This window comes from Brienomyrus brachyistius, chromosome 11, assembly GCF_023856365.1.
Source record: "Brienomyrus brachyistius isolate T26 chromosome 11, BBRACH_0.4, whole genome shotgun sequence".
NCBI classification, from domain to species: Eukaryota; Metazoa; Chordata; class Actinopteri; order Osteoglossiformes; family Mormyridae; genus Brienomyrus; species Brienomyrus brachyistius.
Genome location: NC_064543.1, coordinates 24539618 through 25116333, shown reverse-complemented (window position 1 = coordinate 25116333; position 576716 = coordinate 24539618). Strand labels below are relative to the sequence as shown.

General features: G+C 41.3%; 12 protein-coding genes and 2 long non-coding RNA genes across 38 annotated transcripts in view; 5 read left to right on the top strand and 9 right to left on the bottom strand.

Moving 5' to 3' along the window:
- Positions 1–13622, top strand: part of LOC125704247 (AMP deaminase 3-like) — a 15010-nt gene extending 1388 nt beyond the window's left edge. For both annotated transcript variants that reach the window (XM_048969672.1, XM_048969671.1), the window contains exons 2-15: positions 2987–3209; positions 3691–3868; positions 4175–4340; positions 4848–5067; positions 5676–5805; positions 7983–8177; positions 8342–8473; positions 9242–9405; positions 10532–10658; positions 10906–11069; positions 11471–11591; positions 11895–12068; positions 12789–12899; positions 13203–13622. In XM_048969672.1, the coding sequence (XP_048825629.1) occupies positions 2989–3209; positions 3691–3868; positions 4175–4340; positions 4848–5067; positions 5676–5805; positions 7983–8177; positions 8342–8473; positions 9242–9405; positions 10532–10658; positions 10906–11069; positions 11471–11591; positions 11895–12068; positions 12789–12899; positions 13203–13379 (2280 nt within the window). In that variant the 5' untranslated portion in view covers positions 2987–2988 and the 3' untranslated portion in view covers positions 13380–13622. The remainder of the gene's footprint in view (positions 1–2986; positions 3210–3690; positions 3869–4174; positions 4341–4847; positions 5068–5675; positions 5806–7982; positions 8178–8341; positions 8474–9241; positions 9406–10531; positions 10659–10905; positions 11070–11470; positions 11592–11894; positions 12069–12788; positions 12900–13202) is intronic.
- Positions 13623–16159: 2537 nt separating this feature from the next.
- Positions 16160–20143, bottom strand: LOC125704266 (RING finger protein 141-like). Of its 2 annotated transcripts, none has more exons than XM_048969700.1 (6): positions 20066–20143; positions 19061–19264; positions 18841–18949; positions 18563–18744; positions 18264–18371; positions 16160–17708 (listed from the first exon to the last, which is right to left on the bottom strand). In XM_048969700.1, exons 2-6 carry the CDS (start codon positions 19201–19203, stop codon positions 17558–17560), a joined length of 693 nt encoding a protein of 230 aa, XP_048825657.1. In that variant the 5' UTR covers positions 19204–19264; positions 20066–20143; the 3' UTR covers positions 16160–17557. The 2 variants fall into 2 exon arrangements, with proteins under 2 accessions (XP_048825657.1, XP_048825658.1); XM_048969701.1 differs by having other exon boundaries at positions 19981–20068.
- A 4299-nt stretch (positions 20144–24442) lies between these two features.
- Positions 24443–27249, bottom strand: LOC125704267 (fibroblast growth factor 19-like). Its single transcript, XM_048969702.1, has 3 exons — positions 26746–27249; positions 26363–26466; positions 24443–25102 (listed from the first exon to the last, which is right to left on the bottom strand). The coding sequence occupies exons 1-3, from the start codon at positions 26957–26959 to the stop codon at positions 24776–24778; spliced, it is 645 nt and encodes a 214-aa protein (XP_048825659.1). The 5' UTR covers positions 26960–27249; the 3' UTR covers positions 24443–24775.
- Positions 27250–42116: 14867 nt separating this feature from the next.
- On the bottom strand, positions 42117–47489 carry LOC125704268 (fibroblast growth factor 4B-like). Its single transcript, XM_048969703.1, has 3 exons — positions 46945–47489; positions 45301–45404; positions 42117–44609 (listed from the first exon to the last, which is right to left on the bottom strand). Exons 1-3 carry the CDS (start codon positions 47237–47239, stop codon positions 44433–44435), a joined length of 576 nt encoding a protein of 191 aa, XP_048825660.1. The 5' UTR covers positions 47240–47489; the 3' UTR covers positions 42117–44432.
- A 6273-nt stretch (positions 47490–53762) lies between these two features.
- Positions 53763–58605, bottom strand: LOC125704264 (fibroblast growth factor 3-like). Its single transcript, XM_048969695.1, has 3 exons — positions 57801–58605; positions 56093–56196; positions 53763–55017 (listed from the first exon to the last, which is right to left on the bottom strand). Exons 1-3 carry the CDS (start codon positions 58072–58074, stop codon positions 54646–54648), a joined length of 750 nt encoding a protein of 249 aa, XP_048825652.1. The 5' UTR covers positions 58075–58605; the 3' UTR covers positions 53763–54645.
- Positions 58606–140643: 82038 nt separating this feature from the next.
- Positions 140644–146282, bottom strand: LOC125704272 (uncharacterized). The gene is made up of 2 exons (XR_007381067.1): positions 146150–146282; positions 140644–141522 (listed from the first exon to the last, which is right to left on the bottom strand). It is a non-coding gene; the product is annotated as an uncharacterized LOC125704272 (long non-coding RNA).
- Positions 146283–146399: 117 nt separating this feature from the next.
- LOC125704242 (anoctamin-1-like) lies at positions 146400–189097 on the top strand. 3 transcript variants are annotated; one of them, XM_048969660.1, is made up of 26 exons: positions 146400–146553; positions 148456–148628; positions 155708–156028; positions 161658–161756; positions 161849–162000; positions 162716–162770; positions 163043–163094; positions 163802–163857; positions 164089–164130; positions 167602–167666; positions 167765–167899; positions 171888–172048; positions 174277–174359; positions 174888–174899; positions 176115–176186; positions 177100–177174; positions 177556–177757; positions 177985–178096; positions 178201–178258; positions 178522–178622; positions 179072–179217; positions 182812–182964; positions 183452–183504; positions 184653–184837; positions 185087–185192; positions 186691–189097. In XM_048969660.1, the coding sequence occupies exons 1-26, from the start codon at positions 146493–146495 to the stop codon at positions 186928–186930; spliced, it is 2970 nt and encodes a 989-aa protein (XP_048825617.1). In that variant the 5' UTR covers positions 146400–146492; the 3' UTR covers positions 186931–189097. The 3 variants fall into 3 exon arrangements, with proteins under 3 accessions (XP_048825617.1, XP_048825618.1, XP_048825619.1); XM_048969661.1 differs by lacking the exon at positions 174888–174899; XM_048969662.1 differs by lacking the exons at positions 146400–146553; positions 148456–148628 and adding an exon at positions 153323–153492.
- Positions 189098–222419: 33322 nt separating this feature from the next.
- LOC125704240 (liprin-alpha-1-like) lies at positions 222420–284264 on the top strand. Of its 10 annotated transcripts, none has more exons than XM_048969657.1 (32): positions 222420–223451; positions 234384–234647; positions 255670–255771; positions 256873–257037; positions 257336–257410; positions 258661–258762; positions 259616–259837; positions 259956–260102; positions 260928–261062; positions 261930–261986; positions 262593–262676; positions 263031–263162; positions 263250–263312; positions 263594–263676; positions 263761–263911; positions 265357–265580; positions 266956–267187; positions 269090–269119; positions 271324–271448; positions 271576–271748; positions 273671–273761; positions 276381–276462; positions 276703–276903; positions 277696–277758; positions 278405–278431; positions 279886–280061; positions 280408–280505; positions 281001–281176; positions 281900–281968; positions 282086–282251; positions 282625–282698; positions 283011–284264. In XM_048969657.1, exons 2-31 carry the CDS (start codon positions 234384–234386, stop codon positions 282681–282683), a joined length of 3774 nt encoding a protein of 1257 aa, XP_048825614.1. In that variant the 5' UTR covers positions 222420–223451; the 3' UTR covers positions 282684–282698; positions 283011–284264. The 10 variants fall into 10 exon arrangements, with proteins under 10 accessions (XP_048825614.1, XP_048825610.1, XP_048825605.1 ...); XM_048969653.1 differs by having other exon boundaries at positions 273668–273761; XM_048969648.1 differs by lacking the exon at positions 269090–269119 and adding an exon at positions 268225–268344 and having other exon boundaries at positions 273668–273761.
- A 795-nt stretch (positions 284265–285059) lies between these two features.
- Positions 285060–300852, top strand: LOC125704253 (src substrate protein p85-like). 2 transcript variants are annotated; one of them, XM_048969679.1, is made up of 17 exons: positions 285060–285219; positions 286513–286596; positions 287075–287148; positions 287782–287911; positions 289909–290019; positions 290381–290435; positions 290702–290812; positions 291285–291395; positions 291914–292024; positions 293017–293127; positions 293872–293927; positions 294212–294281; positions 294396–294544; positions 296015–296086; positions 296709–296865; positions 298591–298662; positions 299265–300852. In XM_048969679.1, the coding sequence occupies exons 2-17, from the start codon at positions 286513–286515 to the stop codon at positions 299399–299401; spliced, it is 1611 nt and encodes a 536-aa protein (XP_048825636.1). In that variant the 5' UTR covers positions 285060–285219; the 3' UTR covers positions 299402–300852. The 2 variants fall into 2 exon arrangements, with proteins under 2 accessions (XP_048825636.1, XP_048825637.1); XM_048969680.1 differs by lacking the exon at positions 293017–293127.
- A 1559-nt stretch (positions 300853–302411) lies between these two features.
- Positions 302412–511041, bottom strand: LOC125704238 (SH3 and multiple ankyrin repeat domains protein 2-like). 11 transcript variants are annotated; one of them, XM_048969636.1, is made up of 24 exons: positions 510828–511041; positions 457276–457503; positions 454316–454519; positions 453908–453979; positions 448601–448709; positions 445967–446118; positions 445477–445644; positions 441769–441885; positions 437195–437272; positions 419105–419171; positions 407965–408295; positions 401120–401277; positions 395912–396025; positions 386152–386233; positions 380363–380445; positions 379019–379143; positions 338274–338409; positions 337348–337428; positions 330786–330809; positions 329132–329191; positions 328746–328867; positions 328183–328294; positions 324745–327148; positions 302412–306335 (listed from the first exon to the last, which is right to left on the bottom strand). In XM_048969636.1, exons 2-24 carry the CDS (start codon positions 457477–457479, stop codon positions 305783–305785), a joined length of 5556 nt encoding a protein of 1851 aa, XP_048825593.1. In that variant the 5' UTR covers positions 457480–457503; positions 510828–511041; the 3' UTR covers positions 302412–305782. The 11 variants fall into 11 exon arrangements, with proteins under 11 accessions (XP_048825593.1, XP_048825594.1, XP_048825595.1 ...); XM_048969637.1 differs by having other exon boundaries at positions 328183–328276; XM_048969644.1 differs by lacking the exon at positions 302412–306335 and adding an exon at positions 306742–307129.
- Positions 510988–513271, top strand: LOC125704274 (uncharacterized). The gene is made up of 2 exons (XR_007381069.1): positions 510988–511421; positions 513117–513271. It is a non-coding gene; the product is annotated as an uncharacterized LOC125704274 (long non-coding RNA).
- A 19733-nt stretch (positions 513272–533004) lies between these two features.
- On the bottom strand, positions 533005–539999 carry LOC125704257 (actin, alpha cardiac muscle 1-like). The gene is made up of 9 exons (XM_048969686.1): positions 539904–539999; positions 539117–539267; positions 538214–538342; positions 537724–537834; positions 537340–537424; positions 536809–536970; positions 534410–534601; positions 533840–534021; positions 533005–533325 (listed from the first exon to the last, which is right to left on the bottom strand). Exons 2-9 carry the CDS (start codon positions 539243–539245, stop codon positions 533182–533184), a joined length of 1134 nt encoding a protein of 377 aa, XP_048825643.1. The 5' UTR covers positions 539246–539267; positions 539904–539999; the 3' UTR covers positions 533005–533181.
- Positions 540000–540720: 721 nt separating this feature from the next.
- On the bottom strand, positions 540721–554329 carry LOC125704248 (GRIP and coiled-coil domain-containing protein 2-like). Its single transcript, XM_048969673.1, has 9 exons — positions 553074–554329; positions 545247–545374; positions 544262–544331; positions 543029–543175; positions 542714–542872; positions 542424–542521; positions 542128–542262; positions 541841–541955; positions 540721–541680 (listed from the first exon to the last, which is right to left on the bottom strand). The coding sequence occupies exons 1-9, from the start codon at positions 554181–554183 to the stop codon at positions 541522–541524; spliced, it is 2121 nt and encodes a 706-aa protein (XP_048825630.1). The 5' UTR covers positions 554184–554329; the 3' UTR covers positions 540721–541521.
- LOC125704132 (golgin subfamily B member 1-like) lies at positions 554200–575321 on the bottom strand. The gene is made up of 22 exons (XM_048969460.1): positions 575123–575321; positions 573344–573397; positions 572865–573011; positions 572533–572670; positions 572032–572154; positions 571182–571349; positions 568893–569072; positions 568679–568801; positions 568462–568575; positions 566951–567254; positions 566615–566730; positions 566286–566403; positions 566003–566094; positions 565037–565187; positions 562229–562335; positions 560720–560807; positions 558586–558716; positions 557800–557909; positions 557295–557463; positions 557112–557216; positions 554431–556964; positions 554200–554233 (listed from the first exon to the last, which is right to left on the bottom strand). The coding sequence occupies exons 2-22, from the start codon at positions 573386–573388 to the stop codon at positions 554200–554202; spliced, it is 5097 nt and encodes a 1698-aa protein (XP_048825417.1). The 5' UTR covers positions 573389–573397; positions 575123–575321.
- Between the last annotated feature and the right edge of the window lie 1395 nt (positions 575322–576716).

The following is a 576716-nucleotide window of genomic DNA, read 5'->3' as shown; positions in this document are numbered from 1 at the left end:
TCATGTGTTCAGGGATCCTGTCAGGATCGTGGTCCTTCTAGAACAACCATGACATTCTCAGAAAGGGCAGGGCTTCTGTCTGATGATGCAAAGACGGCTGAGAGCACTGGAGAGGCTCAGATTCCGTGTCAACAGGGAAAGTTAATATAGTGCTGGCGGGCACTGGGACACCCGATCTTACCACTCAGGCACAGCTTCCAGGACAACTTGCATACAGCTGCAGCAACATGATGCAAACTACCATAGTGACCTACTCCATAGACAGTAGGAAGTCATATGCAACTTTCCCCTATTAACTACAGCTCTGTGTTGTGAGACCAATAAAGCATAAACCGTAGGTATCCCTTGTTTTGGATTAAATGCCACTTCTTGGAAACATTGATTTTCCTACTGGTGTCCTTTAGCTGTATATATTTCCCAATATTACAAAGAGAGGGTTTTGAATGTGGGACTCCACTGGAAGTGCTGTGAAAGAACTTCAGTGGAAAGATTTTGACCGAACTAAAGACTTTTAAAACTTCTGACAGTTTCCCCCCCAAGCACTGAACAGCAGAATGTAGCATCAAGGTCTTCAGAATAATTATGAGAAGCATGAGCACAGTCATAATGCTGTGCAGTGGAATCACTGATGCATCCCGAAGACAGCCCAGAGGAGCCCTGTCCTGTATTTTGCAAAGGTGCTTGTGTTTTGTCAAACAGATCTCACACTCAATGATCTACATAGTGATACGATAAAGGTGTATAGGTGCAATTATTTCCCCTCGCCTTTTGAAACATTACTGCATATATTTTTTGTGGGACGGTGCTTCTCATCCTGTGCCTCTTCTGGATGCACACAGCCAGTGACTTACAAACGTTCACTCAGTTGTAATTTAGCATCTCTAGCATGGATGCCCATTGCTACAGTTATAGAGCGGGTCACTAAGTCACCGTCACTGCAGACCGAGGAGCAACTTTAACTGTATGAGTTATATGGCTCTGCTAATCCAGTGCTGAATGTAACATGATGATGATGCGATTGCTGGAGTTACACAGCGTTAGATGAGGCAACAATCACTTGAGAACATGTTTATGATGGTAATTTAAGTAACAGGATTGCAAAATGGACAGGCTGTTATTACGTTTGACCTACATCTGTATTTACTGTTACTAGAATAACGTGTTGCCTTCCCTTGCAATAATGCTTATTAACGGAGATAGATCTAAAATTATAGATGACGTTTATATCGAACCATCCAACTGAGATAAATAATAATCTGGTACAGAGTCAGGGTCAATCTATCACCTATGACAGGATATACAGAGCACACTCTGTATGGCAAGTCAGTCCAGTACAGTGCACATACATACTTGCCATTTGGAAACATGTATTAGCGTAAAGAATGTCTTTAGACAGGGCTCCAGATGATGGCCTAAGATGGTCACCAGTGCGCCCACATTTTTTGTTTTGTGACTTGGTTTTCCATGATTGTCGCCAATGATCAGTGTCCCACTCAAGCGGAGAAAAAAAAAACAAATGTCTTAATTCTTTGATGAATCTCCTGCATCTGCCTGTTCTGCTACTGTCACGTGATTAAACCGTGAACATATACAGAAAAGCAGTGAGTTAGCTAGCTAAGGAAATTGTGAAAACAAAGCTAAAATCAGGAATTTCATTTCAGGAATTTGTTTTAGTGTAGTATGTGCAGTGTTTTTTCATCAAGAAGTATAATGTCAATAATTTTAATAACAGCATTGAATTAGGTATTTTCTGTTTGTTATATTTAAACTGGTGAAACCAGAGTACCTGAATGAATCCCACACTTGTACAAACACAAGAACATGCAAGCTGCTCACAAATGAAATCGACTCCAAATGCCTGGAGTTGTGAAGCCACTGTCTATCTTAACAGTAAGAGCTGTATGTGATTTTCATATGTAACTTCATAAAAACATGTTCAATGAAGACCTGTAAAGCTGTTATGTTTCCGGATTACTGTAAATAACAGGATGAGGCGGCATGGTGGTGCAGTGGTTAGCACTGTTGCCTCACACCTCTGGGACCCGGGTTCGAGTCTCCGCCTGGGTCACATGTGTGTGGAGTTTGCATGTTCTCCCCATGTCATTGTGGGGTTTCCTCCGGGTACTCTGGTTTCCCCCCACAGTCCAAAAAAATGCTGAGGCTAATTGGAGTTGCTAAATTGCCCATAGGTGTGCACGTGTGCGTGAATGGTGTATGAGTGTGCCCTGCGATGGGCTGGCCCTCCATCCTGGGTTGTTCCCTGCCTCATGCCCATTGCTTCCGGGATAGGCTCTGGACTCCCCCGCGACCCAGTAGGATAAGCGGTTTGGAAAATGGATGGATGGATGGATGTAAATAACAGGGTCTGCTAGCTCAAATACTGCTGCAGCTTTGAAACGTGAAGCAAAGATGTATGGAATGTAGATGGAAAGGTGTCCTTGAAATGGATATGTTCAGACAGCACTAGTCCAAGCCCATGTGGCACCTTGGATGAGCATCACCACCGGTGCCCCCCGTCACGGCTAAGTAAAATGGGCTGGCATGTGGCCTATAGGATTGACCACCCTTGTGTTCAGAAATATCTATACTGTTGTCATTGTGTGTATCAAGGTGAGTGAGAACAAAGGTATCATATTCTGGACTTTTGCTTGTTGTTTGATGATGTTTGATGCTTCCTTCCTGGATGTAACTCTAGTATTTTCTCTACTCCATGCTCACACTACATCAATATAATTTATGGCATTTTTAATTATATTTGGTTGTATAATGCTTGATATTCACACACTGCTTCTCTGTTCTGCACAGTTATTAACAATCATAGTTCTAAATATCATATTATGATCTAAGAATGTATTGGTAATGAATAAGATCTCGTTACTAAAGAAAATGGTTTGATTCCAAGTGCCTCTGTCTTAGGCTTGTGCTCTTGTAAGACGCATAACTTCGTTTCAGTTGTCAGTGAAGTTCCTGTGTCATATTCCTGCAGACATGCCGCGGCAGTTCCCCAAGATTTCCCTGAGTGAGGTAGATGAGGAGGTACGGCTGTTAGCCGAGAAGGTTTATGCCTCAGCGCTGAAGGAGGAAGACACCAAGGATGCCCTGTCCATGTTCTCAGTCCCCGAAGACTGCCCCATCGGCCTACAGCAAGCCAAGGACTACGAGCTGCTGAAGGAAATTGCTGAGCAGCAATCAGAAGAGAGTGCCAAAAGGTGGGCCTTTCTGCTGCCTAATGTCTGCTATAACCGAAGCATGAGCATCTGAGAAAGTCTTCAAGGGAGACTTAAAATATGCATCACTACTAGAGCTGCTCTTTATTCTATCAGTCAAGAGCAATTAGCGTCAGGAAGATCATCTATCCATTCACTTTACATAACTGCTTATCACAGCAATGCCAGGAATCACAGAGGAAGAGAATTGGTGCATCCTTTGTAGCTGGCCGGTCAAGTCCAGGGCACATACACACTCAGTCTTTCACCAAGAATCCAACCTAAAGTCTTAGACATGTGAGAATGGCCTTCAAGCTAAGTTACATCCCCCTTAAACACAAGTGGTACACAAAGCATTATTTACGAATGTTGTACAGGACGATCTGAAGTACAGACCATGCTAACTATTGGTTTGACTAACAGGAATCGAATTGTTTAGTAAGGTTAAGGTTTACCTGGGAATACCGTTTCATCATGTTCTCAGGAAGAAGAGTTTCAAGTTGATCCGATCACAGTCGATGTCCCTTCAGATCCCAGTCAGTACAGACTGGACCTTTTCTGTGGTATCTCCTCTGCTTTCTCCTGCCTCGACGTGCCCTTCTCTTCCTGACAACATCCCAGAATTCCAGAGGGTTACCATCAGCGGCGATTACTGTGCTGGCGTAAGACACCATAAATGTGCAGCTCTCTGTTATTTTCATTGGTTTCAACATTGTAGCCTTTGCTGGAATAAACAGCTGTCAGTCATCAACTGTCATCCAAAGCAAGGCCATTTAGCTACAGGACAGCATTGGAAGAATTAGGCTCCCTTGTGAAAGATTCAGAAAATAAGAATAACTAAATTTACTTAGATGAGATGTAAAATAAGGCAACCTTAACAGTAAAGATGTAGAGGGAGGAACTCCTTTTTATCTCTAGAATGGGTTTTAAAATTCTTTCTTAAAAGTTAACAGCCTTTCTGTCCCTAGATCACAGTTGAGGACTATGAGCAGGCAGCCAAGAGCTTGCTGAAAGCCCTATTCATTCGGGAGAAATACGCAAAGCTTGCCTATCACCAGTTTCCAAGGACCACCACTCAGTTCCTCCGGAGTGCTGAAAATGAGAAGTGGAGGGAAGAAGATGAAGTGCTACCAGGTAGAGTAGCTGCGTAGATTTGACTGGTCTTCAGCTGGAAAATGCTGAGACGCCGGATGACGGCAAACGGACTCCGGGAGGCTCCTGCCTCTCAGAAGACCAGAAATGACAGGAAACCCTTAAAATTATTTATTTGACACAAATGCTTTTGAAACGATTAGTTAGGAATCAGTAGTCTTGGCACATCACTTTGGTTCCACATCTGAGTGTTAATAAGTATGAACTTTTAACTCCCACTTTCCTCACCCTCAGTAAAATTTAATTCCCCTTAAATCTGGAACAAATCAGTTGTATCTGAGTTTTATAGTATTGCGCCATTTGAATGCCGTCACCCAATGATTTATAGCTCAGTTAAGTGAATGATAAGACTGAGCAGGTAAATGTTACTGTAGAGTGCAGCTCATGAGTGAGTTCATGTGTGGACTTCACTGTCACTAATACTTAATTCTACTATAGTACACAAAAAAGTGATTTTTTTTTTATTGATTGGCTATGATGTTGATGTAGACATCTGCCCTTGCCCTGAGGAGGGGGAGGACCCGTACAGCATGGTGGACATCCCAGAGAATTTAAATTACGAGCTGAAGATGAAAGACGGTATCATCAATGTTTACGACAGTGCTGAGACCCTGAAGCTGCAGCGGGCCCACAGCCTTCCCTATCCTGACCTGGAGACCTTTGCCATTGACCTCAGCCATGTCCTGGCCATGATCGCTGATGGACCCACGTGAGGGAACCCCAATACCCACCCCCTCTATGAGACACATTATATCTCACTTATTGACTTATAGCACTGTTTCCCAGTCCGATCCTTGCTTCGCTCCCTGCCAGACAGTCCACATTATCGCTCACTCTCAGCTCCCAGTGTCCTCTAGGACCGGATTGGGAAACGCTGACATATAGTATATCTACATTAACCACGGCTACACATCACATAGTATTTCCTTCCTGTGTTTTTTTTTATTCTTCACCTGTACAACTTCCGTTAGAAGAGTGTTTCCCAAACCTCATCCTATAGACCCCCAATCATTCCATGAGCTTTTAAATATTTCACCCAAGTACACTAGATTAAACTAATTATGGGGTAATTATAATTACTTAATTAGTATAATTGGATTAACTAGTGACGAAACAGAAGAAACACATGGAATGACATGGGATGGGTGCCTGTGACTCAGAGCATTATTATTTGCCAGTCAAGAGTTCTGATCGAGAACTCCTTTGTTCCATTAAAATAACAAAATAAGATCAGACCAACTAACCGAAACTAAGGTGGTTCTAGTCGTTTCTTGTTGTGGAAGCGTAAGCGTCCATAAATCTCACTTATCATTGCAGGAAGACATACTGCCACAGACGCCTTAACTTCCTGGGATCCAAGTTCTACTTGCATGAGATGCTGAATGAGATGGCGGAGCTCAAAGAGCTGAAGGGGGTGCCTCACCGAGATTTCTATAACGTCAGGAAGGTAAGTACCTGTGCCTCTGATCCACCCCCATATTAATTCAGAAATTCACATCAAAAACTTATATCAAAACATACATTTGTCTAATGTCCGTGTCTCGATTTTACTGTCTTATGTCTTTATACAGTGGGCATCTCTGACTAGAAATGTACTAAAAACATACAAAAAAATAACATTATAGAGATAATGTTAATAAATGGTAAGATAAATGGCGAGATGTGGAAAATATTGTACTTTATAACTGGTCCAATGGAACCAACCAGGATTATATACAACATTCACCAAAAATTCTTTCTTAATTATTGGCACCCCTGGTTCAGTACTTGCTGCAACCACTTCTGGCAAAGATAACAACATGGAGTGTTGTACTTTTTCTGTACTGAGTGACAAGGGTAAGGCACACGTTCCTCAATGCAGCTCCTTTCAAGATCAATCGCATTGTTGGGTTTGTGATTGTCAACTGCCCTCTTCAGTATTGTTGTCCCAGTTCCATTTCTGCATGGATTTTAAAAGGCTTTGAGTCACTGTATTGCTGGAATGTCCACCGTCAGCTTTGTGAGCTTTTTGGCAGAGGGAACCAAACCATCATCCAAAATCGCCTGATACTGGGTGGAATCCATTAAGCCACTGGTTTTAACCTGGTGCCCCTGAACCTCTAGATGTAAAACAGCCCCAAAACATCAGTGATCTACAACCATATTTTACAGTGGCTATGAGCTGCCTTTCCTTGGATGCATCTCCATTTTTGATGTCAAAGAAGCTGATGCTGATCTCACCAAAACATTCAGTTTTGGTCTCATATGACCACGGCAACTTCGTCCAGTGATCAAGAGTCTGCAGTTATGGAGGTGGCATCTGATGGTGCTTTTTGAATCCCCATGGTGACCCCAAGATGCCTCCAAGGCCTGTGATTCTTGGGGGTTTTTTGTTTTTGCTTTTTTCTCCGTCCTCCTTCCCACCCTGGAGGCAAAAATGCACTTGCATGCTTTACCTATCTGGTTTCCAACTGCTCCATACTTTTCACGTTTTTGAATAATTGCCCTGACACTACTTAGTGTATCTTTCCTTGTTTTACACTATGTTTCATTATGGACTGTCCCTGTTTAAATTAATAAATAAAACAAAATGAAATATTTAGTCTTTTATGGATCATATTGTAGCCAAAACCAAAGATATGAATGTCTATGATCATCTCTCTCTATTGAACTGCCACTTTTTTTGTTTTCTTCTGATGCTGAATGATATATGGATTTTGCCTGCATAGTATCTCATTGTTATACCCTAGCGGAACAGGAAGTGATGCAATCAATAAAGGTCAGGTCAGGTTGCTGAGCATGCACTGCTGCAGCGCGTTGCCACACCCACCACAGGACTAGACACCTCAGGATGGTACCCCCCCAGGGAGACACGTGGTCCAGTCTCACTCTCCAGAAATGACTGTCTATCTGCTGTAACCAGGTGTTACGTGGGCGTCCCCTAGGCCTGGTTCAGCCCCTTGGGTCCTCAGCCATGAGGATCCTGTGAGCCGGATCACTCTCAGGGAAACGCGCCACATGGCTGTAGTGCCGTAACTGATGCTCCCTCACAATGCAGGTATAGTGCCTCATTCGGGATTCCTCTAGCAAACACTTATTCCACGCAAAGTCAAACCAGCCAAACCACCCAAAGTCAAACCACCCAAGGATTCTCTGAAGAGACACTTAATTGAATTTCATTCCTGGTTTAAATTTTGCAGATTTTATTTACAATAATCTTTAGGGGTGCCATTAATTATGAATCCTTTAATTTGATGAAATGAATAAATCATTTTGGTTGAGTCAATGGAACATTAATAAACTATGATATTTTTTGCATCGTGGCATTTCCAGTTTATAATGTTATCATTTAATTTTTACAGTAATATTTAGTGCAATTCCAGTCGTGAGGCATGACATTTAATTTAATTTCAGTGCCCCATGCATCACAGAGTTGAGATAACAGTAAAGACACTTTGATCGATGGAACCTTTTGAGCAGCAAATAGATACATTCAGAAGCTGCTTGGAGTTCACATATTAGCAAAAACTGGGGAAAAGTATACTGCAGTATTCAGTATGATTTATTAGCATGATTCTCATTTTCGTGCGTTTCCACAATTTCAGTATGTCTGAGTTGAACTCCTGGTGTCTTTTGGCTATTCAGGTTGACACACATATCCATGCAGCAGCCTGCATGAACCAGAAGCATCTGCTCCAATTCATCCAGAACACCTACAAGATGGAAGCAGACCGAGTGGTACAGCAAAAGGGAGGGAAGAAGATGACCCTCAAGGAGGTCTTTGATAATCTGAACATGGACCCCTATGATCTCACTGTGGACTCCTTGGATGTGCATGCTGTAAGCACATCAGGTTTTGAGTGGAATATGTTGAATTACACGTTTAGGTTAACCAAAGTAACCTTTGTTATCTTGCCATAACAATGTCATTCCATGAAATATTTTCAACCTGTAATCGTTCGCATTAGAGGTATCTGCAGCTCATTCTTTCTCTCACTTTTTAGGGCAGACAGACATTTCATCGGTTTGATAAGTTCAATTCCAAATATAATCCAGTGGGGGCCAGTGAACTCAGAGAGATCTACTTGAAAACTGACAATCACATTCAAGGGGAGTACTTTGCACGTCTTATTAAGGTAAGAAAGGATTAGTAGCGTAATTCAGTAAAAATATTGCAAATTTATTGATTGTATAACAAAAATCTCTAGTTTATTCATTTGTTTACAAAAACTGTATGATTTTACATTATGTATGATGTACATTAGAAAAAAATTAGTGATAAGGAATAGTTTATTTCAGATAGCAGTAAATTATAGTTTTAAAAAAACTCCCAGGAAAAAAGTTCATTGACAGCAGTCTTACTGGGTGCTTTTTAAATAGTAACACCTTTCCAATAACATAAAATATGAAATATTTGTTTTTAGTGTCTCTTTATGAGACAATAACTATAATAGTTACTTATAGCCGAATGACAAGAACAGAACTAGTTGAGTCAGTCAAAAAAAAATGACACTTAATAAGAAGAAAATGTCTGCGTGGAAGATATGTGCAGATATGTTAAGCATTGCTTGTCAACAGACTTTTGTTATGAAATTAATAAATTTGAGACATTTTTACAGAATTAAGCAAGCGTCCCGAGACTTTCTGTGAGCACTGTGTGTGATATGTGTATCATCTGTCAGGGGTTTTAATGGGATGAAGAAGATGCAAAAGTCACTAAACCAAATACCCTGACATATACATAAAATTAGTCATGTTGTTTATAACTTGCTCTTTCAATATTGTATGTTTGCAGATACCCTAAACCAAACCCACTAGCTTTATGGATGTTATCATAAAATTGTGTTACCCACAGAATGGGTGGTAAGAATTTGCTCATTGCTTCCTAAACCTGTGTTTGGTAGGAAGTGGCTCACGACTTGCAGGAGAGTAAATACCAGTATGCAGAACCGCGGCTTTCCATCTACGGCCGGGCCCCAGAGGAGTGGGAGAACCTGTCCAAGTGGTTTATTCAGCACCGGGTGCATTCACCCAGCATGAAATGGGTCATCCAGGTGCCAAGGATTTAGTAAGTGCTTCAGCCCCGGAATAACTACACATTCTGGTCTCTCTGAGATCATTTAAACTCCATTAATTGTTTCACGCCATTATGGAAGGAATTTACAATTGTATACATTTACACAGCATGATATTTCACTAGAGCAATTCAAGTGAAATACTTTGCTAAAGGGCATGGCGGCCCCTGTAAACTGTGTTCTTAAGTGATAGGCGACCTACTGACAACTTTTTATTTTGTCATTGGTCTGTAACAGCCTGAGGTGACAATCACAGTATTATGTAAACATTTAGCAGTAGTTCTTCTAGAAAGAATTTACAAGTTAATTGAAGGGACACCTTTGGAAGACTTGTAACATGCTTAACTGGGCTCAAAAGTTATTTGACGGTGAATCGCACCCTTAAATTCTGATCCATCCTGAAACTTTGATAGGCCATTTTCCCCCTTGCTGTACTGTTGATTTATTAAACACATTTTTTTTCATATTCGTCATTTAATACTGCAGCTAGTTTCACATTTCTACTCACATACACCTGTCATTTCTTTACGCACAATTAGTTTGTCTCGTATTAATATTGTGTTACTCGTGGCCATAAGTGGAAATTAGCGGGAGAACATTTTAAAATGAATTTGAGGAAGCACTTCTTTACACAGCGTGTAGTTAGAGTATGGAATAGCCTCCATGTTAGTGTAGTGCAAGCTGTAACCCTGGGTTCCTTTGAATAAGAGCAACATAAGGTTTTAACTGTGAGCTATTAGTTAAGTTCTCCCCAAATGAGCTTGATGGGCCGATTGACCTCCTCTCGTTTGTTAATTTCTTATATTCTTATGTTCTTATGTGTATTATGTATATGTATTATATATTATGTGAGATATGTATATGCAGTATTAATGTATATCTTTATGTTGTTTCCTATTTCTTTCGTGAAAGAATCAGCAGTTATTGAACATACCGATTATTACATATATTTTATTTCAAGTTAGTCTGTATCACTGAGATTTATGAATAATTACTTAGGAGGTAAGTCAATAGTGAACAAAGCTGGCCTTTATTCAGCTGGAACATGAATTGACTTTCCGTTGGTTACCATTTAATACTTGGGAATAATCACCTGAAAACCAATATTTTCTCTTTCAGTGACATTTTCAAGTCCCGAAAGTTAATACCTAACTTTGCAAAGATGCTGGAAAATGTCTTCCTCCCTCTTTTTGAGGCCACCGTTAACCCTCAAAAGCACAAAGAGCTGCATGTCTTCTTGAAATATGTGAGTAGAAGTCACTCAACTCTGATTCCTGATATCGTAGATACAAAGGGATTGAAATCACCATTGTGACTCAGAACTGGTTAAATAGACAGCTGATAAAGTGAAGCTCTTCTCAGTAGTATATTTGCTGCTTGTTATATGGTAAACATTCAGAGGCGTTAAGCAGAGAAGATGAGCTTTTTGTATGAACCCTCCCTGCTAGTCTTTTGAGCCCTTTCCTTCTGAGCCCTTACTCTTCCTTGCACAGGTGACAGGTTTTGACAGTGTAGATGACGAGTCCAAGCACAGTGACCACATGTTCTCCTACAAAAGCCCCAAACCCGAAGAGTGGACCATAGACAGCAACCCACCTTATAGTTACTACCTCTTCTACATGTACGCCAACATCATGGTGCTCAACAACCTCCGGAAGTAAGTGTTTGATGACCTCTTTCGAGCTGAGCTCTTGGGACATGTGCCTAATAGAAAACATGTAGGTTATCTTCTTTTTAAAAAAAAAAAACTGTCGCATTAAATTTAAATGCATTAATACTATTTATAAATGGGTTTTTAATAGTCTTCAATGTGTAACACATCGGGATTCTAGTCCTATAGCCTCAGAACTCAAACTTGTTTACAGTAGCTGTACTCTCAGTAAAGTGCAGCAGATCTGTTGGGTTCATTGTTTCCTCAGTCATAGGCTAAATTAGTGCAGGAAGTACATAATTCTTCAATTCACCATAAAGGCTTCACCACGTAAAACTTCCTTGCTCTTCATTATGTGATGAACTTCTTCATTATATTAAAGTTCTCATTCTCTGGACGCTTCTTAGGGAGCGAGGCCTCAACACCTTTCAGTTCCGGCCGCACTGCGGTGAGGCAGGCTCCATCACTCACCTGGTCTCGGCCTTCCTGACCGCCGATAACATATCCCACGGCCTCAACCTGAAGAAGGTGGGCTGCTGCCTCGCAGAGCTGATACCTGCAGCCGATGTCTTCTTTTCATGCCTTCTCCAAACAGCTCTGCTGTCTCAAATTGCTCTGCAGACAGCTATTTATGCTGGGAATTTTGCAAGGTCCTAAGAATAGTATCCGAGCTTTAGGGGTAGTAAGCTCATTACTGGCAGGACAAACAAACAAGTACCTCTTACAGGTGTGATATTGATAGCAGACAGAACTGCTGAAGTCATCACTGGTGTGGTGCGGGTCAGGAGGCTCGTAAAACTGAGAGTGTTTGGCGTGTCCCTTTTCCTCCAGAGCCCCGTGCTGCAGTATCTATACTACCTGGCCCAGGTGCCTATCGCCATGTCCCCGCTCAGCAACAACAGCCTTTTCCTGGAGTACTCCAAGAACCCGCTGAGGGAGTTCCTGCACAAGGGGCTGTGTGTGTCCCTGTCTACTGATGACCCCATGCAGTTCCACTACACCAAGGTGAGAGACTGTCAGATGGCGGCAGACAGGAAGCCCACGACTATGCGATGTGAACCGCACAGTCTCAAAAGTACACATACACTGTAACACTGCTCACAGACAGTCCTCGGACGCTTGCTCTATTCAATAAAAATATTGCAGATTTATTGGTTTCATAACGAAAGTCCATTGATGAGCAATGTTTAACATCCGCACATCTTCTGCACAGACATTTTTATATCATATTTCTTTGACTGACTCATTCAGTTCTGTTCTTGTCATTTTACAATAAATTGCTATTGTAGTTATTGGCTCCCAAAGCGATGCTAAACACAAATGTTTGGTGTTTTATGTTATTGCAAAGATGTTACCTATTATGACAATGAAGTTCTTAACCCAGAACAGCTCTTTTAGAACTATATTTTGGGTTTCAGTTTATTAGTACTTGAAATAAATGTTTTAGTTAAAACTACTGCTTGTTTCTAATGTGATATACAAGCGAGTGCCCAAGACTTTCTGTGAATATTGTATTAGTCAGAGGTATTAAACTCACACAGTTTCTTACGGTTGTGCTTTATTTCGTAGACATATAAGGAATTGTTCATTTTAGTCTCTGCAAAAAAACACATAAACAAGGTGGATCTGTTGGGGGTTAAGCTTAGGGTTAGGGTTAAGTTTAGGGTTAGGGTTAAAGTCGCATGGCGGGGAGATGGGGTGTGACCACGCACTGGCACCTTGCAGGAGGCGCTGATGGAGGAGTACGCTATCGCAGCACAACTGTGGAAGCTCAGCACATGTGACGTCTGCGAGATCGCCAGGAACAGCGTGCTGCAGAGCGGCCTCTCGCACCAGGTGGGCGGGCGGCGGGGCAGTGCGCCTCGTCGATGTCTAGTTGCCCCATCTGCATTTGGATCATGTTACTAGTGTGACTGCAAGTTAATCACAGCATGGACTAGATTGCAGACTCATCGCTCAACCTCAAATCCTGTCATTCGAGACAGGAGCTATACCCCTGTGTTGTGTTTTTATATATTCCCCTAGAGATAAGGTCAGCCGCACACTGCCATGTCCCACAGGACGCCTACCTGTGACTGCGATCAAGCATGGTGTTATAAGGCCAGATCTAAAGAGACATGTCCGTGACCCTTCTTGCAGGAGAAGAAGCACTTCCTGGGAGTGAACTACCTGAAGAACGGGCCGGAGGGAAACGATATCCGGCGGACCAACGTGGCCCAAATCCGCATGACTTACAGGCACGAGACGCTGTGCAACGAGCTCAGCTTCCTGGTAGATGCCGTCAAGTCGGCTGCTATTGTCGCGCAGTCACAGTAACTACAGCTTGTCACAAGCAGACTGCTGCCTTGTGCGATGAGGCCAGATTATTCAGTAGCTGCTCACGTCCGCTTTGATTGCCGTGCTAAAGCCAAATAGAGAGAAATGCAGGCGCTACGCCTCTGCTTGAACATTAGAAATATAGCCAAATACACAAATGCATGCACACTGTATATTGTACATATAAGGCTTTATGATGGTAATTTATTTTCAACTCTTTGATTAAACATTTTATTAATTTTTGTACATTTCATCCTTAAAAAGGGGATGTGGGCTTTATCCAGTTAATCATCAGTGCAGGCAGACTGAGACTCTCACTTTGACTGAGTGAGGAAATACTTCACCAGGACAAGCCAACTGCACAGGCCAGCCTACTGTAGTCCTACAGGATGGAGCATGATAACACCATGACCTACTGTGCTGCAGGTCTCCAGTTTAAAACCACTCTGAGGAGGAATTTTACTTCTGAGGGAAAAAAATGCAGCACTGCATTTCCTCCTTACAGATTTTATGCTTGCTAAACATTTCCTTTGTTTATTCTGCAACATAGCCTGAATGAATCTTTACATTCATTAGATGCATTAAGTGGCCACCTGCATGTAAATTGACATTCTACACCACAGTTCAAAAATTTGGGATTACTTAGAAATTTCCTTGTTTTCCATGAAAACATACGTGATGTGAGTTTGAATAGGAAATACCGCTGAATAGATAGAAAATAGTCATTGACAAAGTTAGAAATAATTGTTTTGTTCTTCAAATTCTGTTTTCGTTAGAGTCCTCCATTTGTCGCAATTACAGCCTTGTAGACCTTCTAGACATCAGTTTGTTGAGGTAATCTGATGAGATTTCACCCCGTACGTCCTGAAGCAAGCTGGATTGGCTTGATGGGCATCTCTTATATAGCATTCGGTCAAGCTGCTCCTATAACAGATCAATTGAATTGAGATCCGGTGACTGTGTTGGCCTCTCCATTATAAATAGAAGACCAGCTGACTGCTTCTACCCTAAATAGCTCATACATAGATTGGAGCTCTGTTTGGGTCATTGTCCTGTCGTAGGATGAAACTGGCTCCAATTAAGTGCCATCCACAGGATATAGCATGGTGTTGCAAAATGGAGTGATAGCCTTCCTTCTCCAAGATCCCTTTCACCCTGTACAAATCTCCCACTTTACCATCACCAAAGCAGCCCCAGACCATCACATTGCCTCCACCTTGCTTGACAGATGTCATCAAGCACTCCTCCAGCGTCATTTAATCTGATCTGCATCTCCCAAACGTTCTTCCTTGGGATCCGAACACCTTAAACTTAGATTCATCTATCCACAGCACTTTTCTCCTTTCTTCCTCTGTCCATGTCTGTGTTCATTTGCCCATCTCAGTCTTGCCTTTTTATTGGCCATTCTGAGATTCTGCGGCTTTTTCTTTGCATTTCTGCCTAGACGGCCAGCATCCTGGAGTTTCCTCTTCACTGTTGATGTTGAAATTGGTCTTTAGCAGATACTATTTAATGAAGCTGCCAGTTGCCTATGAGGCATCTGTTTCTCATACTACAAGCTCTGACGTATTTATCCTCTCGCTCAGTTGCGCACCTGGGCCTCCCTCTCTCCTTTCTATTGTGGTTAGAGTCAGTTTGTGCTGCTCTGTGAAGGGAGGAGTACACAGCATTACACGAGATCTTCAGTTTCCTGCCAATTTTTCACATGAAACAGCCTTCATTTTCAGAAGAAGAATAGACTGATGAGTTTCGGAAGAAAGTTCTTTGTTTCTGACCATTTTGAGCTTGTAATCAAACCCACAATTGCTGATGATACTCAACTAGTCCAAAGAAAGCCAGTTTATTTGCTGCTTTAATCAGCACAACAATTTTCATCTGTGCTAATATAATTGCAAAAGGGTTTTCTAATCATCAATTAACCATTTAAAATGATGAACTTGCATTAGCAAACACAACATTCCACTGGAACAACGGACTAATTGTTGCTGATAATGGGCCCCTGTACATATACCATTAAAAACAGGCATTTCCAGCTATGATTAACATGAACAATGTTTACACAGCATTTCTGATGAATCACATGTTACTTTAATGGACAAAAAAAACATGCTTTTTTTTTTTACAAAAGCAAGGAAATTTCTATGTGACCCCAAACTTTTGAACAGTACTGTACATACACTTGACTGCACTGCTTCTCGTCATCGCTGGTTGAGGTAAAGAAATTGTTCCTGACCACAGCATCTACCCTTTCCTTGTGCTACAAGCTGCATTTTAACTACACTGATCTCAACTATTTGGCATTCTTATGCACAATGCATTTTATATGAATATATGGACACATTCGTAAGTGTTACTGCCAATGCGAGAGACAATGTAAATACTTTTGTTCATTGCAAGATGTAATAAGGTTAGAAACCACCTCATGACACATTTTCCATTGTCCATAACTTTATACCAACAACTAAACTTCATTGAGTTTTCAAGCAAGTACTTTTAGCTTCTTTTCAGGTAGAAAATACATTTTAAAACAAGTTCTTTTTGGTATGAAAAAGGATGAATAGAAACAGTAGGAAAACAGATTTGTAAAAGAAATAAATTAAACATCTGTAGGTATGTGTTTTATATTTAAACACAAGACAAATACTGTGAAGATGGGTTTGAACATTTTATCATGCACTCAGATAAGTAAATGACTTTTGTATGATCTAAAGAAAATGCAGATTCAAATATTTGCAAATGCAAGTGTACCTATATCTAATAATTAAAAAATAGCATATTGCTAAATTATAAAGTGTACTTTATTTTTCTACAAAATAAGATGACACTGAGCACAACCCATTGTCTTTTCCATCAGTGAAATACATAGATATTTCAAAAATCACATATTAAGATTGTAGCAAAGGTTACAAGGCGGACAAGGGAGCCACCTAGAGGTTAAACGTATTCCTTTTAATAACGATAAAAAACGTACATCGGCAAACAGCATGCTTTCTCGTTAAGGTAAGCAGGACATGGCTCTACGCATTTCCGAAGTGCAATTATAAAGGAAACTCACATTCATACATAATGTTTTATATAAATATATAAGTGGTTTTGGTAGTTTTAAATTAGTCTTTTAAAATAAGTGTGCATCTTATCAAAAGAAATACATTATCCACAATATTTAATTAAAAATTCCCTTTTAGTTTAAAGCCAAAATCTGTCAGTTGTAATAGAAACGTGTATTTCCACATTCTGAATTTCAGTCTCCCCCTCCACTTCAATAATGTCCTTTTCACATTTACATTTAGCGTTTAGGCAAACTTACCATTTTAAAACAAAACACCTACTGACATTTCTGGAAAATTATACAATATGTAAGAATAATGTTGCCCCAAAAGTAATAATTAAAATTCTGAAATATAAAGCAACCAATTTTTAGAATTAAGATAATCTAGAAACAAATTTCAACATTAATACCAGGAAGTATTTTCTGCAGCATGCACACAAATCCTGGCTTCTTTCATAAATGTAAATATGAATTTCCATTATTCCCCATAAAGCTTCAAATCACATCGATCAAATCCCACTTATAACTGCATTAGGGATGTTTTGGGGGAGAAACCTCTAGATTTAATAATGGAAAGCTTTTTGTTTTTGTATATGACAGTGAACCAGCTATTTATTAGACTGCCGTTCAAAGTGAGCTTCCCATTATTTAAACACTGAATCGCTGGAGAAGCACCCCACAAGCTTCTCGCATGGGTCTCGGCAGCCACTGGGCCTGCAGGGGGTCATTTAAGCTTTTTCGTTTACTGCCAAAAATACAGCAAAATCCAAACCCTCCTCAGTCATACTGAAACAACTGGGACAAAAACTCATTTCGTCTGATGTTCCAGTTCCAACTGAGAGAAAAAAAAACTCATAAAAATTACAAAGACTTGGGTCAACTGATGTGCATATCTCAGTGTACAGAGCTTTAAAGGTTGAACAACCTATGTGCATTTCATATAAAAGAATTAAAAACCACACACACACACACACAAAACATAGTTCCCTCATAATGAGGCTACTGTCCAATTCACATTTGAGTAGCAATTACAGTGGTAGACGAGGCAGTGCTGAACTGAATGAAAACTCAAATTCATAAGGTCTTAAAACAATGGAGTATGAACATAAGCAATTAGGTTTCTGTTTATTTAAGGTCTGTGTGGAGTTCCAGCTTCATCTGCCAAGTTGAGGATATAACCCGCTATATCCTCCTCCGTGGGGGCGTCAGACATGACCCATGACTCGTTGGCGGCGGTCACTTGCAGGCGGCAGATTGGGCAGTTCCTGCTGTGGTCGCTCCTGTTCAGTAAAACGCAGCACAAATTCCATCCCGTCACTTACACTATATATTGGCTTCTCATCAGGTTTCACACAGCTTCCAATCATCTCGAAATTAGTGCCGCACAAGGCAGCCGGATGTCTGCTGGAGCCCCAGGGAGTATGAAGCTAGCTCCCTTAATGCACATCCCCACCCACTGGCCCATTTTCACGCTGCCAATCGAAGCCGCCATGCCGCGTGGCTTGCATAGTTCGTGAGAAAGCTCAGCGCCAATGACCAGTAAATCACAGTCCAAATTCATGAAATGAGGTGCTGAAGGCAGCCGGGGAATCGCAGCCAATATTCCCCTCTCTTTCAGGGGAAACAGGCCAACTTCCTGCTCTGGGTCTCCACTGGAGAGTAATAGAGTCTAGGTAATAAGCATATGAAGGGCTCTTTTAAAAAGAGACCCCACCGGTACCAGGCATCCCACACTGAACAGAGAATATGCAGAGTACAGCATGACACTTGATGAGAGCAGACCTGGAACTCACTGCCTGCCTTTTATTAAAGGTTGTGAAAGAGGTGACTCTTACCACTTATCGATGCACTTCTGACAGAAGCTGTGGGTACAGGGCAATATGAGGTCAGCCTTCCCATCCATACAGATACAGCACTCCTCCTCATCTGTCAGCTGTTTCACCCTGTTTAAAGCACACACACATATACAGATAATGTAAGCAAACGCACTCTCCTTACTAGAACCATACCAACTCTATGAAAATGGATTTCATCAGTTTGTAAATGACACTTCGTGGCCAAATCTGTTTCATGTCATGCTCTAAAAACAGCCTTGACACTACACATCCAAGGGTCATTTCCTTATAGGCATTACCTGCCCATCCACATGCTGGCCTGGCAGGAGTCTGTGGAGGCTAAGGGTACAGAGGGTCCCCCAGAGCAGCCTTCTACCGAGAGAACCTCTGCCGCCTGGCCAGTGATGTCTTTGTACAGCTGGATGAACTGGTAGAGGTTCATGATGCGCGAGGCCTCCACCATGCCGTTCTCCTTGTTTATCTGCCATCACGCAGGTCATGCACAGTCAGCAGAAGCTCTCGAAACCATTTCAACAGGAACGCAACAGCCCCCCCCCGACCCCATGACATCACTCACTTTCGTACAGACTATCCTCACTGCAACCTTCCAAAGAGCTGAGGCATCCGATCCTGGCTGAACTTCAAAAAGCAAATGCTTCGGCTGCCCGACAGCCAGCTTGGCTGTTCTGAAGTGTCAAAACACAAACACCGAGGCTAAAAATCCTCAGTAACATGCAGTAAACAGATGACTGTCATCTGGAGTTTGACCCTCTTAAAGCCACAGCAGGACAGCTTACACATCATTGAGTTCTGCCACCCGGCCCAGGAACTCTTCATAGGTGAGGTAGCCGCTGTCACGCACCAGCAGGGCATGCTTCACCACCTTCTCAGGCAGCCTATTGATGACCGTCTGCGTTTGACCGGAGATCTGCTGGCCCATTCTGGGTCCACCAAGGAAACGCCAGTGTAGTGAGGTTAGGTCTCATTTAAGACGGTGTCATCTAGACGGGGCGCATACAACACCGGCGTTCAGCACAAAGACTGAGACTACACAGAATCACCAGCATTTCAGACCAAGTTTTATTTCACTCATCGCTATAACCATTTACATGTCCTTGGAGGTAAACAAAAAAACAAAAACAGTAGGTTTGAGATATCAACCAGAATATACAGAAATTGCGCCACCAGTTAGGATTCCACATCAATATTGCATTTTAGTACAAAAATGAACCAACACAGAGAACCGTTTCTAATGCTATGCAAATTAGGACTGCCGATGATACCGTAAGCGAGATGCAACGTCAGGCAAGCTCCGAAATAAATCCACATAACAAAAATGCTCATTTATATCAGCTGTTGACACGAACAGGTACGCGCATCTGCGCACAACACTAGTACGAGTAAGCGGCGTTTAATTTATGCTTAAATATATACACAATATTACAGAAGCAAATGGCCATATATAAAGCAATAAATCAACTACAATAGTATGAAACAGTAAATAACAATAACATCAATAAACCGCAACAAACTACGTTGCAAATGGTAATACAACGGCGGAAAGCTTCTGTAAAATTCTGTAAAGATTTTCAAAGTATTAGCATTTATGCAAAACCACGGAAGCGTCCGAACAGATACAGAGGCCGCATTTACAACTAAGGCATAAAACTCGATTTTATACGGGGGGAAAAGCCGTAAAATTGCCCGCCTGAGTGACCTGAACCAGAAAAAGAGACGACAAGGATTCCCGTTCACGAGCAGCCCATCAGACAAGCGCAGTTTCCCTGAAAATACTCACACACCTTGTAACACAGAGGTACTGCAGCAGAGCAGTCACTGGCGCTGCTACGCCAAGAAGGCCGCTGCAAATCTGATACAACTTCTGCATAATCTGATAGCGTCATCTAGTGGTGGGATGTGAGAAAGCCCTGGGACCGCAATTACGTCATCAATGTATCTTTAACGTAAAGGTGTCATTTTTTTATTAGTAAAATGTAATATTTATGTAAATGTCTGCTCCTGAATTATTACTCAGATTCCAACCGTTTTTTCGAGAAGACACAGAAATACATACATGGGCCTTGCTAGAGATTTTGGGGCCATTAAAGCATATATTATACTGAACAAAAATATAAACGCAACACTCTTGTTTCTGCTCCCATTTTTCATGAGATGGACTTAAAGACCTACAATTCATTCCAGATACACAATATTACCATTTCTCTCAAACATTTCTCACAAATCAGTCTAAATGTGTGATAGTGAGCACTTCTGCTTTGCTGAGATAATCCATCCCACCTCACAGGTGTGCCACATCAAGATGCTGATCTGACATCATGGGTAGTGCACAGGTGTACCTTATACTGCCCACAATAAAAGGCCACCCTGGAATGTGCAGTTTTTTGCTTTATTGGGGGTCTGGGGACTCAGAACCGGTCAGTATCTGGTGTGACCACCATTTGCCTCATGCAATGCAACACATCTTCTTCACATAGAGTTTATCAGATTGTCAATTGTGGCCTGTGGAATGTTGGTCCACTCCTCTTCAATGGCTGTGCGAAGTTGTTGGATATTAGTGGGAACTGGTACACGCTGTCGTATACGCCGGTCAAGCACATCCCAAACATGCTCAACGGGTGACATGTCCGGTGAGTATGCTGGCCATGCAAGAACTGGGACATTTTCAGCTTCCAAGAACTGTGTACAGATCCTTGCAACATGGGGCCGTGCATTATCTGTCTGAGTGGCTGGTCTCAGACGATCTTGGAGGTGAACCTGCTGGATGTGGAGGTCCTGGGCTGGTGTGGTTACACGTGGTCTGCGGTTGTGAGGCCGGTTGGATGTACTGCCATATTCTCTGAAACGCCTTTGGAGACGGCTTATGGTTGAGAAATGAACATTCAATGCACGAGCAACAGATCTGGTTGACATTCCTGCTGTCAGCATGCCAATTGCACGCTGCCTCAATGCTTGTGGCATGTGTGGCATTTTGCTGTGAGACAAAACTGCACATTCCAGGGTGGCCTTTTATTGTGGGCAGTATAAGGTACACCTGTGCACTACCCATGATGTCAGATCAGCATCTTGATGTGGCACACCTGTGAGGTGGGATGGATTATCTCAGCAAAGCAGAAGTGCTCACTATCACACATTTAGACTGATTTGTGAGAAATGTTTGAGAGAAATGGTAATATTGTGTATCTGGAATGAATTGTAGATCTTTAAGTCCATCTCATGAAAAATGGGAGCAAAAACAAAAGTGTTGCGTTTATATTTTTGTTCAGTGTATATATAATATTGAGTCCCCAGTCCAGACCAATCCGGATATTTTCCTTTTAGGGCCCCTTGTAATCATCCTAACTCCCCTCACCTTATGGTACGAGGCGGGGAACAACCCAGGATGGGTTGAACCCAGTTCATCGCAGGGCACACTCACACACCAGTCACTCACACATGCACACCTACGGGCAATTTAATAACTCCAATCAGCCTCAGCATGTCTTTGGACTGTGGGAGGAAACCGGAGTACCCGGAGGAAACCCCATGATGACATGGGGAGAACATGCAAAATCCATACACACGTAACCCAGGCGGAGACTCGAGCCCAGGTCCCAGAGGTGTGAGGCAACAGTACTAACCACTGCACCACCATGCCACCCCAGTTATTATGATGTCCATTTATAATCATGTCCATCATCCAAATTACTATGGGGGAACCTGTTGCTTGACTTCTTTGACTGCACCACTACGACAGCATAAAATGTTGCTTAATTAATATGACCTAATTCTTTTACTAGACAAATTACATATCCATAAATGCAAAGTTGTTGAACCTTACTATGTGTAGATTTTGGTTGAATTAGAATTGAGAAGTCAAGCCAATATCTATTGTTTGTCATTCTCATTTCTTTTATTGCAATAAATGTTCATTTTTGGAAATTACTACTCTACTATGCCATTGTAAAACCTTTCCTTTTGTTAGCTAAGTACACAGGTTTTGATGTATTCTTTGTATAACGTAATAATATGCTATTTCCTGAGCTAATCTACATGAATGTTGACTTCTCCCATATAAATATTAGCCTGCTGAGGATTGTTTTGCTGTAGATTAATAATATTACTGTTGTTGTTGTCTTTTAGGTGGTTATTCCTCTTATGAACAGATTATGCCTTTTTTTAGTTGGTTCAAATGTTTTACAGACAATAGGAAATGCCTGTGATCATCCATCCAGTTGCTTGTCTTGACCAGGGTTGGAACATTTCCCAGGTAGCGCAGGGCACAAGGCTGGGCCACACGCTGGACAAGGTGCCAGCCCATCCCTAACACATGCATGCACACACTCACAGGCACAATGGGCTCCTTGGAGAGGCCAATTAGCCTGACTGCATGGCTTTGTACTGCAGGAGAAAAGCGGAGTGCTCAACGAAAATCTGCATGATAAAGGAAGAATACGCTACGTCCACACACACAGGGCAGAGGCAGGACTGTAAACCCCAATCCTGCAGGATGTGCAGGTCACACACAGGCGACTGCCAAGGGCACCAACTTCTGAGGGGTGCTGACTTAGCTAGACAGTTTCCTTTGCCTGCAGCACAGAATGCCTGAGACAGTGAAACTGGCCTGCTTGCTCTACAACAAAGTATTTTCACAATCTGTAGGGCTGGCACAGAATATCTCTGTGATGTAGGGCACCCTAGAAGTACCCTCTGCAGTTGGTAGTGGTTAGGGAGTGGCGCAGATGTCAATGCTCACCTAAGGTGACACATGGGCTTCCTAGAGTTGTGAAACAACAGAACTACACACTGAGCCAGCAAACACAAGATATATATCACTGGAGCCGGGAGCTGAGTGTCGATTGGCAGTGGCAAGTAGGTGGGGTTTATCACAAGGGGTAGGAGAGATTTATAATAAGGGTTGGGGTTAGGGTATCAGATAAGTTAGATAAGATCAGATAAACCCCTCCCACATTGCGCCTTGTACTCGACATTCGGCTCTTGGCTGGAGCGATATGCCTCTCAACGAACCGCCCAATTTTGAAAGCATGTTTTTATATTTATACACTAGATGGCGCAATTGTGCTTATGATGACATCTGCCTGCAGAAATCCTATCCTGAAGAATCCTGACAAATGACTGTATTCAAATTCCGACTCTACATTTAATCGGAGGACCATTAAGCCAGCTGGAAGATGAATGGAATAGCAAAAATCACAATGATATCAGTATTTCTATATAGCACTTAATATATATTATGCAGGTGTGCATGTGTGAGTGTATGGTGTGTGAGTTTGCTCTGTGATGGGTTGGCGCCCCATCTTGGGTTGTTCCCTGTCTTGCATCCATAGCCTCTGGGATAGGTTCCAGACCCACTGCAACCTTAAATAGGATAAGTGGTTACAGAAAATAGATGGATAGACATCTTATGCAGGTTTTTATTCTAATGGATTTGGGTCCAGGGGTGGCATGGTAGTGCAGTGGTTAGCACTGTTGCCTCACACCTCTGGGACCTGGGTTCGAGTCTCCGCCTGGGTCACATGTGTGTGGAGTTTGCATGTTCTCCCCATGTCATCGTGGGGTTTCCTCTGGGTACTCCGGTTTCCCCCCACAGTCCAAAGACATGCTGAGGCTAATTGGACTTGCTAAATTGCCCATAGGTGTGCATGTGTGAGTGAATGGTGTGTGAGTGTGCTCTGCGATGGGCTGGTCCCCCATCCTGGGTTGTTCCCTGCCTCGTGCCCATTGCTTCCGGGATAGGCTCCGGACCCCCCGCGACCGGATGGATGGATGGATTTAGTCCAGTCCAGTAATAATTTACTTTCATTATTATTATCTAGATTTTATGCCATTTAAACTTTGATTTATTTCTACCAATGCATATTGTGTGTTTGGGGGTGGGGGAGAATAAAGTACACAGTCTTAGAGGTGTGAGAATTTTATTTGCACATTTTCTTCATTATTTCTACAATACAAAATATTTAAGTTATTTGAAATAACAGGAGATTAGATTTTTAGCCTTTACAAAAATAATAAATGTTGCACAATGTAATGTTATTCACAAACCAACAAAAGAATTTTTAAAAAATCATAAACTACTGTTAAAAATCTGTGAACAAATTCTACAAAAAGACAGAAATTACAAATATCTACCACAATGTAGACAATATCAATACATATCAAACATCATATACTTCTTTGTATTAATGTTAAAAACATAATTAAATAAACAAAACTATATACTAATGTTTGTAAAAAAATGTCTGAACCTAATATAAAAATATGTCTTTTGTATTCTTCTTTATTCTTTTCCTTGTTTGAGTGGTGGGTTACGAGGTGGAATTTCTTCAAAGTTGTCTCCCTTTGATCATTTTACATGCTGCAGCTTCTTAATGCATTTTTGTTTGTACTATAGTTCGTTTTTATGTTGTTTCATAAAACCAGTTTCTTCCCTTACAATTTGCAAACGAGGTGCGGACAAATGTCCTTGGATTTCTCTTAAAGATGGTGAGGCAGACTTATCTCTTGTTGAAACTAGGACTATGGATGAAAACTTGAGAGAGTTTCCCAAAGGGATCCGTGCTATCGATCTGAAAGGGCGACTTCCCGTTCTCAGGGCCTCCAGGCCCAGGGTCCTTCAGGGACACACTGACTGCCCCCAGAGAAAGTGTGCTTGCCATGGGTAAGAAGAGGGACAGTGAGGATAGGCCTTTGTCTCCGGCCTGGCCCTTCTGCCTGCCGTTACTCAGGGTCACCACCGCCCGGTATCTGTCTGAGACGTATATGCTGTAGCCATCTGACAGGATACGCTCTCGGAATGAGCAATGCTCTTTTACGTAGGTGCGCTGTGGAGAGACAGGAGGTAAGAGGCAGGCCTGGCTTCAAAATACTGCCCTCCCAGGTATAGCTTTTGGTTCCTATGGGCCTGTTTACATAGCACACACAGCTATGGCACTCAGAGTTAATGGGAGGCCAAGGTCGTCATTGCTGTTTCCTTTCATTGAGGTTTTGAACTGCACAAACATACCCTGGCAGTGAGCAAAGGTTGCTCTGGCAACATGACCCTACCCTTGGCCTTTGCGACTGACTCCACGCTAATATAGCTTAAACACAACAATTATCGCTGAATTCTACATCTATTAGTTTGGATCACTCTCGGTGCGTTATAGCAGAACATTTTACATTTTAATTATGTTGCCATTTGCCCATTCTTTTAAAAAGTACAATACACCAGTTCATTATGAAATAATTTAAGAGAAACATGTTGCAGGTATATATATATATCTTTTTATAAACTGAAAATAACGAGGAGAACGCAGAAAAAAAAGTTTTATTTTAGAAAAGCTTGAATTGATTTATGTTTTTAAATCTATATTTTACATTTCTGGCCAGGTTACTGCATTGACTAGTAGGAGTAAATTTCATTATAAAAAGAAGCGTCATCAAAAATTCCCTGTCACCCGCTCCAGGGTAACCAGTGAGCAGATGGATGGATAAACACTAATTACGCTGATGACCATATATCTGTGTAGCACTTCAATGAGTCACTATAACCCACAAATTGATCACAATACCATGAATAAGTACATATATGTTGTTATGAGGGGCATCACTATAAGAAAAAAAAATTATTCTGACTACCTGAGAACCACGTTGGGACCAACCATCATTACTAACTACCGGATCACACAAGGTCAGGTACACAGCATGGTACCTCACTGATTCATTAATAGAAAGTGCTCTGGCGTGACGTTTACTGCAGAATGGGTGGAACGTGCGTCAGCCCAATGGGACACAGAGCTTAACACGGTTGGCCACTGATATTTATCCAGACTCGGAGTGGTCTCGGTTGGTGTTTTCATTCTTATACTGCTCACAAAAAGTTTACAAATATCCACCAACATAAGAAATTATAAACCGTCCAAGTGCCGTTGTGTGTGATTAATCTCTGAATTAGGGATGACGATATCACACAACACACAATATTAATTACAATATCAAAGAAAATAAGTGATAACATATCACTAAACAACAAACACAGGCATATGTGTTTCGATATGGCACGCGTTAGTTTTAGTTTAGATCTATCCAGTGCAGTAACTTACCGATCCATACAGTTTTCCACTTTCTTCCATGCAGAGATAGTAAGCGCTCTTCACTCCTTTGATCGCAACAAAGCCGGTGTCAACCGATCTGATCTCCAGCAAACCTTAAGCAAAGCATTACTTTTAATATCATTTGTTTGCCGACCATGTTTTAAGTATACGTTTTCCATATGAAAAGCACGTTGGACTGAACAGCCGTTAATCCATCTCAGAACCGCTAATAGTATTTCGAAGTCAAAAGCAATTAAAATTATTCATACGTGAAAATGTAAAGCGTGTATTTTTGTCTTGACAGTTGCGATATGCGATTTTGCATCACATGACAAGTAGGCCGCATCAAGGTACATTTGTGCACTTTGCGGATATTGCAGATAATTACTCACTGTAAGGACTTTGCAGAGATGAGCTGTCTACGGTACCGTCCTCGTTGATCTGCAGATTGACTCCATGCCTGGCAGCGTACAGATGCCTAAGGCGGACAGACTGCCCCCAGCCGTTTGCTATTAGCGGCTCGGACTCGGGCACCGGTCCGCAAAATGCTGCAACCGCACATAAAATAAGGATCAGGCAGGAGGGGATGCCATCTGCGCGAGACATGCTGATCCCTCGGATCTAAGGACCGACAATATAATAGGCCGTCTTTAAGTCAAACAGCACAAGCTGTCCCACTCCTAAACCGGCGATTAGCTTTTTATGGATTAGCGTTTTATCCCTTTGCCGCCCTTTAAATCTGCTTGTTATCTCTTCACTCGATAACCTTTTCCCCCTGTGCGGCACTACGAGACAAATCGTAACACACCCATTCCCGGCTTGAGAAGCGAGCCATGATCTCATGTTTCGATTTAGTTTTTCAATCAAAACTGGTTACAAAAAATGAATTAAGATTATAGTATACATATTGCTCTTCGGATGTAAAAAAAATGCAATGTGTGAGATAGGCCTATTAAAAACCGCAGTCTTCGAATAAGACAGTTATGGGTAACCTATGATTATTATGCCTTTAATCCGTCATATGCTACTAATGGTATCTCCTTTGGGTTTTTTAATATCACCTTTCTCAAAAATGCTGCATTAAAAATAGGTTGTACCCTTTGCTCTACACGCAGAAGTACGGAACATGTCTATTCCGAGTAACCAGATGTCACACCAAGTTTTAGTTGTCACGTAAACCATATTCGGATTTAACACCAATTCGGCCAGAATAAGAAACGAGTGTAATTCGCCCAGATTAGGATAAAAAACGAATCCCGTCCGCTGAATTTCTAGAAAGCAAACATAATTTTCATTTTTGCGTGCCATGTCCCATTAACATAAATTACTAATCAAACACAATAAAAACAAAACTTTTCCTTCCCAACTATAGGCTACATTAGCTTATAAATTCGAGTATTGTTGTAATGCTCTGCACCTGCTGAAAACCTTGACGTTATCCGAAGTTTATGTAGAAAACTCAGCCTCCTATTCAAGCTTCATTTTTTGCGTATAAATGCTGTTTCGGTCTTAGAAAAACCTGGCACGACTGTACAGATATGACCTTATTGCCGAGATGAGAATTCGGAATGGGCTACAATTACCGAAAAAGGTCCGTGTTTGCTGAAATACAGAAGGCTATTTGCGCTTGAATTTTTACTATGTAGACTTATAATAATTAGAGACATAGCAGATTCGAACTGGATTAAAATTACGGTCATCGTTGGTAATTGCTTAAATTACATTGCGTCCCCAGGTAAAAATGATCCCGTCCAAATATGGCTATATATAAACATACCTTATACATGTGTAGTAAAATGCCTTTTCTACTTTCTCCGTGTGCTCAAAATGAAATACGTAAACTAATAATAATAATAATAATAATTTCTTATTTCAATAATTTAATGTTGAAAATTGAATATAAGTAAATAAGATTGAATTAATACAATGAAAAGGCAGAAAATATTTTTTAAAAAACGTAAAAGGTACACAGTAGGCCTAATTATAAAAGTGAAAAGAATTGCTCATAGGCGTAGGTGTTATTATTGAATAATTATCTAACAGAAAAGTAGACGAACTATACTTAAGCGGACCTCACATGATGTTGGGCGAACATATTTTAATACATTTTATAAAATAATACTTTTAACGAAACTTAATGTAATAATGTAATAAATGAATGTAATAAACTTGGATGAGCCAGTGAAGAAACAAAAAGGAGACACTTTTACAGTTAGAGTTACAGTTTCGTGTAGCCTAAGGATTGGGGATATTATATTAGGCTTGTAAAATAATAATTACAGATTTAAATCCCAGTTGAATTGCTGCTGTTCTTTAATGTATGAAATAAATATAGCTGTAGAAGTTGGACTACATCTGTATATGCAAAGGAAATCATCGCATAACAATAATATATTACCTACCACTCGTTTTTTCCCCACTCATTGCAGGTTGCTAGCGGGCCAGCCCCGCCCACGTCAGCCCCGCCCCAATTCCAGCTCCGCCCCAATGCCAGCCTCGCCCGTCGTTTTATGATTTGTCGACTGTTTTCTTTTATTAGCATTACTGCCAATTAAACTAAATGTCATAAGCAAATTATTTATGATTTAAATTTACAATGGTTCATTCCATCTCATTGCTTTAGGTACGTATTCTTCCTCCACAACTTTTAGCCAAGCACCATTCCGACCAGACCTTGCAAATCACCTTGTATCATATCTCACTTCCATTGTGAATGATTAGTTTAATTACCTATATAAGAGACCAAGTAAATGAAAGGCACAGGATGTACAACCATTATACAGCACTGCTATTGAACCAACCTTTATATCTAATCAGCCTAATACAAACAAATTGGTTAATTATGTGTTCTACTAAATAAATAAAAATTTCCGCTATTAACAAAATCATTAATCAATATTAAAGTAAGTGAACAATGCAAGCCAATTCAAAACTCCGTTCTGTCATGTAACCTGACTTACATGACTTACATAAATGAGATTATTATGGTAATGATATAATGTTACCATGGTAAACTGGTTAATAAATTGACCAGAAATAATTTAATCAAACAGTTCCAGCCTACTTCTCAATCAAAATTTTTTTAAATCAGATCAAATCAACGAATCAGCCTGTACATCCAATTTATTATCAATTTTACAAATTACAAATGAATTAACATCATATTAAAGAAAATGCATATAAAGAGCCGAAAGAATCAGCAACGGAACACATTAAAACTTTATTACGACCACAACAGACATCTAAATGGGCTACCACAAACATACACATACACCCTACAAATGAATGATTTAGAACAGCACAAAGGTCGCTGCAAAATCCAGGGTGACTGTCCTCTGCCATGAACGCAAAGAGCTTCCCCTTCTTGACTCAAAAATACTATACTAATAGTGTACAACATACAAGGCTTCTTTAGCATCACCATTTTTTTCGGACCGCGGTATACCGCGGACAACTGAAACCACGGATACGGGGGGTACCCCTGTACTTGCTGTAATCGTGCCGTTCCTATTTCGTAATGGAATAATGGATTTAATGATCTAGCTCCTGGTCGATCGGGATCGACTTGTTGACCAGGGCGTGTTTCCAGGTCGATCTCGAGATGATAAATGGATAATCCCTTATTTCATTGTTTAAATTATACCACGGCAAATCGGTAGCTCGCTAGAGTATTGTCTTCGTAGAAGTAACTCTCACTGTGAAAACAGTTGGGTACCGCTGACTTAGCTAGTTAGCTCAGTTACGTCTTCTTCTTAATGAATATACATTTAATTTGGGTACCGTCTGTAATATCGTTAACTTAAATTCTTTCACTCCTTTCTGGCAGTGAGTTCTCCCATTGAGGCTGTCCTTGATGGGAACACTGGGCGGGGCTGGGCCTTCTTGCAATTTGCAATACGTTCTCCTTCCCTATATGTGCCACTGGGTGGCGATCTTTGTCCAAATAAACTCATGTGCTTAGTATGATTCGCTCCCTAATGGGTTATGTATCTAAACAGAGAAATGGTTAATATGTTCATATGCATTGCCGTGACTCGGTATTGTTGTTTTCTGTTTCTAACAGAAAAGAATTTTTCTGTTTTTGCTCTAGTTTCCTCTATGAATTGTATGAAATTACCTGTTCAGAAGATAAATTTTGAAGTGCAGTAGTGAAGAATACAATATTTTATGCTATTTTTGCAAGATATGTCCTTATTTGAAAGAATTAACCTTCCTGATTCTAGAATTTAAATGCAATTTGTTAAAAGCTTGCAAAAATTTAGAGGGTATTTCACTATTTATTGTACGAATCCCAAGCTTTGTCTCTAGAAGTCTATGGACCTTTGGGTGCTGAAATGTTAGTTTGATATGTGCTGGGGTGCTTTAATACAAGGACCTCCAGTAAACATGGGCTTGAACTAACCTTGTTTAATAAAATGTTAACCCTCCCCCCCCCAACTACACCTCTGTGGAAAACAGCAGGGGGGGCTTTCAAATAGTCAAGGGGGCTCTGACCATGTTAATGTGCTGCTGGATCTACGGCTGCAGTATCATTCATTACCATGGCGGAGCCTGGGGTGGGGGGGCACTGTGTGACTATGCAGGACAGTCTGTGTGCGGGACGTCGCAGCTTTCAATCTCCTGGTCAGCAAAGTAGTGACAGTACTGTTTGACCCTTAAGCAAAGCCTTTAACTCTGAAAATAATGGTGTGGGGACACTGGGCAGATGACCGACCCTGAGCTCTGAGCCCGAAAACGAAAGACTTCTCACCTCTACAACAGGGAAAAGAATATCATTTCAATCAATGGCTTTTGTTTAAGTGCCATGCTATTTATAACATGACTGTGTGACTTTAAAGGCCACTCTGGAATTCCTCATTTAAAAAAAAAGACACAGACTGAAACAGACAAACTTTGTGAGTGAGACTCCATAGCGGAGACACAACAGAGTCGACCCTTTTGAACATTCTGCCATTGAACGCAGGACAACTAAACCTGCCCAGAGCTGTATGATGTCCAGCAGGGGTCTTCTTTGTGCTGACCCGCTGTTGGAAAGCCTAGGAAAAATGTACCTCACTTATATAATATGGAATCACGACAAGTCCAATATATTAAACCGCAGTATTTCATCCTTGGCAGCAGATGGCGCAGTGAGTCAGGGAATGCATGTGTGATCACTGTCGCAAGGTAGCACAGTGCCTACAGGCACTGCAGCCGGCCCCATTGCTGACACAGCGACATGTGCGTCCTCCTATCAAAGCGGGGCATTGAAAATTTCAGCTGCTTCCCACATTTTTCCCGAACTTGGCTACAGTGGTTTTGATTTCTTGCCTTGAGGTCAGCTGAGATCAGCTGAGAGTGCAGCTCTCAAATATTTAGAAAAACATCCACATTTTCCATTCATATATTTGCTCTTCTTTTCTTTTCTGAAAGGCAGGTTATCTTTTTAGTGTCTTTAATTGAGGAAAATCTAATAAATTCAGTGTGTGTGTACAGCACCATAGAGCAAGCGGCAAAGAGCCCCCTGCTCAACACAATCAAATACGTTTGGGACGAACTGGAAGACAAACTTTCAAAGCCCCTTTCAGCTCGAGTGCTTTTACAAATGCACACGATATAGTGACTAAAGCAATGTGTGATGACTCAAGTATAACAGCGGCTCCACATAGTTCTTCTGGAACATAAGCTGCAAAATCGTTTACTGTATTTACACATACTATATACTAATTTCTCCTCTCTATGGTTGAAGCAAAGCTTTGACTTCTTGAATGTTTTCAGGCTGCACGATTTTTGTTTTCTCCTTGGCAGACTTGCTCTTTTTCCCCTGTGTTTTTCCACGCTCGTAATCTGCGGTTCAATCCTTTTGTGCCTTGTTACATGAGGGTAGTACAGTGCTGAGCAGCATTTAAGGCACAGGCTGTAATTCATGTAATTGGCATTCATGAAGCAACATGTCAGCACATGATCCTGAGGGACTCGTCTCCTGTGAATCCAAACCACAACAGGCTGAGCCCCTGCAGGCTCTATAAATGCATCTCATTTCCAACACTGCCCTCTAGTGAAAAGATGTGCTCCCTACAGGCCGATCCCCATCGCGCTCTGCAGCACATGGATGAACTTCCATCTGTTCATCTCAGGGACAGGATTTTATTTAAGGCCTCTGTCCTCAACCTGTAGGAAGTAGTAGATGAGGAGAAGGTAATATGGCCATTGTCCTGCACCGAAGTAGGGTGTCAGAACAGGGTCATGTCTTCAAAATCCGTCTCTCATTTTCATTTCATTTTATCCTTTTTATAGATTTATATTTATTGTGGAAAATTGTGTATATACTGCACTTTTTGTTTTTTTGGTGATTATAATATGCCTGGAGTTTTATCCTGGAGTGCTAGGATTTTTGTTATGTATACTCACTGTCAAAAAAACGTTAAGCACCCAGAAGTAATGGTCTGATTTGGATGTAATTTGGTACTTGGGCAGGCCAGCGATGGGTAATGATGAGATTTGCAAGGAACTGGCACGTTTAGCCACCAGACACAGAGGATGCCTCGTAGATGCATTAGCATTACCAGCACCTGATGGAGTTTGATGGGGGTCGCATTGTGGGTTTACATGAGGCCAGGTGGTCGTATCATGCAATTGCCCGGCATGTAGATGTGACATCATACCAAAGTCGCCTGATGTTGGAACCAATGGGCACGTGAGGGCAGCCACATATGTCATGAAGGTTCCGGTCGCCCAAGACAGACCACACTAAGGGAGGACCGATGTACTGCGCACCAAGCATTACAGAACCCCGTGACATCTGCGCGTGCCGCCCGGATACAGGTATTGGACTCTCTATAACACCCTGTATCATCCTGCACCGTGTCTCGACGACTGGCATCAGCCACGGGTTCACCGTCCCATGCATAGGCTGCCGTTAACACCAGCGCAGGGGTGGCTGCGTTTGGAGCAGTGCCATAACCGGGAGGCATGGACTGATGACGAGTGACATAGCACCATGTTCAGCGATGAATCTCGGTTCTGCATTACCGCGGATGACCATCGTGTGCGTGTATGGCGGCTCAGAGGGGAGAGGACCAGTCCTGCCAGTCTTACTGTTCATTTCATCTGATATTATCATCATTGCAATATAATCACATGACCTTTCACTACATGCAGATTCACTTCATTTCCACCACTCCATCCGGGTAGATATATCAGAAAATGTCACGCCTTGCCTTCCTACTCCCAAGTTCTTTCCTCAGTGTTACTAATTTGTCTTACCTCTCATTTCAGCCCAGATGCCTCAGATTTGCTCCTCATCAGTGGTATATATGAGTGTCTTCCAGTCCTGTGCTCCCTAGTTCAGTTGTCCTAATAAACCCCTTATTGTTTGTCCTTATGTCTGCTCCTGCCTCTGTTGTTTTTGGCTTGTGACAGAATGACTGGACCCCCAACAATCCTGGCAGTCTGCACCCCTGCTGCTCCTTACATGAATCTATTTATCCAGCAGACTTGATACCCTGAGTGCTCCGGAGACTCAGGGGGCTGCAAAGTCGCTGGAAAGTGCTCTCTCTTCAGGCAGAGCATTTCTTCACCCTCTTTGACCTCACCCTGAAGCTGAGGGGGAACTCAGTGGTGTAGAGGATCCCTGAACTCACAGGTCTCTTCCAGTCAGTGACTGAAAGGCTCTCCATGCTCAAGCCCGGCTCAGACCCCTAAGAGGTGGTAGAGATCTGTGTGTCTGCTGATTGAGCTACAGTGTGAGGTGTCTGAGTCTCGCCTCTCTCCTGTGGTGCCTGAGGAAGTGGTGCCGCTGTGTTCCTGCAGTCAGCCGCTGAGGTTTCTGTTGGGCGCTTACAACTCTGCAGCTCTTCCTGCCTAGCAAGGCACTGGAAGAAAAAGCGGTGGAAGTAAGAAAGTTCCCCAGCGCCTGGCCCAGGAGACGCCACTTCACCCTGCCCAGAAGACGCGGCTCCTCCTTTTCCTGTTCCTGGTGAGATCCCTGACGTCCCGCCACGATCCCAGCTGAGCCCCACCTGTTTGCTACAGTTCCCAGCCCATGTCCAGAGGTGACTGAGCACCACCTGACTCCAGAGATCCGCAGCTGTGCTCTGCCCATCTTCCAAGGTGTCTGAACTCTGCCTGTCCCCTGAGTGGTTGGAGCGTCACCCATTTCCAGAAATGCCCACTAAGCCTGGCCTGCTGTCATTGGCACCTGCCCTACCAGCTGCTGCCAGCCCAGCACCCAGCCCAGGTAAAGCCTTTGCCACTCAGCCTCAAGCGCTGGCCTCAGTGAAGCCTCTGCCCCTCTGCAAGTGCCCTGCTCCTCTTCTTCCTGGAAGTGGCCATTGAGCTCCACCCACCTCCAACTCTGCTCACCACTCGACATCCTAACTTTGCATTGTACGCCTGCAGAGTTCCCTGCTGTCCGCTCTTTGACTGTGGTGGCCACCACCTCCGCAGCCCTGCTGGCCTATGTGCCAGCCCCTCCGGACCCTCCTGCCCAGAAGGTCCCTTGGGCCATTTCTGTTCCTGCCCCCTTCCCTATTCTTGCCCTTTTCCCTTGGGTCCTTGCCTTGTGGTCTCCTCAGTGCCCCCCAGCCCTGTAGCCCAGACGTTACCCCCTTTCCCCTGCCCTACAGTCCCAGTATCATCTCTTGGCTCCAGCCCTGCTATCCCCTTGGGCCCAATATAGTCCTGCTGGCCTATTGAGTCCCAGAGGGTTGTGTCCTGTGATTAATTCCCTTCTGCTTGGGGTCCAGAGGAACCCCTAGCTCAGTCCTGTTCCCTCCTGCCTCCTTTCAGTTATTGCTCCAATTTGTGCCTTACGTTCCACGTTACCCTTGTCCATGTCTGTACCCATTCTGTTTGTCCCTGCACCTGTCCACCCTGTCTTTGTCTGTCTCATGGTTGGTCCAGTGCTTGTGCCTGTCTAGTGTCTGGCCCTGCCTTGTCCTGATCTATTGGTGTCTGCCCTGGTGTGTTCCATCTGGTGTCCTCCAGCCCCGAGTTGTCCCCTGTCTGTCCAGTTGGTCGTCTGGTCCAGTCCCTGTCTCTTTTGACTCATGACAGATAAATTTCCCTTAATTTGATTGTATGTAAACCATTAGCATAGATCCAAAACTCTGTAAATTGTCAGTCCATCCTGATAAGCAACAGTGATGAGGATTTCTGCTTGGCTGACATGACGCCCTGTCACTGCACAATCTAATTCTACCATGCTCTGTGAGATCAAGGCACTGCCCAATAACAGGATGCACCTTCTCAAGCTATCCTCATGGGTAATGAATGATGCACCAAGCCAAGGATTTGCAGCATCAGGTGTGGGCCACCAGTGAGCACCTCCCTCCTCCAGAGGAGCAAATGCCCCCAGACACCAGCCTCCAAGCCCTTTGTCCCGCTTGGCCAAACAGCCGATAGCAGGTGCAGTGCCTATAAGAAGTATACTGACCTTCACACAGAATTCTGTTTGCACATCCTGCCCTTGGTTTCAGTGAATCCCAAGCACTAAGACTTCCTTATTCATTATTTATACTACAGGAAAAGTTGTGATTACATCTCAGTATTTTAGCTCAATATTGATACTCCTTGTGATACACTTATGTTCATTTGATAGAATTTTGTTCATAGCTCAGCACTTCAGCAGCATAGCAATGAAGAACAACTGCCTTCCAGGGCCATTCTGGCAGTCAGCGACGCACCCTGGTCAGCCTAATTCAGCTCTAATGTTCCCGCTTCCTCTGAGCATGCCCAGTGCTGGCCCCCTAGGTTGGCGTGTGACTGCCAGTGAAGAATAATGGAAACGTTTGATGACTTGGAGCGTCTGGTCTGAAAACATGCAGGAGGAATGCAACGGAAAAGTGGCTGACCTTTCAAGAACAGAAGTCTCATTTTCGCCCCTGCGAAGTTACCAGCCACAGATTCTCCAGCAAGTGCCGAAGGTGATCAGCCAAAAAGAGGCGTTTCCAGCCTCCTAGGCCTTCATGCTAAGTGCCATGTTTGACGGGATTTTTTCTGTCTTTATCCAAAGAGGTGATGGACAGTTAACTTACATTCACATTACATTATCAATTAGCAATTCAGGTAAATAAACAGTCTGAGGTATATTAACAGTTCATAACCTGCCATTGTTTCTTTATGTTGTGAATTTAGGCCCTTAATAATTAAGCTGAATGCGCTACACAAGGTGAATTAGTTTAACCTGATTTCACAATCCACCAAATTTCTGTATGACAGGTTTATTTTCTTTCTTTTCTTGGCTGGCTCGAAGCGTACAGCGAACCTCAGTTACAGTTTAGGTTGAGAAAGAACAGAGACTCCTGAGATTAGGACAAGCATTAATCCAGTCTGACATTTAACAAAGGCCAAACTTGACAAGATGCCCAGCTTCCCATTATATCATAAAGCATGTAAATATTGAATTAAAAAGTCAATTTTGGACACCATATGCAATCTCATGGTTAGCAAAGAACTAAACATTTTTGCCTGTTATTATTACCACAACAAGAGCTTAAAAGCCACACTTCAAAGCTGGTGAAAGTAAACATTGGCAAGAATTTAAATATATGGCATTTACCATCTAAAACATGCTCCTGTTATATTAAATCGGTTCTATAACGTAATGATGGTGTTATTATAGTGGTTGTAATATCGATAGTTACATGTTAGCTGATGATTAGCTGTTAAAATAACATGTTGTTATATCAGACAGGGGGTACTTGCATTGGTGAGTTTAGTCTTTGATTCAGGCTGAAATGTCACCCAACCCTGCTCTGCCTCATAACTTTGCTGTTGGTTTCATTGTTGCCCACCCCCTCTCCCCAGGTGGACCCCAGTTTTAGGCACTTTCAGTGATTAACTAAATAGTTTTTTGATCCTAAAACGTACCAACTACATTTGGACAAATAAAGCTGATGCGAGGTCTTTCGTCTGATTCATGACATGACGGTTCAGTTGCCAACCAATAAAATGGCTCCAGAAAGCATAACTGTATCTCTGTGTGGGTTTATGATTGGACGCTGAATTCTACAGACACTTGCTGAGACTTCTAAATGACCGCTGTCGCAAAAAGGAACATTAGCAATCAGGTTTGAGTATCCCAGTGGCAAATGTTATACTGAGCTTGTTCTGAGGAAGATGCAGAAAGTGACCAATTTATTTCTCACAGGCTACATAGACTTTAAACACCAGACCCTTGTCTCTGATCACACTTTAAGTTTACATCATTTCCCCTTTTCAAATACGCAGCATGGAACATGGTCTCGCTGGTGGTAGGGACACCTTGCTGCTTTTGATGTGCCGCATCATTATAGCTCAACATCTGGAGGCTCCCTCTGTTGTCCCAAACAGACACCACACAGCTGGCTCTACAAAGGAGCCGGGCTACAAACACCCCATATAAATACACCCCTTGGTTCCTCGACCCCCTCCCCCCCCCAGCCTGAAGTTCAGGTCCAGACCTGTCGTGCTGCTGGTACAGAGCTGAGCCAAACTGTGGCCTCCTGGCTGAAGATCCTGCAGGCATCCACACGCATGGAGGCACCTGTGAGCTTGGACAGGATGGCACGCTTGCTCAAGAATGCCTCGCCGCCACGAGAAGGGGGGTGGGGGGGGGGGTCTGTAGAAGTGATGAGTTCCTTTACTCAGCCCTATAGTCCAGGCCGGGGTGGGTGTTCCATGCCGGAGAGCGATTCCCAGCTGACACGCTGCTCAGCCTCGGACAGCCCTGTCCCTCCACTCCTCTCCTCCTCCTCTATCTTCTCTCTCATTCCTTGTGTCATGGTGAGCATTTCCTCTTTGGTGTGAGGGGCATAGATACCATGGAGGATGGTTTTGCTTAAATAAAAGCTGGCCATTTTGAACACATCAGCGTGGTGTCTGAGCTATGAGGGGAATCAGCAGTGGCACTAACATGTGGTTATGGGTTTGCGTCATGTTTGGTATATAGATGTTTAACCCTAAAAAGTGTGACATAGCTATTATGTAAGAGCACTGCGGGATTCAGCTCCACATTTGTATTTAATGGGTGGCCATGTGGCCTTGAAGAGAAGCACCCATCTGCAGAGTGTTTTCCTTTACATTATGGGAAGCAACTCGATAAGAGCCTTGGGGCAGTCAAAACAGCAGCCTAGCCCTCGGATGAAGGCTGTCCTTCCAAAACTGAGAGGTTTGCACCGTCACTTCCCCGCTATAGACGCCTGCTGTAACAACAAGCTGAATCCAGTTTTTCCCTTCTATGATGAAGGAATGAAAGATTTAACTATTAATAATTCAAGTAAACTATCCAGTTTAACAGAATTGAAATCGCAAAACATGAAGCATTCATTTAGAAATAGGAGTGGCATCTCTCTGCATCACCTGCAGGCTGCTCACTTTATAAGCAACAAGATCATAAAGATTTCCACACATACCGAACTGGACACAAGCTTATATAACAGCCCAGGTAAAAGGAAATTAAGACCAGCATTGTGCAATTGTGAAAAAGGGGCTCTGGGCATCGGGACGCTTGTTGCGCCTGAGGGGGGTGACAAGGCAGGGCTGAGGACACGGAGTCAGCTGATAGATAGCTGGAGGCGTTGGCCACAATGACACTGACAGGCGCTGATCCTTCTTATTCCTCTCCTTTGCATCCTTGGGATTACATGGGAAGTGACTCAAAGTCAGAAAGATGCGAGGAAGGTAGGAAAGAAGCTGACCTTCTCAGTAACACCAGTGCAAAATACAAGATGAAAGAATGGATGAAAAAAAACAGAAACAAAGCCTACATATGAAACAACAAACAAATCGCTGTTTTGCTATGGACCAGCAAAATCAACATGATGAGCTGAAGTCCACATTAAATGGGGATTGAATGACTAGGGAGAAAAGCAGTACACTGGTGTAAACCAGTGTTTCTCAACCTGGTCGTGGGGACCCACAGACAGTCTATGTTTTTGGTCCATCTAGGCTCCTCACCAGACAGCCCACATTTTTGCTCCCTACCAGGGATGGAGAAAAAACATGAACAGTCAGTGGGTCCCTGTGGACCGAATTGGGAAACACTGGCATAAACAAATAAACTAACTAGTGAGCATGTGAGAGGAGGAGGATGGAGCCCCTTCCGAGTCTAGGTTCCTCTTAAGGTTTCTTACTGCTGGAGGGAGTTTTTCCTTGCCACTGTCGCCTCAGGCTTGCTTGTTGGGGGTTTGGGCCGGTTAAATGTAAAGTGCTTTGTGACATTGATTGTTGTTAAAAGTGCTATATAAATAAAATTCAATTGAATTGAAAAAATTGAACGTGAGCTAATGAGCATCTAATTCAGCTTATTGTTACAAAAATTTACCACCACATGGCAAATAAAAGGTGTAATAGATTAAATTTACATTATTTTTTTACATTTTTTAAATTTTGCTCATCATTGTGAGCTAAACATCTAAATGAATTTTAGGGTTTTGTGCATGCATGTTATGTTTGCGATACATCATTTGTTGTGATTTGTACCTTTTAAAGTCACACATAAACAAGTAGTAATGGAGAAAATTAGGCTTTAAAGTCATGATGGAGACAGGGAGAGTTAGGGTTACTGCCCAGTTTAACTCAGCTGAAACTAACCAAAGAAAAGTGGGTTAAACCAATCAGGTTTGATCCTCAAAGGCACATTTCCTGGTCCAAACACAGTTTACTTTGGATGTATTTTCATGCTTGGCCCCTACATTTAAATTAAATAATGCACAGCACCCTTTCTGCTCACACTACATCGTACATTACAGTGGGCCACATCATTGCTTATGTGCCTGTTTCCATCATTAACCTGTTGAGCCATCACATGGAATAGCTAGGTGAGCCCCAGCCTGCTGGTTCTCAGTCAGTTTAATTACCATAAGCAACATACAATTGAGAAATGAGGGTTAGTTATCTCCTACTGTTAAGACTCTTGCTAATAGTGAACTCATTCTGCTAACCACGGGATTTGAACCTGCAACCTTCTTATCATGTGCATCATGAGCGTCGCCATCATTAAATCTGAGAGAGATGTGTGCCCCTCACATTTCATAATTATTAGTTTGGGCCCCGCAATATTTAACATGAAACATCTGTACCTATGTTTACAGGTGGTGCTGTGGAATAATCCACTGACAAGTAAATTGCTTTTCATTTAAATGTTATATATTTTATATTATGATGAAATTTTAAAAGCTGAGACTCTGCCCCCCCCCCCCCCCCCCCTTCCCAAACAAGTGCCCCAGGGTGGAATTGGGTGGCCTTTTCTAGGCGGCCGCGTTCAAACAGACATTCGCACGTACTGGTGCATCTGTCGACGAAAGGTGTGGGCGGGGCCTCTGCTCCCATCAGGCGAATGTGTTGGCCCCGACGCTGCAAAGGGCCACATCAAGTGAGAAAGTCCACGCCTGGCCCTGCCAGGCACTTTACTTGCTCTTCACTTTGGTGAGCCCCAGCCAATTACTGCCAATCCACTTTTTGTTAGCAAACACATTGGTGTCGATTTCCTGGCCTGTCTGCAGCCTTGTGAAGTCTTTGTATATTTCAGCACTTGAAAGGCCTGCTCTGCAATATACAGAATGCCAACCTCTTTTTAATGGGGACTTCAAACCAGAGAGATGGATAAATGTTTATTTAGTTGTCAGAGGACTTTCAGTGAAATTAGGTTTCCTTTGAGGTAGACTGTCAGACGAAGACAGAGAATACAATCGGACAGAATGAGTGTGTTTTTATGGGTTTGTGTGTGTGTGTGTGTGTGTGTGTGTATAGACAGACAGACACACACACACACACACACTTACCCATATATGTACACACGCAACATAAACCACATGTGTGTTTTGGCAAAGTTCTGTGAGTAAAACAACCCTACAAATCCTCCAAAATAAACAAGTAACACATGCACAAAGGCAAAGAAAAAGATTAACAAGAATCATGCAGTAGACTCTACGGGAACTATGTGTGGCATGTTTGTTGCTTTGACTTAAATTATGTCTTTCTTTGTTGACTTGTTGTAATTAATCAGTTTTAAATGTCCTACATCCTGTTCATCTCCTTTGTACCAAGACAAGACAACAAACAAAAGGTCAAACACCGTTAAGACAATGATACCTCCGTTGCTTTTCAGATGTTCTAATCAAGCAGAACTTGCTGGGATTCTGAAGGGAGGTGGAGTGACAGTTTAGGGCAGCGTGGTGTCAACCCTGCAAACTGCTGAAACAGGGATGCCTTCCACTTCCTCCTATAAGATCTCAGTCTGTCAGTTTCCAGTGCTCCGTCCACAGCCTCAGCCAGGCCCTCATGTAACCAGGTATTCTCTTCTTGACATGGCCAATTCAGTGAAGAGATTTGCAGTTGTGTTTTTATAATGCCTTTGGATGGGTTGCCATCCTTTGTTTTAAGGGCCATGTTAATACATAGCAAAAGCAGTTAGAGATTAGAGGTGCTCATAATCAGTACATCCTCACAGTGCCCCTGCATTTGGTATACAAGCATCCAGATGCGTTAATCTGCTGTGAGACTCAATGGAATAAATAAAGTTCATACCTTCCTGAACACATGAATAGTATATCTGACATTACACCTACCAGTTCATGTTTTTCCTAATGTACTTGGTTATATTTTGCATTGTGATGATGCAGGTCTGTGACTAGGTCCTGCAAAATGAACAATGAAAGAGCCGGTGCAGCGGTTTTCTGTATGTGACAGAAACATTCAGAAAAGCGTGGGGTATAGTTTTGCAGAACAGAGTTTATTAACTTCCTTTAAATTACGTTTTAATGATGTGCATAGCACATACACCACAATATGTAATGGGAGCTGTATAAAACTACAGACACATTCTGGTAAGTGGGAAACGCATAACATGACCTCAGGGATTCATTCCGTCATTATACTTTGTACATTGCATTGTTTCACATGAATGCAGAAACAGCCAGGAGAGCAAATTTCGACTTAAGGTATAACCAGTCATGCTTTAAATTTTAGGTTACATGATTAATCAATTTAACATATTATTGTTCTGTCATGAATAAACAGCATTTTAAAAAATCAGACCCACAAGTAGTTTAAATTGCTTATATTACAGGAGATACCGAGTTTTGGTGAATATTACGTTTGTGTTCCAAAATAACATTATTTTTTTGCTCCTAACAGAGGATTAATATTTTGTTTCAGCTATTTGGGATCCCTGGTCCTGGTGTAAATCTGGGTTTATGCATCCAGGTGAGGGAAGGACATAACTTACAATACAAAAAAGAGGCACAGGATGACAGAGTTAATAATTACCAAGGAAAAACGCTTTGCAGGGATATGTAAGTGGCTTTGTAGTTGTGCTCAAAGATTAGGCAGAAAGGGTGAGGCCATGACACCTGGCACCTTGGCTGGCCACCCTCCACTCTGAGCACAGATTTGTACACCTGAATACTGGTAAGGTAAGGAATGTTATATCAGAGCTTCACATCTCTCAGAATTTGCAAATTAGCATGCAGACGTGTCCTGGCTTACTTGAGGGAAACCTGTGTCATCTTCTTTTGTCCTGGAAAACTGGTGTCTTAAGTTAACCTTTGTTATCCAAATTGCTCAGCCTCATTCTTTAATATAGTCTGCCTCTGTTCCATCAGTTAACATGAGTTATATTTACAAAATGTATAAAGGAAAATATAGGGTTACTGGCTGGCCATATAGTGGAGTCTCTCACAGCTGTCTGCAGATATTTTCATCATGATTCTCCATACTAAAAGTAAATCACAGGGTAAAGATAGCACAAACGTGACAAGGCTGAACTCGGACCCCATGGCTGTCCGGTTTTCTGCATATAGAAGGGCAGAGGCGTAAGATCAGCCACTAGGAAGAACAGAACGCAAACCAGCAGGTGGCTGAAGCAGCCAGAGAGGCCTCCCTGAAATATTTTGCACGTTGGCTGGTGATAATCAATTACCTGAGGTAGAAAAAGACAGTCAATCAGGGCGTGGAAAATGGAAAGGGCAGGGGGGCCTTCCAGTGGAGCACTGGGCGGTCTGCAGGGCTAGCATCCATGACAGCTAAACACAATTCTCTATTTGCTATTTCTCCTAGCTATACATAAGAATAACCACACTGAACCTTTGCTCAGTTTTTGCAGCCTAGTGAGGTAAAAAAAAAAAACTATTTCTATACTTCACAGTAACTTACACTTTCTGCAAGAAGATGAGTTTTCAAAAGTGAACACGAGAGAACAATACCGAACGGCAAAAGTCAGGCAGAGTTTGCACTTCAACTTCAGAATGCTTAGTTTCTGTAATGTTAGGAACATCCCCCTCTCTGTCTAGGACCTTATACATCTGACAAAGATTGACTGCAGAGAAGTTCAAAGTTCGAGCCCTGTCAGAGCTAAAAACAGATTTGAGGGTTAGACTTCGACACCGCACTTTCTGTCACCAGAAGTAAGCCGATACGGTTTCAATTAGATACCAACACGCACAAAGGCGGTCAGACATTCTACAGTTGCTTCGGCTTGCAACGCTACTTCACACTTGTATATATGGTGCAGACTGATCAACAAATTACAGTAAACAAGTAAGATAAATTTCTTTCGGAAAAAATAGAAAAAAACTACAATTAGGGCTTCTGCGGTTCTAACTAGCTAATTCAGTCATACGCTTCTTCCCATGACACAACAAATTCCATGTTATTTGAAAAATTCTTCCAAGGAATATACAGCGCTACCTTACAGCGCTACCTTAGAATTTAAAAGCATATTGTATAATTGAAATTTACAAAAGCCAAAATTGCTGAATAAAAACTGGGGCATGTTGTCCAAACATGAAGGCTAATATTTATAAACAGTGCAAAACTAATTTAACAATATAGGAATTTCACTTTTCCAAGCACTTTATAGCAGCACATGTATCGATATGTTAAAAAGGCAACATTAGTTAAATAGTGTTTTTTTACGTTTGCCGCTCTTCTGGCTGACCAGTTTCCATGAAATATAAAATTATCCATAATTATAAATATACGTCTTCCACAAAATATACATACTTAAATAATTCATTTAAATATGACGCGCCTAATATTGCATAAAATTCAACATGAAAGTGCATTGTTTTGAGTCCCTTATTCTTTCTCCACTCAGTGAGGTAAAGTGACAACTGACTCATATTCTTGGCAAAAAGTGGGTTACTGTCATTGCCGGAGAAACTCTGTTTCCTTTTCTCGTCTTGCCGCTTTTGCTAAGTCCTATGTACATTCCTGGGTACGCCGTCGATTCGTAGGCATTGTAATTATTTGGCAGGAGCTTTTCTTTAAACTTGCACTCGTCGTTGAAATGGCTCTGAAAAGGAAGACACAAGAAATACGCGATCATTTTTTAAATCATGCTGTTTGAAGTTCGGCCTGTTCTTTGTATTGCAGTTCATATCCTGACAAGATAGGGTAAATTCAGGTTGTATTAACAACACTGCACACAGCAGTATAGATGCTGTTTGGCACGTAAGAGTTGAAAAGTGGATTCCCCCCCTCATTGCTGTATACCTATAACTATTGGTATCGGGTGTCTTCCTGCAAGATTTTAGTGCGGCGGGAGGCGCCGGGGAGGTCATTCGGTGCACGGTGGATTTAATAATCGTGGAATCACCCACCTAATATATGATACAAATTTTTCATCATTTTTTATCATTTAAGTAACCATGGGAACCACACCAAAATGTGAAGGAGCCCACTTTGTAATACGGCAAATAATATTGCGGGTGGTCTTTCTTAGACCGTCCAGCTTTACATTTAGGAGAGTTCGGGCATCTGGTGCCCGGCAATGGCAGGAATGGTATGTGTGAGTCCTGCATGATCTACTGCGCTCCTCACTTATCCGGCACATTGCAAACACGCCGCGACTGTCCTCAACAATGTGGCGCGGAGAGGCGGGTCGGAGACACGGTGTCGCTTTGCTACAGGCGGATATGTCATCGGTCCCTGATAAGAGCATCTATACTGGTGGAAATCACCCGTGAATCAGGTCCTGCACTTACGGATCCGTACAGCTTCCCCTTGCCGCTCATGGCCACGAATAGCCCACTCCGCACGCCGAAGAGAGTCACAACGCCTCTTTCCACTGGGGATATTTCGAGGAGACCTGAAATGAACAACAAAGAAAATAAATGGCCATGTTTATTTCTAATCTTCTTCTGAATCGGGCAGATGTTGTTTCCGCACTTGCTTAAGATATAGTTTTGTGTAGCCTGATTGATTAATGTATTTGGGAACTGGCGGAAAGGTTTATTTTCAAGGCACTTGACCGTAGTCCGCAGGGGAAATTGCACTTTCCGCCATGGAAAGGCGTCATTTTCCCAAAGGCATACCGGTAACCTTGATATGTTTGGCCAACTGTGCGAGTAAAGGATAGCATGACAATGGTAGCAGTGGGATGTCCATTCAACTTGCCTCAAATTTGCTTTCATGCATCCCGTTCGAGCTTTTTTTTTTTTTTTTAAATAAAGGGTCTGTATTTTTATTTAGATTAACCAAATAGTGACGTTCTGTGACTAATAGCAGCACAACCCAATTAAGCAATTGTAACCGTAACTTATCGGATGCAGTCAGAAGTAGACGTGTTTAGCTAAAACACCCAAATGTTAAAACAATGTTAAGTATACTTCTTACGTGATAATCACCAAACAGTCTTCAACTAATGAATAAGCCCTTCTGGTGTCTTTGAGTGACATAAGCATTTTTCAAATCTGCTTAAAAAGTCCTGTTCGACTACATGACTTGAGTGTATTATTCTTTATGTCTGTCAATGTCATTCAAGATACCTTGGTCTGGAAAGTACATCAAGAAGCTATGTGAGACCAAGTGGCTAACCTCCACAGCAGATGCTGCTGACTTCTTACCAACACTTTGGGTTCACTAAGGTATCGACGGGAAGTTTCCAGTTCTAAAATCTATTGCTTTAGGCTACTAAAAAAACAAATATGTAACCACAAACAGCACTTGCTTGAATTACACCAATACATACAATGATTTCACGGAATGAGTGAATCAGTCAGGGCCCTCTTATTCCAGAGCCGCCAGATGCTTAACACCTGAACACCTGATTTTTTTGACAGTAGAAAATATTGCTCGAAGCATTTTTTTAGTCTTGAAAGAAGTCGTGCAATTTGTGCAAGCAAGCGCATGATTAGGACTTAATGTTCAAGGCGGCACACAAGTTCTTTAAAGTTACATGCAGTGTCCTGCAGTTGAATCGCTTCTTCTTGAATCACTGAAAAGTAGTAACACATATATCAAAATTCCAGCTTTTAATTTGATTTTTTTATTTACCCAGACTACCTCAATTACATAACAGAATTATGGATCCCCTTCATATTCTTCATTGCGTTGTAATAGCTGATGTGTCAGTGTAGGCTGAGTACATCGCAATGCATATCGTTTTACTTGTACACCACGATTCATTAAATGCCACTCTGTTCATGAAGTTATATACATAATTCAGGAGCATACACTGTCAATAATATACGGAGACTTGCAGGCCTGCTGCAATTCGTGAATCGCATTTAAGAGACTCAAATATGAATGAAATGACAGTTGTTTCACAAAGCGTACCAATCGCACTTAGCGCAGAAGTAAACATATTTTTTTCCACCCAAATGAAATAAAATGATATTAAAACTTACTGTGTCGATTCTCGTTATGTACTCCAGTTATCTTCCCGTCTGGTAAGACCTGGATATGGAATCCAATGCCAACGTTACAGTAGAGACGTCGTAGCCGTTTGATGCCCATGAGATAGTCACTGTCCCGGCTGATCTCTCTTTTTTCCCCGGGGATCCGAGCCAAGGAGCGCGAGTAGAGAGTCTCCCAGTGTCGCTCTAGGGTGCCATTCTGCCTACCAGAAAAGGAAGCACAGCGCACCAAGCTAGACACCAGTCCAAAGACCAATATTGGCAACAAGGCGGATTGAACGGTCATCCTGATCAAAATGGGCACACGTGTTTCGAAGGAGTCAAATGAACTAAAAATACCTCCTTCTGCGTACGCCGTATTCTTAGGTCGATGACAAAAAAGACAAGAATGAAGGGGAAATGCAGACGCTCACTTCAAGTCGAAGCTGCGACTTCCCCGTTGACGCTGCATGGACTAGTTTATATATGATTTTCGCTTCCCAGGAAGTTTATTCTGACTTGATCTCAAGTAGGAGAAGTTGAGAACTGTTGTTCGCCTATACTAGCACAGCACAGCCATGCCGCCTTTCGCTCACGGACGATATTTATATCTGCCTTGAAATTACATCATACGCCACCTACTGCAGCATGGGGCAGCCCTCAAAGCACTTCAACACAATCATCGCCCACAGATGCCAAAACACGTGAAAAGACGCGCTTCTTTAAAGTGCACTGACAAGAAAGTGGTGCGTCTGTGACTAGGGGCTTACTTTCTTACAGTAATTTCAGTTGCTAAATAAAGCAAAATGCTAAATGTTAAACTGAAATGTGAAAATAATGCCCTCGCCTGGCACAAAATATTACTTGTGACTCTCGGAATTTAGACCCTTCAGTGTCCGTGGCTTAAGCAGGGGTATTCCTTATCAGACAAAAATAAAATAATTTATGTACGGGAGGATGTAAAATAGGAAATCGCGAAGTCAATAGACTACAATGTCGTACAGGAGACAGTTCTATAAATGAAACAATACTAGGAAATAGCAAACGCAATACTAAGTATTGTAAAACTCTACCTTTAGACTATTTTGAGGGAAAATGACTCCGCTAAACCCATGAGAAGTGCTTGAAGTTCTGCATCATGGCCAAAGATTAATATGAAGAATTATCTGATAACGTATGGCTTAACGTCCGTGCCCTGCAAACAACTCAAAATAGCATGCATATATATATATATATATATATATATATATATATATATATATATATATATATATATATATATATATATATATATAGCTACGTCATTGAAAATGGGCAGGATGATGGATGGATTCATAATAATTGAATAAACTGAATTTTATTTCCTGAAGATTAAAGTAATCAAAAGTTATATTATGTGACGGTCAAAACTAATAGGCCTTACCGTTCCTCCGCCTTAAAACATACAAATGGTCTGAGGCATCTTTGGTCTCATATTGTTATTTAATTTCATTGTCGCTGCTTGAATTGGAATTTTATTTAATCTGCAAGACAAAATGGCACACACGTGAAACTGTTCATCGCTTTCCATAAAATTTTGCAGGTTATTATAAAAGAATTAGTCATTTAACTTCCCCTGCTTCCCACAGCCCCCAGCCTGCCTCATTTGCGATATACTTCAATAATGTAGGTTAAATTGCAGAGGTAAAGGGAAATGGATTCATTCTTCTGTCATTATAAGAAAAAAATCCACATGGAGTACAAATAATTATTACGTTTGTAAGAATGTCAGCTTATTCATAACTATGGAGTTAAATAAAAGGGGAAGCTTAGGCGGTGGACAACAGGATTCGCTTGGCGACGTTTTCTCACGTTCACGTTTGGGTGATTCCTAACATAAAGAGAGCTTTCCCTTTTTTCTGTGCAGCAAATAAGATGGTGGAATGCAGTCAGATTATGGACCAGTTCTCGGATTGCTAAACCTGTCGCTGGGCGACCCCGAACATCCTTAAGGTCCACTGGTTCACTAAATGTTGCCCGCTGACAAGGCATACGCAGACGAGACGCGTCGTTTCCAGTCGGTTCATTTGATGTTCGGGTCCCATTTGGAAATGTCGGCACATACTCAGTCTTAAAAGGTATCCCAGATCAAAACTGCCATTAAAAAGCTCGATGTACTGCAATGACTGATGCATAACAGAAACAAAAGCAGCAAATATTCAGTTTACGAATGATCCCAGAAAGTTAAGATGACAAAAATTGCGTCCAATGGCAAATGTGCGTTAATCGCTTTATTCTTAGGCGGGTTTGTTTTGTTGTAAATAATACTCCCAAAACGTAGTTTAGCTGTCTGTCTATAGTTGTGACGAATTATTGAGAATACGTCTATTTTACTTTCTACCCAAGCATATAATCTCAACCAAAAATTGTGTTATAATGTCTTAAAGTGTACATTTTGATTGCATTATCCTCTAAATGAATATATAACTGGAATATCCATTACGAAAACAAGCTGTTTAGAAAATCAGTGAAAGTATAGCAATGTGCAACATCAAATAACAACAAGGCACTGAGTAAGTTGTATGAAGTTTGTCTTTAAGAGTTAATTGTTATGACACTTCAATATTATTAAAACTATGGATATTCAAGTCTAGTTAAAGAAGCAACAGGCCTACAGCTACGGCTATCGGAACTGTCAAATGTACTATTTTTATTTGCTAGTTTTTCCATTTTATAGACTATGTTGGTGACCCATATGATTTATAATGTTGTATTTTATCGTGCAATTAACGACGTCGATCGGAAGCCTTTGTGGTTTCTGAAGAAAAAATAACTACGTGCTACACGACACATATATGGAAGGAACATTATAAATAAGACATATTATTATTATTGTTTTACATTTTGACCCGTAACATGTCATTTTGTGTTATTTGTTCGCCATTGAGCCGCTCTCCATGGTCCTGTAATTTTACTAGTTCATTAAGCTTTAACACAAATTCTTACTTCGAATGACAAAAAATTTGTAAATTTAGTTACTTTTCATTGATGATTTCAAGTAATCTAGCAGGGACCAAATGTTACATATTTGTTACAATTTCAGTAGTCTACCATCTTAATAAAAAAACACATTATCGACCCATCTTTTTAAAGCAACACTGAAACGCAATATTTTTCAATAGAATTTTCCTCCCCGTTTATGTTACACGGTGGGCAAGGATTCAAGGTTTTCGAAGACTGTAACTACAATCTTGCAAATGAGTGCACTGTGATTTGAATGCGATCGGTTAATATAGGAAGTCATTCTTTTGTACTTTATCAGGTGAATGAATCGGTGTATCTTACTATTTCGGTGATTTTTAGCGCATCTGGTAACATGTCCATCAATTGACAGAGGGATGAGACCCGTCAGCATTGTCTCCCCTCGTTCCGTTGAGTACCCGCAAATCGACAAGTGGCCGTGATATCTCCGCCTCCTCATCCGACACCCCTCTGCAGTACATCAGCAGGTGTAGCAACTAAACTTTAATTGCTTTCTCGAGTTTAACTCCTCCGGTTCCATCAGATACGTTTTTGGATATGGTTTTCATGCTTTTAAATGTTGTACGGGGATAAATGTTGTACTAACAATATATTCGCGCAAATATGCGTTGAATAACTATTATGTGTTCCGCTTTTGGCTGTAATCTGCCATGTGAAGTGTTGCCCCGTATGTCCGGTGATAAACGTATAGAATAGGACCGCCAATGTTGCCCTCTATTGGATATTCCCATCAATTGCAATCATTTCACCACGCGGGGCGAGAGGAAATCTTAGCAAATGAAAACGAATTCAATTGAAGTTTCCTTGGTTTTCATTTACATTAAATCCAAGCGTGTTAACACATGAACAGTATTGTTAGTTATGTATTTTCCCACTTTTATATGAAATATGTGAAAAGTTGATTACTTTAGTACAGATTTTAAAAAACTGTGACTATCGGTTATTTTATCTGTAAGCACAGATGGACACACACGCACACATATGAGTTTTACACATTTTTACACGACCTTTTATACTTGCACAGCTGAAATCGAATATTTAGCGATTCAAATATATGCGTAAATCATTTATAATGCATCATCAATATTGCAGTAGTATTTTATGTATATAAACAAGGTTTCTATACATAAATTATTAGTACACATATTACACATATTAGTATTATTAGAAATAAAAGTAAAAACGATTACTCATATAGTTTGAAATGAACATGTTTATAATTGCAGTGTTCATAAGAGACTGTCAAATGTATAAAAGAATCCACGTGTAGGTCAGCAGGACATAAAAAACCTTGCAGAAATGTATGACGTAATGACCATGCCAGGAATGTTGTGTACTTAAGGCCATAGTATTCCGAATTAACGATGAGTGCACTTAGAATATGTCTGACATGACATGAATATTCTTGAGAAATCCCAGTTTTTATAACTGTAATCCTTTTGATTACAGGCCAACATTTAATGCCAGCTATCAAGTAACACTGAAGTCATGACTGATTTAAAACGTTTTAATTGGCAACGTTAAAGAACCAGCCTTCATTGAGAAACACCTCTGCAAGTATTCTAACAGCAAATTGCTGTAAATTCAGCATTTTGATCAATAGTTGATGTTTTTAATATTTTTAGTATTATGTCCAAGGAAAGACACTGTTATGAACTGTATCGTGTCATAAGTTAAGAATCAGTCACAATGACCTTTATTTCAAAATAGAATGTTGTGTGAAAGTGTCCCTTTCTGCTTCACTTGTTGGTTTACATGTATAGATTAACTAGCATTGAAAAGGAAATTGTGTCTTTGTAGTAAAGTATGACAAACACAAGCTCTGAATCTGAGAAGAGGCATGGCAGAGCAAACAAAGCAATCCTAGGTTTTGTACAGGAGGAATTCTTGACTATACCAATTAGGCATGAATGGGTTCTTGCCCCTGATGGTAGGGAGACTTCATGGAGAGAGCCTGAATAGCTGTGCTTTTAATTGGGACATCATTCATTAATGTCCACATGCTATGCTTGAGGTCTTGTCTTGGCACCTGATAACAAGATGGCCACTAGACTTAACGCATGAATAGTTTTATATGTTACAACTACCTCCAACTCATCTTTCCTTCTCACATTCTCCATTTCTCTCACACAAGACCTACTCCGTGTTTATCGTTTTATTGCTATTAAATTGTGTAGCTCACAGTCCAAAGACAGCCATTAAATAAAGTGAATCTGGCTTGTGGGAGCTATAGTTATTGAGCTTGCCATCACTGAATCTCAAAAGTATTAGTTTAGTTTTTGGTGGAAGACAGTAGATGCTCTTTAGACCTGCTGAAAAAAAATCGGTAGAGGCGTGGACCTTCATGTAGCACGTCTGCTATTCATCCTATAATAATATGCAAGTCATTACACCACTGCGCTCTCTATCGCTAAAATCGCCTTTGCCTTTCTGCCCCTAGGGTGCAGTGTGTGCAAATTAACACGACAGGTGGATATGACTCATAAAGGTTTGTAGTTGAATAGCGTTCTTCTCTCCACTTTTGGTGAGTAACACCATGCTTTATAGCCAAAGAAATAGGGTTTAAACTATGGTGCCATGGTAGCGTTGCATCTGTGATAGACGGGAATGTTCTTAAGTGCTCTAATGAGCATCTCTGACCTCCTTGACATCGCTGGCCACATGTTATTGTGCTAGGGTCGGCACAAATTGCTTGATCCAGACCCGGAAACCTAACCCCATAGCCACTGAACTAATAGAGCGGCTGTGTAAATATAGATATCCAGGGTGAGCATTGTTTTGACTCGACTCTCATTCGCTTGTTCTAAGAAGACGATTTTCCGGATTTGATATCAATAACTTAAAATCCTTTGTCAAAACACGTTCAATGGGCTAAGAAAATCAAAATATTATAATACACATTATTGTATTACTTAGTATTTCATAGTACTTATATTTGCCTTTAAATATTTGGAAAGTGTTAAAGAAGATGCAGCCAATTGCTGCATCGGAAAAAAATCGTAATATAAAATACTAATCGAACTCTTTCACTTCTCTAAAGTATTTAACACACGGGTATTCCCGTGTGTTAGAAGTGCTCGAATTTCACAGTAAGTTGTACTAAAAGTGAAGAGTGAAGCATTACGGTTCCCTTGACATGTTTTACACAGTCGTCTCCCCTGTTTTTGAAGATGGTACCTGTTTTATGAGCATAAGAATGTCTCGGACAACATAGCATCCAGTAACTCCCCAGAGAGCCGGCTATTGTTATAGCCCGGAAGCTTTCAACCCTTCAGAGTATAGGATAACATTTTTTTCCATAGACATCAGAGCAGTCTTTGCGCTTCCTGAGACCATTTTACCCATTAGAAACTGTGCAGATGTCACTTGTCATTGCTAACACAAGGTTAATATGGAACGAGTAAGGCTGGGTTTTGTACTGTTGAGTGAGTAATTAGACGGTTTTCAAAGTTCAAAGTCGTTACTGTTAATTGTGTTTGTCGGTTAGAAATGAAATTCACGGCATTATATATATTTTTTTCATTTAAAACTACTTTGTGCTAATTGTGTGTTGAAGGCAATTGTAATTGGTAAAAGCAACAATATAGATAATAATCTGTTAAAGTCTCTAGAGAAATGTTTTATAAGGATAATAAACGAAGTCCAGAAGGAACTTGTGCTTCTGAGGGCGTGTAGTTTAAGACAACGGAGGCAAGTCAATTATATAAACAAAATAAGTTAATTAAAATTAAGAAAATGCGAAAATGGTACGTTTTGTATCATTTATTGTTGACGTTTTCTAATAATTTAGATGTTTTAATATAGCTCAAAGGAATGGTTTACTGTAAATTTTGAACATCATGTTTATCCGTAGTAATTCTGTTGTAATGATTAATTTCTGGTAGTACAGTTTAATTTTAATAGTATTCATACATAAATATTCCTGTCATTACGTGCATTTTTTTCAGATAAGCAATGACATTTAATTTGGTGTAACACAATATGTTTTCCCTTCCACACTCCAACTCCCTGTGGATACACAGAAATGCCTATTCTATCGGGACACTGATACACAGACATCAATTTTTTTATATTAAAACATCAGTGGAAACCAAAAGAACTGCATGTCATCAATAATTTAAAACCTAAAGAAAACAATAAATATGCATAACTTTAGTAAATATACAACGTGACCTTTCGCAGTTCAAGGACAGTAGACTATCACATAATAAATACATTTGTACCTCATTTTTACCATGTTTTTTCCTTTTTAAACTTGTGTTAGAAAGAAAAAGTGCTTTACTGTATGCTATCTTCATGGGTGTATTTTTAACTGTAATATGACACAGTCTAAGCACATGTGTGAACTCCATGTCAAACAACAGATTTGTACATTAGACATATCTGAAGCGAGAATGAAATAGAAAACTATAATACACATATATACATCGATATTTACTATTAAAAGTAGAGCAAAGATTCTGAAAACGACTGATAGGCTACTCATGGTAAAAATACCTACATGGCAAATCCAAAACCTTTTAACGTAATTTTGAATATTTATGGTCGTGGGGTCATAAGCATGTCCCACTGCAAGTGTCACACATTCTCCGGCGCTCTATGTTGTCCTTTCTTTGGCTCAATTGGTTTTTCTTGTTGCCAAGCACTTCTTGGTGAGCTACTGGAGGACAATATTACCCATGATGCCTGTTTTCAGTCCTCTGTCTCCTTGGCCTTGCCAGCAGCGAGCCTGTGCCTGCGACGCCTACGTTCTGCTCTCCCGGCAGGCCTTAGAAGGTTCTCTCTGTATTTCTGGCTCGTGTGGAAAAGGTGCACCATCTCATGGTCCTTGTTGGCCAGTACCCTTGGTAGAAAAAGAGAAGCTTTTTCTGTCCGCCGGGTCTTGAAGCCTCTACGCGGCCGCCCTTTTCCATTGATTGACACATACCATAGTCTTTCTGCACTGGCCCGCTGTTTGCCGGCACTAGCTGAAGGCGGAGATGTCCGATAGTATCTGGAGGCATAAGTATTGTATCCCAGCTCATGGATCCGTTCCACAAATTCACATTCCTGGTTGAACACTTCCTATAGCAAAATAAAGTAGTTTTTGTCAGCAAAAACAATCAATAAAAATATCAAGGATCTTCTCATTGATTCTTATCTGCTATATTTAGCTATTCTTTTACATATTCCCACACCACATAGCCTGGATCAACAAAGCGCGACAACTGTCGGACAAGGCAGAATGAATGGAAATGGCGTTAAATGACCTAGTGTGAATAGCAATTATGAATGTGCAGTCAAAGCCTTGAATATAACATATGTAGCTTTAGAGTGGCTTAGTGGGTAGCACATTTGCTTCACGAGTCACTCTGCTTCCTGCGTGTGGAGTTTGCATGGTCTTCACATGTTCCAGTTTTCTTTTAAATTCCAAACACATGCATTTTCACTAACTGGCACCTCCTGATCGCCCATGCCCTATGACTGTAATAGCATGAGCTTATGTGTGCTGCAATAGATTAGCGTCCCATTCAGGAGGTTCCCCAGCCCTGCACCCTTTGCGGCCAGGGATAGGTTCCAGGCCCTCCCATGATTCTGGCCAAGATAAATGATTGGAAGTTGGGTGCATGGATCACTTGCTTTTGGAGGCATCAAAATACAACTGACAATTCCTGCTGTCAGCAAACTATTTGAACTGAAAACTGCGATAAATGATCCTTAATGTATAGTTGTAGAATTAGTAATAACCCAAAAACAGCAATTAAAGATTGCTTTACTTTAACTGGTCCTTTTTCCAGATAACCATATTCCTCCTTAATCCAGTCAAAAACCAGTTGTCAGGTCATTTATAATGCATTGTTACCTTCTTGTGAATATGTTATATTATCAATAACCCTAACTGTAATTACATGCTCTTTTTATATGTTTCAATAAATTGAGTACTGTTTGTGTAACTGTAGGTCTAATTTTCATTGTCAGAAGACAAAAGACACTAAAGCATGAAATGAGTATAATATCTTAAATAATAATAATAATAATAATAATAATACCAAAACAATACATGTGAAATGGAAAAACAAATGTAGTTTTACCCCCCCCCCCCCCCCCCGCCCCCCAAACATATGTGAACCTGGTGTGAGAGATACTACTTAAAACTTACCGAAGCATAAAGGCGTCCTTTCTTGTTCATGGCCAGATATCTCCCCGAAAATAAACCCTTTATTGCCACCACACCGACGTCAACTGCTGTGATCTCCAAGATACCTTATAGAAGAAATTCAAAATATCTCGTGAGAACAATCTTCACAGAGGTCACAGAGAATGTCGGCAATTACAACAAACACCATAATGAAAATCGCAGTTGCTTAGTTCTGACAGAACTGCCCTGACTCTCAGTGACTGCGGTTGAAGTGTTTATTGGTCACGCGCAATAATGATGATAATTTCACCGGAAGTCGATGGAGGCGGATTCTGACCCCTATATACCTATAACCCTATAACAACAGTCACCCACCTGGAGCTGAAATATCCATACCCATAAAAACGCGCGTTGTTGCTTGAATGAATGGGGGGGGGGGGTGTAAGGAATAAGGACGGAATCGTTTACAGTGTCATAGGAAAGTCGGCATTTATTTGTCGATTTAAAAGTAAGCTGGGTTATATTTTGATAAAGGTGACAGATGTTTTATGTCACTAAAATTTCTGCTGGACAAAACAAGAATTTACCTGGCTCTGTACAAAATAAGATAGCGTTCATAAATTTCGGGCAGTAATTTTTTGAAATTTTTTATTTTATTCATTTTGACCAGTTTAATACCAAATAATTATTAATTCAATATATTTTGATGTTATTTATCAAAAGAAAATCATTTAATCAAAAAAGTAAATGGACCACAGGAAATTATCAAGCCGTCTTCTTGGAGGTGAATAACTGCAGCATGCAGCAACTCATCTAGAGAAAAAAATCGTACAAATATCACGTTTCTGAATGTAACCGGTTTAATCTACCTAAGAATACTGCATACGCAGAAGAAAACTGAATTGAAACAGTTTTATGCTTTGGTTGGTTAGCTTTCTGCAATCGGATAGGAGAGCTTGAAAAGTGGACTAACACGTTAATAAATTAGAAAATGTGCCAGTTAATAACTGTAAATACTGAACTACGTGAAATGACATTTATAAGAAATAAACGTTACGTTATGTCTTCAATATGATATGTGTCATTGCGTGAGGAAGTGACGGAAGAAAATCTCCGCTGAGAAGATATAGTTTTAACAATTACAGTATCATTCGCAGATCACCATATAATATATATCTGTTTGGATTTTCTGTTACTTTCACAGCAAGCCCGCAAGCTTTTCCTGCTTTGCGGTTTTATTTAAGATAACGTGTCTTAGTTTCTTTCATTAATATTTTATTCAGTAATTAGTAACAAACGAACTTCTCACCAGTTTTTATCGGAGGCAGGTATAAATTCCAAAACAGTATTTCATTTTATCGTTCTGGGGCTGCGAGGAGGATTAAAATGACATTTTGCTGCCCACTGTAATGAAATAGTAGGAATACTCATTTATAATTTAGAGATATTATATCAATACAATCTATTATATCGATGATTAATAAATGCGGCAACAAAGTTGCTATTTTTGTAAGTCAGGAAAATTCTTCTTTTATCAATAAATAAGTAAGTAAGTAAATAAATAGATAAAACGAAATAGGTACATAATACATTAGCAATGCGACAGCTATATACGTAGGAGAATGCTGTCTTATATGACATTAGCGATATCACGAAATTATAGTAACTTGGAAGCTACTATTCTCCATAAAACGAACGACATTAAACAGCAACGATGAAATCTACTTACTAAACGGATTGTTTTCTTCAAGAGATCCGTCTATCTTCCCATTGGGGTGTATTTGCAAATGATACTTTGTTGCACAGTACAGCTTTCTGTGTCTCGGTGCTCCACCGAGGTGCTCGTAGACTCCACCGCGTCCCCCAGCATCTCTCCGCTGCCTTGGGTCACACTCCTGCCTTTTGGCACAAGGCGCCCTGGATGTCCTAGTTAGCCTCGAAGACAATTCCTGATAACTGGGATCCAAGAAACTCAGCAACAACAAGACCAGAATTATAACCATTGTGGCATGGCCGAAAATCTTAGTCTTTGTGCAAGAAAACAGAAAACTGACACAAGGGGTCCCATTAAAAAGTCTTATTGCCTCTGGCTCGGCAAAAAAAACATAATGATCCAGCTTACGAAACAGTGCCAGTTTTATCTGCCCGGATCTCTTCCCTTTATTTGTAGCGATCTTGTAAACCCGCGATCATCGATTAGGGCCAGCGAAGTGAAACAAACGAGGATTAGTCGTGCTGTCGTTCTTGGGTCCCATTTGCTCTCCAAGTAGTCGGCATGCTGGAAAAAGCCAGTGAATTTCACAAGGAGGCTATCGTGAGATTTCGTTGATGCTCAGAAATAAAAGAACCTTCCAGCAACAATGGGCTGAACTCCGACCAATTGATACAAAGGAGAAGGGAGGCAAGGTATCAGTCTTGTGTGAACTATGAGAGTGCAGCACAGATAAAATTACACAGCACTACACACAGTGGCTTATTGCGGAAAACCGCATCACAAAGAGCGAGCCTTCTGAGGGCACAATTTCTTCTGCGATCCCCTTTTGAAAGACCCAAAAGGCCAATTATACATTGGAAAATTATACACTGTGCGCTTCGCCATGGACATTGCCCTGGTCTGTCACAATCAATGCTTAGGCACAACGTGCCAACTAACGCTACACAATTATAAAATGAAGCGATTTGCATACGTGTCTCGTAAAGATGCACATACAAAACATGTAGTATACCGTTTTTGGGGCTCATTCATAATATATACATAATACATGCATGTTTTATTATTCTTAAAGCATTCATATGAATAATAACAAAGAAGGCCGATCCTTAAGTTAAAAATGACAAGAGCATGATTCCAGCACACGTTTGTTCACTGTAGCTAGAAAATGATATTCCAAAATATTTTTTCCATACGAATGCGATCACAACGTCATATAGTTTAAATTAATATCGCGCAATGAGTTTAAGCAGGACAATGTACACGCTAAATGTAACCACCACTATTCTTTATTTAGAGACGTTGTACTGATACGCTAAAACATCCATAAGCCCAGACGTATTTTAAGAAGTGCACTGTCTTATCTATAAACAGAAATGACATAATCGCCTTTACAACTCAGTTTCAAATACACATAATATAAAGAACGACCAGTGCAAAGTAAAGATCGATTCATCTGACAAGTCTTTCATAACTTGCTGTAACAAGATACTTCCTCTTAGTAGGCTTCATTAAAATAAAGAAATTTTACATCCAGTACGATAGAGTTTCTTAGACGTTAAAAGGGAAGGGGGAAACGAGAAAAACGATTTTAACAAGCTACAAAGTACCCAAAGAAAAACTAATCATTTTTTTAACTCTTTATCCAATGGGATGTTTCTAAAACCATAGCCGTTCGGGTGCATCCTCGAAAGCTGCATCAGAAAAGTATCCGAGAACTGTATTCCACGATATTGCCGACATGCAGAATGAAGGCAGCTGCGAATGAGTCTCAGCGATTTTACGCATATAAAGCCAAAACCAGAGTTATATTATCCCAAAAGCTCATCGCCATTAAAATGAACACGTTAACATAGCCTACGTTTTCTTCTGTCCAGTGTATCGGCCCTTGCTCGTGTAATCCTACAGTAAGTCCACACACGATGCCCTGTGGCTCCTCTCTGTGCAGAATAAGATAATGCATACTGCTGCAGACTATCCCTTTCTTAATATTAAAGCCCTGGGTAGGTTGCAGCACGTGGGCGGAAGACTAACACGCAAACGACTATTGCTTAAATTGCTTCCATCTTGGTCGCATTATGGTTACCATTTTCATAATTAGCACCATCATCTACAAATCTCGTGCCCTCTGGCTTTATACCAGTGATTAAGCTACAATGCTTCTGAGAAACGCGCAGTGCATTTGTCTCCTCTTGCAGTTTATCAAGCATCTCTCTTATGTCATAGTTCACTATAGAGTAAAGAAAAGGTGGCAGTGCCACTTGGGTATTACCCCTCACTTATGCGCCTCTGGCCTTTGGCGAATGAGACAACAACACAGTTAAACTTCATCCAAGTGATGTATATCATAGGCTTTCTGGCGACCGATTCTGAAGGAGTTCTTTTAATGTGGTTTGATTCTGACAGAGGGTGGGACTTTTGATGTGGTCTTCTGTTTCTTTCTGGAAGTATTTTAATTATGGTCTATAGCCGCCCACAACGCTTCACAGTAATAATCAGAGAGCAGTCTGATTTCGTCCGGCCCTGGAGAGCAGAATGCCTGTGACCCTCGTAAATCCCGTCTGTCTCCAAAAGGTCCTTCATGGGAAATTCATTATAAAATCGAATGTTTAATCATGTACTTAACAGTAGAATCATCTCCAATTTTGTTGTCTTGTTTCATATCACCACACTTAATATTTAACATTATAGTTATCAAATTATAAGACAGGCTAATAAAATGGCTTTTAAGTTGTATTTAAATGGATGTGAATGACCGTTTAAGGCGGGAAATATATAATTTGCTACAGGTGACCAGTAATCTCACTGGACCCATAATCACCTGTTACATGGCGCTTCTTGCATTAATGGGCATCAAATTAAGACATTTAGATTGCCAGAGAAAATAAGCACATACGTTAATGCATGATCCCAATACCCTCAATGTGTTACAGAAAATCGATTTTAAAATTAGGATATTTAAAGCTGATTATTGACCATTAATATTATTGATGTATCATTTAAATAAGAGAGCTGGCGTGATCGTGTTAAGTTTTACTGTAGTTTACCTTACCTGTTTCGAAGCTTTTACAAAGTACTTAGTTCATTTATAGTACTGTACAAAATGCTTGGGACATTTGAATGCCGTCAAAATGGATAGCCTACCTGTTAAGTTTTAACACAGATTTTTATACTGTTACTCAGAAACAATAGGTCTACTATTGTTCTTCATGTATCTGTCTATAAAATGAAGCGCATCACCATGGCAAACCAACATTACAAACGAGTATAACAGGCGTTCAATCCACTAAATAATACACTGAGTGCTGGTAAAATCTTTTTTAAAACCAGCCCTTAATGTCTATATCTGTGGAAACGATGGACTACCATTAAATGTAAAAATTGGGCTAGGCTGACTTAAATTACATGTTAAATAATAAACCGAACGTGGCAAGAAAAAAAATATATGTAAAGATAAATGATACCTGTTAATCCCCAGTGGGAGCGGTTTGTCAATAAAATGCACCCTCCCTCTGCAGTTTAAAGCCATTAAGGTGTTGAGACGCGTGGCTTTCTGACTCACCTCAAGCTAATCTTCGGGTATTAAGTGCAAATTACGCGAACAAGGAGGTGAAAACTATAACATAGTATACACAACAGCGATGTGTTTGTATGGTGTAAAGCAAAAGATTTTTTTTGTGTCGCTGGGAACGAGCTTTAGAATTTTCATTTTATTCACGGACAATATTTTTCGTAGAATTTAAATCGTAGTAGGTTTTTAATGATTGAATGTTGCAGTTTTATGTGATACATGGGAAACCTTTCGTTGCATTCCTTAATTGATGCGCACAAACGCTCTGCCTGTCATTATGAAGTTCGGTATCCACCGGCTCTTTTTTTCTTGCCTCCTTCCAATAATCCAAACCAAATGAAAGTGACCTTTGAACCTTTTTGCTGTAGTTTTTTCTCATGCCATGGTTTCTTTAGTGCGCTAGTGATCTGAGGGCCGGGCCGGGCAGCAGCCACTCTCCCAGACGGGGCTGCCTTTCGTCCCCTGACAAATCGCGGCTGAGCCCCCTTTGTCCTGCCTCACTTTGATCTCACCTGCTTGTCAGGGCAGAAAGAACCTCCCGTACAGTTTGAACGCGTTGCAAACAAATTGGCAACCATTTCATTCCCATAGCCCATTTCAGAAGGTCAGTGAAGAAACGTTAACCCTTTTATTTACCCGCACCTCGCACTAACTGCGTGCCGATTCTTAAAACAACACAGGAAACCGCAAACGAGACATGAATATACGACAATAATCTGATATACTGGATCGTGCATTTGAGTTTGTAATGCGAGTTAGTAGAATTTACTGTTCTACAATAATTCTTTTATTTCTAAATTATGTAATCCATGTGATGTAATTTATTTTCGTAAATGCAATCAAAATACCTGTCAGGCAAACATCTCTTGAGAGAAGACTGGAAATTTCCGGTGTTTAAAGTCCATTTATGTTGAGGGGAATTATACGTTACAAAGGAACATTTCAGTCAAAAATAGATTTATATTAACTTTAAATGTTTTTCACACTTGATTTAAGCATGGCGTACTCAGGCATATGCTACTTATCAGAAGACTTTAAATGTATATGTCACAGAGTCAGTCAGTGTACGTTTTAAATCAGTATTTAAAATAAAAGTCTCAGGTTAACTGCCACATTTATTATTATCTAATGGTTCCGTACCAGTTTTCAAATTGCAAAAAAAAATGTATTCAGGTATTATACTGCATTAATTTGGCTATCTTGTGAAGAATAAATGAATCAATATACAGTACAAAATAGGCAATGTACGTTATAAAATACAAATAATTGCTAAGTTGAGTTCCAAATGGATGCGGTAATATGAAATCTATCACTGTCTGCTTTTATGAGTTTGTGGAGGTTAACAGACCACAAATAATTTGCAGTGTCCAGAAAGACACTACAGTAGAATCCTTAGTATTGCTGTTGCTGGCAGAAATTTAAGTAAAGAAATAGAATTGGGGTTTATAAAGGTTTTTGACATATTCTAGTCTGTCTAGTATGTCTGGGGCTGTAATGTACCAATGACATATGTGGGCACCCTGATGTCCGCAGTAATGCATCCATAGTGACGGGATCCTGGACCTGGGTACGCTGTCATGGAACCGCAGCCGGGTCTGAGTGACAGTGACGCAGCAGCTGTCGGTGGCTCATTTGAAACTCAAAGTTACCTAATTTCCCTTTAATATAAAGGCTTTGACGCTGGGCTGGGGTGCCCAGCAGGGGCTTTTGAATGAGAAAGCTACTTATTTATAGTTAAAAAGATGGATAGCCCAGAAGCAGTGGCACTATGTGTATTGTTCCCCACTCCCTTTAGAAAACACTGTAGTGACATTTATATGGACCTTAACTGGGCCTTTTCTTGGCACTCATTGTGTTTCCATATGATGTTGGTTTGTCTTACAGTGTGGTTGGCGGGGGATGGTAAATCCAGCTACTCAGCCATGGGCCCCTAATTTAATTCTTTTTTTTATGATTTATTTTTTATAATGGGCTCCTTTCATTTTTAATTTGTCATGCAGACAATGTAACGCTTTGAAAAAGATTTTAGAAAATCCGAAAACCACTTCCCTTTAATTACATAATAAAGATCAAACCAAACTGATATAAAGTGAGTTTAATTGGCTGAAATAAAAATGCATGAGTCATTTCACAACATGTAATGGCCACCAGTGACTCACCTGTTTAACAAGAATGTGTGAGAACAGTTTCACTGTCATGGGGATTTGTAGAAAGGAGCAACAAGCTTGTTCCCGATCAGGCAGAGGCTGAGTGGCTAAAAAGGCTTTGTTATTTAGATCCAGTAACACTCTGTGTTGTTTTTTTAAGGAGTCTCTTAGTAAAGGGATTTTCAAGATCGTAGCTCTGCATGATTTCACTCACTTAATGACCTGAAATTGTGCCAGATTTAACACACATATTCGTTTACAAACAACCCTCTACCCGAAACACGTCCAATAGCCACGGCCATCTGAGACATTCATTTATTCAGACTAGTGGCTATACAATGTAATCAATAGATTCAATTTCTTTATTCAAGGGTAAAACACTCAATAACAATCACAGGAACATGATTCATGATCTCAAATTATTAGACTATCTGCTCTGCACTTCCTTTGTTTAGATTCGGAATAACATTAAATGTGCTAAGCACTCTTTACAGTAAGAACCACAACCTACCAACTGTGGAACTTTGGCTTTCTTGGCCTGGGCCTCTGCGATAGGTTCCTTTGGCTGAGCCAGTAGCCAGTAGGCAGCCTGCTACTGGCCTGCTTCATGAAAGTTGACAGATGTCTGTCCTAAAGGTACTTATCACTTTAGCGGTGTTTGCTGATGTCTTTCTGGGGTTTTAAGCTGACAGGACAGATCTGTGTTAACGCCACATGTTTTATTGCTAAGCTGTTGATAGGAGGCTGTCTTGAGATTCAAGGCTCAACGGTGCCTCTAGGTTCTGTCACCTGTGTGTTTATGTTCAGAAAGTTCTTCCTCTTCTTCTTATGATAATTATTATTATTATTATTGATGCAATATTCATATGCAGTTGGAATCAGAATATTGCTCTAAGTAAATAAACATTAGATATTAGCATATGATACAGATTTAGGTCAGCGCTGTAAATGGAAAGTGTCATTTGATTATTGTTTACTTGATTTCTAGGCAAGTGGTTAACTTTTGCATGTTTCAATGTATATTATGACATTGAATTTGGTTACTTAGTTCCAGTATTACCATTTTATATCGGTATTTTATGTGTACATTTTATGTATACGTTTTATATACATACATACATTGACATGTAAATAATTTGACAAGAAAGTATATCAAGGTTTGACATGTGATGGATAAAATGACTGTTTATAGTCTGATTCATCTGGCTACAACCCTTTCGAGAGATGGTCGGAAATGCTACCACACCAAGACTAATGGATGCTAATGAATCCCAGATATTAGGGGGAAAAGGGCTTGTTAAAAAAGATCATGGGCTTTGCAGGATGGCTGGGCTGAAAATACAGCCCCCCCCCACCCCAAAGGCCTTAATAAGTTAAAGAATGCACAGAAATTTGGAGAGGCCACCACTAGAAAGTACAACTCTTTATCCGTCTCAGCCCATTTCCTGCAAGCGCATGGTCTATCTTCTGCTACCTTTTTTTATAAAAGCTTTCATCATCCATCCATTCTTCCATTTCCTCAAATACTTTTATATCTGTTTATATTTTATATTAGAGAGTCTATTGTATTATATTTTAAGGTAATCAGTTAAATTCAGTTACATCCTTTTTTTTAACCACATTAGATTATGATAGGGCTATTTGTATTAAAATTTTGTTTAGAAATATGAAAATTATTTATGTAACTAGTACTAGTAAAAAATGACTTACCTGAACATATTCCATAAAAATCAGTCCTACTCATCAAGAAAGTTTTATATTTTTTTATTTCAGATTCAAGCAATTACAAAAGTTAAACCTAAAATCTTCATAGCTTGCACCAGTTCCTGTCTCTTTTAACTGTTCGCACAGCTACCAGAACACACTACTCTGCATGGTCGCGAGTTCGGTGTTGTAGTGGGAAGTCCAGTCAACACGCTACCACCATAAAATTAGTGCTAATTGACGCTCAGATAATAGTGGAAAAAAGCAGCATCTTTTTTTAGCTCTCTTTGTTGTGGTCAGGCCTCTGGGACCGGAGGATATGACTTGCCAATTCACAGATGAATAATGACGGGATTGTTTGTCAGTCAGACCATGAACAGGTGTTCTGGGACTCAGGACTGTAAAGTTAGAGGCTGGTGCTCAGGACTTCAGAGCAAAGCTCTCTGGTTACAAGTGTCTACAAAATCCTGCTCAGCACGAAGCAGGCTCTGGTCACCAGAACGATACTCTGTCTGAATGAGCTTCCCCGTGGTGCTTCTGGGTGGACAAACTGGGTGGTAACTCTAGATTTTGTAGGCGTGCACACACATGCTTTACCATGGTGAAGCACTTGCTGGCTTATATCCACCCGGGAGAATAACAAGCTCTTCATAAAGGAATAAATGTGATAATGGAAGTAATTGTTGGTTAGTTTAAGCACATACTTGTTATTTTAGTTTTTAAGCTGCTTGTAGTGGCTCTTATGGTTAAAAATGTGTTTTAATATTTATTTTGAACTGCCGTTCAAATCCCAGGATGAGCAGTGGTCATTGTAGAAGCTGCACACAACATTAATGTATGTGAGTCTCAAACCATTACCATGCAGTGTTAGTCAAGTTTGAGGGTCATAGCTGTACTTTGCCTGGAGAAAGCGTGTCTGTTTGTTAGTGACGCATACCTTAATGACCAGAGAGCTCGTTAAGATGTGACACATGAAGTTTGGGCTAAATGGAGTGGGCGTAAGCTATTGTCTGTGTGAATCTCGCCCCCCTCAGCAATCTCTAGGACATACTTTGCTTTGTGTAACTATTTTAGAGGAGATACCAAGGACACAGCATGGAAACAGACCTTTGCTGAGGTTAAGGGCTTTAATTGTTGTTAGTTTAGCCAAAAAATAGGCCCTGAAACATTGTCTTTGTATACAATGATGGCCATCTTTAATGCATTTTTTCCTGTTTTATCATTCCCAGCATGCTTTCACTCAAGATGCTTCTAGTAAATTCCTCGAAAGATTGCCTAGCAATGACAGCATTTCTGATGATGGTTATACATGTTCAAGAACACATTATTACCACTTTCAACGAGTAAAAGATACTGGAAACAAAGCTACATTACAGCCATACCCTGTAATTTCCAACGTGATCATTTTCACCACATTTGGGTATCGAGTTATTCTGCAGTGAATTACATTACACTCTAAAACAAATGGGAGAAAGTGGGAACAGACGAAATGAGTGTGGATCTGGAGCAGCTTGTAACCCTCAGCATGCGGAGTGTTTCTCCTGGGCCCAAACGAGGCCCTGGGACAAAGCCTAATGAGAAGCAGAGCATTCCCCAGACTGCTGCCCGCTCTCCTCCACTCCCTGTTTACTCTTGCTGAGGAAGTCTGGTGCTGTGCTGTTTAGCATACCTCCATAAAGACTCCATATGCCACGTCTGAAGATACAGCGATCACAGTGAAGCAGATCTCTACATGTGGGCTCTGCTGGGTGAAGGAGAGGCTGAAAGGTCAACAATTTCTGAGATTATGTGTGAGTGAAATATAGCGAATGTGTAGTGTTGCAAATGCTATTAAATGGTCTCAATAATGTGATGAATAATTATGAAATCCTTTGCTTGTTAAATTTTACCCATTAGTACTGAAAAATGCGTCATTGACATATACACAGAACGCTAAATGTATGCGAAAAATCAAAAATTATTTTTTAAAATATAAAATCTCGCTTCTGTTGAAGTGTTAATGTTGTTCCCCACTGGCCACCTCATTAAAGTAAAAGATACTCAGGGCCAGTAAGTACATGTGTGGTTTCCTCCACCCCAGTGAGGTGCAAGATATGCAGGGCCAGCGACTATACATGCATTCCTCATGCGGCCTCGCATTTGCCAGAGCAGTCAGCTGAGCATTACTCAACGTGACGACAAGCTGCTTTGTCAAAAACCTAATTGTGGCCATGTGTAATGTTTCACTCGAACGTCTTGAGATTGCAGTTTAATAAAGCACCTTAGAGGCCATCAATCAATGTTCCCATGCTGACCAGGAAGATATATGATCTCCAGGAGGAACCTGACAGCTTCCCTGAAAACCACGCAGCTCCATGCAGAGGGGTAAAATCAACATGCTTCCCAGCTGAAATCTGGGGATCCAGATGGAACTGGAACCAACAAGCCGGTGACATCTCTCGGACGTACAGTTGCGGGAAAGCATCCGGTAGATGGGGAAACACAGGGATGCTGTGTCTGTCGGAGGTTACCCTTATCCTGCGAGCGATCTGGAGAACTGTAAGGACTTTTAATATAAAACAAAACCATGTAAAAAAAAATAAGCGGTTCCATATTCAAGGATGACAAATTGAAATTGCGTCTGTCTAACGTCATTGGAACAGACGAAGTGTGGGGAGAGTTCTGCGTTCCTCTCAAACAAACAGCCCAGCTTTTGCTGATTATCTGCAGAGGTCTGCACAGTAGGCAGGTGAGCCTTCCCCTGCGAAACTAAATAGGGCACAGGGGACGTCTCTCTGCTTTCAGCCAGATCTCTTCAAGAGGACTGAAGCCATTAGCAGCCTTAATATACTGCATTACCTTTCCAGCTACTTGTTGCCTCTTTGTTGTGATACCTACTTAAAATATCAAAGCTGCGAAAGATTCAATAAGATATTTGAAAGCTGAGAAACACAGGTTTTATGTGACAACACCAAATCTCCCCCCTCCCCCGTCTCTCTCTCCCTCCCTCGATCTCTCTCTGGCTCTTTCTCTCTGTCCCTTTTTAAAGGGCTCTGTGCAGGTGAAAAAGGAATCAAAAGGGGGGAAAAGTTAGAGGGTGGGACATCAAGGACTTATACGGTTAAAGCTCAACAAAAAAGAGGTCTGTGTGTGCGTGTGTGTGTGTGTGTGTGAGAGAGAGAGAGAGAGAGAGCAAAGCAGTTGAACAAAAGCTGAGAGCCAATGAAAACTGTGCCTTCCTTAAGCCAGACGTAACCCATTTCCTGTGCTCTCCCCTGCATGGTCAGAAGCCAGGCTTCTCCTCACAAGAACTCTGTGCATGAGCTGAGCTGCTAGGGAGCCGGGGGCCGACCGTGTCACAGTCCCAGGTCACACACAATGTCAGACAGGATCCTCTTTCAAAGTGTGCGCCATTTACAAATTAATTTCCCTCCCTGAGGGTCAGGAGGACCCTGTTAGATATCTCTACTTCAGGTGTCTCTGACTCAGCTGCTGCATCTCCAGGCTTTGACTCCAGTCACCACATTTAGGCCCCAAAGATCTGCTAGTAACTGAGTTAAAAAGCAATAGAACCTCTGCAGATATGACTTTAGTACCTAAAATTTACAGATATGTGATAAAGGAAAATGCTGGTTCAGACTCATGGATGGACAATTATCTGCTTTATTACATTTTTAGCTAAATAAATAGGTGAAGGTGGTTCAGTTTGAAAGCTTAGGGAGGTTTGGATAAAGGTATAAATTTAAATCTTCATTTAAATATAAATACCCTGTTTTCCAGTTTCCTGAAATATATGGCAGAGATCATGTTCTGGGTATGGGAGAAAAATCTTATCAGCATACTGCTGCACAATTGTTTTAAAGTATTCAAAATAAAGGAAAATGCAATGTTGTAACCCTCAATTAGATATTAATGATAAACCTTGCAGAAGTCACATGGATGGAGCAGCACAAACCTCTGTGTACATACATTGTTCTTTCTCAGGTTCTTCCACCATGCAAATGAAATGAGTTTCTGGGGTGTATTGAGAAAGGCTCACTGTTTGCATGCTGGGTAGCGGAATCTTACGTGCTTCATCAATCAGAGCCGTCTCAGCGGCCAATCGAGTGAAAGTGGCAGCAGACTGATTCACTTTACTCAGCAGTTTCATCCGTTACGAGCTGTCAGAGGAAGGAATAAGATAATACTCCCAGTTCATACTCCCAGTGCTCACCTCCCCGCATTCCACGCACGGCGGTAGCTTGCTAAGCCTGAATCTCTGATAATCTCTCTATTTCTGTCGATGCCTTTCATTCTGAGTAGCAGCCTTTGTGTGACCTTGATGTGGTCGTCTGCTCCCTGTAAGACTGTGTTTACTTAAGACGCAGAACACGACTCTAAGTTGTGCTTACACTGTTTTCATCTTTAGTAAATTTAAAAAGTCATGCAAATAGCGACGCTTGACTGTCATCCCGAGTAGCGTGTTTCACTTTTGATTTGCCCTCACCTGAGGGCACCGAGGCTTTTATTCAGCTCAGTGTCTGCATTGTATTTCTCTCCCCATGTCTATGATGGAGAATATGAGTGAGCGTCAATAGCGGGATGCAGATGAGCTGAGGACATGCGTGTCAGTGTGGGCCACAGCTATATATACAGGCATGAGATTTGCTAGGCAGGGTATTTGGCCCTTCGCCTTTGAACCCATGCTCATCATGTAGAGGTGTCTTGTAATCGCTTCCAGGCTGTTCCAAAGCTTTATTAGGATTGTCTTGTAAAATTGTGGCAATCTCTGTTGCCTCATACGTAGTTATGGGTGTTATTTCCTGTCATTCTACTGTCACTGACTAGATGGACTGATCTTAACTGTTCTGGATAGAATGTAAGACACTGTAACTGGCAAATTGTCAACCCACTTATTTTTTGGCCGAATATTTCCGACGTTTTGCATCCTTCTGCTGCAATCAAATTTGAATGGTAGGTACAAGTGTAGATATTCATTAAGCCATAATTTGAAATCTATATTAAATGCAGAACCTCAAGGACAAATATGTTGATTTAACTTTGCCCAAAAGAACAAAATCCATGGTTATTCAAAAGGGGTAACTGGCCATCTCAGCACAAAGCATTGGGGGTGGGCGGGTAAATCAGCACAGACTGTTTGAAGTGAATATCTGCACTTGGAGTCCTTTCTATACTCTTGTGGGTAGAGATAATCACTACAAACAACAGGTGTGGCTTTTGAATAAATCAACAACATTGTGGTCTTCCTTTGGTCTTGTCTGTCTGATTCTTGTTTTTATGAAAAGAATAAAGTGTACTTGCTAGTATCTTTCATCTCCAGGAGACAATAATAGCCTATCCTTTGCAAGGGCTCTCTGCCTTTTATTTATGTATTGGTGTTTTATTCAAGCTGACAGTAAAACAGGTGCTATTTGCTGGATTCAGGTATATACCATGAGGGATTATTTATTACTGACATGTTGCATTGGACAGATTTTCCAAGCCAGACATGCTGTGTTGTACCTCTTATCGGGTTAGTACAGTGTACGGTTAAGGGGTCAGGATGTTCTAGGGACACCATACTGTTTACTGAAGAACGTTGCCAGTTTTCTCATCACAAGAAATGTATTGGTATTTGACCAAAAAGAAATAAAAAAGCAGCCTGTGTGTAGAGAATGTCTTTCTGCTAATATAACTTGATGTGCCCTAGAAGCACCTGGTATTACCTGAGAACACTTATCTAGAAGGGAACTGAGGCTACTGCTTTGACTCCCTGTATAGTAAAATGTCTGCCTTGAACACAGACAGTATGGACATCAAAGCCCTATGAAGTTATTGTGTGAAACAATAGGGGAAGATTACAGGCACACTTTCCATATAGGAGACCCAGCAAAAAAGCCTACCCAGTCAGCGTGTGCTTATAAGATAAGTGCAGACACAAGGCAGTTCTGCCTTGTTCTGTAAATAGTATTACTGTATTACTCAGGGCTATGAGTTACATTGTTATGTTGCTATTTTAATAAAACTTGCATATGAAATGAATTTCAAAAACTCCGACTTTTAGAGTAACTCCAGCATCCTTAATCAAGGCTGCGTGTGTGTGGGGGAGGTAATATCGTGTATTTCTTTTTCCAATGGCTTTCATTGTGGATGAGTGCAGTAAACATTTCTTGACGGTAACACAGAGGGAGCCGCTACCCCCATAGGAAGGGACCCTGCTAATTGTTATGTATAGCATTTCTCCTCCTACTCCGTGCAATTAGAATCACTCAAAGCTCAGACAGTGTTAATTCACATGCCAGGCTTAACTACCGCATGCATCCTCCTTCTGCTCCTCATCCGGGCCCGGCGAAGGCAGCCGCTTCTCGCCACAAGCTCTGTGCCCAGCTGGAGGGGCCATTTAACCTCTCAAAACACAGGCCCCATCCAGCTCCATCTGCCCCATTCAACAGCCCTCTCTGCTCTTTCTTTGTCTCTAATTATGCCAGCTTCTGGTAGTTATCAAGCTGAAATGTGCGTCGGCTTCCTTAAGACATACTTTTCTGGTGAGACTGGAGATTTTGTAGGGTTTACGGTCACCTCTTATAGATATTATTTGACAACTGATGTATGTTTGTGTGGCAAGAAGAGGTGCTGGTCTTGAATTGCTTTCAGGGCCTCAAAAACATTTCAGTTAGCACTTGTGACATACCTGCATGTCAGACTGGGGTGAGAAGATTAAAGCTTCTTTTGTTGCATCTGGCCCAAAACAGCAGAAAAACTGACCTAAAATAAAGATAGTTAAGGCATAGTGTAGGACACAGAAGACTGAGGAGAAGGCTGGTGCCACTCACTGAACTGACCGTACTAGGGACTCTTCTGCTTTTGGGACTTACAGTTTTTACCTTTTGATTTGTTTTTTTTTTGTGGATTAGACTTTGCTCAATACTCAGTGTCCCAACCAAGGCTCCTTTCTCAAATATTTTTGTGAGAAAATGTCTCTGTTGGCCACACATTGTAGGAATGTGGGCTAACGTAGTTGATGCCAGTCGTGGACTATCAAAGCAAACCGTGTCATGCAACAGTTCTGAGGCTCTGGTATTTAGCTGCGTATTTTCCTGCACTGTGCATTCCATGCATGGTTGGCAGAGGGAATGAATTCGAACAGCTTTGCACTAATACAATGTGTATTTTCAGACTGTCAACAGGAATGTGGGAAGCTGGTTGGGCCGGTGCCCAGTGCTCTCACGTGTCACTATGGAGACCGGCTGCAGAGGCCGGACTTTTCAAATTTCCTTGTCTACTTTATTCTTTGTCGCTGAGCCACCCAAAAAACACTGGCTATGAGACAAAACTGTACTTTACATCAGACCAAATAATGAAGTGGATTGCCTGTTCCAGCTCACATTTTTTGATTGTGGGACATTTTTGAATCACTATAAGGATACAGCGATATAAGGACTGAGCATTACTGGGGACTCACTGTGCACGCAATATTCAAGAATCATATTGCACTCTACGCAGTTAACTGTTTGGTGAGGTGACAGGATATATTTTAGTGAATAATTTCTAGACATGAGGGAAAGCATGTAGGGCCTAGCAACCAGTACCTGACATTTGATTTGTTTTTTGGTGAGATAACCTGTATCTTCTTTTGGTTCAGTTTGGTTTGGTGCTGTATGGTCCCAGGCAAACGCATCACATGGCGGTGTACCCATTTCCACCGCCCTGTTCAGTTGGGCATATGTTCAAGCGCTTGATATTTGGTATGGATGGAAAATTGGAAAAATATTTAATTGTAATAATCGATATGAAAAATATCAATATCGCAAATTATCAGAGCTCATTATTTCTTTCGTTCCAGACTCCTTCAAATTCTCTTAATTAGAACTTCCCCAGATTCAGAACATGAAAAATTACTGCAAATTGGATGTATTGCAATCTGAAATCTTAATAAATGAGCAGAAATAAACTTTTTCGTCATAGGGTTACACTATGTTGTTTTTTTCTCTGACATCCCACAATGAAAAATGAGATGCGATATCCCATTTTAAACTAGTACAGGACATGATTTGTCACTTATTTCTTTATATTAAAAGTGGAAATTGTACTTGGTTGTTTTTGTGACTATATACAAGTATTTCTACTGGATGGCAGTGCTTCAAGGGGTAAAATAAGGTCACTATATTTCCAGTTTTAGTCTGAACAAGTTTTCAGCAGCGCTTACAGCCCACAGCACCATGGAAGACTTTAAAGTGCAGAAAGTACCGCCAAACCACCAACACCTACTTAATTCTCATTGCCGATAAATAAACATCATATCTATTTACTCTCAGTTCTCATTGTTGATATGCCCCTAAAGACAATTCCTTCTTGGTCTCCAGTGGTTTGAGAGCACAGCTGTCTGGCGTGTTATGAAGCCATTATTTCTGCTCACATTAAAATGCATTGGTGGAGAGAGAAAATGCACTGGGACCCTGAACTGGATAATTTACTGGTACATCTTTTCAGGAATCTAGCATGGGAATAAATCATTTGGGAATTCCACTCCACAGTGTTGTGTAATTGAAAAATAAACAGTTAGGTTAACATTGAGGTTAAGTATAAACAAATCTTTTTTTGCACAAGTTTTAAACTGGTTTATGATTTTAAATGTGGTTTGAGTGAAGGGCGGCAATGTTGCATTAATGTAACATAATGCGCCATCTAGTTCATACTGTATAATATAGTTTCTCACCTGTATACATATAGTTATCAAACTTTCAGGCTCCATATTGGCGTCTGTAAAAGAAGATGTTACAAAGTACAAAAGACCCATTTAATAATGTAGTTATAATTAAGCAAAGTAAAGTGTTGAAATGTAATGTGAGAACCATATATCTTACAATAGATGGGAAATTACCTTTGTCATTAAGGACTTGAGCTTGCAAATGTTACCAGTCAAAGAAAGGTACCAAACCTGTTTATTTAACCTGAATTGCTTCAGTAAAATATCTGTATAAATTAGTCAAATGATTAGTTTATATGAGAATGTTTGTTAGCAACAAAGTGCATAAAAACTGGCTATTAAGTTAATGACCTGTTTTATCAGAAAGAAGAAATATCTCCCCTGCATGACTCAGCGGGACGGCAGAGAATTTAGGTGTCGTTTTTGTCTCTGTCACCCTCGAAAATAGTTGCCTTAGCATAAAGCCCTTTTTCAGCGAGAAAGACTAATTCTGGCGCTAAGGTTACCCATTTACCCTGACAAGGGGACATGGCTCTCTGAAAGCCAGCGACCAGGGACCTTTGTGGCGACATCTTCAGATGAGTGGAGAGAGACACAAAGGAACAAAGGCCCTGACGTCAGAAGTGCTCCGTCATCAGGGCACCAAGTTATCTTTGGCGAGAAGAAAGGGAGGCGATGTGGTGACACCTTTGGGTGATGTGCTCTTAATTCCCCTTGTCACAGGACCCTCTGGGGGCAGGGGGGGGTCCCTCTTCACAAGCGGCACATTCACTGTGTCAGCGGCCAGCAGGAGCCAGCCACTGGCCGGGCCGTGGGACTGCTCAGTGCTCTGACCATAGTATAGTTTACCCCTAGCATTGTTCATTATTAGTCCATGGTTTCCTACAATGTATACAAGTGCCAAAGGATGTACAACGATGGCGCTAACAAGGGGATCCCACAGGATTTGAACCCAGAAACCCCTGGTTTTAAGTTTGCTTGCATTCTGTCCTGTTTTTTTTGCAGATGACTTTATTCAGGGTAGCTTGTGTGTCCAATGTTATCAAGCATCTTTTTTTTGGATAACTAAGAACAAAGGATTTACTCAACAAAACAGCATTAAGTGCCTCACAAAGGATTTAAACCAACAACCAAGCATTTATAGTCAAAGGTCACTTAAAAGAGGTAGATTTGACAGCTCCTCTTTTATGAGCGCAGTTAGTGAGAAATCATTTCACATTCTATTGCGTTGTCTATTTCTACAGGTGGCCCGAAAGTAGCAGCATGGTGCCTCCATCTGACTTTCAGCTTCAATAGCAAATAACGCTCCCTTCTTTCTAAATGGACATAGCGATTCGGTCAGCAACATGACATTGTTTGCTGCAGGCCAGATGTTGTCCTCAGTGAAGAGAGTATCAGGCTTGAAGTTGCTTGCTCCCAGCCAGCTGCAGATATTTGCTACAGTATGACACAGTCAGTTGCAGCCACAGGCCTATATCCATCTCAGCAAACTAAAAACAGCCAAATACTGGGATGACACATTCAAAGATGTGTCTGGCAGCAGAACTTACAATTACATTTGGAACTGTCAGTGAGCATGATTGTCATCACCTTGCAAGCAGGAGAAATCTAAAGATATGAGTATGTGTCATAACATAATAAAAACATGAAAATGTGTTTATAAAAAAAAGAACATTCGCATTACGGAAAAAAAAACACTGTACGGTGTCAGATGATTAATACCATCGTTTCTTCGATGATATAACGCAATAAAGATAACAGATATTGGGTCCAACCTTAAATGGCATACATTTCACCCCTATGCCTTTGTCAGTGTGTGATTGTAATAGTGCAAGCAAGATCTCATTGTTATCAGATGCTATATTCTGGATGTTAATTGACTCGTTTGCCTCACTACATTTTGGGCTTTATTCTAACAATCTAAAGCGCACAGTCTGAATTACCAACTTCTTTTAGGGTGTGACCAACCCACTTTTGCTAGTTTAATTGCAGAAAAGTCATCGTTGTGCCAGGTACATGGTCTAAAAGGGTTGAACTTCGTCTCATAATTAGTCTTGGGTGTGTTTGGGGTGTAACATGCTATAAACCAATCAGAGTGTCATCTTCCATTCCCATTAAGAGGCATTGAATTTAGACAAGGTTTTTTGTCGGTCAATAGCGCAATCACTTTCTGCTCCCTCAAGGAAGCAATGCACCAACAAAGCTAACTCCATCTCATTTTAAGACTGTAACGCCCATGGGCGCAAGTATATTTGCTATTTAAACGACATGGGTGCCGGACAGGAAAATGACGACTGCTTTGGTCTCATGCTCTTCTGTCATGTCTGGTGCCACTTTGTGCTGTGTGTTGCCCTTTGTGTTCTGGTTGTTCTTGCAGACTAATCTTGTCCTCATATGGATAGCTCCTATAGAGGTGTAATTATGAATTAATGTCTCTGACTGACTGTCTTAATAAACGTTGCTTACACTATCGGAAGCACACAGTGATAATGGCCGGATTAGTTTTTGGAAAGGGAAGTTTAAAAAATGTAAGATATCAGTATATTTTTGATAACTGTTGAAATATTTTGCTATTATGTATTTAGTACTTTTGTAGTGAATTTAATGAATTCGCTAAGATTGCCTTCAATGCTGTTGAAAAATATCCTGTAGAGCATCATTCATTTATCTTAAAAAAATTGTAAAGTAGTATATTCCTTATTATGCATATTTTAACAATATATCAGTGGTAAGGTATGGTGTCCTAAAAAAACTGTTTGCTTTGCTTGTTTTTAAGCTTTTTCTTTTTTTCCCTCAAAAACCCAGAAAACAGATGCAAAAGTTCCAATAATACTCTTCTAATTATGCATACGGCATTGTCCATCCATCCATTTTCTGAAACCGTTTGTCCTATTCAAGGTAGCGGAGGGTCCAGAGCCTATCCTGGAGGCTACAGGTGTAAGGCAGGGAACCACCCAGGATGGAGACCTGACCTACGGGCAATTTGGCAACTCCAATTAACCTCATCATGTTTTTGGACTGTGAGGGGAAAGAGGAGTACATGGAGGGAACCTCGTGATGACATGGGGAGAACATGCAAACTCCACACACATAAAAATTGCAGACTCGAACCCGGGTCCCAAAGGTGGGAGGCAACAGTGCTAACCACTGCACTACCGTGGCATATGGTATCAGTGGTTATTTCAATATTTGATCCATAATAATTACAATTTTCCTTTTGGATTTAATTCAGTTGCTTCAATTTTTAGTTACACCATATGACTGTATGGTCACACCAAATGATGAGACTGCTGCAGGTTCAATGCTACAGAAAACTCACCGGTTTACAAAATACATACGATGCAACAGTGACTGGACATTTTTATTATTGCATGTAGTTCTGAATATCAATAAGATCCACATAAATTTATACAAAATCATAAAGCTCATTTTACTTTGCTTAAGTGGCTTTAAAAATGTGATTATAAAACATGGTATAAATTTAATTAACATGCAATATATACATAATTACCGCTGTGGAATTTCATTCATTCATTTATCCAAAATAATCATCCAAGATAAAACATGACAAATGTGTTGAAATTGTGGAAAATCAAATATGTACAGTATATTGTGTGTGTTATATATATATATCTAAAGAGTCTGTGATGCCACTCAGCCAGTCGTTTTGTTTCACTTCACAAAACACATCTCCAGCGCCTCCTCATGATAGGAGCAAGTGCATCTTGGTCAACAGCTGGAAGACGGCAGAGGCCAGCGCCAAAGGGGAACTGCTGGGTATTATGTTACAGTATGTGCTGCTCGCTGCTGTCATCTGGGTAGCAGTTTTGGAGAGGAGCGAGGTCTGAGCAATGCAAGAAGGGCAAGCTTGGAGGTGCATCTTCAGAACTGGATCTGCTCTGTGGCTCATATGAGGAGCAAAGGGGGGAGCAGAGGTGGTCCTTGTGCTAGCTGGAAAGTCTGAGGTTGACCCTCATCAGTTTAATTAATCATTCATACCTTTCCCAAACCGCTTATCCTTCTGCGTCGCAGGGGGTCTAGAGCCTATTTGGGAAGCTAGGGGCACGAGGCAGGGAACAATCCAAGACAGGGGGCCAGCCCATCACACCGATGAGCAATTTAGCAGCTCCAATCAGCCTCAGCATGTTTTTGGACTGTGGGGGGAAACCGGAGTACCCGGAGGAAACCCCACGACGACATGGGGAGAACATGCGAACTCCATACACATGTAACCCAGGTGGAGACTCAAACCCGGGCCCCAGAGGTGTGAGGCAATCAATCTTAAAAGATGTTTCATTGCAAAATGGTCAGATGTAAGATGCCACCTTTGGCATCTTTCTGCTATTTATAAAAAAAAAAACTGGCATGCGAACATCCCTCCATAAGATCAACTATTGCTGATGTTCCAAAGTCTCGAGTACCATATTCAGAAACAGATGCATTTAATACTAAGAGTAAAGGCCCATTTTAAATTAAACATTTTGTAGACACGTTTATTCAGTTTTACTTGCTTATCTAGTGGCTCCAGGCTAAATCGAGGACTCCTACTTTAGACATATTGATGTTCCTCACCAGACTGAAGCTGTATCGACTGCCATCCCATTCATCGTATCCTTTGCCTCCTGCTTCCTGGAATTGACTCCAGGCTCCCCGCAGCCTGGCCCTGGATAAGCAGTTCTGGAAAATAAATGGATGAAGGATTGTTATAGCAAAGACAAGCCTTCATTGAAGCTGCGTAATATGTCTTTTGAAGTGAAATACACATAGCACCTATAATATACAAGCATATTTTATGCAATTGGCAACCCATATGGGAGCATTTTTCACAACGTGGATCAAAGTATTTACATCAGAAAGAAGGTTAATGATCCCCTGAGTGTTTTTTCCTCTCTACCATAATTTCAAGAAAGAGGTTCTGTTGAATGTAAGTGTAAGAAGTCCAGGTTATGACACTGGTGAGCAAGCAGATGGGGTTAACCCAATGTAGGTGGGAGGGGGGTGGGGGACCAGGGAGACCCCCATCCCACAGCCCAAGACCAGCAAGCTGCCACATCTCCTGTTTCACTAATTGATCCGTGGATTCCTGGATGTGGTGGCCATTGGACCCGGTGGCCCACGCCCCGTCATTAGTCTTGTCCTGTGCGATGGCCCGGAGACAGGCAGCATCCCACCTCGCTCAATGGTGCAAGAAGGGCGCTCAAAGTGGCAGATTCCTCAAATAGCTTCCTACTTTCATGCACTGCTGCAAGTGGAGAAACAAGCATTCCCCCCCACCCCCCCCCCCTCAGAATCTGACAGTGTTTTCCCACCTTCTTATCTGCAGTAGAATGCATTTCCATATCTGCTATTCATCAAAAATTTAAACAGAATACCATTGGGGATCCTTTCATCATATGGGGCAGAATGAATTGATGGAAACACTTCATCAATACAACCGACATTATACTACATATTAATCTGTATTATTACTGAGTTTAATTGGCTTTTCATAAGAAATCACGCGAAATAAATATTTGCATGTGCATTGAAAAATTTTCCTCTGTGATTTTAAATACTTAATTGAGGACAGATAATAATTGCTGCACTTCTATTAAGTAGCAATTGTTGAAATCATTACCATACTTTAAAGGTGTCATTTAAATTTAATCTTTAAAACTTAAGTGGCCTTAAAATGCCAGACCTCTGTTAGCATTTTCCCATATTAAAACAAGTTTGTGTGTGTGTGTTTTTTTAAGAAACTATAATTTGATATGAATATCTAAATGTTTTTCTTCTAAATTCTTTTATTATATAACATTTAAAGAATTCACAGAAAAGGGGAATTATTGCCTCATGCTGAGTGAAATATTAAGACATTATATAAATCATAAATCATACCTTAAATAGTCTGGATTATTATTTAAAAATGTATCAAATGTATGTATGGATACATCAATACAATGTAATCTATATCTTTTCAATTTTTATATTGAGCTGTGGATACAGTGTGTGTTTGTGTGTGTATATATTTTTTAATACCCTGAAAAAAACTCAATTCCAAACTCAAGAGGAATTTTGAGACTGACATGAGGTGCAATTAGAGTTCATTTGAATGTTGTGAGGGGAGATTTTTCATTGGTCGAGCTCTGCATTCCTCTAGGTCGTCCAGCATGCTCTCCTGCACTCCACCTCCAGGCTGCTCCATAACGGGCCCTGGTTCATGTCGAGTGCCCTCGCCGCTCACACTGAGCACACTGAGCACACGGAGCTGGGCTCTCCACTGGGCCCTTGCTCCACCTTCTCTTGCCCTTTGTGGCCCGGCGGCCCTGGACAATGGCCAGTAATTAGTAACAGTTGTCTGTTTTTCATTCCTGTACGGTGATATCCTGTGGTCCTCTCACGGTCTGACCCTTTGCCATGCAAATGCATGGTTACTTTCACACAAAAATAATGCAGACAGTACCAGATGACAGGCATGCTGGGATATGTAGCATACATACACTGTTGTGCTGAACATATGTCCATGAATTGATTCACGTCACACTTTTTTCTTTTCAAACAGGAGTCCTATATGAGTCTAGGGCTTGTTAAATCCTAATGCTTCAGTCATTATTGTTTAATGTGTTTCTTTTCTTTTAATATACTTTTGCATATTAATAATTTATATTGTAATTTTTAAAACAGGGACTTCAGGCTTTGAGAGGCCATGCAGAAAATGCAAAGCAGAACTTTTAATATTACCTTCCTGCCTACCTTCAGCTGTAGGAGCATAATAGTAATTAATGAATAAGTACAGAAATCCCGAACAAATAATATTTCACAGTTACTACAGGTAAATGTATGGTGGCAGGGAATCCCACCTGTTCCCAGGATGTGTGAAAGGTGGATCTGTGCAGCACAGACAGGCCTTCTGTACATTATAAATTCCCAGCATGCAACACAGCTGACCTGCCCATCACACAGAGCTGTAACTAAACATTCCGTGACACGATGAAGTTACTTCTTAGTCTTCCAGCCTGTTAGCCTGGGTAGGTATACATTTAATCATCATTACTGGCTGTATCTAATTTTTGCTTTATATAGCAAAATTGAAAATAAATATTTGAGCAATATACAAACATTGAATTGGCTTGTATCGGCTTAGTTGTATTATATATACAAGCTTAAATATAAATCTGACTGGTGTGACATCAATTATTGTTTGTTAACTGAAAAACATAGTATTCCTATAAAGTTTCTACACTTATATGTTACTTGGTATAAAGACAACACACTGGTAACAACCTTGTACTTTAACAGCTATTTCAGTTTCTTCTGAAAGTCCGCTTGTATGGTTATCTTTTTTAAGTGATATTTTCTGACTTTTGCACCACACTGTGCTGTGCAGTATTTTAGTTAAATAGCATTTTTTGTGGAAAAATGAAGAACACCAGAATGCTTACCCTGCATACCACGAACCATGTTTTAATTCACACATCAAATCAATCTCAAAATTTAACACACATTTAAAAATACCTGCACCTCCGGAAAATCACTCTGCAAAACAATGCAATATAATAAGACATTTTACAAGCAGCTTCTTCAGCTCTTTGTCAGGCAGGAGAGCTTCGACCTGGCAGTGTGTCTGTCCAAGGCCAGGTCTGGTCTGCAGCCCTTGATGTGACAGACCCTCCCCTAAACCGGCCATGTGAATCCAGCTGATAATGAGGTGGCAAATTGCTGTCTTCAATGTCCCCGAAGGAAGTCCCAGTTGGGCTCCCTGTCAATGGAAGTGTCAAAGGTCTGTCCCTAGGGGCAACAAGGAGGTGTCCACCACTATCACCCCCTCCCTCCGACTGTAAAACAACAATGGGCAACACTTTATTGATCAGCTAAGGAAGTTTTCACTAATTTGCCATTTCCCTACAGTGTTTGAATGGCTGCTATTTATAGAGTTTGTCTAGAGAAGGTCCAGGTGATTATGGCTGAAATCTCACGCATTTCTTCAACCAGATGGATGGGAGGGGGTAGGGTGGTCTGCTTCTAGGGAAGGTAGTAACTAGTAAACATGCAAGAATGCATTTCTGACTCGACAATAACTACTCTTGGCATTTCAGTGTCCATGGTAGCCTGCTAAAAATGTATTGAAGTCGTTTAAAATACAGAGTGATGCCTCAACAAAATACAGGAGCCCTGGAAACAATGCCGTCATATTTTCAGCCTAAACCAAACCTGAAATAAAACATGTCTGCTAGACAGAATTCCTCAGGAAATATTAAAGCATTAACAAACTGTGATATACACTCAAGTTGCATCTAAATAGATACATGCAGAATAAATGGAATGAAAAAGAATATTTTCTATGCTTTAACTGTGCACTATGATAGATATGTCTGCATACATGTGTGCAAAGCTTATTTCTTACAGTTCTGATCAATAATACTCTTGCCTCATGCCTTAGAAACCATAGCATGGAAGAATGCAGCAAACTTTAGCTGCTCATGCATAAATTAATAATGTTCAAAAATACAGCATGAGGTAACTTCCACATAAACTGAACCGACGAAAATGTGTGCTGGATTGAATAACCTGCGGTTCATGGAAAAATAACTGCTCCAGACCTACTGTCATAATTGTGGTAGGCCAGAGTGTTGTAAAAGGAGAGGAAACGATCACCTAAAACGGAAAAACAAAGCCATCTCGTCATTTTCAGTGTTTTGTGGTGGGATGTGGAATTTTAGCAGCTGAGCTAAAGCAGCTGAGTCTTCTAGGCTGAAAAGCAGCAGTTACAGTCCCTGCCACATGACTAAACCTTGTCAGCTGGTACTAAAAGGTAGAATCAGCTAGAATGAATTAGAAAGATATCTAAAAGAACTAAAAATCATTGAGTCTAACGCAGTATCTGAACAGCAGTTGTTTTTATGTAGAAAATTTCAGTACTGAATAGAATGAAGAAATTCTGAATTTGCTATTTCCATTTTCCCATTTGAAAACTATGAATAGTTCTGTATAATGGAGCAAAAGAATGAAAATATAATAGATCATCCATTCATCCATCCATTTTCTAAACACCTATCTTGCATAGGGTAATAGGGAGGCTTGGTGTCTGTCCCAGGCAGCAGGGGGCACAAGGTGAGGTTCTCACTGAACTGGATGCCAGTCTATTTCAGGGCAGATAAACGTACACATTCATACACCTGTCATACACACTGGGGCGTTCTGAGACATGCATTGGCTCTGGCTTTGGATTGCATGTCTTTGTCCTGTGAGGGGAACCTGGAGAACTCAGAGGGTGCCCATGTGACCTGAAGAGAACATGTAAACTCCACACAAAAGAGTAGGGACTGCAATATAAAAAAGTTTCTTTCCTGGTAAAGTTAAGGAAGTCCCGATCTAACATTCTCAAAATATATAATTCACTTAGGGAAACTGGGAGGTTGAGACTACGGAAGATGAGGGAAAGCCCTTGGTGAGCAACACACTGTCACTGCACCGCATCCTCTGAGTACATTTACCTTTAATGTGCTGGCGTCTGACCCCAGAAAAGGCCGAAAATACTCCAGAGAGGAGCAGGCAGCCACCAGAAACGAAACATTTGTGAAGCATCTCTGGGCACTAATTAGATTACATATGCAAACCTCTAAATGAAAGCAAGAAACATGAGGGACAGAGCCCACATAATTATGACAATGTTTTTATAGAAGAGACCGTATCATTTTCAGTTTATGTCAACAGTCGTAGTCTCTTAATCACCAGCAATTGTGCCGTACACACACAATAAACAAGGCAGCCATACAATTAGCACAACACACAGCGGTTAGGGACTGCACACTTCAGAATACTAAAAAACAACCATGTGCGGTGAATATGGCAGCCCCAGAGGCTTTCCATTATGTGATAGGTGGGCTATCCCTTGATCCTTTTCCAAATCAGTGGTTTTTTCTTACACACAAACATTTGTGCCGCGGTCCTGTCTCCAAGTATCGCAATTCTTTCTTGGGGAATTGAGGTGAAATCTTGAGGGATTCGTGTGGAAAGCTAGGCTATGGCATAGCTGGATGAAGTAAAGAAAAACTTCAAATTGACATATTACTTGCAGAACTGTTATTCATTTTTAACACCTGGTGAAAATAATAAATTTCAAACGAGTGTGGCACCAGCATATATTACTGCTGTTCAAAGGCAGGTGATCTTCTCCAAATGTGTCTAGCACAACCTTGAACACCATCTGTTTTAAGTGCAGATGCAAGTAATCCCTTAAATGAAACATTGTCCAGTGTTACAATATTTTAATAGCAGCACAATAAGTTGTTGTGTGATGGGGTGGGACAGTTACATAAATGGCTGAAAGGAAACTCTTTCATCTTGTAGCTCATGTTATTAGGAGTTGGGTTATCTAGAACAAACACACCATACGGGACAGATGGACACCAGTGCTCATTTAAAAGTATCCTAATTGCTATTATTGCTCAATGAGGCCTTCAAAGAAATCAAAGCGGCGGACCAATGGCGGACTTAGGTACCCACATAAATAGACAGTCTGATGTCTGGAGGTGGGTGCTAGGCGCCCTATGATGTCACTTGGCCCTTGCAAGTTTCTCATGGGAAAAGTAACACTTCGTTCGCATAAAAGACCAGGGAGCTGTCGAAGTTACAAGCGCAACCAGCACAGCGTTTGATGTAGCCATGTTATCCGTCCTTTTGGCTTTTTGTTTCCATTCAGAGCATAAACGTGATTATCGAAGTGGGCCGTTTCGTCTTCAGGGAGCACAAAAGTCCCTCACTAATTGCTGCCACATCAAATAAGTAGGAATGGCCCAAGCGGAGGCCTTCAAACTAATGTGGAAAAAGACGAAGCGTCACTTAAAGCTGGTTGCTTTTTGTTATTCCCAATCAAACATGAGCTTTTTCTTGGGTTGGGGAGGCAGCGAGAGGGTTGGGGGGGGGGGGGGTGCTTGTCATGCAGGAAGACCTCTTCACAGATTAGTTCTGCACCAGCGACTGTTTGCCATTGGATTCGGGTACAGCCAATCCGACGACGGCACCTTCATTGTTCCCCTGCACAGAGCAAGAACAGTGGACCGCGGGGAGAACAAAAGCATCAGGCGAGGGCCCCGTGTGTTTTCAAAGTGTAACTCTTCTCCCCGCCGTCATGGCCCAGTGAAATGGGTGCCTCAGACCTGGCCCGTGCCACACAGAGCGAGAAAAAGCTGTCAGCTCAGGGCCTTTTCAAAGGCACATCCCTTTTGTGCAAACAGGACCTAGAAGTCACAGTCCATATACTCCTCAAAGCATGCCAGGAGTCAAAAAGCCATTGACTACTTTGCATTCACTGTTATTTGTTTCTTCTGGTTTTTTTGTCCCTTCTACTTTGGTCTTGGCTTCCTTGTTCCCTTACTTTGTCACCCTTGTCGTGGGTAGACTTGCGGGGGGATGAGAAGCTGGTGGGGGTGGTCAGCAATTGTGATCCATACCCAGAGTCTCTCCTTGAATCTTGTCAAGGTCATGACCTATTGGTATTTGGATATGGTCAGCGGTAGCAACAACCATGTTATCAAAGCCATCGGGTCAGGCTAACACTCAGAGAGCTGTAAGATAAACACACGCGGTTTGAACAATTCAGTCCGTCACCACGGCTTACATTATTTCGCTGAACCAGGCAGTGTTGTCACTCACAGATAAGTAAGTTGTTGGGGAGGGGGGGGTTGAAGATTGTAAATGATCCTACAAGAACTTCACCAATGCCTTCCAAATACCTGTGCCTGCGGGAATCTCTGCAGCTCTGAGAAGCTGGACTAATTTCACAGGCCCAGTCTTATAGAGTTGTTCTGAATTAATCTGGCTGGAAGGTGTTTGTCACTATGACATTGTAAGTTCTGTAGAGAGTAAATTGTTTTGTACTGTTCTGTATACAGTTGATTGTTCTAAACACTGAATTGATGTGCATGTTTTATTCTCCATCTGAGTAGAATGGTCACAGGCTATTTGCTCCAATGCTCCTTATATGCACATGTGGTATATTGACAATGTCGTCTTCAATGTGTCACCATTTGCCTTTTCATCATACGGGTTAATAAAGAGCAGCATCTCATTATAGACAGATGACATTACTTCAAAACAATGAAAATCAGTAATTAGTTTATCCCTTGATAATCATGACAGTGACCTGGGCTTGGAGTGATCTGGGATTACAGGGTAAGCTAAGGTACTTCAGCTGAGAAAATAACAGTGTCACCTTAAATTTCCCTGTAAACCTGAAAGTGGTCTTGTGCGCAGGCCGGACTGTGGTCTAAAAATAACGAAGGAGATGCCAGTGGGGCTTGTCACAGGCCACGGTATGTCAGCTTTTCTGGCTTGCAGCTCTATAAATACAAACTTTGCCAGTGGGGAAGTTAAGGTTAACTCTGTACTGCAGAGAGTGTCCAGTGCAGAAAGGAGAGACGCTATATATGACATCTGCAATTCACACTCAGTCAGCCTCTGTAACTTCAGTCCCCTTTTAGTTTAGCTTTATATTGCCCTCTTTTGATGTAACCTGGGTGTGTCATTCTGATGTGGCAGGACTGACTGGTGAAATCTGAAGTAGACATTATGATACGTCATGTTCCCTAATAACTGAAGAGTGGATTATCTTTGGTGGTCTGTTGCAGCCCTGAGCTCAGTACGATTTAGGAACAAACATCCAACTGTAATAATCGATATGCTGAGAGATGTTAAAGTGGCTTGGGAAGAAAATATCAATTGAGTATGAATAAACGGGTTTTACGGGTTTAAGTCTTATCCTCCTGCTGCTAGAAAATGGTCTGGAACCGCATGACTCAAGCTGAGTGCAGTTTAAGGAATATTGCTTAAATCATTTCACTGAGCTGATGGTTCTGAAGCTGAATCTGATGAACCCTTCTCTGCCCAGTTATGCCAGATGAAGCCATCTGTTTTGTACAGCATGGTATTTGATCATATCGCCTACTGATTCCGTTCAACTTTTGGACAACAGCTAGTACACAGAGGTGCCAAACATTTGTTTAGATTTACATGCATACCTCCAAGGAATCGACATGGCATAAGTGTGGCTAGGCTGAGCTCCCAGTGAATGTCCATGTAGAAGCATAAGCAGTACTGGAGCAGAAGTACACGCATTTATTTAGCAAACACTTCTACCCAAAGCAATGTTATTGTTTCTCTTATTTTGACCCTGAAAGCTGGTTCAGTCCGTTCCTGGAGCAGGGGCTGCTCAAGGGCCCCACGGTAACATCACTCTGCCGACCAAGGCAACCTAACAATCGCAAACACTGCATCGTAACCCGGTGAGCCAGACACACCGCTGTTCACACACCTCTAGACTCGGAGCAGTCCTAAGGGGCCCATAAGCCAGCAAAGCCCACAAATGGCCGTGAAAGAGACACGAAAGTCCAAGGCTGCTGATGGTGGGGAGCTAATGACTTTATGGTGGGTTTGTAGGGAGTAGACATTAAGATGGGAGCTCCAGCCATGAGGAACCGGCAGCTGGAAGCAAACAAGTGCCCTTTGATCCACAGTTGAGGAAACCGTAGCAGAGGCTCAAGGTAAGTTTACTAACTTAAATAAGCAGCAAGAGTGGGAACCCACTGCAAACAAATAAAGCTCGTTGCCACTCTGGAGTCTATGGGAAAGCCTTCCAGACCATCTTTTTGTTAGAGAAGAGTATGTCCAATCACCATCGCCCTTCTGAGTGGCAGCTCTCTCATCCCACCAGCATCTCAACCCAGTATTTACACAGAGGACAACAAGAGCCACTTGTCTGTATTGCCACCCCTGCTAATCTTTCCAAGAAAAGGAAACATTTAGTCTTGTAATATAATACCAGGATTAAACATGCTGCAAGCGACTGTTTGTTTAAATCAGGCTTTGTAATGGCTTCCAAAAAGGGGAAGAAGGGTGTCCAAACACTGTTATTTCAGTGATCTGAAAATCAGGATTTGTAAGTACATGCTAGGAAGCGTGTGGCTGTGTAATCTCCTGTTAAGTACTGTGCTTAGCCTGGGAAGCATCATTTTGTTGGTGATGGGGGAACATTCTTTAACTATACATCTCTGTTTTTAGCATAAGAATTGTCATACTTTTTTCTTTAAACTTCTTTTACATCTGTTAAGTCAAATTTTAATAAATTTATGTTTTTTGCTTGACATTTCTATATGTTCAATAAATTATAGACAATTTTATTCAGTGTTGACAGTTGTGGATCAAAGAATGTTCCACTGGGATACTTCGGTGTCATTAATTACAAAACTGTACTCTTGGAGGGAAGGTAATAGTTGGTGTAGATCACAGCCCAGAGCCGCTCTCTCTCTCAGCAGCTCTGCCTGGCAGTCTGGGCGTGGTGGGGGGGGGGGTCATTTCCCCTGGGCCGTCACTTAGCACGTCCCTCTCTGGAGGAAAAAGATGGCAAATCCCCCAACACTAGGCACACAGCTGGTCACGGGCAGGGGGACATTGGCTGAATGATTCCCCCACGACCCTGTCTTCAGTCTCCATTCAGTCTTGTCTGCAAGCCTTGTGGGGGAGCAGTGATGGGTCAAGGATGGATGGGGGGGGGGGGGCTTAGAAACAGCAGATTACAAATCTCACTGGACAGGCATTACCTCCCAGCATGCACAGCACCAGGCACACATACAGTAGTATAGGGGCACAGCAAGACACCTCCAGCACACCTGGGCTCCCCTGCCAGCAGCCCCTGCAGGCAGCCCCTGCAGGCAGCCCCACATGCTGCTCCGGGGTGGGTCACCCACTGCAGTCACTCTGTCTCCCCAGGTTGCGCACGCTGCCGCATCTATTTCTGACTTGGCTTCAGCCCCCGCGGCTTCCAGGGGGGGATTAGTGGCACACATGGGGTTAAAGGTTCCCCCTTACAGGACATCTGAGTTGAAGGATTCCTCAGTGCTGGTAATTTGTCTAGAATAACTGCCTTAAACCAGCCGCCAAAATAAAAAGCCCCTCCCCCGCCCGTCATCGCTGTAGGTCTGTCCTGAATGAACACTTGAAAACACTTAGAAGACCATTGCTTATGGAATGGAATCTGGAGTGAGCAAAACAGCAGCCTGGTTAATGAATATTTATAGTGATGGATTTTTCAGCCATTTGTGCAGATTCTTGTACAGATTTTATTGTTTATTTTATTTTTTTAAATCATGGTTCGTTAGATACACTCCATGTAATTCAAGAAAGTGATAAGATGCAGCGAATGCAGCCATAAGGAGGTACCATTTGGCTTTTGCCTAAATGTATTAAAAATATTGGTTAAGTAGCATCCAAAATGCATGTATGAATGAGACATTGTTTGTACTTTGCTTGGAGTCAGCAAAATATACTCAAAATCTTTATCACAAAAGATACCTGTAAACTGGGCCCTGTACATTTTTTATTTGGAGAGATGCAGGTGAGTTTTAGAGCACTGTGTTTGGTCTTGCTAATATTTGAAGTGGTTCCACAGGTGGCCATTTTATCTCTGTTTACTTAGATTAATCTATGGCTATTATTCTTTCTTCTGAATGCTGCCAGCTGAATGTGAATGGTTCTTTAGTGCTGCAGTCTTACACCCCAATAAAGAGCTCACTGAGTGCAGAGTGAGAGTGCTGCCACCTGGTGTTCAGGAATAATCATTAATACCGATATGAAATAATTCATTCGTAAAAGGCCCAATTTACGCATGGATGTTTTTGCACAAAATTCCTTAACGTGTCCCACCGGTGTTGGCACAGAAATCATTTTTCATTGTTATGTTTCGCCTTATATTAGCTACCTTATTAACCTCAGATGTAATTTTAGGAAAGGCAGCTGGTTAGAAAGGAGATGGAAGTACCTCAGACTCAACCTGCTAATTATACAGGCTTTGTGGAGGTGATTAAATTGTTTGTGTGGGAGAATTAAAGGTTTGGTTTTAAATGACTGTTCAAATTGCTTTTTATTTAAAAGCAACCTCTGTTGTTTATCATTGTATTGGCATAGCTAAAAAAGAGTGGAATGGTGAGTCTTCATCCTTCGTGTTTGTACAATGTAAACAGTATAAAATCACAATATAAAATCATTCAGATATATTTAATCATTTATATATATATATATATATATATATATATATATATATATATATATATATATATGTGTGTGTGTGTGTGTGTGTGTGTGTGTATTTATGGATGCATGTATACTATACAGCAATAATCACCACAAAATCTTGCTTCTACGGAAACACTTTTGATTGGCTTTAATTTTAGGACCCCTGAATAACAAAAGAAATCACCAGATCAACACAACAATCTCGAGATAAAAAAACAGATGTCCGCTAAATATGTGAGCACGGCCAGGTGTGGATGTTTTAAAAATGCGAATGGTCAAGCCTATGAATGTGCACGATTCGCATTGGGAGGGGTGCTGCATGTTCCGTCACCGTTACTTGGCCCGAAGATGACTTCCCAGGCGTACTCTGTCTTTGCGTTAAGGTAACGTGATCAGTCAATGTGCTCTAAAGATAGAAGAAACGTGAGCCACAGGCCATCTGTCCTTGTGTCGACCTTAGAGCAAAACATAATCTCCATACTTCTATTCTCTTCAAAGGGGACTTTCGCAGTGTCACCTGGAATAGTTTAGCTTTTGCTCTTGTTACTCGCTGCATGATGTGTGCATGTGACGTCACTGCTGTCTAATCACCGCAATCCGTGCGATATTCTGACGGGCATCTTTCAAATTCCTCAAGGGGCGGTAAAGTGTACACGCTCATCTGCTTTTATTATTACAGTCTTTCCTGACATACAAAGATTATTCTTTTCATCTATTGACATGTGTGTCTGTTTCAAGGTGCAGCTGGAAGGACCACTTGCATGTGGCCCGGATTTGCGAGCTACGCCATGGAGGATGACAGGGAGTCACTCATGCGGCAGGAACTGTGACGTCTCATGGTTGGGGGCCCCTACCTCTGGTGTTCTATTGAGCCCTACGGGAATCCCTATGACATGACTGGCACACGAGGTGTCTGTCCTGCTTGTGTCGCTCTTTTTCCCCTATTATTGGTCATTCTTGCCCTCATTGCTGATTTCAGGGTCCCTTGGTACGCAGGATGCAGGGCGGCACAGCAAGTGTGTCCTGCCCGGCATTAACCTAGCAATAACTTTAAAGCGCTCAGGCTGAAAGTGATGCGGCCAACGGAATTCTCCAAGCTGTTTGCTCTATCTATCACAGAAAGTGTCATTCACCTTGGGCCTTGAAGCATATCTGTCTGGGGAACTAGTTATTTTACAGCCTAGTTTGTGTGCATACTGTGTAAAATCAATCTATGCAGCTTCCTAACTTAGTTTGGTCTACAAATTATGATGTGCTTTTGAAGTTTTAGATTTGCTTTTGGTATCGCGGAGAGATAACAAGAACCCTTCCACAGACACACAAAGAGGTTACTAGAATTCAAAGACCCACTGTAACCCCTATATGTACGTAGACGACACTGCCGCAGTTTGAAACACCTCCTGTCAAATGAAACACTTGGGATAGTTCTTAGCCATCAGATGTACAGTATGACACAACGTGAAGGTATTTTTTAATACCAGTGAAGCTCAACTCACAACACCTTTCATTACACTGGGGGAAAGGAAACACAGGCAACAGCAGTTTCCATCAACAACAAAGCTAAGTGGCGTTAAAGGACGAATATTCCAAATATTTGTTTAGTCCAGTTGTCTGAAACTGTGATGACTGACTTCTAATCCTTGGGGTTAATCCCCTGTGTCAGAGACCCTGAGACCTCTGAAAACCACCATTGTTGTGTCGTTTTTAATGTGTTAACTGGTTTCCAGTAAATAAACGTTCCTCAACAGGAAAATTACACAAGGGGTTCAAAAGCTTTTAATTCAGGTTCTTGCATGGTTTTTTCATATGTTGCATTGTTAGCAAGGTTTGCGTATATAAGGTAAACCAAAGCGTTTTAACATACTTATATATGAGTGACTCCATGTGGACACAGAGACATGTGTTGATATGTTTCATTATCAAAGCTTGAGGACTTAAAAAACATACAAATATCATAAATACCAGGGATTACTCGTTTCATGGTTTACTCATTCCTCTTTTGTCATTTTCACAGCTGTGGTGATTGCTTTATGTTGTTTAATTGCAAGTAATTGTGTAGATCAGGGGGCACAGATGGGAGGCAGGGGGGGGGCTGATCCATCCCCTCACTTTTGAAAGGAAAAAAAAACTCTGATAAGTAGGATATTAAATAGCATTGGGTATTTAATTGTTTGAACTCTTCAAAGTGTTTCCACCATCATTAACTACTCGTGTTACATGTTAAACTACATGTGATTGCTGCAGGTAGGAGTCGAGACACATGCGTACGCATCCCTGTGCCTGTCCGCTTGCATGCCCATTTTTGTACCTGTACACTCGCGTCCCCATCCCTGTGCCTGTACACTCGCGTACGCATCCCTGTGCCTGTACACTCCTGTGTGCATCCCTGTGCCTGTACACTCGCGTGCGCATCCCTGTGCCTGTACACTCGCGTGCCCATTCCTGTGCCTGTCCACTCCTGTGTGCATCCATGTGCCTGTCCACTCCTGTGTGCATCCCTGTGCCTGTACACTCGCGTGCCCATTCCTGTGCCTGTTCACTCCTGTGTGCATCCCTGTGCCTGTCCACTCCTGTGTGCATTCCTGTGCCTGTACACTCGCATGACCATTCCTGTGCCTGTACACTCGCGTGCGCATCCCTGTGCCTGTACACTCCTGTGTGCATCCCTGTGCCTGTACACTCGCGTGCGCATCCCTGTGCCTGTACACTCGCGTGCGCATCCCTGTGCCTGTACACTCCTGTGTGCATCCCTGTGCCTATACACTCGCGTGCCCATTCCTGTGCCCGTACACTCGCGTGCGCATCCCTGTGCCCGTACACTCGCGTGCGCATCCCTGTGCCTGTACACTCGCGTGCGCATCCCTGTGCCTGCACACTCGCGTTCGCATCCCTGTGCCTGTACACTCCTGTGTGCATCCCTGTGCCTGTACACTCCTGTGTGCATCCCTGTGCCTGTACACTCGCGTGCCCATTCCTGTGCCCGTACACTCGCGTGCGCATCCCTGTGCCCGTACACTCGCGTGCGCATCCCTGTGCCTGTACACTCGCGTGCGCATCCCTGTGCCTGTACACTCGCGTGCGCATCCCTGTGCCTGTACACTCCTGTGTGCATCCCTGTGCCCGTACACTCGCGTGCCCATCCCTGTGCCCGTACACTCGCGTGCGCATCCCTGTGCCCGTACACTCGCGTGCGCATCCCTGTGCCTGTACACTCGCGTGCGCATCCCTGTGCCTGTACACTCCTGTGTGCATCCCTGTGCCTGTACACTCGCGTGCCCATCCCTGTGCCTGTACACTCGTGTGCGCATCGCTGTGCCTGTACACTCGCGTGCGCATCCCTGTGCCTGTACACTCGCGTGCGCATCCCTGTGCCTGTACAATCGCGTGCGCATCCCTGTGCCCGTACACTCGCGTGCGCATCCCTGTGCCTGTACAATCGCGTGCGCATCCCTGTGCCCGTACACTCGCGTGCGCATCCCTGTGCCTGTACAATCGCGTGCGCATCCCTGTGCCTGTACAATCGCGTGCGCATCCCTGTGCCCGTACACTCCTGTGTGCATCCCTGTGCCTGTACACTCGCGTGCGCATCCCTGTGCCCGTACACTCCTGTGTGCATCCCTGTGCCTGTACACTCGCGTGCGCATCCCTGTGCCTGTACACTCCTGTGTGCATCCCTGTGCCTGTACACTCGCGTGCGCATCCCTGTGCCTGTACACTCGCGTGCGCATCCCTGTGCCCGTACACTCGCGTGCGCATCCCTGTGCCTGTACACTCGCGTGCGCATCCCTGTGCCTGTACACTCGCGTTCGCATCCCTGTGCCTGTACACTCCTGTGTGCATCCCTGTGCCTGTACACTCCTGTGTGCATCCCTGTGCCTGTACACTCGCGTGCCCATTCCTGTGCCCGTACACTCGCGTGCGCATCCCTGTGCCCGTACACTCGCGTGCGCATCACTGTGCCTGTACACTCGCGTGCGCATCCCTGTGCCTGTACACTCGCGTGCGCATCCCTGTGCCTGTACACTCCTGTGTGCATCCCTGTGCCCGTACACTCGCGTGCCCATCCCTGTGCCCGTACACTCGCGTGCGCATCCCTGTGCCCGTACACTCGCGTGCGCATCCCTGTTCCTGTACACTCGCGTGCGCATCCCTGTGCCTGTACACTCGCGTGCGCATCCCTGTGCCTGTACACTCCTGTGTGCATCCCTGTGCCTGTACACTCGCGTGCCCATCCCTGTGCCCGTACACTCGCGTGCGCATCCCTGTGCCTGTACACTCGCGTGCGTATCCCTGTGCCTGTACACTCGCGTGCGCATCCCTGTGCCTGTACAATCGCGTGCGCATCCCTGGGCCCGTACACTCGCGTGCGCATCCCTGTGCCCGTACAATCGCGTGCGCATCCCTGTGCCCGTACACTCGCGTGCGCATCCCTGTGCCCGTACAATCGCGTGCGCATCCCTGTGCCCGTACACTCGCGTGCGCATCCCTGTGCCCGTACAATCGCGTGCGCATCCCTGTGCCTGTACAATCGCGTGCGCATCCCTGTGCCCGTACACTCCTGTGTGCATCCCTGTGCCCGTACACTCGCGTGCGCATCCCTGTGCCTGTACAATCGCGTGCGCATCCCTGTGCCCGTACACTCGCGTGCGCATCCCTGTGCCTGTACAATCGCGCGCGCATCCCTGTGCCTGTACAATCGCGTGCGCATCCCTGTGCCCGTACACTCCTGTGTGCATCCCTGTGCCCGTACACTCCTGTGTGCATCCCTGTGCCTGTACACTCGCGTGCGCATCCCTGTGCCTGTACAATTGCGTGCGCATCCCTGTGCCTGTACAATCGCGTGCGCATCCCTGTGCCCGTACACTCGCGTGCCCATTCCTGTGCCTGTACACTCGCGTGAGCATCCCTGTGCCTGTACACTCCTGTGTTCATCCCTGTGCCCGTACACTCGCGTGCGCATCCCTGTGCCCGTACACTCGCGTGCGCATCCCTGTGCCCATACACTCGCGTGCCCATTCCTGTGCCTGTATACTCGCGTGCGCATCCCTGTGCCTGTACACTCCTGTGTGCATCCCTGTGCCCGTACACTCGCGTGCGCATCCCTGTGCCTGTACACTCGCGTGCGCATCCCTGTGCCCGTACACTCGCGTGCGCATCCCTGTGCCCGTACACTCGCGTGCCCATTCCTGTGCCTGTATACTCGCGTGCGCATCCCTGTGCCTGTACACTCCTGTGTGCATCCCTGTGCCCGTACACTCCTGTGTGCATCCCTGTGCCTGTACACTCGCATGCCCATTCCTGTGCCTGTACACTCGCGTTCGCATCCCTGTGCCTGTACACTCCTGTGTGCATCCCTGTGCCTGTACACTCGCGTGCGCATCCCTGTGCCTGTACACTCCTGTGTTCATCCCTGTGCCTGTACACTCCTGTGTTCATCCCTGTGCCTGTACACTCGCGTGAGCATCCCTGTGCCTGTACACTCCTGTGTTCATCCCTGTGCCTGTACACTCCTGTGTTCATCCCTGTGCCTTTACACTCGTGTGTGCATCCCAGTGCCTGTACACTCGCGTGCGCATCCCTGTGCCTGTACACTCACGTGCCCATCCCTGTGCCTGTACACTCACGTGCGCATCCCTGTGCCTGTACACTCACGTGCCCATCCCTGTGCCTGTACACTCCTGTGTTCATCCCTGTGCCTGTACACTCCTGTGTTCATCCCTGTGCCTGTACACTCGCGTGAGCATCCCTGTGCCTGTACACTCGCGTGCGCATCCCTGTGCCTGTACACTCCTGTGTTCATCCCTGTGCCTGTACACTCCTGTGTTCATCCCTGTGCCTGTACACTCGCGTGTGCATCCCTGTGCCTGTACACTCGCGTGCCCATCCCTGTGCCTGTACACTCACGTGCGCATCCCTGTGCCTGTACACTCGCGTGCCCATCCCTGTGTTGTCTCCCCATAGTGAATTGCTCACATTCATCTTAGCCTTCATAAAGCTTCAAAATGTTTCACTTCCACAATGCCCAACTGATTTAACAAAGGATAAATTACTCTGCTGTCACATTCTAAATTATTTTATTTAGAAAATCATATATTATATTATATTATATTATATTATATTATATAGCATTTTAAATTGTGCTGGATGCAGTGTTTGTCATACAAACCAATGTCGTTTGCAATACAGAAAGAAGATAATCCAGCATTGTTTGGTCCTCCTACATCCAGAGGTGACACAGGGGTATTTAAAGTGAAAATTGTAAAAAAAAATTGTAAAACTGTAAAAAAAAAAATAGACAAAAAAGGCTTTAAAGTGGTAACATGAAGTACTAATTTCAAGGGCTCCATGACACACTATGAGAATGAACTCAGGCATGAGATATCCAGGGCGGATCAATTCAGTGATGGGATGCACACCTTCGTGCTCAGTGATATTTAAAAAAAAACAATGACTCTTTTATGTCAGTCCTATATGCAAGGTCAGATCTATCTGATTTGAGGAGCCAGGCAGTGTATCATCTCCCATTTACATCGTGCTCCTTTGAGTCATAACATGGGTAGTGGCCTTCATCTACCGAAATGACTGTTGTCCTCTTTAGGTCAGTGTGTGTCGTGCAGCTGGGCGCCTGTCCTGCTGAGTCACCAGAGCCCTACGTTACTTCGTGATGTCTTGTGATACACTTTGCAACCCTTCAGTTGGTGATGTCGCCCTTCGGCTGGGCTATGGGGGCAGATTTCCTGACTGACCTTCAGCAGGTGCCATTGTTGTTAAGGAGTTGCATTCAGAGCAAAAGCCCATTTGCTCACCTAAGTTGCTACCCTAAAAACTGAATTGTTCCTTTCTTTGTTTCATTGCTCATATCCCTGAAATGGCCCTTTATCTTCCTTCTTCTCCCCCCACAAATTCCTGTAACGTCTCTCTCACATCCTCCTGTCCCCTGTGTCGCGTAGATCATCTCCATTTCCTCCAACACAGATCATACACCCTGCATCTGGGTAGGACCCTCATGGGACCTGTAATACCCAGGCTGGCAGCTAAATGTCCTATTTGAACTTGTGCCTCATATTTTTAGGTCTGGCATGAGTGTGTATATCTACGCATCCATGTGCTTATGTAGCATGTCGGTGAGACTAACTGTATGGGCTTATGTGCCACTGTGGGTAGGGATTCTGTAATGGACCCAGCAGTGGAGACCCCCCCCCCATATACATAATGACTGTATATGTAATGTAATTCTACATAAGTACAACTCTATCATTCCTGTAACTTCAGAGTTACACAACCACAGCGAGCAGTTTCCTTTATCTGAATATGAGGTATTTCCTGTTGATACTTTGACAGCTTATATGTTACTTCCCAGCTAAATGGGGAGATTCCCAGAATGTGGCAGAGAACACTCTAACTGTGACATTAATTTTCCAAACCTTAATTGTAACATTCAGTAAACATTCTTATGATGAAAAATTGTTAGTGGGAATTATGTGGGTTCCAGTTTTTGTGATAAATAACAGTCAGATTATTATAAAACTACCTCTGATGAACAACATACAGCCAGCAGTAACAAACTATCCACAATAAAATCCAGGACCACCCATTTTTAGCGTGATGCAGATGGAGTGTCAATTTAACACACTCTGCACTGGGGGGTCAATCTCCACTCAATCAGCTATGGCAATGTCATTCATGGAATGAAAACATATGTACTCTATATTACCAATTTATCAAGATGAAAATGTGTGACTCAAATAAATGTGCTGCTTTGTACAAGGGATACATATCTGTACATTAGCATGTGAGTGTGAGCATATGGAAGCCTGTGTGTGTATGTGTATGGATTAGGTTTATGTTACTTTGTGGGGACCAAATGTCTTGTTATTTTGATGTTGTGGGGACCATTTTTCAGGTTCTGACAAAGATATATGAATAGAATTAAATAACTAAACCATTTGTTTGGTTAGGGCTGGGTAGGGATTAAGGTCTTCAGGTTGGGATTAGAGTTTTCCCCATAGAAATGAATGGACTGTCCTCACAAAGATATAAATACAAACCTGTGTGTGTGTGTTAGTGTGTGATTACAGATCGCTAGTGATCACAGGAATGCTGGATGAATTTCAGTCATGTTTGTATCACATAAACACCACAAACAAGCGTCGTGCTGGGTGGTAATGGTGCCAGCCCAGTGCCACAGTGGCCAGGGAACAGTTAGTAAGGAATGCAGCAGCACATGCACCCCCCCCCCCCCCCCCCACCAGACAGGCGCCGACAGGGGGATTGGAAGCCCCAGGAGGCCATCTGCACGGCATCCGGATCCACCCTGGGAAACCTTCTCGGTCAGAGCGATACACCTCTACATGTGGACCTGAAGCCTTCTCAAGAGTCCGCAGCAGTAGTTGAACCTGGGCTATGCCATGGTCTGGAAAATCCCCGGCTGGCAGAATGTATCTGGAAGTATAATGTCCTCGGGAAAAACAGGAATAGTTTCTTTGGTCATCGACATCTAATCTTTGCTGTTAAAATAAAGTTGTGTTTACTTTTGTGTCAGTGTTTAACTCAGGAATTAATCATTCAGCAGGAAAAGGAAGGACAGGCTAACCTTTTGCGGGCGTTGGTTTAGGGCTGCGCTGCCAGTCAGATGCCTCTGATGTCACTGGCTCTCGGCAGTGACGTAGCAGGGAAACATCCATCGAACGCGGGTCCCGGGAACACGGGAGGTGGGGGATGGCTGCCAGTGAGGGACTCCTTACATAAGAGAAGCACATCGACCTCTGTGTCTGTCACTGGCGTCTGTCACTTTGTTGGGCCCGTTTGATTTCATAACCCATGTCAGATCGGTGCACTGCCAGCCCTCACCTCGCAGCCCCCCCCCCAATGCAGCTGTCCAGGGTTCAGATGACTGACTGCTGCTCTTGGTCGCCACATGACACACTGCTCGTCCCAGCCAATCACATCCTGCCTCTTCCCAGGGGAGTCTCTCATTAGCCTCACCAGCAGTGGGCATGTGAAGCCTCAGCCTGGCCAGCCCCTGGGGTCACGGAAAGAGTCAGTGAGTCATAGACACTGGTTGGAGAAAAGATTTTAAAGGAATGTGCCTTTAAGTGCATTGGCTGACGTCTTGACTAACTTCCAAAAAAGTTTTTGTGACACAGAAGTGGTTTTGAATTCCCTTAACTATGTTAAAGCAACCAGAAAATACAAATATAAATAATCACACATGGAAAGTATGGGAAAAAAATCCAGTATTAGCGAAGCATGAAGGCAATCTTAAATATCACAACGGGGGCTGGGAGATGAGGGAGACATTTTGGCATGATGTGATATTCTGTGGCGCTATGGGTAGAATGTTTGAATGAAGGGGTGGGGGTGGTGGGGGGTCAACTGGACGACTACTGCCATGGCCAACCCCTGCGGCATGGAGCTGGGAGACCCCACAGGCCTGGGTGGGAGAGCCAGAGCTAGGCCTCCTCTCCAGATGTACCTCCATGCTTTACGCCCCCTGTTTCACACATTGAGGGAGCGGGTGACAGTGGGGGAAGGGATTTCCCCGCAGGAGGGGGTCTCGTGCTGTGGTGAGCCATGGTGAGTCCAGGGGTCCTGGAGTCAAAGAACTAGTGTCTGCTCCTGTATAAACACTCTGCAGCCAAGGCTCTGTGTACAGGTGCCATTCCACACAAACTCTGTTTAATGCATGTTAATATTCCATATTATCAGACTGTGACTTATTAGTACAGTGGTTACAAGCTCTATAATAAGTTAATAAAGTCAAAAGCATCAACCAAATGCTTCAGTATCAATGCAGTCCTCTGCTGGTCAGTCATTTCACTGTCAATCCAAAAATCACACAGAGAAAAGAATTTAAGCCCATTACATTTTATGGCAATAATTCTGTCGAAACGCTTCTCTTTCTTCATATTTCTAATATTCATATATCCTGAGCATTTTTGTGCCATTTAAAGTCACAAAAAGCCAGTTCAGTACTAAATGTCTATCTGAAATGCTGCAACAGTGGAGCCACTGGACATGAATTGATTGATTGTAGGACCAGCAAGCAAGATGGACAAGACGTACATATGCTGTTACTGCCCAACAGCAGCCAACGGACAAAACAAGTTCCACAGCCCAGGAAACATGTTTTCATTCTTCTTGAAAACTCACAAGTTCCATGGGATTATTTGGTTGGTTCACTTCAGAGCTTTATCCAAAGTTGTCAAAAAGCTGTTCAGTTTACACAGGTCACGTACCAAAACTCGAGAAACTGTTGTATTGCATGATAAAGCAGTAGTCAGCATTATCAGCAGTAGTCAGCAGATTTCTACAAATCACATCTTTATAAGTCAATAACTAACCAAACATTTTTGGCAGTTATGCAAGAGTACAATACATTTTATTTTTGTTGAATTCACTGTTTCGATTCTCTGTCCTGGGGTGGCATGGTGGTGCAGTGGTTATCACTGTTGTCACACACCTCTGGGACCCAGGTCCAAGTCTGGGTCACATGTGTGTGGAGTTTGCATGTTCTCCCCATGTCATCGTGGAGTTTCCTCCAGGTACTCCGGTTTCCCCCCACAGTCCAAAGACACGTTGAGGCTAATTGGAGTTACTAAATCGGCTGTAGAAGTGCGAGTGAATGGTGTGTGAGTGTGCTCTGTGACGGGCTGACCCCCTTGTCCTGGGTTGTTCCCTGCCTCAAGCACATAGGCCCTGGACCCCCACCCCCCCCCCCCCCCCAGAAGTATAAGCGGTTTGGAAAATGGATGGATGGGTTCTCCGTCCCAATTTTTTTTTTATATTACGATTTTATTAGTATTATTTTATTTACAGTTATTTTTTTAATAGCCAACGGTGCCATAGATTTTAATACTTGAAACGTGCAATTCCCTTGTATTCTTATTCTTATTTATTCTATTTATCCCTTTTGTATATTTTATTGTATATCTATCTATCTATCTATCTATCTATCTATCTATCTATCTATCTATCTATCTATCTATCTATCTATCTATCTAAATATGCAATATATGGGGTGAATATGAAGTCAGCCGGGGTGTTAAGACATGGTTAAAACATACCTGAAGGCATGTTCACCGAGCATAAAAGTATAATTCTTCAAGACTGCCACTAGTCTCACTCACTTTTTGTTTTTAATGCTTAAATTCAATTCACAGCAATAATTTGCCAGAAGTACAGTCCAACTTTACCAATACTGTTCCAACTAATTCTGTAGTGTTTCATAACATTGTATCATGTGCTTTTAGGAAAGTGTATCAAATTTCATCATCACCAGGTTAAGGACTTATTCAGCAAAGTGCTTACGCTGTAAAAACGACCTTGAAATAATCACCCCAGTGTAATGTTCCAGGCTACCAGGAAATATTGATTTCTAAAGCAGGCAACTCCAAAGATATAGATGTAACTACATGTGGCTTGGTTATATAGATTATCATTATTACCAATATGCTGTAATTAAGATGGATAATGCAACAAAGAGACTTTGTAATGCCTCATTTTTTATTTAGTCAGAGTATTGTATACTATGTTTGATAAATTTGAACAAATGAAGCACTACCAATTGCTACTCTTCAAAAGTAGAAGTATTTGCCTTGGTCTATTACATTTTGAATACTGTAGCTCATCACATTTAATATCAGAAATTTTTGCTGAAAATTTTCTTGAAAGTATTTTCCAGTTCTAGACAAATTTCAATAAATTATGAAAGGTCAATAAATCAAGGAAGGTCCTTTATCACTTCACATCTTCTACAATCGTACTACAATGTATAGGCCTACTTAAAAGTCTTATGTATGTTCAACATAATGGGTATTTAAAAATATTATAAAGTAAAAAATATTTAAATAGTAACAGTAATAAACACCATTGTCAATGGTGTTTTTATCTCATTTTTATGTAATTTTTTCCCCAAAAATTAAAAAATGTATAAGGCCATCTGTAAAGCAGGGTAACTCCAAAAAATTTGAATCACATTCACATAACATTGATGTGGGGGGTTCACTTGTTTACAAGATTTTGTCTGCACCAATAGTGCTGCAGTTATCGCAGGATAAAATGGAAAGTGTTCCTTGTAGGTCCATGTAACGTTTATCATTCTGAATTTGGAAGTTAAGAAGTTAAAAAACAAGCTAAACTTTCTCAGAGGAAAACAGAATATTGGAAGATAAATATGGTGATCATTCTTTCATTGGTCTTTCACCCGTTCCGTTTGTGGCAATGGACTCTACCACTGAATGGAGGGGGGGGGGGGGGTCCTTGGCCCTTGCAAATCTGGTAGGAAGGATCGGGTGTAGTTGGCTTGCATGATTTCTCAGATTGCATAATACTAGTATGCCTGTTGTTATTATTAATGACAGATATCCCAGCTCTCCCAGAAATGCTGGGAGTCTCTTACAAATTGAAAGCAGCTCCCTCACAGCCGTGAATCCATTCTTCAACATTATGTATGTTCAGCGTCCTGGAAATATGTTATTCCGCTATTCAACGCAAGTAAAATTAGCTGACAAAAAAATTTAACCACCACCCTTTAGCCCCTGAATTTATCGTCATCCCATCCAGAGATTATACCATGGTAAACATTATTTTGACAGTATTTTTAAAAGTAGCACTATTACAGTATTTCTCAATAAAATTTGAGAATTAATGTTACCCGTTTTTGTTTTTTACACGTTTACCAATATTGTTATTGGTAAACATTTGGTACATAGCTTGGTACATAACGGTTGGTATGCACAAGTAACAAATAAACAAATTTTTTGGTGGGGTTGTACCTAAATTCACAAATAGATGTTCAACATGGAAAACAGGCTAACTGTGGCTGTGAGTTTCTCAAGGTCAGTGCTGGTTACAGTCAGTCATAATTGATGGTTTGGAAACATATTAGTTTCCCAATAAATTACTCTAACACATAGTTGATATAACTGTCTCTCTGCTCCGTTATACCGAATTCAGATATTTTCTGAAAACATATCCTATATTCTTTTGCATTAGAGGCAGCATATTCTGATTGTGTGCACAACTGGAGTAAAAGCTAATTTATACTTCTGTGTAGATTCTATGCTGTAGCCTGATGCACACTTTCCCAGAAATGTGACGAGGGAGACCGCAACTGTGATTGGTCTGTTTGGTAGCATCGCACTTCCTCCTACACATATGTTTTGTTGTTTATTTCCAGCTGGGAAGATCTTAATGTGCGACAAATTGTGTTTAACTCATTGCTAGCCTGCTGTTTTGGCCATGGTTGCATCCATGCATCTGTTCATGCTGCTAAAAAAACACACGGTAGAAGCCATTCATGCTTCTACGAAAAATATAGTTGCAAATGTTCTTGCTAGAGCTGCACGATATTGGAATATTTCATGTATCGTGATTTTTTTGCGATAAGTATTGCGATATTTATAATGCAAAAGAGAAATTCAAAATAAATTTATTTCTCACAAACCTGTCTATGAGTGATCACACACAGAGATCATGCAATAGCAATGTCGGTAAATTTTAAACTGATTTTTAAATGTTTTCTCAGTAATCTTGAAAGGAACAATCATTAAAATTGCAAAATTCGCTGAATTATTATTGTCCCCAAGGAGCAATTATTTGGACACTAATCTGCACTAATGGCAATATCCATGAACATTATATAAACAATAATAAATGACAGTAATAAATGCACAGTAATAAACATTAAAATCCCTCTTAAAAATTAAATACGAACAAAACAATGGATAATAACTACAGCATAAAAATCACATTGAGTTATTTGAAAAGTTAATGGTAGCCATGATAAATGAGTATTTCAGCTGTTTTTTCTGCATATAGGCAAACTGTATCTGTGGCTAGATGGAGTCAACATGAACTCCTTAAACGGGGTGACTAGGATCAGCCAGAATTGACTGGGCCTTGTCCAAAGTCCTGACCATGTACAGATGTGTTGAGTCATTCAAGGTCGTACCTGAATTTTTGCTGCACACTTTGCCAATCCCCTGCAACCTGTTTCTGTTCTTGAGATTAAGTGACCTGCACCAATTAACAAAGGAGAATGTGAGAACAGATTAAATAAACCAAGAGTAAAACGTTGTCAAAAGGATATTGTCCATTGACAGAGTAAAAATATTTTAGTGAAACTTAAACCCCTCGCTTCAGCCAACTAGCGTTTTGGTGGTGTAATTGCAGAGCAACGCAGACACACCAGCACGCAAGTATAAATGGTTATGATGGCACAGTCCATTTGCGTAGGTCACGGCATAGGCTCTTGCATAGCCTCTGCAAAGGCTCAGCATAGGCTCTGCAAAGGCTCTGCATAGGCTCTGCAAAGGCTCAGGATAGGCTCAGCATAGGCCCTGCAAAGGCCCTGCAAAAGCTCTGCATAGGCTCTGCAAAGGCCCTGCAAAGGCTCTGCATAGGCTTTGCAAAGGCTCAGGATAGGCTCTGCAAAGGCTCTCCATAGGCTCTGCAAAGGCTCTGCAAAGGCTCAGCATAGGCTCAGCATAGGCCCTGCAAAGGCCCTGCAAAAGCTCTGCATAGGCTCTGCAAAGGCCCTGCAAAGGCTCTGCATAGGCTTTGCAAAGGCTCAGGATAGGCTCAGCATAGGCCCTGCAAAGGCCCTGCAAAAGCTCTGCACAGGCTCTGCAAAGGCCCTGCAAAGGCTCAGGATAGGCTCAGCATAGGCCCTGCAAAGGCCCTGCAAAAGCTCTGCATAGGCTCTGCAAAGGCCCTGCAAAGGCTCTCCATAGGCTCTGCAAAGGCTCAGCATAGGCTCTGCAAAGGCTCAGGATAGGCTCTGCAAAGGCTCAGCATAGGCTCAGCATAGGCCCTGCAAAAGCTCTGCATAGGCTCTGCAAAGGCCCTGCAAAGGCCCTGCAAAGGCTCTCCATAGGCTCTGCAAAGGCTCAGCATAGGCTCTGCAAAGGCTCAGGATAGGCTCTGCAAAGGCTCTCCATAGGCTCTGCAAAGGCTCTGCAAAGGCTCAGCATAGGCTCTGCAAAGGTTCTGCATAGGCTCAGCATAGGCTCTGCAAAGGTTCTGCATAGGCTCTGCAAAGGCCCAGCATAGGCTCTGCAAAGGCACAGGATAGGTTCAGCATATGCTCTGCATAGGCTCTGCAAAGGCTCGGGATAGGCTCTGCAAGGCTCTCCATAGGCTCGACACAGAAGTATAAATCACCATTAAGGCAGAAACAGTCTCTGAAAGTTTCTCTGTGGCATTTAAGCAGATTCAACGACACATTGGTGACCATACTAAATGGGAATTAGTTTATGACTGTAATGATGTTATATTTTTTATTTTTTATTTATTTTGTACATATTTTTTTCAGAAAAAGAGTGTCTTGTTAGTCTTTCAGCATTTCCTTTGGTTTACAGCTCTAGTAATAAACAATCTCAATACAAATTCTCTTTTCCCCGTTGTACTGAAATTGCAGGTTTGTGCTGATCTGTGAAACTTTGTGCACCATTACACCTGATACTAAACACGAAAAAATTATGAAAAATTGTTGTTTAGTTTTTGTTTCTGATCGATTAAAATACTAAGGCACACAACATTACAGCAAATTAGCTTGAACCTGGGTTGAGCCCAGAAAGGGTATTGTCATATGATTCAAACGTCATGACAATCGCTTAAGCCCAGCCAGTACCATCCCTCTCGATTGTCCCTCATCCACCTCCCTGAAATCAATAGCCTAAGGTTGGATGATTATGAAAACGTCATTTGTGAACTGGTGGAAAACTACAGTATGGCTATTCTTGCAACAGAGAGAAAAAAAGTTCTTAACAAGAGATATGCACTCGATAAAGGACAAATATGTGGTACAGCCCATAACATAGAAAATGAAGCATTGGAAAATTATTAGAAAGAAAAGAATGATAAACATTTTACAACAATATGTAGGCAATAAATAATGAAATTCAAAAGGATAATAGTTACATGGACCAAATCTGATTAGTACAATTATGAAACTTTCTATATCATGTTTTTAAGGTGTTTAGCTATGTATGTTTAACAAGCAGTTTGTCATAGAAAATGTTGGGGACACATTCTTTAGTAGCTTACTGGTTCTCTACATCCCTCCTGATGCAGAATTACAAAGCCCAACCTTAGCTTTCCATAGGAAATTAACGGACCACAACTCATCCACAGTAGATCTTATGAGGTGCATATCTTCACATTTTTCACAGTTTATTGTGCCATCTAGTGGCTGGGGATTATCTCTGCACATCTGAGAAACAAGAATATCCAAATCTTGGATTATTGGATTATTGCATATTTATTTTATATCCGCAAATCAATGTGCCTTTTTCTTTATGTCACTTCTGAGATTTCATATGTTTAAACTTATGCGAATAATCAACATTAATATTTACTATGACTCCGCATTAAATTAACATCGCCATTTGTACTGCATGCATTGCTTTCACTTTAAATGCAGATCTGTGTTTTCAGTTTTTCAATAATAATCATGAAATGATCCTTGATTTGCAAAAGTACATTCAAATGTTTTACTTCACCTACCCCATGTTGCTTCCTATGAGACACACAGGCAGAAGCTTGAAGGTCGCAGTGCGGTGTGAGGCTGCATGCAGTATTCCTGGAGTTGGGGGTTAAGAGCCTGGCTCAAGGGCCGTCAGATTTGCGACTATCCTACCAAGACAATGGCTGAAACCTGTGAACCACAAGTAAAGAGGCTGAACCACACACTGCCCTCAATTTTAAATGTAACAATTTAAATTTGTGAATGTTTCGATTTTCCATAATCGAATATTGGTTTTTTTTTTGCTGCTTTGGTGCTGTTTACTTGGTCATGCTTTGCTTTGAAGCCACCTGTGGTGTAACACTCAGTCAAGTTCATTTTCAAATACACAGATGAACACTGACGAGAAAAAAAAAATCTTTCCAGCAGCTGCATCCTTTAAATCAAGGAAACTTATCTTATAGCATTCCATTGGACTCAGTCAAGGCATATCACTGGAATCCCAGAGGAAGCGGCAATGTGCTTCTGCTTATCTGTGCGCGCCAAAGGCCTCCGTTAATGGGCAGGAAGGAAATAAACAGTTGCAGTTCCGGTTTTGGGCTTACACATGAAGATTCTTTTTTGTGGCCTCCAGAGGCATGCAATAGGCCTGCTCAGTAATGTGTGAAGTCTGGTTCCGATTAGCTCAGGAAATGGCAGACGGCCCCTGCCCACCCCCAATTGTTTCCCAGCCATTCCCTTAACAAGCAGCTGAGGATCAAACAGGGTCCAGCCTCATGAAGTAGTACATGGACTGTGATTTGGGATGGGAGGCTATGGGCTAGTGGAGCTGGGACAGTCCTCAGCACTTTATCCTGCTACATTCTACAACCTCTGGGGCTCTCTGCCAGAAAACAACCATCACACTGACTCTCCACATATATTTGAATCCTGGTTAAAGACCCATTTTTTCTGAACTGCATATTCTATATGGGGGCGACATGGTGGTGCAGTGGTTAGCACTGTTGCCTCACACCTCTGGGACCCGGGTTTGAGTCTCCGCCTGGGTCACATGTGTGCGGAGTTCGCATGTTCTCCCCATGTCGTCGTGGGGTTTCCGCCGGGTACTCCGGTTTCCCCCCACAGTTCAAAAACATGCTGAGGCTAATTGGAGTTACTAAATTGCCCAAAGGTGTGCATGTGTGAATGAATGGTGTGTGAGTGCCCTGCGATGGGCTGGCCCCCCATCCTGGGTTGTTCCCTGCCTCGTGCCTCATTTTCCAAACCACTTATCCTACTGGGTCGCGGGGGGTCCGGAGCCTATCCCGGAAGCCCCGTCCCCCCGCGACCCAGTAGGATAAGTGGTTTGGAAAATGAATGGATGGATATTCCATATGATTTTGAACTTGATCATGCAAAACGTTATATCCTTCAATAACATTATGCAGGCCATTTTATCCATTATGGAGGCTATTTTATTTATTATTGGTTTCACCTATTGCTGTCTATTGTTTGTCTGCAATATGAATTTTTATTAGTTTTATGTGCTTTTTATGGTGACCTTCAGTGACCAGAAAGGTGCATATAAATAAAATGTATTATTATTATTATTATTATTATTATTATTATTATACATAGACCAGATGTTCAGTTCTAATAACTGCAGAAATGTAAATCCATTCAAGTCTGTATCATATGGGACCATGATTACGTGATGGAATAGAGCCAGTTCATATTTTATAACTCATTTCAGCGTAAGTAGGAAGCATGTTGGAGCATCAGGAATCTCCAGTCTGGGGACCCTCTGAATGCTTCTGAGTATTTTTCTGAATGCTGTGACTTTTTGTGATTCCCTTATTCGTTTTTCTAGGTGTGACAGTATACATGGGACGCTTCCAGCACAGAGTAGAGTTTAATTTAGCTAAGAGAAGTCAGTTAAACAGATGTGATGAAACAAGTTTATAGGCTGGAATTATTAACGGGTCTGTGTCGCTTCTAGTGACAGATTTTGTTTATGTAGGATCATTTGACTATGTTGTTCTTTTCTTAAAATTCACACTGACTGACAGTTGTGACAGTGGCATTCCAGACTGATGGAGAACGACAGAATACAAACTATTACAGGTGTGGTGACCACTATCTCATCAATATTCATTGTGTGGGCCAGTGACTTTGAAAAAAATAGTGTCACTCCAAAGACCTAACACTTTAGTAACCAAACCACATAAAATTTCAGAATGTCTCCTTCACCTACGAGTAGCCAACCGCCATGTCTATAAGCTTTAGAGCTCAAGTCTAGGCTAGAAATGTTTATAATGTGATCTTTTACAAATTCTCAGCACCTCTGTAAATAGGTTTTTGAAGAGTATTCGTTTAAAGTTGATTTTAACAAAAAATAGAATAATGACATTCTCAGCGGTCTCAGATTGTTGGTGTTAGTTTTTGCTGAATACAGTAAAAGCATTTGAAGCACTTTGATATAAATGTTTTTTTTAGATAGGTGACATATTTTAAAATGTGAAGGCATGTCAGACTACCTTGAAAGAGGCCAAGAGGCCTCAGAATCCAGAGGGTTAATTTCAATCAATAAGGGAGCAATTAGTTTAATGTTTTCTTTTCAGTTACATTATATTTTGTATTCAGTCATACCAGTACAGGAGCCTGAAAAAAGCTGCCATTTCAGTATGTGTGTGTGTAATATAATGTACATGACTGAACTGCTATTCAGATTGGGTGACTTGGCTCGAAGGCATTGGTGGCTGCATATTTCTTTGAAGGTTAGGTGTTGTATAGGGTGTCTAGCAAGGGAGTAGAATGGAGTGCATTGCACCAGGGCAGGAACCAGAGGTAAGACGTATGCATAACAAACAGGGAGTAACAGGAGGGGCAGATTTGCAGGGCGTGACACTAAGCGCCTGGCTTAGGGGTAAAGCAAAAACCTCTGGGGTTTAAATCCTGGATCTTGTGCTCCACATAGTTATCCTGATCCATTTATGACTCTTTTCTTTCACATTTCCTTCTGAATTGACGTTACGTTTTGTCAACCATGGTTCTAAGTGGCAGTGGTTGGGGGCTCCATGGTCACTAGCCTCTGAAGAGTTCCCTAAAGCCATTAACTTTAATATATGAATCTGCAGTGTACAGTTTCTGTTCCTTGACTGATGTACGCAAGCCACTTACCCCTCGGGAATGACTGAGTGAGTCAGACAGTCATTTGACAACATCAGTGGCTCTAGAAGATATTATAGAGGTCCTGGAGGTCTCGCCATGCGTATACACTGTGTGTGTGTGTGTGTGTGTGTGTGTGTGTGTGTGTGTGTGTGTCCTCCTGTTTTATTAGGCTTCTCTCAGCACATGAAAGTGTCTGCTTGTGGCTATGAGCTGCTCGCTCTCTCTCATGATGTGTGGCTCCATGTGGGTGGCAGGCAGAGCTATTTGGCTAGTAGATAACAACCCCCAGTAAGTGACAGTGTTATAAGAAGATCAGAGGTCATTCACTGCACATCACTATCTAACATATTAAGACGTCAAATAGGTCAAAAGCAGTGAACACGATGTCTCATTATGCGATTCCATCATATGAATGGAAATTGCTGTTTATCTGTTTAGATTTGACTGAGAGGCCAATCAGTGGTGGCGCCAATGATTTAATGTTAATGGAGGAGGTAGATTATTTAGAGCAGGTGTTTTAACTTTTAGACTATAAGCAGGAAGTAAATTTGGGGGGGGGGGTCTTCTCAGTATACATATCCTTTGTGACTGCGAGTGTGTCTCATCTGTAGCAAACATTTCGGTAGCGATCTGGCTATGTGTCTGGCTGAAAGATGTGTAGAAGCAGAAGCCACCATATGCTGTGTGGGATAATAAAATAAATAAATTCTGACTGTGTGTATTTTGGGAAAAACGTGTAAGTATGAAAATGGGGAATCCCAAACCCTAATATGTGACTTCATTTTTTTTCCCTTAGCAAGACAATTAAAACAATACATTTGGCAGGTATTGATCTATGTGAAATATTCAAAATATTTAAAAAAATAAAAACAAAATGTCTCCCATGTTCTTCCTCGAGCATTGTATTGTATTCCTTTTCTCTTGTTTTAGTTTTTTCTACCGCTTGTGTTGTCACTGTGAACCATGTCCTAAGATGTGCTTGTAAAATGTTTGTATATAGTACTGCATTAAAAAAAATGTAGGGCAGACCTTGATAAAGCAGACAATGTTTGGGTTGAATCTGAGCCTCTAGATGAGGTGATTTCGGAATTAAGGGTCGGTCTATAATGGAAACTCATCTTCTGTAGCTAACAGCTAGACCACTGGCTACAAAGAGGCATAACTTGTGGAGAAGCATTAGTCAAGGTCAGACGTCACAATCTTTTTTAATAGATACTTTGTTTAGAAATTAAATATCTGTAGAAGAACATACATTATATGATGTACAGAGTTTACAGACAATTTAAAAAAAAAGAAACCAATTTTTTGGGGGATGCTGTGGTCATTGTAGGAGGGGCTACAACACCCGCAAGGTCCTCCTTGGTGCACCCCTAATGTCAGCCTGTAAGGTGGCCACATATTTCAAATGACGTCTGGACAGAACTAAATCTAACATGTTGCCAGAAACAATCTCTCCCATACTTAAAACAAGGCCACCATCTTGTTTGTTGTGTGTCATTCCCACAGCCAATACAGGGTACAGAATGTTTTCAAAGTAGCAAACCCACATACAGAACGCAAATAAACATATTGGGCTCTGTCTTACACATGGCACAAAGCAATGCCAGACGCAGCACACATGTCTTTGCTAGCTGGAGCCCCATTCCACCTCTCTAAACTGATTTCAGGTGCAACTGAATTGTACAGAATCACATTCTTTTGCTTCACATCATTTTACGTTGAATCACATTGATTTCACATTGAATCACAATAGGGGTGAATCATATCATATGGCATTAGTAGTTGCCTTATATGTATCTCTTATATATATATATATATATATATATATATATATATATATATATATATATATATATATAGGATCGTTGGCAATGTATAGAAATGTGTATTGCATTGGCCTCTGTGAATGAGATGCACATCCCTAGCCACTATCTTTTTAATACTAGAAGCAGTATAGATGGAAGCCAACAATTTATATCATTGGTTGTCAGACTTTTTCAGGCCAGGGACCCCTTAGGGAGAACAATTTTTTAAGGATACCAAACCTCTTATATGTGTGTGATGTCCTGGGATTCCTGTAGCTGTCTCCCCCTTAATATATCCCCAGTTTTCCCCGTCTTTTGCCTGCCTGCCTCGTCCTTCCCTGCTACCTGCCTGTCTGCCTGACCGTCCTCACCCGCGGTTCGTGACAGAATGACGGACCCGAAAGAAGAAGCACCGCAGCAGACCGAGGACCGGCGTCTCGGTCTGCTGCAAGAGGTGCTTTACTGGCTGAACCAGCCCGAAGTCCAGGATGACCCAGTAGTGCTGGATTTGGCCAGCAAGAGCGGCGATCTCCTGGTAGAGCTGTCCCCACCCGAGGGCATGCACCAACTGGTGTACTCGAACCTCCAGCAGCTGCTCCAGCAGTTAACAGAACGGAGGTTCGATCTGGTCGCGCCACGTGTCGCAGAGGTTGTCCGCCCGCCGTCCGTCCCGTCGGACATTGCACAGCCTTCCTCCACGACCGCAAGCAGAAGGAAGAAGAAGCGGAGAAAGCAGCAGCAGGAGGGGAGTCCTGAGGACGCATTGGCCATCCATCTCGGGACAGTCTCTCTCTCTCCCACTTCGCTCCTCACCCTCTTATCGGATGAGCCTCTCCCAAAAGGGAGACCAGCTGGGTTCACTCCTGACGTCGCCACCGCCAATAAGCTGCCTTCGCGGGCAGCTTCCCCCTTCCTGGAAATGCGCCTAGCCGCCGCGGAGCTACCGCCGCCCCTTGAGCGGTACCACTTTCAGGTGGAGCGGCTGGCTAACAAAGGGGCCAGCGCTATAAGGGACGCTATCCTGCATATCCCCAGGACTTTTAAAGGGGCAGCGCCCGTCCCTACGGCGCCTGTTCTGCCTGTTCCGCCGGTGCCTGTCCCGCCTGCTCATGACCTGCCTGTCCCGCCACCTGCTGCAGGTACGCCTGAGGTCCCTCTGCTTCCGCCACCTGCTGCAGCTGCGGGTCCCCCCACTCCGGCGCATCGGGGGACGTCGCCTTTGGCCGGCTGTGGCCTTACTCTGAGGTCATCCTCCACATGCAAACATGCCTTGTGCTTTTTCATAAGTACTGAGAATGAGGCCTCACAAAGGTAGGAAGCAGAGAAGGGAAGCAAAATTCTCATGGCCTCTGCAATAAGTTCACGATACTTCTGTGAGAAGGTGGATCAAAAGTCTACACAAGGCATCTGCTAGATTCAGACCTTTAATGTCCTGTCACAGGAGAGCTGCAACAGTTGATCTCCTGCCTTACCAGTAAGGCTGCTTGTCATTGTTGCAGCTAGTGCAAATGGATCATGTACCCAGTCCCAGGCATCAGTGTTGACATCAGAGAAGTGCGTACTGAGTGAAGTTAAGTGTGTGGTAGTTAATTGTCTCACTGTATCCAATAACAGGTTATCATCATTAAGAAAATCTGAAACCTTGGAAAACATACCCACAATTCCATCTTGTATTCTTTTTTCCATAGCTTAGTTTTCTTCATGGATGCTGTGATTTTCTCACTCAACTCCAGGATAGAATTATAACCTCCTTGGATAGAGATTGAGGCTGAAGAGTGGGTTGAATATGTCTGCAAGGTAGGCCAGCTTTGCCACAAATTTTCGAGTCAGCAAATGACTCTGCACTGTCAGGATTGACATCTCCTAAAAACTCAGATCTCCTTGCATAGCTCAAACACCCACTGCAGAACTTCCCCTTGTGAAAGCCATCTCACTTCAGAGTGAAACAGCAGGGCATTGTGACTAGCAAACACCTCCTTACAAAGCAGGCCAAACAAAGAGACTGCAAAGCTTGGGAAATTCGTTGTCGTTACAACTGTGCTCAAAACTGCGTACAGTTCTGGTTAAATACCTGTAGCTGCAGGAGCTTCCCAATGCAACATGCAGTGAGCAGATACAACGTTTGGGTTAGCAACTTTAATCCTTGCAGTAACTCTGCTCTTCTGGCTCGTCACGCAGCTGCTACAAACCACACATTTTCCCCAGCTCAGTTTCACAGTCATGAAATCATAAATAATTCCTCACCCAATGTCCTTGTCACGATCAGTCGTGGGGAGAGCGGTGATCGTGTGGGCAGGCGTGCAAAAAGCAGGCGAGACGGGCAAAATCGGGGCAAACTACGGGGTTTTACGGCCTCCGACGCGCAGGAGCGGGCGGACCTGCAGGCGACTGAGGAGCCGCCTCAGGGGCACCCGCAGGCGAACGACGAAGAGCCGGAGGAGGGACCGAGGCAGGGCGACGAGGCCGCGGAGGGGGACCCGCAGGCGACAGCCGACCCGGAGGGCCAGGACCCGCAGGCGCCGACCAAGCCCTAGCACAGGTGAGGGAGGGTGAGCCAGGGGGCAGGGCGGGTGTCCAGCCTTGCGTCTGTGTCCCCAGCCACCCTGTTGGCCGGCCGCTCGTGGGGAGGCTGCTGCTCCGCGATGATCGTCTCCGGGTCCGGGAGCAGGAAGGGTTCCTCCTCCTCGTCCCCAGTTGGGAGCCAAAGCCCGGCAAGAGAGCAAGCTCCCAGGCAGATCGTAGGCACCTCCGGGGTCCTCCTTCTCCTTTGCTTTCTCTTTTTCAGGTCCGTCATTCTGTCACTATCAGTCGCGGGGAGAGCGGTGATCGTGCGGGCAGGCGTGCAAAAAGCAGGCGAGACAGGCGAAATCGGGGCAAACTACGGGGTTTTATTGGGGAAAAGGGACCAGGAGACATTTTCCACAACAAACTACAATGACGGACAGGAGAAACAGGTCAGACCAGGACTTAAGTAAGAAAAGACGAAGCATGGAAATTGGACAACGCTGGAAACAATCAGGGAAGCACACGTGGGTAAGCAGGGGGCGTGGCACACACGAGGAGCCGACGAGCCGGGCATGACAGTCCTCCCTGGTACCTCCTTATAAAAGAGAAAGTCTTCTATTTTTCCTTGCCATAGGTAGCAAACTAGTACATTTTATTGAGCTGCATTAGCTAGTTTGTTGATTCATCCAGCTGAGTAGAAAAGTGGTCACAGGAATGCAGCTGTTAGCGAATGTCAGAGCTCTGAAATTTTTCAAATTCTCCTCTTCACTGTGTCATTTGACATCCGTTACATTTCTCAACTTACTAGCAGCCTCAGTCCCAATTATAACTTAACACGCATTTCAATTGCAGCTGTTGCGATCTGATTTTCACCAATCAAGCTAATGTAATCAAATATCTGAAACTACCATTTTTTTATATCACTATGCAGTGCTGCTTCAGTTTTAGGGTCCATCCATCTCAAAATTTGATTACACAGAGTTTGTCATTCCTACAATGTGCCTGCAGAATTTGAAAAAAGTTCTGTAGTATTTCTTTATTAGTTGTCTATTGTGTTCAGAAGACCAAGTGTCTTCTATAGCTGCAATTTCCTTCCTTTTATGCCACACAGCACTGATGCTTCATTTCTGGGGCAATTTCTCTTGATCCATATAATATTTGTGAAGCGGTAATGAACCATTAAATACTTTTGGACTCACCACATTCACAAATTAAACGTTGCCTGCATTCAACCATTCATTTGCTGCCACATCCCTTCAACTATGGGGTGATCTCTTTCCACTTTGGCATCCATAAAATGTATCAGCAAAGATCTCACCAGGAACAGGCAAAGGAGCTCTCCCCAGCAGGGAACGGCGGCGTCTCCCCAGCAGGGAACGGCGGCGTCTCCCCAGCAGGGAACGGCGGCATCTCCCCAGCAGGGCATTGGGGAACTTGCTTGCCTCTGCCGCTTTTTCTTCCCACACCCTGCTACAGCAGGAAGACCTGTGGAGAGTTGTAAGCCCCCAACAAGAACTTTAGCGGCTTGCTACAGAAAATTAGTTGCCACTTCCTCAGGCACATCAGGAGACGGGTGAAACTTGGACACCTCATGCTCAATTACTCCCTTAGCTTGATCAACAGACAGCAGATCTCTGCTGCCTCTTGGGGGTCCGAGCAAAGGTTGACCATGGAGAGCCTTTCGTTCACTGACTTCAGGTTAAGGTCTATAAAGCAAAGAAATCCTCTGCCTGAAGAGAGGGCGTATCCGGGAACTTTGCATCCCCCTTAGTACCCTGAGTGCCCTGGAGATCTGGTCTGCCGGATGAATAAATCCATGTAAGCTGGAGTGGGAGTGTAGGCTGCCGGCATTGTTGGGGAATCCAGTCATTCTGTCACGTGGCAAAACACGACAGAGGTAGGAGCCATGCATAAGGGCAAACAACAAGGGGTTTATTTAGGCAACTGAACAGTGCTAACAACAGTGGAGAGCACAGGCAGATAGTAACATCAATGACTGGACTCAGGAGCTCAAGACCGGGAGGCACTTTATACACCACTAACGAGGGAGCAGATATGGGGCAGCTGGAGTGAGTCACACAAGGGCTAAAATGAGAGGTAAGACAGAATGGTAACAGATGTGGCTCATTCCTGGGGCAGGAATGCAGGCCGTTACAAAATCTGTGAAGACATTCATAACGCATTATAATGCATTATAGCATTATAATCATAAAACATTAAAAATATAACTATAAATATTTAATAGGCATAACACATTATAGACATTTATTTTGCATTACGAATGCTTTATGTAGCTCTCATGTATAATACATTAGTGATACCTTCATAATGTGATACAAAGGATCTTGCACATTCTTGCACATCATGGTGATGCACATTCTGTTGATAATGCGGGGTGGTTAACTCCCTTGCTATTCAATGGTCACACACCTATTAATCCTATGAGGCCTGCTGAGTTCTGGTGTTGTTCTGCTCCCAAGGATGTTTGCACTTAGCATATATGTGGCCGGTTATATTGTAGTCCCTGTCCTGGAGATGTACTGGTCTACACAATACATCTTGATTTTTTTCTCCTTGTGTCAAAGTTTAAAGTGAGGCTTGCAATACATAACATGACAAAAATAAGTTTAATATTTATTCTTATATCAATTTGACATCTTAGACTTATTTTATCTTAGATAAAATTTGTCCTGGTCAACATGGAACCATTTATGTGCTTGATCACTCCTCCCTTTGATTCTGAGCTCACTGTGAACCTGACAATTTGCATCCCAGAGCCCTTTGTGGAGGCAGTTTCTGAGTAACACATGTTCCCCACCCTCAGCTCTTTTCAACACCCTCAAGTGTTCAAGTGTTTTACAACAGCATCCCAACATTGTTATGTATCACTCTGTTGTTCACACAAGGTTATGCCAGGCTTACAGCCAATGGGGTAAAATTATAGATTTGACCCCCCCCCCCCCCCTCAAAATTTGTTTGCTTCCAGCCAGGCACAAAGCCACGAAGCACAATAATGAGTTTGATGCCACCCGGAAATTAATTTCTGTCTACAGGTTTTGTTCATGCTGCTAGTTCTGATAAAGAATTTCATAACAACACATAAAAAATATTCTTATAAAAAAACTGTATACAACTGGCAGAAGGATTACCATTATGTTACTGTAAAATTAGTTTTTTTACTGTTACTAAAATGTATGATTTTGTACCGTTAATGAAAAATAAAACTTGTTTTTGAGTATCTTCACAGTATTTTACTGTAAACTGAAAAATACATTTACTGTAAAATACATTATATAGCAGTTTTTTTTTCTTTTACTGTATCCTACAGTTGACTGATTGGTTTTCATGCAAATTTTAGTTTGTATTTTTTTACATCCATTTTAATATGCTTAATTTTTTACCCTAAATTAATACTGACTTAGTAGGTTGTCACGCCCAGCTCGTACGATCCTCATGTGTGCCACGCCCCCCTGATTATCCACGTGTGCTTCCCCGATCGTACCCAGCTGTACCTTGTTGTTTTGCTCTGTCTTGTCTATTTCAGCCCCTGTTTTGCCTTAGTTCATGGTATGTCATTGATGTCCCTTGAATAAACCCCTAGTTTGCCCCATGTTCCGCCTGTCTGCCTGCCCGAGTGATTCCCCGCTCCCCAGCGATCGCGGCGATCGTGACAGTAGGTTATATGCATGCAAATAGCCAATAGATATGATTAAAGGCACTTTAGTTAAGAAAAAGGCAATAACAGACCTTACATTTTGCCCCAAAATCTCTGTCCAAAGCTGGCTACAAGCACAGAATGCAAACCATAACAAAATGTTCTCTTTAAGTGAAGAAAAGAGCTAAATGACTAATTGAAATTATTTTCAAGCAAAAATCTACAATTTCTTATTGCACTTTACCTTTTATTTTAAAATAATGCTGGAAACAACATCAAATCTAAATATCAACTGGATATTCAGGTTCTAACAAGGCACATGGTTAAGTGCTGAAGTCCAAGTATTAATTTCTGGCCCATTAGAACCGGTTCCTCAATCCAGTCTTGAAAGCCCTCTGACTGCATGAGAGAGAGAGAGAGAGAGAGAGAGAGAGAATAACTTTCATTGCAACTTACATGTAACTCATGTGCAAAATCAGCATGCGTTGAACATAAGAATCCAAAGAAAAAATATCCCAAGACCTGGACTAACCCCTCAGCTAGAAAAAACATCCCAGCCTGGGACATTCAAACTGTTGTACAATATGTGTATTTTCTGAAACAGACCACAAATAAGACATAGAATAACAGAAGCAATACACAAGGGAATGTGAGGATGTCATGAGTGATTGATTGTGAGAATAAAAAATAATGTCAGAGTGAGAGAATGGAAGAGGGGTTCAGACTAAGGGAGAGACTGAGAGGAAGAAAAAGTTAGAGGGATGAGGCATGCTGGTGTTCTGATAAAAACCATCTCTTTCTACAATATCCTGAATCAGTCTTTCTGTAACAGGTATTGTCTCTCATTGTCTCTCATAACAACAGGTAGCACTAAAAGTCACCATGGCACAATCAAAGGTGTTTCCCAGTGCCTTTGTTAAAAGCTTTGTGTCCATCCGAGTTGAAGTAGGGTGACCAGATAATCCATGTTGTCCCGTACACTTTGAGTTAGGACAGGATTTGCAAACTAACATTTTAATTAAAAGGACCAGGATTTCACTTAAGAACTGGCTGCTGTGTGCGGCTTTTTTTTGGAGAACCGTTGCATCCCTGGTCCACATCTGAACTTAGACATGTGGAGATTAGAATGAGCTTCTTGTGGAAATTCTAGCTAGCTGCTGAATCCTTCTATCATAACGTACATATATTCAGTAATGCAAACAAACATCACTGATAGACTTTGAGATGATTTAACAGTTAATCATAGATATGTACAAGTTAAAATGAGCTCATTGTGTTGTTTCATTTAAAAGCAATAATCAATGAAAGTCTATTGACGTGCACATGTTCAGTAAAACAGTAAAAACAAACTGGAAACATTGCTAAAAAAATCATTGCTACCTACCAAATAATTATTAAAATGCTTAGAGATGGTTGAAGAAAAACCCCAACTTCACATCTGCAGGTAAGTTTTGCCTGATCCCACTACTTAAGATGCTGCTTAAGATGTGCTATTTGTCTATGTTATCAGTCTTTTACAATGTTTGCACACAGTTTTTGTCTTGTCTGTGCTTTTCTCGCCATTTTCGTTTGTGATTACCGGAAAGCTAAAAGGCTGCCACACTGCAGATTTAAGATCAAGGGGTCCTCAATTTCATAATCCCTCACCATCTCGTGTTCGGTCAATACCAAAAACTAACGTACTACATCAATATGAATACGCAGTGACATCTGACATCAAACTGACGTTGTGAAATCAAATGTAATATTACACCAGTTTTTCTGTTAAGTAAAGTACTATGAAGTAGTGATTAATTTTCCACATCAGCCAGTTTAAATCGTCATATATTTACATTGATTTTTAACCGATTCGCGATTCATCGTTACATGCCTAATAATCATCAGTTTATCGTCAGTTCTGGCAATCACGTTTCCATAAAGATTTGCACAGACTACTGTACAAGAAAGGTAAATGGAAAGCTTGATGATCCATAGTATGTGTGCGTGTGCTTGTCTGTTGACAATTAGTAGTGTTGTTGTTGATCATCTGGCTGGTTTAAGTCTGTGACTTTGCCGCCCAGCAACGTAGGCCACTAAGGGAGAGGTTACTAGCACATCACCTAAGCGCATTAGATCTCAGGAACATAGTCTACTCTTTTGCAATGGCTAGCATGAATCCATCTGCTTTCACCACACACTTTAACTGCCAAGTTTGTTGTTAACAGTACCTGATATGTGCCCTCCCACTTAGCCCCAAGCGGTTCTTTCTGGGGTTTCTTGATAAGTACCCACTTACCAGGTACCAGAGTATCGACGGGCTCATCCCACATGCTGGAAACCTGTTGAAAGGTATACTGAACGGCAGTGGTGAGTTTAATGCAATAATCAACCAGGCTATCACTAGCAACGTGAACGTCTGCTTTTTTCAGATCTATGCTGTCGGGAAGATGCATCGGACGCCCTGTGATTATCTCAAATCAGCCAGAAGATCAAACCAGTGTTTTTGTTGGTCGTTCCTCTGATGTTGCAGAGAAAAATTAGCAGTGCCTGAGGCCATGAAACTCCTTCCTGATGATATTTGGACAGCCTGTTATTGATGACTCTGTTCATCCTCTCTACTTGGCAGTGGAATGACCATTCAATGCCCATGAGTTGGCTGATCTCTTGACAGATTGCTCCAGTGAAATGTGTTCCTTGGTCTGAGTCGATCTGGCATGGTAGGACCCAGAGCGGAATGTAGTCTTTGACCAGTGTCGTTGCGGTGTGAGTGGCTGTGGCTTTTCAGCAGGGAACGGCTTCCACCCACCTTGAGAATTTGTCCACAGTGACATGTACATCTGAACAACCGTGACTTTTTGTAGGGTGATGTATTCCACTTGGAGATGGAGAAAGGGGCCTGGCGGAGCAGGTGCCACTAGAGTTGGTTTCAGCTTTCCTGGACCTGCATTATTCTTCTGACAGGTAAGACACTGTCTCCCCAACTGCTGTGCTTGTGATCAAAATTGTGGGTTCCACCAGTGTTGACTGAATCGATGCACCATTTTCTCCAAATCATGGTGACCTACTAAATAAATTTGGTGCGCTAGGTAGGGAATTAGCATAGACGGGGCCACTGTTCTGGGTCCATCTCCATATCTCCATACATCATCTTTGTAAAGTCTCCATCCATGACCATTTTTCATCAGCAGGACTGTTGCTCTGCATATCCTTGATGTCATCAAGATGTTTGGTCACTGTCCTTAGCTGTTTACATGTCACATCAAAGTCTGTGTCACTTTTTGTGTCGCCACCTCTCGCAGCTCTTTTAGCAGCTTCGTCTGCAAGTGCATTTCCTTGACTTTCCACTGTGTCCCTTTTGGTGTGAGCTTTGCATTTCAGGACTGCTAAGTCAGCAGGAAGTTGGACAGCATCCAGTAATTCTTCAACTAACTATCTATTTTTCACTGGTGTCCCAGCCAGAGGTGGCAATTTCAGGTCTAGAAAGTAAAAATCCAGACCATGATTTACTTTCAACCAACCAGTTAAGCATAAAGAGTCACAATCACAGAGTATTCATCTGATTGGTTGAAAGTAAATCATGGTCTGGATTTTTACTTTCTGGACCTGAAATTGCCACCTCTGATCCCAGCTGCAGATAGGAAACCACATTTTCTCCACAGAAGTCCAAAATCACGGACAACTCCAAATGCATATCTGGAATCTGTGTATACATTGGCTGACTGATTTTCAGCAATTTTGCATGCTTCAATTAGTGCTTTCAACTCAGCTTATTGTGCCAATGTGCCTTTAGGCATACTGCCACCTGCGTGTCTGTCATTACTGCCCATGCAGCACATCTCACACCCCCCTCAACCACTGAGGAACCATCAGTATACAACACCAAGTCAGGATTATACAATGGCGTTTCTTGAGTGTGGGCAGCTTTTTCCATGGCAGTTACTATTTCCACACAGTTGTGATCGATCTGTTCCGTGGACTCTGGCAACAGGGTGGCAGGGTCGTTTGAACTAGCCTTTTCAATGACAATGTTGGGTGTTTCCAAGATGGTTGTCCACTTAGCCCATCTGGCTGCTGTAACTTGTGATGCTCTGTTTAGTGTCAGGAGAGTGTGGGCAGCATGTGAGCATCTCACCACCAGAGTTTGATCCAACTCTAGGCTTGAGACAGTGATGACCTCCATGTATGTTGCCAAGATGGCTCTCAGGCAAGGCCCTCATCCGAGTGCCACATTGTCCAATTTTGCCGAACAGTAGCCATGGTTCGCTGCAGGCCACCATGATCTTGTGTTAGAACTGCTGTCATGTAGCCACTCTTCTCATGAACATTCAAGAGGCTGGTCTATGTCTGGGATTCCCACAGCTGGAGCTTTGCACAGTGTGTCTTTCAGCTCTTGGAAGCCTTCAACTGAAGTTCATTCATCTGAACACGATCTTTGGAGTCTTTCCTGCCTTTCAGTAGATCACTGAGTGGTTGAACTATATCGGTTTAGGAGTTCACCCATGTCCTGTTGTAGTTACACAGCCTCAAGAAGGAGTGCAGCCATGTCTTTAGCCCCCCCCCCCCTTTTACAGATGTGGGGGCTCTTTGGAGCATTTATCTATTTTTTCCAGATCTGCCACTTCATGAGTGTACACATCCCGATAGGTGTACGTTCCATCCTCTTCTTTTTTTGCTTTGACTCTTTTCATTCTCAGTAGAGCCAGATGAACAGGTTGGGCTTCTTCTTCTGATGTCTCATCATTTGCAGATGTATCAACCATTACTTGAGATGTAGTTCTTGAAGACACCACTGGTGGTGCTGCACTGGGATGAGTCATTGATTAAGTACTCACAGTCACCACTGGGGGAGCACTCATCTTTTTGCTTCTTTTTTCCATTGTGGCCTTTAATTCTTCCACCAGTGTGAGGTGCTGTTCTTTCCGATCCTTCTTCTGACCTTCAGCAGGGTGCAGCCACTCTGCTGGCATGGGTACTTGTGGAGGAGGGGGTGCAGGAGGGACAGGTGGAAGAGCTGTGAAAGGCACAGCTAGTGTTGGAGGAGGAGGAGGATTAGGTGTAGTCACCCATGTTATTACTACACCCCCCAGGGGTCGCTCAGCGTTTCCTGCTTTCGAAGCCATTTGCAGCTGATTTGATAACAAAGCAATATGATTTTTGTTAATCTTGGCTCTGCAGTTCAAGAAACTCCCTCAATAAAGCATTTTTCTCCTCTTCTGCGCAGCATCGGCACTCACACGCGCAGCATCGGCACTCACACGCGCAGCATCGGCACTCACACGCGCAGCATCGGCACTCACACGCGCAGCATCGGCACTCACACGCGCAGCATGCTCTTCTGTCAGCTCTCTCTTTCCATCAGACAGCTGTTTGTTCTTTTCACGGACAACATCAGCTAAAGCAGCAACTTGCTCATACAAACTTTTCTGCTCTCGGCCAGCATTAGTTTTTTCAATCACGTCATACACCAAATGCGTTGCATGTCACCCAAAGACCAAATGCCACCTGAATCTGTATCGATAACATACTTCTCACGGTTGTCAGCAGCGGTCGACTTCAAACAACAAGCTGTGTCCAGATATTCACTGAGATTTTTCATCATGTACTCCACATCAACATCTGGAGGCTCCAATCCTCCTTTCTCAGTAGTCGGCCTTGCAGAAACATTAATTCTACTGCCAAATTTCCTAGATAAGGCCATGTTTGCTGGAATAGCCACAGATTATGAGCTGTAAACTCTGTTTTATCCCGAACAGTAAATGACGAAAGCACAGTTTTGTTCTTCTGTAAATGGCTGTTTTTTATTTTCCCGAACAGTAAAACGGAAAACTCTTGCAAGAGAATGCTGTTTCAGTCCCGTTACAGCAATGGAAAAACTTCTTTATAGTTGATTTATCTTTTTTGAGTTCACAACAAAGACAGATATCTCACAATTAGTTATGTTTACTTCATCTTCATCAAACAACCTTTTGAGGCTATTTTCAACCTTTAGCCAAAGACAGGTGGAAGATCTTACCTCTATTCATTTGTGAGTTCAATTGTTGAGTTCAGTCATCCAGCATTAATTAGTCTCTCGGCCTTGTCTCTCACCGATCCTGTTCGTGACGCCAACTGATAGATTTCCTCAGTGAAACCTCAGGTTCTTGTTGTTCAATGATGAGGCAGGTTCCTTAAGCTTAAGCAGTTTATTAAGACAGAATGAAGATGTTACAGAAAGATGTTTACACACGGCGGGTTCTGTGTCTGTCTGTGTCTGTCTTTGCCCCCACTGAGGGGGGCAGGCTCTTTATCTGGAGCCAGGGGGTCAGATGGCCTTGAGTTATAAGTTGTATGAGATAGGCAATGAACATTATAAGCAAGTAGCAAGGACAGAAATAAATATAAAAATAAGAAATATAAAAGCTATAGATGAGTGAACTAAATGAACATAATTAAATAACTACAAATTAACTAGGGAAATCCTTCAGCTTTTAGAGCACTTGTGGAGTTAAAATATTGGACGAAACCTTTGTCATCATTAGCCTCCAATGCAATCTTCCTATCGACATTCCTCTTAGCGAGTCTAATGTTATTTTTTAACTCAACCTGTAGACTTAGATACTCCTGCTTTATTCCAACATCATTAGATATTTTCCAGTTGTGGAACAGAGCCCTTTTCCTCTTGACTTTATTCTTAATTTCCATAGTAAACCACCTTGGTTGCAGATTCCTAGATTTAATTTTGCTGGAAGTCTGAAGTCTTGTTGCACTTGTAATAATGTGCTTTAAAAAAATTTCCCATGCCTCTTCAACAGTTTTGCAATTTAACTCCATCCAGTGTACAGTTACTAGTTTCAGTCTCATACCATTAAAGTTAGCTTTCTTAACATTGTATATTTTTGCTTTGGACTTTGTTCTTCGGACACTAAAATTAACCTCAAATTTAACCATGTTATGATCCAAACTGCCAAGTGGTTCTAAAATCCTATCCCACTGTATCCCAAGTAAATTAAAATCACCCATAACCACCACATCAGTTTTATTACTCATAATCCTGATATTGTCGTATAACATTCTGCTTTCCTCTGCAGCTACATTAGGTGCTGTATTACAAACACCGGCAATTAGGCCATTTGAGTTTTTATCATCTACTTTTATCCATACAGCTTCTGTACTTTTATTTTTAACAGTGAGCTCCCTTGCCTGCAAGTTTTGTTTTATGTACACTGCAACACCACCTCCCTTGTTGATTCTCTGGTCTCTTCAGAACAATGTGTAACCATCCATATTATATTCTTCACCATCATTGTCACTCAACCGTGTTTCTGCTATTCATATAATGTCATGAGTCTAATGAAATTAAAGCTTCCAAATCATGAATTTTGTTTCTAATACTCCTAGTGTTTAAGTACAGACAGCAAAGGGTAGGCCTTTTACAGTTCCCACTTTTTTATATTATTTGGGGCTTTCCGTCTCCCCCACTTATATTCTTAACTAACTTCCCTGCCCCCCAGTTCCTAGTTTAAACATGCAGATTCTGGCCTGGTCATGAAGCTGTGGACCAATTCTTCCCACTTGCACAGCAATGTGTGGGTTTGTGGGAATGTGCTAACACAACCTACATGTGCTTTTCTGACTTAGTGAAGGCATATGATCGCATTTCCCTGCACATACTATGGAAGGTGCTACAAGGATATGGGGTACTAGAGCCACTGATGCATGCTATTTCAGTACGAAAGCAATAACAGTTGGCCTATGATTGAAACCGTTTACAGTGGGTATTGGCCTATGTCATATCCATTGGTCTAGGGTATGTCTTGTCTCCATTGGGGCTAGATGAATCTTGGGCATGCACTTAATTTAATGCAAGTGTTTTGTTTCAGGGATGAGAATCTACCTTCAAATCCAAGGTCATGGTATTTTTTCAGGAAGTTCAGAGGATTGTTCTTAAGTGGGTGATGATAAGAGGGAGTGTGACATTAACAGAAGGACAGCTCAGTGACTGCAGTTTTGCGGGCACTAAGGAGATCTGTGGTATTAGAGTGCGAGATCAATTGTAAAAGGAGACTGGCAGTTTACAAATCAACTTATGAGTCCAATGAGCTTTGGATAATGACTGAAATAAGTAGTTCATAAGGACAAGAGGCCAAAATGAAAGCTTCTCTGCAAGGGTAGTTGGCTCATTCTCCATGAAGAATTGTGAAATCTGGAGGGACCTCAAAATAATGCTACTGCTGCTTCAGATTCAGGCATCTTATAAGGATGCTACTTGGATGGCTCCCAAGTGAACTATTCCAGGCGTGTCCTGCTGGGCAGAGGTCCTAGGGAAGGCATAGGTCATTCTGGCAATATGATATCTCCTAGCTTACTTTGAAATACCTAGGCATCCACCAGAAGGAGCTAGAGTCTGTGGCTATGAAAGACAGCATCTGGGGCCTGTATGACAAACTGAAAAAGTGTGGTATGTAGCATGGAGAGCAACCACTCTCTGTAAATTGATAAGCTGCACCTGCAAAGGGGCGGAGAGATTTTTTTAAAGGATACTGAGACAGGGAGGAATTTTGGGTCTAGTCTAATGAGACTGGAGTGTGTGTGCCCAACACAAATCCACTTTTTTCCTGCTGTTGATTTCATGTGGGGTACATGGTGTGCTTGTCACCAATATTAGGTCAGTCTCGGGTGAATACAGTTAAACAAGAGCAGGGTAAGTGTGCTCTGTAGATGGGGTTTTGTCTTGTCGGCCACGGAACGTACTGATATTTCACGCTGTATATTGTGGTCGGTGGGGTATGATGGAGCGAATTCTCTCCCTTCTCTGGAGGCAGATGGGGAGGCTGGTATTGCCTCACTCCAGAGTTACGCCCTTTTTAAAGTCAGATTTTTGTATGAATGTGTGTGTGAATGTGAACCGATGATTTTTTAACTTGTGTAGTGCGTAGTGTTTATTTCCTTGTTCCGAGTTTGTAGTGTTTATTGTTCACCTATTGGAATGCCATGATTTACTTATACTTGTGGTACTGTCTCCCATTGGTTTAGGTATTGCCCTCCAGTAAAGACTGTAGCTCTCAGATACATTTATTAATATAGAGTATTTCTTTTCTGTAGGATTGTTTCATGTGTCTAGACCTCCTCTGAGAAATTAGAAAAAGGGTTCTAAGGGTTCTCAGTTTACCTGAGAACCCTTAGAAATGTTATAGTGTCGGCTACATCATTTTAAACACTTTCAACTTTTTACAGAAGATAAGTTTCAGCTTAACAAAACCAAACAAATGCAATCTGAGAGAAACAATATCACAACGCTTACTATTAGCTTTTCTTACTTTTTTTCTTGCACATAAAAGAGTGCTGTGTGTGATTATAAGGCAATCACAATCATGGACTGCAATAGAGCTATGGGCTACATATTTCAATGTGACTGAACATGAAATTATTATGGTAAAATATGAAAAGTTAGGATAATAGCTAAAAGGTACATCATGGCTGCCCCAAGCTAGAAAGGCGTGATTTTTATAATTATTCTTACTTGTTTTATTCATATTTATTCCTGTTTTATTATTCAGTATTAAATTAACCTGTCACCCTACAAAACCTGTTTAATAGTTATATGGCCAGGGAAGAATGTGAAGGTGTTAACATATTTTATGAGGGAAACAGCCATGTTGAAAAGGAAGAGGATATAAGTAAATGGGATATGATCTATAAAACTAAATGAGACAGAAATGAACATGTGGATCCAGGAATGTACTTTGGGGGACTGTACATATCACTTCATTTTCAAATAAATCAAATAATTGTAAATGCTGAAGCAATATCTCGTTATAGCAGAGATTGCTTCTTTTCATAGACATTAACAAGATTTAGTACATATAGAGAAAGGGGGGCTGGAAGCGCAAAAATGATCGGGATACATGTCTTGTGGACATGAAAGGTCTGTGATTAAAAACTGCCCAGTTTACTTGATGAAAGATATTACAGCAGGAAAACTGAATATTGAATTTAAAACTTACCACGGTCACAGGATTTTCAATGACAAGCCATTTGAGAGTTTGGGAAAGCCCATTTGTTATATCTAGTTACATGTCTTATCTATCTTCTTATCTCTGATTAGTCCAAGTGCTGTTAGTGATACATGAGCCTGAACATAACCTACCTTGTAGTTACTGTGGCAATGTGCCCCACTAAGAATTAAACCAACATCATGATATCAGAAACCCAGAGTTACCTCTAACTAGCATCGAAGTTATCCAGCTAAGCAAGGAAACCTGCTTTGTGATACAAACCCCTGGTGTAACCTGCTTGGCATGCTGGACATTATTAGAAATTATAATAATAATTATATATATATCATTCATGGTCATTTAGGGCCACCAACAAAGATAGCTACTTAGCTCCTTTGCAAGGGTCTTATCCATTTCCTTGGACTGTTTGTTAGCAGGAGCAATGGCAGCTGATTGCTGCAAGACTGTCCAGTTATCTAGCTAATCGGTTCCTTTGGTGTTGGGGGGGGGGGGTCTGTATAAATAGGGAGGGGGCCTATTTTAATCATTATATATACTTTGTTGTTTCTTTGTATGTCATTTATAGTGTTTAAAAGCTAATTTATGTATGACTGGAGGGAACTGGGGAAATAAAGATAAGACAGTAAAGTAAGACAAGACTTATCACTTTGGATGGTCTTAAATTGTGAATTATAGTCTTGTGTGTAGTTTAGTGAATTCAATGGACTTCTAGTGTCCAAGTCACATACACAATTATACTGAGTACAATGAGCACTGAGATACACAATGGCCTAGTTTCACACTAGGGTCATAAGTTTGAGAAACAAGACATCATATATAACAGACATTAGGCATTTAATATAATAAAAATATCTACTGTATGTGCTCTATTTTCATGATCTAACGTGAAATGTAATGCACAAAGCGGAACTAACAGTTATGGGCGTGTGCAAATCCATTTCACTATTTTGACAGCGGAGAAACCAGACTTTGTACCAGCGGACGGTGGAAAAGAGGTTGACCTAACTCTTTTAAGTGGTGCATTTTAGAAATAAATAAATAGCCCTTGCGTTGAGACATACTGCTGCTGGTAAGCCTGGCTCGCTGAATAGTGCTGCGAGCTTGACGAGCAGCGGGAGCAGGACCACCAGGCCTGGGAGCGGCTACGGCAATCCACGGAGCAGGACCACCAGGCAATCCACGGAGCAGGACCACAAGGTCTGGGAGCGGCTACGGCAATCCACGGAGCAGGAGCACCAGGCCTGGGAGCGGCTACGGCAATCCACGGAGCAGGAGCACCAGGCCTGGGAGCGGCTACGGCAATCCACGGAGCAGGACCACCAGGCCTGGGAGCGGCTACAGCGATCCACGGAGCAGGACCACCAGGCAATCCACGGAGCAGGACCACCAGGCCTGGGAGCGGCTACGGCAATCCACGGAGCAGGAGCACCAGGCCTGGGAGCGGCTACGGCAATCCACGGACCAGGACCACCAGGCAATCCATGGAGCAGGACCACCAGGCAATCCACGGAGCAGGAGCACCAGGCCTGGTAGCGGCTACGGCGATCCACGGAGCAGGAGCACCAGGCAATCCACGGAGCAGGACCACCAGGCCTGGGAGCGGCTACGGCGATCCACGGAGCAGGAGCACCAGGCCTGGGAGCGGCTACGGCAATCCACGGAACAGGAGCACCAGGTCTGGTAGCGGCTACGGCGATCCACGGAGCAGGACCACCAGGCCTGGGAGCGGCTACGGCGATCCACGGAGCAGGAGCACCAGGCAATCCACGGAGCAGGACCACCAGGCCTGGGAGTGGCTACGGCGATCCACGGAGCAGGACCACCAGGCAATCCACGGATCAGGAGCACCAGGCCTGGGAGCGGCTACGGCAATTCACGGACCAGGACCACCAGGCAATCCATGGAGCAGGACCACCAGGCAATCCACGGAGCAGGACCACCAGGCCTGGGAGCGGCTACGGCGATCCACGGAGCAGGACCACCAGGCAATCCACGGAGCAGGACCACCAGGCCTGGGAGCGGCTACGGCAATCCACGGAGCAGGACCACCAGGCAATTCACGGAGCAGGACCACAAGGTCTGGGAGCGGCTACGGCAATCCACGGAGCAGGAGCACCAGACCTGGGAGCGGCTACGGCAATTCACGGACCAGGACCACCAGGCAATCCATGGAGCAGGACCACCAGGCAATCCACGGAGCAGGACTACCAGGCCTGGGAGTGGCTACGGCGATCCACGGAGCAGGACCACCAGGCAATCCACGGAGCAGGACCACCAGGCCTGGGAGCGGCTACGGCAATCCACGGAGCAGGACCACCAGGCAATCCACGGAGCAGGACCACCAGGCCTGGGAGCGGCTACGGCAATCCACGGAGCAGGAGCACCAGGCCTGGGAGCGGCTACGGCAATCCACGGACCAGGACCACCAGGCAATCCATGGAGCAGGACCACCAGGCAATCCATGGAGCAGGACCACCAGGCCTGGGAGCGGCTACGGCAATCCACGGAGAAGGAGCAGCAGGGGTTGGAGTGGCTACACGGTGAGTTGGCCAGCTTTTTTTATTAGGTTATTTGATGCATCAAGTAATGCCCTTTATACAGTGGGGCAAAAAAAGTATTTAGCAGCCACCGACTGTGCAAGTTGTCCCACTTAAAAAGATGAAAGGGGTCTGTAATTTTCATTATAGGTACACTGCAACTGTGAGAGACAGAATGTAAAAAAGAAATCCAGGAAATCACATTGTATGATTTTTAAAGAATTTATTTGTATAATATTGCAGAAAATAAGTATTTACACCTACAATCAAGCAAGAATTCTGGCCCTCACAGACCTGTTACGTCTTCTGTAAGAAGCTCTTCTATCCTCCACTCGTTACCTGTATTAATGGCACCTGTTTGAACTCATTATCTGTATAAAAGTCACCTGTCCACACCATGAAACAGTCAGACTCCACCATGGCCAAGACCAGAGAGCTGTCTAAGGATGTCAGGAACAAGACTGGGATCAGCCAGAGAAATACATATTAATATTGGAAAGTAACTCCTAGTACAATATTGTGTGGAATTATTATAGCACTGAGGCATGATAAATGATGATCCACAGAGCCGCTTACAAACATCAAGGGGATTTTAATATAAACTGAATACAAAACAAAAAAGAAACAAAAGGGACAATGAAGGGTCTAATGTAGGCAGGTAGGTAGAACAAAAACTGAACTGAACACATGGGAAAACTAACATCAACAGGATCCAAAAATACAACTCAGAACCAGATACAGCACAGGAAGAAGTACAATGACCAGCTGGGGAACAGAGTAAGTGCAGGTACTTAAATAGTGTTAAGGAGGGCTTCAACACAAGGGACAGGTGTGGGCTATGACTAATCAACCACAAAACAAGAAATCAGGGGCAACGAGGAACAGGTGAGGGTAATTATAATCAAACACTAGGGACTACGGCAATACAGGAGATGCAGGGAGCGTAGGTGAAATAATTACAAAACATAAGTATAACCAGAAACAGATACAAAATGGACCAATACAGAAATAACGTGAATACAAGGACTAACAAGGGGAAAAACCAAAACATCTAACAAAGCTGAGGCCTCTGGCCACCCTCAAACCCAAGGCCAGGGAAACAATGGTACATGGGATAGCCAGTGACACCTGCTGGCCAAATGTGGAGATGACTGACTGAGTGGGGTCAAGACAGGGACCACTCCTGACAGTAACCTAAGTTGAAGAAGAGATAAGCTGTGACCCACATAAAAGTATTCCTTTAAAAAATGCAAGGCTTATTTATGTAGCTGAACATTTGTGCTGTAGACACTTTCCTCACATTCCCCTAAGGCTGACCGAATCAGCTCCAGTTACTCTGTGGATTCCTACACGGAAAAATCACAACAATGAATATTCAGTATGCATACTAAATAAATACAGAATCAGAATGGAAACTTGCTTAGGAAAGTGACCAGGAATAACATCCAAGGCACCTGGGAAGTTTTGAGGGCACAGCACACCTTGCAGATCCCCCAGCATACTGTACTCTTAGGTTTCTCGTGTCTCTGGAGACAGACATCTCCAACAGTACCCATTGAAAAATTCAATGCACGTCTGTGGTAGCTTCAGGCAGGTAGTATTACGGAAGTACGTGTCAAGTAACCTGCAGAAATATTATATGCTATCCAAGAAAAATATGTACCTCACACACAGACATGACAGGTTAATGGATTTTCTATCTATCTATCTATCTATCTATCTATCTATCTATCTATCTATCTATCTATCTATCTATCTATCTATCTATCTATCTGTCTATCTGTCTATCTGTCTGTCTGTCTGTCGTACAATAAGGAACTTACAACAGAAGACATCCATATAATTAAAAATAGTATTATCAATAACAAAAATATATGTCCATGTAATATGCTATTCAATTATAATTGCAAATAAATTAGCAAAATATGTCTTTTGCAAATAATCAGTAGTGTGAGTTTTGTGAGGCAATACAGAGAGGAGGCTTGACAGTACAGTTTCATCCACCCATCCACCTCTCCTATAGCATCTGGGTTTTTCTTCCCAGAGAAGAAAGACTGGGTACTTGCGGCTGTTTATATGTTATCGTGCCCGGAATGAGGTTTAGTAACATGGCAAGTTAAGCTTCTCACTTCCCTTGATTCTGTCTGTCTTGAAACAAAGTAGAATGGCACAAGTGTTGACAAAATTAGATTAACAGAGTGGGTGTAACCTAGATCCAGGATGAGAACGAGTGGAAGACCACCTTCATCACCACTAGGGTGCACCTCGATTATTTCATTATGACCTTTGGCCTTCATCACCATAACTCACACCTCATGTCAACAAACTTTCTGGAATGGAAAAGCCCACCTTTGAACAACTTAATTAAGTGTTCAGTCAGGCTTCTACACTTCACCAGCCTGACCCTGAGGTGCTTTTTGTGGTTGAAGTAGATGCATCAAAGATTGGTGTCAGAGCAGTCACATCACAATGCAGTGATCGAGCACCCAGATTATAGATACACCCCACAAACTTTTCCCTTAGGCTAGCTGCATCCCCTTCCAGTGTCACATCATCCTTAATCCCATTTTGCTGTGGACATCATCACAAAATTGCCTCTGTCCCAGATGTGCTAGTGGTCATATACTGGTTTTCAAAAATGTTTTGTCTTCTGCCTTTGCTCAAGCCACATGTAACACTTTCTTCATCTCTGCATGTAACACTTGTCCAGTATGCTCTAGGATACCAACCTGCACTCTCTCCTGGTTGAGAGGAAGCCAACTGGCATGTCTGCGATAGATCACTGGTTCCGGATGTGCGGTTAAGTCTGGGAAGCAGTGCATGTACAGCTGTCTTGCACTGTATAGCGACAAAACCCCTCTGCCATCCATTGTTGCTGCCCTGCCCCACTCCGCCAGCCCAGTTGAGAGTGTGAACGTCCTCCTGGGACGTAAAGCCCCATCTCCCCACAAAGAACCTGTCCCTGCATTACATCAGGCCATTTGAGATCCTGTGAAGAGTCAACCTGGCTGCATATCAGTTGCAGTTACCCGATCATTACAGAATCTCCTGTCTTCCATGTTTCTCTCCTGCTTCCCTCCTGGATGGAGACCGTGCTGCAGCCACACCTACTCACCCAGTCTTCAGCCGCACTTCAGTTTCCAGTTACTGACAGCTGCACTTTATCTCGTTAGCTACCTAACCTATACCTGTATAACCAATATCCCAAGATATTGTTGACTGATGTCCAGTAACTGAGCACTTCTCTGCCCTGCTTTCCCACTCCTGTGTGCTTTTGTGCTTGTATTTCTCATGATCCCCTGCCCCGGGAATATGTGTCCTGACCCCTTTCTCACTGTGTCTGTTTGTATCGATCTCCCCATGTCTGCACGTGTGCTTGTCTTTCCCTTCACTCCCAGGATCGATTTCCCAGCTTATTGACCTTTGCTTAAGTCCCTGACTCTGAAACCCGCCTAATGTATTGACATCTCTATTCACTCTACATTTGGGTCCTTGGCTCCTAAAGAAATAAAAATCCTGTAATGGAGGCCTGTGCATTTACGATTTAATTAGATTTTCATATTTGGCAGGTTTGATATTAAGCGTTTGTTGGCATAACGACAAACGTAGCTGAAAAGTTAACCTTTCAGTAGCATTGATAAGCCCAACCAGAAATAGCTGGCTAACCAATTAATCCTGCTGGTATGGAGGCCCCAGGGATTGTAACATATACTGAACAAAAATATAAACGCAACACTCTTGTTTCTGCTCCCATTTTTCATGAGATGGACTTAAAGACCTACAATTCATTCCAGATACACAATATTACCATTTCTCTCAAACATTTCTCACAAATCAGTCTAAATGTGTGATAGTGAGCACTTCTGCTTTGCTGAGATAATCCATCCCACCTCACAGGTGTGCCACATCAAGATGCTGATCTGACATCATGGGTAGTGCACAGGTGTACCTTATACTGCCCACAATAAAAGGCCACCCTGGAATGTGCAGTTTTTTGCTTTATTGGGGGTCTGGGGACTCAGAACCGGTCAGTATCTGGTGTGACCACCATTTGCCTCATGCAATGCAACACATCTTCTTCGCATAGAGTTTATCAGATTGTCAATTGTGGCCTGTGGAATGTTGGTCCACTCCTCTTCAATGGCTGTGCGAAGTTGTTGGATATTAGTGGGAACTGGTACACGCTGTCGTATACGCCGGTCAAGCACATCCCAAACATGCTCAACGGGTGACATGTCCGGTGAGTATGCTGGCCATGCAAGAACTGGGACATTTTCAGCTTCCAAGAACTGTGTACAGATCCTTGCAACATGGGGCCGTGCATTATCTGTCTGAGTGGCTGGTCTCAGACGATCTTGGAGGTGAACCTGCTGGATGTGGAGGTCCTGGGCTGGTGTGGTTACACGTGGTCTGCGGTTGTGAGGCCGGTTGGATGTACTGCCATATTCTCTGAAACGCCTTTGGAGACGGCTTATGGTTGAGAAATGAACATTCAATGCACGAGCAACAGATCTGGTTGACATTCCTGCTGTCAGCATGCCAATTGCACGCTCCCTCAATGCTTGTGGCATCTGTGGCATTTTGCTGTGAGACAAAACTGCACATTCCAGGGTGGCCTTTTATTGTGGGCAGTATAAGGTACACCTGTGCACTACCCATGATGTCAGATCAGCATCTTGATGTGGCACACCTGTGAGGTGGGATGGATTATCTCAGCAAAGCAGAAGTGCTCACTATCACACATTTAGACTGATTTGTGAGAAATGTTTGAGAGAAATGGTAATATTGTGTATCTGGAATGAATTGTAGATCTTTAAGTCCATCTCATGAAAAATGGGAGCAAAAACAAAAGTGTTGCGTTTATATTTTTGTTCAGTGTATATACAAAACATACAACTAAAACCAGTATAAATACATTAATTACCCAATACATTCATTAAATGTACTTTAGTGAATGGAGTTGTTCTGATCAAAATAAAATATTACTATAACTACATATAACTTGTTAGTACTATTTAAATAATAATCATTTGATTAGATTTACATGAGTGGGGTATGACTGTGGATTCTGAAGCTTATGTTTTTTCTTAATTGTCCTTTATAATTTTTTTAATATTATACAGTCCTTTAACATTAGTTATACTTTCCCTTATAATGTAATGCACTGGTCCGGTAGCCCCCATTTACCGTTAAACATGGCTGAAGAAAATTATAACTAATGGCCAATTGATGTCGCTGTTGCGCTAATTTTCAGTTCGTATTACCCTGTAAGTTCTCTCCATATCAAAAGGTTTTGTTTAACATCTTAAACCATTAGCGCACTGTATGAAATCTGGAATCATCAAGGGAAGTGAACTGAACCCCTGCTAATTAATTCAGAGGGCAATCTCAGCTACAGTGACGACCTGCATGACTCTGAAGCAAGGAAGCGTGTTACAGGACTCACCAACAGCGCCCTCTTGGGGGACCACGTGTTCCAAAGATTCACCTCCAGGCCGATTAAAACTTGAGCTGAGCCACATCTTAACAGCTGTCTTTTACAATGAGCTGTGTTTGTGGAGAGCAAGCAACTAGAAATAATTCTCAATTTTGTAGCTGTATTGTCACATGTGTTTGGAAGAACATAGTGAAATTCTTATGCCACAGGTGCAGGGTAGAGGACAAGTGCATGGGGAAGAAATAGGACAAATAGTGGCACAATGATACAAGAGAGTGCTATATAAGATCAAGAACAATAAATAAGTAATAAATAGAATGTAATGGGGATATGGGAGTGCCAATTATTCTTGTGTACAATTTATTATCTATATTTTTGTAACATTTTGCAGTAAACTTGCATTTGAGTTTGTTGCACCACTTGTCTGTGAAATGTGTATCTGGTGATTTACATCAGCACTTCTCTACTGGTTAAGGCTTGGGACTACATGTTTTTCCTTGGTAGTTAAATCATGATCCTTTGATTGATGATTTTTCAAGTTTTGAACCAAATTTCCAAAAAGAGCAGTAATAGTAAACATAAATAGTGCAGTGACAGTAGCACAGTGTGTTCATGCACTGTCAAAAAAGCAAGTTCTGACATCTAATTACAACTAAATTAGTTTTTTTTAACCACAGACTCTGTGACTCTTGGGTCACAGCCCACCAGCTGAGAAACATTGATTTACATGGTGAATGAATTTGATTCTGAGTCTGTGTTAACACACAATTTGCTGCAGAGCAACCACTCTTCAATAAGGCTGTTATCGATGGATTACCTCATTGGCAACATTGGTCTTGACCACCTGACAATCACATGATTCCATCAATAAGGAATTAATCACAATTTTCAATAGTGCCAGTGCTTTGTGGTGTCTGTGCTGGTAGGGATACACTCACTCTGTTAAATTGGACATTTAGAATTCAGTTTGCTGGTCTAGTTCTGCCCACTTAGTCTTGGTTCTCAGTCAGGCTTTCAGGTTTCCTCCATCTGGGTCTGATTTCTCAGTTGGCTCTGATTTGAATTTATTAGATGGCCGCCAAACTTGTCTTTAGATTTATTCACACAGTATCTGTCTTAGACTTATGTCCTGGATCCTGGCTGCTAATCATTAAACCTTCTTCAGACCCTCAGCTCTGATATCCAGGATACGCTTGAACTTGAGCTCTTCTTAGCCACCTCATTTACGTGCCTCGTAGTCAGTCTTCGGCCTGAATCATGTCAGCACTGTGGACACAGACGTGTGGCAGCTGAAGAGGAAGAGACTGACGGGCAGGAACCCTGCCCACATGATCATGTTCTTCCATCTGGGAACATGATCTTAGTCCCTCTGTAAATATGTTGAGATGGTATGAGACAGAATCACCATACAAGTGTCACCATAAATGGTGAGTCAAATCGTCCCATAAAACACTTTTATTCAGGTCAAGGTTATACTGCCATTTTTGTGAGAACAACACAAATTGATGATAAAAGACTTGCATTCCCTACCAAATATGCATGGCAGTTTCTGAAACAAATCATAAAAAAGCATATTGGAAACAGTCATTTTTGCATAGCTGACTCATATGCACTTCGTCATCAACATGTTAGTTTGACCAAACCAAGTTCTGGAGAAATGACTGAGTATTACTACATTCCATAATATACTACATGCAATGGCGACTACTGGATTACCTGATCGTTTATACAAATAGCCTGTTCCCCCCAAACAGCAAATCATGTGGCCGTAACTGAAAAAAATATAGCATTTAAAGCATCAAGAGGTCTGATTACTGTGCAGCTAAAAGTTAGAATGGCTCAAATGCATGATGTAAGTAGGTTTATATGTGCTATGATCGCTGGTGCCAAACCTGGTGGTTCCACCATCTGAGAAACAGCCTGCGGACTTTATAGAAAATTGTACGATTAACGAAATAGTAACACATATGGTGCTGAACACACCTTATTAATGAGACACATCTGAGGAGAACGGCACAATCTGTTAAACTCACACTCGTCAGTCCTTGGAATGGTTCTGCAGAAGAAGGGTACCTAATAAAGAGGCCACTGACTGTATATCTGTACTTATAGGAAGAATTTACAAAATTGTGAATAACAATCCAACTAGATATGGATACTACTGTAGGACAGGAAGAAAAAAATGAGAGGTGATCACACCCAACCTTTAAAAATATCTTATTCACAGTATATTTACACCTTCTGTATTCGGCACTCATTATCATGCAATGGTCTTTTATTATTCTGTAATGCCTACATAACTTTTACATTTTCAATGATATGGGTATTGGACAGTTTTTTCCTGTTCCCACTTTATGTGTTTACAATCCTTTCTGAAATACAGATTAGTTCCCAGTGACATGCCACGGCTTTATCTAATAAATGCCCATATTTAGCAGAATAACTGTGCCCCATTAGATAGAGGAAGTTATTGGTGCCCAGTTTTATAGTCTCTGTAAAAATAGCTAAGTCTGGACTGTAAGTGACAGTATCTGGACCGCATTTTGCATCCTTTAACTTCGGGTCAGACATGGAGGATGTTCTCAAGCCCCCCCTGAAAGGCACCCTGCACCCCTGGGACGTGCTGAGTTATACGCACCAGCCATCAGCAGCGCCGTCCTTTTTGGGTGACCGGAACTGTTCCTTATTATGTTTACGTGAGAGAAACAAATAATGCTCCCTGCTGGAGTTCCTTACAGCCAGCGGCCATTGTCTCTCTGTGAGAACGAGTCTGTACCAAATGGACTGACCAGCAGGAGCTCAGAGCACTGGGAGCTCTGGGAGCTCTGGGTTTTACCCAGTGCCGTGGTGTATGTGACAAATGGCCAATGAGCCAAAGTCATTGACCTTTCTATCTTTGATAAGAACATTTTATTTTGACAAATTCATAATCCTGTCCATACACAAGCACAAATATAGCAACATTTTCATTGTAGTGTAGAATTCTATTTTAATGTAAAAATGGGGTTAAAAGGCCAAATAAGGTGTGGTTACCGAATCATTACATGATGAGAAAGGTTACCTTGACGCAGGGCCAAACTGGGATTAAAAGTTGGCCCTAGACTTTCTGGTCCTCTGGTATGCCAGACGGCCAGTCCATCCCAGCCTTAATGGTGATGATTCATAACTATCTTAATACTGAATGTCGTAAATGTTCTCTTCACTATTCTTATTACTGACTGACAAATGATAAGCCAAAAAAAACAACAACAAATATTTATGCTTGTAGAGTGAACTGATTGAATGCCTGGTGTATGACTCTGAACGTAGCACTGTGGTTTTACTCCTGCAGCATTGAGAATCTGTTTTTGGCTCAAGTCTGTATGCATAGAATAAATGTTTTCCCCCTGGCATCCATGGGTTTTCTCATACAGTCCAGAGGTGTGGGTATATGTATAGGGTGACATGTGGCTCTGTGGGTTAGTGCCTGTGATTGGAAGGTCACCTGTTAAATCCTGCTGTCAGTAGAGTGATGTCACTGTTGGGCCCTTGAGCGAGGTCCTTAACCCCAATCGCTCCAAGGACTGGCTCATGCTGCTTTCTCAAATGTGCATCACTTCAGAGAGAAGTACCTGCTAAATAAGTAAATGTCAGTGTAGTAGAGGTCTTTAAATTGGCTGCATTGTGCAATGAACTGGCACAGAATTTTCGACAAGGGTGCATAGCGTGCATATCCAGCTTTCCAACTTCCCAGTGCCCCCAACTGCGGCACAGCCTGACCCCTTTTCACATTTCTTAAATACAGGTTTTTGACAATAAACTGTATATATTTAAAATGATTGTGCATGATAGCAGACATTTTACCTAATTCATTGTGATTACAGTGATTTTATGTTTAATTGCTGAAAACTGAACATCAGAATGATGATGAAATTGAAAATACAGTAAACTTATGGTTTATTTGCTGGGTGACTTTTAATCCTATATAGTATGTGGGAAGAATTACTTGCCACCCGTGTGTGGGAAACGGCAACAAACTGCTATTAACTGTCAAATATGTATAAATAAGTAAGCAGACTCCTAATCGTGAGTGCAGGATGCATTATAACTCAGGGGATTTCACAATGATTGGGGAACACGTCTTAAACTTAAATATTTCTCAGTTTCACACACAAAAAATGTGACATTTTCGTGACGGGGTGTGTATGTCCATGCCACTGAACTGGCATCAGATTTAGGGTCTCCCATTGCTTGGGCTTCACCTACACTGGCATAGACTTAAGGCCCCCTCCTCATCACCACACTGGAAATGTGCTCATCGGAAACAGAGGGAAGCCAAGCCAAGCGGCAAATGTGAGTTTCTCAAAGAACTGAAATACAAATACATCCATCTAAGTAAATATATCTAAAGCTGTAAATAGACTGTGACAAAAATAAATGCCCCCATAAAAGCACTTTAAGTGGCCACCAGTAAAAAGGCAAATTCACAAAGCATTTATAAAATGTTATACCCTTGTCCCTGTTATTTCCATGGGGACCCTAAGAAAGAGCCTTATGTCAACATGCATGGGTGGCTTTTGGTGTGTAACAGATCCTGCAGAGATGGATCTCCAGCCACTGCTTGGTGTGTCGGCCCTCGGCGCCCTCTGCTGTCCTGTGGGAGTAAGTGAGCACTCCGCCAGAGCACGCTATGTGCTCCCAAGCTCACATCCAGCTGTCCTGTGAGCCACCATGCATGCAAACACCTCCCAGGAGGGACACGCAAAGGTCAGTTTCACTGGCTCCTGTTACTGGGAATGCTGGGATTGTAGACTTTCCTTACAAAAACTGAGGTCTATAGTAACAAAAATCCAAGACTCTTCACAATCGTGTCAATTTACTCACTAATATTCTTTTGTTTAACTTAAATATGGGATAGAAAATAAAAGGCAATAAACAAAACATCAATTCTACTGTATTACTGTATTTATGGGGGGAAAAATCTGTTTAGATTGGATGTCTGTCCTGTGAAATTTTGTTCTTCTTTGTTATGAAAGTCTCTGCCCCCCACCCTGCTCCCAATGACAGTCAAATCTAAAATTGAACATTCAGTTTAAGTTGTATGCAAATCAGCTTGTGTTTACAGAAGGCGATGTCTCTGTGCTATTTTAGGAACACGGTCATTTGTCTTCTCCAGGGTAGAGCCCTTAAACGTAAACAAGGATCCCACGCCACTAGTTCAGTCTACAGATGTTTTTTATTCGCTGCAAAACTAATTAGTAATTTATACATAGCATGTTGCCCTTCCAGGCAGTGAAACAAACCAAAACAAAATACTGCAGACAAACAAACAGGGATGCAGAGGTCATTGGTGTTAGGCACAGTGCCGATGGGCGACACTCACACTGTTATTCACGTGTGAAGCACCATAGCGTCTCCCTTAGGTTCCTGTCCATCTGTTACCAACAGAGACAGAAATAGAATGTGAGATATGGGGTAACCTCACACACAGATCTGCCAAGATCTCAAATCAGCGTGAAGAGACTTTGACTGATGTATATGACATTGATGGGTGTGTGAATGAATGAAGGTAGCATACCAGGAAAGCCCTTAGTGTACGTGGGCTCACTGTTAAATGAGTATCTTCTGGGCTTCCAGGAATGTGCCCCACACTCACAGTGACCCTGTAGTTATGGAAAATCCTTGAATGGATAATTAATCCATGAATAGGTCATATAATAAATCTCATGCAAATATATGCTGTCATAATGAAAAGAGCCTTATATCTCTAATGTGTCTTTTTATATAACAAATTTTAAAAATGTGTTGTCATAACTATTTGTCTTTCTGTTCCATTAACTTCTCCTGAACATCTGGCACAGTGAGGTGTGACGGTAGGAAGCGTTGCCGGCTGCCCCGGACCTTCAGGGAGCCGCGCTGCATGTGGACGCTGGTCTTTTTTAGAGTCTGGTGTCAGGATGGGAAACCAGCCTCTTCCCACGATGCTGTTCTTCAGCTTAATGGCGGACGCAATACCCCTACTGGTTTTTCAAGAGTGATTCATCAGACTCGTCAGAATCTCTAAGGGTCCTGCCAAAATTAGGTGATCTTTTTTTCCTGAAAAATAAAGTGGTCAAATGGCGAGGATGACAGAAAATGAAAAACGAGCTGCTGTTTTGGGTGGAATGTTACATTTCCATTTACATTTTATACCATGTATGTTTTTGTGTTGGACTCTGAGCTTGTCTAGCCCTTTCTAGATTTTGGCTGAATCTGTATCTATAGTTTTCCCTTTTCCTCTTTTGTGTTAAACCGCCTTTTGGATGGTAGCAGGTAGCATTTCCTTAATTATACTCCTTTGGTGCCTATTTTTGTGGGTTTCTGAGGTTTTGTTTGTTGTTTCTCAGAATCTTCTCCGATGAGAGGAACTCATTTCTCATTATAAATGATTAAAGAAATGTTACCAGTAGCCATAAATTTAGGAGCTTTATTACTGGCCAACCTACATATCAGTGGACGCCTAGTCAATGATAAGAATCATCATGCATAGAGATGCATCACAATCATATAGCAGATTGCTATATGATTATGATGAATTGATAAAAAATATAATAATGATGTTGGCAGACACCACTGTCAGGTGAGTGAGGCTTAAGCCCCCAATATTTTTAGCAAAGCCTCAAATCATTTTAGCTGTGCTTATAACGTGTTTTTTTTTTGTCATGAAATATCAGATTCAGAGCAATGATGACCACAAAGCTAATGTCTTTTGAACAGAGGAGACAGACCCAAATGCATTTACACTAAGTGTAAAAAAAACAGTGAATGTACCATATGAAATCGCTTGTTGCAAATAACCCACCACCCCCTCCCTGGAGATAGCTGAGTTTGCATATGTCAAACCATAGTATAATCCACATAAACCCAGTCTCAAACTGCTATCACAGAGACTTCTAGCTGTAATGGAAGCTGAGTAACAATGGCTGATGTCAGTCCCATTCGCATGTCCTGTGCCCTGCCCTTCTCTAACCCCCTGTGCTTCCTATCCAGTGTGATTATATGACAGGACCAAAATAGAAATGGAAGGCCTTTAAGATGCTTGGATACTTGGCCATCCAGATGTCCCTGTTTACATGAGGGTAGCTGGTGTTAACAAGTTATTTGCTTATGCAGGGGAAGTGTGTGGCCAGTTCAGGTCTCATCACAAGGTGAACATTCATCAAAGTTTGCGGTGTTTTATTGAATGTTTCCACATACTTGTTGTATCTGGGTGATTTAAAAACACAGTAATGGCAAAGCTGTGTACGATATAATGTGTACGCCTTCCTGTTAACAAGACAGATCTTTTTCAGACTTTGCAAGCTGTCTAGATGACGAACTGGAACTGATCAACTTTTGAGAGACATCACCCCAAAATTGAAGCTTTTGTCCAATCTTTAACAAAAGGCATGCAGACATATTGTAAGGTGAAGACCTTTTCGAATTCTGAGACAAATCACACCAAAATTGAAACACAATTGGCACAAAGTGAACTCAAAAGAGGAGAGTGATGTAGATAACTTAACTGGATAACTTTATTTTATATTATTACTCAGATCTTTGATGGATCTTACTACCATTTCACAAAACCATTGTTGAACCTGCAACTACAGAGGACAGCCAAGAGTAAAAACAGAAGCTTATAGTCGCCATCTTTTGAACAAAGCCATCTATCATCTAGATTTGAATCTTTTTGCAAACTTCCCATGAACACTGTACAGGTCAATGATTCCGTGGGGTGCAAGAGTTTATTATTTATTTTTTTTGTCAGCTCAGTAAATTTTATTGGTAGCTGTCTGGTGGCTGGTCAGAAAAATTCATCATTGGGGAGTTTAGTCATGTCACTAAGCCCTAGTCCAAATCAGCGATGACACATGAAAGACCAGCTTCACTCTCACATGTGTGTATGTATGTGAAGCACCTGTTCGAATGGCTTGACTGCAATTCCAGGAATCCAGATCCTGGCTTTGCAGGCACAAAAAAACCAAAACATGAGGATAACTTAATTAATTAGAGAGCTCAAAATAGCAAATTGGGAGAATGAAAGAAGTAAAAAAAGTAAATCGTGAGCTCATTTTAGTATTTTGTAGGCACGTTTAACAAATACATCGTGATCATGACCATATATTCCATTAGTGTATCTGTTGCAGTTCTTACTGCTACAGTAAGTCACGGAAAATATTGGTCATAGTGCAAAAGAGAAATAAATGGAATATAAATATTTAGTCACATCTATTCATCCATCCATTTTCTGTAACTGCTTGTCCTATTCAGGGTCACGGGGGGTCTGGAACCTGTCCTAGAGGCGACAGGTGCAAATCGGGGATCCCACTGCAGGGCGCACTCACACACCAGTCACATATATGCCCACCTACAGGCAATCTGGTCATTGCAATTAACCTCAGCAACAGTGCTAACCAGTGCACTATTATGCAAACAGTGCTAACCAGTGTGCCATCATGCAAACAGTGTTAACCAGTGCGCCATCATGCAAACAGTGCTAACCAGTGCGCCATCATGCAAACAGTGCTAACCAGTGCGCCATCATGCAAACAGTGCTAACCAGTGTGCCACCATGCAACAGTGCTAACCAGTGCGCCATCATGCAAACAGTGCTAACCAGTGCACCATCATGCAACCTTTCCATGTCACTGTATATATTATTTTAATGTGGGATTTTAAGGAAATGAAAAAAATGGTCCCAAATTCCTCTTTATTGCAACTCATCAGTGGATTAAATGGTCCCTTTAAAATTTATATGACGATACAATTTCCTTGTCACTGTTTTTGCTGATCAACTGTTTCCTCCAAACTCTTCTCACATGACTTTTTTTCCCATTGAGCATTTAATGGATTCATTAATACAGATGATAAACAAAACGTGTGATGCACTCTTCGTTGAAGAGTTGCAAAGTATTAGCAATATTTTGGACCGCCAGTCATTATGAGTCATCCAGGGCCCACCAGCTGTTCCAATCAAGTGTGGTAATTGGAGAAAAGGAGCAAATGAGCCATGCTTTGACATCCGTCCCTGTGTGGTGTCTGTGGTGGCACATGGAGGGTTGGGGGGTGGTTCTGCCTCATCAGACATACATAAGCCTGGTTCAGAACCCGAACAAGAGCCACACAAAGACACAAGTGTGAAAATGTTATGCGACTGGAGTAAATATTGTGACGTATATCTCAGAGAATTATGAGGTCGTCTGCGTCTTTGTTTCAATGATTAATATAGGTTATATATATATGCATCCTAAAAAAATAATGTGCCTTGTAATTAAGCCGATAGTTTAATCAAACAGGATTTTTTTTCTTTAACAAATACTTTGAAACACCAAGGTGGATTGTTATATAGCGACGAAGGAGCGAGACGCCATTAAAGATGCGGGTCTCTGTGGGTCCTTTTCGCGAAGGAAGGTCTTCGTAAAGTAGGATTACTTCGCTGGCCGATAGGATGCGCAGTGCAGCTCAGAATCGCGCTCTGCGTGGGCGCTACCTGTAGCTTGCTTTTGCATCCCTGGCGTTACCTCTCAAGGTAAATTCAATTTCTGCCTATTTACTTGTATGTTCAACAGTATTCTTCTCTGGATTTACCCATATTATTATTTTGCATTTAATGTAACTAATAATAATAACTAAACATGACATCGCCGTTTGCACTTTATTAACGTTTGAGGTATCTACACCTGTTTAGAAGAAATGTGGACAATATTCTAACTTAATACACGTACGCTAAACGGCTAGAGGTACCTGGACAACGTGTTGTATTGTAATCATATCATTTATTATACAGGACCTGCCGAAACATTTAAGCAACAAACGTCCACATGGACCTCAACCTTCTCCCCAGAGTAGTACTGTTTTTTCAGCGTGTTGCTTTGTGTGCATCAGATTTATAGCGCCCTTCCCTGCGAAGTCACTGAAATCTGATTTGTTGCACCTGCCGATAATTTATTTCAAGCATTACGTGCGCATCCAATGAATAGGAAGAGGGTAACAAATGTGTGCCTTTCATGATTATAGTTAGGCTTGTTGTATTAGATTCATTGCCTAGAAGCGGTAGGTGAGTTTCGAATAATTTTCCTTTATTCGATTAATTCTAGTAGGTTATTGCTTTGGACTTGATCGAATGTCTCAAGTTCAATATCCTTACTACAATTCATAATCCCCCCCCCCTTTTTAAATATATGGTTTAGCTGAGCCTTGGGGATGCCCATTTCAATTCAAGGTTGTCAAGATACTACTATCCTTATCCAAAGAATGACGACCATGTTGTGACATTTACTTTGGGGATTTTGCTGTACACTTCACCTGTTTCTGTCACTCTGATACCGGTAAGCGGAGCAATGAGAAGGTCATGCAAGAGAGGCTTCCATTGTCTCAACGTGAACCTCCCAGTGCTCTCAGTTTCAATGAAACGAGGCGTTCAGCAGCTGAAAATCACGTTAGGGTTAACCTGTACCCGTCGACAGTAAAATCTAATTAAACAGAAATTCAAACAGCCTTAACATTCATTTGTAAAACAAGTGTATAAGATCTAATATAATATAGCCTACAATTAGTGGATGCTATAATAGTTTTTCCTTTCTTTCACGATCTTTGAATACACGTTTAATTGATTGTAAACGAAATCCCCCAATTTCGACCAAAGGCGATTCCTTAATAATGATTGGTAGGGCGGACTGTTTAATTAAAGCATGTATTTTACCTTGAACTTGTTGCGATGATGTGGCGATGTTATTTTTCTTGCAGGTCTGCCGTGAAAGTGGTCAGTCTTGCGACAGAGACTGATTAGGACATCCGTATTTTTACTGCGGAGCAGAAACTGCGCGTTGAAGATTTTTTTTCCCATTTTTTTTTCACGATACTTGTCGCTCCTATAGGAGTGGCGGTGCTCGGGAAGAACCTGGCGAAAGTTCATTACTTCCAGACAGTTTTAAGGTTGTGCTCTCTGGTGCAAGAGTAAGAAGAGCACAAAACTGACAGAGTGAAGAACGACTGGGGAAAGAAAAAGTTAGTGTGGAATTTAACGCAGAGCTTTGCGAGCAGAGATGGATGGCAATGGTACGGGTCCGAAGAAGAATGATCAAAATCATGATAACAAAGCATCTGGTAAGTATACGTAATTATCTTATTTGTATTATATAAGAACTATTATTCACATACAGGAAGAATATAATTAACAGCTGTCGGTGGTGACCATTGATGTAATAAAATCATGGTCATATGCAATTGAAGCAACAATTTTCAATTTTGAATTTCAAAATGACCAAAGTTCAAATAAGATGTATTTAATATTTTTAAATGTTTAAAACATGTTGGTTCTGTTAGAATTTTCCCAGTGTAATATGATGACATTTTGCTAAGTGAAAATAAGACATGGTATATATACTATACTTGTGTTTAAAAATAATAACAATAACAAATTATAAATGGACCCAGAGTAGCTGCTTAATCAAATAACATCCTACTTTCTACTTTACTGGTGAAATTCACCAATTCCCCTGACTACCAATTCTAATATTAGACGAAAAGGAAGCTTCTTTTTTCTTTTTTAAACTTCGATTCCCACGAAGCCTCATTCTAAGCCTGCCTGTTTAAACTGCCTCCCGTATAACTAGACAGAATCCCATCAGTAAATATCAGAAGGCCGAACAGGGGAAATATGAGTCAAAAATATAAAGTTGATGGAAACCAGCTGGACAATGTTATACTGAGAGGTTTGAAAGCATCTTTCAATAAAGCAAAGCGTGGTTGGGTCAAAAGACAATTTTTTTTCTCATCATGTTCTTTGCAGTAAATAAACATTTAAAAGCTGTTATTTCTAATTATTCTGTGAACAATCGCCTAAAACGATGTTTACAAACCATCTTCTTCCATCTATCCATCATCGCAATGCTTATCCTGGTCAGGATGTTGGACCTAGTCTTAAAATTTCAAATAATTTGGCAAGGCTGCATGTAATCAAAGAGTGACCCTTATAGTTGCTATATTAACTAGGCGAGCAAAGGGCTTGTTGCATAACTAGGTCTGCCACTATAAATCAATGTATCAGTACAGTTTATGGATGTTATGGTGTGTCAGTCTGGCCTGTTATGAACATAGAGGTTTCCATGCCTGACCTGTAGTCTATAATCGCTCACTTGTTCTTGGTCAATGGAATTTATGGCTATAATCTTGGAGGGATATACTATTTTATGCAAGCCTTTTTTGAAAAATAAAAACAAACTGTCATAGTCCATCTATGGTATTAGCTCGATTCCCACTCATTTAAAGATGAAACATACAGGCATATTATCAGATTTCGTATATTTATAAGTATAACATAAGTGATAAGCAACAAACACAGTTTGGCTGGGTTTACTAAAAGACCGCTTAAGACATTTTTTTTTCCTTGTGCATTGTTCATACTGGACTTTTTTTTTTAACCCACTGGTTTACCCAGACATTAAATGGACAGAAGTAGTACCAGATACAAGTAAACTAAAAATGTCTTTTTACAGTATATTTAATTCACAAGCCTAATCACTATGGATTAAAAGTAAATTTATACAATATTATCTTTGGAAGAGAAGTTGGTGTGATGCTACTGTAACTTGTATCACTTATGCCTTGAATCGCCCAGCAAGTATCAACTATTAATCTGTCATTTTAATATATACTTTGAATAATCACAGAAACACAGGCTGACAACTTTGCCGAATTTGGCACGTGTGCCAGTGGAGTTAGGCAGATGTGTTAACCTGCAATTTTAACTCTGAACACATGATGACGCTCTTCAAAAGGTGTGCTTGTGGTCTTGACCTTTATGAGGAACATGCCTGTAACGTATCTTCTTAAGTTCTCAGAATGGGCTTTTTTTATATGTCAGCTGAGACCCAGGCAGTCTTGTATGGTAAAAAAAACTGAATGGCAGCCATACCATTGGGTTAGGGTGAAGCACTAGCTTTTTTTGGGAACTCCGTAAAGGATGACTTCTGTCCTGTGCTGATCCCAGCTTTTCTCACTCCACAGGTAAAACGTTCTTAGTCCACAACCGCTCAGGAAATCACCTACCAGAGTTGGACTCACAGTCTGTGATAAGAAAGACAGAGAATGACAGCCATGTGCCTGCAAAAGACAAAGGGGTGGATATAATCAACATCAAGGGCATCGAGGACATTGGATATGTCCAGCAGGATTCCATCGTAAGTCACTTTCTCAGTGTTTGCAAATGATATTTTGGATCACATGTTAGGCATGTGATGCTTGGAGTTAATCAACAAGAACACCTTTCATTTGGGTCCAAACACTGTAGTGACAATGAGGGTCCGTTTGGTCCACATTCTTTGGTTATGCCCATATTAATTACTGTAAACTGGCGATACTGACTCAATACTTGAGTCAGATGGAAATGGGGTCATTGAGATTTCCTGGACTTACCTCATGAACAAGTCCTCACTGCAGCCTCTTCTGCTTGTGGTCTCTGGTAGCATGATGCCTCTTGTAAGCTGGTTATTTCCTGATGTCTGAGTGAGTACAAGAGCTTTGTTGTATGATCAGCACTTTCCTGGTTAGTGTGAATAGTTAGATGGTGCCCAGGCAAGTGCAGCATGACTGTAATGGAGGGTAGGACTTGCGCGTTCAAAGGGGCCCTACGAAGCCTACGAATAATATCTTTTAATGTTACTTTTTTAGCAGATATTTTTCTTCAAATTGGAAAGTAATGATCACAGAGCAGTCAGCGATCATCCCTGAGGCAAATGGGGTTAAGGGTCATTCTCAATGGCCTTCTGGTGATACAGCTACTCTGCTGGATATGGGATTTGAAAACACGACAGACATAGGTACATACACTTAATCGACTGCACTGCACATCACTCAGTTTTTATCCATGCATGTCGTCTTGCAGTATATGGGCATCTCTCACTCAAATGGCTCTGCATAGTGAAACTGTGGGCTATTTCTCAAGCTCTGAAAGGAAGACAATTGGAGGTTTCACCACATCCTTATTTTCCCAGAGAGAAATGAACTTTGCTCCTGGCTGTGCAGAGCAGCCAGACACATGTTCTCCAGTGGGAACACACCCAAGCTTGTAAAGGCAATATCCACTGTTGTGTGATAACTGTTGTTTTTTCCATATGCATTCCTACTATACTGGTTCAGGGCCCAGTTTTCTGTCATGTTTATTGACAAAAGAATTGTGAATGGAACCAAAACGGTATCAAATGCATAACTGTACATCATATAACAGCAGATGCCGGCATTTAAATTATTTACAGTATTTAGATGCTAGGCTAGTTTATCTTTTTGTGGGTTGGAATTATGAAACTTGCCTATTCTGTGTGTCTGAAGTAGTACTTCATCATCAAACTTCAAGTCCAGTACGAGGTTTACAGGAATATAACCCCAGATCAGTGCAATAATCTGTATAAGTTACTGTCACAAGACCCAGACTAAAGTACAACATCAAAAATTTCTGAAAACCAGAACTGATTAGGGTTGCCATATTTGGTGAGTCAAAAAAAGTATGTGTCTCGGGATCAGAATATCAATGAGTTTTCACATTCACTGGTCAATTAGGTAGCACTTTAAGTGAAGTGATTATTTGTCATTGTTGACATACCACAGCACCCAGTGCACAACAACGATATCTGTCCTGCCTTTAACCCATATGTAAAATTGTAACATAGCAGGGAGCAGCTAATTCAGCACCCAGGGAGCAGTGCTTGGGATGTGGTACCATTGTCAGGGTTCCTCAGTGGTACTTTGCTGGTCTGCAATCTTTAAATTACAAGTGTGCTCCCCTAACCATTAGTCCACCACTGCTCATAAGTCTTATTAATATTAATTTCCCTAACCACCCAGTATTAACAGGGTGACCTTACAGTTAACTGTCATTTTACAAATTGCCCCAAAATGAAGCAGCAGCGCTGTGTTGCAGCTAAGGACCTAAAGTGCAGCTGTAGATGACGTGTGGTCTTGTGAATATAGTAACTCGAAAAGCATTTTACACACCTGTTTCAAACTTTACAGACATATTGTATGGGTGACAAACTGATCAAATTTGGAAACAGATTGTGTCAAAATTAAAGGGTGTTGGATTGTGGTACTGATGATAAAACGGATACTTTCAGATACTTGATCCTCTTAGCATGATAACTCAAAGTATTTGACAGATCATTTTCAACCTTTGCAGACGTTGTAAAGGTGAAGATTTGGACCTTATCCAATTTTAAAATAGTGCCAAAAATGAAATAGTATTGGTTAGTGATTAGAAAGTGAAGGCCAACTCAGACACGTATTCCTGTGAACATGGTAGCTCAAATATCATTTGGCCATAATCTTTTCCAAGCCTCAAAAATGTATTATATAGGTGAATATCTGGACCTGTTAAAATTGCACCAAAATATAAGCACCGGTGCCTAGTAACAGCAAAAACAAGGATGACTTAGATGAAACACCTTGTGAACAAAACTCTACTTGATATTACTACTTCATGTACTCTACTCTCTGTGTGTGCGTGTGCGAGATAGATAACGGAATAGTGAATGGGTTTTGAAGGGTTACAAGTTTTTTTTATTAGTCAGTATTAAATAGGATTATGAATAAAATACTTAAGTTTTTGTAGTCACAAAAAAATACTTTTGGAAATAATTGACGTTTTCTTAACAATAACACTGTACGTATGCATTTTTACTGTCAGCATGCCTTTCTAGCTTTGGTTGCTCTTGCATTATTGTACTGTTAATCTTTACTGTATATTTTTGCGTAATAATTCTCTCTGTTCCATTTCATTGAAATACTTAGCCCTGTTGTGATCCATCCTTACTTGATTGGCTAATTATTGCAAACTTTACGCTTTTATGTGCATGCGCTCAAGAAGGTTTCAGTAAGCTTGGTTTCAGTAAGAAACCCAGGCTTGATATCAGACATCCCTCTTCTCCTGAAGTTCTGGGAGTCTCCCACAAATTGACAGCCGGTCCCAGATAAATGGTGCGTAATATTCCTGAAATCTGTTGTTCCACTATTCAGGTGATAAAATTACCCAGTTTTACTACTGCAGTTTTGCCCTAAATTTTGTCATCACTCTATAGCCCCAGTCAGCAAATTTCTGACCTATCCCACCCTAGTCAGTAAATTTTTTTATTTTATAGAATTACTATGGGGAAAAAAAGATGTATGTGTGTGTGTATATATCGGTATGTATGTATAATATTACTGTACCATAATATCAGTCAGGAAATATCAGTCCCCCACCCTCCCGGAAGTCCCTCATATGTCTCCCTGAAATCAATATCCCTAAGGTGGGATGTCTGTGATATAGACTGCCGGTATTCAGCACTGTGATGCTTTTAATCGCAATTGTTTGGTTTAGTCAAGCTAGAATTGATGTTGAATGAGCTTTGTGGCACATGGCCCTGCTTTACCTGCCTGTACCCAGGTTAATTGGTGTTTGTGCTTGGTTGATTAAGGATGCACAACTGGTCCTTGTTTAAACCTCATTACTTGCATATATAAACCCCTGCCTGTCGGTCCAAATCCACGCACATCTAGTATAGTCCTATTTACCTGCCAGTAAATTTACGTTGTAATAAAGGCTCTCTGTGAATCAATGCCTGCGTTGTGGACTGTCGATCATGCCAATATGTAGCAAAATTGGCATGTAAGTGGAATGGTTCAGAGTTGTACATCACGGCAAGCATTTGTGTAAATGTATATTTACTGTCTATCACATGTCCAGTTGATCCCTGTGGTGAATCTAGAAATTGTTGAGGTTGAAGGGTGTGGGAGGAGTATGGTTTAGACGGCCAGAGCAGGTGTTCTGTCTCGGGAATTCTGACACTCTTCCTTTCTGGTTCGCCCTGACAGCTACAGTACATGCAGTTTACTTTAGACACGTACAGTAACAACCCAGATAACAGACTTGTGTTGAAATGACATTGATCCTATATCAGACAAAAACGTTGAAACAACGTTGATCTTCAATCTTTCACTTTATATCAACAAGGTTTTGCCACAATCAATTTTTCAATATTGAAAATCTGACCAAAAATCAATTCAGTTTCAACAGTAATAATTTAACATTGACCATAATTCAATGCATTTAACTATAATTCAACGTTGAGATAATAACAGTACCTGAAATGCTGATTTGTTTTCATATCATTTGCATTCTGAAACAATTTAGGAAAATAAAGCGTATGACATTACTCATTTTACTTTACAGACTTTTCAGGGGCAAGTGCTCTAACAGAGGCATGGCTGATCAGTACATTTTGCTGGGGGTGGGGGCAGGGGGTCCCCATTTAGGATTGAATGCAGTTTTCGACAGGGTGTGGTTTTAGTACAGTTGTGTGTGTTGATGAATTATGGTTTGAGTTGAATGCGGCTGAACTGCAGTTAAGCTTTGAGGTGAAGATGTCATGGTGTGAGGAGCCTATTCGCCTGCTGGTACCCAGAAGCTGCTTCACTGTGAAAAGTCAATTAATGCTGCGGAGTACAGGAGAATATTGCAGAAAGGCTCATTCCCAATTGGAAGAACAATGCTCCACATTGCAAAGACCATCGAAAAGTGGCTTGAGATCAAGTCCTCATGTTTTGCCCTATAGAGAGATATAGATGAAAAAACTTACAAATACAGAGTAATCTGATTAATTGCCTGATCATTGATATGTTGTGAAAAATCATAAAATAAATGTCAATTTTGGCTTGGTCTGTTTTTTTGCCGCAGAGTGTAATATTTATCAAATTTAGCCATCTTTGGCAAAAAAAAAACTAAATGTTCCAACTAATGTGAGGACATATAAAGAGTTAAAATCCAAGTGTCTTCTAATATTAGCTCTTGGCTTTCTTAACTCCTCTCAAGTAACAGGCCGGTTGAGCAGGCAGATTCAGGGCAGCAGGCGCATTCGGGCTTGCAGACCAGGGAGCGAGTCCTGCTTCATTGCAGTAGCCCACAGGGATGGGAAGATGGCTGAGAATGCACCTGAACTCGCAGGCGCTGCACTGCCAGGCCCCACAAGGCAGACACACTTCCTCAGAGATGTGGTATTCCATGGCAAGTTCAAAGTAAGTGCTACAGGTGAATGAGTTAGCAGATGATAGAAAGCTGACGTTGACACATGCCCACAGCAACTTACTACTTGTCTGTCTGTCTGTGTTTTCTGGGTTTAATCTTTAAAATTAGGAAATTCCATGTTTTGTTGCTATTTGTTGCCACACATTTTCCACCTTCAAGTCAAGTGACCTTAACCTAGTTTGCAGCAGCTCCTTGTACATTAGCTAACCATGAAAGGCTACTGAATTACTTTGGCTTGGATGAGTTGTTGATTGTCTCTTCGTTGTTGAATAGAAGACCTAATTTGGAAACGGAGTTTCTTCCCTTGGTCTTTAACACTAAAACCTATATCACTGGAATACTCGATGGCTAGTACCAAGTACTCCTGCTCTAGTAGATTATGTCCAATTTTGTCTTCATGCTGTTTTGTCTTGAAACTCTGGTTCCATGAATAACTGGGAGAAGTTATTTCATGGATTCCTTATAATCCTCTGATAAATGTGTGATGTTCAGGACCGGAAAAGCATTGATGCTTTTAATAATTGGTGCTGGTGAGGACTTTTAAGAATACCATGGACTGTAAAGAAAATGAAGTGAATTCTGGGTTAAATCAAGACTGAACTTTGATTTGAAGCACGGATGGCCAAACTAAAGCTATTTATTGTGGGCTTTTTAAGAGAAGACCCACTACATTGGAGTAGACCACAATACTTGGAGCAGTTAAAGGTAAATATTGATATTACTACTTCATGCAAGTAGTAAATAAGGCAGATGATGACCATAATGGATGGGCTGAATGGTCACACCAATGAACATGCCATTGGAAAGTCTGAAAAACCAGACAGATGGAAATCCTCCAGAATGCCTAATGTGCATGCCCCAAGTCAACTTCATCTTCATAGCATAGAAGCAACTTCAACGCATATAAGCAACTTCCATCGAATGGTCTGTCTTATTTATTATTAGAACTATTAGTCCTCAATCCTCTTCTAAATATTACACATTAATTTCGATAATGATTAAAATAATTAAAAAAACATAGTAATATATCACTACTGCATTCTTGGGTGACTAGTTGTATGTTGCATACTATACCAGTAGAAGTCTTGAAGGGCAGTAATGTGTAATATGAGCTCCAGCACAACCCAGTCACGTCTCGGGTTCCTTCCGGTGGCTTTATGAGGTTCTGGTCATCATTTTACATTAGACCCCCAGATGAGTATAAACCAAAAACCACTATAGAACCTGTGTTTTTGATGTGGACATTTAATATTTGTGCTTAACATCCTTTTACATCAGCCTGCTTGTGGAAGACCACTGCTGTGAAACTGTGAACATTGATTACTTTGTCGATGAAGCCTTATTACCCAGCACCCAGATACGGCACCATCAACAGATATGAGAAATTTGGTTAGATTTGGTGGCAAAAGCTGCAATTCCCACTCATTTCTTGATGAAATTGTGTCCAAATTCATAAATTAAATGTATTGTCATGCTAAATTTGATTAGAGTTTGCAGCCGAAGACATGTATGAATGAAGTTTTATTACTGAGATGTTGGGTTTGAGTGTAGATATCAAATGACTGCTGTTAAATCTGTGCACCTGACCTCAGCTGGATCATTCAAAACATTATAGAGAGGATTAGGAGCCCGCTAAAACATCACGATGACTGCGATGTTAAATATTGTAGCTTTGGAATTGTTGATACTAAACTTATTAATATTTTCAGTTAATCTTTTTTGTAGTTGTATCATATCATCTGATTCAATTTAAATGGGCAATTAAATACCTTTTTATCCACTGAACTGCTTATGAACTGCTTTGCAGAACTGAAGTGGCTTTGTGTCCTGCTGTTGATTTGACAAGCTCATCCTTCTTGTCCCCCTTTTCCCACACTAATTTAATTCCAGCTAAATACCATAAAACAGAACATAAAATCAGAAGCATACTGGTTTATGGTACTTTTGAGATACTCATCTCTGGTACTCAAGATGACAACTAGTTTGATCATCGCAGATATGAATGCAACATATAGACAGGGTTGCTTCTTCCTAGAAACATGTGTAGACTTTAGAGCATCCTAGGTCACTATAGTGGAAAATAACCTGTTGCACACGTGCCTTTCTCAGCTGCCTTGTTAGTGTCCCCCCGCATGTGCGTATGCACAAATGTGCATGTATGTACTGCAGGCTTCTGCAATGCCTCTGTGTGCTCTCTCTGTCCAGCTGCTGAATGCCCGGATCCCGGAGGAAAACACGCAGTGCCGGCAAGGTCTCTACTTCCAAGATGGTGAGAGGCGGGTGGACTACATCCTCACCTACCAAATCAAGAAACCCGGCAGCTCTCGCCGGCACTCATCCCGCCTGAAAGATAACGCCCTCACCCGCAGCCTGCGGCGGGGCCGGGGCCCACCGCCACCGCAGGACCCTGAGGCGGCCACGCAGGAGCCCGATCTGCAGTCCCATGAGGACGACAAGCGTGTCTGCCGGGAGGAGTTTGAGGGCAATCTCATGGAGACGGGCCTGGAACTCGAGAAAGACGAAAATGTGAGTAACACTAGAAGCAGCCACTACGTGGGAATGAAAAGCAGGTACATCTGCTTTGGTTCTTTACAAGCTACTGGATGAAAGGTTTGGAAACAACCACAGTGAAGGTGGATGAGGTGCACAGAAAGTAAATGTGTGAGAAACAGGGTCCTATCATCAGCCCGTCAGCTTCATTGAGCTGTAGACAGGGCCTCAAATGCAGCTCTGAGCTGAGGTTGGTTTGTTATGGTTTGTTATACTTCACTTGAAAGGATCATTTTTATAAGATTTAACCCATGTCTCCTGTGTGCGTGTGTCTCTGTGTGTGTCTCTGTGTGTGTATACACAGACACACATACATATATACATACAGTATACCGCATCAGGAAAAATTAGGAGACCAAAAGACAATTTTTTTGTTGCACTCATTTCACAATTTCTGGGTGTGTGTCTGTGAATATTACATTTTTTTTTTTGTTTTTGCAAACTGCAGTCTGGTTCTTTCCTATTTCTCATTAATGAAGGGCTTCGTCCTTGTTTTTTGGGACTTCAGTCCTGCTACTAGGACCCTGACACAAACACTCCTTAGCAGTTCACATCACACCTGCACTCAATGTTTCCCATTCCTTTTGAAGGTCACTCGTTGTCATCCTACGATTCATGAGAAACTGTCGGATAAGTTAAGCCATCTCTGGTGTGTCACTTCTGTCCTACATCTGGCTGGTTTCTGGTCGTTCCCAGTGTTTCCTGCTGTTTTGCTCTTGTGTGCTGCTGTCTTAGAAATTTTGAGCCTGGAAGCAACCTGCTGCTCAGCGTTTCCACGATTAAACCAGCATTTAAAAATGCAGGTTTGTTTAAACATATAGAATGGTCTCAATTTTTTTTTTTCTGCGGCTGTGTGTACATGTATATAAAAAAAACTACAGAATTTGTTGTCTTTAAAGTACATTTTCATATTTACAAATGCATGGTTTGGGGATATTTATTACCTAAATGCGCACTGGACACTTTAGCAGAATGACATGGTATTTTGAATTTACTAAATACTCGGATAACATTCTTCATATATATGTGTCATATCCAAATCTTTGCAGTCATGTGTGCCTGAGATGCTGTGCAGAATGTGCTTGAGCTGCAGGCGGCAGCGGTATGAAATCAGAGCCCGTCGGTTGCTCCAAATGCCGGCTGCAGTAAGAGTATACCTACCAGGAGGGGTCTTTCCCACACATGGTTCTGCAGGAGTTGTGGCGGGTGTACATGCGGACAAAATTGGCAGTCTGCTTCTCTCTGGAGGCGTGGGGGAGGTTTTGGAATTCTGTCCCAGATCTGGAACATGTGGCCTGGGAGTTACTGGGTGGTGGAGGAGCTGGAGGGAGGGGTTGTTGGGGACGGCAGAATAAATAGAGGACGATGTTCAGTCACCAGCCCTGAACACACTCTTGAAAACTGATTCACAGGCAACCGTTAGCCTTTTTAGCTTCGTCTTTGAGCTGAATGTTGATTGCGCTGCTATGCTAATTGGAGGTTGTAAATGGTGGAGTGATACAGAAGGAATCCCACCAAAAACTGATTTGTTTGTTCGGACAGTATGAATTCCTTTAGCAAATATGCAGCTGTTTGAACGCAATTTTGTAAACGCTGTAAACCGTTTAGATATTTAAGCTTTGACTGTGCTAATGTGTCTCCCTGCTGCATCAAAAATTGTTGTATAAGGATTATATTATATTTCTGCAAATGATCTTAGATAAATTTTAATCATATAAAATGACAGTAAATATGATTTTATTACGGTATGAATAAGAGACATGCTTGATTTTATCTCACTCAAGTCTGTCATAAAAGACCTCTAATCTTTTCGATTTATCTTGGGGAGGTTCATCATTTGGGTCCATTTGCTTGCTTTTTTTTTTTTTGTTTTGACAATTTTAGGATAACTGCAGTGACGTCATTATTCCAAAATCAGAATAAAATTAGATTTTTTAAATCCCCCAGCAAGACGGCGAATAGCATGACTGACCAAAAGTTGGGTGATTCTGTGATTTTGATAATAGAAATAGCTGAATATGAATCCTGTTTGCCTCTCTTTAAAATGAGCCAGCATTTTATCTGTAGCTTAGCTAATGACAGATGGCAGTCTCTCTGAGCACCCTTTGTTTGGTCGTCATACCTCATGCCAGTAGTATCACTGCTTGTCCTAGCATTGTGACTGACAAGTTTGTTTTTGGATATGTTTGTGTGAACAGCTAGAATATCGTGAATGCTCATTTTTGCGAAAGACACCCTATCAGTGTTTCAGCGTCATTCTTCTTGGATGCTTTAACTGTGCGCTAAACCTTGTTTGTTGGAAGAGCCCATTTCTGTGAACATATGGAGTATGGAGGAAATTTGGCTCTTGCCTCGTAGTTTATGCGTGTATCAAACTGAGTCACGCGCCGATGCGGATATAATTTTTGTTACTCCATACTACGCAGCTCGGGGCTGCAGGCTCGTTGTCATGAATCCGTACTACGGTGTACCGTCATGCTTTTACCGATCCCTGTTTTTCATGGTTGTTTTTTTGCACAGCAGTGAGCCCGTGTGCCATCTGTGTGAGAAGCTCTGGACCGCGATGAGAATCTCATGCCCACAGAGTGGCGGTAATTTCAGGGAGCTGTCAGTCATAACACCTCGCCATGATCCTCACTCCGCGTTTCACCTTCTGATTGTCGTTGGTCTGCATTGCCTCTTCTGATTTGCCATGTAATGTACTGAGGGGGACCTGCAATTTCTACTTCTTGTTAAAGTAGCTGGGGTCCACTGCACTGGAGTTATTAGACACTTCCTATTGACAATTTTGTGTGTTTTGTTGGTTATCACAAGGATTAATTCTAACACTGGTCAGCATATCTACTTGATTGGGGATCACTTACTCCGGTTTCCCCCCACAGTCCAAAAACATGCTGCGGCTGATTGGACTTGCTAAATTGCCCGTAGGTGTGCATGCGTGCGTGAATGTTGTGCGAGTGTGCCCTGCGATGGGCTGGCCCCCCTTCCTGGGTTGTTCCCTGCCTCGTGACCATTGCTTCCGGGATAGGCTCCGGATCCCCCGCGACCCAGTAGGATAAGCGGTTTGGAAAATGGATGGATGGATGGGGATCACCATCCTTCGATGGACCTCTGACTACAGTGGCTGGTTCTTCCAGGAGTTTTGTAAATTGTGCTGATAAAATTAACTTTAAACCGATAGAGATGGAGTAAGTCTGGCAATAGGTGTACACCGAAGCATTCCTAAGAACTCTAAATAGGCTAAATATGTGCAGCGAATGTTTTGTTCCTACTCTTGTTCCTATGTTTGAGAATTATTGCTATTTTTATAATTTTAGATTTTTCCACTTGTTAATGTCTGGCATAAGCATGATTTGCTATAATTCTTTCTAGAAACAAACTCTGTGTCATGCATTCCTGAATTTTTCTCGGACACGATTTCTCATGTCCCTTTCAGTCACCAGCAAGTGGTCTGTATGAACTGCTTTGTTTTGGTTGTGACGGGAGCAAAATGGATTGTTTTGCACAGTGATGCTTGTTTACATTCGGTTGTCAGTTGATTGATTGCAGTTGCTTGCATTAATATTTTTTTCTTTCTTTCCAAAAATAATGCTTATGAATGTTTTTTCTGGCTAACAAACCTTGTTTACCCTTGTGGGGCTTCTGATGTGGATCTAAGATGTAATTGAACAAGTACCAAGATAAGGAAGTGACCAGGTTTACATTTGGTGACCTTATGGCATGTTTGATGGCATGTTTGCAAAGAAAGGCCATTAATTCATGTTTTATAAGCTCGGGCACTTTCAGATGGATTTTTCTCTTGGACCAAAACATCCCATAATCAGCTTGACTTCCTAAGGATATATGCAGAGATGTTTACATTGTAAGTGCTGGCTATTTCTGAGTTTAACCCTTTCACTTCCTGCAGCCTTCTTGGCAGTGGATCCATGGTGCCATGAATCAGTTTTACATTAATTTCAAAGCAGATTGCAAGGCATATCCTACCAGAATACTAGCCGTTATACATTATGTGCTGAAATTTTAAATTCCAGGTTATTCAGAGATGATTTTGAGATGCAGAAATGGGACCAACATGGAAATTACAATAAATTACAATTAAATAATACAAGCATATGTAGAAGACATTTCGCTTTGTGAACGCAGTAACTGTAAAGTATTTTACAGATCTTTTTTGAACTGTGCAGATACATTGTAGAGATTATAAACTGGAAATGATGAAAATTTTGAGACGGATTGCTCCAAAAGTATCCTTTACTGTTAACTCAAAGTATTTGACAGATCTTTTTCAGCCTTTGCGGGCATGTTGTGAGGGTGACGATCAGGGATCATCAAATTTTGAAACATGTTGCACCAAAACTGAAACGGTGCCACACAGTGGTAGCGAAGAGAAGACCAGCTCGGACACTTGATTTTGGCAGCTTGTAAATGATCCGTCTGATCTTTTCCAAATGTTGGAAGCACATTGTACAGGTAAAGATCTGCACATGTACAAAATCTGAGACATATTGCCCCAAAACTGAAGCAATGACACCTAGTGACTACAAATACAAGGATGAGGCTTAACCTTGTGAACAGGGTAACTCTGTTATGCTTGTTGTACTTACTCCATTTGAGCTTCGATGGATCTTACTACCACTTCAGAAAAGATAATTGGTATAGCTGCATAGATAACATATGAAATCAACTCAGAAACCAGGTTGTGACCATGATGCAGGTGAGCGTTGAATGCAAACGGGCCGTAACACTACACAAGATGTATCATAAAAAATCTTTAAGATTGTGAAAAGGTTGATTTAATTACTAATTAATGAATTATTTATTTTTTTATTTATCCGTGGGGAAATGGCCACAATAGTGGGGTAGCAGGTTGTTTGCTGGGAGGAGATAAGTAATAAAGGGATTATTATAACATTATGTGTTTCAGAATAGGACTATAAAAATTGATTTTAAGATGTCTCTTTCTGGATGATGTTTTCTGATTTCTGTTTTTTTTTTGCCAAGATTATTGTAGATATTATATTGGTCATTCAATAGTTTACAAATGGTTTGGAATATTTAACACCGGGTCCAGAAGAAGTGTACTGTAGGTGTATCTCACTGACTCCTTCATATATGACATTCTGTGTGTAAAGTTTATGTTCCCCTATTTGTGGATAAAAGCTTGTGATGGCTTTTTAAAGAGGTATGAAAATTATTCTCTTTAAAAGTACTGTAGTTTACGCCAGCGCGGCTGGTTCCAGCACCTGCAGATCTAGTACCCTGCAGAGTGTTAAATTAAGGCTGCACCCTGAGCTCTGCAGGGCTGTAGATCTGCCGGAGCAGGAGCCAGCAGCCCTAGTGTCTGTATGCCACGTAAGCCTATTATTTTGAAACACCAAGATCATTTTATCATAATGTTTGGCAAAGAATTAAAAATAGTCTCGCGAGTAATGCATGGGGCTTCTGTTAAATTGCCTTGCATCCAAGAGCGTTTTCATGAATGCACTTTTAACTTCAAAATCTACAAATTCATTTGTAATGTACAAGCATGCACAGATTACATTCAACTACAGTGATACTTGCTTTGTATCCTAAGGCAGGTTGTTTTGTTTTGTGTGTGTTTCAGTCAAAAACTCCTGGGATGGGCTTTGTGAAGATACACGCTCCCTGGCATGTCCTATGCCGAGAAGCGGAGTTCATGAAACTCAAGATGCCCACCAAAAAAGTTGGTTTTGAAAGATGATTCAATTTCTTTTTTTCGTAGTCGTTGGTAATGCTACGTTCCACCGTGTTAACAGGGCTTTCATTTCATCTCAGGTGTATGAGGTCAAGCACGGTAGCAGCCTGGTTGAGAAAATTAACGCATTCATCTCCAAGGTGACAGAACCCCTGCACCCAAAAGTGGAAGAGAACAGAATACACAACGTCAAGCACCTTTCCTACCCATTCTCACGAGAAAAGCAGCATCTGTGAGTACCACCTACTCTGTACACTCCCTCCAGTAGGATTCAACATTCTGACGGCCTGCGCAGCCTTATCTCTTATCAAACTCAAAGACCCTTTTGTATAGGAAGTATTTTCTACAACAAATTAAATGAAAATGATAAAATGAAAATACAATCTCCACTTTTCCATTTAGTTTTCAAAGTCAATGTGAAAAAAATCAGTCAGTCCAATACCAAGGAACAGGTGAGGTGTTTTTCCATTAACAGACTTGGAAAGATTAACACACAATCAGGGCTATAATTACAGGGAGAGACTAGGAACACAAGTAAAACGGAAGATAATTAAACAAGGCACGGGTACGGTCACCATAAACAAGGATATAAAATCAAAGACGTAAATTACCCATATCAGGAACTAGGGGAGATAATAAAGCCAAAATAATTAACAAAAGATGAAATGGCCCTCAGACCCTCAGGCCTTGAATTTATGACGGAAAGATCAGCCTCTAGGCTGCACACTTAGCCCATGGAGCCAGAGGCGCAGGTAAAACACAGTTGGGCAGCATTAAATGGGATGGCCACTGTGAACCGCTGGCCATATATGTTTGACAGGTGGGCTTTGCTCTGTTTGAAGACTATTGTGGTCTTGAGTTATGTTGTGTCTTCTGTGATATAAAACCATTTGTATAAGTATGAATTCTGTAGCAAGACTTAATCCTGCACTTGGATGTTTTGACAGGTTTGATTTGTCAGACAGAGATTCCTTCTTTGACAGTAAAACAAGAAGTTCAATAGTAAGTTTTATGCTTAAATACACATTTTGGGTGAATGCTTAATTATATGCATTATGTATGTTAGCAGATTTTATTTATCAGGATAAATACGTTCTTTATGCTGTACTTGCAGTAAAATACAAGTCCTTTTGAGTATTCAGATCCTCAGATTAATCAAGTGAAAATGTTAGTGGTCACACAACCAGCTCACTTGTGCTTCTGGATTTTCTGTCATTCTGATTTAGTAAAATATTTATTTGGATGTTTCTCCGAGTTATTCTTTCCAATTTCAGGTTTTTGAAGTACTGAAGCGCATAAAATGCACCAAATACGAATACAGCATGGGTAATGTTCCCTTCGATTCCCTTTCATTGCTCATTGCTTTGTTTGCATTGTGGATGTTATTCAACAACATTGCACACTTCTAATCACAGTGCTGGACTAATGCTTAGAGAAGTGTGCTGGTGATTTGAAGGTTGCTGGTTTTTATTAGAATATTTTATTAATTGCATTGGAGATTTCTGCCTGCATTTTCTCTTAAATATTCATAATTCATCTCCAGTTAAAAAAAATATTAGGAAAATTCTTTCCATTTTCCAATCCATTTATGGGGTACAGTTTGGTCGAATAGGAGCCCTGCAGCCTTCTGTTGGCAGCATAGCATAGGTAGCATGGGAGGGGACCACACAGGACAGAATGCCAGTCCACATACAGTACAGGGTACACATGCAGTATGGGCAGTTTGCCTAGCTACATGTGTTTGGCCTTTAAATGTAACTTACAAAAATAAGATTAAGGTAAACTGCTTTACCAAACATTCTTCAGTGTTTAGGATTAAAATTAATTTTCAAGTATCTGCAAGTCAAGTAGATAATCTAATCTATGTCAGGGACATTGACAAAAGAGTTGTCTCTTGAAGTGGTTCTGTGGTTTTTAAAAGTTAGGATATTACTATGTAACAAGTGTTTACAATAACGGGATTTAAAAATTCCACACGTTGCCCCGCTAAATTCATATTATAACCTTTCATGTTTGTCACATTTGTTTCACAGGGATTACGAGCCTGCTTGCTAATGGGGTATATATGGATGCTTATCCTCTGCATGATGTAAGTATTTATCACTGGTTTTGAATTTACAGCTGTCAAGGGATAAATATATTTCCTGGTATTTGCAACAGGTGGTACATGTCCTAGACTTTACAGTGCAGGGTACCAACATTCTTCTTGTCTTACAAATTCCGTCAAAAAAATGTAACACAATCCTTACTCCTCTGTTGATCGGTTTTTATCGTCTTGGGAACAGTAAGTCTGATGTTTAAGTCTAATCTCTAATTGCAGGGGGACGTTGATGGCGAAAATGCTGACCCCAATGACAGAAAGGTAAGACCCATGCAGAGATCTGTAAGGTACCTCTTCAATCCTCTGCAGTATTAATGCATGGGCCAGTGAGAAGTGAGGGTCCCAGTGGAATGAACACCTCTCTCTGTTTCTGGCCAATGTTACTGCAAGCCTGACAGTTAGTTTTAGTTGTTTTAAACAATTTTATCACCCAGCCCTCGTAGTGAAGGATGCTGGCACCGGTACCACAGCCTCTCCACGGACAAGTACTGAGTACATGTCTGGACATTTGTTTACTGTCACAAAGGAAATCTCTTTAGTAAGTTACTCCTAGAGTGCTGTCTGGATTTCCTCAGCCCGTGAGCACCTTGTTATATAACCCCGATGTTGAGACTAATGGGGGAGATGCTTAAACAGAACGGCTGCTGAGGAGCCTGCTGACGGAGTAGTGTGAACAAGCCAGAACTCTACGCCTGGCCATTCGCCTCCAGCCACAAGGCCCTGCTGTAGAAAGTACAGTCTACACTCTATGCATGACTGACCTTTAATGCCATGGAGTTGTGGAGCAGCTTCACCAACAGGGGCACTGTAGAGCAGGGGAAAGTTAGGACAACATTAGGACAGAATTGGATTGGTGTGGGTTGCGGGCCCAATATTATATGTTTTCATGGGACCCAATATCTCTAGCAGCAGCTCAGCTCACCAAAATTTGCACAATGCATGTTTTCATAACATCTTACACAGTACTGGTCTGTAATGAGCCTGAAGCCTATCCCTTGAAACAAGGAAGGGGACAATCTGGATAAAATGCCAAGAGATACAATTTTTCTATACAACTTAACTCCGTGAACCACCATAATATGTTATTGACCTATCCTTGGTCCGTGATTATTGATGTCAGGTCCATTAGACCTGGTAATGTCACCAAATCCATTCCTTTAGTCATTATACCATATCAATGCACAGTAAGGAGGTATTTCCCTCCTAACAGTTTCTGCCATCCACTATCACCACCTTGAATTCCCTCTGTCATTAACTTACCGTTAACCAGTATCTGTGAATGCAGCTGGGCTTTATTGACTCCTGATTCATTAGGGTGCAGTTTAATGAAAAAACACGGTGTTCTTTAATGGGCTGTTACAGAAAATCCCTGACAAGAAAGAATGTCCTTGAGACCTTGTTAAGCAAGGTTATTGCTAATTTAGTATTCTGGACAGATTATTTACTTAGCATATGACAGAATGCCCAGCCCTGTGCTGAAGCTAGATGACGACTTGTAATTGATGGCTTCCCATTAGCGGGAGTTGCAGTCTGTTGCAGGGAAGTGCCTTGCTGGCCATGACTATGCTGTGCTGCATGTCTGTGAAGATTCTCAGTCATCCGAGTCATGGTTATCCCAGGAAAGCTTATTCAGTGGCAACTGGGCTTGTTTAGTTCCTTGAAAACATTTCACCCTTCATCCCAGAGGGCTTTCTCAATGGAATTGATTTGAATTGCGAAAGCCCTCTGGAATGAGGGGCGAAACGTTTTCAAGGAACTAAAGTCCAGTTGCCACTGAATAACCTTTCTTGGGCTGTGCTGCATGACACGCATAATGGGGGTGGCATGTCTGCCACAAGGAGGCAACGCAAAAAAGCTGGTGTCTGTGTTACAATATCAGGATGGGATGGCAGAATGGCAAATTTTTTTAATTTTTGTGGCCATACTAAAATTACAGTGATAAAGAGAATCATGCAGAAACAATATCTTAGCCTAGAGACTCAAACACGGGGGCTAGATTTCCAAGCCAACAGCGCCGCTACTGATCAGGCAAAATGAAGAAGCCAGCAGGCCGGGTGTGAGCTGAGACGTGACTCATAAGGCCTGGCATCTTCCCTGACCCAGTATGCAAAAACACGCATGCAGATGGAATTAGGCTGACCTCCCCCTCCCCCACCCCCCACAGTGTGCCAGATAACCTGAGACAGCAGGCCGCCACATCACACATTCATAAAGCTAGCATCAGTGCCTCCGGATTTATATGTGAATGTCTTAGTGTTTGGGCACTTAGGTAAATGAAAATTATAATCGGTAAGAAAATACCCAGTACCCAAATAATTCTTTCTTTTAAATTTCCATTTCTGCTTATCTGTTCCTAAACATTAAATATCTGCCATTACCTGCTGTAGGTGAATACGTCATGCATCAACACGCAACAAGCTGACATGCGTGACAACATTACGAAAGAACGAATGGTCAAAAGTTTAGTTTCGCTTTATTCATGAAAACGACAATTGACACACATCGAATCCATTCTTAAATTTCAGGACTGCTGACATTACTTGTCCGCGCCTTAACTTACAAAATGTTTTTAAATGCGTGATCAGAACCTTTTAATGTCTACGTTAAAATGCGTTATCGTTAAAACAGTAAATCAGCATTTTCATTAAATACATGCAAATCTCAAAATGCTCCTTTTTTTTTTTTGAAGTATTTTTTCTGAAGTATGAAACAACAACCTAAATAACTGCCTGTTTTTATGTCAGACAGACTTAGCAAAAATATCATTACAACCCTTAATGCGTCTTCTTCCAAATACACCCACCATCAACAAACATCCACTTTTATTTGAAATCCTTAAAATAATCAGTTAACCATTTTTTTCGTCGCCCCCAAACACCAACTCCTATTGATATGCCATGTGTGGGGGAACTTAACACAGAACGACAAAACTGCTGATGAAATCAGCCACGTTGTATTTGCTGTTTTTACTCATTTTCCACCGAAGAAGCTCTGCAACAAGTTGTCATTTCTCAACTGCGGTGATGAAATTAATTCATCCTCCGATGAAACTTGTGTTACGGATGAGGATTGTTTTAAGAAGAAATCGTTTTAAGGACTGGCACAAAACAAGCTGATTGTTCTTAATGATGCAAAAATGGTTATTTCCCTATTCGGTCATACTTACAATTCCTATTGCTTTAAACAAACATAAATTACAAATTATATGTTTTTGTCTTCTCACACTCATATTACGCAGTAGACAGACCCATTGACCGGCTGATTTGGGTATGGGGAGTTCCCAAGGTCAATATCATTCATATTTATGACCACAGTTGTTTGCCCAGGTAGACAATTGAACAGAAACAGTGACATAGTTATGGTTTAGGTCTGTTTAAGCTGCAGGGATTTTTCTGAATGACCTGCAAACAGGAGTGTTTTTACTCCCATTGCTGCTGGGACTTTTTGAATGATCAGAATAAAGATATTTTTGTTAAACATTTGTCCTCCTTTTTTTTGCCTTTATGGAGTCGAAACAGGGAATCGAAATTTATAAAATTCAAATAATACCCAACCCAAGTCATTACTGCAATCTCCTCTCACCTGAGAGAGGAGAGCAGCCAAGATAATATGAAACACAATGGCGTCTGTTTTGTGTATAAAATTACCCTTCCCTCAGGATTTATTTTGTTTTTAGTTATGAAAGTAACAGAAGTTTTTCTAACATGTTTCAACTTTCTGATCCCCCTGCAGCTTTTGTATGAAGAGTGGGCGAGTTACAGTGTTTTTTACAAGTACCAGCCCATTGGCCTGATCAGGTAGGGCTGCTCACATGCATGTCATGCTGTTTACACCTTCTGATTTCCCCCTTCTTCAGCACATGCCTTAAACTATCCCCATTGTAATTGTCTTCCAGGAAGTACTTTGGAGAGAAGATTGGCCTTTACTTCGCATGGTTGGGTGTATATACCCAGATGCTAATCCCTGCCTCCGTGGTTGGGGTCATTGTCTTCCTATACGGCTGTGTCACGGTGAATGATGACATTCCCAGGTATTTCACATCTTTGTAAATCTCCATCTTCTGGAATGATGATGAATGTTGTGACGGCGGCAGTCTGACCTACTAGCAGGTTTTCCTAATGAAATCATATAAGTCATACAACCCCATTTCCAAAAAAAGTTGGGAAGGTGTGTAAAATGTAAATAAAAATAGAATGTAGTGATTTACAAATGATTTATAAACCCATATTTAATTGAAAATAGAACAAAAACAACATATCCAATGTTTAGACTGAGAGATGTCATTGTTATATGACAAATGTACGCTCAATCTGAATTTGATGCCAGCAAATTCAAAACACAGTTTATATAAAACTCACTGTTACTACCTTTCTGACTTGCAGACCGGATTACAAGTCCTCCATAGAAAGATAGACAGATACTTTATTAATCTCAAAGGAAACTGCAAGAAACAAAATGCTCTGCATTACTGAAAATCAATTCAAGCGCAGCAAACTACAAGAACAACACAAAACACTGATGAGAATGTGAAGCTGCTGTAAAGGCGGCCATTCTCTACAGCACCTCAGAACTCGCTAATGCTTATGTGAACATTTTTATGCAGTACAAAAAAACTAGAATGGATGCAATGGCTTAGACTCCGTCCGTGTACATAGATCTCCACAAACCAGGCACGTGTAATAAAGCAGTAATGAAGCTGCTTTCAACCAGTGTGCTGAAAGCCTGAGTAAAAAGGGATGTGTGTGACAGCGGGGGCGATATGTGATGAGTAGCATTTGTCCTTCCTGCCAGACTTCCCTCTGGTTCTCATCCACATCAAGGTATTTTGACATAATTTGCCATGTTTTCAACATTATGTGATCCTCAGTTCCGCCATGAGAATTAACAGGGATCTCCTGCTGTCTCAGTTATGCTTGTACCATTTATTCCAACAACTACTATTCAACACTGGTATGAATACTGGGAATGAAATGGTTTTCATTTCCGCTATAAGATGGAGTATGCTTCACGAATATATTTGAGGGTGCTTTACACTCCATCCTTCTGTTACAGTTCAAATATTTTAGTCTGGCAAACCTCTAAGTGACAGTGAGTGTCTTTTAGTATGAGTTTAAAGATTTGAGCTTAAATATGATAATATTCATATCGAATTAGTAAATATACAGCACCCGTACATTGGTCGTCAGCTTTAATGCCTCTTTTCCCTGTTTATGAAGATGGATATGTTGCATTCCTTTGTTTGATTGTCAGGAAAGCTTTTATCAGCTAAAGTGTATTACAGAGGTATCCTCAATTGAAATAGTTTCAGTATAATTACTGATTAGTGTAGCTTCTTAATGGATGTTATTTACATAACAAAAAGTACCAAAGCAGTGTTCAAGACATTTCTTTTAATTTGGGTTTCTCAAAATGACCGTCATTTGTCTAAATAACAGCTTCACTAACAAGAGGCATTCAGCTAACACGTTTCAGCAGGAAGTCGCATGGCACCCATCCCAGCTTCTCCAACAGCTCACAGAAGTGTATGGTGCTTGTGGGCTGCTTTGCTTTGAGTCAGTTAGGCTCACACAAGTACACATTGATGGAGGACTGGAGACTGGATGGGTTGTGTCATTAGTTTGAGTTGACCGTCAATGTTCTTTTTTTAAGTTGTGCCACGTATTTTGGGTTATCTTGCTGAAAACCGAAGATAGAATGATCTGTAATACTGGTGACATACCTTTGAAATTGAATGATAAATGAATTGAAAACAAAATTGAATGCTAAAGTAGCCATGCTGGTTGAGATTGCCATAGATTATGTAAAGATGGTCAGAGTGCCAGACCATGATTCTTCTCTATGCTTGGGAATGACACACACAGCCGTCACCATCTCTACATTTTGTAAATACACAGGAGTTAAATTCTCAAAATTTGATTTATCAGTCCATGACACTGACTTGCACTCCTCAGACATCTAGTATTCTTTTGCCCTAGGCAAGTCCATCCCATCCATCCATTATTATCTGCTTATCCAGGGTTCGGGTTGTGGGGGTAGCAGCTTCAGGAGGGATACCCAGACCTCCCTCTCCCAGTCGAGAGAGAGAATCCCTACGGTGTGTCCTGGGTCTGCCCCGGAGCCTCCTCCCTGTAGGACATGCACGGAAAGTCGCCCAGGAGGCATCCGCGCCAGGTGTCCAAACCACCTCAGCTGGCTGCTTTCGGCGTGGAGAAGCAGCGGTTCTACTCAGACTCTCCCGGATATCCGAACTTCTCACCCTATCTCTAAGGGAGAGCCTAAACACCTTGCGGAGAAACCTCATTTCGGCCGCCTGCATTCATGATATCATTCTTTTGGTCATTACCCATAGCTCATGACCATAGGTGAGGGTAGGGTGGAAGATGGAATAGATCGAGAGCTTTGCTTTCCGGCTCAGTTCTTTCTTAGCCACGACGAACCGATTAAGCAGCTGCAAAACTGCAGACGCCGCTCTGATCTGTCTGTCCAGTTCTCGATCTCGCCTACCCTTGCTCGTGAACGAGACCCCGAGATACTTGAACTCCTCCACTTGAGGCAGTATCTCCTCCCTGACCAGAAAAGGGCAATCCACCCGTTTCCGGTTGAGAACCATGGTCTCGGACTTGGAGGTGCTAATCCTCATCCCCGCTGCTTCGCACTCAGCTGCAAACCGCCCCAGAGCACGGTGGAGGTTCCCAGCAGATGAAGCCAAAAGGACAACGTCATCTGCAAAAAACAGTGACGCAATCCTGAGGCCACCACGCTGGACACCCTCAACACCCTGGCTGCACCTAGAAATCCTGCCCATAAATATTACAAATAGGACCGATGACAAAGGGCAGCCCTGGCAGAGCCCAACACGCACTGGGAACACGTCCAACTTATTACTGGCAATGCGGACCAAGCTTCTGCTCCATTCATGCAAGGGCAGGAACAGTAGTAGGCCCTGAACCCCGTACTACTGAAGCACCCCACCACAGAGCACTTCGGGGAACCCGGTTGTAAGTCTTTTCCAAGTCCACAAAACATACTGTATGTAGACTGGATCGGCAAACCCTTGGCTGCCTCCTGATCCACAATGCATCGAACCCCTGACATTTCCTTTTGCGGGTGGTGGGCCCACCTGGGGACGGTGCCACGTACCTCTTTCGGACTGGGTTTGGCCAGGCCCCACGGGCCAAGGCCCAGCCACTAGGCACTCGCCAACGGGCCCCTCCCCCAGGCCTGGCTCCAGGGTGGGGCCCCGGTTACCTGTATCCGGGCGAGGGAAAGTAGACCTTGCTGTTATTCATCATGGGGTTTTTTTCGGATTGCTCTTTGTCTGACCCCCCCACCCAAGACCTTTTTGCCTTGGGAGACCCTATCAGGGGCTAATCCCCCTGACAACATGGCCCCCAGGGTCAATGAGGCAGGCAAACCACGACACCATGATAAGCTGGCAATCCGAGCCCCCCCTCTTATTGTGTGCTCTTCACAATGGCTACTTTGCTTACATCTGCTTAGGACTGTCATGCTCTCTCCTGAACCGAAGCATCTGCACTTATAACAGCAGTCACATGATCTTGTATTTGTGGGTAAATTTATTGTTGAACTGTTCAAAAATCAGACAAGGACAATATTACGCTTAGGTCAGTGTTTCACATTTTTGCTTAATCACATGTATGAATGCAGCTACTCATGGTTTCCTAATTGAATGAATGCACATATCATAATAACATACTGAATGTCAATATACAAGTGTGTACAGTTTAAAGCATATATAATTATGGAAGACCTTGTTTCATGCAGGTGAACTCAAGCTTTTGATTTGGTTCAATGTGTACATTTTTTCCGCTGGATGTATTTCAACGAACAGCCATATGTCTCTTCTCAGTGACTGTTCGCAGAAGCATTGTCTTTATCTGATTTCCATTCAGCAAAATGTCATCAGGAGCTAAATGTCAGGAAACGTGACGTTTTTTGAGGGACACCCTGATTTCAGTTGTCATTTTGCTTGTGTGCCAATGTCACCCTCCCACCAGCATGGAGATCTGTGACAAGAGGAACAACATCACCATGTGTCCGCTCTGTGACCGCGCCTGCAGCTACTGGAACCTCTTCATGGCCTGCGGCACGGCCAGAGCCAGCCACCTCTTCGACAACCCTGCCACAGTCTTCTTCTCTGTCTTCATGGCCTTGTGGGGTACGTGCACAAGCTCCCCGTTCCTGAACACGTCAGTCTCGCATCAACATCTCCATCCTAGTCCATCATGGACTAACAAATTGTGTTGCCAGTTCTCATTGTGTATTGTTTTTAGCTGATGTGTCTTTGCTTCCATCCTTTGTTATTTTGAAGATTTTTCAGATCTGTGACCAGGTGTCATCTGAGGCTGAGCCCAGAGACCGGAAGGGGGGGTTTGCCCTGATAAACGTTGCGGAGGGGCACTCTATCATTTATGTGACTTGTTTCACATGATGCATTTAGTGTTGTTCACACTTAGTAAATGTGCTTGGGCCTGTCTATTCTGTTAGCTTGTGCACAGCTCTGAATTTGGTATTTCAGGACAACACAACCACGTTATACACATAACGAACAAAACATGATTTGGGTCTTTGTTGAAAACATCCGGGCTTAAGTATCAGTAGCCTGACCTTAGTGCCACTGCTGACTGTAATCAGTACAATTTTACCATCGGTAGCTTTACTCTTATTTATCTTAATAAGAACATACTGTAAGAACATAAATTTACAAACGAGAGGAAGCCATTCGGCCCGTCAAGCTCTTTTGGGGAGAACTTGACTAATAGCTCAGAGTTGTTAAAATCTTATCTAGCTCTGATTTAAAGGAACCCAGGGTTTTAGCTTGCGCTACACTAACAGGAAGACTATTCCATACTCTAACTACACGCTGTGTAGTCAGAGACTATCCACCATGTTCTATCAAATTCCAATATTTATTTGAAATGGTCTAATTTTCTGTTCAAACTGAGATCCTATTCATCCAAAAGTGCTGTTTACTAAGCCACTATGGCAGAATACATGACATTAATCAGATAGCTTAAGCTTTCCCCACTCTCTCTCTGCTAGCGTATATATATATTTTTTACTATATTTTAAATACGCAAATGACTTTAAGAATGTAAAGTGTTCAATGGAAATGTTGCCATTTGTGTATTATCTTTACCATTGGGAAAGAGATTAAAGTTATAATTAAGTGTACATTTGAAAATGAACATTACAGTGAATGACTAAAATAATCGTATTTCTGTAAGGAATTGCCGTGGTCACCACACTGCTGTTCGTAGAATGACTCCTCCTTTGCCATCTCTCTGCTAGCTCTGTGCTGACAGGCTGTGTTTATTCTCTGAGAGTGAGAGGGCAGACAGAGGCTGGCAGGGGATCCACTTCTCTTTTTCGTGCCTGTGTGCTGTTCATTGTCAGGAGACTGAGCGACTGTAGGAAGCAATCGACTTGAGCGGTGTATGGGGCTGTGGGTTCACTTCCAGAGGATGATTTAATGTCCTGCGTTATGAGTGTGAGTGTGTCTTGTGGATGTTATTGTGAGGAGAGATGTAAAGGAAGTATTTTTAGCAAGGCTTTGGACAGGCTGTTATGTCTGAGTTTAATAAAGGGTCTGCAGTGTACTTTATAACTTGCTGGAGAGCATTCTGTTTAGCAATAGGTTTGTTCTAAAATTAATCACATTCCAAAGCATTCATTGTCTGTTTGCACGGTGCATTCTCAAATCAAAGCCACCTTTTATTGTGTTTGTTTGACATTAGTGCTAAATAAGGGTAAAATGGCGGTGTTTGTTTTTATGTACATTGGTCATAATATGCTAAAAGAAGGCTTGAAATGGTTTGGGAGTCCGGCATTTACAGGAAAGTGATGACACAACTGATCCAGGGAATTGACAGCTTAATTCAGTCTGGCATCAAGTATGTAGGGTGATTTGTTCCTCTGTGTCTGTGATCGGAAGGTTGCCGGTTCAAATCCCGCGGTCAACAGAATAGACGCGTCACCATAAGGCTCTTAATCCTGAAAAAATGCTTCTGGGGTGCTGGATAGATGCCTGACCCTGTCCCACCCCAAGAGTCACTCTCAGTTGTACGTGTGTGGATGTTTTCAAAGGAGAGCAAAGTACCATAGGGTATGTGAAAAGCAAAGAAGTCCTATGTGCCTCTACTGGTATTTGTACATATGCAAATAAAATATCACTTCTGTTAAATCAAAAAAAACATCTGAAGCTGAATTGTGGATTTGATTCTGCAGAACCTTAAACTAAAAGCCAGTTATTTTTCTAGTTTTGACTGCAAGATATATAAGGCTGTATAAATAATGGTGAGAAGGGGGCAACATGATAATGTAATAATAAAATATTAATTATAATAACATAATATGGAAATAAATGTACTCCATGATGTATCGCAGCTGCCATGTTTATGGAGCACTGGAAGAGGAGACAGATGCGACTGAACTACATATGGGATCTGACAGGCTTTGAAGACGAAGAGGTGAGAGAGAGCATGAGAGCTGCCTGTGTGCTTGTCCTTGTCTGCCATGTCAGGGATCGTGTTTGCTCTCCTTTTATGAAGGCACCTCAGTCCTGAGCAGCACTGTCTACCTTGGCGTTATGTCACAGGTGTGAATGGTGTCCAGTGAGAGTGATTTGTAAGTAATACTTATGTGAGTGTTAGTCAGTGACAGTGAGTCCTTACACCTGCATGCACAGGAAGTTGAATGAGTGCCTTGAAGATTTTGTGAATTATTTTTAGAGGAGAAATACATTTCCATGTACAGGCAGGAGACATTTCCTAACTTGCAGATCCTACCTTAACTGTTTGGTAACTATGGTAACTAAGGTTAGGACCTGATTTAGGAAAGAAAGGCACTGCAGATGAACAGTTCAAAGTTCCTATCCTAACGTAAGAGGAAAAGTGAATTACACAAGCTTCCTAACTAAAATCTTAAACTCTTCTATAATAAACTTGTCGTCTTATCTTGTCTTTCGTTTCCATGTTTTTCATCGGGTTTTCTTGAAGGAAGCTTTAAAGGTTTGCATTACATTTTTGCATTATTTCATGTCTGTCTTGAGGCTGATTGCTTCATCCTAGCCTCTCTTTCTGCAGCTGCTCACTGCAGATTTTCTGGGATTCTTCCTCACTTCACATATTGAGTTAATGCTCTCCAGTAGCATTTTTATGGTCTTATCTCTTTGCCCCTTTTGCTTGTGGCCTCATCCAAGCAGTTGAACAACTCTGTTCTACAGTACTGTGCAAAAGTTTGACAGTCAAAGGAAATGCTTAAAGATATTTATGTGGGTAGTAAGTGTTTGTTTGCTCAAAACAAAAACAAAAAAACACAATTTAACATTAGAATATATGTTAATTAAAAGTAAACAATAAAAAGTAATACAAATTTGTTCTGTTCTCCAAAAAGTTACTAATATCTGGTTGGGCAGCTAGATGAACAGCGCTTCAGTTCCCAAACGTCTCCTCAAAGGCACCTCAGCCATTCTATGTATTTGTTAAATTTCACCACCAGCTCACTTAATCAATTAAATTTGTTACAAAAAAGCCAGTGAGGTACTGATTAGTCGTACGAGGTGTGTTAGTGGTCAAGTCATAAAATACACAAGTGTGCTGGATGGTTGCTGAAAATCCCGAGGTGGCTTCAGGAGAGGCTTTGAAATGGTTATACTACCAGTCTGACAGACATATCATATTTTTATGAACATGGAGATCTTTAGGCATCATGTTTGACTGCCTAAGACGTTTGCACAGCACTGTATGTCCACCATCAGCACCAGCTGGCTGCACACTTACTATTTCTTGAACATTTTCACAGCCTTTCACTTTGCTGGGCACGTCAAACCTCAGGAGCATCACGAAACTCCTCCTTTCCACACTTATGGATTGACCCTGCCTTTCTTTGATGGGACTGTGCTACCATTTTTTATTTTTTTTTGGTGGTTTCGGTGCACTGCTAGGAAAAAATGGCAAGGAGAAATGATAAAGATACTTCAACAAACTTGGCAGAGTGCTTCACCCACCAAAAATATGCATGGCACATCTCAATTATGTTTCTTCATGTAATGAACCAGTAACTACTCATAAAATTGCTGGGAAACCTACAGGAATGAATCATCCACAAGTTCTTTTTTGTTCCATGTAGCCAGTGTAATACAATGTGAGATCTATGATGATCATTAAATATGCCAGTATCTTGTGACTGGTGTCTGTATTGCATGTGCATTTTATTACATCCAGGATCATCCGCGAGCTGAGTATGAGTTTCGAGTCATGCAGAAGTCGCTAAAGAAGGATCAGAATGCACAGAAGGTATGGGGTTTTCAGGGTATTCAGGGGAGGATGATTTTATTTTATTTACTTATCCAAAGCATGATGTTTCCCTGAATACAGCATCTTTTTTGATATATGTATATGTCATGCACTTACAATATCCACATATTTTGCATCCCCAGTGCTTGGTTTAGTCCTCCTTGGTTCTTTTGTGTTCTACTGGAAGATTCGCATAACCAGATGAATATAGCTCAGTTAATACTGTAATAACCAGAGGTGGACATTTCAGGTCCCGAAAGTAAAAATCCAGACCAGTATTTTGTTTAAACCAACCAACCAACCAGCTGAGTGTAAAGAGTCAGTCATAGTATTAAAGTGGTTGGTTGAAACAAAATCCTGGTCTGGATTTTTACTTTCTGGACCTGAAATGTCCACCTCTGATAACTGCTGGGACAGTGTATTCCTCCAGTCATCACTGTGCTGGGTATATTGCAGGTACAATCAAATGATCATATTTGGAGTTGCAAGATTTACTACGGTCCATTTACCAGTCCGTATTTGATTAAATACAGCTGGCTAAGATTATTGTTAGATTATATTTTCACTGCAGATTTCGATCAAGAATGAGCATTTATTCTACAGTATAATGAGCACATTGTATAGTTTCATTTTCTGTTGAATAGCTTCTGAAATATAATTTGATAGTGGTTTTGGTAAATATTTTTAAGGTACAATTTTTACTATAACTGAACTAATTTTTGAGGATCAGCATGATGAAACATTCTTGTAATGAATGTCTGAGTAATTAGAAGATATAATTAGTTTTGTTTGTCAGAGACACCCAGCTTGGAAAGGCAATGTCTGTAATGGGCCATCAGAATATCAGTAGACATATGTGCTGGCATAGACACACTAACACTTACATTATCCTTTGCCATTTACGTTCTCATAGTCGGAAAAAGAAAAATTGACTTGTAAAGACAGACTTCCAGCCTACATGACCAACGTTGTCATGATGCTGTTCATGGTGAGTATGCCGCTTTGCTACACTAGCATATCTCTTTTGGTGGACTCTTTTGATGAGAACTTAAATATTATACTAAAATATTATAGTAAAATATTACTGTGTTGCGGCAATACTATGTTAATATATACTGTTATGTGAGGACTTAGAGCCTAAAACTGCTGCTAGTCACTGACATCATCCACTTGGATTGTATATACTGTATTGTAAAGCATCCTTGAGTGTGAGAAAGGCACTATGTAAATGAAACTTATTAGTATTGGTATTATTATTATTGCTATTATTGTTATTATCTCCACCCCCTAGATTGATATGACCTTTTCCATTGTGTTTGGGGTGATCATGTATGGGGTTATTATTTTTATTATTATCTCCACCCCCTAGATTGGCGTGACCTTTGCCATCGTGTTTGGGGTGATCGTGTACAGGATATCCACCACATCGGCCCTGCACATGAGTTCTGACCCCACCACCCGCTCCAACGTGAAGGTGACAGTCAAGACCACAGCTGCAATTATTAACCTGGTGATTATCATCATCCTGGATGAAGTGTACGGGGCTGTGGCCCGTTGGCTCACCATACTCGGTGAGTTTCGCCATGCTGCTCACACTAATCGATGTTTGTATGCATACTGTATGCAGTTCAGGGATTAGCGTGCGGCATTTTGCAGTAGCCTGATGGTTGAAGATGGCTGAGGGAAATGAAAGTATGCATACAGACTTAAAGTTCATTTCTATGATGATATTTTCACTGATAAAATGCTTCCGCTAAAACTGATTTTAGATTATTTTCAACAATTTCACAATTAACAGAGGTACCAAAGACCGACAAGAGTTTTGAGGAGAGACTGATCTTCAAAACATTCATCCTAAAGTTTGTGAATGCGTTCACTCCCATTATTTACATCGCCTTCTTCAGAGGGAGGTATGTGTCACTCTGTGTCACTTTTACATCTGAGCTGCACTCACAACATACTTCTGTCTATCGAGAAATGTAACTGCATCAAACCATGTCTTATTTTTCTGTAGGCTTGTTGGTCGCCCTGGAAATTACCTGTATGTCTTTAAATCTTATCGGATGGAGGAGGTAAAAATGACAATGTGTGGTACATTTTTTTATGCTATTCAGTCGTTTTCTCATATTAATGGTTACTTTTACAATATATGTGTAAATGTATTTAATATGAGTTCATGTTCATGATAAAACCAATATATTTTATTCTTAATCTTCTACAAATAATTTAAAAAAACATTTATGTTATTATTTTCACCGATAGTTCTTAGTTGTGACATAATGACTGTGCTGGCGCTGTGATTGGTGTGGTGAGGTGACCCTCCCCCCTCCCCCAGTGTACCCATGGTGGCTGTCTGATGGAGCTCTGCATCCAGCTCAGCATCACCATGCTCGGCAAGCAGCTCATCCAGAACAATCTGTTTGAGATCGGAATACCGTGAGTACAGATTTCAGCCATTCAGTGTGTGCACGGTCCTCAGACTCACCTCCACCCCAAACTCCTTCATCACTCCCATCACACGTCACACTTAAGCTGCCTGCACAACAGGTGGAAATTTCGGTCATTTTGCATTATACTCATAGCAGAATTTGCTTTACTGATTTGTAGTTCTTGCCATTAGAAGAGTCCAAATATCACTGTTTTTCCATGACATTTCTATGTTATCACCAAAATTTGTATACTCATGACACTCGAACAGCATATAAGACCCAGAATGTAAAGGCATTGAGTGACTTGAGTCTGTAATCCCTAAGGGGGAATGTGGCCTGGATCGTTTCTTCGTATCACATCTCAGAATAGAAGTTCCAGGCGAAGACTTTCCAGGAACCTCAGTAACAATCCCTCATAGCTTAGGAACATCTGACGTCATGCTCCCCTCCCTGCAGCAAACTCAAAAAGCTGATAAGGTACATCAAGATGAAGAAGGGCGCCTTTCAGGAAGAGGAGCAGCGAGAGAAGAAACTGCAGCGCTATGAGACGGACCACTTCCTGGAGCCCTTTGCTGGTCTCACCCCTGAGTACATGGAAATGAGTAAGTCATGAGGCCGGAAACGCGGCTCCTCTTGGCTTTCGGTTGGTCATCCCCCAAACACACTCTGTCCTTCTGCCCACTATAATCAATAGATGGCAAGATGGTTACCTTGTATTTCATTTGCTGTATGAAACCTGCTATTATGATTATAGCTGGAATGTTTAGTTCTTATTAGTGAAGTTAAGCGTTTTTTAGCATTTTAATTACTCTGATTTCTTTAATATACAGAGCTGTTTAAATGTGAACTCGGTCATTTATAATTATATGCACATACCAGTTATATTAGTGAAAACATGACAGGAATATTTAAAAATAGTGCTGTTAATGCTATACTAAATCATGCTTTAGTTTAATGTACCCATGAAATATTAAATCTAGCTCGCAGTGTCAGAAAATTGGAGCTATATCGCATCCTATATAGGTTTAAAATGGAACAGTGTTTTATTTTTCAATACAGGCCAATATACAGGACAGGTACAAATTATGTAATCCTCGCAATTTGCATGAGACCTAATTGCCTGATTGCAGTCACATGTTCCTTTTTCACAATTAAAAAAAAGTTTTTAAATGAACATTCTTATTTACTGTATATACACAGGATTGTCAACAATAAACAGGAAACAGTATTTACAAATCAAAGTATTTTAAAATCCAGTTATTTCCAATTCCTAGCTCATAAAACAATGAGGAATATAAAAAGACATGTTATGATCGCGTCCAGGGAAGCAGGAGCAGGGAGACGGATAAACGGGAAACGGGGTTTACTGGGAAAACGGCGAGGAACAGGAGGCAGCACAGGTGACAATGAACTAACTTCAGTGACAGAACTGGGGAAACAGACTTAAACGCGGACTTAAGTACACAGGACTACTCAGAAACAACACGAAACAGCTGAATACAATCAGGAATTCACACTGAGGTAATGAGGGGGACGTGACAGATGTATGTGTGGATCGTACGTACAGGTCATTACAAATTAATTGACCAAGTGTAGTTTCTGTTGAGTAAACAAAATACATGAGTGCATTTGAAATGGGAGATATAATATGCATTGTTGTAAAGGTATGTACTCAGATATATGCACAGTATAAAGAATTAGATTCCCATAATACCTAATATAGCAGAATAAGACCAAATTGGATTGGAAGAGACAATATGCATTATTACAATGATTTGAATAAATGTTTACTACCATAAAACCCATAGAATTTATGCACTGCATTCCAGCTTTTGGCTTTACGGTCATGTTTTCTATAGGCAAGAACACAAATAACCAAAATATTTTATTAAATTAAAAATTCATTTGAAAGCTTGACATAGACAAATAAAAAGATGGGGAAAAAAAATTATCATGCAGATTTTAAAAATTATTGGGCTTGGTTTAGTTTTTTTGTGAGAACACTAAACTAATTTGTCTGCAGGATGTAGTGCATTGTGGCGACAAAATAATAATAATAACTGTCCATGGTCCCTCCAGGACTCCATATATATACCAGTAACACAGGTAACCACCTAATTGGTGAGGAAAGATTCTGCAAATTGGCATGTAAGTGGATGTTATAATAAATATAATAAATGAATCGGTGTAGTTACATGTCACAATTGGGTCTCAGAGCATTCAGTTAGAAACATATTATTGCTTTCACATTTCCAGTTGATCCCTTCAGTACTTCTAGAACTTGTACAGGATGGTGAGTGTGTGAGGAGTGCGAATCAGCTGGGAGGAGCAGGTGATGGGGTTGTCCGGGGAATACGATACTGTCGTGTTGACAGCCCCCCCCCCCCTTTCTAGGAATTAAGGTGCTGTTTAGTTTAACAGTTTGCATAACGAGGATATGATAAAACTGAACTTTACTTTCTCTGGGGAGCTTTGAGACTAATTGCCAGCCTAGTTTTCTTCGATCTGAAATCTATAAAAACAGAATTGTGGTTTGGTAGATTAAGGTCAAGCCCACTGTGAAAGTATTTTGATCTTTTGGTATGTCCTTTCTGAAAGGGTCAGTTAACTACATCAAAGGGCTTAATATTTTGAGAGCGTTTCTTTTCTCAGCTGGACACTAGAGATTTATTCAGTTTTGTTTATTTATATATTTTGAAATATAAAGAGACTAGTATATGGAACTGAATTCACCAGGTGCACTATAAATGTCACGTAAAAGCAATTAATTGTTATGACCTTTGCTACAAAAGTCTCTTTAGCTTAACCCATTACAGCAGGTTTTGTTTTCCGATACATAATTGGGGTGTTTTCACTGGATGTGAAATTCCAGTTTATTCTTGGAAGGCTCTTGTTGTCACTGTACTAAGTACTAACAAGGACGAGCCCTTTTGTCTTCTGTCCCACCATTTACGCAAAGTGCCCCAGGTACACCTCCCATTCCCCAAGCTAACGGTGCATTAGCCTGTGGGCTGTGGTATATGCTGAGCACTGTATTCCATCTGCAGTGTAGTGGCCCACATTGAGTTTAATGTAGCACAGCAGATTCCCCCCCCAACCTATCCTCCAACACTAATAGTACCATTCAATCCTCCACTTTAGTTACACAAGGTCACATTAAGAACCCAACAAACGGAACTGAAGGATAAACTTCCTGCAGTGGCTGCCTCTGAAGCCGATAAAGTCTCCAGTTATGTTTTCCACTTGACAATCTCCCTAAGAATCACTTGGTACGACTCTGATAGCCTGGATGACGGAGATGACAGATGCCACTTCTGAACTGGGTCCCTGTTCTCTGCCTGCTAAAGGCTGCCAGAGGCAGATTCTGTATTGTACTCTACCGTGTGCTACATTACTGCGATGTTCATTCTGCCTGCTCAGGCCACACATGCATATTCCAAGACTGTGAGAGGCCGCTGCGTCTATGGAGGTGCATAAGCACTGCTGGTAAAATGTCCACAAATTCTGCAATTAAGACCAATTAAATTCTGCATTTAAGAGCAAATTGACACTGTAGTAGCTATGTGCATATTAATATACTGTATACATTATGTATTCATAGAATAGTGATACTTCTTTCCCTGGAGAAACTGTTTCCACTTGTCCCATTTGACTCTCCATAAGGCATACAGACACATTTAGAAGTGAGAGTGGGAGTGACACTGCAGTGTTGGACACATTCTGGAGCAGCTGGGTTTAAGGACCCGACAGTGATATGACTCTGCCAACCGCAGGATTTGAACTGTGACTAATCACAGGCTCAGAATCCTGACCTTCAGAAGTCACACACTGCCTATATGAATATGCATATGAATTTTGTGTCAAATTGAAACTGCAAATGAAAATATTTTAATACAAATACATTTGGCATGTCACCTAGTCTACTTTTACTGTAATCCTTTTATAATTCTGTCTGGTGGTTCCTCACTTGAATGGGGACCTCCTGACACCTTCCCCCGATCCCTTGGGTAAACCCTGCAGATGCACATCCTCACTGCCTTCTGTGTAGAAGATTCATACAATGATATTTATGCAACACGTTGAAAAAAAAAAATCACACGATGGCACCCGGCACTTTTTATTTGCCTTGATTCCTCAATAATTTGTGTACCACTTAAATATGGGTGATTTTAAAGGGAGTCCTTCTGTTTCCACAGTCATCCAGTTTGGCTTTGTCACTCTGTTTGTGGCGTCCTTCCCACTGGCTCCGCTCTTCGCCCTGCTTAACAACATCATCGAGATCCGTCTCGATGCCAAGAAGTTTGTGGCAGAGCTAAGAAGACCTATAGCTGCGAGAGCAAAAGACATTGGTGCGTTAAAAGTGTTGTATTATTTAGATATGAGTGTTGTATTATTTAGGAGTAAGTGTATTCTGGAAAGTTAAAAACATTTTTTGACCCAGAGACGATGACCGCTTGTCATCATGTTAAGTAATCCGAGTTGGATTTATAAACAAGATTTAACCTTGACTAATCTTTTTATCAATTTGTTTTGCAGTTCTGCACATAATGCTGGTATTTCTCCAAAATTTGTGTTTAAAATGTCATAGATTTGTACAGGTTTCCTTTCAAAGCATTAGATTCTAGGACACAACAACATAACTATAGATTTATGGTGCTACACCCTTTATACAGCACTTCTTTGGTCATCTGGGTCTCCTGTTCAAGATTCATAATTTGCACATTATTTCCATTTCCAAACAGATTGGGATGACCCTCCTGCAATAATACTGTAAGAAGCAGATGTGAATTTAATCCTAAATATAGAACTGAGCACTGATGATCTCTTCTCATTTAGGTATCTGGTATAATATCCTAAGTGGGATTGGCAAAGTGGCTGTTATTGTGAATGTAAGTAATCTTTTTAAACATTTGGTATGTGTGGTTTAATTTCTGGTACTTCTGTAGTGACTTGTTGGCAGTTTTGTCTTCAATTAAGACATTTAATTTTATACACCGGAGAATGAAGATCGACATGCTGAGGAAGATTTATGGTAGGGAGATACTCACTCAGGTTATGAATTCTCTCTCACTCTCAGACTGTAACAGAACAACAAGATGCTCCTCTGCTCCATTAAAGGCCTGCTCTCCTGTGACCTCGTATTAAAATTCAGAGCAGGCCTTTGTAAAACTGTAAATGTACAGCCCTCTAATCACTGTTTTCTTTCTTTTGTGTGGAATCTTACCAAATATTCCTCCCTCAGGCTAAAATCACACCTTATATGGTCAGCTGTGACACAGGGCTGCCGGTGGCCTCTAAGCCCCACAATGGGCATATGTCCAAATAAACCATCCTAAGATCTCAATCTGCTTTATTTAGTGACCAGTTTTGAGCAGTGGTAGGTGTTGGCTCCCCCTCTGGCTTGCTGCTGATGGCAAAGGGACAGGGAATAGGGAAGAGACAGTTTGCTAAGATTTAGAGTGTGATGTCACCAAGAGGAGAAATTCAGACATTTTAATCTAGGCATAGGACATGGTGTAAGGACGTTACCGGGTGCCGTCTAACTGCCTGGTTCAACACAACAAAAACGACAACCTGAAAAAAGCCTGTGACTGACAGTGGGTGATAATCCTGCCCACTGGGGGTTGTGAAGCTGTATGTCTGACATTGCTGGTACGGAACTCTAGCTAACAGTCCATGATTCAGGGGAGGCCAAGCATTTCCTGGAATGCTGCCAACCCACCAGATTTTCCAGGCTTAAAAGCTAAATAAATGGAAACTTTTTATTGAGTTGTGTTGGTTCTATGTGAATTCGAATCAAAAAGTCCAAAGGCCATACTGTACCCTACTTTGTATTCTTTGGATGACACTTAGCCCCATGTTTAAGATCAGGTACCGTTGTCACTGAAATGCAGTGCCACAACATTGGATTAAAAGAATAGTATATTGCCTGGGTAGGAACTCTCTTCTACAGCATTTTTGCCATGTTAGTAGAAGATTATTCTTTAACACCCACTTTGACATTAACATCACTACATTGGTTTGCTGTCACCCTCAGGCATTCGTGATATCATTCACATCCGACTTCATTCCCCGCCTGGTCTACCAGTACATGTACAGCCCAGACGGCTCCATGCACGGCTTTGTTAACCACACCCTTTCCTACTTCAACGTCAGTGACTTCGAAGTGGGCAAGGACCCTCTGGAGCCTATGCACTTGGGGTACAGGGTGGAGATCTGCAGGTACAGGCGCCCAAGAGAGTTAAATGTGAAGTTCTACTCTTTGTTAAGTCCTGTGCGATTTGCATCATTTTGATCATAATTACACAATGGCTAATTCCTAACAATAAATACAGATGCAGAACTACTGTAGGCACCAAACTGACAATTTTAAGCCTATTGCAGTTTTTTAGCTCTATAAAGTGACTGTATAGACTTCTTGAAAGTCTCGGTTCACCAGTGTGTTTAATGTACCTTCCGATGTTTCTTCAGGTATAAAGACTACAGGGAACCCCACTGGTCGCAGACTCCCTATGAAATTTCTAAGGAGTTCTGGGCAGTGCTAGCAGCCAGATTGGCATTTGTTATAGTTTTCCAGGTAAGACCCCCCAAGAACCACCATAGACTGCATATTGGTGTGGAAGATGTATATGTGTGTAATAAATGTGTTGCTTTTTAGTACCTCAGCAGTCTTACATATGAATAAAGCTTTAGGGGTCTATTCTCCCACTTAAGACAAAAGCTCAAGACGAAAAGTTACCCGCTTTTGAGTTAAGCATGTTCTCCCCTCATCAATGCCCACCACACTCGAAATTTGAAAGAGAAGGTGCGCATGTGCAAGAAGTATCATTATAGTATTCATCAAACAAGAAAAGGGGGTTATGCTCACAGCGATGTTGCCAGTACGCAAAATGTGGAACGTGGGTTATTTAGTTTACACTGTGACCCTAAACAAAATCAGCCGAACATTTTTATTTTGCAAATGAAAACATGATGGTAATCTACTACACTTATACTGTATGTGGTCATTCTCACGAACATGAGAACCTTTGTAAACATTTCACGTTTGTCAGTGTTTGTATTTTGTGCCGAGCGATTGACATTTAACAATGTCACTTGATTCCTGCCTAATGGAACTATATAGTGCTTGCATATACTTGTACATTTCTATATTCAATTGTGTATTCTTGTATAATTCTCATACAATTATATTAAATAACAGGAGTTTTGGATTGCAACATTTACTTCTGAATGTATAAGTAGTTTTTGTTTTGTTACGCTTGGCTTTCTGAACACTATAACATTATGTTTGGCTGGTAGAGGCGTGTGATTGTAGTACAGCCATCCCGAGTGTGCAGTGAAAAATTCAATTAAAAGTGCTTTATTCAGTAGCAGAATGCATGTAAAAGGTCATTTACATGTGACGCCTATATTTTGGTGTTTCTCTGGCCAAAGTGAATAACTAGCCTTAGTGCACTTAAACCCCAGACTGTAGTCGGTGAGAGAATATGCTTAAGTGGAAACCGCTTCTACATTTTTGACTTAACGTCATGCAAGAAAAAGTAGTCACACATTATACCATACTTGATCACAATCAGTTCTGAATTTGTGCAGTGAGATTGCATTACTCATTTTTATATACCTGGAAATAGTGTTTACAGTGATTCTTTTGTGATTTTTGTGGCGGCAAATTCTTTGCAGTCTTTAGATTCTGTGGTGCATTTAATGACCATATCAGAACAGGACTTCTGACTATTTGGAATAATCAATAATGGAGTCTATGGTGTAATAAATATATTTAATGGCATTTAAAATTCACCGTAAGATTTTTGCAAAATTAGGTGAATCAATAATAATTTTATGTTATGTTCAAAGGCTGTAAAAGGTTGTAAAAATTCTTAATTTTTTTTGTTAAATTCCTGGATGTTCCATAGTTCTCAAAGAGATGTGATGGAAAGAAACAGGTGACTGTCTGTCCTGAATCTGACCGTTATTTTTGCCACATTTTCAGCACTGCAGGTAGAATTTCCCATTGCTCTCGGAACAAGAGACGGTGGAGGAGGATTATTGTGAATGAACAATCTTTTCTTGTTTAGAACGTGGTCATGCTGATGAGTGACGTGGTGGACTGGCTGATTCCAGACATCCCCAAGGACATCAGTGTGCAAATCCACAAGGAGAAGATCCTTATGGTGGAGCTCTTCATGAAGGAAGAGAAGGGCAAGATGCAGAATTCAGATAGTATGGCTATGCGGGCCGACAAAGACAACTGCAACAACCACAGCTCAGTGCCCCGCTCAGAGTCCACCCCGAATTCACACGGAAGTGTCTACTAGCATCCATCCACACGTCTTTGTATCCGTATGTCTTTCACTAGCCCATCGGTGTCCTTTAATGTAGACTGGACATTCCACAGCGGGAGTGTTATCCCCAAGGAAGAGGTTGGAGCAGAACCTGTAGCTATCACAAAACACCGTGCATTTCTTAAGTACTTGCTCTGCAGAGCACGACAGATGCTGTAAGCGCATTTTAAACAGTTTGTGAATGTGTGCATTTATTTGTATTCTTTATAAAATGTCCAATAGAGAGAAAAATATTTTATTACTAAACTCTTTTTTTTTTTTCTTTTTCTGTTCTGCTGTTTGTGCCTCTTTTTCTGTTATGTATGTTATGCTTTTTCAAGCTATCCTTACAATAAAACAAGCTAATTTGTTTTATATTCAGTTCATGTCAAGTTTGTGCATCTAAAGTACGAGCAGTGATTTATCAGGGAGTAATGGGAAAACAACTCCCAAACGATCTCCTCCCCCCTCACCCATTCATCCCAAATGACGTTTCCTAAGAGTGCAATTGGCCCTGACACAGCGGTGGGTGGGAGAGCTGGAGACAGTGTGTCATCGCCACCAAGCCATAACTTGGGAAGGGATACAGTGAGCAGTCTGTCAGGTTTCACCTTTGGTCATGAGCTTCCTGTCCGCTTCTTCCATTACATCTGTGCCACCTGGAGGAATTCTTTGTGAAGAATAGTGTTGGGTCTGGAACTATTCTAGACCTGCACAGATGCCATGCTACTTTTGTATCTTTCCTTGTACAAAGTGTTTTTATTATTTTTTTAATATAACCCTTTCTCTGTAATACAGATGGTTCAATGTATCCATGCACACAATGCCTAATGGATACATTTATTTGTATGTAGTGAGACTAAGAGAATGAATTTATGAAGGAAATCAGTTAAGCCTGTGCATGTGTGTGTATATATATATAATATATGCGCGCACACACACACATATATATATATATATATATATATATATATATATATATATATATATATATAAACACTTTTCTGTAGCATGTAGATATGTTACTTAGCATTTTCAGTATACTTGAAGCTTTAACTACAAATCACTTCTGTATTATCTGTATAGTTCTTGTAACATTATAACAGACCATGATGGTATTAAAGCTTAAAGAATATTCAAAGTGGTGCACAGTACAAAACGTTTTATAAGCTCTGTCTTGTGGTGTTTTATATGTACCCTTCCTGTAATTTCATAAATAGGATGGAATATTCATAGAGGCCTTTCGCAGTCCATCTTAGATTCAAAGTAACCGACTCGTTTCAAAACATTAGTTTAATAGGTGGATTGGCTTCCAAAACATCATTCCAAGAGTGTATCCAGTAGCATATTTCCTTCAGCCAGCACTTGCCAACGGTATGAAATTTCCTTGTAATATTCACAGGTATGAAGCCCTATGGCCAGGACACTAATATAAGTCGGTGAATGAACTGGCTCGACACACTTAATGCTTATTTCTAAATGTTTTAAATTTTATTTTAATAAAATAACTTGCTTTTGAACTTCTGCATTACATTTATGTGCATTGCCAACATGCATAATGTGTGCCTGCATCATAAACGCAGCTTGGTGGTGGTGGTATTGGTGGTGGTGGGGGGGGAAATCATACAGTTTTTGATTTTTGTTTTATAGATTTTTTTTTTTTCCTTTGATCACGCTGTCTGCTATAAGGTCTTAATATATCACTATGCATGTACAAATCATCAGTTTATTTTGGAACACTAATATAAAGGCTAAGTGTAAAAAAATAAATAAAATTTAAGTATAAATCCTACTGAACAGAAATAAAGTTATAGGAGCATTATTTTCAAAAATGAGTTGATTTGTATAATGAAAATGTGCGGAGTGATCTTAGTCCATTCTTGATGCTTCCTATTCCGTCCCGAGTAACATTACAATGTACAAGTACATACAGAACCTGACATTTAATATAACCTCCACATTTACTTTTCATTTTATTTGTCTTCAGCGGATACTGAACCTGGAACCCCTTATACAGTATGAACTCGTTCATCCATGCATTGAAAAAGTATAAGTTCATAGAAATGTTATAGTTTATTTTGTATTGATACAGATTTTGTCATTATATACAACCTTTTGTTGGGAAATGACCCCCAAGAATAAAAATGTAATTTAAAAGTAATTTTCGTAGTTTGTTTTTATTTTAACTACAAATCTTCAACCCTTGAAATGTCTTATGTAGAAAAAGGTCAGAAAGTTCATTATGATTCATCGTTTAATTTATTTATGCATCGTCATGCCATCCATTTCTTCTGCTTAAGGCCCAACAGCAAGGGCCCAGGTTTGATTTTAACATTGGTACAGATGAAATCAGCCCCAAAGCTCTTCCCCCCCTAAACACACATGGTACTCCCACAATATCGCCATGGCCATGTCCCTACCATCCATACCCAAACCCTAACAAAAAGGCAGACCCAATAAAATCATTATGAAGATATTTAATATAAAATTTAAAAAGCCCCGAGTTAAGCCTCATAATAGAGGAAACACTTGGTTTGCAGCCATCTACTTAGCACAGTCAGCCACACAGCAGCCTGGGGAGCAAAGGAACACAATAGGTACAGAACAGTATGCCAAACCTAGGGAAACATCAGGAAAATAGGATGGCTAGTGACACCTGCCGGACAAATGAGGAAATGACAGACTGAATGGAGCAAGACCGGGTCCAATCCTGACATACACATGACATGTACAAAATTATTGGGATACCTGGCCATTACACCTACAGGAACATCCCATTCTAAATCCATAGGTATCAATGTGAAGTTGCCCTCCCCCTTTGCAGTTATAATATCTGCCAGTCTTCTGGGAAGGCTTTCCAAAAGATTTTGGAATGTGTCTGGAATTTTTGCCTATTCATCCAGAAGAGCATTTGTGAGGTCAAGCACTAAGGTCTAAGGCCTGGCTCGCCATCTCCATTCTAATTAATCCCAAAGGTGTTCGATAGGGTTGAGGTCAGGGCTCTGTGTGGGCCAATCAAGTTCTTCTGCATGAAAATCACCCAACCATGTCTTTATGGACCTTGCTTTGTGCACTGGAGCGCAGTCATGCTGAAACAGAAAAGGCCTTCCCCAAACTTTGTGTTTCCACACAGTTGAAAGCATAAAATTGTCCAAAATTTCTTAGTATGCTGAAGCATTAAGAGTTGCATTCACTGGAACTAAGGCACCTACCTTCACCCCTGAAAAACAACCCCACACCATCTTCCTTCCTCCACCAAACTTTACAGTTGGCACAATGCAACGTTCTCCTGGCATCCACCAAACCCAGACTCATCCATCAGACTACCAGACAGAGAAGCGTGATTTGTCACTCTTCAAAACACCAGAGTCCAGTGGCGGTGTACTTTACATAACTCTATTGACTCTTGACATTGTACAGTAGTTGGTAATATGATTGTTGCATGCAGCTGCTTGGCCATGGAAGTCTCTTCCATGAAGCTCAATGCCAGAGGAAGTCTGGAACTCTGCAGTTATTAAGTTACGTGATTGGTAATGCGTTACATTTTAAGTGGTATAAATATTAAATGTACATCAGCACTATAATCACAACTAACAAACACTAAGCCATTAATCCCAACAGCCGTACAACACAGAATTAATAGCGATGAACAACATAGACATCAGTGTAGCACTTGTTTATTGAAATACTTTCCATTAAGATTTAGGATCGATTGAGAAATTTAAGTTAAACAGACTTTATTTAGCTGTAGAATAACCTATATAGAAATAAATACCTTCCACTGAGCAAACATTCCTTAAGGTTAAAACTTTATTTAAAACTCAAACATTCGTTGGCAGAGGGTATAGTTTTTCCTTCAATCCAACACCATAAAGAATAATTGTAAAATTATCTTTTAAAATAGTGCACATTATCAATTAAAACATAGCAGATACCAAAAAAATCCACCAAATTGAATAAACAATAAACCACTATTGGAGCCTCTGCAGTAAGACCCTTCTCCATTTAATGGAAGTTAAACCAGAAACCATTTGATTACACAGGGAGAGTTTCATTTGATACTGACCAATAAGTATGCGATATCTTTTTTTTTTTTACATGTCCAAATTTGTTCCCCTTATTTAATATGTATTGGCAGCTGTCAGCTGAGACAAGTTGGTGTGTTTTTGCTTCAAACTGAAAATTGGGTGGTCCTGGCTTCGTGTGTCACCTGAGTCTCTGACAGGGTCACTGACTGTTGGGCTCTGATGGTGATACAAATACAAGATGTACAGGAAACCATCAATTTCCTGATTATTTATTAAACAAAACAAAGTGATATACAATATAATACATAAAAAAAAAATTATACTACAATGATAAGACACGGGGCGGCATGGTGGTGCAGTGGTTAGCACTGTTGTCTCACACCTCTGGGACCCAGGTTCAAATCTCCGCCTGGGTCACATGTGTGTGGAGTTTGCATGTTCTCCCCATGTCGTCGTGGGGTTTCCTCCGGGTACTCCGGTTTCCCCCCACAGTCCAAAAACATGCTGAGGCTAATGGGAGTTGCTAAATTGCCCGTAGGTGTGCATGTGTGAGTGAATGGTGTGTGAGTGTGCCCTGCGATGGGCTGGCCCCCCCTCCTGGGTTGTTCCCTGCCTCGTGCCCATTGCTTCCGGGATAGACTCCGGACCCCCCGCGACCCAGTAGGATAAGCGGTTTGGAAAATGGATGGATGGATGATAAGGCAAGTGAAAGATGAACAGAATGAAAGAACCAGCAGGTGGCAGCAAATCAGTTGTGAAAAAGAGGTTGTCATAGGTACAAAGCACTGATTGAACAGGTTCTCAGCAGATAATCCAAACCTGCAGATCAACTTCTCTGTGTTCAACTGGCTCTCATGGTATGACTGGGCAGACTGAGCAGGACCACATGAGAGAGGCTTCACTGCAGTTAGCATAACCATGAAATCATTCTGCTTTACAAAAGTCAGCCCCCCCCCCCGCCTCCGTTTCCTCTGACCCACGGAGATTCGTGCACAGATACTGCACTACAGCCTAAAATGAAAAATTTCTGAAATATAAAGATATATTTCATAAAGCACAACATAGTCATGCTGATACAACCTTGTGGTTTGGTCATTTAATTACACTGAAATGTGTATGCTAATCGATGTAATAAGCTTGTTTATTACATAAGAATTTCTTAAGACCTGTGGTCTGTCTGATTGGATCCCCTCTTTTTACAGGAGCTTCAGTGCAGCTCAATGGTGATATCGCTCCTGACTGATTGAAAGTCTCAAAATATCGTTTCACATACAACACGATACGTTACGCCTGAAATATGCCGTACAAAAACATATGACTTTAGTCTTTTAATTTCGCTAATACATATCTGTATAGTTTACCTCTGAGTCTAAAATGTAAATCTGAAGAACTTCTCAATATCTGGATTTCATATGGAATCCATCTAACACTTGTATGTATATGTGAGTATATTAAGTAACTTTAATCAATCTGTAGTCCCAAAGGCTGTTGGGTGTAACCAACTTGAACAATTGGGAAGGGAGGAACTCCCTCAGGTCGTGGCACCCATGTAATCTGTTGTTATAGAAAGGCTGTAAATGTGGATCTTACCTGCTACTGTTTCAGATTTACTAACTCGACTTCGACTGTGAAATCGAATTATTTTATTTCAGACCGGCCCAAAAGTCAAGTGCCCCCCCAGGAAATCCCCCGAATCTGCAGATTAGCCACTGTGGGCCTGTCCAGGACAGAGGTAGGCCAGGTGAGCATATGTAGTATAGACTGCCTTTATAATGGAAAACTGTGAGATCAGCTGACGGAAAGAAATGGAAATAAAAAATTATTTTCAGGTGTTTCTTGTCAAAATACACCCCAGATTTATAACAAAAATAGATTTTCTTATGTTCGAATAGCTGTACATGTTTTCGAAAGGAGTTGAGAGTTGAGCGTTGGAGTGCCATGAGCTGGACACCTAGGATAGCTGTATTGGAAATTGTCTCCAGCAATGGCTATTTAGATGCCTTTGTGAACTTGCCCATCATTTAATACTACACCTTGGTCCTCTATATTTTTCAGTTATTCAACCAGTCAGCTAAATACTAAATTCTGACCAAAATATTTAGTCTTGTTCTTTGCATAAAAGCACAAGCTGCGTATGGTCAATACTGGAACTAAAGTTAGATAAACTTCCAGAATGTTGTGCTTTTTCTTCCCTGATCCCAGGGAATTGACCACTTCAACACAACATCTTGGTAACATCTTGAAAAATATCTATGATCTGAATTCGTGAAAGTGTTTCTTAATGTTGCTCCCTTACTGATTTGTAATCAAATATAGTGGTTTAATTGTTTCTTTGAGTGGAGTGTATTGAATGTAGTATTCTTTTCCCAAGGCATTTTGTCCAAGATATACTGGTTTTGGCTCAACATACCTAAAACTGTCCTTGAATATAGTCTTCCTCTTCTGGTCTTCAGCACATTGTTACACCGACTGAGCAGATCCTCTATCTGAAGGACCATCTGAATTTTGTTTATCTCAGATTCTCAAATTCCAATAGCCCTTAACTTTCTAGTCAATTTATGAAACATATCTGACTGATTGACATTGTGAACATGTTGGAAACCCTCGATTATGGTTTGAATGGCTGAAGCTGGACGTATTAACTTAGCCTGGAATTTAAGATAGAATAAAGCTTAGCTGTTTAAAAACAGAAATTCATCTGTCTCTTATGGTTGCTCCTCATGAAAAAAATCATGTGTGACAACATCTCCTTTTTTAAAGCTACGACTACAGTCTGTAACACTAAAACATTAAAATTCACATTTGGAAGGTGACAATGAACATTCAAGTGTTGAGTGAAAGACACATTAGAACCAAATGCCTGGGGGAAAAAACTGGCATTGAAACATTTTAATTATAATTAATAATTTATCTTGATTAAAATGTCTTGTGTTGCCCTTTTTGTGGAACCTGAATACCCATTTCCACTTTCATCTGCTTAAGTTAAAATTCAGTTTGAATTCAGAGTAATTTATCTAGCAGTAAGATTTCATGTAGGAAGCGTTTCCACATACAAAAGTGTAATGTTAGGCATTACAAAAGACAATGTTAGGCACCCTCTGCACACTGTCATAAACAAACAGAGGAGCCTGTTCAGTGACAGGATGCTTCTCCCCAAGTCGAGAACCAACAGACTTAAAAACTCCTTTGTCCCACACGCCATCCAACTGTTCAACTCCTCACTGAGGGGGAGGAGGAGGAGGGGAAACAGGAGGTCAGAGTAGGACGGGGAGAAACAGGAACAATAAATTGCACCAGACAATCGAACATTCGGACTGTGCAATGGACCACATAACTGTGCAATCTCATGTGCAATACCGCAATATCTATTCTCTACATAAATGCTGCTAAATCCCTCTATTTCCCTTTTATTGTGAATAGTTTTTCCTTTTCCCCCCTCCCTACTCGTATCCTTATCTGTATGTTGGCTCTTACTTTAGTACGTGTATTTTAAATTCTCTTATATTGTATTTTTTATAACTTGTAATATGCTGGTGTACGGCTGCTGGAAACTAGAATTTCCCAGAGGAACCTTCCCGAGGGATTAATAAAGTCCTATCTATCTATCTATCTATTTTACATTACTGCATAGGTAACAGCATTAATTATCGAGTTAATATGGCTCAGATACTTATCACATAAAGCTCCAAGCATTCCCTTTGAAGACTAAAATGGTGTTTGACAGAACATTAAGCATATGCCAGGAACCGTTTTGATTTACATTGCACAGGCTGAAGGTTATCACTGACTGTTGTCTAATTCCTATATAATAATGATTTTCAGTCTTTACATGCTGCAGCATTTTCTGTCCGTGTAACTTTGCAACAAACACCCACATGGCAACATTATCTTCCTGTTAGTGCAATACAAGCTAAATCCTTGGGTTCCTTTAAATCAGAGATACATAAGATTTTAACAACTCTGAGCTATTATTTGAGTTCTCCCCAAATGAGCTTGATGGGCCGAATGGCCTCCTCTTGTTTGTAAATTTCTTATGTTCTTTTTGCCTTCTAAAATACATCTATTCACAAAATGGCACCACTTTTAATCTAAGACTAATTACTTCGATTAAAATGCTTGGTCGATATAAAACTTTTGTAAATATTTAATTTAGGCTACTTTTTATTAATTTAACGGGCACTTTTATTCAAAGCGAACTACAAATAAAAATATCCACAAATCCAAGAAGCCTTGCACTATTAATGGTGGCATATTCTGATAATGGTTTTTAAATGCGTACCCATTTTGTCTAACAACTTTGCTATCCAAACACCCTGACAGTAATGGTGGAGAAGAATTAAAAAATAATGAGGGTAACTCGTAGTGTAGGTCTAGCTCAAGTTTGTGTTAAAACAACTGTCAAGACAAACTTCAACTAACTAGCAAAACTACCATACTAGCAAAAAGCTAATTAAGCTCCAATACCAAATTACAAAACCGTAGTGGGGCCTGTGGCTGTAATGATGGGATTGTGCCTGTAGGGAGACTCCTTTACCAAGGTTTGCCTTCAGAATTTCATTTGGTTTTCAATGCATTAATTAATATTATGTGATGATTTCCAGGCAGGAGACCAGGAAATTAAACTAAAATTTTTTTTCAATATGATAAGAACAGAAGAAATTTACAAACAAGAGAAGGCCATTCGGCCCATCAAGCTCGTTTGGGGAGAACTTACCTAATAGCTCAGAGTTGTTAAAATCTTACCTAGTGTCAGGCGGCCTAGGACAGAATGACAAGGGTCCAGGGTTGCAAACCAGCGTCGGGTTTATTTGCTCTGATGAAGCACAAGTACTAGAAGGGACGTTCAAGAAGCGAGGTCAGTGGACGGGCGAGAAGGTCAGTAGCCGGGTGGTCAGTCCTACACAGAAGCATGAGACGGGACCACACAGGGGAGTGGGGACGAAACGTGCCGGGCTCAGCGGGACAAGCGGGTCAGGATCGGGAATGGGCCTGGAACGGAAAAGGAAGGAGGTTAAGGAATGGACAAAAGGTAAACAGAGAGGGTTCGGTAGTAGGGGAAGACGTAGGACAAGAAAACGCTCAGTATGGCATGTAAACGTTGGCTCAATACTTCGCAAGGATGAGGGGTTGTTTGGCTGTTTATATGTTCCTGTTCGTCACCCTTAATGCCGTGCACCTGGTGGTGTGGGCGTGACACCTAGCTCTGATTTGAAGGAACCCAAGGTTTTAGCTTGCACTACACAAGCAGGTAGACTATTCCATACTGTAACTAAACGCTGTGTAAAGAAGCGCTTCCTCAAATTCATTTTCAAATGTTCTCCTGCTAATTTCCACCTATAGTCATGAGTTCTAGTATTTAAACTAATATTGAAGTAACTGGTTGAACAGCATCCAGACCTGTTACAATATTATATACCTGGATCCTGTCCCCCAAGCAACAATACCAACACGCTGACCATCAATGGCAGGGAAATGCGAGGAAGCTACACACTAGACGGTAGGTACAAGATTAGAGCACGTCCAGATTACACATACAACATGGGTAAGGGTCCACGTGATACTTGGGAACACAACAGGTGTTTACACTAAACACAGACAGTTACTTATAATGAGACAACATGGGCTATATAAACGGCCCGCGAATATGCCGGGAAATGCTGATGAGTACTATAACACCGACAATATTCAGTTCAATTCAATTCCACCTTTCACATCAGCGTCGCCCCTAGGCACTTTACATGGGTCAGTTGTGATACGTTACAACGTCATTAAGAGAGCATATGAGCTGTTAACATAATGGCAGACTATTGCTGGATGTTAAAAAGAGATTGCTCAGGTGACGAGGAATACAGGGAACACAGAAAAAAATCGAACAAGACACATCAGTCCATAGGAACGCTCACTGTGGTTGAAACTGAATGCGATACTGATGTTCCTCTGCTGTTTATTGGTATGCATATGATTCGACTGTCTGGAATGCATATGATTCGGCTGTGAACAACTGAAAATCATCTGTATATAAGATTTTCCTAGCTGTGAAATCTTGTTGAAAAAGTTTATTTTTTCACTGTTTTATATGTTTCACATGGTAGCTATACCGCAAAGCCTGGAAATCACAGGAAATCAATTTTTGGCAAATACATAATCACTGCTGTGAACAACCCAATCTGGGTTATCGCCATTACCCAGCACCGGGTTAAACTGACCTAGTATCGCTGGATTTTATAGACCCCAACAGGCTGGGTCATAAAACCCAAATATAGGGTTACTTTCTTTCACTTCTGGGTTGTTTAACTCTTTTTTTCAGTTACTGTATAAGATTTGGTTTGTTTGTTTTTTGTGTTATATATTAGTTTGCTCTTTCTTAATAAAAAGCAACTACTTATTAGTCTAATGATTAAAAAAAACTCATGACAAACTTTAATTAAAAATCAATCTTTATTAAAATTGTTCCCTGCCTCGTGCCCATTGCTTCCGGGATAGGCTCCAGACCCCCTGCGACCTAACAGGATAAGCGGTTTGGAAAATGGATGGATGGATCTTTATTAAAATTTAATCTTCTTCTCAACTTGCTTCATATATTCTTGTATGTTTGTTTCAACCTTACATGAACCAGGGGATGGACAGAAACAGGGTAAGGGACTGCAAGGAAAAGAGGTTGGACAGATAAAAGGACAGGGACAGGACTGACAAATGGAAGTACCACCAGGATAGGGACAGGGACACCAGTTACTGTAAGACTACAGGGGGAATGGTCTAGGAGAAGAAGATAGGACAGGGTGAAAACCAGGACAAAACCATAACCAACCATAAGAGAAGGGCAAAGCCTGAGGCAGGAGAGGGAGACAGGTCAGACTGGGGGGTTGGGATGATGCTGGGCGTCGATCCCACAGCGTGCGTCCCACTTAGCATAGGCACATTCATCAGACTCTGTGACACCATGCAGTCAGTAGGGTCAGGAGACATCCTGGGAGTTGTGAGGCTAGGATTGGTACGGGAACCGAAGATGGAGGCTGGGAAAGGACCAAGACAGGAGCAGGTGGATGTTGAGAAGACGGCTGGGTTCGGACCAAGGCTAGAGCCAGGGCAGGGACCAGAGCAGGAACCAGGGTAGGAACAGGTGAGACTTCCAGACTGGACACCACGGGTGCTGGGGAACCTGTTGGGCGAAAGAAGAGACAGGGGTAGGAACTAGGACCAGAAGACCCTAAGGGGCCTGCAAAGCAGGAGGGTTCAGTGGTGACATGGCAGCCACGTATGACATGTCCCCGCCTCCCTTTTTGGGAGACAAAGTCTTTTTGGACTTCCATCGACGCCGAGGGCCCTTCCTGAGCCCGGGACGGGTGTGTCCTGGTGGCTGAGCATGGACCCACAGGGTGGAACGATGGGAAATACCCAGAGGGTCCCGCTCAACTTCTTCTAGGAGACAGGCTTCCTCTAGCCTAGTAGTGGCTAGAGAATTGGCCATGAGTCTAGCAACCACTGAAGAGCCAGTTGCACGACTGGTGGCGGTTGGACCGTCTGGTGTCAGGCTGGTAACGGCCTCCAAGCTTCAACAGTAAGATAGGGGTCCGGACAATTGGCAGCAGTTTTATGGTACAGTCCAGCCAAGGCGAGATGTGTACCAGTGAGAGTTCAGGTGCACGAAGTAGACCCCCCCTCCCAGGACCCCACCACACCCCCCTCCGAATGAACCCCTCCTGGTGGGTCACAGAAACACCCGCAAGGGCTATGGAGAGGGGCCATCGATTCCCCAGAGTCAGGGAAAAATCATAATTAATAATTTTAGTTTCTTTTTTATGGTTCCATTTATTTTATTTGTTTATAGAAATGTCTTTATTTTGAAAAATATATTTTCTTTTTTATTTAACTTTGTAAAATATTAAGCTGTTTTGAAAAAGTACTGTACACATTGTGAGGATCAGGCTTCGTCCTTGCAGGTTTCTCAGCATAGGGGTAAACTATGCCAGACACAGATGAATGGAACTGTTCTTGATTTATTTCACTGCTTCATGCAACAAGACCATCATTAGAAGAGGAAAAGAACAAGATTAAAACAGTCTGAAAAACCGCAGCATTGCCACACCCACCAGACCATATTTTTTCTATCCCTGAGGCACCACAGTCAGAGAAAGAGGGCTGTAACCCCCTTTGACCCTATAATGTGACTCAATATAAGCCAATCATCACACATCCCCTCCACACTCAAAACAAGGGCTGTCATCACACCGTAACAAAAAGAAAACATCACAGTACCCAAGTTTCTGTGCGACATCAATAAGAAGAAGGGTTACAAAAATGAAAGCAAAATAAAGACAGTAGTATACCCTCTGGCATTTTCAACTGATCTATGCAACCATTACCCCACATTACACAACCAAAACAGTTTTCTTTTTCCTTCTACTGTACATTAATCCTCCAAACTTGCTTGGAAGAGACTGCAACAACAGTACCCCAAGTGCAAAACAGTACATATCGTTACCATAACTCACAAAGAACATCCACACTTGCAAGTCAACAGGCTGCTAAAAACTAAGCCATGATGACTGTAGACCTAGTCCTTCAAAAACAAAACCATATAAGGGCTTAGAAAGGGAGAAAAAAAAAACACTTCAGTACTCAAATTGAGAAGCAAAATACGGATTTACTAAAGCGTGAGCAGGCTGTGTGTGCATGAGGTGAAAAATATCTGCCTGTCTAGAGCAGAGGGGTATGAGTGGTTTTGTTCAGTTTGTGGGTGTGTGAGTTGAGAAAAAGTTTGCTGGGTTAATACTTACATGTGTATCTGTTGAGGGAGCCTGGCCCACCGTGTCCAGAGCAGCCAAGGGGTGGTCATGGGGTCCTGGTTCCCCAAACAGGAAGTCAAATCCATGTTCCTGTTCATCAGGGACTTCTGCTACTCTGCCCTGAATATCAGCTTCAGCCAACTGTAGGGGCACACACTCCACATCCTCCTCCTTGGTGTCAAACGTGAAAAAGGGGAGCAGGTTACCGAAATGGTGAACACCCTCCTCGGCACCATCCGCCACTCTAGTCAGCTTGTAATTCAGGTCTGGCATCACTTAAGCAACCCTGTATGGGCCTTTGTAGACCAGAGCAAGCTTGGCAGAAAAACCAGCTGAGGCATCTGACCGAGGGTGAATTCAGTCACCAACGCCAAACAAAACCTCATGGTGTTGTAATTTCTGCATGTCATGGCTGCTGGCCAGAGACTCTCTTACAGTACATGGTCATACGTCTCTCGTAAAGCTGATGTGAGCTCCTTCTTGTATTCAGAAATGGAGTCAGTCATTCATCCAGGGTTTGGTGATATCCATAAATCAATGGGTGTGTTCTGGTCTCTGCTATTGAAGAGGAATGTTGGGGTGTCACCTGTGCTCTGGTGAGGGGCTGTCCTTAATGCAACTAGATCAAAGGCAAGTGGAGGACTCAGTCCATATGTTTATCTCCTACGTAAGCATGAATTGCATTCTTCATAGTACGATTCACGCATTCTATCTAGTTAGACTGTGAGTGATATGTTGTAGTCAGCCTGGGGTTTGAGCTGAGGGCAGCAACCATCGCCTGACAGAGGTCACTAACAAACTGGACACCCCTGTCTGAGACCAGGAGTCTGGAGGCCCCACAACTTGTGAACACCTCAGAGACAAACTTATGTGTGGCAACCACTGCCGTAGCCTCACAAACTGGGCAGATATCCATCCATAAGGTGAAATAGTTAACAAAGACATGTACTCATGCCCACGGCAAGTTCTGGGGAGAGGACTCATGAAATCGACGCTGGGAAACTCCCATGGGTAAATAGCCACAACTGGTTTTATAGCCTACTGGCTTTTCACTGGTCGGTTTGGACATTGAGTAGGTTATACAGAACTGGATATGCTCCTTAACATACCCCCCACATACCTAGCCAGTATACCCTACCCTGAAAGGACCCAAGAGTCTTAGTCACACCCAAGTGGCCAGCCATGGAGTGGTCATGGAAGTACCTCAGCAGAGTGCCCCGCAGGGCATCTAGTAAATAGAAATACAGGTCTTTATGTGAATGTAGCTGGCAGGAAGCACTCTAATCAGTGAAGTAGACCAGAGCATCCTCAATACAGAAGTCTGATGAATCCACACAAGATCCACTCACTAGCTCAGCATTTAAGGCGGAGATGATCTGGTCTGCCTGCTAGAGGGACCAAAGTTATTTCTTGTCCTCAAATATCAATAGAGGCTGACGTCTGAGGTTCGATGAGCTAACTGTAGCATAAGGTGGTAAAAGGTCTGCAGGCACAGAGGAATCACTGACTGGGTTTCGCGAGAGGGCATTCGGCCTTGAATTGCCAAGCCAGGCCTGTGGACAACCTCATAGTCAAAGTCCTGCAACCGTAACATCATAACACCAAATCGCACATTGCAAGCATCCGTATGTACTGCAACGGGCTTCTCAAAGCCAGGCAAAACAAGAACTGAAGCACTGATTAAATTCTGCTTTAAGCGATCAAAAGACTCCTTACAGTCAGTGGACCACAGAAAAGGGGCATCCTCCCACAGAAGGGCAATTATTAGCTCAGTGATATAGGCATAGCCTAAGATGAACTTACGGTAGTAGTTTGTCATTCCCAAAAACTGCCATACATTTTTAACTGTCTTTGGTATAGGACATTTTTTGATTGGCACCACCTTACCCTTATCAGTGCCAATGCCTTCTGGAGTTACCAGGCAACCCAAGTAGCATAAGTTTGGTGTACAGAAATCCCATTTAGCCAGCTTCACGGAAAGACCAGCATCTACCAAACGACCCAACACCTTGGAAGGTCTAACAGGTACTGATTAAAGGTCCAGGTAAGCCATGCAGCAGTTATGAGTGAGTCCTGCTAAGGTGGTATTCATCAATCTTTCAAATGTTGCAGGTAAATTTGACAAGCCAAAAGGCATGAATTTAAACTGATAGAGTCCCTTGTGTGACATGAAAACTGTTTCTAGTCTTGAAGCAGGTGTCACTACCACCTGCCAGTACCCCCATGCATGGTCTAGATTGGAAATAACTTTACCACGTGCTTAAAAATCAAGAGAATCATCCACCATTGGTAGTGGGTAGGGGTCTCTCATTGTAGCTCTATTCACTTTTCTAAAATCTAAATTCACTGGTGTACTTTTCTAAATTCACTTTTCTAAGATCTTGAATCAGAGTCTGAATCAGACTGTTTGACTATCACAACAGGGGAGGCCCAGGGCCCTGAGGCAGGTTCAATAATGTCATCCTCTGACATTTTGAAATCCTGCTCCTCGGTACTCTTCCTTTTCCCAGGGGAAGCACAGTAGGGAGGATGACACACTGGGTTTTGCCATCCCAGTATCTATTATGTGTTCCAGCAGTGCAGTATGGCTCAGCTTTCCCCCGAAAAGGTGAACAAAGTCTTCCAACAGGCAAACCAGTTTTTCCTTGTCTGCTGGAGGCAGGGCTGCTTCTTCCACCATAGAGCCAATATCAGTTTGCATGTCCTTGAAGGTCTGGCAAGCGACATGGCCTTCCAAATCCGCTAACCTCTAAAAAATTCCAAGGGAGAACAATGTCCTCTGCTATCCTGCACCTGACAAGTTAAGATGGACGGACCGCTGTATCAAGGGTTGCCTTCAGTGAAACCTGATTGAGGACCACCACTGATGTCAGTGGAGTGCTCTCTACCCTCCTTTTTCTGTTCCTTGCAAAATCTACCATGTGAGAGCCCTCCACCTGTCGTGTCCTTGTCCCTCCACTCTCCATTCCACTCCATTCTCTGTTTAACATCACAAGTTCTTTGAAACCTATGTGGTCTAGTACCAGAGTCATGTCTAAGGCCCCCAGAAACGTTCAAGGTCTCTTGACCAAACTTAGGACTTGCAGCTTCCCCCCCCCCAGGGTGAACATTACCATCCTGTCTATTCTTCCTACAGTTCCCACAATTACATGTGGTGACCCCAGGAGCCAAGCAATTATAGCAATGTAAATCCCAGTGCAAGGGTGTTTGAAGGGCAGCGAAGGTTCTGTTAGAAGAAATAGGTCCTACAGTGGCATGTAGCTCATGAGTTCTGTTGAAGAGGTAGGCACAGCAGTATGAAGGACTAGTCTATACTGATCAGACACATGTTGACAGATTACCTCAATCTTTTCCTGCTCAGAAGGTGGTTGCTTAAGTCACTTAAACTCTGTCACTAGGTGGGCAATAAAAGTGGGGAGTGGTTCATCTGAAGCTTGAATTCTGTCCAAAATTCTTCTCCAGATTTTCCATTTTTTATTTGCTAGCAGAATCACTTGTCGAAAGTAAGATGGGAAATGTTCTCATGAGAGTACAGTAGGTGGGGCTGCATGTCTGAATACCACTTCAGAGGCTCCTTTTCGAATAGTCTGGACAATTCGATGAAAAACGACATGTCAGATAAACCAAGCGTTGACTTATACAAAAAGACAGACTGAAGGCATTCTTCTGTGTCAAGAGAATTACCCCCTTAGGTGACATAAATCCAGGAAGGTGAACTGAATTAACAGTAGGAGGGCTAGTCTGTGTCAGTAACTTTCCAGTGTGGCTAGCGCATGTGTGCAGCCGGAGTTGGGGTAATTATAGGATAAGCATTTGAGACTTGTCCACGCGAATGTTGAAAAGTCTGTTTTTTTTGGCTGGTTTGGCTAGCGAGTATGCATGTAGCAGGGGTTGAGCTAAGTACAGGGTGAGTATTTTTGTCGTCTGCATGAATATCAAGAAGTCTGATCTTCTAACTACAGCAGCAAGCTGAATTGTAAGTCAACAGAGATACTGAATGCAGATGTCAGTGTGTCTACCTCTCACTGCTACTTATCTACTTAACTTCTAAACTTCTAAAGTTTTCCAGCTAATATTCCCAATGAAGCCAAACTACCTTTCTCATAATCACCCCCAATTGTAAATGTGTCAATGTGCCTAGGCACTGTAAAAGCTATATGAAAATCAGAATGAAGGTTACACCATTGACTCCAGAGCACTCTATGCAGGAAAAGAGAAGAAAAAAAATGTTATCACCATGTAAGACTAACATCATTAAGATTATCTGACAGCAATGTTGTACAATAACAAGAGAATAGAGGATGGATCCCACCCAGGAAAACAGCGAAGGAGGGCCTCCTTTCTGAAAAAAAACTCCTCAGTGGAAAAAAAGACCCAAAAATGCGCTTTAATCCACCTTTATTGTTGCCATATCCACAATGAGACAGCTTAGCTGGCTGCTGGAGTATGCCGTCAGCACACAAGTTAACTAAAGGTCCTTTATGAATTCTAACTTCAGTACACTTGCATCAGCGTCAAATACAATCAGCCACACCATTTACAGTATATGGATCAGACTTCGTCCTTATGACTTTCCCAGTAAAGCGGTATAACTCAGTCAGACACAGACGAATAGGGGGTTCTTGGTTTTTTTCTCTTCACGCACAATGAACAGGAATTATCATTAGAAGAGGAAAAGTACAAAATTATAACAGTCCAAGAAACCTCATGCCAGGCACCCCTGCCCCTGCTTCTCAGTTTCTGGCCTGCTGCTCACCTGCAGCCATTGCCCTGTCAGCCCCTGCCTCCTGCTCACCTGCAGCCATTGCCCTGTCAGCCCCTGCCTGCTGCTCACCTGCAGCCATTGCCCTGTCGGCTCTTGCCTGCTGCTCGCCTGCAGCCATTGCCCTGTCGGCTCCTGCCTGCTGCTCGCCTGCAGCCATTGCCCTGTCGACTCCTGCCTGCTGCTCGCCTGCAGCCATTGCCCTGTCAGCCCCTGCCTGCTGCTCACCTGCAACCATTGCCCTGTCAGCCCCTGCCTCCTGCTCGCCTGCAGCCATTGCCCTGTCGGCTCTTGCCTGCTGCTCGCCTGCAGCCATTGCCCTGTCGGCTCCTGCCTGCTGCTCGCCTGCAGCCATTGCCCTGTCGACTCCTGCCTGCTGCTCGCCTGCAGCCATTGCCCTGTTGGCTGTTGCCTGCTGCTCACCTGCAGCCATTGCCCTGTCGGTTCCTGCCTGCTGCTCACCTGCAGCCATTGCCCTGCTTGCTTAATCTTACCTAATTTCTTGTTACAGCCCTTGTGTTCATCACACAAGGTGCCTCTCGTCTGCTCCCTCATGTGCCCCATATAAAGCATCTTTCATTCCTGCACTCCCCAGTCTAGTCATTGATGTTACTGCCTGCATGTGCTCCTGAGTGTGCCCTGTGCCTTGTGTTCCTGCCTGTTTCTCCTCTCCTTGTTTTGACCCCTTGTGGTCTGTTTTGTTTATCCTTCCTATATTGTAGTCTCCTTTAATAAAGCCCCTTTTGATGTCTTCCCTTTGCTTCCATCCTTGCCCTTGAAGTGACAGCGCGTTAATAAATATAGAAACATTTTTATTATATCTGAAATACATCTAACATTCAGCATTTGTTCTTTTTTAAATGAATTTATACATACGAATATATTTATTGCCTGGAATCTAAATTAGCTGTGTGTATATTGAAAGGTCAGAGTAAGTATAGGTATCACACCCACAGATGCAGGGCAGAGCAACGGCGGGCAACCGCCTCCAAATTAAGGACACTATTTAGAACAGATGTCTAAGTATCGCAAAGTATCGTTGACAGATCCATGATACAAACCAAGCGTTTCTTTGTCTTCTGTCTCTCCCGCGTGCCCTGCCTGCCCCGTCCTACCCTGCTGCCTCGCCTGCCTCATCAACCCTGTCTGCCTGTCTGTCTGTCTGTCTGTCTGTCTGTCTGCCTGCCTGTCTGCCTGCCTGTCCTCTTCGCCCTGCCTTCCCGGTCCCATCTCATCGTGTTCCCTATCCTTTCGTCTCACCATCCCGTCTCTCACCGTAGGATTGACCTTCCCGGCTTCTGACCTTCTGTGCCCGACCCAACCATTCTCCTGGATTATTCCTTTGTGCTTTGGTGTACACGATCTTCTCATTAAAGTGCTCTCCTGCATATTGGGGTCTGCCTCTTCCCTGACAGCAAAGCGTGACAATAGGCAACATGTGTACCCCCACATGGACAGTTTCGGTTATTTGAGTTGCCCATGAACAATTAAACCGAATAGTTTTTGGCGCTTCACACTAAACTTTCAGAGTCTGCGTAAGTTAGGGATGGACTTGCTGAGAGAAGGCGTGAGCTGTCATTTTCAAATTTCAACCGTCAAGCTGGAAAGCTCAGGAGATCCGTTATTCTGTCCGTGAAAGTTCACTAAAGTCAGTACTTTAGTTTCTCCAGTCTAGCAGTTTAACATGTAATTTAGTGAATGGGTTATAATTGTTTTTTATATATATTTTTTATTTATTATGAAATGTTTTGAAATTAATTTTGGTAACAATTTATTTTGATAATCCGCCTACAGAGAGTATACAGAGTATTTGTACCATTTCAACAATTTGTTAGTTGAGATTCAACAATTAGAAATATAATTAAAAAAAATGATAATATAAAATTTTACTAATCACCTACAAAGCTCTCCATGGACTTGTCCCTCACTATCTGTCTGACCTTCTTCTTCCATACACCCCAGCTCACACACTAAGATCATTGGGCTCCAACCTTCTTCCTGTTCCTAAATTCAGATTATCTTCTGTGGATGGCAGGGCATTTTGTGTGACAGCACCTACACTATGGAACACACTTCTTCACAGTCTGCTAGAGATACAGTCTCTTAACATTTTCAAGCTTCAGTTGAAGACTCATTTATTCCACGAATGTTATAATGTAATTGCTACTATGCAACATTCCTGTTGTTGTTCTGTTGTTATTGTTGCTGCTGCATGTGCATTGTTTTCTATATCATTGTTTGCATTGTAAAGCATCCTTGAGTGTGAGAAAGGCACAATATAAATAAAACTTATTATTATTATTAATTAGTATAACATTGGTGTGACTGAAGCACTCCTCCTGGGGACTCTCTTGTTCTGCTGGGGGACTTCAATGCTCACGTGGGCAATGACAGTGAGACCTGGAGGGGCGTGATTTGGGGAAACAGCCCCCCTGATCTGAACCTGAGTGGTGTTTTGTTATTGGACGTCTGTGCTCATCACGGATTGTCCATAATGAACACCATGTTCAAGCATAAGTGTGTCCACATGTGCACTTGGAACCAGGACACTCTAGGCCACAGTTCAATGATTGACTTTGTGATCATGCCGTCGGAATTGTGGCCGCATGTATTGGACACTCGGGTGAAGAGAGGGGCGGAGCTGTCAGCTGATCACCACAATGTTGTCTTCATCGGACCGTGACCTTCAGCTCTCACTGGAGCAATTCACAGTCGAGTGTGAAGCGGCTGGGATGAGAATCAGCACCTCCAAAACCGAGACCATGGTCATCAGCCGGAAAAGGGTGGAATGCTCAAACAAGATAAAGAATAACTTAGGTAAAGAACGAGTGAGGTCTATGTGCGTTTCCCAAAACCCTTTGTTATTCCAGAATTAACGAACAAACTTTAAGTAGTACTTTGTTGGCTCCTCTCCAGCCTCCGTGTGAGACTGTGGATAATAGTGATGTGTCGGTCGTGAAGGAAACGGCTCTCGGAGCCGACTCTTTGAAGTGAACGATCGGAGCCGGCTCCTGCCTGTGAGCCTGAGTCAAAGCCGCTTTTTATATTTCTCTATTTTTTTTTTCAAGCCGCACGGATTGGTCAACCACACGATGCGTGTCTGCTCTGAGCAGGACGGGGAGGAGCATGCACTATTAGTTTATATGAGGATGGGGTGTTTGCAAGTCACAATGATAGCAGGCAAGCATAACATTCCAAAGAAACATCTCTTTCATTTATTTCAAAGCAGACACTTTGTGCAAAAGTTGTTTCCTCATTTCCCAAACGGCCACCAGAATTGGATGGTCCTTAAAGACCTTTCATAAGACTTGGAGGCCCTGTCCTGAGGTTTATCAAAGACCAGGTTCTTACACTATAGGAGACTGATGCTGTTTAAGTGCTAGATGGGATGACCCCTGCAATGAAATTTGTAACATTTCAAGATGTATATTTTAAAAGAATGAAGTGCCTGGCCAGTAAGAGGTGCATGGTATCGGATGGTGGAATGTCAAACAGGATTGTCAGAGGGTTATAGGAGATAGGACTGTTGAATTTGAACTATGTTTCATTAACTATCAAACAGGCTGCAGCTCCGTTACCGTTGTCAACTTAGCATTGTACTCCAGCATGCATCTCAGATCAAGCTTGTAGATTATATAAGCTGGGGCCGTGGGCGCCTTGTAGGATGTCTTTATTAAAATAACTAAGACCTTATTCTTTAAAGTTTTTAATGTGTATTTGCAGCATGGTGCTAAATGCAGCTTACTAGAGTCCCAGAGTTGTGGTGTTAGACATCGACTTTATTTCAATTAGAAATATATTATTTTATACTATTTACGAATAAAACAGATTAACAAATAGAGGTAATGTGCTTTCTGCTGGGGGTGGGAATGCTGTCTGTCTGCTTCTCACACTCAGGACCAGCGGTTAAACGAGATGTTACAGGCACTCTTCAACAATTTGTCAACCGGCGGCCATTTTCTTTCATTGATGCTTCCTTCTCATAGGCTTATCGTTCACGGCTCCAAAAGCTCTTGCGCCGACGCCCCGTTTCCCACTGCCGCGGACATTAGCTGACCAACATGTCTAGACATGCAATACGCATAAATCCCCCCTAAAACAGGATTGCTGTGTTTTTACCGATATAAAATAGGACATTTTGTTAAAAATAAACCGTTAACAATACACAACTACTGCTTTTACCATTCAAAACTGGCCGACTCTCTTTCCTCTCTAGCTAGAAAAGCTCGATGCTTCTGGTGACACCGTAAAAATTATTATACCTTAAAACGTATTTAGAATATCGCATTAATAAATTCATATAATGTATTTTATTCTTTTAAAGACTACTGATTCCAATTTGGTGCCATATGCTTTTATCTTGTAGGCCATAGGATAGCTCCATTTCTACCAGCTATAGGCCATGGTACGTCTGGGCTATTATGCTTAAATTCTTTATTAATTATCATTGGCTATGTGCCACATTTTATACTTCTTTTACACACGTTTACTTATTGTATAAACACTTTAAAGTTCAGAAAACGACTTGCCTCAGCTGTTTTCAATAAAAGACAGTGGTGTGTGGGTATCGTGGCTGCATGCACGACATGGAGAGAGCGAGCGAGAGTTATTTTAACAAGGATCGCCAGCGTTATTCCTTGATTCTTATTGTCGAAATGCTTAAGATGTTTTATATTAAATAACACATTACCTGAAAAAGAGTTTCATTGCTTAAAAAACGATGTGGTTAAAGGGGCTTATTTGAAATAAAAGGGCAGCACGTGTCCCCGTTGTTGTCGCCATTTTGAAATGTGTGTCTGCGTGAGTGCGCATGCGCAAGATTGGTGCCGTCTCGGACAAACATTTCAGCCGCATTGTTCAAACGGGCCAGTCGTACGTACCAGAACTGCGCTGTTTGTCGAACCATTACTGAGGCTGATACACTGTTGTTTAGGTTCTTCCTCAATTCTCACTATTTACAAATAAACATATAAAATATAGAATTAGTGTGCATTCTGCCATGATGGGACTGCTGGCTGTCTGCTTCTCCCAGTCCTGGGCCAACGGTTAGCATCACGACAATTTCCGCTGGTAGCCATTTGACAGCTGCTTGCCGCAACGAGCTGGCTCTTTGAAGGAAATGCTGTGTGGATCTACGCGCAAGCATTTTGTTTCTCTTCTTTAAAATATTTTGGTGTTTTCTTCTTTTAAAACGCCGTGGCGCTTGTGTCTACTAACAGCACGTGGCTACGGCCAGATGGACCCCCGCTGGACGTGTATGCGCTAGCTTGCATTCATCCTGCTATATGTTTTATTATTCCTTAAAAACATAAAAAAAGCACATTAATAAAATACATGTAAGGCCAAATTGAACATCTCAACCAAGAAGTTGGGCCTAGCAGAGGCCCAGTACGACCAATACTCCATTAATTTACCCATGGAAGGTGAGTAAGTCACTCATTATGAAATACACTAAATAAGAAAGTGTTATATGAAGTCCAGAGTCTATCAGGGACTGATGTTGTGACTGTCAGTGACCAATGGTTTCTGCAGACATGCATGCAGCAGACCAAACAGGTCCCTGAATTCTAATGGAATTTTTATTTTTCCTCAAAGCATTTGTTTTGTCACAACAGTTGTGCACTGTGCAGAATTACTGTTTACACAGTAAACAGTACAAAAATAAATATGTATGTGAAGTCTCTCAATACAAAATGTCCACAATGTGCACACAAGCACAGCTACATCAGCTGCTTTTGTCCAAAAGCAATATACAAGTGAAACAAATGGTTTCATAAAAAGTGCAGCTAGAATACACTGCATGGCCAGGTACAAGTGTAAGCAGTATTAGAGCTACACAACTTCTAATAAAGCACTTGTACCACAATCCCAGTTGCACAACACATGTCCCAGTCATTATAATGATCACCCAAACACATCACTAATCAGCCACTCTCTGACTTCCACACCATCCTGGTGTCCCTCCTTCCTCACATCCACTGCTCTGCAACACTCCACGTTTGCTGATGGGCAGCACTGTACCTCACCTCAGTCAGAGTTTGGAGACTCAGAAAAGTGAGGATGTATTCACACAGGGGACATCCACCATCTCCCAGTAACCAGCCACCTCCAAATGCACCATCCCTTGCCAGCTGACACACTCCAGAGTCAGACCAGATGTAGGCATCATGCGTAATCTCTGGCCACAATGGCTGTAAAAAGCCTTAGATGGTTACATATTACCCGTATGCTGAGTAATAGACAGGTATAGATGGGACTCAAGAGGCTGGGAGTTTGAATTGACTATATGGGGTGGCATAGTAGTGCAGTGATTAGCACTGTTGCCTCACACCTCTGGGACCTCGATTCAAGCTCCTGCTAGGGTTCCGTGAGTGTAGACTGCATGGTGTCATCATGGGGCTTCCTCATGTACTCCAGTCCCCAACCCCGATATATATCTTTAATGTACGTATGCATGTGTGCACCCTGTCTTGGATTGGCACCCCATCCTCGGTTGTTCACTGTGTTTCGCCCATAGGCTCAGGATCTCCCGTGACCCTGAATAGGATAAGTATCATGTCCACACACAGAAGGACCAACCCAGAATGCAGGCTGTACTGGGAAATTCCTCAGGGGGAAGTTTTATTGAAATACACAGAGCGGACAGTGGCCGTGGACAGGCAACAATGACCGAACAAGGACCTCCATCATCCCTGTCCCTAAACAGGCGGCGGTCATGACCCTGAACAACTACCATCCAGTGGCCCTGACCCCCATTGTTATGAAGTGCTATGAGCGGCTGGTCTTAGCACAAATCAAGAAGAACATACCCCCCTCCCTGGACCAACACCAGTTTGCCTACCGGTCAAACAGGTCAGCTGAGGATACCATTGGCCCTCCACACTGCCCTATCACAGCTACGTGCGGATGCTGTTTATCGACTACAGGTTTGCCTTTAACACCACCACCCCCCCCCCCCCACCCAATAAGCTGGCTATCAAACTGCACAACCTTGGACTAAACACACATGTGTGCAACTGGGTCTTGGATTTTCTCACCAACAGACCACAGACAGTGAGTATAGGTAACCACACCTCCACCTCCATCAATCGCAACACAGGAGCAGGGCTGTGTGCTCAGCCCCCTCCTCTACTCCCCCTTCACACACGACTGCGAACCCACCCTCCAACATCATAATTAAGTTTGCAGATGATAAAACTGTGATAGGTGTGATCTCAAACAACAATGAGTCAGCCTACAGGGAAGAGGTCGAGAACCTAGAGCACTGGAACCAGGACGACAACCTCACCCTGAACTCAAAAAAGACAAAAGAAATTATCCTGGACTTTAGAAGATGGAAGCACGGGAGCCACCACCCCAATAGCATTGGTGGTGAGAAGGTGGAGGTGGTTCAGAGCTTTCGATTCCTTGGGGATCAGATTAGTCATGGACCACAAACGCTTCATCCATAGCCAAAAAAGGACTTCAGAGGCTCCACTTCCTATGGAGCCTGAAGAAAGCATAATTTCCACAGCAGCTCCTGGTGAACTTCTACAGGTGCACCATAGAGTCAGTGATCACATTCTGCATCACTGTGTGGTACTCGGAGAACAGGAAGACACTGCAGCGCATCATCAGGACAGCCCAACGGATCACTGGCACCCAGCTTCCATCACTGGAAGAAATCCACCGCACCCAGTGCAGCCACAGAGCTGGAAAAATAATCAAGGACCCAACCCACCCGGGACACAAACTCTTTATACATCTGCCATCTGGTAGACGCTACAGAACCCTGAACGCCCGCACAACCCGGCTGAGGAACAGTTCACATCACATCCATCACACTTCTGATCTCTCAGCACTGATCTCCAACATTCTGAAGCAATACCCCACCCACATGTGCAGTTTCCATATGTATGTGCATTTAGTTCACTTTAAAACTCTACTTCTGTGAACTTACTTACCAGCACCTTATTGTATATATATCTTGTACATATATAGTGACTATACATACTCTCCCATTCTATTTATGCCTCAAATCTATTTAATTGTAAATATACTGTGCATCTGCTGGTGTGTTCCAAACTAAATCTCATTGTACTTACAATGACAATAAAGCATCTATCTATCTACTAGACTAAGAGATGCTTATATACATGACTAACATTGGAGTAAACACAAGGCAGCTATAGCTAGTTAACAAGAGGGCAGGAACAATAGGTAAGTGATTTATATTTATAGTTTAGCCAAAAAAAAACGTGGGAGCCAAAGCATTTTGTACAGCGTTACTGCTATTTATATTATGTATAAAAGTTATAGATTATGGTACCATTATAAATGTTAAAAGGTGTGTTAGTGTCATTAAGTGATATTCATGTACACTTAGATAAACATTTACGTACAATTCATGGGTTAAGGATGCCTTTCTTTGCAATCTGATTTATGCTCACGATATATACTTGAACACCGTCACTTTAAGATACAGAGGGGCTAGGCGCTTTTACATTTAGCAAGTCTGGCTTGGTAGTTATGGGCATTAGCAAGATAGCTGCACAGTATTTTCCTTATCATAGTGGTGTGTCGTATTAAGAATAACCAAGCTTTAGGTTACAAGGAGGTAGGTCAAAGTCACTAGAGGAGGTAAGACCAAGACATCTCACCGGTTGGTCCTGCCTCTTCTAGTTACTTGGACCCACCTAGTCTACATTCTGATTGGTTATCTCTATGAACCAATCATTTTTCATTCTGCACTCAGAACATTTTTGTGTAAGGAAAACTCCCATGAGCTCACAAATTTGAATATCCTTTTACACTAAATGTATAAGGAATATTAATGTAATATTAATGTAATCTGCATGAATCTCAACTAAATAAACTATATTTACTGAATTAAAGTAAATCACTAATTAACTTTTAACATCTGTTGTAAGGAAAACATGTTTGTGGAGAAAGGAAGAGAACCAAATGTCAGAATCACGTGACTGGATAACTTGTCAATCACCGCCATCTAGTGGTCAATTAAGGGGACTGGCAAAGAAAATACACATTTTCAAGGAGAAACCGTATGTATCATTTGATTCAGTTTTAGACTCTTTTTCAGCCAATATTTTACTTATTTAGCAGATGCTTTTATCCAAATCAACATACATTTTCAATGATCAGCCAGTTTCTGGAACAATATTTGCAGTAAGGTCCATTCTCAAGGGCCCAAAGGTGAAATCACACTGCCAACTCTGGTATTTAAGCTAGTGACCTTTCAATCACAGACAGTGTTCGAACCTGCTGAGCCACATACTGCCCTCAAAATAAACTATTAAAAATATGAATAATACACACTAGTGTTATAGTATGCAAAACTGGTCTAGAGACCCCTTTTTTGTGGTCTAGGTCTTGTCTCAGAATCAACTTTATTTTGACTCGGACATAAAGGATTCGAAGTTTTATTTGGAGACCAGTCAAAACCACTCATCAAAATGCCTCAACATTTATCATAACGGCTTCATATTTATCTCTTTGTTAACCCTTAGAACCCGTTGATTTTCACACTCATTAATCTCAGGCTCGTAACTTTGGATAAGTATACTGTACAGGCATGCATCTTTGCAATTACTCAATCATGTCATCCAGAGTTGTGCACTAAAGTATTCCTGAGTAATCCTATGCATAATGAGGCATATATTTTAAACATTTTCCATGAAAAAAGCACATAATAATCCACACAATGCATTAGGCAGAAAACAAGTCATATCTGCTTCTGTAATGATACACGCACTGCCCTTCTGGGAAAAAAATATTGGTAATACTTTACTTAAAGCAGTAATTATATTGAAATGCAAACAGACTCATACAGTTACCAAATTGTGAAAGAAACTGGAAGACGAGTGGAAGAAAATCAAGTCAGAACTGTGTGACAATCGGGGTGTGTCCTGTGGGCACTGATATGCCAATCAATGAGAGTAAGGTTCTCTATGCTTCCATCACGAAGTGGGTGATCTTGGATCATCCACCGCCGCCTCCGAGAGTTATTGCCCCATTAATTGCCGCAGCCAGACATGTGCAGGAGCGAAACGAGTGCCGGCTGAAAGGCAATCAGTGGGCTGTAATTTCACTACCAAGGACATTTAACCCATGAGAAAAGATTAGCAGAGAGACAGGAGAAAGCAGGTGGGAGGGTCAGAGCTAAACTTGTTGATAATTTTTTTCCTGACCAGAAAGCTCATGAGATCATTGCAGCCGGGATGGCCCAGCAGACGTGCACTGCTTCCTTCTGAGTTCAGTGAGCAGACTGCCCCCTCTCGCAGCAACTGCTGATTAACATAGACACCCCAAAGGCTCCTACACATGCATTCCCTGGCAATGTACCAGCTTTAGTCCTCCGCTACACTGTGAACTTTGTTTTCCTCCTCTGGCCCCCCCGCCCCGAGATTCTGTCATCACTTTGCCTTGTCTGACTGTAAATACTCTTGTGTTGCACCTTGCATATTGCTGCCTCCAGTCCCAGCATTCCACATGTACCCCGACAATGGTGGAGAATGCGAGCAGCCCAGGACCTGGACAGAGACCTGCGCATGTTGGAAGTCCTCAGTATGGCAAATCTTCTCCAACGTGACCGGGAGCTCCTCACCTGCAGTAGAGGGAGTGTCTCAGAGTGGGTACTCACAGAAGACCATGGCATTCCTCGCCAACTTGGAGAGCACAGCTGAGAGGGAAAGGTAGACCTGCTGGGAATGGGCAAAGATCCTGGCCCTTTTTCTTACAGGCGAGGCCCATGCCGTCTGTCCTGGCTTGAAGGTCCAGGCTTTCTTGGGGCTGACGAGATATTACCGGTGCTTTATCCCCAAATTCTTTTCTGTATCAGCCCCCCTCTCAGACCTCACAAAGAAGGGACAGCCTTCATCTCCAACCCAGTGCTGCAGGCCCCTGATTTCTACTGACTATTCTTTGTACACATGAATACCTCAGAGGTAGGCTTGGGAGCAGTGTTATTGCAGGATTTTGATGGAGAAGAGCATCCCATCTTGTATCTCTTCCAGAAAATTGAGCTCTGCAGAAAGGAACTATGCCACCATTGAATGCAAGGCCCTGGCCATCAACTGGCCATGAAGGAGCTCCGGTATTATCTTGTGGGGCGGCCCTTCACGCTTATCATGGACCATGCCTCCCTGCAGTGGATGGCCCAAGCTAAGGACTCTAATGCTTGTGTGACACTGTGGTTCTTAGGCCTGCAGGATTACTCCTTCAGGGTTCTGAACAGAGCCGGTGAATGTCATGGGGATGCTGATCAGTTGTCCTGTGCAGTTACCTTTTTCTGTGCAGATCCATCTGCCCACACGACCACCCTAGCGGGCCACCGGCTGCCCCGTTGCCTTTGCTCTGATCTCAGGCACGGCAGTGTGGCACTTAGTGGGAGGTGCGTCGTGGGGTGGGTGATCATCCACTGCCACCTCTGAGAGCTATTGCCCCAGGAACTGCTGCAGCCAGATGCATGCAAGAGTGAAACAAGTGCTGGCTGGAAGGCAATCGATGGACTGTAATTCCCTGCCTCCATGTTTCACTGCCAAGAACATTCGCAAGGAAAGAATAGGAGAGAGAGAGGAGTAAGCAGGTGGGTCGGGACTAACCTTGTTGATCATTTTTCTCCTGGTCAGAAAGCCCGCGAGGTCCCCGCAGCTGGGATCGCCAAGCTAATACGCATCACTTCCTTCCGAGTTCGCTGAGTGGAAAACCCCATCCCCTCTCGACGCAGCTGCCGACAGACTAGACACCCCAAAGGCTCCTGCGCACACATTCCATGCTGTTGTACTGGCGTACCCACTTTGGCAGAAATCCTGCCATGACTTTTTTTCTTGTCTGGGTGTACTAATATGGCTAATAAATAATCTTGTTTTGCGCTTTGCATATTGCTGTCTCCAGTAATTCCACATGCACCCCGACAGCTTCCTAATAATTTAGGAAAATTGTAACCATCAACAAAAAGTTGACAGAATTCATTTGTAGGCTTCTACAAAAAAGGTGGTGGTTTCAGATTCTGAGCCGAGTGATATTGATAATTGACATTCGAATGAATTAATTCTGATTTACTGAAAGACTTTGATGTAGGCAGTCCACCAGTCGATCAAAGCAGTCATTAGATATTGCAGTCCCTATCAAATTTTTCTCTCTTTTTTTAAATGGGTTTTGTCATTTCTTCCATGGATAACAGGATCTTTTAGCTTGTGGGTAGTAGTTACTGAACTGTGCTGGAAATGGTGCTTCAGTGGTATTCTTGTAATAATGAAGATTATATGGATGAAGATCTACACCAAATTTCAATTTGAGACAAATTGCCCCCAAAATGAAGAGAGAGCGCTGTCTGGCAGCAAAGGAAGGAAACAGCAGTTGTAGAAAACAGGGTAACTTGTGAACAGGGTAACTTTAAAAGCATTTTACACACCACACCTTCTTCAAACTTTGTAGTCACAGTGATACCAAAAACATGGAAGTTTCAAACACTTGATCCCGTTAGCATGATAACTCAAAGACTTTTTGATCTTTGTCAACCTTTGTCAACATGTTGTAAAGGTAAAGATCTGGACCTGCTCAAAATTTTGACAAACTAACCCAAAATTGAAGCACATAGTGATGGCAAAGGGAAAGGGGGCTTCCCAGTCCCCGCCACCCTCAGGCCCCAGTCCAGCCTTCTCAGGCCCCGCCGCTCTCAGTCCCTGCCACTCTCAGGCCCCGGTCCACCCTTCCCAGGCCCCGCCACCCTCAGGCCCCAGTCCAGCCTTCTCAGGCCCTGCCGCTCTCAGGCCCCGGTCCACCCTTCCCAGGCCCCGCCACCCTCAGGCCCTGGTCCACCCTTCCCAGGCCCCGCTGCCCTCAGGCCTCGGTCCAGCCTTCCCAGTCCCCGCCACCCTCAGGCCCTGGTCCACCCTTCCCAGGCCCCGCTGCCCTCAGGCCCCGGTCCAGCCTTCCCAGTCCCCGCCACTGTCAGGCCCCGGTCCAGTCTTCCCAGGCCCTGTCGCTCTCAGGCCCGGTCCACCCTTCCCAGGCCCCGTTGCTCTCAGGCCCCGGTCCAGTCTTCCCAGGCGGGGACTCAGAAGAGTGGACTGGGGGCTGAGAGCGACGGGGCCTGGGAAGGATGGACTGGGGCTTGAAAGCGGCAGGGATTGAGAAGAGTGGCTGCAGCTGCATATTAGTGGAAAAGATCACCATTGAGTCACCTCACCAGCTCTACTCATCGATTACTGTTATTGCTTGCTTTTCTGACTTGTTCCTGACTGTGTATGACTTTGGTTTGTTTCTGGTTTTCTGGTTCTTGCCTTGTACATTTGTATATTTGCTGTCTTTGTTTTGTTACTTGGTTTTCAATCTCTCCACTCGGTTTTCAGTTTCATTTTCATTCGCCTATTCAAAAACTGTTGCTTTGGCTCATGTGTGCATGTTTCATGTGTGTTTGGTTGTAACAGTGTGTAGGTAGTGACTGTCATTTTGTTTTGCAAATGTGTTTGGATGATGATTATTTGGAGAGTTAGTTACCTCTCGAGTGGGATCCCTCGGGGACCTCCCTAAGGACTCCTTTGCCCTCACCCCAACGAGGTCGACCCCACCTTTCAGTGTCCTGAAAGAGGAGAGGACACAGGCGCAGGGCTGGGGCCCCACCCACCCTGCCCTCTGGCTCGCCCTTGCTCGCCTTGGCTGGGGCTCGGGGGGTGCCTGCGGGTCATGGGGCTCCGGGTCGGCTGTCACCTACGGGTCCCCCTCCGGCACCTCGTCGCCCTGCCTCGGTCCCGCCTCCGACGCCTGGGTGGAGAAACACCAAAATATGGATGTCTCGCATGTAAATGACCTTTTTAAAAGTCACAACTATGACTCAGTTCATTTGAGGTAACACACTTTTTCAAAACTTCATTAATTTGCAGGTTAACTATAACAAATGTATATAAATGCTGTGAGTCCATCCATCCATCCATTTTCTAAACCGCTTATCCTACTGGGTTGCGGGGGGTCCGGAGCCTATCCCGGAAGTAATAGGCAGGAGGCAGGGAACAACCCAGGATGGGGGGCCAGCCCATCGCAAGGCACACTCACACACCATTCACTCACACACGCATTCCTACGGGAAATTTAGCAAGTCCAATTAGCCTCAGCATGTTTTTGGACTGTGGAGGGAAACCGGAGTACCTGGAGGAAACCCCACGACGACATGGGGAGAACATGCAAACTCCACACACATGTGACCCAGGCGGAATGCAGTGAGTCATCAGAACCAATTTAAGAAACACTGTAAGTCAATATTGTTTTTAAATGCTTAATTGCTGCTCTTTTCCACTTGCATCTGTATGTATGCATTATTATTTTATATGCATATTTCATTTCATAGCATACTCCTATTTACCCATTTCAGTGCTTCGTACCATGAAAAGTTGTGTTTTTGTAAGGTCTGGTGAGCTGTTTAATGTTTGTACAGCTTGGAGCTATCATGTGGCTTCCTGTCTCTCAGGAAAGGGGAGGTGGCTGTCCATCGTGGATCTTGCCTCTTTCACAGGATTTACAGGTATGCACAGAGGAAAGGGAGGCATGGAGGGGTTTCAGCATCTTGCACAGTGTGCTGTTCTGTGTGTAGGTGTAACATGTTGATTTATAAATGTAATATATTCTGGTTTGATATGGTAAAATGTGTAATGATGGAGAATTTCAAATTTGTCACTGCATATATTACTTGAGGGGGTCCGAAAAACCTGTTAATTTTGTTTTGACATTTTACCTCAAAGATAATTATTTTTTGTTCATGTTTTTTTTTTCATTTTTAAAGTAAATTTCTGCAAATGTCACATTTTGTATAAATATTCCCTATAAGATTTCTTGTCTTTCTCAGAACAGATGTTGCTCTAATAGAGAGGTTTTCTGCTGAATCTGGTGGAATACCATAAATTCCTCACATTCTTCACTGCTACCTGCTAGAACACATCAACCCACTGCTTGTGAAGGAAAGCACTGTGAATCCAGGGATATTTTTGAGGATGATGAGGAAAACTGCAAGTTATGAAGTGTGAAGAAATGAAGCTGAACGGTTTTTAGTCTGAATGTCTGGCTCGCACAACTGATACAATTCTCAATAGGGATAAGTTAAACAAAACACATTACGGTGGCAGACTCTGCAGTGGCTTCAGGAAATAGCTGACTCTTTAACTAGCTGGTTAAATAGCTGTCTCTCTTATCCTAACCCAAACTAGTGTAATTGTCACTAGGCAACACTCTAATCTGGACTGGAAGTCGGATAAAACATGTAGTTAAACCCAAAATCAAAAATTTTATTAGCATCACATAAGACATGCTTCAGAAGGCTTGCATTTTTTGCTTTACAACATTTATTTGAATGCCATTAAAATTAATCACAGTGGTCAGACATTTTTTTTGTTTGTTTTTTTTTGGTTATACAAGTTCACCTGTTTAAGGGATGAACCACTTCTTCTGAAGTTGAGATGTCTGCTCCGACAATAGTTTTCCATTGCGAAGGATGTCATACAAATGAACAATCATTTTTTTCCAAAATATATGTCTTGCTTCCAATTAAATGAAAAAACAGACATACAAAAGCTAACATGGCAATAAAGTCACCCCATAAAGATCACGATTTGCATGTTCACAGAAACTGTCACGATTTGAATTCCAAGAAGAGTCATCTCAGCCTAATCTTGTGATCCTTACGCAATGATCAGTGACGACAAGCAAAGAGGGCTTTATGGGGTCATTTTGTATCATGTGTAAATGATTTCAGCTGAGTACAAGAGGCACAATGCTCAGCATTGTTTTTGGTGTGCTAAGTTCAACAGCAGGTGCATTACGGCTGCACTGTTTGGTGAAAGCGCCATAGTGAATCACTATGACTATAATGAATTCATAGATCTACAAATAGATGCCACAACATATTTAACAACTTGCAGTTTTACAGCTTGGACAAAGGCAAGAAAATCCAGTGACTCCCTGATGTGTGCCACGGAACAGCACGGAGATCAAATATTTAGCAGTCTCTCTCTGATGACACTACTCAACGACACCACTTTTGTTGTGGTCACTGAGTTACGATGAGTGTGGTGATGAGTCAGACATATGAGGCATCTTTCATTTCATTTTTTCACTATGCTAGTGATTATGCAGCACTGCTGTTTTTGTCCAAAATTAAATAGTGTAGAATTGAGGAGCCTGAGCTGTGAAGTAAAGTGCAGCAACAAAACATTATTGGTTCATTTTGAAAATGCTGCCTCTGTTTATTTTTGTTTTCACTGTTTGTATGAGTTAGATGTCAGGTTTGTTGATGGAAAAGTTCTCATCTGAGAATATCTAAAAAACATCTAAAAAGGCCAATGTATAAAATCAAAATGACAACAAAGAGAAATAGGGCAAGAGGACAAGTAACAAGGATTTATTGTGAGCAGTTATCACATTGAGGGCTTTACACAGTTTTACTCTGCCCTTGTTTCAGAAAATAGTAAGTAAGCAAGTACGTTTTATTTTTTGCTAACCAAAGTGCAGTACAACCCTCAAGATAAATAAAACAAGTGGCAGAAATAAACAACCAAATATAAGCAATAATTGTCACAGCAATATACTAATCTACAAAATGAAGTTAAAAATGTAAATCAGCTAAAACTTAAAGAATTCCAAATTAACAGTGGTAAAGTATAATATTTAAGCAGGATTAAAAACTTGTCTAAAAAGGCGGGTTTCAGTACTAGATTTGAAAATATGCAAATTAAGACATGTTCATCATTGATAATTTCTGCTAAACAGCATGGATAAAAACAAGTGTTCTGCTCATTTGGGGTGCAGTGCTTCATGCTTGTAAACATTTAATATTGTAGGATTGAAACACATACACCAAGTATACATTGTCAAGAATTTATCTATTCACTTCTATCAAGCTTTATAAATAATTGGAAACCCTCCTGTAATATACAGGAAGGCTCTATAGCAATTAAAACAATTTTATGGTTTCTGGGTTGTAGACTGATCTTATCTGGTATCTGGGTGTACACAAACAGACTGGCCTGAACTATGTAACCCACCCTAAAGAAATAGTATGTAAATAAAAGCATACATCTGACCCCAATTTGTATCCATAAATGATTAAGGTATTACACAAAACTGACACCAACACCATTAGTGATTAAATTATTCCTATTGTGTAAGTGTTTTGCAGTGGGCTGATGTCCTAAATGATGTATACGGATTATGTCCTTTATTTCATGGGATAATTTTGGCATAGCTTCAAACATAATTTGAGGGGTTACTAAAATGAATTTTGGGCAATATATCTGCACATTTTGTTGCATATAATACATAATTTATATGGCATTTCAAGATCATATCTGTTTTAAGTAGTTTTAATGTAGCTACTAGTTGAAAAGCATATTCGAAAATTAGAAACTTTTTTATACATAACCGTTTTATGAGTGAACAAAAATCATTACTCGAATACTTCATGAAAATTATTAGAGCGCACTACAATTATACATAATCGACAAAGACTAAAATTAAATGACCATTTCTGTATATTTTAACAGATTACAAGGTTTCGCTGAGCATGTAGTCTGTCCAGGAGGCTTAGTATCATTGAGAAGATGTCAGTCTACCGACGGTTACAATAGAAGCAAAACTGAACGTCAGCGTCGTCTTTAGTCAAAGCTTTTCACATCCCGATCATTTTCTTAAGATTCCGAGGAGACAGATTTTTAAGAGCATACATTTAATATCAATATAATTGATCTTACATATTTTTAAGAAACTCACAGGTACCGAAAAGAAAAGTTCGGTTTTAATGAAAAATAGAAAGTACGACAGTAAAGGCTAGAGATGGCGCTACATACCCAGCCGCGCGCTCCGGTCTCCGCGCGCGCTCTCGTCACCGGCGCTCAGTGATTTATCGGCAGAGCCGGAAACGGCAGATAACAGGAGCGGGGACTCTAACGCCGAGTGGAAGGGGCCCGGTTTGGCAGAGCCGGCATTAAAAAAGAGGGGAGAAAGGAAGGAAGACAAAAGGAAACCTAATTTGTGGACGGCAGTTGGATTTATTATCTCTCAAGCTTGCAGAGAAGCGCGTGGAGAGCTCTCTTCTTTTCGGTTGAGGATAAATTTGGGAAAGTTAAAGGTCCCCCTGTCACCCTATCGGCTCTCGGACTCTTCCAGGCTAGTGTGGTGACGCGGCTTGAAGATCCTCGACGACGGCCACTCACACCGAAGCAAATACCATATGGATATTTAACTTTGCTTATTTTCCCACACGGCTTTCTTTTGAACGCGGAGGCTGGATTATACTTTCTTTTGACGTTTTTCTTTTCAGGATTTCAGGATTTTCATCGATGGTCGTTCGGCAGTCTCTTGGCTAGCTGCTAGCAGTTACTTTTCATCCCAGGCGTTAGCTAGCCGTCGTTAGCTTCGGCTAGATATGAGCGCCGCTGTTAGCTAGCTTGCTTCCCATCTGTTTTTCCTTTGCCTAGATTGAGTGTAGTTTTTTCCAGGGTTTTCATTTTAACTCACTGCCTCCTGGGCAGGTAAAGTGAGTAGAAGCTCGGGACCATGTCTAACGTATCGTAATACTTAAAAAAACGCAACTGGAGCTTTCCTTTAAAAATATTTAAAATATTTAGCTATGATTGCTAGCTAGCAGGCAATACTGCAAAACCCGAAAAGTGCCGGAAAATTATCGCTGTGTTACTTGTAAGGCCTTTGGGATCTTTTGCTGTCTGTTCGCTTGGATAGTTTTAAAACTAATTTAAAGCATTTTTTAAAGGATTTTTCCCCCTTGTTTAATGTTAAGGCACATGCTCGCTCTTAAAACTTTTATGATTATTTTTCTAGCTGCAAGCTAGTTTATTATAAAGGGAGGGAAACCGGAGTAAAGAACTATTTAGAAAGTTACCCCAAAACAAAAGGAGAAAGTGGACCTGACAAAGGCACCTCATCTCTGCTGGCAAGGTAACCTCCATTCTTTAAAAAATAGGTATTAAGATTTGAATATATAATGAACTTGGATGTTTAAATGTATTAAGGGTTTAGAGTTTGGGAATTTTACGAGACTGAAATGTTTGTAAGTGTTTCTGTGGATTTGCTTTGTTACCGTTATTGCAGTCCTTATTCTTTATTATTGTTATACGGATAGTATTGTCAACATACAGTTATTAGTGATGATATTTCCGGTAGACACTTTGGAAACATCCCGTAGCTCTCGATTGTATTATCAAAACTTTTTGAAATAATTACTTAAGATATACTGAAACTCAGATAAGCCCTTTTTCAGGAATAATTCAATACCTGAGCACAGTGTCACATGTCGTGTGTCATCTGAACTGATACCATATGGCCTAGTATGACTGAAGTTGCTCTGTAACGTTTACTGCTCTGTATGCATATTTAGATTGTATACCTAGTAGATAAAATGTAGGTAAGGTTCGTGTGATGATTTATAAAGGCACGTTTTTGCTGTAGTTACAGCTACACTGCAACTAAACTTCGTTTTGAGAGAAACAACAAAGCATGTCTTTGGATGTTATAGGATTGTTCACTAAACTTTAACCTTGTTTCTGTTAGTATACTGCATGCAAATGATAACCAAGGATTGATAACGCATACAACTGCAAAGCCCATTCTATACCAAACTACACTTGGCTACTCTTTCCATAGATCCTATAGCAGGCATGTTGCATAATATCCTTCTAACTGTACTTTGACATTTCAGATGGACATGATTTTCTGTTTATTGAACGAGTTCACATTGGTGAGATCATTAACTTTTTAGAAATATGTCATTTTTGACAAAGAACAAACCCAGGTAGTAGTCAAATATACAGTGACCATAAGCCTTAACCCACTTTCTTTTGCGAATGTTGAAGACTCATGGTAGTCATGTGCCATCTATCAGATCTTCTGCATTTTGTAAAACGACTTTCCAGTTAAACTTTGCTCTGAATCAGCATGATCTTATTGAAGAACATATGGCACTTGAACGGGTGAAATAAGGATAAATTGTTTTTGTGCATTTCGGGTGCAGGTGAGTAAAGGAGTTATTTGTTAACCGAAAGCTTCAGTTGCTGAAATGTACTGATCACCATGCTAGCTTCAGGACTCTGGTCATTAAGCTGAATGCAGTAGAAAATAGTTTGTAGAGAAATACTTGTGTGTTTATGGGAAACATCTACATCGCCATGTTTCACACTGGATTTTTCAGTGTTTTTTTTTTTTTTTTTTTTTTTTTTAGACTTTGCTCGGTCGGTCATCCATTTGTTGTATTTGGTTGAACTTGCTTTATCTACCTAGATATAATTCTAGTCAGCTTGCAATTTCACATAAATCGGTACCTGTGTTAGCTGGAATTGTTTCTTGGTACAGGAATTGGAGTAGTCCTGCTGCCTCCAACACGTTCTTGATAAGAAGAAAACTCAAAGTATTGGATGGATCTTTTTGAAACTTGCAGAGTTTGAAAAATGTGTCATTGTATGGGTGATTAACTGGGACTGACTGAGAGAGACCCCCCCCCAGATTGAAGCAATGGTGCTTAATGACAGCAAATGGAAGGGTAACTTGGATAAATTGTTTATCCTTGTGAACCTGATAATTCTTCATTACTCTGTTTTACTTTTTGATCTTTGAATCTTATTCCAACTTCTCAGAAACCTTTTGGATGAAAATCTACATGTGATAGGCCTCAGACAGACTGCACCAAAACTGAAGCATCCACGGAATAATTTTAATACAGGGGATATTTTTTGACAGCTTACCAGTTGTAAGCATGCTCATCTTAACTAGTTTTGCATTATAAGAAATAGATGTAATTAAAATATTTTAAATGCTAATATAACAACTAGAGCTGCAACTGTTTATTTTTATAATCGAGTAATCTACAGATTATTTTTTTATGGTTATTTTATCCAGTTACTCAATTAAGTATTTTGTTCAAGTGTAAGAATAAATGAATTTGTACTACCCAGGTCTTTGAATAATCAAAGAGGTTTCCATGACATGAAAAGCCAAAATTATTTAACAAATTTGTGAATTCAATAAAAACAAGATTATTCAGACCAAAATCTGAAGTTTGACATTTTCTCTGTCCACATGATAGTCCACAATGTACAGAAATCGCACTCTCAAAACATTTACAAATATGGCAATACATAATGTCCCCATCTTTGCCACCTGCTGCTAGCAGAATTAGCTGCTAACGGTTAGATCCCCCTGGGATAGGAACTGGTCAGCTATATTAAGAAGGACATGTAGCTTATAGTTGTCTATTGGGTGGCAGCATTATTGGGTGAGTCCATGGATGTTTCTTTTGAGTTGTTGTATTGTGGTTAGCCTGTAATATTTCCGTTATGCTTTGCAGTATTGACAGATGACTCTTTTTAATAACTTCTAATCTGAAGTGCTCACGTGCAACTGAGGCTTTCACTCTTTTTATTTGGATTCTCATCTGCTATGCTTAGTCTTTATTCCACCATATGGGTAAGTAATCGAGAAGGCAAACTGTATAACTTTCAAATCAAGCAATCTAGTTTAATCAAGGTGTCATGACAGCTCTACTTGAATTTGTATTTCGTGGTCACACAAAATTGTGTAGAGCTTTCGCAGTTAGTTGACGTCGATGTTGACACTGAATGCTTTAAATCGATGCATCGTTTTTTATTTTAATAAAATTACCTTTTATGATTTCTAAGACGTTTCATTACAATAAGTGTTTTCCTGTAATATCACCGTAATTATGGGAGTAATTCAAATTACCTCAAAACAAAAAGGTAGTTTTACACTGTGCAAAGTGTGGTGGCATACCATGGTGGTACTACTGCTATCCATGAGCACCGGAAGAGAAAATACACAAGTGCTAGTCTAGACCGGCAGAACAAGCAAAACCATTGTGTTGTCTATTCATGTTTATTGAATTGCCATTAGTACGGAGAGCTTTTTAATAGTTTTTGTCCTTGTAGTTGCTAAACGCACTCATAATTAAAGCTGTACAGTTGTCTCCTTGCTGTATTAGAATCTCCATTTAATAAGTGTTTGTGAAATGTTTAGACTACAATCTGGGGTTATTCTACTTGGATCGACGTTGTCAGTATGTGCGTTCATGTGCGATAGAACTAGTGTCGTTATCATAGGCTAAAACTGAAATAAACACACTAAATGAGAAAATAATTTGTGAACTGAAATAAAAATGAAATCCATATTTACAAAAAAAACATTTTGGACTTTAATCTGCGAGAAGTACCGCACACCACCAACATCTTTTTACTTTGTTAAAGCACAGTACTTCCTGTTTTAAAAAATGTTGCCCCTCGTAATGCGTACATAGACTCACTGCCGCGTGCACACTCACAGCCACATGCTGACGTGGTTAATAATTTGGCCCTTGACAAAGTCACTCAGATATTTATTCCTGTCCATTTATACTGCATTCAACATGTCGTCAACAAGTACTGGATGTTAAGTGTCCCATCTAATATATCTCAGACCTTGACGTGCACCATTTTTACTAGATAAGAGATGCACCAGTCGATCGGCCAGGTACCGGAACTGGTCGATTTTCAGCATGTTCGGCCTGAACCAGAGATCGCCTGGTCAGTCTCATGTATCCGTTTTACACACACACCACACGTCATACATGCAGGCAAAAGCCTCACAGCTGCATGCACATTCTCAGCCATATGCTGATATGTCGATATCACGGAAGTTCTTCACTGTTAGTGAAGATGATACATTGCTTGGCATTTGTAATACATCAACCCCCTGCTCTATAATGTCTGTACAGTATGAAGGTATGAAAAAGCCTCATCTTAATCTAGCTTACTAGTGATGTAAAAATTGTACATGCATAACGTGGTGTTCTTATTGATAATATTACCCTCTACCTATTATTTGGAAGAGAGAACTTAAGTGTACTATTTGGAGGTTTGTAACCTATGAACCTCTTTATTTTAAGACAAGTAAAAAAAGAAAAAGGTCAGTGTCGTGATATCTGGTAAATTTAAACATGCTGGAAAACGGTATAAGTAACTGACATTTGTTTTATTTTAATCTCTTGCACCTGTTCTTATTTGGTAAAGAAATATATCAGGTAAAGTTGGATGTACTGAAACTCATTTTCAGTACCTCTTTCTAGAACAGAACACAGAACACTTTGTTTATGCTGTCAATTATTGTTCTTGGAAAGAATTGGGATTGACAAAAATCTGTATTGGCAGTCGCACTTGCAAAAAAAAAAAATCTGAAATCGGTATTGGCCAAGAAAATTGCAATTAGTGCATCTCTACATATAATAATTTTGATACTGTATTATGTGTTTTAGGGCTGAATGATATTGCGAAGTTCACATTGCAATACTTGAAGTTTTTGCAATATTTAGGAATCGGAAAATTGGCTATATAGTTAAATAGAACTTGACACCGTTTGTCAAAAAAAAGTTGTTGGTGTTGACCTGAATTGTCCCAGCACACACAAAGCAGTGCTGACAAATCATTAAAATTGCTTGCTAATTCAGTTTCCAGTGACTGAGTAACAATATTTTAGTGCAACCTATTGATGATTTGATCCCAGCAGACTATTGTGTTACAATTGCACATGTTTGAAATGCCATGTAAACATTGCACATACTTCAAGTCTGCTGTGTTTGGTAGCACTGTAGCCACACATTGCCGCTTTGTATGAGTACAGTTTGCATATTCACCCTGTGTGTGCATGGTTTTGTGGATACTCTGGTTTCCTTTCACTGCACAAAAACTTGTAGCCTAAGTGTACTGGTGTGTCTAAACTAACGGTGTGTGTGTGTGTGTGTGTGTATATGTGTATATATGTGTGTGTGTGTGTGTGTGTGTGTATATGTATATATATATGTGTGTGTGTGTGTGTGTGTGTGTGTGTGTGTGTGTGCGCGCCCTGCAATGGCTGGTTGGTTCCTTCTTTGCACTAATTATATTATAATAGAGATGCGCTAATAGTTTTCTGATAGTTGGCATTGGCCTGTTAGAAATCAGCTTATATTTACTGCCCACAATTCCCTTTTAAAATGGTGACCCTTATTGCTTTGTACACCCATGTAGTACAGTTAGAAAAATGTCTGTGCGGAATTGTTTTAATGTTAGTGGAAACGACACTAGAAATGCATTTTTTTTTAGCCAACACTGATTTGCAAAAATTTAACATCATCCTCACGAACACAACGCAACATTTGATCGCTCACCTTAAGGCAAGACGGTAAAGAGTATGAAGAGTTTCTGAAGAATGTATTCTTTCCAATAATGAAGGCTGCAATACTGCCGAATAATGCTAGCCCGCCAGTAATGCAAGCATTTAATAGCAAAAGAAAAGTGCAAACTCAAGATATTACTCAGAAAATTGAGTTTTATCACACTTGATGATTAGCTCTTCTGTTGTAAATATTATTATATAATATGTATACAGTTATAAACGGCGATGAACATAACTGGTATGCAAGTATGCATTGACCTTACCCTATTTATTTTATGTACATTTGTGCTGATATGAATTACCATACATTTTAACCTGTATATGCTAATTCGTACTTAATTTGCAGTATAAATATATACCTGTTACACTACCAGTAAAACATTTTGCACATCATAACCTTTGAATTATTATTTTTTTATTCTTAAGCACTGGAAAGTTGAGTGAACAACTATAAGTGATAATACCAGTCAAAACAAGTTTCCTTTATGACATGGAAAGAGTATGTAAGAGTGTAAGAGTAAAGAGTGCATGTCTGACATCCTATTAACTGGTTATGTGGTAACTGCATAGTCAAATTCTAGGCTGTTCTTTAACTGGTTACGTTTCATGAACCAGAGCAGTATTTAATGTCCCTTGTTGAAAGTGCCTCAATTTTCCTCCTCTGCTGGAGGAAGGTTACTTTGAAGATATGGCATTTTCTTGCTAATAAAGTTCTTCAAATGGTGTAAGTTTATTTGTTAGCAAGAAAATTGTGTATTTGTAGTAAATGTTTAGTAACATGGACATGTAGAAAATCTGTGTGTGGAAGAACTTGACTGGTAGTGTTCCTGGTTATAAAATAGTCAAACCTCGGATTGCGAGCAATTTGGTTTGCGAGTTTTGCAAGACGAGCAATAATTTAATACATTTTAGCTTGATAAACGAATACAAAATAACCCTCTTCTCTCTCTCGTCTCCCTCACAACATCCATGATTCTTTTCAAAGATAAAACAAATTAACCTGCACTTTATGTATTTTTACTTTTATATTTTGTATTAATCATTTTTATATTAATTCATTCCACAACCTAAAAATATTAACTGAATTTCCATTATTTCTAATGGGAAAATTGGCTTTGATATACGAGTGCTTTGGATTCCAAGAACGTTTCCAGAACGAATTATGCTTGCAATCCGAGGTTTTACTGTATAGTGTTCTGGGACTGTTGTATGACCAATTTGGTGTGTCTTTACCAAGCAAATGAATTCTTTTTCATATTTTTGGAGCGTAATGTAAAAAAAAAATGTATTTGGGTGGAGTTATTCAAGGAACCTCGTATTTGGTATTGTGATCAGTATCTGTGTCGCATTGTGAAATAGCAGATTATCTGCCGGAAGTCTCTCTATCTGTGCATCATAATATATTATGAACATAAGCAATTACTTGATGGATTGTCAGATTCGGTAGATTACTTGATTTTTGATATAATCGATGGTGAAAATCCCTGCTGTTATGTCACAGAAAATGTTAGTCATAGTGGAAATGAGAAATAGAATTTAAATATTTAGACACTTGGAGTGTAAATAATAATAATAATAATAATAATAATAATAATAATGACACTTTAAGACATGGGCATTAAAACATTACATAAATACAGCTTACCATGTAATTGGTGGTGAAAGATTCTGCAATTGGGCATGTAAGTGGAATGTGCAACAACGAAACACTCTATTGCCCCAAATAGAAGATGACTCGCCACTTTTTGGCAACTATCTTTAAGAAAAAAGGTTTTGGAATACCAAATCTTACCTTTTATAGAGAAAAATAACTTTTGAGAAGAACATATAAGTTAACCAGCAACCACAGGCAGTCAGATTACAATAAGTGCAGCAACTTAATAGCATAAACAGCAAACATTCCAAAAACAAATGTATTATTTGGGGGGGGGGGGGGTTTAAGATATTACAAACTCCAGCACACTTGAAGGTAGAGAATGTTTTTGATTCAGCAGACTCACATTAAGTGGGTAAATGGTTGACCCATAATAAGACTATATGACAGCTGTGTTAATCTGCATGTTACTGTCTTTACTAACAGCCACTATCAGTGTAATATTAGCAGTAGCACAGCCAGGGAAGCCAACAATTTACACAACACTGAGGGATGCATTTCCAACTTTCTCTTTTTCAGATGTATTTTGAAAAAAATAGGACACAGCTTTTAGTAAAAACTAGAACTGTCATGATTAGGTGATTGAATTTAATTAATTGATTACTAAAAAGCACTGATTTTAAATTTTCCTTCTTGATTACTTGGAAAATATGGTGGAAGGAAGATGCACATAAGTTTGAGAGCTCCAATTTAATACCCGTTAAAAGTAAATTAAAATTGTCATCTAAGTATCGCAAAGCAGAATTTAAATAATATATTAAAGATACCTGCAGTGCAAGGATATTTATCTTAAACATTCAGGAAAAAAAATGTGAGGTTAACCATAGATGTGTGCCATCTGTCTTCATGGATTAGCTTTGCCTGTCTTTGTGATCACATTGACTTAAATTATTTTGCTTAATATACTTTTTATGATTCCTGTTTGTCAAAATAATAGCTACTATAACTAAGGTCGGCCCCATCACTTGGCTTACATAATACAGGGTTGCCAACTTTGGTCAGTTGGCTGACGTGAGATCTTCAATTCGAGACAAGTTTGCACACGCATTAACATGTATGTAGCAGTTTTATTACTTTGTAAATATTCTGCATGGTTTGCAAACTACCCCAGCGCTTTAAATGTAACCAATTTCAGGTTTATAATGGAATAATATAGATTTGGCGTAAGGTTAGAGTTGACAGCCCTGTAATACAGAATGTGCATAAAGAGCTCATTCAAAAGCAGTAGCAGTAAACTTTAGGCAGATTTTTTTTTTTACATGTACTAGATAATTTTGAAAAGGAGCCATCGACAGAATGGAGAGGTAGGTTGCGGTGTTGCTGGAAAACGCTGGTTTGTGTGGGTAGAGTTTGCATGTTCACCCTGTAATGTTAAATTAATTGATATTGCACATCCCTACAGTGTTGCCAGTGGGAGAAAATTTGTAAATTTTTTTCATATATATTTGCTAGTTTTAAAATAGAGCTCTGGCATCAGTACTCATATCGGCCGATACCCTCTGTTCAGTTATCAGGATCTTATCTGCACTGAAAAAGTGGGATTCGTGCACCTCTAGAAAAAATACTTGTACTCAGCTGTTTTGTATCTGGCTTTAACTCAAAATTCTAAGAATTGCTTGATCAGATGCCTTGAATGGTATGGAATATTTAGTAATTTTATGACTGATTACAGTGTTTCCCCTAGGTTTACAGCTTTGGGGGGGATGGGGGCTGCAGACGGACACAGACAGGATTCATGGTGTTCATGTGTTTCTTTAATGACAGCAGTCAATATAACAACTTAAACATCAGAACATTTCTTTTTATGACAATTTGACAATTCACCACCCTGGGAGTGTTTAAAAATAGGGCTGGGACGATTATTTGACGTAATGGACGATGTCGATTACAAAAGTGTGTAGACATGGAATTTTAGTGTCGATGCGTTGTGTAAAATCACGTAAATGTTTTGTGAAGTAACTGCAATGCACTAAGTGATAAGCTAAACATATTGGAAGGGAAAGTACTTTTATTCGGAAGCATGTTAACACTGTTCTTTTAAGAATTGAGCAATAAAACAGTCTGCTAATAGCTGAACTTTACTGTCCACCTGACGATCTCTTCGCCACTCGAGAGCTACAATATATTATTTATTGGACCTGCGACATGGTTTTCATTTATAATACAAAGTTATTCCGCTAATAAGCTGGCTAGTTGCTTCACTGCTGGCACCGTTAAAAGTATATCAATTATAGACTGAATTCCGATATAGTTTTGTCTAATATCACACTGTTTTGCAAGGCATGCACTGGCCAAACATGTAGCACTTCTCTCAAATATTTATGAGAGATCTCCTACCACCATACAAAAAGGAAATTTGCTCCCCCCCCACGCACATGAGGCAACATGGCTGTGTCTACCAACAGAGCTCCGGAGCCTCTGGAGAAACGTGTGGTAAAAAAAGCTTGCATGCAGTCTTCCAAAGTTTGGGAATACTTCAGTCATGACACCTTTTCTGCACCTCTACTGTAGCTGATGTTAATGACGCTGTTTCAGTCGTTTTATATTTTCTGTTTACTTGTTCTGTAATGTAAGAGAGACAAATTATCGTTTGACTACACATACACACTAGCCTAAATCGTTCCTTGTTCACTGAAGTAAGCTTAACTGTTACCTTTGCTAGTGTTTGTTAAAAACATGTTTCTCTAGTTATGAAATCATTCCATGTTTTAGCATCTATTTCAACATTAAAGTCAAATTGGTGTAATGAAATAAGTAAGAACTATTGTAGTGATTATTAACTTCAGTCTGACAGAGATTCAATAGGATTTCTAAAGATTTGCCTTTTGTTTAATAATGCTCTAATATTTAAGAAATGTTTTAATAAATTGAAATGTTAATGAGAATTTCAGGTGTGTGGGGGGGAGGGGGTGAATTGTCGTATTAACTGACCAACTTAAATATATTTAAGCAATTGTCATCAAATCAATTGAAAAATTAGTTAGGTTAGTTGAGTAATCGGAAAAAAATATTCACTAGATTAATCGTTTAAAGAATAATCTTTTGGGACAGCACTATTTAAAAAATGCAGATATTTTTGTCTGCTTCTAGGTGGTTGACGCAACATATTTTCTGACGCGTGCTTTCCGCTGGTGGGAGTGTGCTCACCTATGTGTGCGCACACGTGTCTGCGCACACATCAGGGCGGAACTTTGCCATGCGCGATACAGAGAGCAGAGGAGAATCCTAAATGCGCGATAGTGTAGAGAAAAATGGCAAGCTGTTCTGTAAATAAGATAAATAACAAGGCTATTTAGTTTGTTTAATAAAAGGACAACGTATAGACCTGTTCTATAGGAAAGGTAACCTTAAATGATCTGTTGTGATTTGTATCTATGTAGAAAATAAAATTAAATAAACTTGACCTTCAAGGGGGGGGGGGGCAGGTGCCCCCCTAATATAATGGTAGGGGAACACTGGCTTAACCTCTATATAAATATATGTGTAAGTTTACATTTTTTTAGCCTTTTTCCTTGTGTTGTGCACTAAACTGGGTGGTAAATGTGATGAGAACCTCTCTGGCCTTTCTGTTTGCTGTAGTGGAATATATATTTTTTTAAGAAATGGTCTTTGTACTGAAATGGCAATAATATCTTTTTGTTGCCTTGGATGCTTGGTTGCATACTTTGTGTCTTGATCACCTAGGAACAGTGAGCATCAGATTATTGGTCGGTTTCCTGTGAACTTGTTTGTTACATTAATTCTGGGTTGTGTTACTTTGTTCTTTCTTGTCACTGACTAGTGATGTTCTCGTTTTCTTTAGGTTAATCCAGGTAGTGACCAGTGCTCCATCTCTCTATCTCACACACACAAACACGTGCGTGCACGCATTTATATATAGCCGTAACATTTTTCTTTTTGCCTTCATCCTTATGGTTAAAATTATTTGACTCATTTTAAACCTTAAAGAAGGAACATTTAAGCGGCATATTTTTTGCTCAGTGCATTAGTGCGACAGCTGAACCTTTCGTTCTCTTTCCTAGATGATGTGCGAGGTGATGCCCACAATCAGCGAGGCAGAGATCCCACCAGGGGGTGGTGGCAGCTGTGGTTCAGGCTCTCCACTGCAGTCAGACTCTGATGGACACTTTGAGTCTCTCATGGTGTCAATGCTGGAGGAGCGGGACCGACTGCTGGAGACGCTGCGTGAGACCCAGGAGAACCTTGGGCTGACTCAAAGCAAGCTGCATGAGGTCAGCCATGAGCGTGATGCACTACAGAGGCAGCTCAATACGGCTCTGCCCCAGGTGAGTTTCAGCTCCCCCACCCTCTGCACTCTTTATTACGGGATGTGGCCCTTTTATTGAATGGGTTTTCATTGATCAGAGGATGGCAAATGAAATGGTCCAGAAGTAGTCCATCACTCTTAAGGTTACTTTTAAAATGTTTCCTTGCTTGCATCTGAAACACCAGGTAAGATTATCATTATTATTATTTATTTATGTCCATTTATTTATTTAAAGATTCAGTACAATCCTGGGATATTGTGCAATCCAGCATTCCCTGTGACCTCCCTGTGGCTTCTGTCATTATGATGTTTATTGCACAGATTTGACCAGAACAATATGCTATCCTTCTACATAAGAGATACAGCTGCTGAATTTTAATTGATGATTGTCGTACAAATAATTTTTTTCTGTTCATTTTTTAGCACTCAGCTTAGAGTTGGCCTAACCATAGTTGAATATTACACATACACCTTATAAAGAACTAAATATTGAATATTTGAATATTTTGAACATAAATGCATTTGTCTATTAAGCTTTGTAAACAAATGGGGGCCCGATATGATGACAACAAGTAAGTTGAACACCTGGAGATAAACATGGGGTGTTGTCTCTTCCCGATCGCATACCATCTGACTGATTTTACACTGCCCTGCATGTTGGTTATCCCGGCCCCACACACAAGTCCCAGCTGTCTTTCCGCTTCTGATTGACTGAACACACCTGATCCAGGTAATCAGCAGTGTGTAGGGCAGGGATAGCTGGAAAACAAGCAGGGCATTGGGTCCCGAGGGGCGAGTAACCACTGCCGTAAAGCAATACATGCAAAAATTTCTTGTAGCAGCACAAATGCGTATGTATTTTAATAAGTGTGACAGACCTAGCTGTAGGTATCTAGATTTATGATTAGAAGTTTGGTAGTCCAAGTTCTTGTTATTGAAAGGAATGAATGGAATTTCTTCAAAAGAAATATTTACATTTCTGCCAGAGAATTGTTATGAGCAATATGAATGCAGTATTTTTTTTATTTGGGGTTTCAGTTTGGCAGATCTTTGTCATTATGGAATTAAACCTGTTTTATGCGTGTGTGGTCAGTCTTTATAGATTCAGGTATTACAATCCGTAAAGTCTAGACCTTCTAGTCTGTGTGGAGTTTGCATTAGTGTGTGTGTCTGTGTGTGTGTGTGTGTGTGTGTGTGTGTGTTTTCCAGCTTTTATAGTTTCTTCCTACAATCCGAAGACTTAACCAGACTCTAAACAGGGTACGCAGTTAGAAGATGGACAGCCTGGTCAAGGAGCCAAGCTCTGCTTTTTCACCCTGCCTTCCATCAGTGATTCAGTTTCTAATTGGCTGTGGTTAATGGCTTGTGAGGGATTAAATTTGTTTATTTTAATTGAAAAACTTTTTTTTGGACTGTGAGTTTCTCTGGATGAAAAGCAATTTGTCAGATTAAACAGCATTTTAATGTTGTAGGCTGATGAAATATTTATTGTGTTCCTCTGGAAAATGAACCTCACGAAGAGCCTGAACCCTGTGGATAGTGTTGCTTTGCCTGTCAGATTCAGTGCACTGATCTATGAGGTTCTGAATTGGTTAACCAAGTATCTTGCAGCATCCTGGTGCACTTGCCTTAAGACCTCCTGTTATAAGATCATCAATAAGACTTGCCACAACATTTTTACTTTCATAGGAAGCAAAACTTAGCTTTACAGTTTTAATGATTGTTTTGTTTTTCAATATTATCTAGTATGTTAAAAGTTTGCTGCTGCTTTTGGATGAGCTCTGCATGTGCTCTCCGCCTATCAATCATTTTTGTACTTGCTGTCAGACTCGCTTACAGACTGTATGGTGTGTTCGTTAGAAATTTAACAAAAATAAGTGAGAATGACAAATGCAATCAAGAACTGGGGTCTTGTCTCAAAATTTCATCAAGAAAAATTGTGTACGCGCAATAATTGGATTTTTTTCTGACCGGGTGTACACACGTTTCCTCTCGGAAACGTCAAAACTGTTTTGTAAATGTGCATGAGCCTGAAATACTGCCCAATTTCTCCCATGAATGGTCAGTGCAGATGAGCTGCATGCTCATGTAATACGCAAATCAAGCATTTCTGGTTGTAAAGCCCAATAATAGCAACTGTAAATTTAAGACAAGAGCAGAGGAATAGTGAGGTAGAGGCACTAGAAAATGTTATATTTGAGGGCACGTTTCACAAACACAAAAACGTGTAGTCATACATTTTCGAGGAATTTATTGGCTATCGTACAGCTGTTTCTAGTACTTCTGCACTTTTTAAAATTTGATGGCTAATTGTATTTTGTTGAAATTCTATTTATACTGTGTGCAGTGATGGAATCTGTTGAATGGTAACCCATCACCACTACTGTAAATTCTGTCAGCAAAATGGCATGGAAAAAGTGTTCGATTCTGAATATAAGGCACTTTCCCACTGCATGAACTTTTTTCAGAAACCAGGAAAACTTCTGTTACATTCCCACCTCAGGAAATTCAGCCCAATTGTAGTTCCTCTGGTGTGCCTGAACCCCTTCTTTTTTCCCCTATTCCGAAATATGACAAATGCTTTATTGTCATTGTACTTGCAATGAGATTTAGTTTGGAAAACACCAGCAGATGCACAGTATTCTTACAATTAGATTCTGAAGCGTGTGGGTGTATATGTATATATGTATATGTAAGGAATAATTGACTCCGGACCGTTGAATTATTAGAAAATAATGCACACCCGAGGTGGTAATGCGGAGTGGCCGTTACACCTCGGGTGTGCATTATTTTCTAACAATTCAACGGTCCGGAGTCAATCATTCCGCTTATACTACGGTTGCCACACCTCAAGACATTGATCAGATGATATATTTCAAGGGATTCGTCCGGTTTTTCTACTTAAATCGCTATTGTGAGTAGGATTATTTCTTCCGCATCTCATCCAACGACTCTTTTGCTAGCTCCAAAACGGCATTTTAAAGCTGGCAATGGAGGCTTGAGCTGTTGATAGCAGACTAATGCAGTTAATAATGAAGTTATTAGAAAGAGAGCGAGAGAGACAGAGACACAGAGAAAGAGAAACGGAGAGAGAGAGAGAGAGCTTGTATGAATTAGGCTACCTCTGTGTGTCCCTCAACAGTGTTCTGAAGCACCGTCTCTAAACTGTAAGTCTGCTTTAAGATGCAGTGCTGTTATTACCTTGCTAGTGAGAAATGTCATGTATAGCCTTTAAGTTGGTACACTAGGCTAACTAATACTGCTGCAGCCCAGTTGTTGAAAGTTTCATATTCACCGTAAATATTAAAATTTACTTTCGGAAAATCGTCTGTCATGTTGTTGTTTTTGTTAGTCCTGTGTGCTGTATAGGTACTGTATGCTAATTTCCGTTATTACAGTTAACTATGCGAAGTGATATGGAACTGTAATGCGGTCAAGAGAGCTACCTGGAACTACGTTCGCCGTGCGGTTATCTGAAAATAATTGCACACCTCAGAACGTTCGTCAGCCAATCAGATTAAAGCATTCAACGGTCCCGTAGTATAAGTATATATATATATATATATATATATATATATATATATATATATATATATATATATATATATATATATATATATATATATATATATATATATATATATATATATATATATATATATATATAAAATGACACACATATATACACACACACACACAAAATAAGGTGCTGGTAAGTTAGTTCACAGAGGTAGAGTTTTCAAGTGGACTAAATGCACATACATATAGAAATTGCACATGTGGGTGGGGTATTGCTTCAGAGATCAGTGCTGAGAGTTCAGAAGTGTGATGGATGTGATGTGAACTGTTCCTCAGCCGGGTTGTGCGGGCATTCAGGGTTTTGTAGCGTCTACCAGATGGCAGATGTGTAAAGAGTTTGTGTCCAGGGTGGGTAAGGTGCTTGATTATTTTTTCAGTTATCCGGCTGCACTGGGCGCGATGGATTTCTTCCAGTGATGGAAGCTGGGTGCCAGTGATCCGCTGGGCTGTCCTGATGATTCACTGCAGTGTCTTCCTGTTCTCCGAGTACCACGCAGTGATGCAGTATGTGATCACTGATTCTATGGTGCACCTGTAGAAGTTCACCAGGAACTGCTGTGGAAGTTGTGCTTTCTTCAGCCTCCATAGGAAATGGAGCCTCTGAAGTCATTTTTTGGCTATGGCTGGTGTTTGTGGTCTGTGACAGATCACAGCTAATCTGAACCCAGAGGAACTGAAAGCTCTGAACCACCCCCACCTTCTCACCACCAATGCTGATGGGTTGGTGGCCCCTTTGCTTCCGTCTCCTAAAGTCCAAAATAGTTTTTTTTTTTTTTTATACTTACCAAGAACTCCTGGGTGGGTCTTATAGCAATAAATTTTGTTGATTGGTTGACCCCAAGCACCGACACTAACTTGAAGGTTATAGAGAAGTGCTGTGGAAAACCAGGAAGTTGTCCAGCAGAAAGTAAACAGATGGAATTAATTTTGTAACTGTAATTTTGTAACATGTAATGCATTAATTTTTTTGCCTGTATGTATCTCTGCATTGGAAAATCTGATCGGTAACCAGTATATTTCTGTCTAATATCACTGATACCATATTGAAAATTGCCAGTTCTTATTAGTGGAATATTGTTTTATTTTTGGACTCCATGATCCTTTTCAAGGTATTTGAAAGAATTTACCCTTGATGGTAGCAGGAAGACCCTGAAAGCTATGAGCATGTGATTTGATTTTTGGTGTCCCTGCACAGGTGTTTTGAGTAGTCATTTGTGATGTTCCCCTCTGTTACTTGGCAGTAAATACCTTGCATGTTCTCGTATGTGGTATACAGTTTTTATGATATCCTGTTGTATGAGCAATGCAGGTATGCAAGTATTTTCTTGATTCTAGAGCTGTCATGATTACTTGAGTTTTTTAAAAGCATTGATCACTCTCCTTGGTTACTCAGCAATATAGCATAAGAAAGACGGTGCACAGCAAATAAGGGTTCAAATAAAAAGTGAGTCTGCCGAATTGAACACTTGTATTGTCCAAAGAGCGTTAGTGGTGCCTGCATGTTGTGGTGCCAGCTTAATGAGGAATACTGGCAGCTTATTTAAAATACATTTTTTGTGTAGATAGAATGGGTTTAATGTCGAAGAATTAGGCTGTTTGGCAGGTATGAACTTGCTTTCTGGTCCTTTTGGTCCGTAATCCATAGATATCTTTACAAAGGGTGTTTTGAAGGCTTTTAAGTCTCTATCATGACACCATTATGGTGGATGGATTGATTGATTGGTTGATAGTTTATGCCACATCTATAATAAATCAATTGGGGATTCATTCTCAAATGTCATCATAGGGTGTTTCTAGTTCCATTCATAATGACAAGTTAGGTTATGTGCAGAACTGCGACAAACAAGAAAGCTGTAACTTAGAATAGTAGCATCAGCATAAACTGTTCTTCCACAGCAGAGGTGGTGATAAACTCAAAACCAGTGGCTTTGTTGCCTTCTACCATATAAGGACAAAAAACTGAATGAACACCATATCTTGGACTGGTAAACGTGCTTGTGGGCTGGAGACTTTCTGCTGGAGATGTGCCACTGCCCTTTGTGGCAGAGCTTGACACAGTTTGTACAAAGGTGTCTTGCAGATTTAAAAAAAAAAAAAAGTTACAACTGTCACTAAAAAATAACTTGCCTAATTATGTCATATAATTAGGTGTTTAATATTATAGGTCGACCGATATGGGTTTTCAATAGCCTGTTCCGATATTTAGGAGTCAGCGCCAGCCGATGGCCAGTATGCTGCCGACTTAGTTTTTTTTGTCAATAATTGGACGTTTTCCCCTCTATTTGCACTTGTGAAATCACACAACAACAAACGAAACACAAAATTTCTCAACTTAGCATTTATTGAATACTGACTGTAAATTTAAATATAAACTTAAATAGCAAAAGCAATACAACTTGTAAACAATAACAAACTTGGCTTGGTGAAATGCTGCCATACAGGATTAGATTTTTGTTCAGTCATCAGACAGCATTTACTAAAACAGAACAAAAAAATGCAAGGTTAGTGTTTATTATAGCGCCTTCATCTTCAATTCATTCTACAATTCCAGTATTCCATGCACATTAAAACAATTACACTCTAATATATTTTGAAAGAAGAAAAAACACTAGTAAGTGCATCATGGTATGATGAGTAGTGTACAAGGCCCAAAACCTTTCTTTAACATGTTGTTTATGTTGTTAGCAGACACAGCTTACAAGCCAAACTCACTATCAGAATCTATCGATTGCAGAAAATAAAATAATTTTGTTGTATTACAGTCTTGTATTCAAGTTCAATGCAAGCCTCTAGTGATTATGGATAAGCCTGTATAAAGGATAGACGTTTAATGAGGAAACTAACTGCGCAAAGTCATGCACTTTTTATCTAGACGTCTGACAAATTGTTCGAATCTCCGCTCTCAAATGCAAACAAGTTGCACAGAAGGACTATTGTCAGCATCAGCTCAAGTGAATGGTAACCAGGCTTTCGAACAAACAGTTTTCTCCGCCATGCATTGTTCTTAGCAGCTCTGTCTGAGGACGGTGCTGTCTGTGCTCGGGGTAGAGTAACGCAACTCTTACCCTGCAGTGTTTGATTGAGCTACCTGCTCCACCCCACACACAGAGTGAAACTCTCTGACACAAGAAAAAAAAAACTGAACTGATATAATTTGGCTGATATGGTAATTAAAATTTTAACAATTAAAATGATTTTTAACAATTAAAAAAACATCTGAGCCCACCAACAAGCACACAAAACTGTCAGAATCAATGATCCTTAACCTTACATGTAAGCTATACAGTTGGTTGAAGGCTCATTATTACGCCAGTTCCCCCCACTGGGTTAAGATGAGATGGGATTCTCGGAAGGGGTGAGCGGTACACCGGTGTCATAGTCATTACTGGTGTGATTGTGCACCACGATATGGATTTGCCTTGTATCGGTAACACCGTGAGAATTCTACATAATTATACAACAGCCTATTTATAAAAAATAAAGCTTTTTTTTCAAAGCTTCAATTTAAATCTTACTTGTCCTTTATATGGTATATGTAACTTTTTTTTGCGTTTTTTTTCCCTCTATTACTAAGGGACAACTACCCAGTTAACACTAGAACCGCCCGCTTCCCATACTAATGAACATCAAACTCAACCTCCAAGCAATACATACTTAGGCATATGCAGCCCTTTTGTTTGCGCTAATGTACTGTTGGTGTTAATAACAGCAGCGAATCTAACACCCTTACTCAAAAAGCCATGAACTTCCTAACAGAGTGGCTGTTCAGTCCTGAAATACTACGGCTGAAAAGTTTTCAAACGCAGTATTTTGTAAAATGTTGGATAGACAGTTAATTGGTGACGACATCATGTTTGTCAAGGTTTATATTAACAGTATATAGTTATTTTTTTATACAAATCAACTCTGGTGAAACAAACATATATTTTCAGGGTTGCCAACTCTTACGCATCTGGTGTGGCACTCACAGTTCGAGACTCTCACGCGCACGCAAGTAATCCTATGGCAAATCTATATTATTCCATTATAAACCAACCCTAGCCACATCAAAAGCGTTGGGGTAGTTTGCAAACCCTACAGACCATTTCAAAGGTCAAAAAAAATCTGTTGCATACATGTAAATGCGTGTGCATGTGTGTGTACCTGTCTTGAACTGAAAATCTCACTAGTCAGCTGACCAAAGTTGGTAACCCTGCGTTTTATTTCACATGAAACGTAAAATGAACTGTTTTTGGCTGAAGCGGCTTGTCATTCCCTTTGCATTGTTACTCCAACAATTATAAAATAAATGTCACTTTTTGTATCCATCTGCCGTCCAAAAAGTTCAAAATACCGTGATTTTAGTAATAATATTATTGCCCGTCCCTAATTCTCTTTCGTCAACCTCATTCTCCTGGTTTTTGTCCCTTCTGAAGCCCTGTTATACCGTGAGCTATGTGTCAACGTTGTTGTGTTAATATATATGCCGATAAAAGATGGGAGAGGGTTGGTGTACAGTCATACTCCCTTGGTCTTCCTTCCTTCTGGAAAAGTCCATGGAGGAGGGGGGGCTGTTTCTTTTTGTCCCAGTGAGCCACCAGTCAGGCCGCTTCTCCATCCCCTTCATAATGCCTCCTCGTCTCCTCTAGTGGTGCTACTGCTGCAGAACGTGCCAACATTTGTGTCCTGTGAAATGTCCTGCACTCATAAAAGACCAGTGTTTTGTGAAACTAACCCACCTTGATTTTCACTGGCTATATAAGTGATGCAGAATAAAATCGTGTTCAGTTGTGTCATGGATTGTCATCTGCTGTTAAATGAACATATGTTGTTGCTTGTGTGAAATGATGTATGGATTAGCATAAGCTGCTGCCACATTTTCTGAATCAGCCTGGTTCCCGGGTGCTGGTGAGCCAAGCTGAGCTGAGTGGGAAGATTTATGGTATTTATATTGCTGCTGTACTGTGGCAGCTTTGTGCTGCTTGGAAAGCAGAGCCCCCTTCACGTGATTGGCCTTTTTCCATAGTTTTCATCTGGTGGAGAACAGGCTTACTGGTCTTGTGATGACAGGAGTTGAGCAGAGAGGGTAAGAAGCATTTAGACTAACATGGGTGCTCCTTTGAGAGAGACTTTCTTCTCTTTGGCCTTTAATAGCTGCTTTCTCGCAAGTCTTTTCCTTTCATCACTGTGACTATGAATCAGCAGAGATGTTTCCATATTTGTGTGTTAACAGTGGGGCTGTTCCACTGTTATGGATGTGACATTTTCAAAAATGCCTCCAAGCATGGATAAGCTTAGTATGAGTGAATCAGTTTTTCATGTAACCACTTGGGTTGAATATAGATACATCCTCAAATTCCATTCATTAAATTAAATGTTCAAAATAAATAGCCTTTTATCAGTTTTGTGGACGTGACATTTGTGTGGAATTGGCTGTAAATGTTGTTGGCATCTGACTAGTGGACACAAACTTTGGAAAAACAATCATACAATTGCAAATCTTTTATTTCATGTTGATGGTTCTTGGTTTCCTGTCACTTTTTGGTTGATTGTGTATATAGGCTGGGAAACCTTTAAGTTCTTAAGCCCTTGTTAGATGCTCATCTGAAGCTGGTTTTGAGAAATGTTTGCTTAATTTTATACTCCGTGTGGTGCTGTCAGAATGCTAGACAGTGGGAGACTAGAGAAACATGGCATGACCAGAGATCACACACCACATTCCCACCGCAGAGTTCTAACTTAATTTCTCTGGGAATGAATGGTGACTCGGCCTCGCCCACACAGTGCCCTGCCTTTTTTTATTGGGGCTTCACACAAATGCTTTCTTCTACTTCTGTTCATTGGCAATTGTTTGCTCTGCACTGTTAGCATGTATAAGGGCTGTGTGCCATTCCTTGCATTTCACTTATTGTTTCCATGTAAAATACTTTGGTGTGAGAAGGCAGTTTTATTTGGATGAACCTTAAACTGTTATCCGTCCTTGTATTACAGAGCTGGTGGATATAGCCCACATGAATTATTCAGTTGCTGGTTAAGTGCTGGGCAGCAGCGGTGCCTCCATGTACTTGAAGCACTGCAGCCGGATGCTGTGGCAACATGGCGCCAGGGCTGGGTGGAGCAGACAGATCAGGGGCCTTGCTAATCTCAAATCTTTGACAGCTGGATCCCTCGGAATTAAAGCGAAAGCTGATCCGTGAGTGAGGGATGGTGTTCAGAGGTTGTCTGAGAGCCCTGCAGACCTCCCCATAATGGGCTAGGTGGAAAGCTGACCAGGAATCAGCTGCTGAGGTCCCTTTGCCCGTCCCATGTGGCCCTGGTCCAGGCTCGAGCTCGTGCCATCTCAGGGCTTCTCCGCACACAGCCTCCCCTGACGTGGCCAGGCTGGTAGCAGCCAAGGAGAAAGTGGGGCTGCTTCCATGGGGCCAATGGTGTTTTTCCCATCATCTTCTGCTCCTTATTGGGACATGCTCGCAGGCTGAGGCTGGGTCTGGAAACTCATAATAGTGAGATGAGCTGTGTGAATGTGTCAATATGTTTCGCTCCCCCTTGTTTCCAGAAAGTCTAAAAGGCCAGTGTGATTAAATTTGACACTTGCTGGCATCCCTCCTGACACCCTGCCATCAACTAAAATGCAGCCGCATGCTATCCATTTGTTTGAGGAGACATTGGTCCAAATACTGTGGAAAGTAGTGCAGCTGAATTACGATTTTGGAATGTCATCTGTCAGTAAAGTCTGGTCTTTAACTGCACGTAACTAAAATGAGTATGCAGGAGAGTCAATGTATGTGGTTCTATATAGGCATGATATACGGAAGATTGTAAAAAAAGTACTTACCTTTGCAAATGGGGTATTGTGCAGCACCAAAATTTCGCCATGTTTTTTAACTGCTTGACTGTTTGCTATGTCAGAAAGTAGTGTGCGGGTTGTGAAACTGCACTGTGCATCCAAAAGCAGATGTGACCCTGCCAAAGACACATGCGTGTTCTGCACATCGAGAAAGTGCTGGCCTATATTTTGCTGAGGTGGTACATTGTGTTCTTGTCTAAATAGTTACTTCTGCTTATCTGTGATTGCAGAGTGTTTTGCTTGCTTTTTTTTTTATTGTAAATTGATCCTGCTCTGCGTCATGCTTCTTGGGAAAATCTCTTTACACATCATGACTCATGACGCAAATCTGCTCCTTTTCGATGGCTTCATTGATTGGGAGGCCCGGTAGTCTCAACTGCTACAAAAACAATAATTATAGTGGAATGCAGGAGGGGACAGTTCTGTGCCAAAGGTTTAAAATGTAGTGTGGCTGCATTTAGAAAACTGCAATGAAAAAAATATATCCAATATGTATATGTGTGTTATTCTTTTTAAATGTTGAAACATTTCTTAAATGTATTGCTGGAAACAAAGGCCTACTTGTTTCAAGTGGTCTTTTTTTTCTCCTCCCTTTCCCACTAGCAGATGTCTGTAATTAGACCTTAAAACCAATAAGACACATGTAGCAGTAGACACATCTCCAATGTGAGAGACAAAACTGTTATAGCGTTGCTTGAGGGGCAGTGTGTGCTGACCTGGGCACAGACGTAAAAAGTTGTTGATTCCACTGCGCACTGCCCCGATGGTGTCATCACTCAGGGCTGAGTCACCAAAGACCTGTTGTGGCAGGTTTGTTCGTTCACTGCCTTCATTGCCCGTAGGCTCTGCGGTTTCCTGTCGCCGCCAGCTCGGATGACAGCGCCGTGACCCCCCGCACACACCCAATCAGGCGTGTCGATGGAGGGGTAATTTAGACCCTCTTTACCTGTGTGACAGCTGCACAGTGCAGATGGGTAGCCTGCAGTAGCCTGGCTCAGTGGCCATGTGTTCTCATTCCTGCATTTTTCATGAAGGGTTTTCTGTATTCTTTTCCAAACGCCTGATTCCCTAGCAATTGGGCAGCTGTAGATGGGAACAGGGGGAGATGGAACTATGTATGCTTTGAAATGGCCCATTACATAATCGTATATTTTTTCAGTAAATTAATTTTGAAATGCTGTGATTTCTCAGGTCAGTGGTGTTTTTCCTTTTTTTGGGACTATAAACTAACTTGAGGAATGGCGACGGACTCCCCGCCTCTCGCCTGCCCACTGTCACTGCTGAGATGATTGTAATGACCCACCCTCTCTCTGGATGAGAAATGGATCCTCTCACCGCCTTTCCATGGCATTGACCGTCCCACTGTGCAACTGAATTAATCTGGGGACAATTAAAAGCTAATTTATCCTTCTGTATAGAATGTACGCAATAGGTAGCTGCATAGTCATGCACTCTGATGCCTGTACTTAAATTTCTGGCCATGTGACTACCGGGCCACCTATTGCATAGATTCTGCACAGAAGTATAGAATTAGTAGTGCGGTGTCGATAAAATCGGTTCTCTGATTCTTGATCAATTCTCAGAATTCCTAAAGATCAATTTGTACGTCCTAAGATCGATTTTTACCATTTAACATTTTCTGCCCCTTTTACAGCTAAAATAGGAAAAAAAGTTCAGACGGGCATTTTGAGGCTTAGGTGTTAAAGGGTTAATATCGTCACACGTAGCGTGCATCGTGAATTCAATGACGTGACAGTAGGTGATGTTAAAGTTCACTGGGGAAAACTGTATTAAAAACATGGCGTCGGACACTAGCGGTGCTTTAAAAATGTCTGTAACTTTAAAAGCTGCAGTCCGGCAGCATTTCAGGTTCAGAACAGACAAACAGTCAGGTGAGCTGGACAAAAGCAAAGCGATTTACAAGGCATGCCAAATGGAGGTGAAGTATTTCGGAAATAGTTTAAAATGTCCAATTTACATGTTCACACTTTAAACTTTGTTTTTCATATTGTAACTGAAATAAAATAGCATTTGTCTTCAACAGCTTTTGGGTGAATTCTTAATGTCATATTTTTAATAATGCCCTAGGTTAGTGTCCCAATAGCAGTCCATTGATGAAGGTATAGACACCTTTGGTGTCCTCTATTGGTTGTCCTGGACCTGTTCGGTAATTCTGCCCAACAGCATTTTTGTGAAAGCAATTGTATCAATTACAGCCATCTTTAACTATCAATACTTCATTAATTTGTCGTTAAATGTCAATATAATACTAGTATTAATATGTTGCACAACTACAGTCATGTAATTAAGGTAACAGCTAAAAAAAAAAACTGTTTTGAAAACACTGACCCAAATCGATATTGGATCGGAAAAGATTGGATCGAATCGTGATAATCGACTCTAAATCTTGAGAATTGGAATCGAATCGATTCTTGAAATTTGAATCCATACCCAGCACTAAAAATTGGCTTTAAGGACCTTGTCCTGTATGTTGCGCGACTGTGAAGTTAATGACAGTGTATTTGTGGGTTTTCGCGCGTGTGTTTCTTTTAAATGTCCCTCAGTTTGCTATGCTTCTCTCTCTCTCTGGCTAATTCTCCACCCAGACTTCTGCTCGCAAAATATGCAGCCAGTCAGATTTGTGCGTGACAACAATGTATTATAGGGTCTCAAAAGTTGTGCTAGGCTGCGTTTACTTGCAGTTGGTCCTAGTGAACAGAATGGTGATCTCTGTGAGTTGAAGTGATGCTGATAATCTGGTGTCTTAACTCCACCATCTGAACACCATACAAACAATTATCACAGTGAGGGGATTAGGTGCTTTTTTCTTTGATTTCGTAACATAATGCATGTGGGGTGGGGTAAATAATGTGAATTGCGCTAGAATTGCCAGTTGCCTTATTCAGTCCTTTTGGTTTAATGTCAGTCAATTTTTAAGCTCAGATATTTAATAATTTTTAATTATTGATTGTTACAGGCCTTGACAGTGCCTTGTAGATGAATCATTCTCCAGCATTGAACATGAGAAGGAAGGCAGTGTTTAACAGGAACCCAGTGTCAGATAACAGCCAATCTGTTTGTGCAACTAATTAACAGCCCCCCCCCCCCCCCCCCCCACACACACGCATATCCCAGAACTGTGCGGCATCTACTGTGAAATGTTAAGGTCAGGGTTGAACTCCTTTTGCTCTCTTGTGCATCCAGAATTTCACTCAAGGTTAGTTTGTAGCCTGTAGCTTTGATTATTCTGGTCCTCTTCCTGTAAGCCCATAATTAGGTTTTATTCTGACATTTTGATTTTTATTTCCATGATTTGACGCTTGGAATTTTACTGATCCGTTTTTAAAAATAAACATTTTTTTTTTCTGTGGCTCCTTAAAATAGTTGTACCCAGTTTAACATAAAAATTTGCCCATATGACTTGGGAGGGATGAAGGAACCCCACGTGTGAACATGGCCAGATTGTAGGGTGAACGTGGGAACCCATAACTATGCAGGTATACTTTTGTTACCCACTAAACCTTTAATTCAAGAAGGACTGAATGAAGCAATATTTTGATGAATCAGTTGTTCATATTAATATTCAGAAGCTAGCTTCTATTAAAATTCAAATAGTGGCTTTCTAGCACTGAGATGTCAAGCATTAAGTGGTCACTTATACCATTCCTAGTGTTTTACCATATTAGCCAGATGATGGTTTTAGAAAAAGGTTTTACTTTAGAAGGCTCTATTCCTTTAAGAATGTGACGTACACTCCAAAGTCTTTGAATTAGTTAGCTGTCCATCTCTGAAAACAAATGGGAGGCTTGCCCTTAGCTAGAGATTTCTAAACCAGGCAGCTTTGCCTTTAGAAATGTCTTGAATAGTTCAGTAGTTCTGCCCTTTTCCTGGCTCCAGGCCCAGGTCAGAATCCCGCCCGCGAGCTCTGGCTTATGTCTTTTTTTTCAAGGCCGTCCTCGTAGGAGACCTCTCCGTTTAGCCCCCCTGCGTCTAGTCTCTTCTGAAATCTGTGGGATGTCCTCCTCTTAGATAACATGCATTCCTTAAATACAGGACATTACAATTAAACCATATAGGGGAAGTGTGCATGGAAAGACACACATGCCGGCATCTTCTAGATTGCATGGTAGTTTTTTTTTCTTCCCCTCACTACCTATTAACCAGTACTTGTAATCCTATGAGTGCATGCCCTTTTAATCCAGTGGGTGAGACTGTAATAGTTGTCTTTCCTCTGCCAGGCACAGTTAAATGTTTTGGCTAAGTATACATGGACAATACCAATAGTATAGAAAAATGTGTAACCCATGACATTTCAGAGTAGAGGTGTAAATTGAATGGTTGGAGCCAAATCATTTTGATTACAATAAAATTGTCATAACAGATTTCAAAGGACCTGGCAAAACAGTCCATTATGTCCAGAGTTGCTGTTTACCCGGAACACAACTACAGGACGCCATTTACTCATGCCACACCGCAGCAGACACACTTGTGGTATGGATTATTATATTGTACATGTAGTAATGCAACTTTACCTGACCAGATGCATGACTATTAATAATTCCGACTGCGTATCTGTGCTGGATATCACCGGCACGACAGCTACAGCTAAAAGCAGCCATGGGGACCTAATTGTTTGTCCGTTATAAGCAATATTCCGCTATATTCGATGCTTTTCCTGCATGTTCTTAAAGGTGCCTAGCCGGGACCAGCAGACCTCGTCCGTTATAGACGAGTCCACTATAATGGGATTTTACTGTATTTAGGGAATTATTTGATGCAACGGGAATGTTTTTTTTTTTTTTTTTTTTTTTTTTTTTTTTTTTAAATGGAATCAGATCATTATAAATCAATTTATTCAATTTTTTTAATATACATATGTCCTTGGGAACATTCTTTGTATTACAATAAGTCTGTAATTATTTACAGAAAGAATCTACAGAAAATACAATACATGCCTTCACCTAGGCTAACACGTGGTGCACCGATTTTATGGAAATTTTGAGCGATACCGATAACCAATATTTTTTGTCTAATATCATTGATACTGATTATTAGCAGCATTTTCCGAAAGCCAAGCCCCACCAACAATTTCATTGGACAACATAATTTATTTCTCTGCATATTAAATACCACAGGTGAATCCTGTGAGTTTATGCTGCTGAATGCAGTTTTGCTTGATTTTGGACTATGCACTTAGAGTAGAAGTTGGACGTTGCAAAGTTGATTATAAATTATATCTTGTTATGCTTAAAATGTTAAGGTTTTAAGTTTGGAATTTGAAAAGAGGGTATTTGATTTGTCTTTTGAAAAGTTACAAATATGTCTTGCAGTAAAAAACATGAAAAGTTCAAAATGTATCAAACAATTGACAAAATAGACAAAAGAAAAAATCTTTCTGCTTAAGAATTAAGACTACAGTGTTTTTCACTCATGTTTATGCTTTAGTCCATTGACATCTGATCGCTTAAGTTTTATTCTCAGTGGTATTCAATAAAATCTCAGTAAAAAATATTGAGGACATGACCTTGCTGTCCTCAGAGGTACAGATACAGGCATGAGACTCATCTGGTTCCTCTCAAATGCACAAGATTTAATCTTTTCTGCTGTAAGCACTCAAATGAATTTTCAAAAGATTAACATGCAGCCTTTTGCTTAGTTGGTGCTGTAGCAAGTTCATCCAATGAAATTAACTATTCAAGCAACAAAAGGGGTGAGGTTTGGTATGTTATGGGGTGTGGCTTTGTTACAATGATGCTTGTGGGGTGTGGTTCTGACCAGAACTACATTGGGGAAAAAAAAATTACACCGATAACCAGCTAACCTCTGAGCCACTTGCCAAGCTTGCCAGTGCAGATTAACGCAATGACGTTACATTTTTTTCCCCTGAGGAAAATGAAAGATCTGTGGGCCAGATTTAATAGTGAATTATAAATATGTCCCGAGCTGGTAATTTCAGACCTCATACACAGTGAATGCCCTGACAAAATCACTTACCCTCCACTACAGAAATTGGCTGTTCACTTCAGTACTTGTCTTTTAACTCTGGCGCAGCTAATTTTAATATTGATAATTGAAATTTTGGCAAAGATCCATTTGACTAGTCCCAATATGCTAGCTGTTATGTTGTGCATCTCTAAGGCTAATATTGCTTTTTACTACCATAGAATCTTGACCAATGCTTGCAGAGTCATGGTTAGGGGTCAGCAACCTTTTTAAAGCAAAGAGCCATTTTTTGCTAAATATCTGATCCAAGATTTACAATGAACTGCAATGGGTAGGGAAGGGGGTTTGAGATACGTTTTTTTAATGTGATCTGTGTATATATGCATTTAACACAAAAACAAAACTTCAAGTACTTACAAAAAATAAAGAACCAATTTTGGGGGGCATCTCAGTTTTAAATCAGTCAGATGTGTAACAGCACAAAGGTGACTAATATTACAACATTCAGTTCTGTTCAGTTCTGTAGTGATAGTCTTCACCCTAACCTCTTCTTTTCTTCAGCTCTGCAGTCGTCTGCCCTTCACTCTCTTCTTCACTACTGCTGTGCTGACGAGCATTGCAAATGTAGTCACAACTCAGCTGGCTATAATATGTAAATTGTAGAAAATATAATAATTTTTACGAAGGTGTGGTGACAATTTACTACAAAAAGTATATGAAAGAATTAGGAATCCCATAAATGTTGAAGCGTACATCCAATCTCAGGTACTAAAGAGAACTCCGGAAAGCATACCATTTCATCAGAGACATACTCTCATCGTAGAAAATGACTTTGAGGAAGATACAAATGATCCTGTTAAAACATCACAGAACCACGTGTTGGACCGCCTCATTCACATATAGCTAAAGAAAAATCTAAATGGAAAAATATTAACCCATAAATAATCTTTATGAAAGTATCATTATGTTGACATGAAAATGTAAATGCGGCTGTCGTTCTGAGAAGAGCCACAGTCACGTGGTCAAAGAGTCGCCGGTTGCCGACTCCTGGTCATGGCTATCAAAATGAGACGTTTTTGGGCTACAACAGAGGGGTGTTTTTCTAAAGCATCACAGCTGAAAGATTATCTTAACCTTTAGAGAGTGTTCTATACTGCAAAATAAGGGCATGTTTCTCAAGCATTACAACAAAGATGCTCACCAAAGTGAAGAGATCATCCAGCAGCACTTCCTTCATGAATATTTATGTGCCTTTCCCTGCCATCCTACATTTTGAAAATTTGTATGCTTGCATTGCTATTTTGCTCATCTACCAGCAGCACGTAAGCGCAAGAACATGCTACCCGGAAGAGTATCTTTTAAGGATTTTGCCTACAAAAATCAATTCACCTGTTCTGAAGTTATAGATTGCAGTTGAATTGCCACTTAATAATTAATACATGATGATGCATTGGTGCATCTTTATACCCTAATTTCAGAATGTCATTTTCATAGCACTGCCTGCATTTTTGCAGTCATATACCTTTAGATATTAGCGCTCTCACTAATTGCCATTTTTCTACTAATTAATATATCGACTGTTTCACCGATTTGGTTGATGATTAATAAATGATTAATTTTCTGTATATCATTGCAGGATTTTAGATAACAGATGCCGGCTTTTCAGCACTGTTCAGACATTATTTATGGCCACACTTCAATTAGCAGAGAATATGGCTAAAATATTAATGAATGTGTATTGTGATGCACAAAAGTTAGTCTTTCTGGATTTGCCGTACCTTTATGCTGATTTACTTTGGTTAACGAAGCTGGCCCATGCGACTGTTTTAGTAAATCATCCAAGCAATAAGCGCTGAAGTGGCGATGAAATGGAGAGCAGTCATAACTTTTAAAAGAGAGGGTACTGTGGTTGAACAAGGTAAACGACATTTGTATTGTGGCAATACTTTTTGCAGATTAAACCAACATGTTTTTGTTTGGTGAACATAGTTTTCATTTTTATTTCAGTTTTCAAATTTGATTTTTCAGTTTTGGCTTACAATAACACAGGTCCCAACAAGCCCAAGGCACATGAAACACACACAACGGCACTGTCAATCAGTGTAGATTAAGATAGATTTTAGCCAAAGCCTAGATTTTAGCCATAACATTTTCACAAACACTTTTCAATGGAGATTGTATGGTAGCAAGCAGACAACTTTATGGCTTTAATGTGTGTGTTTAGCAGCTAGAAGGACAAAAGATATTTTAAAAGTTCTCCATGCTAATGGTAATTTTAATAAGCGTGAATAAACACTTACAGTGGTTTTGCCTATTCTGGTGGTCAGTCCTCCAGAATAGCAGAATGTGTGTTTTCTCTTCAGGTTCTTGTACATATTGGAAATGCCACCTTGGTATGTCATTGAAACTTTGCACAGTGTACAAATGAACTACTCCTGCAATTATATTATTGTGCATTATATGAGTGTTTTTAAAGGAAAATGTTTGTTATAAATAAATGTTTTATAAATCATACAGGTAATTTCATTAAAATAAAGCAAAAGATGCATCAATTTTAAAATATTGACACATTTTCAGCATTGACATCGACTATGACTAATCACAGCAGCCCTAGTAGGTATAGAGCTTTACCATGAGGCCTTGCTGGTTGGTCGCCTTTGCATTGTCCCAGTAGTGCCGTGTCCATGGCATTCTTAGTGCTTAATGCCTTAACGGGCTACAGGTACCATCACACAAAGAACAAGCTACCCTACTGGGCCATAGTCTCTGCCATTTTTTCTCAGTAACTTAAACTGCCTTAATGGGCAGCAGGGAAAAATTACTTTGGCCTTGAGGAGCATGAGTGAATGGGGTCAGGAGATTTCGGCCTTCGTTACACTTCTGGTTTTATTGTGTGCTGATCACTTCATAAGCTGGATGAGAGATCCCGGAGCATTGAGGGATGTACCTATGTAGTCCGTCATGATGTCTGTAGCCAGGTTTTCTGATTTAAGTACTTTGCTTTGCTTTTGCAGAACATGCGTTTTGAAGTCAGTCCAAGCTTCTGGTTTGCTTGACTCCTCTGCTTTGAATCTGAAGCAATCATTTGCAGCAGTAATGTTATTCAGCATATGTCATATTTGGAAACTACCGCTTTTTCCATTTTGGCTTCCCCTTTGCTGCAGTTACATTTCAAACCATTCTTATTAATATGAGGATGTAGAAATAAACAATGAATTTGATCTAGGTTGCTGCTAGGCTTGAAGATACTGTCGTGAAGCTGATCAGAGCAACTCTGGATGGCAGTAAATGCCTTTTTCCAAAGTAATGGGAACATCAAATTAGGGCTGGGACGAAAATTCGACGTAATCGACAATGCCGATTTATAAAAATGTGTCGACGTGCAATTTGTGCCAACGCGTCGTGTAAAACTATGTAAATGTCTTGTAACGTAACTGCAATGCACTAAGTGATAAGCTAAACATATTGGAAGGGAAAGTACTTTTATTCGGAAGCATGTTAACACTGTTCTTTTAAGAATTGAGCAATAAAACAGTCTGCTAATAACTGAACTTTACTGTCCACCTGATGATCTCTTCGCCACTCGAGAGCTACAATATTTTATTCATTGGGCCTGCGGCATGGTTTTCATTTACAATACTAACTTATTCTGCAAATACGCTGGCTAGTTGTTTCACTGCTGGCACCGTTAAAAGTATATCAATTATAGACTGAATTCCGATAGTGTTAAGTGTTAAAATAAGATTTAAGTTTAATCCAGTCCTGTTTATTGCACACCTATGCTGTCCAAATGACAGTTTAGAATGTACAAAAATCACTGTCAATTTATTTAAAGACACACTGTTCCTCTTTGTAGCACAATAATCTGTTGGCACTAGCATGATTCGCTGCTAACGATTAGGGCCCCTAGTTTATGGAGGATCTGTTAAGTCCTGGTCTAGGTTCGGGGCATAAGCAGCGATAAGAATAACACTGTATTCAGCAATATTTTAAGCGATCCATATTTTTGCCATACAAATGCTAGTGGATAGAATGGAAATTTTGAATGAGCAGTTTGGAACCTTTCACCAAATGCCCTGAGTAAATTTTTGTCATTAAACCAAGCAGTTTACTGCAACATTTTAGCAACACAAACTTAAGCTTTCTTTGACGTATGTAAATAGCCATACCAGATCCTAGCCAGCTGATGTTTGCATTGTACAATATTTTCTTTTCTTAATCTCATATTGAAATGTTCCAAATTTAATAGTTTCTGCCATTTTCTACTACTTGTCTTTCTTTCACTCTTCCCCATTTTCATTTTCCTCTTAGTGCTCCAGTTAATATTGTCTGGGTACTGCTGCAGTCTGCGTAATATTTCTGTGGATCATAAAGTGAATAATCGAGAGGGTTTGCCTAAAGGATTTTTATTAATCTAATTATTTAAAGTGTTTAAGTGATTATTTCAGCCCTACTTAGCAGGGAGTTTGAGGCCAGCAAATCTTATACATAGTCATTTTGTTCTCTCATGGCATCGTCTTCCTTTACAGTGAAGTGAAATTCTGCTTCTGAAAATGAATATGAGATGCTTCATGTGAGGTGTTCTCCCATGTAAAGATGGCCCCAGCTAACCTAGATCCGTCTCCCTCCCTGATCTCCCCATTTCTTTGAGCAGATGCCCCTAAACTGAATGCTGTGCTCCCTCTCTGTGTAGGAGTTTGCGGCGCTTACTAAGGAAGTGAACATATGCAGAGAGCAGCTGTTGGAGAGGGAAGAGGAGATCTCTGAGCTGAAGGCCGAGAGGAACAACACACGGGTGAGGATCGGACCCCTGAGCGACAGTGTGCCACAGTGTGGCCAGCACCCGTGGTTGCCGGACCACATCGTTGTGCACCCAGGCGGCGCACCTTCATTGCAGTCAGCACTTGGGTGCTTGACAGGAAATGCCACAGGGAATCAAAGGGCGTTTTTCCCCTGCACCAAGTACTGTACTTTTGTTTATGGTACTTTTGGTGTTTTCCATTGACTTCCAGTCAAGTACCAGCACTAAAGGTTACAGTATCAAAAGTGCCAAACCAGCTGGGGTAATACTTTGGCACATTGTACTTGAAATGCCTTCTTTGTCGATGAGTTATGCAAATAGCCTCTCTCTGATACACAATACAACTGCAATTTAAAGTTACAAACTCAAAATAACATGAATTAAATGAAGTAAAAAGAAATTAATTGTGATCTGGTCCGAAGAGCAGATACAAAAAAGATCAGGATGGCATGACAAATTAAAGTATTTTGTTTAATATATTAGGCTAGCATGCATATAGTGTGTGTGTATGTATATATAGCGGCGTGCAACGGGCTGTCCTAGCAATGTGCATTTTGTTTCAAGAATATTAGAGGTATTTATAAAGCAGAAACAACTTAATACATTTCTCGCAAACCTGCTAGAAATGATTTAAACAGCAAGAATGAAAATGATTGTCTCGGAGAATGCATGCTAATGCAAAAGCAGCAGAGGTAAACTTTAAGCTGAATTTTAAACTGCCATAGTAATAAAAAAAAAAAAAATTTGTATGAGTTATAATGTTTCAACAAAACATAAACTCCCTGTTCTATAATGTCCATACAGAATTGAAAATAAGAAAAAGCTTGGTCTTAATCTAACTTACTAGCAATGAAAGAATTGCATGTGCATAACATGCAATGTTGGTATTAATATCACACATCAAACCTGTAATATACTAGTCATTTGTTGAATTCAGTACAAAATACCTCGCTTTGTCATTTGGCGCCGGTCCTAGTTTTTACGCCAGTGGAAAACCAACACCTTGAAGAACTGAACTTTTGGTATTCTGTACCATCCAGATGTCCAAAAGAGTAATTTGTTTGTCTATGTGTCCGTGCTCCTCCCTCCACACAGCTACTGCTGGAGCACTTGGAGTGCCTGGTCTCCAGGCATGAGCGCTCACTGCGGATGACCGTGGTGAAGAGGCAGGCTCAGTCTCCGGCTGGTGTGTCCAGTGAGGTGGAAGTGCTCAAGGCCCTTAAGTCTTTGTTCGAGCACCACAAAGCGCTGGATGAGAAGGTAGCAGCTTGTCGTCCCCTTTGTGTGAAACCTTCCTTTGCTTTCACTGTGCTAAGTCTAACACCCAGAATGATCAACTTTCACTGTAATGATCATCAAAACGTGTGCTGTTTAACATGCTATTTCAGAAGGGTTATGTTGAGTCTACCGATGAGAGGTCCTCTGTAACCTTGGCTAACCAGTCTCTGATTCTTGCAGCATTTAGGGATTGCCTTGTGGGGTAAGGCAGTGTGCAGTCAAGGACAGGGCTTCTGTGTACCTAGTGTAAGAAGGTCTCTGTTCGATTTGCCCTGTTCAGGTGAGGGAGAGGCTGCGAGTTGCCCTAGAGCGGTGCAGCGCCTTGGAGGAGCAACTGACATCATCTAACAAGGAGGTACGTGCTTGTGCCAGAATGTTCTACAGCCAGTGTGGGCATGGAGTACCCCGGAGGGACCAGTGTATCCTACAGGCCAGCAGCCATATTAGACAGGATTCAGTACCCTGGTTGGTTTACCCCCGGGCTGTAATGCCGTGTCATTCAGACACATCGCATTTGCTCAGCATCCTGTATTCAGGAGTTTTTTTTTTCTCTATATGGCTGTATTGATCGGGAAAGTCATTTTATTATTTCTGCTATTACTGGTAATTTTTCAGTGGTGGAAAAAAGTACTCAATATTCATACTTGAGTAAAAGTTCAGATACCACACCATAATGTTACTCAAGCAGCCATTCAGTAAAGTACTACTTCAGTAAAACAAAAAATACCTGGTTTTAAAAGTACTTAAGAAGTACACCACATTGAAATGAATAGATTTAACAAAAAAAGCATCTTATCCTATTAAATTGCCTCAGGACGTGTTTTCATATAGCGTTGCAAGTCACAGTGCAACACAAGGAAAACTCAAGCACATGTTTTTATTCAGAAAAAGAATTGGAAGTTGCAGAATTTCCTGGTGCAGATTAGTGGAATGATTTTGTATTCTGTGTAAAAACCAAATATCGATCTATGGGTCAGATTTAATAATGAATTGCATACATTTCACATGTTAGTACTTTGAAAGCAGTGGTGAATGAGCTGATTAAAACCCTCATCCTTCACTATGGAAAATGGCTGATTGTCCAGTGCAATCATCACCGTTACTTCATTAATAGTACTACTGCTGTAAATTTTGTTTAAATATAGGACATCAATTTTGTCATGTGTACATCTGCAAATTGTTTGTTCTGTCTTCATACAGACATGTAATGCAAAATAATAAAGAATAATCAATAATTGGCAGAGGAAATCTAGATACTGAGTGGGAAAAAATGTATACATATTTTACTCAGAACCATGCAACCCTGCTTGGGTTTGCTGCATTAGTATTTTTCACTCACAATTTTTGACACTTTTAGAATATCTATTTCTAGGTGGATATTAGCACTTATGAACCTTAACTGATATGCAGTGTTGAATTTGGATTCTTATCGATGTGGGCATGTGGAATTCTGGCCCTGACAACTATTAACCAGTGATTCTCGACTGGGCTTCTGTTTTGTGGTAAAAACTTTTAAGCCTCTATTCAATACTGTCACTGGCTGCTCATAGTTGACAAGGTTGTTTTTTTCACATTATTATTTTATTTATTTTTTCTTTGTTGCAGTTGGCCTTTTTCCGAGAACAAAACAGCCAGAAGAAAGCAGTGATAGGCGGAGGGGTTGAAGTCAACCACGATGCTGAGAATGTTCCCAGCACGAATGGCAAGGTAAGCCTGCAGTGTTTTGGGTGGTGACAAAACCCAGGAGATACTTGGACTGCACTCAGTCCAAAGCCTTGGCCATACAAATCCACAGTCGATGGAATTAGATCAGTCTGTGCAAGATGGTGCACTATTATTAAGGTAAGGGGTTTTTGGATTCCTCTACCGCCTGTTTGCCTGAAGTGCTGACTCTGGGGGACAGCCAATGAGCCTAATTAATCAGCAGGGTGTGAAAGTCTCACTGCAGATTGTCCTTCAGTCTCAGATGTCAGCTTTCGTGTCCTCCGAAGGCCTCCAGTTTGGGTGACCCTTTGGTAGTGCATGATAAAATACCACTTTGTAAATTTGCAGCTGCAGTCTTATGACAGTCTGTGATAGACAGTGTTCCAGATCTGTCAAATGTACATATTATTAATCATGATCTGTTTGCTGTTCAAATCAGCCTTTCTGCATCTTCCATGCAAGCAGAATGTTTACTACTTAGTTAATGATTATCTGCTATGATTTTATTTATTTTTAGGGTTGTCGGGGTTGGGTATTCGAATGTGAGGGTTATTGTTTCACTTGCAGTAAAACTTTAGATGTGCATGAACTTCCGTGTTGATGGTTTTAATGGTTAAGTGCCCTCGGTAGTTGAAATGAGTGTTTAGCAATGTGAGCCGCACTGATGCATGTGAATTGCCATCTAGTGGCAGGAATGTAATTTTGACTACAAAATAAACGAAGGGCGGTTGTGGAACCTGGCAGAACAGAACATCTAGCAAGCAGCTGGGATTGTCTCCCTGTCTGGATATTGCATACTTCTGAAGCTCAGCCTTAAGATGCCACAAAATGGCTATGGGTTTGGTTCATTCTGCAGAGGTCATCAGATGGGTCTCTGAACCATGAGGAGGACCTGTCTAAGGTTGTGGAACTGCAGGAGGTCATCGACCGGCAGAACAAAGACCTTGGCCAGATGAAGGAGCGCCTATCAACACTCTCGAACCGGGTGGCAGAACTGGAGGAAGACCTGGATACTGCCCGCAAGGACCTCATCAAGTCAGAGGACATGAACACCAGGCTGCAGAGGGACCTTCGGGAGGTGAGCGGAAGTGGGTGAGGTGGCTAAGGGGAAAAGCATGATGTGAATGTCTCTGAAGAGGGTGTCTTTGCCCAGTATGCTGTATATGTAAGGGTCCGCTTTAAACATGACCTCCCAGTCCATGGCGCAGAAGGAGGACATGGAGGAGAGAATCACAACTCTAGAGAAACGCTACCTTGCCGCTCAACGTGAAGCTACATCTGTACATGACCTCAATGACAAACTGGAAAACGAAGTTGCCAACAAGGAGTCCGTCTTTCGCCAGGTGAGTGCCATCTGTCTTGCCCCCCCCCCCCCCATGTCTTAGAATGTCTGGAATGTAGAAATGAACGTTTTATTTTTTTGAGAATTCTGTTGCATGTTTCCATTTCGTCTCATTTTAAGCCGTGGGTCTGTCCTGCTGTCTCTTGCTGGTGGAAAGAGAAGCCAGCAGAAAACTGGATGACAGCTTCCTTTGACGACAGGAAACTCCTGTGGTGCTTTGGCAGGGACTTTGTGTGTCCGAGCCCAGATCAGCGGTGCGAGCGGCAGGCCTGAATGGGATGCCTCAAAGCCCTGTTTGTTTTTTGAGATGCGCTCAAAATCACACGAGTCCCAGCCTCTGAATGGTGTCAGACTTCCTACTCTTACTCATGCTGAAAGGCTCATTGTGGAAAAAGAGGTTTTCAAATAGTAAAAAAGAATACAAATCCTTATCATTTGTTTTTTTCTTCCACATGGAATTAGAAGCTGAATAGCCTCCTACTGCTTAAATAGTTTGTAGAATGCAATGTAGAGAGATTTTAGGTGCAAGTAGGTGATTTTACAAACTCTCTTTTCCCCTCCAGTGTGTGTATATAATATCACATTTTTATTTCAATCATCTGTACTAATGCTGATGGCATGGCATGGAGGGGTTGTGTGGAAAAAACTGATTTATTCATGAAATGTTCAGTGGCTGTAACAGAATTCTCTATGCCAGTACCCCCCCCCCCCCCCCCCACTCTCACACACACTGCGAGATGTGTGTGGGGTCGCCAGTGCAGAGTTGGTCATGTGCGATACGGGTGCAGCTCACTCATGGCTTTTAACTTGGTTCTTCCTTTGCCAGTCAGAAGATAGGAACCGGCAGCTGCAGGAAAGGCTTGAGCTAGCAGAGCAGAAGCTGCAGCAGACCATGAGGAAGGCAGAAACCTTGCCAGAGGTGGAGGCAGAGCTGGCCCAGAGGGTGGCAGCTCTCTCGAAGGTCAGTCACGTGTATCCCCAACTCCAGCTCTGTGTGTTTCATCTTTTATCTTTTTTTTTCTCACGTCACTGACCACAATAAGTGGTCAGAAGATGCACGGATGGGCATTGATATGTTTCTTAAATGCAGATGCTTCTGATTGGTGCCAACTGTTGGTAATTTGTTTTTAATTGCTAGGGTTTTTTCCTAAAATTTAACACCTTTATTTTGTTTTGGGGTAGATGTTTTTCCATGCATGTATATATCAGTACTTATATTCTAAGTTGAAAAGTAACAAAATGTATATTTCTTGAACGAGTAACTCTTTAGGTAAGTTAATGAAAAAAAAAACCACATTTTCATTCATTAATTTTTGTGATTTCAAATTCATTGCTGAGGCTTTATTACTAGCTGAAGCGTAAGGTGCATGTCTTTTAATGCAAATTCTGCGACTGGGTGTGTGGTGCAAGATATATGTATTTTTAGCAGTGACATGCCTAATGCATATGCTTTTTGTACTTAATTTTTGCCTTCCTTTCCAGATAATGACACTTTATGTAAATGCTGTAAAGTGCAGATCTGTTGACGCTGCCTGTTTTGATTGCATTTAGGCTGTGAAGGTGCGATTGACTGGCATTATGCTCAATGTTCTATCCTTTGTCCTATCAATTCTACAGTTGGGGGGGACGGACTCAAATTTTTTAAAAACGAGTTATGTATATTCTCGTCCCAGTCGGTATGTGTCTCTCCTCTGGTGCCCCCCCACCATGTAACTGTAATAACTGTGTGGTGTTCCTTTCTCTCTGCGGTCAGGTCTGTACTCTGTTTTCTACTAAACGGTGTCTGCCCTTCTCTCCATTGCTCTGCTGCACTCTCTGCTGTCTGTAGCCTCTCCAGTCTGTGTGTGCTGACTCTGGCCTTAAGGAAGCTAAGTTGCAGAGGAAGGTAGAGCACAGCTCAAAGCGCCTCGCTTCCTTGTTTCCTGTCGCTCCTACCCTCATTCCCTCCTACAGACATTTGCTAACTCATTTGCACAGAGGTCCAGGAAACAGCTGCTTGTATATTGGCCTCAGTATTATTTTATTATTAGTTATGGTGAATGGAAGCACCTCAGATGACAAAGGTTGGTAGAATTTTCTTCATCCCCTCCATTTCGAAATGGGGGTTGTGAAAGAATGGAGCACCAGGATAACATGGAAATACGTCACCACTCAGAAGATGAAGTCATTGGGGGGGGGGGGGGGGGGGGGTAAAGCCAAATGGACCTTCCTTTACCTCTGTCTCTTGTCCACTAATTCGGAGCCTTGGGCTGCTAAAACCCTGTGTCCTGCCAGGCTCCCCTTGTCCCTCTCCAGGTTTGTTTACTGTGCCAGTGTGTGTCTGAACTCGATACCCTGCTTCCTGGCGCATGATGCTTGTGGGCCAGTTCGACCTCCCTCCCTCCCTCCGTCTGTCTGTCTGTCTGTGTACATCAGTGTACATCCAGGAAAATGTACGTTTTCACATATGTGTGTGTGCGTGTGGAGGTCTGACTGCAGCCTGTTCCTGCAGGCTGAGGAGCGGCATGGAAACATCGAGGAGCGACTCAGGCAGATGGAGGCCCAGCTGGAGGAGAAGAACCAGGAATTGCTGAGGGTGAGGGTGTGTCCGTCAGTGTGTTCCCTGGAAGTCCATTTCATGGTGCTTTCAGATGCCATGCAGGAAGTAGCCATTCATTATGTAAATTAACTTTGTGTTTTTTTTTTTTTGTATGTGCACCTTTAAAACTATGCATTTTTATTTACAGAGCATAAAAGCTGCAGGCATGTTTTTAGCAACGACATCAGCGTAGGCCACACAGAAGTTTTTAGAGCGGGACTGTGTGTTTTTCCTGGAGAGAGATTAAGGACTTGACCCAAAATGCAGTTGTACCTGCTTCAAGTGCCTCTTGTACGTGTGTTTTTAAATGAGGCGTAAAACCAGCAGAAATGTTGCTTTTTTTACCCTCAGGCCCGTCAGAGAGAGAAGATGAATGAGGAGCATAACAAGCGCCTGTCTGAAACAGTGGACAGGCTGCTGTCGGAGTCTAATGAGAGGCTACAGCTCCATCTAAAGGAAAGAATGTCTGCTCTGGAAGACAAGGTGGGCTCATCCTGACATGCTGGGCTCGTGCTTTCTTTCTTGCCATTTTCACACTTTCTTTGTAAACTGTATTTTGCGTCTTGTCAGAACGCACTCATTCGAGATCTGGAGCATACAAAGAAGCTGATTGAAGAGGCTCACCGTGAGAAGGTTGGTGTTGCTCCCCGCGAACACCCCCAGCCCTCATTCATATTCATAATGCACAATAATTGTGCGCCCTATTATGAAGGCTGCTTTCTGTTACTTTTTTGCTGAGGGAAATTTAATATTGCTTACCAACATTTTCCTTTTTCGTACTCTTGTCTGTTGTATACGTGTTGTATTTATAGCATCTAACACTCTGGGATTTAAGGGTGTCAAACAAAATTAAAAATATAGACACACATACATACATACGTACGTACATAAAAATAAAAATAAACTGCTTTCAGGAGCAACTTCTTATCGAGATTGAGACCATGAGAGCAGAGAATGAACAGGGACGTAGCCGGAGCAACTCCCTGCTGCATCATGGGTAAGTGGCACATCAGCTGCTCTCACTTGCTGAGCTCTCCTGTATCGCCACCCCATCCTTTAACTCATTTGCTTCATGTTGCAGCCGCTCCCACCTGGTCAGCACCCCGGACTTCAGGTACCCGGTGTCTGCGTCCTCCATGATGGACAGCCACTCTGAGCACTATAGTGGTGCGCTGGTGCTGAGGCGGCCACAGAAGGGCCGGGTAGCCGCCCTCCGGGACGAGCCCTCCAAGGTGAGCTGCTGAGTGCTTCACCTGGGCTTTTTCTCACATGGTCTCTTTCGAAGGGTATAGGAGAAACTGATTAGTAAACGACACCAATTCTGAGTATGACCATGAATCAAATGGTGGTGGTTTACCTGTAATATCCCACCCCCCCCACATACACACAATATTCTGCCTGTGTTCATAATCTGTCATTTGTTATTATGACAAACACTTGAAATTTCCTAAAATATGGGGATGTGTTTGGTCTCTCATCCCCCTTATTTGCAGGTGTATGGTTAATCCTTTTCAGGGCTATCAGAAATCTTTTATTATCCCCTCATTTGTGTGTGTTTTTTTTTTTTTTTTTTTTTTTTTTTTGCTTCCACTTTGGAACCCAGAGGCATGTAAGTGGATGAGCGGAGATGGCGCCCGCGAATCCGCCAGCTCTGTGTGAGGACAGGGGTCATGCGTGTGCCTGTGTGCTTTTCACCAGCTCTGTGTGAGATGGCATGGATCGTGAGTGTGCCTGTGTGCTTTTCACCAGCCCTGTGTGAGATGGCATGGATCGTGAGTGTGCCTGTGTGCTTTTCACCAGCCCTGTGTGAGACGGCATGGATCGTGAGTGTGCCTGTGTGCTTTTCACCAGCTCTGTGTGAGATGGCATGGATCGTGAGTGTGCCTGTGTGCTTTTCACCAGCCCTGTGTGAGAAGGCATGGATCGTGAGTGTGCCTGTGTGCTTTTCACCAGCCCTGTGTGAGAAGGCATGGATCGTGAGTGTGCCTGTGTGCTTTTCACCAGCCCTGTGTGAGAAGGCATGGATCGTGAGTGTGCCTGTGTGCTTTTCACCAGCCCTGTGTTGAGAAGGCATGGATCGTGAGTGCGCCTGTGTGCTTTTCACCAGCCCTGTGTTGAGAAGGCATGGATCGTGTGTGCGCCTGTGTGCTTTTCACCAGCCCTGTGTGAGAAGGCATGGATCGTGAGTGTGCCTGTGTGCTTTTCACCAGCTCTGTGTGAGGACAGGGGTCATGCGTGTGCCTGTGTGCTTTTCACCAGCTCTGTGTGAGAAGGCATGGATTGTGTGTGCGCCTGTGTGCTTTTCACCAGCTCTGTGTGAGAAGGCATGGATTGTGAGTGTGCCTGTGTGCTTTTCACCAGCTCTGTGTGAGAAGGCATGGATTGTGTGTGCGCCTGTGTGCTTTTCACCAGCTCTGTGTAAGAAGGCATGGACAACCTCCCACATGTGTGCAGATATGCTGCTCACATCAGCAACCTTTGTACAGTGAAGTCTTGCCTCACTGTTTACAAACTGAGCCTTTTCCTGAGTTAGCTGATACAGCGTGATGACATTGCTCCTGCCATCAGCCGGCCCTTTTATCTTATTAAACGGGTCTCCTCAGTGCATGAACTTGCTGCAGTGTAGTTCATCGGCTGACTGTCTTGGACCTGACAGCGTGGCCCGTCTTCCTTGCAGGTCCAGACGCTGAACGAGCAGGAGTGGGAGCGTGTGCAGCAGGCCAACGTACTGGCCAACGTGGCACATGCCTTTGAGAGCGACATGGACATGTCTGACGTAGAGGACGATCGCGAGACCATCTTCAGCTCTGTGGACCTGTTGTCTCCTGCTGGCCAGGCTGATGCCCAAACCCTGGCTCTAATGCTGCAGGAACAGCTGGACGCCATCAACAATGAAATCAGGCAGGGCCCCCATCACCAGCTTTGCCTCATTTTCAACTTCATTTGCTTAGCTGGGTGGTATACCGGTTTTTTTATTATAGTTATGATTTGAGTTTTTCCTTATACCGCAATACTGGTTTACACAACGTTCGGAAATTTGCACAGCGAGAAACTGTAAGGGGGGGCCTTTTTCACTGCTGCACTGCTAAAAATGTACTGCGAAAGATCAGAAACGATTAGTATCTGATTAGATACTCATTTTCACCATTATTGATACCAACAGTGCGGTATTCGCCTCATTTGCCACACTTCACACAGCACCACTACAGCGCAGGTGCGCGTGCACACACGCACATACACACGCACAAGCACACGCTCGCGCAGCCCCTCCCTTCTCAATAGTCGCTGAACGCATTTGCGCTGGTTAACACACACATACCGGTTTGGCTGAACATGGCATATACTGCAGTTGAAGGAAAAAAAAAAAAAATTGAAAATGCTAAAGTGCCATTTGGAAGTATTTTGCAGACGAGCATGGAAAGGCTAAGGATGTCGATAAGCCTCTATGCAAACACTGCAACAAAGCTGTGGTGACAAAGTAAAATAACACGTCAAACTTAGACATCATTCGCGAGGTCAGTAAAGCACGCGTTCCAGCAATACTGAACTATTAAACACATCAAAAATGTTAACTTGGCCGGTGCACACCTTAATATTAGCTGTTTATCTATAAGCAGTTAGCTGACAAACACGTTTAGCCGTATGTTATCATTAAGGTAGCGGATAAGTGCAATGACTAATAATAAAATAATATAGTTCAGTGTTTCCTGTAGGTTTATAGCTGGGGGGGCAGCCGGACAGCGACAGGATTCATGCTGTTCATGTTTCTTTTTAATGACAGCAATCAATATAACAACTGAACTAAACATCAGAACATTTTTTTTAATGCCGCAACATCTTTTGAAAGGCAGATATTCTGGTTAAAGTAAAAAGACGTCAGTGATGTGGTGGTATTTTTGCAGTTTAAAATCTAAGACATTTATTAAACAAGGATATGCTGAATTTATACACATTAACTTTTGGGCACCACGATATTTCAGACATGGTACTAATCTGCTTATGAAACTCTGGGCGTAAGTAAAAGTCTGTATAGTACTGAAAAGCTGGCGTCTGGACAAATTTTTACACCAGTCATCTAAAGGCCTGGTAATTATGGCGTATGTACCATTTAATCGTGCAGCCCTACCTAAATGGGTATTAGATTTTTTCAAAATTGAATCTCTAAGAAAGCAGGCACTTGAAATGATTCAAAGGGAGGCTGTGTAGTTAATAGCTGCTAAATGGTTTCAAGCTGTTTTTGGATGTTCTGTAGCAAACGGGTCACTTTTTCCTCTAGGATGATCCAGGAGGAGAAGGAGAGCACCACACAGCGGGCAGAGGAGATTGAGAGTCGGGTCGGCAGCGGCGACAACTTGGGAGGGCGATTTCGCTCACTCAGCTCCCTCCATCCATCCTTTGCGGGGTCCTCTCAGGCTGGCTCCTCACCCCCGGGATCTGGTCACTCCACCCCATGCCGTATGCCCCGCAGCCCCAACCGGGAGGTTGACCGAATGGGCGTCATGACCCTGGTGAGGCACATTTCACATTCTGTATAATCCAACTCCCCTTTTATCTTTGCCATATTGTTAGCTTGTTTTGGTGCATTTTGCCAGCCTAGCATTTAGCATGTTAGCTGCATGTGCTCTAGTATTATAATTAGGGGTGTAAAAATGCATCAGTGCATCATGATGAATTGATTAAGGTGACAAATCAGTTGCATTAATCTGCAACAGTAGATTTGCTTATTAATTTTTGGGCACAAAATCCTTGAAGATAGCTCTATGTTATGTATTCTCATACTGCAGGTTGATACACAATGTAGCAGTGCTGCATGCAGCTTTCGAAGATGCAGGATGGCAGGGGAAGGCTCGTTAATATTCATAAAAATTATCATCTTTGTGCTGTGATGCTTTTGGGAAGCACCCCTCTTGTAGCGCAAAAAGTGTCAAAAATTTGGTAGTTGTAGTAGTAATGGTCAGCATTTTGAGGCAACTAACTAGCTAAGTAAAAAGTGACTAGCTCTAGTTGTGTGTGTATAAATTTCTTAACATCGGTATTGGCTGATATTTGTTCAAAAAAAAAAAATAAAAAATCAAGATATCACCATTGGTCCAATATGTCACTCTTGCCCCATATTGCTAGCCGGTATTAAACATATTGACCAAAGCTAAACACATAACTGCTAAAATCATGGAGATGATTGGATTGAATTAAGAGCCATTTTCTGTAGTGGCAAACGAGATTTTGTCTGTTCGTTCACCGCTTATAAGAGGTCTGAAAGTAATGGCCACGATTTATAGATTGATATTCCATTTTCCACAGAATTATAAATATTGTAACATCATTTCGCTAATCTGCGCCGGCAAGCTCAGCAAATTTCACCACTTGCATTGGGTCATACCTTGAATTGTAATCGAATGCCTTGGGGCTAACGATTTACACCCCTAATTAAAATCATTGTCTTAATTTGGCAGTTTGTCATTCATTACTGTTTTTGTTAGACATTGTGTTTCTCTGGTTATGACTGAACCTCTAGCCCACATTAACACGTTTTTGTGTCCCCCAGCACTCCTGCTATGATCCATATGTTACTGAGACCTCCCCCTCACATCAGACTGTAGCTTACCTGCCATATTCCTCCGCTAGCTCCGCCCCTCCATATAGCAATGCACCGTGCTACATCAAGGTACTGGCTAGTTCCCCCAGTGTACTGCTCAAGTCTGCGGCCCTATTCACACCAGTGAGCGTGAAGCTGTTTCCGCGATCTCAGTGCACCAGCCTCTAATAGATGAGCGAGAGTCTCCTGCTGACACTCACTTGCTGTGGTCACCTGTGCTTTTGCCTTCCATGTATAAACCCTGATCTTTCTCTCAATTCTCTCTCGGCGTGCACAACCTCTCTGGCCTCCATGCCCATATTTTTATTTTTTTTTTTTGGTAAAGGAAACAAGCTATTAAAGTATCAGATAAGCTCCTTCCAAAAAAAGCCACTTTTGAAAATATTTACATTGGAAATACCAGACCCAAATGATCCTATAACGGTCTGTTTACCGCTCTGTGGTGCCCCCCCCCCCCCCCATTTTGAGTGTACCACAGTGCCCCAGCCAGCTCAGACTTGTGAGCCATGTCATAGTGGTTGGTGTGAATATGGCCCCAGAGTTGAAGTCGCTGATGACAGCCACACGCTGCCTGCTAGTCCTGTGTGCTCGGTGTGCCTCCCACCTCTCCTCTGTGGCAATCAGCTGCATGCCACAGCACCTCTCTCCTCAGGTTTCCTGCTCTTAAGGCAGCCGTGGATGTTGGCTGCTGGCTGCTTCCTTTGGCCCTGTCTCCCCCACCCCCCGTCCAGTCAGTGGGCTGGCGCTGCATCTTGCTAAATGCTGTTAACTCTTCTGCTTCCCTCCTGACCTCTTCCTATCATGCTTCCAACAGCCTAGTGATTTACGGAAACACCGCAGGAAGGTAATTGCAAGAAATAATCTTTGGCCAACAGGGACAATTACAGTATTTTGTGTAATGTAGTATATATTTTTTTTTAACTACTACTAAAAGTTAAGATTTCAAGAAATGGCTCGAGACTCAATTTAGTAGTCATTTAGTAGATAAATGAATGTATTTATTTGTTATACCGGGCTGTGCACTTACTTTGATTTGCCTGTAGCATTATTTTTATTTCGTTCAGCAAATAAACAGTAATTTGAAGTGCTTGTCCATGAAGTTATTAAAGAATATGTTTGAAACCATAGTGTATTGCACTAAGTGTGCTGCACTAACTATACCTCACAAAAAATGTTGCACATGGCAAAAGTCATTTTGTTTACATTCCAATCAAATGAGAACAGTGTAACAGTTCAGTGCCAGTTTTAAGGTTATGGAAAATGCTGCTCCAGTAGGGCAGCTAACATAGGCTCTTACCCTTTGGCTGTATTATTGCATGTTTCTCTTTGTCTCCTCCTTTGCCCCAGACATGTTAATATACAGTGTCCTCCATACTGTCTGGGACAGAGACACTTTTCCATGATTTACGCCATGAACAATTCAGACATGATTAACGTGCACATTCCAGACTTGGTTATTTGTATACCTTTCACCATGTAGAAATTACAAAACATTTTATACATAGTCCCCCTCGTTGCAGGGCAGTATGATATTTGGGACATTTGGCTTCACAGCTGTTTGATTAGTCTGGTGTGTTTCATTGCTTCATTAGTGCAGGGATAAGATACTTAGGCTTGCTTCTCCCATTTAGAGTCTGTAGTTGCCATTGTTCAACATGAGAAGAGCTTTGCCAGTGAAAGTCAAAGAAGCTATTATGAGGATTGCAAAATCAACAGTCTGGAATATCATCAAGAAGAAAGAATGCACTGGTGAGCTCAGTAATCGCAGAGGGACTGATAGGCCCAGGAGGACCTCCACTGCTGATGGCAGAAGAATCCTCACTATAGTAAATCCCCAAATGCCTGTCCAACGGATCAGAAAGTCTTCTGGAGGCCAGTGTCTCTTTGTCAGATTATCTGCAGAAGACTTCATGAACAGAAATACAGTGGCTACGCTGCAAGATGCAAACCACTAGTTAACCAAAAAACAGAATAGTCAGATTGCAGTTTGTGAAAAACTACTTATAGGAACCTGCAGAATTCTGGAAAAGGTCTCTATGAACCGACGAGACCAAGATTAACCTGTATCAGAATGATGACAGTATGAAAGTGTGGAGAAGAAAAGGACCCATCCAAGATCCAAAGCATACCAGCTCATCTGTTAAACATGGTGGTGCGGGTGTTATGCCTAGTGCATGTGTGGCTGCCACACTTACCTTCATTGATGATGTAACTGCTGTTGGTAGTCGCACAATGAATTCTATGAAGTACAGAAACATGCTCAAGTTACAGAAAATGCCTCAAACGTCTTTGGCAGGGCTACATCCTGCCTGAAGATAATGATCCCAAACATGCTCCTGAAGCAACACGAGAGTCTTTCAGAGCTAAAAAAAGGAAAATTCTTGAATGGCCAAGCCAGTCACCCAATTTAAATCCAATTAAGCATGCCTTCCATATACCAAAGAGGAAACTTAAAGGGACAAGTCCCCAAAACAAGCAGAAGCTGAAGGTGGCTGCAATAGTCTTGGCAGAGCATCACCAGATAGGATGCTCAGCATCTGATGTCTATGAATCTCAAACTGCAAGTAGTCCTTGCATGTAAGTGATATGCAACAAAGTACTAAATATTACTGCTTTAATATGCACACCATTGCTATGTTCAAAACATTATGGTACCCTAAAATATGTACACTATATATAAAAGTGCTGTCATTTTCACATGTTGAAACTGAACTTGTGAAACTTTTTGTATTAGAATCTGGAACGTGCACTTTAAGCATGTCTTGTTTGATTTGAAATTTTAAGCTGTGGAGTAGAGGGTAAATCAAAGGAAAATATGTCTTTGTCCCAAACGTTACAGGGCTCTACGTTTCCAGCAGAAATGTTCTACAGCAAAAAGTTTTTGAATGTTGCGATTTAAATTCTGCTTTTAGAACAAATAACGGTACAACTTCTGACTTATAACAACCTGCCCCCCTCTGTTGAATCTTCCCGCAGTGTCCTGCCATATACTTGTGGCTCCAATCCCTAATACAGCGTTAATGTTGCCATCATTGCCCTTGTGTTCAGTCTTCGCAGGATGACAAAGCTACAATAAAATGTGAGACCTCTCCTCCTTCAACCCCCCGGTCCATTCGTCTCCATGGGGGGAGCATTCATGCTGCCAGTCATGAAGACCTCAGGGATATCAGAAGGTATTCTAGTAACTGGCTGCTCAGACATGACTGTGACCTACATATCATGATGCAGGTGCTTCAGGCTGTGCATCAGAACATGCTGTTGCTGAGCGCCATTAGCAGTCTCACTGTTTCTGCTGTGCAGTGCTGCCAGCCTTGCCGATGGCCAGGGCAGTAATCCCAGTAGCAGCAACAGCAGCCAAGACTCTCTGAACAAGGCTACCAAGAAGAAGAGCATCAAGTCATCTATCGGGAGGCTTTTTGGAAAAAAGGAAAAGGGCAGACCAGGCCCCCTTGGCAAAGATGGCTCCAGCCAAGGTTGGTGCTATGCATTGCTGCTGCTCTAATAATATACAGCTTCTCTATCAAACTGCTGTCTAGAATTTCCCTCGTGGGACCATTGATCTGTAATGTAAAAGTACTGTAAAGATTTGAAGTATTTAATGTTCTTCAGTATACACTATGAAATATGTGCCAAAGGTATATGGACACCAGCTTATCCAAAATCTTATTCTAAAACCAAGGGTATTAATATTGTTGCTGTAACAGCCTGTACTCTTATGGGTAGTCTTTCCTTTAGATGTTGGAACATTGGTGGTGGCATTTGCTGCCATTAAGTTTGGGTGATCATATCCTTTTCGGTGAGCTTGTGCGGCTTACCGCTTTGCATCTGAATTTGCTTACAGACATTTTCACTTCACAACGATTTCACTTGTGGTTGACCAGGGCAGAACTTGGGAGAACTGACTTGTTGGAAAGATGGCATACTGTAATAGTGCGAAGTAACTTCTTCCATATGACCACCCATTCTACTGCCATTGTCTTGCTGGGGATTGCATAGCTCTATGGTCAATTGTATTCCCTGGACAGGGAGACTGCCACACACTCGTCTCTCGTCAGTGCAATAACTCAAAATATTTGATGGCCAGATTTAATAAATACTCTGCCCGGCCAAAAAAAAAATCGCCATATGAATTTTTGGATTTTTTTATTGGACCACCTTTAGCTTTGATTTATGGGGCACATTTTTCATGGCATTGTTTCCACAGGCTTATGCAACATCTCACCCTTTTATTTTCATCCAGATTTGCATTCATTTCTCACTGAGATCCTGTATTGACAAGTGAGTTGAATCACTCCATAAAGCCTCCTTTATCACACCCCAAAGATCTTCAATGAGGTTAAGGTCACAACTCTGTGGTGACTAAGTAATATGTGAAAATGACTCCTCATGCTCCCTGAACCACCCTTTGGCAATTCAAACCTAATGAATCTTGGCATTCTTGTAATAATGATCCAGTCATTGGCTTTTAAGTAATTGCTGATATAAATTCAAATAGTGACTGCCTGGGCAGTGTTTGTTGCAGGTCGAATAAATAACATTTTGTGGTGTTTGAGTGGTGTGATTCTGAAAAGCATGTACAGCGAGAGCCTTTACGGAAACAGAAGTGGATACAGGCAATAGAGAGAACGTAATGAGTCATACATACTCTGAAAACAACTTTTTTTTGGTTCAACGTTTTGCACGAACTTAATCCAGAACTGCTGAAAATAAATTCTAAAAACGAAGTAAAGATTAACCTTTGCTTTCACTTTGCCTACATAGTATTTCTTTTCCATTCTTTTTTTGAAACCGGTGGAAATGTGGGCAGGTTCTCAAAAGGCACCAAGCAGGAATCAGCAGCAGCACTGCCTCTGTTGGTGGAAATGGGGCAAAAGCGAGGCTGATTAGAGATTTTTGCGGAGGGGGAGAGTGTCGGTTAGGCTTGGGCGGTATTATTTTCGGTTAACCACCGTATTTTCGATTTTGTGAATTTTTTTGTGAGGGACCTGTAAATAGCATTAATTTTGAAAATACCGTATAACATTTATACTGCCGAAGCCTAGTGTGGGGAGTTGGAGAGAGAGGAACAGAGGTGTGGAAGGAGTAGTGATATGATTATATTTGATTGGAGGAGACATTGCAGCCTGGGGAATACATTGTTGTCATGCCTTTGTACAGACAGCATCGAGTTATACGCCTCTTTCAGTCTTTGGTATTTCAGCAATTCCTCTAACTGCTCCTATTCTTATGTGTGTCCACGTACTTTTGGCCATATAGTATCTCTAACCATCAATTCATCTGCACTTTAATTCATGTATTGATCTAAGGTGGCATTTCAAATTACATGTGTCTGTTTTAAAACAAGCTAAGGCTTTACTGAAGCAACACCAGCTAGCAATGTGATCTCTTCCAGCAGGTACGCCTGATGCTGAGAACTCGCCATCAGATGCCTTAAGCCTTGGCAAGCTGGGCAACCAGGGGGAGAAGAACAGGAAGCTACAGAAAAAGTATGTATCCCAGCTCCTGCCCTGCATGTTGTGATTACCACACAGCATGCGGCACTGGGATTGCCAGCTGCGTGTCAGGCTAACCCTTGTGCTTTCTGTCATGGTCCCACCCTGCACAGACTTTTATTTTATTGGTTTAAATATCACATTGGATAGTGGTAAACATCTGTTATTGCTGTAATCATTAATCCATTCATCACATCAGTCATCTCTGTGTTCTTTTAGCGGTGTTTCTATTTCTTTTACACTCATTTAATAAAGTTCTTCATTTAAACTGCTTTATTATTAATAAGCCGACAGTAGTTCCCATCTTGGGAAGTTTAACCCATTTACTTACCAGTCTAGTTTCATGACCACTACATTTCCTGATTTTATTTATTGATTTATTTTTGTATTTATATTTTAACTCACCAGTACTTAATGTCGTATAAGTATGCTAGTCTCCTTTTAGCCATTTTTTTCCTTGCTTCAGCCATTTAGTTTTTATTTTGTTGAATTTTGTTTCTTCTTTCCCTTTATTTTACTCCATTTTCATATCATAGTCCAAAAACTGGGTAAGTTCGTTTTGGTTTTGCTTCATCTCGCCTTAACTTTATAGCTGCTGTTTCTCTCCATTCTCTCTGCTTCAGAATGTCTTTTGGCATGTCATGCTCTTGTAGTTTCTCAAGGTCTCAAACATTCATCTTTCCAGTTTACTTAAATGTACACAAAACATGGTTTCTGCTTTTGAGTTTGTGATGCATGCATCTCGACACTGTAGTTTGAAACCAAAGACTTGTGGGCCCTTTCTGTTCATTATCAGGTAGCAGCAAATTGTCCAATTTTTTGCGTCTCAAAGATGCCAGGACTGACATCTATACTTGCGTGCACCCTGTTTATGAATGTACCATTTTACTAACACTTAACTGGGTTCTGCAATGCAGATTCTCAAAACTGGACATGGGGAATCTAGTTTGTTCTTGCTGATATTAGAGTAACATTTGTTTGGTTTTTCATTTGACTACTGTTGGTTTTGTAATGTATGTACTGTATAATTGTATGGGAAGTTTCAAAATCTAACCTACAGATTGAGATTCCCAGTGACCAAGTTTTAAGATTTTTTCTTTATTGATTTCACTTTGGGCTGGAGTTTCCTGGAATTTCTGCTGTTACAAAGCATGCGAATGACTGCATCAGGGACATTGATTGCATTATCGTGCAACATTTTAACGTGTATAGTGCCTTGTGTGTTGCTGCAGGCTTTGCTGTCATGCTGGGGATGTTACTGAAAAGTTGCTGGGTCACTGTATTAATATTGTGGTTACAGTAGGTGGAGAGGAATAACAAAATCAATGATTTAGACAGACTATCACCTTCACCTGCACGGTATCACTTATCCGAAGTATCTCTGATATTTGTTAGTGTCTAGAAAGCCGTTCAATAGTGACGATGACATACATGAGAAATTGCACCTTATTATTTTTAACAAATGTCCATCCATGGCCTCCGTTAAATTATGTACAAAATATAGATTCAGAAGTCTTTAGGGGGTCTTCAGGCTTGCATTGTTGACACAGCGACATTGTCCTTCGTGCGGGTGGGGCTGTGCTGTACGGGCACCTCTGACTGGAATTAGTTAGTTGAGGTGCACCAATCCCACTTTTTCAGTGCTGATATGATCCTGATACCTGAACAGAGGGTATTGGACAATATAAGTACCAATCTGATACCAGAACCTTTTTTTTTTTTAAAACTAGTAAATGCAAATTGGAAAAACGTGTCAAAGCTTTGTCGGTTATGTTACTGGAAACATACGTAACATACTGCTCCACTTCGTTTATACATTTTGTTTTAAGCATTTTCAAGGCATTTGCAGTTCAATCTGAATATCTTCCAAGCAAGTATACACAAGCGGAAACTGCTTAAGATGCCCCACAGCTTTTTTTTCCACTGTAAGCGTCACTTATACTTCATTGGAATAGCAGCCTTTCGTTTTCCAAAACTGTGGTGTGTGCACAAAACAGCCCAAGCTAGTGACTCCCAAAGTAAACAATACTTCCTTTCGTTTGTATATAATACTTTTGGATTGAATACATTTTTGATTGCTTTGCAAACATGCAAGTCACATTTGCTTTCGTCAACCTTTTATCAGATGTTCTTGCGCTCCTCCTGCAAAGGGTATGTACATGATGTCACAGCAGGCAGAAGTCAACGCGTTCACACCCACTGACTGGCAAAAAAACGTTGCAGCGTTGGAGTTCAGCCTGTATGCCGTGAAATCCAAAATGGGAAAGAGCTGTCATGCGTTTGATTGTACAAATTGATTTAACAAGAAGACTTTTTACAGACTGCCAAAAACTAGATAACTGAGTCATGCATAGCCGATACCCAATACGATCCTGACTGTCAGATCGGAGGCACCTCTTAGTCAGCTGGCCAGGTGGACTGTTTGGTGTTAGCTTGAATTCTTGGAGTTTCCAGGGCTTTGCATTTGCATTTCCTGTATGTTTTTTGTGTCAATTGGGTTGAATTAGGTTGAATGTGGTTGATAACTAAAAGTCACCAAATGCTGACTGAGCTGTCACCTCCAAAAACTGCCTGCTCACCTTGTTGGTCGTTTTGTGCACCATATTGTGGCAGGCATGAACTGCTAGAAGAGGCACGCAGACAGGGTCTGCCGTTTGCCCAGTGGGACGGCCCTACAGTGGTGGTCTGGCTGGAGGTAAGTCCACAATCCTCTGTCCCATTCTGGATCCTGGACATCTTCATGTGGTCTTTTGGTGAATCTGATAAATTCATTGACTTTTTTCATTTTGTCTATAAAAAATATTTTAATATTTTTATAAATAAATTGAAGTATTTTCACTATATTATGAAGCATTACATACAGCACTTTTGGGCCACATTTACAGTGTAGTTGAGGTTGTGAAGTTGACCAGCGGTGCTCTGATGGTCTCCTCAGCTGTGGGTGGGCATGCCCGCCTGGTACGTGGCCGCCTGCCGTGCCAACGTGAAGAGCGGCGCCATCATGTCAGCACTATCGGACACGGAGATCCAGCGCGAGATCGGCATCAGCAACCCACTGCACCGGCTCAAGCTGCGGCTGGCCATCCAGGAGATCATGTCCCTGACCAGCCCATCGGCGCCCCCTACATCCCGCACGGTACGTCTCTGCTCAGGCTCTGCCAGTCAGCACTGGCACAGAGATGCATGCACCAGAGCTGACTCGCGTGGCAGTGTGTGCTCTCTGGGGCCATAATGCAGCTCAAGCAGCCCAATTACCAGCTGCCGTTTAGGAAGTTGTCTGTGTTGTTGGACTGGAAAAGGCCTGATTTAGTTACATGTCTTCTTGACCTGCGCAGAACTGTGTGTTTCTCCAAACACCCCTGCTGGAATTTGTAGCCTTTGCCCTCCCTTGGTCTTCCCAGCTGCTGCTGGCTCTCACCACATGCCCGCACTGGTCAGGGAGCAGTAGGCTGCTTCACGGTGTACAGTACATGTTAATCTGCTGTGGCTAATGTAAGACCTAAGGAGGGTAAGGTGCCTTCACAATATACCTCTGTGAAGATTAGTATTGATTCTAAGACTTTTGACTGCCATTGAAACTCCCCAGACTAAATTCTTGAAGATGGATGTGGGTGTTTTCATTTAAAACACTGACTCTTTCTCTTTTCCACTGGTTGGCTCATGCGTGTTCCTGCATTAACATTCAAGCTCACTTCTGACTGCATGATGATGATTCTGCTGCTCTCCTCTGCAAATTATTGATTAAAAGTAATCACTTACTCTCCTATAAGGCTGGAATCCAGTACAAAATGCACAAATATGCCTGTGCTTTGCTACTCAGTAATGACATTTTTGTGCTTTTATTCTGCCATCCTTACCATTTTTCCCTCCCCCCTTCCCCCCTTACACTGTTTGTGCTTGCCATTCTTTCTGGGGGTCATGTGATTAGCCCACGGGCAATATATGGGTCACGCACGAAGAGATGGAGAGCCTCGCAGCCACGCCACAGACGGTTAGTCATCCAATAAGATCACTGCCGGATTAAATATACCACTGCTTTCTTGTGAGTCTGTCTCGTGTGTGTGTGTGTGTGTGTGTGCGTGTCAGCAAGATAATGCATATAGTTTCATTATACTTACAGCAACAAATAAATTGGAAACTTTAAAAATAAATCAGGCATCCCTGGCTTGAGTTGCAGCTAAAAGGCAGTTCTTTCAGGAAATATATATGTCACATGACTGATTTGCAGTCTGTGATGTCAGTAATTAGTAACACTGAAAAAAAATTCAGTACATTTATTTTTCAACTATGATGTGTGTTACCATATATTCTACCATACATTCATCCATACCTACTTCAACGTATATTAATCATGGGGTCCTTCAGGGTCTTCAGGACTCAGCCTTCAAACCCCTGTCATTACTGTTAATCCTGAATCGGATTTAAGTGCCGGTCCTTTCCAGAGCAGTCAAAACAGTCGAGTGGATGAGATTTAAAATTTTAGACATAGTTTTCCTGACCTTGCCTGATTATTGCTTGTAGTGCATTGTTTGTGTGTATGCTAACACAATACACTTTAATTTCACCTCCTACCCACTAACACTTTTGTTTTTTTGTGTTTTCTTCTCTTTTGAACTGCTAACACATGTTAACATCAGGAGGATGAGGAGGGCAGCTGGGCCCAGGTTTGCATATTTCTGCTAATTGGTCTCTCCCATAATCCTTATTTCCACTAAACCTTTCAGAAAAGCTCTATGTGCTCCTCTCTGAAAAGCTATTTTCAGTAGGGTACTGCCTGTACCCAAAAAGTAAAACAGGTATGTTTGCCCTGGGCTGATGGCCTGAATCCTGCCCTCTGACACTATAATCATTTTATACAATGTCTTTATGTGGAAATATGTTGTATCTAAAACCCCCTGCATATGTCAGTTTTTGCATACATGTTAAGCTTTAGTAGTTGAATGGTTTTAAGTTTTTGCCCATCTCAGCTGTGGCATTGTGGCAGTATAACCGCATTATGAGATGGAGGGTACGAACATGTCCCTACCAATACTGTGGAAGTGCCATGGGTGTTAAGGGGCTGGGAGTTTGGGGCTGATTTGGTTCCTACCTGTGTTGAAACCAAACCTACACCCTTGCATGTAGCCCGCAAACCTTGTGTTAAATGGCTGTCCTTGATGCCTATGGTAACCGGCAGACCCGGACTGTGTTGTTGGGTCTGCTTTCAACGAGCACTGCCTTCAGCGCAAACACCATACCTCTCTACTTCAGTCTTGGTGAGTCCTGACACCTCTGTGTGGAAGGCTCCACCCCACAGGTGCTTTGTGGGCCCTTCTGCCAGTAGTGTCGGCTGATCTGGCCCTGTCATGGTCATGGGTGAGAGGCGATTCGGCTGTGTGCTGCAGGACCTGGCCAGAGACCAGAGCTCCACTTAGGCCCCTGTAGACACCATCTGATGGCAGCAGATGCCACCAGACTGGCCAGCCTCCCCTCCTCTGTGTGTCCTGCGGAGATCGGGGACCTAGACCCTGCATGACTAATGTCAGCTCACTTTTTCCCCATTGCTGTAGGCCAGGAATTTTTACACTCTGTGCAAACGTTCTGTTGACATTCAAAGGGCGCTATAATTGAATTCAGATGAAATACGTACAAGTAGCATTTCCTGTCCCCCTACCGTGAATTATATTCTGAATGGTCAACAATTTAAATCCACATGAATTTTGCTTAATCAGCTGAAATAGAACTGCTTTTGTTTAACAGCTGTCACTAAAGCCCCCCTTTGTCTGCCCTCTCGTTCTGGGCTTTAACTGCTGACATCTGTACCACAGCAGTTTCTGGACAAGGTGGTCTTTTCTAAAGAGGAAAATAGAAATTGGCTTCCATACTCTTACCACTTGTCAATGTTCACTTGCAGGCAGTGGATTAGCAAATCTGTGCTGTTTATTTTAAAATTGTCACTCTTGCTTCCTCCGTTGCCTCTTAGATATATGTCAAATTTGTTTTGTAACATTCACAGCCCTTTCCAAATAAAATTAGCTTGCGATTTGAAATAATTGCTGGTTTTTGTGACCGTTGACCACGTAGCACTAGCCTGTGTTGACCTGGAATGCCCAGCAGTTACAGTGACCCTTGTGCACAGACCTTGGCATACGGGGACATGAACCACGAGTGGATTGGCAACGAGTGGCTGCCCAGCCTGGGCCTGCCGCAGTACCGCAGCTATTTCATGGAGTGCCTGGTGGACGCCCGCATGCTGGACCACCTCACCAAAAAGGACCTGCGCGGCCAGCTCAAAATGGTGGATAGCTTTCACAGGTACTGCCTGCCTGCCTGCGTCATCTTCTACCCATGATCCCTTGCAACAGTTTATCTGAGCTTTAGTATGCTTAAGGTTTGACGTGGTGGCTTGACTCTTGGCTCGCAAATGCTATCATGTACCTGCAAATGTTTTACATTCACCATGCAGGTGGATGGAGGTATAGCCTCCAGAATATAAATAGACCTAGGTATAGACTAGGTAAACAAAAGTCCAAGAGGAAAAGTCATTTGAGTTTTTTTCTTTTTAAACTGCAAATGTAGGTAATGAAGCCCCTTGGATATAAACGTTTGCACCTGACAGTTTCTGCCATTTACAGAACAAATTTCCTGTCTTTCATTCTAGAAATAGCTTCCAGTGTGGCGTCATGTGTTTGCGGCGGCTGAATTACGATAAGAACGAACTGCAGAGAAGGCGGGAGGACTCCCCAACAGAGGTTAAAGGTACTGACAGGGCCACTCCCCCCTCAAACTTTCCGTAATTTTTCGTAAGTTCTCCGAATCTTTATTAGTGCAAACTACACCCTGGTCCAGTGTCTTGCACAGTTTGAATATTTAACTAAAACCTGCTAATGTGAATGAAGGTGATATCGGGTAAACTTAATTTTCTAAATGTGCACCTAAATGGATTTTCTTTATTTGTTTTGATTTACTTTAAATTTTAGTTTTTATTAGTAGGTTGCAGTACTATTGACAGAGACTTTTTATTTAAGACGGTCATACGTTGCTCAGTAAACTACTGTGCAATAAAGAAAAAAGAAGAAATTTGCCTTGCCAAGAACAGCAAGTATAAAGTATAATAAAGTATTTTATACATACCAAGACACAGTTCAAGGTAGTTAAATTGGAGCCTAGATGTCATGTCTGAAGGTAATAGAGGACTGGCTCTCATCTAGTGTGGAAAGCAGGTGTAGTAGACTGTCGGCAATACTGTTTCAGATGTACTGGTGTGGACCAATGACCGGGTCATTAACTGGGTTCAGTCCATCGGGCTGAAAGAGTATGCAGATAACCTGCTGGAGAGCGGAGTGCATGGAGCCCTGTTTGCCTTAGAGGAGACCTTCGACCACAATGCCCTGGCTCTGCTGCTGCAGATCCCCACCCAGAACACGCAGGTACCTAGCATGTCAAAGCACTTTGACTTCCTTTCAATTGTATGATGGGTATCCCCATGAATTTTATGAAAGGTGCTGTAGTAGTAGCTGACACTTGCAGGAATAATTGATAACGTTGTTCTACTAATCCTGGAAATTATTATTCAGGCAGAATGGCCTTATTCATGCTCATCTGATTTATCTATTAAATCAGCAACTGACTTTATTAACAATTACCTTTATCTACTGGTGTATCTAGTTTTGATCAACTGACATCCACATTTGCTTGCTTTAAAAATTTCAGGTGAAGAATGATTTCTATGAAACAAGGCCAGTTTTCTGCTGAAAATAATAATCGGCTTTTGTGACAAGGGTGGCTTTGGGGTTGTGTGTTGGAATGTAACCGTGTCATAAATGTCTTGTAGCGTGGCTGCCTGTTGTAAGATTGGGTAATGAAGTTGGGCTATCTCCAGTCTAGACATTTCCTATCTGAGCCTGGAAGTAGGATGTGGAAGAAATTTTTGTTCCCCTTCATATGAGTGGAATGATGATGAAATAGCTAAGTGACTTGGTGTTTTTTTTCCCCCAGGTGTTTGGCGTTGTTTGTGATTTGCTGCCATATTGATTGACGGTTGTGTCAGACCCAAATGCGAATGACTGAAGGCAATACAGGGTTCAAAATTAATCACATATCGGAGTGTAAAAAGTCTAAAGATTAGTCTTTCATTTTTCTCTTCTTTCCAGGCAAGAGCTCTTCTAGAGAGAGAATATAACAACATTTTGGTCCTGGGTACCGAACGAAGACTAGATGAGGTGATCTGAATGTAGCCCTTCCTGGTTGTTTTTATAATTATATAAAAGATTCTAAACAGACTTAACTTCATTTTGTAACACATTTATTCTGGCATTGACATGCCTGTCTCCCTTCAGGACGATGACAAGAACTTCAGGCGGGCACCTTCTTGGAGGAAGAAATTTAGACCCAAAGATGTTCGGGGGATGTCAGTAGGATCAGCTGAAACGCTTCCAGCCAACTTCAGGGTCACCAATACTATGTCTTCACCATCTATGCAGCCAAAAAAGATGCCGATGGACGGTATGAAGAGCCTCTTAGTACAAACATTGCATGGGTTACTGTCTGACACTTTGAAGTAAGGTGATCTTTAACTGCATTCATTTATTTAGCAAAATTCCTGTTAGTCCAATGTTCTTCATTGACTTTTTTGCTGTGGTTTTATATTAAATCTTTCTGACCATTGCTAAGAACCTCAGCAAGGCTAAATTCATATCAAGAAGCTGCTGTGTGCAGTATGTATTGAGCTGAATGGCCACGATTTGTGTTCAGAGTTGCTGCTGTTGTCGCTCGACAATTAGTTGGTCTAAGTTTTTCTGACGTCGCTTAATGCGTGTTGCTAACTTGTGACTAACTGCATGTTATGCATGTTGTTCATGTGGATCCTGCCAAACAGGAAACATAACTGGGCAACAAAGGTTGGATTCTGCTACAGTAAGAACTTACTCCTGTTAACACACCTCAGCCACGGTAAGTCGAAAAGAAACTGATTCCACTCTGCAAATATTCTATAGCTGTTACTTAGAAACTAAACTATTTTTTGAAGTGAGGAGTTTGTAACTAACTGTCTGAATTGTAAGTGTTAAGCTACTTCCTAAATGGTGAAATGGTACCTTTTTAAGTTTGATATGACTGTATATCACTAATTCATTGAATAGACCATAGGTGGACATGGTTAATTAATAACCCAGTCTGCTAAGTGTCATCATATGTGCTGTAAATGTGGCTTTTATAATATTGGAAGTGCATGTACTAATCATTCTTCCTTTTTCCCCCTTCTAGTTTATCCACATTATTTCTATAGGTAATTATGCAGCACAAATCCAGTTGAAGTCAATATTCACAGAATCAGGAAGGAACCATCAACGTTAAGAGGACTTTTTAAAATATTTTATTACAGAGTATAATTATCAATTACTGCAAATCTCTTGGTCTATGCTAAAGAAAATAGTTTATTTATGTAAACTGATGGGACATTTTATGAAATTTTATTTGCTTTTTTCTTTCAAATTCTTTTACCCTTAAATGTAAACTACTTCAGATATAACTGAATGTATCATAAATCTGAATATTGTATATGTACCTACAGACCTTATCTAGTCTTTATTTCTTATTCTGTATTTTACAATGTCCTTGATGAAACCATGAAATTTAAGCTAAATTGACTAATTCACGTCCCTGCCTATTTTAAATCAAGACAGCTGTTAGGTCAATAATTTGGCCAATCTGTCTCTGACCAGCAGGCTGGGGTAAACATGACTTTTGTTTTGGGATTTTAGGCAGAGTCATGGTTGCTTTGGCCAAGAACAGATGACTTGTTTTTATTATTTTTTTTTTTATTTTGCTTTGTTAAAATGGAGATACCAAAACGAAATATTTGAAAAAGCCATAAATAGTGAGGATGAGGGCTCACTATGGAGGAATTGCCTGGCTAATGGGCCTTAGAGAATCAATTCTCTGAGCAAATAACAGAACTCCATTCCTTCCTCCTCTTCCTTGGGAACACATGTGGAAGCAAGCTGACGTGACTTTCTTCTTCGCTGAAGGACCAATTCCACTGTGGCCTTGTTTCAAATGGCATATTTGAAGACAGCATTGTTTCTTCAAAACTTTTGAATGCATTGTATGAAGACTTTAAGCCTTATTTTTAATTCATTATTTATTCTTGTCTTATAGCAGTTGCCATTTTATTATATATATATATATATATATATATATATATATAGTGATGGCTGGAGTGTTTCTGAATATTTTCAGCTGATGTTAAATGATGGTTTCTCAATTTGTTAGGCAATGTTGAGAAATCATTCTTAAGGTTTTCTCACCTGTATGTTTGTCTCTGTGATCTAAACATTTATGCACAATTCAAATCATCTTACTGTCATATTTGTGTTCTGTTTCTTTTAGATCTCATGATCTTGTAACAAGCAATGTACAGTACTTCAACTTTTTATCACAGTATTATTTATTGCTTACTTTCAATAAAATACTGAAACTTATTTTCCACTGCCAATAAAAAGACTAAGTCTTTGTTTTAAAAAAAAAAAACTGGTCTTTCATGTTATTATATACTTAAGTGTTTGACATATAATTGTGAGACTATAGTATTATTATAAATTTCTTTTTCATTAACTGAAATGCTTCATTAGTTTCTGTTGTTACTTTTCACATGCAGGTTTGATGAAGTTTGATTTGTAAGGGAAGTGCAAATGTCAGTGTACTCAAAAGGAAACGGGCGTTGAAATTTGAGATCCATATTTCATTTTACCTTGCATTACTAAGGTATCTGGCCAATTTTGATTTAGTTGTCTTTTTTTATAAAGTAAAGAAAGTCTAGGTTGATAAGTGGCTGTGGAAAATTGATGGAATTATCAAACATGGGTTCGCAAGTAGTTTGCATCACCCTGGATTCCCAATTCACCTACTGCATGTTTTTGGCTTAGAGTAAACCCACTGAAAGCGAGTGAACCCCACATTCAGTGAGGGTGGGATTTCACCCACCAGTACTGAAGATAATGGCAGTCGTACTCAGTGTCTAAGCACATTACTCCTGAAAACCTTTGCTCTTTGATTTGTTACTGACATGGAAGGGTGACCCTTTATTGTTTCTTCACACAGACTCACACACAGAGCCGAGTTTTTATATATACTGTCTATGTAGTTGACTTCTTTTGTATGTTGTTCAGCTCTTGTATGTACTATTTACTTTGTATTTGTAGTTGTATCGGTATGCGCTGTGTCAGCTGCACTCGGAGGTGCTCCGGGCTTCACCGAAGGACGGCGCTCGCCGCCGCGCCTCCGCTCCGCTCCCAGGTGGAGCTGTTGAGCTCAAAGCAGGAAGCTGGATACTGGGAGAGCCGGAAGAGGAGGCGTAAGGAATACGTCCGGCAGCCGAGAAAATCTCCCTTCGCATTATCTTATTGTTTAAAAATAAAAGCGATTCTCACGAGTCCCTAAGAGAGGGTCCTCGGCACTAGAGGCGGTTCTCAGGGTGAGTATCGGGCTTGTGCCGCATATTAAGCGCCGAGACTGCGTCAGCCAGCTGGAAAACGGCAAGAAACCGAGGAGGATCCGAGCGAGCTGGAAATGCTGAGCAGGAAATAACGTGTCATTAAATCGGTCTTTTTCTGTAGGAATTTAGCTTTCTTTTAAAATGTAAGTGCTGCTAAACAGCCGTCAGCTGTTATGTCGACCTTTTGCCCCCATCTCTTGATTGCATATCATGTTTGCTTTGTGATGGCTTTATATTCATAGTTAAAAACCTTGCTGAGGCTGGAAAATCTCGTTTGTCTCCAATACCCTGTGAAGATGACCTCTTTAAATTATGGGCGATTTGACATGCCATCATAAGATTGGGCTAACTTTATTGACATAGTTTTTTTTAGTTGCATATTGCTAATTTTCGTTTTCATCCGGAACTGCCGGGGCGCCTTTAATTGTTTAATTTTTAATTTATAAACATTTGTTACACACATTGGGCCTGTACTCCCCGTGTAGTTTTATTTTTGAATGAAACAAATGGCAGGCTGGAAGCAGACGGGAGTAGAGTACAGCTCCTTTTGTGTTGTGACGTGTATGTATGCGTGTAGTAGACACACATGGATTATGTTATTTAAAATATAATGATTAAGTATCTTAGCAGAGTATCCCTCCTGGGACAGATCGCAGCTGGGTGTGGTGCATAGCGATAGTAAGACGCAGGGTGCACACGTTGGAGGCTGATCCCGGAACGGCAGAGGGAGCCGTACTTTTTCCCCCTCGGTTCCACTATATTTGAGCATCATCCGATCTACATGCTTGGCGGGGTTGCAGTTGATGAATCTAATGTGTCTGCTGCTTGTGGGATCTATACTGGGAGGCTGATCGGCGTGGCTCATGATGCCCACGTCGGGCAGATGGCTGACTGACGCTGCCGGCAGTCCTGTTGCCCTTTTTACAGGAGATCTTCGCAAAGGGATGGACTCGATGTCTCTCATTATAATATTGTTTCACTTCTACTTCTAAATGACATCGCTTATGTTCAGGCGTATTATGCTCAATCCGTTTTTCATGAGGAAGTTATAGTGGTGCATAATGAAATTTAAATGTCTACCGAGGTGCTGTGCAAACTAATTACAACTAGCACGTATAATGTTTGTAACTTAAATATTTATATTCTGTTTATTACTTTTATAAATTGGTATTTTGCCTTAGTGCACGATCCACATTTCATAGAATAGACATCGATAGGGAGCTTGCCATAGGTTTTCCCTGCTTTAATGACTTCCTTATCTCAATTCTACAGATGTGGAAAGCAGTTGCTGGTCAGTCTGTCAAAGTCTCTGCTGACAACGGTGGAGATGATTGGGAAACAGACCCAGACTTTGAGGTAACATTAGACTAACAATATTAAGAACCTTCTATCTTGCCGGTCCTTTAAAACATGTTACTACAATAATGTTTCCTAACTCGGTCCTTGGCGACCCACAGATGGTCCACATTTTTGTTCCCTCCTATCTCCCGGTAAAATGTGGACGTTCTGCAGGTTCTCCAGGAACGGTTTGGAAACACTGTTCTAGACTGTGATTTTGTACCAGAAGGTCTAGGGATGAGATGAATGGATTCCTTGCTGATGACTCTGTATACCCACTGCGAATTCAGTGACAGTGCCTTTCTGCAGTTTTAGTGCGTTACTGGTTACTGTAGCTCCACAATGTTTAAGCATTACCGAGTCGGCGTGCGCTGCGGCTTTGCAGTTGCCGAGTATGCTGGATTCTGTTCCTTCTGGGATCTTTTCATTTGGTCGCTGGCTCTTTACCTCTTTTGAATCATTTTCTTTTTTCTTTTCCTTTGCCTCTGGAAAAAAGAATGACGTGTCTGAGAAGGAGCAGCGGTGGGGAGCCAAAACCGTGGCGGGTTCAGGACATCAGGAACATATTAAGTGGGTAACCGACAGTGTTTGTCTCCATTACCTCGCATTCTTAAAACCCTCGTACTTTATTTGGCGACGTGCAGTGCCAGTATCTCTTGTGTTTGGTCTCGCTATATCCACTGTGGTACTGTGCTTATCAGAATAGGCACAGGAGTTACCTTGTATGGCCAGGAACATTGTTTCCGTTCATGCATGCAGCATTTCCCTGTTTTGTGTCTTTATGTATTGTGTGCTGAGCAATACATTTAGATGGTTACAGTTATGACACGGTAATACTGCTTCTGCTAAATGTCTGGCTGCTGGTACAGTGACAGTATGGCTGCATAGGATTTCCTCTCACAGAGGTGGTTTTATTGTCTATCTATAGGAATGTCATGTATAGAAGTGTGTAGTTTCTAGAAAAAAGTATAAGCATTTTCTGGGTGAAGTGCTTCATGTGGGTCTAGTAAATGGAGGTTTGGGATTCAGAGCCATTGATTTTTCACTTATTTAATATATGTCAGCATTTCTGTATTTTCGTAATGCTTAAAATGTTTCTGTTCGAGTGGTTTTCAAGGATCTGGAGCTCACAGATGGCTAAAACATCACTGGTTTTTATTGGCTCAGGATTAGAATTAACTATGTGACCTTGTTCGTTTGCAGCATCCATGAGCTGCGTGAGAATGTTTCAACGGAGCATCAGAAACTGAAGCAGAAAGAGTTGGAGACCATGCCCAAGGCCTCCCATGGCTACGGGGGGAAGTTTGGTGTGCAGCAGGACCGCATGGACAAGGTGAGCACCAGTGGGCATTCTGTGAGGGGCTCTTATAGGTAAGGCTCTCGTGATGTAATCGTGATTACATGGCGCGTGTGTGATAGTCACCATTTTAGATGAAACATTTGTCTAGACGCCGGCTTTTCGGTACTATATGGATTTTTACCGGTATGCAAGGAGCGATCCTGTGAACATAAATGACCTGTAAGTAGGGCCGTCGTGATCACGTCACGATGTAAGCGCGATTATTCGGCACGTGCAACAATCACCAAAGCTTTAGATGACTGGTAAAACATTTGTCCGGACGCTTACTTACTCTGACAGTTTGGTGCGCAGATTAGTAGTGCGCGCAAAATATTAATGCATAAAGAGATGCATAATGTGATGCCCACAAGTCAGTAGTCTGTATAAATTCTGTGTTTCCATATGTTTATTAAATTTGGGTAGCGGAATCATGGAATAAGCGGTGAATCATGGAATAAGCGGTGAAGTGGTGGTGAAGAAAGGCACAGGTTAACAGCCGCAATATCTTTTGAAAGAGGAGTTATTGTGGTTTAACAAGGTGAAAAAATACACCTCAGTGGTATGGTGGGTACTTTATGCAGTTCAAAGTCTGACACATTTATTAAACTTAAGGATACGCCAAATTTATACATATCACTAACTTTTGGGCATCGCAATATGTATCTTGTTAGTATTTTAGGCACACTGCTAATCTGCTTACCCATAAACTACCGAAAAGCCAGCATGCAGGCAAATGTTTCACCCATCGTCTAAAGCCCTAGTGATAATTGCACATGCAGCATGTATAATCGCGATTACATGTCAGCGTGATTGCGACGCCCATGGTCGCAGGATCACTGTTTGCATACAAGGCAGAAATAACTTAAGCTTTGCTGAAGTTTAAAAAAAGTTACATAATAATCAGCATTATTTTATTAAATGTAGTACTTTTGACTAAGTGAAAAGAACACAAAAATTGTACACATCAAAAAGCAGATCTTAATTAAATGCTATTTTAGTACATTCTAGCTAAGATTTACCTCTGTTACGCCAAACCAAAACACAATCAGTAGGCAGTGAAACATTTTGCTGTCAGTTATTTTGCTTGAACTAATTTACTTTACTCAAGTTTGTTGTTAACAGTCCTTGTGAAGTACACATCTACACGTCTTATGTAAAACAAGTTTGTTGGAGCCACTGTTTTAATAGTGACCCCTTTGTTCTTTTTTAACTCGGAACAATGTTCCTGTTGATCAAAATGCCCTGACTTGCTGCTGGTGTCCACTTTGCTGAAATGCAACGAATTACTGCAGGTTAAAGCTTTAGGTACATACAGATTAGGTTAATATGTCTGAAGGGGTAGTAGCAGAATGTTATAGTCACCTTTACGGGATTAAACTATTTGTGAGAATTTCTAGAAGTAGGCTGCAGTACTGTTTATGGTTTTAAAAAAGGTTGCTGGAGTCCTGCAGTGAAGAGCATCCTGTGTGCTGTGTAGGGCCTTATCTTTCAGCTTGAGAATCCAAAACCCACTGATATAAGCAGCCCAGGCCTGTTCCTGGCATTACTGGGCACGAGGATGGGGTACACCCAGGACAGGATGCCAGTCCATCACAGGGCACACACAGACAATCATAGACTGTTGGCAAAGGAGAGATGATGACGAGCCTAACTTAATGGCCTTGGCATTCTGGTGTTGCAGTTCCAGCCTTCGAGTCACTCTGCGAGCCTCAGAATTCCTCTATCTCCTTAATTCTATGGAAGTAGTGGAAGTGCTCATCCTCTGCCGTTCTCATGCTCTGTGTCCATACTCTGCTCACTCGGCATGTTCTTTAATGCTCTGATTTCTGTCTGTCATGTTGGTATCATTCTTTCACGCTGTTTGTTTGATAGAATAGCCTCATTTCCTGGCATGGATTTTCAGATAGTACTGCTCCGCCAACAATAACAGGACAGGAGCTTGGGAGTAGCAGGTCACCTCTTGCTCTGCCTGTCTTTCCTGTCCCCCTCAGTCTGCTGTGGGCCATGACTACCAGAGCAAGTTGTCCAAGCATTGCTCTCAGACTGACACCTCCAAGGGATTTGGGGGCAAGTTTGGTCTCCAGGCGGATCGGGTTGACCAGGTAGGACTACGTGGGTTTTGGCTGTGTGACAGATGCAGTATTTATACACAGATTATTCACTTGTCAGTATTTACCCAACATAACAACAGTTAACTTAAAATGTGTCCTTTATATAATAATATATAATAATTTTCTGAGACCACAAGTTGAAAGCTAGAGTCGTATGTGGTGACTCTCTGGTATGTTCCGGAGCTGCTTTTTCCTTTGAGGTGAAGGTCACCTTCCTGTATTAACAGAGGTTCTATAGACACAGAGGTTTTATATTTGAGCCTTTTGACTGTGGTCTGTGTTTCCTGCTCGGAAAGTGAGCGGTCCTTTCACATCATGGCCCTGACCGCGATTCCTTACTGTGTGCTTCCAGTCTGCTGTGGGGTTTGAGTACGCGGGGAAGACGGAGAAGCACGCCTCACAGAAAGGTGCAATCAGCTTTATCTTCAAGCGCAGTACACACTTATAAAAACTGTCCCAAATTTAAACTGTAGATGGACACTCGCAGCTGCCTGCAGTATTGCTTGTTCTGCCACCATCCTTTGCTTTTATGGATTTTTATAATTGTAATTGTTTATTTTGCTATAATCAAGCTGTTGATCTTTGACAACCCCCCCTGCCTTGCCTCCCCCATGCTGAAGCTCTGCTTCCAGCATAGTCATGCTTGACTGCTTTTGCTCTTTGAATCATGTAGACTACACTACGGGGTTTGGGGGGCGATACGGGGTGCAAGTGGATCGCGTCGACCAGAGTGCAGTGGGCTTCGATTACCTGGGCAAAACGGAAAAACACGAGTCGCAGAAAGGTTTGTGTGTCCCCCCCCCCCCCCCCCCTCCCGTCGCTGCTTGGTCAGTCTGACCTTCATCAGTTTGCATCTTGCACCAGACTGCTGTATTTGTGGCATCTGTGCCCCAGCTCATCTTCCTGCTGGGGGCACGATCATTTTTAATGATCATTATTGATTCAGTAAATTTTTGTTTTGCCAGGCGCCTCTTTTTTGATGTTAGATTACATGCTTCCTTTCAGAGTGGCTGTTCTACACTAATATGCAGCTCAGACATTACACGCTGCTAAGCTCTGCATCAGTGTGCTCTTACACTCTTTGCACTTTACACCTGTATCTCATTGTTTCCTATGTCCTGCTTCAGAAGCGTAGTAGTCTTAGTGGAATCTAAGAGGGAGCGCAGCCCTAATGATCAAGAGAAATGCCTGTGTGATTCTTACCAAGTATTTGGTCTCCTTTGACATGCCGACCTACTGTGACCTGGAATCGACAGATTACACAAAAGGTTTCGGAGGGAAGTTTGGTGTGGAGACGGACAAGGTGGACAAAAGTGCAGTGGGTTTCGAGTACATGGGCAAGACGGAGAAGCACGAGTCTCAGAAAGGTCAGCTTCCCGGGGCCGCCGCTGGCTGCTTATCATTCCCTATCCCTGATTCGTCTGCTCTCTCTCCTCACTCTTACACCTCTGATTTGTGGGAGAGCCGGTTTTTCTGGATGCGAGGGGAAGTCATGGTGAGAATGTTCTCTTTTGTCTCAACATGTGGAACTGGGTTCCAGAGCTTCCTCCGCCCCACAGAGCTGTGACACATGCTAAACTCTATTATTTGCCACCTCCTTCCTTGAACTAGAAGTAAACACGGTCAGCTTTTGTTGTGGTGCAATTGTAGGCCTGTAAATTCTTATTGTCTGAAATTAGGCTGCCTTTCAAATTTATTATACACATACTGCTAAATGAGCTGTTTTTGTGTCTTGATAGCATTGATTAAAATGAACAGGAATATCAGCGTTTTCAGCTGATTAGGTGAGAGCAGGGTCCAGCAATGGTTTTGTGCCTGTTTTCATATTTTTAGTATTCTGCTCAATTCAGGATGTATTGCTTTGTTCTATACCTGCTGCACATAGATTATGTGAAAGGCTTCGGAGGGAAGTTTGGCTTGCAGACAGACAGGCAGGACAAGTCGGCGTTGGGCTGGGACCACCAGGAGAAACTGCAGCTTCACGAATCGCAGAAAGGTACCCCAGGCCGCCCGGCACTGTCTGCAAGTGTCTTGCCTTCCTGCAGGTTTCTGCCGCCTCCAGCCCGGTTCCTCCATCGCCACCTATTCATTTGTGAGGTTCCATCTGGCTACAGGGATTTGCCGAAAATGGCAGGAGTTTCTCGTAGCGATTGAAAGCGCTTCGTGGATTCAGAAGAATAAGGCTACGTCCCGCACATGCTGCCATCCTGTCCAGTGTAATAATGTGACGTTCACTCCCTCTACTCCTTGGGGGGGGTTACAGGTTGTAACAGCAAAGTGGACCACAGTTCTGAATATGTCCTGGGGGCTGCTACCCTGCTACAATCTCACTGCTTTTCTCTTGCCCTTTTCCTTATTTCAGGTATCAGTTCATGTCTTGTATTGTTCCACCTGCTCACTGATCGCCTTCTTATGATGTTTTCTGTTGATCTGAAATCCCCCTCGGGGGTCTTTTCCTTGTCTAGTCATTGTCTCAGCCTTTCAAGCAAAAATGTTGGGAGCTCAGCCTTGTCTTATGTTTTATGTTTGTACGTGTAGGAAAAGCTGGTATAGAAAATAATTGGATGTTCCTATATGTTGGAAAGTGGGGGCTGCAATTTCTCCTCTGAACTTATGAAAAATAAACCTGCTGGATAAGTCTGCTTCTAAAGTTATTTCTTTGCCCGAATACAAATTCCGCCATGCTTTTCTAAGAAGGCTTTCTGGTCTCCTCAATATACTATAATACTCTATTGTGCGACATTACTTAATCAAAATTCTTAGGGAAAATGAGACCACAGAGGTTTCTGTCTGCTGTGAGCGACTCTCTGGAGCGCTGCATTCATCAGAGGCGTCCTCAGAGGGGGAGGTGCAGCCCCGCGACAGTGTGCAGTGTCTGTCTCCCACGGTGTGCAGTGCTCTACTCACCCGTGGCTGTTCCTGTCTGGTTTTACGTGTCACATCTGTTTGTTTGAGCTGTGTTCTCTTCCATTGTGGAACTCTTTTCAGATTATAAACGCGGGTTCGGAGGGAAATACGGGGTAGAGGTGGAGAAGCAGGACAAATGTGCCCTGGGCTATGAGCACAAGGAGAAACTGGCCAAGCACGAATCCCAGCAAGGCACAGTCCCCCCGCTGGCTTCCAGGCAGACCTGCAGTGCTCAGCTCACAGATGGTGCCTCCAGCCATTGCTACCCCCAGCTCCCTGTCCACTGAAGATGGAAGCTAATTTGGTTTTAATCTAATGCAGTTTTTATGTATCAGACGTGTACCATACAGCCACATTGTTAGCAATGTGCTGCTGCCTGGTGACCAGTGGGTGGCGCTAATGGTACTAGTAACAGTTGTCTGATATTTATTTCATGCATTGCTTACCAGAGAGCATTATGGAAGTGATGACTTGTTAACAGTATTAGTGACAGTTGTGTAAAAATTTCAGAATAATCTTAAACTTGTTAATGTTAAACTTTAGTAGATAAATGGCCCCGGACTGTCATGGTTGAGTGCTGCAGGTTTGGGAAACTTTGTGTATTCATCTCGGTCTCATTCTATTGCTCTTGTGCCAGTCGCTTTGACTGTGGCCTCTTTCCCGAGCCTCGTCTGCTGCTCGGCCCCTGTATGCCAATGCTGTCTGCATGCTCACCGGCTACAGTGCATCCTGCCAAGCGCCTTCCTGAGAGAATACTACCTCTGACATGGTGCTTGAGCCAAGATATCATCACAACCCTTATTATTCTATGCTCTTTATATTTGTCCAGTTTAAATGTGATGGCTTTGCTCTTAGAGATTTGCATGAGTTGCTTGTAATGTTTAGAAACTTTGCATCAAAACTGGTGTTTGACAGTGAATCTCTATACAATTTCAGATTATGCCAAAGGCTTCGGAGGGAAGTTTGGTGTCCAGAAAGACAGAATGGATAAGGTCTCTAATTGTTATCCACATTTTGTTTCTTTATTAATATTTTAATATCAAATCATCGTTTTTGGCCTTTTCCTCATTTTCTCAGTCTTGCAAGTAAGAAATGCATTGTTTTGAAGATTGTTTTCCTTAGTTTTAATTCTCATTTTACTGGCTGATAGTATGTGTGTGATGTTTAATTTGATCAGAATTACCGATATGCAGTGATGTTTATGTCCGTGTTGACGTTGTGTACAGTGAGTTGTTACACAGTTGATGTTCCAGCCTCTCACTGCTTTGACTCGCAGAGTGCTGGCACTTTCGACGAGGTTGAAAAGCCGAACCCAGCCTATCAGAGGACCAAACCCAGTGAAGCAGGTCAGCCGAAACCTTTCCCCGATCGTAGTCTAGGGTTCTGCTTGCAGTTGCATACTTGTCCCAGCACCCTGCCACTATTCCCATAACCTGACCCCTCATCTCCATGGACCACAGCGGGCAGTAACATGGGCAGCATCAAGGCTCGCTTTGAGAACATTGCTAAGCAGAAGGAGGAGGAGGACCGCAAGAAGGCAGAGGAGGAGCGGGAGCGCCGGCAGGTGAAGGAGAAGCAGGAGCAGGAGGACGCCCGCAGGAAGGTGGAGGTACAGAGTCGCATGTTTCTTACGATTTTTTTTTTACGAACTGATGGGGGACAATGAAGCCATAACTTAGGCTGTCGTTAAATAAGAAATGATAAGAGTACATAAATACTGAAAGCACCGTTTCCCAACCAAGTGAACAGAAAAGTTTTCAAACACATTTTATAAAATGCTGGATAAATAGATGCAGTTGTTTTATTGGTGATTTCATGTTCATCGAAGTTTCTACTTTTTTATACAAATCAGTTCAGCTGAAACAATGAATTGTACATTTTTAGCTTTGCCAGACTCTCACGCTCATGCAAGAAATCTTACGGCAAATCTATATTTTTTCTTCATAAATCTGAAAGTAGCTATATGAAAAGCACTAGGGTAGTTTGCAAACCCTACAGACCCTTATGTACAAAGTGATAAAAACTTGGAAATGAGTATGCAGACCTGGACAGATAATCTGAAGCCAGCTGACCAAAGTTGATAAAAAATGTAAAATGTATAATATTTTCTGCTGAAGAGGCTCATCATTCCGTTTTTGTTATTCCAACAGATATAAAATGGACATGAAAAAGCATTGTGTCACTTTTTATATCTTTTATGTCAATTTAAGAAAAAATTCACAAGATTATACTATTGGTTTGGATAGATTAATCAAAAAGTACTAAAATATGAGACAAACATGTATTTTACGGCATTTTTGGGGTGACAGTAACCGCTGGTGTGAGCGTTACTGACTCCCCCATTGTCTCCGTGATGGCTGAGTGGTTTGCTAACGCAGCGCACCATTCATGAGACCGAAAGGTGTGATATGCAGCTAAAGGAGGTCCTGCCAGTTCTAGTATTAATAATAAATAACTTGATATTATTTATACAGCTCCTGAAAAAAGTCCACTCTTTATTAAGGCTACACTGAGCAGCAGGTTGCTTTCAGGTTGAGAATTTCTAAGACTGCAGCACATAAGAACAAAGTGAAGCAGGAGACACTGGGAACGACCATAAACCAGCCAGGTAAAGGACAGAAGCGACACTCTAATGCCAGAGGTGACTGTAAACTTTTGCAGCAGTTTCTCATGAATTATAGGATGACATCAAGTGACCTTCAAAAGGAATGGGAAACATTAAGTGCAGGTGTGACGTGCACTGCTAGGGCTCCTACAAGCAGGACTGAAGGAAGGAGCCCTTCATTAGTGAGAGATGATGTCCCAGGCTGCAGTTTCCAAATAATATACATTATGTGCAGATGCACACCCATAAATTGTGAAATGTGAAACAAATCAAAGTCTGCTGTGGTCACTTAGTCTTTCCCGCTGCTGTGTATAATTATGCTTCCTGTTCCTGGACTCTGTGTTCCCGCTCTGGATGTGGTGATGCAGCAAATAAACACAGAATGATGTTCCATGTTTTCACACTGGGGGGAAATCGTGAAGCTTAGTCTGTGGTGTATTGTGGTATATAAGGCCCCCCTATGCTTTGTTACAGGAAAAGGCTAAAGCCAGGCCCCCCTCCCCGCAGTCCAGTGCCACAGCGGCGGCTGAGCCCCTGCAGCGTGAGGTGAGGCTGGATTATACTACCTCATACCATTAAGAAGCAGCTTATCCTGCTCATTTATATGCTTTTATATTGGAAGAACAGGGAGCTGACAGGCAGCAGTGCTTGAAAACCCCTTGGGGCAGACTGGCACATTCATTATGTATCAAGTGGCTCTTTTTATATCATTTATATCTGTTGGCTGATCACACCTTCAGATTATTTATCTGACGGCTGGTTATTCTCATGGTCCTGTAGAGGCCCAGCCCTCTACATGGTTTATGATCTCTCATGGTTTATGATCTCCCAGCTGAATTACTGTTGGCCCTGACACCTGGATATTATTCATTAGCTAGTATTACTCCACACCCCCATAGAGGCATCTTATCTGCATGTAAATAGTCTTGATCTGTAGTTGGAATGCAAATCCTTCATTCTCGTTCAGTTTAAGTTTGGGAAATTATAAATAAAAAAAAAAAGTGATCTCTTCCCTCCCCATCCAACTGCAGAGTTCAGTTGTAGGCTGCCAGTGTGTGGCAGAGACTGGCTCTCTGGCCCTCTGGCTCTCTGACTCTCTTAAAAACATTGACACCTCTGGAGGGAGGCTGATGAACTATGACATGTGCTTGAATTGCTCATCTTGCAGAGCACGCCGTTGTATGAGGAAGCCAGCTATGACTCGGCGGAGAACGGCGGAGGCCTGTACGAGGCCGAGCCTGCGGCTAAGAACAGAGAGGAACCGACGTATGAACTGGAACCATCTGAGGACCTCTACCAGAACCCTGAAGATACCTATCAAGGAGGTGAGGAAGGACACGCCAGCTCACAGTCACACTGTTTCCATACGAAACACTCGACAACGTAGAAAAGATCTCCTGTTTAGCTAAACACTACAGTATTGGAGCAGAAAACTCTCATCCATCTATGCATCTATATGTCAGTCTTCCTACCGCTTATCAAGCACAGTGTCCTGGTGATGCCAGAGTGTATCCCAGGGCACACACAGCAGTGAAGCACCTCCCTGGACAGGATTAGTCTGTCCCAAGTACGAGTTTGCGGGTCACGGGATGGTTTGTCTTTGTACCACGGGAGGAACTTGGAATGCTCAGAGGACAGACGCACAGACACAGGAGAACGCACACACTGCACAGCAGGCTTATCATTAACAACAAACTACAACTGTAAGAGCATTTTGGTGAATTGAAATAAGATACAAAAATTAAAAGCTTCTACTGCACGTTGCTTTTGAAAGTAACAAAAACAAATTCTGTTAGTTTTTAATACTATATGTCTAAAGTAATGAATCATTTATCTTTAATGACCTTTAATACCTTGAACGTCTTTTAGTGATCTTTATAATACATTAGTACATATTGTACACTGTGTATTCATGTAGGATTCTCTAACAATCTGACACATTAAACAGCTCAACTTAGTCTCTCCCTAGAAATAAAATTACTAAAACTTAAGCTGAAACTAAATATAGAAGAACTAAATAGAAATCTTTTTTTACTTGACACTGAAAACTAACTAAAACTTATAATAAAACCTGTATTTCAAAATGAAAATTTAGTAATATAAAAATCTATAACTATCCACACAGTGTAGGATCACCTCTGTTCATAAATGAACAGTCAGTTCTTCTAAAATGCCTGATATCACACAGTGAGACTGATATGTTAGTGCTGAAGTCCAATACGACGCGGAATCACATTTGTACTTCTGTGATTTTCAGTCAGAGAGCAAAGCACTATACGAGCTACGCTACTTGTACACAAAAACGGCTATTCAAGCGAACAATTGTGATGGCTGATTTTTGAACCGATCGTTCTTTTGAACTGATTCTTTTCAATGAACCAGTCGAACCACTTTTCAAATCTAAAAAAAATTTTTTGTTGTCTTTCTGCTGTGCATATGCCTGGCCACATGGTGGCGCTGGCTCACTGCTCACCACTACTGATGGCCAATATGATGGTTCTTGGACCATTTGCTGTATTTTCTGACCCCACTTATCAAAAAGGGACTCAAACATGCCCCAAAGCAAACCCACAGCATCATCTACTGGGGTTAGAAAATACAACAAATGGTTCATGAAGCCTCATTTTGACCATAACTGCTTCTGAATCTCGGCAATCAACAAGTTAGTGAGTTTGGCACATTGATTTGGTTGGTTGCTACGCAGTTCTCATGAGACTTATAAGACCGGTAGAAGATGTTTATGATATAATTATTATTTTTTGTTTAAAATGCATATAATTACATTACTGGTCGCAGGTATCACCATTTTTATAATTTAATTTGTTTGCCGTAAGTTCCCTATTTTTCCCATTGAATATGTTGTATTTCACTACACGATTTTTGTGAAAGCAGGTTCTTTCAGAAAGGCATTAAGTGTGCTGTAGCACGGTTGACTGTTTAACTTCATGTTCTATGGCTTTTCAGGCTTGGCTGTGCTATTACAAATGTGTTCCCTGTGAAATCTGTGTGAAAATGGGCTTGTGGTCTTTATTGTGTCCTTGTGTGTTTAGATGCAAACACCTATGCAGAGTATGGAGAGGACCTGGGGGTGACAGCAGTGGCCCTGTATGACTACCAGGCTGGTGAGTGCAGTGGCATTGCAGCATGCAGTGTCGTCATCTTCTTGGGGGTTGTGAGAGGTGCCACTGGAAATGTACACATGTGCCTACATTTTTTTTAAACTAAAGTTTAATATAAAGCTGATGCTTTTGCCTGGTGCAACAATTGAAGTTATTTATACAAATGTACCATCCAAGACCCCAGTGAAATGGTCTTTGATAGTGGGGTTTACAGGGCAACAAGGAGTCTGCAGCCATGATTGTGCTGCCCAACTATAATGTCTAATCCCCTTGATGTTAGCCTCTAAGCTGGGGGAGGGCAGCACAAGGGCCCTGCAATCCTGGAAGCATAAGTGTGGACCGGCCCATTGCTCTGGAGGCCCGGCCCTGAAATAGTGCTGGATGTTTAGTTGCTGAGACCTGCAGCTCAAATACATTCATTGACTCCTGGGCTGTGGACTGAGATCCATTACTGCAGCACAGAAGGAGGGATCGTTCACATTTCAGCTTGTTCCTTCATACTAAACCAAAACAACCCAGTATAACTGTATTTATAAAAATACATGGATATGCACATTTGATATAAAATCAATATTTTATATAATTTTACGCAAACTCTTTTTCAGCTGGCGATGATGAGATTTCCTTTGATCCCGATGACATCATCACCAACATAGAGATGATCGATGAGGGTTGGTGGAGGGGTGTGTGCAAAGGGGCCTACGGGCTTTTTCCTGCCAACTACGTGGAGGTCAGACAATGAGGTGTCCCGCCTCCTGCTGATCCTGCCTTAACTAGCCCCAGGACCCCACCAACACACTCACACACACACACACACACACACACACACACACACACACACCTTCCTTCCTGGACAGGAGTGGAGGCCAGCCTCTCTACCACTTGCCTCCTGTATGAATGATTCTCAGGTCTGTCTGCTCTCATCTTCATTTTTCACCCCCACTTTTCATATAAAAGAAAAAACTGCTTCCTTGCTTGATCCACCCTGATTGGGGAGAAAACGTTGTTTTAAGGACTTCTCACTTACTGAAAGTAAGTTCAGAAGTGCAGAACTTATTAGGCTCTTCAACCCATTCACAACCAATTCCATGATGCCATCTTATAGCTTTAATTAAAGGAGACATGCTAATTGTTCAGAGCTTGTCTTCTTTTTGTTTTTGTAAATGCTGATCTGTCGAACCTCAAGGCATTAATACCCTGTCCCTCAGAGGCTGGTGCTTGAATTGGGACCATCGAGTGGTAGGGAAAGCTGGAGGCCATGGTGTCGATGCAGTGATAATGGGGGTGATGGTAGTTTGAAGTGGACCTGAATCTTCTCAGCCTGCGGTATGGGAAAGTTGCTGCTGTTTGTCCCCTAGCACTCAATAGCTGCGGCTTCATGAGATTATCATTTATTTTAATGGCTTGCTGTAGCTTGTATATTTTTGTGGTGCATCATTTGAAACGCTTATCATTGGTGAAGTGGGATTACTTATGTTTTATGGCAATGGAGAGGTAATTGAATGAGAAATGAATCTTGCTGATAAATCTGTACACCTTTTTCAATTCACTTTCAAAAGTCTACACTGATCAGCAGAATAGTTTTATCATCAAACAATTGTCAGGCGGCGTTTGTGTGGTACTAAGAAAAATGCAAGTTGAAATAAAAAACAGCCTTGATCTGTCCGTCTGAGATGTGTGCAAATGTTCTGATTCGATGATTCTTAGAGGCTGGAGTCCCATGTATCATCAGTGTTACATTGTTAAATATAGCATTCCACATTTTATGATAGGTGTTTAAGATGTATAAGAACAAACCTCTGGAAATCTTTATCCCTGCTAAAATGAATTACATGTTTTCTTGTTTTGTTTTTCCCCGGTTTCCTTCTTTTTCGTACTGTGTTGGACATGGTATGCAGAACTGGGAAGCACTGAACAGTTTTATTATAATTAATGGTACACATGGGTAAATTATCTACATTATGTTCAGTATAAACAATCCTATGTTGGAAAAATGAGTCGTGATGGTTTTAGACAATCTGATTCACCTGCTTGACACCACAATGTTGTATTTGCATCGCCACAGATCAATTTTTTTTCTTTTTTAAATAAGTGACCTTTCCAGATATTGCGTTTCTTTAATAGCCTGCATAGTTATTTACATTTCTTGCTTATTTTTTGTAAGTAAATAAAGTTTCCGATAACAACCAGAAACTGAGTGTTATGTATGTTTCTTTACATGCATGTTTTGTAACGGTTTAGGGTATTTTGGTGTAAATCTATACAGATTGAGATTTCCTAGGCGCTGCAGTTTTGGAATCTGTGTGACTGTCTGGACGGTTGTAGTTTCACTCCGCGGCCGGCGGAGTGATGGTGTTGCTATTGGCCTTTAACGCAGGTTGCTTCAGGGACAGCGGCCGATCCTCCTCTCAGATCCTTACTTTGCAGAAAAGCATTTGCTAAATAGGTAAATGTTTAATTATGGTGTTTGTCAAGAGTCAGATTTGTTACAACAGAAATTATGCTTCTGCCGCAAAGTACTGCATCCCCTCTTAAATTTAATAGTATTTTGATTGCAATCTTGAGGCTGGTCACATGTTTCTGTTCCAAGTGGAGACGAGCACATTCAGACTGTGCAGCCTATTCCATATAAATGAGCAGAACCGTGATACTCTATTCATCCTGCACATCATCTTTTCCACGAGTGACACCAACACACATACAGGTGAGACGGCAGACTTGGGGGTCACAGTACAGGGTCAGGCCATGCTGCTGGAGCAATGGGGGAATGTATCTCCAAGGGCATTACTCTTCCAGCCACAGGTGACCTGATCACAGGCACTGAATCCTAGCCGGCACGCTTGGATTGGGATTCAAAATTGGCTGTGGACTTTGGTTCCCTGGTGATGACTTTTGCCGAAAGATTTTTCTGATGGGGGAAGATCCCCCACAATGTTTTGTCAGCCCAAATACCCATCAGCCAACTGGAAAAATGCTCATGCCCCTGAAAATTCCAGGGGAGCCGGTTAGCTGGAGGACTAGATTGGGATCGAGGGAGACTTTATTTTTAGCAACATGAAAAACATTACATTTACCGTAGTTCTGAAAACAAAACCACCAAGGCACAATTTTGTCACACTGAACTCTGAACATTACTGTTATGCTGATTTACTGGCTGCTGAGTGTTTGCAGTAAGTCTTTGTCCATTTTAGTCATCATGTTCAGCACAACAGGTTATTTTTACTAATATAGTTACAGTGGCATAGGAAACGGAACCATGTAAGCTGCTGAAGTCTGTATACCACTGCAGTTCATCCTCTATGACTGATATTTTTTGAATGTCTTAAGGCCGTTAATGATCAGGACATATAAACTCTCCTATGAAGAGAAGTACTACTATATGCATCACATAGTGCCTATTAAAAGTATTCACCCCTTATTATACCTTAAAATGTTTTGAATTTCTGATTCAGACTCTACAAAGTGATCTAGTTACATATATGAAAAACAAAATTATTGCAAAAACTGATTGCACTGAGTCAATGTTGTAAAACCATAAAGCATGGAAAGAAAAAAAACTTTTAATAAGCACTGCAGTGTTTATCCTCAGACAGATCACAGGTACTGGAGATACGTGTACATATTCCATATGAATGGGCTGCGTACAGTGAGGAACTGGCGTCACAGAAACAAAGCAGAATTTGAACTAAAAATATCATCCAATTTTCTATAGAGACTATAAACTGATAAAAGACCCATTAAAGAAATACAACCATAGTGCAATATTATATTTATTTCTTACAGTAAATTTTGGTTGCCATACAAGAGTATTGAGGATTTTGGGGAAAGTGCATTTTAACATGAATGTCTCTCTTTTATTTCAATAATTAACTCTAAAGAATAGGATTTTGTAGCACAAAATTACAGCAACATAGATATCATGAACACAAGTTTTTACACAAAGTAGAGCGAGAAACACCTTAATATCTATGAAGAATTATAAAGGAAAAGAAAGAGGAAACCAAATTGGAGCTGATCTCTAAGAGGAAATCGATTTGAGACGACTGGTGGTGGTTCGCCCACAGCTGGCAACAAAGCCTAATTCACTGGGTGATGCCTTTAGCATTTTTTTTTCCTTTTTTCTTTTTAAAAACTCCACTATTTAGCTCTAATGTTAGTTCCACAAATGTATTAGCTTAGTGATATGTAGTTCCATAAAATCAATTTGTCAACAGTCACATCTAGTCATTTTTATTTAAATATATGTTACCGTAACAAGTGTGCTCAGACCGTTTGCTATAAAGTGGCCTGAGAGGTTATATATAAATTTACAGCCTGTGAGATTTTGGTAATTTATACACACATTATACACAAACTAAGCATTTTCAAAATGTAATTACAATATGTAACAGAGGCAGGTGACCATTTGATCTTATTTCTAAGTGTCAATTTCTCAAGTGGATATGGAGCCATTCATTACATTTCTTTTCCTCAAAATTAAAATAGGTCAATTTTTGATATTATATGAGAGGATCTGCAACTTTGAAAATGTCTTGCAGATCCATTTCATATAAATATTGCTTAACTGGTAATTCATAAATCTGATAAATTTTTGACAAACCATACTTTATGTAGTTTATAAAATTTCATATAATTCTATATAAATCATGAAAAATACTGTGCTTTTCTCTGAAGCTCTGTTTTAAAATAATATCTATTTAAAAATGATAGAATTAGCAGCTTAGCTCCTATAAGTCTTCTTAAAGGAGGTCTGTATTCCCTTAATTTTTCGGATAATTATTTTGTATTTATATATAATTTTATGTAACATTTATATATGTATATATCTACCTCATCCATTCATACAGCTCAGGCATGTTAACGTCAACAGTTCAGTCCTGTCATGGAGGGGGCATAAATACCGTAAACTGCACAAAAATAGCCCCCCCCACCACCACCATTCACTGGGTACAGACCCCCATCAGAGGAGTTCCAGCAGACACTCCTGTTGGCACTGGTTTGGAAAATTAAACACAGACACTTTCACCCTCATTTGCTTTCAAAGAACAGTTCTGATGGCGACAGTTTTTGGACTGCTTTATTGTGCTCTGGAGTTGGTTCCACAACAGATTAATACGTTTTAATAAAACCTTTTGTTCCTCTTTTGTAATTTATAATATTTCTGGTATTTTTAAAACATTCCTCCCTGCAACCCTGTCCAGGACAAGTGGCTGGAAGATGGATGAATGGATGAAATCAGTTCTCAAAACATTCAAGAACTGCAATGTCAAAACTACACTCTTCCAGTAAATGAGAATAAACATATCTTAACTCTCATTTATTAAGTATCCATTAAAGTTCAGTACCGCCGGCTCCTTCTACGTTTAACATTGGTTTAAAAAGCAACTGGTCTACATTCTCTAATACATGCGTTTACAGCTGTTCTTTGTAGCAGATTACAGACATCTGGTAATTCTTCATATTAAACAAATGTTCTGACCTTTTGCTTTGCCAAACCAATACTGAAAATAAAACAAGCGTCCAATATATCCATCCCGCTAAGTTAAAAAATAATAAACCTATTATGGGTGAAAAAGAAGGAAGATAGGTGACAGCCAATGAAAACCCACTGGGACCTTCGCAACTTGCCACACCCTGAGATGAAAAGATGATTTCCCCTCTTCATCCCTGGAGGCCAGGTACAAGGGCCTTCTTTGCGTGAAACTTCTGAGGCAACAATGAGAAGACAATTGTTCACCTGCTTCCTGTATCGCTACCCCCCCCAAAAAACAAATACTAATTTTCCCGATTTGAATTAATACATACACATAGTGTTCTCTGTATATGTACACATATTTATGTAACTTGAAATGTTGTTATAGCAGCAAAACATCTCTAAACAATTCACACACTGCAGCCATACAGCACAGTATCAGTCTGTTGCTTCTCTTCCAGATTTAGAAAAAGAAAACAAAACACAGGATTGGTTCTTGCACTTCCCAAATGCAGTGCTAAAATATGTGTTTTCCGAACCTTGATAAGTGTTCATCTTAGAACTTTTTCTCTCTAAAAACCTCTAACACAGAGCGACAGTTCAGAGCTAAGGATTAACATAGAAATAGTCTCTTCAGATAATGCCTCCATCGAGGACTAAAAGACCTACTGTTAAAGATCAGACCAAACTAACGGAATCAATGGCTGAAAGAATGTTGCTGAATCAAGAGGAACACTGCTCTCTTCGGTAATCTGGCACGTTCTTTTGTGGATGTGGGGTGGGGGCAGGACTGGGCTGGGCTGGGCTGGGCTGGACTGGGCTGGGGGAATTCTGAAATAAGAGAGGGTCAGCCCTTGGCATTCACTCTGACTCACCTGCACTTGCATGGAAGACAATAATGATTAATATACATTTTACACCTTTCAGACAACTCATATAGATATACTGAATTCAACTAAATCAAAATTTACCATATTTCCAAAAAGAAAAAGTTGAAAGCAAATGACAGCTTACAAACATGACTGCTTGCTACAATTGTGCCCCTATAGGTGTGAAATAGGTGCAAAATATTAAGAGGAGGTTTAATTTTCAAGTAGAAACATCAATTCTGGGACTGCTCGTGTGCTCTGAAAGAAATGATGACGACAACTGAGCAAATACTTCAACTATCTTCTTTCCAGAGAAATGCGTGAGAAGCAAGATGTTTTTTTTTTCTACACAGCTGATGCATCAATCAATATAACCCCTTTTTCTGAAGAAATATTCTCTGAAGAAATTCTAGCAAAGATAGAAAATGAAATCCCAGCTCTGCTGGTTTGGGTGCATCCAAATGAAGCTGATTTAAAAAGTCCTTATATTCCAAAGCGATTAGTCTCTATTACAGGTTTGTCACTAAAAAGAACCGCCCTCCTCGGCTCCAGGGGCTCGCGGGGAGGGCCGGGCCACGTGCTGATCACTCAGAATCAAGAGAACTCTTGTGCTTATTGAGGAACTGCTTGGGTTATTTCAAAAACGCAGTTCTTTAGGATGTGATGATTCCTATTCTCAGACGAGAGCACAATGGGAATATAATTACAGACTTGATAGAAGTTGGAAAAAAAAGAAAAAATGAACGAAGAGAGCAGTCCTTTCAAGAAAGGTCACCCTCTCTTATCTATCTAATAGGAGTTTCAATGCTCTTTCTATATTCATTCGATGGCCAACTCGAGTCACCCCTAAGTCTATGAGGTCTTCTTTCTGGAGGTTCGGTAAATGGGTCCCCTCAATCTCATTGTCCATAAAGGCGTCCTTGTGCTCAGCCAAGTTGAGGCTCTCCAGCCAATCTGCTACATCATGCTTGGTCCACAGGACAACTGGCTTGGTGGCGAAAGGCTTGTTGGAGACGGCCTGGATGAGAGTCAGCGGGGAGGGTGAGCGGCTGCGACCCGAGCCCAGGCTGAAACGCTCGCCCGTGATGGGTGGTGTGGGCAGGCCGAACACGTCCGTCAGGGTGGGTGAGGAGGCAGAGGCTGGCAGTGAGGAGGCGCGGCCGGAGCCTGAGTCCGGTGGAGACATGACGGGGCTGGGGGCACGGTGCTGGGTCGGCATGCTCTCTGGTTGCCGGCCCGGGGAGGGGGCAGGCTGGCCGGTGCCAGGCCGGATGGCGAAGGTGACCATGGTGTTCCGCTGTGTACCTGAGGCTGGGGCTGCACTCTCTGTACCCCTGGAGGAAAGGCAGGGCAAACAGGCAGTTATTTACACAGGGTACCAAAGGGGGCAGCCACCACTGTTCACATTGCCAAGGCCACACACAGAAATTTAATATACATCATATACAAAAAGATCAATCGTTGCATGACGGAATCTGTACAGTCACTGGTTCAAGAATATTTAAAATTTAATGTTGTTTTATCATTCAGTAAGTTACCAAAAAGTTGCTATTCAGCTTCAGAAAAAAACCAAATATATAACAAATAATAATGACATGGAGGGACAAATTACAATATAAGAACTGTGTAACGTATAACATAAATATTAATACATATTAACAAGTTCTTATTAATTTTTTTCTTTTGAAAGTGAATATTGATTTAAAGCCACACAAAAAACTAGAGAAGACTTCTTACAGCACCAATTCTCAAGAAAACCCATCCATTAAACAGCTTCACTCTTCATTACTTGAATGATTTATTGAAAAGACAAACTGCACTGGAAATCAAACTGAAAATACAGACATGCCAGAAGAGTGCAGCCAGCCTGTTTAGTCTGTCTTTCGCTGTGATTTGCTTGAAAGAAGGTACTGATCATCCCATGTGTTAAGCCTTATCCAACGACCCAACATTCAGCGCCTCCATTTCCTCTCCAAGCACCAGCATGTGCCAGGTTTAGTAGATCAAGGGAAGCTGACAGATGGACACCTCCGTGACTCCCGTGCTCTACACATGACCAGTCCTTTACAAGCCTTACAGGCCAATCCCCTGTCTGTGTGCACAACTTCTGAATGTGCCACCCCTCCATCTGTTTTTTTTTTTAGGAAAAAGAAAAAATCCATTTAATCCATTTATCTTTTTTTAGGGGATTAAGACTCAATAATTGTATTAAATGAGAGTCGGTAGGATAGTTTTTCTAATTTCCTTTATACTGCATGTGCGATACGTATGTGAACTTTGCATTCATATATTGTGACCTCTTACTAGAGGTTATACGAATTTTGCATGATAAATACTGTGTTATTTCAACACATTTTATCAGAATTACAATCATTTGTCTCAATGGTGTTTCGGCACAGTTTACATTGCACAAATTGATAATGTAAAAATGGTATTTTTTCTGTTATCGATACAGCCAGTGGAGGGCAGCACCCTCAACACAACCTTCGCATGAGCTGTCCAGTCTGTAAACGTCATGATTCTCTAAATGCAGTAGCAGCGTGAAAAAGAGCTGCTTCCAGCCAATACAAATTCTCAGACAAACATGCTCTTGCTCAGGGAATGAACTTGATCACTTAAGTATTCAAGAATAGTTTCCTTCCAGCATGCAGAACCATGGTGACCTGAAACACTGAGCCACTGCCCGGGATGCTAACGGGCTATGTGCTTCACAGCCACACTGAGGAGTGAGGGCTATGTGCTTCACAGCCACACTGAGGAGTGAGGGCTAAAGTATGTGCTTCACAGCCACACTGAGGAATGAGGGCTATGTGCTTCACAGCCACACTGAGGAGTGAGGGCTAAAGTATGTGCTTCACAGCCACACTGAGGAATGAGGGCTATGTGCTTCACAGCCACACTGAGGAGTGAGGGCTAAAGTATGTGCTTCACAGCCACACTGAGGAATGAGGGCTGTGTGCCTCACAGCCACAATGAGGAGTGAGAGCTATGTGCTTCACAGCCACACTGGGGAGTGAGGGCTGTGTGCTTCACAGCCACACTGAGGAGTGAGGGCTAAAGTATGTGCTTCACAGCCACACTGAGGAGTGAGGGCTAAAGTATGTGCTTCACAGCCACACTGGGGAGTGAGAATTCCGCAGTGTCACAGAGCACCATTGTGTGTGCTTTACATATTTGTGAAACTGCTATTATACCTTCAGCAGATTTTGGGAGCCAGAGTTCATTTCACCACGATCTGGATCAAGTGGCAATGCTGAAATGCTCAAGATGGAGGTGATCAATAAGAACTAGGTGCAAATTCACTTCTTATATCTGCTGACCTCTGAGAATATAAAATCAAAAGACCTTCTCACCTCACTGTTATTGGTCTATATATGATTTATAGAAGCCTTTGCATGCCATTAGATTGCAATGTAATTAAGGTCTGACAATAGTGCTCAACTAACATGATGAATTACAATAAAAGCAATAGAAGATATGGTTTTCAAAAGCACTAATTTAAATACATACACATATACAACTATATTTTTTAGTACGATTACAGCAAACAATGCTACATCTTTGCTACTCGAATAGTTTGTTGTAGCTAATGCTAAAGAGGTTGAAAATACACCAGAAAATACAGAGGTATGAAACTGAACCCATCCAGCTACCTCTTTCACTCTCACAATCCCAATGGGCCTTACTAGTCAATCACAGAGAGACCTGGGTTTCTGGCTAGAGATTCAGCTAGCCAAATGCAGGCTCACATGCCATTTTATTGGTGCAGAGCTTCAGGGACAAGATGCTCATGACGACTGCAGCATCATGACAACTGGATCACAGACAGTCCTGTGGCAGACGCCGTCAAGCAGGAGTGGCTGATTCCCCCAACAGCAATTTGCAGTCGTAACTCCATGACACAGACCATCAGAAGACACATGAAGAGGTGCATGGTCAATCCCATGGCATCAGCAGGCCAACTGGGAGGAGGTTTGCTACTTATTATACCTATTACAAGACAAGCCTCACTGAGAGAGAACAGTGTCTTTACTCTGTAGCAGCAGGGGTCAAATTAATGGTCATTTATCTTTTATTTATAACGTATATATGAGAAACATATGAAGAATGTACATATGACTTATGGTAGCTGTCTGGCCTATTCCATAAAAGAGCTTGGCATTAAAAGTAAAATCTTTAGATAAAAGAAATTTATCCATTAAATATAACACTACAAAACTAAATCTGGTTGGTATGTTCTGCAAAAGAGCAAAGATATGTGCTCCTGCTTATTGAGACCTTGCTTTTGTTGCTGACAGCTGGGTAAGGATGTGAGGAGAAGCTAAAGAGGGCTATGAACAAGCACTGCTCTCATCCCAAACCTGTTCATACCGCTTCTTACTCCCCTGCTACCCAATGCTATTTTCCACACAGGAGCCCTTCTGGCACAAATCAAAGGGTTTGATGCTGCTAGTTGGGGAGAAGTACAGTGTGAATATTTATTTTAGATAGAATTATGAAAAGTATAATAAGCACATTTGTTGAAATGGTGACCTGGAAACAAGAGCCAGTGGGTGAGATCCCAGAGTGATCCTGCTAGGATTAGGGGAGCACTGCATATCCTGACAGGCAGTGGGTGAGATCCCAGAGCGATCCTGCGAGGATTAGGGGAGCACTGCATATCCTGACAGGCAGTGGGTGAGATCCCAGAGCGATCCTGCAAGGATTAGGGGAGCACTGCATATCCTGACAGGCAGTGGGTGAGATCCCAGAGCGATCCTGCGAGGATTAGGGGAGCACTGCATATCCTGACAGGCAGTGGGTGAGATCCCAGAGCGATCCTGCGAGGATTAGGGGAGCACTGCATATCCTGACAGGCAGTGGGTGAGATCCCAGAGCGATCCTGCGAGGATTAGTGGAGCACTGCATATCCTGACAGGCAGTGGGTGAGATCCCAGAGCGATCCTGCGAGGATTAGGGGAGCACTGCATATCCTGACAGGCAGTGGGTGAGATCCCAGAGCGATCCTGCGAGGATTAGGGGAGCACTGCATATCCTGACAGGCAGTGGGTGAGATCCCAGAGCGATCCTGCGAGGATTAGGGGAGCACTGCATATACTGACAGGCAGTGGGTGAGATCCCAGAGCGATCCTGAGAGGATTAGGGGAGCACTGCATATCTTGACAGGCAGTGAGCTATGTGCAGAGTCCCAGCCCTCAACCTTTGGCCCTCACCATATATGTCTGCAGAAAAGGTGGTATGATGGAAAGAGAACCTTCCTAGTATGCAAAAAAACTCTGTGAGAAACCTTTCATGGGCATTGATGCAAAATGAGGAGTAAGAAATGGAAAAAGAGAACTGCAATAAAAGATTTAACACAAATAGCTGAAAGAAAGGCAAATAATATGGTGATGATAGTCACTAAGACAAACTTACATGAGAGTCTCAGAGAGAATACAGTGTTAAGTAATTGGTAAATATGATGGATGAATGGTTTTCCATTTTGAAGAAGGAGGGTTTGCGTTATGGACACACAAAAGTGGCCCTTAGCTACTTTCACCCATAGAGCAACATGAGCTCACACCCAGAAAGTTGCTGACTAGACAGTTTTGTGTATGAAGTGAAGGGAGGGATCAGTGTTTCCTTATCATAGCAGTCATGTTTCTGCTTCTGGCCAGCAGTATCCTGGAAGGCATGTGCCAGTCAAACACAAACGATCTTTCATGTCTAGCTAACAGCAGCAGCTCTCTGACAAGCCACAGGTTAAATGCAGAATGGATTTTATTTCAGCTGGGATCAATCAATCTTGTAATTATTCAATACCTTTTTCATTCTTTGCAAATTTGATATTGCTTGTAGTAAATGAGTATGAGGGAAAATGTATTTATCATACTAGTATTGCTGTAACAGACTGATGCATGCTGGAAACAGCAAATGCACATACACAGACACACAGGAAATGGTCACACATGGATCCCCTGGATACACACTCACGCACAAACACACTCGTGTACTGGAACCAAAATAAAATAGGCAGACAGAGCAGACCGATCTCCACTGGAAGGCAGCACAGACATGATGCAGCCAGGCAGCCAGAGCTGGTCTCGTCCCAGGAACTGCAGCTGACAGGCAGCAGTGAAGCAGGTTGCTAGGAGCCACTGCTCTCCAGAAGCCCAGTTGGCCAGCTCTTGCCCTCTGATCCACCAAACACAGGCATTTTCCCATAGCAGCTCTGGTGCAGGGCATCCTCACGCTTATATAACTGTTTAAGACGAATGCAAAGACTGGCCAGTAAGATGTGGGGCACACACATATCATCTCCTGGCCCCATATTCCCCCCTTCCTTGAAACACTTTGGTTCAGCCTGTGTTAATCGGGATGACATTATTCATCCAGTTCTCAAGGCTGCTCTCATCATTAGGTTGCTAGGCAACTGTTTCGATCATGGGCAGAACGCACACAAATCTGTGAAAAAAAAATCTGTATTGTGAAGTCTTAATTCGTACTGGTAGAGAAATGCGATTAAAACAGAGACTGAGTGCCCCATATGGTCTGGGAGCTGCTAGAGGGGCTCTGCATTTTTAGGATGAGCTGGCCTGTCCTTCTGTTCATGATGGCTCCTCAATCATGGCAGGCACACTACTGTCAGAAAAGCTGACCTACCTGAAGCCAATGTCAGACTACAGTACACAAAGGTGGTGTGGGTGATCCGAATGTGGTGGTGCTCTTCATAGCGATGAAGGATGGGAGACGCCATAGAAAATGCATGTGAGATGTAAATAATTCACAATTCTTTGTCATATTGCATAAGACCCAGGAATTAAAGAAATATGAACACTACTAAATATGAAATATGAACACTACTACTTCCAGCTGTGTCAGATGACTGCTCGAGTCAAGGCCAAACTCAGATACACAGGCATTTATTTAGCAAAAAAGACATGCAGGTTTTAATGGCTACTGCTGTTACTGCTCCCCCTAACCGAACCGAAGCCGTGTGTCTCATTCCGGGAATACACTGGGTTTAGTGAGGACCTAAAAGAGATCATGTTTACATAACACAGCTTATTGGTCTGATGTGACAGATGTTCAGCAGTCCTCATAGTAAATTTATTAAAAGCTATGTTAGGACTTTGAATATTAAGCTATTCTTCTTACGGAGATCCCTGCTGCAGGTGGAATAACGGAATGTAATGTGCTTGACTGTGAAATGTAAAAATGCCAAAGAGGTATCTAAAGGTCCCTGCAACACTAACCAGGATAAGTGGTGACAAGATGGATGGACAGATGGATGGATGGTATTTAAAAGGCCAGGAATAAAGGACTACTACAAAGTATAAGTGCATCACAGCTCAGGTTGAAACACGGGAGTTTGATGATTTGACTGGTTGCCCCTAGCAACGAGCCTGCTCACTTGCTGTTCACGGCAACATTTGATCTATGTATGAACTGCAGAGAAGAGGCAGAACCGAAACGCATGCTCACATAGAGAGAGAGAGGTAGAGAGAGGTACTTGCATAATATTTTGAAACGCAAGCCAACGCACACTTACTCCCACATCTCGAGCACACACTCACGCACCTGTGAGCACGTGTATACACAGACACACAGACACACACGCACACACATGTGCACACCTCACACTGTCACACAACATACAGGTAAAGATACATACACATCCGCATGCAATCATGCAACTACACAAAAACATGGACCACATTCATGCAGAACAGAGTGTGCAGGCAAGCCAAGGTATTGCATCCACACGCCCAAATCACAGACACACACTCACGCTGACACTTACAGACTCTACATTGTCACATGGGCATATATTCCAAGTTGGCAATTTATTTCTGCACTTCTTGTATAGGCTGGAGATTGTTATTCACTACTCACCCACTCAGCTGGGGAGCATTGTCAGCGTGCATAAGAAAGCCAGTGCAATGGTACTTCTGCAATGGAGCAGGGAGAGGGACCCGACACAAGGAAGCTTGTTCCTACTAGCGCAGGTGCCACGTGGCACAAAAGAGAGGTTCCAGATAACCACCAGGCTGACCTCTTTAAAAAGGCCACAGGCGGTATTTTGGCACCCAAAAGAGAGAATAGTATGAGCAAAGGTTTAATAGAGACAACATTGCTTCCTGGTTATGAGAGCTTTGGTTGTGATGTTGCACAGAATGCCAGAATTCACAGCTAAAATCAAAACATTCAGTTAACAGCGTCTCTCGGGGAAGCTGATAGAGGGGAAAGGCGAGGAATCATTCTTACTTTATTCATTTTGTTTTAAAAATTGCTAGAAAGAGGTACACATAAAATCATGATTTGTAATATTTTATTGAAGGCTAATACCTTAAAACAAGGATCTTTACAGTTAAATGCACATTCAATGCACATTCAAAGTTGACAGGCTTCTCATTTTTTAAATAATTTGATATGTTTTAGATTTACATGATTTTATATGGCAGGACACCCCAAATTCATGACACAGAGCTAAGGTCCACTGCCCCAGTAACATTTTCTGGGGTGGGGAGGTATGGGGTATTGATTGCCCAGTCGGGATTAAATAGTGTTACTGATGTGATTATTCCATTTCATGAAAAGTTTAGGTTATTATTATTATTATTATTATTAACAATAATAATAATATTATTAATAATATTTACTCTAAACTTTAGAGAAACTTGTAGAAAAAGTCGTTTTTTCCAACGAACGAACGTGCATATGCTGCGCTGGTCGTGGGGTTTGTGTATCCCTTCAAAAAACAGCGCTTTGCCCTCAATGTGCTACGCTTGCTGTAGAGTTCAGTGTAAAAAAGTAGGCGTGGTTTTCAAAACATTCCATTTTGCATGCTAAAAGATGGTAGACTTGTATCATATAGCTGTGGGAATTCAGCACACAAAATGTAAGTGTCTCCTCCATTTAAATTTCTGGGCCAGGTTCGATAGCTTGTTTCTATTGGTCGTGCAATAATACATCACAACGCACAGTGGTCAAAGTTCAGCAGAGTTCAACTTTTCCCACGGGGAGCGCACAAGCTCCTTGTATGGCACTTTGCTGCCTGAAATGATACGGTATTGTATTCCTTGCATAACCCTGTTATTTTGTCAGTCCATCAAATCCATACTTCTCCACCACTCACCAACTTGTACTATTTCTAGTACTGAACGGATCACCGGGAAATGTTAAAATTTAATAATCACATTTTTACTTCAGTGATTACAGTACTTTTTATGATAGGTAGGTCTGAATGTATTCTTATTCATCTATAGCAGTTTAGTTTGCAGAATCTTTCCCCACCAATTAGGTGGTTTCCTGTATTCTTTGTGCATGTTTTAATGTCCATGTTTGAAAATGTCATGTATATTATTTATAGTTTTATGTTGAAATATTTATATTGCATTTATTTGTCTTTTGCAGTAAGACCAAAATGAGTAACTTTGGTTTACAAGTGTTTTCCAAGATGAGCAAAATTTTAAAATAAATTTTAACTTGATAAACGAACAAGGTCTTGCAATACAAATATTATGTATACGCTTTGTCTGCCAAGCGTTACGTGATCACAACTGAGCCGATGGTTCTTCTCCCTCTCTCTCTCTCGCTGTGGCATTGTGGGCAATCGTCTCCCATGCCCTCAGTTGGCGTGCCTCACTCGTATAATCAAAATTTATAGAAAAGCACCACCCGAATAAGGGTGTAGCAGTGCGAACGATGAATCTGTTTAACAACAATGCAATGTCCACATTTCCGCGAAATTGGAAAGCAGGCAAAAGCGGCTGTCATTGGATAGGATCCTTGTTAAAGTTGCACAAAAAGAAAAAGATTCCAGTGAGCCAACAGACAGCAGTGATTCCGTTAGTTATAGTGAAAGTCGGCCTACAAAATAAGCCTCCTCTTCTCCTCTCTCTCATCTCCCTCACACCATCCACGATCTTTTCAGGGGTAAAGTGCAGGTTAATTTGTTTTATGTCCATCCATCCATTTTCCAAACCACTTATCCTACTGGGTCGCGGGGGGTCCGGAGCCTATCCCGGAAGCAATGGGCACGAGGCAGGGAACAACCCAGGATGGGGGGCCAGCCCATCGCAGGGCACACTCACACAACATTCACTCACACATGCACACCTACGGGCAATTTTGCAACTCCAATTAGCCTCAGCATGTTTTTGGACTGTGGGAGGAAACCCCACGACGACATGGGGGGAACTTTGTTTTATGTATTTTTACTTTATATTTTGTATTAATCGTTTTTTCTGAATTTTGAGTTGTAGAACGAATCATCTGAGTTTCAGTTATTTCAAATGGGAAAATTTGCTTTGATATACGAGTGCTTTGGGTTAGGAGCACATTTCTTTTCAGTACAAAGTTGGTGAGAGAATGTTTCACAAGACTGGTGTGTTTTGGTCCTGTTTCTAAAGAGCCTGAATTATCTGCCTCTCTGTCCTGCTCTTCTAAAACCTCCTCTGGCTTCCCTGACTGATCTAAAATGCAAAGTGCAAACAGAAAGTAACATACAGTAAAATACTATACATTAAAATCAATAAAGAAATTGAACCTGAGAACAAAGTGATGTCCAAATCAATGATCAATGAAATTATATCAAAACTAAACTTTATCTAAACATAAAATTTCAGAATAGGTAAACAAACTGACCCTGGAATAGCCTATTTAACTTCTTTTCTAATTTCAACTACAGACATGCATAATCATCAGACAATGACAAAAATGTAGATTATGAAATTGACGTTGATGATACTGATTTCTTCATATTTAACATTTATAGTACATTCTCATAAACACACAGGTACACACACAGCTAAGGAATGGTCTCAAACAGGGGTCTCAAAATATAGGCCTGCAAGTCAGTTTCATACAGCCCTAACATGTTTTTCTCTTACTATTTAATCAAGCCCTCAAATCAATCTTTACTTTGTACTAGGTATGAAATAGTTACTGGTTTCACAAAAAATTCTGAGTGGTATTACCTTTTCAAATTGTAATTATCATTAAAACTGTGGTTAATTACTGCACTTTGAAAAACTTCAGCCTCCCAGACACAAGCACACAGACGCAGCATGAAACGTGGGTTTCTTTTCTGTCAGTTAAAACATGGCGGAAGGCAGTTACAGCACTGTGGAGATTTTCCAGCCTTCTAAGAGGATGAAGTCTGATGTGGCTGTTATTTGGCTTTAATCTTTAATCTTTGTAACCACCACCCACTTCTTTATAGCGAGGTAAGTTAACTATTAGCTCAGTGCATGATGTTGGAACTTCAGAATGGGCTAAAATGTCATGGTTTGTCTGTCTAACTTGCTAATGGTTTGTCAATAATGTAAACTGTTAGCTACTCTTGTAAAAACAGTACACAATGCTAGTAGTGTAGTGGAGCCTCAGAGCTAGCCGAATGCCCATTTGTTAAGAATGAATTCCATGTATTTATATGTTCTTGGAACAGAACAGTTGAGACCATTTTGTTTCCTTCATCTGCATGGATTTTCCACCATAACTACAATGTGACAACATTATTTGTATTGTTTTTGAAGTTCAGTAAATAGTTGCACTCTGAGGAGATCATACATCCATCCATCCATTTTCCAAACCTCTTATCCTACTGGGTCGCAGGGGGTCCGGAGCCTATCCCGGAAGCAATGGGCACGAGGCAGGGAACAACCCAGGATGGGGGGCCAGCCCATCGCAGGGCACACTCACACACCATTCACTCACACATGCACACCTACGGGCAATTTAGTAACTCCAATTAGCCTCAGCATGTTTTTGGACTGTGGGGGAAACCGGAGTACCCGGAGGAAACCCCACAACGACATGGGGAGAACATGCAAACTCCACCCACATGTGACCCAGGCGGAGACTCAAACCCAGGTCCCAGAGGTGTGAGGCAACAGTGCTAACCACTGCACCACCATGCCGCCCCAAGATCATACATTCTTCCTTCAATTTATCACAGGCAGTTTTTATAGGTGAATTTAAAATTTCAAGCTGAAAAGGATGGGAATGTTTTTGTTGTGTGATTTCTTACGTAGCCATGGCCCCCCAGGTAATTTGAGTTTGAAACCCCTGGTCTAACAGAACATTTATTTTCTGGACATTTCACCTTTCAAGTACACTGCCCGGCAAAAAAAAGTTGTCGTCATGTGAATCTATAAACTTATATCAGCAAATACTTAAGAGCCAATGACTACTACACTATTATTCACTACTATATGACTATTACAGCTCAACAATGTTATGCAGCAATAAAGTAAAATCAGGTGAGTACCTGAATCTACTGGTCAGGTTACACCTCCATCCATCATAAATTGATTTTTTCAATGGGCATATTCCAGGAGAAGAATGCCAAGATTCATTGGGTTCGAATGGTGAAAGAGTGGTTCAGGGAGCACGAGGAATCATTTTCACGCATGACTTGGTCACCACAGAGTTGTGACCTTAACCTCATTGAAGATCTTTGGGATGTGATAAAGGAGGCTTTATGGAGTGGTTCAACTCACTTGTCAATACAGGATCTCAGTGAGAAATGAATGCAAATCTGGATGAAAATAAAGGGTGAGATGTTGCATAAGCCTGTGGAAACAATGCCATGAAAAATGTGCCCCATAAATCAAAGCTAAAGGTGGTCCGATAAAAAATTCAAATGGCGACCTTTTTTTGGCCGGGCAGAGTATATTTGTTTGTAATGTTACAATTATCATTAGTTACTTAATTGTGGTGAAATGATTTTACTGTCAAAGTTTCACTCTGGTAATCTGGTCTTATATGTCACTGTGGACAAAAGTGTCTGCCTAATATGTAAATATCATGTAAATGTAGTCTATCTTAATAATGTAGATTATAAAAACAGCTTACTTCCATCACTGTGCGATTGGCAAAGCCAGAGACCAATGTGAAACCCTCACACAACGCACACTTGTGAGCTATAACTGTATATCAACACATTTAAAAATTAATATTCTTAGTCCAGGCTAATGTTGCCTATTTTTGCTTACTAAAATGGGACTTACACAGGCATAAGCAATACCTTGGCTGAAAGTCACAATTCTGAGATGACTGTTACAAGCTACTTTGTAATATGAGGGGAAATGTCTCTGTGGTAATAAATGATATAACCAGGGAGAAAGTAAAGAAAACAGCAAAAAGTATAACATAAAAAACATTTCTTGGGCAGATTGAGGAATATGGCACAACTGAAAAGATTCAGGGCTTGTACCTCAATAGTTGGCCTTAGCGACACCACTGGGAATAACATATGTGTGCTTCATGGAATTTGAGCTCTTGAGCTTTGGGTAGTTAGCACAATGCTCTATTTTCTGAGTTACAAGAGAGCACAGCATTTTATTTTTCAATCCAGAGTGATTGTGCAATATACCAGATGGGTATATACAGTGGTACCTCAGAACTCAAACGTAATGGAAAACCAATTAATCAGTTCCCGGCCCCAAAAAATTACACCTAAATATGTTTTTTTTTTTAGCATTTAAACACAAAATAAACCGGAAAAAACAAGAAGAGCATATACTAAACACATCTAAGCACATTTATCAAAATTTGTAAAGTAAGAAAGTAAATGTATCCAAATAATATGCAAAGTTTAAACAAAAAAACAATTACAGCGCGTGTAACATTTTTTTCTTAATGGCTTCCAAAACGATAAAGCATTTACCCCAATGCTACCCCAAGCCATGCCCCAACACTGCGCCAACACTAGACTATGCCATGCTGTTCATTGTTTATTTTTATTATTACTCTGTATTCGTTGATTTGTTTGTAAATCGCAAACTTTTAGGTTGTACAATTTGTACAACTATTGCGTAACTTTTTAGTGAGCAATGGCTACCAAAATGATACAGTATAAATAACAGTGTATTACTTGATATTTTCAATAAAAAAAGCACTATCACCAACAAACGATGCTATCACAGCGAATGTGAGGCTGAGACTGAAGCGTTACCCTTTGTTTCCGCTGAGAGACGTGCCGCGTGACTCATTTCCCCGCACGTACAAGTTACAGTATCTCAGGTCGGCGTTCATGATTCAACTTCTGAGATTCAGATCTAGTTCTAGGTCATTTTTTGTCAAATTGGTTGGTTCGACTTATAAGAAATTCGAGTTCTAATGAGTTCGAGTATTGAGGTACCACTGTACTGTATTCCTTACATTTCCCAAAAGACTGGTCTGTCATTTTCTTTAACACAATGAAAAAAAAATCAACAAAAAAATGAAGATTCCTACTTACAGTATACATAGGTTATCTGTAATCAACAATTCCTTGACCACAAGACAACAAGGAGTACTGGAAATCAAGTAACTATCTTGCCTGATAGCTGAACTTTCATTTAAAATGGGAAAAAAATCTCCAAAACCCATGTCACTCATGTGGCAAAGTAATTTTTTTAAGCCTGTGTGCCTGTAATCAGAAGGTCACTGGTTCAAACCCAACCTCAGCACATCTGCAAGTCCTTGAGCAAAGCCCTTAACCCCCAGCTCTCCGGGCACCCCAACAGGTGGCTGCCCTTCGCAGACAGCTTACTCTACAAAGAGCAAGTTGAGGGAGGCATAAAGACAATTTCCCCACAGGGATCAATGAAGTATCAATTAGAGTAGCTGCCCTCATGACCCAACTCTGGATAAGTGGAAGATGATGAATAGATGGATGAAATATACCAGGGAAGATATATTGCTAGGGCTATGAGAGCTAGGGCTGGGCATTTGGACTGTAAGTATGCTATTAATGCTAGAATATTTTTTCTAATGAAAGATTGTATATCATTTTTATTTTTCTTTTTACATGAATATAAGGTAATAAATGGACAGCGTCACTGTTTACTGAATTTTATTGACTCTCAAAATACAGTACAGCTGTTTCAAATGCTTTTCAAATTACAATACTGCACAAATAAAATTACTGAACTTTGGATAATTCAAATACGCTATAATACAGTACAATACTGTACATAAAATATAGTTTACTGTAGTTTTGCTACTGAATCTCGTTGGCTCGTTTTTGGCAGTTCGATGACTTTGATGAGTCTATATTCATAAATGAGAGAAAATTACTTTCTTTTTCCCTTCACGTTTTCTGTGCATGCAGCGTTAGCCTCAGGTAGCTAGCCAGAAGCAGACAGGTTACCGCAAGGCAAAGTAGGCAAGGAAAATAAGAAGAATTGCGGTAGTTTTAATTTTTTCACAGAATTTACATCTGACTTCTTTTTGTTTGGTCTCATCTGCACTATAGGCACAATGTGTCCAAACAATGGACATGGCATTTTTCTTTGGTACAACCCGCCAGAGTTGCTCAGTTGACCTGGTGTTTGAGTCACATTGTGATGTACTCGTGATTATATAGCACATGCAAAATAATCACCAGGGCTTTAGATGATGGGTGAAACATTTGTCCAAATGCCAGCTTTTTGGTACTATATGGATGCTTACCTACAGGCACAATTTGGTAAGGAAATTGGTAGTAAGCCTAAAATATTAGTGAGATGCCCCCACAGCTGAGCAGCTTTAAACTTTTTTAAGTTTAAAATACCACACATGTATTAACCATAAGGTTATGCTAAAGTTAATGCCTGCGTTCATAATTCCACGATTAGAAAGACACTGGCCAAAAATGGTGTCCATGGGAGAGTTGCAAGGCAAAAACCACTGCTTAAAAAGAGGAACATAAAGGCTTGTCTAACATTTTCCAGAGAACATTGATTACCCCCAACACATTTGGAACTTCGTTCTATGGACTGAGTCAAAAGTGGAATTATCTGGAAGACATGAGCTCTGCAACATCTGGCGTAAAGCTAAGACAGCGTTTCATAAAAACAGCATCATGCCCACAGTCAAAGATGGTGGTGGTAGTGTGATGGTGTGGGGATGCTTTGCTGCTTCAAGGCCAGGGCGACTTGCTTTAACTTAGGGATACATGAATTGCGTTATCTAGCAGAAACTACTGAAGGAGAATGTCTGGTCATCAGCTCGTGATCTGAAGCTCAAAAGCAGAAGAGCAAGTCCACCTCTGAATGGTTAGATAAAAACAAAACCAGGATTTTGGCCCTGACTTGAACCCCACTCAGATGTTTTAGTGCAGGGGTGTCAAACTCCAGTCCTGCAGGGCCAGAGCCCTGTGTAGCTTAGTTCTTTCCCTGTTCCAACACAAGTGATTCCGCTCAAGAGCTGTGTGGTAATTAGCACAAGGAGTTGAATCAGGTGTGTTAAACGATTCTCCTCATTTCTATGGGGAAAACTCTAATCTCAATATGATGACCTTAACCCCTACCCAGCCCTAACCTTAACCATAAGTAGCCAAACAAAATACGAGACTTTTGGCATTTTAGTTTTTTGATTGCATTCACAGATCTTTGTAGGGACCAGAAAATGGTCCCTTTCATGTCAAAATAACAGATTTTTGTTACATTGTGGGGAACATTTGGTTTGAATATAAACATAATCCACACACACACACACACACACACACACACACACACACACAAACACACACACTTGATAGCAAAGCTTTCGGTCCAATAAGGCCAATGTGCACATAAAATTTGAAATTGATCTGTACAGTACAATAGTTTTAGAGTTATTGTGTTCACAAGACCAAATGTCTACTACAGCTGCCGTTTCCTTACTTTACTGCCACACAGTACTGCTGCTTCATTGTGTGACAATTTGTCTGGAAATAAAAGCAAATGTCGATATTCCACCCATATGTTTTTGTGAAATTATAATAAGATCTATCAAATACTTTTTGACATCACATTCACAGTCTGCTCTCACTCTTCTCTTTGCTGCCACTAAGTAATTTGTCTCAAAATTTAGTCAATTCCAGTTAGGCACCCATAAAATACCTCTGCAACGTTTGAAAAATATATGTCAAAAATGTTTTGAGTTATCGTCTTAAAGAGATCAAGTGTCAAAACTACCCTTTTTTTTCACTATGTGCTGTGGTTTCAGCTTGTATGTTGCAGTGATCTGTCTCAAAATTTCACCAGTTCCAGATCATGCTAAGTTTGAAAAAGTTCCGTCAAATAGTTTTTGAGTTACTGAGTTATTAAACAAAGCATCTGCCGCAGCGTAGGTCTCCAAACCAAAAATATTCCCCAGACAGGAATATTATAATAAATGTATAATCCACTAAACTGCCGGCATTAAAAGTTGCCTACTGAAGGGGTGCCAATTAGCTGTGCTGATCGTCGATTTTTAGTCTCTGTGGAGAACAGCTGATTTGGCAGGCTGGGTTTGATTATGATTTAAATACATGTTGTGACCTGTTTAAAACCAGTGGTTCTGAAATATTTTACACTATGTACCATTTATGAAAGTATTACACTATCTGCGTACCACCATCACAACATTAGACTTACTCATGCAGGCACACTGCAGGGGTGGCAACTTGTAAGTGATCGTGTTTTGAGATCGTCCCATAACTGAAGCAGTGCCACACAGTGACAGCAAAAAAAAAGGTAGTTTAATTCATTTGATCCTGTAAATTTATTTTTGTCACTTTTTTGGCTAGGTGGGGAGGGTATTCAAGGTAGGCTGGAAAGATTTTCTTTATGTTGTGGTATTTTTCTTCAGCAAAATGTATTGTGGAACAACCCAGCAATCCCCTCCAACCCCAGCTCCATTTAGCTAAATTTATTGTGGGAAAATATAATTGTGTCACTTACCCATAGTCAAAATTAATGATGACATAAAAGAACACATGCAGACCTGGTGAACCTAATGCAATTAAAAAAGTCACACAAAGTGCTCCATGGGTACCGGAAAAATAGCCTGACCCTGAACACCAAGCTTCATTCATTCCTATGGATAGCAATATATATGTATGTGTAAGTCTGTAAAGAAAAGTGACTTATGTGTATTTTGTAACCACATTTATCCATTCAAAATGTGAGTTCATCCATCAGGCAAGATAACATCACTTGCTCCCTAATATTCTGTGTCGTTTTGTTGGCAAAGGATCAGCATACTCTGAAGTGATTTGATTTCTACTGTTCTTATTGATTGTAGCTAATCCCATGTATAAATTACAAACAAGAACGTACTTTTTGCGTTCAGTTATTATATTGTGCAAAATGAACATATCAGTGTAATAGTGCACCTGTATATTGTGCAACCTCCCAATATTGAAAAATAAAATGCTCTGTCCAGTTTTTGAACCAATATGGAATTTGATTTGTCTTGTGATCTCTTGTGGCCTGAGATCTCAAGTGGCAACTTTGATAGTTTGATTGATGAAGGTGTGTGTCTCCAGTTAACCAACTATAATGATACAGTGAAGAAATGTAATGAGATTCTGAAAAGACTAATTAATGAGATGTAATTCTTGGGTTAGCATTCAGGGGACAAGATTAGAGTTAAAACTCTTACAGCAAAGGAAACTATACATGCATTCCTGTTATGACAATGTTTCTTTTGTTGTGTGTTTGTGTTTCAATGTAATGTACAGCAAAAAAATAATGTCAAGCTTTGTAATACACCCATTAAAATAATTATGCAATTATGCATTATGACCAAGTTTCAGCAAAGAAATTTACTATTGTAAAATTCATAGTATTTGCAAACTTCATGGCAGCTTCTGACCTTGCTGTCATATTTTCTTTCGATGAACACAAATAATGAAAATGTTACATTTGCAGTACAATTAAACAAGAAATTTAGAGCACATCTTAAGGATTATGCTAGCTTGACAGTATTTTGTGGGAAGAGACTCTGTATGGTGGAGGAGGGGATTTCATAATTATCGTTTATCCTCATATTCTTTAATTAAAATATTGCATTTTCTTAGGCATCACCCAGCCCTAATTGATGTCAGCATCAATATCAGTGATAACCAGAAAGCAAGTATTGGTACTTGGTCTGAAAAAATAGTATTGAAAAATAGCTTCTCTAATATACCTTTATGAACACAAATACATAAGACATAAGGCTAGATGTGATCAAGACTCCTTTCTGCAGATTGCTCTTACAGTGCATGTGTGACAGAGCTCTTGCAGCCAATGGCACTAACAGCTATGAGCTTACCTACCGATGCACTGAAACCTGGAAACTCTGGCACCACAAATTAGATCTGAGTACATTTACTCTGCTCACACACGTATTTCCCTAAATCCCACATATAACACATTTTCCATCAGGAAATGCTCAGCTTTCCTTTGATTTCATGCAAAGCTGATGTAGGCCCAGGTATTACGAATGTTCTGCTTATGGCAGCCAATGTATAATTCATGACTTGCTATTATTACATCTACTCAATTACCTGTTGCCATACTTCAACTGCTTAAAGTTAACAGGCTCATATAAAATATATTGACCCAGCAGTAATAGGACTAAACACGGTTCTCACAAAGATCCAAGCCACAGACATATTCATTAGCTACAGACTTGTTTCAAATTTCAGTTGTAAGTAGAGGCAGGGAGTAATGGCCGATGGCACATACTGACCCAAATCAAGCAGACTGACAGCAGAAACACAATGGTTGCTTTGCATAATGTACCATAACGTACACTAACCATTATGAACCATAACATAACGTTTCCTCTGTTTTAGGTTTAACAATGAAACCATCTTGAGCACTGAAATCAGCATTCCAAGCAAATCTGTTGATTAACCCAATTAACCCAAGATAAGTCACTCAACCCACAACACAAATCCTGCCATACAATAAAACAAACAAATAAATAAATAAACAGTTTGGAAATAAGGAACAGGTCGAAATAAATTCTATAGCGAGTAAAAGTGAGACGAATTACCTTGTTCTGGATCCTGTTGGAGAATCAAGAGCTTCCCCTGGCTTGGGTGTCCGTTCTCTGTTCATCTGCTGCAGAACTGAATTCAGTTCACTAATCACATTGGCCTTGGGATCTGGAGTAGGTGGACTCTTAAGTTCTGGAGGATCACCCCAGAGTTTTGATGTCCTTTGTGTTGGGGTTTTAGGAGGGTCAGACTGGGCACCCCCTAGTGGTGGTGGGGCAGGAGGCATCCCAAATGTTTCAAGGCTCTCTTCAATTAAAGCATCCTTGTAAAGTGCATTGCTTTTGTTGATGATAGGCTTCATTTTTGGCTTGGGTGGGACGGGGGGCCTGTCGACCAGAAATGCTTGCCCATCTGCATAGACCGTACAAGTGTCTAGGTTCTCTCCACCCTCTGAGGACAGGGTGGAAATGCTGGACACGGTTGAGATAGTGCTGGTTGTCTCCAGATGTGGGTCACCACTACTCCTGCTGTCTACTTCCTCAATTCCCGAGTCAGTAATGGGCTCAAAGTTCTCAGGTGGTGGTGGTGGGTAATTGGGAGGCATGCAGTTTGACAGCCCCATCGGTTTCTTGAGTTCTGCATTGGCCATCACTGAAGGTGCTATATGGGCGTGATAAGGAGCAAGGGAGGACCCCGCTGTTCCATTTTTCCTTTGCTTTAGCAGCTCAGCAATGGCGCCTGCCTGATCCTCTGGGATATCGAAACTGTTGGCGAACTCAAGTGGGGGTGGCAAGGGCTCTGAGAACACAAATTCTTCATCAATGTCTACAGAGGCTAAGGGTGGAGGGGGGATGCGGAAGGGTAACTTTACAGGCTCATCCACTGAGCTGATGGTGATGATAGTCTTGCCATGGGGGCCAGCAGGCTTGGCATTGGGCGCTTGAGGACTGGTAAGGGTCGCCGCCTGATTGGGGGCTGGCTGGTTAGGGTCTCGCAGCTCAGTGGGGGCACTGTCAGGAACAGTAGGTTCCTCCCTTTCTCCACCTTTGACTATGCTGTTCTCTTCAGTCTTGGTCCCATCCACAGTGTGCACCATTAGGAGGCCAGCAGACTTCTGCTGAGAGGTGTCTACAACGTCTATTAACATATTTTTCTTTTCCTCCTGTTTCTTCTCTTCTTTGGCTGAGTCAGACTCATACTTGGCTTCTGTCATCTGCCTTCTTAGGCCCCCACGCTGGCCTGGCCGCCCCATGGTGGCAGTCGTAGCAAAACTGGGTTCCATGTTGGAGCGCATTTTGGTGTCGATGAAAAGAGGCTTATTGAGGTCGGGTTTGGGGGACTCATTCTTCTGGGTTTGTGGCTGAACCTGTTCTTTCATGGCCCGGTCTCTGGCAGCTAATGCGAGAGCCAGGGGGGAGTTGGGGTCCAGTGCTTTGCCCGTAACAGGATGCACATAGTTTCCGCCATTAGTATTGTACGTTTTGCTCGTAGGCAAGCTGACAGGACTGTCAAGGTTGGGACTGTTTCCTGTCCGCGTGCTGAGAGGTTCCCTCACTAAGGTGGGCTCAGGAGTGTTGAAATCAGTCACGTTGCCACCTCCCTGAGGAATAACCAAGAGCGAGGATGGAGGAGCCATCAGTTTACGCAGCCGCTCATCATTGCTGAACATGCCCTCATCAATGGATTTTGACTGCCGGAGGCGGGGGGTAGGGGTGGGCACCGGATCCTCATCACCCATGTCAGTGGAAAGGAAAGCAGGAGAGTTCCTGTGGGCTTCTAACCTCTTCTCCCGATCCCGTACTGCACCAGCAATGGCCGCTGCAAATGGGTTGCTGAGGTTTAGTCCATCCTCGGGCCGCAGCTGACCTGGGTGATCTGGTGTGGAGGTTTCTATCTCCATGCTGCTGCCTTGGCTGCTCTTGCCACTACTGCTGGTGGAGGGCTCCTTCACAATGATGGTGGGAATGGGGATGGAACACGTCTTTTCGGGGCTGTCCTCCACATTGGGCTGTTTCACCAGCATGCCCTTCCTCCTTGCTGGCTTGGCGGGCACATACAGTGCCTTGTTGCTCAGCTTTCCCACCTCTGAGTATGGGTTTTCAGGCACATGGGCCCTACGGTTACGAAAGTTCTGTTGAGATGAGGCATTCTGCTTGTAGTCCTCTGCCTCGTACTGCTCCGAATTCTGCCGATAGTACATTCCTTTGTCCCGGCGGATAGTGCCCACATTAGCATCCCCCCGATTAGAGGCAGGCCCTTTAGCTGCAGAGTTCTGGTTGAAACCTTGTCGGACAGTGCCATAGCCTCTTGCTGTGGGTGATTTGGGGGTGTTGTAAGGGGGAGAGGGAGGAGAGATCGCTGGTGGAGGGGGAATATCCTCTGATGTGTCAGGCATAGAAAGGCTCCTGGTAAATTTCAGCAAAGGAGGCGTAAGAAACTGCTTCTCCTCTTCAGTGATTCCTATGAAACAGAGAAATCACTCATCTAATTAAACAAAATAAGTGGAAGACATGGGTAAATGGGAAGAACTTCGGGAAAATGTAACATAATTCAATACTTCAACAATTTCAGGAATTGAATGGCTAAAAAAATATAAATATAAATGGACAGAGTCTAGATCCATGTACCTCATAAACCAAGAAGGTACAGGACCACTACTGTAAAATTTAGAGGAAAAAAAATACCATAATTCTTAATACATGTGGAGACCAGTCAACAAATCGACAGTGCAATTCATATTTTTCAGCTTTTGCATAATTAGTTCTTTGTGCTTAAGTATTTAAAGTAGTGAGTGGATTGCAGTGATTTAGCAAAACAGAGAACAATTTAAGGACATCTCTGAAAATATCATCAAACTAATCACATTTGTCTTAGATCTTCCAATACCAATAGTGGATAAAGCCAAACTGGAGGCAAAGAGAAGCAGGACTGCAGAAGTGATTGGAATGTGCTCTCCTGTATTAAGCTAATGTGTGCTTCTGCACTTTCACCTCCTGATTTAGTGCACACATCCCAAGACATAAAGCCATTACACTTAGATCATGCCGTTATCTACCAATCAATAGTTCAGCGGAGTGAAAACTCCCTGCAGATCAAAGTCTTCTCTTTCAGTCAGAGCACATAGGAAATGTCAAGGGACATCTGATATACTGGAGAAGTGGGGATATAAGTGCACTTGCTGCAGTCATCCAGCCACTGGTATTTCATATTTCCTACTATTAAATCTTATACCTAATTGGAAAATTGAAAGACTCTGTCTCATCAAAATCTAAACAGATTTTGCATTTTATTCAAAAAGGTTAAAGGAAAAGGATGTGTGATCTGCTGTATCTCAGTACATCACGTCATCAAACTTTTTGTGAACCAAGAATAACCCTTTATGATCTTGAGATGTCAAGTGTTACTGAGCATTTGAGGTGCTGTGCCTCAATGTAAGAATGAAGTTGCAGTGGAGAGGAAGGAGCTGAACTGGTACAGCAGAGCAGGGACATCACCTATTGACTTTTGCCTTCTCATCGTACCCTTTGGCACACCCAGGTAGGAGCCTCTCGAACTCCCTGGCACTGTTGGGGGTATGGCGGCCACACCCTGGCAATCATACACAGACTAGAATAAGAGAGTAGGTTAAGAGAAGAAGAGACACTATGAGGTCGAACAGGCATACCTGCTTGCTAACTGGTCCCATTGCACAAAAAAATAAAATCATGGAAAATAACGGTGTGGCTCATTCGTCTTTTTTAAAAATGATTGATTCCTGTGGGACATTGAAGTCTTGGCATCAGATTAAGGTGAACGAACTCTCTGACATTCAAAAGGGAAACAATCTCTCTGATACAACAGATACAACAATTATTATGAAATGAAGCACAGCTCTCCTGTGAGGGAACAGGCAAATGATTCAACCATATTTTCAATCATTTTTTTCTTAGCAGGAGACAATCTGTATCTCCCCCATGTCTCGGGCTCTGACAAGTTTCATGTGCAGGACTGTAGTCACCTCATCACTTCTGCTCAAAGTGGAGCAGCACCCAAGAGAGATGAGGCCGGCTCTACTTACATCCATGTCAGTGGTTGTAGCAAAACACCTGCTGGATGGTCGCGGCTTGATGGTAGCAACCCTCATGTCAACAGACACATTTTCCCGTGTGGGTTTCTGGGAAGGCATCTCATCCACTTTGTCTGGAAAACATAAGCCATAGCCCTTGACAACCTGCCAGTCATCCTCCAACAAACTATCTCAATCAGCCATCAAGCCAGTGATTAAAGATCCTTTCCATAATGCAGATAAGAGAATATGAAAACCAAACAGAATCAGAATTTCAGACAGTGGTCAACGTCAAAGCCGTGCAAGCTTTATCTGTTTGATCAGACTGCTCTTAGGCCCAAGCTGCTGCGCAACATGCTAGCAGTTGTTTGTGAAGCCACCATGCATTGGGTGATTACTTAGTGTGACTTGAAAAACAATCCTCTTCTTCAGACCCTCAATATTTGAAGGCTTAGCATCTATACAGAAACGGAAGAGAAGGAAGTTCAGTGCTGGACAGGGTGTGCCATGAGGCAGCAAGTTAGACCACATGCACTGTCATCTTGTAAGCCACACAAGGCTCATGGATTGCTCCAACGGTATTGGTATCTCTGTTAGGTATTCTATCTTATATTCTGTAAGCAGAACAGAGCTTTAATGAGACTAGTGGAAGATATAGTTTCACATTTATTCATCACTGAATACCAACTACAGCCATACTTTTGATCATCTAACAAGCAGAATGCCAAATAGAAAGGGAGAATGCATACTATTCAGCAAGGTTAATGAAACGAGCTGTGTTAGAAGGACATCTAATTTAAAGCAACCTAGAACATCTAGAACACTACAAAAAAAATTTGCTCCTGTCTGACAGACACAAGCAGAGCCAGCTAAATCCACCCCACTTCAGCATCATGGTTCTGGAGGACTGTAAATTTCAGATTTACAAAAATACATATATGAAAAATTAGGCTTAAAATGTCCATTTCATATAATACAGTCAGAAAAAGGATTTCTGGATTCTATGTGCAGAGAGGGGCAAATAAATCTGAACACACCCATTTGCAGAAGACCTTATCCTCCCTTGAATCCAGCTTGTTTTTCTACTAACACTACCTACCACCACAATATCACCAGCAGCTTCCCTTCCCAATGCAGAGCCTCCTAACATATCAATGGATCACTGGATGGGGGACCAGGTCAGCCCAGACTACTCCTCCTCTTGAAACCATCAGATTAATATGGTAAGTTGCAACAGAAACACTTGAAATGTCTTTGACTCTGCTTTCCAGGTGGAATGTTTCTATATTAAACAAATGCAGCACTATTTCCATGGCAACAGCTTGTGTCTCACTGAGTCAAAGAAGCTGAAATATTATAATGGCTTTAAAGAAAATAGTGTCTACTGTTGGGAGAAATAATTTGTGGAATCTCTTTCCTTACGTAAAAAGCAAATCAAAAATTGGACACCAAATGCCCTGTTACCTTTAATCTTGTGCTGTATTGTTTACATATCTTATAGAATCATATATTTTAAAGAGTAAAGGGGGCTTTCAAAAAGAAAAGAGAGATTATTCTTGGACCAAATTAAGGTAAATACAGATTTATGGTATTTAGACACTCAAACAGAGTGCTGTAATATGTACAGGAATAACCCTCAAATGATGGCATAGAAGTGTATGTGATATTTAAAAATATATTTCATAAATAACGCAGAATTTGTTTTATAAATTACATATATTTTTATAAAAAAATACCATGGTAATACAGAATATATAAGGTTGTAGTTGACCACTAAAATAACCATCTTCACAACTGAAAAAATATGTCTTTGTTTAAATATAGGCTTGAAATTATTTGAGTGCATTTTTAACATCATGCCGCTTTTCATGGTGCTTTATAAATATACTATGAGAAAGAAAACAGTTACCATGCAAACTTAATACACAAAGCTGACAGATCAATAAATCAGCACATTTTTTTAAATAATAAAACACGAAAAATGTGTGGTCAAATAATAAAGAAATTACTAAAATAAAATTTTTTGTATAAAACATGCCTGTATAAACTTACCAGCCTTCTTTTTCCTCAAGGTGGCTTGAAAACAAAAAAATCAAACTTTAATACTTGAGATACAACTCCAAAGACAAAAAATATTCTACTAGTTGCAACTCCCTACACAGTGAAGTGAATTTCCTATTTAAAGCACTGATTTAACTATAAAAGGAGGTTCTGCTTATTTCCAAAAAATAAGCACGAGATATAGTGGAAGAACAGATTCAGCTAGTACTAATTATAATTGTAATTATATGTTTTTCTCCCCAGAACAGATACAAAATTACTACATTGCTAACTTGTGACATTGTTTGTTTACCTGAATCCAGACTACAGATTGTACAATGAGTTTCATGGCAGCTATTCATACACTGAATTGGTTTTGACACTGCGACTGTCGATTTAAGTAAAACTACACTGGAGTAGCAGGTTTTTAAACCAGTAATATACACACAATGTCTTTGAAATGGTTTTACAGACTGTGGAACATTTTGACCTTATTGACACACCACTGATACTCCTGTGTATACATGTAACAGCAGAAACACCAACAAAAAGTTGCAGAGAAACAGTGATCAACATAGACAAGAAAAAAGAAACCTTTAGAAAAGACAGGCCAAGGTAACTCTGTGGCTGCTGATTGCCATTGACCACAATAACATCAGTGAACATGGAAATGCCATGAAAAGCACAGGCAGGAACCACAGAGAAAAGCAGGATGACCTAAGAAAGGCAGAGTCTCACACGCTGCAGAAGGCAAAGTTACTAGAAAAGTGCTAGGAAACATTTTCATAACTTAATATCTCCCTAGAGAGCCTTTTATTTCTGCTGATATGGAGGTACAGTAAGGCCTGTGCTAATATCCTTCCCAAGCATAAGAATACAGAAAACTTTTCTTTTTACCAGAGGGTCATTACAGACAAAATAAATAGATACAAAACATTAGAGGCATATTTCACATTACGTAGCTGGAAAAGGAGGTGGGACAAATATTGTAATTCAGTTCAGAAAGAATAACATCAATTTTAGCCTTGGCACAAGGTCAATGCATGGGAACAGATGGGAAAGAGAGGAAAATCCTTTCTGATCTTGTCTATTCTACCTCAGTGGGATTAGTTTCATCTATTCATATACTACATAATTTAAAAATGCTTTATGAGAGAGATGGAAGGCAAACTAGTGAGGTTATCATATTTAACTAACAATATTCTCTCAAACTATGTCCTATGCGGGTTTTGGGAATCAACGCGATTTCATGTGAATTCAACTGCAGAAAAGAGAATATGACTGAAAAAAATTTTTTTTGCATACAACCACATACAAAATTTTACTAAATTCTGCGCTTAAAAAATAGATTAAGACAAATGTAGTATGTAACTGTCACGATCCGGAAATACTGGAGACGGCGATCGTGCGGGAAACAGGCAAGGGAAACCAGGTACGGGGAATAACGGGGTTTTATTGGAGTAACGGGGACTAGGGAGCATCGGACAGGGACTAACAAACATCCACAATGACGGACAAGGGTAACAGGCAAGACCAGGACTTAAAACAGGACAAGACTAAGCAAAGTAATCAGACAAGGCTGGAGACAATCAGGGACGCACACGCGGGTAATCAGGGGGCGTGGCACACACGAGGAGCCGACGAGCTGGGTCATGACAGAACCCCCCCCCAAAGGCGCGCTTCACCGGGCGCGCCAGGGAGGAGGCGACGAACGGGACACAGGAACCGGGACCGAGAAAAGAACAAAACTAACGAGAGACCGGAAACAGGACAGAGGCACAAAACATAGCGAGAGACAGAACGTAAGACACGACTCGACACAGGACCGGGAAAGCGGAGAGACAGACCAGGAAGGGAGAGATAGGAGGGACAGGCGGGACACTAGGAGCGGGAGTGCAAGGAGGGAACATCGGGAAACGAGGAGCAGGAAAGGGCGGAACAGACGGGCGAGGAACAAAAGCAGACGGGGCAAAGACATGAGGTACGAAGGCAGAGGCATAGGGCGAGAAGGAGGGGGTACCAAGGGGAGCCCGAGGGAGCCCCAGCGGGCGACGGGAGGGCGAGCCAGGGGGCAGGGCGGGCGGGACCCCAGCCCTGCGTCTGTGTCCCCTTCCCCTGCGGGACACAGACAAGCCGACCCTAGTTCGGGGTCGATCTCGCCGGGGCAAGGGACTAGGGGTTACGAGTTCTGTCCCCGAGGGGTCCCATTCCAGCTCCTCCACCTCCGAAGAGGGAGGAGCCAAGATGGAGTTGTCCAGGACCACCTCGGGGACTAGGACAGGGACTGGAGCTGCTGCAGGCGGAGGGGGCGCCTCTGGAGCTGCTGCAGGCGGAGGGGGCGCCTCTGGAGCTGCTGCAGGCGGAGGGGGCGCCTCTGGAGCTGCTGCAGGCGGAGGGGGCGCCTCTGGAGCTGCTGCAGGCGGAGGGGGCGCCTCTGGAGCTGCTGCAGGCGGAGGGGGCGCCTCTGGAGCTGCTGCATGCCGCCGGGGCGCCGGGACAGGAACACGGTCAGGTCGTCGGGGCGCCGGGACAGGAACACGGTCAGGCCGCGGGGGGGGCGCCTGCCCGGGAACTGGAGCGCGGTCAGGAACTGGAGCGCGGTCAGGAACTGGAGCGCGGTCAGGAACTGGAGCGCGGTCAGGAACTGGAGCGCGGTCAGGAACTGGAGCGCGGTCAGGAACTGGAGGTGGCTGCAGTGGGGGCGCCGGCCCGGGAGCTGCAGCAGGCGGCTGCAGAGGGGGCACCTGCCCTGGAGCTGCAGCAGGTGGCTGCAGTGGGGGCGCCTGCCCTGGAGCTGCAGCAGGCGGCTGCAGTGGGGGTGCCTCTGCAGGAACTGGAGCGCGGTCAGGAACTGGAGCGCGGTCAGGAACTGGAGCGCGGTCAGGAACTGGAGCGCGGTCAGGAACTGGAGCGCGGTCAGGAACTGGAGCGCGGTCAGGAACTGGAGCGCGGTCAGGAACTGGAGCGCGGTCAGGAACTGGAGCGCGGTCAGGAACTGGAGCGCGGTCAGGAACTGGAGCGCGGTCAGGAACTGGAGCGCGGTCAGGAACTGGAGCGCGGTCAGGAACTGGAGGTGGCTGCAGTGGGGGCGCCGGCCCGGGAGCTGCAGCAGGCGGCTGCAGAGGGGGCGCCTGCCCTGGAGCTGCAGGTGGCTGCAGTGGGGGCACCTGCCCTGGAGCTGCAGCAGGTGGCTGCAGTGGGGGCGCCTGCCCGGGAGCTGCAGCAGGCGGCTGCAGAGGGGGTGCCTCTGCAGGAACTGGAGGCAGTGGGGGCGCCTGCTCTGGAGCTGCAGGCTGCTGCAGTGGGGGCGCCTGCCCTGGAGCTGCAGGCGGCTGCAGTGGGGGCACCTGCCCTGGAGCTGCAGCAGGTGGCTGCAGTGGGGGCGCCTGCCCGGGAGCTGCAGCAGGCGGCTGCAGAGGGGGTGCCTCTGCAGGAACTGGAGCACGGTCAGGAACTGGAGGCAGTGGGGGCGCCTGCCCTGGAGCTGCAGGCTGCTGCAGTGGGGGCGCCTGCCCTGGAGCTGCAGGCTGCTGCAGTGGGGGCGCTTCCGGAGCTCTCCGGAGCTTGATCAGCCTCCGGAGGTCTTCAGCCATCCTCTCCAGATCTGAATACGGGGATTCTGGAGTGAAAGAGGCGAAATCCTGCCCTAGTTGCACTGCGAGCTGTTCCCCCTCCGGAGGGCCCTGTGGGGCCGGTTCTCCCATCACCCTCCAATACAGTCCTTGGAGGGTGAAGTACCTGTCAGCGAGGATCATGGGTGGCGGCGGCAGCGAAGACGGCTGCGCAGGCGGCGGCGGCCGCACGGGAACGGGGTCCGCCGGCAATGGCGGCCGCACGGGAGCGGTGTCCGCCGGCAATGGAGGCCGCACGGGAGCGGTGTCCGCCGGCAATGGCGGCCGCACGGGAGCGGGGTCCGCCGGCAATGACGGAGGGAGGTCCTCCGTACGGGCGATCGCCGTTCTCCTCCGTCTCCCTCGCAGGCGCCTGGCGGTTGCGGGAGGCGGCGCGATGTCCGTAAAAACGGACGGTGGAAAAAAGGCTTCTGGCTCCGGGTAGTGGAAGGGCTCCTCGTCCTCGTCCTCACTTGAGAGCCAGTACTTCCACGCAGGATCGGGGACGCGTGTGGTCGGCCCCCGGGCTGGAGGTAGGGCAGGTACCTCCCTCTCGTCCTCCGCCGGAAGCCAAAGCCTGGAGAGCGAGCAGGCGCCGAGAGAGATCGGCTCTTGAGGGAGCCTCTTCCTCCCTCTCCGCTTCTTCTTTGGGTCCGTCATTCTGTCACGATCCGGAAATACTGGAGACGGCGATCGTGCGGGAAACAGGCAAGGGAAACCAGGTACGGGGAATAACGGGGTTTTATTGGAGTAACGGGGACTAGGGAGCATCGGACAGGGACTAACAAACATCCACAATGACGGACAAGGGTAACAGGCAAGACCAGGACTTAAAACAGGACAAGACTAAGCAAAGTAATCAGACAAGGCTGGAGACAATCAGGGACGCACACGCGGGTAATCAGGGGGCGTGGCACACACGAGGAGCCGACGAGCTGGGTCATGACAGTAACTTTGTTCTAATGTAATTTGTCTGGAACTTGTATTTCAGTACAGACCTTAATTAAAAAAAGTAATTAAAAACTCTCAATGAAAAAAAAAATGAATTGCCATGAGACTTCCACTACATCAAACAGTACACATTTTTGGGAGAGACTTTTTACATGTGTACTGTACTGTACCATATAAATTCTTTACAAAGCAAAAAAGTGTGTGTGTGTATACACACAGACACATAAATATATATTCAATTAATTATTTGGTAGATTTAAAGCCACTGTATATTGTATTTTTTGTGAAAAACCTGAAAAGTTATTACTTGGATAGAACTATTACAAGTAGTATTTTTATTTTGCTATTTCTTTCACAACATTAAACTCCTTAAAAGTGCTTGATATTTTATTACAGAAAAAAGGCCAATATATTACTCAGTTTTCAAAACATCCATCCATCCATCCATTTTCCAAACCGCTTATCCTACTGGGTCATGGGGGGTCCGGAGCCTATCCCGGAAGCAATGGGCACGAGGCAGGGAACAACCCAGGATGGGGGGCCAGCCCATCGCAGGGTACATTCACACACCAGTCACTCACACATGCACACATACGGGCAATTTAGCAACTCCAATTAGCCTCAGCATGTTTTTGGACTGTGGGAGGGAAACCGGAGTACCCGGAGGAAACCCCACGATGACATGGGGAGAACATGCAAACTCCACACACGTAACCCAGGCGGAGACTCGAACCCTGGTCCCAGAGGTGTGAGGCAACAGTGCTAACCACTGCACCCCCATGCCGCCTCAGTTTTCAAAACATTTATTATAATAAACGTGGATAAATTTATAGACTTAATAGAAGTGTATCAATAATTATTGCTCTGCATCACCCCTAGTCTTCTTAACAATTACTTTCGATTAATAAACAAATCAATATGCCTCAGTGACTCTGGCCTGCAGTACATCTACAGCAGGTCTTAGCTGCCCACAATTCCTGTGCTATTCGCTAATGATAGTATCTTGGACAAAAAAAGACATCTTATCTGTTTTTCAGTTTATACTAATAGACACTGAATGAAACAGGTACAGTTTAGGAAGTTAGGATGTGTTTTTGTGGTCAGACAGACTTAACACTAATTCTGTCTGTAGACATTGTGAAGGGGTCTGGGGCTGTGTGGTCTCACAAACAGGAAAAAACACAGACAAATGCTGGTAGGTTCTTAATAATAGTGCTGTGAAATGGAAATGGAAAAGAGACACGGAGGTACACAAACAGAACAAGTCTGAAAGGGCAGCAGCCTTATTTCCTGACTGTGGAGCCCATTTTTAGTTTACTCTAACAAATGGAGACCTGGTGAGAATTGTTCTCTTTTGTAATTCCCACTAATAAATCTCGCTCATCCAGTGTTCTAGAAATGGTTGCTTTTTGTCACAGACACCATGCTAGCCATCTCAAATGGTGTCAGAACAACCTAAAGATTCAAACGTAAAGTTTTCGTTTAAAAAGTCATATGTTTGAATCTGCAATACACAGTCAATGTTTCATGTCAAAGGATAGATGGACCATCGGAAGCAGTTAAAGTCACAGCTCTACTTGTGGTGAGAGAAAACAATTCATGGAGAAGAACAGAAGTAGGAAAGCAAAGTTGCAACATCCCGTTTTGGACAATTATGTGAGGCGGGGACAAGAAACATATGGAAAGAACATCAAAATGAGAAAAAAACACCCACAAATAGAAACGAAACAAAAAATTATTTCTGACTGCTTACCTTTGTCCACTAATTGCATAGAAAAAAATTTGAATAATGATTAGAGAAATGTGTCACATGATTGAAATATCCACTGTGACTTTCAGTTTTGTGTAACAATAATTAATAAAATTATATTGCCGGTTCCCAGCCATACTGTGTCTAAACTTTGACTTGTTCTTTCCCTTTACAAAGGCACATGAGCCAACATGCCGCATGTACAGTCTGCCTTTCCAATCATCTAGAGCATGCGTTTACCACTCAAATTGGCCATGCTTACCTAGCTCCTCGAGTTCAGAGGTCATTGACTTAGAGCGCATGGACAATGCAGTGGTCGGTGCCCTCTTTGGAGGTGGAGGTGCTTCAACAATAGATCAGAGACAAAGGAAAGGGTGGGAGATTTGGATTTAATAGACTGAGGTGTATCAATCAGCACAAAATCCAGAAGCAGTACAACTCCTGGACTTTTCCATGTAACACCTCAGACCAGAGCTCCTAAACAGGACTGAACCCTGAAGGAGAAAAATTGATGAATCTGAACAAGAAATGCAGATGGTTTTGGGACTGATGAATTAATACAGGGACCCACTGCTATGTGCTTGTGCAATTGATTTCTAGAGTCTTATGCCATGTTCAGGATAATGAGCTAAGCTCAACCCAGTTCCAGCACCAATAGTGGCCTGTAGCAGCGCAGTGAAGGCACAGAAGGAGACACAGGTCCTGTTTGCTTCCTGCTGAAGGAGGAGGGCCCAAGCTGGACGCCAGCAAGACAAGGGCCTGCTCCCAACAGGCTGCGCTGGCACAGGGAGCTGGCACAGGCTGGCATCAGGAGCTCTGGCAGTGGCTCCAGCAGATTTCCCCCCAGCAAGAGCCAGGCTTTGCCTCCAAAACCCCCCTGTTCCTTTACACTGGGATCTCATCCAAGGCACTCGGGGAAGACAGCAAGCCATGCACAGCTTTTATCACGCATCTGTGTCATTACCATGCCCATGAAATGAGCTAAATGACTAGCGTGGGGGCCTGGGACAGCCCCTGTGTCCCAGCTGATTAGTTGGTCATTCAGTCGGCCTCAATGTGCTGCAATGGACAAAAGGATAAACAAAGCGGGTGGATAGAGGAAGGCTGCAGTCCTCCTGCCCTTTCACTGCACAAGGGAAGGCATTAGGATATGGGGAAAGCCAGCATGACTCCATGCGGCAGGTTTACCTTTTTTCCTAGCCGTGTCCTCTGGGTCCAGATTCCGGCTGACCGTTACCACTTTTATAACCAGGTGGTTGCCCCCCTGCCTGATCATGTTGACAACCTGCCTGTGGCCGACTTTCACCACATTGTCCTGGTTGACCTGAAACAAAAAAGAGAGGGAGAGATGTGTTGCATCATACTTAAACATACACTCAACATAATTTTCAATGGACATATACAGCTCTGGAAAAAAATGAGAGACTGTATACGTTTTAAAAATTTGTATTTTTAAATCCTGGTTTAATCCTGGTTCTATTGGCAGAAGGCTACACTGAGAGGCAGTTTGTTTCCAGGCTCAAAGACAGCAGTACACAAGAACAAGGTAAAGAAGGAGACACTGGCAATAACCAAAAACTAGCCAGGTAGATTGCAGAAGCAACTTTCTAATGCCAGAAATGACTGTCCACTTATCCAGCAGTGCCTCATGAATCGGAGGATGACCTCAAGTGACCTTTAGAAAGAATGGGACACATTACAGTAAGTGGTGAGAAGTGTATTGCTAGTACAACTCTTAACAGGCTCCTAGAAGCAGGACTGAAGTCTCATAAAACAAGGAAGAAGCCCTTCAACAATGAGAAGCAGGGAAGAGCCAGACTGGAGTTTGCAAAAAATGTATATTTTACACAGGTGCATATCCATAAATTTAGAAATGAGTGTAGTGAAACCTTTTTCTTGTGGTCTCTTAATTTTCCAGAGGTGTATGTATGTGCCTAGTTACTAACTACTAGGGCTGAATGAGGTCTATTTAAAATCTAAATCGTGATTTGAAACATGTGGGTGAGTAAATTATGCAGGCTGCAATTTTGCAAATTCATTATACAGCACGTCTGACCCAAGATATAAAACTGTCCTGAGAAGAGTGTTTTTTCCCTGTGTGACATTCTCACCAATCAGAAATGCCGTGCTCTTGGCGTGACAGTCATGCTCACCGAACAGACGTGGCCAAGTCAACTGTGTATACACCCACAAACAGCAAACACGTGAAACCCGAGGAAAACATTACATTCGTGGCACAAAAAAAAATTATTCTGCTGCTGTACACTCGTACAGCAGAGTTTATGTTTACAAAAAAGTTTTGCATATTTGTGCTTTCAAAATCACAGATTTTCAACTTCACACTTGCACATATTTTAGAAGCCGTGTTACAACCACGAATCAGCATTACAAGTGCACAAACTGGGAAGGAAATCCTGTATTTAGATTTCTTCCCATCCCGATGGCATGTGAATGGAGCAACATTTTGATTGTCAGGTGAATTCAGCCAATAATACCCCCGCAACAAAAGTCAAACGATTTTTGACTGGCTGTCGTGGTCTGAGGCACACAGATCCCACCCACTTGCCGTGCCGTGTCTGGCAGTTCAGGGTTTTAAAACCTTGGGTGCATGGCAAAGCTGCCAGGAATGCCAGCATTCTCAGCACATGTATATTGAGTTTGTTGACTTGTAATCCCGATTCGTCATTGCAATGTGGCTTCAGGAAATATGTGCAGATGTGAGTTTGAAAACACAATTGTGCAAAACTTTTTTGTGAACCAGCTTTGCTGCATGGGTGTACAAAACTAAATTATAAGTACACAAATCTATTTAGATTTGCATAAGAATATAGACCATCTTTAATATTTTGATAGTATCTCATGTGATAATACTGAATCACATATTTTAAATCTCATACACACTGAATATTTAGCTGAAGCTTTAGCTATCGAGATTTGATATTTTCCCTAATTCATTCAGACCTAGTAACTACAGTCCTGTGTGTTGGTAAAAGCCACTCAAGGGTGCAGCGTGCATGATACTGTATATGTCATTGTTTTGGGGTTCATGAGAGATACAGTTTGCCAAGTCAGTGCAGTCAGAGCACTTTGAGTGCAAGTGACAGCTGACAGTTTAGTTACAGCGCTGAGCAACTGTTAATATGCTGGAGGTCATTTTCTGTGCTCAAAAAGCAGGTCAGGCAATGTTTACAGACTGTAAAACCGTACATCTGTTATTTTCCCAATTTCCCCCCAAAATAACAGTGGTAGATTTCACCAAGAAGAGCTGATGGATGATTTTGATGATCATTTTCAAATTGAGTAGCATACTCTGGAAACCATCTCATGAAGCCCCGATGGCGTTAAGATAATGATATAAACCAGTTCTTTTTTGCGACACTTATTAACAGAGGATTACACTCTTAGAACATGTATTACTGCTTTTCATATTCTAACCATCCTGAAGCATCCTCACTCCAGCTTGCAAGCAGCAGCTAAATAGTAAGAAATCATGCTGTCAAACAAGAAAATTCCCAGTTATGTTACCATTAATATACTGATATTGATGAAGCTGGTGCTGAACATAACTGCAAAAATTCAAACCAACCAATTCCATCAAGCATAGTCAACATCTTACAAGTTACACAACGATATTTAAAATCAAATGCAGAAAGTTAGGGAGCTTGTGGAAAATAATGGCATAACCTGCATGCATTACAGCGTAATCCACTGATCTGATGTATATCTGCACATGCATGCGAAGCATGTCAAAGCCAGGGCCACGTGGGGCCCTTTATCTGTATCTGGCAGCACACTGAGCTGAGTGACACCATTGGGGTGATACAGGGAACCTCCGAGGCCCAGTGCTCAGTGAGCAGTCAGCTACATTAGTTAGGCTCACTTCAGTGTATCCGTAACAGAGGAGCTACCTGCCAAGAGAGTGCACCACATCAATGGTGGCCACTGCAAAAGCCGAAGCCAAAGTCTGTGCTGGGTGCAGTGACGAGAGGGAGTGGCCTTTCCAGCAGAGTGTGGGCTCACATCCTACTGGCTGAGGGACCGATTCCGGTGGAAAATGACTACTGACCTGCTCTTTATCAGCTGTGTGAGAACTGGATTTCAAATTTATCATTATACTGTACCTCATGGACAGCTGATTCTATACTAACATAATTAGCTGTACGTTACAGACTGAAGCACATTAACTCGGTCTGTCAGGCATTACATTTTCTAAACTATTTATTTTTTACCTGGTTCATTAACATACAGTTACTGCGCATTCAGTGCTGGCTGTACCTGTCACCAAGTTACTCCTTTGTCTAATGTGGTTGTGTGCGGCTGTAGCAGTTACACTAAAGGTCTGGTGATGGAGCAAAACATACAAAGGACATACAGTATATTCCATGACATCATCCCTGTTTGGACAGGTGATTTCACAATTGTACCCTCCTCAGTATCCTGTAGCCACAGCTGCAAAGCAACTTATTGATAAAAAAGAAAAACAATTTTGGTAGTTATGAAGAGGTTTCCAGAGCACCTCAGCAATGGGCCTGCAATGTTTATGAGATAAAGGGTAGATAAAGGTAACCGTGCAAAAGAGCCATGTCTACTTCAAACACTGTCAATAATCCCATTTTAGAAAAGAACAAAACACAATAGAACGATCTCAAATCAGGAGGTCATCAAAGGGAAATTTTATAAATATACCCAGTATTTGAGATGCTGTACTCTAAAAAAAGACATGTAACTAACCATAAAGCAAAACTTTTAGTATGGAAAGACCCACACACACACACACATACACATACACGTGCTAGGTATCTATATCTTTTTGGGGACTATCCACTCATTTCTTTGGACATAACCCTAATCTCAGCTATAGTGTAACAACCTTAACCCCTACCCAGCCCTAACCTTGACCATAAGCAGCCAAACTAAATACAAGACTTAGTTTTTTGATTGCAGTCACGGATGTTTATGAAATTGAGTTTCCCCTTGTGGGGACCAAAAAATGGTCCTACCAATGTCAAAATAACAGGTTTTTATCACATTGTGCGATCGCTTGGTTGTCACAACATAATATATACATAGCACACACACACACACATATTTATGAAACAATCTAAAAGGATAAAAAGACAAGGTCTAAGATACCAGAGAGGGCAGAACATGTCGAATGGAGAAAAGGCTGTTGGTGGGCTGTCATTAAGAGTAAGGTTATGTGAATAAGGCCAGAACTCAGATGTCATCAGCCAAACGACAATGTAGGAAAGGGCAAAATGCTGGTTAGTGTAGCACTTCTGCTGTGTATGTCTATGCTCAGGCAATGTTTAACATAATTCTTGGTTATTAGACATGAATCAAATTCAGAGAGGATAACAGGGCTGAGGCTTATCTCCAATATATATAGGTCTAAGACCTACTTCTTCAACGGGCACCTTGTGGGACCCCTGCATGCTACCGCAATTTGCCTTCATTAATACATTTCCCTGCACCATAATGCCATGCAAGCAGGTGGGCTCTCATGGACAGCCTGGGGCTCACATTCATGTGAGGGAGAGACTTTCAGATGGCAAACTCCCATGTTCAGAAGCCCTGCAAACTGTGACACCGGCTGCTTGAGTCACTCGCTGGGCCAAACGTCAGGCATATAAATATACATTTTGGCAACACGACATCATATAAACAGGACTTAGTCTTGGATAAACTGTTTTATTTTATTGACAGGGCAGTTCTGCATCACTCTCGTGTTTATCCAGACGGCTCAAGATGATGGGAACTTTCTTGCTGCTTTGTGCAAGGCCTGTTCCAGCAGGGAGCTGCACTGTACAGTTTCTCACTTCAGACAGTGGCCATCCAGATGTAGCACCCCAAGACACTGAGCATAGCTGCTTTGTGCAAGGCCTGTTCCAGTAGGGAGCTGCACTGTACAGTTTCTCACTTCAGACAGTGGCCATCCAGATGTAGCACCCCAAGACACAGAGCATAGCTGCTTTGAATCTGCGCACTCTTGTCAAATTGGGCAGGTGGGGCCCGAAAAACAATAAAACCATATTAAAACTATTATTAAAGTTAACAAGTCACATCAGACTGACAATAAACTTACAGTAAGCGGCCAAATAAAGCATTTAAATATAACTGCACAGCTCATGACTCATTTTCTTGCCATTTGATAGCACCAATATGCTTTGAAACAACTGCTAAGAGAAAATTTAGATGAAAAACCACAGCATAGGGGACGATGCATCATCTTAGGCAGTGCTGACAGCCACACAAGGAGGATGTCATGAAGAATGGATCAGCAGATCAAATGGTGCAGCAGGGCATAAGAAACAAAATCTGAAAAACATACCTTTCAGAGGTATAAATGCTGTAAATACATCACATTTTTAAGGTTTCCTTAACCTCCTGAAGTACAGTGGCCCCAAAATATTTCTGGACACATAAACCATGCTTAAAAATGTTAGAAATTTATTCACTTGCATATCCAAACAAAATAGCAATCATGTTGAAGATAAATACCTTAAGCGTGCTTTAAGCAAAACATTTAACAAAAAGTTATTAGGTAGGTTGTAAATTGCCAAACGACAGACATACTATTCAAAACTGGGTGTCCAAATACTTTTTGGGATCACTGTAGATTTTATCTACGGAAAAATTATAGAAAAATATTAATGTTTTTTGTTTGCACAACAATAAAATATAATGTACGTGCACCACAAAGATTACCCTGTTGCTCATCCCCTGATATAAATGCCAAATTTGAAAACCCATTTCTAATCTAATTATGTCCAAAATGGCTATTTCTGTCTGATCGCTTCATAATGGCACACCTCAGGGTGCTTCACTGTGATTGGACTAACTGGCATATCAGCACCTTCCAAAAACGCCAAGGGAAATTAGATGATGTGGCAATCACATTTCATGGTTCCGGTTGCTGTGTGGCTGACACATGGTCTAACAGCTGCTCCCATCAGAAATAAAATCTTTCTGATAACCTGCGATGTTCATAACTAATCTAACTACACACTGCATTCTCTTGAAACAGGAACTGAGGAAAAAGTCTGCTGGTTATATGAGATGTTGGTAATATCAGTCTGAAATAGTTTTAAGACCCAGCAATGACATTGCTTTGTTCAACAGGGCTGGCAGTCTCAGCCCAGCACAATCAGACAAGGTTCATTATGATGCATTTGTTCTAACAGCTGTAAAAATTGTCACACATATATGAACTGTCTATACATAAACACATGCGCAAACACACAGGTTCTTGTTATAAATAAACAGAAACATGCAAAACTCAGACACACACACACAGAAACTGTCATTCACACATGCGCACATATAATGCATGAAATATGGGATGATTCACAGTATGAATCATTTTAGAAGGATGAGATCTAGTCTCTCCCTTGTTCTTGCCCTTCTCAGGGGCACGGTGCTGTAATTCACCTGTGCCGGCGATTGGTGGCTCTGCAGCGGGGATCGGAGTCTGCGATGGTGTTACCAGACTGGCCTGCTAGTGACTCTTGCAGAGTACGTTATGTGACGCCTGCCTGGGTTAGATTAGGCCAGACCGCTACACTTCCCAACTCTAGGAAGGCAACAAAAGCATGCACTGATTCACAAGGATCAGGGGTTATGTGGCCCAGTTTGATTTGCTGTACATCGCTGTTCCATATTCCGATATTCTGTGTGTCTGGATAGTGTTGCTGCATACACCTATGAGCTAAAAAAATTATAACCACCCTATGTGAACCAAACAATGTTCACTATCTCGTAGAGATGGACCGATTACAATTTCCTTGGCCGATTCCGGTTTTTTTTTGCAAGTGTGATCAGCCCATATCGATTTTTGCCAATTCTGATTTTCTTTCTAAGAACTATAATTGACAACATATACAAATGAAAATCAGCTTATTTACAATGCTACATTTTATTTTCATATTAAAGCAAATTGTTAAACTTACAGGATCTTCTCTCACTTAAATGTCTCAAAGTAAAGTGCTCTATGACTGGAAAGAGGTTGCCATACACCCAACTTTATCTGATATATATTACTTTACCAAACAAGAGCAAGTGCAACAGATTTAAGAAACAAAACGAATGTCAGTTAATTATACCATTATACAGTCTGTTTAAATTCACCAGATGATACATACCAAACAGTCCCATCGAACTTTTTCTCTTTTTTTACTTGTCATAAAATAAGAAACTCCATAGGTTACAAACCTCCAAATAAAAGTTAAGTGTACTATACTCTTACAAATAATAATTGGTGCAGGGTAATATTATTAATAAGAACATCGCATTTTATGCACATACAAACTTTATATCGCTAGTAAGCTAGATTATGATCAGACTTTTTCATACCTTCATACTGTACGGACATTATAGAGCGGAGGGTTAAACTAAAACATTTTTACTGTCATAGGAAAAAAACCTTAGCTAGCTTTGCAATTTTAATGATTACTCTTTTTCAAGATTATCTAGCAAATGTTTAATAATCAGTTTACAGTTTACCTCCAACGTTTCACCATGTTTTCATGGTGAATCCAGAACATTTTGTTTTGGATATACATGTATGACAAATTGGAAGCTTTGCGTCGTCTTCACTCACAGAGGAGAACTTCCATGCTATCGACATGTCAGTGTGCAGCTGTGAGACTATTGTCTGTGCCGCTGTACGTATGGGTTTGCTGTATGCATAAAACGGATACATGTCACGGCTAGTCTCTGATTCAGGCCAAGCATGCTGAAAATCAGCCGATTCCAGTCCTCGGCCGATCAATTGGTGCATCTCTACTATCTAGTAAAAATGATGCGTGTCAAGGTCTGGGATATATTCGATGGTAGGCTTAACATCTGGTACTTGTAGACGACACTCTGAATGCAGAAAAAATGGGCAAGGATAAAGACCTAAGTGACTCTGTCAAGGGCCAAATCATTAATAATAATAATCAATACTTTATTGATCCCCATGGGAAAATTGTCTTTATGCCTCCCTCAACTTGAGTTAGTCATCTGCAAGGGGCTGGAAGTTAAGGGCCTTGCTCAAGGAGCTGCATACATGCTAAAGCAGGGTTTGAACTGGTGACCTTGTGATTACAGGCACAGCCCATTGAGCCACACGGTGCCACCGTTCCATTAGGGCAAGATGAACGGGTTAGAGCATCTCAGAAATGGTAAGACCTGTCCACTATTGAAAGTGCCTACAATGCGTATGTAAGGGTCGGTACTAAGCCTGGGAGCAAGGAAAGAAGGTTGCCTGGTCTGATGAATACCATTTCCTGTTGCATCACGTAGACGACCGGGTAAGTGTTGAGCATCTGTAGGACAAGTCCGATCCACAGCTACGTAGCCTCATATGCAGCAAGGCTCAGTGCTTTGTGTGCTGTAACACATTACTCCTGTCATCTTCATCAGAATTATCTACCATTTGTGCCACAGTAGCCCGTCTGTTGGTTTGTACCACATGGGATAGCCTTTGTTCACATCTCTCATCAATGACTCTTGAATGCCCAACACCCTGTCAAAGGTTTGTCGTTTTTCCCTTATCAGATCATTCTTTTTGGATACTCACCATGGCTGACTACGAGAATCACACAAGCCTTGCCATTTCGGAGATGTTCTGATGCAGTCCTTGTCATAATTACTCAGATTTTTATCTCTGCCATCTAATATATCCCAGACCTTAACAGAGAGTCAATGTTATTCTCTTGAAATAGGGACTGTCATAATGTTTTGGCTCATGGGTGTGTGCTGACATGATCCCTGGGCACATGTCCACTGGCACAAAATTACCTAATACATCTTTGTGGATGCTGTTCCCTTTCATAAACCTTGCATTTTGTAAATCATACCAATCCTGCTCAGGGTCTGGTCTAAACTTGTCATAAAATTAAACCATTCTTGAAAGATCACTCAAGGTTGAAGTTAACAGCATGGGGTTTTACAGTAACAATTAATGACTTCCTGTGCCACTCAAAAGTAGGCCTGCAGCAGTAAATGGAACCATGCAGTTACTGTATACTGCAGCTACATCTAGAGTTTTTTATAGACAAAAGTACAAGCAGTGTGGTGACATAAATGATTCTTTTGATATCGATATATGGATGCTTGAAGTATGGATGTAAAGAAAAAGTAGGCTAGGCTGAAAGCTCAGACTTCTCTAGATTTAAGTGGGTCAAAACTGCAGTGTTCATACCCACAAGAGCTTGTGGATGTACATGTATATAATTCAGTGAGTCATACATTCATACAGAACGAAGATAATCATTGACTGAATATTAAAGCAAATTTGAAATATCTAACAAACTTTGATAATTAGCTAGTGGAGTAATTGTATTTCTATTTTTGTATATTTTAAAAACACCGTACATAAGGGTTGAAATATTCCTAGCATACAAATTTATAGTAAAAGGTATACAGTTTACAGGTTTTCCACAAAGGAACTTTTAATAGCTCCTGTAGTCCCCAAATATAGATATGTGTTAACAATGCAAAGGTTGTGGGTTCAGATCTCAGGGAGCACACTCAAATTTTAACCCTTCTCTCTACTGTCACTTTGAATAAAAATGTCAGATAAATAGGCCTATGTAAAATTACATACCATACATTCTCAGATTTTCATCCACTTCTCACAGCTGGGCTTCTGCAGAAAGCAACCCCACTCCAATTCCAGCTACAGCATTGGCTTTTGGGACCTCAGCTCTGTCATCATCAGCTAAACAACCAAACATGAATGTGTGATGGCTGGATACACTGCTTCCTTCAGCAGGCCTAATCCTACTCATGCAGCTGCTACGTACTCAAATCAATGACTCCAGATTGCTGAATACAACCATGGAGAGAAAAAAAAAACTGCTGAAAAACTGTTCCAAATGTTATACACACTTTATTTTTCCCATTTCAATGCTGCAGTTGCCAAACATTGAAATCGAGCCTGCTCTGTTTCTGTGTATACCCTTATGGTGGCCTCGGGAAGGAATAGTGCAAGATAAATTCAAGCCCTAAAGCAGAATGGGCTAAAACACTCATGAACTCCTCATATGGTACTACATCACTGCTCCATAACACAAAATATGGCAAGCGGGGCACTGTTCCGACACAAATGAGGTGCCTGACACAATGCTGTTCCAATCCCGGCATTGCTCTGTCATTGTGTGCTTTCTCTGTGTCCTGTCAGGTCCACTTGTGTACTCTGGGTTCTTCATGTCATCCCAAGACATGCAGCTGGGTGAACTGAGGTTTCTAAACTTCTCATAGCATGTAATTACACATGTGTATGTGGCCAGTTACAGGCTGGAATACCACTGAGGATGTTCTGCTTCCAGGAATAGGTTCTCTGTGCTGGATAAGTGGTTGTAGATCGATGGATGAATTAACATATATGTATTTGTGAGTGTCCACCCTGTCCAGATTAGCAAACACAAAGCAGAACTGGGACTACCTCTCTATCTGGTAGCAGACAAGGTCTGGAAAGTCCTGACCCACTGCAGCGCTGGCTTTAAAAGCAACTCCTCAGGTCTAAGCTTCTCTGCTGGCACCAGGTGAATGATTAGTACATATACATATAATACATATGGACAAAATGGATTGGGACACACCGCTTATTCAGTGAATTCAGCTGTTTCATTCATACCCATTGCTACAGATGTATAAAATCAAGCACCTAGCCATGCAGTCAGGTTTTCAATCATTTGTGAAAGAATGAGTTACTCTGAAGAGCTCAATGAATTCAAGCATTGTGCTGTGATAGGATGCCACCTTCGCAATAACTCAATCTGTGAAATTTCTTCCCTGCTACAGTAGATATTCCAAGATCAGCTATAAGTGGTATTAGTGCAAAGTAGAAGCTGTTAGAAACAACAGAACCTCGGTCACAAAGTGGCAGACCATGTAAAATAATAGAGAGGGGGTCACCGACTGCTGAGGTGCATAGTGCGTGAAAGCCGGCAACAGGATATTGACTGAATAACTACAGAGTTCCAAATTCCCTTTGGCATTAACCCCAGCACAAAAACTGTGTGCCGTGAGCTTCATGGAATGGGCTTCCATGTCCTAGCAGCTGCATACAAGCCTCACATCTCCAAGTACAATGCCACGCATCAGATGGAGCGGCATAGAGCATGGCGTCACCTGAAATTTGAGCAGTGGAAACATGTTCTGTGGAGTGCCGAATCGGTCAGTCTGATGGATGAGTCTGGTTTTGGTAGATGCCAGGAGAATGGTACCTGCCTGACTGCATTATGCCAACTGTAAAGTTTGATGGGGGAGGGATAATGATATGGGGTTGTTTTTCAGGAGTTGCGCTAGGCCCCTTAGCTCCAGTGAAGGGAACTCTTAATTCTTCAGCATACCAAAACATTTTGGACAATTCTATAATTCCAACTTCATAGGAACAGTTTGGGGAAGGCACCTTTCTGTTCCAGCATGACTGTGCTCTAGTACACAAAGCAAGATCCATAAAGACATGGTTTGATGAGTTTGGTGTGGAAGAACTTCACTGGTCCCGCAAAAGCCCGGATCTCAACCCCATCAAATACCGCTGGGATGAACTAGAATGGAGACTGAGAGCCAGAGCTTCACTCATCATCAGTGCCTGAGCTCACAAATGCTCTTCTGGAAGAATGGGCGAAAATTCCCAAAGACAAACTCCAAAATCTTCTGGAAAGCCTTCCCAGAAGATTGGCAGCTGTTATGGCTGCAAAGGGGAGACCAACTCCATATTGATGCCTATGAATTAAGAATGGGATGTCATAAAAGGTTTAATGGCTAGGTGTCCCAATACTTTTGTCCATATGCTGTCAAGCTTATATTGCCGTGGACCACGCAGATCACATATGATGCCTGTGTATGCATGTTTGTCCAATTTTTAAAGCGAAGCAGAAACAAAACAGCAACATGCATTTAGGTATGAGTGTCTTGTCCTTTAAGAATAATCTCAGCACAATTCCTCACTGCTCAAAACATGATCAAACCTTTCTGCAAATGAGCTGATGTGGATCCAATGCAGATCTGACACAGAAGGCCAGGGTCTTGAATCAGTAGGCTGAAGACTAACTCGAGATGATGTTTTCTGCACACTCAGTGTGTATGCACATGAGCAGCGAAAAGTGAAATTCCATTTGCAAACAATGGGCATCATCTGACTATCAGTCCTAGAGCTGCACAGTGCATGTGCCGAGGCGTGGGGACTTGAAAAATTCCAAAAATACACATGATAGTGTAATGTGTGCCTTTCAATCAGCCACCAAACGTTTAACTAGAGTTAATTCTGAATATGTGTGCCTGAAATGGCCAATCTCCTGTGACCCTTAACCCCTGCTCCTCAGGGGCCACATGGCAGTAAATGTGATGCACATTGTTGGTGTAGCTTAGTTATTATGGCTGCCATCATGTGCATCACACACAATTCTCTATCAGAGCGAGGCTGCAACTCCAAGGTTTTGTTCAGTTGCTGATCACCTGTGGGGGCACACTCTAAAAGGCATGTAGGACAGCGTTACTTGACTTGGGCCCTGGAGGTGTCAGAAAGAATGCTGCAGAAAGAGGGCACCTCCTATTATAAAGGAAAGCCGGATGCTGCAGTCACTCTCAGAGCAGGGCCTAACAGGAGCATGTTATAGATGAGGAGGCAAAGGGATCCACACTGCTTAAGCTGTCCCAAGGCCTTTGGGTGCTGGGGTGGGTGGGGGGGCTTGCACTAACACAGGGCCATTATGTAATCCACTCCTCACATGAAAGTGCATCACCAGCCAGATTACACAACACTTAATGGGCAGTGAGAATGCCTGCAGGTGCCCAGGACCCAGATGACAGCGTTTCTCTTTATGTTACTGAAGATGGCCATAAACTCAAATAATTACATATTCATTACTTAAAAATAGTGCATGGCAACAAAGGCGGTGTTTTAAAAGGTATGTATTTCTGTTGGCAGGCATACTGTATTTCACTGTCAAAGTTAATTAGAACAGGTACAAACTAACCAGGACAATTCAAGTCTCAGTAGCCCTCAGCTGTGTATCCTTGAAGACCAAGTCATTTGCTGTTGATTACGATCGAAAAGGCCTATGGTTAATTAATAATGAAAATCAGAAATAAATCAAATACATGAGCTCAACAATAAACACACTGAGACCAAATAAATCTGTACATTATGGTATCACAAGCAGTAGCAGCAGTCGGTCAAAAATATAATTAAAAAAAAACAAAATTTGACCGGAGAAAAACATTTAGTTCACCCTTAACATGCAAATGTGTTCCAGTATGAGACATCATGGCAATGAAGGCGTCATGGTGACAGAGTCCGCTTATGTGAGAGTGGCGGCCTACACCCGTGGAGGAGGTGGGGGAGCTTTCAGCGAGCATCCATCAAACGGCGCGACTAGTGCAGTGCCACAGGAGCAGTGCAGTGCTACGGGAGCAAAGCAGTACCACAGGAGCAGTGCAGTGTTACAGAAACAGTGCAGTGCTACACGAGCAGCACAGTGTCAGAGGAGCAGCGCACACCACACAGTGCCCACCATGAAACAGATGAGTCCACAGTGGCTTAAGCACTACTCCATCTGACATATACACTTTCAGGTCATGTATAGCTTAAACAAAAACTGTTTATGGTTATAATATGATTAAAACAAATATACTATAGCATCCTTCCTATGCACAGCATGCTTACTATGCACAGCATGCTTACTACGCACAGCATGCTTACTACGTACAGCATGCTTACTATGCATTCTAGTAAAAAAAAAAAATGAACTGCTGTTAGGTCAAAACCCAGATATTGAGCTTTTAGCAAGACACTTTTTTCTCTCTTTTTGTATACACTACCTGTACAAATGATTAAAGCTGTTGTAATTACTGAATAAAACAATCTAATGAAAAAAATAGTAAAATAATAGATGTTTTTCAAGCAGAGCTGGTAGATATGTTGAAGTAATCATATAGCAGAGTCATCAAGTAACACTTCCCTTCATGTGTCAGACAGAACAATAAGCCATCCATTCATATTGACTGTATCAGAGCAAGAATAAAAAGCTGCAACGAATCCCTATTGATTAAAGCTGACCCGCTGAATGTGGATCCTTCACTGCAGAATTACAGACATGGCAAGTATAAACCCTTTTAAACTTTCATATTCCCCCTGGTGCTCTGGTGTTTCCTGGATGGTTTTAAAGGGTTTTCAATGGTTATGAACACCAGATGGTGTTGGGAACGGTCTGGACCATTTCTACAGCATCCCAGCTCAGCTGAGTTAATGGCTCTTTTATGGTAATCAAAACTAATTAAAAACAAAGCGGAGTATGGGGTGGGGGGTTTCTTCAATATAATGTGTTTAGATTAGGGCAATGATGGTCACTGCTGTGCTTGTCGCAATGGTAAAATTATGTCCGAACTAAATTGTCACTACTATAGCAATCCTACATGAAAAAATGTAACTGCTTGGGTCTGACATAGCATAAAATAATTAATTCATAAACAGTGATTTAAGTGACTTAAACAGTCCACTTAATTGCATCAATAGAGTGCATGGCTGACTTGAAGTTTTAGGATTAAACTAGACCTCTGACTCACCTTCTCATCATCTGACAGGGACAGAGAATTCCTTACAGAGCTGAAATCATTGTGACATTAAGCCCAGAAATGTGCACATAACCCACACCCATTTCCTATTATGGGTTTTGATACAGAAGGATGGTTTTATAGTTTGCAATGCCAAGGACACCATTTTAATCCTTCTTGCTGATAGCAGATACCATCCTGCAACATGTCTTTATCTAAAAAGAAGTTACAGAATCTATTATCCTTCATTCTGCTAAAGTTTCTGTGAAATGGGGTTTACTTCTATTTAAGGGGAAGTGTGTATTATGCAGGCAAGGGGGAAAGCTACGGAAAATAACTTCCCATATATCAAAAGCTAAGGAGGGATGCAGGGAATCTCAGCACACATATAAAAATAAGGAAGACTTTGCCCAAGGTACTGCAGTGGACAGATGTTGGTAAATAACACGCTGTGCTACAATCGAGTGCACTACTTAAATGCCACAATGATTATGCTTGTAGATAAGATGCCATTTAATAAATCTAAAAGATTTCTGCAGAGAAATTAACAGCTTGCAATAAATGTTTGACACAGCACTGTACACGCAGTGCCCATATTACACACGAGATTTGTTCCCAAATTCCGTCTTTTAGTCAAATGTGTAGGTAAGTCAGAAAAGGTACATATGGTTCTTATTTAGTGTCAGTTAGTCAAATGTTTGTCCTAGTATGTGCTACATATTTTCTGCACTATACCTTGAGCCGACAGACCACACAAGCCGAGCGATGTTTTCATAAGGGTCACAAAGTAGTGCCTGAGTTCATTAACTCAAATTTTCTATACAATAGGCTTTATAGCAGTGAATTGTAAGTACAGGATGTCCAGAATTTGGATGTTCTTAAACTGGGGACTGGCTGTATATACAGTATGTATAAAACCACCAGTAAGACAATATGACAGCTTATACACATACTGGCACAAAACAAACAACTCTATCAGTGGAAGCTTACTTTACTGGCCTTGAGACAAATCAAAGAACCACAACAGAGTCAAACCATTTGCCAGAACTTCTCCAGTAGAGTGGGACCCCCAGATCTGCAAATTCAGTAACTTCAGTTTTTGATTATTTAACAAAAAAAAAAAAAGTTTCAAAATGACAGAAATGGTTCATTAAATTCCAACCCTTACGTCAAGCGAGTAATGACTAAAGCTAAGACAGGCAAGCTAAGCCATTTTTAAGCAAGTTTTTCTCATTACAGGTTATGTACAACAGGGGTATATGATACAATATTTTTCATAGTAAAATGTAGAACAGCAAGCTTCTGAGTTCATTTGTTCTTTGATGGGTATAAAAAGCACAGTTTCCATTGTTCTGTCATCCTTTAATGCATGACATGTCCTCTCTTGAGAATTAGGCTGAAATGTCAGAATCTCTTTCACTCAAGACATTACAGGACTGTATCATAACATACAGTATAATGTACTTTATGATTACTGTATTTAATGTTGGTCTTACTGTGCATAATGTTGGTAATGTCAATGGCAATACTTTACTTAAGGCCATGTTTTTAGTAATTTATAATCATTCATAATGCATTATAATGCATTCACAAAGCATTACAAACATGGTTATAATTATCCATTAAAAGATATTATAGCATGTTTATTATGCATTATGACTGCCCTATGAAGCGCTCATTTATAATGCACTATAGATACCTTTATAATGCAGACTTGAATCTCAAATTGAAATTCTCATGCCAGCCAGCTGACCAAAGTCGGAAACTGCTTTGACCCTGTTCCTTTCTGTTTTGATCTATTAGTTGAATAAAACCCTGTTTTAATATGCAAGTGTTTTGTTTGCGGAAAAAAAATGGTTTTATTTGTATTTAATTTAATGATAAAGTCCATATAAAACATTTAAGAACTGTCATGTTCCACATTACGAGAGTTAAATCTATGTGCTTAAAGACTATGTTCAAACCTAATGGAATGATAGCATTACAGATGTTTCCATCAGGAATCTGGAGTGGATGAGGTAGACTAATCCATGTGCGTGCCTGTGTACATGCATGTGCATACTATGAATAAGCCTGTCAATTTCTTTTGACTGCATGTACTGTCGATTCAGTCTACTGAAGATACAGTAATTTTCATTGACTAAAACTAGACTAAAACAAAAAAAAATCAGTTGACTAAAAAATGATTAAAACTAAGTTGCATTTTCGTTAAAGGACTAAGACTAAAACTATTTAATACTGGATGAGTTTCCTAAAGCATTCATAAAGCCTAATAAACATGACTATAATGTGATAAATATTTATAGACATGTTTACAATGCTTTATGAATTCATTATTATATGTGTTTATAAATTACAAAAAATATTACCTTAAGTGTTACCGTAATGTCTGTGCATAACTTTAATGCACTGTGCATAAGTTTCCCATATGTATGTACATGAAAATCATATTATATATGGGGTCTGCAGATGGTTCACTATCATTACAGTTCAGCTATTCACACAGGGTTCAGAACGCATCACGACCACTGTAATTCTAGACTTGTGCAAAAGGAGACACCCTTCTCTAATGATAGCAACAAGCCATTGCTATTAAAGGTATCTGTGGTGCCTCTCTATGAAGCAAAGTTTTGTTGAAAAAGGGAAGTAAAATGTAACATTTGCAGATTCATTTAATATTTCATGGACATATACTTTTCTTTGTTCTATGAATCTGAAAATGCAGTAAATAAATAATACATTGCAAAGATGTCTGCAAATGAAACCAAAACTGAGCTGTTCCACATCCCCAGTAGTCAGAAGGAACTAGCTCAAGATTAATTAGTTAAAAATATAATATAATATAATATCCATCCATCCATCCATCCATCCATCCATTTTCCAAACCGCTTATCCTACCGGGTCGGGGACGGGGGGGGAGCCTATCCCGGAAGCAATGGGCACGAGACAGGGAACAACCAAGGATGGGGGGCCAGCCCATCACAGGGCACACTCACACATCATTCACTCACACATGCACACCTATGGACAATTTACTAACTCCAATTAGCCTCAGCATGTTCTTGGACTGTGGGGGGAAACCGGAGTACCCGCAGGAAACCCCACAATGACATGGGGAGAACATGCAAACTCCACACACATGTGACCCAGGCGGAGACTCGAACCCGGGTCCCAGAGGTGTGAGGCAACAGGGCTAACCACTGCACCATCATGCCACCCCCTAATATAATACAATATAATATAATATAATATAATATAATATAATATAATATAATATAATATAAATTACAATTGGTGTATACTTAGTCACACATATGGAAAATTTAGGCAGTCCAATTTACTTAAATTGCATGTTTTTGAGCAGTGGAAGGAAACGGGATCCACAGAAAAAGGTACACATACACAGTGTGAACATGCAAATGCCACACACACAAAGTGGCAGCAGCGCTACCTGCTGCAACACTGTACCGCCCTGACATTTCATGCATGAAAGGATCGCAATATACTGCCGCATTCAAACTATCAATAAGTTGGGCTAAAACATTTTTACTCAATCACAGGAAACCAAATTCAGCAAGCTTGCGATTTTAATGATGGCTCCTTTTCAGCGTTATCTAGTATAAGAGGCTTACCGCCAGTGCTCCTCAATGAGCTCTGCATGCATTCTCCAAGATAATCATAATCAATCATGTCCATGCTGACAGTCTCACTGATAGATCTTGTGGCACATTTGTGAGAAATTAAACAAAAATCAGTGAAGAGAGGAAATGTGAATAAGAGCTGGCTACGAAAAGACCTTCGCCTATATAAATATTTTGTATTCCTTTGAGATACGATACCGTGCAGAAGCAAGTGATTTGTCACTTTTGCTTTTGGCCTGCTGGCACAACGCAGGGCACCACTAACTTATTTGTCAGACTCTGTTGTTGGATAAGTTCTATATGGCTATATAGTTCATTTTCAACTCCTAAATAAAAGCAAAAACTTCATATATCGCAATATGTACTTTTCCAGTATCGTTCAGCCCAAAGAAATACGTTCACAAAGAATGAATTATAATTAATTTTAATTGGTTAGCTCTATGTACAATATTATGTAAAATGATGTGGATAAGCGATGGGGCTGGCCTTCATTTTAGCAGCTGTGATTTTGTCGTACAGGAATCCATCCATCCATTTTCCAAACCGCTGATCCTACTGGGTTGCGGGGGGTCCGGAGCCTATCCCGGAAGCAATGGGCACGAGGCAGGGAACAACCCAGGATGGGGGGCCAGCCCATCGCAAGGCACACTCACACACCATTCACTCACACATGCACACCTATGGGCAATTTAGCAACTCCAATTAGCCTCAGCATGTTTTTGGACTGAGGGGGAGAACCGGAGTACCCGGAGGAAACCCCACGATGACATGGGGAGAACATGCAAACTCCACACACATGTGACCCAGGCGGAGACTCGAACCCAGGTCCCAGAGGTGTGAGGCAACAGTGCTAACCACTGCACCATCATGCCACCCCTCGTACAGGAATCGTACACAGTAAATTAAGCAAAATAATTTAAGTGAAAGTAATAATAAAGACAGGTTAGGCTACTCCAAGAGGCTAAATGCCACATATCTATGGCTAAGCTTGCATTATTAGGTAAGTCCATAAAACCTGAATGCCTTCCTTTAACATATATTTGCATTGCAGTCGTTATGTGCTGATATTGAAGTCCTGCTTTGGAATGCTGTCAGACGACTGCATTTTCATTCAGTTTTAATGAGAAGTGCGTCCACACACATGATACTTTCGGTCTTTATTTAGATTCGAATTCTCTATGCACTGTCCTCCTTCCGCCATATTGCCAAATAATCGATTAGGATTTTTATATATTTGTTATCAATGCTTTTTAATAATCAATTAATCAAGTTTAATCGAGTAATCATGACAGCTCTAATGCAGTTTAATTCAGGGCTGTCACTATCGATTATACTAATAATCATCTACCAATTAATTTGATGACTGGGTAATCGTTTATATATAATAAAATGTAATGTAATGTGGGCAGTGGTGGCTTAATGGTTAGGGAACCGCACTTGTAATTGAAAGACTGCAAATCCCCCAGGAAGGCACCACTGAGGTACCATGAGCAAGGTACCGCTCCCCGGGCACTGAATTAGCTGCCCCCTGCTATGTCACGATGTCACATACGGGTTAAATGCAGAGGACACATTTCATATGAAGACTGTTCACATAAATTCCTTTAATATTTATGTATTATATATTGCAATTGCCCGTGAACCAGCATAGGACAAGTGAGTGTAGAAAATGGATGGATGGATGGATGGATGGATGGATGGATGGATGGATACTGTAATAAGTACGAGGCATGAACCATCTCTGGATGGGGCACCAGTGCACAGAAGAGGATGCACACACACACTGATTTGTAATTATATCTTTGTGGAGACTCTCCATCCATTTCTATGAGGAAAACTCTAATCCCAACAAGACGACCTTAACCCTCACCAAGTCTAAACCTTAACCATAAGTAACCAAACAAAAAATTTTTGGAATTTTTTGTTTTTTGATTGCATTCTCAGATCTTTGTGGGAACCTGAAAAATCGTCCCCGCAATGACAAAATAACAGGTTTTTATCACATTGTGAGTGACATTTGGTCCTCACAATGTAATGTAAACCTAAACAAACACACGCACACACACACACACACACACACACACACACTCTAATGTCGTCATGATACCAATACTATGACCAATAGCACTGTAAGTATCATAATATCGGTACTGTAACAATTTCAATGTAGAAAATACAGCTAAGTATGGCTCATGGTAAATTATACACTTATGTCACTGATTTTCATCATTTATGACACATTTAAACTATTACTTTTAATTTTAATAAATTAAGCCTTACTCCACTCATATACCCTAATTTCGCCAAGCATCGCATTAATCATTCAGTTACTAGGAGAACCATAATATGTTCTATTAAATTTATAAAGGGTATATCCACCCCCAATTGTCTTGCGCTCCTACCATATTGTTATTAAAATGCAAAAGAGAGGGGTGGAGCACTGCATGTAAGTATAGTATTAGGGGCTAAAAAGGGAGAGCAGATCAATATGAATGTGTTTCTTCATATGGATTTTGAGAGGGCACTAATGAATGGGAAAAAAACACAAGAAAATGTAAAACTGTAAAACGTATTTCTGCAGTGATCAAACTCATCATCACTCTCCAGTGTAGAAATAGTGAACAGTTATAAGTGCCCACAATGGTTACAGCAGTTTCTTCTGTGTTCTTCCATTCATTTGCTCAATAAACATAAAACTAAAATATTTCCATGTATTATTCTTGATTATTTAACTACTTAAAACAGTATAGCATAATAACCTGCAGGTCCAAATGCTAGTTGGATGGTGCTGATGTTTGTTATATTATCAAATCTTGCTGTATTATAAGATTCCTAACATTATTTATTGACTATGGAGATCGCATTTAAAGAGCTGACATTTTTGTAGCATCTTTTTAAGATGAGGTACAAATTATGGGGAATGGGGGGTTGTAATGGCCCTCCAATAATCAAAACAGGCCAATATGACCCCCCTATCCCGCCTGTAATTTACACCCATCAGTGTGATACCTTTTCACTGCTGGTACATGCAACACACACACACACACACACACACACACACACACACACACACAAGTTGGTCTTCCTATCTAAATGGGGACCATCCATTCAATTCTATGGGAAAAACCCTAATCCTAGTCACGACCCCCTTAACCCCTACCCAGCCATAACCTTAACCATAAGCAACTAACAAAAACACATGACTTTTGACACCTTTACTTTATCGACTGCATTCACAGACTTTTATTAATTTGAGGTTATCCAAATGGGAACCTGAAGAAGTGTCTCCAAAAGTAAGGAAGTTTCAGGTTATACTGCACTTTAGTCCCCAAATGTGATCTATGCAACCCCCCCCCCACACACACACTCACTCAAACCTACTATCAATTTAGGTAATTCCACTGAATTTGCGTGTTTTTGTATTGTGCGAGGAAACCTGAGGATACATGTCAGCTGGCTTGAGTCCATCAATAAGTTACATCCAAACAGTGGTCGGCGATATGGCGATATTTTATCATAACCAGTTACAAATGTATCCACGATACACATTTCAGATGTATTGCAAGAATAGCGATACTGGACTACATTTACATTTTTTCAAATTTAGTTCATGTACAAAACAGCACATTAGAAACATATGTGCTGCAAAGGAGTGGTTTAGGTTCCTCAGCAGCATGTTTCTAATGTGTGTTCATAAGTACGGCTATGTTGAGCTTCCAATGAATGGTCACTTACAAGTGCACTACTTAACACTATTATCATAATTATAGAACAATCCAACAAATGCATATCATGCAATGCCTGTGTGTTCGGAGGCTAAAAAGGTACTTAAGTGATCTTTTTCAACCAGTCACCAACCAAAAAACAACAAACTTTATATAGGCCAACCATTTGAATGCTAAACATTTTTTGCTTGTCTCCCTCAGAAAACAACACAGGGTCCGCAGATGGGTCAGCTATACTGTTGAATAAACAGAGTGTGCAGCAGCATGGCTGAGAAGGAAGAATTGGTTCCAAAAGAAATTCCACTTCAATTGCGTGGAAATGGCTTTTATTTGCAAAATCCAACACAGTCTTTATAATTTACAAACTTTGCAGATACCGTTCAGATGCCAGGTAGCAACACAACCCACCTTTTTAACCATTTGAAATGTTAGGGCCCCAAACATGCAGAATATCTGGCTATGCGTATATTTACAAGCACATCATCCTCAGCCACAACGTCTTCCACACGTTCTGAAGTAACCAAAAGGAAACAAATACTTCTTACTGACTTAAAAAATTCTAAATATTACATTTATTTTATACTCCTTTTATTCATCCATTATTTGTTAGTTGTCATAGAACCGGGCGGGTTTGGAACGGGGACGAGGCATAGTGCATGTCGGAACAGAAATGCACGACCCATTAGTGGCTCACAGGACAAATGGGGTTTTATTTAACAAATCAGAAAACACTACAAAAAACCAAAAGGACCACGAAGGGTCAAAAACAGAAGGGGATAAACAAAGACTGAATTTACAAAGGGTAACTAACTACACCGGGAATCAGGCAGGGAATCAAAAACAGCAGAAATCATAGTGGCGAGATGATCAGCAACAAACACCAAACAATCACAAACAATGAACCACTAGGGCTGGGGTAGGGAACTTGATCCATGGAGAGCCGGTGTGGGTGCGGGTTTTTGGGATGGCCTCTCAGTCAGCCAATAATAAAGCAGCGATTCTCAACTCCAGTCCTTGAAATCCACTGTTATTGGCTGATTGAGAGGCCATCCCAAAAACCCGCACTCACACTGGCTCTCCATGGGTCAGGTTCCCTACCCCTGCACTAGGGACTAAAACTCAGGCAGGAACTTAAATACAAAAATTGAACAGGGTAATGACAAGCAGGGGTGAGACAGACAATTAACCAATCAGGGAAGGTGCAGGACAACGAGCAATCAGGGAAACACAACAGCAGCCACAAGAACAGGTGAATTAACTCAGGGAACTAAACAGGGAAACTAAGAACTAACCAAGGAAACAGGGAAACAGAAACTAACACTGGGGAGTAACACACGGGTAGAAACACAAGCATGGGCACAAAGAATTTAACTAAAACCAAGTATAAATCAGAAGATACAGAAACTAGAAAAACTCATACAACTGAAATACAAGGGAACAAATCTACAAAAACAGAGGAGGCAGGATTTGAACATAAGACAGAGGGGATTACAGGCAGCCACATGTTCAATGCGTGGAGCCATGCGGCTTACAGGGAGCAGAGGAGGACACAAAGACTGACAACACAATGGACAGGATTACTAGCAATGCCTGCTGGCCAAACGGGGAAGGAACACAGAGTGGAACAGGAACTGACCCTGACAGTTGGTAAGTAAACTGAGTTCAGAAGTGTGCAGTGGTTGACCAAAGTGATAAACACTAATTTGTACATAAAGCATCAGAGACTGTAATATTAAAAAAATAAAACGCACGTTTATTATAATGAGTCAGTTTCTTTTACTGTACAATATATGTACAGTATTTTACATACCTTAATAATTAAGTGTATTATTATAATGCTACAAGCAGTGTTCTTTGCAAGGACAGACTAATAGGCAATGTGGTGAGTTTGTGAGAAATTTAACAAAAATCAGCGAGGAGGAGAAAAGCAACTGGTCTTCTGCTTTATGGAAATATTTTGGATTCCATAGAGATGATATTGGGTGAAAGCAAATAAGATGCATAATTGTATTTGCTTAGGCATATTGATTTCATGGAGGTACATGAGGGACATTCAAAATATCCTCCACCCAGCAGTACCAATATCAGAATAGCGTTGCATTTTAAAATACCTTCAAAACGCCATATACCGGGGTATATAATATCTGGACGCTATTAATAATCAGATACCGTCCAAGCCTACTGCTGGACTGGGAGGGTTTGGTTTGGGGTGCCGGCAATAAAATTTGCCAAATGGCTGACTGGGTGAGCTGGGGTTGTAGCGATAAAACTTCTGCCACTGAATAGCGGGACGATATTGGGCATCATTCGATTGTGTCAGGGAGCTGCTGTCACTTTGTGGGAGACTCCCAGAACATTCAGGAGAGATGGGATGTCTGGATTTGTTGGCACTGGCTTTGGATCTTACAGCCGAACTCGCAGCAACACCACCAACTTATTTTACAAACTGTATTGGTAGAAAATAAACTGGCTACAGTTAGTTTTCGTTAAATTATCAGCTCCTTTTTTTAAGTATGGCACAATATTTATTGCAATAATTTGGCCCTACTCAAATAGATATGCACCGATTGCAATTTTCTTGGCCGATACAGATTTTTGCCAATTTCGATTTTCTTTCTAAGAACTATAATTGACAGCATATGCAAACAAATAATCAGCTTTTCTTCAATGCAAATTGTATTTTCATAATAAAAGAAACTGTTAAACTTTACAATTTCCCCTGAATTGCACTGTTACAGGATCTTCTCTCACTTAAACGTCTCAAAATACAATGTTCTATAATTAGAACGAGGTACAAATAACAATACACTGAAAATGAGCCGATGTGTACAACTTTGTCTGATATATTTTACTTTACCAAAGAGCATGTGCAACAGATTTAAATAAATGTCTGTTACTTATATCATTTTCCAGCATGTTTAAATTCACCAGATAACACGACATTGACCCTTTTCTCTTTTTTTTTAATCGTCTTAAAATAAAAAAAAAATCCATAGGTTACAAACCTCCAAATAAAACTGAAGTTTACTATACTGTATATACTCCAATATACAGTATATACTACCAAATAATAACAATAGATGCAAGGGTAAGATTATTAATAACAACATCGCATGTTATGCACATGCGATTCTTTCATCGTTAGTAAACTAGATTAAGATCAGGCTTTTTCATATCCTCATACTGTTCGGACATTATAGAGCGGAGGGTTAAAGCTTCGCTAAAATATTTTTACTCTGTCATAGGAAAAAAAACCTTAGTTAGCTTTGCAATTTTAATGATTATTCCTTTTCAATGATATCTAGTATATGCTTAATAATATGTTTAAAGTTTGCCTCGGATGTTTCACCGCGATTTCGTGGTGGTTCTCTGACTTATATTACAAATTACGAGATTTCTGCCGCTGTGCGCATGATGTGTGGTGCGTGAGTAACATGGAACCGATTTAGTACCGGAAATACATGAGACTGATCGGTCGGTTCCCTGTATGGCCCAAGCACATTGAAAATTGGCCGACTTCGGGTCTAGGGTCAATCGATCGGTGCATCTCTACCTCAATACAAACAATATATTCATAAAAAATAATAATGATATTATGTGCTGTATAATATGTCATGCGACTTGACTAAGCAACGGTGCTAGCAATGCTTCGTTTTTGTGATCCAAGAAAGTAAGGAATTATGTAAACTAAGCAAACCGATTTTAAAGCAAAGTAATGACAAATACAGGCTAGGCTACTCCACGAGGATGATGGCCACGTAGCTAATAGTTATCTATGCCTGTCCTAGCATTACTGGTGTGATCCAGTCCTTCAAGCCTGAAAGTCCTATGTCTTTATTTTCTTTCACTTTTAAAATGCTTACACACAACGGAGGTTTTCGATCTTTATTTGTACCCTTATCAGCTATGCTCTGTCTTCCTTCCACTATATTGCAGAGTAATCGAGAAGGCAAATTTTATTTAATGCTTTTAAAAAATTGACTAATTGAGTTTAATCGAGTAATTGCGACATCTTTACCTCAGTTCGTAGTGCTGTTGTATTGGTTTTTAAAGATATTTTCATTTACTATTTACAAATAATACTTAACATATAACTGTAAGTGCCGTGTAAATTGTATGGTAGCTCTTAATAAAGAGAGCAGCATTCGTTTTAAAAGAGCTGTCATCTCCTTTATTAAAAAGACTCAGGCACACACCACAATACATTTTTGCGCTCTGTATGTGGGTTTGCGCACTGTAAACATTACGTGCCCTCTAGGGTTGTGCAATTAATGTGATAGAGTATCACAAAACAATACGGTTGTTTACTGGAAAGATTGCTGTTTAATACAGTTATTGTAATGTGATTGCAGGTGGTTATCTAACAATGAGATGTAAACTTCTGATATGTTTTTGTGAAATATATATTTTTTCTTTATAAAGATAAATTGTGGCATTCCAAAAAAAATTTCCAAAAATGGTTGCTGAAAAAGTGTGTGTGTGTGTGTGTGTGGGGGGGGGGGGGTTGTCTTATAATCAGGGTTGTCTAATATTCAGGCCAAAATGGTAGTATAGAGCTACACAGTAATGTATACCTGTGGTCTAGTCATTAAAACAAAAAGGAAAATCATTTTAAAAGGTACCTGATATGTAAATATATAAATGCAAGCTACACGGCCCCAAAGTGCCATTTTTGTCCATTAAATAATACAGGAGAATACATTTGGAATGGGAGACATACTATATATGATTATAAAGATATGAGATATATGCGTATACTTTTTATAACCAAGCAGAATATTAAGATTTAGCTGACCATAACTGCTAAATTCCACCATATAACTTATTGAATCTTTGTTTAAACCAGTGTCATGTGTAGCAGAATAACACCAAATTAGATTGGGAGACATTATGCATTATTACACTGCTCAAAAAAATTTAAGGAACACGTTTTAATCAGAGTTTAGCATCAAGTCAATTAAACTTCTGGGATATTGATCTGGTCAGTTAAGTAACGGAGGGGTTTGCTAATCGGTTTCAGCTGCTTAGGTGTTAATGAAATTAACAACAGATGCATTAGAGGGGCAACAATGAGACGACCCCCAAAACAGGAATGGTTTAACAGGTGGAGGCCACTGACATTGTTCCCCTCCTCATCTTTTCTGACTGTTTTTTCACTGGTTTTGTATTTGGCTACGGTCAGTCTCACTTCTGGCAGCATGATGCGATACCTGGACCCTACAGAGGTTGCACAGGTAGTCCAACTCCTCCAGGATGGCGCATCAATACGTGCCATTGCCAGAAGGTTTGCTGTGTCTCCCAGCATAGTCTCAAGGGCATGAAGGAGATTCCAGGAGACAGGCAGTTACTCTAGGAGAGCTGGACTGGGCCGTAGAAGGTCCTTAACCCATCAGCAGGACCAGTATCTGCTCCTTTGTGCAAGGAGGAACAGGATGAGTTTGGGTGTGGGTCAGTGATGGTCTAGGGAGGCATATCCATGGAGGGACGCACAGACCACTACAGACTAGACAACGGCACCTTCACTGCCATTAAGTATCGGGATGAAATCCTTGGACCCATTGTCAGACCCTACCTTACTTTGATTTTTGGGGTATCTTTGAATCCAGCCCTCTGTAGGTTTAAGTATTTAAAAATAAGAGAAGGCATCTGACGTTTTTTTTTTTCCAGTTAGTCTCAGAAGCAAATTTTATAATATTCATTTAGTTAGTTTTTTGTTTTCATATTTTATTTTAGTTTCCCAAAATGTTTTAGTTTTTGTTATCGATAATAACCCTGGTCTGTGCCAGAGTGGCCAGAGTATTCCCCTGCCCTGTGCCTGATGCTGCCTGGGTTGGCTCCAGACTCTCTGCAGCCCTTCACTGGATAAGTGCATGGAAGATGGATGAATGATATTTACATAAACGTTTGGATTGCAAGACATGCAAATGTCAAAACACAGTTAGGTGTTTGAGCTAGCTGACAAAGCTCTTTGATAGGTGATACAGAATGATTACTGAATGTGCAGGTATGTGACAGTGTGGGATTTTGGAGGGACGAAGACATTGCTGTTCCTCCAGGTAATTTATAAAATTTTTTTTGGAGAACTGGACACATTTCTTACTAGGTTTCCTGTCAGTATCATCATCTGACATACAGTGTATATTGCTTGAACTGATTGACGGGGTACAATAATAGGAATGATTTACATAGCACAACATAACAAAACAGCCAAGTCACAAACAGATGACTGACTCACAGAAAACTTTCAGCTGAGCATACTATTTAAAACAATTTTTATATCTCCTTATAACTAATAACGGATCATTACATATTCCCTCCTATTTACCATAAGAGAAAATGTGGCAACCTGGTCATTTTCATGGGGAACAATTGGAAGAACTCAATGGCAGACAAAACTGAAAACCTCATCCACTTAGTGCAGTGTTCCTTAATCCTGAAGCTCACCTTGAAAATTATTTTTACTATATGTAAGACCATTAATATAGAAATAATTAAGCTTGATTGAAATGCTAATGAAGCGCATTGCACAACAGAAATCTCATTATAGTATAAAAGTAGTTGAAGCCTACCTCTAAATTTCAATCAAAATGAAAATCATGTACTAACTAGAGAGGATGGGCAGTCAGAAAGACAGCAGTGTATTCCTCGGACAATGGTGACACTTGCACCATGCATCTATTCCGTACTTGTCTCACACTTACAATTTCTAGACATACCGGATGGATCATCTGAAATATGAAAGTTAATATGTTAAATATGAAAGTATCTGTAGCAGCATGGTGGCACAATAGTTAGCACTATCACCTTAGCTCTGGCTCCATGTGTATGGAGTTTGCATGTTCTCCCTGTGTTGTCACCTACGTACCCGGGTTTTCTCCCACGGCCCAACACCATTCTAAGGTTAACTGGAGTTACCAAATTGTCTGTAGCCGTAAAAGTGTGAGTGAACCCTGTGATGGGTTTGTTCCCCATCTTGAGTTATTCCCTACCTTGTGCCTGTAGAATCTGGTATAGGCAATGTACTCCCCGTGAAGCACAATGTTTAAATTTTTTCATGACCATGATTAACTAAATTGTGCACTTTAATGTTCCTTACAAATAGTAAATCGAGCTCACGAAATTCCTAAAATGTGCACATGATTTAATTTTCTGTTCTGTTCTCATTTTGCTATTTCAGGCCCTTTAATTAACTTAATTATATTTAATGTTTTGGATATTTATGTTCTTGCCTGAAGAAAATGTGTCCGCAGAGCCAAGTTGGAGTGCAGTGCACCACTACCATGGGTCTTAGCGTAGTAAATTTAATCACACAAATTTAATCATAATAATGCATACTATGTCTCCCAATTAGAGATGGCACCGGTCCGATACCCACTATAGGTATTGGGCCAATACCGGCAAAAAAATGCAGGATCAGTCATCAGGGAGGTGGGGAAGTTAGAAACTGATCAAATTTTTCTGCAGAGACAGTGTTGCATTCATGACACGTTGGAAGTTGGGAAAATACAATCTCTGACTCATGGTTGGGCTACATTTTTTGCTTAGAATCTCAGTGCTCCAATTAACCAACTTGACATCATAAACTACAGCTGTGGAGTCCTCTGTCAAGACTGGTAAATATTACAAATACTATTTAATTACATTTAACAAGTCATTTACTATTGTACAGTAAGTGATTTGTTTGCATTCGTCATATATCAGTGAAGTTGCAAGCAATATATTGTTTGCTAAGATGTCTGTAATTGATATTAGTCCACTAGTCTACTTGAGAAAAGACTAGCTATGGATATGACTGGATATTGATGTGTGTTGATGCATTCCTTGTAAAGACAACAACAATGCATGCAGATGTTACTGTAGGCATCCATATTATTTTCTGAGCTGATCATGTGAATGGACGTTATTCAGAAGTCGGAAGTTCCCAAGTTGGGTTTACCGAGTTCACCTTCGTCTTGAATGCACCATAAGTCTAGCCTGAAATCGCATGCCCCGTCATTTTGGACAATTCTATGCTTACAACTTGGTAGGAACAGTTTGGGGAAGGCACTTTTCTGTTCCAGCATGACTGTGCTCCAGTGCACATAGCAAGGTCCATAAAGACATGGTTTGATGAGTTTGGTGTGGTAGAACCTGGCCTGCATAGAAACCTGACCTCAACCCCACTGAAGACCTTTGATATTAACTAGAATGGAGATTGCAAGCCAGGCCTTCCAACATCAGTGTCTGACGTCACAAATGTTCTTCTGGATGACGTGATTCCCACAGACACACTCCAAAATCTTGTGGAAAGCCTTTCCAAAAGAGTCACAGCTGTTATAGCTACAAAGGGGGTGGGGGGGCAACTCATTATTGATGCACTTTTTGACCAAAAATAGAAAATGGTTAGTTGAGGTATACATTGATATTTCGATTTGCTTTTGTGAAAGTTGTTACTGAATAAAAATAAGAATATTGGTATAGAGATTGGACCAGAAAAAAAATATGTTGTGATTCCCTATCCAACCATTCTGCCACTTGTAAAAAAAATAATGGGACAAATCGTGACCCATATTGGTTCAAAACTGGATTGCAGCACTTTATTTTTCATTATGGGCCGATTGTGCGATATGTGATATACAAAGGTGGATGCACACTCTAATCTTCATGTTTCCCAAAAGACTTCATGACTACACTGAGTGGAACCCACTTATAGTGATCACAGTTATAGTGATCGACCGCTTATATGGATCAAAAAGCTTGGGAGAGAATCATTCTTATACAAATAGTCTTTAAATAATTTACTTATAGTAATCAAGTAGTCTGCCTACAGTGTTCATTTTGGGTTTTTTATACATGACAACTTATGGAAGAAATTTAAACGATTAAAAGATGCGGACTGACACAAAGTTGTTCTTTATATTGCTCCTTTAAGTGACCACACAAGAAGAAACAATTATATAAAAGCCATGAATGGCAGGGAAACACGGGGAAGTTACACTAAGGATGGTAAGAAACACACACGGCGGGTAATTACACAATGGCTAAGAAAGACACACGAGGATCAGGTAACAACCGAGCACAACCACAGTTTATGGCACACGCAACAACCAGATATACAGCACAACAAGTACCTACACTAAAAATATAAATGGTTTATATACAAGACATGCACTAGGGCTGAACGATTTGGGGAAAATATCTAATCGCGATTTTTCTGACAGACATTGCGATTATGATTTAATTTGCGACACAATTTTTTATACGTCAAGCTTCAGTTCAATATTAAGTGTGTAATAAATTTAAAACATATGACGCAGCATTACCACCTGAGATGCAACCAAAACATGAACTGGTCTATATTCAAATGCAAGGAGGAGAATTTAAAGATGTGATGTGTTAAATAAAGTAATAATGAATACAATTGCAGCAAAAAGAAAAACAATAGCGATCTTGCAGCAAACAGCTTGGCCCCTAATAACACTAAAACCGCCTTTTCCCACGCCAGTAAACAAGCAAGAACTACTGCAGCTTTTTTGTTTGCGCTGTTCATAAGGCTGTTCTGAAATCGTAAAGCTGGAAAAATTTCGAACGTAGTATGCATTTCATAAAATGTTGAATAAATAGACGTAGTTTATTGGTGATTTCATGTTGGTCGAAGTTTCCGCATTTTAACAAAACAAAAAATGTGTTCAGAGGTGCAAACTCCCACGGGTTTGAGAAACACGCTTTCAAACTCTCACGCAAAAAATCCTATGGCAAATCTAAATTATTCCATTATGAATTTAGAATTAGCTGCATCAAAAACGTTAGGGCAGTTTGCAAACCCTACAGACTATTTACATGGTAATAAAACTCTTACATACACGTAAATGTATGTGCAGACTCGTCTCAAAAAGAAAGCCTCACTCCAGGGGGGTATTCCATGAAAGTAACTAAGATTTCCCTTAAACCTGCTTCGTGGAATATCCCCCAGGCACCTGACCAAAGTTGGCAAAAACCCTGCATTTAATTTGAAATGAGAAGTAAAATGCAGTTTTCGACTGAAGCGGATAATCATTCCTTTGCCTTGTTGCTCTGACAAATACAAAACGAATGAGAAAACATTATATGCGTCACCTTTTAATGTCTTTTCTAAATAAGACCGTATGTGCCCATACCCAACTGTAATAGCGATTAAAGTGATCTGTTTTTTTATCATTTATGTTAAAGCGAGGCTTTTATTCTATTACTTAAATCAATGAGCACAAAAACATATGACATAAACACGACTGTATTACGGGTTTTACTGCTTTTCTGGGGGTCACAGACTACGCTGCTGTGAGGATAACCGACTCTCTCGTTGTATGCTAATGCGGTTGCCCATTATCAAAAACAAAATATGTGATACACTGAAGTATGTCACTGCTGGTGGTTAAAAGGAGATCGCCGATTTTACTGATGATAATACCTTTCACAATCTAGGCAAGAAGAAAACGCAGCATTTTCTTCGCGTTTCACGTGTTTGCTGTTTGTAGGCGTATACTCCATCTTCTCTGGTCATTTCTGATTGGTGAGCATGACTGTCACATAGGAAGCATGGCATGAATTTGGAAAACTATTCTCACAACAGTTTTAAACCCTCCTGTGTAATGTATGTCCTAAATCGCAGCCTTTGCGCTTTGTTAATCGCGTTGTTTCGAATCGCGATTTCGATTTGAAATCGATAAATCGTTCAGCCCTAACATGCACGAAGTTATATACACGCGCACGCGAGGCATGCCGGGACATGCAGATACCTCTGGCACTACAGTATTATAGCGTACTTGAATTATACATAGTTCAGTAATTTAATTTGTACAGTACTGTATTTTGAAAATCAACAAAATTCTGTAAATAGTAACGCTATCTCTTCTATTACCTTATATTCATGTAATAAATATGCATATGTAAATTAGATGGTACTCTGAGACAAAGATAAAAAACTGTTATAATGATCATCCGCTTTTAACTTACAGACGTGATCACTATAAACAGATTCCACTGTATGTTCCTTTGCATAATTAAAAAAACAACAAAAAACAGCATTCTTATTTACAGTAAATATAGTACACGGGATTAGCCCAGGGGGCGGCATGGTGGTGCAGTGGTTAGCACTGTTGCCTCACACCTCTGGGACCCAGGTTCAAGTGTCCATCACATGTGTGCAGAGTTTGCATGTTCTCCCCATGTTGCCATGGGGTTTCCTCCAGGTATTCCGGTTTCCCCCCACAGTCCAAAAACATGCTGAGGCTAATTGGACTTGCTAAGCTGCCCATAGGAGTGCATGAGTGAGTGAATGGTGTGTGAGTGTGCCCTGCGATGGGCTGGCCCCCCATCCTGGTTTGTTCCCTGCCCAGTAGGATAAGCGGTTTGGAAAATGGATGGATGGATGGATGGATGGGATTAGCCCAAATCAACAAGAACAGCATTTACAAATCAAAGTATTTTAAACTCTTGGCTCTTTCACTAACAGCAAGCAAAAGCGGTGAACAAGTTACTTTATCTTACCTGATGGCTGAACTATTTTGAATGGTTAAACACATTTAACCGCTCTCTTTTTCAGACACACACACACGTTTACAAGATGGTGGCTACATGCTCCATTTTTGCCTTCGCCTTGCCCCTGTCATTGCAGTTCTAATTTTCCAATCAAGAATCTCACACTATCTTAAGTTGCCTTCTCTTTGATACCACTACACAATGCTGCTATAGGTTTGGTGCAATACATATCAATATTTGCTCAGGTCCAGATCTTCACCTTTACAGTACGCCTGCAAAGTTTGAACAAGATTTTTAAAATATTTTTGGAGTTATTGTGCTAAATGGATCAAATATCTGAAACTGCCCCTTTTTATATCACTATACAGCGATGCTTCAATTTTGGGGTAGTCAGTCGAAAAGTTTCAGTAACAAATGTTTTTCCAAGTTATCATCCTAACAACCAAAGCAACTATGGCAGTGATGGAGGAGAACCACTCCCAAAACCATATGTAATCCCCAGGAAATTATTCCAGAACATTGCCACTTTTCACCATAACCCTGAATTGGATAAGCCTTTGACAGATGGACAGATTATTATCATATACTACCATATTGTTAGCAGAAGGTGTATAATTTATTGGTTTTCAATATATTATCTATAGCTATGCATTTAAGGATGACTTCAGTGCTGCATGCAAATTGTTAAATAGCCTAAGACTGGATAACGATACCAGGAACCATCCTCATCTTGAATGGAACCCTCCAAATATTCTGGGCACTGTAGGTAAATTACATTTAGGTCTACTTTAAGGCTGTATGTGGCATCACATACACTGAGATAAATCCTTAATTATATAATGAGGTTTAATTATTCTGCTTTGCTTCACATTCATCTCACTCGTGAATAAGCATGAAAGTGAAAGGTAGTCAGGAGATTCTTAAAGGGAAAGAGTAAAGGCTTTGTAGGTCAGGGTGAGACCACTGAGATGAGGAATTCATCAGCAGAAGTAGGAAATATCTTTCATACAGTATCTACTGTATCTATAATGCAGAATCTTCAGCGATCAGTTTTCCTTGCATGGTCAGATTTGTATGTTTATGTGCCACTGCAAGTCCAGCAGTTCTGTCAAATTTAAGAAATGGTGGCATGAAGACGCCTACACGTTCACTGACTTATGTTGACACCTTCATGGGTGTTCTGCTGATTTTGCGACCAGCATGGAGACCCAAGAGAAGGAACATCTCAAAATGCAATTTAAAAATTTTTTGTCCATCAAGCAGAATTCTCTCAGTGCATATTCCAGGCCAGACAATTATAAAAGACGTGTCAGCATTTCAGTAAGGGTATTGGGAGGTATGTGCAAGTTTTGAAAAGGGACACAGCATTTAAGTAATTGACTTACTATTTACTATGTTGTTTTAAAAACAACTAACAATATTCAGTAACCCCCTACCATCTAATTTAACTTCTATATTTACTTCTATTTCACTTCTGTTTTTTGTTATGGACTTTTCTTACTTCCAAATTTAGTTTATTTCTTCTCTCCTTGATGCTTTATTTACGTACTCCTGTACACAATTATCAGATGCTTAAACATTCACTTGTTTTTTTTTTTTTTTACCACAGAGAAGTTTGACAAAAACAACAGTTCATAATAAATTATGTAGCTATATTTCGTTTTCTCACAAGGCAGGTCTGATTTGGTAATTTGCAAAAAATCCAATATTTTAACAATATATTTCCATATAGGGAAGTCCATGGCCTTGGGAAAAACCACAGAATTACCTAGGGTCCTCATGGATCACCTGTGTCATGTAAAACACCATGCACCTAAGAAAAAACTCTGTAGACATCCCTCTGTTACTGAAGCTTCTTTCTCCCCATGTTACATAACCAACTATGTCATCCATGATGATCACATGACCAGCTAAAGTGCCAACGGGGGAGGCTGTTTTTCCAGTATTGCAGGTTCAGCAGGAATACGACAATGGATCCAAGACCCTGGAAAACAGTCATTGTCTGCATTTGGGCAAACTAGTCGTACACACCTGGGAGGTAGCGGCAGACAACTGACAACAGACAACTGGCAATGCAAAATCGTTCTAGCAACACACAACAATTCTCAGCAGCCAGCCTTGAAATGCTGCCCGCTGACACAGACTCGCAGGGTCAGCGGATCTGTTATCTCCTGCCCCCACCCGGGTCCACTCCACCCCATGTTTTCGCACATGTTTAGATTTAATCATCCATCTCTACAGTGTGCTGAAAAAGCTCTAGCAGCTGTCCTGCTTCTAGCACAGCACACAGAGACAATGCTCTGCCGGTTGCTAGGTGACTGTTGCTCCGTGTTACAACTTAACGCACTGTGGTAAAAATGTGGCGTATACAGCAAGGAGGACCATGTATCCATTTTAAAGAGATGATAGTGTTGGCATTTGGTTGAGTAAACTAGTTATCCATGCTGAAACGAGTGCAAAAATTCAATCATTTTATATATGGACCTGAATACCGAAACATCCTCAGCAGGTTTCTGGATGGAGTGGGCACTTCTGCCATCTCACTTTGCTTTATTCGGCTGAGGAAATTAACACAGACATTCCAGAGGAGCATTTATGATTGGTGAATGTTTCTATGATATCATTTGCTATGTAGGCCATATTTTCATCACACTAGGATCCCACACAGCGAAAAATGGGGAATCTGCATAGCAGGTCTGAGGATGGAGTGGACATCAAACCTCAGAGCGTCACCATACTAAATAGAACACCCAGGCAAAGGAGCACTTGGCTGCTTCAGTAAAACCCAGAAGATCAAAACCTATAGTGTGCTGTTTGTTTCCTATATTATGAGCACAGACTGAGGACAGAAAGCCCTTTTCCAAAATTGATAATGCTCATAAAGATACATTTTACTTTGCACATCGTCCTGACCAACATGAAATAATTCTGCAGCTAAACTGGGAGCAAGTAAGGCATAGAAGCTCCTTTCACTATGTAATTCAACATGCAATCTAAGGGCTTGCATGAGGGGCCTTTGTATTGTTCTCAAGGACACAGAGAACACATTTACACTTCACTCTTTCTGAGAGGAAGGTGCAAAGATCCTGATTGAGACAAAAACCCAATATGTTCATATTATACCTATATAGCTTCCGGTTCAGGCATTAATTGTTCTACAGAAAAGTAGACTGCTGATACTATCTTTTAAACCAAATAATAACTCTCAGGAGGACAATGACAGAAAAGCAAAAAAATAATGAAAGCATATAACCATAACTACTGTTCTAAATTATATACTAACTGCGTGCTATGGCTTTAGTCTTAAATACCAACTGAAATAAGTGGCCTTGGGGGAAAAGGCTTATCTAGGACCCAGAATCAGCCAGAGTTTCCTACACTGAGTTGGTAGACCTGAACATCTCATAAAGCGTACGGTGAGAACACCAAGGATGGGAACATGAACAGGGATGAAGCAGACAGACACAAACAAACAAGCATGAGCCTAAACGTTTAGACAGGCTAGCAATATATGCAGCAAACGGCAAGAGGATGCAACTGAAGAGGAAAAAAAAATACCAGGAGAAGCAGACAAGAATAGATAAACAAACAGATGTGCACAGAGACAGACAGACAGACACACAGTGGCCATTTACATACAAAGTTACCCATCATCATAAGGCAGGAGCTACACAGGAAGGTATTATGTAACTATACGATGTGTTTGCAGTCAAATTAACTAAAGCACAATGGAGGAAGTGTAATCAAAGCATAACTAATGTTTTCAGCCATGATTCTGTGCAGGTGACTAGCCCATATATAAGCTCATCCTCATCTTCCAAGTGGCTAAGGAAACCAAAGACATTGCCTAGGTCAGTTGACAAGCAGGAGGCTCATGGTCCTTGTTGGTGCGACAAGAGGAGTGTGAAGGAGGCTGGGCACTCTCAGACCAGCAGCTGATGGGGTTTGTGCTGGCTAGCATACACCAAATCGCTGCATTCCCCAGCATTTTTCTCCTTTTGCAGCAGTTATGCCCAGTAGCCACCTGGGTCTTACCATGGCTTGCCGAATGGCTATCTTCTCTAATACCCGTTTGTGGCCTTCAGCTGTACCGTTCGGGAATAAAAATAGAAACGTCTCCATCCCTCTTGCTCTCTGTGCGTGACGGAGGTGCGGGATGCTGGGAGCAGAGGAAGGTGTGCTGCGGCAGGCAGCTTGGCATGGGGGCCTGGGGACTGCTGGGGGAAAATCAGATGCAGGGAGCAACTACACATCACATGAGGAAGCGAGATAAAACAGGCAGCAATCAGGCCCAAACTGAAGGCAGGCAAATGAACACACAGCTGCTTTGCCTTCCTTAGACCTACTACTGTCATCATCAGAGATGAGAAGCAACGCTAGAAACAAAAATCAGTGCTACTGATTCTGAATCTTACTAATGCTCTATCCATTATAAAATAGCAGCAGTGAAAGAAATGCCAGTCGTCAGCTCAAAGGAAAGTACTGTATGAAGACCACACAGAAGACAAAGAGATCTTTGGATATTATCAATTAACACTAAGCTGAACCACCTGAACCGATGCCTGCCTAAACAGCCTCATGCCTTGCCTAATAGACGAGACAATATGCTGGCAGCCCCTGGCTACAATCTGATCTTCTCCAACCTCTGAAAAATTCCTGTCTTGACAGAGCTATGTCTGTGGTCCCACTACTAATGTTTAAACAGATGTGCAGAAAACTGTTTTAATCCTAGTAAAAAAGGGACTGACTGCAGAAGTAGTTTTCTGAATCTGGGTTGCTGCACCTACACTCGCTAGTATAATCCACGTCTCAAATGTCACCAACCAATCAATAAACATTGATTAAGCAATCAAACGGCTTTGACAGTGAGCACAATTGTTTAAATGATGAAGCACAAAACAGCAGTATGCCCCTCGGATATGGGTTTGTAGTTTTCCCAAATAATAACGACAGGAAGTGAGGGAATGTCTGCTTTTTTACAATACCTTTAAACGAATGAGATAAGAACTACAGTGGTAAGAATTCATAAACATTACTGAGATCCACCTTAATCAAAACTGAGAAGATGAAGCAGACTGCTTCCACTTCCCTCATTCTACTGTGATTTTAACAGAATTCATGCTGAAAACATTTCAATGTTCTTATCTATGCAAAGCTATACCATATATAAACATGCATCCCAACACCAGCTGCCAACAGCAGTGATACTGTGGAGCTCCTGTCTGTGTAATATTTGCAATTACATCATCAACCTGGTTGTCCAGCGGCATTCCATGCAACACACTTAGATCCTACGTGTCATATGTGCTCCATCCCAATCTCTGACTACCACTCTTGTTTCTGAAACTTCATAGGCAAATCTCCCACTCACTTCTCCACTATCAGGCATGTACAGTGGTGGAGGTGAGTGGCATCTTAAATCTTGCATGCAAATCTAGGTGCTTTGCTGACGGAGTAACCAGGCAATAACTGAAGATCGAGCTTTCCAGTCTATTTTTAGAATATGGTCAACATTAACATACAATCAGGCTTTTTCCCCCCAACCCAGAAACCAACACACAACACTGCAAATGGTGCTGCTTCAAAATGATGGAAATCAAGACCTCCCTCCACAATAAAAAGGGTTGCAAACATGTGCAAAAAAAAATGAAAATTGTTAAAATTGCATTGCAGTTCTGTGGAACCATTCCAAGTGTGCAACTGAGCATATTAAGTATCACAGTAAGACTCAAGAAAATCAAACATCTAAAAAAAAAACCTGATGGGAAGGGGAAGATGAATAATACTCAGTTAAGCAAACTCTGAAAAGCACACACTTCTTTATGAACACATGTAAATATGTGGGATGCCTCCCCGAGCCTCTGGGTGGGTCATTTAATCCAGACTGGGCCTTTCCACAGTATCCGCTTTTAAACTCTCATACTTAGGTTGTCAGTTGAAACACATGCCTATACAATACTAACCCGTTAAGCCATGACTAAGGACAGGGTACACATTGTGCTCTGAAATATTTGAGTTATTATTAGTTACTAGAAACAAAAAGAACACAAAATATAGGAAAAGACCAAAGGCACAAAAATGTTATGGATCACCGCAGCATGGAGTGAGGAAGCAGGGACAGGATTCCAAGTGTCGGGCAAATGCAGGACACGATCAAAAGACAACTACATCACAAATAACGTCAATGACCGGACTGGGGAAACATACTCTAACACGGACTTAAATACACAGGACTAAATAACAACAATGAGAAACAGCTGGTAACAAGGGGATTCCACATGAGGTAGCGAGGGGGCGTGGCGCACGGCAGGTTTGGACGAGCAGGGCATGAGACAAAACCAATTTTTCAATTTTCATTTTCTGCTCTATTTAACAAGTGCACTAAGCAATATCAGACTCTGTCCAAGTCAAAGATATAGTATCTCCTTGCCTCTAACACAAAGCAGGCAACAGTTCTATGTCAACATTCCCTGATCCATGTACACTGAAGTAAATGCAATGCCCATAGCCACTCACACTATAACCAACCAAAAAACAATATCAATACAAATAGCCGTTTTCACCTTAACTGATTGCTTATACCATTCCTTTCTGCTTGTTTTTTTATAATGGCTTTTGTAAATATGTATCAGCAAGATTTCATCCAAATATTGATACTGGTCTTCCTTTTCACAGTAAAACAGGAAACTCAAGCAAAAATCAAAACCACAATGAAACACAGTAAAACAAACACAGCAAAACTATTTATCGTCATATTGCATCCTTATATAGTAACATGCAAAATGCTAACCCAAATTTTAATGTGATCAGAAAAGCTGCCATTTCATTTACGACAATGCTGCAAAATAATGCCTCATAAAACAATGCAAACTGAATACCAGCAGGTCCTAACATTTATCAATGTGTGACGTACATTTCAAGTCAGCTTGAAAGTCATTCACAGAGCAAAGAATGCAAGGCTATTCCAAATCTTTTGTACACACTATACAGTAGTCAACACTCAGCTGATCCTGGGAGTCCTGGGAGTCAGCACACTTTTAGGAGTGTGACCTTAGCCACCGTGGTGAAACCTCAGTAGAGCCAGCAGAATGAGCCAGTGTGTGGTAGTCTGTTCCTTAGGTGCCTTCCAGTGAACCAACACTTATATGCTGCATCCTGAGGAATCTGTCTCAAAGCAACTTCCCTGCCCCAGCAAATCGCAATTAGATAACCTGCCATGCATCAAAGGCAAAATTAACCCTTTCCAGAAGAGCCCAGCAAAACTTATATTGTTTAAATTTGCAGTTAAACAACTGCATACAGCTACCACATTGCATTTGGTTTATACTTAATTAAGTTAAATGAAAATTCAACAATCTGTCTTTCAGCAAAAATATCCATGATCTTATGCTAATGTCCAAATTCATAACAGAGCTTTGGAACCATTTACCATCCTTCTTTCTATATACAGAACTACTACTAACATCTTATTAAAGGACGAGACAATGACCAAAACTGTTAACACAAAATTCAGCCTCTTTCTTACCTCAATGAGGAAGTCTCCTGTTCGAAGCCCAGCCTGCCAGGCGACCCCACCCTCGTCCACTGATTCTAGGTACTGAAGGGCGGGAAAGGCCGGGGTGGGGGTGAATTCCTCGATTGGGGTGTCGGCTTGGGGATAGCAGCCAAAGCCAAAGGAAGCCAGAGAGAAATAGGATGCGATTATGTCTGGGTTACGGCTTCGTGGCATAAGATGAAGTCGCATAAAACAAACCCTGACTAAAATTACAGCCTCAAACAGCTCAGTGTGAATACAAGACAAATACACATGAACACCAGTAAGAACACCTTAACAGACTCAAAACAATCATCCAATGATTTGATTCCATGGAACACTCACGGCTTACTGACACTATCGTCATATCCATCACAACTATGTGATGACACTGCCACCACCCCCAACCCAGGGCACTGCTGTTCAGATATAGTATTGCTGACAAAAAAGGTATAAGCGACACTTTCGATAGCTAACTGCACAGGGGGTGCTGGGGCCTGAACTCGCCCACCAGAGCAGGAGGATTCGAAATTCACAAGGGGCTTACATTCACTTCTACAGACCACTGCATCACCAAAAGAAACTGGCCTAGAATATTCTGCATTTATGAGAGCTTTGTTATATCCAGATCAGCCCTGTGACCTGTTTCTGCAACACACAAACATAGACGCACAGGCACACACCGAATTTAAGAATATGTACATACCTACATCTAAAGGTAAAAATGGTATCCCATAGAAGATATTAAAATGAAGTACAGCCTGAGTGTCAATAAACATGGTTCCTTATCAGATTGTTTTTATAAAACAACAACAAGATACTATGGTGGAATATTGCATTTAACAAGAGCCATCACTCCTATTATTGCACTCAGTCTGCATTTACTGGTATCAATATTGCTGTCCATATTTGGAATGGAACATAAACAAAAACATGTGAAGATGAAAAACCAGACATCAAAATATACTATTCGCCAGGACCTGCACTGGAATGCTGATCATTTCAAACAGAGGAATAACATATTAATGCAACATTTTTGGAGATTTTGTGTGATTATTCAAGAATCTCAAATTTAAGAATCTGAGAGGGCACATCACTTGGGAAGAGTTTTCTTTTGCACCGTAATTTCACATAATGCAATGAAGCAGGTTAACTACATGACCATAAAATTCGTGTTAGTGAGTCACGTGTTAAGTGCATTTTATTGAGAAAAACTATTACAGTGATGGGCGCGGGGGGTGGGGGGGGGGGGGGCTGGGGGTAGAGGGTGGCAATAAAAGGAGGCTTCTTGTAACACAAAGGGCTATTTAGCGAAAAAATAAAGGTGTTACCTACCCTTAGCCCCTCGCAGCACAAACCCGAATCCCTCATTGTCCTTCTTCTGCAGAACCACTGTCTTCTCGTCAATAACGCAGTCGCTGTGGAAAAAATTTCGCGCATAGCGCCCGTTATTACACCCCATCATCCTCATCATCGCCACAGCCGCTCTTCCCGAGTGGAGGTTCATCATGATCAGAGACGGCTTCTAGCGGAACTAATCATCTATTTAAATTGAGAGAGTGACAACGCCGCCAGCCCGGCGACCACTTCCTAAGAAAAAAGCCACCTCTGTTGTTGAAGACGGAGTTGTCAACCGGGGAACGACGCACGGAGGCCTGAGCCGGCGGGGGATCGTGACGTCGGAAAGAAGCATTACCGATTAAATATATAATTATATTAACGAGAAGAAATGGGGTAGGCAAAGCAAAAAACGCAGCGGAAAAAAACAATTGCGACTTAGGAAAAGAGGCGCAAAGGCAGCATTAGAGCGCAGGCACTGTGGCTGGAAGGCCGTGGGTGAACGAGTGAATGGAAGCGGACTCTGCTGTCATCAGCGGGGCGGTGGTGAGAGATGCAGGGGCGCAGTCTGGGTGCCTCTCAATGGCATTTTCATTAATGCAATTCCGAAAATCTAGGCAAGCGTCGCTCGTATCGATCAGAGAGAGGGGCGCAAAAAGTGAATCCAGTAATTATGACATTGCTGACGTCGCCGTCGTCGTTTTCTTCAACAATAAATCCACCTTTTATAGTCCATTGGTTCCAGTAGCAAACGCTGCAAGAAGGGAAAAAGCAATCGTAGATATCGTGGGTCGTTTTGCTGTACCAGAAGCTCCCGGACTCCCCTTCTGCCGTTGAGCGCCGCACGCTGCTTGCAGCCCATATGATCGCGCTGACAGCCCACTCCGCTAATAGCGAGTATCTTGTTTCAACGTCAGCAGCCAAGCTATCCTCCAGCACTGAGCGTTTACATAATGCAATAACTGACGAGGGGGAAAAACACGAAAAACAGTAAAGTTCAGAGTAAACCAAATGCCATTTCCTCCTCCCATATCCCCTGTATTGCATTCAGTGACGGGAAAAACAGCGTCTATTCCTGGTGGAAAATTCACGGTCGACTTTGTATGTACTGCTTGAGACAAACAACAAGCAAAATAATTTGTATATAGGTATTTTATGTAAATATATTTTAATCACTATGCCTTCATGAGATTGTGCAAGACAATTAATTAGCTATTTGATATTAACTGCAACTAAACATGAATCACGTTTGATCCATCTGAAATACCCGGGAAATTCCACATAAATGCATTTCACGAGCCTCAAACTTTCCTTTATCAGCTGATTTTATACCTGTTGTTTTATTTCCTAATGATGTCATTGAGAGTGCCTGTAGAGTTACCAGTGTGCACTGCAGTAAACAAGTGGAAGGGCACAGCACGCAAACACAAGCATTATTTTTTCCCCTAAAAGTAACATTTTCGCAGTTTCTTAAAGGCTAACGAAATGTCGTCACTGACTATGCACATTTGTCTCGCCACAATCGTTAAGTAAACCTGCATTTTTCCGCAGCTATGCCAGAGGGATTTTGCTGCAGAAATTTAGAAACGGGGAGAGATGATTCCAGCAGGGCCAGCCGCGCCCGGCTGCTCAGTTACCGTAGTAACATCATCTGTTTTTAGAGGAAGCCACCAGCTTGTCAGGGTGCAACGGGGCTATTAAAATCCTGCTCCGCTGATGAATGTCATCGCTTTGAAACATCATCGTTCTGTTAAAAATTGTTATTATAGCATGTATCACAGTGTGATCAATTTAACCTCTCCTTCCCGTTTCTGGAGCAGCCCATGCTTTATCTCATATCGGTACAGTGACGGCCAGTGGCAGAGTGTTAAAGATTAATGATAGCTTCAAATGCCTCGCTGGCCGCTTGTCCTCCAGTCCCGTGCTCCTTAATCTTACGTGCCTGTAATGTGCAGGCTTTGTAGAATATCGCTTTCTCACCGTAGTGGCCGGATTCCCAAGCACTTCGTCGTTAACAATAAATGAAGACGGTGTCGTCTGCCCTCCTTGTGTGTTAGCGTCTTGGCCTATTCGCCAACACACTCGCTTGGGCATTTTGTGCCTGATATACTATTAAGAGATGCTTTCTCCTTTTTTAAATAAATGAATCAATTCTAAAATTAAATTGTTTATAAACAATCGCATTCAACAGTGTTATTAAAGTTACAGCAAATCTGATGTACAATCAGCAAAATACATGCAGATATATTTAAATATGAACACTGTCGTGATAAATTTCTTAAATAGTATTTTGAAAGATTTCAGTTGTTGTTGTTGGTCCAAATTGGATAATATGTTATTGGACTGCATATATTAAATGGAAAAAGAAAACCCTTGATATCATTTCTTATAAAATAATTCCAAAAGGCATTATATAAATACTTATTTGTCTATTTAAATTTTGGCAGAGAAGCGCTTTCAAGAGACTCTGTACCCACTGGGTTAAATGCAGGGGAGTGTCTAGCTACTGAAAAAAAATTCAGGGGCTAAGTCAAGTTTACTCAGGGCTTGGCTTTTTTTCGAAGGAAGACTGGCATCAGGGGTAAAATACTATAGCCCCAAGTGATCGGATCTAACGATGTGCATAGCTAAATGCATGTTTTCCTTATTCGCATTCGAGCATTAGCTCATTGTAAGAAATAGAAAAAAACCTTGAAAGCAAATCTTGACAGTCAATCACTCAACCAAAACAGTAACAGGTTACAGTAAAATATCAGGTGACGTTTAGTCAGTGGGATTAAGATCTCTCTCCTAATGAACGTCACATGACAGGTGCTGCCAATAGAGGAAGGCTTCTGTTACAGATACACTGCTATCAAAGGTTATACTCTCCAAAACATCAATGTGCCATCACAGCCCTTTTGTTATGCTGTAGTCAACATTACATCATATTGCACCAGCAATGCCAAATTGTTGCCAAGTTGTTGGCCCTCTATCAGCATAATCTCAGAGTAGCTACATAGTATATATAAGGACAGCTTCACCATGTGTCAGGTAAATACTAAGCCTCTATCATCTCAGTTTGGATATTCCTAATGAGTGTAATGTTCCAATGTCCAAAGGAGCACACAATATAAGAAGGCGTACTGGACACACAACTATCCAATTAATTTTTAAATGAAATTCAGACTGATTTTTATTCAGTGTCAGCGGACAAGTTTACATGGGAGCTCATCTCACACCAAACGAAGAAGGTACCTCACATAGGAGTTTTCTTTCACAAAGACTTTGCGTATAATAGCCAGATGCTAATATAAATTCTGAGTGATGAAATTCTGAAATTATATCTGATTCAAAATGTGATCACAAATACATTTTATGATGAAGAGAAAAATATTCCTTTCATCTGGTTGTTTCTATATCATTGCAGTTTTCTACATCTGCTATAGGAACTACAGTACAGTTTCTCCACTTATTCAGCCTAGAAATTTTGTACTTGACTGTGCTATAGACTCTGGCAGTAATTTTTGTTTTAATGAATGATTTTTGTTTGATACTTTTATTTGATTTTCATACTAACATTATATCAAAGAAATACAAGCATCATAAAAATGTAATGTATGTACAACTGACAGATTTCATGAGTGAAATTGGCAACAAAAAAAAATGTATTAAATGCCTATTAGTAATTCATGTGATATTGATATAGTTGTCTAGAATGCTAATGTTGTACAGATGCTTCAGTTTCTGAGAAAGCGACGACATTTTACAAATAAAAATCAGTACATCTTGATAGTCATCACTTTCCTGGAAACGTGCTTCATCTGTGGCACGTACACAGATGTCCGTTGTTGTCTAGGCAACCCATCCGCGTGTCAGGGCCACAAGTTCCTCAGATGGCACTCAGACAGTAGGTTGCCCATAAAGTTCTCTTAGAACTGACTCACCGCTCGCAAAGGTTGATCAGCATGCAAGGGGTGAGTCAGGTGTTGTTCTGTTCAGCTTGTTGCAACAGAACAGATCCCCGATCAGGCTGGACATGGCCCTAAAGAGTATGAAGTATCCTGGCTGACACCAGGCTTGATTAAATAAAGTGTAATTGTGGAACACAGCTGGATATTTATATATGTTAAAGCATGCTGCCTGTATCTGCCAGTTCCCGCAAATATAATTTCCTCACAATTCACTCATAATTAGTGCTGTGAGGATCAATTACCCCTTGACAATAAAGGCAAATAAGGATGTGGAGAGGCTAGCTGCTGGAATAGACATCTGATAGTTTCTGTCAGGAAAGGTTAAAGTAATTTACTTTATGCTGTTTTTCGGTTGTTTCTTAGCCATTGACTGTTACTCATTTCGGATAACAATTATTAGGCCCTCTTGTTTCAGGCTGGGGGCTACATGAAGTACAGTGGCCATCTGTCTCACACCAAATTTAGATCACCTATTCAACCAACCAAGTTCAGCTCGGCAATCCGTCACTGGAGGAGAGGTGGTGTAATGGTGCCTGACTGTGGCAAAAACCTGGTTGCAGCTATTTCACAAGGATAAATGTGTATAGGCAGCTTTTAAATGGATTACTTCAGTTTGGTTCCCCTGTGCTATACTGTTTCCAAAACAAATCAATAACTAACGGAGATCCTGTTCACAAAAAAGCACGCTCAAAAAAGCCGGAAAAGGTAACTGAACAAGAAAATCTTGTAAAAATCCGGATCACATCAAGGGATACACATTTGCTGAGAGGCCGACCCCAAAATAAATGGATAAATGTGACACTAATATGCTTGTTTGCTTTTTTTTTTTTTTTTGAGGCGGCAGCTTGCAATGTTTACTGGAGCAGGGCTGAAATATGGCTTGACGTAGCTGGGCAGTGATGGATAACATATTTCACTGTCAATGGACATATGTGGCACTAGTGGATAAAGAAAACATCACTGTGTAGATGAAAACTGGTAGACAGTAATGGACTTGTTGTGGCTCAGAAATGCAATGGCACGAAAAATGGTTATATTACAGTGTCTGCATGACCCCTTCTAAGCAAGCCTCCAATAATAATAACAATTCTGCAGAAGTTGGGGGGTCTTTTGGAGGAGATCGGTTTAAAAACTGAAATGGCAGAAGGCTCCTGCAGTTATTGCGATTCCTTTGCTGAGCTCGAAGTATCTTTCTTGAGTCCTCTGGCCGAGATCATGTGGCAAGCAAACAATTATTATCGTGTCTGCTGTTTTGTCTTATGTTTTGGGTCTTCTGTAATGTTAACTCTAGAAGCTTGTCTTGAGATACATTTTTCTGCCATTTATTTACATAAAATTAATCAGACATTCAAATGAGATAGCAAGGTCAGTCAGTCCCTAGAGCAATAAGGGTTAAGGGTCTTGCTCAAGGGCCCAAAAGTGAAATCACCCAGAAATGGGATTCGATCTGACATCCTTCTAATCATGGGCACAGAGTCCTAATCTGCAGAGCCACACACTGCCCTTTACGGCATGAAAATCCCAAAGTAGTGGCTCTTTACATTAATATTAAGCAAAGGTGGCAATTTCAGGTCCAGAAAGTAAAACTCCAGACCATGATTTCAACCAACCAGATGAGTGACTGTGACTCTTTAGGCCCAACTGGTTGGTTGAAAGTAAATAATAGTCTGGATTTTTACTTTCTGGACCTGAAATTGCCACCTCTGGTTTTAAGGTAAAAAAAAAAAGTACTCCAGTTTTAAGATATATTATTAGACAGCTAAAACTGTCATGTTTTCATACTTTTTCTTGCTTGAAACTTTTACAATATTGACAGGGGTTTCAGTTCCCTACCTTGAGGCATCGAAGCTGTCATAGGATCCCACGGTGTAGTGTCTGAAGAGCTTCTTCCTCTCTGATCTGTCCGTTCTGGTTTCTGCAGAGATAAGGGGACCAACAATCAGGAAACATCAGGCAATAATCTGTGGATGTTTAAGCCATGAACAAGACACCACATCCCTGATATCACACACCAGGCTGATGACAAGAAATTGCCAGATCTCAGTACACTTATCTCAGTGTCCTAATTATTTACTTCCAGGGTAAAGTGCTCTTTGTGAACTGCAGGTAATCATTAGTGTTCATCATGGCTCTGAGCAGCCTGCTTTAAGTGGCCCTCCAGGCATTGACACTGCTTGAGGATAAAGTTTAAATCCCAAGTCATGCAAAAAACAAAGTCACTTGAACCTTGCTGTCAGCTGTAGGAGTTTGTACTTCACACATTTTTGTCACAGCATTAGAAAAAAAAATCAATATTTACGACAATCACCCTACGCCATATGTTTTTACAATATGAAACACAAATAATTAACAAACAAACAAATAAATAAATCGGGTGGTACTTTTTTGTTTTTGTAAATTTTGGTGTTTAGAAGATTTGAGAACATGACTGTTCAGTAAGTCCTGCAAAAGACAGCCAGCGCAGAAACTACAGGAAAGAGAATGCTGGAGTCGTCTTTTATGGAACTGAAAACGGCGCCTCCCACACACGCTGCAAGCACACTGCAACTGATTCAGGAGCAGCTAAGAAACCACCTCACAGCAGCTCGGTGAAAATTTAAAATATCTTAAACTCAGAGATGACATCAGTGAAGTCCTTCCATAGAAGGCAGAAGGGCAGCAAAGCCAAGCACCAAGGCAGGATGTTTTCATTGTAATTGTTCCAGCATGGTGGAACATCCACATAAAGATTGTGCGTGATGCGCGGCAACTATGGTGCAGCCAAGCTCACCAAACATGGAGAACACCTGCTTAGGGCTGCATGTAGATGGCCTGATTTAAACAGGGAATCTGAGACCTTTGTGTACCACCCAGCTGAGGGAACGTTACCCGGCACCTCCTTTTATGTGCCTTGTTCCCTGAAAGCTGAGTTTCCCACCAGCTATCATATGGGCTGAGATATACACGCTTTAACCCTGGTACCCGTTGGGCTGTAGAGATGATTACGAGCAGTTGAATGCATTGAGGATGGTTGTGGATTCACAGTGAAGTGGCTAAGGACACCACAGTTGATCAATGCTGTTCAATTACAGTGCTGGAGACCATAGCAGGCCTTTCTGATGCAGATGGGAGCGCAGGCCAGGGGTAAGTGTTGCCTCTCTATTACAGCAAGCTGAAGCGGTACTGATAAGGCTCTTACTGACTGTAAACCCTTTAAATGCCAAACCAACTGTTAAGAATAGGGCCTCCTGCAAGCCCAACACCAGCTAAAGAATTGTGTGTTCGCTCAGCAGGAAAGCGATTCACTCAGCGAGGTGCCACACATTTCCGTTGCTGATATTACATCGATGGAGGGGAAATGTGTCTCGGCACAATAACTGTTGTAATTCCAACAGACAAAAGACAGATTATTGCAAATGGGCGGCGCCAGCAGGGTTTAATTGCAGCCCCAAGAGCACCCTGACAGCAGCTTCCGTTTGACCCTGTGACTCCACACACACTGACCATCAGTGCCATGTCACCACACCTCTGCTATCAGAAGGCTGTGTGAGATTCGGCCATTTCCCCTTGCAACCTGCATTTAGCTGCTTGACTGCTGGCCGAGGCCGGAGGAGGCTGGCCAGAGGAGGCTGGCCAGAGCAGGCTGGCTGCTGCCGTCGCTGCTCTGTCGCCTCTAGGCAGGATTCACACCTCACAGATGAAATCCAAACGCAAAAGCAAACAGTTTTATTTTAAGGGTCTGCCCAGCATCGCCTGCCTGTTAGGTACAGCTGGCGAGCACCAAGGAAAGGCAGCTCTGTGTTGATGGATCCCTGCTCCTTCTCCCCCCAAGAGCCATCCCGTCTGGGCTCTGGGACCAGCTGAGCTCACAGCTCCCAAGTAAAAGCTCTGGAGTACACCCAGCACACCGGTGCGTATGGAGACACGGCGCTGACAGTGGACAGTGAGCACTGCACCCCGAGATGCTGCCACCTCAGGAGCTACATTGGAAGGCTCATATGGCCAAGCTGCCGGAGCTCGGAATACACCAGGTTTGGAGATCCACACCAAATGTGCCGCACAGCTTCGAAACCACCCAGAAACAGACCTCAGAAACACAGAATTCCCAGTAAAAATTTACTCGAATCTGCAGCTACTTAAGTTGTCTTCAACCATTTTTCAGTATTACCTGAGATTTATCCACATTTAAAATAAACCAAAGAGAAACACAGTCCCATTAGTGAAGAACCACAAACAAGATTCTACTACTATTACCTTAAATAATAATTAAGCAAATCAGACAATAAGACAAATCAGTTAATTCCTGAAGCATTCAGCATTGTAGAGCAGGCAAATGAAACTAAACAGCAGGCCCAGCCTACTGGTCCTGGATCTGTGATGCAGACAGCATTCATTTCACAAGCTTAAGCAATCCTGTCCATCTGGTGCTATTTCTAACCCAAATTCAGAAGCACAGCCCCACAGTACCTCCAAAGTGAACTTTCTTCCTACACTTGGGTGTCTCTTCCATTTGCCCCCGCTGTCCCACTTCTCTCCAGCTGACTGCAGTTTCCCGGAAACACAGAGGCTTCTGAGGTGAGGAGACTAGCTCCACCTTTACCTCCTCAGACCCGCGGTGCCCAGAAAATCGTGCCCACAAAGTTTTGAGTATCCCAAATGAGGTGAATGAGCAGCCATAATCGCCACCGTGGGAAAACAGGAGAGACCGCGACACGGACGAAGAATCCTATTCAAGCTCCGTTGTTAGTGCCGGGAGAGAGAGAGAGAGAGAAAAAAGTACAAAAAAAAAAGGAGAAAAAACCTATATCATGCCAAGGCCCACTCCATAGCAACCGGGGTGTACAGTGTAGAGAAGGTTTCCATGGAGATGCATCAATCAGGAATGTCCATGAGTGTTGCACTGAAGAGTTTCTGAGAGACTGGAGCGATTACACAGTCTGTAGATTTGACGAATAGGGAGAAATATACATTAAAATGACCCCTTTATTCCTGTACTGGAAATGTCATTATTTGCAAGAGTGATTCTACTAATATTATTATTACTACTGCTACTGGTACTGCTAGTAATAATAATAATAATAATAATAGAGCATATTTACAGGAATAATTATTGTCATAGTTGAATATAATCAAGTGAATCAAGCATCATGTAACACATTAAACATTTTACATAGTCCTGCTACAAATGATTTCTTCACCAGCAGGTGTTAACAGATGAAGTGTAATATTTAAACATTTCTTTGGGGGGGGGGGGGGGATGAAAATGAAACAATTGGGAGTACAGCTAGAAAACATCTTCAAATGTTACATAAATTTCTAAAGCAGAAATTAGATTATGACAGTATTAAATCTTATTTTTTTCCATTTAAAGGACATGTGTCCAGGTCAACAAAATCTGACTGAATATTTAAACAAACATTCATCCATCCATCCATCCATCCATCCAATTTCTACTGGGTCGCGGGGGGTCCGGAGCCTATCCCGGAAGCAATGGGCACGAGGCAGGGAACAACCCAGGAAGGGGGGCCAGCCCATCGCAGGGCACACTCACACACCATTCACGCAGACATGCACACCTATTGGCAATTTAGCAACTCCAATCAGCCTCAGCATGTTTTGGACTGTGGGGGGAAACCGGAGTAACATTCATCCAATGAGCATAAATAATTGTTCCATTTATTGAATAGACAATTTACTGACAGCACTCCTGGCTTTATTTTTCCCATCAGAACAACTTCTACTTTATGCGACCAATTGTGAATGCAGTATGTCTTGTTTGTTTGTTTGTTTCTTTGTGTGTGTGTGTGTGTGTGTGTGTGTGTGTGTGTGTGTGTGTGTGTGTGTGTGTGTGCGTGCGTGCGTGCGCAACGGGGGGTATATTTGGCTTGTGAGTGCATGCACTGAGAAAAGAGGAAAGAAAAAAACAAAAAATGATGCATATAAAGACTGAAAGATGATGATGATGATGTTATTATTATTAGCATCATCATTATCAGAAATGGAGGACTATAATATACACATCTTTATGGGTGTGCATGTTCATGTGTGTACACACGTACCCTGTGCGTCCTTTGCATGAGCATTCTTTGGGTGTGTGGGTGAGGCTGCAGTGAGGTGGGCAAGAGTAGGAGTAAGCTGGGAGATCTACACTGGGCCAAATCGAGCAGCAGGGGCACCTTCAGTGTGCGAACGTGCGAGCACGCATGTGCACACTCCAACTGAAACGGCATAGAGACAAGAAGCACACTCCTCCCACACAGACCCTATGTGCCAGCACTGGTCCCAGTTCTACACATCCTTCCCAGTTCCTGTAGCGGACACAGATAAAGCTCAGCCCTCTAGATCCATGCATGTGTGCTTTTGGAAAGCAGTGATACCGCATCTACAGCTGGTGCAAATGCACACAGCAGAGAGCAGACATACTAGAAAGGTACATGCGTGTGAAAGTACATTTGAGTGTATGGGTTTACTGTATGACTGAAGGAGCAGCATGTAGTGGCCACCCGCTGGATAGACTTAAATGATAGGGAAGAAGTTTCTATGTAATCTGCCTTGTCCCTACAGAAAGGTTTTGTTTCCTTGAGGATGCTGGTGATTCTGGGATGCCCTTTCACTCCAATGGTAATCTTTAGTTCTTTAATCTTTAGTTTTTTGGGCAATGGTGGCTTAATGGTTAGGGAAGCGCACATGTAATTGAAAAATTGCAGGTTTCAATCCCTGACCAAAAAGGCATCACTGAGGTACCCTAAGCAAACTACTGCCCCTCGGCGCTGACTTAGCTGCCCCCGGCAATGTTATGATGTCACATATGGGTTAAATGCAGAGGACACATTTCGTTGTTGTGCACTGTGGTTCTAAATACAATATGGGAAGAAGCTTTAAGTCTGTGAGCACTCTGTCTTTCAATTTGACAAACTTTCAACACAGTGAGATTATGATCAATTAAAAAAGCATCACTGTGTCTGTATTATTCCAATCTTTCTATCAGCACTGCAAGTCATGCTATTTTTGAAGTGTCTTGCAGAAAAAGCAGACAAACTACACAAGCGAGAACAAAGTGTGACACTCAACCAACGTCACATCTGACAACAGCACATGAAACCAATATGGGTCTGTATCTCCACCACACACACACACACCACCAGCATGTCCAATCTGTGTGACCACCATCCATAAATAAGGCAGACAATAGATCTGAACCATGTGTGTTTAGTAGAGTTGGAGGTCAAACAGTGCAGGAACCCTTTGGAACTCTGAATTTAAAATTGGGACATACAAGTTTATAGAAATATATATTCCTGATATTCCTGTATGAGGTACAGTAATGGAAGCTGAATGATTTAACAGTTCAAAGCTTTAAGAAAGACACATTCATGATCCACTTTACGTAGTTTTTTTCATTAGTTCAGCTAGTTTCAAGTCTGGTTTATGGTTTGATTTTAAATAACCACACTTAAGTTGTCCTTAAGTTTTACTGTATTTTAATAGGTCACATTGGTGTGACTTTAGAATCTAAAGATGTGTTGTACATCAGGGACCCAAACTCAGTTCCCACTATGCCACATTAAGCATCTCTGGTGAGGCGGGTGGGGAGGTCCTCTACCCCCACCATTATCCAGGAATACCTACTGACTGTCAGTAGGGAAGCTGACTAGCTCTTCTTTCTTCCTTCCCGAGTTACTGACCACTCTGGATCGGAAATATGTGTGGATGTGTAGAGATTGCCATTATTTCCACCACACTGACTTGCATTCCTGCTTCCTTCCTCTGGTATTTGGAAAATAAGATTTAGGCATGGGCATCGCCACCATTAAATCTGAGGAAGATGCGTCCCCCTCACATTTCATAATTATTCGTTTGGATCCCCCTACATTTAACATAAAATATTAGGTAACTAGACCTGCTGTGGTTAGGGCTGTCACTATCAGTCATATTAATATTAGAGTAATCTAATGATTAATGTGATTAATCACGTTATAATACTTGGATAGCAATTGATGTGCAGTCACTCACTCACACATGCGATCAATTTAGGCACTCCTATTAACTTAAATTGCATGTTTTTGAATTGTGTGCAGAAACTGGAAGATGCAACATGAAACCTCCACTCACACAAAGTGGTGTGCAGTGACAGCTCCACCTGCGACTTTGCATGTTATGCACATGCAAATGTCACATAGGAAAATCTATGGTAGTCAATTAGGCTAAAACAAAGAGTTTTACTAAAACATTTCTACACTGTTGTTGGAAACATAACTTAGCAAGCTCTGCAATTTTAATGGCAGTTCCTTTTCAAGATTACCTAGTAAATGTCCACAAAAAAAAAAAATCAGTGTAAAGTTTATCTCCATTGGTTTCACATGAGCTCTGCATACTCTCTCTCAGCCAATCATAATCATTTCCATCCTTGCCGTAGGATTCACTCAAAGACAGTGTAGTACTTCAAAAAAAAATTACAAAAATGAGTGAGAAGGAAAAATGTGCACAAGAACAGTTCACCAAAAGACATTAATTTTCCTCAGTGAGGGAATGTTTTGGATTCAGATCCATGAATGTATTCTTTTAATATATTGTGATTTTTCGTTTACTGTATGGCAGGTGATTTCTGGAAAAAAAAATTAATGAAAATGATAACATAAAAATACAAACTCCACTTTCCCATTTTAGTTTTCAAAGTATATATGCAAAAATCCTGCCAAAATAAAAATTAAAATTAAATCGTACCATTTGAATTTTAATTTTCCACTCATGTATGAGTCAGATGTGAAAAACTAAAAAAATAAAATTAAATAACCTTTTTGTCTTTTCATTTTCCAATTTAAATTTCATTTTCTACTTTGCTTTGCAAATGAGTAGCTAACTTAAGCCACATTTGACTTTGTCATTAGCTCGGGCGACACGGGTGACAATGTACAATAAACACAATGATAACGGAATCCACAAACGCACTGAGAAAGCACAGCAGTGATCCATAGCTCCACCCACTGCCCCGCTCCAATTGACATATATATTCAAGTTGTGAACTTCAAAGTGAAAAAGCAGTAGGAAATAAAGTAGGAAATGAAAAGTCGAATTGGAGAATGAAGACAAGAAGGTTATTTAATTATATTTTTTAATTTTTCACATCTGACTCATACATCAGTGGAAAATTAAAATGCAAATGGTGCTATTTTCATTTTGGCAGGATTTTTGCACAAAAGACTTTGAACACTAAATGGCAAAGTGGAGATTGTATTTTAATTTTATCATTTTCATTTTATTTATTGCAGAAAATTCCTCCCATAAAACTGCTTTTTCATTCACTTTAAAATGTGAAATGCTCCCACATAACTGAAGCTTTCACTCTCCTTTTATTATGCTCACTTTTCCTTCCACAATATTGTCTGTAATCAAGAAGGCAAATTTTAATCCATACTTTTTTAATTGGTAATTAAGTATAATCCAGTAATCTTGACAGCTCTATCTGTGGTAAACAGTTAAATGCTATTGCAAAAGACCTTTTCCTGACAGTCAATATAATATAACTCCTTTTCGCTTCCTCTTAAGAAATCCGAAGCACATCAAATGCTTGTATTAACACAAACATCCAATGGTTATAAAGTTAGCTATTCAACTAAAATAGCGATATTCACATCTGCAGATGCTTGCAAGCAAGCTTGTTAGTGTTTTATCAATGGGAGAGTTTAAGAAGATTTCAGCATTCACCTTGTGTTACAGCCAGCAGGCTAGCCATCATTTTCCAGTGAGGAAGAACTGACAGTTGTGGAAAGATCTGGATGCTTAGGAATTAAACTGTGGTGAAAAAAACACATCTAAAACTAATTAATGGAAATTTCCTGAGCCCTTAAACTTAGTTTTTTCACAGTTTAAAAAAAAATCTGAATATGCATCACCGAGAAGTTCCTCCAAGACTTTGGAAAAACCAAACGTACAGGCCTCCTCAACTGCGAGGATTTAATGACATCCAGGTCACACTATAAAATTCACAAACTTTAAGGGTAAAACTGCATGAACACTTATTTAATACAAATTAAACATAATGTGGCTTCATATTCCAAGACGTAAAACAGTCAGTCTAAACCCATACTAAATTTTTGGGAACAATGAAGAATCATTAACCCAGCCTATGGTAAAGAAAAGTTGATGCCTCAGCAATAGAATTCAAACATCAGACTTCAATGGTCTGAGAAGGAAGGACTGCAGAGAAATGTAACTTGACAGTCCCTCCAGAATTTCACGCTGGATGCTAAATCAAGTAAACTGCAATGCAGGAGCTTGCAATATTTCAAAGTTGCCACAACTTTGCCACAAAAAAAGGCCAAATCAGAGAGTTTGCATTTGAACCATGACACATCCTGTGATGCCATCACAGCATGTATTAACATGTATTTTTCCTAGTAAATCCATTTAAAGTATTCACTGATGTCTGTGTAAAGACAGGTTTCTATTTGTAGCGCTAAGGGTGTCTCAAAACGTGATATTTGGCTAATTTGTGAAGCAGTTTCTGAGAAAATACGTTCTTTCACTTTTCATTGGACAGGGATGACACGTCTCTTTCTTCACTGGTAGTATTTTAACAAATTCACATACTTGCAATTTTGCCAAATTATGTTAATTTTTTTTTTTTTGCAAAAAAAGCATATAGAAGTCCACAAGTTGTATTGCAAATTCTAAGAAAAGTTACCACACAAATAAAATATTTTATCCACAACAATCACAAAAAACGTGATTTTAAATAAGGGCTGACTTAATATTTAACTCCCAGGGAAATAAAAACCTGGGTAACAAAGACAACATAGAGCCCTAGGCAGGGGTGGAGAGTGCCAGCACTGCTGGAGGCCAGTCTTGGGTCTATTTCTCCCATCAGCCCTTGGCCATGGGAAGGCATGGAGATTCATGCAGTGTCTATCCAACCCCCAGGCCCCACCCTACCAAGGATGAAGTCTGCCATGCTGCTTTAACAGACTGTGGCTCTGATCCCCATTTCAAGACTCAACCAAACTGTTGCCTTTATGTCTAAATAAAGCAAATCTGCTGGTTCTTGATCCCAGTTAGGGGGGGGGATAAAGTAAAAGCTTCTCCACTTGGCAGATAACCTGTGTGGGCTGTGTGGTCAACCCTGGGACACTCTCTTCCTGCTTGCAGTCCAAAGAGTAGGGCATGAAGAAGGCAACACTGCACACTGGGCCCATCTGCCTTGTAGAATCAGGGGAGCCAGTGCAACTCAACATGAAAAACAGTGGCAGGGAGCTAAAGTAAGACGGAGCGAGACCAAGTCAATGTCGCAGAGGACAGAGCAAGAGACAGACAGACAGGCGGACAGACAAACAGACAGACAGACACCAGCTGCTTCCCCACACAGGAAGGTGGCTCACACACGTGCCCAGACCATGCCGTGCTACAGATGTGAGGGCACTCTCAGGCATCTTGCATCTGTGCTAACTGCATCAACAGGCCCAGATCACTGTGCGGCAAAACAAAGCCATGGCCCATGTAGCAAACAGCTGACGTTTACTGTTCTTAACCAGTGCTGATAACTGCCATTCGATTAACCCCATCATCACAGTGCCAGGCAGCCCAGCCTCCCAGTCGCTGAAGCACTGCCCTCACTTACGTGGCCTCTCGTCACTTGGCTTGCTGGGGAGCTCCTCCACGCAATCCGCTGGGAACCATCCTATGTGACCTCGGGCGCTGCCTTCCCAGAAGCCCCCTTCGCCAATGCTCAGGACTAGACCAGGGAACAAAAGAAGGACTGCTTAACAAGCAATGTGCACAGCTTGAGGTCTTCGAATAGGTTTGCACATGCTCAAGATTAAATGGAAAGTGCTACCATGAGAAGCACAATAAGGCTGCAAAAACCAAGGTTATTCAGTAGCCTACCACACCGTAAATCTAGCATTTATGTAACTCTTTACCTACTACCCATGCCCATATCCTGCCTGGTATATTTATTGCATAAAATTTTGTAGTAATCAGACCACTATATGTAGCTGGGAGGCATAATCTGTCATCCATTCTCTTTACCATCTGGTGAATGCAGCTTGGCGCCCTAAGTGTTCCTTGCCAGTGGCAGCAGAATGACACAAAGTGTCATGCGTCGGGCATGGTCTACACACAGACCAAAACCTTCTGCACTGCTCTCTCCTCACACTTAAAGCGTTGTATGGTACAGGTTAGGCCAGCACGATGTGCACAATGTGCAATGCATCACAAGGACTACGAAAGTCAGCTGGGTTGAGATTAGACTTGGGTGGCATCTAATTTTTCACACCATCACATGGTCCAGTATGGTTATAATGGCACGTGTATTCATAGTGGGGTGTCATCATTTTCAGTAGTTAAATCATTTTCAGTTCAGAACACACAACACAACGAATGAATGCATTGCTTGACACAGGCACTAAATTCAGAAATAAGGCTGGGCGATATTACATCAATATTATATTGCGGATGCTCAATAATCATCAGGGATTCAGACGAAGTGGCGGTAAAGAAAGGAACAGCTTAGCAGCCACAACATCTTTTAAAAGAGGAGATATTGTGGATAAACAGGGTAAAAAGACGTTGATGGTGTGGTGGCACTTTTTGCAGTTAGAAACCCAAGACATTTATTTAATATAAGAATATGAGTAATTTATACTGATTACCAACTTTTGGGCCTCATAAAAAGTAATTTTAGGCACACTACTAATCTGGGATGGGTTTCCCTAAAGCAATTGATCTTGGCGAATAACGAACAAGATAAAGAATGACGTGGGCAAAGAATGAGTGAGGTCTATGTGCGTTTCCCAAAACCCCTTTTCTATCAGAATTAACAAACGCACTTTAGTTTGTAGTACTTTGTTGGCTCCTCCCCAGCCCCTGTGTAAGAAAAGCACAGACTCTGGATAACAAGAACATCAATTCCATGTAATTCAATGGTGATACACATTATAAGACATAAGCAAATGTAAAAAAACAAACTAATTAGAAAATCAATATAAAAAAACACACCAAAGCAACCATAACTAAGACCACAGTAAAACAACCTATTTGCTAAAAATAAGCTCCCTTAAATAAAACACAATGGTGAGCAGCAATAGGAAAAGGAAGTAATACTTCTCAAAAGTAAAACAACTTATTGAGGAGGTGGTCAAAATCAAATGTCGCACCCGTAGCCTCCGGGAAAGGATCCGGACCCCCCCGACCCTGCATAGGATAAGTGGTTTCAGAAAATCGATGGATGGATATAAAAACCATATTTTAATAAAATGACTACTATATTTTGATACCTTAAAAGGAACAATTACGTACAGCTAAGGGTACAGCCCCAGTGACAAGCAAAGGTAAATTTTTTTACCATTTTTTCTGAGAGTTTTAGCACCAGAATTACATCTTTTACTGTACATGCCCAAAGCACCCTCTACAGTAGTGTGTGTTCATTGGTATATGGCATTATACCCCTTTTCAGCCATGGTTTGGGGATTCAACACTAGAGGCAGCAGGTATTCGATAAGTGGATACCTGCTGTCTCACAATAACCAGCCACCAGCAAACACACCATCCTTTGCCATCTGACACATTCCAAAAATGGAGCAAATATAAGCATCATGTGTCTGTAAAACATCCTTGATGGCTGCATATCACTTGGACACTTAGGCCTAGTGCCAAGATCGCTTTTCGACAGGTGGAAGTGGGATTCAAGGGGCTGCGAATATGAATAAAGTTGAGGGTTCCATCCACTGTACCTACAACGCCAGGTATGCCTGCAATTAAAACCAATCTTAATGTCATGCAAGGCATCCCCTCTTGCTGGACATTGCATGTAGTTGTGTGCATGGTGCAACAGAAATGCGATTAGTGCTTGCATATTTGCAGGACACATTTGCCTTGCTGAGGTCATGTGCAACAGAGCTGTCAGAAGCTGCATGGTGCACTGGGGGCAAAATTCTGGTGCGTCCCTCTTTTATTTATCCTGCACCAGAACAGGGGGGCTCATTATTTCACCCTAGGCCAGTCTGTATTTCTCTATGAATTACTGAGATTCGAGTCTAAGGGGTTCATGATCACCAGCAAAAGCAGCTTGGCTTCATGGATGGCGCTGTCTCAAACACTGTCTTCTGTTGATTTGCACAATTCTCTGCCATTGCTGGTCATGAGGAGTGATTCACCTTCCCAGGCACATCTATTGAACTGAACACACAGCAAGTCTGGTGGCTCACCAGCAATTATGAATTGGATTTTGAATTGACTTCACCACACCCTGTAAGATGTTGAAATGACAGTAAGAAGAATTTAATTCATTTTTATGCAATCATACAACACAAGAATGCCATTTAAAATAGCAAAACATAAACACAACAGATTTACTTCCAACATGGTAGATGTATATCACGTGATGAGCAGGATTCAGTATATGTTGTATATGATAAAATGCTGGGTAATTCATACTGAAACATTAAGCTAAATTGTTAAAACTGCACTTAAACTATATATATGAATATGTGAAATCAATTCCATTTTAATTCTACTTCCTTATATTCAAAGTCGAATTGCAATTGTGCACCATGTTTTCAACCAATTTATGAATTGAATTTGATTTTCAAAGTCATTCTCAAGTCACTTCTGAATGGTGCACAACTCAAATATCATACAGGTGTTAGAACAACGAGCCTCATTTGCACCAATTTATCTACTTCATAGATTTATATTGCAATATTGACCTCTTATTACATCATCATTATTACTTTGTCCAAAAAAGCACATCAATGTGCTTTTCTCATCTATTTTGGCTGATCTCTATGTCTCTGTGACAGGAGAACAGGCAAAAGTTAAAATAAAAAATGACGTAGAAAATAAATAGTGGGTCGGAGCACTCGTAAATCTATGAATGAGATAAACTAATTCAGTTAAGAAGGGTTTTGGGAAATGCGTGCTAATTAACGATCAATCTTAAGTACTAGACAATGAACTACTTAGCATTATGAAACTTTCAGGAAAACCACCTCTGATTAACAAAAAATTAACAAAATGTTTTGTCCCTCATCTGAAGCCCTGGTGATTATTGCGCATGCAGGATATAATATCGACGTGATATCGCCTAGCATTATTCACAAATACATGATCAATATGAAAACCATTATGATAATTGTGGCTGTGAGTTGGTAATGCTGCTTACAGTCAGCCATAATCAGCAGATTAGGAACATTTTAGTTTCTCAAATTACAACAACAGCAGAGAGAGAGTAGTTAGTCTTGGTCATATTGTCTGTGGGCTCTATTATGCCAAACTCAGATATGTTGCTGGAAAAACATCCAACATGCAAACTCATGAGATGACATCACTTGATTTTGTCTACAGACCAAGTCAGAATAAGCCTCTGGAGGTTAATCTCCTTAACGCACCTAAGGCACTTTTGCCAGGAAATTCAGACTAGGCTGAAAAAATAATTCTGGCTATAGCGTGTTTATCACTACAGATATGTTGCCGTACTCAGGGTTTTGGACAATATTTAGTTCATCATAATTGTATAGGCGCTGTCACACCAAAGTTCCAGAACCCCGTCCCTGCTTACAAGTCCCTGGGACTTTTGCAGCTCCTGGCTACTTTTATGTGTCACTTTCACACCACACAACAGGAACTTGGACCTTTATCATAAAAAAGCATGAAAGATGCAGTTCATAGGTTAAACTTCACACACAATTTTATATGAAACTACACCGGCTTTTATATTTTACTGATTCAACTTGCAACCTGTTTATGATTCTTATTACCTACAGATCGATCTTTTTTGTTCCACGGAATAAAAAACAATGTAACGTTATCCTGCCAATAAACTGGCAAGTCTCACTGCCATGACATTATGCAAAAGCAGATTGGTTATCAATTGAATTTTCTGATACAGAAATATGGAGATTCAACTAATTAACTGATGCATTAAATTTAATTGAGGTACAAAAATAATTCCATATGCTCAATTTTTGCTCTGTTACTTCTACACTAGTTCTACTTCCTGCAGTTTCACGTAACTTCCAAGGAGGCCCTAGTGCTTGTGGTCTTCCAATCAGCATGTTGTTATAACTGTAGCCACATTCCCCGTGTCCAAACGAAAACCATCCTGTCTATAGTAGTTCTAAAAAAGGCTTCCAGAACAGCTTGTGGGGAACTGAAAAATTTTGCAAGTATTTAATGTGTTCCTTTTCAAGATTATCTAGTGTATGTAAAATTTTATGTAAAATTTAAAATATATACTTTGCTTCTGTAATAAGAACCCTGTTAAACATAATTACCATTCCTGAGGTACTTACACCTTGCTGAAAACCCTTTGAGAAACCTGACAGCATGCTGGGACTGTGAACAGGCTTTGTGAACTTAGGTACGACACAGAAAATCACGCAGACTATGGGGGAAGAAGTTCTCCATGTGAAGTCCCACATGACATACGGTAGATCAGATTAGCCACGGTTCATTGTTTACTAGGACAGACAGAAGGGCCCAACACACACACAGGCCCCATTAGGGCTGGTGTTCCCATCCTGATACTGTGTATAAGGGCCCCCAGAGGGCAGTGTCCAATATTACAGCTTATAAGTTCATCAGTTTCAACAATATGCCCCACAACTTGGTGAGAAATAGCAGCTGGGCAGAAGGTTGTATAGAAAGAAACACACCAGGAATCCCATTTTTATTTTTTATTTTTTTTAAAGCAAATTGATTCAATTAGCTAAGGGGTACCTAAGTTAGTCAGGCTAAATGTCAGTTTAGCAGGTGGAACTGGAGTAGCAGGCAGGTGGGCCAGATTCCATGCAGACCCCTGTACACATTAATGAATGCTGAACCTCACCTTTCACCCTGTCATTCTTGTAGAGGGGGATTTCTCCTTCAGCTTGGGGCTGGTAGGACTTGACCACCACAAAGTGCCTGCCAGGCACAGCACTATACAGTTTGCGCTTTGGGCCCTGGTGCTCCGGACCAGGGTGGCCCTCCCGGCTGGAGCTGGGGCTGCGGGAAAGAGCAGAGGGGGTCACGGTGAGGAGAGCTGGTCGACCACCTACGGTCTGCATCAGACTGGCCTCATCTCAGTTCCCCCTTGAGCGGTAAACACTTTTATAGATTTGTGCTCCTGCTGTCAACCTAATTTTACCATAGGGGATCCATAAAGTATATTCTGTACCATTTTATTCAATCTATTTCACATAAAAATAGCAGTAAGCACAGGAAACAGGGTCAAATGAAAGAAAATGTGCAGAACTGTGACGCTGACGTCTTCATCAATCAGGGAGCATACAATACGACACAAACTACTTAAAATAGCCACATATAAATGAAGGATCTCACGCACCACAGAGCATCGACATACACATGTAAAACTGAACATTAGTAATGTATACACTAATGGGAGTCTAAGCAAAAAATTATTCAAGATACAATACATCAATCTATATTTCACAGCAAATTAATTTTAACATTACAATACATAATGATTGCACTATTACCATTAAATTATTGTTCAACTGTGTCTGGAAGAACTATTATCAACCTCTGTGCATCTATGACAAGCTTCTGTGTGTATCGCTGGCTATAGTAGGCTCACCAGACTCAAATATTTAAGATGTAAAGTGACATGTGAGTTCCCTCTAGTGGACAAAAGAAGCAATATTTATGACCTACTTCAGGAGCGGTCACATCTGGCCCATCTACCTTCAAATGCATTTAATTTTAGTTAAAAAAGATCTTTGGAATAGGCCAAATCCAAAAATCATTTTGTCTACATGTTTTATTCTTGGATTAATCGATTTCTGCACAATACAAATAAGACATATCTTAGCATCTCTATAGGGAAAGGGCTATGAAAGAATTTTGAAGTGGTTCATGTGCAATATTACTACCTCTTAAAACTCACTCATGTTCATCTTCCTAATCGCTTAGATTAGATTTAATGTGCACAGAATACAGATTGAAAATAATACAGATCTGTGCAACACATCAGTTTGCTAACATTAACATTTGACTAATCACACATATGCAACTTTTCACTATAAGCATACCAGTGAAAAACAATGTCTCTCAGCAAAAAGAAAAATACGGAGATAATTACATTACTAAAAATTTTTGAGTGGTGTTCTGTGCTGGCAGCTTTCAAGTGATCTCATCTCAAATAACTGGCGTACCTGAAGTACAATAGAGTGTTTTTCATTTGAAAAGTAGTTTTGACATATAACAGGGCAAACTATCAAAAGTCAAGATAATTCTCTCGTCAGTTTGTCTTTTGCTGCACTCTTAAGATCCCTTGTTTGGATACAGAGTGAGCCATGTTGCGTAAGTGCAGAAGGCTACGTTAGTGCAGAAGCCACTTTCCTACACAGTGAGGGGACTGGGTGTGCTGCAAGTAGGCCAGAGGAAGATGAGCTGAAGGTTAAACCAAGCTGGATATAGAGCCTAATTCACTGTGCCTGCAGAACTGATAAGGCTCCATTTGGGAAGCAGTCTAATTAAAACAACATATGAGTACATTCATTAGCTCTTCCAAATAGCAAATTGTCCGTTTCATTTTAATGATCGTTTTCAAAAAAAAAAAAATCAGTGACAGCATCATTGCATGTCTGTGTTGTTTACTGGTCTTTGACAACTGAGCAATCAAAAAGAAAGAAACCTATTGTAGTAACAATAGTACTAGCAGTAGTAATAATGAAAACATGTAGTCTATGACACCACAAACAAGGTCATTTAACATTTGCCTTACTAGACAGACTGATCATAGACAAGCAGCATGCCACAAAGTGAACATGACCTGAACAACCTTGTATGGCAGCACACAGCTGTGAGGCAGGACAACAACCTCCTGGTACGGGGAGCAAACCACAGCCCGCCCCTAGCCTCCCACGCAAACTGACTTAGTCAGAAACAGGATCTCTCATCCGTACCTGGAGCATTTACCAAGGCCAGCACAGTGCAGCCTGGCAACAACAAGAGCAACATCAGACATGGCCTTACCATGGCACCATCCATCCTCACCGGTAAACAGTACATTTACTTGTTTAGCAGATGTTTTTTGTCCAAAGCTGACTGAGGATCAACTGTGAGCAATTGGAGTTAAGTGCCTTGCTCAAAGGCCAACAGTGATATGCTGACTCTGCGGGCCACAGGATATGAACTCACTCACCTTCTGGACATGGGCACAGATCCCTAACCAGCAGAGCTATACTCCAGTCTAGTAATAATACTATACATGGCTCCACTGCTGTGGATACCCACAGTAACATTACTTTGTTGTCATCAACACTCAACAAAACCGGGACTTAGGCCAAAAAGTACTAGCTTATGACAGCAATACAAAACTCTTACCAGTATTCCAGTAGGAGCCACGGGGTGGGGCTGGTATTGTAAGCATCAAATAATGAAGAGCCAATGCAATGACAGTAATTAACTAAGCTGTATCCTTCCCAAGTGCCCTGTATATGGAACCATAACACTAATATGTATTCTATAGACATGCAATACGGAGAGCAAGAGATGCAGTGGAGATCAACTTAGCCAGTACACTGCATTTACTCAACCTGGAGGGAGACAAAACTTCCACTTGCTCATTTTGTCTTGAAGCAAACTACAGATTAATTCTGCACTAAAAATTATGTTTGTTTTTTTTCGGCTTAAGTGTTCATTTTCATTTTAGTAGCTCTGACCAGACATTCAGGTAGATGAGATATTCCTACATAATGCCCTGATTTCTGTCTGGTGTTTTTGTATTTTGACTTACTGCGTTTACCTTACTGCTAGCAACACATCACTTACTAACTAGACTCTGCTACAGGCACAACGTATGTAAGCAGCAATCCATGAATAACTTGATATTAATGTATTTTCACAGGGACATTATGAATGAATAAGCAAGAATATTACTTGTTGTAATTATGTATTTTCATGCTTTTTGAAGTTTCATTTATAGTCACATTTGAGCAGGTTAGGGGTGGAAGATACCTGCAAATTTGAAAATTCAAGAATAACCTCCTAACCTGAAACCATAACAGTCTACCAGTATGACCGATAACATAAAAAGTCTATTTATTACCAATTTCTAAACAAACTTTCTAAAAACTTTCTAGACTTTCTACCACAAAGCATATCTAGCAATTTTAATGTCACTGTCATCACAACCTTTTTCCTCTCAGAAACACTTTCAGAATCACTGGTTCCACTATGTTTTATTTAAAAAGCAAAGTCAAGGTTACTGATAAGTTAAAGAGTTACTGTGAGGAATGAGATATTACATGGTTACAAAGACAGTCAGGTTGGTTTCCGAGACCAAGATATGCGGCTTACCCAAGGCAAGATGTGTAGATGACTGTTTTTTTTGTATTTTAACCAAAAATAACTTTTACTATTAAAGATACAGTATGCACTTACAATAACAGATATTGAATAACCCTAATATATATAATTTTATGTGATCCAAATCATTCTCAGTATTGTTTATATATTTTTGGCTTATGCGTTTCTTGTGAGTTTCTGTGAACTTTTGGCAAGCTCCAAAAATTTTATTGTTCACGGCCAACTCGCGAATAACCAAAACTGCGAATGTCAAATTCACAAATCTGCAGGGACGACTGTACATGTTATTTTTTAAAAAAAATGTGTATTATTTAAGTATTACTTAATCATACGATACGTACGCATATCTAATAAAAATAACTTTTCACATTTTCCAATTTATTTCGTATTGATTTGCAGTGGTAACGGAACATGTTAACAAATGAACACACCGCGTCTTTAACATAAGACTGCGATCCCCCCACCTTACTGGGCTCTCTCTCCTCTCTGATTCTGATTTAACCTCAGCTACACTTATTTATTTATGCAAACAATTCATAAAGATTACAATAAAGAATACAGATACTCTTTGTAACAAAGACTTACATATAATACAGAATTATATATTAAACAAAATGTGACAGATGTGATTAGATAGCTCATGTAATATGTAACCTATCTAATATGTAATCTATCAATAAACATGGCATGTACAGAAACGTCCAGCACTTCAAGGTATAGCTTCAGCCATGGGCCCACTTATGCGATCGTTCTATATGTCAGACCACAGTTACTGTACCCAAAACACACTGGGGTTCGGAGCCACGAGGCAGCCCAGTTTGACTCATTGGCAGTCAGTGTTGTCCCCCCAACAGTTCCCCTCCTCCCTAGGGCCAAGTGGGACACGTTTCCATAGCATGCAGTGTGGCGCAACAGAAAGTGGGGCAGAGCTCCATAAAGCCGGGCAAGGAGCGCAGTCTCTGGGCACTTGGGGCCCCGGGTGCCGGTATCAAAGTGCTGAAGGTCAAAGCCAAAGGCAGCTTCTAAGGGGAATGAACTCTGACAGAGAACTGGGGCAGTGCAAAACCACCTCCTTCATAAGGTACTCTCATATCCCACATGAATTAGTCCCTCATTTTGCAATATTAACATGTGCATTGTAGTCACTGAGAACCCCCCACCTAATGATCAACACAAATAAGAAATAAGAACCCCACAAGCCACCAAGATACAGTAAAGATAAAGACCTGTCTGTGACCTGTCTTTATGCCATTGTTGAGACTGAGCACTGTAATAAGAGAACTACAGAAAAGCAGGAAGATGATGCTGTGGACGAGAAGTGGGCTAGAAGATCAGCAAAATGAGTGCATAGCAAAGGAAGAGGAAGCAGAGCATTATACTTTACAGTGCCATTTGGGATTTGAACAGAAAACATTAGGAGGTCATAAAGCAGAAATGAGAGTGAAAAGCAAAGCAAGCAAGCAATGCGTAATGTGTAACATGAAAACAAACAGATTGAATGAAAATCTAACATCAGACTCGTGATCCAAACAAACCTAAACGAAAGCTCACACTCTACTTGCCCATTCGTAAACTTAAAGACTGTTACACAACATCTACAGCACATATGTTTCTTTAGGAGAGAAGACAGTCATTCTGTCTGAAATACAAAAGAAAAAAAACCAAGATATACATGTGGAATGAGGAAATTAGACAATGACTACAAACAATAGCAACACACGATCAGGGATAATTTTGGAGGAATGTGCCACTAATCAGCTCTGAGCTTGAATGCATCACCCAAAAATAAAGCAGTGGCTGAATCTGCAGAATCTGTCAAGAATTCATGCAAGAAGTCATTCGCCAATGTGAAGAAAAATGCAACCAATCGCAAAACTCCCTTTGACTGTATATATTAGTCAAATGCTTGCCCAAGTACCGTGACGAACTGTTGGGTGCAACATTATACTGTTGCACCCAACAGTCCGTCATGCAGAAAAAAAAGCACTGAGACACAGATGCTGTAGTTGCTGAATGGGGGGCGTCACACTCACCCACACATACTTCTGCTAACAGCTACATGCTGTGTGAGTCAGTATCATGTGGATTCTGTTTCTTAATGGCTTCAATAACCACCCAACGACAGGCATAGAATCCATGCTATTTACAGCACACTGCACTGGTAGCTGAATCAAAATCAACAACAGAAACATGCAATTATCAGATAAGGTCAGAAACGTAATAAAGGAGTATTTGCTGAAACAGCTGAAATGCCTCCCTGTGTGTGCGCCATTGTGGGATGTTACCTAATACACTATGGAATAAAGGCTGAAATTCACACCCCTGTGTGACCATAGCCATAGCAACCGCACCAATTTCTAGGGGAAAGTGTCCCACTTTAACAATGTGTTCTGATGTCAGTTAAATTACTTGGATTGGGACAGGGTGGGAAGTACTCACTAGCAGACCTTGACTGAGGAAGAGAAATCAAATGTGCATGCGTTCACGTGTGTGGTGTGGGTTTTCCAGGTCAAATAGTCTGTCTTTGTGGAGAAATGGCTGCCCTATTGAGCAATTTAATTTTGCTCATGGAGATTGCACTAGCTCACATAAGAACCACCTCTCAGACCCCATTTCCCGCATCTGTCCCAGAGGATTGGCAAATGCCACAGACGTGTTCACGTATGTGAGCAACTCGCACACAGCCTCAACTGCACGATCACACTCTTCACAATCTGGGCCGCTAAGACGCTGTCATCACCTCCCAAGATGAACGTTTTCTGTTCCCAGACTTCAACTACAAACCTGTGTCCTTATCTATTCCCACAGCATGTGCCTTACACAACTTTTACACATTTGCCTATTTATATAGCTGCCTATTTATTAAAGGCATTTAGGTTAAGTGCCTTAGTCAAGGGTAAAAATGCAGCTGCCAGCTGGAAACTCTGCCAAACTTTTTGACTCTTTTGACCACTATTTCCCAAACAGTAAGTATTGGTGTTTCTGTAACAATAAGTATTTTGGGTTTCTTTAATAGACACTCTTTGTAGGCAGAGGGTGCTATATCATAAGTAAACAGCAGGGAAATCCAAATTATCACTGGATGCTATTAACCTACGCCTACGCTTGCATAATACTAGCCATTTTACTGCATGCCCAATGATGTGAAGTGGATTAGGACCTCAAAAGATTCTCCCTGTCCCTCACGAGGCCTTGGCTTTAGGAGATCTTCAAGCCAAATATGGTACAGGTCATGTTGGGAGGGCATGGGGGGGATTGCATAAAGACACTTGCAGAAGGGAGGGAGATTGGAAAGCATAAACAGAGCCCATGCCCTGGGCGCCGGGCAAACAAACTGCATGCTCCTCAAACCCTGCTCACCTGATCTGCCGCTGTTGGGGCTGTCTCCGGACCTCCTCCCCCAGGCGGTTGAGGGAGGGCGATCGGCTGCGAGGTGCACGGGACCCCCTGCCCATTGTCTTCACTGTGCCATTGGGGTTGTTCTGCATCTGCTGGAGCAGTTGAGGCGAGAGGCTGCGGTGGGAAGAGGAGGCCGACAAGGCGGCGGCAACCGACGGCGACCAGTCCAGGGGCAGGTTGTTCACGTTAAGGTTGTTGTCACTGTTCGAGCGCAACAGCACACGTGGGGCAGCGAGGGTGCTCTGGGTACCGCGTCGCCGCTGGGAGTACGCCGGTGCCTCGCGGAAAGGCACTGGGGAACAGAGGATGAGAAAGGGATGTCATGTTTCCATCACATCTGCACAAATCATGTTAACAGAAAACCAATACAGAATCTTGCTCATTCAAGGCTAAATTTGAGACATAATGTCAGAAATAAGTGAGATGATTAGAGCAGCCACAATGCAGAAGGCTTCTGTCCTAGTCTGATGGTTGGCATCACAAACTTGGGCTCTGAGAACTCAAGATCAAGAGTAACTTGTCATTCCTCATATTACAGTTGAGTGCAAGAGAACGAAATAGTTCCTTTTGGCACTGCATTGCAATTTGATACACCAACAGAGAATAAAAATTAAGGGCATAGTTAAACGATAAATAAGTGGTAATAAAAATTATCATAAACAATATATATAAAAAAATAATAATAATAATACAGAAGAAAGAAACATGCATTAACCGGCAATTATGAGGTTATATGAATTTCTTGTGGCAGCAGTACAACTGAAGAGTCATAGTAGTAACAGGTATAAACGAAGGTGCAGTTAATGCGTGATACTAAAGTAGAACGGAATTACGCCGTGAGATAGCCTGTGAAGAAAAAAAATGAATTATTTGACCCAGCTGTTTCGCAACCTTCTTCCTTAAGGTAGGGGCTGGTCCTAGGATGTATGCATAGGAAGATACCCCCAGTCCCTGTACTACTAACTGAATTAGGGGCCGGATATGGAATTAACTGCCCATTAATGTCATTACCTGGAGTAGCAAGAGTTGTGGTTTCCTACTCCCCTGGAAGCAGTGAGCCAGGGGCTATATCAGTCCTCTGGTACTGACTGAGGCATGCAGAAGGTCATGGCAAATAGCAGAGCCTAATGACTCATCTCTTTGCATCATTAACTATGCATCTCTGTTTCTGTGAACGTGTAACTGAGACAACAAATGACTGGGAAGTCTCAAGACAACACAAACATAAGCATGAATGCATCACTTTGGATGTGTCTTACGTAAGTGTACAGCGTGATAATTCTTGGCCCAGACTCCATGGACTACGACTAGTAAACACAGCATTGCTAGTTATGAGTATTTCGAGTAGCCAAGCTTTTCTGAGTTCTATAGCACTGTGTTCACAGCATCCAGGACACAGCCCTCTGAGCATCCACTTAGAACCCTCAATGTGCTGCTTACATCAAGGCTCACTGACCTCTCTTCTCATGCTCTGATTAGGATATTATGCTGCATACAGAGTTAGGCTAAAAACCTGACCCAGACCCACCCTTGGGCTTACTGCTTCATCAAAAATGGAAGACATTCTAGAAGCAGCCAGTGCTCAACTGATTGAAAAAATATCTATCAGCTAATTTCCCAGAACACATCGATATAAATGGGTGGCATGGTGGTAAAGTGGGTAGCACTGTTGCCTCACACCTCCAGAGCTGGGTGTTCAAATCACACCTCCGTTGTGTATGTGTGGAGTTTGCATGTTCTCCGCATGTTGTGTGGATTTCCTCTGGGTACTGCAGTATCTTTCTACATTTAATCCAATCCGAAGACATACAGCTAGGTTCACTCCCTAGTGTGCGCGTGTGCATGCTTATGTATATGAGATGGACTGGCATTCTATCCAAGCTATACCTCAGCCTTGTGTCCTATATTGTCTAGGACAGACTCCAGTGGCCTGTACTATGAAGCAGGGTTACTGGCTTATCAGGGTAATTTGTTGAATTTAAGGTACCACAGTTTAAATGGACTTCATATTCATTCACTTACATTTTGCCCAGACCACCTTAAATCCGATAAGTTACCCCAATAAGCCAGTAACCTCACTTCAGAGTACAGGCCCCAGGCCTCCCTGAGATACTTACCTGGATAAGCAAATTGAGGATGGATAGATGGAGGGACAGATATCTATAAAATGGGTGAAATGGTAGTTACGTGAGGAGCACTGTTACTGCACCTTGCACTTTTTGGGATAGGCTCCAAGCCAATTGTGACTGGGATAAAGCATCATCGTCTGGATCACAATAGGCTACTCTCATGATTTTCCCTGTCTATGTGGAACCCCAGTGAGAGCGAGAAGAGGGGGGACCAGCTAATGAGGGATGCCATGCATCTGATGAGACATAAAGAAAAAAAAAGATGCAGGAGCATCACAAATGGCCTCAGAATGATTGGTGACGAAGCATACGATGTCACGTGAGGCCAAGCACATGCGAGTTACGCACACAGCTGCCAGGTGATGCTTCAGCAGCTGGTGCCTGATGGCCACTGCATTCTGAGACCCCAGGGAGTGCTGAGAGGAATGAGGGGGTTTTTGGCTGCATGTAGATGATGGCTGACACCCAGCTCCCACCTTCATGCATGGTCACTCCACAAGCAGTGACAAAAAACATGGGCACAGAGCAGCTGGAAGCCAGTGCGCAACAGCTCACCCCTGAAATAGCTACAGACAGCTTAAGCAGGGAGTTATAACACTGGATTATCACAACAGCTTTTTGCCTTTTCAAATCTCTTACATCTCTGAACATTAAAAAAGCATGACTTACATAATAGCAGAAAGAAATTACTCTATATTATTTACTGCTTGTCAACACATGCCTGCAACAAAGACCAGAAAAGCCACATCCTTGAGGACCTAAAGACAAAGCTACTTCTTCCTGTTCTTATTGCTTATTTTTCCTAAAATGTCACTTTCATGAAGAAAATGTTATACAGTGAAAAGAAAGAAAGGACAGACCCAGCTTAGGTAGAAAATTATCTTCTACTCTCTCTAACAGAGTTGTTTATAACAAGCGGCATGGACACTTCAGGTGTTTCTGTTCCGCATGAACCGCACATGTAACATCTTCCATTTCCCTCCCTGCAGAGGATGCCTTGATCGGCCACCGGCCCAAGCAGATCACAGTACCAGGGTTACGATGACCTCGAGAGGAAGAGCAGAACCCCTCTTTCATTCTGCCTTACCAGTCTGATAACTGTGCCACCGTCACATCGTCACAAAGATTTCTCTAAGAAGCGAAAAGACAAACCTGAAGAAGGACCTCTATTAAACTTAATGAAGAAGCATCAATTGTTGTGAGGAAATCCCTCAAATTCAAAGAAACAATAGTTAACAAAACTAAGTTCCCAGCTCAAGGAAATATTTTGCGCAGGACCAGACGCTTTGACACTTAGTCACACTACAGCGCATCATTCAGGAAAAATAAATGTATGTACACAAAATATGCACACATATTTTATATATGATATATGTATATGTTTATGTAACATTGGCTTTCTTTTAAATCAAATTAGAACATCACAAGATATATATAGTTAAAGTAGGAGTGAAGTCTAAATCCCAGAGAATAAAAGCAGTCTTCTTACCTTCTTTCTTAAAGGCATTTAGTAAGGACTTCATTTTCCTCACTTCACTTTTTCACTCCGACCCGTTCATAGTAATGTGACACAAACGACGAAAAGGACGAAAACCAGAGCAAGTGACGAGAGAAGGAGCGCAGCGAGTCCCCGAGCCGCGGCGTGGCACAGAGCTGTACTTTCCCTGGGCAGAAAGTGACTGGGGGAGCGGTTTACCCGCGCCGTGGCCACACAGCCCACCCCACATGACTGCGCCTGTCAGCTGAGAGTGGGACTGGCGGAGCGCAGACGGTACCGGGACGGAGCTCGGTAGCTTCGCGCCGCTCTTCGCGCTGACGGTCCATGTGAGCGCTTGCGCTGACGCGGCTCGCCTCGTGCCAAAGCGCCGCCTCACCTCGGCGCGCGAGCAAGTGCGCGGCTGACATAACGGAGATTAAGATCCTGTTTGAACTGCCCTTTGTCATTCGTATAATTAGCCACGAACACGCGCTGTTTTCAGTTCCTGGGCATTTCTTTTCGCTCCTAACTGAATTGGGTCTAATCCGCCTTTGTAAAAGTATCTATTTAAAAGAGATAATTACTCCTTCTCCCAGTAAAAGTATTTTAAATTAAATGATCAGGTAACGCAATTTAATATGAACCCTACGTGTTACCTATTTTTTGTACAAGGGAGTTTTTCTATTTAACTGACACAGGCATGTATTAAATTGACGAGGCTAAATAACATTTTGGAGACTGGAATTTAACCATTCCTGAAGAACTAACAGCTGTATTGGAAACAAGCCTTCAAGGTTGCTAGGCAACCCAAAAGGATTTCTCAAACCAGTTGCTTTTTTGGGGCATCAATGAAGTATTCTGCTATCTGTTGTAGTATGGAGGTACTTATGTGGTACACTTAGGAATGACATCTACTTTTAACATTTTGCTTAGGGTTGTACATGGTTTATATAGTTCTGGGCAGATATTTTTGAAAGTTTTTATTAAAATTCAAGTGGGACTGCAGACCTATTTTAGCACTGACCTTAGCATGTCTTACACAAGGGTCCTGCATCAGGGCTTTGAGCAGAGTGGTTACCCCATCATCTCCCACACACTTTCAGAGCTGGTTTCCCCAAAGCCTTCTGTAACCGGGAATTAGACCTATTAATTTGCAATGTGTCCTTTGTTTTGCTCCCATATTGTCCACTCATTTCCACGACTGGGGGGGGGGGGGAGCATCTTCTCCCTCTAGCTACAGACAGCTGTTGTAAACCACAACAGCATAGCACTGAACATAATTGGTGTTGAAGAACCTATCCCACAGCCTACATATACTGTGTACATTTGCTACAGTTTTCCCCGAATGCCTAAATTCATTACAAGGAAAGTTAAAAGCAGATGCAAAGCCAATATACCATAATGCTGGATTACATAGGACTTTAGCAAATGCATGTTAGCTGGAATGTCACTTCAGTTAAGGCTGCCTTGTGAACCTGCTGACCACACATACCATCAACTCGCAGCACCAAAGCATTCATGTTTTTTTTTTTTTTTAGAAAGTGAACATATAAACTAAAAGTATATAAAATGATCTAAATTAAAAAGGCTACGTGTACAACAGCATAATTACAGCAAATCTGTCTGTTGAGAGTCAGGGACCCTCATTCAACTGAAATCCCAGATTATAATGTCTTAATTAAGACTTACTAGATAAACATAAACAAAAAACATACAAGCTGAGTGTGTCCTGCATCAGTTATGAACCGCACTTAGCAGTTTGGTGCCTTGAGACTGACCCAGCTGAAATCATGTGAGCTAGAGCCTGTGCCTTAATGAAGGACAGTCTAAGCATGCACATAGGGTGGAGGCCTTGGTGACTGGGGGAGCCGAGATAAGTTAGCCTCTCAGGCTAGATAAGTTAACCTGTCAGCCTAGATAAATTAGCCTGTCAGCCGAGATAAGTTAGCCTCTCAGCCTAGATAAGTTAACCTCTCAGCCTAGATAAGTTAGCCTGTCAGCCTAGATAAGTTAATCTGTCAGCCTAGAAAAGTTAGCCTGTCAGCCTAGATAAGTTAACCTGTCAGCCTAAATAAATTAGCCTATCAGCTGGGATAAGTTAGTCTGTCAGCCTAGATACCTGTAAGTTAACCTGTCAGCCTAGATAAGTTAGCCTGTCAGCCTAGATAAATTAACCTGTCAGCCTAGATAAGTTAGCCTCTCAGCCTAGATACGTTAACCTCTCAGCCTAGATAAGTTAGCCTGTCAGCCTAGAAAGGTTAGCCTGTCAGCCTAGATAAGTTAATCTGTCAGCCTAGATAAGTTAAGCTGTCAGCCTAGATAAGTTAGCCTGTCGGCCTAGATAAGTTAACCTGCCCCTGCAATATCTGCTTTATAGAGAATAGCTGGAAAGACATTATGAGCTGGAGACACTAGCAGTTCACTCTAACAATGATGAACACTGCACAGGCCTTGTTTTCCTTAATTAAAAAAACTATTCTCAATCAGCGTGCTGCAGCTCTCAAATGATCTGTGTGGCAACATGCAGCGCTATCCTTATTAAATTGATAAGCTTTAAACAAAAGAAATTAATCATTTTGCACTACACCAAATTCATTCTAAGCTCTAAAACCATTTTTGTTTACAATTTTGCACATAGAAGTCATAATTAGAAAGTAATGTAAGGTAACGTATGAGGTTACAATATTGATGATTATCATTGCAAGCATAAAATTACAGACTTGTTTTTTCACAAATACTTTGATAGTGTTTCTTTGAGAACACCACTGCCAAAATGCCATTCACTGTTTTTCACTTAGCATCTCACATCTTACTGAAAACTTTTTATAACAGACTCCATGTTTTAATAAATTAAAACACATTTCCTTTTACTGTTTTAAAATGGCACAGCTAACATACGTCTCATTTTGGAATTGACAGAAAAAAAGCCAAGGACAATCTCTACTGGGTCACTTGTTACAGTTGGTTGGCCTCAGAAACATTCCAAATACATTTTCATAATTCATGTATGTGCCATAACTATTACTATGCAATGCATTCCCAATTTATATCTAAAAAATGTGATAAGACTGTTTCATTATCATGCATAACTTTCGTCAGCAGCGATTGAATCACAATAACAGCTATAATAAAATCTAAAGAAATTGTTCAAGTTATTCATCTTGAGGTTTTTAAGAAATATTAAATTATAACTTATATAAGGCGTATCAGCTACTGTAGTTCAAACTCTGAGCTATTAGTTAAGTTCTCCCCAAACGAGCTTGATGGGCTGAATGGCCTTCTCTCGTTTGTAAATTTCTTATGTTCTAAGCATAAAGAGTTCAGACCTCTGCTCACTGTGCATTTGGCATATATGCTGGGTATGTATCATCTCTGGAGAACATACTAAATTCCATCCCATCCATTAATTTTCCATAGCTGCTTGCTCTATGCAGAGTCATGTGGGTCTGGAACCTATCCTGTGAGCTACTGACACAAGGCAGGGAATAACCCAGGATGGCCACCCAATGCCACCCAATATGCTCTGTATATATTTTTATACAGATCGATAAACACAAACTGCAACTCTGGTGAAGAGCATGGGCACTTTTCGGAATAGATTTTGAACAATAGCTTTTATTAATGCATTCATATTTGTGTAAGAAAATTGCAATGCTATTGTACAGTAATTGTAATACATTGTACAGTCCAGATGAATATATGTCAAATGCTGTCAAAATATGCCAGAGTGATAAACCGCTGTCACTTCTGGGATGTTTGAGGGAAATGTATTCCAGTTTTTCTCAGACAGTTACCAATATGGGTGGCTTTTTAGGTATCCACACCAGAATGAGTGACACCATTGTGCTTTTTTTCACCAAAGATTATAGCAGACCTGAACCATGAGTTCTAATACACAGCTGTCAATCGCTAAGAGTCATATCATGGGAGGATAAAAGTCAAGAAAATGCATTTACTGATTTACACCTGTTGTTTCCCCATCTGAACGGCATAGTTGTTCTACTTTCATTTACACATACATCTCACACCAGGATAGCAGCGATATCCAGCACCTGCTTTCTGAGAAAACACTTTGGTATAATAATAACAGATTTGTTGCTCCCACCAAAAACCCTACAGATTCAATTAATTCCACAGGGTGACCTCCGTTCAAGGTTAGTATAATGCAGCTGAAGTCCAACTCCAGCAGGTTCCTGACCTGCTCAAACTTGCCGTGCTGCACCCCTGACAAGGTCCCCCAATCAGCCATGCCTACTCCACATGGATCTTCATGAAATTGTAAGAGGGTACAAGGGATTACAGGGATAAGCCTTAATTTTGGGACTTTAGACAAACACCACAGCCATGTAACTGGAACTTTGTCATAGATGGACTGATGCCTTCTGAAAAGGACAGTGTTTAATTTGTGTCTTGAAAGGTCACGTAACCCTTCAAGAACGTGTGATCCCTATAAATAACCATTCTGATATTAATAAACCCTAATAATCTCTATGGGTTATCTCCCTGGACAATTACTAGAATAAAAAACCAGGAGGCATTAATCTCTGATAATCTGAGAGGAACACATTTTCCCTGCAGTTAATTTGCATGCTAGCAGAGCTGTGTCACACTCAGCATGACTTAAAAAAGTGGCACAGCAGCCTTGTAGTTCCTCTGGACCGTGACCTGCTTTACAGTAGTTCACCTATGCTGTTCACATCCTTACTCAGAATGCAAAATAAGATTTAATAACAAATACACTTTTAGGTAACACTTTATATTAACAACACTTATAGACACAAAAATGCCTTTATAATGTATTCAGAGAACATTCAGTGCACCTTCTTAATACATTCATAGTGCATTCATAGAACATTCATAAGCAGCATAGAAGCATAGCTTATAGCTTAACAGCTTTAATATAGATTAATGACAAGCATTTGATTTTTCTAAAATCATACAATATTTGCTATAAATGTAGAGTAAAGCTGCTAAAGCATGTTCCATTGTTAAGGTTCACTTACCTGCTGCTTAGGAATGTTCTAGGAAAGTATTATGAAGGTGCACTAAATTTTCTATGAATGCATAATGAATGCATTATGAAGCTGCAGTTAGTGTAAAGCATTATACCAATGCATGTACAGAATACAGCTAAGCAAGGTGGATTCAAATGGTTACTGTTACAACACATTTCCAAATCCTCACAGTAATAAGAACATAACTGGCTGTTTGTAAGCGTTTAACACCTAAAGAGCTGCTTCCTGAGAGGAAGCTGATCACAAACGTTTTTTAATCCATCTTGAATGGCAACTTCCTCCTTTTGGATTACCAATAAGGCACCAGCTAGATTCCTCCAGCCAATTATCACACGGCTATGGACACCATGGTAACCATTGGGTGCTGCTAAGAGGAACGGCGATTTACATACTTGACTAGGGAGTGCAGATTTAGAGCTGTGATCTTTCACTATACTGTAAATTGGTGTGCTACAGGGCACAACAACCTGTACCATGCATCACATATCTCACTCTGTGAACACTGACATCTCATTACCTCAATCCGATAAACAAGGCTAGTTATTTTTAATTATGGCAAATATGGAGTATTTAACATATGATATGAAAGACAGAGAGAGGCAGACAGTGAGAGCATTAAATCTAAGGCAGGAGTCTGTGAAAGAAATGTAAGTGTACGTGTGAGAGTTGCAAACCTAAGCTCATAAATAATATTTTCATGTAAACCTTTATCTGATAAAGCAGAGAAGTTCAGAATGCGAAGGCAGCATCAAGCGCAAATTAAGTATCACGTTTGCTGCATTTCTCTCCGTCAGTTTCACTTTGCAGCAATTTGCAGCAAATTCATGACACTTCTGAGACTGCCAGCACTCACAACTCCAGCCATACATTTTACACCTCAGATTTCTTCATGAAAGGAACAGAAGAGACCAGGATAAAGTTGGAAGCTATAGAGAAAAAAGGCGACAGATGGGATTTTAAGAGGCAATCTTGATCTCCACCTTCTTCTACTGACACCTTTCATTATGTATCCGAAAAGGACAAAGCACAGCATAACAAACAAGTGTCTAAAGCTTTGCCCTTGAGTTCACTGTGAATATTAATGAATTATTTTGGCTATAATCTGTGAAACATTTTAAAACTGGCCTTAAGTTTAGTTGTGCTTTCGACGTCTGAATACATGCAGCTGTGTGATTTTGAATTTGTACATGCCCTTATGTGTAAAACTGGAAAAAAAGTACGTAAAACATGCTGAACTTGTGTAGTTTACAATTTATACATTAAACTTAATTACATGAAAAGACATGCCATCTCCATTAAGAATATTATATACAGAAAACACAATATGTAATAAAGATCACTCTGTACCAATGAGACTATAAATGCATGTACCGCAGCAAAGCAGTACCATTTTACCGATATATTTTTAAAATAGTCTGTACAACTGGCATTCTTGGTTGCAAAATGGAGAACTCAGCAGATTCAAGGAGTAGCAAAGGGATATTTTCATTTAAAATCTTTTTACAAAGCCATCTTAAATATCCCAATTAAAACCAATTGGTAAAATATAATAAATTCCACCTAAAATGTAATTCAGAACTATATTAGAACGAGAACTTATAGCGGTATATGTGGCAACCATAATAATGTTACAGAATTTATGGAATGAACACAGAATAAAATAATTGGTGCTTTTCCTTGTGACAGTTAATGAGAAGTAACACTAGAGAATACTTAACACCCTCAGCTAATGGTCTTACAGGAGATTCCAATTAGACTGTATGCAGAATCTGAACAGGAAGCATGATGTCGATCCACCAGTCTTCCATAACGTCCAGGGATCACTTTGGTCCACAGAAGCTCATAGCTGCTAGACTACTTCCTGAATTTCAGCCCATGGTATCCATGCTAGCCGACAATTAGCGGTATACAGTACATTAGCTGTATTTTCTAATCCTGTGCTGATTTTCATTTGGTGTGGAACAGCTGCGGAGAGCTGAGAAACAATTTAATATATGAGCTTGGTTATTATTTTCGGCAGACTTTAATCACATCCTATAGAACCTTATCCTAACATATGAGGCGATTAAACTATGTAGCGGGTGCTTGACTTCTCAGTGGGGAATCACAAAGAGGTACCCTGTTTTGATGCCGTTTCCCCTCAATGGGACAGGCAAGGATTTTTCCACACAGGCCTCCCCCCCATGACAGATGGGATGGGTATATAGAGAGATACCTAGAGAGAGATAAACCTTAGTAGGCTGCTGCCCCAGAAAGTCTAAAAGGAGGGAGGAGGTTCATGTAAAGCCTCCTAATGTTAAAATCAGGGCAGTGAAACTGGCCCTTAAACAGAATAAAATGTCAGCTGTTGTATTCATACCAAAAGGAGAATTCCAGTGAAAATAGCAATTAATAAAAGAGAAAATCCATATGGCAGGCAAGGTGTTCTAGCCAATCAAATGAATCTACACTGTGACAATTAATGCAAGAGGTTTGCTTACCTATGTCGGTTTCTTTGTGCTTTTTAATCAGTTCAGCCAGTTCAAAGTTTCCTGCGATTATCGCCACCTAGAGGAAAGGAGGTAAAGCTGTAACTGACCTGCTGTTATTGGTGGAAAAATGGCCAATCATGAATATCTCTCATTAAAAAGTTCATTATACTCTACATAGCAATATTTATTTTGCTCCCATTTTTGCACAATGTAAAGAGAAAACATTTCTTTTTAAATTGCTCCTTGGAGCATCCCTACATGGGTCAGACCATAAAAGTCTCAGTAAAATCCTTATGAATGAGTTACTTGTGTGTGTGCGTGAGGTTTAGCCATCTATAACTATTTACCAGTCATAGGCAACAAAATGTAAAACCTGTGTGGAATGTCCAGCAGGGTATGAATCTGCAGGCAGGAGCACACAGAAACACACTCCCACATGGGAAGACACGCAGTGGCGGAAAGCTACACCTAGGGAGGGACATACTCCTTGCTATTTCTCCACAGGCCTGACCCTTCCTGCCCTGCTTTGCAGAGCCGCGGCTGAAGCTGTTTTCTGTGCCTCATGATGTGACATGCACCTCCTCCCCAGAGCACCTTAGTCTCTTAAACAGAATGAGTCTCATTTTAATTTACACTCCTTTATCTCCTCACACAATGAAACTGAAACAATTACTAACGGAATAAGACTGATGAAACTAAAATAGAGGCTTTATTATAACTTTCTGTTCGTTATATGTACCAAAAAAAAAAAAATCATATTTATTACAAATGCGTGCAATGCAACAGTTTCCGTGTTATATTCTAAACATGATCAGTTAATTTAATATCATTGCGTAGAGAATATTATAATAATAATAATAATAATAAGAAGAAGAAGAATAAATAATAATAATAATAATAATAATAATAATAATAATAAAGGGGTGGCATGGTGGTGCAGTGGTTAGCACTGTTGCCTCACACCTCTGGGACCCGGGTTCGAGACTCCGCCTGGGTCACATGTGTGTGGAGTTTGCATGTTCTCCCCATGTCGTTGTGGGGTTTCCTCCAGGTACTCCGGTTTCCCCCCACAGTCCAAAAACATGCTGAGGCTAATTGGAGCTACTAAATTGCCCGTAGGTGTGCATGTGTGAGTGAATGGTGTGTGAGTGTGCCCTTCGATGGGCTGGCCTCCCATCCTGGGTTGTTCCCTGCCTCATGCCCATTGCTTCTGGGATAGGCTCTGGACCCCCCACAACCCAGTAGGAAAAGCGGTTTGGAAAATGGATGCATAATAATAATAATAATAATAATAATACATTATAGTTATATAACAATTTTAAAATACTAAAGGTACTACATAGGACATTGCAGAGTAACCAGATAAGACAAAAAAATAGTATATACGTAATAAAATATTACATTGTTATATATAATTTATATTCAGTGTGGGCTTATTTAAAATATAGGACTTATTTGTAAAAAAAATGAAATTGTAGGATTTTTAAGACAGCATCTGCTTACCTTTCTGCTAAGTTTTAAAGTGCCATTATACTAAAGTCCACATGGGGGCCACAGAGAAGTGCTTTCACAGCAGACCACAGCCTGCTAGGATAACTGCACAGTGCCATGGTAAACCTATCACCAGAGGTAGAGATTTCAGGTCCAGAAAGTACAAATCCAGACCAAGATTTTGTTTCAACCAACCAGTTGAGTATAAAGGGTCACAGTCACAGAGTACGCAACTGGTTGGTTGAAAGAAAATCCTGGTCTGGATTTGTACTTTATGGACCTAAAATCTCCACCTCTGCCTATCACATTAGTGCAGTGAAGGCCTTCCTAAAACTCAAGGCTCAGATAATAGAGAAGGGAAACACTGAAGTCATCATTAAGTGACAAAAGAAACACATGACATTATACTACGCATGATTACAAACTAGGGACACAGTCATCATGTTGGCTTTACTGCAAAATTAATTCTTTAAAGAGTTTATGAATTTTTATTTTCTGTGCCTGGGAGCATGTAATGCTTAAGACCACCAGGAAGACGACAGAACACTATTCTTGGGAAATATTTCAAACGCCAGGCTACAATATCAAATGGAACCAGTTCTGAAAGAGATCTTTCCCTGTGAGCAAATGCTCAGGTTTAATGTAACATTGCATCTTTCCCACGAGAAGCAGAATAACCAGATATTACAATAGTAAAATGTTTTTATCGCCTTCAAAGGACAGATCAATATCAATTTTGTTTCATGAACAGCATCTCTAAGAGGTTTCGCTGGGGGAAAGAAATACAAAAGGCATTTCCCTTATGGTGAATTGGCATGCACCATGTGCACCGCAGGAGTGTCACATTTACAATAGTATGAAATGTGCACAAGCTGGGCACAGATGTACCTGAAATAGGGGCAGGGGCGGGGCCACAGTTGATTGGCTCCCGAAGTTCCCTATCCCCTCTCTTTCACCATTTCAAAAAATATCATTGATTCATGATAAGGCTGACCCCCCTGTATGAATTATGCCCCCTCTTATGCCCCCTCACCTTAAAAAATCATAGAATTGCCCAGAATTGGGAACATTTTCCCCAGGTAATTCAGTTTGCCAACAAGCCAAACATGACCCAGCACTTGTTATGGTTGCTCACATAACAAAATGCATGATAGCTCTTTCCAATCCCAGGACAGGACCAGGGCAGTAGTATTTCCAAAAATACCTTTGGATAGAGTCGTACCACGCGGCCGAAGCTTGCCTCATCCAGCTCTTACAGTGGTGAAGCTAAAGACATCGGGAGCGCGGCCGGTGAAAGCCAACGGCATCGTCTTGCATCTGATTGAGGATGTCATCCCGTGGGCTACCTGGTCAGCACTTCTTCATTAATCAGTATTTTGTGTTTTTTTTACAGAGGGACATCCCAGGAGATAATGTTTATCAGAAAACCATTCAGCAGCTTTGAGCCCAAATCTGATCCTGACTTGGCAGATTGTGAGCTGAAAAGCATATCTTACTAATATAACAGGAAGCCCTCAGTCAATGAACAATACTGTAGTTAGATCAATAAAAAAAACCCACTTCTCAGTTAACCACAATTTTTTTTTATTTCTGTTCTCCGTCCCTAATCAGTGGTTTCAAATCAGTACATTGGCCCCAGTGATAGGCCTCTGGCCTGGAGCTATTAAAATTGAGGCCAGCATCGTTAACCCGTTCATTGATCCCAGAGGATAGTATTTCAAGTGTGGTGCAGTAATGTATGTTTTTTTTTGTTGTGGGTGTCTTTAAAGTATGCAGCATTGCTATGGAAACTCCTTTTTGTGTGCTTCTGAGAGGGAAAGGTTGTGCCTACAGCCTTTCCTAAGAAAAGAGTGAGACAGGAAAAAAATCATTGAAGGAAAGCATCTACTATCAGAAGGCAAGGACCGTGCTTGTAAGAAATGCAACAGCGATCATCAGTACTTATGTTCAGATAGACAAATATACATTACTGATCTCAAGAGGATATTTGGTTGTGTATGGCATAAGGCTGTTTGATATACCGGTATCAGTACTGTATCTCGATAACAGAAATATACTTTCCGACTCTGCACTTTAAGGAAAGAGTCACACTCGTATCAAGTATCTCTTGCACAGAGAAGTTTCATAGACTGAAGATGGAAACTGCTATCGCTCACTGCCCACCTCAAATTGATAAGCAAGGTGGCAAAACTGAGATACGGCATTATTTTGGTTTTAAGCCAAATGAAAAGGGTGAATCCTCAGACTCGACAGTCCCAGCGTGCAAACACTCCTATGAGGGGGCAATATGTCTAACTTGGGGAAGCATCAATCACTCGTTCACCCTGATTTATTAAAGGAGTTTTACACACTGTCAGGTGTGCAAGATAACAGATATAAGGCATATGATAGTGATTATGTTTTGAGTTTAAGAAATAGTAGGTTACACTCCATGATGAACAGAACCAAAAAATATAACCCTAAAGTGCATTATTGATGAGGTTTGGTAACAGGTGAGGTAGGCTTTGGATTGTGCAGACAGGCCTATACTACTTCCTTTGAATCTATTTTTTTCACTAATTTTAATTAAAATAATTTTTTTAATAGTCCAGTTGTTTAGCCTAATTCATTCGCCTACTAGGGATGTTCACTTGATGTTACTTGAATCCTGCCTAATGATAATATGCTTAGTATATGCTTATATATTTCTATATACTATTGTGTGTTACAATTCTTTTATAATTACATGAATTATTCACATGTATTTTGGACTGTAACTTTTGTTTCTAAATGTATGATACATTAGAAAGTTTAGCTTTGTTACATGTTCAGCTTTCTGAAAACTGCAATACTGCATTTAGGCATGAGGAGGTGCAAGATTTAATATAGCCCTGCAGAGCATGTAGTGAAAACTCCACTTAAGTGCACTTAAGTCAGTGGCAGAATGCACTTAAAGGTCATTGCAATACACACATATTGTGGTGTTTCACATCCCAAAGTGTATATCTAATAAAAAAAAACAAAATTGCAGAATTCTCCATAATACATTTTGCCAAACAGCTACTAATAAAATTCGCAAAGCAGGGACACTAGTGGCGAATAGAACAATATAAAATTTATTACAGAACATTCAGAAAATCATCTTGCGTACCCCAGTTTCAGAATCACTGAGCCGTACGATGTTCCTGGGAAGTTTGCAAAAACATCCACAGAATACGTTTAGATGGTCGATGGCCATGATCACAACAGGGTGGTTGCAGCTTCCGTTTTGACCCTTGGCTGCCTTTTGTTGTGCAGTTCCAATTTTGAGTTGATTTGGGGTTTATCTTGGAGAAGTTAGAAGCTATATATTTTCAAAGTTAAGCCACCTATCAATTCATCCTTCTTTTTGCTTTCATTTAGCAAATATGCCTCAATTTGGTGTGATTTGTCTCAAAATTTGATCAGGTCCAGATCTTTACAACATGTCTGCAAAGGTTGGCAAAAATCTGTCAAATACTTTTTGAGTTATCGTGCTAACAACTTTGCAAAAAGTTTCCAAAAAGATCCACAGAATAAGTTTACATGTCAGACAGCTTTGTTCACAAGATGGCGGCTGCAGGCTCCATTTTTGCTCTCATCTGCCATCTGTCTTGCAGTTCCAAGTTTGCTGCCCAACTGTCATTGCATTTAATTGTGGATCTGATTAAGTGTACATTTTTAGATTTAGAATTTCATCCAGATAATAATAATAAATCCATTAAAATAGGTAAATACTGTAGTAATAACAAACAGATTTACCCTGTTCATAATGATAAGCCTCTAATCATTCCATCCTTCTCTTTGTTGTTACTAAACATAATTGCTTCAGTTTTGGAATGATTTCTCTCAAAATTTGACCACTTGCAGTTTGTCACCTGCAAAGCTTGAAAAGGATCCATACAATACTTTTAGAGCTTCGGTGTTCACAAGACCAGTTCTATTTTGACGATCTAACGTAAAGTGTAAAAAACAAAGCAGAACGAACAATTATGGGCGTGTCCAAATTCAACTCGCTATTTTGATGTCGGAAAAACCAGACTTTGCGCCAGCGCATGGCGGAAAAAGTTTGTTCTAAGCCTCTTCATTATTAGAGGCATATTTTGGGCGTGACAAGCAATAAACCAATCGGAATGGCACGTCACCCTTAAAAGGGAGCAGCGTACTGCGGATCGCTATTACAGTGGCTCGTTTGCCTGGCAAGCAAGATCGCTTTTCGGCCGAGGAAACGGATGTGCTATTGTGTGAAGTGAAATCGTGCAAGCATAAAGTGTTTCGAGGTGAAGCAGGTGTGAAATGAGGTAGCAGCTAGCGAGTCTGTTCTCATTTTCTGGCATCACCAGATCAGATCATCATCCAGTGTCGAAAGCGGTACAATAATCTCAGAAGATGAAGAAGCTTGCTGCTGAAAGAGCACAGTGACTGGGGACGGGGACTTCATTGTGGTTGTGTGTGTTTCTAATTTTAATTTTGGGTTTGTAGCCCTTCTGTTGGCTGTATTGTAATGTACCGCCTGAATTATCTAAATATCTGAAACGCATTTTCTTTCAAATATCGTTTCACTTAGAGTACATGCTGAATTATCATAATGAACTCAAACTTCTTAATATATCTTGTTTTTCTTTTGGTGTTTCATTAAACAGTATGATTACATGACAGGATCAGATGTACTCTATAATAAAACATATATAAATGAAATAAAAAACCATTAGTACACACTGAGAACATAACCTATGTCCATAAGGAGGTTCAGGTTTAACAATGCTCTACTCACAACAAAAGCTCAATGTCATTTCACAGCTTTAAAATAGCAATTTGCCGACAATGCACCCGGCTACGCCTCATTTAAAAAACACCACTCCTACGAGTGGAAAGCAGGCGCAAAGTCATTTACTATTTTGACTATGTGTGCGCATGATATGAAAACGGGCAATGTGCTGCTACAAAACTAGCAAAACCACTTTGCGCATGTGGAAAATAGAGCCCCAAGTAGTTACTACGGCCGCCGTTTTCTTCCTGCTACATAATTTTTGGGGCAATTTGTTAAAAAAAAAGTAAATCAGGGATAAATCCATCCATCCATCCATCCATCATCTCCCGCTTAATCCGGGGTCGGGTCGCGGGGGCAGCAGCCTCAGCAGGGAGACCCAGACTTCCCTCTCCCCGGCCACTTCGTCTAGCTCCTCTGGGGGGACCCCGAGGCGTTCCCAGGCCAGCCGAGAGACATAGTCTCTCCAGCGTGTCCTGGGTCTTCCCCGGGGTCTCCTCCCAGTGGGACATGCCCGGAATACCTCCCCAGGGAGGCGTCCCGGAGGCATCCTGATCAGATGCCCGAGCCACCTCATCTGGCTCCTCTCGATGCGGAGGAGCAGCGGCTCTACTCTGAGTCCCTCCCGAATGACTGAGCTCCTCACCCTATCTCTAAGGGAGAGCCCAGCCACCCTGCGGAGGAAACTCATTTCGGCCGCTTGTACCCGCGATCTCGTTCTTTCGGTCACTACCCAAAGCTCATGACCATAGGTGAGGGTAGGAACGTAGATCGACTGGTAAATCGAGAGCTTCGCCTTTTGGCTCAGCTCTCTCTTCACCATGACAGACCGATGCAGCGCCCGCATGACTGCCGACGCCGCACCGATCCGCCTGTCGATCTCCCGCTCCATCGTTCCCCCACTCGTGAACAAGATCCCGAGATACTTAAACTCCTCCACTTGGGGGAGGACCCCATCCCCAACCCGGAGAGAGCACTCTACCCTTTTCCGGCTGAGAACCATGGTCTCGGATTTGGAGGTGCTGATTCTCATCCCAGCCGCTTCGCACTCGGCTGCGAACTGCTCCAGCGAGAGCTGAAGGTCACGGCTCGATGAGGCCAACAGAACCACATCATCCGCAAAAAGCAGAGACCTAATCCTGAGGTCACCGAACCGGACGCCCTCAACGCCCTGGCTGCGCCTAGAAATTCTGTCCATAAAAACTATGAACAGAATCGGTGACAAAGGGCAGCCCTGACGGAGTCCAACCCTCACCGGAAACGAGTCCGACTTATTGCCGCCCATGCGGACCAAACTCTGGCACCGGTCATACAGGGACCGAACCGCCCTTAAAAGGGAGCCCGGTACCCCATACTCCCGGAGCACTCCCCACAGGACCCCACGAGGGACACGGTCGAATGCCTTTTCCAAGTCCACAAAACACATGTAGACTGGTCGGGCAAACTCCCATGAACCCTCCAGAACCCTGCTGAGAGTATAGAGCTGGTCCACTGTTCCACGGCCAGGGCGAAAACCACACTGCTCCTCCTGAATCCGAGGTTCGACAATCCGGCGGACCCTCCTTTCCAGGACCCCCGAATAGACCTTACCAGGGAGGCTGAGGAGTGTGATCCCCCTGTAGTTGGAGCACACCCTCCGGTCCCCCTTCTTAAAGAGGGGGACCACCACCCCGGTCTGCCAGTCCAGAGGTACTGCCCCCGATGTCCACGCGATGCTGCAGATGCGTGTCAACCAGGACAGCCCCGCAGCATCCAGAGCCTTGAGGAACTCTGGGCGAATCTCGTCCACCCCCGGGGCCCGGCCGCCGAGGAGCTTTTTGACCACCTCAGCGACCTCCACCCCCGAGATAGGCGAGTCCACCCCCAAGTCCCCACACTCTGCTTCCATATTGGAAGGCGTGTCGGTGGGATTGAGGAGGTCTTCGAAGTACTGAGGTCAGCAGCGCACCATCCCCACCATAAATAGTGTTGATGCTGCACCGCTTTCCCGCCCGGAGCCGCCGGATGGTGGACCAGAATCTCCTCGAAGCCGTCCGGAAGTCGTTCTCCATGGCCTCACCAAACTCCTCCCACACCCGAGTTTTTGCCTCAGCGACCGCCAAAGCCGCATTCCGCTTGGCCTGCCGGTAGCCGTCAGCTGCGTCTGGAGTCCCACAGGCCAGAAAGGCCCGATAAGACTCCTTCTTCAGCTTGACGGCATCCCTTACCACCGGTGTCCACCAGCGGGTTCGGGGATTACCGCCGCGACAGGCACCGACCACCTTGCGGGCGCAGCTCCGGTCAGCCGCCTCCACAATGGAGGCACGGAACATGGCCCATTCGGACTCAATGTCCCCCGCCTCCCCCGGGATATGGGAGAAGTTCTGCCGGAGGTAGGAGTTGAAACTCTCCCTGACAGGGGATTCCGCCAGACGTTCCCAGCAGACCCTCACTATACGCTTGGGCCTGCCAGGCCTGGCCGGCTTCCATTCTCCACCAGCGGAGCTAACCCACCACCAGGTAGTGATCGGTTGACAGCTCCGCCCCTCTCTTCACCCGAGTGTCCAAAACATGCGGCCGCAAGTCCGACGACACGACTACAAAGTCGATCATCGAACTGCGGCCTAGGGTGTCCTGGTGCCAAGTGCACATATGGACACCCTTATGCTTGAACATGGTGTTCATTATGGACAGTCCGTGACGAGCACAGAAGTCCAATAACAAAACACCGCTCGGGTTCAGATCGGGGGGGCCGTTCCTCCCAATCACGCCCCTCCAGGTCTCACTGTCGCTGCCCACGTGAGCATTGAAGTCCCCCAGCAGAACAAGGGAGTCCCCAGGAGGAGCGCTCTCCAACACCCCTTCCAAGGACTCCAAAAAGGGTGGGTATTCCGAACTGCTGTTTGGCGCATAAGCGCAAACAACAGTCAGGACCCGTCCCCCCACCCGAAGGCGGAGGGAGGCTACCCTCTCGTCCACTGCGGTAAACCCCAATGTACAGGCGCCCAGCCTGGGGGCAATAAGTATGCCCACGCCCGCTCGGCGCCTCTCCCCGCGGGCAACTCCAGAGTGGAAAAGGGTCCAACCCCCCTCAAGGAGACTGGTTCCAGAGCCCAAGCCGTGCGTCGAGGTGAGTCCGACTATATCTAGCCGGAACTTCACAACCTCGCGCACCAGCTCAGGCTCTTTCCCCATCAGAGAGGTGACATTCCATGTCCCTAGAGCTAGCTTCTGCAGCCGAGGATCGGACCGCCAAGGTCCCCGCCTTTGGCCGCCGCCCAGATCACCTCGCACCCGACCCCTATGGCCCCTCCCATGGGTGGTGAGCCCATTGGAGGGGGGACCCACGTGCCTTGTTCGGGCTGCGCCCGACCAGGCCCCATGGGTGTAGGCCTGGCCGCCAGGTGCTCGCCATCGAGCCCCACCCCCAGGCCTGGCTCCAGGGGGGGGCCCCGGTGACCCGCATCCGGGCAAGGGAAACCGTGAATCCAAGATTTTTCTCATCATAAGGGGTTTTTCAGCCGTACTTCGTCTGGTTCCTCACCCAGGACCTGTTTGCCTTGGGTGACCCTACCAGGGGCATAAAGCCCCAGACAACATAGCTCCTGGGATCATTGTAACACGCAAACCCCTCCACCACGATAAGGTGTCGGCTCCAGGAGGGGGATAAATCATCCATATAATATTTTTATGAAGCAGTAATAAGGTCTATCAACACTTTGTGACATCATATTCGCAAGGTCAGATGTCATCTGCTTTCAGCCTTCCCTTTGCTGGAGCGATTTTGGAGCAATTTTTCAGCAAAATCTGAAAAAGTCTTCTCATAAACCTATTACTCTCCTTTAGTTATTGTCTTAATGGGATCAATCATCAAAACTGCCCCTTTTTTGCTGTCACTATGCAGCTCTGCTTCAATTTTTATAACCCATACAATGTCTCTGCAGAATCTGAAAAAGGTCTATGAAACAATTTTTGAGTTCTTGTCTTAACATGCAAAGCAGCAGTGATTTGTATTTGCCATCTGGGGAATACAATAATACAACATCCTGCAATTAGACAATTAACTGATTCAGATAAGTCATGAGCATTAAACACTACATAGAAAAAACTTCAGCATATATCTATTAAAAAGGGCTTTAAAGTATAAATTAGGATTCAAGTCGCAACATTTTTGAAAACAATATTCTATCGATACATACAGAGTGATGTCAAAGAGCGAACTGAATGTAGCTGAGCATCAGAGTTGAACTGGAACCCCGATACTGTGGGTGTAGGAGGCCGGTATCCCTCTCTATGCTGGAACAGCTGAATCATCCACAAACAGTCAGAAGCCAAACCCACAAGGGAGACACCAAGGGCACCCCCCAGTGCCCTCATTATATAAAGCAAGGCGGCCGTCCTCAGCAACAGCAAACCAAACCCAGTACTGTAGCTACAACAGCAGTAATTCCCTGTGAAAGATTGTTCTTAGTAATGCTAAAACGCATGTGGTCCTGTGGGAAACATGCTATCAAATATCGTTCTTCAGACTGTTTTCACTGGGCAAAAAAAACATATCTAAGGCAATTCTAGCATGTCATAATGCACATATTTAATTAGCAACACCCCCACCACTGGAAAGGAACAAACTGCAAGTGAATTAGCAGCACGAAAATATAGACATATCCCAGCATCAGCCTTATTGGGAAGAGCACTTCCCCAAAAATGATGCATGAGATGACATGAAAGAACTTCAGCTCCTGTTAATGAAGTCATCTGCAAGCATAGAAGCACCTTAAGGAGAAGATCTTCCTTACATGTTATATAAAGTAGACAAAAAGGCGGAACCATTGCCACGAATCTCTTTTTGATCATGGTATATTTTGTAAGCCAGCGTGTGTGTAGGGGGGTGGACAATTTTATGCATGTTGTTTTGCATCTTTCTACATTGCATATGCAAACGACATTTGTGCACAGAAACACTTACATTTAAGCCCCTTTAATTATTGTGTTTGAAAAGGCATTTAAAGCAATTTGGTGTTGGGTTAACTGTACTTCAAAGCCATTTATAACATAGGGAAAACAAAATCAATTAGAAAAGCCTATCTGAGGCAACCTGGAAGAGCACACTGAGTGAGGGGCTGCTGTTCCAGTGCACACAAAACACATAATGCACACAATGCACATGTCCTCATGTTCTTGTTCAGGAATGAGCAAGGACCAGTTTGGCACTATGCTGACTGAACAGAAATAGCCTCTCAATAATCACCCAAGCTATGCATGCAATGCTTTCTTTCAACAATAGTGAGACATGAGCAGCCAGGTTTTCATATTTGCTAATTGTATTCCATGGACTTTGGGGAATACATATGGTTAGGGGGCATTGTATAGCTCAGAAGGTCTCTGTGCCTCTGATCAGAAGGTTGCCAGTTCAAGCCTGGCAGAATATCCACGTGTCTGTAGGCTCCTGAGCAAGGCCCTCAACCCCCAGCTCCCTGGTTGTGTTAGGGAAACTACTGGAGCATAAAATCTACAGGCACCATAAGGAGAAAAGCGTCCTTACATGTTATATAAAGTAGACAAGCTACAAGCTATAAGCTATTTATGATTAAGAATAGCTAAGCTACAACAAAGCTACTTTTTATGTAGTAATTAGCTATCCTCCAAGCTACAGTGAAAAAGTAGCTAACTATGTCGAAATTACCCCATCTAGTAATACTTCTTCTTTCTGCTGCTGGATACTCCTAAAGCATATTAATTAAAAATGTGTAACATGATGTTAAAAGTAATATGAGAATCTATAATTTTATCAAAGTAATTTCAAATCACAAAAAGGTTTCAAAAAAGTTTCTTTGTTTGGTGTAAACCAAGAGTACTTCACAATTGCTGTGTGAAAATTAGCAGGGTTACAATAAAAAAAGATTTTGATATTCTGTCTGAGAACCAAAGTGTTCCTATGCATTTTAATAAAAGTTTCTAAAATATTGTTTGAAGTATTTTTCATGTATTGAAGTGAAAAACACCAATAAAAAACACATGGTGGTTGAAAATACCTGTCTTTCTAAAGACAGAAAAATACAGGTCATCGTCAACTTAAGACCGCAATCTGTTCCGAATGACCCGTCGTATAGATTTTTTTCAAACTTTGCACTGGCATTGCAGGTGTGAGGCACTAAACCTGATTAAATTTTGACACACATCATCTCAAAACTGAAGCAATGCTCTACCACATTTATTCCAATTAAGATGATAACTCAAAAACAATTTGATGGATTGTTGTCAAACTTTGCAGAGGCATTGTAGTGGTCCCACACAGGAAATTATTAAATTTGGAGGCATATTTCCCCAAAAATGTAGTGGCGGCACTGTATTGCAGCAAAAGAAGGAAACAGCAGCTGTAGAAGACACTTGGACTTGTGAGCACAATAACTCTTAAAGTATTGCATGCGACTTTGAAGGTGACAAACTACAAGTGATAAAATTCTGAGATAGATTGTGCCAAAATTGAAGCAATGGTTCTTAGTAACAGCAAAGAAAAAGAAAAGATGATCAGAGGCTTATCTTTATAAACAAGATCAATTTATTTGTTTTTATTACTATTTTGACCTTGTTGGGACCATTCTTTCAGTCCCCCTCAAGGGGACACTTATACATTTTTTATATAACTCTGTAAATACCATAAAAATACCAAAAATCTTGCATTTTGTTTGACTACTTATGGTTATGGATAGGGCTGGGTAGGGGTTAAGGTTGCTATTGTTGGGATTAGAGTTTTTCTTATGGAAAAGAACGGACAGTTGCTACAAAGATATGAATACAAATGTGTGTGTGTATGTGAGTGTGTCTGAAAAAGAGAGCAATTAACCAGATTTATCCATTCAGAATGTGGTTATAGCCATCAGGCAAGATAAAGTCACTTGTTCATCAATATTCCTTGCTGTTCTGTGGACAAGTAATTGGTATAAAGTGCCAAAAGTTAAAAATATTTTGATTTGTAAATACTGTTCTTTTGGATTGTCACCAACCCCTTGTATTATTATTGATCCTTGTGGGGAAATTCTCTCTAAGCCACCCCCATCTTGCTCTCTGTAGGTGAGAGCAAGCTGGCTGTGAAGGACAGCCACCCATGCCAGTGCCCAGGGAGCTGGGGGTTAGGGGGCTTGCTTAAGTACATCGTGCACACCTCCATATATGGCAGTAATATTTAAACGCTTTTTTGATAGGGCCCCCCAGGACAGATTTGTCCAGAACCCCCCCATACATAAAACAGTATTGTCCACAAGCCACTGCTCTAAGACTACACAAAAGTGTTATTACGGGAGTTGCCTTCGACAACATATACATTAATTTTAAATTTGAAACCAGGAAAATTATAGCCCACAAATGGCCACTGATGCTGTGCTTCACTGGAAGTCTATGGAAGATTCATGTATGCCTTGTCTAAATGGAGAATAGACAAAAGCTTATTGGTTAATTTTCTCCGATTATGTGTTTTTTGAGCTTCCCTGGATGCCATGCTTCGTTGGGAGAGCTTCATACATAGTTTTTGCTTAGGCTACGTTGATTTGACAGATTAGACTTGCAGTCAGATATTTTAGACCAACCTGAAAGGCTTCTCTGCATGGTGATTGGAAGACATTCCAGCAAGACAGGATAAAGTACCAATCATTTTATTGACATCGGTAGTGTTGCCTCGCAGTACTTATTGATTCTGTCTCATACAGGGGCACAGTAGCATTTTATTGAATCCCAGAATGACAGCTTGTTTCGTATGAACATCATTCATCATTGGCATTTTGAAATATTAACAAAGTCGTTATCATTGAGATTTGAGATTAATTATTTGTTTAATGTTCAGTAATAGTTCAGTGATTTTTAGTGCACTAGTTTGGTAGTTGCTTGCTAACTAAGCTGTATGAGTTCAAAATGATCAAATCCTTTCTGCAAGAGCCACGCTGGTATGGCAGGGTGACATAACAAAAAGGCCTTTTTTGGTCATATTGTCAATTGCTGACACTCTGCTTCCCCCTTTTAAAAATCACCATCCGCCACTGGCATCGGCATTCATTTTCTACTCTTTTTAGGTGTTGCTTTGAAATCACATTTTTTTTAACACTACTATCAGCTAGACATTTCTCCACAGTTTCTCCAAGTATATTAGCATTAACTGAGCAAAGTCCTTATGGCACCAGTCATAACAGTTCGATGAATTCAATACATTGCCCCTGTCAATTTTACTCATTGTAATTATTTTAATTTGTATTAGCACTGTTGCCTCACGTCTCTGGGACCCGGGTTCGAGTCTCCGCCTGGGTCACATGTGTGTGGAGTTTGCATGTTCTCCCCATGTCGTCGTGGGGTTTCCCCTGGGCACTCTGGTTTCTCCCCCCACAGTCCAAAGACATGCTGAAACTAACTGGAGTTATTAAATTGCCCGTAGGAGTGAGTGTGCCCTGTGATGGGCTGGACCCCCTCCGTCCTGGGTTGTTCCCTGCCTCGTGTCAATAGGCTCCGGACCCCCCGTGACCCAGAAGAATAAGTGGTTTGGGAGATGGATGGACGGATAGAGTCGTATATTTTGTATACTGTAGATGTATAATGTGCTGACACTATTTTTAATATTTCTGAAGGCTGCAGTTTCAAAATAGAACTCACCTCAACCCCTCCCCCAGTACTGTTTTTTTCCTCACCTGTGCCTCCCACCCCCACAATTCCTTTCCATCCCACAATTTCAATACCTTTGGTATATTCCATTAGTGTAATTGTTACAATTCTTACTCATACGTCACAGAAAATTTTGGTCATAATACAAAAGAGAAATAAGTAAAATATAAGAATAAAAAACTATAAATATGCATGCAATAACAATGTAAAGCTTGTGGCTTGAAATCCAAGTGAACACACACAAATTGTAGCTGTTCCCTCTGCTGTAAATCTTTTTTGGTAAATTGTCAGTTAAATATAAGTTAAATGTATGTTGTTCACACAGGAAAAAATGTCTATGGCCCCTCCAGGGCTCAGTATAAACCATTAATGCATCAGTTACGGTTCTTACTGTTATGTCACAGAAAATTTTGGTCATAGTGCAAAATGTATATATTTAAACTATATACATGTAAATATTTAAACAAATAAATAGTACACATGACATTTTCAGATATGGACATTGAAACATACACAAAAGAGTATAAGTAACCACCTAATTGGTGGGGAAAGATTCTGAAAATTGTCATATAAGTGAGATGCACAATAGATGAATAAGTATACTTTAAGATCTATATATCACAAGGTCTCATAGCATTCAGGTAAAAACACATTTATTAACTCTTATTTTTTCCCGATGATCCATCCAGTACTTCCAGAAATTATACAAATTGGCGAGTGTGTGAGGAGTATGGATTAGATGTCCAGGGAAAACAATGCTGTCATTTCTGGCAGGACCAAATCTAGTTATAAATGAATTGGGTGGGCAACAGGGGTAGACAAAACTGGAACCACAACCTGGGGCAATGTGGTTAAAATCATGCCACAGGAGGAAAAATGCTATGAATGCTATGAATTATTGATTTGCTTTCAGTTCTCCAGCGAAATATGCACTTCAGCCAATAAAATATATGCAAATGGTTTCATAGGTGGTTTCCTCCAACCTTCAACCCATGTGAGAGGGAGATAATATTAACAGTCCTATACGTCGAGGGAGACATATATTCACTGAGCTTAGATGAGTTCATCAATGCATTCCACCCTAACACAGAGGTAGCCAATGTGACAACTGGAGCTATATCTGGCTGCATTGCAGGGCTGTACTTGGCACTGGAGCACCAGGAGGACACAGCTGACGAGCAAGCGTGACACTGCCAAAGCCGGCTATTCACAGGTTCAAGAGGGCGATGGATTTTTAGGAGAAGTGCCTGCTTCTGCTCCTTCTCCATTATGGTCGACCGCCCCTTTAACAGTCATATCTGTTAAAGATACAGAGGCTGATTGCATAAACGCCTCTCCTCTGTGTGAATGAGACACGATGCCCGGCAGAATAGGCCACTCTTGTTTGGAGCGCATTCAAACCGAGAGGCCCTTTGACAAGCACCCTTCCGGCAGGTTGTGAAGGCGCATACAGAGCACAAGTTCCCCTAGAACGGCGCACCCCTTAAAAAAGGATAAAGAAACACCCCTGGCAGACGCATGCAGTCACTCATGAACACATAGCAGGCCAAGAGATCGAAACATGTTCGCACGCCTACGCACATGTGGGCAGGCGTGGCGTACAAATGTTCAGACACAAATGCAGCCAGAGTGTGTTAATATTCCAAACAGCCACGGGATGACCTGGGACCAGAAAAGATCCCCTTTAGCTACACTTCTCTTTTTCACTCTAGAAAACACATCAGACATGGAGGATAACACATCCATACATAGACACATAAAGCTCCTTGACCAGTCTGTCGTACTGCAATACAAGCCGCTTGACTTTTATCAATATTCAAATAGTACAGTATATGCATTGATTAAAAATAATTTTAAATCAAAAACATCGTGTGCTGCCTGAGTATTTAAAAGGCACAATCGTTTGTATGATCCATCGAAGTGTGAAGCTTTTGCTTATTCAAATGTATGTGTGAGTGTCTGAGCTTAAGCATGCAGCCTCTATACTCAGCAGTATGCTGTTATTTCAGACATGGAGAAAAGCCTGAAAACAGACTCTGGCACATACAGTAAACCTTCCAATTACCTGAATGAAATCCAAATCAGTAACTTAAGACATTATCCAGATCAGACGACCACTCCTTACCGTTTAGTCCTTAAAGTCCTTAAAGTCTCCTACTGTAGGACACGTCAGCTGCCTTTGTAAGACAACATTAACTACACCGCAAATGAAAACCAGTCTGAATAATCTTATTTTCATATGCAGTATATTTAGTTCAACCATACATGTAGTTCAAAATACGCTCCACTTCTGCAGAAAATCATCAGCTTTCAATCACCAGCTGAACACCTTATTCGTATGTAGAACAGATATGGCAAGGTTTTTTTTTTTTACTATGCTAATGAGAGGGATTCACCATGTTTTTTGGAGCACTCTGGAAAGACATCATGAGAAAAATGAGTGTGGCAACCTTAACACCCCTACAGAGAGTGCACTCTGCCCTTTCGCTAGTGATATCTAACGTCTGCATGGCATCAATGACAAAGCATAGAAAACACATGCAAAAGAACAGGACTGTCATGTCAAAGCATCCAGAAGACTAAACAAGGCTTAAAATACCATGATGTTTAGACCAACGTGACTGCGACTTGGGCTGAAAACTCTCAAATGTATCACAAATATAACACTCAATAATGTCGTCCACCAGAGCCGACAGTTTGATGTGTTCAGCTGAATGAAGTGCATTCGCTTCAGCATAGGAGTGCTCATTATACACTGAGAACCACCTTAAATAAACGCTTTCTCCTATCCACAGCTCTCTAGCTCACAAAAGGGCATCATGTAAGTCAATAAAGCCTGTGATTATGGGCTCAAGAGAACATGATCAATGCCAAGAAAACTAAAAAGTTAATACAGTTGGTTTTACTTGGCATCAACCATTTTCTCAGCAAAAAAGAAACAACATGAAAGTTTGAAGCAGGCAGACATAATAAAGGCTATGGAAGATGTTTGCTTTTACGAGAGCTTAGCATAGGCTTGGAGTGCTGATAGCAGATCCACGTCTCTATAGTTTTTATAGCTCTGTGCTATAGCATATAATGGCGATGCTGTTTTTTAATTCCGGTTATGATGAGTAAACCATTAGATAACTTGCATTCTGGAGCACATTCAACCTACAGCAAAGCCTCTGGGCTCTCTGACTGTCAGCGGCACCGGCAGCAGTGCAGAGCTGTGTCCGTACCTGGAATGGGGTCTGGCTGTTGAAGTTCTTGACCTCCTTGTTGGCTCCACGGACAAGCAGGACTCTGGCACAGTTGTCCTGGTTCAGGGAAGGGTGGGGAAGAAGGGCAGAATGAAAGAAAGAAAGAAGGAAAGAGGTGAGCATGAGCTTTTCCCGCTTCTCCCGGTGACAGCGGATCATCCCTGGTGCTGGCGCTGTCCCCAAGCCCCCTCAACCAGAGCACGCCCCCACACCCCTGCGAGGGGGGGGGGCAGCATCCCAAATCTGAATATACATGTAAATAGTCTAGCGACCCATTCATACCCAAAGTGGGTCAAAGTCTGAGAAAGTGTCCCCCAGCCCAGGCGGTACACTGCAGCCCAGAGGTCCTCACCACGCACAGGTGGGGGGTGACGCCTTCACCCCCGTGGCCCCTGTGCACGTGCGGCACAGCAGGCTGGTGGAGAGCCGGACGCAGAAGCTACGTGCAGTAAAACAGGGTGAACGTCTACCGCTGTCGCTGTAAAGTGAGCCCACTTTGGGAAGCTGGATTCGGCAGCCCGCCCACAGAAAATTCACCGCGCAGGCACACACACCACACACACACGCACACACACGTACTTTGCAAACACACGCGTGCGCGAAGACACAGTCACATGTCAGCCAAGTCCTTCCTCTGCTACTATAGCAGCTTACTCCTTCGCTCCATGAACAACTGCCATCTCTTCTGCCTAGAACTCAGGTCCGCATTTCAGTAGCTATATAAAAACGACTCCAGAATATTCAGTGGGAGTTTAATCTGCAACGGGTAAATGCAACGGCTTATATAATCAGAAAGTTGATTTTTCAAATGAAAATACACATTTTACACATTTTAATGCAGCAAGCAATCCAACTAGTGTGTAAATTCATCTATATCTGACTTGCAGAAGAAATTAATGTTATTGATCATCGAAATGATTACGTTGAAGGTCCCTGCATCTCTCAATGGTATCACCTGTCACACAAAAACCTAAAAAATAAAACAGAAAAGGCGACTCCTAATTTCAAGTAGTGTGAAAAGTCGTAGCATCAAATGATTTCCCAACAGGAAAGATGATAGATGATCAGCAGGCTTAACTTAGCACATTAATTAACCAAAACTACAAAGTAACACAGAAGTAGAATCTGATCGATGGCCCCTGCCAGGTACTGTGGCGATTAGCAGGACTGTCATAATATTAATGACCTGGAAAATAAATTGTGGCCATTTAAAGGGTTAGGATTTAACCATCTATGCTTTTCCAGTTGATTCACATTCATTTTCACATGACTTGGAAACCTTTAATACTTTAAAGAATGTGGGATGGAGCAGACCGACAGAGTCCTGACTCTTCAATTATTTCCCAGGGTGAACTTTACTGTAATTATTTGACGTGGTTGTCTGGAAGAATCAGCATGAAAGTAGCTGTCGAGGAGCCGGAGACCTGCCTGCGTCTGCATGGCATGTGCATGAATACATTGCAGATAATGGGGGGAAAGCTGCAGTCCCTGCAGAATGCCTGCTAGAGAAACAATGAAGTTATCCTTTCAATTATTCAGGTCTCTGGTATTAACTTAAGACACAGTAACACTACCAAAAAATGGCACTGTGTGTTTCAGAGAATGCAAAGGTTTTGTAATGGGCTGGCCTGCGTGTTTTAATTTATTAAATTAAATCATGCAAATGTTTCTGCACTTGGACCAACATCTTGTTTTAACACACTTCTTAATACATAATGTGGGGAATGAAAAGCATTGTGTTTAAAGATGAGGTTTAGACTGTTTTCTATGGGAGGCTTAGGTGTTGCAGTACGGACCTTCTGGAAAGCACTGCCACTGGCACTGTTTAGGTGCCAGTAGTTCAGCACCTAGTGCAGTGGAAAAGCAGCCAGAGTCTGAAAGATGTACAATCCATTTCAGCTTTTATGCTCCATTTAAAACCATATCTATTTCAGGAATGTTATAATACGACATTCAGTTTGTAAGGCTGTGCTTGTCTTTGCTTGTCGCTGTTCTTCTTATTATTAAATGGACAGCTTCATTTGCATTCTGTACTGCAACAGCAAGACAAACAAGCTCTCCAAAACTTATCATCAAATCATTTTTGTATTATTTTACATGATTAAATCTGTTATAAGGATGAATCTCAGTCAAACCTGATTTCACTAACTGATGCAGCCTGACAGAGGCCTAACTGTGACGATATGCCTAAAGTGCAGAGCTAAAAACGACTGTCATGTGAGGTGATTATGTAACACTGTTTCCTAATCCACCAATGCTGAGAAAACAGCTTCTTCACAGGGTACAGCACTGATACCCTTTCAGGGGCCACTGAAGCCAAAATGAAGAAGAAAAAATAGACTCACAATGCCTTGAAAAGCAGTAAGCGTTGTTTATTGATCCAAGCACACTGCAGGCCAGTTGATTAAACTTGATGGGGATTGGGGACTTTGTGCACTTCCCAGTGATGGGATGCAAGAGCACAGCACAGTGGGCTGGTGGGCAGCCTTTCGTCCTGGGGTGTGGGCCTGATTCCCATTTCTGCTCTGTATGTAGTTGCCATGTTCTCCCTCACATTCCTGGTTTACTCATGGTGACCTTAGGTGTGTGTGTTTGCTCTGGGAATCCAGGGATAGGCTCCTATCTAACCACAACTTTCCACTGGATAATGATGAAAACAGGATTTGTAGGTGGATGCATAAGAGTTAATCAAGTTATGAATCATGAAAGGCAAATATATACACTGTATACTAAAATGGCCATATTATTATATTATTACAAGCTGTTTCAAAATACTTACACAAACACTGAAGAGTCTGGCCTTCTCTACATTCATGTCACACATTTTTAAAAAAACCTTAACAATAAATCTGACCATAAATCTTCTGAAAATGTAATTTGTTGATATATCAAGATAAACCAGATTACAACAGTAGATACACTCATGCACCAGGGCACCTTTGTTCTTTGTTACAGCAGAGGCCCTCCACCCTCTATAGCCGCGTCTCCAAATTCGGTTCTTGGGGACCCACAGACAGTCTACGTGTTTGCTTCCTCCCAGCTCCTGGGAGGGAGCAAAAATATGGACTGTCTGGTAGGGAGTTGAGAGGGAGCAAAATCATGGACCAGTTGTGGGTCCCTGAGGACTGGGTTGAGAAACACTGCTCTGTAGCACATGGATTCCAGCCACCTTAGCGAGGTGCAATTAAACATGTTCTTTTTGTAGTTGTCAATTCAACTCCATCACTCCACCCTAGCATACTGTATGTCACCAATGTAGCTCTTGCCTCTACACGTATTTATCTTTGCACAAATCCTCAGCTGAACCTTTCAGCAAGGCGACATTCCTGGGCTCTCACCTGCTAAGACGAATGCCAGGCAACTGCGAAAAAATAGGACGAGACTAACTATACACGCAAGTCGCCTCAACTGGATGGAAATAGCACAGCCTGAGAACTGAGGAAAGCTGCTTGGTTTCAGGGGCTCAGTACCACAGTCTACTAGCGCACTGCTCCAAGCTCTGGCTGTTTTATCGGCAGACACGTCTTTATGAACCCTTGACACTAATGATTCGTAAGATTATTTGAGAAGTCTTTGCAGAATGCTATGTGACACAGGAGGTCTTTGCATGATTGATCTGGTGGTCTGTGATTAGTTTGGTCTTTTACAATGGTACGCTGTTCACAAGCCTTAGAATGTTATGCATCTAAGGTGAAAAAACAGTCCGATTTTCACTCAATCAATGATTCTAAACATGGACCTTCACCAAAGCTTCAGGAGTTCATTTTATATCACCAGTAGAACTCTTTTCATTTTACTATCAACTGACCACCAGCCAGGTGTTAATTGACTAATTATCTATTTGATACAGGAGGCTATACCTTTCCCATGTTGGCAGGACAAAGACCTGTCTAATTATTAAAGCTTGGCAGACACCCGGTTCTGCATGGGGATGCGAGGTGGGACAGCATGAAGCTGCCACTGAAGCTGCCACCCACGGATGGCAGTGAGGCTGCTGCCCACGCAGCCTGCCGGGAACGTGCGAAGGAGACGTGCAGACAATGGGCAGGAAGTGCCTACCGATCTGGCGTCACCTCAAAACACGCCTGCCAAGGGCCTTAAATACACATGCGCAGCAGGCAGGCCTCACTCATCCCCTTCGTTTACATTTATTTACTTAGCAAATGCTTGTACAGTTGAGAAAGCATATATGTCATACAGTACCTGCCGCAATTGGGGTTAAAGGTCCCACTGAGAAATCAACAGTCACTAATGAGCTAAGAAATCACTTTGCTGATAACCAGGGACTTGGACCAGCAACCTTCCGTTCACAGGCCCAGCATCATAACCCACAGGGCCACATATCGCCCTTCGGGAGCATGAGATGAAACCACATAAAAATGAAATTATTTCTGGTCCATCATTGTGTAGTTCCCACACTTACAAAGCACCAAGTCAGGTGAAGATGTTCAGTGACACGGTGGCAGTCCTTCAAATAGAACTATCGTCCCCCTGGATGTGTTTCCGGTGCGGAGCCACATGCCATCCAGTGAGTGTGCAGTGCAGAAACTCACCTGGTTGTAAAGAGCACAGATGTGCAGGGCTGTATTGCCGGAGGCATTCTGGGCACTCATATCAGCCCCGTAGAACAGCAGGTGCTCCAGGTGCTGGACATGTCCATACCGGCAGGCCTATATCCCACAGAGAAGGAAACCAACAGTGACTAACGGCGGACGGACACACACACACACACACACGTGTGCACACACCTGCACACCCACACAGGCACGTGAACACCCACATGCACACACACACACACACACACGCACAACTTGGTCTTCCTATCTAAATGGGGACCGTCCATTCAATTCTATGGGAAAAACCCTAATCCCAGTCACGACCCCCTTAACCCCTACCCAGCCATAACCTTAACCATAAGCAACTAACATAAATACTTGACTTTTGACACCTTTACTGTATCGATTGCAGTCATAGATTTTTATAAAATTGAGGTTATCCAAATGGGGACCTGAAGAAGTGTCCCCAAAAGTAAGGAAGTTTCAGGTTTTACTGCACTTTAGTCCCCAAATGTGATCTATGCAAACCCACGCATACACACACACACACACACACACACACACACACACACACACACTAGGTATCTATATCTTTGCGGGGACTCTATTTCATTTCAACGGCCATAACTATAATCCCAACTATGACAACCTTAACCCCTACCCAGGTCTAACTCTAACCCTAAGTAACCAAGCAAAATACATGGCATTTTTAGTTTTCAGATTGCGTTCACAAATTTTTATCAAATTGAGCTTATCCTTGTGGGCACCTTAAAAAAGTATATAGAAATCTAGTCCGCACAATGTAATAATTACAAAAATGCATGCACACACATCACATTCATGCTACTCAAACACAATGGCTTAGCCATACACAGGTGCATAACCTTTGAAAGTACAGTACAGTTTCCTAGGTAACAGCACAGATATTGATGCATCGTAATCTCTCATTAACAAGCAACATTCTACAAATGCAGCTTTGAAATGCGTATAGCTATAATAAATGACAGCACACAATAAAACAGTCGGTGTTACTTCCCTATTTCAGATCATTAGGTGATTGTGATTGTCAGAAGAGGCTCTATCAACATCTATATCCACACAACGGAGCTTCATATAATCTCTTTATATTATCTAATACTGACCCATTCGTCCCGCATTCCACCCACTCAGTAGTTCTCAGACTCTCAGGTACTTGAGCCGCAATTGATTTTATTTAAAGGTGAGTGAACGCAAATACAGTTTAAACCACTCAGACTACAGATATACGCTGCAAGCATATGCTGGATAATCATATCTTGCGATTTAAGCTGTTTCAATGGCATTTTGTTACTTTAAGAAAAAGGAAAGGTTGTAAAACGTACAGAGGGAAGTGTGGTTCATCAATACTTAAGTGGTCTCACAGTAGGTAGTGAGGCATTCACACAACATTTCTATCTTTCATCCTGAGAAAAGGATCCCAAAATAATTCTTTTTTGATAAATGTTGGTTGTGTTGTACAAAAAGACAGCTACAGTTTATTTACAGGAGGCTTGAGAGCAGCCAGGTTAACATTTATCTGAAGGAGGCAAACAAACACTATGTAAATGAACACCTGGTCTACCACTCTGTCCTCCACAGGTAAAATGCACAATACTGCAGTACCTAAACATGGCCACAAGATGTCAGGATACCTTCATCATTCTAAACCAGGACTTTACCTAACTACTTGATGCACAGCATTCAGAACTCAGAAATGCTGACAATTTACTGTTGTGCCGCTAAAAAGAAACATTACGAACCATGCATAAATTAAAACTATTAAGGAAATGGACGTTAATTATCAAGAGACAAATAATAGTGGAATAATACATTAGAGAAATAATGGCAGAAACACAAAAATTATACAAAATAATCAATAGAAAAACAAATATGCAGCTGATATCAATAAGAGTGAATTGGCCATGTAAGAACCTCTGGATGCTGAATCTACAGGCTGATTTCAATGGCTCACAATGCCCACTAAGAATATTCACTGAATAAAAAAATAAACTTTGCACAATCAAATGAACGAGACAGCAGTACACTACCGTCATGGATCTTAAATTTACACTCAAGCAGTAACAGTGCGCAGTGAAAAATGATGTGTGTTGGTTCTCTTGTTGAAAAGCGTTGGTTCTCTTTCATGGTCCATGGAATACCTTGACCATAGATACTCATAATGCAAACACAAATAAAGATCTTTACAGACATTCTTCTATGGCCAGTGAGACAACCTGGATTTTGCAGCAGGACACTGTATGTCAAGTTCCATGGAAAGAGCAGGATGGACCCAGGGGCAGATGTTACATGGGAAAATGTTCACAAAGCAGCTTGTCTTTGTTTATAGGAAGCAGAAAAATAACAGGCAGTGGGACTTCCAGACTGTGTGCAGAGAATTATCTGGGCAGTAAACAGGAGGGTTTCCTGTCTAATAGGGTGGATATCCACCCAGAAGAAGCCAGTGATGGCTGTGTGCGTGTGTGTGTGTGGGGGGGGGGGGGGGGGGATTTATCTCTTGAGCGGTAGCTGGCATTCCTGTGAGGACCCAGTGTACGGGAAAGGGCGGGTGACCCTCCTGTAAAAGGCATTTACAGATAACAGGGGGATGCATCTCCGTTCCTGAGAAAGGGAATGTTCTCCGTGAAGAGCAGCACACACACGGGGGGGCTGCCGTGGCCAGCTGAGCCCCCCCCCCCTTCCACACCGCCTCAGGACATTAACCCCTAGCTATTTGCTAGCCAGCCAGCTGTGCCTTTGTCTAGAGAATTAACTTCATCAAATACACTTAGTCAGGTATATTTGCACGCATTTCCATCTAAATAATTGGAGCCTTGACAAATTTTTATTGCTCATACATAAGGTCTTAAATTATTATTCATTGAGGTACAGAGGGTATGAGTCAATATCATGGAGCATAAACAACTTTTCATAAACCAAATCAAACTTCAGGCCCTATGAAATTAAGAAGGATTTTGTAATGCATTATACCAGCATATCTCCGCATGTTTTCAGGTCCTTTTTTGTCTTAATAACATCTTAATGTAACATTAAGTCAATAAGCACAACACAGCAGACTAGACTTTAGTGTCCTGTGGAACTTAACGGCATATTTCTTTATGCATACTGTCCTGTAGAGTAACTCAATTATGGCAAAAAATCATTTTGACCAAAATCAAAAATTACGATTATTTTAGTCAATATTGTGATCACAATTACTTAACGTGATTACTTTTGGGTTGACTTGTGAAAAATCATGCATTTACTGAACTTTTAAAAAACTTGTCTTTTGAACAGTGGATTTCCTTGAACTCTACATTTACATTTACATTTACAGGATTTGGCAGAACTCTAAATATAGTTCACCTGAGAAAAAGATTAAAAGGGGCTGGATATGGGTGCCCTGGATTTATAACACAAGACAAAATGGGAGCATCACTGCGAAACAACACGAGGTATAATAATTGTTTTTATTTTGGTTATTTTGTTTTGAGAATCGTTGGAAGCCAAAAATCACTATTTGAATTAAAATCTGATTAACAGCCCAGCACTATGGTCACGTGAAGGAAGTCCCAGAAAACCTAAGAACGTATTTGAGAAAATGGTCCAAAATATGTGCATGACAAGCATGCAGGGGGACCTTTAAGACAGTGAACTCTGGCCCCAGTGAGGCTGACCAATCAGGCTCACCTGGTGAACTTCATGCCAGCCGTTCTCGTCCTGACAGCTGATGCTGGAGTGTTCCTGGAGGAGCATCTCGCAGCAGTTTGGGTCCCCACCTACCATGGCAGTGTGGTAGAGTGCCGTCAAGCCTCGACTGTCCTTATAGTCAGGGGAGGCACCCAGCTCCAGCAGTGTCTGTGGGGCAGCCACACCAGGTCAGGGAGAGCGAGCACTTCAGGAAGAACAGCTGGTAAATAAAGTTTAAAGAACTGGAGTTTAAATGGCATACATCAGTGTGATTAATCATTCAGCCCGCCGAAGCTTTTTAACTTGTCGGAACCTCAAAAGCACATCCAAGCCATGCCAGATGTTTGCATGACATTGCGGTTATTTGCGGGTTATTTGCATGTGTTAGAAAAGAAGCATCAACTACATTTGTACTGTAACATGGAATATCTTCAGGCTAGCCACTGATGCAGCACCGGCATGAAAATGGCAGCATATGGAGAAGGGCTACCGTTAAGGCCACCAGGTTCTTGGACTTGGCAGCTTTGTGCAGAGCAGTCATCCCGTCTTTGGCCCTGAAGTCCAAGTGGGCTCCTCCATTCCTCAAGGCCTTGATGACCTCCACAACATTGTCCAAGTGGGCGGCGAAGGTGAGTGGCGTCTCTAAATCACAGGGGAGAGAGAGAGGAAGTAAAAAGGAGGCCTGGGCACATACTCATCACCAAAGGAGAGGAGGGGAGAGGAGAGGAGGGGAGAGGAGAGGAGGGGAGGGGAGGGGAGAGGAGAGGAGGGGAGAGGAGGGGAGAGGAGATGAGAGGAGAGGAGAGGAGGGGAGGGGTGAGGAGGGGAGAAGAGAGGAGAGGAGGGGAGAGGAGAGGAGAGGAGGGGAGAGGAGAGGAGAGGAGGGGAGAGGAGATGAGAGGAGGGGAGGGGAGGGGAGAGGAGAGGAGAGGAGAGGAGAGGAGGGGAGAGGAGATGAGAGGAGAGGAGAGGAGAGGAGAGGAGGGGAGGGGAGAGAAGGGGAGAAGAGAGGAGAGGAGGGGAGAGGAGATGAGATGAGAGGAGAGGAGAGGAGAGGAGGGGAGAGGAGAGGAGAGGAGATGAGAGGAGAGGAGGGGAGGGGAGAGGAGAGGAGAGAAAGGGAGAGGAGAGGAGGGGAGAGGAGGGGAGAGGAGGGGAGAGGAGAGGAGAGGAGGGGAGGGGAGGGGAGAGGAGAGGAGAGGAACTAGTGGCACATTGTCCGATAAAAAAAAACATCAAAACATGAATCCAGAAAGTAAACAACAATCTTCTATTTCAGGAGCCTCACACATGAATTCTCACACATTATTGCAGGCCTGAAACCATCAACTAGGTCAAATGTGAATGCAGAGCTTAATAGCTGATGCTAAGGGAGAGGATCAGTTAGCGCTAAAAGCTAGATAAAGGGACAAGTTGCTGTGGACACAGCGATGGAACCAGGTCGCTGGGAGTCCAGTAATTAAAAAGCATGAATAAGATACCAATAAGACCACATGGAGCAAGAAGCACTTCCGGAAATTACACTATGCGATATTTTCCACAGCATTACATTACCTTTAGCCAAAATTAGAAAAGGTGCTGATGATAATTGTAGTCTATTATGAAAGAAGAATTCAAACATGATTACGGTTCCCAAAGTTAACCGCTCTGGAACCATGTAAGGTTTCATTACTGCAACCACGTTTTACAATGACACTGCCTGGTAATGAATGGGGGCTCTGGACTTACATTATTGCCTGTGTACCTCAGAAGCTGTTACCATTAGCAGTCTATTGTGAAGCCTTTCAAGTATTTTGTATGACAAATTAACCATTTTCCCCCACATATAAACATGTGTACTTGCGAACCTAGAGAGCAAAAACAATTTAAATTTTAACACTATTAATTGAACACTGTAAAATAAAATTCATTTAATGCACACAAATATTTAGAATTCAACTAATAGAACTTCGGTACCTCTGATTGTTCAAAACTAATTTGCAACAACTAGCAATTAAAACAAGAAAAGGCTGACTGGAAAATGGAAGCAACCAAACACATCAAGCACAAGATGAACACAACTCAAAAATTATGCTGTGAGATAGAAAGGATGAGCTAGAATGAGCTGGAGTCCATGGCTTTGATGGCCTGGTCTGAAGGTCTGACCTTCTCAGCCAGGCTACCACTGCAAACCTCACCAGATGAAAAGGAATGAAAACGATGATCACATAAGCAAACAGTAACACTGAGTACAAGAGGAGGAGGCCAAATTAAAAGGTCTAGCTTGCATGCAGTCATTTTGCTAAATTTCAATTTGATCTGGCAGAAGACAACTCCAGCCAAAAACCACTGATTACTCACAACAGCTCCTGTACTGTACACAGAGCCCTTAGCTATTATAGCCTTATGGATCGAGGAAGTCCTGTTTTTTTGGTAAATAACCACTTAAAGTGAACAGAGAAGAGTATCTGAGGCATTGTCAGTCACACTTTAAATCTTATCTCCTATCCAGAGTGGTCTCTCATATGAAGGGCTGTCTGCCACAATGTTTCCAGGTTCATCGACGTGTAAACACTAAAGGGGCCGATTGATTTTAACATTCACTCAGATCAATAGCATGGATCTCCTCAAAGGTCAGCGTTCTTATACGGCTCAACTCAAGAATACCTAAAAATTCCTGTATCAGAAAAAAAACTAATATTCATCGTTTTGTTAAAAGAAGACCAGAAAGCACAGCCACCATCATCATTAAACAGCTTTAAATATTCAGTGTCACAGGTGACAGTGCAGTTTGGAGGATAGTACAGCACAGTGTTCCAGATTTTGAGATTCAGGTTTTTTGAGGTTCCTATTAATATTTACTAATACCTTATCGATGTATAAATGAGTACCATCCGTGGCACTAAGATGTTATATTGCATGACTGAAAACAGCAGTACATTAAAAATATCACTGCTGTTTATGCACTTTTCATTTAAGGTCAGCGTCATACAAGGACAAGGTGTTTTTAGATGGTGGAACAGAGAGAATTGTTTTGTACATTTTTTTGTACACCTACCCACTGTGCTAGTTGCTGTAAATTAGTTCAGGGGTACAGCTATCCTCGAGTCAGGAAGAAAATAGGATATATTCAGAGGTAGCATACCACCAGTCTCTGGATCATGGTAGTTGGGATCGAGCCCCCGTTCCAGTAGCTTGGTAAGTTTATCTAGCTGGTGATGCTGAATATGATCCATGAACTTCCTCAAGTTGGCCTGGAAAAGAGAGAGAAAGAGGAGAATGTATGTGTGCGAGATCCAGGTCTGGCCGCCATGCCGGTCTACACCACTCCGCCGCTGCTCCAACGATCTGGCAGCGTGCAGCATGTTTCCAGGACAAATGTTCCTTTTCACTTTCCAGGCCAGTTAAAAATAAGTAGGAGAGCAGCTCCCCCGGCGCTGGTGCCCGAGGAGGGTGCCGCATGGAACAATGCGGCCTCGGGTTGCTGCCTCACCTTGCTCCAACTCCAGGGAGATGGGTCACATGACCCAGCGGAGCTACACAGCGATCAGACGCACTGGTCAGACCACACTGACACACGAGGAGCTCCAGAAACGCATGTGCTGACTTAGGTAGGTGTGATCTAGATCCCCAGTCCTCCATTCATCCAAACTCATGGAATTCAGAGAGAATCATATCCTACTTCTCAAGATGACACATTATACTGGTCATATCTATATTATTTTACAGTTGCTGCTTGCCACTGTTCCACCGTGTAGTAGAAGCAGGAAAAATAACCCATGTATGTCATGAAGCAAATAAACACATTGTAAAGCACCGTGTATTTTTTTATCAGGTAACCTAAAGACTAACAGTGACCTTTTACAAGAAGCAGCCTGAAACTACAAAGGGGGGTTGTCAGAACAACTGGCCCGTTACCCCCCCAATCCAAACTCCTCACACACTCACCAACCAGGACAATTTATAGAAGTACTGAGTGGGTTAACTGGAAATGTTAAAGTTCATAAATGAGTTTTTACCTGAATGCTGAGTCCTTGTTATGATACAGGTCTGAAAGAATACCTACTCATTTATTGCACATTCAACCTATATGACAATTTTCAGAATCTTTCCCCACCAATTAGGTGGTCACTTATATTCCTTTGTGTATGTTTCAAAGTCCATATCTGAAAATGTCATGTATATTATTTATATGTTTAAATATTTATATCTATTTCTCTTTTGCGCATCAACATTTTCTGTGGCATAACACTAAGAACTGAAACAGATTATTAATGCATTAATGCTATATACAGAGCCCTGGAGGGGGCATTTATTCTTTCTGTGTGCATGACATACATTTAACTCATTTACATTTAATGTACCGAAAAAAACAGCAGAGGGAACAGCTACAATTTGTGCTCACTGGGATGTCAACCCACTAGCTTTGCATTGTTACTGCAACGCTGCTGAGCTACAGGAATGCTGTTGAAGCCGAACTAAATCATGCTTTAGTTTAACATGCCCATGAAATAAACCTGTGAATCTTCGCAAGTCTCACTATACGATTAGATTATGATTCACAGGGTAACGATTTGATTATAAAGCGATGCTTGATGCATCACAATGTATCTCATCCATTATTTATTGTACAAGTAGCCAGTTTTTCTGTCGTTTTAAAATTTCTCTTTATTTACCAGCTGTTCAAAACTCAGAATCAAGACTGGTGTGGCTTTCCTACAGGGCCCCAGTTTGTGTGTGATGGTGTTTTGTGCCTTTTTCCAAAGGCATGTACAAGAAAACGAAAGACTACATTTTCCAAGACTGAGACAGAGTTTGTTGGCAATAAATGCAGCACTGGGTTGCATGATCTCCTTGGCCCTTTCGGAGTTCAGGGCTAACATTCATACAGTCGCTTCCTGTTTGGTTTGCTGATTGGCCGCTACATTTCCTGCAGTTGCTAACTAACTGTAACTCAGGGTGAAGATGAGTAATGTGATTTCTCATATTTGTTGCATTGCCAAAGCGTTTAATCTTGACTCAACATGAATTACATAAAACATACGTTTTATCCAGCTCGTTTTTCCCTTTAACTTCATAAAAACCAAAGTGTGCCCAAATATGTACTTTCAGGATACTGGGTGTGCTTTCAATCTCTGGATATTCTCCTTCCACCATGTTTCCAATCTGAATTGCAAAGCTGGAGCAAAAGTTTAATGCAGCTTCCAGAAAACATTAAGCCTGCTCATGTTAATATAAATCTAGTAATACTACTAGATCCATCACTGAATTTTTATAAGCATATCAAGTCCCACACCAAAATTGCATTTTACCATCTCCATAACACTGCCTGCCTTCGACCATTTTTTACTAGTAATGATGCAGAAACTCTGCTTCATGCTTTTATTATGGTCTGTATTGACTATTGTAATTCCCTGTTCATTGGCCTACCTGCAAATTCTTTACAAAAGCTTCAGTTTGTTCAGAAGTCTGCTGCGAAAGTCCTCATCCATAACCAGCTCTCTGCTCACATCACCCATATTCTCTTACTGTCATATTGATTATCAGTTCTGTCCCATATTAAATTCTAAATTTTATTACTGACCTTCTAAGCTCTACGTGGCGTTATACCCCCTTGCCTCAGTGAACTCTTGACCCCTCACTCCCCCCTCATTCCAGTCATTTAGCTGTAATCTACAGTAATCCTTGTCCCTTGCACCATGCTTTTCACTATGGGTCATTCAGTGCCATTGTCCCCAAACTCTGGAATTCTCTTCCTCAATCTCTCTGTCACTGTTTTTCATTCTCCATGAAAGTCTTCCTGTTTAATGAACATTGCTGTTCAGTGTAACTAGAGACCTTGGATTTATGAAAGGTGCTATATGAACTCTTAAATTATTAATTGTTATAATATTATTTCAGAATAACTTGATGTAAATTTATTTAATTGTATATTTGAATGTACTGGGGCGGCATGGTGGTGCAGTGGTTAGCACTGTCGCCTCACACCTCTGGGACCCGGGTTCGAGTCTCCGCCTGGGTCACATGTGTGCGGAGTTTGCATGTTCTCCCCGTGTCGTCGTGGGGTTTCCTCCGGGTACTCCGGTTTCCCCCCACAGTCCAAAAACATGCTGAGGCTGATTGGAGTTGCTGAATTGCCCGTAGGTGTGCATGTGTGAGTGAATGGTGTGTGAGTGTGCCCTGCGATGGGCTGGCCCCCCATCCTGGGTTGTTCCCTGCCTCGTGCCCATTGATTCCGGGATAGGCTCCGGACCCCCCGCGACCCAATAGGATAAGCGGTTTGGAAAATGGATGGATGGATTTGAATGTACTTTGTTTATAAGCATTTTTAAAAACAATTACTCTAGTTCTACAGCTGCTGTTTCCTTCCTTTTCTGCCACACAATGCTGCTGCTGCTTAATTTTTGTGGACATTTGTCTGAAAGGTGTAGATCTTCATCCATATAATAGTTTTCTGAAGTAGTTATAAAATCCATCTAATACTTTTTGACCTATCAGATTCACAGTGTCAAATGTCATCTGCTTTTACCTTTCTCTTTGTTGCCACTAAGTGGTGCTGCTTTAATTTTGGGGTAATTTTGGTGATCTGTCTCAAATTATAATCACTTTCAGTTATCACCCGTAAAGTTTGAAAATTATTTGTCAAATAGTTTTTGAGTTATTGTCTTAAGCATAGCATCTGTGGTGTCAGCAGACTGATCCCAAACCATATGTATTCCCCATCTGGGGAATATCATAATTCAGACTTTAATTCTAGCCCAAATCTATGGAGAAGTCATGGATGAATTATTAACTTATTTGTGATGAGACAGGGCACATCACCTACAAGATTCACTAAAAGCATTTTGTCTTACAGTGGGCTGAATTTAAAAAAAAATCAGATCAGATGAGCATTGAAGTGACATTTAAAAGGATGGTCTTTGACAGTTTTACTAAGTAACAGCCTCACTTAACGTGGGACACAAATTACTTCTATTCAATAATAAAGAGGGGAGTTCCGCTCTATCTCATAAGCCCAGCAGACAGCAAAATGACTGGTAAATGTTTGGAATGTGAAGAAAGTCCTCCGCTAAACCCTGAAAAGTCAGCTGTGAGGGTGATGACTTCACTGCAACTCTGTTTGTCTTGTTTCAAAGTGCAAAATGAGCCCTGCTTGACAGCATCACTGCTGATGATCGTGGCACCAAAACGGAAGTAGCAAATACTGTCATGATTTAAATCTATAGTCTAAAAGGCATAAGCACTTCCCAAGGATTGGGATTTTCATTCCTTTTCTTAATTGATCAAATGAAAATTACATTATCTGGACAATATTTGAACATGTTTCGGGTGAAAAATCAGTCACAAATTAACAGGCAACTGAGACACTACAGGACTGTATTCATCAAAAAGAGTGAATTCCCCACTTTTGTCCCATAATAAGTAAATCTTGAGTAAATCTACAGTGCAGAGCTTACATATACATATGGAATGTATAATTAACTTGATAAATAACTGGATTAGATCTGGCAGACAGACTGGAAGAGAAAATGAAATACTGCTAGGTCTGGCCGCAGTAATAAAGCATAATGTTGGGCCTAATAATCCCCCGGACTGTTAACCTGCAACCAGGCCAAAGAGACGTAATGGTGATGGATCCGTGAAGGCAGTGGATAAGACTCAAGGACAAAGGACATCACTTCAGGTGGAATCAGTACATATGGCACAATCGAGGCATGCCAACGCAAGAAATACCCCATTCAGATCAACTGGGTTCTTCAAAAGGTAACTATCTAACAGTACATCTAACCACTGATGGTCCAGAAGGACAGAGGAGACCTGCGCCTTTGCCATTAAAGAGAAGCGCCTGTGAGAGTCCGTATCCTGCTGTGTATCAGTCAGCACAAATAATAGGATTAAGTTCCCAAACATGGCCATTTATCACTTTGCCAAGGAGGTCCGCAAATGAGAACCAAGCCCAACTCCTAAAAAGCCCAGGCTGTCAGGGGGTGGAGCCAAATCTCCAACTTGGGTAAATCCTGTGGCGTAACACTGTCTGCTTTGGGGGTGAAAAACAGCCAAGCCCCGTCTGTCTCACATTAGCAAATCCTCAAGAAATAGCTATTTTCCCATCGGGTGGTACTGTAATGATGCAGCTGGCATTCAGAAACCACTCAGCTCTTAGCGCTGATACAATCAGCCTGCCGCCACGTCTCTTCCTGTCAGGCCTCTTCTGCTTCCCTACATTCAAATGGTCAATAATATTTGAGGCTAGAGCTCCATCTCAATCACAGAGTCATGTAGGACAGCGAGAGGTGACATGGAACATTATGCTAGTGTACAGGAAAGGGTCACATGGCACAATATATAAAACGGAAGGTAGGGTTCATAGCGGACAAACTTTTAACTTTCTGATTGGGCTGATTAACGTACTGTAGTGATGGCAGACATACATGTGTCCTACATCACTCACCTTCGTGTGGAGTTTGGCGATCTGCTTCTCGTCTATATTTGGTTGCTTGTAAACTCTACTCTTGTAGCGAAACTGTAAAATGAATAAAATGTAGCTAATATTAGTGTCATTTAACCGAAATGGTTTACTTTCACGTTGATAGTGGTTCCCAAATACATTTGCAATACAGTTCTGAAGCAATGTGCAATACAATAAACAGGCAGATCCACTCTGCACATACTGTACCGTCTTTACACATAGATAATGTGCATAGTGACAATAAAAAAATGGCACATTTGGACCAAAATTTTAGTTTAAAACTGTAAAACTGATATTTAACATCAGCAGGTAAAAGAGAGATAATTAGCCATGCTCCCTGTAAGTTGCAGAGTAGCTGCATGGAAGTAGGAATTCCACAGGACACATAACCTCTAATGAAGGCACCCCTTTGCTGATTGGCTGGGGGTAATCCCTGAAGAGGCGCTCTTCCTCCAGAAACTTGCCGTCCCGCCCATTGCTTGCAGGCTGAAAGAGGCCGTAGTTCAGCACATCCTTCAGGCTTTGGTTGAGTGTGCACAGGATCCGTTGCTTGGCAACCCACACAGTGGCATCGGGGTTAAACCTCATGCATTTCTGCTCAAAACAAAGAGAAGACTAATCGTCACACTTTTTAGCATAGGAGAATGTGCAAAAAACATAACCAAAGCTCCACAGTCATTGTATCTTACAAAAGGCTTTGTTTACAAATGCATAGGTAGTGGCTTATTTATTTATACCATAAAGTATTTGTTAATAACATAACATCGGGAGACCAGGTTTATTTTCAGTAACCCAATATCATTCTGCTACAAAGTCGGTTACAGGTTGAAACAGACACCAGCATTGTTAGTTGCACCAATTAATAGCAGAGTATGCTAACAATCCTGCTGACAGCACATATAACCATCTGATAAGGCAAACTGCTAGCAGTAAAGCCTAAGAAGATAAGAAAGAACTTTATTGATCTTCCGGGAGATTTGGGGGGTTTTCATTACAAAAATAAATCCAGCACAATCGTCCCCGGAAAAGAAATGAAAAAACACCCAACACACAAAGTATATAGTACAGTGCAGGTAGTACATGAGGCAGAAACATGCAATCTGCAGCTTGTCAGAAAAATGAAAGCATGTTATTTTACGGAGAACATTTGTCAGCTAATTATAGAGTAAAGCAATTGCAATAAATTTGGGAAACTGCTGAATATATCCAACTGCTTACAACAAATTAGCCTCGAACATCTAACACTTTCCTGCATTATTCAGTCATTCAAAGATAATAAAAGTAATAAGTTAATTATGTTCCCTCTACGACAAACATGGCTGCCCAAACTGAAAGCATTTCCTCATGAAGGGGATGAAGGGCACCATGTGTCACAGCCATTAAGCAGCAGGCTAATTCCAATGGGGTGTGCTTCCCTCTGAGGATCTTGGGCATGACAAGCTGCTTCTACACAGAACTAAACTACCTAAACACATCACTTTTAGCAGATAGAGTACAGAAAGCCACACTGGCAGTGTAAAATAAGCCAATTATGCTATTTGGATTTCAGCTTTGCAGGACTGAAGATACAAAGGCAGACACAAAAGGACTGAGTGACTGCATCCTGCACATCCACTACAATACAGGTACTTTCCCAGAAATGAAAAGCACAAAAATGTTATTCAAAAACATGGGGAGAGCATTGATGCATTCTATTCTAGCATCAGTGGCATTTCCACAATGCGGTGGTGATGGGAATCCTCCAAGCTTTCTCATCCTTTTACTTAATAGAAGACGTGTGAAATTTGCACTACAATGATTTCCCTCTCCTGAGAGAAAACAAATTCATACAATTACACCTGCAATCTGGAATTCAAACAGATGGTAAAATAGTCATTTTCCCAGCCCAGGGCCCTCCTTCTGCAGCGTAATCCTTGTTTGAAGTTAAGTCCCACAAGCTGTTGTCAGTTTATTTTTCACCTCAAGCCTCCAACTTCTTCAATTCACCTTTTACTTATTTCTGGACTGATGTCCTAAGTTTAAAACAAGGCTCACCCAGATGAACTCGCACATAAAATGAAAAATCTTATTAAACAGGACGTGCAAATTACAAAGCGATAGGATTCAACTGATCCTTCAAATCTGAATGTAGATTTTCATATGTGGGTGTCAGTATTAATCTGGCCAAGTGTCAATCTTCCCAGACAAAAGCACACACAGTGTCCAGAGCCTGAGGAAGGGGAACGTGTTGGGGAGGGAGGCAGGTGGTGAGTGTAATCTTGCATTTTGCCATGAAACCTCTGCCTGGAGATGACAGACAGGCCGGCTGTGTGGTTCTGGGCGGGCGACAACGAGCCTGTCGGCCTCCTGTCAATCAGGCCCAGTGTCAGGCCGCAATCCAGGGGCATATAATTGAGTGCCGGTAGCAGCAGACGTGTGAATTGTGCTCCGTTCCTGCCAGGCCAGACTATGGGCAGCTGAACAAGGATGCAACAAGGCAGCAACTGAGTACCTCAGAAGCAGAGCACCACCTGCGTCCTCTGGTGCACTGGTTTGGGCATGACGTGGACAGAGGGACGGGTGGGACACAATGTTGTAAAGGTGGCAATGATGTTCCGAAAGGTCCCAGAGCCCTGCTAATTGGCAATATCCTTTTGAAAGCATATGGGTGATAAAGGGTCCCAGCTACCAAGCTGGGTGGGCTACCCTAGTTAATAAATACTGCAGGTTGTACTGCGCTGGCCTTTAAGAGACCATGCTTGCACTGCAGAATGATCAGAAGTCAGAACTTAGGCTCCCAAACCATATCCTATTTGAAAGGAACAAAATAATTCCCAGACTTTGTGCTGTAATGACACGTTTTCTGGCAGAAACATAAACGATATAGAGGCAATCAGTGAAATGGCTTCTTACCCAGAAAACTAAATGTAAGACTCATAATCAATTCCTTTTGTACAACAATTGAAAGGCAAAAAGTAAGAGACCAGTAATTTGACTTAAAGTGACTTCTATCCACTTCTCTTCATAATGTTTGATACCCGAATGATGGGAGATAATTTAGCTCCTCTACTAATACTCAACTAGAAATGTATCTATAATTTCTGGCTTTCTGTTCTTCAGAAGCCTTATCACGTGTCAAACAAAATGAAGAATGCACGTTTTACAATCGTGGCCTTAAAATGCCTTGCAGGTATAACACTAAACAGAGCAGACAGAATGCCACACTCATGGGAACAGTAACTGAAGTAGCCTTTTGTGCATGAGTACTAGACCGCCCAGAGACAAAGGTGCTTCGCTCGAGGCCACAGCCACACATTACGAATGAGCAGGAAGGTGGCAGTGAGGCCCAGTGGGCACATGTGATCACTCACAGTCTGCTGCAGGTCAGGAATGACCACGCGGATGACCAGCGTATTGTTGTGGGTGTCCTCCATCTTGCTGGTTGGCCGCTCTGCTGTGGCCTTTATGGTCTCATAGATGGTTTCCTCTTTGGAGCTATCAGACTCGGATTCCATGGAGTAGTCGGAAAAACTCTGAGCCATCTCATCCTCACTGGATGTTGGGCTCCGGGGCATATTCAGCAGTGCGACCAAATTCAGCTGTAAGAATAAAACACGGGTGACAACAGTGAGAAGAGAAAGAAAAGTTACTTATAATGTTATATAGTAACAAGTCTTAAAAACGCAATTTATGCAAATATGAATTTAAAAGGTAGGGCTATTTTCAGCTGCAAAACGTCCCTTAGCTTCCTGTTTAATGGTAATTCTGCTACCCTTCTAGGTTGCACCCAGACAAAAATAATCACATATACTGCAACACAGCATTAGGAGCAAGAGGGAAATATTGAATGTAATGTGGTTTATACTATGTCCTACTTAATTCCAATTTGAATTCTAATTTAATTTAATTTTGCTGAAAGGCGTAACACATTCATAAAGACATATGTCAGAAAGGTGAGGCATGTGCAAGGATATTTTTAATTGCTTAATTTTACTTGAAAAATACTTGAATACTTGAAAAAGTTAAGCATTTGCCATAGCCTTACAGAACAACATCAATCAGCAATGCAATCTGTTCAGAGAATAGCAATGAGTTTTAACATCTGAATTTCAGAAAAAAAGTTTAGTAAAGGAAAAAAACTGCTGAGTCCTTGGAATCATTATACCCATTAGGAGAAAAAGGCACTGAAATACAGTACAGACACATTTTCAGTTGTGTTATAAACAGAGATGCTCACAAGTCCAAGTCAAGTTGCAAGTCTTTGGTCACAAGTCCAAGTCAAGTTGCATGTCTTTGGTCACAAGTCCAAGTCAAGTTGCAAGTCCTTGGTCACAAGTCCAAGTCAAGTTGCAAGTCATTGGTCAGGAGTCCAAGTCAAGTTGCAAGTCTTTGGTCACAAGTCCAAGTCAAGTTGCAAGTCCTTGGTCACAAGTCCAAGTCAAGTTGCAAGTCATTGGTCAGAAGTCCAAGTCAAGTTGCAAGTCTTTGGTCACAAGTCCAAGTCAAGTCTCAAGTCTTCCATGGTTGTAATGACCGTTAAATCATGGGCTGCATGCCATCTGGTCTGATTAGAACACTGCTTTAATATATCTAAAGAATTTAAAGCATGCACTCCACTCTTTTATCTGTTAGCACACAGTATCATTTATTAATGGTACAGTATATGATCAGGTACTTTAAATGGGTTATTGCAATGCAATATGAAGAAAACACACACAATGAAAGCTTTCCTTTAAAGTGAATAACTGTGTTTTGCAACATTTTTCTTTTTTCACCTTTTCAAAATATTTGTGAATCTAATCAAGCTAACCTCGCTTAGTTACAAAGAAAGCTAATGTTAGATAGCTGATTCTGTTAACTTTCCTTTCACATTACGAAGTGACTGACTGGTCTATCTGCATTTTGAAGTGCCTGTTGTGGTCGATCATTTACTTCAGGAATCCTTAGTTCCGGTCCTGGAGGCTCAGAACCCAACGCAGTTTGCAGATTTCCCTACTCAAACACATCTTAATCAGCTAAGTACCAGGTTTAGTAGGTGAGTTTGACAGATTTCACTGCATTGTAAGCTTAAGCCTAACTGCTGGGAATGCTTTGTAATACTGCTATCTAAGGAAATGCTATTCTTAAGAACATAACAAATTTACAAACGAGAGGAGGCCATTTGGCCCATAAAGCTAGTTTGGGGAGAACTTAACTAATAGCTCAGAGTTGTTAAAATCTTATCTAGCTCTAATTTATAGGAACCCAGGGTTTTAGCTAACACTACACTAGCAGGAAAACTATTCCATACTCCAACTACAAGCTGTGTAAAGAAGTGCTTCCTCAAATTTATTTAAAAATGTTCTCTAATTTCCACTTCAATATCGTTTACAAGATTTGAACGAAAAAGAATAACCTGGAAATGCAACGTATCTAAACAAAAAGCAGGCAATGCATTACACTGGCATTACACTGGCTTTTGTCTCACTGTTGTTGTTTGTTCAGAGGACAGTCTGGGCTAGAGAAGAGATATAGTTTTGAGAAAAGCTGTTAACTGCAATATTTTTCAACCTATTCAGGCCAAAATGGCTATATATGGCAAAGAAGTATGTTTGGACGAGCAAAAGCCTGAATGAGGGTTTGGATTTCAAGGGAGCGCTAACACTGGAGGAAGGCCTGCTGAACCTGCACCTTAAATAAACGACCTGATTAGAATGAATATCTAGAGGATAGGCCAAAATACCATGGGCGGGGGATGGAACATGCTTAGCTATTGATATAATATTACTATTATTTTATTTGTCTGAAAGCCCCTTTCAGAGCACAAGGGTTCCTTTAACCACATTCAGAATGCATGGCTACTCTTGCTGCTTTTTTGGTGCAATTCACAGAGAAATAACAAGAAAGGTCACATGAAGCCATTTAATCGAGACAAGCCATTAACTCCCATAAGGTGGTAAGCTGATATACATGATAAGGCAATTTTATTCTTGTGCAGGTAAAAGTGTGTAAAGTAAAGCATCATTGCATAATCATTATAACTGAAATTGTCAAAATCTGTCCCTCACTTTAATCACTAAGAGTAATAAGCATAATAATACCGAGGACAAAATAGACTAAACTTTTCAAATTTTCTTTTCCAATCTAGACAATTAATGAGATAAGACACTTCACAAATTCCAATTCACAAATTAAAAGCTCCACATATAATTACAGTAAAACAAACATTATGTGGCAATAAATTCAAAGGGAAAATCACATTTTGCCTAAAGTGGACATTCATGATGCAGTAAAATGATGGAAATGGTCCTGTTGTAATTGACACAATGCATGCAAAGTACATTTTAATTTCAAAGGGCCGTATTGTAATGAATAAATTAGATGCAGCATACGTAACGTTCTTTGTTGGTGACAATGGTGAAGAGGTGTCTCTTAATATGTGAGCAATGGCCTGACGTGGCTTTGCTGTTCATAGTGTGCAAGGCTTCAAAGAACATGCCTTCGGAAAGCCGGAAGAACTGGACAGAATAAAGAACATTCTTGAAGAAGGCCATCTACAGTATAGGGTCACCAGGACTTGACATCACTCAGTAATAATAAAGCATACATATTAGGGGTATAAATTGTTGGAGCCAAAGGGGAGTTTAAATATTGGCTGGTAATATCAGCCAAGACTGACACATTGCACCAATGCCAATATGTTAACTAATAAGTCATGTATCTCTAAGGCTAATATGAGTTTTTATTTCGCTAACTAGCTACCTCTTGATCGTTGCTACTGTAACTTGCAAAAAGAACATTTTTGCGCCATAAAACAGAGGCCTTTTCCAAAAGCCGTGGCAGGGCTTTGTGTGGCAATACTGCTAATCTGCACGTCTACTTACAGCATGTGAACGCTACAGTATAGAGCCCAGCAGTAGGAGTATCTTTATTTTACTGCCCTAAAATGTTTTCAGATCAATGCATTGAATTATCACCTTAATAGTCAATTTATCATGATGTATAAATGCATTTTTACACACCTATTATATATATACAGTAACAGTCCAAAATTTGGACATGCCAAGCCACCTAAAAAGGAAAGTGATATCACTTTTGACAGTTATTGTTATATCACATGACTTGGCCACCTGACCTAAACACAGTAGAAATTGTTTTAGAGGAGTTTGACCAGAGAGTGAAGGAAAAGTGGGCAATTAGTGTTCAGCATATGTGGGACCTTCTTCAGGACAGCTGGAAGAACATCCCAAGAAGCCACTTCATGAAACTGGCACAGAGGAGAACGTAGGCTCAGCCAGTCCCTGGAGTAAATGGGGTTAAGGGCCTTGCTCAAGGACCAAACGGTGGGATCACTGAGATCCAGGAATTTGAACCAGCAACCTTCCGAGTCCCAACCCACAGAGCTGCCCCTAACAATTTTTTTAAATACTTTCTATGATGAGTGTGTCATTTTAAAGTTTTGGTGTTTTTATAATTATTCTAAAATGTAGAATGTACAAATAAATCTTTCTATGAGTAGGTGAGTGCAAAGTTTGACTGCAACTGTAGTTATTTGAGTAAAAGGTGCATCTGTCCTTCAGTGATGAGGAAGTGTATATACTGTGTATATATATGTACATCATGCGCTTTGTGTTTTAGAAGATTAAGCCTTATTCAGCTGCAGAAACAAGGGCAGAAGGACAGAAAAGTAATACAGCTACCAATGAAAACACACTATTTGATGACAATAACACACCAAAAGGTCAATGTCCTTCTTCCTAGCAAACACCTGTCCAAATGACTTATTCATCCTTCCACTGTAATAACAAGCCTGCTGTTTTTGGTGGGGGATCAAGGCTCAATCACAGTACACCATTATCGTTCAATATAAAATATGTCAAAACTACTTCCAGTTGGGCATGGTCCTTATTTTCTTTGCAATATGATTTTGTGCATTTCTCACCTTGACCATCATCACATGAACTTTAGGATAGGGGTCAAATTAAAATGTTACTACTGCCCCCCCCACCCCAAAAGAAATCACTTCTCCCTGTCTGGCAGGAGGGCGGCTCTCAGCTCTGGGTGTAGTGCTTCCTACTGTCCTTTCATTCGTGCATTGAATCTAATTCAAGAATTAGCTGATCCCTCATGTTGGAGCTTCTGACCCAAGGTTCTGGCAGAGACCCAGAAAAGTAGTTCTACATGCCTTCCCATGGCTCCTCCCACATCACTGGCGCTTCCACATTTACATATTTAGCAGATGCTTTTATCCAAAGTAAAATACAGGCAAGGAAAATAGCACATTGCAAACTTTCATGCTGTTGAGGACTCAGCTAGGCATAATTGCAGCTATGCTGACCTTGCACTGAACTCGCAGGCACAAGTGCAAGCAGTATTGGAGCAGGAGCTACCCAACACCTACGCATCTATTAAAGTTTTGTAAGATCTTAGTAAAACTACACAAGAGCCAGTGATTGCAACATAGCAACATTCGGAGATAAATTATCATGGATGCAGGGCATGGTGCACCCAGGGAAAGGAGGTGACGCAAGGGGTTTTATTACAGAAATGGAATAAATTGGGTAAAACTACAAACAAAAGGACCACGAGGGGTGAGAACGAAACAGAGGTGAAACGCTATTAACAGAACCATAAAGAACCACAAAGGGATACCACTAAGACAGGGAACAGGCAGCATTTTTAAAAAAAAAAAAAAAACATATCACACATGAACATTCTGACACAATGACCCACTCAGGAAATAAATAAAGTCAGGAACTGAACAGAAAACCAGGGAAAACAAGGGACAGCTGTAACTCATAATCAATTAACCAATCAAGGGAGGTGCAGGAATAACGAGAAACAGGTGGAACTAATAACTAATGGGCACAGAAACTCGGGAGCTTTACGAAAACCAAAAAACTAGGAAGCAAACTGGGAATATAAAACAAGGCTAATCAATTACAAAATCAAAAGGTACAAAACAAAACTGGAACAGAGCAGGAGGAGGGTGAACCAAGTGCAGGAATTAAAGACACAAATACACAGAGAATTAACATATACAAATATCAGGTCAGTTTTGAACACATGACTTAAGGGAAACAGTATCAGAGCCTCACCCTCAACACATTGAGCTGAGTGACAAGGATTATCAGACAAGGAATGACAAGACGGGCTGGCCAGCGGTACCAGCTGGCCCAACGGGGAAGAGACATGAAGGCCAAGATCAGATGGCTGCTGACCCTGACAGAAATCAGGTTAGTAACGAAACTCATGGAACAGATAAGGTGTTTCTTAAGAAGACCAGACATGATTTGGCAGCTTATTCCACCATCGAGGAACCACACAAGAGTGGAGTGACACTTCTTACATGGTGAAGGGAGCTCCAGGCGGCATTGGTGCTGACTGAAGGGGGTAAGGGGCAACATCGGAATTCTGGGAAATTAGTGTTAGTCCATTAATGGACCTGTAAGCCAGCACTATGGACTTGAACTTGATGTTCGTCCCAATAGGGAGCCAGTGAAGAGACATGAGAATGTTTGGGCCGACTGAGTAGCAAACGTGCTACGGTATTTTGAATGCAGTGGTTTGATAGCATCAGCTGGTTAGACCAAATGTCCTCAGTGTCACGCAGGCACTTTTATTAACAGACACCTGTACATGTGCATAAAAAAATGGCTTAGAAATAAAGTACCAGCATATATTATTTTTACCAGCCAGCACCTCTTCGCTAGCTTGCCTCGTGTTTGTATGTGTCTCCATGCTGTCACTGCATGAAAGTGCCTGGACTTGAAGCTAAGTTGCATGCTGAGACAGAAGCTGCCTGATCTTCCTGGTGTTATACAGGGTAAAGCTGCAAGATCAGGAGATGGCTGTTTTTGTGCTGAGCAAAGGACAGCTGGTCGTCTAACTTTGCCACATGTTTCTAGCAGGCCTTGATGGAGACAATCTGGATGATACAAGCTGAACAATGATGCCATGGTGGATGGAAGTGCTGGCAGGAAAGACAAGAAACTCTTAGGTTAAGCTGGAGGTGGTTTCCTCATCCACGCTGGGACAGACAGCCAGACATGCAGACATCTAGAGAGAGAAGGTCAAGTACATCTGGATGTCAGATGGCCATTTCTTCTCGTTTCAAGATACAAGACGCAAGATAAGAGTTTATTCGTCACATGGTTATACAAGTACATGTAGTGAAATGTACCCTGAAATGTGCAAATCAAAAATAGAATTTAGAGTGAGGCAACAGTTACAATAACTGAAGTTATAATATATACATAATATAGAGAAGTACAGAAGTTGTTCTAATATAGAGAACAATCAAGGTTAAAAACTGTACAGGGGCGGCATGGTGGTGCAGTGGTTAGCACTGTCGCCTCACACCTCTGGGACCCTGGTTTGAGTCTCCGCCTGGGTCACATGTGTGTGGAGTTTGCATGTTCTCCCCATGTCGTCGTGGGGTTTCCTCCGGGTACTCCGGTTTCCCCCCACAGTCCAAAAACATGCTGAGGCTAACTGGAGTTACTAACTTGCCCGTAGGAGTGCATGTGTGAGTGAATGGTGTGTGAGTGTGCCCTGCGATGGGCTGGCCCCCCATCCTGGGGTGTTCCCTGTGCCCATTGCTTCCGGGATAGGCTCCGGACCCCCCGCGACCCAGTAGGATAAGCGGTTTGGAAAATGGATGGAAAAACTGTACACATGGTGCTAGAACTTTGTAATTGAAGTGCAGTGTGACTTATTGCAGGTGACATAAGTATAAATATAAATATAAGCAGCAAGGTTGATGGAAATGTAGTTTACAGATTGTTAAAAACAGCAGGTTGATGACAGGAAGAGTTTACATGGGTTGGGTATATTAAGGATGTAGTGGTGGCATGTCCTGATTAAGGAATCTTACGGCGTGAGGATAGAAGCTCATCCTGTGTCTCTCTGATTTTGCCGTAATACTCATAAAGCATCAGCCTGATTTCAGCAGCTCAAACAGACAGCTGCTGGGATGAGACGAGTCTCTGATGGTCCTGGTTGCTCTGCTCCGGCATCTCCTGGTATAAATGTGTTAGAGGTGGTAGAGAAGATCTGGTGCAGCACTGCTGCCTGAATCACTCTCAGTAGTCCCTTAATGTCCTGTATACAGCTGTTTCTGTACTAGAATGTGATGTTCTGGCTCAGGGCATTTTCCACAGCGCTGGAGTAAAAAGTCCTAAGAATCGCTGAAGAAACCCAAAACTTCTTCAGCTGTCTTGGGTGGTAAAGACGCTGCCTCGCCTTGCTGGACTGGGTTTGGATGTGTTTTGTCCATGTTGTCAGGTCCTCAGTGATGCGTACGCCTGGATATTTGAAGCTGCTCATTCTCTCCACTGCAGACCCGTTGATATAGAGGGGGGAGTAGGAGCGCTCCTTACTCCTCCAGAAGTCCACCAGCAGCTCCTTGGTCTTGCTGACGTTAAGTTGGAGGCAGTTCTCCTGGCACCACAATGTCAGGGTATCCACCTCCTCCTTGTCGGCTGCCTCATCGTCGTGGAAGATGAGACCCGGCACTACTGTGTCATCAGCGAACTGATGATGGAGTTGGAGCTGTGTGTGGCCACACAGTCTTTAGTGTAGCGTGAGTAGAGGAGAGGGCTGAGCACGCATCCTTGAGGAGCCCCTGTGTTAAGTGTGATGGTGTTGGAGACACAGCCACCTACTCTCACCACCTGTGGTCTGCCTGTGAGGGAGTTGCAGACCCAGGCACACAGGTGGTTGTTCAGTTCTAGCTCCCTCAGCTTGGTGTACAGTCTGTGGGGAACTTTTGTGTTAGACACAGAACTGTAGTCGATGAACAACAGTTTCACACAGTTTCCTTGCTTCTTGTCCACGTGGCTGAGGGGCACTCTGGTGACAGTAACACTGAACGTTGCTGGAATGTTCTTTTGCTAGTTTGACGATGCACCATACTCTGTATGAAGCCGCTTTATAAACGCTCATATCGCTGGTGATGAGTCCGGCGTTATACGCAGCAGTATGGGAGTTCACAACCTAGTGAACGGTTCCATCCACCCGCGGCTTCTCATTCGTGAAAGTCGTTACTGTTGCCATGGGGATAATATCGTTAGCAAGCATGCTAATAAAGCTAACCACTACATCCGTAAACTCATCGATGTCATCTGCGCATGACCAGAACATGGCCCAGTCTACGTCATAAAGCGTGTTCTGTACTGTAGCGTGGCTTCTGATTAGGTGGTCCAGCGTTTTACCTCCCTTGCGACCGGGACTTGAAGAATAAGCTTCTGTTTATCTTCCGGTATGAGGAATAGAACGTTGTGGTCGAATTTACCAAAAGTCAGCTGGGAAGCAACTTGGTAGCCCTGCTTGAATGGCGCGTAGCAGTGATCAAGAATGTTGGCTCCCCTTGTTGGACATGTAACAGCATAACTAGTCTCGCAAGGTTCGAACTAGGTTCGCTTTGTTAAAGTTTCCCACCACGATGAACGCTGTATCCTGGCGTTTGTTTTGTAACGCACAAAGCACATCGTGTAATTCAGACAAAGCCGTACCTAAGTCCGCATGAGGTGGAATGTAGACCACCGTTGTGATAACCGAGCTGAATTCTCGAGGGAGATAGAATGGGCGACACTTGATGGTCAGATATTCCAGATGAGGTGAGCAGGAGCGAGAGAGGGTAGAAACGCTCTTTGCCCCACACCACATAGTGTTCACCACGAAATAAACTCCCCCACCTTTAGATTTGTTCGCCTTCGCCATTCTGTCCATGCAAAACAATGAGTCCGACGGAGTCACCACTAGATTCGGTACCAGGGGGGTCGGCCACGTTTCCATGAAACATATTATGTTGCAGTTTCATGCGTCGTGCTGGAACCTCAACCTCTTCATATATTCAAAGGCAAAAGCTCTAGAATCAAGGTTTCTGACAGACAGTCAACTGTGAAAGCCCAACTGTTGGGAGAACCAATTAATATGAAAAGTATCAAAGGACCTTTCCAATGCATGTCACCCCCAGTATTTGTTATGGCCAGCTGCTGTCCCCACCTCAACACATCAAACTGTGTTGCTTGACATAACCATAATCTGCACTGGATATGTAAAACCATGGAATTTAATATACTACCTAGATCACCAATTACACATCTGGCAATACAGCTTAGGGGAGGGGCAGGGCTACAGTAATTCTTCAGTGTGTGCACTCGTGTACAAAACATCTGAAGCTGTGTTCGACCCTTTGCACACAGTTCTGGAGCACTGGTACAATTTCAGCTGGACCTACTGAGTGCTGACTGCATGAAATAAATAGCAAGCAATTCCTGGGGGATTGCCGGCTTTGGTGAAGATAATAGATGAGTTTCTTTTATTACTGTATGCAACCCGGATGGAAAAAAAACCCACAATAACCCCTTTCCCACAATAATCCATCCATAATCCACCTGTCCCTGATGTTGGTGGTACTACAGACCAGGCATGTGCAGAGGGGGATTGTTACAGTGGTCCAAGCCAATGCCCCTTTGCACTCCTTGGCTAAATTGCTGCTCTTATCTATTAAATGATCCAATAACAAAGTGGACGTGAACACACTGGCAGTTAGACTGACACTTGTTGAAATCTGGCCCTTACCATACATCATTGAAAATGTCTGCTCTAGCACTTGAACCATCATTTTCAGCACCAATGAATGTCAAACTCCTTTAACTGCCAAGCAAAAAGTACTTTGGCATATGCAGCCCTTTTGTTTGCGCTAATGTGCCGTAGTGTTAATAACAGCAGCGAATGTGACACCCCCAACCAAAAATCTTAAATGATTCTAACAGGGTGGTTTCCCTGTTGAGAAATTGTAAAGCTGAATAGTTTTCAATTTATTGCTGATTCCATGTTCGCTGACGTTTCCACTTTTTAAGAACTGTATAAAGTAATTTTATACAAATCAACTCAGGTGAAACACTTCATTAAAAATGTACATTTTCAGGGTTTCCATCTCTCACACATCTGGTGTGACCCTCACACTTTCAATCTCTCATACTAGAGGTGGGTGATATGGACCAAAAATCACATCTCAATATTTTTAAGAAGAATGGGGATATATGATATGTAAGTCATGACAAAAAGACAGTTCCAAGTCAGACCCAAATGTCCTCAATGTCACACAGGCACTTTTATTAACAGACAGCTGTACATGTGCATGAAAAAATGGCTTAGAAATTCTTCGCTAGCTTGCCTCATGCCTGTATCTGTCTCCATGCTGTCACTGCCTGCAGGACTTGTGAGTGAGGGGGAGGGGCGGGTTGTGTTCAGAGAGGGAGGGGGACGGGCCAGGGTGCAGTTGTGTGAGAGACAGACAGGGAGAGGAGAAATAGGCAAACTGGGGGCTCTATAGTATAATTTTAAAGCAACATAAACTATATCGATATAAACAATATTGCGAAACGATATTATGAAAACATATTGGTATATTTTAAAAACTCAATATATTGCCTAGCCCTGTCTCACACTCCTGCAAGAAATCTTACGGCACATATATATTATTACATTATAAACCTAAAATTAGCTACACCAAAAGTGTTGGGGTAGTTTACAAACCCTACAGCCTATTTCCAAGGTAATACAATATTACATATATGTACCTGCATTTGCATGCGTTTGCAGACTTGTCTCAAATTAAAAATCTCACTCCAGCCAGCTGACTCTGTGTTTTATTTGAAATGAAAAGTAAAATGCATCGTTTTCGGCTAAAGCGGCTTGTCATTCCGTTTGCCTTGTTACGCTGACAAATATTAAATGAGTAAACATTACTCGTGTCACTTTTTGTATCTTTTTGAAATAATAAGACTGCCCCTACCCAAATTTAACAACAATTAATGTTTTCTGTTCTTCTGATATTCATGTTAACGTGAGTTGTTTATTTTGTAATTGATGTGGGTTTAAGATTAATTTCACAAGATTAATCTATAGAAACCAATAATATAAGCAAAGAGCACTAAAATATATGACACAAACAAAACTGTGTTATGGCTTTTCCAGCTTTTTTGGGGTTACAGTAAATATGCAGCTGTGAGGATACCTGACTCTCCCATTGTTTTCTTGATGGGTGAGCGGTACGCTAATGCGATGGCCCATTAGTGACTACAAAAGGTGCGATACACCAAAGTATGTCGCTGCTGGTGGTTAAAGGTTGAAAAAATGCTGGCGGTTCTAGTGCTAGTCAGAGATCTTCTGTTCACTAAACTGACATTTTTCTTTTTTGTTTACTACTGTACAGTTGGGTTGATGTCCCCAAAATGCTAAATTATATATTGTGATGTAGCCTTTTGGAATCATTTTTCTGTTATTCTGGCATAGTGGTGCAGTGGTTAGCACTGTTGCCTCACACCTCTGGGATCTGGGTTCGAGTCTCCGCCTGGGTTACATGTGTGTGGAGTTTGCATGTTCTCCCCATGTTGTCGTGGGGTTTCCTCTGGGTACTCCGGTTTCCCCCCACAGTCCAAAAACATGCTGAGGCTAATTGGAGTTACTAAATTGCCCACAGGAGTGCATGTGTGAGTGTATGGTGTGTGAGTGTGCCCTGCGATGGGCTGGTCCCCCATCCTGGGTTGTTCCCTGCCTCGTGCCCATTGCTTCCGGGATAGGCTCCGGACCTCCCGCGACCCAATAGGATAAGCGGTTTGGAAAATGGATGGATGGATGGATGGATGGATGGATAGTAACATACAGTCACATGAAAAAGAAAGTACACGTTCTTTCACTTGTATGATTTTATGTATCAGGACAAAATCATCTGATCCTTAAAATTAGGTAAATACAACCTCAGATGAACAACGGACATGACACATGACAAATTATTTGGTGTCATTATTTAGGCCTTTTAAAAAAAAAAAATAATAAATTAAGCCAAAATGCAGGTGCAATGTGTGACAAGCTCCCCCTAACGGCTTCCATAGGAATTAAGAGGATAAGTAGCAGCCAGGTGCTGCTAATCAAATGCACATGATTAATTGATCATCAGAAAGTGTGACCACCTCCATAAAAGCAGAAGTTTTGGCTGTTTGCTGGTCTGGAGCAGTCAGGTGTGTGTTAACATAATGCCAAGGAGGAAAGACATGAGCAATGATCTTAGAGAAGCAATTGTTGCTGTTCATTAATCTGGGAAGGGTTATAAAACCATTTCCAAACAACTTGAAACCCAGCATTCTACAATGAGAAAGATTATCCACAAGTGGAAAACATTCAAGATAGTTGCCAATCTTCCCAGGAGTGGAAACTTCAGCAAATTCATCCCAAGGTCAGAGAAATGGCAAAAAAGCCAAGACCTACACCCCAGACTCTATAGACCCAATGAGCATTTTGAATGTTAAAGTTCATAACAGTACAATTATAAAAAGACTGGACAAGTATGGCTTATTTGGAAGGGTTGACTGGAGAAACAGAACATGGCAGCATGACCATGAACTCCTTTGTAAACCAAAGTATTGTAGAATCAAATGTGAGGCCATCTGTCCAAAAGCTAAAGCTTTGCTGAAATTGGGTCAGGTAACAGGACAATGATCCCAAGCACACCAGCAAATCTACAACCAGAGTGGCTGAAAAAGAAGATCATGGTGTTTCAATGGTCCAGTCAGAGTACAGAACTCAACCCGATTGAAATGCTATGGTGGGATCTTAGAGCTGTGCATGAGTGAATATGCACAAACCTCAATGAACTGCAAGCAACATTGTAAAAAGCGTGTCAAAAGTCCTCCACGACGATGTGAGTGACTAATAAAGTCATACAGAAAACAATTACTTCAAGTTATTGTTGCTAAAGGTGGTTCTACAAGCTGTTGAATCATGGGGTGTATTTAGTTTTTCCACACATGCCCTCCTCATTTAGGCTTCATTTTTATTAAATAATGTCACTGTGGAATCTGTCTGTTCTTTGACACCTGAGGTTAGATTTAGATAATCTTAGAACCTGATAAGGACCATGTCCTGATACATACAACCATAGAACTGAAAGAGGGTGTACTTTCTTTTTCACATGACTGTAAGTGTTTAAGATTTATATGGGCAAAATGTAATTTCATTATTTCTGTGAGTTTATCAATGTATATTGTAGCTACAACAGGTAAGCTAGCAAGTAAAGTCTAAAAACTTTGTTTTGGTAATTTAGTAGTTTTACCATGTACCGTAACACACTCCCCTGCTATAAATAGATTACGTTAAAAGTTGATATGTAAATATTAATTTAATAATTAATAAGTAAATAGAGTGACAATTTTGTTAAATTATCCAGAGCGAATCCCTGGGTGAGCTGAGTGATCCCAGCATTTGGCCCTTGAGCAAAACTCTTAACCCCAATTACTTGAAGGATTGGCTGACTCTTTCTCCTCTATGCCAGTTTCATGAGATGGCCTCTTGGGATGTTCTTCCAGCTGTCCTGATGGAGGTCCCACATATGCTCACCATAATTGGCCACTTTTCCTTCACTCTCCACTCAAATGCCTCCGGAACCATTTCTACCGTGTTTAGGTCAGGTTGGTCACCTGGTATATAGTGCAATATAGATGAGAGCTTCATCTCATTGAACAGGTCCAGATCTTCACCTACACAACGAGCCTGCAAAATGCTGCCACTAAGCAGCACTGCTTCAAATTTTGGGGTGATCTGTCTCAAAAATCACTTTCAGTTCAGTATCTATACAATGCTTCTGCAAAGTTTGAAAAAGATGTGCCAATTTTTTTTTTGACTACAAAATGTTACAGATTGTGACATGATAGGTACCCCAGTGTTAATCTGTTTGTTTGGAAAGTCAAAACATTAAGTGTCAAACCTGCATCCTTTGTTGATATCACTATGCCAAGTTGCATCAGTTTCGCAGCAACCTGTCTAAATTTAAGCAATTCCAGTTCCATATTCATGCAATGCCCATGCAAAGTTTGAAAACGCCGGGGCCCAATTTACTAAAACAAGCACGGATGACCAAATCTTGCTTGACTGCTCCTCTTGACTTTTCACTCCATTACAAAGTGATAAAGGTGAATAGAGCAAGATGGCTGACAGGCTGCACATTACACATGCCACTTTAAGTGATGCTGAGAAAAGCACAAAATTGCACTGCTTGGGGGGTTGACATGGCAACCAAGAAATACTTCAACATTGTGAAAACAGTCAAAAACAAACATGATAATGATAGACACTAGTTACACATAAAACTATTTTTTAAACCAAAAAGACTAAACAATGAGTCTTAATGATTAAATGCATTTCATGAGCTGTAAACAATGGCATATTAATGCAAAAAAAACCTCAAATGTAGCTATTTAGCAGATACTTCTGACTAAAGCGATGTACAAGTAAGCAAAGCTTGGGGTTAGGAAGGGGGGGTCAACCAGTGTCCTCGGAGCAACTGGTTTTAGGGGCTTTTCTCCAGGGCCCATTGATGACACAATTACTCTGCTGATCATACTGTTTGAACCAACATACCTCCAGACACAGGCAGGGGGTTCCTATCTCACTTCCCGCCCGACCCCCATAATGCAAACAGTGACAGTTTTTAAAGATGTTTTTAAATAAGAGTGATGGCTAAGATGGATCTGTAGTCTGAAACTGACTAGTACCAGCCAAATCCAAAGAACATCTTGCTGCACTTCTGGGCACACAAGCATCCTGGTGCTGTGATTCAATGGCTAGGCGTTGATAGCAGGGCACACGGTGTGTCGCATATGAATCTGAAAACCAGAAAGGACGGGTACTACACTGATACACCTAAAGTTAATACAGAGCCCCTGCCATTCCTTCCTTCTAACATTATTTTGCCTTTCATCTTAGAAGGTCTAATATTACATTTGAAAAAGGAAGTCAAACAAAGATAAATATCCTGTCCCCCAAACGTCATTCTAAAGCACATAGCTATCTCTGCATGTGTTCCTGCGAACTGCACCCTGCTATGCAGCGTGAGGAAGCAAGCTAATTGACTTAGATAAGAATATGTTACACTTTCATGTCCCAGTGCAAGAATAAATGACATACTGAAATGAAATTAGGCTGGTAATCACAAAACATCCTTTTATGGAAATGTGAATGCAGATACATTTCATTGGACATTTCCCTGCCATGGGGCAGCTTGGATGCACTGTGCATCTCCATCAGACTGTGCATGTGCCATGGTCTCATTAAGTGTGTAATCAGGAATTATCATCCTGTCTGTACACAGACAGAAGTGTCCATGACAAGACATATGTATCTGTGACAAAATGTTTTTAAAAACCATGTCTGTGATAAATATCTCGTTTTCTCAAAATGTCTGTCAGACGTCACCATGGTGTTAATCTCTGCTTCTGATGTAATTCTTAGTAAGTGCAAAGCCTTCTGGGGCATAAGACTGTAATTAGCAGATTTTGAATGACGTATGAATATTTCAATGCACAGTGTTCAACCATCCATCCATTTTCCAAACCGCTTATCCTACTTGGTCGCGGGGGGTCCAGAGCCTATCCCGGAAACAATGGGCACGAGGCAGGGAACAACCCAGGATGGGGGGCCAGCCCATCGCAGGGCACACTCACACACCAGTCACTCACACATGCACACCTATGGACAATTTAGTAACTCCAATCAGCCTCAGCATGTTTTTGGACTGTGGGGGGAAACCGGAGTACCCGGAGGAAACCCCACGACGACATGGGGAGAACATGCAAACTCCACACACATGTAACCCAGGTGGTGACTCGAACCCGGATCCCAGAGGTGTGAGGCAACAGTGCTAACCACTGCACCACCATGCCGCCCCGTGTTCAACCATTTTTAACAAAAATAATTTACTTTGGTCAATGTTTGTAAAAAATTTTTTTTAATTTCCAAGAACTGGCAATCATCAGCAGTGATATGTTGTCTAAGGCTCACAGCTAACTATGGAATAACATATATTGGACAATATCGTAATTCAATATAGGCTCACAAACTCAACTGATGTGTTCAACATGTATAGGCAAACAATCCCACAAGACCCAACACTGAATAGGCTGTTAGAACATTCAGAAAGCTGCCTGATAGAAGTCACCTAAGGGCCTTTCACTTCACAGCCCCCCAGCAGTTCCAGAACTCATCCACTGAGGTAAATTGGGTCAGCACCTGGGTCAGTGAGTATCTAGCAGGCTCCAGGAAAACTTCTCCATGAGTCGCCAGTGCAGGTGACAGAATTACACTCCTCATTATCGAACTGCGGCATATGAACTGGGAAAGGAGCAGCTGTCTCTCATCCTGAAAATAACACTAAGATTACAGCCATTAGCTCAGTAATAGATTGCCGTTTTCCTGACACCAGCTGGCATAGGCTGGGGGGGGGGGCACAGGGACATTGTTGACACCTTTCAGGGGAAATAGCACTTGAAGATGCAACCTATTTTGTGAACCGCAGTGACTTGCTCAAGAGAACACAGTTAGTGTCCCTTGGTTCCAGGCACTTGGGGGTCCTAGGCAGCTGCCGAAACAATTTCCCTTTTGTGATTTTCAATTTGGCAAAGTGAGTACTAACGTAGCAGACCTCATTAAGTGTACTGTATGACACTCCCGTGCAGTGGTTACATCATCCCCTGGAGTTGAGGGCAGAATTTGAATAGTTTGATTGACTGGTAATCCTTCTGCTGGCTGTAGTGGATGTGTCCATCCTCCACCTGTTGGACTGAACTATCGTTTAGAAACTATAACTTTGATCTGAATGTATTGTTTTCATTCTTAATTGATTACAAGAAGGGGAAGAAGTCAGGCGCAGTCAACACAAGGAAAGAAACTCACCAAATCAATCATAACTCAAGAAAAACCCAATACAGAAAAAAAGTTACATATGGGTCTGTTAGGAAGGTTCTGTTTACTGCGTAACCATTTTTTAATGAAATTTTAATAAAAAAACGCAAGATCTTATGTTTAAAGTGACTTATTGCCACAAAGTAAGAAACACTGATATCACATGGCCACCTTAAGCCTACAGCTTTCAGCGTTGCATGACTGACCACCATACAGTCTGCTTCCTTACCCAGTACCACAACCACGAAATATCAGGCAAAAAATAGGCTAAAAGAACCCAGGACCTCATCTGACAATCACTAGATATAGTAATGTTCACTCCAACATCTAGCTGAGTCACTGCAAAGTGATCCATGCAATTCTTGCCCAAAATGCCATGTTTGACATTTTACAAGGGAAAAAAGGTGAAAACAAAAAAGTCTTTCAAAACAAACAGATTAACACTGAGGAAGCTGTCATGTCACAATCTGTAACATTCTGTACTCAGGGAGCTGAAGGGAAAGCATTAGATGAAGTCCAGTTCACAGAAGATGCATCACACAACACGTGAGTTTTTTTTCTTATTATTTCATACAGTGCTTATATGGTCAGTAAAAAAAAAAGATAAATAAGAGAGTTTGGATTATTGCAACAATGACCTTTACAAGAAATCCAAGATTCTTTCAGTTCAGAGACAAATGACATAGTGCAGATCTTTGACAGGAATGGAAGCAATTTGTTTAACAATGATTAATTCCTGATTTGAATGTCACAGGAGTCTAAAAGGAACAGAATGAAAGACACCAATTAGAGCTTCATAGGCACCTTCTCACTATGCTCCTGTGACGTCCAGGACTGCGTATATGAGCCTGTCAAATGATTAAACAGAGTGGGAATTAAACAAGTGAAGCCGTGTGTCTCCACTTACATGAGTCCATGAGACCAAAGCCTTTTTTACCATGACATGCAGACTGGTCAGAAAGTTCCTTTAGAGACTTGAAGCCATACCATTTAATAGTCTCTTAAGTGTATTTTCTGCTTTACTTCTGACAAAAAAAGCACAAAGCACGGGATCTCAAATGCTGCCAAAATGGACATCTCATGTTCAATTGTTTTCAGGTTTCAGGTTTTCAGTGAACTCAATACTTTATTGATAGTACCATTCACTTCTTCAGTATTCTGGAGCCATTTGACAATGGGGTAAGATATGGGGAAGGACAATTCTTATTTTAATACCAGCCCGCTCTTTATATTTGTGTATTGTAACACTGAATAACAGCCCTGCACTTCCAACAAAGAAAAAAAATGGCAGAAAGTTGACCTGAGCGCTCAGATGGCAATATAGGGGTCCAAGAATTTTCTGGTGAATGATGACTTGGTGGGACGGCATGGTGGTGCAGTGGTTAGCACTGTTTCCTCACACCTCTGGGTCCCAGGTTCGAGTCTCTGCCTGGGTCACATGTGTGTGGAGTTTGCATGTTCTCCCCATGTCGTCGTGGGGTTTCCTCTGGGTACTCCGGTTTCCCGCCACAGTCCAAAAACATGCTGAGGCTAACTGGAGTTACTAACTTGCCCGTAGGAGTGCATGTGTGAGTGAATGGTGTGTGAGTGTGCCCTGCGATGGGCTGGCCCCCCATCCTGGGTTGTTCCCTGCCTCGTGCCCATAGCTTCTGGGATAGGCTCCGGACCCCCCGCGGCCCAGAAGGATGAGCGGTTAGGATAATGGATGGATGGATGGATGGATGGATGGATGGATGGATGATGACTAGGCCTGGGAAGTCGAACCTAATTATTGGAATACAATTCAGGGGCAAAAATTGTGTGAGTACACACGCACACGCAAACATACTCGGCAGCAAAATCCAGTTTCAAATTGTTGAAGATTTATACAGTATAGGATACTATTAGTCCTCTAACTTGCATTTCCTCATTTTTGTTTTGCCAAAGGCCCTTATCACTTAACATAAAATATGGGATCTGCCACTAGGGGCAAACTTAAATGATCTAGCCCAAATTCAAAAAATTCAATTAGCCAGAATAGCGGAAACTAGCTGGCAAGAAATTAGTGAAATAATGTGTGAGTTCCCAAAACCTGAAAAGAAGCCTGTTTGCATTTCGCTGGCAATATTTATCATGGGGAACATTAGCAGTATGATGGCTGGACAAAAATCAGATTAGTCTAGTTAAATGTAGCCTAAACTGTAAGCAGCATTTCATTGCATGATGCAGTTAGTTTAAAGCTATTTTATGTGCTTAAGCCTATGATAGCTGTCTGATGACAATCGTTTGATATATTAATTTTTACACTATAATTTATATGACTTTGCCCTGTAGGTAACTACATAAATAAAAATGTATTGTTTATATCACTGTATTGTAATTTTCCTTAGTTAACACACGAGTAGGCTAACATATCACAGTTGGTTGCACAGAACGGGCTACTGAGTGACTATGGGCTATGCCTGTAGTGCAATTGTAGAATTAATATTTGATTTTTTTCTAACAGATAAATCTGTTACATCGTAAAAATTTGAATGCCTTTTTAAAAGGCGTCTGCTGGCCATAATGACTACACACACTGGTCTAAGACCTGTTTACAAGACACATGGTTTACAATATAGTGAAGGATAGCTCATCAAGAAGAACAGATCACTGGCCTGGAAAAACCATCTGGAGTGAATGGCAAGCTTACATGCCATTTGTGAGCTGAGCATGACATAGCTCATTAGTAAAATTATTGAGCAGAAGAATGACAATTACTCAACTTCTGCCAACTCCAACCCAAATGACTGAAAGCCTTCAAATGTAAATATTCAAGTGTTACTAGTCATTTATTTATTAATAACGACCGCACAGCATTGGCATGAGTTAGGTTATATAGTACAGCAATGTAATGTAATGGGGAGATAGTTACACGGCTAATTGATACTTAGTAACTGACCAGAATCACATATGATTGGTTAAGCCCTGATTCAGGAAATAGGATATTACTGTGAACAGGAGGGCAGGAGGCGATAATGCGGGCAGGAGGCGGACAATGACTGCAACAAGATAGAATAAAATATTACTAAATAGAATAAAAATCATTGACTGATAAGACATAACCATTACAGCACACTGATATAAATCTGTGAATATTAGAAAAAGCAGAGCTACCCCCAGGCCTATCTTGAAATGATTGCTTTAAAAAACCTAAAATTAGAATCTCATCAACAAAAAGAACATCATTCCATTGCTTAATGAGACCATCAAAGTGGAAGATGAGAACTAAAAATTGTTGAACAAACAAAAAAAAAATTAAAAACCCTAATCAGTTTAGCAATTCAAAGACTTCTCACACGTACAAGAACCATTAACCTTTCTGTCTTCTCTTTGGAAAAAAAAGACTAAATCAAAGTAGCAATAATGCCATCAATCAAATAACATCAAAGAAAATCCAGGTAACACCTTCAAACCTTAGTTTGAGTACGAGAGGAAGTTACCTGCCATTGTCCCCTGAAAAGTTCCTCCTCATTGTAATTAAAAAGTAGTTTTTAAAAACTACACATATCAATTTCTTGCAACTTCTATTACAATTAAAGCCATTCACCGCAAAGTACTGTAGACACCTTTGTTAAGGCATTTTTTTTTTCGATTTCCAGAGAACAATTAAGTGTTTGAAAGTGGTGGAATGATCTCAGAGCTCCTCTGAAATAATGGAAAAGAACAGGAATTCTGAAAATGAAACATCGGACAATGATTGAGATACAACTATTACTTTATTAGCATATGTCTTTGGGGTCAACAATTGACTTTTCCCTCTATTTAAATAATGTTTTTCAACCTTTTCTTTAGTAAGTAGTTTAGTAAGTGCCTAGCAACCAGCTTTCACAGTTTAAAAGTTAGTTAAAAAGCATGAAACATACTTTTCAATATTTTTTTCTTATATTTAATATTTCCTGTGAATTTGGGGATTTAATCCGAATAAGAGGGGAGGGGATGAATTAGTCTCTCTGTACTTCTTAGTTATCATGTGTATTCATGATCACAATCTTAAAGATGTAGTATATTTGTTGGCATGTTGTGTTGCCACTCTAAAGAAATGCAAAATAAACATAAAAATGTGATGTATCGTGTGGTTAATTAAATAATCCTTGATTTTTTTTGCTTCTTACACACCTTTTACCTCTAGCAGAGTCTAGCTAGTACATGATGTTCTGGCAGCAGCATGGTAAACGAAATAAGTCAAGAAACAAAAATATGGGACAAAAATCAAGGCGTCATGTAGGAATATCTCAAATGTATGTCTAGTTAGGGCTTCTAATTCAAATTGACATTAAAGTTGATGAAAAAACATTATTTTTGCACAAAACTGACATTTTATTAAAACCGTTTACTTTGAAAGTTTTACATATTTTGGGACAAAAAGGTTAACATTGGAGGACGTGGAGCTGTGCTCTGGCAAGGTGCTATTTGGACATAAGGAGGGCTCTGTGTATTTAAACCCTGCATGGATTAGATCCATATTTATGGCATCTATATATAGTGTATATGTAATGCAATTATGCCATAATGACACCCACTGTAAACAGCATTTTACGTGCCAGCATGCAGCAAAGGACAATATATGATTCCCTGTTGCTGACAGTAAACAGCAAAGTGTCTGACCCTTAAAGAGAATCTTTCAGCTGTGTGCCAGAACGATCGTGTGCCACAAAGCCTTCAGTTTCAATGGATCAGTGCGCCAGAAATAAACAACCCCCGGAAACAAAGGAACTTCAAAAATGACTATCCTTCAAATGAAGTTCCTGATAGCTAATGAGGAACACTGGTTGAGGAAACAAGACCCAAGTGAAGAAAATTTCTTTTTGTTTTATCTGATCAAGGCCAATTAACCCACTTTCAGCTAAACACTGTTCGTGAATTCACAAGATTTAGCATTTCCTCATTTTAGTATTCATAAACCGCCTTTAAGTATCAATATCTCAGTTGCTATTCTAGCTACAATTAAGTTCAAAAATGAAAATAAATGCTTGAATAACTGTAGAATTTTTAAAAAGTCATGCATTTGCAGCATCAGACCCCATAGTAGAACATCTCCCCTATTTGATACGGATTAAAATAAGCACTCAAAAAAGAAAAAATAACACCCTTTTGACAGTGTTACACTCAGATCATTGTCTTCCCAGCAGTTCCTGATTTCATTCTTCAATGGCAAATTACTCCAACTATCACGAGGAGCTTCCTGTCATGTTCTCACCGAGAGAGACAACTGATGAGCGAGGAGAAACGTAAACATACTAAGTCTGAATATATGCATGAAACTGCTGAGCCTGAAGTTAGATATGGATATTTACTAATGGCTGCCTCCAAAACAAGTAAATGCTTTGATGTGTTTATCTACAAGGCACTGAAACCAATGTAGATTATTTCAAAAAGAGGGCTCTTTTTTATGAAAAAAATTACATAAATAAGATGATCTCTCCATAACTAGTAACTCTCAGCCTAAACCTAACATCACATTGTGTCTACACAATTATAAATAGTAGTTAATATGTGTCTCCTTCATTGTCACAATAACTTGTTGTCTGACCTATAATAAGATCAAAAGTGCTGCAGGTTAAGACACCAATTTCAGATTATCTGTCATTTATTATCATTACTAAATACACAGAACTGCTTATAATCATTCTCATCTCTGCTCTCATTACCTGGGACATTTGTGGGTGTCAGTAAATATAATCCTGTTTGTGCCACATTTAAAACCACCTATCTAGGGCTTCAATCTGTCAGTCATCTGATAGGGCTGAAGATGCAGGTAGATGTTGGCTATACATTGGCCTGGTCACCCCTTGCCTCAGAGTGTTGCAGAGCACAAAAGAATGCAGCCATTTATCATGGATGTCAGACGTACATCCCACTGATCCCTCAGACGATTCCGGAAACTGGAACAAAAAAAGGCCACTTGCTTTGTATTGCCAGGAGAAGGTTGGCAAGCAAAGAAAAAAAAACTGCATTCATTCATTTTATAGCTACCATGCCTTTGCTTGAGTTGTTCTGCTTGAATCCTAAACCTCTGAGATACACAGCAAAATAACTCATTGTATCCACATTGAATTGAACTGTGGCAAGAAATTCACAGCTATTCATTCACTATTTCTAAATATGTCATGCTTTTTCATCCTTTTCTCATTATCTTATTTCATTTTGTCTTGCGTACTACATTTTATGTTTTTTTAATTCTTGCAGTATTTCATCGCCAGCAATATATTTTATTTCCCTTCACAACCTTGGCTGGTCAATCAAACCCAAGCCTCAACTTCAGTACCTCCATCTACCATCAACTCTACCATGAATATAGGCATAAGAAATTAAAAATTCTCCACAGAACTAGGAGGTGATAGACAAATGGGCTGTGTGGTGAGAACTTCGACAGCCTATAGCACTGACTACATCAACTTCTGTATAGAATTTAGAATTTAGTAATTAATTGTTATTGTTGACACACCACACACGCTTCCCTAACCATTAAGCCACCACTGCCCCATTAAATGGACATAACCATTCCCTGGAAACTTTGTTGTTTCCCAGATAACAAGCACTGGATCACAGGATATCAAACCTGGACAACAGCTCTGAAGATAGATGGGGAATAGATGGGGAATAGATGTTCTGCTCTGTGTTGCACCATGGTCCTGGAGGAACGTTATCTCATTTCACTATATACTGTGTGTATGGTTGAAACGACAATAAAAACCTACTTGACTTGACTTGACAAGGTGAGATCAGGGAGAGGAAGACCGAGAAAACTGAATACAAGCATGAAGTAGTTACAGAGAGGGGTAAGGAAGGAGTATGACAATGGGTGTCACTGGTGAAGCCAGGAACTAGGATAGGCCAGACAAATGAAATCTGTTGTTCAGTAGGTTTGATACAGGCACCCTCAGCCAAGCAGGGGGGCTCAAGGACTCACACCTACCCCCACAAAGCATTCGCCCTTACTCTCCCCTGTCAGCCCCTACATCTATCCCAGGTCAGTCCATCTCTTCCACTCCGTTTAGAGAGTGTGGATGGCAACACATGGGAAGGAAAGCAGGCCCTAATAGCATCAGCTTAAACCTTTTATGTACGTGGGTGGCATAGCAGACTTCAGGTCGAGCAGTGAGCTGCTCCTAATTGTCACCATCCAAGGAGAGAAGAAATGGTACCATTTTATAAGTACCTTTTAGTCTACATCATTGACGGGGTGGGCATGACAACATGAAGGAAGTATACAAGTGCAAAGCAGGCTGCTTTTCATGAGGAGACTATGGTCCTTCAATGTGTGGAGAAAACTACTAGACCTTTTATGAGTCTGTCACAGTCAGTGCTATGTTCTTAGCTGCTTATTGTTATGGGGAGGTGAAGGAAACACCTTTTTCAGAACTTTTCAGAAAAGCTAACCCTGCATTAGTTTGGAAATGGTTGTAGAGCGACAAGTGGTGTCTAAACTGTACTCTTTTCTGAATAATGAGGTTCATCCTCTCAACAGGGAGCTGGTACAGTTGAGGAGCACCTTCAATCAGAAGCTCATCTCTCTAAGACGCACAGTTGAGAGATTCAGGTGCCCCTTTGTGCCTACCGTGATTAATTTGTTCAGTACTTCCAGTCTCCACGTCCCTAACCCTTCCTGATTCAGATCACAGTAACCCAACTAAATAGCATGCATCACTTTTCTTGCACCTACATGAAATTATGCACTTTGCAGAGTTTGAAGACACGTTTCTACTGCACTCATACCATCTGCACTGCACACTTTTTTTTGTCAGTCTTCTTTTTTTTTGTTGGAAAACTAAAATTTTCCCCCTGGGGATCAGCAATATTCCATCTTCTTTGGGAGAATCTGCTCTTCTTTGGGAGAATTCCATCAGATTTTAGGTGAATATTCTTCTTTATTTACACGTGCACAAAATATTCAGCACTAAGAAACATGTATGTAACCAAGCAAATGTTACGTACAAAACTACTGAATTTTTGACAGTCAAGACCAAGATTAGCATATGATCCAGTTCAAATGGTGTTTAACACTGAAATATTCCTTGATGATGTGGCAAAAAGAACCATATTGCTCTATGAAGATTTCCTGTGAAGAGCGTATTTTACAAGGGGCAGCCACTTTGATAGGAGATTGCTGATTGACTTCATTTGTTTGGAATTCAGGCTGCTGAGATGGAGGACATAATTGCTGCATCTGTGAGATAGCTCCAAACAATGGCTCCCTCAGGAGATGGGACTCACAGGGAGACAGCAGTGCACCACAGGCAAATCACTTACCTAATATATTACTGAAAAGAGCCCTGATCCTTCATTACCAAACACTAGGAGTGTAATGGTACACAAAATTTATGGTTCAGTGCAAAGCTCAGTTTTGGTTACATGATTTGGTGCAGTTTCAGCACAGCAAGGAAAACAGAATGTTTTAAAATGATTTATTATTAACACCGCAAATGCCATCCATCCATCCATCTATCCATCCATCCATCAATTTTCTGTAATGGCTTGTCCTATTCAGGGTCGCAAGGTGATCCGGAACCTGTCCCGGAGGCTGTGGGTTACAAGGGAGGGAATAACCCAGGATGGGGCACCAACCTACCACAGCTGCAAACAAACTGCAAAACAGATGAACGTTGCGAAAACAATTGTATACACACACACACACGTAGTCTTGTAATCATATCTTTTTGGGAACCGCTCATTCATTTCTATGGGAAAAATGCTAATGCTAACTATGACTTTTAGTTTTTTCATTGCAGTCACAGATTTTTATAAAATAGTTGTCCCATATGCAGGTAAAAGAACGGGTATTCATCATGTTGGTCCCCACAAGGTAACGTATACCTGGACCACACACACACACACACACATACACACACATATGTCACAACAGTCATAATGAACTAAATCCTGTATCCACTAATACCGAGTGTGGATACATATCTGTAGCAATAAACTACACAGTCCCTAGGAAGACATAGGAGGAGAAAAAAAAATAACCTTTTGCGAGATCTCCCAACAGTTATATTATTTCATAAAACTTTTGTGAGATCCTACAATACTTTGGCCCCAGGTCTACTCTTAATAACTGCACTTTGTCCATTCATAGTACAAACGGTAGAATTAATGAGAATCTAATAAGCATAAAACTAAATGATAGAGTCAAATCCAGTAAAGTGTGCTTACTTTCTCAAACCGGTCCTTGTGGATCCCCCGACAGTTCATCCTCCATCACTTAGAAGTGGCAGTATAGTCTCATATGAAATTATGCTTGAAGTTCAACCTATGAGATTTTTGCATCTCCCATGCTTACTTAACATAAAGATCACAGATCCTGTTGTGCAGTATGAAAGGAGCACATCAAAGTAGCAAGGAATTACAAAAGTTCCCCGTTGAGACTACTGAGGAACTCAAAACCAGGAACTAGGCTCCTACACTTCCGTGGGAAATGCCTATAAAAACAGTGGAGCAAAATGTGAGAAAACTTAATTATTTTTATCTTACTTACAGTAAATTAATGAATGAATACTTTTTTGCTCATGTCTCCATATATCTGCATCGGAAAATTTGACGGATAACTGACATAGATTTATCTAATATCAGCGCTGCTGGTGGTGAAACTTGCCAGTGTTTATCAGTGTAATAGCATTCTTCGTTTATTTTATTATGTGTCAAAGTAAAGATTGTAAGTACTACAGCTATTGCCTTTAAGTGGTTTAGGTCGTTTCTAACCAGTAGACGTTTTCACTTAATTTGGGTGGGTTTTCATCTCATCTCCAGGGATCTAGAGGGGTCCATTCTTAGTCCAATCTATTTCTCCCTATACTGTATATGCTTCGCCGGGATCTATTTTTAATAAGTATGAGATTTCCTTCCGCTGTTATGCTTATTAAACGCAGGTCTATTTAATTTAGTCATAAAATTTTTCATGTATGGACTTTAGCCAAGGTCAAACCCTTTCTTCCTTTATAAAGACTTTGAGAAATTATTTCAGTTGATTTTATTACCTCTAGACTCGACTGCTTCAATTAACTATATTTTCAAGGTTACTTGCAGATAGTTCAGAACGCACACCTTTTAAGTTATACAAATAAGTATGATCATATTTCTCCCATCCTGACCTTTCTCCATTGGTTCACAATCCATTTTAGAATTGATATTAAAATTTTACTGTTCATTTGTAAGTCAATGAATGGATCATCACCATCATATACAGTACATATATATCACTGATCTCCTGTTATGTGAGTCCGCAGCATGGAGCGAGGAAGCAGGGAGAGGACTCCACGTGTTGAGCAAATCCGGGGTTTAGTCAAAGGCAGGACACGATCAAAAGACAACTACCCCACAAATAACGTCAATGACCGGACTGGGGAAACATACTCTAACACGGACTTAAATACACAGGACTAAATAACAACAACGAGAAACAGCTGGTAACAAGGGGATTCCACACGAGGTAGCGAGGGGGCGTGGCACATGGGAGGATCAGACGTGAAAGGTATGACGTCTCCAACATCCCTACATCCCAGCAAGGCCCCTTAGGTCTTCTCATCAGAAGTTGTTGAATGTCCCAAGAACATGACTGAAAAAAGGGGAGACTGCACTGTTTCTGTGGCAGCGCCTAATTACGTTATTACGTTACTCGTAATAACATTTTTTTTTTTTTTTGGCTTTTATTTCTTTGCTCTAATAACTCTATTTTGCCTTTTAATTCATGTGTTTATTGGTTTTTATACTGTACAGCACTTAACATTAATGTTTGTAGTTTCGAGTTGCTTTATAAATACAGTTGACACTGACACATGGTTTTGCAAAATGGTTGTGAGCAGGCCGATGTCATTTATGAGGATATCGTTCACTGGTTTTTCAAATGTGATGGCTACCATTGAAGCAAAATACAGTGACGAGAAGTTTAATTTCTTTATTTCTGCCTGGGTGCAAGAAGGAAAAAGTGTGGACAGAATATGTTGGTGTATTCACAGATAAGTACAATTATAAATCTCATGCTTATTATTCATCATATATTATTATACATTTTTCATCATTATGTTATTTTTGGTGTGGAATGGTAACATTAAGCAAATACGTTACTCTGGCTATAATGTTAACATTACTGTGCTGTTGATGTCATTAGTTATTACAAATAATCTGGTCTGACTGCATATAAGTGAAGGTGTTTTAAAAGGCAAATTTTTGACAGATTTATTTTACCCCTGGGTGTGTGGCTGCAGGGACTGGCTGAGCAGTTGTTTCATTTTGCTTTCCTCTCTTGATGTCTATGAGGCTGACAGACAGCTGTGCCCTAATTCACTGTGGCTGCCCAGCCAGTGTTGCCTCTGTCATACATAGTGGCTGGTCTGTCTAATGTGATAGAATAAGAATAGACTTTAGGATATGTGTCCATGTTGAATTTTTAAAACCAAACAATAATTTTATTTAATCAGCTTTCCTCTCATAAATCATATGGCACAAAAATCAATATTACTTATATTTCAGTTCAGTTACATCAGTTGCCACTACCATAAACAGAATGGGTATCATGAGATACAGCAGTGTTGGTATGTTAACAAAAACTAAGCTAATGTTCACCAGCTAATGAAGATCATATTTGGAACTGAACACGTAGGAACTCAAGTAATTTTACAGTCACTCTTTACACTATTTACAAAATGATCTCTGCAAACTCTGGTGCTTTTAAGGTTCTTCTCATTATTCTCTACCCTGGAGATGCTGTGTGACCATCTCTGACAGCACTCACTAGGTGAAACTCTGGCTAATTTTTTCTAACAGCTTGGGAATCCTGAAGGATCCTGTACTGTTGTCACAAACACTGCCACTGTTTAAAAGCCAATTCATGCTTCACTTTTTGAATGTGCGCTTTCAGTCACGCATGGGAGAACTGACATAAATTTCTGTATCAGGGGTTGGCTGTGTACACTGCGCATGCAATCCAGATGTTTTTGTCTAGTGGAAATTGTACATATGGACCGTGCATGTGCAAGGTAATTGACTGAGTATTTCCAGTTGGTGGGAGTGCCGAATTTCACAGATCAGTGGTCAACGACAAAAGAGTAGAGGAAGAACAGTAGCTATGGTGAGCAGCTGTAAGAGTAGAGATGGAGGTACCTGCACACCTAATTTTTCTTACTGCTCAGATTAGGCCTGGGCATCATTCAGTATTTTTCGATACCAGTACCAGAATGACACCTTGATTTCAATACTGGTTCCTGAACAATCCTTTTTTCAATACTAATGTTTGTAAATCAATTTTAAAAAGATCTTTTATTGAAGCAAGCCAGTTTGTTAGTCATTGATTTGTTATTGGGGGGATCAATCACGATGATAACAGGACACAGCCTTTTATTTATATTTTACCGGGGCTGTCAAAGTCTGGGGTAAGATTACATGTGTTAGGGAGGCAGCGTGTGTCTCTCAGTCAATGTGGATCTTGCTCTGTCACTTCCAACCTGTCTGCACTTCATATGCACACACACATCCATGTAATAATGTGCTTGTAGCAGGATCACGTGCAACAAATGCTATTTTCTCATTGGCTGATAGGTGGCTATTAACTCTAACAATCCAGACAGCTGTGATGGAAATGTGTATGTTTCACAGTCCGCATGTGACATTTGAGAGACCCAATTTTACTTATACTACCCGCGACGTGTTTATAAATCATGAATAAATCTGGGCAGCAGATTCATCTTTCATTTTCCACAGAATAAAAAACTATGTGATATTATCCCGCTAATAAGCACTGACACGTTACACTGTGGGGCAGCATGTGGGTGCAGTGGTTAGCACTGTTGCCTCACACCTCTGGGACCCGGGTTCGAGTCTCCACCTGGGTCACATGTGTGTGGAGTTTGCATGTTCTCCCCATGTCGTCGTGGGGTTTCCTCCAGGTACTCCAGTTTCCCCCCACAGTCCAAAGACATGCTGCGGCTAATTGGAGTTGCTAAATTGCCTGTAGGTGTGCATGTGTGAGTGAATGGTGTGTGTGTGTGTGCCCTGCGATGGGCTGATCCCCCATCCTGGGTTGTTTCCTGCCTCGTGCCCGTTGCTTCCGGGATAGGCTCCGGACCCCCCACGACCCAGTAGGATAAGTGGTTTGGAAAATGGATGGATGGATGGACGTTACACTGCCAGCACCGGCTAGAGATGCAGGCAAAAGGTATTCAGTCAGCCCCAAAAGGTATTCAGCAACCCAAACGTGTATGCAGAAAAGTGAAGTATGAATTAGCCTTTTAGCAGACAACAGCAAACCTGACCATAACAAATGCAGGAACAGAACACGGACAGTACGTACAAATGGAGTATCGCACTAGACAGGAAACTATGCACCAATATGGCGGATGGTGGCTTTGCTTGGTATGGATAGTGCCAAGTGATGTCACTTGCAACCCTGCTCTAATTATTTTTCAGCCCAGGCTGAATTTCCTGGTAAAAGTGCCTCTCATGTTACAGAGACACTAACTTGCAGAGGCTGATTTGTATGATGTCATCTCAAATGAGTTTTCCTTGTGTTTACCAGGAACATATCTCAGTTTGGTATAATGCAGCCAAAAACTTATCAAGAACTCTCTCTCCAGTGCTGGTGTACTATATTAGTAAACCAAAATGTTCTCAGTCAGCCGATTATGACTGACTGTTACCAGCATTAGTCGTAACCAACGCATAGCCATAATTAGCATAATGATTTCCATGTTGAACATCTACTTATCAATTTAGGTTCCGCCCATTTCAGTAAATGTATTCATTAGTTTCATTGTGCATACTGAACCAAAAATAATGTACTGTATGATATATGATGAATATGAGTACCGTTTCTGCCCTACCAAACAGCACAACAAGGATTAACTTGGGTTTTCTAGATTCCTATAATCAATATCCATCAATTCATCCTTAGCATAAGGGTTGTAAGTGTTTCCAGTCAAGTGCTTTACACTATTTCCTTCAGATCGAAGTTTCTTCATACTTGGAAGCCTGTCAGCAAAATACTGTATGTGCAGAACTACCATTGGAAACTGAAGGTGTAAGCTTGTAAAATCACTACTGATGTTTATGAATGATTGAGGTTTTATTTAAAACCATTATCCATTTTATCCAATCACCGATGGTGGTGTTTATGATGAGTGAGACTTTTACTCATTAACCTCTCTACTCATGAAACCACCTGTTAAGCTGACTGTATCTTTTAGACAGACAGACTCTTCTTTTAGAACCAACATCGTTTTGGCATTACAACGTTGTATGACGTGTAATACCACGGTGATCAGTGTCTCACTGCACTGCCTGTGCAGGGTCCCAAAGATACTACTTCCTTTGCTACGATCCCATCCACTGTTTATGATTAGCCAACATAAATATGATGCCAGTTTTGGACAGCAGGGCGAATTGTGGCCCGACTGTCATGCTCTGCACTGCACCCCACTTTAAATACCATACATTAATATATGTATCTCTGGTAATAATAAATGTCAAATCCGTGTAATGTTTGCCATGTTATGTGTGTGTTTCATTATCGGGTAACCGTGAGTGTCGTGTAAATTGTTGGTTTTCCAGTCTGTGCTGCTTCTAGTATTAAACCAATAGTGTCTGTTAATAAAGAGAGAAACTTCCATTTTAAAAGAGCTCTCATCTCCCTTTTTAAAATGGCTCATGCACTCGCAACAATACATATATTTGCACTCTGTATGTGGGTCTGCTACATGTTAAATAATATTAACTGACCAAAAGTGATTATTGTTTAATTTACCAATGCGATCAAGAAGAAAAGTGAGAAACTGGGGAAAAAATGTGCACTCCAGACGAGTAATATTTTACCCCGATACGTAATTCACAACCTTGAAACACCGTTTTAGAATTCAGAAGAATGGCCGGGTTTGACAGGAAGTCTGCTCAGCACTGACTGCCTGTGACTGTACTGAGTAACAGAATTGTCACTGATGACACATACAAAGTATTTAAATATCTGGCAAGGGTATAATCTGCAGGACAGCAATAACAAGCAGTTGCAAGATGTTCCCCCTTTATCTGCGTAAAATGTGTCAACAATTAATCACTGCATGTAATAATACTCACAGTGCTGAGACAGACAACTTAAGAAAAAAACTAAAATATCTGTACATATAGTTACACACTGGGAGGGATTTTTGTTTGGGGGACAAACATACCGAGTTCAAATTGCAGGCAGGCGTATATGCAGATTGTTTTTATTAAGTTGGTGGTTTAGATTTGAGTATTTTTCTTTTTCTTACATTAGTTACTCAATCTCGGTTCAGTTAGTTTTGCATTCTTAGCTAATTTGTTAGACATCTGTCATTTCCTATTGATATAAGGTCCTCTCCCCAAAGTCTGACCTTTTACCCTCAATTAATTACCCTTAACGGAGCATTTCTGGGTACAGTGATATTTAGTAGAAAGGTCAGCAAAATTTAAAATGTAAGCATATATCATAAAATATCTACAATCATAGAAACGATTAACATTCTGCTGAATAAAATAACCGAACGTCATTAGTTTTGAATTTGATAGAGTATGAAGTTACTGAAGGTATTATTCAATGATATTAAGCCACCTATGTGACACAGAAGGCTTCCTCAGAGCTACTGGGTAAACAAGAGTTGATATCAGAACACAGGAGGGCAAGGGTGATGAAAGACTGTGCAAGGCCATGCATGTGTGAGGCGCGGTGGGAGGTGGCAGAAGCAGGAAATTGGACAGCCCCATTGTACTGCCAGGCACGTCACACTCCGCACACATATACCATGTTAGAGACATTGTTTAGTTACATGCATTTACTTGTGATCAGTGCTTTTCACTCTACATTCTGATTGCTGAATATTCATAAAAAGTTTGGGGGGGGGCAGCAGTTTTGTCAGGTATTGAATAATCAAAAAGTAAAGGTAACTTACAATACCCTTTCATACCGGTAACTGTGAGTAAAGGAATGAAATAGTTATATCATCTCGTAGAGCCTCCTTTGATGCAACAGCTGAAGTTCAAACATCCTCCATATCCCCCTTACAGCCCTGATCTAGCAGCATGCGACTATTCCATCTTCTGTCCATTTAAAGAGGATCTATGTGGTTGAAGTCCACCTCTGACGATGAGGTTAACGAAGTGGCACACACCTGGATTCAGGAGAAGCTGAAAAGCTTCTTCTCCCATGGAACAGACAAGTTAATGGAACGATATAGGACCTGCAGGTAGTCTATGTGGAGAAGTGGTATGACTGTTATCTTCATTTGCTCACAGTTACCTATATTAAAAGGTAAGTTGCCTTTATTTTTTTATTCTCCCTCATACATGTAATTAAAAAAACTCAGTTGTTTAGGTAGAAATGCTTATATTATTTATTCAATAAGAAAATTACAGAATATGTCATTCAATTTGCTTATTTTCTTGTCTACATGCCATGATTAGACGGAATAAGTCTGGGAAATGAGGAGAGAAAACACTTAAATCACACTAAACAACTCATTCACCCAGCACCTCTTTAATGCCAAAGCCGCACGTAAAGACAGTCAGATGATTCATAACAATTTTAGTATTAACACATCATAATTATCATAGTTCATGAAATCACTTCCAGTGACAACCGGGGGAACCGCAGGACGTCTGGCGGAATAACAGTTCACAGAACAGATAAACTGAGAAGGGAAGGACAAACAAATAAAAATCCTAAGTATTGCCACAGTAAAGAGATTTTAAGTATGATCAGTTCGCATAATCTGGAACATAAAAAGAGATGCTTCCCTTATATCTAGAGGGCCAAGAGCAGCACTAATGCCGCTCTCATGACCTCTTAGCGCCTGTGTTGATATTGGATAGAGCCGTCTAGTCCATTTACAGATCAGCTTCCCGCGACACAGAGTGCACTTTTACAGTCTCATAATGGTTCATGGCGAGTATAAGAAACACCTTTCTCAACTCGTGAAGCAATAATAGCATCCATCCATTTTCTGTAACCGCTTGCCCTATTCAGGATTGTGGGGGGTCTGGAGTCTGGGTGCAGGGCAGGGAACAACCCAGGATGGGGCGCCAACCCGTCGCGGGGCACTATAAAAATAATAGTATACAGATAACAATCACCATACAAACCTTCTGTTGCATTGTAATTCAGCAAAGTGCTCTTGGAGCAGTGGTGTAACTGAAATGTACTTCAGCAGTGCTTTATGGAGTACACTTACAACAACTAATAGGCCTGCTTCAGAAACAGCGTGAAAAGTTCTTTACATTTCCAAAGTGCATTCACATATATCCATTTTGGACATTTTATAATGCAAATTCCCAGCATGACAAATATATAGCAGCCATAACACAGAAGAAGGATTTAATAAAGCAGATGCCAAGTAATTTCAAATGAAAATGCATGCCTTTATTTGCTAATTTGTTAAACATAATTAACACCTCTTGACTGGCCAATCATTTATCTAAAAACAGCATAAGGTACAGCTTAAATTACAGAATCCTGTAACAAATCAGGACATAAAACAGTCACTAAAACTAAGTGGTACCGAGTGAGCAAGGCTGAGTTTTCAGCTGTCAGAGGCAGGATTTTTCAACACAGATTATCCAGTCTTTTTCCACATCAGATTTAACTTGCTGTGACTTGTACATGGTCCACTGTGAGTGGGCAGATAGATCATACATGATAACCTTAATTGCAGTTAGAATTTTTTGATGACATTTAGATCGGAAGTCTCATGTATGTTAGGCTCTGTTGGGGTGCCAGTCTGTACCCTGGTTCCAGCAGGGACTCTATATACCAGCGTCAGCACTGATGCATCAGATATTCAGATAGGAAGCCTCATGTACATTAGGCCTCTGTTGGGGTGCCAGTCTGTACCCTGGTTCCAGTGGAGTCGGCACTGGGGCACCAGACATTCAGCTAAGGAGCTTTGTGCCGAGCTGGTGAGCAAAATAAGTCTCTGGAAAATACAAGCCCCACAAAGCCTGCAGTTCACAATGATGATTCATTTTTATCATAAAGATTGCCAGATTAATATAGAGACTGTAGTGTTCTTTAGTGTTTATTAAAGGTTACTGAATACTCCTCCAGACCAGTTTTAAGCTGGATTCTGCTGTTTATGGATTTGAAAAGTTTGGTAACACTTTACTTAAGGCTATGTTTTTAGTAATTTATAAACACGTTCATAACAAACAATAATGTATTCATAAAACATGGCTAGAAATATTTATCAAAAGCCGTAACACTTTATAGCCATGTTTATTATGCATTATGAATTCTCTGTGAAACTTTAATCTATAATGCACTATAGATACCTTTATAATGCATCCTTTTGATATAGAAAGTCTCTGGGGTATTCTCTTGCAATTTCAGTGTAAGATATGAGGAGCTACTAAATATCCCAGCCCTCATGGAGAGGTATATCGGTGTCACATTAAAAGTACTGTGAGATGGTTCTTTTAATAGTAAACCTGTGATTGCCCATACAGTTCTACATAGTCAGGAGCCCATTTCATTTTTATTTTTGTCCATAAATCATTGTGTTATATACTACAAGAACCAGATTTATCCAAAATGGTATATTTGTATAATAAATAATCACAATATAATCACGTTAGGGAAACATTAACTTCATTCAGACCACGAGTACTCGCTTTCTGGTACTCACCAATACTCATACCAATTACAGTTGGGCTATGACAAAAATAACAAAATGAATTTTTTTCAATATGAAGATGACACCCCGTGCGTGCTGAGCACTGCGGCGGGCGTGTGCTGATTTATACCGACTAATGTAGACTATAGATTCATCCAGGGTTTTTCCAAAGAGTCTCTTTTACTGTGGTATTCACAGAAGAAAGCACATTTTGTAAAATGAACAGCTGGCCAATTTATGGATGAAAAAAAAATGATGGGAAAAAAGTAGAGGCTTTGAAATACTGAAAGATTGGCATCTTCATCAATAAAATGGCACAGTCATGTTTTATGAGTCTATTAAACTTCTGGAGGGTGGAGCCTCCTTTCACAAGTCTAGTTTCCTTTTTACTTTCAAACCAGTGACTGCATCTCTAATAGCTTCATTGATTCTGAGTCAGCTGCAAGTAAGGCCTTATGTGAAAATGCTCTGCTGCTTCCTGCCCCATGACAAAAAGGCATAGCAAGTGGATTTCCCCGTATCCAGTGTGAGCAGAATGCAGGCCATGCAGGAGTCACATCAAATACATAAAATATGCAATACTGCTTCCAACATATCTCACATATTAATAATAATACAGCATCCTCGTGTTTGATGAATAAATATGCAATCTGCTGTGGAATGGTTTTCTGCACAGCACCCAAGCAGAAATACTTACTAGAGGTGAAAATGCATCATTAAAATGCAACTGAAATAAATTTACTATGGCTGAGAGCATTAGTGAGTACGCTACAATAATGACATCATGTCACTTAAAGCAAAATCAAGCACTTGGTTGATTCCTTTAGATAGGAACTTAGAATAATCCCCATGGCTGGTGAGTTGTGCTAGTTTCAGCAATCCAGATTCAGTCCCCATTGAGTGTCAGTTATTGGGGCAGTGAGGCTGTTGTGGCACCATTAGCAGCGAGGTCTTTGTTGAGCTGTGCTCACAGTACTGAGGCGTGTGAAACAGTGGCTCCGGAAAAATAACATCAGCCAGCACAATAAGACCATAACCTTGAGCCCTTTCTGTGAACTGTTAAAACATCAGTGTGGATAAATGGCTTCTTAGCCTAATGAGATGGCCACCCCCCACCCCCCCCCAAAAAAAAAAATGTGGCAGATATATGCAGGTTAAAGTGCAGAACTTTAAAATGGAACAATAAAGCCTGATAGAATAATCCATAATCCAGCACTAAGCTTCATGGTCAAAAGGTGTAAAGTAAAACCTGTAGGAGTCCTGGGGTATTTTATTTTGAATGTCATAAATGATATATGTACATGGATGAACGAATATATATATATATACACACACACATGCGTCAGGTATACCTATCCTTATGGGGACCGCTCATTCACTTCTAATGGAAAAATGCTAAGAATGACAACCTTAAGCCCTACCCTGCCCTAACTATAACCATAAGTATCCAAACAAATTACAAGAGTTTTTGCATTTTTAGTTTTTTCATAGCAGTCACCGATTTTTATAAAACAGACTTTTCCCTTATGGGTACTAGGAAACTGGTCCCCATAAGGGAAGAAAATTTATATTTATCACGTTATGGGGACATTGTGCCCCCATAAGGATAGGTATACACACACACACACACACACACACACACACACGTGTACACACACTCACACACACACACACACGTGTACACACACATACATGCATGAACTATGGACTAACATGGATGTTCTGCATTTGTTAATTAAATTCAGATAAGAGTGCATCTAGACAGCTGAAAACTCTATGGTGCCAAAAATTGCAAGAACTATTTCACCAGCTTGTCTCTAGGGACCTGGTCTGTTTGAGAAGAAGAAAAACACCCCTTTTTGTATCTCTCAGCATTGTCTCTTGGGCTACTTAAAACCTGTGGTACAGGACAGAGCAAAATAGCCAAATGATCTTACCTGAGCTTTTACGTTCTTAAGGTCTGGTTGGAATAACTTTCTGTTGTCGCCTGATGATGACACATACAGGGACCAATCAAATTCTTGAAACTGTGTCAAGTAACCCCCATCCCCCTCTTACGGTGCGCCCGACAACAGCATTATGGACTCAAACTCCAAATGATGGTAAAGTCCAGTTAGATGTGCTACCTAGCAAAGCTTTTTGCACTGTATCATTAAGGGTCTCACCAACATATGGAGAAATGTCATTTCATCAGTGGAGCCTAGATATGAGCACAACAGGTCACTTAGATCTAATCTATCCAAAGCAGAGTCTCTAATAAGGAAAAAGCATGTGTAGGTGCATGTGGCTGGAAGGATGTTTGATCAATATGTGAAGTATAAAGCCACTGTAACTGTTAATGCAGCTTAAGTTCAAAACTCAGAACATATCGAAAACTGACCTTTGAGACTTGCAGAAGAACAAGCAGTACAACAGAAGAGTCCACTAAATTGGGTGAATAGTGGTTTAATGGGACAAAGGGTAAACAGGAACACATATGTTTCATACTCTATGCCTTTACACTTCTGTGAACTGTTATCTTAAGTTCAATTGTTGAGTTGTTAAGTTTCAATAATAACTATGTCTTGATATTTATAATTAGGATCATATTTTTAAAGTGAGGCAGAAAGTAAAATTTCCAAATCGTCCCAGTTTACCAATATATACCCTAGTACACCCCCCATTTCTCACCAGAACCCCAAAGGCCTTCACTTCAAGTATTGAGGGACAGCTTAATGGAGTCCTCAAAGGAACACGAAAAGCTAGTTACACAGATCGCATTGCTTTTGATGTTGCCGCTCAGACAAAATCATGAAACCCATGCGTCCAGCTCTTGTTATCACCCAACTTGCAATGGCCAGCTAGCTATTACATTAAGTTAGCAGCATCTTGACTAGGAAATCTGGAACACAAGAAAATGTACAATAAAAACAGATATGACTGAAACTCATCCATCTGGATGCATGTATCGTCATACAAACAATTCCAGTTCAGCACTCTAGAACAATTTGGACAAATTATCCATACAATTACATTTATATATCAGATGCTTTCATCCAAAGTGACATACAGGTCAGAAAGCAGAGTTGGTCAGGCTCTGGAGAAATTAGGGTCAAGGGTCCTACTCAAGAGCCCAATGGTGAAATCACTCTGTTGACCACAGGATTTGAACAAGTGACTCTAATGAGTCTGAAACCACTAAGCCACACACCGCTCTGTCACTGTTAGAGTGGTGACAGAATATACAAACCTAAAATACAGCTACAGGTGCTAGGCAGAGCTGTACCTATTCAGAACACTAAGTCTGCTCTTTGAGTAAATATTGCTACGACAGACCCTCAAAGAGCTCCGAAATGACCAGGGATCTCGTTTATCAAACTTCACGTAAATTTCATTGCTAAAGAATCCATTCACACAAAAACACAAAATTGCAAAAATGCATGATTTAGCAAAAATGGTGTATGCACATATAAAATATCCCTTCGAGAAAAATCCAAACTGTCCTGTTAATGCGCATACATGCATGAGCCTGGGATCCTGCAGTTGCTGCCGAAAATTCATAAATGGTAAATGAAAATAGGCTATGCACTCACACATAACATGGAAATCAAGCTGTTCTGAGTGCAAAGTATGACAATGACTACTGTAAATCTTGGGGGTCAAAGTACAGGTATCGTAATTAAGAAAATTCTGTTACAGAATGCACTGTACCCAAAATAAATAAATGGGAAAAGAAAATTACTCACTGCACACAGGGCCAGTTTAACTGTAACTGTTGGGGACAAACCCACATCTCCATCATGCATATGGCATCTATAATAAGGGATGCCCTATTATGTGGTGTAGTGCCAGAGCAGTCAAGAGAAACTGATGGAATTCTATACTGATGGTAAAATGAACGAATCAGAAGTTGACCCAGACCAACAAGCTATAATATTTGTCACAGATGTCAGATCACAGATGATTTGGCCATTAATAGAATGAAGTGGCTTTCAGTTGACAAAAGCATCTTACTACCTGCATCTGCTGATGTATGCTGTACTGATGTGCATTTGATAAATAAACTTTGTAGTTGATTGCCCTGATTACATAAGGAAAACCATACATCACTGAAAATGTAGTTTTAACATTTGCCTGCACACCCACAGTGTAGTTATACATGCAAAGCAGGCAATGTCCAAACAGTAAATAGATAAGTAAAAATAATCATTTTGGTCCCCAAAAACTCATTCCCTTCTAACCCTTCCTTTACACAGTCACTGGCATGAACACAATTAAGTATATTATATTTATGTGGATCCAGTGTCTGAAATCTCATTCATTTCTAGTGACCATTACAGACACTGTCAATTCATGGAAAGAGGTGACAAAATGCGTAGTATTTGAAACAGCAAATTAAATTTTTCAAGGCAAATACATTGTGCTTGGCTTATACATGTGAATAGAAAATCAATAAATCCCACTTAATGCTTTTAGATTTACAGTTTTTTATGCCAAAACACAGCTTAGTGATACAAATTGCTGACATGTGCGTAATCTTAGGTAGCTGGTTTACTTGCAGTTCCCTGCTTTACAGTGTCGTCTTTTCTAGGTTTCCCAAAACAATGCATTTGCCTGCCCCTGTGTCATATACAGGCTCTACATTTTCCCATCAAGTTTTGATTAATTTACCTTTGATAAAGATATTGCATGTATAGATGCACACACACATTTTGCACTTCTTTTCCTGCGTATAGAATTTTTATAAATGAGACCCCACGAGCCTGTATCAAATTTCGTGCTTAGCCAGATGACTCGTCAGATTTAAGGTACTCTAGTTTAAACAGGCTTTATCTTCGCTCACTTACATTTAGCTCACGCTACCTTAAATCTGACAAGCTATCTGGCTAAGCAAGAAATTTGGCTTTGTGATACAGGTCCCGGGTGTTCCTGTTGAGTGGAAGGAAAATGCCATTCCCCAAATTAATTCAAAGCTCAAAAACAGAGCAGCACAAATAGGCCATCATAGAAGGGCATAGCTTAATGCCTCCAGCAGTCTAGTTAGGTACCTGCAGATTGCCTGTTACCAGAAGTCAGAGGTGTGTGACTTATCTAGTCAGTGTTGTTTAAGTAAGTGTTGTGTTTGAAGTGCAAAACTGAAAACGCAACTGAAGAAAACACAATTAAAATGCCAGAACACAGAAAGGCACAGAAAAGAAAAAGCTAGGCATGTCACTATTGCAAATTATTAATTAATAATTATTTAACACACAAACACAGTAATCCCTTCACATTTGTGAGGGTTAGGTTCTGAAGATCCACACCATTTTGAATATCTGCGAATACTTCAGCACAGCTAACCTCAACCCATGTCTACACATTGTGTGTCAGAATGCTTTGTCATTTTGTATGTGGATCTTTCTATATAATATACAAACCATCTAAGTCATGCTATGTACAAAGTTACTACTGTATGCACTTGGAAGACTACTACTGGACCCATTATTAAAAATGCAAAATTACCATAAAGAGTCACAGTCACAGAGGACTGTTGGTTGGTTGGTTGGTTGGTTTAAACAAAACCTTGGTCTGGATTTGTACTTTGTACCAAAGGCACTGGTCTAACAAAAAGAGGATTTTATTGCACATTGTAATAATAAAAAAATAAATAAAAATCAAAAATATAATCTTACGGAATGTTAACAAGGTAAATCTGGTATAAATCCCGTGTTCTCTGCTACTGAGAATTGTGGCACATGTTAAGCAATAAACACCCCAATAGCATAATTACTTTTTAGACCGGTCTGAATTTCCTGGCAAATGCATTATTTGGACAAGATCAGTTTTACATAGTTTTAGTTTAGTTTACAGTAGGTTAGGTTACCCCAAATTACCAGAAATAGCATAGATAAAACAAACTCTGACATTAACGTCAGAGTTAGTGCACACAGAAAGTAAATGACAACAGAATTTATTTTTTTTGGCTGCCCTATCCCAGTGACATACTAATCAAACACAAAAGCAGAACTTTTTCTCCCAACCACACAATGACTCACAATGTACTCAGCAGTGTTGTACTGCTCTAGGCCTTCCGAAAACCTTGACAAAGAAGAGACTGTAGGTGCAGGATGCCAAACATATATGTGGAAAACTCAGTATCCATTCAAACTCCATTTTCTCATAGAAGTGCTGTTTCTGTCTTGCATTTCGTCTTTATAGATATGACCTTATAACCGAGATGACAATTTAGACTGGACTATTATTACCAAAAGAGGTCCATGTTCACTGAAATACAGAAGGTAATTTGCTCCAGAATAAAAATTCGTATTTCAAATAACACAATAGGTACAGACATGGCAGTTTTGGATGGGATTAAAATTACGGACCTTGTCGGTAATTGCTTCAATTACATTACATCCCCAGATAAAACTAATCTTGTGGGAATAAAGCCAAAGATGACACCTGTAGACTAACTTGCAGAGACCTTACTCCAGTTGGTCATCCTCTTAGATTATGTTGTTTCAAATGAGACAGTATGTTGAATGTTTCTCCAGCAACATATAATGGACCGAAGGTCACATGCCACCTGTTATTGTGGCTTTAACTCCATCAGTAGGTCCAGACCATGCTGACATCAGGCCAAGATATACTGGTACAATCCTGGTTTTCCCAATGGCCTACATTCCTTGTTTTGGAGACTGAAAATGAACTTGGAAGTAAATTCAATATGGTTTATGTCATATAAAAGTTTAGGACGTCAAATGATCAGTGACTTCCAAAATGTCAGAACAGCTTGTCGATACACTACACGAGATGTTTCTTTTGGCCGTTATTGATTTTTCTGTTTTCATGACTTTTTCTTTAAACACAGTACTGTGAAAATGTGAATTTGGAATTCACTAGTCTTGATCTTGTATAAGAAAATAGAAATTCCTTCTACACATATGAATTTGCGCTACTAAGGGTGTAATGGACCAGCAAACATATCTATACAGGTCTATATCATGTCTATTTGTCCAGAACCCTTTCTGAACATATCTGGGATGTGCTAAGCTGGTTCCATTTCTGAACATCAGGCCAAGATGTTTTTGGACATCTGGTCAGAAATTGGTCCACAGCCGTACAATCCAGTCTATCAAAGAAAAAGTTAAGCTGAGGGGTTTTGGGTTAAGTTATCAAAAACTTAATGTCACTATGACAAATAACGCATTAAAGATAAGAGGGATGTTTAACCTAAGTGACATCTCATGACTACAACTATTCATTCCTTTAACAAACAACTGAAACTGGTTTTAAGTTATGTAGGTAGCTAACTATGTTGCTAAAGTTAACATTGCTATTTTCATCTGTAGCTACAACTTCACATTGTCTCTAGTATAATAACAGCACCAATATTCTGCGGATGGATTGTCTGAAAGAAAAAGTATGCATTCTATATATTGTTCATTCTCATTAGTATCACACATCACGATGGATCCCCGAAAACTCGGGAACTTGAACATTTCCAACATGCTACTTAAAAAAGTACTATAGAACAGCTGAGTGGAATGGATTCATAATGCAAATGTATGCAAGGGAATACTAATTCCGTAAGTGTTTGATACTTGCATAACACAGCGTTTCTCACAGACATGCTAGTAAAAATTAGCACACAATAAAAAAATGCACATAGTAAAGCATAATATACACCGTGTGAACAGTAAATAAGCATCTTTTTGGTTTCACATCACTGTCAATCTGGAAACTCGGCAATACCTTTACTGAGCTTATCCTACTGCAGTGGAAACACAAAGCTGGAACTGTGCGGTAACTAGTCTCTCTTTGTGGTATGGCTTGGGTATGGGTCAGTTCCTGTATGCCAATGGAAAAGCGCCATTAATATTACGGGTACTTAATAAAAAGTTCATTAGAAAATACATAGCTGGCAGTGCATTAGTGCAGCGCGACCCCTCTAAAGTCTTGGATTTGACTTGGACTCTGTTCAAGGTCCTGGACTTGAATCATTTGATATAAATGGTCTCATTCCTATCACTATTGTGGCCAATTTTTTTTTTGTCACTCCACAAGAGCTTCTACCACATATTTAAAGTCTTCTTCAGGTCGAGGCAGAGTGAGAGTATTTTCATATTTTCTCCACTTCCATTGGATGGACTGCAGAGAGCTCTGTGGAATTTTCAGTGCCATCGAGATCTTTTTGTACCCTTCCCCACTAGTCATATCTTTGCTTAGAATGCTCTTTGGTCTTAGTTTTGTGAAGGTCTGTGTGTTATGATGGGACCTTGCAGAGAGAGGGCTTTTATCCCCACAGGTTAATTTAAAGCAGACGACCCACTAATAGCAGACAAGTGGAGTGCATCAACAAATTGTATGACTTGCTAAGGTAATAACTTCTGTGTGAGCAAATCTGAGATTGAAGTTACAAAGGGTATGAATATTTCTTTAATCAGATCATATCCTATTTTCCCTTTCTAGCAACCTGTTGAAGATTTCTTTTGATCTGACATAGTGCTCAAGGCTTTCGAAATCGGTGGGGGAGAAACAATATAATAAATTTCAAATTAAGAATCTAAGACAAAACGGGATAAAGGTACTGGGCGCTGAATACTTTAAGTCATTGTAATGCATACATTTCTGAGCCCACATCTTTATAATAATACATGTCTCCCATTGCAAATTTATTCTTCTGCATGTTTTTTAAAATTTTAATTCACAAAATTTTTTCATGAATTTTTTTAATGAATTCGCCTTTTATTTTATTGAGTAAGCTATACAGCTTTACATTACTGTTCTGCTGTATGTTACATTGTAATGCAGACATACGAACGAAAGACAGAACATTGTCATAGCGGGAAAAGCACATCTATAGTTTCCTTTGTTGTCAGTTTTGCATTATCTCAATTTCCCTCCACTTTGTTGTTGTGTTTGACAAACGCTTTCATTTATCAAATTATCAATCCTCACTTTGGTTGCCATTTTTGATTTTAATGAATATGGAAGGTGCCCCACACCTCCCCTGGTCCACAATGATGAAATGTGATGGGGGAGGTAAATGGCTTAGTATGAAATATATAGACGAACATGCCTTATTGGTTTAAAACAGGACATAGTATTTCATTTTTCTGTACGGGGCTATCGCGTAATATATGGAACTGGTGCAAACTTGAAATCTCATTTCCCAAAAGACTTAATTACACAACTGCACTGACATGTTCCTTCTGCATGGAGCAGAGTGTGGCTCTGTGGGCTAAGCCTGTGTGCCTGTAATCAGAAGGTCGCAGGTTCAAACCCCGCCTCAGACTGTGGGTCCTTGAGCAAGGCCCTTAACTCCCAGCTCCCTGGGCGCCACTACAGCTGGCAGCCCTTCGCAGGCAACTTCCTCTATGAAAAAAGAGCAAGTTGTGGGAGGTGTAAAGACAATTTCCCTATGGGGACAATAAAAGTATCGATTATTATAATAAAAAAATGCACCAAAAAAATGTCCTTATTTAAGGAAGTACTTATTTAAGTGAAGTACTTTTAACTCTTGACTCCTTCACTTTGAGCAGGGTTCCACACTTTCAGTTTGCATATTTCACTGCTCAACATATACCTTAATCAGTTAAGTACCAGATTTAGTAGGAGTATTTGAACAGGGAAATTTGGAAATTGTTGGATTCTGGCCCCCCAGGACCAGAACTGGGGAACCTTGATTTAGAGTATACCAATTCCTCACCCACAAAACAACAAGGAATATTGGGAAACAAGTGATTTTATCTTTCCTGATGCCTGAACTCACGTTCTGAATGATTAAACAGCGACTGTGGATATTAACGTCAACTTAAATTAGCGATGTCAGCATGGATAGGAAGTGGAGACACTACCGGTCTCAGTCTGAGGACGCTGTAGGTGCAGTTTCTTACAGCGACAGACTCGGGTCTGTCAGTCAGGATGTGCAGGATCCAGTTACAGAGGGGTGGGGGGGTGTTCATGCCCAGCAGGTTTCCTACTAGCCTCAGTGGGATCATTGTGCTGAATGCTGTACTTGAGTCAATGAACAGCATTGTGACATAGCTGTCCTTTTTGTCCAGGCGTGAGACGCTGAGGTGGACGGCAGAGGAGACTGCATCATCTGTGGTCCAGTTGAGTGAATCAGACCAGGAGCGGTGCCTTCAAGTGTCTCGATACCAGCTGCTTGAAGCACTACATGATGATGTGCATGAGTGTGACTTCTTAGGCACTGGGATGATCCTGGTTTGTTTGAGGCCACTCAAAAAACAGATACCACTGCTGTGCTCGGGGATACATTGAAGATGTCTGTCAGGACATCCGCCAGCTGGTCTGTCTCTGAGAACCCAGCCAGGTATGTTGTCAGGTCCCACTAACCTTCCCAGGGTTGACTCTGCATAGGATCATCCTGACATCAGTGATGGATTGGTAAAGTATCTGGTCATGCAGGGAGGGGGTGGTCTTCCTTGCGGGATCCCTGTTCTATCCATCAAAATGGACAAAGAAGTCGTTCAGTGCATCTGGCAGGGCAAGGCTCACTACTGTTGGCTTGTAGTCAGTGATGGATTGAATTTCATGTCACATACGCCATGTGTCCTTTGAGTTCATGAAGTGGCTGTTGATTTTCCTTACATAGGTGCACTTATTCTCCTTAATGGCCCAGGAGAGTTTGGCTGAGGCTGTAGTATATGCCTCTCTGTCTCCGAATTTGTAGGCAACAACTCTAATTTTCACCATGGTGCGCAGCTCTACAGAGAACCAGGGTTTATGATTTGTGTGGGTGATGACTATCCTGTGACTTCAGAATTACTAATCTCTATAATGAACTGTTCTTAATCTTTAATGCAGGCACATAATGCCTTGTCACAATTACCCATCATCATTATTAACACAGTTCAAGGTGTCTCTAATGCATCACCTGCACAAGAGCCCAGAAGTGGCTCTTCATCTGTACCTGTCAATGTGACGTAGCGGCTCTTTGAGCGATACTATGAACAAAGAGAGTAAATGAGGCAAGAGTGACAGCTTGCAAAGTGCAACGAGACATAACTACACTTCCTCATGGTGTCCTCCACTTGTTTCAGTGATGCTGTGAAATGTATAGCATTCTGGTAGCATGGTCCTTTCAACATAAGGAACATTTCCTTTATTAAAACTATACTGAACGTGACAACCTTTCCCAACACTCATAATTCTACATATTCCAGCCTCCGAACCAGAATGCAAATTAGCCATGTAACGACCACTTATGCCAGTCAGGGTCAAGGGTCGGCAGAAGTCAAAACCAGGAAACATAGGGCAACACCTACGGCTGGGTCATAGTTTGAATTGCATGCCAGTCAATCACAGTACATAATTATAAACACAATAATAAATTACAGGCAATTGAGACACACCAATTAGTCTAACAGCATGCTGTTGGACTGCAGGAGGAAACCGGAGTACCTGGAGGAACGGGGCAATGGGGGTGCCCAATGAGCTGCCCGAGTGCAAATTAGTAAACCATCAATAGTCATATACCACAAGACAACATGCATAACAACTGCACATTAACTCTTCTGGGGTTTTTAAATCAATTTGTAGCTAACATTTTAATTTACAAATACAAACTCAATCAACAGATTATTGTTTTGATATAAACAGTCATACATTCTCCACAACTATAATTAGGTCATATCAAGCAGGCTTTAAAGCATAACTACCTGCAGAAAAACCCACATAAACATGAAATATCCTACCAGGAAGAACCATCCTTTTATTCTAGCTTTAAGTAACAAAAGCATGAAATCTACAGTGTCTCACTTTTTCTGCTTTTCCATTCATAAAATTTGAAATTTGATGTCAGCCAGTCTTTGAAATGGAAATATCTTCCCAAACGCAGCATTCTTACGATTTGACATTAAAATATGTATTTGACATAAGGGACTGAAATTTGGAATATCTGTGTTCCTTTTAGTAACTGCAAACTGAAGCACAATTAAAACTCCATTACATTTTAAGGTCACGTTATGATACAATAATCACCCATTTAAAGTGTCTTTTTTTTTTAATAACGTATCCATGGATCTAAGGCCCGGGGCATGAAAAACATAATCATGCTGTTCTCAAATTTCAAATTTCATTTCAATTGGCTGCGCTTAACCTCACCACTGATGCTAGAAAACGTTCTGTGAATGATAAGGAAAATGGTTTATATACTGTAACAAACAAATTTTCCTTTATAACAAATCAAAATGACGCAGTACTGTCACATTTAAGTAAACAGAGGGAGAGATATGCGTACAGATACTTTGCATACTCTGATATGTCTACTCATACTTTAACACAGCCCAGTACCTAGAAAAACCTGCTGAGAAAAAGCCAGAATTTGCCCTCACTGGGCAAGAAATCCTCTTCCTGACTTCTGTCTCTTCTATACTGGATAAGCCCTTCCAAACAGATCCTGTTGTCATGCTTCTGAGGTTGCAGTCTTTCAGTTCTTAGTTACCATCTGGTCACAAACAACCAATCATAACTGAATTCAACATCTGCACGGTCACAGACATGATAATCACTATGTACTTATAAAAGCGTGCGTGTCATAAGCATCTCAAAATAAAACGGAACCAGCACATGAGGAAAAAGTAGATGTAGACGAAGAATCATTTAACACAGTATAGAAAGGAAGAGATGAATATATTTCCTGGCTCTCAAAAGCTTAAAAATACCTACCATTTAAAGAAATTTCTACAAAACGAGACTAAAGATACTGAAGGAGATACATCATGATGCTAGCATCTCATCACCTACCGGCTCTAAAGTGGGAGCAGAATAATTGTCTTGCGACATACAAGAGGTTAAATGTATCATCTCAGAGGGACAGGAAGTGTCAGGATTGGTTCCATCAACTGCAACCGTATCACACAGCTCACTGATAAAAATTGGACATTCAAGGCACAAAGCCAGAACAGATGGTTATCATTGCCACATTTTAGATAAAACATCACATAAAATGGCAAAAAAACATTACAGACACTATACAAAGAAATAATAATGCCCATACATGCAATTTGCATAAAAGTAGGGCGCACTCGGAGTCTGTGTGGCTAACATAACTAATTACTTCTCTCCACCAGTATTATTATTCTTCTAATTATCACTGTATTTTTAGCTGATGAAATGCTTCCACTGTACTATTTAAGACATCTCAAATCTTCCTGCAGGTGACTTGGAGGTTCCATCTGAACTGGCTGCTTGCTTAGTGTTTCATTTCATAGACTGATATGGCAACTGGTTCTAAATGCTAAAAGTTCTATACATGTTGGGTGATGCACAAAGGCATTGTGCATACATGAATTACATCTGTCTGTATTTGGTTTATATGGCTTACTGTGTGAAGGATGGACCTTTTCAGGAATCAGTTCAACCAACAGAACATCCATATACCTTGAAGGTATGTAGTGCATGGTACCATCAATCTGTATCTATAACAGCAAAGACATCCGCGCCTCAATGGCCTTTGATGGCATTTTTCGTGATGTTGGAGGAAAAATAACATTCCAACAGTAAATCACTAAAGACTGTATATTTACACAAACCTAACACCATCATCTATTTAATTTCTATTAGAAAGAATTTTCTTCTGATCCCAAGACAGCACGTAAAGGCCACTGTGTGCTACACAGATCTTATCATTCACAGAATTCTTCCTACCTGATAGGGTGATTAATGTGTGATTCAAGAAGCAGACCTCATGCTTCATTAAGCATCCACTGTCTGCCCTTTGCTGATAAAGAGGGGTGGCATGGAGGATGGACAGGTGAATGACAGCAGGCCAGGTGACTGCTGCACCTGTTTGGGGATTGATGAGTTCAGGTCAGGAAGTGGACAGGTGACTAACGGATGGCTGATTGATGCATGGCTGGAGGCCACAAGAAAGGAGGGAGGTGAGGGAAATGGTGAAGGCAGTTTCCAAAGGAATTGAAATGTCTAGGGAGCGAAGAGACAATGGGTGAGAAGGTGAAGGGCCTGCCAGAGACACAGATGGCGGACTGAGTAGAGGCAAGCTCTGCACCCGAAGAACCCAGATCCTGGAGCCAACTGCGAGCAGAACTCAAGTCAAACTGGGGCCACGTCTGAGAGGAGGGAGGATGAAAGCAGACCTGCTGAAGAGCGGGCCCAGCCCTTTCTCAGGGGCTGTGTTAAAACCATTATACTGATCCACCTCAACATGCAAACGCATCATATATCAAGTGAGCATACACATTTAGAACGGTGTTGAGATGCCCTTTTACAATGTACAACAAAACTGCACAGAAATGTGAAAGTTCATAAATAGCCACACTCTTTACAGTGTATAATACTGTGTCGCTTATAAAGTATTCATAAGTGTACAACTTCACTGTTTAATTTATTTATATGTTGTCTAGCCTTTCAAGTTTTCGGAGACCAACAATGTTTCATTTCTCAACCACACATAATACCAGTATACTGACTGAGAGCTGTCCTTAACATCAATATGCTGCTTTGCCTTTTAACTGTCAGCCGAAATAAATTATGTGCCAAAACTGTAAACTATTAAATCAGTTCAGTGAGAGCAGTCTTCACTGTTACTTTTTCAATTAACATATGTACCCACATATAACATCATAATTCATCATAATTATTATTATTTTGAAAACCTTTTGTAAGACTGAGACTGCACAACACAAATCAACCACATCATCACAACAATCACAGAAAAATTGCATACAACCTCATGCTTGTTGAGAATCACCTTCATTGAAGTTCTGAAACATCATTATCCAACTAAGACACCATATGACGTCATCACTGGTTCACCCAATAATGTCTTTTTGTATACATGGAGAAATACATATATTTCTTACTTTAATAAAACTGTACCATCCAAGAGGGAAAAATCAAGCAGAGGCATGAATTTTGCACAGCTCCAGCCAGTTTAGAATCGAACGTGTTATATGCTTAAATACACTGCCAGAAGACATGCTGAGTGACATAAAATTGCATGTTCTGTCAGAGGCAAAAGCCACAGATTTTACCTTTCTTCTTTTATTTAGACATTAGGAATTCCTGCCACTTTGTAACTGCACTGAGAGTTGTTAAGACAGTTAGAAGTCAGTTTAGTTATTTTTAAGACTATCCTTTCCCTAGTTGAGTTCCACAAGCTTTCTTGCAGAATACAAAGTACATCAGCCCTTGTGCAGTGTAAAGATAAACAATATTTTAATATGCCAAACATACAACATATCTAAAAGGGAAAGATAATTTGAAAACTGGGTGTGATTAAGTCTTGTCTTCACCAAAGCCTGTCTTCAGTCACCAGTGTTTCAGTATCTATCTAAAAAATACACACAATATGTTGTACGCATTATTTCTGTAATTAGGTTCAATTCTTCATTTGTAGCCTCATGTTCACTATTACCTGATCATCCCAACCTGGCATCTCATTAGGCAATAAATGTGTATTACAAAGTCAATATATGACGGCTATATCATAGTTCAACAGATTTTTCACACATATGCGACTGCCTTTTATAAGGAAAAGATAACTGGCTTCTGTAGATTTTAAATGCCACAGTGGAAAGTCTGGAGATTTGAGGTCACTTACTGTTATTTTCTGCATATGTCAGAACCGTGATTTCATTCATGATGATGCAGTAGCCATTAACTTTTGCTGAAAGTGCAAGTTGATCTGGGTATAAACTGAAGTGTATTTGCTATTGTAGTTGCTTTTGTTTAACTACTCTGAATAAACAGTCTGCTTACATAAAATGTGTCACAGTAACAATGTCCTGTGCTGGCATTAGATGATGATAAAGGAACTCGAAATGATGCCCAGTTCACTCAATACGAATCCAAGAGCAGGGAAAGAGGCTGACAGGCACAAATACCTGAGCTTCTCAACAATATCAAGCAAACAGGAAGCTGCTGGCCCATTTCTGCTGGACTGAACTCAATTCGTGGGTCTATTTGGACAGAACAGAGACAGTAACAACCTGCAGTCAAGTGCAAGTACGCAAGACTGTTCCTCTGCACATTCCTTGCTTTTCATTTTTTATTTTACAAGGGCAGGTTTCAGCATCTGCCACGGTAAGTCATGCACTGTGCTCTGGGGTTAAAAGTATAAAGAAAATAAAATATACAAAAGTATATCAAACTCTTGCCATTAGTCTCTGACTGGATCATGCAAATAAGTTTCCACAAGTTAGCTGGTCACAGGACGTAAAGAATCGCACAACGCCGGGCTCTGCCAGCCTCAGCCTACTTCATATTTTATGCATAAGCCCAACATCTCCATTCCAAATGCTGCTCATTACAATTACAATGTATGATCCAGGCCGATGAACTGAAAATCAATGTTTGTGTACCTCTATGGGAAACTCTGAAACAGTAATTCGTTGCTGATTAAAGTGTTGTACAGTCCTCCCATAGGCCTATATGAAACAAGGTAACTTCGACAGGAAAACTTTAGTACATCAGGACACTCAGAAGACCAAAACACGTCTAGTGGCCACATTCAGTTTAGGTAATGACTCAAAAATGTCAAAGCACTTCTAAATGTCAGGGAACCATGGTACCATATTGACCGAATGGTAAGAAAGTGAAAATGGGAACATTCAAAGTAGTAGGCAGGGGGACGCTGTAGCTCCCGGCTATAGCACTGGGCTTGCGCACTTACTGAACTGCCGACTGCACTGTCGGGGGTAGAACAGAACCCAATGTAGCTATATTAATCCACAGCGGCAAATATCTATACCAACCGGATAGTTTAGGAATAACGAATGGTTTTAACACATCTAATAAATGCAATTAACTCAGAATCGTTTATGTCGTGAAAATACAGCCTACGGCAATAAGAGTTTTCTTCACTTGCGTATAAAACACCCACAAGCACCTTTCAGACAGAGACAATAGTACATATGCAGTAGCCTTGAATGAATACGATGTCGTATTAAGTTTCGCGATTTATTTACTTTACAATTGGCCACGTTCCGGATCGCGACAATACTAAGAAATACCAGAAATAGATATACAAGTAGCGTGTGTCGCAACTTAGTTTTTTTGGAGTTTTCAAATTTAAACAACAAGTGAATAATGGTTTGCGCTCGGCGATATATATATATATATATATATATATATATATATATATATATATATATATATATATATATATATATATATATTATTCCAGTTTCGGTGACTGAACACAAGACGGGGTCTTCATTTATTTGGTTTCGATCATGCGGAGTTACGCGCGGACATACATTTATACTGAATATAGAGAGGAAGAATACAAATACTAAACACTGTGATAACTGCACTAATTTCAATTCCCGTTACTTAATTATATCTTAAGCAACCACGTGTTAAGTCCAACTTTAGGTAGGTGTTAGTAAAAGCAAAGTTTCTCTTATAATGTCGACCCGTTAAAAAATACAGTCTAATTTAGAAATGATAGTTTTAACTAATTTATCAAAAATGTCTTCTTAAAGAACTTGCATGCCAGTGCTCCTCACTCTCCAGAAACACCTGTCTACCGAGTAAAACACAGCACTCATTTGAAAGTTAAGCAAAACACTGCAGCCGTAGAGGAGACCTCATACATAAATACACAATTTATGGTTTACCTTAGTGGTATCGCAGTCTTCGTATTTTTTATTTTTATTTTTTAAAAAGAAAGCTTCATGCCGCCACCAATCCTCGTCAGTGTCGCGTCGCAAATCGCGGCGATCAACAAAAGGTGTAACTTCCTGCGAGCACCAGGATCTGCGAAAGAGGACGAGAGAACATAGAGGGCTTCTTCAGCCTGCCTCCTGGAGATCACCCCGGAGCGCAAGGAAATTCAATATGGGGTAACAGATACTCCAGGCGGCGTGCACGGCGCTCGTGCACGGAAGATGAAGGAGGGAAGGAGGGAGGGAGGGAGGAAGGGATGGAGAGAGAGAAAACAGTTTGATTTGGGAAAGGTGCATCAGACCCCTTGCAGGCTGAAGATCCGAGTGGGAGGGGCTTCACATACCTGTCTTCGCAGTCAAGATACAGGTGCTCCTACACGGGGTCCAATGGGGGGAAATACTGACACACATTAATCACACCGTGTCATAATGGTTAGTATTAGAAACTCAAAAGACGAATGTAGGGGAAATTCTGTTTGCAGTGTCAGTGAAATTATCATTTGGGATGTCGTGGGATGTTTTGGAATGTTGTTTTCGTATTAAGAGGTAGGTCAGAGCTAAATTTTCTTCTGCTAATTAATATTAAAATGGTTTGAAAGTCACCCATATCACGTTCCATATCACTTTCTATTTTTACATTGTCATGAGTTGTATTTCTTTTTTTTAATGTCCGTATTGATTTTTTTCCTCAGTGGATAATTCTAATCAGCATTTTGTATGAATCAAAATGATGTTCTTATTACATTCTTATCCTAATTATTATTATTATTAAGTAATGGTGGTGAGCAGTAGTAGTAATGATCTTAAATATTCGGTCCAAAACGGAGGCTGCTTTCTGTAATTGGCTATATTGAGAGGTGCTAGATCCTCAACCATGCAGGTTCTGTGTGGAGATTCCTGAGTCAGAACCCCGTGTTTCCTTTCCTGTCAGCTGAAAGGCATCCAACCCTATTGGCTTCAGGGTTAGAATAAAATCAAAGAAACACTGTGTACATTTAGGCACATTTTTGAGTATCCTCAAATGTCTCAGAAAACAAACAGTAATGAGATCCTACTTTCACCTCTGGATCAAAACCTTACAAACATCACGGATGTAGCACATGGCCATCGTCATCTAGTACAAAGCCTGAGAAAGAGCCCAGTTTGTACTCTGCTCTATATTCCTTCATTGAACCCTTGTGTAAATTGTGAGTGCATACATTTAAGCATGTGTGTATATTTAAAACTGAATCCTCGTGCATGCACTGGTGCTTTGAAGCTGACGGGACCGCACCAGTCATCAGGTTGGTAATCATCCCCTTTTTTCTGGAGGTATCAAAATGGTAGAACAGAACAGAGGTGATGAGGTGGTGGATCGATGCTATCGTCAGATAATATGGGATAATATAGGAATTTATTTTTGGCCACGGATATTGGTGGCTACCGCTTTCGCCGCAGACCTTCATCATGAGTGCCATTCACACATAAACATATAAAGTAATCTATGATTTCGTGGTGTGTCGCTATCCTGTCATCCAACAAGACCATTTGGTGCTGGAAATCCAAGAAGAAAGTGATGCATAATAGATAGACTTTCCATGGCAACAGCCTTTACTCCCCAAAAAAATTAATGTTTATAATAGTGACAGTGCTTGCTCACCAAGCTAATCCCCTTTCAGACAGTACCTAATATTTACAGATCAACTAAGGCATTTAACTGGTAGTGAATGAGGATATGGAGTCATACCATTGAGGTAACTGAAGGACAGGCACACTGAAGGAACACTTTATCATGATCCTAATCTTTAATTTACTTCCGTTTTGGGTTTGGCTCACATGTAGTATTACATATCACCAATTTTCAATACATTTATCCATGCCTGGGAAACTTATACTTGTGCACTTGACCAGTGTTTTTCATTTTTAAATTGTAATGTCTCTGCATCCACTATATGTCTCATATTGTTTAGTCAGGATAAAATGTAGAGCTTAAGGTTTTATTTTGAATAAGTAGATGTCCAGTTTTGGAGTGACAGTTCTCCTAAACTGAATTATGAATTTTATATTTGTCTTACATGTCTGCCTGTCCTTTCAATTGCCAGGTATCTCCAACGCTTTGACATGAAAATATACAGATACATGACCTAACGGAGAATGAGCGTCCTATGTAATGGCCATCTTATGTGTTATATTCCGTACAAAAGGAATGACTATCGCATGTCTCATCATTAACGGTCTGCCACTGTCATTTTCAATCCACAGTATTCTGGGATGTGGGGAATCTTCTTCTCCATGACAACGCGAAGGAAGCCAGAAATGCTTTAGCCAGTCATTGGTGATGGTTCTGTGATTAACTCTTGCCTGTGCTTAATCCATAGAGGCAATATTCTTAATACACTCTAAATAATGTAAATGAACATTGTTTACTGTTTCTTTTTTTGTATCTTGAAAGCAGAATATTGAGAAGCTCCTTCAGAAACTGCACACATCCTAATCCCATCTGTTCAAAAAATGTTTATGGAATTCGACGTATCATAAAAATCTGGGTAATCTTGCAATTGTTTGTGTTCAACTTTATTGATGTTCTTAGCTACACAAGTGTCAAATTATGGTTGTAATAGTTGCTTTTCAACATTGCTTTGATGTGCCGTATTGAACAAACAATAAAAAATAAATAAATTAAACAGCTAGTTGTGATGGGCTGGCCCCCCATCCTAGGTTGTTCCCTGCCTCGTGCCCATTGCTTCTGGGATAGGCTCTGGACCCCCCGCGACCCAGTAAGATAAGCGGTTTGGAAAATGGATGGATGGATGGATGGATGGATGGACGGATGGACAGCAAGTGGGGGACAAAATACACTATTCCCAAGATAACCTATGAACTACCCATCTAAGCTGAGTGCATGGTACGGTGAAGATATGTATGTTTTCTGATTTTAAATTATGATGTTAAACATGCAACACACAGGAACTGCACAGAAGCTGGAACAATGAATTGCTAATCTGTTTAATTCGGTCAAATGCAGTTTAATTTTGTTGTGGCTTTATTCTGAACATGATTTCCCCAAAGTACCTAACAAAGATTAAGCAAGAAGAGGAGGATCATGGTTGGAAATAAAAAACATTAGTGTTCCACAGTACAAAACATATAAACAGAGAAGAAAGCCAGGAGTGATGAAGAGAGGAAACTAGGACTCTCAGGCTGGAAAAACCACTGGGAGTCAATCATATACAAATCTTTGGTATTGTTAGAACCTTCACCTGTGTCCAATTTTCATAAAAACGTACCTTTTGCGTGTTTACATGAAAAGCTGTGTCTGTTAGCAGGATTCCTCCGCAAGTTTCTTGACAGTCATTAACAGTAAAACAAACAAACAAGCAAATAATTTAATAAATAAATAGTACATACAAAAGATGTTAGGTGTTGGTGAGATATGACATTAGTTTTTAAATGAAATTTTCAGATTTAACTCAGTGTATGTGATTAGACCTACTTTTATTCCCTTTTACGTTCACTTGGGATACAGTATGATGAGCAAAACATTAATATGTCACTCATGTCCCATTGTAGTGTCTTTCAGGGTTGCAGGATTGCCCAATGGCTGCTGTCGCATGCAGTGGAAGTGTGCATCATTAACCAGATGCACGGCATCTCTGGTGTGTGAATGCAGTGGGTGTAAGGTCTATAGATCCTTTGCATTTACATAGAGGTTTAATGAGCTGGGAGGATTGGGGTTTCCATGGCAACTCTTGGAATATTGTCCAGCTCAGGAAGGGAGAATCAGATGTTTGGGCCTGGTTCTCTCTGTGGAGTTTGTGAATTGTGTCACACCTGGGTTCTCCTGGAGGAATTCTTGCCTGTCAGGGCTAATTTGACTGCATTAGCAAGTGAATTCAGGATAAATACATGTTTGAAAATTCACCTGTCAAAATCAAGCGTTAAAATGTAATGAATATTTCTGATAAAACAATAAACAAAGCAAATCATCCTAGAAATAAGAAAATTCATTTGAACTCATCATGTTGGGACATCACGTCATAATTTCTTTTCTTAAAGGTCTTTTTCCTGGTAAGAAAAATAAAACTGTAAAAGCTTTTTTGTATTAATTGAATTTGTGATATTCCTTATATTTAAAAGGTACTTTGCAGTGCTCTAAGTGAAGCTTGATAAATCACTGAAGTAAACAGTCAATTAGATGTGCAAAATATTGTGTTTAAGCTGCATAACTGTAGCTTTTAGTTGGTTCGTTTTTGTCATCTTAGCATAATGATTTATGGATGCATGTGCATCTTAGGTTCTTCCCAGGTTTCTACAATGTTGTTCAGTTTTTTCTGTCTATCAATCTATATGCTGTCTCTAAAAATACATTAGTGTGTGTATGACCTGTAATGGACCGGAATTTCATCCAGACTGTGCTCAGCCGTGAGCCCTGTGCTCCATTAGATTAGACTCTCCATAACGCAGCACTGGGTTCTGGAACAATGGAATGGAAATTGATGTATAATAATTATTTATAATGGTTTGTTGATGATTTGGCACAATACATTAATTAAGCCATTGTTCTATTATCTATTTCTGTGTTTTGCCACATTTTGCATATGAATTGTTTTGTATTCATAGCATTTCTGTGTCAGTCAGCCTGCTTCTTTTAGTAACTACATTGCTTATTAAAGCAATGTAGTTATTAAAAGTCTTTCGGTGTAGGTGTTCACTACTGGGTAGATTTAGTTAACTGGGTAGTTGTTAACCGGTTTGTCAAACATATTTTATGGATATTTTTTTTATCAGATCTTAATTTGTCCTGAAGATTCTTCCTTAAGTATATAAAAAAATCCATATATCTGTGCGAAACCCTGAAATATGGAGGAAAAGGAGTGCAAATGCTTCATCAATACCTTTTCTGAAAATATATCTATCAAAGCTTTTTAATTTCCCAGAAAAGAGAAGGAAAAGTTATATAAGGAAACATGACCTTATGTTTTGCTTAGGTAGGTGATTTCAGAGAACTCAATCTGTCAAGCAGCACAGAACACCTGTAAAGGGCTACTGACATTTCGATTTTTTAACAGAATCAATCCAATCTTACTAAATGATAAATCTAGGGCAATTGATCACACTTCACATAGGACAGGTGGAAAAGCATTTCCCATGACAATTAATTATGTGCTCCTCATTATCTTGACCCTTTTCCTTTATATGAGAATGGTCGTGTAATGAGCCTACATTATTTTCCCAGTGGCGCATCGACGAGTTCAGGGCCTGCTGAGCTGCACTTTCCGCAGATCTCTCTTCTGCTCCCACATCCCCACAACTATACAACAATTAACTATAAAACTACTTAATATTAATAACTATAAAATAATTTCTAGTTAAAGAGAGTGTGATGTTGTATGAAACCAGAGTAATGGCATAAAAAGAACAAACTGGCATGTTTAGACCATCTCATCAGTCATATGCTGCTAGCAAAGAGGGCAACAGAGACCGCATTGAATAAACGCATCTCCCCACACCAGAAACCTTAAAACATTACACTCTAACCCAGTGTGTGTCAACTGCATCCACAATGTGCACTCAAGATACATTTACAATAGGTAGTATAGACTATAGAGAGAAGCAAATTCCAAAAGAAAACACAAAACAAGTTCTTAGTATTAGAATGTTTTTCTCCATGCTTTTCTGGCAGAAAACTAATTGATCAGGCTCGTGAAATCCATCATAGTAGTAATGCTCATTTCCATGGGTGAGACCGTCGTACTGCGAGTAGCTGAATCCGTGGATAGCAGTGAAACATCCTCATACCCCACATATAGTATGATTTTTGTGTCATACATGTAGTAAAATTTAACTGATAAATTACGTACAGTGAGACATTACTAACATTAAAAGTAACAATAAAGTACAATGTACATTATTATACTGTACTGCATAGTACTGCACTCTCACAAATGAAAGGCATTCTGATGTTTTAGCCCAATTTTCAAAGGACAATACAGCAATGAAAAAATATCATGTATCAAGGGATGAAGGAAAACAATAAAAAAATTTGCTTTTTATACTCCTCAAAGGACAAAGGAATAATGAAAAAACAAAGGTTACTGGTACACTTTTTACAATGAAAAATATTATCATAGTATCTTGTACCTGCACATAACCTGTAATAAGAAAAATGTATTTGTTTAAATATATAATACTCACAAATGTCTATTGTGGGTACTCAACCGTGTCAGAATTATTTTTTTTTTGGACCACAGTAATCCACGGATGACTGGAACTGCAGATACGTACCATAAATAAGCACTACGGTATACAAAAAGCACCAAAAATGAGATACTTTTAAGAATCAGTCTCTCCATTTACTGTTAGCCTATCACCAACTCGCAAACAAATAAATGACCAATAAAAGATCACTTAAAATAATAATAATAGATAAAAAAAAACTAGATGGCCAATAGGGGCCCCCGCTTGATCACTCTGGGCCCCTAGGCTGCAGCCTAAGCAAGCCTGTCCATCAGTCTGCCCCTGCATTTGCCTAAATGTCAATTCTACATGCATCAGAAACATCATTTTAAAATAAAACTTTTAATGGCCTTTTTTACCTTTCTCCCAGGATTTTTATGAGTTAATGATAGACTTTCACAGCTGCTGCCATGCAATGCAGCCTGATTAAAGTTATATAATTTGGAGAAACTTCAGCAGCTCTTTATCGCTTTACTGCGAACACTGAAGAATTTCCTGAAGACAAGTACATGGCAATCTACTCATATCTGATTAGAACGCAGACATCTGCATCAGGGAGGGACCAAGCAAGTCTCACATTGGCAGGCATTAGTGTGTGTTCACGCACATGGATCATCTTCATATTGTTTCAGTAAAAAGGAGAAGGCTAGCCAGCTGCGGGGGGCGTTTTAAGGTTTAAACTTGGACTGGCTGACAAAGTCATTAAATATATTTATTAATAAAATGAAAATTCATGAGATTAATTAGATATGCTATGGTGAATTAAGATGGACTGCCAAAACAAAATAAAAGAGATTTACATGAATATGTATGCTGATTTTATCAAGAGTTCGGCACCATCGTCTAACAAATCTATAAATAAATATGAAATAACACCCAGAACAGGTCAATGAACAGATGAGCTAAAACTAGATTATTTGACTTTTGGCTACAGCTCATGATCTAACTAAAAAATAATACATTAACAAACAAACAAACAAACAAACAAACGAATAATAAAAACAACAGAACTGATAACATTGATTGACGCCCATTCTTTATCACATGGACGGAGGAGGCATATGAGTCCTTGCTCTGTTTCTATCATTATGTATCTTGCATTCTAATTGCAGGTAATTGCTTCCCCACAGGAAATACCCTGACCTCTGGCCCTGTCACTTCCTGTCAAGCAGGGTTGCAGAATAGAACAAACCTGTTAGATGTCACTGTACATGCTGTAACTCTGTTGAGAATGCTGGTTACGTTTACCAGTGAACACACTGTTGTCACTGTCCTCAAGTTAAAAAAAAAAAAAATAAGAGGACTACTGCTAACAGACATCTCCACTGGGATGAGTCCTACAAGGAAGTCAAATCAAAGGTGAGAAAAAAATGCACAGAGTAAAGATAAAAAAAGGGCTTTGTGGTCTCTTTCTGCCACGACATATAAAAATGCACTAATATGAATGCAGCCAATAAGAAATTAAAAATCCTTGTCATATTTCTCCTTGGTGTGATTGGAAGAGTGCTGCAGCTTTCACAGCTTCAGCTGGGTGATAAGTAAGAGCAACTCCTGCATTAAATACAGACCTAATTACAACAAAGTGGGACAGTATATAGGGCATCAAAAAAATAGTGAGTGAGGACAGGCACAGAGGGGGCTGAGGGACGATGGAAGATCTATCTCCCTCCCCAACACTACCGTAAACACTGCAAACACTCAGAAGTGCTGAGGGAATCCTATTCTTTTATGTCAGCTGTTTGTCTCACAGGCCACAGACAAATCTTGGGGATATTAAGGCGGGGTTCACTGTAACATAGCTGGCCTTCATCTAATGGCAATACTGTATGTGCCCCAGTGGCACTGCACTGTGAACCTCCATGAAGGGAGAGGCCTCGTGATCAAAGGAAGCTCCTTCCTCTGTAATCATGTGTACGCCATTTGCTAAACACTATTTTTGTGAAGTTCCACTTCAGCAAGTTTAAAATTTCATGAAATTATTTTCTTTGGGTATTTAGAATAAAATGTGAAAAGGTTGCGATAATTGAGGGATCTGAACAAAAACAGACTTTTCAACTTCAATGGAGGCTACATTTTTATATTACAATTTCTGACCAGAAGTCAAATTGCATTTCATTGATATCTAAAGGGGGCTTTTTCTTGTTAAGACAGCAGGCTTCTTGCTAAGGCAGATGAAGTGAAGCAGTGCTCTTGTGTTTTAGGTGAGGTCTTGGTGCAGTTCGCTGCCCAGTGACCCCAGAATTTTTCATTTGTGTGGTCAGTGCTAAAGAAAGCGATTATTGTGCTGTCTGGGGCTGTGTGTGGCACTGTATAACTGTATGTCATAAAGAATAAGAGTGAACTGTACATTAAGGGCTACTAAAATAAAACTAGTGCACTTGATTTAAAGTGTTTGCAATTTAACATTGTGATCCTATTGAGGCCACACGGCTGTTATATAGTGAGTAGGATCTGTTTTATCATCAAATATAGAACTGATTTTTATTTGTCCAGTAGAAGACTGTCAAAATACCATTTAAGACACATGAAAACTTGTCCCAGTTAGACTTTTTATTCACTTCTTCTTCACCCCCCCCTTCTCAAAGCATATTTCCTTGGAAAAAGTGGCAGGAGGAAGCCAATTAATCACAACGCCGTCCCCGATGTTTTCACCTTCATTCGTCTTTAGCTCCTCTGCGAGCCGTAAGTAGGTCAGCAGTGTCGGTAGCAGGACTAAGTTTGGCGCTCTACCCTTGGAGTGTGCTTTGCGTGGGCGCTGGGCCCGCGGTAGCAGGGCCACGAGGCTATTATTGGAAGAGCGGGTGGAATCGGGTACAGTCGTCACACTAAGCGAAGAGCAGGACACACCCCCTCCCTCCCACTGCAGGGGAAGTGGGTTAGGAGCAAGGTACGTTCTGCCTTACATCCGGCTTTTATAAAACTGGTGTTTTCTGGGTTAAGTGAGGGGGGCCTTAAGGGAGCTGAAAGCACATCTCTCGGCATACCCCCAGAATCCCTTTAAACATGGAGAAGGCATTGCCTCATAACTTCAACATACTGACGCAAAACCCTGACTGGGTCTTTCGACACCGTCAACAGCTATATCAGCACCACCCACAGAACATCAAACCACTTACACGTGTCAAAAAAAACACATGGAGGAGACAGCGGCGTGTCGTCTGGAAGTCGTCAGAGGAGGTTCGCTAATACAGACAAGAACATTAATTAATAAACAGTCGTGCAGCATACGAGTGCTGAACATGGGACTGAAGATAGATCTGCCTGCTTTAAAATAGCTGATTTCCCATAAATCCCTGCACAGGAAGATGAAATCTCTCACGGAAAACACTTCAATGATGGTGAATCACTGTTTGTTTGGGCTATTAAGACAAACAAAATAGCTTAAGTTGTTCTTTCTGGTCTCTAGAGGAAGCTCAAAATGACATGTGTGAACTTTACCTGAGAGAAATAAATTATGTCAAACTTTATTCAGTGCAAAACTGCCACAAAGAGCTGAGAACGAACCCAAAAACAGGCTAACAGGGGGTGACTGACAGATGACAGCACTATCATCTTTTTCTCTCCTATCATTCATCGTATCACATAAATCATGTTGTAAGCTTGTTAATGACTTGCCTCTCTTCAGATGCCCTATATTGAAAAAGGACAAGCATCTATTACTCACTACCACTTACTGTTTTTCATTGGCATTATCTGTCATGGTCTGACATATTCACCTCTTTGTGTCCATTTCATCTATCATGACAATTTATGCATTCCAAGGAGAGCTCTTAAGAAGATTGAATGGAGCAGGATGAAGAATTAAAAATGCCTGTTGTTGCCTTTCTAAATGTCATTCTGAAATGCAGTAACAGTAATGAAGCTTCATGTTACACTACACGACTAAAGACGTTTTAATTTGTGTGGAGGAAATAACAAAATTAAATTGCGCAAAAACCTATTGTTCACTTCACAGTGGTTTTCTCCTTCATGGCTGCTTCGTATCCTTGATCATTAAGGCCAATTCATGCTTCAATTTTCTTAGTGCGCTTTTAGTCCGCACGCGGGGTGAGTGATGTAAACTTTGTTATCAGGGGACTATGCTGGACGATGGGCATGTAGCCCAAATTTTTATGTCTGGCAGAGATCATGAACATTGGTGTGCGTACATGTAAGGAAACCGACTGGTGGTTCCAGTATGTGGCAGCACTGTTTTTCACAGTGTAGATGTCACCCAAGAAAGAGTAGAGGAAGAATAGCGGTTGTTGTAGTAGTAGTTATGGTGAGCAGCTGCATGAGAAAGTGCAAAGGTAGCCGCATTTCTAATTTTTCATACTGTTCCCGACGTTACACCACAGTATGCCATATTTTCAAAGGTAACACACTATTCCTGCATTTTGAAAACTTTCTGCTAAAATGCACCTTGGGGGAGAGGTTATGCTTATTCTGTCTCATCACTGCAGAAGTTGCGGCCATGCAAGAAGTTTTGAGGCTGCTTTATAATACAGGGTGGAACAGCTGAACTTAAGCCTTTAGGTTCCTTTGTTTATTGATTCTATTTCCCATAAAACAATGCAATGATTTACAGCAGTATTTCATGGAAATTAAAACTCATCTGCTGTTTGCTGAAGAGAGTGAGCAAACATACAATTATAATGATCTTGAGCACAGCCATAGTGTCTTGCAGCAACACACTGAAATGTCGTCAAAATGGTTGACCACCTGCTGCAGAAGAGTTTAAAGATTTGTGAAAGCCTTGCAGATACCAATAACAGCACAAGCGGGTATGATAAAAGTTTACTAGCATAAGTACTGGTGTCTTAGTTGGCGATGTCTGCTATGAAATCTTTTCTTGGACCACAGAACTACATGGTGCACAGCCTGGGCACAGGTGGCTAAAGGGATCTAAAGAAATTGGTGATACTTAAGGTGATACTTAAAAGTAGTTGCTTATAAAAAACATAACTCAAAAGTGGGAAATTGTTGCATACTGTTCCTTTAACATTTTTAAGTGACTACCTTTCCTAAAGTGACATTCAGTGATTATTAGTACAAACAAATCCTCTTGTATCGCATACATACATATTCTATAGGCTACAAAGGACAAGCCTCTTCAGAAATGTGGTAGGCATGTGTTTTGTTTATTTCTGATGAAGCAGGATTTGTTCATTAGCCAGATAAATTAATCCAAATGTAAGGATATTCCAATATGAATACTTACTCTTCCTGTTGGCCAGTATTTTCACATTTGACTTAAGTTATTCAGCTAACTAGGAAATCCCGCTTTGTGAAATAGCCCCCAATTCAAATCACGGTCCTCAAGGAGCCAGCAATGCGGATATTTCAGTCTTCCTTTATCTGCGAGCCAGGTGGGAAGCCTCTTTGGACAGTCAGAATCAGTTTATCGTGTTTACCCTTTTTAAAGTAAACATCTCTCACTCACTAAACAGTCTCTCTCGTCTCTGCATCCCCAATTTTCACTCAGTTTTGTCTGGAGCACGGACGGATTATGGGTTGTGTGGGCCCCTGGGCAAAACTTTCACGAGGGCCCCCCCCCACCACAACCACCACAATTCAAGGGCCCTTGGCAGCCAAACGCCCTCCCTATAGGGTCAGGGGCCCTTGTAGGCAGAGGATCAAAGAATGTAGGCCCTCTAAAATAGACAAACGAAAATACAATGTTGATAAGCGTTGCAAATTGTTTTGGGCTAGGGGCCCCACGGGCCCCCTGCACCCCAAGAGCCCCTGGGCAGCGGCCCCGCTGGCCCGGTCCATAATCCGTCCCTGGTCTGGTGTCCCGCCTCATATGGGTGAGCATAGTGAATGTGAGTGAAAGCATACACATCCCTCTTATGTACAGTATTACCAGTAATGCAAAAAATACATTTACATTTTATTCATCCATCCATTTTCCAAACCGCATATCCTACTGGGTCGCAGGGGGTCCGGAGCCTATCCTGGAAGCAATGGGCACGAGGCAGGGAACAACCCAGGAGGGGGGGCCAGCCCATCGCAGGGCACACTCACACACCATTCACGCACACAGGCACACCTATGGGCAATTTAGTAACTCCAATTAGCCTCAGCATGTTTTTGGACTGTGGGGGGAAACCGGAGTACCCGGAGGAAACCCCACGACGACATGGGGAGAACATGCAAACTCCACACACATGCAACCCAGGCGGAGACTCGAACCCGGGTCCCAGAGGTGTGAGGCAACAGTGCTAAGCACTGCACCACCATGCCGCCCCCCATTTTATTCATTTACCATACAATTTTATCTAAAGCGACTAAGAGCAGAGGGAGAGTTTCCAGTTTTTCCGTGTTCTCCCTAGGATATCCACTTCTATTTGCAGATGGTTTTTTCTTTTCCAAATTTTTTCTTATCAATTTCACGTCCTTATTCTCTTTCAAGGGTGGATTGTATAAATGTGAGTAGTGGTGGGTCTCTTACGTAATCCTATACTTTAGAGCAAATCAATGTCGTATCAGCAGTACAACATCGTATAAGCTGTAATCACTGTGATGATCACCGTTTTGGCACACCGCCTGTGTAGGACCCCAAGGCAAAGTTTGTCATTTGTTTTGATCACATTCACTGTCCACAATTGCCTGACATAATTTGATTTCGATTTGCTGATTTGATTTGCTGACTAACCAGTCTTCACTTTGCTGATTAATAACAGTAATTGGGAGCTAATTACGTAATCAAAGCACCTTGTGTATTTGTGAATTTATGTAAATCGTGAATGTTGTAAGTGTATAATGTTTCCCGAGGAATATTTAATTAGTGTGTGACCATGAGTGTTGTGCAAATTATTGGCTTTCCGGCCTGTGCTGCTGCTAGTATCAAACCAATAGTGGCTGTTAAAAAGAGTAACTTTCATTTTAAAAGAGCTCTCATCGACTTTATTAAAATGACTCACGTACTCCCCACAACAGAGGTGGAGATTTCAGGTCCAGAAAGTACAAATCCAGACCAGGATTTTGTTTCAACCAACCAGTTGAGTCCTCTGTGACTTGTGACTCTTTATGCTCAACTGGTTGGTTGAAACAAAATGCTGGTCTGGATTTGTACTTTCTGGACCTGAAATGTCCGCCTCTGCCCCACAATGCGTATTTAATGTTCTGTATGTGGGTCTGCTGCATTGAAATAATTCGGAATTTGTAATATTGACTATTTAACCTTTCCCCCCTAAAAATACATTTGGCAAAACATTTAATGATGAGATTAAATTATTTTTCTTTATAAAAACACTTTTTTTTTCAAAAATAGTTGCTAGTTGTCTAATATTTGGGTGAAAATGGTATTTTTGCTGAATCTTTTTTGTTAGTTTTGTAATTTTTCTCTGCAGCTCTTTCTCTGGAATTGATTAAATCCACTCATCAGGTGTGTGGCTTAAAATTGGCGCCCAAAGCACACAGAATGTTTATTCTCTATATTCAAGCGTCATACATATATGACATGCCCATACTTTTGTGTTTCTCCGAGCAAATGCATGAATATGTCAGATTGTGCTGCACAAAAGTTTAACAAATTCGACCTTTGGGCACAAGTCCATTGAGCCATGCGTGGTGATGCACTCCTGCTTCTCTTGGTGCAGCAGAAAACCGCTGTAGTGCCACGCAAACCATAAAAGCGATGGGTTTCTGCACACAGGAAAGTGTTTGCAGCATCTGGTGATTAAGGCCCTTTATGCACATGGGAGAACTGACTCTCAGTGGATGCAGGAAGCCTGACATTCCATCATCAACTGTAGAAAAATAAAATGGCTGGTTGAGATTTTCAGCCAAAGCCACATCCAAGCCTCTCGAGAGTCTTCACTTTGCTGATTAATTACAGATCCTGTGGGAGCGTGCAAGATGACCATATAAACCTTTGTGATACATATTTCCAACCGCGGGAAAAGTGTAAGGGTCATAAACCAAAAGTTAAATACATTTCATGCATGAGGTTTCACAAGGTTAATAGGACACCTGACAGGAAACAGTAGTGCTTTAAAAGGAAAGGTAAGCATATAATTAAGCACAATAACTAACTTTGGTTCCAAAAATGTTAAATATACATGCCGTGTCCTTACACTTAAGCACCCACGTTATTTTTTTTATGTTGTTTAGCTAACGTCGGGACGGCATGGTGGTGCAGTGGTTAGCACTGTCGCCTCACACCTCTGGGACCCGGGTTCGAGTCTCCGCCTGGGTGACATGTGTGTGGAGTTTGCATGTTCTCCCCATGTTGTCGTGGGGTTTCCTCTGGGTACTCCGGTTTCCCCCCACAGTCCAAAAAAAAAACATGCTGAGGCTAATTGGAGTTGCTAAATTGCCCAGAGGTGTGTATGTGTGAGTGAATGGTGTGTGAGTGTGCCCTGTGATGGGCTGGCCCCCCATCCTGGGTTGTTCCCTGCCTCGTGCCCATTGCTTCCGGGATGGGCTCCGGACCCCCTGCGACCCGTAGGATAAGCGGTTTGGAAAATGGATGGATGGATGGATGTTTAGCTAACATGAAGTTCCCATGAAGTGTGGGACCTATATACTGAAAAGCCACAGTGACAAATCCTAACCCTTCTGGCCTAGACAGTGTAACCCTATTTTCTTATGACATAACAGTACAAACTGGTACCATTTCACTGGACAAAGTGACGTGTCCATGATTGGAACAGCAGCATCATCCCTGGACAGCCCCTGTCACCTGCTCCGCCCATCTAATCTGTTCCCGTCCCACACCCACCAACCTGTACAATTTGTACAAGTACTGGATGGATCAACTGCAAATGTAAAAGGTAATGAGCGTATTTTTACCTGAATGCGTCGAGTCTTTGTTGTAACATTCATTTATTGAACATTGCACTTATATGTCAGTTTGCAGAATCTCTCCTAACCAATTAAGTGATCGTCCGATTTTTTGTGTCACATGTCTTAGTTTCCATGTCATAGAATGTTATTTGTATTATTCATATTCTTTATATGTATAAATATCTATATATTTTATGTATTCCTCATTTGCAATATGAGCAGCATGTTCAGCCTGGCATAACAGCAAGAACTAGAACAGATACACTAAAGGTATATATGGAGCCCTGGAGGGGCCACCCTCTAATTAGTTTTTAATTAATTAAATTTAACGATTTGGTAATTTGTGTTCTTGCTTAAAGAAAGCGTGACCACAAATTCAGAAGCTGCAGTGAAGTGTGCAAATACTATAGGTTATATGTTGTAAAGTAATTCTCTCAAATCTTTGTCACAAAGCAGGATATTGTCACATTGCACTGTGGCTTACAGACATAGGGAACTTTCTTACATACAAAACAGAAATATCTAATCAGCCAATCATATGTCAGCAAGACAATGTTTAAAATCACGCAGACACAGGTCAGAAGCTCTGGTTAATGTTCACATCAAACACCAGAAAGGGAAAGAAAGGTGATTTAAGTGACTTTGAATGTGGCATGATTGTTGGTGCCAGAGGAGCTGGTATGAGTATTTCAGAAACTGCTGATCTGCTGGGATTTTCATGCACAACCATCTCTTTTAGAGAGAATAGGCCAAAAATGAAAGGAAAAAAACATAAAGGAAGTGACAGAGAAGACTAGAATGTTTCAAGATGATAGAAAGGCAACAGAACTCAAATCGCTAGAACCCAGATATGCAGAAGAGTATCTCTGAACATACAACAAATTGAACCTTGAAGCAGATGTGCTACAGCAGCAGAAGACCTCACCGGGTGCCACTCCTGTCAGCAAAGAACAGGAAACTACAGTGGACACGGGTTCACAAAAACTGGTCAGACAAGTCTCAATTCCTGCTGTGACATTCAAATGGTAGGATTAGAGTTTGCCATGAACAGCATCCATCCATCCTGCTTTGTATCAACAATTCAGGGAGGTGATGATGTGTAATGAGTATTGTTTCTGACCATGTCCATCCATTTATGACCACATTGTACCCGGCTTCTAAAAGTTACTTCCAGCAGGACAATACACCATGCCACAAAGCTCATATCATCTCAGACTGGTTTCTTGAACTTGATGATGAGTTCACGGTACTCAAATGGCCTTCACAGTCACCAATTCTCAATCCAATCAAGCACCTGTGGGATGTAGAGGAACAGGAGATTCACATCACGAAAGTGCAGCTGACAAATCTGCAGCAACTGCATGATGCTATCATGTCAGCATGGACTAAAGTCTCTGAGGAGTGTTTCGAGCACCTAGTTGACTGCATGCCACAAAGAATTAAGGCAGTTGTGAAGGAAAAAGGGGGTCCAACCTGGTGCTAGCAAGTTGTACCTAAGAAGTGGCCAGTGAGTGTATTTACATTGGTAGCAAGACCTAAATAAGTGATAGGTCTCAGTAATTAACATTCAGGCACTAAGGACTCAGACACCAGGAGATGCAAATAATACAGGACATAATATGTTGGTACAGGCAAGGTTTTCCTTGTCAAAACTGCCCTTGTTCTTGCTATTAAAATGTTAAAATGTGGCACTGCTTCAATTTTGGGGCGATCAGCCTCAGATTTTAATTACTTCTAAATCGTCACCCATACAATGCCTGTGCAAAGATTTAAAAAGATCCATGAAATAGTTTCTGAGTTATTATCTTAAAAAGCAAAGCATATGCATCAGCAGTAACAGTGCACTGGGCCCAAAAATACATTTTGGCTTATTTGCAGTACCAAGCCATATTTTTTAAAGATGGACACATTTTGTACCAGCTGATTATCTGGGTAATGCAACATAACCAAAACAATTTATGAAATGAAGCAGCACCAGGGTATTGGCTGAATGAGGTAAATAAAAATAAACCTCAATGCGATTTTTTAGAATGTTATAGATTTTTTTTAGCCAAACAAACATTACCACAACGAACAAAACAATAAATCTTCATTTTGGGAGATACTGATGTTCAGAAATGGCAGCGGGGAAGTAGCTGTTAATGTTGTACAAAATTGTTTTTTAATAAATTGGCCTGACCTCCGTAATGATTGATGCGTCTAAGACATTGAAGTTTTTTTCTGCATGGCAGGCTAGATATCTAGAAAAGCAAGGGGGTGGTGTCTAATTAGACACTTTGGCAGCGCACACAGGCAATTTAGCACAAATGAGCAAAATTAATGATCATAGGCAATGGTTTTGAGGCACAGAAACTAAAACAGGTCAGATGAGAATTTGTGGAAGCCTAGCTTTGTAGTCTGGGATAAATCAGGGTGCCACACTGTATTTGATGTCTGTGAAATTTAACCCTTGAATAATTAAATTCTCTCCCCAACGTATTTATTAATTCTGTTAGTTAAAATGAAAATAAGAATGAAAATGTTTATGAAACCCATAGGATGAAAAGAATATGTTTGTGTAAGAAAATGGTGTCAATATTAGTTCATGCTGTCATTTCCTTTCATTTACGTTTCCATTATTTTATCATATATAAGCTGAAATGCAAGTGTACAGCATGCACTATTACCCAGAAGTGCGATGCTCGTTATGTTAAAGGCTAATTCTGCCATCTAGTGGTTATATTACCACTAAATATTGTGATTGAACACTCCATAAACATTGTTATCCATCCATTTTCTGTAACTGCTTATCCTATTCGAGGTTGTGGGGGACTGGGGCCTATCCTGGAGACTATGGGCACAAGGCAGAGAACAATCCAGGATGGGGCGCCAACCCATTGCAGGGCACACTCACACCTACAGGCTAATTGTTAACTCTGATTCACCTTAGCATGTTTTTGGACTGTGAGGGGAAAACCGGAGTACCCAGAGGAAACCCCATGATGACACAGAGGAGAACATGCAAACTCCACACACATGGAGCCAGGGTGGAGACTCAAACCCTGGTCCTAAAGGTGTGAGGCAACAGTGCTTAACATTGCGTCACCCCCTAGACATTATCATTATTATGAAATAGTTTGAAGAAATCTGAAACAAAACATTAATATTATAGGCTAAAACCAAAGCATTTACATGTGTTCTGCTTAACTAAGTAGTATTATTTGCTATTGCTACTGCAACTTAAACAGCAGTAAAATAGATAAACAGAAGTGAACTGGGAATTGAAGTGAGATGCTGCTCTGAAACTGCCCGCAAAACAGCTCCTACGTTGTATAGGATCCAGCCACTGATGATGAGCATAACTGAACCATAATGCAAGTGTCACATTTTCAAAAAAGTTTTGCAGAAGAATGGATGAAGATGGATTTAAAAAAAAAAAAAAAACGTAGCAGATAAGGGTCAGAGGATAGATTATAGAGACTGAAGTAGACTGAATTTACAGAGCATGTATGAGTGTTATACTTAAGTGAGAAGAAAAGGTGAATGAATGATGAACTATGTCAGAGGTGCAGAGACTTAATGAGATGGTAGATGTCATGTTTGAAGAACATTATACAGTCATCTGCTGTAAGGAGAAATAGAGTGGATTAAGAAAGAAAGAAAATGCAAAGAACAATTTAAGGGGTTAGATGAGGAGCTACAGGTAATACACAAGCACTGTGCCCTCAGTGAACATTCAGGTGAAAACAAATATTTTGAGAGATGAATATACTGTATGTTCATATGTACACTAATACTTGAGGGGGGCGGCATGGTGGTGCAGTGGTTAGCACTGTTGCCTCACATGTCTGGGACCCGGGTTTGAGTCTCTGCCTGTTTGTTTGCATGTTCTCCCCATGCCGTCGTGGGGTTTCCTCCTGGTACTCCAGTTTCCCCCCACAGTCCAAAGACATGCTGAGGCTAATTGGAGTTACTAAATGTACGTGTAGGTGTGCATGTGTGTGCATGGTGTGTGAGTGAATGGCGTGTTAGTGTGCCCTGCGATAGGCTGGCCCCCCATCCTGGGTTGTTCCCTACCTCGTGCCCATTGCTTCCGGGATAGGCTCCGGACCCCCCTGCGACCCAGTAGGATAAGTGGTTTGGAAAATGGATGGATGGATGAATGGGCCTTGGACATGCTCTGAAAAGTGAGAAAGGGTGCAGCAGGTTGGTGATATGAGCAGGAAAAGGGTAAATATGGTAAATATGGTACTCCAGTGGGGCGGCATGGTGGTGCAGTGGTTAGCACTGTCGCCTCACACCTCTGGGACCCAGGTTCGAGTCTCTGCCTGGTGACCCAGTAGGATAAGCGGTTTGGAAAATGGATGGATGGATGGATGGTACTCCAGTGAAAGAGCAGCACCTACACTGAATGGCCACCTTATTTAGTACCCTTTTTGTCTCCAGAAGCACTTGAAGAGTTCAGGAGGTGCTCAGTCGGAGCAGCCCACGTTGCCTTCCTGTTAGCTGTAACGAGTCTGGCCGTACTTCTCTGACTTCTCTCATTAACAGGGTGTTTTCAGAAACAGAACTGCTGCTGATTGGATGTTTCTTAGCAAGTGAAACTCCCACCAAGTTTGGCAGCAGTAATCATCATAATCATTCATGTTTCAAATAATGTAAATCACACATATTAGCCACCCTCATCCGTGAATCACTGCCGGAGCCAATGGGGAGTCCGAGGCAGCACAAGTGACAAATGGAGAAGCAGAAGCATCCTCCTTGCATGGCTCCCCTATCTCGGTGTACCCCCTCTGTCTGCATTAGCTGCACAGTAACCAGATCTTTTGTTCCTTTCTTCATGCTGTATGTGTATATAGGTACAACTACATGATTTGCTGTTTGGATTTATAAATATGTGTAACTCATGAAGTCATAGTGACTGGTGGGAAAAAACATCCAGACAATGAGTTATATTTTTAGTTAAGGTACCAGTATTGATTTTTCAATTGTTTTTAAAGGACTAGGAATTGAAGTTTTGTTTTGCAGTGACATGGTGCACAAATGTATTATATTCAGTATTAGACAGACTGAATCACAGGTGGTGGGAAGTCATTCACTCAGAAATAGAGCTGTGGCAAAGATAGATGTGTGAGGAGACCTGTGAGTCAGCAGGAGGGGAACAGCTGAGCACCATCCACTAAGCATTGACAGGAAAAACTGCTAGCGCTCCTTATATGATCAAAGGACTTAATTCATATGTAGCAAAATACCAGACTGTATTTCCTCCCTATTCCCAAATAGCTTCTTTTTTATGGAGTTTAGCAAAGTATTCATTGCACTGTGAGCATATACATCCTCTGTTTTACTGGTATCTTTTCCATGATGTTCTCCTGCCTTATGCCCTGTGATTCGAGTCAACAAGACCATGTACTGGAAAGGTAGCATAGAAGATGGGTAGAAAGTGTCACATAGTAGAGCTGAATAGATCCATTACGCTGAGGCTTCAAGGGGACACAGGGGAGTGTCATAATGGTGGTAGTTTACCTGATTATACCCATTGATAATAATCTATTTGTACAATAGCTGTTGGGAAAGTAAATGGGCCACAGTGAAATAAATCTGTATGGAGAGCTTAACAGTGATTCATAGATATGTTAAAGTATTTTGAGTATTTGTATGCAGGGAAACAACCCTAAACCAATCAATCATAAAACAAGAAAAAGCCCTTATGAAAGAAAATGTTACATATGGGAATGAAAGGATGGTTTTATATACTGCATTATCAGTATATAGAACACTTCTAAGCAGGAGTTTTTTAAAATGACTTATTGCATGCTCACCTCAGATGTGCAGCTTTCAGGTTCACATCCTTGTCCACTATACTGTCTGCTTCCATACATAGTACCATGATACTGGAAAATACTGCAAAAATAAAATATCAGAGAAAAAGGCTAAAAGAATCCTCCGGGATTGTAGTCCGCTTTGCCAAATGTGGACTACTAGACTTCAGCTTGTACAATCGACTGGAGATAAATAAGATTTGTTTAATATAATCATCAATAATGTCAATGACATTTTAAAAGAGACCATGCTTTTTTCAAAAGCCAAAATCGAGACTCGATAATGTACAGCAGTTTCTTATGACCCTTGACAAAATTAATAATTTTTTTTAATTTGTTGCCAGTTATGTATTCTCTTTGGTTTTCTCCCACAGTCCAAAGACATACATAGAGATGAAATGATTCTTTACTTGCTACTACAGGTTCATTGGAATGCTTTTCTTTGCCTACCTAACCCTACCCTCCATGAGACACACAGACACTTATGCAGGTGAATGCAGGGTTAAGGGGCACAGCACAGGCTCAGCCAGCATGCAGCACCCCTGGAGTTGGGGGTTAAGTGCCTTTGGTGGAGGGGCAATGGACATGTGACTATTTGACCAAGACCAGGGCTTAATCCAGCCACCTTCTGATCACAGGCACAGCCTAGTGTCTCTTTATTGCTCATGATGTTACATTTTTGTTGCCAGCTATTCTGACAAAAAATGTACAGCAGAAAACATAAATCTAATACATAATATTCTGTGTTATAGGGCAAAATTAGAAGCTGGCTGTCGTACCTACTTACTTCTGTGGCTTAAATGTTTAAAAGCTGGTTTGCCCTATATAATCCTTAAAGAGAGCAGAGTGGCTCAGTGGTTAGCACTACAATCTCTGTGGCTGAGGGTTTGACTGCTGCCCATGTGTGTTTTGAGATCCCTCTGTGTTCACAGCTACTCTGGTCTCCTCCCATAGTCCAACAATGTGTGGTTAAACACACTGGCATCTCTAAATCATGCGTACTTTGTGATGGTATGTGGGAGTGTGTGCCCTGAGATAAGCTGCCCTGCTCCTTAGGACCTCCTGTCCTGTGCTGCCTGGAATGGGCTCTGGGTTCACGGCAACCCTGTGCTGGATATGCAGTTAAGGTAGATGGATTGGGTGCTTGTTGCTTATACTTAAAAATCATTATGAATTGATCCATCATTTTGGATATGCATGACCTCATCAACATAATAAAATACATTTATCAGTACATAATTTTTCCCTATTCTACATCAACAATATGCTACCTTTTACAAAAAGAAGCTGTTTGACTTTGAATTGGCTGACAATGAGATGGATGACACAGGACCACAATATTACACTGGAGATTTATTGCGCAGGGCACATGAAACAGAATATGAGACTCTGGGACAACAGCTGTTGACAGGTATATAGTGTTGGGCAGTTGGCAGCCATCTTTGAAGCCCATAGCAGTGACAGAGAGGGACAGACCAAGTTGGAGCAAAGATGTGAGGAGAGGAAAGCCTGAAGATTTAGAAGCACTTCCGGTGAACGATGGAGGGCCCAGCCTCCTCGTACTCATCTTTGCTGATCCACATTTGCTGGAAAGTGGAAAGGGAGGCCAGGATGGAGCCGCCAATCCACACTGAATACTTACGTTCAGGCGGCGCAATCATCTGCAGGAGAAGTGGGCAGAAGTCAGCCATCTCTCTTCTCGTCAGGCTATTCATCACCAAAGTGTATCTACGCTATGTAACTCGTCAGATTACCTCAATGCCTCAAAAACAGTTCTCAGTTTGAGGCAGTGTTTCCCAACCCAGTCCTAGGGGACCCACAGATGGTCCACATTTTTGCTCCTTCCCTGCTCCCTACCAGACAGTCCACATTTTTGCTTCCTCCCAGCTCCCTGCCAGACAGTCCAGGGAGCTGGGAGGGAGCAAAAATGTGGACCATCTGTCTGCAGGTTCCTGAGGACCACCCTGGGAAGCATTGGTTTGCAACATGAACACTGTCTGAATATGTCATTTGCATAAAATAAAACCCTGCATTTCTCCATGTAGACAATGTTCCTGGCTCCATTCCCCCGGCTGTTCTTGCCAAGGTCTTCACATGTACTTCTACTGCTGCTGGTCATACAGTATGTCATTCGAGAAGAAATCGTGCACGTGGACACATAGACAACATCTGTACCTTGATTTTCATGGTGCTGGGAGCTAAAGCAGTGATCTCCTTCTGCATGCGGTCACCAATACCAGGGTACATGGTGGTACCACCCGAGAGCACATTGTTGGCGTACAGGTCCTTGCGAATGTCAATGTCACACTTCATGATGCCGTTGTACGTGGTTTCATGAATGCCAGCGGACTCCATTCCTGTGAAGAGGACAGTCTCATTGCAAAACTGCTGCTCTAACTCACTGAAGCCCACATATGTTTAGCCTCAGGAGCAGTGGTACTGTTGCTAATCACCCCATGCCTTGCTGCTGTGGTTTAGATTGTATTTAAAAGGCAACTGGGCAAAAACTTTAACCTACATTTTGCTTTCAACTAAATAACATCAGACACGAGATGGTTTAGCATTGCACATTTTTTTTTTTTACAAAATATTCATGCAGTTGTGCCGGACTAAATATTAATGAAAATATAATTGCAATATTATTTATTCATACCACTATTACACTGCCAGCTATATTGACCCTGAACATGTAATAATGAATGCAGTGTTGGTTCAGATAATCAGAAGACACTGTTAGTAACAGACCGATGAAAGAAGGCTGGAAGAGCGTCTCGGGGCAGCGGAACCTCTCGTTGCCGATGGTGATGACCTGACCGTCAGGCAGCTCGTAGCTCTTCTCTAGGGAGGAGGAGGAGGCGGCGGTGGCCATCTCATTTTCGAAGTCCAGGGCCACGTAGCACAGCTTCTCCTTGATGTCACGCACAATCTCACGCTCAGCTACCGGGTGGAAAGACAAAGTCACAATGATAATCAGCACCATACGCACATCAGCAATCACGTGGTAATACCAGATGTACTCTGGTTCAGGCAGCAAACATTACACATACATTGTAGCAATGACCTTGGGAGGTTTGAAACGAGCATGTTTAGTGTTACGTCAATAGTTGTTGGGCCACAAATCATGTAGTATCGTGCTATTACTTGTCTATTAATTAACCACAAACTCATCTTTTATCTCAAGCAGTTACTATTTTTGTTACCATATCTGTTAATTATGTAAACCTTTCTGAACTACTGAAGGAACAAATAATGAATAACACAAGTGAAATACTGATCTCATGTTTGTTCATCATTTATAAATAATGATGCATCATTTATCTCAATTAGCTACTATATTTGTACTTCAGTACAAATCTTGGTTACTATTATTTGTGAGCTCTCAAGTACAGTGTTGTCAGTGTTACACTACAAGTGCTTTCAAATATTGCAATCATGACAGACCTAGTCACTGTGCTGAAATCCAGGACACTTAAATTCACATGTATAGAGGCTGCTTTTGTCCAAATTGTTGTACATTTCTCACTGAGCAAATGCAAAATCTCTGTATTGAGTATCAATTAATATTTGGACACACTACCGAGTGAAAAATTAAGTAGACAAATATATCTATCCAACCATCTTCCATAATCACTTGTCTGATACATATATAATACTGTGCAAAAGTCTTAGGCAGTTAAAGAATATAAGGTGTAAATGTTCTTCACGGGGGTGTAAAACTGTGATATTTTACATGTCAGCCGAGCTATTTCAAAACCAGAGCAACCATGCAATACACCCATGCATGTTTTCGTCTAGTACACCTTAATTAAGTGAGATTAATTAATAAAATGAATACATGGAATGGCTGAGGTGCCCCTGAGGAGAGATCAGGGAACTGAAGTGATTTTGTTCTATCCAGACCATAATTTACAAATCTTGCTACTTTTTATTGTGTTACTGTTAACATGCATATTTTACAATGTATTTTTTTTCTGAGTAGATAGATACACTTACTAACCAGATAAATAGCCTTAAACTTTTTCTCTAATTGTCTAACTCTTTTGCACCATACTGTGTACATTAAAAATTAAATAGAACAGGGTACTTTATTATTTATTTCACTGTGTGTATGTAATACAATAGGTAATACAATGACTGAGTGATTATAAAAACAAGGGATTGGGGTATCAGGGTTTTACATATTATTGACAGAGCAATGAATAAAGGATAAGATGTCCTTGGTTAAGACCAGTAGATCTGGCCTTTCTAAGAGTATTTCCAGAGTACCTTTTAGCACTTAACCATACTAGCAAATGTTGTGTTATTCATGACTGATAGCCAGGAGATGGCAGTCTTTCAATGCCATTGAACCACTAAAAGACCAGAGGCATTGATTTTAGTACACGGAATTTCATACAGAGAAAAAATATCGGCAATGCCTACATTACTGTTCCAGCCTGTTCTGTGACTAGAAAATGATTCAATTTTTGTCAGCCAATGCAGATAAGATACAGTAGCTTTATTTTGCAGATAGAGAGCACTCTTTTCCTGCAGTTAACTGGTAGGGCATTTCCTGGCATGTGGGAAACTCACAAAGAGCGCAAAAGATTGATTGTTTTAGTTCATTCCCAGGCAATATTAAAAACATGAGAGTCTTTCTCTCTACTGCAATAAACTAAGAGGGAAAAAAATATCCAGCAGGGCACTGACACGTTGTCTTGTGAGTCTGTGAGTGTGATGAGTGGAGGCATGTGCCTGTTGACTCAGGCTGGGTAAGGCCATTACTCTGGTTCGCACACGACGTGGCCCAGCTGAAACACAACTCTTTATTGTTCTACATGCAGTGCAAGTGTGTCAGACAGAGTTGTGGCAGCAGACACACTTTCTGGATAATTAATGGGCTGACGGCAATCTTAGGATGAATAGTGACATGCCTCCGATGTCTGGGATGCCACTCTCTGGAGTCACAGGACCCCCTGTCTCCACCCCTTGCACCCCCCACAGCTGCTAAGCCCACTCATGACTTTCAGCCACCCACCCCCCATCTGCCAAGTGCTGAAAACCCTCTTCTATTTTAGTTCTCTTATTTTGTATACTGCTTAGTTGCCTCTAACTGATATCCAGTCTGACACTGAAAACCTATGAAAATGAAAGGAGTTTCTGACCAGTTGTAACAAATGAGTAGCCTCTCTCAGTCAGGATCTTCATGAGGTAGTCGGTCAGGTCGCGACCCGCGAGGTCCAGTCTCATGATGGCGTGGGGTAAGGCGTAGCCTTCGTATACTGGCACGTTGTGGGTCACACCATCCCCGGCATCCAGTACAATACCTGCGACAGTCAAAGACAAAACATTTTTGTATCGGTGCAGTCAACAATAATAACAAAAAAAAAACACAAATGAATTTTTTTTTAACAATTTGTTTCCTTATGTGCACAACAATTATCCAAAGGAGGTGGCATGGTGGCTAAGCTGGCTAAAGCACTGCTAGTTTGTATTGTTTGGATTAACTGTTAAGTGTATGTGGGTTGTTTTCCTCCTTTACAGTGTTTCACTGTATATATATACAGTGATAACAAAAGTATTCTATACTGTCACTGAGAGCAGATTCAAATATCAAGATTTGCATTCAGTGCAGGTAAGGTGAAGTCAGACTAACTCAATTCCCCTTTTATGTTCTAGTGCCCTACCAGACTTACCAGTGGTACGGCCAGAGGCATACAGGGAGAGAACAGCCTGTATGGCCACATACATGGCAGGCACATTGAAGGTTTCAAACATAATCTGCAGAAACAAGGACAACACCATTATACTATATACTATACTATACTATAAAGTGGATAGACCACTGAAATTGATAGGTTTTGAATTCAGAGAGGTATACATTTCATTGGTCAGGTAGGTATTAAACTCTTATTTATGTGTAATCTTGGGGGTATACAAGCACTATATCACAGTGCTTTTAAAAAAATAGTCATATGTCACACAGAATGATAAACACATCTAAAAATTAAATGAGCGCAAAGCTATACAGTTTAATATGAGATCCAGAGCATTTTCCAGTGGAAGGAGGACAGAATGACCTGGGTCATTTTCTCCCTGTTGGCCTTGGGGTTCAGTGGGGCTTCTGTCAGCAGGACAGGGTGTTCCTCTGGGGCCACACGCAGCTCGTTGTAGAACGTGTGATGCCAGATCTGTGACAAAGTGATGATGGACACGTGAAGTGGCAACACGCAAAAAACAGGGAGACATCGGCGTTTACCTTTTCTTGTAAGTTGTCCTTAATTATCAATTAAATTAATGAATACCTTGAAAATCAAGAAAAACTCTGAAATAGACACTAGGTAGATTATTACTCCAATGACATATCAACAATACACATACAATAACCTCGCAACTCAGAAAATATACCTGATTTCAAAATAAAATGTAAAATGAAGCGTACTAATATTTTCTTACATTACAATTTTGTAAGGGTGATGAATTATTTAATTTGTAAGTTGCTCAGTTGCACCATTTTAAATAAAATGTTTGACAGATAGCTCTGTTTTGTCCGTCTTTGACTGAGTGTACCTTTTCCATGTCATCCCAGTTGGTAATGATGCCGTGCTCAATGGGGTACTTCAGGGTGAGTATACCCCTCTTGCTCTGGGCCTCGTCCCCCACGTAGCTGTCCTTTTGACCCATACCCACCATAACACCCTGGAAGAAAGAATAGTGTTGGTTACAAAGTATAACTCTAATTGACCATCAATGCTGAGCACTTTTCTGAACATACAGTACCAGGCAATTTTCTTGTCATCCTTCGTGAGCCCTAAGGTTTGCTGTCTATGTATGATGGATTGAGATTTAGTAAGATGTTCTAGATTTAGTCTATGGACATTGTGAATGGGGCTAAACTGCATTTAATGATGCAGTTTAGCCCCTGACACTGATTTTCAAATTGCTGTAGTATAGTTCTTGGTAAAATTCCTTGGTGGTCTACTAATACTAAAGTATCAGTCTTATTATGTCTGTGGCAACATTGCTTTAAGTCACTTCACTTTTGGCCATCAGTATCTCAAGCATCGCTAAATATGAATGCCAAAAGATACCCTCTGCTTATCTTAAGACACCGGGCTAAAGGGATTATGAACTGCTGCCCAGATGCCATCATACCATCGAGATGTGCTAATGCTTACACAATTAGTGCCTCTTCATTAAAGGATTATATACTGCTTACTAGTGAGGCTGAGCCAAACTTGAGATGAACAACATTGTAAACCCAAAGACCCCAAAGGACATATGGTAAGATGGGGAAAGGTAACATTGCTGGAGAAGGAAAACTGAACCAAGATAAGAACAGTGTATGAGGGTTGGACAATGCTCTCTTTCTGTCATGTTGCCACAATGAAAAAAGCCAAAACATGTACAAATTTTTAAAAAATGATGTGCATGGCCACGGAGCAACAACGTCAATCAGAAAGAAATTCTCACCTGGTGGCGAGGGCGGCCTACGATGGAAGGAAAAACAGCCCTGGGGGCATCATCGCCGGCAAAGCCTGCCTTAACCAGGCCGGAGCCATTGTCACATACCAGGGCAGTGGTCTCCTCCTCGTCACACATGTTCACTCAGACAGCTGTAACCCTGCACCCCAGAGCAACACGGAGGATCAGTTTTATTAGCGTGGTGGATATCCTAAACATTACTGACAACCAATAAATAAATGTAAGCGTTACAATTCCTGTTCAGTGAGTTGAGACTCCATCTTAAGTGTTCTACCACAGCAAAAAGATTAAATAAAAAGAACCTACAAAATACTTGTGCTATTTTAATAATAAAATATACCATCAGCCAATCCACATTTGCTTTGAAATTTACTGTTTTCGTTAGGTGTATTGGTTATCCAGATCCACATCTTTCATAGTTTTCCAGAATTTTAATAGTTTAATGATCATGTCATGTTTAAGGGTTGAATCACTATAGTTAGTTATCAATAACTAGCAAAAGATAATGGACTGAAGTAACCCGAGACTTCTGAAACTGTAACATCAACTAAACTTCAGACAACAAAGTTTATAAGCGAATTATGCTTTTCACTCAAAAATATAAAAAATGAATCATTTTTTGGTTTCCTAGACTAAAATGACATAATTTTGCCCCAGTGAATATGAAATGACCTTTCTCCAGCTGTATTAATTCTGACACTCAAAAGTGTTCTTTTAAAGGGCGCTTGCACCAATATCACTATAAAAAGAGAACGGAGTCTCTTGTGTGACTCACCTAGGAGAGCTGGAGAGGAGACTTGTGAGCTTGTGCTCCCTTGAGAGAGTAAAAGCCAAGCTTCACCTGGTCCAGGCATTTATACAGGGATCCCCACGGTCCGTGCCACCGAATACCATCAGCCCGTCGGCCCTTTTTAGGAGACATTGCCATGCTAACAAGTGGACTTAAAGTCCAAAGGCATTTTGTCCTCCATGAAAAAGGACACAATTGTTGTGTGAAGCTGGAATCCATCCCACCAAATAGGTGGGTAGAAGTCTTTGTATGGGTTTAATATTAGACTGTAATTTATTGCATGGAGACACGTGGCCCATTGTGGGAAGACAGGTCGACCGTGTGTCATAGAGGGTGGCATTTCGGAATCCTGCGGCATTACACACTATAAATAAGGTTCTGTGCATAAGTCATAATGGAGGTATGGCCTTTTGTCTGTCCATCCACTGGGGCGTCACTACAGCAGGCATTCCATAAAAAGTACTGCAGCGGGAATTCAACCTCTAAAATGCCTTCAAAGGAAATTTCCTTCTGCAGCGATCAGTTTCACAACAATGGTACGCAAACCTCCACCAATGACAAGAAACAATCAAGTCCAATTTAAATGCGGTCAGAAAAATCACTATTAAAGACGACATAAAAATTAAAAGCTATCAAGTCAAAAACTCGTAAAGATCTATGATCCTGCCTTTTCATTTGTATGTCAGCGCTGCAAAGTTCAGACAAAGAACAGCAAAGTTTTGGGACGCTAAGAAGAATGATAAAAAAAATCCAAGAATAATAATTGCATTTCAAGATGTCAATAAGCACAGAGGACAAAAGGTTGTTTTCAACAGCTTTATTAAAATGCCTCATTTCGACAAAAAATCTGTAGTAGGCAAGAACACCCTGCACTATATTGCACGTTTACCCTATCAATGATACTCAATGGTGAGGGAACAGTCTAGTGAGGCAAAAGATGCTGCTGACCACCAGCTCTTCTTAAAAAATAGATGTTATATAGAAAATACCTTGGATGCACTCAGTAGCTTTTAACATAGATTTGATTCTTCATTCACACAATATATACAAATCAGTAGGAACGCAAGAGAAAAACTTTTGACAGAGTACACTGATGCACATACGACTCGCCAAACAAACAAATCTCAATGTACAATAAAGGTTGTAATACGACGTGCCAAACCTGATATACATTAACCCTTATATAATATACTCTTATCCTAATAGGACTGCTTTTAAATAAATTAAAACAGCAGAGATCTGTAGTGCATAGCTCAACCAGCAGCTAAAAACAAGATTAGGAGGCCATTGTACTTTAATACCTTTAGAGTTGAGTATGAACATGTATTTGTTTTGTATAGTTTTTTGCAAAGCTTTAATCTTGGAGGAGTTATCTTCAAGATGGTTGAACAATTTAAGCAGCAATGTTAACATTCAACTCAAAATGTGTCATCATTCTTTGCTTAACACATTTTGTAGATTTCCAGCATTTGTTTTGCTGCAGTATTAATTGTGATACATTTAATAGGGCCCTGAGGGTGTGAAGGTCTGTGCTGCGAAGCCCCTGTGACCCTTGTGAAGAGCCCTTGGGGTCATTAAATGCTGGCCAGCAGAGTTAACTGTTCTACAGGGTACCAGTGAAGCACATAAATACGATGACGTGCAGCGTCAGCAGATATGCAAGAAAAAGGTAACGAGATTTGGCCCGTGATGTCAGCAGCTTGGAGCAGTATAGACTCCGCCCCCGCAGCCATCGCTTGCAGGACAGAACTCCGCCTTTCATCTGGTGGGTGAAAAAATAACTTACACTACAGCCGACAAGCTCAGGTTCTGCATGGTTTATGATGTGTTGATGAAATTCATTGTCTCATGACAGCACACAGTAAGTAAAAAGCTCCTGGTCTTAATGATGGAGACAGAGGTGAACACTGGAATGCACTAACCTTGCGAGTGACAACATTCTCACTGGGGTCAATGATAAGTGCTTCCCGTTCATCATCAGACTCCAGATGAATAGTAAATTCTCCTTGACTTGTCCTGGAAATGCTAGCATTCATGCTGAAACACAATAACGAAAAACAAGTGTCAACGCAGGAAATAAAATACAATGTGTATAAAAAAAAAAAAAACATACTGGGGTTTGCAAAGATTCTCTGGAGCTGACAGTCATTGACGGTCAGTGTTTGGAAAAGGAATGCAGGAGCTAGAGGGCCTGATGTGATGATGGCACCTTTTCACTCTCTCCTCAGCGAGTCCCAGAGCCTCCTCAGCCACCTGCCTCCTGGCCCGCTCCTCTGTCAGACTCTCTGCAAGCTGGGTCAGGTCATGCTGTGTAGAGACTAGCTGCTGCTCCACCTCCACCAGCCTGCAGCATATGAAAAAGAGTTTTGGAGGGGAGGTGGGAGAAGCACAAGGCAAACAACAGAAGGACACAAGGGCAGAACAAAATGAATAAGCATAACACTTGTCATATTTTGCCTCCTTTTTAGTACTATATGAGGTAGCACAAATATTTAGCAACATCACCTGCTTCTCAGCTCACTAGCCTGGGGGGTGTCCATTGCCACCTCGGTAATACTCCGTTCTTGGGGTGCTCCAGGAGGAACCTCTGGTGCCACTGCCCCCTTGTGGAGAAAGACTGTCTGGTCAACAGGAACTTGCAGGTAGCATATTTACTAGTCCTAGTATAGTACAAGTAATATAGCAAATGCCCTTAATCAAAGATCTAATTTGGTTATATAATTATCAAAAACAAAGATGGACAATTTCAGAAACAATTCCAGTGACAGAGATGCTTGACTTCAGAAGAAACCTACATGAGCATGGCCCTGGCCGGGAAATGTCTGGATCTGACTCTCAAGCCAGTAACAGCGATTCTGCAGATCACCCAGGTTCAACTGTGTGTCCCTCAGGGTTTGAGACATTGTCTTTAACTGGGAAGCCAAGCCCATCTTCTCTTCCACAGTCTGCAGAAGCTAGCAAAGAAGACGGAACACAAGTAAAATACCAAGCAAGTGTGCCATACATGTTTCACACAATAGTTTGCTTTTCAGAACTGTGATACAGAATTTTACATGGAATTCACTGCTTCGTTAATAGAAAAGAAATAGGCCCTAGTGTAGTGCGAGTACCTGGGCGTTGACCTGCTGAAAGCGTAAATCTCGCTGATGGATCTCTTGGAGACAACGCTGGAGGTCGCTTTCAAGCTGGCGTCGCTGTGTTAGAAGCAGAGGGAGCTGCTCACCAGATGAGTTCTTAGCTAGTGGGGCTGAGTTCTCCTGAAAGAAATTAGGAACTTAGTTGCAGCCATTTGTAATCCATTTTTACAAGTGTGGAGTGGTGGAAAAAGTTCTATCATACTTAAGTAAAAGGACAGATACTTCACAAAAATGTTACTCAAGTGAAAGTCATCCATTATAGTACTACTGAATGGGTTTTTTTAAAATGATTTTCAAACTACTAATGTGAAAAGTACAAATAGCAACTAATCCATTTAAATTAACTCGAGATAGGTTTCACTGTAGCATTGTAAATTATAGTTCAGTACAAGAAGGAAAACAGTCATATTCTTTTTATTCAGAAAGAGCAGTGAAACTTGCCTTGCTGCACAGATTAGCGGAATATTAGTTGTACTCAGCGAAAAACAAAAGACTGACCTACGAGCCAGATTTAATAATGAGTTATAAACATCACGGGCCAGTACAATGTAAGTGGCAAATGACCTGCCGAAAACCCTTGTCCTCCACTACAAAAACAGCTGATCGTCCAATGTAATCAACACCATTACTTCAGTAGCACCTGTAGTGCTGCTAACTTTGAATATCCACAAATTTAAATATCTGTCTCATAAAAATAATATGTAATTAATAATAAAGAAAGAAATATACTGCTGAAGAATCGAGAAAGAAATTCAGTCGATTCTGAGTGAATAAAATCATTATTAATATTTTACCCAGAATTGTGCAGCTACTCAGGTGTTCTGCATTTGATCTTCGTGCAGAATTTATTGGAGTAAAAAGTCAGAAATGTAGTGAAGTGAAAGTTGCAGCAACCAAAGGTATGAAACTGTAAAAAACTAAAAAACTATTTTTTTAAATACAACAACAAAGTATTAGTAACTTTGTTTCTTCACACCTCTGCAAATATGAAACTTTTCTTAGGTTCTAAAAGTTCTACACAACAATCAACATGAACAATCAGAAGACTCTACAACCACACATACCCAAATTTGGGTCTTAGGTAGCGAAAGATGGGGAGGGTGATTTAAATATAGGCAAGCATTTCATTGGTTTAATTCCACCTTCACAGGATAATTGGACAGGGTTCCTCCGATACCACGCTCTAGCCCAGCCCAGCTCACCAACCTTTTCAGCCATGGCAACTACTGGCTGCTTGAGGCTGTGGTGCTCTGACATCAATTTGTTTCTCTCAGACCTGAAAAGCAAATGAGACAGCATCCATCAATGTTACCTTGGCAAACTACAAACAGCATTCAAAGGGCTAGCTCTTCTTGGAACCCCTGGTTACAGAGGGTATGTAGCCTCCCCTCTATGGACCACTGCCAGGGCCTCATGCCTGTAATTCTTCCCCTGCTTCTCTTATGTTCACTAAACATAGCAGTAGCAGTTTCCATCACAGCCTACAAAAAACAGCTCACTTGCTGTGCAGTTTGCAGAGGGCAACCTAGAGGACAGTTCTGACATATGTATACTTATACTTATGGCTTCATCTCAGCAAATGCAAAATATGCCTTTGACAGTAAGAAGCCATGCCTAAAAGAGACAGACATCATAACACAATTCAAGTTTAAAGCAAGTGGGTAGAATCTTTAACAACTATGGGTCAGTCAGAATGAAGTGTTCTTGGTGTCATAAAAACTCTGCAGTCATACCTGCAGATATCACCGATTTACATAATGTTATTCACTTAGTATAGCTCTGCTCTAATTATGTGAACAATGAGGTAAACTTAGGAAACTTTACTGTGGAACATGACAATAACAAATACCTGTTTCTACTAAATGCAGCTTTTACCATTAACCCAAATGTTTTTCAGGCATAACAGAAAACTCAAAAATTTGAGATATCCAAAGCATCCAAAGAAATGTCAAAGGATCTTACTGTGTTCATACTGAGTGGAACCAGGGTAAGAATTTAAAGACCCCCATAAAAGAGAAAATATGCACCAGGCAGGGGGTAGGGAGGAGGTAAGTTAGTGATCCTGTGTGCTTGACCTCCGAACCCCACCCCCTAATCCAATTAGCAACTTTTATTGTGCCCCCCGCTGAAACATCATGTCATGGTCAGACTGCCAACTAGGCAGATACAATAATTCGAACATTGATCTTACTTCAGTTCTGCAAGCTCCACCTGGTACGTGTTGATGTCTCTCTCTGTCTGCCACCTGTAAGCCTGGGCCTCCTGCAAAGCCTTCTCTAGGTCAGCATTTTCAGACTTCAAACTTCCAACTTCTTTCAGCTGTTCCAGAAAACAAAACTAAAGTTAGAATGATGATATGACTTGATGGGCAAAACACATTTATACTATGTGATTTAAGCTAGGGATGTAACGATGTGCCGAATTTCATGATATCGCGTCATGGGACTGTGCCAATATCAACTAGGATATTCCGTGGTTATTTCGCTAGCACAGCTGCATTCTGTTAGCGTCAAAAACTGCATTGTTTTTGTTTGAACAGCAGAGGGTGCAATCAAACTAAAAATACTGATATCCCACTGTGAGTGTGATTATTGACAAGATTCAGCTGCTACAATAACGCATTTTACTACTTATTTTCATTTACTGCTACTACCGACTATTGCTTTGTTTTTGTTTTGCGATTGTGCATACATAGTTCAGTAATTCATTGCCAAAGACAATTAACGCTATTTTTGACACATGCTTAGATCATGGCTGGCCACTTCTGTTATTTAAAGAGGGAAAGCTAAAACACTAATTAAAAGGAAAAAACTAAAGACTACTATTACAGCATTACTGTATAATGAGATTTTCGTATCGTTACATCCCTCATTAATGGAAAAAAAATGAAGAAAAAAAAAAGTGGTTCATGCTGCTGACCATTCAAGACACACGAAAAAAATGATTTGTAAGCAAGCCTGATATAAAAACTTACCAGCCTATTTCTCTCAGTTTGGAGGACATCAAAACTATTAAGATTAATCTCCTCACTGCCCACAGGTGTAGCTGTACTGGCACTTGTTCCCTGCCTGGGCTCAAAACCCCTTTTAGCTTTTGCCAGTTCCTGAATCAGTCGGTCTCTGTCATCTTGAAGACTGGCCATTGACCCAGAGAAGGCTGCCATTTGCTTGCTGTACATATCATTCTCTTGTGATAGCCTGTTGAGCTCCGTTTCCTTTTCTGAGATTATACAACATAGCTCATCTATTTGTTTTGTCAACTGAGAATGAGTGTTGTCACTTTCAAAAGCAGAGAGCTTCTTGATTAGAATATATCTATCTTTAGTTACACTGCGAAGTTCAGAATCTGTGTCATTGAGTAGCCCCTCAATCTTGTTCATAGCTGCTGTGGTCTCCCTGAGTTCAGTGTCATATTTGTTATGTAAAACTTTAAAATCTTCAATGAGATGGTCTCTGTCATCCTGTAACGCAGCCATAGCTTTTGCCAATGACTGATTTTGAGCCTCGGTGGTCTTGCACAGATTCTTGGCCTCGGACAACAGTTGTTCGGTTTGCATTAATTCTTTAGCAAGCTCTGCAACCCTGCTTTCCGCAGTTTCTCGCTCATTTCTCATAAGGTCCACTTCTCGTTCAAAAGCATTAAGTGCATTATTATATTTATTACTGGCTTCTGCTAGATGATTCCTTGTTTTGACTTCCAGTTCCTGCATCTCTCTTTTCAGGTCATCGTTGGTCATTTTCTGTGCTAATAATTTTTGTTGCAGATCATTACATTCTGCAGCTTTAGCAGCTACTTCCTCTTGTAGGTCAGAAATTACTTTGGTTTCTTTCATCTCAGCTTTCTGTTTCTTCAGGGCCAATACCTCAGCATTAAGTTCCTGAACTTGAATGGCAAGTTTTGAATTCTGAATTTTTATGATATCATTAGCGTCTTCTTTTTCCTGAAGATCCATCAAGGCCTCCCGAAGTTGATATTCAACATATGATTTCTGACTTAATATGTTTTTGACTGAATCCCGTTCTTTCGTAAGGAGTTCTTTTAACTGGTTGTCTTTAAGTGATAAGACTTGATTAAGATCTTCTCTGTACCTGATCAGCTGTGCTTTGAGCATAGCATTTTCAGAGTTCAGATCATCAATCTGATAAATAAGAGTTTTGATCTTTTGTTCCAAGTTATTTTCATTGAGGTCCTCCTTCCCTGAAAACTCAGTTTCCAATAGATTACTTTTATGTTTTACCTCCAATGTTTTGTGATCAGAAAATAAATGTTCCTTCTCTGTTTGCATGAGAGAGGACACTGGAGAGCTCCTAAAAGATTCTTGCTTTTCAATTAATTGCATGTTCTCTTCTGAAAGGGACTGCATTTTACCTTGCTGCCTTCTGACTTCACCCTCTAACTTTATGGATGTCTTGTCTGCTTCCACTCTTTCATTGTAAAAGACATTCAGCTGAGCTCCATAATCCTCAGTTTGAGCCTTGTGATGTTTCTGCAGCTGCTCTAAATAATCCAACATCTGTCCATCACTGGAGGACAGCCGCAAGGAGATTTCAGAGTCTTTGTTATGAACAAGTGATTTTAGCTGCCCTGCAATGGCTTTTTGTTTCTCAAGATCAATGCGTAGCTTGTCATTGTCAGCTTGTACCAAGAGAATCTTGGACTCCGATTCTGATAACATCTTTTTAAGTTTCACAAGATTTGACTGCATTTCACATACTGAACTGTCTTTGTCAGTAAGTTGTGCATTCAATACATTTTTATCATGCTCCAACTTCTCAATTTGTGCATTTTGCTCACATGCATCTAAAAGCTCCAAATTTTGACCAAGTTCAAAAGCATCCTTTCTTGTTAGTTTCTCAAGTTGTTCTCTTTCAAAACTGATGTTTGCCATTTCATCTCTTGCTTCACTTAGCAAAACTTTATATGACATAATTTCAGTTTCAAGACTCCTTATCCTTTCCTGAAAATCAGAGGTTTTATCATTCATCTTCTTTTCCATGAGATGACCTTTTGACTGAGTCGACTTTAAAGAGCTTTCCAATTCTAGAATCAGTTCCTGATATGTAATACAGTCATTATGAAGTTGATTGATTTCTTGATGTTTCTCCTTCAAGAGTTCTTGCAGTTCCATCTTAATGCTTTTTGAACCTTCACTTCCTTTCTGAAGTACCTTCAGCTTTTCCTCAAGCTCCTTAAGTTTCAGTTGTTGTTGTTTGTCATCTCTGGATTTCTCTTCGATGCTTGCGGTTAGCTGAGTTGATAGATTCTTATTTTGCATTTCTAGTATGCGGACTGCTTCTGTCAACTCATCAATTTTTTCAGAATTTTTGAGTAGCATAGTCTCCAAATATTCTTTTTCATTTTTCACCTTTTCAGAAAGCTCTTGTACATTCTCAAGCTCTTCTTGCAAGAGGGACTTGTCATCTTCTAAAATTTTTATTTTCTCATTCAGGCTACCAATTTCCTGAAAGTTCCCATTTATTTCTTTTCTCAATTTCTTGACATTATTGTCCTTCTCTTCCAACTGAACATCATAATCTTTCTGCAAATTAGCATTTTTTTCAGCTAGATTTATCTTCTCCTTTTGCAGGAATTCAACCATTTCAGTCTTGTGCAAAATGTCTGCTTTTTGAGCTTCAATCGTAGAAGTTAAGGTATTGTTCAAATTAAGCATTTCTTCTATTTTTAACTGCATATTAAGCTGACTTCCTTTTGATTCACTTTGCCACTTTTCTAATAAGTTATTCGATACCTTAAGTTCTTCAACTAAATTAATATTATCACTTTGAAATTTGTTCATTTTGTCTCTGATTTCAATTGAAGTTATTTTCAGGCTATTCATTTCCTCTTCAAGTTCACTGTTCTTGACTGTCAGATTTTCAATTGTGTACTTCTGTTCCTCAAACTCTTGCATTTGCTTTCGTATCTTCTCATTTTCAGCTTCCAGGTCCTGAATCTTGTGTCTTTTTGATCCGGTCAACTCTTGAATCTTTTCCTTCATTTTTTCAATTTCATTTTTGGATTCAATAATTTGCTTCTCCAGCTGTGCCTTTTCTGATTCAGTCTGAAGTACTCTTAAAACAATTTCTTGCTTCTCTTTACGGGCTACCTCTAAGAGCTGTCGCATCTTGTCCATTTCATTGCCGACATTTTCATATGCTTGCAAAAGAGATTCATACTCATGTTTCAGTTCTGTGTGTTTTGATCTCCACTCTGACAACTCAACAGTTTGGGAATCCTTTAAGGACTCCAACTGGCAGGAAAAAGCTTGCTTCTGGTGAGTGATATTCTCTATTGTGAGTTTAAGGCTTTCGCAGGCAGCTGAGAGGTTATGGTTGTCGCTTAAAATCTGATCAACTTCTGAAATGAGTTTATCCTTCTCTTTTCCAAGAAAGAGTACAGAACTTTCCAAGTGTTCCTTTTGCTGTTTCAATTCTGTGAGAGATTTCTCAAGACTTGCAGTTGACTTATTAATTTTTTCATTTTCAGACCTCAATGCTTGTATTTGTTGTTTGAGGGACTGGTTCTCTTTCAAGGCTTCTTTTCGAGAGATCAAAGCTGCCTGTAGTTTCTTCGCCATCTGTTTACTCTCATCTGCCTGCTCCCTTGGTCCACGGGCATCTGGAACTTCTTTGGTATTCTGCTGCAGTTCATTAATAACAGTTTTCGTTTGTTCCATTGAAACCTCATGAAGATGAACTTCCCTTTGCAGTTGCTGTTCCAAACTGGCAATGAGTTGCTCTTTTTCCTTAATCAGTGCTTGAATGTTCTGAAAACCATCTTCCTTTTCTTTAAGGTTTACTTCCAGTTGCTTAGCATAGGCTTTTAAAGACTGAAATTCTTCTTCAGAATCCAATTCTAAAGCTGCTTTCTCCTCAGTTACACTTAGTTTCTTTAGCAGCTCTTCCCTTAATTTTTCTGATTCGTTAAGCTTTGTTTCTAGAATGCTAACAGTGCTTCTGACATTTTGAATATCAGTAAATGCATTATGCTTCTCTTTTTCTAATGTTTCAATGTACAGTTTATTACTTTCAATTTCAGTCTGTTTATATTTTGAGTCAGCCCTTATTCTTTCTAGCTCTTTTTTCAAAAATTCCCTCTCTTGACAACAATTGTTTTGTACGGTCTGAAGCTGAAATGACTTCTCAGCTATTACGGAATGTGCTTTTCCAAGCTCTTCCTTGATCTGAATGTTTGCATCATTAAGTTCTTTATTTAATTTTTTCAATTCTTCAAACTGTTTTTCTTTTTCAGTTTTAATTCTTTCTATAGCATGCTTAAGGTCTTCAACCTCAGCTTGTGATTTTTGAAGGTGCCTATGCAAATCAGCATAATTATCAATTTCCTGTTTATCATATTTGTGCTGCTCGTGAGCTGTATTAATTTCTTGTTCCAGTCCTAGAATCTTTTCCACTTTCTCCCTCATCTCAATGTGTGCCTTTTCTAGCTCTGACTGTGTCTCTGAGAGTTGAAGGCTAACGTCTTTGGAATGCTCTTCTAGAGATGCAATCAAAGCATCTTTACTTCCCATCTCAAAGGTCATCTTTTCTAGTTTGTGATGAAGACTTTCGATCTCTCCTTGATTTGCGGCAATAGCTTCTACCTGCCACTGTCTTTCAGCCATGGATATATCGAGACTGTTCAGTATTTTCTCTTTTTCAACAATAAGATTTTTAGCAGAGACCAGTTCATATTCAAGTAAAGAAATGGAATGCTGGACATTTTCCAACTCCTTCACCTTTTCAGCATATTTAATCTGAACAGTATTAAAATCATCTCTTTGTTTGGAGTTCTCTTCCAAAAGCTTGTTAAAGTCATCTTTTAATCCAGAGACCTCCTGGGCATGTCTTTTTTCAATCTCTTTATATTTTTTCATTATTTCCTTTCTTGCTATTAATGCAGCATTTGCCTTCTTTTCTTGAACTTCTTTTTCTTGCTTTACTAAAGAAAGTTCCTTTTCAGTTTCAGAATACAAGTTCTCTTTCTTTTCCATCTCCTCTTTGAGAATATTTATGTCCATCATCATCTTACAACGTTCATGATCATGAGTTTCTTCTTTTGCAGCAATACTGAATTGGAAACTATTAATAATTTCAGATTTTTCATGAAGCAAGTGGAGGGTGTTGCTCAAGTTCTCCTTTTGCTCATCAAATTTTGTTTGTAAACAATGAATGTTGTGACTCATCTGTTCAAGGAGGAGATCCTTTCTTGAAACATCCTGTTTAAGTTCATTGATGACTTCGTCTTTCTGCATTATCTGCTGTCTTAATTCATCAGTCTGAGACTCATGATCTTTACTTATTGTCTGAACTTGCAACGTCAGTTCTTTTAGCTTGTCTTGCAAAACCGAAAACTCTGGAGCAATGTTCTCATTTTCCTTTATCTGGTTTTCATACCCATCAATCTTCTTTAGTAGGTCCTTTCTAATGACCAGAGCTGCTTGCAGCTTCTTCTTCATTGCTTCTTTTTCTTTACACAACCTGTCATACTGGATTTTCAGTTGATCATTCTCCTTGATTAAATCCTTATTCTCCAAGTCCTTAGTTTGCAGTTGTTCCGTATAAAGAAATAACTGAGTTTTGCTCTCCTCCAACTGTGTGGAGATACTTTCAAGTTCCCTGACTGAGTGATTATATGTATTTTCCAGGCCTTCCAGTTGGGACAGCAGTATATCCTTTTCCTCTGTATGCCTTACCATTTCATTTGATGCTGATACCATTACTTGTGTGACTGATACATCTTTTTCTTTTAACTGTTGGGTAAGTGATGAAATCAGTTCTTTTTGCTGGTTTAACTGGAAATTTATGCTACTTATTGTATCATCTTTTTTTTGGACCTCACAAAGAATACTAGATTGGCAAATACCCGCCTCTTCAAGATCTCTGCTTTTTATCTGCACTACTTCTTTGAGGTGTCTTACTTGGTCATGCAGTAAACATAGTTGTTCATCGTTATCATGATACACTTTATCTTTCTCTAATAGCTCACATTGCTTTTCCTGCAATAACTGCACTGTCTCATCCAATTGCTTTTTCAAAAAATATACTTCGGACTGCTGATCTGATTTCAACTGGTTAATTGTAGTTTGCAAAGAGGTTTTTTCTTCCTCAAAAGCAATTAACCTTTTAGTCATGGTTTCTGAGAATTCTTTTAAATCTTTCTCACAAGACTGTAATTCATTTTCCTTATGTTTTAAAGTCTGAGTCAGTTCAAAAATTTCATTTTCTTTTTTGTGAATAGCTGATAAAATATCCTCTAAATGGTTTCGGTTTTCTGACACTTGTTGACCAAGTTCAATAATTTGCAAGTCCTTGCTTTTCAACTGATCTGAACTAATGTTAAGTGCTGCCATTACCTCTATACTTTTTTGCTGCAAAGTATCTAGGTCCTGTTTCAAGGCCTGAACTTTAACATCTTTTGACTTCATCTCATTTTCTACATATTTTAGCTGTTCAGTGAAAAGATTCTTTTCCTGAATTTCTTTATCAAGGATAGACAACCACTCTTTTTCAGACTCCTGTAGAGTCTGTGTCATTTTCTGAATGTCTAACTTTAATCCAGTGATTTCTTCAATCTTGGCACTAACCTGCAGCTGCAGATGCTCCTTCTCGGTCATCATTTTCTCCATGGCTTCACTCATGCTACCAAGATGCTGCTGATGTTGGAGTTCAAACTCCTCTTTCAGCATTTGCAATTGGTTGCTGTAACTTTTGCAAAGATCTTCTTTCTCTGTGATTGCTTTCTGAAAATCTTTTTCACTGATGGCTGCATCTAGTTGCCGCTGAAGGTCTTTATTTACACTGCTCTCTTCCCTTAATTTTTTATTCTCCTCCCTTATTTTCTGATTTTCTGACAAGAGATGTTCTCCACGTTTGACTTGGACAGCGTACTGATTGTTGATTTCATACAAGGCCAGTTCTCTCTGTTCTAGATTCTGTGTCAAGGCATTTACCTGTGCAGCAACTTGTAAGTGTTGTGACCTTAACCCCTCAATTTCAACCATTAAATTAGAGGCATGTACCTGGTGGGTGGTGAGAGCTTCTTCCTTCTGTTTTGAAAGTTCAGCATGAGATGCTTGTATATGCTGAAGCTCCTCCCTAAGTAGGGCCATTTCACTACTTAGTACATCTACAGTGTTTTCGGCAGTTTTATTTGAGTCCTTAGAATCCGTGAGAAGCTTGTTGAGATTGTTGATTTCTTCATTTTTCTGAGAGAGCTCCTCTAGATGTATAGCGTATTTCTGTTGCAGATCTGATAAGGCACTTTTCTTCTCTTGTGCATGCTCGTTGAGTCTTCCATATTCTAAGGAGTTTTCCTGAACCTGTCTCTGCAATTCTGAAACCAATTCTGTACTCTCCGCGAACTGAGTTTTGAAAAGTGCTGCCTCATCTGCTTTACTCTGAAGATTCTGAAGAGCTTTAATTTGCTCCAAAGCAGTAGCCTCCTTTTCTGCAAGTGTTTCTTGAAGTTTTGCTATTTCGGAAGACTGGGCACACAGGTTATCCTTCAGTTTAGATACATCTTCTTGTAGCATGGAGACCTGTTGTTTTAAGGTTTCACATTCAGCATCTTTGGTTTTGTAATTTATATTCAAAATATCACTATTTGCAAGGGAGGTGCTCTGAATTTCTATAAGAGTCTCTTCCTTTTCTTTTAACATTTTCTTGAGCTGAACGGACTCTAATGATAATGAATCCACTTTCTCTCTAAGCTGTAAATCCATATCTTCCAATTCTGAATATTTTGCCCTTAAACTCAAGTAGTCATCTACCTTATTCTTGAGGTGGCTATCTTTTTCTGCAATACTTATATTTAGCTCCTTATTCTTTTCTAACAAGCTCTTAATCTCAGCCTGTAGATTGCTGATAGTCTCTATGTTGGCACTAATTTGGGTTGTTAATGCATCAGACGCAGTTACTGCCTTTTCTTTGAACTGTTTAAGTTGGGTCTCTTTCTCTTGTGAGGACCTCTCCTTATCCTGCATGGTTTTTTGCATGAACTGAATCTGAGACTGCAGCTCAGAGATTGTATCCATCTGACTTTTCCCCTGCTCCAACTGGTCTTTCAGCTGCTTTATAAACATCTCTTGCTGATTCACAGACTCGGTTTTCTGCTGTAATGACAAATGCATCTGTTCATTTTCTTCCTCAAGAGCCCTTAACTTCTTTGTCAATGAAACTACTTCATTTTTTTGCTTAGACAATTCTGACTGGAGAACAACAATTTCTTGCGCTGTTTTGGAGGCCTCTGCTTCTAAATTGTGATATTCTGTTTTGATTTTGTCATTTTCCTCATTTAAAGCCTGTAGGCTATTATGAAGTTCTATTAATTTAGTCTGATTCTGTGACAAGGTCTCTCTTAAACATATTTCTGATAACTGTATGCTATCTAGTGCACTCTTCCTGTCCTCCTCAATCTGACTACAACACTCTTTCTGCTTTAAGATTTCAGTCCTTAAAGACCTCACTTCTACATCTCTCTGCTGCACCAAAGCATCTTTCTCCATAAGCCCTGCCTTTAAAGCAATTCCTTGCTCCTGTAGCAGGGACAAAGTCTCTTGAAGTTGTTCTTGGTTTGAATTTTTATCACTAATCATTTGATCTTTTTCAGATACCTTAACTTTAAGTTCTTCTATTTCAGCATTCAAAAGAGCAACATGATTGTGTAAACCTGCTACGCTTTCCTTACTCTCACTGAGTAATTGTGTTAGGAGACTGCATTCATTTGTTTTCTCAAACAAACTCTCTGACAGGAAAGTTTTGTGTTGTTCGGTGTGTTTAAGTTCTTCAATCTTTATAGTCAAGTCTTCTTTTTCTTTCAATAGAACTTCAATAATCTTTCTGTTTTCAGATATCTGCTCAGAAGTCATACCATTTCTTTCATTCAAATCAGTTACCAGTTTCTTTTGTTCAACAAGTTCTTCCTTCTCCTTCTGAAGAGCCACATGAAGTTGCTGGTTTTCTTCATTTAAAGCTTGTAAGTGATTTTGAAGACCTTTAACTTCAGTTTGATTCTGAGAAAGCTGCTCTTGCACCTTAATGTTATCAGCAACTTGAGTTTCAAGTGTTTTTTTAATGTCAACATTGGCAGATTCCAGCATTAATATTGTTTTGTTATTTTCCTCTATTTGACTGCTCATTGACACTGTGGTTTCAGTCATCTTATTATATTCATTCAGAAACTTTTCATATTCCTGAGAATAACTTCTAAGATTTGCTTCTTTTTCTTCCAAACTTTGACTCAGTCGCAAGTTCTCCATCTGTAGTGACTCATTCTCAGCCTGAAGCTGAGTAGTAAGCTGTTTGTGCAACATAATTTCATTTTGTAAGGAATTTACTTCAACTGACCCCTGATGCAACAAAGACTCTTTTTCCATAAGCCCTGCTTTTAAAGTAGTTACAGTCTGTTCAAGCTGACTTTGCTGCATTTCACAATGGGCATTTTTGTCTAGAATCATTTTCTCCTTCTCAGTCAAACTACCTCTGGCTTCTTCTAATTGAGCATTCAAGTGAGAAACCTGATCATGTAATTGGGTTACGTTCTCCTTACTTTCACTGACTAATTTAGCAAGATGGCTACACTCATTTGTTTTCTCCAGCAACATGCCAGACATTGAAATTTTATTTTGTTCAAGGACTTTTCCAAGTTCCTCATTTCTTAGAAGTAAATTTTCTTTATCTTTCTGCAACCCTTCAATAGTTTTTTGGCTTTCTGAATGCTGTAGTTCATAAACAGACATTTTACTATTTAGCTGCTCAGCTAATGCTATCTTATTTTCATCCTTGTAAGCAATTTCTTGTTGCAGCTTTTTGTTTTCTTCTACAAGATTGGCAAATTGTGATTTCAGGCTTGCATGCTCATCATAAGTTATAGAAATTCTCTCATTTAGATCTTCTATAAGCTTCTTCTGTTTACTTAGTTCTTCCTCCTTTTTCTCAAAAGCAGCCTTAAGCTGCTGATTAGCACTTTCAAGGAATTTCACATCCATTTCTAGTCTTGAGATGGATTCAGATTTCGCTTGGAGTGCCTGTTGAAGCCTTTCATTGTCTGAATCTCTTGCCTTCAACTTCTGATTGAGATTAACTTGTTCATTTTCTGCCTCTTCCTGCGATATAGATATATTTTCCAGTTTCTCACTTAGATTTTTAATCTTTTCCTCAGCCTTCACAGCCTCAGCAATAAGTTGGTTGCATTCTTCTTTCAGGCATTTCAATTCTTTTTCATATGTCTTCTCTTTATCTTGTAGCCTGACCTCTAACTTTTCAATGGAAACATTTGTTTGAGAGAGATGACTTTCTGAATCCTGCAATTTTAGAGAAGTTACTGTCACCTGGTCCTTCAGTGAAGAAATCTGAGATTCACACTCCAAAAGATGGCTTTGGTGGTTCACAGTCAACTTCTGAATTTCCCCACAAAGATTTTTGATATTCTGGTCATCCTTCTGAACTTGCTTCAGAAGTTCCTCAGCTTCCTTGGTCTTAAGGTTTGTTTCCTCTTTAACTTTATCCAGCTCAGACTCTGCGACTTTAAGCTGTTCTGTGAGCTGTGTGATCTTGGTATTCAAGGCCTGCTGGTCAGAAGACTGGGAGTCTCTCATAACCTGAGCTTCCCGCTCAGTTTTTGTCAAGGTCGTTTCCATGCGTACAAGATCCTCTTCTTTGAGTTTGATATCTCGTTTGAGCTCAAAAATCTGCTCAGAATACTCAGTCATGCTATTAGAGAGGACACAGATCTCCTTGTCTTTGTCAGCCAAAATATCCTTAAGACTGTCTATCTCTCGTTCACAGCTTTGAAGGTCATGAATTAATTGAGCCCTTTCTTCTAAATGGGTGGAGTTCAATTTGTCAAGTTCATCATTTGTTTGCTCCAGATCATTCTGTAGTGAAACAATAGTGGTCTCCTGTTTCTGTGCCTAAGATTTTGGGACAGAGGGAGGGTGAAAGAGGACGGTAAGTGAAAGATCCAGTCAACTGTCCCCCCCAATCAAAAGGTGCACAAAATACATTTTGTGATGCTGTCAAATGCATTACATATTTAAAACTTTTTCCAAAGAAATTACCTTATCTTTCAGCATACTTGTCTTCTGAGTAAGATCTGCAACTGACTTTTTCAAGTCGGAACATTGCTTTTCATAGCTACTGCATTTCTTTGTGACTTCAGAAAGCTGAAAGAGAATAAATCTAATGTGAACTGCAGCATTTCATAATTCCACAGACAAAAACCTCAAATCTTTATTTCTTACATTGTGCTCTGCTTGCAGGAGTTTCTCTGTTACTTCTTTGTACTGGTTCTCCTTCTCCTTTAAAGCATCTGTCAGATTATCGATGAACTCCAGTTTCTCTGATGCTTTGGCTAATGTGTGCTCTTTCTCCATGAGCGATGTTTCAAGGCACTCGTGTGTTTCACTTAAACTTTTTTAAACATAAAAGAAAATATAAAATTTGCATTAAACAGCATATGAAATCATCTAGAATAAAAATAGGCTTAAACTTTAGGAAGCTAGATTATTCCTTCTAATGTCATTTTTTTTGCCAATTCTTTTTTGCTACAAGGTGAAACACCAAAGCAAGCTGTGGCAGCATATGTGTGGATACATAAGACATCTTTTGTTTCAGATTGTAACTAATATATAAAAGGGTATGCTGGGGGTATAACCATAACTGTGGTGACAAATACACACAGGAGCATTTTTGGGAAGCATAATTGATTGAAATTGTAATAACTGAACAGTTGCGGTGTGAACTCACCCTTTGAGCTGTTCATTAAGGCTTGCGACCAGCAACTGGTGGTTCTCGGTTTCCCGGCTCTGCTGGCTCCGAAGGCCAGCCAGCTGTGCTTGCAGCCGCTCAGTCTCTGTCTGGATAGAGAACCAGCGGGTTACTCTCAACTGGCATGACAGCTGGATGGCCACCAATCCTGATTTCACCACAGCCACGCGCATATGAACCAAGTGCTCTTGAATACACACCATGCAGCATAAAAGGAACTTACTATAGCTCTTTTAAGTCCCATGAATTCTACATAATGAAACTTCTGCATGGTAACCTTTTTAAAAGTGGTACTATTACTGGCTCCTTTTATGCTGGCAAAGGAATAAGTGCTTCTGTGACACACAGTGATGAAGTGGAAGCACGGATAAAAATTCACCCCTTTATTATAAAAAAAAAAGTGTCAAGGAAATGCACCCATATGCACGTAAAAACAAAATACTTTTGAGGCAAACATTGCAGAGTGAGCAATCACCTCTGAATGGTGCTCTCTAGTACACACAGACACAAACACACCTGAGAAACCCAAAATGGCTGCCCTTCTTCATCTACATCAAACGTCACCTGTGTTAGAGGGTTTTTTACAAAATCATAGATTCCAATTTCTTATTCCTCAGGCAAGATATGCATTAGTTAAAACTGATAAAATAAATTACATGCTCAAAAAATTGTGCAGAGAATTAATGCTAAGCATTTATCATCACTTGCTGGCAGCGAAAGGTCAGAAAATTGAACGGCTGAGAGCAAGCATGCAAAGTGAAATACCTGTAAGGACTCAATGCGAGCCTGCATCTGTAGCCGGTCCTCCAAGTCCTGACAACGCTCCTCCAAGCCAACAATCTGCTCCTGCAGCTGATTCCTCTCCAGTTCCAGCTCCTCCACCACCGATCGCAGGCCTGACGCAGGGAACAGATGAAAATCTTTACATTATGCATTTCAAAAATAAGCCATTTTACATGTGTGTGTCTAATATTATGACAATATGATTTAAATGCATTTGTTAAATTGTAATCATGTGGAAGCAAGAAAACAAAAAATGTGTGAACACATACTCCATGTTGTCATTAACCGGTTACCGTATATCTATGAATATGCCGACTGTGTTAAATGGATTATAACTGGGGTGGCACTCTGGCTCAGTGGTCTGCATTGCTACCTCACACCTACAGGGTTAGGGGTTGGAGTCCCATCATTGCTTTTGCACGTCTTTCCTGTGTTGTACAGGTTCGTTTCCTGGAACTCCAGTTTCCTCCAGCATTTAAAAGATATAGATTCAAGCTAAATAACATCTCTTAACTGCCCATAGTGTATGCGAGTACATGTTTTTATATTACCCTATCCTTGTAAAGCACAGGCTTCCTTCCAGTTGTGTGGCCTGTCAAGAGTAAGTGATCAGGGAATAACTGCTTGGATTTATTTATGAAGTAGATGCACCGCTCAATTGGCCAGGAACCGGAACTGGCCGATTTTCAGCGGGCTTGGCTCGGACTGGGGACCAGCCGTTCAGTCTCAAGTATTCCCAATACCAACTGGTCTGTTCTACACATGCACCATACATCATACGCACAGTGGCGCAGGCAACAGCCTCACAGCTGCATGCACGCTTACAGCCACACGCTATCATGTCGATAGCGTGGAAGTTCTTCACTGTGACAAAAGATGACAAAAACTGAAATTTGTAATACATGTAAAGCCAATGTAAACGAAAAATGTGGTGAAACGTCGGAGGTAAACTTTAAACTGATTATTAAACATATACTAGATAATCTTGAAAAGGAATAATCATTGAAATTCCAAAGCTAGCTAAGTATAGTACACTTTGGTTTTATTTGGAGGTTTATACCCTATGGACGTTTTTTTTAAGACAAGTGAAAAAAGAGAAAAGAGAAAAAAAAAAAAATGTCGTGTTATCTGTTGAACTTAAACATACTGAAAATGATATAAGTAACAGATATATGTTTTGTTACTTAAATCTGTTGCACATGCTCTTATTTGGTGAAATAAAATATGTCACATAAAGTTAGGTATACGGCAACTCATTTCTATTTTTTTCCAGTCACAGAGCACTTCGAGATTTGTTTAAGAGAGAGAAGATACTGTAATTTAGTGCAATTTGGGGGAAATTGTATAGTTTAACAATTTCTTTATGACAATAAGATTTTGCATTGAAGAAGAGCTGGTTTTTGTTTGTAAATGCTGTCAGTTATAGTTCTTAGAAAGAAAACAGGAATCGGCAAAAATTGGTATTGGCCAGTCACACTTGCAAAAAACTCGGAAATCGGAATCAGCAAAAAAAAAGGGTAATCGGTGCATCTCGATAATTTCTGTGCATGATGCATTATTTAATTCAAACGGGACAGAGTTGTTAGTTTTGCTTTAGATCAGTACATTTCTTTTTATATTTGGCTACCCAGAAACCTATTCCTGATGACTGTGAACATCAGAACAAATTAAAACCATCAACAAGAAGCATTGCATATCTGATGGATGTCATTGTTGCAACAGGCAGAAAGTCAGTCAAGGGCCCCATTCTTTTGTTTCCAGAAGCATAAAAACCCCCTTAAAAAAAAAAGAATAAAATTAGATGGATGGACTTCAATGCATTCAACATGGAGTATGAGCCACAAAACCAAAACTAGGCAGTTCATTCAGCACGCACATGCTTAAAAAGAATATTTAGCACAATATAAAGCAAACACAAATGGGGCAAATGAAATGTCAACAACAGACCGTGCTGACAAAAGTTCGAAAAAAAAAAGTCCATGTAACAAAGGGTGTTAAAGGACTTTAACCACAAATGGCAATCGAAACGCAGGTGGGGTGAACACTGTGCATGCCACAATAAACTGACTAGTTGGTTTCACACCTGCGTCAGAAGTTCTGTACTCTGGCCACCAACCTCCCATATTCTCTCCCTCTGTGGAAGCAGTACTCTCCAAAGCATTTTTTGGGTCTGGATAAGTCTGCTTCTCAAACTCAAAGTCCTCCTAAAGAAAGATAGGAGTTTTGCTAGATTTAACAACAGAACCACCGTTTCCCATGCCAATGAAAATAAACCTCCTTTATCCACCAAGCCAGACGTACTCCGGTGTATGCAGCCCTTTTGTTCGTGTTAATGTGTCATTAGTGTTGTTAATAGCAGCGAATGTGACACCCTCAACCAAAAAGCCGTAATGTTCCTGCTGCTCTGTCGTTAAAGTTTTCAAACACATTATTTTATAAAATGCTGGATAAATAGACGTAACTTACTGATGATTTCGTGTTTGTAAAACTTTCCAGATTGATGGTTAACTTATTACACGGGATGATAAAATTAGTTCTCTATAAAGTTAAAATTTGGTATTCCAAAAACGTCTTTTCTAAAAATAGTTGCCAAAAAGTTGGGGGGGAGGGGGGTCATCTTATATTCAGGCCAATATGGTAATAAAAAATATACACTTTATTTTAAAATAACTAAAATGCATTGTTTTCAGCTGAAGTAGCTTGCCATTTTGCTTCCATTTGCCCCGACAGATTTAAAATTCATATAACAAAACATTACCTGTATCACTTACTATTATTATTTTTTTATTTCTTTAAATAAAACTGCCCATACCCAACTGTGTTAGTGATTAAAGGAATCAATTCTTTTGGTATTTAGGTTAGAGAGAGGCTTTTATTTAATTACTGGTGTGGCATTAAGATTCATTTCAACTACTACTGAAACCAATAAATTAATGAGCACAAAAAAATACTGCTGTACTATGGGTTTTATGGTATTTTTTTGGGGTGACCGCAGCGCTGCACTGTGAGGATACCTGACTCTCCTATTTTTTTATGGGTGAATGGTATGCTAATGCATTGGCCCATTAGTGAAAATAAAAGGTGCGATACGCCAAAGTACATCCCTGCTTGTCATTAGAGGAGGTTGAAAAAATGCTTGCTGTTCTAGTGGTAACAATACATAATTAATATAAAAATACAGAATCATACAGAAATGTAGAAAACACAGAAAATTTTGCTACATATTGGCCTAATGTTCATGGAAGTAAGTATAAATTCTTAGTATAAAGTATAAATGTGACATGCATAGCCCATTACAACTAAATTTACTTACAGGCACTTATAACATATTAACAATGATCTAATTTGACTTGGTAGTGATGAACGAAAAATGAAAAATGGTAGAGACATTTACCAACCATGTATACAATTCTGTTGTAAAATATCACAGAATACCATGAAATCAAAACTGCACTTTGTGCAATTCTGCACCCTGGGGTCATACTCAAACCTGCTCGCTGCAGATCATCCTCAGGTTTCCCCATTAGTGACCCTTCACTTTTGAGGATGACCAGCACACACCTCGGCACGGGATGGATGGGGGGCGTCTTGCACTGAAATCCCGCCAGGCCCCCTCCCACAGTACCTGTAGGCTGCGGCTGGAAGCCACAGCCAGCTTCTTGCCCTTCTGCTGCCGAAGCCCTCGAGCCTGCGCCAGCTCCTCCTCCAACTCCTGCTGCCGACTGACCAGCACTGGATCGGAGCAGCCAGGAAAGAACCAGTCATCCTCAATCAGTTTTGTGCCACAAGGGAGGTATTCGTTAAGCTCAGACATGGAAAGGGTACGTGCTAGTGTACATGAATACAAAGAGAGACACTCAGAGACTCACAAGCATGGATAGAGCAGCAGATGAGCTACGGTGCAGGACAAGGAGTCAGATGTGGCAAGCATGCAAACTATGCAGCCTTCAAAGCATTTGGAATATAACTCAGTGGCTCTGAGAAACAGAAAATGCTTCTTTCTCATTAACAAGGATCCAGTATCTTAGTGTTAGAATGACAGGTGAGTTGTCACCTTAAGTTACCAGCCAAAACAGACAATACTAAATTTACTAAAACAAAAGTATGACTATTGTTTTACATCCAAGAAAACACTCAAAGATCAATCAAGCATTTATAAACCCACAAAGATTTAGAGTCTCATATAAGTAGCTCTTCACCACCCCACACTGCACCACATCTCCACCTACTTCCCTGTTTATAATGTTGATTTATACGAGATGCATGTATGGCAGGATTTGTCGGCCAGGAAATAGATTTGGCACCACAAGACAGCTCAAAGGATCAAAATGAATTGTAAATGTACAGCTGTAGAGACATAATATATAATACCCTACTGCTGGCATAAATTAACCACCATTTGCCATACTTTAAATCGCATTAAAAAAAGCAGTTTGGCACTTGTGTGTCACAGCTACATTTTAAAGTAATAGAACTCTTAACAAATTTGAAAAGTAGTTTTTTCACACCTTACAAGATTCCTGGAATATCTGCTTATTGGTCATTAAACAAGCCAAGAAATCACATGTTTAGTTGGTGTAATTTTAAAAGTAAAAAAAAAATTCCCATCTGTTTTGTGAAATCAGACATTTGTAGGCCTAAATTTATGTATTGCAATAGCGTGATGAGAGAATATGAATTAGAAATCAAATACCACACTTTCAGGGGCATACACATTTTTAAAGATTAGGCATAGATTTTAAACCAAATGTTCAGATTGTTTGAAAATAGGATAAGAATGATTATTACATGAGGAGGTGGTATCATGCGTTCATACTGAGTGGCGAGAGCATCAAAGTGACCCAAAGTCGTTCATTCTCTATGTGAGGGCACATCGCGATTTGGCCGGTAAAAGCGTCAAAATTAAGTTGAAGACTGGTCAACTTTATGATGAGCTATGACATGGTTAGGCGGTAACCAATCAGAATGTAGAGCTGCTCCACTAAAGTGTTCCACACTCTTACACACAACTCTTACACTCTAACACAAACGTGTAAACTTTTCTTGCAAACGAAGTTCCCAAGCACTGTAGGAGTATAAACCATGAGACAGAATGCGTCTCCAAATGGCATTTTTATCCTCTAGACATTGTAAAAATATCCATGCTTAGGCGGCATAAAAAACCCATTTAGACATGCATCTTTATGCCAATGTACGCATTAAAAAGGTCTTTCGGTACTGAGATATCTAGGCTACATTCAATGGCAAAAGTTTCCATCTGGTGGGCATTATATTGGTTGGCCTGTTATAATATTCGGACTTTTAACCCTAATGCTCTCGCCGCCCAAGGTGTGAACGTATGGTTACACTTACAATTAAAGGGATGATAGGGAAGAATTATAAGGATGGTTACAAAGAGGTGACAAAATCGATGAGATAAGGCCTTTTAGCAGCACCCTGCCACCAAGAAGCGGAGCCCCAAAGATTCAACCTATAATTAAAGCCTTTAGATGTCGGCCATAAAGGCAGTTCTCATTCCTTCAGCTTACAGGTTTGAGCGTATGACCACTGTTTGTTAGGTTCATTGGCATCTCATCAGCCAACAAACTAAAAGCAGGTTAGTATACATAAGCTCATAAATGATGAAAAGAAAAAAGGACCCTTTAGTTACATGAGAAGCATTTAAAAAAAATCCTTAAATGTGTCTTTGCCTTGGGCTGACAACAGCATTCAATTTAGTCACTCACCTGAGACAAATTATTTAAAATCAAACGATAAACAGGCAAAGGCAGTTAAAGGAAAAGTTATTTGGTAAGTACAGAAAAGCAGAAAACAGAAACATATATAGTTGACATTAAATGGTACCACCCAATACTGTACTGCCCACAATTTACCCAATGAGAGCAAGGGATGCTGGGAAACAGCAACCAGTACAGTACAGACTGGCACTAGGGCCTGCATGCACAAAACTGATGGGAAACTGTTCTCTGTGGCTGCCCAATCACAGTGAGGAGTGGAGTGGGCTAGGGCACCAAGCAAGGGCTCATCAGGAGGTATGTGGAGGAGAGGAGAAAATAAACAGGAAAACAACATGCCCAAAACAGAGAGCAACGATGAGCAAAAAACCTCACGCAATTCTAAAAAAAAATTTAAATGCACGTGAAACATTTTTCAACATTTTTATCCGAGGCTGAGAAAAAACACTAGTTAAAAAAAAGTAAACTATACACTAAAGCAGGTCAAAACATGGTAAATATAGCTTAAAAAACAGCTTTAAAATAATACAATTAAATGCCTTGCACAATATCATTATGATAAAAATCCATCCAAACTGGACAAGACTGGGCATGCAGGACGGTGTACAGCAGATGCATCAAACGACCCTGAGGAATGCTGGGCTTGCAGGGGGGGCGGCCGGCCACCGCTACTGGAGGCTGCACGAGCTGCCTTTTACCTTCACGCTCCTCCTCGATGTGGCTCATTCGTATCGCCAGGGCAGCCTTCTCTCCGCGGGCTTGCTCACGGCCTGCCTCTGCCTCCAACACCATATCCTGCCACTCCAACACCTGGCTCTGCAGCTCATCCACACTGCCCGATTCGCTCGTCTGTGAGAGACAAATATGACGAGAGGAGGCCAAGGAGGCAAAGCACTCCATAAAATACATGCAAGTGACAGAAGGAAGAGTGAGCAAAGGCATAACCACAAAGCAAGAAAGTCTGCACGTTAGAGTAGGAATGGGGCGATACAATGATATTATCGGTATTCAACGATAACAGACAAGTAACCTGGTGTCGAGATCTGACAGTGACTAAACCAATGATTATCGCCTTCAGACACAAGATAAAGATTTAGGAATTGCTTTCAGTTCAGCTTTGAAGCCTACATTTGCAATGAAGAAAAAAAGAAACACACATAGCTTTCATTTACCTTCACATACCATATGAGGAGTTATCAATATATGCAAATTGATTATACTGGTGGCACGCGGCTAGGGCTCACCGTAAGTTTCTGACCCACAACTTTAGATGGATTCAGACAGTCTATGGCCTGCCAAAAATTGTTTTTCCACAGAGGCTAAAAAATTATTTAATCTAATCTAATGAGGCTAATCAGAAACTCCCCTCCCATTGACTATGTATAGATCCAAATCTGAAAAGCTCCCATTTGTAATTTTGTGCTTTCCTTTATCACAGCAAAAACTGAGAGCATCAGAAATTTGGTGGATTATCCATAACTTTTTCCATACTTTCACAGTTCACTTTCAAGTGCCCTGCTTAGTGCTGCATGCGTGTGTGTGGTAGTTGGACGACTCGGTAGTATTATCATTCATCCCATTACCTTTAAATAAAAATATCAAATTTTTTAGATATTGCCCAAGTCCTACATAGTAATATGGTGAAATGTGAAGTGTATTCCAACCTGCGAGGCAGCTCGCTTAGTCACTTGCTCCAAGTCAGCTTGCATCTTCCTCTGCTGCTCTTCATACGCCACGAGCTTGGCTATTAGTTGATCTAAAAATGAATAAATCATGTTGAAAATGTGAGATTTCTAGTTTTTATTTCAATGCATTTGTTTAGCAGACCATTTTATCCAAAGGGATATACAAGTAATGATCAGGGATCATTATCCACAATCACCCACCAGCGTGATAGAAATAATTAAATAAAAAATCTCCATTCATGGTTTTCAGGTGCAGGATTACCGTTTTTAGTCTTTAGTTCATCATACTGGTCTAGTTTGCAGAGAAGTTCTTGCCGTTCTTCTTCAAGATCAGTGATGCGGTTCTGTAATGTATTCATATCAGGACCAGGGCATCCAGACTTAGCGGAAACAGAAACATAAAACAAAACAAAGATTTCAGAGACCAAGTAAATGACTGACAGTAACCTCAGCTGTCATGCACTGCAGCAGTACATTCACGGAGGAACAATGTAAACTGCTTTTGCTACTAAAATTAAAACTGAGTAATAAAAACGTGGAATAAACCCAGTGTTCTATAAATAAAAAAATACCCATTTTATTTTCGGTTACCTGTGCTTTCCTTATGTCGTCCTCAAGCTGCCTGATGCGCGATTTGGACCACGCTTTCATCTTCAGAAATTTGGCTTCAGATTTGCTTGCTTCCTCAGCTTTCACCTTCAGTTGAGCTGGGCAGAGAGTTAAAAGCTCAGTTGAAACACCACGTCATTAAGAAGAAAAAAAAAACACCAAGCTGACAACAGACTGGAAACCCAACCCTTTATCGTAAACCATACTCCCTACATTAATAATACATCGGGTAACATTGGCGTTTCTGAAGATTAACAAAACTGTTCCGTTATTGTGATAAACGGAGAATCCAGAAGCAGCAACAGTAAGTTAAATCACCTTCCAGCTCTGACAGCTTCTTTGCCGCTTCCATGTCCACCAAGGAGTCTGTGTTGATGTCTTTGGAACGCTGCTCTCCTGGCTGCACAGCTGGGGTACTCCGGAATTCTCCCATCTGCCGGTGGAGAGACTGCTCCTTCTCCAGGACCTCGTGTTCATGTTTCTCTGCTACCCGCTGCAGCTCCTCCTCATGTTTCTGCATGAGATCCCGCAGCTGGGCTCGCATTACATGTCTTTCGGCATCCAGCTTTGACTGCATGTTGTCCTTCTCTACATGCAGCCACTGCATCTTCTCTCCCAGGTCCTGAGAAGAGTCATAATGTTAAAAATAATAGATACTTTATTGATCTCCATGGGGAAATCCTTTTTATGCCTCCCCTCAGTAACTTTCCCAGTAAGTGAGAGCAAGCTGGCCGTGAAGGGCAGCCACCTGTTGCAGCGCCCTGGGAGCTGGGGGGGGGGGGGGGTTAAAGGCCTTGCTCTGACCTCTGTTTACAACAGATAAACAAACAATGGATAAATAAAATAAATAATTCATGTAAGATTTTTAATATTGCATCAGCAATAAATATTTGCTTCTGTGTGGTTACTTCAGAAGTGTGGAAGAAGCTGTGCCTGATGGTGATGTGCTCGTAAATACACACATAGCCAGACATTCTGCATGTTTGTAGCGCTGATGTTTCAAGTGCTTAAAAGATAGGTTGTGCTGTCACCTGTTGCAGAAACAGTATTTTGCAAAATGGAAACCATTTCAACACATCAAACCTTTTTCAGAACTAATTTTCTTAGCTATGCCACACACTTTATCTGACAGCATAACCCAGTGTTTCCCATTCTAATCTTCGGGAACCCACAGACAGTCTACATTTTTGCTCCTCCCAGGGAACTGGAAGGGAGCAAAAAAGTGGACTGTCAAGTAGGGAACTCTGAGGGGAGCAAAAACATGGACCGACTGTGGGTCCCCAAGGACCGGACTGGGAAACACTGGTGTAGCAGGCCCATCTATGGGCAGTGTGTTGTTTAACCATGTGACATAAGTATAACATATTTAGCAGCCTAATGGTATATATAGTTAGTTTTTTCGTAAAGTTAGGTAACTGGTTTATACAGATCAATTAAGTTTTTAGTTCAAGACCTAGTCACTAAACAGATTTTCTGAGTCATAATTGATGAAAAAGTGAGAGGCTGAAACTGCTTTGTTTCACATCGGCCTGTTTTTCTTGTAGCACTCTTGCACCTCTGAACATGCAGGCATTACATGAAAGGCCCTTGCAAGTTTGTGCTAAGTAGTGCACTTGACAGCACGTTTGTAATGTGCCATTTTCCTTACTTGTGTATCAATTTGGACAAAATGATCTGCTAAATAAAAGTGTAATGTAAATTTAGTGCTGCATTGAGATTCTTATAATAACTCTGAAACCATTATCATGTATACAATTACAAGCGGTCACAATAAATTACAGTTTTATCGGCCAGCACTATGTGAACCTGTAACAAGTAAAACTGCTCACCTTTATCTGCTGGTCTTTAGCATCAACCTCCCCTTGCAGAACATTTATCACCTGAGTTTTTCCCAGCAACACCTCCTCCTTTTCATGGAGCTTCTGTTTCAGGGCCTTCAGGAGCTGAAACAAAATCAACCACGTTCACTGCAACTTGTATGACTCCCCCTCATAAGAACAAGCAACTGGATATGCTGACTGGTTTATGAGGACACCGGCAGCTTACCTGTTCCAGATCAGCACTAGCATCAGACTTTGCAGCTAATCTGAAGAGCTCCTGTTCATGCATCTGGTTTACTTCTGTTAATTTGTAGTCTTTCTGAAGTATTATATCTTTAAATGTTTGGATCTGAAGCATGAAACAATAAGAAGGATAAGGCCACTGTTGCACATATACACCACACACACTTATGCATGCATGCATGACAGAAGCCACTTACGTTCTCTTTGTACATGTTCTCCCTCTTTTCAAATTGAGCCTTCTCATTCACCAGTAACTCTTTAAGGCTCTCTGTCTGTTCCTGCAGAAGGCTGTACCGCTCCTCACTCTCCCCAATCTTCTTGGTGAGGTGCTGCACTAACAGCTGGAGTTCCTGCATAGAAGCAGGCTCCCCTGCAGACTGAAATTAAAATGTTTACAGTACAAAGTTCAGTTAAACATCCTTTTGAAATGTATCATAGCAGAAGTATCAAAACTGAAGGAAAAAAAAATAACATGACTTCTCATGTATATAACCTATAAGGTATACACATTTTAAAATTCTGGTTGGGGGGTATGGGTTATACTTATATTTACATTTCCACATATTGTACGTTTAGGCCTGTCACGATACATTTTGCTGGATGATATATTGTCCTAGGAATTATTGCGATAAACAATAATATTGTCATTGTGAGACCATTTTCAACTGCTGTAATGATAATGGCATACTAATGCAAGTACACCCTTTCAACAATCAATAAACTTTAATTTCTAAAGAACATTTAACACTGGAACTGGAAGACATTTTTAATATCCAAAATAAATAAACAAAAAACAACCAAAAACAATAAATAAAATGTATTATGAAGTCTCTGTAAACAAAACTGCCCTTAAAATATTAAACATTAGGCTCAGACAGGGAAAACAGGCAAAAATGCCAGTTAGGACCTTTGTAAACAAAAAGTGCGAACTAACAAGGAGAGCATGCGGCTGGCAAGTAGCCTAAGGGGCTCATTGCACATAAAACAGTGACGTCATATCTGCCAGTACAAAATACGGCTCACTTGCATCCGGTTTGAGAACTATGAGCACAAGAAAGGATAAACTTGCGTTTCAGAAGCTAAAAAAACAATAGGAAATTATTATTATTATTATAAGTGCATCACATCCTCAAAATACAATCGAGTTTTATGTTTCCATGCACACCACTGGGAAATTCGGCAAATCCAACATATTTATACTCACATTTCATATAATTTATTGCCACATTTTACTTTACCTGTTATAGTGAACGTGTCTGCCTGGGTGAAAATGATCATTATAATCGGATGATCATCATAACCGATTTTTTTCTTCTTCATGTCTCAGTCTAACGCCAGCCACAAAGTTGAACGAATAAGACTCCCCTTCGTATCCGTGGATGTAAGACAAGGCAAACATCTTAAAGCCCTTCTCTAATTTACGCGTTGGTACTTTGGAGAAGGATTTACAAAAGCGATGTACGTCATTGATCATAAGTTTGGGCAAGTCCTGTAAACGGCATGTATAAACCAATGCCATTTTTCACAGACCGGAAATGAGCGAGCCGCATTTCCATGAACGCGGAAGCTGACGTGCCAAGAGCCCACTGACACGAGAGTTCATGCCTCATTACTAGTGATGTGTCGTTCGCGAACGAGACGGCTCTTTTTAATGAACGATGGGAGCCGGCTCCTGTTCAAGAGCCATTTTATTAACGTTTATAGAATTGTCCGGGTTTTTGAGCTGCCTAAACATTAAGGACGACAGTGGCCGGAAACACGTTGTCTTCCGAAAAAGCCCGCCCACAAGACGTCTCTTAAATCAGGTCACGCTATTCAGCATCAGGTTAAATGAAGAGAGGAGTGGGTTTTTTTTAAAAAGAGCCATTTAGGAGCCGAAAGAGCCAGCTCTTCTTTGTGAGCTGAGACACATGAGCTGGTTTGCTAAAAAAAGAGCCGATATTCCCATTTGGTAGAGAAAGACACATGGAAAACAAACAAGTTTGCAAATGAAAATTATCGCGGCCGGAATGCATCCTGTTCATTCTCAGAAGAAAAGCCTTCAAAGTCCCTATTATCATCATTATTGTCATCATCATTATCATCTGAGCTGGGGAAATATTCAGCAACAAATGCTTCCACTTCAAGAGAAAATATACCTCCAGTTTCCATGGACCTTCGACTTCTGATAATTTGAAATTAGCTGTGTATTCATGACTGTTGCATTGGATTGTTAACTTGATTCAATTTAATATATACAACTGATTTAATAAAAGATTTATATTTCAGTTTAACTATAGTGGCTTTCTATGGTCAGTTTAACATCTTTTATGTACTGTAGGGCAAGCAAAAGTTTTATAACCTATGGTACATACATGATTGTGTTTAAAAACAAAAAAATATACAAGTAAAATAACGTGACATTATAAAAATGCATGTCATATTCAATTGAGTCTTGAACCTTTAAGCATGCACAGAATCTCGTGTACATATTATATTACATATACCTTTCGTTCCACTACTTGCGGTTGGTGAGTTTGTGTAGTGATATCTCCTCCCACTGTCATCTGAAGATCAATGATATATGCCTCCTTTTCTGCTAACTTCCTGTTCTTTTCTGAAAGCATGGCATCCATTTCCATGCCCCGCTGCCGCTGAGCCTCCAGCTCCTTAGTCTAATACAGACAGTTCAGGAAATTCAGTAACATTTGCACAAGACATAAACAACCCGACAGTATATCCATTGACAGAGTCGGCAGCATGGATCTACTTACAAATTTAAAATAAGTATTTACTACTTATTACTAAATTAGACTGGCTCCACAATTTGTATCTAGTTTCCATGGTCAGTACTTCCATTACTATCATGTGACAAATTGCTAGTGTTAGCAACTAATCCTGCCATCAATCTTCTGTAAAAAAAAATATATATATAACATGGGACAATTCAAATTGAACTGTGATTCACTAATGAAATATTTTTTTATAACAAGCTAAATGTTTAAAAATGGTTGTTCGGTTACCCAAAAGGACAAGACAACAAAACAAAAAACAAAATAAAAAGATAAACTGCACAGGAGAAAAGAACAGCAAAGTAGATACTGCTTTGCTTTTATTTTCTCCTGTGCAGTTTCTTTGGAATCTAAGTTATGCCAAAGGAACCTAATTTATTCCCAAGCAGAGCACTGCGGCCAAAGTGCAGTGCATAGATAAGGATAAAGCAAAAAAAAATAAAATAAAATTTAAATCATGGACAGAAGCATAAGAGTGCTGAATCAATGCAACATCCATGACACAATGTGCCCCTGACTTATGATGCACAGAAATGCATGGATGGCATGTATAGTGAAGTGTCACCTTCACAGTCAGCTCTGCCTCCTTCTGCAAAAGCTGCTGCTCCAGTTCCTCTGCCTTCTTCTTCAGGAGGAGGATCTTCCCTCGACTTGCAGAGGCATGTTCCTGATCCCCATCTCCTCCACTCTGGGACACATATGGCCACATCAAAATTCCATAAGAGACCCCAATAAAGCCAAACCTGTGTGCCTCACTGTTGTTGTTTTTTAATTACTCATTAATTCAGTTTCTTTTCCATATTTCTCAAAGAGATGTTGGTAGGCTAACTGGCATCTCTAAATTTAAAACACTTAAAGTGTACGTGTAGCCTGTGATGGACTACATCCTATCCAGAGTACAGCTCAAGCCTGAAACCTAGGCTAGGTTAAGTAGTGAGAGAACAGCAGGATGCTTTGTTTGGTAATACATTGCATGGTGCATTACATGACAAATAAGCCCTTTGTGAACACTGTATGCAGTGGGTGTCTAGGCCTAATAATCCAAGTCATATTGCCTCAGTCATACCTTCTTGATTTCCACCTTCCCCCCGGAGACAGCAAGTTGCTTTTTAAGATCCTCCAGCTGAGCATTTAGAGATGTAACCTTTGCTTTGTTCTGGAGCTTCAGTTTGGACAGTCTGGCCTCAAATGAGCCCTTTTCTGTCTATTAATTGGATAAAAATTTGATAAGTAATTTAGTTTCCTGTTCATAACGAACCTGGAATTTGATCATAGTTGCATGAATGGAATGTAATAACTGGACAACAAAGTCATTTTAAGTGCACATATAACAGCAACAACACATAATAATTATATCACACAATATCCATCTAAAGTGCACCTGTCCTGATGTCATACCTTGAGCTGCTCATCTTTGGCTTGTAAGTTGCTATCTTTTTCCCGGATGAGTTCTTTGAGCTGTGCCACAAGCTGTTGTGTCTGCACCAACTGATCAGAAACCTCAGCCATTGACTGGCTACTGGAGCCTTCCTGGGATTCCAGGGCCTTGGAGTAGGAGTGATATGAGATTAGTAACAATGGCTACTCAGGGAGTGCCTCTGATGTGTCATTGCAGACTTGCCTCTTCAGCAGTCTCCTTAAACCCATTCCCATCTACTTGGTTACAGAAATTCAAATCAAGATAAAGCGATGTGATGGAAGCAGCAAAAACTAAGTTGGATATTCTTCAAACGCAGCTTATAAGTGGCTTCCATTCAGGAACGGGAAATAAGTACAACAAAATTTGAAAATTCACACAAAAATCTGATCAAGTTACAGAATTATAAAGTATAGAAATGGAAATGGCTCATCTTTTATCGTTTAAAATTCATACTTACTGCCTGATTTGGGCCAGATTCATCATTTGAGAACCACTTCAACATTATGACTTTCTGGAAAACAAGGATATTAGGAAACGATGAACAAATTCTTTAAATGTATAAACTATGGAAAACTAAACTAAACTGTAAGACAAGGGAAATGCTGACCACAATAAATATATAATTTAATGATTAAGGTATAACTCGTGAAGGGGGGTGGCTGGGGGGAGGGGGGGTTCATTTCCTGCATTGACGATTAATGTACAATTTAGCACCCTAGCCACCCCAACTACAAACTAAATTTCACCCTCCTGCAGTCTGGCAGGAGAATTCACAGTATCAGAACACTGACTACAGATTCATTCTCCATGCCATTAGTGTTTCAAACATACTGATTCCCATGGAACATGCACTTTATAGCACTGTTACCACATGTCATTAACAACTAGATAGTCTAGTTTTGTGTTGTATGGCTTTGCACTCTATTGTTCTGTCTTTGTAACTGGAGTGGAATTGAGCAAGTATTCCTTTGGACCTGACGCACATGACCTATAAAGATCTTGAGTCTTTAAACATACAATATGAAAAGTTCTAAAATTCTGCTCTAGTTAAGAGAACTTACATGCATTAATTTAATTTTTTTAACAAAGTACAAACACAAATTCAATTTAGCACTTGGATGTTTCAAAGCCTTTAAATCGAAACAACTTCTTTAGAAATACTAAAATATTATACACTGTTATAAAAACACCACCTGCACACAATCATATTTCATCCCATATGTCGCCTTAGTTATTTTATTTCTCAGATTTAATGAGAACTAACAAGATTTGTTTTATGGTCATCTTTAGGTGTGAATGTAGCATTCAAACCTTCAGCATGGACTGAGATAGCATGAACAATTCTTACTTGTTTATTCTCAGCCAAGTGATCCTGCCCCAGAATAACAAACTATGATGTATGAAATGAGTCAATGTTTGATTAGGGCTAATTCCAGTTTACAACGGAAAAAGCGACGTTTTAAATACACCTGGTGACGTGTGCAACGCGGCTGGGTTATTCAGTTCTGACTGCATGCATTTTAAGCTCGTATACAGGCGCTCTATAAAGATTTCATACAGTATACATAACAGCAAGTCTAAGACACAAACAGCTGACTGATTCCGTCAGTAGGGGCAGACTGAGTGGAACAATTGACACGCCGGGCTCGGCCTTGTGGATTATCATACAACTTTGCTTAAAATACGCTCACCCCATTTCGATTATAGCGATCAATGACATTACCAACTAAAACACAAAAAGCTAAACTGAACCTTAAATTGACTCATGCTGCAATCGTGATTTGGCTGTTAGGGTTTCGCGTAGTTACATACGCTGCAATTTGTTATTAGTAATAGTTTACATATTAGTAATGGTTTATACATAAACATTAGTGTCAAACACAAAAGTATGCTTTTTTTTACTAAGTTGGTAAACCAGTTATATGTGTAAACTGGACTACAAAAATCGTAAAACTGAACGTAAATCCAACACAAATCCGACAGATTCGGCTAAGCTAACATTAGCTATCTTAGGTGCGGTACACTGTATGTCCAAGTTACTTTAGTGAAAGAGCATCCGAGTTTTATCTTTTGACTGACGTGACGTCCCTGCTTAACGCAGTTTACCTGTACACAATTTGATGAAGAATAAACGATGAGCTTTCAGGCAAACAGCTAGCATCATTAGTGTCGGCTGCTCGAGTTAAAAACCAGCACGGCTACGTCACGGCGAAGACTGGCCGCAGCAAACGCTTACCTGCCAAACCTGCTCATGTGGACGCTGCTTTTCATTTGTCACTAATCAAAAATAAATGTTCATATTAATTCAGACCCTACTTTCACATTCTTACGACAGCTTCCTTACATTGGAAAAGCCATTGGAAATCAGTCGTAACCAGCCATCTTAGTAAGGTGAACAAACACAGCAGTGCTGACGACGCACGCAATGTACGTCAGTGTGAAACAGCAAGGAAACACTAAACTCCACACTCACGTTACCGGTTCGACCAGATTCCTCACTAATACAAAGGCAGCTCACAAATTTGATCAGGCAGAACTGTTTGATTAGTGAACCCGAACTAAACTGAATATACATTTGGATCGGAGTTTACTTGTTTGATATGGGACACAACTATATTAATTGCTGTCAACATAATACTACTACATGACTTTATGACGTGTCTGACCCTTACAAAAAAGTGCTAAATGGTATTATCACAGTAGTAATAGCGTATTAGTAATACTATGCTAAAACCATTGTAATTTGTACTTCTATATACCATAGTATAGTACAGAGTATTACAATGTAAATCTTCATTTAAATACTATGGTAATCTGTTGAGCTTTTTGTATTATACCATGGTAGTGTCTTTAACATTTAAACCCATCCATCCATCCATTTTCCAAACCGCTTATCCTACTGGGTCGCGGGGGGTCCGGAGCCTATCCTGGAAGCAATGGGCACGAGGCAGGGAACAACCCAGGATGGGGGGCCAGCCCATCGCAGGGCACACTCACACACCATTCACTCACACATGCACACCTATGGGCAATTTAGTAACTCCAATTAGCCTCAGCATGTTTTTGGACTGTGGGGGGAAACCAGAGTACCCGGAGGAAACCCCACGACGACATGGGGAGAACATGCAAACTCCACACACATGTAAGCCAGGCGGAGACTCGGGTCCTAGAGGTGTGAGGCAACAGTGCTGACCACTGCACCACCATGCCGCCCCCAATATTTAAACCATTAGTACCGAATCTAGTTTGTTTCTCAAATTCAGGTGCTCTATCAAAAATTTCATCAAGGTTTATAATAAAAGGTTTACAGTAGGTTGTCAGATGGCCAAGATTACTAGTGGGAGCAAAGGCAAGGCCAAAGGACCCAAAGATCACCATCTCTGTTTACTTTTTCATTTGATAGTCTTTCAAAAATGTTTTAAATTTACTATACTATGGTAATACAGGTTTTTTTACAGTTGAATTTTAAATTTTACATAATGTTTATCACAGTATTATAAGATAGCACTGAAACTAGATGTCATAATTACATTAAATTTACCATGCATGACATGTGTCAGTTTTGGCTTAATGGAGAAAATGATTTAACAGTTTAGTAGCCACATACATCAAACCAGTTAACTACTTACCAATATAAGAGTTTCAATGGCAATAAATGAAGGAAACATTTTTCCCCCCAAAACACATGTTGTGTCTTTATTTGATATGGTGAAAATAAAATATATGTGTTTCTTGGCAATACCATGAGTACAGAATACCATAGTACCAACAGAGGTTGGAAATAAATACCATGGCACATAACAGAATACTTTGTTATCAGAACAAAGTAC

Coding starts and splice junctions, on each gene's coding strand:
- LOC125704266 (XM_048969700.1), bottom strand. CDS start 19,203: ATGGGCCAGCAGATCTCCGGTCAAACGCAGACGGTCATCAATAGGCTG. Junction 18,950..19,060: donor GTGGCAGAACTCAATGATGT/GTAAGCTGTCCT, acceptor TTGACACTTCAG/AACAGCCAAGCTGGCTGTCG. Junction 18,745..18,840: donor TGAGGATAGTCTGTACGAAA/GTGAGTGATGTC, acceptor GCGTGATGGCAG/ATAAACAAGGAGAACGGCAT.
- LOC125704267 (XM_048969702.1), bottom strand. CDS start 26,959: ATGTCTCGCGCAGATGGCATCCCCTCCTGCCTGATCCTTATTTTATGT. Junction 26,467..26,745: donor ATCTCTGCAAAGTCCTTACA/GTGAGTAATTAT, acceptor GCTTTGCTTAAG/GTTTGCTGGAGATCAGATCG. Junction 25,103..26,362: donor GTGGAAAACTGTATGGATCG/GTAAGTTACTGC, acceptor GTCTCTCCACAG/CGCACCTACGTAAAAGAGCA.
- LOC125704268 (XM_048969703.1), bottom strand. CDS start 47,239: ATGACCGTTCAATCCGCCTTGTTGCCAATATTGGTCTTTGGACTGGTG. Junction 45,405..46,944: donor ACATAACGAGAATCGACACA/GTAAGTTTTAAT, acceptor TGTTCATTTCAG/GTCTCCTCGAAATATCCCCA. Junction 44,610..45,300: donor AGGGGAAGCTGTACGGATCC/GTAAGTGCAGGA, acceptor CTTCCTTTTCAG/AGCCATTTCAACGACGAGTG.
- LOC125704264 (XM_048969695.1), bottom strand. CDS start 58,074: ATGGTTATAATTCTGGTCTTGTTGTTGCTGAGTTTCTTGGATCCCAGT. Junction 56,197..57,800: donor TGAAGAAAACAATCCGTTTA/GTAAGTAGATTT, acceptor TTCTTCTATAAG/GTATCTTGGAGATCACAGCA. Junction 55,018..56,092: donor AAGGACGCCTTTATGCTTCG/GTAAGTTTTAAG, acceptor ATTTTGCTATAG/GAAGTGTTCAACCAGGAATG.
- LOC125704242 (XM_048969660.1), top strand. CDS start 146,493: ATGGATGGCAATGGTACGGGTCCGAAGAAGAATGATCAAAATCATGAT. Junction 167,900..171,887: donor GTGAATGATGACATTCCCAG/GTATTTCACATC, acceptor CCCTCCCACCAG/CATGGAGATCTGTGACAAGA. Junction 177,175..177,555: donor TTGTCATGATGCTGTTCATG/GTGAGTATGCCG, acceptor TCCACCCCCTAG/ATTGGCGTGACCTTTGCCAT.
- LOC125704240 (XM_048969648.1), top strand. CDS start 234,384: ATGATGTGCGAGGTGATGCCCACAATCAGCGAGGCAGAGATCCCACCA. Junction 258,763..259,615: donor TTCCCAGCACGAATGGCAAG/GTAAGCCTGCAG, acceptor TTCATTCTGCAG/AGGTCATCAGATGGGTCTCT. Junction 259,838..259,955: donor TGCAGAGGGACCTTCGGGAG/GTGAGCGGAAGT, acceptor ATGACCTCCCAG/TCCATGGCGCAGAAGGAGGA.
- LOC125704253 (XM_048969679.1), top strand. CDS start 286,513: ATGTGGAAAGCAGTTGCTGGTCAGTCTGTCAAAGTCTCTGCTGACAAC. Junction 291,396..291,913: donor GAAGCACGAGTCTCAGAAAG/GTCAGCTTCCCG, acceptor TGCTGCACATAG/ATTATGTGAAAGGCTTCGGA. Junction 298,663..299,264: donor CCTGTATGACTACCAGGCTG/GTGAGTGCAGTG, acceptor ACTCTTTTTCAG/CTGGCGATGATGAGATTTCC.
- LOC125704238 (XM_048969636.1), bottom strand. CDS start 457,479: ATGCCCCGGAGCCCAACATCCAGTGAGGATGAGATGGCTCAGAGTTTT. Junction 453,980..454,315: donor AAGGGGTGCCTTCATTAGAG/GTTATGTGTCCT, acceptor TTCATTTTACAG/TTTCGCTACAAGAGTAGAGT. Junction 306,336..324,744: donor CCAACAGGATCCAGAACAAG/GTAATTCGTCTC, acceptor CCTTTCCTCCAG/GGGTACAGAGAGTGCAGCCC.
- LOC125704257 (XM_048969686.1), bottom strand. CDS start 539,245: ATGTGTGACGAGGAGGAGACCACTGCCCTGGTATGTGACAATGGCTCC. Junction 537,835..538,213: donor ACTGGGATGACATGGAAAAG/GTACACTCAGTC, acceptor ACTTTGTCACAG/ATCTGGCATCACACGTTCTA. Junction 536,971..537,339: donor TGCCTCTGGCCGTACCACTG/GTAAGTCTGGTA, acceptor TGACTGTCGCAG/GTATTGTACTGGATGCCGGG.
- LOC125704248 (XM_048969673.1), bottom strand. CDS start 554,183: ATGCATTTGTCATTACAGCAGAAAACCGAGTCTGTGAATCAGCAAGAG. Junction 543,176..544,261: donor TAGTTGCCATGGCTGAAAAG/GTTGGTGAGCTG, acceptor AATTTCTTTCAG/GAGAACTCAGCCCCACTAGC. Junction 542,522..542,713: donor CCGGCCAGGGCCATGCTCAT/GTAGGTTTCTTC, acceptor TTTCTCCACAAG/GGGGCAGTGGCACCAGAGGT.
- LOC125704132 (XM_048969460.1), bottom strand. CDS start 573,388: ATGTTGAAGTGGTTCTCAAATGATGAATCTGGCCCAAATCAGGCA. Junction 572,671..572,864: donor CCAAAGATGAGCAGCTCAAG/GTATGACATCAG, acceptor TCCAATTAATAG/ACAGAAAAGGGCTCATTTGA. Junction 560,808..562,228: donor CTTCCAGCCGCAGCCTACAG/GTACTGTGGGAG, acceptor ATCTTTCTTTAG/GAGGACTTTGAGTTTGAGAA.